The sequence below is a fragment of the Equus caballus genome, chromosome 4, assembly GCF_041296265.1.
Source record: "Equus caballus isolate H_3958 breed thoroughbred chromosome 4, TB-T2T, whole genome shotgun sequence".
Classification (NCBI taxonomy): domain Eukaryota; kingdom Metazoa; phylum Chordata; class Mammalia; order Perissodactyla; family Equidae; genus Equus; species Equus caballus.
Genome location: NC_091687.1, coordinates 64,057,688 through 64,634,403, shown reverse-complemented (window position 1 = coordinate 64,634,403; position 576,716 = coordinate 64,057,688). Strand labels below are relative to the sequence as shown.

General features: G+C 42.1%; 3 protein-coding genes, 3 long non-coding RNA genes and 1 other non-coding gene across 9 annotated transcripts; 3 read left to right on the top strand and 4 right to left on the bottom strand.

The window, feature by feature from the left end:
• Nucleotides 1-80,079: 80,079 nt before the first annotated feature.
• PRR15 (proline rich 15) lies at nt 80,080-83,609 on the bottom strand. Of its 2 annotated transcripts, none has more exons than XM_005609277.4 (2): nt 82,949-83,609; nt 80,080-81,216 (listed from the first exon to the last, which is right to left on the bottom strand). In XM_005609277.4, the coding sequence occupies exon 2, from the start codon at nt 81,061-81,063 to the stop codon at nt 80,686-80,688; it is 378 nt and encodes a 125-aa protein (XP_005609334.1). In that variant the 5' UTR covers nt 81,064-81,216; nt 82,949-83,609; the 3' UTR covers nt 80,080-80,685. The 2 variants fall into 2 exon arrangements, with proteins under 2 accessions (XP_005609334.1, XP_023495214.1); XM_023639446.2 differs by having other exon boundaries at nt 80,080-81,211; nt 82,949-83,550.
• LOC111773207 (uncharacterized) lies at nt 83,561-85,059 on the top strand. Its single transcript, XR_011437910.1, has 3 exons — nt 83,561-83,695; nt 84,180-84,330; nt 84,727-85,059. It is a non-coding gene; the product is annotated as an uncharacterized lncRNA (long non-coding RNA).
• A 20,585-nt stretch (nt 85,060-105,644) lies between these two features.
• Nucleotides 105,645-393,021, bottom strand: CHN2 (chimerin 2). Of its 2 annotated transcripts, none has more exons than XM_023639441.2 (13): nt 391,989-393,021; nt 247,648-247,686; nt 238,962-239,017; nt 215,107-215,138; nt 210,933-211,046; nt 208,850-209,135; nt 138,269-138,346; nt 122,265-122,349; nt 117,685-117,858; nt 113,995-114,072; nt 111,874-112,011; nt 110,111-110,216; nt 105,645-107,443 (listed from the first exon to the last, which is right to left on the bottom strand). In XM_023639441.2, the coding sequence occupies exons 1-13, from the start codon at nt 392,035-392,037 to the stop codon at nt 107,272-107,274; spliced, it is 1,407 nt and encodes a 468-aa protein (XP_023495209.1). In that variant the 5' UTR covers nt 392,038-393,021; the 3' UTR covers nt 105,645-107,271. The 2 variants fall into 2 exon arrangements, with proteins under 2 accessions (XP_023495209.1, XP_070120853.1); XM_070264752.1 differs by lacking the exon at nt 391,989-393,021 and adding an exon at nt 348,208-348,356.
• Nucleotides 393,022-416,412: 23,391 nt separating this feature from the next.
• Nucleotides 416,413-439,439, bottom strand: LOC111773206 (uncharacterized). Its single transcript, XR_002807496.2, has 3 exons — nt 439,295-439,439; nt 435,907-435,992; nt 416,413-418,786 (listed from the first exon to the last, which is right to left on the bottom strand). It is a non-coding gene; the product is annotated as an uncharacterized lncRNA (long non-coding RNA).
• On the top strand, nt 439,231-575,981 carry CPVL (carboxypeptidase vitellogenic like). The gene is made up of 13 exons (XM_001500152.5): nt 439,231-439,465; nt 460,068-460,256; nt 468,260-468,378; nt 482,989-483,103; nt 484,049-484,107; nt 485,515-485,594; nt 490,489-490,555; nt 503,693-503,815; nt 504,677-504,808; nt 510,455-510,553; nt 512,364-512,537; nt 540,430-540,612; nt 575,729-575,981. Exons 1-13 carry the CDS (start codon nt 439,237-439,239, stop codon nt 575,831-575,833), a joined length of 1,674 nt encoding a protein of 557 aa, XP_001500202.2. The 5' UTR covers nt 439,231-439,236; the 3' UTR covers nt 575,834-575,981.
• LOC138923787 (uncharacterized) lies at nt 454,886-456,290 on the bottom strand. Its single transcript, XR_011437911.1, has 2 exons — nt 455,981-456,290; nt 454,886-455,169 (listed from the first exon to the last, which is right to left on the bottom strand). It is a non-coding gene; the product is annotated as an uncharacterized lncRNA (long non-coding RNA).
• Nucleotides 489,015-489,148, top strand: MIR1302B-2 (microRNA mir-1302b-2). The gene has a single exon (NR_032818.1). It is a non-coding gene; the product is annotated as a microRNA mir-1302b-2 (primary transcript).
• Nucleotides 575,982-576,716: the final 735 nt, after the last annotated feature.

Here is a 576,716-nt window from a genome sequence, read left to right as displayed (position 1 = left end):
TTTATACGTTTCTTTTTCATTTAGTTAATATTATGGACATATGTAAGTTGTTCTGACTTTTGTAAAAATAACATGCTCATTTAATGATTACAAAAAATGTTCATTCAAAAATACACAAAAGAGGGGCTGGCCTGGTGGTGTAGTGGTTAAGTTTGCACGCTCCACTTCAGCCCGGGGTCTGTGGGTTCGGATCCTGGACATGGACCTACATGCTGCTCATCAAGCCACGCTGTGTTGGCATCCCACATACAAAACAGAGGAAGACTGCCACAGATGTTAGCTCAGGACCAATCTTCCTCACCAAAAAAACCCCAAAAACAGAAAAGTAGAGAAAAAGAAAATTCAGATCTCCTAGATTCCCGATATATAAAAATAATTACTCCATACGTTTTGACGTATTTCTTTTTTTTTCTTTTTTTAAAGATTGGAGCTTGAACTAACGTCTATTGCCAATCTTCTTTTTTTTTCTTTCTTCTCCCCAAAGCCCCCCGGTACATAGTTGTATATTCTAGTTGTAGGTTCTTCTGGTTCTGCTATGTGGGATGTCGCCTCAGCATGGCTTGATGAATGGTACTAGGTCTGTGCCCAGGATCTGAACTGGCAAAGCCCTGGGCTGCTGAAGCGGAGCACACGAACTTAACCCCTTGGTCACAGGGCTGGTCCCTTGATGCATTTCTTTAAAATCTTTTTCCTGTATATTTTTACATAGACAAGAGCATATTGTCAAGATCATATTGCTTGTATTTTAAAGTGTGGTTAACCTAGGAGTATTAGCAGATCCTGATGCTGCGAAGAAAGATCTGGTGATATATACCCCTTGGCGGTTTATTAGATTTTCCCCATTTAAAAGACTTCTCAGAATCATTTAAAATAAGTTTTAAAGATCCAAAATACCATTATTCAAATTGCTCAGCCGTAAGAATGTCCATTATGTTCTTCTGTGTAATTCTGCCTTTATAAAGGAGGGAAAAAGACTTTTTGTTAAGTATTTCTTCTGGCACAGTGTTCCAATCGAGTAAAAACTTAGGCATCGTCAGCAAATTCTGGAAGAACAACAGCGGTTACTGTTTTAAATAGCCATTAGACTAGTCAGGAGATTCCATCGGATTTGTTGGGTGAAGATTATAGCTCAGGAAACACTACACTGGGAAAGGAAGAGAGGAATAAGATGACTATTTAATTGACAGCATAAGGTCAAACTTTATTCTGAGACTGCAGGATGAATCTGGAAATACAGAATTCAACTGGATTCTTGAAGTTGGGGGACAAACTGAATAAGGAAAGATCTTATCCTTTTGAATCACAATTTTCCCATTCTTACGATGCTAATTTTTATTAATCTCTAATTTGGATAAGTATATTTCCAAATAAACTTTTCCAAAAAGTGCACAGGAGAGGTTTATCTTATGAGCAGTTGAACATCTATTCATTCACTCATTTATTCAAAATATTTGTTGTAGTCATCGTATGGAAGCACTCTGCTGGGACCTGGGCTACACAGCACTTACTTTCTGCTGGGAGACGTGGGGCAGTAACCTGCAATAAAAATGCTGTGCTGTGATAGAAAGACAGGCTCCTTTAGAATTATGTGGGATGATATCTAACCTGACCTACAGGCTCAAGGAATCTTCTGCAAAGAAGGAATATCTAAGCAGAGACCAGAGGTTGAGTAGGAACTAGTCAGAAATCATGTGCAAAGTTGGAAGAGAGCATGGTCTGTTTGGAGACTCAAAGATAGTACGGCCAGAATGCAGAGTGTAAGAGCGAGAGGAGCAAGAGAAGTATCTGGAGAGGAGAGCAGGGGCGAGACACTGCGGAGCCTACAAGCCAAGAAAGAGTGTTTGGACTCTCTTTAAAGAATATTCAGGAGCCTTGAAAGGTTTTTGGCAAGGAAAGAACTTGCTTGCATTGATAGACGGACAGAGGGAAAGAAAGCAAGAGCAGAATCAGGGAGGTCATCCAGCAGGCTGTGTTGGTATCCAGGTGGGAGCTGATGGTGACCAGGACTGGGGAAGAGCAACTGGGGTTTAAGAGAAAGGAATGGGTTCGTTAGAACACCTAAGTGATACAACTTCACACTTGAATGTGGGGCATGAGGAAGGGGAATGAGGCAGAAAAGCTTTTATGATCTTTGTTCTGGGAAAATGGATGTACGGTCATGTCATTCACCGAAAGAGAGAACAACGAAGAAGGGCAGGATTCTGAGGGGAAATGATGAATTCCATTCACCTATGTTGAATTTGAAGTGCTTCTTAAAATGTCTTTCTGTTGATTGGTTATAAAATTTGGGAGCTACAGGGTTTTTCCTTCATAAAATTTAGTAAACATCATTAGGTTAACTTCATCAATTAAGATTTGCAGACAAATTAAAGTTAACTTTCTTTTTTTTAGAAAAATTAATCTTTTTATAACTTGTTTTTACCTTGTTTTTTTCTGCCTGGATTTTTTAGGACTTTAATTCATCTGTGTTATTCAAAACTTTCACCAGGACCTAGGTGTACTTCTCTGTATGTTGACTGGTCACCTGCTCTCGTCTACAGACTAAATTCTGTTATTTGTATCCTAGTTTACTATATCACTCCTGCTCATGTTTTCACTTTTCAAACACTTGTACAGTTAGGCTGAATCTCTGTCCTGTTTCTTTATTACCTTCTTTCTTGTGGTCTTTAGATCTTTGTCTTTTCCTCTGAATTTGGGAAGAGATTCTCAAGTTTTTTCATCATCCTTGGTTAGAACTTCTTTGGAAATCGTCCAAATCTTTATGGCCTCTGGTATGAATTTTTATTCTTCTCTAACAATTTTAATTTCTTTGTAATTCTTCCTCATATTTCCACCTACGTTTCAAATTTATCTTCCTGTCTTTTCATTCGGCCTGTGACTTCTGTTTCTATTTCGTAGAGGCTGTTTCTTCTGGAAACTTATCGAGTGATCCTTCAATAGGGTAGATTTTTAAATTCTTTGCTAGACGTGGGATCTTCCTTTGAATCTTCAGGACGATGATCCTCTGGAGAGAGACAGGCAGGATTGTCCAGTCAGTGACCCTCCTTGATCTGTGAAGGAAGCCTGGTAGCAGAATGATGACTTGCTGTCCCTGTGGAGCCTCTGCTGAGGGAAAAGGCAGATGGTCTGGATCAACCCAGAGTAGGGTTGGAAGTGAGCACATCTGACCCAGGAAGATGGTGGGACTGGAGGGCGAATTATTTTTCTTCTGTCCCCTTCCAGATATGGTTAGGGAACGGAGAACAGGCTTCTGTGAGTGTCTCAGGCAATGGCCTGTTGTGTAAACCTCCCTCTGTGTCATCCCTAACTTGAATCGAACACAAAGGATTATGTCACTAGCCTACCCTCTTAAACAATGGCACAAGAGGAGATCCCACCAAGCAATGGTACACCTGCTCAGCTTAGTCCTACGCAACCTTGCCTCTGTCCCCCACACAGATGATACCAATGCCAAACTGATGCAGAGGGTCACCTTTGAACCACACTCGGGTTGGCACTGTGTAACTGCAAGACTCGTGCCTCTTTCTCTGTGAGGTGGGCAGGCCCATCCCTGTCTTTTCCTTGGACCTAATACTGCTTGTTCCCTGGGGGCTACACATGACCCTTCACAATGACCCAAGCCCGGATGGCAGGAGCGACATTCTCAGACTCTGGTACCAATTTCAGGAATTCCCTGGGGAGGACAAGGACACAGTTTTAACCATTTTACCCAGGTTTTCTTCCCAAGTGCATGGGATATCTTCCAGTCACCCTAGGGATATATTGCCAATAAGACAGCCATTCTTTCTTCTGGATTATTTTTTTTTAGAAGCCTGTCTAGTAAATCTGTAGTCTTAACAACAGTGAAGAAAACTTAAAGGCAGACTTTAGGGCTGGAAGAAACTCTTGATTCTTTCCCTCAGTCTTCCAATACATTTTTCACTGTAACCAGCCAAACAATAAAAATATTTTCTTGAGAAATCTTCCTTTTCCTAGTCATTTCCTATATAAAATTTGATTTTCAAATTGCAGTATTATAACTTTCATAACAATGCCCCCTTCCTCTGTCCCTGAAGAGATTCACAGAATTAATTTCCCTAACTGTGCAACTCCAAAACTTGGAAAAAACTTGTTCCAGAAGCACATGGACTATCTGTGCTCCAGTGTGCAAGAATTCTATGACACTTCCATTTAATTCACCATGACTCAATCGAACATCGTGTAGGATTATGTTCTGTTTAGGCAGCTCATTTAAACTTTGTTCAACTTTTGGAGAACCAGCTTAACTTCTGTCCCTCAATCGGGAGCAGCTCTATGCGTAGTTCTATTTCAATGTTGGTTGTTCTGGAGCTGTCAGAAAAATAGACACTTTATGGCCTAAAAATAAATATAATAAGTTCCTTTATTCAAAAATGGCAGAACAGATTTTATACAACTGTTCCACCAAATTTACTGCATGACGTTGGGTTTGGAAAGTTTCGACACCCAGAATAATACCATGGAAACTTTTGGGCATGAAAACAAGCCTAGAATGGAAATTACTTCCTTCCCTTCCTTGTGTGAAGAGCGATAACAGTAACTCTGTGTGCTGGCCGAGAGGCGGGCGAATGGACACAGTGTTTCTGGATCTCACATAGGACCAAAACCAAAAACCAAAAACCCCCTCAGGAATGCAAAGACAATCAGTTTGCAAAGGTTTCCTTGGCCATTTCCCAAGCTTATCAAGAAGGGCTTCTGTCCACTAGCAGACAGACTCTCTCCCTTACTGTCACTGTGCAAACCGTTAGACCACTGTTTCCTGGAGAGTGTTCCAAGTATCACTAGCTCTACAGGATGGGTTAAACAACGAGTCTCAGGGTCAAAAAGCAAAAGCAAAAACAAGAAACACTGATTTAAACAAGGCTTTATAGGTTTATTTATTTCAGGACCTCAGAATATGCTGATTGATATGCAATGGGAATCTCCAAGAATGAACTAGAGAATGCAGTGTGGGACTCCATTTTCCAGTAACATAGTGAACTGGACATTTTTGAAAACCTTCTCTTCACAAAACACCTAGAAGGAATCCTACAATGTAAGCATCATAGACGAATAATAGAAAGTTCTGAAACCTTCCATGAGGTGTCCTCACCTCCACAGTTTGTTCAGAGATTGTTCCCTGGAGAGGGAGGAGCAGACCCTATTCCGAATAGATTTCTGGTATGAATGTCTTAGGAGTTTCTTTCTTTCTTTTTTTTTTTTTTTTTGAGGAAGATTAGCCCTGAGCTAACTACTGCCAATCCTCCTCTTTTTGCTGAGGAAGACTGGCCTTGAGCTAACATCCATGCCCATCTTCCTCTACTTTATACGTGGGATGCCTACCACAGCATGGCTTTTGTCAAGCGGTGCCATGTCTGCACCTGGGATCCAAACTGGCGAACTCTGGGCCACCTAGAAATGGAACGTGCGAACTTAACCGCTGCACCACTGGGCCGGCCCCTCAGGGATTTCTTTTTAAAGTTTAATACATCTTTTGAGAATGTCTCCAAGGGTATCGGTTCTCGGCTATGGGTGCCCATTGGAATCAGCCAAAGAAAGCTTATAAAACATCTAGCGCTTTGGTTCTACCTTCCAGAACATTTAATTCATTTCGTCTGGGGAGGGCTCAGTGGCTCAGCTTCCCAGGTGATTCTAATGTGCAGCTAGAGTTGAGAACCACTGCTGTGAGTGTATGGTACCACAAGGATCAGCTGGAAGAGGTGACCTAGTCCCATAGCAGGAGCACCGGGGCCACCCGGATGCGGGCAGCTAAAGAGTCTACTTCCATACTGCAGCAAAGAATTCAAAATCTGGTTCTTCTCTTGTATGACTTGGGCAAATTACCTAGATTGCTTATGTGTAAAGTAAGTATAATGATGGTGCCAAACCTGATGGTGTTATGGTGGGTATTAAGTGAGGGAGCATATATAAAGCACGTAGCAGTACAGTGTCTAACATGCAGTAAGTGCTCAAAAAATGTTAGCCATCAATTTCATCACGGTCACGCCTATGATTAAGTCAGCCTAGGAGACCACTCCATAAGAAGATGCCACGGTTCTTGTGTATTTCTGGCCACCTGTGATGTACAGAGTGTTCTTTCCGGCAGGTGCCATCAAGATGTGCAGGATTCTGTGGCTGCAGACCCTGAGAACAAGCATGCATCATTTCCTGGAGCGTATGATGGCTTCTCCCGGGGTAGCAATCCAGAAGCAGAGCTGCTTCTTGACCTGAGTCTGGAGACAGGTCATCTAGTTCTACCCAGCAGGGCAGGAAGGAGGGCCAGTGGGGTTACTCTTGCTTCAGTCTAGCTGCTCTCTGGGCTGTGGGCCAACCCTCCTCCTCTGATTTTGCGTTCTTACTTTGGATCTCTAAGGATGGGCCTTGAAACCCTGGAAGATATCACTGCAGATCTGCTCTCTAATCCTTGTCTGCAATTTTGCACAGGGGAAGGGGGATGAGGAAGTCACACAAATTCATGGGGGTACCAGGCCCGCATATGCTTGTCATTGGGATGAGTGGAATAATAACTACAGTTGTAATAGCTGACATTTATTGAGTCCGTGCTATATTCCAGGCACCGCACTAGTTCTTTTTTCCTTTCAACTCATTTAACCCTCAACAGCACCCTACGAATTAAAAACTCTCATTATCTCCATTTCATGGATGAAGACTCTAAGTCTCAGCATCTCAAGTATCTCGGAATATATTACAATGTACACCTAAAAGTTATATGGTGTTACAATCCAATGTTACTGCAATAAAAAATAAAAATTGAAAAAAAAAAAGAGTAGAGCTGAGATCAGAACCCAGGAAGTTTCAGTCTAAAACTCATGCTATTAACCACGGGGCTAATCAGCTTCTCTTCCTAAGATATGTGCTGTGCCCATCCTTCCTTAGGGACAAGAGTGCACAGTGGGACCCTTGATCTGTGGTCAGGGTTTAAAGAGGGAAAAACAGATGAGAATGATTCTTTGCTGTTGGCCCTTGATGAGGGTGCCATGCTTTGTGCTGGGTAGTGGTGACTGGAGGGAGAGCGAAGAAGGGTAGAGACAGAGAGCACCGTGTTTAACATGGTTCCTGTTTGTAGGAAATTATCTATCTTGAAGACAGTTAGCTGGATAATTCGTTCTTGCCTGCATTCAATCAACACTCATCAAACCCCACAGCGAGGCAAGGCCGCGAGCTCATCATTGTGGGGTGGGCTCTGGAGGCAGACGCCTGGGTTTGAACTCCAACCTCACTGCCATTGTTGAATGACATTGGGGAAGATGCAGAACCTCTTCATCCCTTAGTTTCTTCACCAGTAAAAGTAAAAGGGATATTAGCAGTACCTCCTTCGAATTGATGTGAGCGTTCAATGACTTAATATATGCAAATATCTTAGAACAGTGACTACCTTACAGTAAGTGTTCAATAATTATAAGCTGTGATCACACCACGTTTTTGGCATTGAGGCTACATAGTGAGTAAGATGGTGCCTGACCTCCAGAAGTTCAGAGTCTAGTGCTGGTGACAGGCAAATAAATAATTGCAATGTGTGTGGTGTGTGAGAGGTGTGACAGGGCGGGTTAGCCCATCCTAGGTGTATGTGTGATGGACACAGTCAGCATAAGCTTTCTAGAAACACTGATGTCCAGGCTGAGTCTTGTAGGACAGGAAGTTAGCCAGGGGGCGCTGCAGTGATCCAGGCAGGGGAAAGAACAGGAACTGAGAAAAAGCATTTCACATCTGTAGGGTTGCCAGATTTAGCAACTAAAAATACGGAGTGTCCCATTTAATTTGAATTTCAGATAAACAACAAAGAACTTTTTAGAATAAGTATGTGCCATGCAATATTTTTAGTATAAGTATGTCCCAAATATTGTATAACAACAAAAATCATTCATTGTTTATCTAAAATTCAAATTTAACTGGGCATCCTGTATTTTATCTGTCAATTTTATCCGTCCACATCTAGGGAGATGAAGGTGTTTCAGTGTAGATGGAGAGACGGAGGAGGAAAGAGAGAGCGGGCTGGGTGAAGCTGGGAGGCACACAGCAGCCAGATTGTGAAAGATCTCATGCCACATCAAGGATCTGGATTTTATCCTGAAATTGATGATACGCCATTGGAGAACTTTAACCACAAGGATGTGAAACCATAAAGACAGCAACATTAAACCTGTCATAAAGTATGATGAGAGGAGTATTAGCTTCTATTGCTGCATAACAAATCACCCCAAAATTAATGTCTTAAAACAACAAACTTTTCTTATCTCACAGTTCCTGTGGGTCAGGAATTCAAAAGTGATTTCGTTGGGTTGTCTTGGCTCAAGGTTTCTTATGAAGCTGTGGTCAATATGTCCACCAGGTTTGCATTTGTGTGAAGGCTTTGTTAGGGCTGGAGGATTTGCTTCCAAGGTGGTTCACTCACATGGCTGCTAAGGCACTGCTGGCTGTTGGCAGGAAAGCTCAGTTCCTTGAAATATGGACCCTCCATAGGAATACCAGAGCCTCCTCACAACATGGTAGCTGGCTCAGTAACCCAAGAGAGACCAAAGTGGAAGCCATGTGTCTTTTGTGACCCGAACTTGGCAAGTCACACATCACTATTCCCACAAAATACTAGCTGTTACAGAGATCAGCCCTGCTCAATGCAAGAGGGCACTAGAGGTATATATACAAGTAGGCAGGGATCACTGGGGCCATCTTGGAGGCTGGCTACCGCAATGACCTTGGAGGTGGAGGAGAACAATAGAAGCATGGAATAGTGAAGAAAGGGTTGGAGGAGTAGAGAGATGGGAGAGGAGGGGAGACAAAGAAAAGAGAAAGGGGGAAGGAGTGTTAGAGCAGTTTGCTCTGGCCACAGCAGACAGCATAACCAAAGCCATCACAGGAGGAACCAGATTTACCGCCTTCTCTCCCAGAAGTGCTCCAAAGGTGGCTTGTGGTCATCTGGAGATGACTCCAAGAGAAAGCACATAAATTGGAGAATGGAAGGGCAGTACCCCAAAGCCCCAACTTTCTGAGCTTGACATGGAAAGTTTCCGTGGTAAAACAGGAAGTTAACATGCTTAAGGAGAAAACTGGCAATTCTTCAAGGGAACAAAATCACATGTGGTTTCAGTATCAATAAATAGATAGGGGAGAAATCATAAAAGTAATCTATATATACATTTGTGTACGTTAATAAGTTTATGGCTAAATATAAATAATTTAACTATATAAATATATTTATAGAGATAAATAGATATTATATAAAATATATCTATGTATTTAGGGGAGCCATGAGCTTATTAACATACACAAAGTCGTTTTAACATATGTTTTCCTTTGAGAAGCAAAGTGCTGATAGAAACTAATCTGACAGAAGGGTGCCCTCTGCTGCCACTTGTACGAAATAGATTTTTCTGTCTGGCAGTACCAAGAAAAACACACTAAAAGGCTCTTAGGCTATCTGGCTGCTGTCTATAACAAAAAATAAAATTACATTAAAAAAATAAAATGATATTTAAATGAGTAACACCTTCACCTCTTGAAACATCCTTCAGATTTTTTCTGTTTTGTAGAAAACCATATTGCTACGTCTTTCAAATTGATTTTATTCTTTCACTGATAAGTGTAATGCAAATATAACCGAGAAACAGAGACATGAGGTAATGACGTACTATGCAATTAGGAGCATTTCTTCCGAACTCTTTTTTGTTTTTTAGGATTGGCACCTGAGCTAACAACTGTTGCCAATCTTCTTATTCTTCTTTTTTTTTAAAATATCTTTTTCTTCTTCTCCCGACAGCCCCCCAGTAGATAGTTGTGTATTCTAGTTGTGGGTCCTTCTGGTGGTGGCATGTGGGACGCTGCCTCAGCATGGCCCAATGAGCTGTCTCATGTCCACACCCAGGATCCAAATCAGTGAAACCCGGGGGTAGCCCAAGAGTAGCAGGTGAACTTAATCATTCGGCCATGGGGCCGGCCCCAGCGAACTCTTAACTAAATAAAGTAAATCCCTTTCTAGATGCACAAATCCAAAAATCAGAGGTCAAGATTACCCCTTCATGGCGGGCAGGAGGAAATGGTTTTATTTAACCCAGAGCACCCAGGAAAAGTAAAGTCACTAGCTTTTACAACCCACTCTGTTGGATATCCCTGGGGATAGTGGGGGGTGGTGGTGGTGGAGAGGACAGGGCAATTAATGTTCTCAAACAATTCCATGGTAGCAATGAGTCAAGAAAAGAAAGGATTCATTTGCTTGGCATTCTGTACTAAGATGTACGTTGAAATGGATTGGTTCCAGATCCTGACCGCGCCACCTGTACCTGGCCCCACTGGGCACACTAAATGTAGACATGAGTGACACCACTGCTCCAGGTGTTAGCCTGGAAATTTCCTTCCTTCCCACACATCCACCCTTGCTTTCATCTCTGTAGACCCCAGGTCCTTTATCATCTGCAAAATGGGAACAATAAGAGAACTCACTTTGTCACCTTTTTGTGGGAATTAGAGCTGGTAAAGCACTCAGGATAAATGTTAACTGCTACAGTATGTAACAAAATAATTACGACGAGGCCTTACAGAGATTTTCCGAGAAGAGGAAAAATATTAATAGATGGGCATCTGGTGGTTATGACCAGGTCAGCAGGAGAAAGGTTAAAAATCAAGGGCAGATATTTTGTCCATAATAAACTAATTTTAAAAATACATAAAAATATCTGGAGATAAATATGCCAAATGTTAACAATGATTATCTTTGAGTGGAGGATTTATGGGTGACTTTACCCCTGTTTTTCAAACATTCTATGAATATATACATGAGTATATATGAGTACGTAAATTTTAAAAGACTTTTAAAATGGAAAAATATGAAATTTTAGCATTAAAAATCATCATCTTTTTTCATTAACTTTACTTACACAATTGACACATGATTACTCTCAATGTAAAATTTAAACATTGGAGATTAAAATCCCTAACGGACACATACACACACACACGCAACAGAATACCTCTACCACACCAAACTCACTCACTTCCCAGAGGTAACCACTGGTATTAGTTTTATTTGTGCCATTCTAGATATTTTTCTATCCATTTATGAATTATTGGTTCATTGATCGAGGACAATTTGTGACATGATCAAACACACTTTATTTTTCCTCCACTTGTCCCTTTAGAATTTGTCCAGTGGGGTATCCAAATCTTACCAACAGGTGAAAAATAGAACCATTCTCAAGACCCTATGATCAGTCTTAGGTCATAGACACTTCACTTTGTTATAAAACAGAGGGTCACTTTGAAAATTTAAAATACCCAGTGTAACGTATATAACAAACATCTTCTACACAGGAGGGAAAAATATAGCTGACTATGATCAAAACTCTAGATAAGTGATTTTCAACATTGGTTGCCTATTGGGATCATCTGAGAAGATCTGAAAAATCCCACTGCATCAGTTTCACCTCCAGAGTCTCTGACTAGTTGATCTGGGACTTGCCTGGCCTTCAGGATCTTTGAAAGCTCCCCAGATGATTCCAGTGGGCTCCTTTGCCAACTACTGCTCTAGATCCAACTCCCAGTTTATGGAAATTACAACAGAAAGAAGCACATGCTAAATAACACCAGGGGGATGCAATCAGCAATATCCAGGCTGTGGGAAATGCTGTAGAACAAAGACCCAGTTTCTTTACCAAAAACTGTATGGAAAAAAAGGTGAGGAGGAAAGAGAAATCTGTAGATTAAAAACAAAGAAATAGCAACTCATTGTAATGTGTGGATCTTTTTGGATCCTTAGGGGAACAAAGGAAATACATGAAGATTTCAATATTCCAAATGGAGAAATTAGAACATTCAGTAGATGATGACATTAAGGATTATTTTTTAGTTTTGAGGATGTGGTGATAATATTGTGGGGTAATGCTTTATTTTTTTTTAAGATTTTTTTTTAAAGATTTATTTATTTATTTATTTTTCCTTTTTCTCCCCAAAGTCCCCCAGTACATAGCTGTATATTCTTCGTTGTGGGTCCTTCTAGTTGTGCAATGTGGGACGCCGCCTCAGCATGGTTTGATGAGCAGTGCCATGTCCACGCCCAGGATTCGAACCAACGAAACACTGGGCTGCCTGCAGCGGAGCAAGCGAACTTAACCATTCGGCCACAGGGCCAGCCCCGGTAATGTTTTATTTTTAAGAAGAATTCTTATCATTCAGAGACACATGTTGAAATATCTCTGGATGAAATTATATAATACCTGGGATATGCTTCAAAATAATCTGAGAGAATGGGGATAGATAAAACAAAAGGAGATTGGCAATGAGTTGATAATTGTCAAAGACAGGCAAGGGATACATAGGGAATTCATTATTCTTTTCTCTCTATTTTTGTATGCTTGAAATTTTCCAGAATAAGAAGTTTTAAAAAACGTGAAGTCCAAGATAGTAATCAACACTTTAATCCTCATTCAAAGATAGGACCTCTTTTTCCCACTAAAGCTTATAGTTAGTGGCTGTCTGCTCTGGGGGAAAGCTGTGTGGCTATAGGTCCTGCTTCCTGCCCATGCCCACCTCCTCCCCCTTGCTGGCGGTCTTACTGGATTAGGATGGGCCCTAAATCCAATGACTAGTGTCCCTATAAGGGAAGCAATTTGAGAACACAGAGGAGAGGCACAGGAGGAGAAGGCCCTGTGAAGACAGCGGCAGATGTTGGAATTATCCCGCCACAAGCCCAGGAACGCCAAGGTCTGTTGGCAACCATCAGAAGCTAGAAAGAAGCAAGAAAGGATTCTTTCCTGGAGCCTTGGAGGGAGCACGGCCTTGCTGACACCTTGATTTTGGATTTCTAGTCTCCAGAATTGTGAGACAAGAATTTCTGTTGTTTTAAGCCACTTGATCTGTGGTCCTTTGTTACGGTGGCCCTAAGAAAGGAAACGTATCTTGGTTCAGATGTTCCCAGGTCTGAGGATGCTCACCTTCTGCTGAATGCAGTGTGTTTGCTCCAACTGTTGTTGCCAGGAGTCCAACTAACATATACTCCCACAACTGGGACACTCACCTTCGTGGATGTGTCCACTTGGATAGGACTTGGACAGGCTTTGTCCCACATGACTGCTCTGGCCCAAAGAAGCCCTCACCCATCCTTTACCTCTCCTACTCTGAGAAAGGTGGCCTTTCTCAGCACGGTAGCACTCTCTGGCTCCCACACAAAGCACTTAGTCAGCCACTGTCCACCCTTTAGATTTCCTGGGCAGGAGTCAGACCCCATCCATTCTGCTCCTTCCTCAACTTCAGGGACCACACACCAGGTTTTCCATTGGAGCCCCTCTCATTAGACCTGAGCAGAAAGCAACAGGAATTCAACATCACCTGGAAATCTCACCCTAAGAGACCTCATGAATCTTCTTTCTCACACTCTAACCTCTTTTTATATCCTTGATGTAAAGGGGATCTGAGGGGATCAAGAGCCTTGGAACTGGTGCTGACCTTTTTTTTTCTTTTGCAAATTATTCATATGGGGTTGTCTCGCAATCACTCTAGTCGCTAAATTATGTAGCCATAAAACTTAGTTAATCGTTTTGCAGGTTGTTCTCTTTGTGTGTAAATAGCATTATATCATATATACTAAAACTAACTTTTTTCACTCTACAGTATGTCCTGAGATCCTTCAATGGCAGTACATACCACCTTATCTTATTCTTTTTTTTAACTGCGACATTGAATTCCCCAGGAAGGATTTCCCATAGTTTATTCAGTTGTTATCCTAGTGATGAATACTATGATACTTCTAAGTATTTTGCCACTGCAAACGATCTGAAATCAACATCCTCGTACATACCACCTTGTGCAGATGTGCAATTGTTTCTCTGGGTTAGAGAAAGAGAGGTGGGATGGCTGAGTCACAGCGTATATGCTTTAAAATGTTTCATTGATTCTGTCAAATGCAATCTAACGTGGCTGCTTCACTTCCCATCCCCTCCCACTGGCAGTATTTTAGAATACTCGTTTACCTCACTTTCACCAGTCAAGGTACTCTTCTACTGCTCAATGTAATGCTCCAAATCTGGATTTATACTAATATCCATAACCAACTTGACAAATAAAAATGGCAAGCAATAGGATATATTGGAGTATATGAGGAAGCCATTTGGTATAAACCTAATTCGGCCTGACTTCTTTTATTTTTCCTCCAAAAGGGCCTGACTGGCTATTGAGCACGCATTGCATATCTGCTTAGACATTTCCTATGGCCAGAGCAAAGGCCCTTGAGATAAAGATGCAACTTCCCCCTAGGAACTGATTGCTGCACTCACCTCCCAGCTCACCTGTGACCACTCAGCTGGAGACAACAGACTGCCACCCTGCTGTGTTCACTGAGACAGGAGACCTACCTGCTGTTTCCATCAATCGCTGTGCCGACAGAGCAGTCTCGCGACTATTGTAAAAGGGACATTCCAATCATATGTGAAACATCCTCTTTGAGGGTATATAACTACCCTGTATACCCCCCCACCTCTTTGGAGTGCTCTGTTCCTTTGTGGAAAGACTCTCCCGGGTTATAATCCTCAGATTTAAGCTCAGGATAAACTCACCCAAATTTTCATTTATAGATTGGATATGGATTATTTTCGTCGACAAACTGGATTAATGAATTCCTTCACCTGAACACAGTCAACTGATACTCAGTATACATTCCCTCCTCATTTTAGTGTATCTTCCAATACAGCAGAAATGGGACAGCTTTAAAACAAATTACATTTCTACACTTCCCTACAGGTAAGGTTCTGGGTGCAAAATAGGTCCTGCCAATGAGATGTGTTCACTGGAAATTTGAAGGTGGAAATGAGATTGAGGCATCTTCCTGTTGCTTTTTGGGCTGTTTCTGATATTGTGTATGGTTATGAAACGTAGTGCTTTTTTACCCCCCAGAGTGGTTCAGTGTCTAAACTCCAGATTTGTGGATGGTGAGAGTGCCACTGGCTTCTGGATACCAGCTGCTTGATCCTGGGTCTTATCTGCACCAGCATTTTCTTGGACTCAACAGTTCCAGTGGCAGCCTCTTGATTTTCCACCTTCCTGGTTAGGACAGATGCGAAAGCTTCCCTGATTGGTCAGTTCTGCAATGTTCTGGGCATCATTCTTTGAGAACCAGCATTGAGCTCAGTCCTCTAGCTCTTCTATTAATTTCCTAGCACCTAATTCCTTATATTAAATTCCATTCTGCATAAAATCCCTAGGGTGGTCTCTGCTTCCTGCAGTTGAATCCTGACTGGTATATATTTGCTACATGGCATCTGGTTTTACCGCTCAGTTATAAGCTGTGGCTCTGCTTAGCCATAATTGATGGCCTCACTTTGCTTGTTGGTAGACCAGGTAGTGTAACTGTTGGTATTCAGAACAATAGATTCCACAAAAAAGTATTTAGCTGAGCCTCAGCTACTGGCGCTCACAGGTGGAAGACACAACATCATATTGTGCACAAAAAGAGGCCCCAGGCTTCAATTCTGTATCCTGTGTTCTGGTCTCAGCTCTGCCCCTTACCAACCAAGGGACCTCCATTCAGTCCCTTACCTCTTCTGGGGCTGAGTTTCCTGGACTTCCTTAGACTTTTTTTTTTTTTTAAGATTTTATTTTTTCCTTTTTCTCCCCAAAGCCCCCCAGTACATAGTTGTATATTCTTCGTTGTGGGTCCTTCTAGTTGTGGCATGTGGGACGCTGCCTCAGCGTGGTTTGATGAGCAGTGCCATGTCCACGCCCAGGATTCGAACCAACGAAACACTGGGCCGCCTGCAGCGGAGCGCGCGAACTTAACCACTCGGCCACGGGGCCAGCCCCTGGACTTCCTTAGACTTTTAATAAAGGGTTTCAGATGGCTTTTAAGGCTGTTTTAGTTCAAAGAGTCTATGGTCCTGTGAAATCTTACATGAACATAAGCATGAAATAGTTAACTGCTAACTAACGTCACAGCCCACTAAGTATTAAAAGCCTTGCAAATGACACGTTTACTTCCCTTCCTCCTTGTTCTGCTTGTCATTCTTAGGTGCTAAGGTTTCTCTGTTCTGTCTGCTTTCTTTTGTTTCGTCTTCCATTAACAGTGAATTGACATGAAATTGCAGTTCCCGAGAATGAGAGGTGTTGCTATGGAAACAGCCTGGACTCATTGACGTAAACAACAAGCTGTTGATGCTATTCTCTGAGGTGCTGGTAAAAAGGAAACCACAAAATAAATGTTATAGCAAGAATGACATTTTGTTTTCAGAGAAAGTGGCCCACACTCTGGAGGCTCCATCTGAAGGTATATGTATGTAGCACATTATTGCAAAGGTTTGGATAAGCCCAGGTCTAATGATGCTCCCAGACTCAGTGGCTGACAGGATGGAGCAAGACTGAAATGTGGTGTTAGTCTTGTCCCCTTGCGCCCGGGTTACAAAGGACTCTCAGATCGCATTGTGATTAACATAAAATAAAAATACCTCCACTTCAGACTTATTGGTTGTGGTTCAAAATTGTCCCCTTTTTTAAGGCCCAGTGAAATTTTATTTCTTCCTTTCAGATGATTTCATTTGCCTTCAGAATGAAGATTTCCTATTCTTGGCCTTCTCTTTCTTTCCTTCATTCCTCCCTTCCTTTCTTCTTCTTTCTTTTCATTGAGGTATAATGTATATACAATAAAATTCACTCACTTTAAGCGTATGTTTTTTGAGTTTTGATGCTTGTATACAGTCATTTAATTTCCACCAAAATCAGACAGAACAGGTCTATCATCCTAGAAGTTTCCCTCTTGTCCCTTTTCAATAGATTCCCTCCACTCTGATCCCTCGCCCCAGGCAGCACTAAACTGCTTTCTGTCACCATAGTTTTACCTTTAGTAGAATGTCACATAAATAGAATCATACAGTATGTAGTCTTTTGTATTTGACTTCTTCACCTAAATAATATTTTTGATATTCATCCCTGTGGTTGTGCATATTATTCATTCCTTTTGCTTGCTGTGTAATATTCCATAATATGGATATATCACAATTTGCTTATTCACTTACTGGCAGATAGAAATTTGGGTTGTCTCCAGTTTCTGGCTATTGTAAATAATGTTGCTACATACAAGTCTTTGTGTAGACATATGTGTTATTTCTCTTGAGTAACTACATTGGAGTAGGATTTCTGGGTTGTATGGATAAGTGTACAAAGTTTCTTAACTTTATAAGAAACTGCCATACTGTTTTCCAAAGTGACTGTGCCATTTTGCGTTCCCACCAGCACTGTATGAGGGTTCCACAACCTTGCAACAGTGGGTGTCATCTCTCAATTTCTGTACATATCTCATCTTGGACAATCACCAATTTGTGGACCATACTTTGAGCAGGACTGCTCCAAGTCTCCTATAGGAATATGGCCGTGATCCCAAAGTAATCTGAAAAACAGCTGAGCATTCTGGTTATCACCAACCAGAACAACAGGATCCAATGCAAAACTCCCCGGATCAAGAAGATGAAAATTACGCAAGTCTAGTTCTACAGCTTTTTATGGATTCTACTTTTAATGCCAACACTGGGGTATACTTTTTGTTTGAGAAGCACTTTGAGTTTTCTTTCTTTCCTAAATAATGCAGAATAAACATAATATCTATTGAAAAATAAAAAGAATCCTAATCTAGCTCCAACATGTCTTTTGGCCTCAAAAGTATGTCCATTAGCATCATCTCTGGCCTCTTTAGCAGTGCTTGGATTGATTTTGGATGAGCCAGACTAATGAGTGGTCGAACAGCCAGACCCGGGAACAGAGACAGTGATACACGGGCTAGATAGGGGTGGATGGAGTCATGGAGATGCGCTTTGAGCCAGAGTAGGAAAAAAATCAAGTTGAACCCTAATGAGGAGCCATGGAGATAGACTATATTGCCAGAGGGAGTAGCTGAAGCAACTTTTCTAGCTCAGGTAAATTTCTTAACATTTGGTGGTAGGAAGAGGGAAACACGCTGTTGATCTGAGCTGTCGGGCTAGCCTGTTAGCTGGTTTATTTTCTGCCCCTTTAGAAAGTGAATTTGAGTCACTGCACGATCAGTGACTCAAGTGGCACACAATTATGTGTGTAGTTTTAAATCTGGTCTCAACAGCCCCAAGGGCAGGTTGATTCAGCTGCTTATTTGTGTCAGGAGAGAGTATTGGAGGGGAATATTTAGAAATGCATTAAAACATACTTATCTCAAATTACTTATAGAGGGTGGGTTAGAGCTGAGTAGGTTATTTGCTAAATAGTGCAGAAGAAATTCCATTAAAAATTTAATTCACTAAGGAGAGATTGCGATATTCTCAGAATAAGAGTAGCCGTATAGTTGATCCCATTGAGACAATGCTGTCGCTGCTGCTCATCGGGTATTTTTGGCAACATATTCTGGAATGGGATACAGTTATTGAAGACACCTGAAGAATTAGACCTGCATTAAACCAAATTACACATTTTTATCCAAAAAATAAAGTTTTGGGGAAGTTTATGGTGAAGAGATTTTTTGGGTAAGAGAGGGCTAGGAGAGATGAAGCATATTATCCTTTTGATTTGGAAACACTTCCCTTTTTTCCCTTTGCTATAACTGGCTTTAGGTTACACTGGCTACAAGGACGAAAACATACCCCATCTTTTAAAGCAAAAACATCAGGTAAAAAAATCCAAGTTTACATGTAGTGAAGCAAAGAACTGTAAAATGTTTTATATACATTACAAATTTATTATGTAATCAATGGGTCAGCAAGTATGAAGTCCTCTCTAAAGGGTTGATTCAAATGAAATAAATAATTTAAGTATGAAAATAATTCCTAGACTTCTGGGTTAAGAAGGCTGCTAGGGAATGAGATATCTGATTTATCACTCCCCTCCCAAAATACACCCTCATGAGTCATACATATGCCTCATGAAATCGGTTGTAAGTTGCGCTGCCCTGGGGATTAAACACATTAGTCAACTATCTGTCCCACTCCAGGAGAAGTTTTATTAACTAAGCGTCGACGACGAGGCTCCTGACCAGGGTGGTGTAAGGAAGTTTCCATGCATCCGGAAGCTCCAGAGATTTGGGGCCTTTGTCCAAGCGTCGGTTACCTCTCTATTGTCCAGGGACAACTCAGTGAGGCAGTCAAGGCCATTTCACCCCAGACCAATACCTCTCTTTACTTCTACTCAAGGGCTGCAATCTAAAGTAATGCAATGCACTTGGGGGAGGATGAGCTTGACTCGTGGTTCACTGCGGCTGGAGCAGGAAGGTAACACAGATGCAAAACCAGGAAAGGTGAGGGGGTGGCAGGCACCAGAGGCTTTAGTTTCTATATACTGCTTCCAGCAAGCAATGAACTACAAACTGCTTCAAATTCTTCTGGAAGAATGAAGTTTCTCACTGATCCAACAATTAGGTAGCAGATCTTAGCAGATATAATTTAGTATCTCGGTAGTTGGTTAACTATTTGGGGAAAAAATAATTTAGATCCTCATCTCATATCATACATCAAAATAAATTCCAGGTGAACTAAAGAATTAAATGATTAAGCTATAAAACAAAGAAAAATAAGGAACTGATTATCTGAGTTCAGCATGGGGAAGGACTTTTCAGGCATAAAGATCAATGGAAAAATATTACAAAATAAAAATTTGTAGTAGATTCGACCGCATAAAACACGTCTTACTTCTGTATACGAATTTCACAACCACTACAAACAAAATAAAAATATAAAATTGAGTAAATATTTTTTAAGTTGTTATAGAGGTAAACTCATGGCCTTACTACAGAAAGATTTCACATAACTTAACAAGAACTCCTTCCCCTAAATTAAATTAAAATTAACAAAGGACATGAAAAGGCAATTCATAAATTTAGTATTTTATGAGAATAGCAAATAATATATTAAAATTCCAGCCTCGGGGCCGGCCCCATGGCTGAGTGGTTAAGTGTGTGCTCTGCTTTGGTGGCCCAGGGTTTCACCAGTTTGGATCCTGGGCTCGGACATGGCACCACTCATTAGGCCATGCTTAGGTGGCATCCCACATAGCACAACTAGAAGGACCCACAACTAAAATATACAACTATGTACTTGGGGGATTTTGGGAGAAAAAGCAGAAAAAAAAAAAAGAAGATTGGCAACAGTTGTTAGCTCAGGTGCCAATCTTTAAAAAAAAAAATTCCAGCCTCCCTGGGAACTAAACAAATCTAGATGAAAACAAGATTATTTTTTAAAATTTTAAAATGGTGAAGATTTTTAGAAAAGATAATACACAAATATAACTTGATAAAAATCCTCTAATCATTGGTTAGAACTATTTGGCCGTATTTGTCAAATTTTACTTTAATACAATAAATTTTCCTCTAATTCTAATGAGCTAGTCAGAAATGCAAGGATTTATATATCAAGATATTTATCCAAATTTAACTTATCAAAATTTTAATTTATCAAAGGTTTGAAATGACTAACCTATGCCTAACACCAGAGGAATCTTATATAATTAATAATACAACCATAAAAAATATTATTTTTTCTTTCTTTCTTTTGTTTATTTTTTTGTGAGGAAGATTGGCCCTGAGCTAACATCTGTTGCCAATCTTCCTCTTTTTGCTTGAGGAAGACTGTTGCTGAGCTAACATCTGTGACAATCTTCCTCTATTTTGTATGTGGGACGCTGCCACAGCACGGCTAGATGCATAGTGCTAGGTCCATGCCCAACATCTGAACCCTCGAACCCTGGGCCGCCCAAGCAGAGCGCACGGACTTAATCACTATGCCACTTGGTCAGCCCCTAATTATTTATTTTTAATTTAATTTTCAAAAATTTTAATAATTATTTGAAATTTTAATTAGTGACATGAGAAACATTTAGAGTACAATGAGCTTTTTGAAATGTAACAAATACGCTATTTCAAAATGAAAACAGTTTATTTTTCTCATTATAAAAATAAAATGTAAAATTAAAACAAAAAGCCAAAGCAACACAGAATCCCAAAGAACAAAGTAAAAATGAATCCAAACTCCATGTCTCATAGACAGAAGATAAATTAATGAATATCCTTCCATATAGTTCTCTGTATATACATGCAGGTACACACTCTGATGCATAAACTTATGTAATACTATTTTCACAAACTAGAGCTTAGTCAGGCTGAAGTTAACTTATTTCCTTTCATTCAAGATATTTATAGATATCTGTCCAAGTCAAAATTATACATCCCCATCATTATTTGTAATGATTACATGGTATTCTATTGCATATTTGTTCCCAAATTTAGTTAACTGGTTTTCCATTGATGGATATCCTTAAAGATTAGACAGGGCCAGGGCAAAGGCAGCTGGACACACTGTGAGTTTGCTTTTAGGGGACAACCTCTGTCCTCCTGCTAGTCTATTTCTTAGGGTACAATGTGAGAACACCTTGGATATAGGTAATAAGCTCTCAGGACATGGGCACCGGGCACACTAGGTGACACACCAGCTGTACAAGGGTTGTCTGACATCGCCAACTATATGCTTCTTAAAACCTTTGGAGAAACAGGATTCAACCCGCCGGAGGGAAGGGAGCCCTTGTTCCTGTGGGAAGTGAGTTTCCCAGGCCTCAGAGAGTCCGTTCTGGGCACAGGGTCACTGACTGGACAATCCTGCCTGACTCTCTCCACAGGAACGCTGTCCTGAAGACTCAGAGGAATGCACTTCTAATAAAGATGTACTTCTGGACAAATTTAAAACTCCTGAAGGGTCACTCAGGGGCTGGAGGGCAGAGCTTGCCTTGTTTCTTCCTTTCTGGTCTGGAGTCACCTTACCACAAACTCCGTGGTCTATCCTATCAGGCTTGGCTCTGCCTAGCTTACAAATTACTTTCTGCAAAATCCTGCTTCACATGTTGGCCGTTTATCTTAAACTCTTCCTTTCCCATTGCATTTCTGTTATCACCGTCCTACCTCTTCCCAGTCCCTGCTAGGATGCCTAACTGGGAAGAATGTGGCATAATGTAGAAATGTACAAAGAAAAGCACATGGACATTTAGAAAAATATTTTTCTTATGGCATCTACACATAAATCCACATCCTTCAAAAAATAAATTTGCAAGACGTTTTTAAGTAATCACTATTGCTATAAAGCATTTAAGTAACAGTAGCATTAACCTAAAAACAAACCCCAAATATGAGATCCAATTTCACTTTGTTGCAAAAACGATAATGGTGTCCCAAGGCCTACACTATAAAGGACCAAGCTCTTATCCTACACGGTAAAAAGACTATTTATAATCTGACCCCACTGCCTCTCTTCCCTCATTTCCCACCATTTCTTATTATGGAGGCTAGAGAAAAATGTTAGTATAACAAATTTCTCATCATTTGCCTCAAACAGCTCACGATATTTTATCACTTTGTGACTCAGCTCAAATTTCTGCTTCAACCCTGGCTCTCATTAGCATCACCTAGCAAACATTAAAAATTTCTTTCTACTTATTTATATTTCAAATTTTTAAATGACTTTAGGCTTACAGCAGAGTTATAAGGATAGTAAAGTTCCTATATACCCTTCGCCAGCTTACCCTGATGCTAACGTCTTACATTACCGTGATACATTTATCAAAATTAAGAACTCGACATCGGCACATTTAGTGACTAAACTACAGACTTCATTTGGATTTCACTGATGTCTTTTGTGTGTTCAAAGAGCCAAACCAGGAAATCCTATCGTATTTACTTGACACGTCTCCTTAGTCTCCTCCAATCTGTGAAAACTTCTTCCCCTGTTTTTCAGAACCTTGACACTTTTAAAGAGCACTAGTCAGGTATTTTGTAGAATGTCCCTTGGGTTTATCTGATATTTTCTCATGATGGGGGGAGAATGCCACTAGGGTTATGTGCCCTTCCCGTTGCTTCCTATCAGGGGATACGTGATATCAACATGACATTTCTGGTGATGTTAACCTTGATCATGGTCAAGGTGGTGTCTGCCAGGTTTCTCCACTGTAAAGTGACTGTTTTTCTCCTTCCATACATAGCAGTCAGCAAGCCACTGAGTCCAGTCCACACTCAAAGGGAAGGGAATTAACCCTCATTTTTGGAGGGAGAAGTATATGAAGAATGTGAACATGAGTTAAAATCATCACAGGAATTAATAAATATTTTGCAGGAGATACATTGAGGCTACGTAAATATCTTATTTTTCCTTAAAGTGTTGCCGGCTGATTCATCTGTGATTCATTCATCCATGGATCTTGCCTGTATCAATTACTACTCTCGTGTTCTACACGTGATTTCCTATTTCCCTCATTTCGCCTACGTTTCTTAATTGGTCTTCTTTCTGTAAGGAAGATTTCCTCTTCTATTTATTTAATTGTTCAGTCATATATTTATCAGTATGAATTCGTAAGTATTTATTTTATGCTTTGGGTTATAATCCAATACTATTCTTATTTTTTTTTCTTTTGCTCAAATTACTCCAGCTTTGGCCGTTGGGAGCTTTTGCGGGCAGGCCCCTACGTCCCTTTGACACGTTCCCCTCACCCCTATCCCCACTCTGATCTTTTTTTCAAACAACATTTCCTTATTCTGGTCCTACAAAGATGCTCCAGGTTCATCTTGTATTTTCTATGCTTCAGGCCTGAGAATTTGTCATTTCTCCGGGGAGCCCTTTTCCTTTTCTTGGAGAGTGGTGGTTAGAAACAAAGATCCTATGTGAAGTGTGTTCATTATTACTGGGGTGTCATTGCTTCAAGGTCCTCTCAGCAGCCCTAACTAGGAAATACACGCATACTAACACAAGAATACATATGTATCTGTATTGCTGTATGTGTCTATCTGTGTATATATTAAAATAAGCGTGAAGTCATACTAATATCTTCAACTCTAATCCAGGACCACAGGTTTTGTTGTAACCTTCTCTGGGGAACATTTTTAAATGTCCTTGTCTGGGCCCCAACCCAGGCCAATTAAATCAGAAACTCTGGAGGTCCTGCCTCTACTGGTATTTTTTTTTTTAAACTCCCCAGGTGATTTTAATGTTCAACCAGGGTTGAGGACTGCTGGCCTAGAGTGACCTTTCCCAGTGTATCCTTTTGACTAGGGCCTCCTCAATGACCTACCTGCCTCCATTCAATCTTCCAGAGTCCCCCAGGCCGTTATCTGCCTCCTCCAAGCTCACACCAGGGCCTTGTTCCAGTTTGTGTTATAGTCCTTAGCACATTGCACTGACTCATCTCTCTAGATGCCGGTCTTATTCAACAGACAATGAGGCCCTCAAGAGCAGCTGATAGTATCATTGTCTGCTCCCCTCACAGTTATCAGATCAGGAGAACAAGTATTGGTGCCTCCAGTCCTAGAAAGGAGACCTTCACTAGCGGCCCATGAACAGGCTGATCCCCGCCCTGGACCCTTGTCAGAGACCAAACACATTGAGGCAGAAGGGCTGGAGTATCTAGTGATTCTGCTGGGGAGGGAAGGGGAGAAGCTCAAACGCAGGAATATGAGCGTTGCTATTGTAAGAGCAAGTCACGCCCTCTGAAGTGTCTGCTCGGGCCATGGTGACCTGGGAGGCTCAGGTTACGGAAGTGAAACCTGTGCACATGCCTGAAGATCCAAAAGACCATAAAGAAAGAAAGAGCTGTTATCTTAAGGAGCTAAATGTGCACTCGTGTCGTTGTTAAGGTTATAAAACTCTTTTGACGAGAAATATTATTTTCAATATTTTTTGGTAAAAGTTTCAACCTCTATTCCTGGTGTAATGAATATATAATAGAACCCTCACAAGTGGCATTAGCAACATTCTGTTTCACCTCCAGGATTTAAGGAAGGAGGAACTGGTGAGCAAAAAAAAGAATAATTTTAACGTGAGTGATTGATGTATTAAAGTTACTAGTTTAAAAGGGATAAGTTATCAAGAGAAACGTAAATTAAATGGAAAATTAAGATAATGAAAGAGTCAACTATGAGTACCATTCACAGTCTTGCCTACTTGGGAAAATGGTGATGCTACTCAGACTACTTCTGAATCCACTGCTAGACCGAACTGGGGAGAGATGTGCATATATTGCTCATTTCTAAAAACAGAGCAATACGTTATGGATGACATTTGAGGTTGTGTGTTATGGATAACATTAAGACAACAGAATTTTAATTGAGATTGACACAGACATTTCCCCTCACAACCTAGACCTTTAGCACAGGAGCTACTAGACAAATATTTATTGACTGATCGACAAGCAGTTTCTCTCAAGCCTAGGGTAAAATTGTAACGGAACCAGGGTGGGGTGGAGATTGTCTCGAGGCTTCCTTCTATGGGCTTTCTCCTGGTCCAGTCTTGTTCTCTCTCCCTGATTCCTAGTGCTTGCACTGCCCCGTTGGAAAACCATTTGACGTAACAGGCAGAGGGAGCATTTGAACATTCACAGAGATCTTGCAGGGGAAAGGCAACATGTAACCAGAAGGAAAAAATAGTTAGCAGTGGGTCATCACTCGAAGGCCAGCAGGGGAGATGTTTCTTGGTGAAGAAAGTTTCCTTTAACCATGCCGTGTTACGTGTGCCCACCATCACCACCATCAACTCGGTTCTCAAAGAGTGGAGTCAAATAAAATTCAGAAGAGGCCTGCATTGACTTATGGAGACATTCACAAACAGTTTGCAGACACATAACACAGGAAATCTCACTCGAATTGTTGATAGAAATCTCCCACTGGAAATGCATGACTTCTCCAGAATTTATATGTGTAATTAAACCCTTGTGGTTACAAGCCACTCCCTGGACACATATGCAGAATAATTATTTGAAAGTACAATAAAAAAAAAAAAGCAGACAAAGGCAAAGTGCTTTTTCAAGAATTTTCTATTTTGTGCTTTTTTAATGATGCATATTTTTTCAAGGGAATTCAGCAGCATGATAAGATTAGGGGCTGAGTGGGATTTATCTTAGATTTTCCCACCTACCACACAGTGCCTGGTACAGAGCAAATTTTCGTTGAAGAAATTTTTTTTAAGTGGGTGCTGAATTTATTATTCCTTTTTCACACATTGGGGAACTGAGATCCGGAGAGGTTAACTGGCTTGTTTGAAACTATCGGAAAATCAATGACAGCGCTAGGAACTGAATGCATAATTTCTACTCCTGGTCACTTACTTGTAGGCAATGATTAGCCTGATTTTCCAGTGGGCTGGGGTCACACCCATGGCTGACTTTTCCATTAGTCACAGTGCCTAGGGCTCATGGCACTTCTAGGGGCCCACAAAAAAGTTTTAATTTCTTTTTTTTTCTTTTTAAAGATTTTATTTTTTCCTTTTTCTCCCCAAAGCCCCCCGGTACATAGTTGTGTATTCTTCGTTGTGGGTTCTTCTAGTTGTGGCATGTGGGACGCTGCCTCAGCGTGGTCAGATGAGCAGTGCCATGTCCGCGCCCAGGATTCGAACCAACGAAACACTGGGCCGCCTGCAGCAGAGCGCGCGAACTTAACCACTCGGCCACGGGGCCAGCCCCAGTTTTAATTTCTTTTAAAATCTGAAGAAAAGAGTCATATCAAGCAACCATGAAATATCATATTTAACGTTTTTTTCAATGGACAAAGGGGCCGACAAAAGTCACAGTGCACCCTTGATCACAGCTGCCTCCTACCACACAAGTGAGGACACAGATTGGTGTGTCCCTCTCCAGGACAACAGACACCACCATTGGTGTAAGACAGGAGCGAACTTTTCAAAATAACACCTTTCAACCATAGCTTCTTCCTCTACCCCAACTGTCCCCTTTTTTAAAGTCAAGCTTATGGAGGTCCAATTTACATACAGTAAAATTTACCATTTTTACTGTACAGCTCTATGAGTTTGGACAAATACATCTGGTTGCAAACCCATCACCATTATCAAGGTATAGACTATTTCCATCACCCTCGAATGTTTGCTCATGTCTCTCTGTAGTTAACACCCCCCTTCTTCTCCAGCCCCTGGCAACCACTGATTTATTCTGTGTCTATATAGTTTTATCTTTTCCAGAATATCATACAAATGGAATCATATAATACATAGCCTTTTGAGTCTGGCTTCTTTCACCTACGTACTTGAGACTCATCTATATTGTTGTGTGTATGAACAGTTCATTCCTTTTTAGTGCTGAGTAGTGTTCCCTGGTATAGACGTCTGGTTTGTTTATCCACTCACCAATGGAAAGACATTTGGATTGTTTCCAATCTTGGGCAATTACAAATAAAGATACTGTAAACACTCACATAATATGTTTTTGTCTGAACATCATTTTCCATTTTCCATGTGTAAATAGCTAGGAGTTGCATTGCTGGGTATGGCAGTAATAATGGTCCCCCAAAGATGTCCACATCCTAGTCTCCAAGCCTGTGAGTAGCTTATGTTATATGGTCAAGAGGAATTAGGTTTGTAGATGGAAGTAAACTAATTGGTTGACCTGAAAATAGGGAAATTATCCTTGATTATCTGGTGTGCCCAATCTAATCACATGAGTCCTTAGAAGTGGAGAACCTTGACTGGGTGTTGTGAGTGAGAGATGCGATGAAAGGAAGAGTCGGAGAGAGATGATGTTGCTGGCTTTGAGGATGGAAGGGGGGGCCAGGGGCCAAGGAACGCAGGAGGCCTTTAGAAGCTAGAAAAGTTGAGGAAACAGATTCCCCCCTACAGACTCCAGACAGGAGTACAGTTTGGCTGCCACCTTGATTTTAGTGCGAGTCTCACCTTGCTTTTGGTTTGGCGAGCCTTCTACAGGACATCAGCCCTACAGAACTGTACAATAGTAAGTTTACATTGTTTTGTACTAGTAAATTTGAGGAATTTGTTACTGAAGCAACAAAAAAGTAATACACCGGGTCATGTAGTAAATATAGGTTTAACTTTACAAGAAACTGCCAAACTGCCTTCCAAAGTGGCTGCACCATTTTGTGCATTGACCAGCAATGCGCGAGAGTTCCTAATGCTTCACTTCCTCGTTAGCACTTGCTATTGTCAGTTTTAAAAAAGTTTTGGCCGTTATAATTAGAAGACGGTTTTAATTTTTATTTCCCTACTGACTAATGATGAACGATTATTCGCCATCCATATACCTTTTTGGGTGACATGACTGTTCAATTCATTCACCATTTTTAAAGATGGTTTGTTTTCCTATTATTGATCTATAAGAATTATTTATATATTCTAGGAATAAATCATTTATCAGATAGATGTTTTGAAAATGTTTTCTCCCAATGAGCTTGACTTTTCATCTTCTTAACATTGCCTTTTGAGGAGCAGTAGATTTTGATTTTGAAGAAGTCCAATTTACCACTTTTTTCTTTTATAGGTCATCTTTTTTTATTGTATTTAATCTATCTTTGCCTAATCCAAAGTCACAAAGATTTTCTCCCACGTTTTCTTCTAGTAGTTGTAAAGTTTTAGGTTTTCATATGTCCCTTTTTAACTAAAGATCTCAGAGGCAAACCTAGGGAAAATATGAAGCTATAAATTCCTATAGTAGATGAAATTAGAAATATGTTAAGTTATAAGCTTTTTTTGACCCTACTTTGAGATACGATTGACCCCCCTCCTGGTGTCTGCCACGCCCTGAGCACAACACGCACGGCACTCACAACTCCCATGATACGTGAGGACATTTATTGTTTAAGAGGCAGCCTTCCTCACGAGACCCCAGGGCTCCCTGAGGCCAATGACTATGTTTGATTCATCCTCCGCCCAGCACCCTGCCCTGTTAATAAAGTAACCCATTGTATTCATCTTCTATTGATTCTGGAACAAATTACTGCAAGCTTGGTGGATTAAAACATTGTCTTGCAATTCTGGAGCAGAGAAGTCTAAAAGTCAAGGTGTAGGCAGGGATTTGTCTCCTCTGGAGGCTTCAGAGCATAATTTGTTTCCTTGTCTTTTGCAGCTTCTAGAGGCCACCAACATTCCTCGGCTTCTGGCCCCCTCCTCCATCTTCAAAGCTCATCCCTCCAGCCTCGAGTTCCATTGTCACATCGGCTTCCCTGTCTCTGCTCCACCATCACATTGCTTTCTCTGTCCTCGAACCTTCTGCCACATATAAGGACCCCTTATATGTGATGACATTGGGGGCAGCTGGATAACCCAGGGTGAGGATAATCTCCCCACCTCAAAATCCGTAATTTAATCACACCTACAAAGTCCCTTTTGCCATATATGGTAACATATTCACAGGTTTTGGGGACATCTTTGGAGGACCCTTATTCAGGCTATCACAGCAGCATTAAAACAAACAAACAAAACCCCTCAGTTTATTAGAATGACCAACTCATCCTGGTTTGTCACAACTTTCCTAGTTCTTAGCACTGAAAGACTTGCATCCTGGGGAGTCCCTTGGGGCTGGGTAAACCATGCTGGTTGCTCACCCTCCTTGGTAGACACAATAATGTTTAATAGCATGAATTTTTTCTTTTAGCATGAATATTTGCTTTCCAATGGAAAGCAAATAGATCATGAATTTACTAACTTAGAAGGAATCTTAAATGTCACTTCTGAGAGTAGTTTGGTTTTCACTCGGCAAATGCTGACGTCACCAAGGAGCTCCCCACCAGTAATGTCTACTCGTTACCTGAGGCTTAAGAAACCCCAGAACAGGGAGAAGGAATCGCAGGTGATTTGAGGTAAAAAGGACCTACATTGCCCTGGCTCCTCTGGAGGCACAAATATATTAGACCCACACATCTTCACCTTTGACATGTGAGGGAGGTGGTTTGAAAATATAATTTTAAAATACAAACTCTAAGACATGTTTGGAGATGGAATAAAGTGAAGAAACTACACAAAAAGGATTCTGCCTGTGGGGCAGCTTTGGGTTCACTTTCAGGATGATGATTGTAGAACTCTGGGTCTCAGTTTCCTCATCTGGAGTTAAGACTGTCCATCCTTAACTCAGAGTTTCTGAGAAGAAGAAACTTGATCTCACACTAAAAATGCTCTGACAAGGGCAGAAGATCTTGAGTATTTATTGACTTTGGGTTAGAAAATTAGCCTCTCCTTGCCTCAGTTTCCCCACCTGTACGTGACAGTTCATTCCTTCAACAGATATTTATGGAGCATCTTCTATGTGCCAGCACTCATTTGGCACAGGCGTACAGCAGTGAAGAAAACAAACAAAATCCCTTTTCTCACAACAGTTATATTCTGGGAGAGGAGACAAATAAATATATGTTGGGGTGATAAGTGCTAAGAATAAAAATTAAAAAAATAAAATAAGAACTAGAATGGCTGGGAGGGTGCTGTTTTAAAGAGAGCGGTCAGGGAGGGTGATGTCTGAGTAGAGACTTGAGTGAGATGAAGGCAAGAACCACGAAGATGTTGGGAGAGAGGGTTTCAGGCAAAGGGAACAGCAGAGTTGATACAAAGGCTCTGATGCAGGGGTGACTGTTGTTTTCAAGAAATGGTAAAGAGGCCTGGGTAGCTAAAGCAGAGTGAGTCGAGAGAGGAGGTGAGAGATGATATCAGAGAGGAGGAAGGAGGTAGGGCAAAGTGTGGAAAGAGGGACCTTGAATTGTAACTTAACCAGGTGGAAGGCGACTGGAGGGTATGAGCAGATGAGTGACCTGATTTGACTTGCCTTTCAAATGATCACTCCAGTTGTTGCAAGGAAATGGACACCAAAGGCAAAAGGAGTAGCAGAGAGACCGACTGGGGAGGCTCTTTGGGTAATCCCATGGTGCACTAAGGTGGCGAAGTGGCAGTGGTGAAAAGTGGTAAGACCTGGGTTATATTTTGGAGGTGCATAGAACTTTCTGATTGATTGCATGTGAGGAGGGATGTGGGATAAAATACAGGATGCCCACTTATTTTGAGTTTCAGATAACTAGTGAACAATGTTTTAGGACAAATATGTCCCAAATTCTGTGTGAGACAACTTAGGCTAAAACAGTATGCATTGTTTATCTGAAATTCAAATTTAACTGGGCATCCTGTATTTTTACTTGCTAAATCTGATAATCCTAGGGCTGAGAGAAGAGAGGCTTCAAGGGTGACTCCAACATTTTTGGCCCCAAAAACCAAAAGAACAGCATGGCCCTTTTCAGAGAGGGAGAAGATTTAGCGATGGGGAGGTACGGTGCAAGCGTTTGAATTTAGGCATCTTAAGTTTGAGATATTTATCAGACATCTGAAGAGAAATATTGAGTAGGCAGTTGGATAAACGAGACTGGAGTTTAAAGGAGAGGTCGTGGGTGGGAGACAGACATTTACCAATAGTCAAGATGTGGAAGATACTTGAGGCCACGAGACTGGGTTAGGTCCCCTGGGAAGAGAGAATAACTACAGAAGAGGCTCAGAGACTGATCCTAGGGCCCACCAGTGTCTAGAGGAACCAGCCAAGGAGGGAAGTAAGAGACCTTAATTCATAGGGCTCTTAATTCATAGGTCTTAAGGCATAAACGAACATATGTCAAGTACCTAAATCTAGCACCTAGGACGTGCTTAATTAATGCAAGTCTCTCTTATTTATTTACTTAACAACCTGACTCCCTAAGGATTTGAGTGAGACATAAAGTAGGATATAATTACAAGATTCATTAATTCCACAAATACACATTGAGTGCCTGCTGTCTGCTAAACACTGATCTGGCTGCTGGGGAAATGGCAGTGACAAAATGGACACAATTCTCTGCCCTCTAGTGAGGGGAGGGAGGAACAGACAATCAACAAAATAAATAAGTAGAGTAGATGGTGCATCAGGTAGAGATGAGAGCCACAGTTGAAAATAAAGTGCTGAGGGCAGAGATAACGGGGAACCATGTTAAAGCTGATGTTCATGGGAGGCATTACAGAGATGGTGACATTTGAAAGTGAGGGAGAAGAACAAACAGGGAAGAGAATTCCTGACAGAGGGAACAGCAAGAGCAAAGGGCCTGGGGTGGAATCCTGTTCCACATGCCCAAGTTGTGGAGTGACTTGAACAGTGTGAGTGAAGGGGAAGAGTAGATGGCGATGAGGTCGGGGTGGGGGCATTGCAGATCCCGAGGGGCCTCATAAGTCATTGTCATGACTTTGGCTTTTACTCCCAGTGAGATAGGAGTCAGTGGAGGCTGAATTGACCTTTATCCCCTTCCCATTTTACAAGAATTTTTGTCATATGCCAAATTTTCCTGTGAGGAAACACTAAAAGCAGAGTACTAGTTATATTCAAGGTCACAAAAAGCAAACAACAGAGTGAGATTTGGAATGACTTGGCCTTAGGAATTTTAAAATTCATTCATTCCTTCATTCAACAAGCATTTATTGATCACAGGCAATAAAAACAAGCCTTCCAACACTGATATAAGTGACGGCACCAAGAGTAAATAGTTAGCATTTAAGTAACAACTATAATGTCATGGCCTGGCTTAATGTCAATTTAAAGAAATACTGCCCAAGTAGGAATTCCAATGGCTTCATTTTACAAATGAGGAAGCTGAGGCCAGAAATGTTAGGCAGCTCCCCCAAGTTCTGATGGGGGAGAAAGTGGTGCCGGTATCTTCTTTGCCACAGAGGGGTCTACAAACCCCGGGATGCCTCTTCCTCTCTTTTTGTACCTCGATTGGCACCGGATACAGTGTTGGGTAAAATAATCCGGTTCAACTAAAACAGTGCAGGCAGATTCCCACGATGTCTTGCTCTTAAATTAAAAAGCTGGTGGTGAACAGCCATCCCCTCCCTTCTTCCCTTTGCCTGTGGCAAAATGCAGAAAGTGGTCTCTGTAGGAATTCAGCCCCATTGTCACTGCCACACTGACCTATTCAGTTGTGTGGGCCGGTGCAACTTAAGGAGGGTCCCATGGAACTGCCAGCATCGCGGAGAAGCTGATCAGCCTGGGACAGAGGGTTTAATTCCGTGGCCTCATTTCTTATATGGTGAAAATGAGAAATTCAAATAGGTGATCTCTGAGGTCTCTTCCAGCTTGGAAATTTTAGGATTCTGGTGAGACAGTTGCTTGGGATATAGTGCAGAAAAGAGATATAGGTGGAGGAAAATTTGCCCCCTCTGTTCTTGCTTTATTTTCTATGAGGCTATTTTATTTTTATGTGGCTAAAGTCCTTGAAATGCAAATAACCTGTGTCTTCTGACCCTTGAAAAGATCTCTCTCTTTCTATTTAAACGCCCTCCTTTTTAACATCTTTTGTTTTCTCTGATTCACAGCTAACTTTGGGTTTCTATAAACTTTCGAAAGGCTTGAGTCAACCTTTCTTGTAAATTGCTGCGGGAAGGGCGTGGGAAGAAAGAAGCAAAAAGAAAAGAAAAGTTTTTGTTTCCACGTACACCACCCCAGAGCAGCATCTGTCCTTGATTTGGACAAAGAAATGAAAGGGCAAAGGAATTCCCGTTGATTGGAAGAAAACAGGGATGGCAAAGCACAGAAGCTTCTCTTAGGCCAGGCTCACAATTGTGTTTCCCTCTCTTCGCTGTCCTCCCAGGGGCCAGACACCCGACACTCCCACCAAGGTTCTCACGACATTACAGTTTAGCTGGAAACCTAAGTGCTGCTCCTGGGGGCATGTCTCATGGCCTTCCCACGAATGTCCATCCTGCAGCCTGGGAGGGTGTGCCAGCATACAGAGAATAAGGGAAGGCCATGACAGCAGGTGCCAGGCGATGCTTTTGCTCCCGGTGGCCCCCAGTGGCCAGGCTTGGCCAGCCAGGCTGTGAAACCAGAGACCAGCCCAGCCTGCACACACACAATCAGCCACCCTGACTTCGTTACTATGCAACTGGGGCACTGGGGCCCTGTGGGGGGGCTGCTCCAAACACCTCTGCTCAGGGATACTGTCTCTTCTTTAAGTGGGGCTGGAAAGATGGATGCGTGGGCTCTCAGCTCTCTCCTTGCTTCTCCTTTTCCCTTTGTCCTCTTTCTCAGGAATCTTTCCCTTTATCCCCTCCTTCCAATCCTCATTTTCTCTTTATATATTCCTTTCTTTTCCTCTCCTCTTTCCCTCCCCTTCGTCGTCCACCCTAACCACTCTCTCACCCTTTTTTCCTCTCCAGTCCCCCCATTGCTCCCACCTCTCTCCAATCCCTTTTCCTCTTCTTTCTCTCCCTCTGCCATTTCTGTAGTCCGGGGTTTACCCAAGAACTGCTCAAAGGCTCCCCAACCAGCTGCTGTTGCACCAGGCGTGCAGGTAGCTGCACCCGTCTCAATGAAGCCTCGACGTCAACACTCTGGGATTGCTGCTGTGAGGACTGGAGGCAGTGAGGAATATTTTCTTTACGCCCATTCCTGCAAGGACTTTTTTTGGACTTCATATCAGTTAGATTATTGTCTTTGGATTTCCTCTCTCCATCTGTCCGATACTCTCATGAGAAATTGGAGAGCTTCATTTCAAATATCATAGTTAATCTGAAGTGAGGCATTGCAGGATGATTATCAAATCAGAACTGACTTTCATAGGGGTTTAGAAAAAGGAAGTTATCCCGTAATCTCTATTTCATCCCACCCCATCGTCCTCTCTAAGTCACTTCTCTTCACTCACGTAGGGAGTCCCAGAAAACTTAGAGCCCCAAAGAAGGTCATCCACAAGGACTTTTTCACGTGACCAACAATGTATCTTCTTTCCAAGTAAAGCCACAGCGCTGGGCCCCAGTGCTCTGCTCTTTTGACACAAGTGCAATGAGGAAGACCTCTCTTGTCCCCATAGGGAGAGATGGGACAGTCGTAAAATATGTACCCGGGGGCCCAGCAGGGCTTGCTGCATGCTGGGCGGGAGAAAGAACCATTTCAGCTGTCTCCCAGGGCTGGGCCAGTAGACACGACCTTGTTGAAAGCCACACAGAATGCCGCTTCTCCCGCAGTCACAGGAAGTCAGGCCCTTGAGGTAAAGGCCTTTGAGAGACCATGGCGGCAGCTAGAAAGTGTGCAGTGTCCATCCTCATCCTCTTTCTTACACGCAGGCCAGTCCCCTGGACCAATGAATCTCGGGTTTAGTTCAACGACCTCTGTGACCTTGGACTCTACCGGCACACCTGAGAGAGGATCTTCTCAGGGGTCGCTAGTTTTCTCTATGTGGATTTACATGAGAGATTTCTACTGCTGGCATTTAATAAACTTCAATGAGATTTCACCAAAAACAGACAATATAGATATATTTTTTGTTGGTTATTTTGTGGTAAATGTTGACGTTTAATTGAACTTAATAATCTCAAAAACCACCGTGATGGAGATGGTGTGTCCTTCCCACTGTTGATGAAAAAATGAACTTTACACAATTCTGGGAACAGAAATGTAAACACTCTTCCTACTTGAAAACTGAAGCATTAGGGGAGGTACAGTCTTTATTACGAACAGAAATGGATCTTGTAAATTCTATCAGTTTTAGCCAAGGAAATAGAAAGCCACGTAGCTAAAACATGTATTACTGTTCAACTTTAGATTTATGAAATCTTCCTCTTCTAAACTAAAAATCTACTAAATCTAAAAATCTGAAGTCTAAATTAAAAGAATCTAAACTGGAAAGTCTACTGAAAATCGTGAAAAAGTCAATATTACCCCTACAAAATTCTGAAGTCCAAATCCTATAACCCATCTCTATGCAGCTTTCTATTTCCTCGGAGTGTGTTACGAGAGGGATATTGGCTTTGGAGTCAGACAGGTGAGGGTTACGATCCCAGCCCCACGCGGTACTTAATTCCTTGGCGCCTCACTCAGAGAGATTACACATAACACCTACGGCGCAGGGCTGCTGTGGGGATTAAACCAGACAACGACAAAGAGCGTCCCGCTGGGCACAGCGCCTGCTGCACCGTGAGTGAGTGTGCCTTACCCTCCAGTCCTCTTTCTGCCTTGACACTGGGAGGAACCCTGGGCTGCTAACCTTACTCCAGCAAACCACTAGATGGCAGTAATTTGGAGACTCTTTCATCCACCATCTAAAAGCCTTCCTGAATTTACCAACGTCCCATCTCCTCAATGTTTACCTAAGTGCCATGATCCTATCTGTGGATTCTGCTCCTCCTGGCTTAAGCCACTGAGAGAGGAATTGCTTGGACTGACATTACTTGATTAGCAAGCAAGGCACACGCTCTTCCTAGACCCGCAAGATAATCTAGTTCATGGAAAGAGAGGGATAGAAAGAAGAAGAAAGAGAGACAAGGAGAGTGAAAGAGATGCAAAAGAGGAAGCATCGACGAGAAGAGAGAGAGAGAGTGATGGGTGGAGGACAGAGTAAGAGACACTGGGAGGAGGAAAGGGGAAGTGAGTTACTATTTGACCAAAAAGGGGACGGATTTATTTTTGTTCACACGCTCTGAAGCCAAAAGGGATACCTCCTTTCCTTTGTCAACCAAGAGGCTTTGAGAGCTGTGTCCACGGAGCAGGCTAATGTACCTGGCTACCCAGCCTTGGAATGCCAGGGATACACAAAACCTGGGCGAAGACTGGCATCACACCCAGTTACCTTTTAACCACCAAAGCCGTCTTCTCTTCCTAAGTCGCAGAGGCAGGATAAGCGAGAACATAGCTTAGTGTTACTGAAGTCTTTAGGGGTATAGGGAAGGTGCCCGTCATTGCTGTTTTTCACTTTGATAATTCTGAGGGAGAACCTATTCATGGGACTTGAGAACTTTTTAGGCTCAAGGTTAATTCTTCAAGACGATAAGCCACCTGTCACTGGGAGGGAGCTGAGGTTAAGCGATTACCTGTTAGGATGCTAGGTTGGGGGTGGGGGTCTTGCACTGAGCAGAGGGGTCTCCCAGATGACTCTTAGAGTCCTTTCTGATGTTATATTGTTTCTCAAAAACATGAAAAACAGAACTAGCTGTGGCAGGCTGCCTGGCCTTCTTTACCCACCCCCCATCCACTTTGTCTGAATCTAGGGCTGCAAGTGGGTACAGGGAGAAGAGGCAGCAACCATTTAAGACATGATATAAATATCCCTGCCACTGACACCAGCATTTGCAGATTTCATCTCCCCTGCGCTGGGGCGGGAGATTGGGCATTTACTGCATGGTCCACAGAGGGGGGAAACGTTAGAAAGGAGCCAACCTGTGACCTTGCCACTTTGAGAATGTCAGGCATTGCAACCATCTAACTAAATATTTGCGATTGTCTCAGTCTGAGAGCATGAAGTACCATCTTCTCCTGAGACTGGGGAAACCGTGCCTCACGGTGCCAGTGCACGAATAATCAAAGCGCTCGTTTCCCTCACTGTTACCCTCACGATTATGTTGATGTTATTGACTTAGTGCACGTTGATTCTTGTGAAAGCCTGCTTAGTTGTCAGTCACACGTTTTCGAGAATGTTTGTTAAGGAGCTTGAAGGCAAACAGTCTTGGTTTGAATCTTGGCACAGTGGCCTTGGGTGACTGACTTAGTCTCTCCAAACCTCATTTCCTTTGTCTGTTACGTGGTGTCAAGTTATTTTCATGCCTCGTAGGGCACCTGTAAGAAGTAGACGAGATAATATAAAGACTTAGTCCACGTCTGACACAGACCTATCAGTGCTACAATTAGTATAACATGGGAAACGTCTTCTGCATTTCTGCAATATTTCAAAAGGAGCCTCAGTGAATACACCAGGCCGTGAACATGTGAATTAATTGGCATGCTCGCTTGTAGAGGTCAATGTACTATTGACTTTGAAGGGCAATTTGCAATGCAGAGACAAGAAATTGTACATTGTGATAAAAACGGACTCCGGAACTACAAATTTAGCGATTTAGTTGGAAGCTAAAGCACACACGAGGAGAGAAGGAAGAAGTGCTTCCTCACGGCAAGAGTAACCAGTGAAGTCCAAGGCACGCGCATTCGCTCTGCAACCACCATATGCTTAGTGGCCACGCTCCACATGGAAATATATGCTCGGCTGGCACATGGATACCACAGTATCTGAATTGATTGGAACTAATAAAGAAAACTTACTTAGATTACTAGTCTAATAACTCTTTGAGAAAAATGAACAAATTTTAAGTCCATTTTTGTACTAGTTGTAATCTTATTTTAGCAGATTTTGAGCAATGCTTTGCGAGTTGCCTTGGAAACTAAGTTCATGTTTTTCATCTTGCAGTCCAATGAAAGAAAACTGTGGAAAATACTTGCTGATGGCCAACCTCCAGTTATCTGTCATTCAAACTTATTAATAAAGATACTTCTCATGCTGTCTAGACAAGCAAGACTCATTATATTTTTAGCGTGCAGAAATTCTTTCACTGTCAAAATGTTTCACAGACTGCCACATGACATGTGTGGTTTTTGGCTTTCCAGCAACTCTATTTCCTTTTCCAGAAGCACTTCTTCCCCCACTTTGGCCTGTATGCTTGGAGGGGGCAGCAAGGGCAGGACCTGTGAAACTGGTCAAAGCCAGTAACAAGTCCCATTCCTCTGGTCACAGCTATTGACTCAGGGATGGCCAAATCCCTGATTCACAGCATGGACACAGAATGAGACCCTTGCTGGGAATTCTGGGAAAGAGTCCCTCTGCCTTCTGCTGGACTTGGTGAGAACCTGAAGCTCTGCATCTCCGTTCTGAGCCTTAGAAAGGAGCCACTCTGTAGAAGCTGAGCCAAGACATGAAGAAAGACTATCTGGTGACATCATTGGCGACATCTCTTTCCCTAGACTTTTCATTTAAGTGAGACAATAACTTTTTCATGTGTTAATCCAGTTTGAGTTGGAGTTTCTATCACTTGCCACCAAGAAATCAATGCTTACCACACAGGACGGTTGTGTAGATTAATGAGACGATCCAGGAGGAAGCACGTAGCCCAGTGCCCAGCACAGGCACGCTCAATGTGTTTTATCCATTTCTACCAGCAGTGGCAGCCCCAGGGGGCACTACCATGATGTACTAGGATGCTCAGGGAGAGCTTCATGAAGGATCTGAAGTTCTGGGAAGGGCAGAGAAACACGGAGAAGAGGGAGAGAAAGAAATGAGAATTTCAGGTAGCGGGAGTAAAGATAGGACTGTGTAATGCATACCTGGGGCACACTGAGAAGACCAACCAATAGAATGCAGACTCATTGTGAGGAAAACGGGAGATCATATAGGCCCAGATGGCCGAGGCCCGGATGACTGCAGGTCTTGGGTGCTGGCTATAGGGCTGGGACTTGGCCCTGTAAGATGTAGGAGATACTGACTGCCTGGCTTGACTCGTCAAATCAGTATTAATCTGACATTCCCTGCCTGCAGCCAAGGACATGGCCCAGAGGCCATTTCTGAGGCTACTGCAGGGATGCAGGCCAGAGACAGCCCAGACATCCATCAGAGCAGGGCCGAGGGGTGGGAGGGAGGGCAGCAGAGGGTGCAAGTGCATTGTTCTCAGCACTGTGCACTTAGCTCTCCTGTTCGTGACCTTTTCCTTGCAGGGGATGAAATACCGGCCCCGAAGCACCAGATGCCTATTAGCCTTTGTCCCTGAGCAAGAAGAATGGAGATGCCGTGGCACTCGCTCTGTTTGGCTTGCTCGCTAATTATCAGTCTTCTCTTTCTGCTCCCTCACCACGCCCTCTGACTCACCCTGTGTGCTATAAGGGTGTGTTCCTTTTCAAAGCTTCATAAGAAGTTTTTTTTCTTCGCCACCTATCTCATTTCAAATAGGGTATTCGGTTTATATGACTTTACATTTTCTGTTTGTGTGATGGGCAAGTGGTCCTGGTAGAGTCTTGTTCACTAAAGCAAAGAGGAATTAAGGAATTAGTTGTGATTTTGACACACAGATTTCATGAAAATGTCAAAAGTAGAACAAAACAAAAGCTTACTGCTCATCACCTTTAACCTGATAGGGTGGGATAAGCCCTGGCAAGAGTCAGGAGGCCTGAATTCTAGTCTTAGCCCTTTTACTAACAAGCTTGTGGTCTTGGATGTGCACCTTAATGTTTCTGTCCTTGAGTTTTCTCATCCAAAAGATGAAACGGCTCTCTCTGAGGCGCTCTAAATCTGCTCCCAGCTCCATCATTCTAGACGTCTGTCTTGGGAGCTGTCTGGGGTGCAGTTCTCCGATGGAATAGGCGAAAGTAAAGGACTTTGCTCTGTGTATAGCCGAGCCCTGCAGGTGCCGGACTCATTCGAGTCCACTAGTTCATTCTGCTGGTCCATCACAAAGTAGCCTGAACAGGACAAACTCCTTACTCTTAAGCAGCACCACATTTTATTCCGTTCTTATTGACTCAGAGATCAAATGGAGCCCCCATTAGAGATTTTCTCCATAAAGAAGTAGGAGCATAGTTCAAGGAGCCTCGCTCGTGCCCCAGAGGGAGGCCCTGCCAGGTCACGGTTAGAACGGCTCGAATTCCCACTCTGCTACTTACAGGTGGGGTGACCCTGGAAAGATACTTAATTTACTTGATCCTTTGTTTCTTTACGTTTAACTGGAGATAATAATACAAATCTGATGGATTTATTTTGAAGGGTGGATGACATAATGTACAGAATGTGTTTAACACATAACGGGCACTTAGCAAAGACTCAATAAATGGTAGCTCTGAGAGGTCGTAGTAAAAATGGCTGATTTCACAGGCTCATTTTCTGCAGGCTTAGTTCCTCAATCATGGAACTGGGTCGAAATATTTATAGCTCCCATAACCTTCACCCAAACTAACTCATCGAGAACTTAACTGATCTATGCAACGCGGTGCAGTGGGCCCTTGTGGTTTATCCAGGCCTAAGACGTTCTTTAATACCTAAATTTGCACAGACAGCGATGTTTATGCAGGCTTCTGTGTTTCCCATGCATCATATTTCCTTCTCAGAGTCTCTGTGCATGCTTTTCCTCACAGGCCATTTCAAGGATCGTTTTTAAATTTTCTCTCTCACTTAACGACAACTTTTTTCCACAAAAAAATACAATTAAAAAAATTATTTCAGCAGAAAGGTAGGATGCGGATTAGCAAGTGGAAGACAATAAAGTCCCAGGGGAATGCGAGTGCTGGGCAGGACCCAGATTGGTCAGGAGCTGTGTTACTTACGACCACACACCAGCCTGGCAGCAGGCAACTCAAATCTGTGCCCCAGTAAAATGACAGCTTTCTATGTATCATGTCCCATTGGGATAATTGAAGAAAAGCTCAAACTACTAATGTTTAATCAGTGACTTCCAAATTCATGGCCACCAAGGTATGCAAACTGCTGGAGGGGCCCAGGACGGATATAATAAAATCAGGTAACAGTTCTCTTTCAAAACAAAGGAAAAGAGCTGTTAAAATGCCTGGAGGCCTCTGATGCAGTCTTGCTCCATTGCCCATTAAACCCCAGAAAACAACCAAAACTAAGCCTGCAAGTTTCGGTATTGCCAGAATGGCCAAAATAGGCACTAACTACAACGCCCTTGGAGCTGTCTTATCTGAAATAACAAACTTGCCGGCCAAAAATGAAGCAGGAAATCACTTCCGTCGGATCCCTACTCTTTGCCCTCCCACTCAGAAAACCAGTCTTTACCAACAAGAAACTCAAGCTGCTGTCTTTCTATTGCATGGGTATTACTTTATGAGAGGGACGGCAAGTGTCAGGGCAAGGCCAGGTAGCCAGAAATCCAGCAGAGCCTCACAAGATGAACATATACAAGGTGTGAGAAATTGGGAAGGAGCTATGAATGTCAATCAGCATCCACAGTAACACTGAGCAGAGCCAAAGTTAATCTCTACGCTTGACCTTGGTAAAGACTTGACCTGAATAGATCTCTCATAGTTCAAAGATAAATGAGCCTGGAAAATGGGGCCTATGAAAACATATTGCAGCATAAGGAAAGACTCTGATGAATCTTTAAATCAGATTGGCTTTGAAAATAATATATGATAAGAAACTCCAGAAAACTACTTGACAGGGTCCCTGTGAAAGAGGTGTGGAAAGGGATGCTAAGTGAATGGGCCAAGATGAAAAGACAACGATAGGTGTTGAAAAGATAAAAGGCTCAACTGGTTAGGATAAAAAGGGATTATATTTAAACAAAATTCAAAAAATTAAAATTCTCTTTAAGATAGCAATGGGCAGAATTGCAAAGATGAAAAATCAAGCAGTAACAAAAAGCACAAGCTTCAGATGCTCTCCGAGAATGAACAGAAAAAGGGAAAATGATATGAAAACTCCATGAGGTAAAGACAATAAATATGAAGGTTAATGAAGAGATCTAATTTAGGAGTCATAGGTGTTTCCAAGTGAGAAAAAATCAACCTAAATAGAAACAATAATTCAACATAATTGAAAAACAATCTTCTGATGTGACAAATTCTCCATATATGCAGAAAAGAAGGGCGTATTTTGAACAGAAATTCAAATCATAATGGCAAAAGTGTTTCGAATTATAAGAATTGTGATGATTAATTTTATGTGTCAACTTAGCTAGGCCACTGTACCCATGTATTTGGTCAAACTTCACAGATGTTTCTGTGGAATTTTTTTTTTTTTGATGGGATTAACATCTAAATCAGTAGACTTTGAGTAAAGCAGATTGCACTCCATAATGTGGGTGGGCCTCATCTAGTCAGTTGAAGGCCTTAAGGAAAAGACTCCCTCTCCCCATCTCCTCCACCAATGGGCCCTTGTAACACCCTTTACTTTCCTTCAATCCTTTATCATGGGTTTTTATTACATATCCATTTGCTTAACAAATTGTGACATTGTGATTTATAATAAGAAATACATATTCAGCCTTCATCCTGGTTCCAACACAGAGCTCCTAAAACCCTTGAAATTTCCTATGTGAGAAGAGTGATAAATGTGTCTTGTTTTATGTTAATGAGGTGACATTTGGAGATCCCCTACTTGGCCTAAAGATAGGGGCTGGTTGCCAGGGGAACCAGCAACTTGATTAGAGGTTTAGAACTTTCAGCCCTCACCCCAACCTCTGACGGGGGGAGACTGAGTTCAAGCACCAATGGTTAATGATTTAATCAATCATGCCTATGTAATGAGGCTGCCATAAAAATCCAAAAGAACGGGGTTTGGAGAGCTTCCTGGTTGGTGAACATGTGGAGATTCGGGGAGACTGGTGAGCTTGGCGCGAGCATGGAATCTCTGAGCTCTTTCCCCATACCCTGCTCGATGCATCTCTTCCGTCTGGCTGTTCCTGTGACATCTGTCGAGAGTAAACCAGTAATCTAATGGGCAAAATGTTTCTGTGAGTTCTGTGAGCCACTCTAGATTAATCGAACCTGAGGAGGGGCTCCTGGAAACTTCTGGTCTATAACTGGTTGCTCAGAAGCACAGGGGAAAACCTGGGCTTGTGACTGGCATCTGAAGTGGGGAGGGGCAGTCTTGTAGGACTGAGCCCTTAACCTGTGGGATCTGATGCTACCTCCAGGTAGGGAGTATCAGAACTGAATTAAGGGGCTGGCCCCGTGGTGTAGTGGTTAAGTTTGCATGTTCCGCTTTGGTGGCCCGGGGTTCGCCTGTTTGGATCCTGGGTGTGGATCCACGCATCACTTGGCAAGCCATGCTGTGGCAGGCATCCCACATAAAATAGAGGAAGATGGGCATGGATGTTGGCTCAGGACTAATCTTCCTCAAAACAAAAGAATTGAATTGAATTATAGGACACCCAGCTAATGCCAGAAAATTGCTTGGTGGTGTGGAAAAAACACACGTATTAGACACCTACATAACCTATGAGGGTAGAGATGAAGCCTGGATTGCTTACTTAGTTCTAGGCACAGTAGCAGGCATATGGAAGCACTTAATAAATATTTGTTGGATGCATGAATAAATGAATGAATGAATAACTGCTTTTGGAAGTATAAACTAGTCAACATCCTGGAAAACAACACAGCTCGTGGTATCAGGAGCCTTAAAGGATTGCATAACTTTGACCACAAGATCGTACCCCTAGGAATCTATCATGAGGAAATAATCAGAAACGGGCACAAAGATTTATGCAAAATTGCTCACTGAAATGTTTTTAAAAATCATTGTTACTTTTTCTGAGCTTTCAAAAGTAATCATGCTCACTACAAAACATTCAAATAGCACATCAACATACAATGTAAAAAGTGAAAGTGTCTCATAGTCCTATCTTCCAGACATGAGTATTGTTAATTGGTTGGTGTAATTTTCTCCAAATAGTTTTCTTTGCATGTATCAACATTATTACTAATATAATACTTTTTGCTTTTTACAAAAATGGAGTTCTAGAGACATATTTCATTTAATCCACCTTGATGATGATGATCTGAAATAACATTGTCTCTCAAGTATTATCCAAAATAAACATAAATCTATGACAGTACACTCTGTACTGTTCTACACTCTCGGCCCAATGAGAGCCAGCAGAGCAGACACGATTGCACATTCTTGGCCAATGAGAGTTCCTGCTCCACCCTGCAATTGCTCTGAGCCAATGAGAGCTCCACGGGTCTATCACAACTGTTACAAAATACATGTTATTTACGTTCCCGTGGCTTCTCTTTCTGCTATTTACTTTGAATTCTGGAAGAAAGGTTAATCTACTATTGATTAGCAAAGGGTTTACTGGTGCTTAATACTTACAGTAAGTGTTTAAACTCTTGCTGGTGTTTAATGGTACCACTCCTGTCCAAAGAAACAAAGGAAGAGAATGAGCAAGGAGAAGAAGTTGCCAATGGAGAATGTAAGAAATGCAACTCCCTCAGAGCAGGGCTGTAATGACCTACATAACCAGCTGACTCAGCCAGGGCTGCCAGGGCTCCCATATTCAGGCACTAATCAGTCCCCCACACTAAACAGAGTGTGCCTATAGAGGACAAAGTATTTTGCATCATCCTTTTAATTTTTTTTTTTTTTTTTAGGAAGATTAGCCCTGAGCTAACATCTGCTGCCAATCCTCCTGTTTTTGCTGAGGAAGAGTGGCTCTGAGCTAACATCCGTGCCCATCTTCCTCTACTTTATATGTGGGACACCTGCCACAGCATGGCTTGCCAAGTGGTGCCATGTCTGAAGTGGTGCCATGTCCGCACCTGGGATCTGAACTGGCGAACCCGGGGCTGCCGAAGCAGAACGTGCCAACTTAACCACTGCGCCACTGGGCTGGCTCCTATCCTTTTAATTTTTAACTTTATAATGCATCAGTATATTCTGGACATCTCTCCATGTCAGCATATATATGATCTATCTCATTCTTTCTAAAGACTCCATAATACCCCTTTGTATTAATTTACTATAATTTATCTAATTAATTTCCTATTAATGGCAATCTGGGTTGTCCCCAGTTTTCTACATTACAAACAATATTGCCATTGACATAATGCCCTTAACAGATGCTATTAATTTACACTTCTATCTAGCTTTTGAGAATGTTTATTTCTCTATTTCCTCACCAACATAAAGGATTATCAGGAGTTTTAAATGTTTTGTAATTTATAAGTGACAATAATGTCCTATTATTGTTTAATTTGCACTTCTTTACTGTTAACAAATTTGGATATCTTTTTCTGTTTGTAGGACATCTGCAATTCAAATTCTGTGTAGTCCTAGTTCATGTCATTTGCCCACTTTTCTTTTGAGTGTATTGGAAACAACAAAGTAGTTTAATATGTTTAATAAATTTCACACATTAAAATATTACGTAGTCATTACAAATTATATTTTCGAAGGATTTTTAAAGATGGAAACATTCACTATATGGTATGTGAAAAAAACCCAGAATATAAAATTGTATATAATGTATCATATTGGTTTTGTTTTTAAAAACGCATAGAAAAAAGCCTAGAAAATGCGCACATATATCAATGTGATTTTGGGAGATGAAATTATAGGTCATGTTAAAACTTTCTTCATAAATTTTAATATTTTCCAAAATTACTACAAAGCGCTTTTACCTATGTGATCAGAATGAACCAAAATGCTGTAGATTTGTAATTATTACTGACTGCTAACCCTTGTACTGTTCTGTTCTTCAGCGGCACTGGCGGTCAGCACCTGAGATACATTATCACAATGGCTCTTTAAGTGATAGAACTGCCTGTAAGATGAATGAATGAGTATGAAAAAGGCAACTGGCAATCTCTGTCTAGTCCAAATATAGTCCATACTGTGCCCGTATAAGAGTCCTCTGATGGGCACAGACTGATACAGACAAAAGCAAGTCCTTTGGTTGGTTTTGGGTTTGCTACTGGTGGGTGACTGATACATATGTCCAAGGAATTCATTTTTACGTAAGACGTTAGTTATGTACCACAGGGAACCTCCTAAATAAATTGTTAAGGTTTATTAAAATTTGATGTTTATAAAGAAAATTTGGTTGTTTCTAGGGTAGTTCAATTTTCCACACATGTTCCAGCCTTTCAAATCCAAATAAAGTGACTCAGCCCTCATCTCGGAAGGTCTTGCCAAGAATTTCTGGTTGTCACCCATCCCGCTTGTTTCGCTCAGCTGCCCCTAACGTCTGGCTGGTTACCTCTGGCCATGTTGCCATCGTTCTGTAAGTTGTTGCAGACTTCTCCCCCCAGCCCCTCCTAATTTCCCAGGGGTCACCAAGCAAGGCTGTTGACGTAGCCGACTTGACTAACGATTGGAGGTTTGCATGGGCTTTGCAGTGCAGAAAAGAGAACTGGGCAGCAGGCCGCAGAGCAGCAGCGTATGACCATTACCAACACTGCCTCTCTCTTGCCTCTGGCTGGCGTCTGCTTCCTGCACATCAGAACTTCTCCCGTCTTTACTCCTCACTGAGTCCCCACTCCTTGGTCCCCAGTGCCGCCTCTCACCCAGCCTAGGAAACCCCAGGAGCCCTCAGCACCACAAATGCGTATCCATGTCCAAGGAAGGTAGCTTTTTTACATAGAGAAATTTTAGCTCTGTCCAAACCAGTCCTGCTCAGATTAAGCATGAGCAGAAAGCCCATTAAAATGTTTTCCCATGGGGGCCAGCCCAGTGGCACAGTGGTTAAGTGTGCATGTTCTGCTTGGGTGGCCAGGGTTCGCTGGTTCGGATCCCAGGTGCGGACATGGCACCGCTTGGGAAGCCATGCTGTGGTAGGCATCCCACATATAAAGTAGAGGAAGATGGGCACGGACGTTAGCTCAGGGCCAGTCTTCCTCAGCAAAAAGGGGAGGATTGGTGGCAGATTTTAGCTCAGGGCTAATCTTCCTCAAAAGAAAAAAGAAAACGTTTTCCCTTTAGTCTATGTTTTATAGACCACAGTAAAGCTTTTGACTGCACGGATGGTAAAAAGCTATGGGCTTTTCTGCTCTGAAAGAAAGGGCGTGCCTCAGCACTTGATTGTCCTAATGCATAACCTGTATTGTGGACAAGAAGCCACTGTCAGTCAAGACAGAATAGGGAGAGACAGGGCAGTTTCCTATAGATAAAGTTTGTCAGACAAGGGTGCATTTTGTCTCCCTATCTGTTTAATCTGTATGCAGAACCTATTATATGAAAACCTGGGCTGGACTCAGATGAAGGAGGAGGGAAAACTGGTGGAAGAAATATCAACAACGTAAGATATGCAGGCAACACCATCTTCCTGGCAGAGAGCAGCAAGGACTTGAAACGACTTCTGACGAAAGAGAAAGGAGAAAGTGCCAAGGCAGGTCTGCATTTGAACATCAAGAGACAGAAATCATGAGTACAGAAGAACCACACCACTTTACTGTAGACATTGAAATTGTTAAAGATTGTGTTTACCCAGGTCCAGTCATCGATTTAAATGGAGACTGCAAGCAAGAAATCAAGAGAAGACAGGAGACTCAGAAGAGGAGCCGTGAAAGCATTAGGAAAGATCGCCAGGCGTAAGGAAGTGTCAGTAGAGATGAAGGCCGAGATTATCCACGCCCTCGTGTTCCCAATTACTACGTACAGGTATGAAAGCTGGACAGGGAAGAAGGCCGGCAGGAAAAAGAGCGATTCATTTGAAATATGGTGTTGGAAGAGAGCTCTCTGGATACCCTGGCCTGCTAGAAAGATGGGCAAGTGGGTCCTAGAGCAAATTAAGCCTGGACTATCCCTAGAGGCAAAAATGGAGGACACTAGTGCTGTCCTACTTTGGGCACATCATGAGAAGGCAAGACGGTTTGGAAAAGATGGCAATGCCGGGAAAAGTAGGAGGCAGTAGGAAAAGAGGAAGACCAAATAGGAGATAGTTTACTCCACGAAAGAAGCCATAGGCATGAGTCCACAGGAGCTGAGGAGGACTGCTGAGGACAGGCATTGTGGGCCTCACTCATTCACAGGGTCGCCAGGGGCTTGAGCCGACTCGGCCGTATGCAACACCCGCTGAAAAAGAAAATCTCTTCCTAAGAAGAATTCCACAGTTACTCCCCTAAAGTAAGGGGCATAAACAGCAAAAAAAACTCCCTCCCATTCTAGAGTTCACTGAGTCCTCTCATTCAGTCCCCTGTCAAAGGCCCTGCCACATATACTTACAAGGGTGAAAGGTTTCTGCTCTGAATGTGGACAGGTAGATAATTATGATTCCAGCAATTTGGGAGAGAATTCTTTGTGAGTGTCATGCTCTCTTAGGTGATTTAATTTTTGATCGATGTTTTCGCTTTTAAAAAAAATTATACTTAATTATTTGTAATTTGATATATATAAAGTAATATATAAAATTTAATCATATATTTAATTTAATTATATTTAATTATATATTACTGTTAGTTTACTTTCAAGGTTTAGTTTGTTGTAGGTAGCTTGGTTAACTCAACAGTGGGTAGTGGTGAATATTTTTAGCACCAATATTTGGAGTCTGTCATATTCTAATAACTCGATTTTTGAGATACCTGTATTGTGTTTCCTGTGAGAATCATCTAATCCTCTATTGTTAGAGCAGAGGGATGTATACAGGATTGTCCTCTCTCTCCTTTGTTTATACAAAACACTCCATTGTTTCACTGATGTCCTTTCTGAAAGGGTGTAGGAGTAGGCGGCCTAGACCGGCAGAGGATCTTTTGCAACGTCTAGAGACACTGATGTAGAGACAAGTGAAATTAAAACTATTTAGCAATTGGTAAAACACGAGCCCAATAAATTAGAAGAACTCTGGCTATTAAGTCGGAGCCAGGTCCTAGAGTACCTCTGGCGAGGGAGATGTTAACTCTTTGATGGCTGGGTCCTGGAGAGATCTAGGGCTCCAGGGGGATGGGAGCACATGGTAGGGTCCACAGTGGCTGTTTACCGACCAGGATAGAAATATTTGAATATTTTAGTAGCCAATAGGGCTTTACCAGCACATGCCTGCTAAGTGTTAGCCCTGAATGTAGAGATACAGAATTCTAGAATCTCTGAGTTGGGAGATACAGGAAGTCTCTAAAGAAATCATCTAAATGATGCCTCTCAACAATGAGCTCCTCCAAGGTAAAGACTGAAGTTCTTCCCACCGTGACTGCCGCACCACAGACGCTCCGTGACTGTTGAATGACTCAGTGAGGGAACGAACCGGCACTCACAGCCGCATGCCTGACCAGTCGCCACCCAGCCTTTCCTGACCATCTCAAGTAATAGGAAACTCATCATGCAAGGCTGCTGGTGATTTTCTTTGTGGATCCCTCCCCTTTTTGTGTAGGAAAACATGACTTCAAGTTATTTTAATCTTCTTCTGTTTTCTGATAAATATTTATAGTAAATGTCTGGATCTCTCTTTATATATTATGCACATATTAGATATAATATATATAAGCATATGTGAATTAAATATATTTCTGTTCTGATTTTTGCCTCTTTTCAGGCAAACTTCTTTTCCTATCACAACTTCTTAGCCTCAAAATTAGAGTTGTCTTGGCTTTTTTTTTTTTTTTTGCTGAGGAAGATTAGCCCTGAGGTAAGATTTGTTGCCAATCTTCCTCTTTTTTTGCTTGAGGAATATTAGCCCTGAGATAACATCTCTGCCAATCTGCCCCCACTTTATATGTGGGTTGCTGCCACAGCATGGCTGACAAGTGGTGTAGATTCATGCCCGAGATCTGAATCTTTGAACCTGGCCACTGAAGTGCAGCCAGCTGAACCTAACCTCTGTGTCTCAGGGCCAGTCCCCGAAGATTGTCTATTCTTTATGCATTAGCAATAGCAGATGAGAATCGCTAGCTGGGAGGTCATGCTGTGGATGCAGGAGGTCCAGCAAAACCGAGAGGAGTGGAGGACAGAGACAAGGGGCGTGGGAGAAGCCTCACCAGCACTGACCACTCCCTCCCTTGGCCCTAAGCAAAGTTCTCTTTTGTAGAATCATTTCCATGGACCTTGAACACTAGGGCTCTGCAGAGGGTGGGACAACAATGAATGCTCTTGGGACAGCCGATGGCTTTGATAGCCTGGAGTGACAGGCACACAGGGTATTGGAGAGAGTAGTGGTGCCACAGGGGGAAGCTTATCATGACAAGGTTCCATAGGGACACAAGACAGCCATGCTGCTCTTTCAAATCAACAGATCCAAATCTAGTGTGACCTAGGGAGATGTTTATTTTGTTAAATTGCCTTTGAAGCCCTTTTGGGGTTGAATTTGCTATGCTCTCTATGTTTAGTATGAGTATGATCATTATTGCTCTTATTAATGATAATGAGGACAAAATGCAAAGTACTTAACATACTTCATTTCTATTTCTCACAACACCACCATGACGTGGACATTATTATTCTCATTTTACAGATGAAGATCAAACAGGAAAGAAATAGAGCCAGGCCATAAACAGATCTGAAGTCTATAAACTTTTCCCTCTTTACATGGAGTCATGCCAAGCAACACAAAAAGCTTTGGCAGCTCCTGGCCAGGGCAGGGCTGCGGGCTCGCATGCTTCCCACTTCCAGAAAGATAGAGGAGCTTTTCAAGCTTCAGATTTCCTTCTACTTTCAAAAAACGGGAACCTCAGTATTGTTTCATTTCAAGCATAGCAAAGAGAAATAGGGTGGTTTTTGAAAGGCTCAAGAAAAGATGCAGTTCTAAGACTCTGCAGCAGTAAGAAGAATAGAAACTTTATAGCTGTCCACACTCCCCCAAAATGCAGGGGTACCTACAGATGCAACCTGCTATCAGGAAGAACATGCCCCTGTCACATTTTAGAAATGACATCGTGGCTTCAAATAGTCACAAATGCTAAAACACTGGCCCAAACTTATTTGGTCATCCGAGAAAAGTTTGAGTTGCCTGACTTGCATTTTCCCAGCTGATGACCAACAAAACGATGCTCTTATGCTATAAACAATTGTTCTTTTCACGGTCTACTTAGTGCCATGTTATTCACATTTTGTGCTTTTTTGGGTAATTTTGCTGTTTAAAATGGCCCCCAAATATCTGAAGTGTTGTCTAGTGTTCTTGAACACAGGTAGGCTGTGATGTGTCCTACAGCGAAAAATACATGCGTTAGATAAGCTTTGTGCAGTTGTATAGTTATAGTGTGTTATAGTGCTATTGGTCACGAGTTCATTGTTAATGAAGCAAGTGTATATATTAAATAAGGTGTCTTTAAACATAAACACACATAAAACAAGGTTATGTATTGATCAGTTGATGAAAGTGTTGTGACAAGAGTCACACAGGAACCAATCCTATATTCCTACTAGGAGCAATGGTTCAATATTTGCTAATTCAGTGTTCATGGCGACTTTATAGAACGTGACTACTGTGAATGTTTATATGTATAGCATGTATGTGTACATATGTGTGTATTTGTGTAGTGCCTTCTCCTAAATCACTGATGTCCTGAAAACGTAATTCTATATTATTCAGTGATAAATGATACATGGAGAAAACTACTGCCATTTGATAAAGCACATTTTTCTTAATTAGGGCTTAAAGGTCGATCAGCCATAATTTGATGGCACCAGCATAATCATGTTGCTTAACTGCTGCTTGGAAGAGCGGGCATATGTTGGCTATAATAGTTTGTGAATGTTGCTGCAAAAACACTTACTTGGAAGACGACTACATTCCAAGCAACATTTTCACTCCAGAAATCTGTCTAAGGGTTTGTTATCTAGTTGAGAAATGGACTTTTGGACATAACATCCTGTCCAAATCTTTCTGGCCGTGTCAACACAGCCAATACCCTTAAACAACAGCCCTGACTGAGTCAGACCCTGCCGAAGACAGATGCTACCTTGTTATAAAAGCAGAAACCTGGTGCTCCCGTATGCACTCCTCTCTATGCTGCCACTTGAGGGTGGAGCAAGTTAGTTTCGCTTCTCTCTCTGCAGCAGCTGTCTTCCAGGAGTTTCCCAGCATCTTCCTGTTCTCCACGTTTGACCAGAACCAGTTTCAACACATCTTGAATTTGGGAAAGAATCAACTAAAAAAAGTGATAAAAAATAAGACAAAGTTGTCATTTCTTATTTGATCATCTCCATAATTAAATTACAAAAAGCAGCCTGTGTGGTGGAGAGAGCCCTAGACTGGGAAATGGGGTATTATCTCCATTGATAATGTTAATTACCTACATCAACTAGTTAATGTGTTAATTTTCCTCCATGTCGTCCTCAGAGATTACAGGTGTTGTTAATTTGTTAATGCACGCATTCAACATATATCATCGAATCCCTATGACGTTGTGGGCACATAGAAAAGAAGATATGGTCCCCATTCTTAAGCCAAACCAAGATACCTGGGTGCTCAGAGTTTGATAATAACTTGGTGCTTGAAGTAGGTTAATAATTCGATATCTTATCAAATTATATTCTTTAAAAATATGCTCAATATTCTAAGCAATGAGTGAAATAGCACAAAGAGAAATGTTTTTCTATTTAACTCAAAAGTGTGGAACTAATTTATATTTTACCATATGAGAAACTGCGTGTGACAAGCTGAGTTAACTGGCATCTTTTTTTTTTTTCACCTGTTCTAGAGATATTTAAGGGACCATAAAAACTGCTCCCTCTCCCCTCAAGCAGCTACTCCTGGCCCACCTCTGCATCTCCCCCGTGGAGATTACAGCCTTTTTTTTTTTTTCTTTTGAGTAATCAATTATAGAATGAAATCAGAAAATGTTTATTAAGTTACTTACCATAAGGCTATGATTTCTTTCGCTCTGGATGTATAAATACTTATTTTATGTTTTTTGTCATTTTTATAAGCTCTTCAACACTCTTTGTGAAACAAGATAAGGTAGAAATAAACAACTAACTTATTTAACGTTGTGACATTTCTATAAGCCACTTTAGCTAAGGTCATCCGTTTGTATTTTACTGTGACTAAAGTTCTTTGTTTTTGTTTTTTGGAGGGGCAAAATCTTCCAAACATATAATTTGCTACGTGGAAAATTTTATGTTTCCTTCTATTAGATTTTATACTTTCTCTTATATAAATCAATGTTTGGCAAAGCAAATCATATATTCCCATTAGCTTATATTGTAAAATCAAACCTTTTTTGTAAATTATTATAAATTCACAAAAAAACCCACTTATATTGTAAAATCAAACCTTTTTTATAAATTTATCTTCAATTTGGGGCTTCATTATTCTCACTTTGGGAACTTTCTCCCCTTCCTCTTCTCTGCACCTACAAACACTATGGTAGTCCTGAATCCAAGAATATTTTTGGCAAATCTTTTTGTGGAGCATTTTTGTAATAAAAAATAATTTCTGTCCCTAAGTCGTCTGCTCCGTACATTCAGACTTTCCTTAACTTACAGTTTATTACGCTGGAACAGATAAGTAATGTTTTCTTTGGAATCTTGAAATACAGAGATTAGGATTTCACCATAGAAATATTTTAATTCCTTAGAATGCCAGGTATGAGGGAACAAGGCCACATATATACGTAACTTTACCGCATGGAATTGAATTAATAAAAAACAGAATTTCTCTTAATAATCAACAGATGTTATTTTTTATTGTTAAATAAACTAAATGAATTTTGTACAGAAGTAGTGTTTTTTATGATGTATTTTTATCATTTAATTTTGCTAATTAGGAAAAAACCCACTATAACGTTCACTGTGAATCCAAAACCTAAAATTCCTCCTAGAATCCACCCCACCAGAGGGAAAGTCAATAACTCTTTCAAGTTTTTATGCCCTATGGAAAGAAAATTATTTATCTTAAGTATATTTCTAGGATTAGTCTAAAGAAAATAAGATTTTGCTAAACAATTTAGCTGATTTTTTTCTGCTTGAGACAGTCAATATTTTAAATGGAGTCCCTTAGTACAAGCTTGTACAACTCACTCATAATTAACTTGCCTCTCCCAACTTTATGGAAGAGGGAGCAATTCTTATAATAAGACCTTTGCCATTCAATCCTGTGTTCAAAGTAAGTTAGAGAATTAGAAAAGATAAGGAGACTTGTACATGCTGTTTATCAACTAAGAGTGTATCTGTTCTTGAGATAGTTAGGGTGTGGTTGAAATTTAAATGATTTGTTACAGAAAGAATTTTTTTAAATACGTAGAGTAATCTTTGACCTTTACTGTGTTGAATCAACAAAGTGCAAGAGAATTTCCAGTTGTGTTTTTGCTCCTCCTCAAGAACATCAGTGAATTTGAGGAGAAAAATAACACTAGAAGGTCCATGTGTACATGTAGATGCTAGGTATTTTATATTCTTATTACTTGTTGTTTTATGATAAGATACCAAGGAGATGTGATTGTGTTCTGCTCTGAGTTCTATTATAATATACGTGCTCAGAAATATTGCATTTTGAAGAAGAAAATGAGGAATAATATTAAATAATTAAAACTACTATTTATTATTATCAGTCAGACATCATGCTTAGCATTTTACATAAACCATGAGTTTATTCAATCATAATGATGATGATAACAATAGCTAACATTTGTTAAGCAGTCATTATGTGCCCAGAACATGCTAAGCACCTGAGATATAAGAGTAAACATAAGAGTCACAGTCCCCAAATTTATAGAGATTAAGGTTAGTGACAAGGTGTAGACAGATCAACAGTTATGATATAGTGTAGTGAGGGCTGTGATGGCAGAAGCACAGGTGTTGTAGCAGGACATTGGGGGGATGTCTGGCCCAGATTTTATTGGGGCATAAGGAGAAGGTGTATATCACACTAGACTCCCTTGATAAACTGATATCAAAAAGGATTTAAAAATATGAATTGGCCACAAGAAGAAGGCTAAGAGAGTTCCCAAAAGAAGAATGGGCATGAAGAAATACCCAGACAGTAGGATACACATGATGCTTTCAAGGGACAGAGACATTTTCAATATGGTGGGAGCAGAGAGTACAAACATGGAAACAATGAAACACAAGCCTGGAAGGAATGTTTGAGCTGCTCATGAAAGCCACATGGAGGAGCTGAAACTTGGGATCAGAGAGGATAGTGTTGTGATCAGACATGCACGTTAGAAAGATTACACTGCTACCGTGTAGATAAATGATGGGAGTGGGTGAGACCATTCGCGACAGAACAAGTTAGTAAACTTGCAGTCATTTGGCAAAAAATGATGATAGCCTGACACTAGGGCAATGACAATGGGAATGGATAAAATGTGATTTGATCCCAGAGACATTTAGGATGTAGGTGTGGTAGGCCTCGAATGCAGGAGTGAGGGAGGTTGAGGGAGAAAGGTATTGCTGAGCAGCTGGCTTAGGTTTCTGGGGAGATGAGGTTGGCATTTAATGAAGTGGGGAACAGAGGAGTAGGAGCACGTTTTGGAATGAGGGAAAATAGAGCATTTAGTTTTGATGTGTGGAATTTTAGGTGGCTATTGAATATCCAAGTAAATCCAGAAATGAAATGAAACTTAAGGAGGTTAATAACCTGTCCAAGGTCACACAGCAGGATTTGGACCCAGGATAGTCTGACTCCAAATTGCCTGCTCTGAACCAAAGCAGATTTCTTCTCAAATCTTTGTGCAAAACTCTTCTCCAGAGACATGGATCTTGACAATCTGCATTCTCAATGCTTGTTAATTGACCCTACAGCACGTTGTCAAGGTAGTGGTTCCTAATTCAATTGTGCCACTAATGCTTGACTCTTGGCAAGTCATTAACCTTTCAGGATCACTGTCTCTAAAATGAAGGAGTCGGACGAGGTCAGTATTTTTCAAAAGGGCTTTGGAAGTAGGAGTGGAAGGAGCTTAGGAAAAGGAGAGCATGGACATGTCTCCCTAGATAAAGCTCATCCACTGGAAGAATTTCTCAAACCATAAACTCTTCCCTAGGTCCTTCTCCTCCCTGCCCATTGTGATCTTCCCCCTAGTGAGGGCATCTCTTCCGGTTGAGACTCACAGCCCTGGCTTGTGCTATGTCCTTCAGATATGCTCAGAGAAACAGGATTGATAATCCCTAGACCAGATGATCTCAAATTCCTTCATGGGCTCTAAGATATTTCAAAATTCTGTCTTTACAAATCAACTTCCTCAAATTATACAAGAAAATTGTGTTTTTGCTCATTTTCTTGCTAAGTCTTCTTTAATTCATGATATATTTATTGAAAAATTACTATGGGCCAGGTCAAGCACTAAACACTGGGGTAGAGCAGTGAAGAAGACAAAGTCCTGTCCTGAGGACACGCATGTCCTGGGGGGGAGGGGCAGATAATAAACTACAGGTTGAACAAAAATATCAGGTGGTGCTAAGTGCCGTGTGCAAAGAACTTCAGCAGGGTGACAGGACAGAGAGCTAGATGGCCACTTCAGATTAAGGGGTCAAGGAAGGCCGCTCTGAGGAATGATATTTAAGCTGAGATATGAAAGGCAAGCAGAAACCAGCTCGGCTGAGCTTAGAGCATAGAGCTATGCTGAGAAAGAGCATTTCAAGAAGAAGGGAAAACATGGTTCAGGAGCCCTAAGCTAGTGTATCAATTATTACTATTTTTGGCTACAAGTAAGAGAAACCCCAAATTTACCTGGTTTAAGGAAATAAGGAAATTAATTATTTCATATTACATAGTGTTATCAAGAAGTGTTTTCGAGGACCCAGTACTGCCATCCACAGCACTAAGTTATCATAAGCTGATAGTCACAGGTGGCTCCCAGCAGCAACTGGAGCTGCGTGATTTCTTGCCCGGGTCCCGACAGTAAGCACAGGAGGCTCTCCTCTGACTTCGGAATGAAAGTCCACGTGCTCACTCCTGCACCAGCAATAGTCAGCAATGGAATACTTTGAATGGCTTAGTTTTAGCCTGAATTTCCGAACTAGTCAATTGGCATGGGAATGAGGTATCTATAATTGTTTTAGATTCTAACTGGGATCCATCCCTGGACCTGAAGATGTGATCAACTTTCAGTATTTTCTTTTCTCTCAGCTTTTTAAAGATATTATTCCATTATATCCTGTTTTGCATGTTTTGGTGACCTGTCATCATTCTTATTGCTGTTCCTCTGTATATGATGTCTGATCTCAGAGTATCTCTGGATTATATAGGGAAGGAGAGGCACTCACAGCATGTTGAATAAGGGGTTGACAGTATTTAAAGCTGCTCTTACTTGTATTTTGCATTGCAGTTTCCTCTACTATAATTATTCATTAATACAATCATGTTGTCTTTTGGTTTTCCAGATACCTATCACAATTTCTCGTTGACAAATGTATCTTTTCCTCCCATTCTTACCGCTAGTATGAATTTATTTCCTCTTGTCCTGTTTTACAGACCTGCTAGTATGATTTTGGGAGAGATGGGAGGTAAAATTGTTGACTTAATCTACCATTTTTAACCAGAAGTGTCACAGATTTCGAAAGGAGGCTTATTAAAAATGAAAGAGAACAGAGATTTCCATTTCCAGCTAGAATATAGAAGGATACACAAGACTTTTGCTCTCATAGTAATCATAAAAAAACCTAAACAAAATAGAAACAGTACTTTCTGTGGGGCAAGTGAAGAGTGATTGGCCTATGGAATCCTTGGTGAACTAGAGAGAAATGAAATCTATATAAATGATCAGATAGCCACAGCAACTTCCCAGCTTACCTCAATTACAGAGGGAATCAGAATGATCCCTCATTCTAAATACTAAAGAAAGGAAAGGATTGTACTCTTGGAAAGGAAGAAAACAAACAATATTAAACTTCAGTCTCCATCGTTCTAATATATACCATGTCTGGAATACAGTAAAAATTATGAGACACGAAGAAGCAAGAAATGTGAACCACAATAAATAGAAAACATAGTCAATAGAAGCAGATGAATGGATGACCCAGTATTGAAATTAGCTGAAAAAGAATGTAAAACGATTGTTATAAATCTTAAAAAACTTAAAGGAAAGGAGGGATATAACAGATGATGAGTTTGGAATTTTAAGAGAAAAATGGAAACTCTAAGAGAGACTCAAAGGGAAATCTAGAGCTTGAACACTATAATATCTGAAATAAAAATTCATTGAATGGGATTAACATAAAATTGAATACTGAAGAGGAAAGGACGAGTAAACTGGAAGACAGGTTAATTGAAACGATACAAACTATAGAGGAGAAAGAAAAAAGACTTTTTAAAAAAGTACATAGTATTAGTAACCTGTGGTATTAAGCAGTCCAATGAAAGTCAAACAGGAGTCCCAGGAAGAGAAAGGAAAGGAAAAAAAATTGAAGAAACAATAGCTAAATGTTTCCAAATTTGATGAAAAACATCAATCTACAAGAAGTTCAATGAACTGCAATTGGCACATCATATCAAACTGTTGCAAACCAAGTAGCCAGAAAAAAACAAAGCATTAGGGGCCAGGCCAGTGGCGCAGCAGTTAAGTTCACATGTTCCGCTTTGGCAGCCTGGGGTTCGCCAGTTCAGATTCCGGGTGTGGACCTGTGTGCCACTTGTCAAGCCATGCTGTGGCAGGCGTCCCACATATAAAGTAGAAGAAGATGGGCACGATGTTAGCTCAGGGCCAGTCTTCCTCAGCAAAAAGAGGAGGATTGGTGGCAGATGTTAGCTCAGGGCTAATCTTCCTAAAAAAAAAAAAAGAAAAAAAAGGAGGCATAATATACAGAGAACAGTGATAAAAATGATTGCTAACAGTCCATAAGAAAAAAAATGCTCATGCTAAGGGAAATAAACTACTCACACAAGGACAAACGCTATCTGATTCCACTCATATGAGGCACTTAGAGTAGTCAAATTAATAGAGACAGAAAGTAGAATGGTAATTATAGGAGCGCGGGAGTGGATGGGGCGGGTGAGAGGGGGAAATGGACAGTTACTGTTCAATGAGTACAGAGTTCTGGTTTTGGAAGAAGAAAAGAGTTTTGGAAATGGGTTGTGATGACGGTTGCACACCTGTGTAAATGTACTAAAAATCACCAAACTGTACACTTAAAAATGGTTAAAATGGTAACTTTTGTGCTATGTATATTTACCACAATTTAAAAAAATACATAATTTTTAAAAATGTAAACCAAGATATAATGGAATGGCATCCTTAAAATGCTGAAAGGAAAAAAACCCAGAACACTGGACTTTAGAATTCCATATCCAGTGAAAATATTTTTCCAAAACGGTGGTGAAATAAAGACATTTTCAGATAAATAAAAGCTGTTCCTTTCTCTCTTTTTTTTCTTGTTCTGGCATTCCAGTTACACTTTTTGTTAGAGTGGGATGGAAGGCAGTGATACCAGATGAAAACTCAGACCTGTGAAAAAGAATGAAGAAAATTGAAAACGGTAAATATATGTGTAAATACAAAATAATATATTGTAAACCAGTTCTTAAGTTCTTTAAATAATAATTGGCTGTCAAATGCAAAAAATATTAAGGTGTTTATATTGTATACAGAAGTAAAATGTCTGACAATAATTGCACAAAAGAAGGAAATGGGGAAGATGAAAGTACAGTTGTCACTCCAAATCTGTAGGTTCCGCATGCACGGAATCAACAAATCATGGATAAAATGGCCTAGATGGTTGCGTCTGTACCGAACATGTACAGACATTTTTTTCTTGCCATTAGTCCCTAAACGATACAGTATAACAACTATTTACCTAGCATTTACATTGTATTTGGTATTGTAAGTAATCTGGAGAAGATTTAAAGTATACCAGAGGATGTGCATAGGTTATAGGCAAATACTACACCATTTCATACAAGGAACTTGAGCATCTGTGGATTTTGGTATTCCCAAAGGTGAGGGGGAGGTCCTAGAACCAACCCTCAGCAGATACCTGGGGACAACTGTAATTGTATACTGTTTTCAGATATTTATACTGTACATAAAGTGCTTTAGTATTGATTCAAAGTAGACTGTGATATAGTAAGGATGCATATTGTAATTCTTAGAGCAGCCACTAAAAAAGAAACAGCCAATAAAGGAGATCAAAAAATATATTAAAAATATTCAATTATCCAAAAGAAGGCAGAGAAGGAGTAAAGAAGAGGAAAGAACAGACAGACAAATAGAAAATACACAAGAAAGATGTTACACTCAAATCTAACCATATCAATAGTTAAATTACATTTAAATGAAATAAACATTCCAATTAAGAGTAAGAGATCATCAGGAGAGATTAAAAACCAAGATCCAACTATATACTGTTTACAAGAGACTCTTTTTTTTTTTTTTTGAGGCAGATTAGCCCTGAGCTAACTGCTGCCAATTCTCCTCTTTTTGCTGAGGAAGACTGGCCCTGAGCTAACAGCTGTGCCCATCTTCCTCTACTTCATATGTGGGATGCCTACCACAACATGGCTTGCCAAGCGGTGCCATGTCTGCGCCCGGGATCTGAACTGGCGAACCCCAGGCTGCCAAAGTAGAAAATGTGAACGAACTTAACCGCTGCACTACCTGGTCACCCCCAAGAATCATTTTAAACATAAAGACACAGAAAGGTTAAAAATAAAAATATTGGGGCCTGCCCAATGGTGTAGTGGTTAAGTTCGGGAGCTCCACTTTGGTAGGTTGGGGGTTCACAGGTTCAGATCCCAGGTGCAGACCTGTGCACTGCTCATCAAGCCATGCTCTGCAGGCCTCCCACATACAAAATAGAGGAAGATTGCCACACATGTTAGCTCAGGGACAATCTTCCTCACAAAATAAATAAATAAAATAAAAAAAATAGAGAGAGAGAGTAAGATAAACCATGTAAACACTAATTTAAAAAAAGGCTACAGTAGCTAGATTAACGTCTCACAAAGTAGATTTCAGAACAAGGAAAAGTACTAAGGATAAAGAAGAACATTATAACGATGAGTGCATCTCACCAAGAAGACATAATAATTCGAAACGTGCATGCATAGAACCACAGAACTTTGAAATACATGAAGCAAAACCAAAACAGATATCACAGGAGAAATATACAAATTCACAATTATATTCAGAAACTTCAACACCCGTCTCTCAGAAATTGATCAAACAAGTACCCAGAAAATCACCAATGCCACAGAAGACTTCAATAACATTATCAAGTAACTTGACTGAATTGAAATATTTTCATTTTCAGATCCTACTTCTCTACCTAACAAAAGCAGAATACACATTCTTTTCAAGTGCACACACAACATTCACCAAGAAAGACTATACTCTGGCCACAGAGCAAACCTTAGCACACTTTTAAATGAATTGAAATCATGACTATAATGCAATTTAACCCCAAAGTAATAACAAAGTTATCTAGAAAATCCCCTCACATTTGGAAATTAAAACAAGAGACTTTTAAATGTTCCATGAGACCAAGAAGTCTCAAGGGAAATTAGAAAATACTTTGAACTGAATGACAAGAGAAATATAGCATATCACAATTTGTACAGTGCAGCTAAAACAATTTTTAGAGAGAAATTTATAGCAATAAATTCTTGTATTAGAAAAAAAGAGAAAGGTCTTAAATCAGTAATTTAAGCTTCCACCTTAAGTAACCAGAAAATGCAAAGCCAACTAAGTCCAAAGCAAAGAAAGGAAAGAATAAAGATAAGAATAGAAACCAATGAAACTGAAAACACAAAAAGAGTAGAGGAAGCCAGTGTAACCAAAATTTGATTCTTTGGAAAGATCAATATAGTCAATAAAGCTCTAGCAAGAATGGCCAAGAAAAACAGAAAGAATACACAAATTACACAAACTGCCAGAAGCAAAAGCCGGACAAAGAAGGGGCAAACAGTAAAAGGATAATTAGGAAATACTAGAATAGCTTTATTCTCATAAATTCAACAACTTAAAGGAAATGGACCAATTCCTTGAGAGATACAAACTATCAAAGCTCACACAAGAAGAAAGAGGTAATCTGAGCAGTCTTATATTTATTAAAGAAATTGAATTTGTAGTTAAAAACCTCCCAACAAAGATAACTCAAGACTCAGATGGTTTCTCTGGTGAATTCTACCAAAAATTTAAGGAGGAAATAATACCAATTCTACAAAATCTCTTCCAGAAAAGTGCAAAGGAGTGAATACTTCTCTACTGATTTTATGAGGGCCATATTACCCTGATACCAAAACCAGACAAAGATAAAGACTCGAGAAAAGAAAACCACAGACCAATAATCCTCATGAACATAGACTCAAAAATTCTCAAAGAAATTTTAGCAAGTTAAATCTAGCAACATATACAAAAGACAATGCATCATGAGTAAATGAGGTGTAGGCTAAGAATGCAAGATTGGTTCAGCCTTCCAAAATTAATGTGGATTGCATTGACTAAAGAAAGCTAAAGAAGAAAAACTACAAAATTATATCAATATATATAGAAAAATCATTTGACAAATTAAATATATATTTATGATAGAAACTCTCGACAAACTAGGAATAGCAGGGAACTTTCTCAACAAAATAAAAGGCATCTACTAAAACTTAAAGCTAAATCACACATAATAGACATTATACGTTATAAATTGTACACAGTGTTGAAGACTGAATACTTTTGCCTTAAGATTGGAACAAGGTTGAAGCAAGATTCTTGTCATTGCTATTTAGCAGCATACTAGAAGTCCTAGTCAGTGCAATAAGGCAAGGAAAAGAAATAAAAGATACACATATTGGAAGAGAAGTAGAAAAAGTATTTCTATTTGCAGATAACATGGTTTTCTATAAAGAAAGTTCAACGAATGTACCAAAAAAACTCCCAGAACTAATAAATGAATCGAACAAAGTTACCGGCTACCAGGTCAATATTTTAAAAATCAATCATATGTCTATAATTAGCAATAAACAATGAGAAATTGAGTTTTTTTGAAAAAGTACTATTTATGACTCCAAAAAAAATGAAATGCTTAGGTATAAATATAGCAAAATATTTGCAGAATCTACATGCTAAAGACTACAAAACACTGATGAAAGAAATCAAAGCACTAAGTAGAGTATTGTGTTCGTGTACTGAAAGACTAAATATTGAGATGTTAATTCTCCCCAAATTGCTCTATAGATTTATTACAATCTCAATAAAAATCCCGGCAGGATTCTTAGTTATTGACAATATGATTTTAAACTTTCTACGGAAAGTCAAAATAACTAGAATAGACAAAATGATTTTAAAAATGAAAAACTAGGTTGGAAAACTCATGTTGTCTGATTTTAAGACTTACTATGAAGTCACAGTGATCAAGACAGTGGGGTATTTGCAAAAGGACAGACATAAGATGAATGAACAGAATATAGAGTCCATAAATAGATCCATACAAATATGTCCAATATATTTTTTGACAAAGATGTAAAGACAATTCACTGGAAAAAGCATAGTTTTTTCAAAAACTATGGAACAATTGGATATACATATGCAAAAAATGAATGCCAAATGCATACTTTGCATAAAAATTAACTTAGGGTTTATAGATCTAAAGGTAAAACATAGAATTATAAAATTTTTGGAAGAAAACATAAGAGAAAATCTTCATGACCTTGGATTTGGCAAAAAGTTCTTGGATATGACATTAAAGGTCCAATACACAAAAGAAAAAAATTACTAACTTGGAATTCAAAAAGTTAAAAACTTTTGTTCTGTGAAAGACACTGTTAAGAGAATGAAAGACAAGCTACAGACCGGGAGAAAATATCTGCAAATCATATATCTGACAAAGGAATTATGTCCATAACATATAAAGAGCTTTCAAAACTCAACAAGAAAAACCTGTAAAAAGATGGGCAAAAGATTTGAACAGACACTTCACAGAAGAAAATAAATGGATAGTAAGTAAACACATGAAAGGCTGCTCAACGTTATTAGTCATTAGGGAAATACAAATTAAAACCACAATGAGATACCTTTACATATTTTTTAAAATGCTTAATAGAAAAACAAAAACTGACAATACCAAGTCCTGGTAAGGATATCTGGAACTCTCATATACTACTGATGGGAGTGAAAATGGTACAGATACTCTGGAAAACAGCTTGTCAGCTTGTATAGTTTAATACACACTTCCCATATAAATGTAGCAATCTTACTCCTTACATATTTACCTTAGAAAATTGAAAACTTATGTTCACACAAAAACTTGTATTCAAATAGTTGTAGCAGCGTTATTCATAACTGCAAAAAACTGAAAGAACCTAAATGTCCATCACTGGGGAAATGGATAAAGTTACATCCATTAGTTGAAATACTACGCTGGAATAAAAAGGAATGAGCTATTGGTACTCTCGACAGCATGCATGCATTATGCTAATAAAATATAATATGCTAAGTGAAAGAAGCAAGGCTCCAAAAGTTGCATGTTGTATGACTTCATTTACGTGAAGTCCTGGAAGAAACAACACTGTAGGGATAGAAATAGATCAAAGGTTGTCTGCTGTAATTTAAGAGCTGAGGGAAGGATTTGACTACAAAGTTGCAGCCTGGGGGAATTTTTGGAGTGACAAACTGTCTGCATCTTGATTGTGATGGTTGTTAGACCATGCCATAATCTGTCAAAACTCACAGAACTGTACACCAAAAAGGGGGAATTTTAACATATGTATATTTAAAAATATTTTAAAAAAATAATCGGAGCTTACAAAAGAAAAATATATAATTGATTCTAAAAATGCTTAAAAATCTGCTTTATATAAAAATAATCCTAAATAAAATTCCTAAATAAAAACAGAAAATTTCAGAAGACGAGTGAGGAATTTACCAACACAGAGGTCCTTTGGGGGAACACTACTGCGGGCGAACACTAGAGGCAGCACAGAGACGCCTAAAGCCCTTTAGCCAAAGCCTGAAGATAAGCAGCCAAATAATCACAACCTCTTTCCTGCCTTTGGAAGTTTTTCAGAGGGCACCCTTTGCAGTTCTGGGTTACTTGCTCTGTTTTGCTCACTTGTGTCGTGGGTGGCAGACAGAGTGGGCCGATGCGACCGCAGAAGCATTCCAAGTGGGTGCATGACCCGTGGTAGGAGCTGCGTGCCCTGCCTGAGCCCAGGAGACCCCTACTGCGAGAAAGGCCTGCGTCCCCGCCTCTCCGTGGGTGACTGATGGAACGGAGGAGGAGGAGCTGTCTGGGTGACCCTCTGCCTCTGCTCATGCTTCTAACCCTCTCACTGGTTTCTGAAGATTCTAACCGGAAACGTGGGATGGGACAGAAAATCTAAACAGCGCAATAATGAGTTTACTTGGTGTGGCAGAATGCCTGAGGGGGCTGGAGAGGCTGAGGGGCGACTCGGAAGAGACGCTGTGTAGAGAAGGATGAGGATGAAGAAAAAGGCCAAATGTCTGAGCAGATGGCAACCCATCCTTACTTCATTTTCCTCTTTTGTTTCATTTTTTCTTTCTCTCTTCCTTCTTTCCCTCTTTCTTCTCTTCTCATTCTCCTTCTCCACCCCAACACCCCCAATTCCTCATTTTCCCTCCTCTCCTATGCTTTTGAATCTCGCTCATTTCTCTCTCTCCTCTCACAATCAGGCAGCCGAATAACATGTATTTACTGAATGTGGTGGAGAGAAGGCCAAAGGCGTGAAGGACCCTTAGTTTCTTGTGAGTGCCATAACAAATTACCGTAAACTTGGTGGCTTAAAACAATACAAACTTATAGTCTCACAGTTCTGGAGGCTGAGAGTCTGAAATCAAGATGTCAGCAGGGCGGCACTCCCTCTGAAGGCTGTAGGGGAGAAGCTTTCCTTGCCTCTCCCAGCTTCTCACGGCTCCAGGCGTTCTTTAGATTGGGGCTGCCTGACTCCAATTGCTGCCACCTCTTCACACGGTCTTCTCCTCTTCTCTGTGTGTTTCTCCTCTGTGTGTCTCTTCTAAGGACACTATTGCATTTAAGGCCCAACTGGATAATCCAGGAAGATCTCATCTTAAGACCCTTAACTTCTGAATCTGCAAAGATCCTTTTTCCAAATAAGGTCATGTTCATAGATTCTGAGGGTTAGGATCTATCTTTCGGGGGGGTCACCATTCGACTCATGACAGGCGAGATCCCAATCTCCAGACGACATTCAGTTCTTCTGTTCTTACTCATTCAGTAAGCCAACTGGTTACTGATGGTGAACTGTTACTTAGCCTCAAACTAGAATAGAACAAATAAGAAGTAACTGCAGTCCATGGGTCCTGTGCTTAGGGAAGTGATGGTCTGGTTGGAGGTTCACAATAAATCCTCAAAAAAAAAAAAAAAAAAAAAACCATCACAAAAACCCCAGCATAACACAATAAAGTTAATACAGTAGTTCAATAATATCATGCAAAAATGTAATTAAAAGCAATCTAGGGAGAGAAACAAGACTAGCATATGTCTCATGATTAAAGAAAAATTAAACCAATAACATGACAGAAAAATGCACAAAGGATGTGAACAGAGTTCACATAAAAAAATACAGAAATTAAATGTTCCAAAAGATGCTCAAATGTACTCATAAGAGAAATGCAAACTGAAACTACTTTGAGATATATGCCATTTCTTACCTATGACATAGCTAAAATCCAAGTTTGTCACTTTCATACATTGCCAGTGAAGAGTAAATTGGTACAACCCTTATCATGGCAATTTGACAACATCTATAAAATTTGTCTATACTAAAATTGTGAATACATATTCTTTGACCCAGTGTGCCTACTTCTAGGACTTTATTTCACAGAAAAATGTATACAGTGCAAAATGACCTATTTTCAAATTACCCTATGTGGTAAAGAGCAAAATATTGGAAATAAACTGAAGATTTTTGCAGTAAGAGGCTGGGGAATATGACTGTTAGTGAAAGAGGAGAGCTCGGTACTGAGGAAGTCCTCATGGGGGTCCCATGGTTCAAGTCCCCCCTTCGTGGCCCTTGTCCATCATTGTTCTCAAATAGCGATCATCTTCCATCCCAGTGAGTGTTTCTCTGCAGCCTCGCTCTTCTCCTGACTTTAATTTCTGCAACAATCTTCAACATTTCATGGAAAAGGTTGAGAAACACTCTGAGTTCATAGCTATGGAATATAGTGAAGCACATGCCCACTTTTACCTGGAGGCTATTCTGATCAGGCTGATATAAACATGCAAGCCTGGATCCATCACAGCCCATAAAGCTATTCACTTGAGATAAGAGAGCCTGATAAAGCCTGGGTCTGCACCCTTCAGAGGAAACACAGGTATATGCATACACACACACATACACACACATTCACATACACACTCACTCACTCTGAAGTCCAGCCCACCAGGAATCAATTTGCTAGGAAAAGCCTCATTATAAATTTCCCCACTTCAATGTATTTATGTTTCCAGACTCAGTCCATCTTTCCTGGAGTAGAATCAGAGGACAATGAGAGAGCAAAGGATTTGAATTCAGAAGACTCAGCCCTTTAAGACTTATTAGCCATAAAACCTTGAGTGATCACTTAATTTATTTGAGATTCCATTTCTGTTCCACAAATTCAGAATAAAAGTAATATCTGCCAAATCAGAAAGTTTTTGCTACCTAATAAACCATCCCAAAATTTAAAATACCAACAATTAATTTTGTGCACAATTCTGCTGGTCACCACTTTGGACTGGGCTCAACTGGTTGGTTCTGGTCTCATCTGAGCTCCCTCCTGCATCTGCAGTCAGCAACTAGGTTGGCTGGTGGCTGGCTGGTCTCAGGTGGCCTCAGGGGGACAGCTTGTCTCTGCTCCATGTGGTCTCTCTCCTCCAGGAGGCTAGTCCAGACTTGTTTCAAGTTAGAGGCAGGTCCTGAGAGAGAGTCAAAGCTTGCAAGATTCCTTAAGTCCTAGACTTGGTGGTATGGGCTGAATTGTGTCCCTCCGAATTCATATGCTGAAGCCCTAATCCCCAGTGTGACTGTGTTTGGAGACAGGACTTATGCAGAAGTAATAAAAGTTAAATGAGGGCATGAAGGTGGGGCCTTAACCTGATAAGACTGATGTCCTTATAAGAAGAGGAGAAGACATCGGAGATCTGTCTGTCTTCGCGCAAGCACAGAGCAAAGGCCGTGTGGGGACACAGTGAGAGGCAGCTGTTTGCAAGCCAGGAGGAAAGGTTTCTCTAGAAACCAGCCCTGATGATGGCACCTTGATCTTGGACTTCCAGCCTCCAGAACTGTGAGAAAATAAATTTCTGTTGTTTAAGGCCCCAGTCTGTGGTATTTTGTTCTGATATCCCGGGCAGATGAATACACTTGGACTTGGCATAATATCAATTCTGCCACATTGTATTGGCCAAAGCAAGACACTAGAGATGAGTCCAAAGACCAAGGGGTAGGAGGAGACTCCACATCTTGATGGGAAGAGCTGCAAAGTCACATATCAGAGAGGCATGGATCCAGGAATAATAATCTAAAACCTCTGCCACACACAGTTTTTGTATAGATCACATGAAATTATGGATATGAAAGCACTTCCTCAATTGTAAAGCCCTATATAAATGTTAACTGTCACCAGCATCCTGTCCTGCTTTGTAGAAATTGTGACTATTTCTTAACTACTAGATGATATGGTTATGTAGTTGTGTGTGGGTAGTACATTCTTCCCAGGGAGTTAGTAAAAGAAATTGCCTAATGAATGAAGTCCTATAATTCTTATAATTAACTAGAGGGGTAGTCATGGTTTAGGAGAACAAGACAGCATTTTCATAGCTCAAAAAGCCTGAGGATAAATATTTGAATGAATATCCCACTCAGTGAGCTCCAAAACAGGAAGTTTGATGGTTGGATGAATAGTAGAAAGGAAGGATGCAAACCAGGTTGGGTTTAGTGAATTTAGTCATCCACGCTCACCACTTCCCTGAGGGACCAAGGGAAAAAGGAGGCTGCTGAGTCAGGGAGGCAGATCCCTGGATGGGCAGATCTGTGGTATAACGTCAGTTTCTTTTCCCATTGAAAGAGCTGCTCATGAGTCCTAAAGACTGTATCTGGGTTCCTGAGCCTTCCTCCATGATGGACTGACTGCTGAAGGAAGAGCACATTATCATCTCCCTGGTCATCTCCTGTCCTCACACAGAACTACAAGCAGAACCCCCACTGACAGTCCTGATAAAGAGAGGGAATTCTGTCAGAATTATGGTCTGGCCAGTTGGTGCTTCTGCTCCAACTGAGATCAGGTGAAATATACAGCACAGCACATTTCATCGTTCTTTCATTGGTCAGAACCAATGGTGCTCTGGTTCTGGGGTGGGGGCACACTGGTTCCTAGGAAGTGGAACTGAGTACTTGAGAAGTCAAGAGGGGTGGGGGGTTGCGAGGATAAGGAATGGGACTTGCTGAAGAGAAAAAGCCCAGTTTTGTCATGACTTTAGGATCTCCAGGGAGATCCCCCCTCCCATCGAGGGCTGCTTCAGACTCTGTGACCACTGTGGAGCTCTGCAAACTTGAGGAGTTAAGAGGCAGAACCTTACACTCTGCTGGTGGTCTCTCCCACATAGTGGCTCAGGGGTGCAGATACGCTGTCTAGAGGCAAAGGGGGTGATTGCTCAGGATCGAGAGTACGTTTAACACCTTTGGGCCACTCACAATACCTGAGATGCAGTTAATTCATCAGAATATCCTGAATGATTCCTGAACCATCCAACAATAGTCTCCAAACTATGATTGCTTCATTACACTTTATTGCAGTAAGATTCTAAGTAAATATAGATTAAGATCCTATTTTCTCCTGCATCTGCAGTTTAGTTCATTGCCTGGTACCTAATAGGCACGTTGAATAAATAAAAGCATGAATGAACTCAATAGATAATTGATAAATAAATAAAATGAAGGATACCAGCAGGTCTTAAATTTATGAAATGTGTAAAGCACTAAAAACATCTGTGTCTTCTTCATTTTTTTTGTCCCAAGGCCCATATAGGAGTTTGTAAGGACCATGTACTCGGTAAATAGTTGTCGATTCGCACTAAAGTTATAGAGCCCCCAAATGAAATATTACCTTGCAAAAATGAGACAGCTAAGGGTCCCCACAACTAAAGGGTGCAGTGGGTAAAATTCTGTCCTTCCTTCCTGAAAAGTCATAGCTCTGTGCCCCTGTAGACTGGAAAGAACTGCCTTCTTCCTCCAAATCCCCCCTGGTGCTTGTAGTGCTGGCCATGCCGGGGGCAGGGGTGGCCACAGCCCCTGTGTTCTCATTACAACCAACTGGGGGATGTCAGGGCACTTCCTCTCAGGACTCTGAGGCCTGTTGGGACCCTCATTAGACTACATCTCCTGCTCTGTGGCTCCCTATGATCCCCCTGCCTCAATCTCTCCAAGTAATTCCTGAGAATTGGCCTTGGTGTAAAAGAAACTCAGAATATGTCCAGGAGTGAAGGTGTGAGCAGCTGCCTTCAGTCAAAACACGCCCTTCTGCAAATTCAGACTGAGACTGACTTCCTGCAAAGGATGGTCGGCCAAAGCTCAGGGGCATTGAAACTCCCCAGGGAACTGCCAGGGAGCTACCCGAGGCCTGCGTTAGATTCCCACCATCATCACCTCTGTAAAAGTTGTCCCACGTAAAGTCCCCACCGGCATGAGTACAGCAGTGGACAGCTTGAGTAAACGATGTGGATCATGGGGCCAAAGTGGCTTCCTCATCTCTCACCAGTCTCTACCATCAGAAGTGCAGGGGGAATGTCACTCCCAGGGCTTTAGAGATTTTATTGTTGGCGGAGTGTCTCTATAAGGACCCTAAGCCATGCCCAGGCCTTCCTGAAACTTACCATGGCATTTCCCATCCAAGCTAATTGCCTCTTTATTTCCTGATTTTACCTTCTTCTTTAGGGGATCTGGGAACACTTTAAATACATTCACTAAAAAATTCCAGGTTCAGAGTACATCGTTGAACATAAAAATGATAGCACAGAATCCCACTCTCCTTCTTAAACATAAAGATGACAGCACAAAATCCCCGTCCCATTGCCCGCCCCTGTGCTTCTCTCTTTTTCTCTGTCTCCCAGACCCTTCCCCACGTCCACCTGTCCTTCAGTTTTTTGGAACAAGGACATAACCACAGTTTTCTCAAATACAGACTTCTTGGGATTCCCCGAGGGAATGAAGCCTCCACATTCCAGTTTTTAAAGAAAATCACTGAAATAATTCCTTCAGGCCAACCTCAACCTATGACTCAGGAGTAAGACTAAAAACAGCTGAGGGCTTCCTCTGGGCTATGCAGTTTATCTCTAAGAGATATGCTGTTACATGCCCTTGGTTCACGCAAAAACACCATGGAGTGTCATCGTCGCCTCCATTCACTCATAAGGAAAACAGCCAGAGTGGGAAGATAACTCCACTAACGCTCCATTCGATGTTGTTGCTCAAGCAGCAAAATGTCCTCAAAAAGCACTGAAGTCTACAAAGAAAGGGTGCATCTAAAGAGGTCCATCAAACTCTGGGGCCCTTGGAAAACCTGAACCCCAGAGGGTTCCCAAGCAGGGGCAGAACCGTTCCAAGACCTGGAGGTAGAAGAGAGAATGATGCTCTGTGGAGTGAAGGGGGCCTGCTTTGGCTGGAATGGAGAGTGTCTGGAGGGATGGAAGGGAGAGAGAGAGCTGGAGAAATGGGAGGAGCCTGGACCTAGCAGAGCCCTTAAAGCCCTTTCAATTGTTTCAGATTGTGTCTGGAGGGTATTGTCTCATCAGGGAGTGTTAAACAGAGGAAGGAGATGTTCGGCTCACCTTTCCGTTTTCAAAAGTTTTGAAATCTGACTTTTTAAAAAGTTCAGTTCAGTGGTGGGTTGGGCTGGGGATCGCAGTGGGGGCAGGAGTCGATACAGAGATGACCAGTGAGCAGGCTGCTGGGCTTGGCCAGGCAAGAGAAACGAGCGGCTTGGATTCCGTTTGTGGCAGGGGAGATGGAGAGAGGTGGACAGATTTGAAAAAGTTTACTAAAACTACAGCACAGACTCGTCAATTGGGTGAAGAGCGGGAGTGAGTGAGGAAGGAGGAACCGACGACGACTTCCAGTTTTCTGGCTCGAGCAATTGGGAGCATGGAAGAAAGAACAGTGAGAGAGGAGGAAATTCAGGAGCAAGTCTTGAGTTACAGATGCTGAGGAATTCTGCAGGTGGGAGGGATTGCGGACAGGTTAAGTGCTGCAGACAGGCTTCTTAGAGATTGCTCTCAAAAGGGACAAAGCAACCATCAGGCCTCAGTCCTTTTAGGCTGATGCCAACCCCTCCTCCCCATCATCTTTCGCCCGGCGTGGGAAAAATTGAAAATAAAGCTTTATCCCGGGGTTTTAAACACATGCACAAACTCACACATGTAACATACACACAAAAAAATTACTGGAAGAAAACACACTCAGAAGTGCTTACTCTGGGTAGTGGGGTTGTGAGAAAATTGTTTTAGTGTTCTCCAAAGGATTGGTGATGAATTTATATTAGTGGCATGATAAGGAAAAAATCAGCAGAAAGAAACCATAACTGAAGACTGCAACGAGGAGACTGCAGCTGAATGCTGACAACAGCTGTCCCTTCTAGACAAGCACGGTGCGCCACAGCTGTGCTCTCCCCCTTTGCTACAGGTGAAGACTTCTACAGACCACCCCTGCTTCAGGCTGTGAGCAGCTGCCAGGGCGCGTTGGCTGGAGCTCTCCTGGGTTTATACAATTACAGGAAAGGCTTTGAATTTCTAAACCCCTGCAGGGTCTTCTTTAAAGTCAGACAGGGCCCGGGACACATTTTACCTCCCTATTTCCTCCCTCCACACAAATATTGCGTAAGTAGAATTGAATTTTGATGATAATAAGAACGCTTAATATTTATTAAGGGTTTACCACGTGTGGAGGTCAGTTCTGGATACTTTCCATGTAACCTTCATAACAAACCAATGAATTGGATACAATTATTGTTAAAGATGGAGAAATTAAAGCGTGAGTGAAATGTCAGACAGAGAAAGACAAATACTGTATGATCTCACTTATATGTGGAATCTAAGAAAAATGTTGGACTAGAAACAGAACAGATTGGTGGTTGCCAGAGGGGGGAGATGGGGGCGTGGGGGGGATGGGTGAAGGGAGTCAAAAGGTACAAATTTCCTCTGGGCTGGCCAGGTGGTGTAGTGGTTAAGTTTGTGTACTCCACTTTGGTGGCCTGGGGTTCGTGGGTTCAGATCCAGGGCTGGGACCTACATCACTCATCAAGGCCATGCTGTGGTGGCATCCCACATGTAAAATAGAAAAAGATCGGCACAGATGTTAGCTTGGGGACAATCTTCCTCAAGCAGAAAGAGGAAGGTTGGCAACAGGTGTTAGCTCAGAGCCAATCTTCCTCACCAAAAAAAGAAAAAAAGTATAACCTTCCAGTTATAAGATTAATAAATTCTGGGGATATAGTTAACAATACTATATTGCATGTTTGAAAGTTTCTAAGAGAATAAATCTTAAAAATTCTCATTACTGGGGCCGGCCCCAAGGCCAAGTGGTTAAGTTCGTGTGCTCCACTTCAGCGGCCCAGGGTTTTGCTGGTTGGGGTCTGGGGTGTGGACATGGCACCACTCATCAGGCCGTGCTGAGGTGGTGTCCCACATAGCACAACCAGAGGCACTCACAACTAGAATATACCACTACGTACTGGGAGGCTTTGGGAAGAAGAAGAAGAAAAAAAAAAAAAAAAAAGATTAGCAACAGATGTTAGCTCAGGTGCCAATCTTTAAAAAAAAAAATTCTCATCACAAGAAAAAATATTTGTAACTATGTGAGGTGAGGGATGTTAACTAAACTTACTTTGGTAATCATTTTGCCATATATACATATATCAAATCACTACGTTGTACACCTTAAACTAATACAATGTTATTTGTCAATTGTATCTCAATAAAATGGAGAAAAAATTTTAAAAGTTCCACAAACAAAACAAACAAACAAACAAGAAATGAAAGCGTAGCTGGGTGGTGTAACTCATACGGGTTCACAGATAGTAAATGGAAAAGCCAGGATTTAAATCTAACCATGTGACGTCAGAGCCCACTGTCTTCACTACTATCCTATTCTACTTCTCCCGCAAGAGATTTGATCTAAATCTTCACCGACTCAACAAGTATTTAATGAGTCCTACGTGCTAGGCACTGTCTTGCCCACAGCGGAGCCAGCAGAATTCAGAATGCCTCCTCTTAAAGAGCTGACCAGATGGTGGTGGAGACAGTGACAACACTGTGTAGGGGCTAGGGCTGTGGCAGGAGTCTGTGTCTACACTGCAGGGACACAGATGAGGGGTAGCTAATTCCATCTTGGGGCTCTTCCTGGAGGAACCAACGTCACAGTTAAAGCTTAAAGGAAGGGTAGGAATTATATCACTATTGCTACTGTATACAAAGGAGATTTCAAGCTAGCTGAAGAGTTGATACCGTGGATCTGATCACAGCCCAGAAAAATATTATGTCAATGGTGGGGAACACCTTGTTGATTGCAATCCTGCTCCGGAATTAGTCACATGTATTGGGGATCTGGTCTGTTTTTGAACATGAAGGTAGACCCTGCTTCTCTTACACAGACGTTATAATAGTACAATTTTTGAACTTGAAGTGTCTGAACTTCTTCTTTTACAAGCGAGAAAATAACAGCCCAGAGCAGTTAAGTAACTTGCCTGAGAGCACACAACTACTGGTTAGAAAAGTGGGTCTAGAAACTGGGCTCCCTGTCAGGCAGGCCAGTCTGTCCTTGACTGAATCCCATCACCTTCTGGGGTATAGTTGTGTCTATTCATGGACTCACAGCTGCTGTGTAAGGCTGTGTAGGTTGTTTACTGCACAAGAGTACCTGCCATGGGAGTGTGTGGGGACTGAAGTCCACCTGGAGGGAGGAGCACCTTTTTCTCACTTTCACAAAGAAACGTTAAGGGCAAGCAACTACCCTCTTGAAACTCATGTAGCCCAGCCTACAGAAAGGCAAATTTCCTCCCATACTGTATTAACACAGTGGTATTTCTTATATCCATGGGGTTCAAAGAATTTAGTGATTAGTGCTTTAGTGCCCTTTGGCACAGAGTAACTGTTCTAGTAGGTGGATTTCCAGCAAGTTCCATCTGTGTGGTAGGTAGCACAGTGACTTCTCTGCCAATCAGTGGGTCACAGTTGTCCCTTTCCAACAAGGTCTAGGGCATTGGAGGGAAAAGGGGGTCTTCCTTGAGCACTCTATCTCAGCTCCATCTATACAGCTGCTCCTTCTATCTATTCCTGCATTCCTCAGGGTTCCCTTTACTTCTAGCCAATCCTTTGTTATTCCAATCCCTGTTACAGGTAATAGTTCTTTATGTTAAATGCTCCCTGTTCAATTTACAGTGTAGTTTCTCTCTCCTGATCAGACTCTCCCAAGTTTCTCTACCAGCCAGATATAGCCTGCTTCACTAGAGGAGAATGATTATGGCCCTACTGAGAGCTACATGCAGGCTGCATGCATTACCTGGCAGGTCCTCGTCCTTGTAGACTATGCAGTGGTTCATGAAGAGTGAGCGTTGCCCCTTAACTTTCCCTGAGCTCCCCGACTGCAAGGGCAGAGAGACATACACATCATATGGTCAGTGCTGGTGGGTAACACAGCCTTGAATGTAATATGAGTGGATGTTTCCAAGCACAGTGATGAGCTCTGTTTGCAGGGAGGGGGACCATGACAGTTACATGGGAAGAGACTCTTGAATCGTGAAGGTTGATTGAGGCTTTGCCAGGAGGGCCGTGGGGAAAGAATATGCCAAGCAGAGGCAACAGGACAGACCGAGGCCTGCAGGCATGGCAAGGCACAGCCACTCTTGGGAACTGTCAACCACATGGACATGGGTGGTAGCCCTTGTGAAGGGGTTTGGTTCTATCCTGCACGGTTTTAAACAGAGTATGGAGAGTGGGTTAAGAAATGATTGTCTCCATGCCCCTGTGCCTGGAGGGGATGAATTCTAACCCAGGACAACAACAATGGGAATGAAAATAATTGAGTTTAAACAAGACTAGAGAATCAGGGGGGTTGGCAGGATTTGGGGCCCTTGAGGGTTAGCTGTGAGGAACAAATGAGACGACGGTTGTGAAAGTACACTTTCTGAATGCTAATATCCTATAATGAAATGAATGCAATTTGATTCTAAACATGCATAATGAGGCTCTATGCTCCTACATAGCAGAATTACCTCAATTGTTAGGCCAGATGACAGGATGGCGGTGGTAGGACCATGCCATAAGGTGGCAGCCTGATCACGGTCTATAATTCTCAGCCTCCCTCCTGGCTCCCCACCTGCCCATCAGTCTTGGACAGCTGATGCCTTTGTATTTTATAGTAAACAATAAGCATTATATGAGCTCGCTTTTACAACCAGTTGCTCAAAATACCAGAATATTAGAAGGGAGTTCTAAAGCTGGAATATAGACTTCATCCTATCATTTTATAGGTAAACTGACACTCAGATCATCAAAGACTTATCCAAGAGCAAGTCAGAGAGAACTAAGATCAGGTGTCTTGGAAAACTGTGCAAAAGCTTTTCGCTGTCATCCTTGCAGGACATGAATCAATGACTCTGCTCGTTGACTGGCACTAGAAAGAAATTAATAATCCAGGGTACTGCAACTCAAGGAAAATCCCTTCAAGATCTCTCTTACAGGGTGGGAGGTCAACGATGGGTCCCATATCCCATACTCAACCGAGAGATCAATCTGTGGCTCCTCCCAGGACTGAGGACCTTCAGCTTCTTCAACACGAACTTTTCTAGTTTTAAGACCAGAAATTTTTGTCTTATGGGTTAACAGTCTTGTTACACACCTCAGAAATAAAGACACTTCATTTATGGGTCATTTTATTGCATGAAGTTAGTTCAACAACTCTGACATGATAATTACGAGTCCATCATTTCATCATCTGTAGCACAATTCAGTTTGGAGGCACCACTAAATTCCTTCCTTTGAATACCCAGAAGAATTGCTTAGATCCTCCGTCAGTCTTAGTCATGTTCTATAGCTGTGACCATTTCTATACGAATGGTCAACTGACTTCTGCTAGGGCAAGGCCTGTGTGGTTTCCTTACATCTTCTCTCCTTAGTGATAATCTCTCACTGTGGATGCTATTCATCCCATTTTCCAAATCTGCAGGGCTGTCTTTGACAAAGTGGTTGCCAATATTCTGTGCCTGCAGGAGGCTGGGGATGGCTCTTGTGCCTCCTGGCACCCCATCTTGCACATCTCTGAGCCTAATCGGAACGCATGTAGGAGGACTCAGAGGCAAGGTGAGAGTGGGTTCGGGAGTCCAGAGAACAATGCTGTAATGAGACTGTCAGCTTATCAGCGACAAAGTTTGCCGTGGGCTGCGCACTTGTTTCAAGTCTAGGTACTTGTATGTGGACACCCAAGGGGTATATCTCTGGTCCCACTTTCTCCTTGTCATGGGGAGAAACTCGAGCTTATCCCAAGAAAGAATCGTCTAAATTTCTGTATAATTTTGATAAAATGCTCCACGAATCAAATAGACTTTTCAAAGATCAGTTTCCCTTACGGCCTCTATCAAGCTAGCTTTTATGTGTTTGTTTCTAGCCTGGCTGACACTTCTCAGCTCAGGAAAAAGAATATTCTCTCTCTCTTTTCTTCATAAAAGTTCCCTTGTGTTTACTAGATATTAGTATCTCATTCTTATTCCTTTAGGGTTCACCTGGTGTTTGGAATTCTTCCTGCTCATTTTAATTATTTATTTATTTTAAGCTGCCAAAATTTTCTTCTGTGCATCTCAGGAGAACTATTTCTGACAAAGCTTTAGCCAGTACTACTGGTTCATTAGGTTTATAGCTCCCTGCTAAGGGCACGGCGAGACCAGCGTTGCTGAGTTCACATTATGTTTCAAAGCTGAATAGATATTTCCAAGTGTTATACTGAAGCAGTGTCCGAACTGCCTATGCAAAATGCAGCCTCTGCTCTTGAAATGCAAGTCGGAATGGGATGAACAATAGAAGCCCCAACACAAAAGGACCGTTCAGGTGACCTGTAATCTGAGTCACTGCTTGGCCACCAACTTTGCAAGGTGGGTCACTGAAGCAAAAACTACCCTGTGCATATAATTATCGTGGTTATGAAAATATTTAGCAAACACACTGCTGGATTTTTTTCCTTTTCTTTCCCATATCATTTGGAAGCATGGTATTAAAATTTCTTTAATGGTTTCCAAACTTGTGAGTGAAATTTCATGTGTAAGGGGGTTTAAAGAAAACAAAAGTTTCTAACCTAATTAACTCCAAATTTGACTCAACATTTTCCCTTTACCACAAATTATCTCGAGGTTTAAAAAAATTTAAATCTGTATACATGTTATGGGAATGTAATTAATCATCTGTAAAACAGATACATCCCAGCAAGACGCTTTGTTAAATTAGTTCATCTTAATCATGATCTTGTTATCCCGCCAGTTTTGCTTGGTTTCTCATTTCCCTGAGTCGGGACTAAATCACTGCGTTCCTCCCACTGCATAATTAGGACTGTTTTAAAAACGATGTAATTACAAACCTCAGCTGTGGATTGTGAACTCACTGCTATGACTGCCATTGGCATGGTTTTAAGTTCTTCCAGAACAGTGGGGTAAAGATGTCATGCTAATAAGTTCCACCACTATAGGTCTGCTATTGATTATCTGCAGCAATTCTAGACTTGGATGGGACCCAAAACTAGACACAGAACCTGGGAAAATGCCAATGTTTTGTGAATCTAAAGGAATCTTTAAGAAGAAAATATTTTTTAAAACAATAAACTATGGAAGAGTTAGTATAAGATTTTAAAATTACACAGCTGCAGGTTAATTTTATAAATGGGTACAGTCTAATCTACTGGCTTCCTGGGAGAGGAAAAGTATTTGGGATAGTTATCCACTCTAATTTTAATTACTTTTTATAGAGTGAAATTAAAATACTTTATGAAAGTGTTCTAAAGCCTTATTCGACAGCTTCTGTGCTACTCACTGCCAGCCCACAGCCCCCTCCTGTACCATGAGCCTCTTCTCAAGTCCAAGTTCCCAACTCCCTCTGCATTGGAGTCTGGAGATGGCAGGTCCCCTTAAAACTAATGCAAAGTCTTCCTCATCCAGGAAGCTCACCGTGATGAGATTTTGGTCATGTCCTTCTCAGTTCTAAATACACAGCAAAAAAGCTTTCTTATGTTTTTTTGTTTTTTTTTTTAAAAGCTCACATACTTTCTCTTTTAATCTAAGGTATTCCTAATCCCCATGTAAACAATTTCCTTTGGAGTAAGGTTTGGTATGTGGAAACTCATGTATCAAGTGGTAAACTCTTATTCTGCTGGTACCCAAGCTGGATTCACTAATTTAAATCCATTATAGCCATTTGCATCGTTTCTTTGTTAAGTCTCTTTAAACAATCAACATGTTTTGCTATTTTATAAATTGCTAATTTGGAAGAAACAAAAAACTGCTTCTCTGTATATAACAAACTCAGAAGCTTCAATCAAGTTCTTGCTTGTAATTATCTAAAAAAATATACACACTTTGATCAAAGCAATTTCCCTGCTATGCATTTCTGGATGTTTGTAGATGAACTGAACTGCTGTGGGAAATGATCCCAGTGGATCTTAACAACTACAATAAGTCTCTTGTAATTTGTTGAAAGCAAGGGGTATTCATTTACTCTTCTTCTTCAAGCTTATAACAAAAGCAAACAGGTAGATTTTTGTTGAGAATCTTCAGGTTGGTAAATCTAAAGGCTTTGAAACTAGATTAAAAGCATACCTCAAACTAAAAAAAAAAAAAAAGCTTCTGAAGCAAAGGACTGGGGAAAAAAGCCAGCTTTGCACAAGCTGAGTTCAGTCCATCTGTTTGAGTGTTTTCAGATAATTCTTAGTCTGTAAGGTTAACAATGGATACCGATAAGAATTATTACTAGCATTGTGACTTATTCTACTCTGTGAAGATGCAGTGAAATAAAAAGAGAATTTAGGAATAGTGAGTTAGTACCCCTCGCTCCCTTTCTTGAATTTGGTTAGTAAATTGGGACATTCGGCTAACTGGTTCCAGTCTGGGTATTGCTAGTTTCTAGCAATATTCTCCTCTCTGCAGCTTTCCAAGAGTAGCTGTTATGTTGTGTGGCAAACGATTAACTCTGTCACCTTGGATTTTGCATGTCTGCTTTTAAGTATGATGGGCTTCAGCCTTGCAATGGAAACAATACAAAAGTTGCCTTAAGTCTTACAGTGCAACAATTTTAATGGTCCCCACTAAGATAGGCAGTACAGTTTTGTAGTTCAACATTAAAAGCAATCTTGCTTTACTTGAAATGCTTTTAGTTAAGACTGCTTGCTCTTTCCCATCCCTTCACTTAAGGTGTAACTCTACAGGAGTACTTGTAAAGTGCATTTCTCAGGCATTAAAAACAGCATTGTGGTTTGCTTTCCAACAGCAAGTTCCGAATCAGAGCATGCCTTCCTCATTTGAGAGGCTGCACAGTTCCAGCTGAGCTACCATCTCTTAGAGAAGTACCCTTCTCACTTCCATTGGCGATACAAGGGGTGGAGGCCACAGAAGCTTTTAGAACAAAATAATTATGCCAACTTCCTCTGTGGCAGGAATCTTCCCTTACCACGAATAAATACTTAATGCATCCTTCAGTCGTGAAATATGGAAAACTCAATTGACACTTCAATTTCCAGGAAGATAAAATCGTGGAGGCCTTGCGTGAATATTCTTATTTCGTGGGATGAGACACCAAGTACAGGGGCGGGTCAGAATTCTCGGGTTTAGCACTGGGGGTTGGGGAGGCGTGGTGGGAAGAGAGACCGTCCTGGAGCGCTCGGGCTATTGCTTGTCGTCCTGGGGGTCACCAGGGAAGCCCGCCTCCTCCGGGGACTTGACTCCCTCGGGGAGCAGAGTGGCGCGCATTTTCCTCTTCTCCTTAAAGCGGCCCGAGCGCGAGATCTTCAGATTGCGCCGGCTGTTGCCCGATTTCTCCCCGCAAAACTTGTCTGGCTTGTGGGGCTCGCCGGCGCCCCCGAGGAGATTGGGGTGCTGATTCTCCTGGGAGCCGCTAGTCCAGTCCGGGCTGGGCGGCGCGGGCTCCCCGGGGGCAGGCTGGGCCGGAGGCTGCGCCCCCACCGTGCCTTCCTTGCCGTTCTTCCTGCTGTTGGTTAGCGATTTCCACCAGGGGCCCGAGCTGCCCGTGCCGCTCTCGGCCATGGCCCGCCGGCCAAGGGGCCCGGGCGCCGCGGGTGGGCAAGAGCCTCGGCGGTAGCGGCCCCTCCCTCCCGGTGGTCTCCGGCGTCCGCTCCGGCCTTTCCCCCGGTTGCTCGCAGGCGGGCTGCGGGGTGGGAGCCGAGGCAGCGGCCTGTGCTGGGGAAGAAAACAAAACTCGGTTACTGGGTTTGTCGAAGTCACGTGCCCCCCAATCCCGCTTCTTCCCCTTCGCTTCTCCCCGCCGCCGATCGACCGGGGTCTGAGCGCCCGGAGCCTCCAGCCCGGAGCCGCGCAGCCCTCAGAGGGCACCGCCGCGCCCCCGAGGCCGCAGGCGGACCAGTGGCCTCCAGGGCGCCACCATCTGGTCTCGAGACGGAGTGTTGGCACTCCCCAGTCTCAACCTTTGCCTCGCCGCCAGGGGAAAGTGCACCAGGCAGCGAGCGAGGGGCAACTGGGGAGACTCCGGGGCATCTGGATTAACCAGGCCCGGGAGGCAAAATGGCCTGTGCTGTCACTCTACCTGACAGTAGACGGACGCCCAAACGTGACCCACCCTGCCCAGAACAACCTCTCCTTGGATGAGCACCTAGGAGGAGGGCACCTGCAAGTAAGCGCGTGCCCGTTACAGGTGAACAATGAATATTAGACCCCTGTCGATCAGTTCCGAAATTTCCCTCAAAGCTTTTTGCACCACAGACTTCTGTCCCAGGATCCTTTTCGATGTGATTCTTCAGGGGGAATTTACATGTCAGTAAGAGCGAGGGACAAGCTCATGGTGTTTTGTTTCTTTTAAATTCTGCTTTTGACATAACTTCTGCCTCGTGACTCAGAAAAGCATGTCTAGGTTTAACTTCCCTTGAAAACCGCCATCCTACTCTTTCTTTCATTCCCCAGAGGCCAGTCATGCGTCTCTTTGAAGTCACCCCCGGCCGATGGTTGAGACGAGGCCAAGCGGCAAGTGTCCTTTTTCCCTTAACTCTGTATCAAAATATGCACCGAGTCTGTTTGTACTAGGCAATTCAACTCTAGAGATTTTTAGTGACAAATTAAAGGCTTCTGATCTTTTCCTTGTGCGGTCCCCTCCTCCAAAGGAGAGAGCGCGCGCAACCAGGAACTCCAAGCCAACTTGCTTCTTCCCGGTTTTTAAAACCGCACTCTGCTGAGCGAAAAGGCTGTTTATTAGCACCTAAGATGCTAACATCGGAAGGCGACTTCTCGGCCACTTTCTGTGCTGGGTCTATCCGGCACTAACGCCGCGAGTGCGCAGGATTCGCTTGCGCCCGGCTCATTTCCAGGTTTCCGCTCGGCTCCTTCCCGTCCCACGCGCTCCGGGGGTTCGCCGGCGCGCCGCAGAGCACAACTTCAGCGGCGTTTGCTGTTACAGCTTCTCCTCCCCGAACCGCGGAGAAAGAAAAGTCTGAGCGCCTACGCGAGGCGGCCTCCGCGGCGCGCAGGGACCGCGGCACCGGCTCCTCCCCAGGACGCCCCGAGGGCACGCTCGGGTTTCGTCTTCGAAACAATAGAAGAAAAAACGGCCAAAAGTTCTTTCCGTACAAAAGGCACCCACACCCTCAGGCACAGTTTGCAGTTGGGTTTGCAAACATCCCCCTCCCTCTACCTTACATATGGGAAGAGCGCCCCAAGTTATTCACTGGCGGCGGTGGTGGGACGTCCTGATGCTTTCTGTTTTCTACCCTACACTTTCTTCTCCACAATCAACTTTGTGTGTAAGGAAGGGATTTGCACGAGTTGCGCAAGGAAAAGATTGCAAACTACGCAAATGTACACAGAGTGCCTGCGGTTCGCAACTTCTCGAGCGCCGGGGGAGTACCCCAGGGTGACACCCCGGAATGGGCTCTGTTTTGGCAGAATCACCCTGATTGCTCACCTGTTCTGGTTTCCCAGGACGCGCCGCGCTCTCCGCCGAGAGCACAGAGGGGGTGCGCTTGGGGCAACCTAGAAGCCGGGCCGCGGCGTTCCTTCGCGCGGTCCTGGGGAGGTCGTGCTTCTTTCTGGAAAGTGTGCCAGCCGAAATCTCGCAGTCCAGCTACGCTGATTGCTGCTGCTGACCTCTCCTGGCGCCTCCGACTTCTGCCCGCCGCAGTGGCGGCGGCAGCCCCGGGCTCGCAGCGCTGTCGGCTCCAACCGGAGGGCGCCGCGGCGAGTGGGTGCCGAGCTCACTGCCACAGGTGAATGCCCAAGCGGGTCCTCCTGCGTAGTAGCCTTTAATTCTCGAGCGCGTCCCTCTTCCCTGCCAGCGCCGCCCGGGAACTGCCGGGAGATGGGACCCCGGCAGCTCACTCCAGTGCATTGAACCTTCCTACGCGTCTGTCCTCGGCGTGGGAAGACATCTGCCCACCTGCTAGCTCCTCGTCAAGTGATTCGGGAAACCTGAAGCCCAGGACAGCGGGAAGAAGACGTAGAGAAGAAGAAAAAAAACCAGGAGGCGGCCACTGCTGCTACAGGTGTAGGTAGGAACTTCGAGTTCCCGCCCTCCGGGGGACGAGATTGGATCAGGTCGCAGACGTGGCGCCAGCCTTGTGGCGTCTGATTGGAGAAGGGCTGTGCCGCGCTGCTCACCCATCCGACTCCTTCTCGAAGAAGAAACCTGGAGACCGGAGGCCAGGAGACAGAGGTGGGCTCTGGAAGATAAATGTCGCCGCAGCTCTCCCTCTGCTTCTACCCTGGTCCCCCCCCCTTCCTCTGTGGGTCCCCACCATGGCTACTCAGATCTGGGGACCCCAAGTTTTGTAACTCACATGAGCGGTTTCCTACCTAGGCAAAATGTTGCAAAGTTTCTGGCGCTCTTAGTTGAAAGGCTGTAATACTGAGTTCTCTGTGTGCCAGCCAGGCGCCGTTCCGTGGATTCACTCATTTATTCCTCACAGCTACCCCAGGAGGTGGGTACTACTATCATGCTCACTTGACAGGCAAGGAGATCCTAGCCCTGAAAGGGTAAACGGTTGCCCAAGGGTGCGTGACTGGTACGTGGCAGAGCCGGATTTGAACCCGGGAGGTCTGGCTTCAGCTCCCGCGGTCTTAACCAGCACGTTATACCGCAGCCTGACGGTCTTGGGCTCTTAACATGATTAAGCGAAGATGTGAATTTCCTTCCCTAGGGTCTGGAGGTCCCTTGGACAGCCACCCCACCCGGGGAGTGCAAACCCAGCCCCGAGCCGCTGCAGGAAGTGGACGAGCGAATTGCTTCAAGGTTCAGGAAGCTTTAGCTCCTGGTCACCTATCGGTGCTTTTTGTTGGTTGGACAGAAAGGTATGGACAGAAGACATTTTCACTAAAGAAGGTAGAGGTGCAGGCTGCTTCATCTTCCAGGATACTCTTCTTTTTCCAAGAACTATTTTGACTTAAGCTGATGTTTAAACTCCTCTGGAAGACTGAGTATGGAGCAACTGATGTCTGAGCATCTGAGGACTTTCTGAAGTATAAAAGTAGTCACAGACATGATGCCCAGCTCAAATAACTTACCATATAGAATTAGGAGAAAGAAATTTTTATAAAGTATTTCAATGCATGTGCTACGATAAAAATATTAATACTTTATATCGTTATCTTCTTAGTTTTAGCGTTCTTGGATTTTAAAATGGTATGCACAGCAGTGTGTATTTGAAAGTGATGCATTTTCCATGTATTTATTTGGATTCATTTTAGAGAGTAAACGTTCTGTGATAGCACCAGGACTGAAAAAAGACAGGCTACTCACTATGAGGATGGGACAAGCCATCGTAGCGTCAGCCCATTACAGGTGAAGATGCGTTACTAAGGAGGAAGGCCCTTGTCAGAGGCATCATCCCCACTAGGAAGCTGTGGAGCTGGTTTGCTACATTGTTTGTTGATCCAATGCGTGAAAGAATGAAGACATTTAGGAAAAGAAAATTAATGCTGCCGAATAGCTCCTCATCATGCGTGATTTAACAAGGGGGCATCATTTTGTTAATAAGTGAACACCTACTAATTGCTGAAATTAAAAAATGCATACCCTTCCATGCCTCTCATTTATATCTAACAACGGAATATTTCTATGTTTCATTGACTTAGTGATAACACCTTACAAATAACCCTTGCATGCAGTGAAAATGTTTAAATGGAGACAGCAAAGCTAAGGAGCAATTAGGCAGAAAGGACTAGGGAGGTGGAGAATGGGTGAGGATTCCAGACGGAGGGAATAGCACGTGCAAAACTTTGAGATGTGAAGGCAGTTGGGGTTCTGAGGGGCAAAGAGAAGGCCAGTGAGCTGAGCACACAGAGTGAGCTGAAACACTGCAGGAGATGAGGCTGGAAAGGTGGTGTGGACAGATCATTCAGGACCTTGTCAGTCATGGTAGGATTTTTAACATAATCCATTGAAGAGGGAGTGATGTGATAAGATTTGCCTTCAAAGTATCGCTGTAGCTATAAGGAGTGGATGGTAGAGGGGACGAGGCCGGGCTGCAGGGAAACCTGTTAGGGAGTGTTGGAGCAGTTGAAGTGGGATATTTTGATGGCTTGCAGTAGAGTGGTGGCAGTGGGGGAGGTGAAGGGAATTAGGTGTATGCAAAAGAGATTTCGGAGGTAGAACAGACACTGTTTCATTTAACTCATACAAAAGAAGAGCCTGGGTTTAAGTAGAGGCTTAAAAGGGAGATACTTTCACAGCCTTCTTTGCAACTAGGCGTACCCATGTGATCCAGTTCTTGTTTATGAGGCCATAGGAAAGACTTCTGGAAATCTGGATAAAGGGCAGAGCCTTCTGAGAGAAGAACATCTTTTGCTACAGCCTTGATTCTTACATGTAAGCAATGTGAGGCTGTGATGGCTGATATTCCAGCAGCCATCTTGCAACAGTGAGGCAGCAGGCGTGGGAATAAAAACCACTAAGCTAAGGATAGAGGTGTGGGAGTGTGAGACGTGTTTGGGTCCTTGATGGTACTGATGAGCCCCTGAAAGAACCCTGGAACCACCTACCTCCAGACTTTGAGTTCGATGAGATAATACACATTCCTGTGATTTAACCACAGATTTAAACACAACTTTCTGTTACTTGCAGCTAAACACATTCCTCTTTGCTATGGTCTATTATAGTTACAGAAAAAAATGATATTGTTCAAAAGGGGAAAAGGTAGTGTTGTCACTTTTTTCTGACCAATCTGAAAAGTTCTTCATGGGGGAAGGAGGATTTAGTGAAATGTTTAAGTGATGGGCAAGTTTTTAGAGGCAGGGAATGCATCTGTAAAATAAGCCATTTTCATTGAAAAGGCTTGAATTTAAGGGAATGAGTAGGTAAAGATATGTCACAGTGCATGGAGGAGCAAGTTCCAAAGGTGAGGATCATCAGATTATCTGAGACATCCTAGTAATTTGACTTTTAAAGACAGAGTTTTAAATCAAAACAATTAAGACTTATTTTCCTCCATTGATTGAATCTAGAACTGTTTTAGTCTACAAAATTTTTATAACCACCCCCATGCAAAAAAAACCCAAAAACCAAAAACCTCACACAAGAAGGTTAGTGTTAGATATAACTGTGTTCTGTAACTGTCGATCTAGGAATCCTGCTGGTTGGTGCTGTAAGGAGGACTTGGCTGGACCTACACTTCTGTGTTGGTGAGCTGGACATCGTACAGTGTAGATGCATTTAAAGTTGATTTATCTGTCCAGTGGATAGCAGATGAATTTTAATGTTACAGAGTTTAAATATGCTCATACTGGGCAATGCTTACATTTCTTAATAATATTTTATCTTGTCATTGTTTATTTTTCAAAAATGTGTTGATGGTTTGAGTAAGAACACGTTACGTCTTTTGCTTTTTTATATTAAACTGCTTCTTTCTCAGCTGAAGGTTAAACCTGGCATTTGCAATCCCAGCAAACCTGGCATTGCATCGGATGCTGGGAAATTGATTATCTTCCTTTAGAGCATTTATAGCGAGAACTGGGCAAAGGAAAGCACACTATGAGAAAATTTAAGAAATATAGCTAATCAAAATGAGGAAAATAGAGGGGGTGCCCCGTAGCCTAGTGGTTAAGTTCAGTGCACTCTGCTTCAGCAGCCTGGGTTCAGTTCCCAGGTGCAGACCTACACCACTCGTCAGTGGCTATGCTGTGGTGGCGTCCCACATACAAAATAGAGGAAGATTGGCACAGATGTTAGCTCAGGGCGAATCTTTGTCAGCAAAAAGAAAAAAAGAAAAATAAAAGAGGAAAATAGAGGTCATTTATGTTCTTTTCTCCCAAGGATAACCCTGGTGAATGTTGGAGTGTTTGTTGTTGTTTTTTCTTTTTTAAAGATTGGCACCTGAGCTAACATTAACATCTGTTGCCAATCTTCTTTTCTTCTTCTTCTCCCCAAAGCCCCCCAGGACATAGTTGTATATTATAGCTGTAGGTCCTTCTGGTTGTGTGTTTTATTCTTTTTGCCCCCTATCTTCATGCTTTACTCCTTTCATACTTTTGCTTCCCTCCATCCCTCCCTTCCTTCATTCCCTTCTTTTATGGATTCTTCCATCCTTTGAGAATTACACGTGTATATCTCTTGGCCTTTTCCTTCATAATCCCCAATGGACTGGTGTTTAATGTTTCTTCTCTCCTTTCTGTGTATTCACCTCTGTGTTGTTGGATTTAGTTTATAAACTTTTAGAGAGAGTGCCCTGAAGTGGGAATCCACTTTTTATAGCATCTCATCCTGTACCCTGTCAGGTTAACACAAATAATAGTCACAAAACGTTCCTGATCATTTCTGTCCACTTGACCTAAGCAAACCTGGTTTGCACAGTGCAGCCTCCCTGAAATTCCATCAACAGCAGCTCTCTCTTCCCACTCCCCACTCCTACTCCCTTCGTGGATCTTCTTTCTTGATATTCTTGGATATTATTGTATGCCCTTCATTTTCCTTAAGAAATTGTAGTAAGGAAAATTTAAGGCCTCAGACAAAAGTCACTTGCTCTAGGAAGGATTTTCAAGAGCTTGGGGCACTACCAGACAGAATCACTTTACACTAAGTTCATGACTTGAGAGTTTTTGGACAATGAAAACAAGAGATTTATGTGAGCCCATAGTCACACCCTCTGGGGACAAGTCCCTTTGTTATTTCCCTCCCTACCTCTCGGATCTTTTCTGTTCCTAAGTAACTTGATTGTCCATGTAGACCAGTGGGGAAGGCAGGAGTATAGTTTACTTGTGGGCTGCCCAAACCCTGAGGGCATGGCCCTTTGGGGCCTACACTTAACATTACAGGGAAGGCTCTCCTGTTAATTGCTCTTCTTTGGGTGAACCCTATGCCCTGTCCCTTTTTCTCCAGGAGGCTATCAACACTGAAGTTGTTTGGTACCCAACTGTTTTCAGCAGGAGAATTCATCCAAATAACCTAGCTTGCCACTGACAGGAATGAGTGTGTTTTAATTATTGTGAATTGTTTGCTTGGTGTTTGTCCCCATGACTAGACTATAATTTTCTTGTTTATTTGTTTATTGTCTGACTCCCTCACCAGAAAATGAGTTCTATCTTATTTAATGATCATTTGCATAATGTTTCCTATATACCAGGCACAGTTCCAATTGCTTTATAAATATTAACTCATTTAATCCCCTAAAAGCTCTGTGAAATAGGCACTATTATTATTATGGATGAGGTCACTGAGACACTAAGAACTTAAGTTACTTGCCCAAGGTCACACAGCTGGTAGGTATCAGAGCCAGCATTTCACTCCAGGAAACTGGCTCTAGAGCCCAGGGACCCAATGAATCACTGTGCTGTGTGTCTCTCCATGAACAGTAGGCCATGTCACTAATGAACCTTTAGGACTTGGCCTGCTGCCTGGCAACGATCGTTCTTCATATTGTTAAATGAGTGACCACCGGATGCATAAACATGAATACTTTGTTGCTTATAATATGACTGACTTGTAAAAAGAAATGTAATAAGGTGCAATGGCATAAAATTTCAGTTGGTCCTTACATGTAAGAATAGCCTGATGTTCTTTAATTTTGAGATGTGACCAGTAGGTGGACCAAATTATCTGATAAATTGTTGTTTTTGTTGTTACAAAATTGGAAGAACACTGTTGTGTTGCAATATCCTTCGGAGGAGGTGGAGTTAGGTGGTAAGATACAAGTGGGGCAGAATAACGCAACACCAGAGGATGGCAGCTGAGATTTTATTAAATATTACACTTAGGAAATAAATGAATGATCTAGAAGACATAACACTTTGGTACAAGTCTCCATGGCATATCCTGACTCTCTCAGGAAACAGAGATAATTTAAATTTATTGTTAGGAAATCATTGATGTAAATAAAAGTCATGTGTTACCATCCAAGGTAATGTTCTCTGGCTGGTCACCTGGTTCCAGGTCAGGGCTGGACTAAACTAGCTCCTTAAAAGGTGACCTGCTATCTGCAGTTGTTCATTTCCCTTTTCCAGGGGTTGATTGGGTTATGCTTCATTTGCCAGGTTGTTTTCTCCTCTGTGGTTCGTCGATGTGTCAGCTCATTACGTCACATGTGTACAGGTGGAAGGTGGATATCTGATGGAAGGGTAACACGATGCAGGAAGTGAATCTTTTCGTTTCCTCACCTGCACCAAGGCCAATGTCAAACTTGCATAGTTAGAACTCCATAAGAAATAGCTGCTTTCGCAAGTCACAGGCCATCAGGGAAGGTGCACTAAAGTTTCGGGGCTCAGCTCTGCTTAGTGCCAACACAGGTGAGTGTCACACTCTACATGCTCACTTAGTGGACATTCAGGTTTATCCGTGTGGTGTAATTTCATTTACATACTGGGAGAAACTGCTTTGGCTGCAGTTTACCTTTTACCATAATGGCAAATTTAAATTTCTTGCTACGGGCTTTTCACTTTGCTGTGGGTTTATCCAAAAGTGGATAGTGTGTTGCCCACTTTTTAAAAGGCAGAACAACCCTGAGAGATAGAACTACAAGTCCTGTGGTTTTGCCTTAGAAAGTTGAGGCAGTTTGCTCAAGGTCACAGGACCCAGAAGAGGTGGACTTATTTTGATTCTGTTTGAGTTACTCTGTCCCTAATACAATGTTCTTCTAATATTGCTATTTGAATCTCATTTTGCCTGTTAGTTAATCATTAGATCAATAAACCTTTGTTGGTATCAAGGCAATTATATCAAAAGACACAGTCATACTTTAACAATTCTAATTAGGTCCTTGTCTTCTAAGTTTCCCACTTAGAATAATGTTCAATCATATGTGGTTGCTTAAATATTAAAGCCCCGTGGAATCACAGAGCCCTCAAAGCTCAAATTAATGCTGGGAATTGTAATTATATACATTTCTTGTGAAAAGACTTGATGATTGGTTTGAATTACTTAGCTGTGTGGCTTTGGGAAAATTACTTAATATCTTTAGGCTCTGGTTTCCTTAAATGTAAAGTGAGTATAACAGTATTTACTTCTCTGGGTGGTTGCCAGCGTTAAGGTAGACAATACGTTTTTTAAAGTCCCCAGCACAGTGCCTGACACATAATAGGCACTCCGTAAATGTTGGTTTATCCTTGAGTCATTTCTTTCATCAGCTGTGTGGGAAAATGATATGAACAAACTCTACAAATCAATCACTTCCAAGCGTTGTTTGAAAGTAATGGTAGAGTCTTAAAGATGACCGTCATTATTGTTGGTTGGGGCTAGATACCACCCCCGACCCTCCGCCACAAGAACATCATGTTACACTTTACTGGGGAGTATTTAATATACAACAATTTGCTATGAATCTAACTGTTTTCAGGAATGCACTTAATGAATAAATCAAATCAAGCAGAAGTTTTCTGTACGTGATTCCAGAATGTTCTTTATCCTTTCAGCACCCAAATTATATTACCTGTAGTTAAATGAGGAAGTGTGCTCAGTCAAGCTTGAAAGCAATGTTACCAGAAAAGGATTAACAAATCATAAGACAAAGTCCTTAGAAGTAAGGTCACTACCAGACTATGGCTAGGGCACAAGCCAAGGACTATATTTCATAAGTGTGGCTCCATTAGTTCCTGGAATCTTAATATATAACCCGCATCACTGAATCTTACCCGATGGAGGCAAAGAACGAGAGCATCATGGCTCTGCTATTTCAGACAACATGGCACCATTGCTTTTTTCCCCCAAATTAGTTTTTTATTTTATTAAAGTAATGTATGCACATAGTTTAAAAGTCAAATGTTATTACAGGGCTTATAGCCAATTACAGGGGTTTCTTGCTTCATTTCTTCCCTCAGTCCTCTCCCCAACCACTTTCAACAATTTTGGCTTTTTATTCCCAGCATTTACACATCACCATAATTCTAAATAATATGTACATTATGCTCTCTTTTGGTTTATTAATATCAGACATTCTATATTAATCTTCTATTATAGTATTTGCAGATTTAATTATCTTATTCCACCGTGTCTTCTGTTCCTCCGCCCCCGTGTTCCCCCTAGCATCATATTATAGCTTTTGTTTAATTGACTATTCCGTGTTTATATTATTATGCCTATGTAAATATTGCTCAGACTAGGCATTGTAGTATACAGATGACTACGTTTGCTTCTTACTTTTCCTTAATAATGGCCTTTTTTCCCTCTTTCAATTGACTTGCCTTTTTTCCTAGTTCTAATTTCTTCTACATCTTCCAATGGCTTCTTGGTACACTTTTCTACAAGTTAGATCGTATCAATAATATGTGTTCCATTTTGTTTTTCCTAAAAATATCACTCCTGGACACCTCCTTCTCCTTCAATATGGTCTGATGTCTCTCTGGTCTGCCGCGCAGCTGCCTCCTAGGAATGCCTTGAGTTGGATTCCCTGTTTCCTGGATGTTGAGTCTCCTCATCTTGGTAGACTGGCTTGTTTTGGGGGAGCACATTGTCAGATGGTGCAGCAGCAGAAGGCATGGTGGTGGCAGTCCTCAATGTGGTTGTGTCTTTAGCCACACAGTTCCAGTCTGGACTGTTTTTCCTCCCTGCCCAGCACACAGCTATCGTCCTGGGATGTCCTTTCATCCTTATTCTGGAAAGTCCCTCCCCACCCCCCGCCCCGACACTTGGATATCCAAAGGCACAAAATGAACCTTCACTTAAACATCACACAATATATAAAACTGTGAACTATAAAACCTCTAGAATAAAATATATAATAAAACATCTTCCGGACCTAGGGCTGGGCAAAGAGTTCTTAGACATGGCTAAAAGCACAATCCATGAAAAAATTGTTAAGTTGGACTTCATCAAAACTAAAAACAGCCCTTTTGCTCTGAAGAAGCCTCTGGTAAGAGGATGTAAAGGCAAGCTACAGACCAGGATAAAATATTTGCAAACCACATATCTGATAAAGGCCTTCTACCTAGAATATATAAAGAACCCTCAAAATTCAACAGTAAAAAAAAATCCATTTATAAAATGGGCAAAGACATGAGCAGATGTTTCACTAAAGTGGAGATCCAGATAAGAAATAAGCACATGAAAAGATGTTCAACATTGTTAACCATTAGCAAAATGCGAATCAGAACCACAGTGAGATATCAATATGCACTTATCATAACGGCTAAAATAGAAAATAACGAGAACACCAAATATGAGTGAGGATGTGAAGAAACTGGATTATTTACATAGTAATGGTGCACTGCTCTTAAAAAACTAAACACAAAAATACGACCCGGCAATTGCACTCCTGGATATTTATCCCAGAGAAGTGAAAACAGACATCACACACAGACCTGTGGATGAGTGTTCATAGGAGTTTTATTCATACTAGGCCCAAATTGGAAACAACATAGATGTCCTTCAATGGGTGAATGGTAGGGCCGGCCCGATGGCGCAGCGGTTAAGTGCTCAAGATCTGATTCGGCGGCCTGGGGTTCGCAGGTTTGGATCCCGGGTGCGGACATGGCACCGAGTGGCAAGCCATGCTGTAGCAGGTGTCCCACATATAAAGTAGAGGAAGATGGGCATGGATGTTAGCTCAGGGCCAGTCTTCCTCGGGAAAAAAAAAATGGGTGAATGGTAAAATGAACTGTGGTCACTCCACATCATGGAATACTTCTCAGCAATAAAAAAGGAATAAACTCTTGATGCACGCAACGACTTAGATGAATCTCTGGAAAATTATGCTCAGTGAAAAGAGCGAACCCCCAACAGTTGCAGACTGTTTGACTCCATTTATATAACATTCTCAAAATGACCAAGTTAGCGATCTGGAGAACGGATATTTGTAGGGGACAGGCATAGGGAGTGGGACAGAAGTGGGGCCTGAATACAAAGAGGCAGGAGTTCTTTTGCCGTGCTAGATTATATCTTGATTTTTGTGGTACGTGGTACAAATCTGTACATGGGATAACATTGCATAGAACAAACACACACAGATATACACACACACATGAATGTGGGTTTAGAAACTTATGGAAACTGAGTAAGGTCTGTAGACTTGTAAACTGGTCAACTTCCTGGTTTTGGTAATGTACTAGAGTTACGTAAGATGTCACCACTGGGGAAGCAGGTGAATGGTACGCTGGACTCTGTACTTCTTTCTCAACTTACAATTATTTCAAAATAAAAAGTTTAGAAAACCTCAATGCCTAGAGGAATGAAAAACAGGACTGTCCGCTGATGGCTCCAGGGCTCTTTCTCTCTCCTGTAGTGGGAGGGACGACTCTGTCTGAACTCGACTTCTCACTGGACCAGGAGCCTCCAAGAATTCCAAGGCCTGGGCAAGCTGGAACATGAATCTAAAAGTTTTGCTCCTCTGAGGCTAGGCCATTCTCTCTTTTTTCCTATAAAAAGGAGTCCTGCAGCCCAACCCCAGTGAGGTGTCCATCTGAATCTCTGCACAAGATGCCTCTCCACTGGGCACTCGAGGAAAAGAACTCTGTTCCTGCTAATCCTTCTCACCGGGGTTTCCAGGTGAGGTGTGTTGATGTGTGCCCAAGCCCTTGATCAGAAGACCCAGTGGCAGAAAGGGAGGGAGCCATGCACATAAATGGAGGAAGAGCATTCCAGGCAGAAGGAAGAGCCGTTGCCAACACTCCCAAAGCAAGAGTGTGCCTAGCCAGGTTGAGGAACAACAGAAGGGCATGAATGAGTCTGAAATGCAGTGAGTCTGGATGACAGTAATAGGAGAGGAGATCAGAGAACTTATGGAGGTCCAGAGAAGTCAAGTATGTCAGCCTCATGCACCACTCTAAAGACTGGCTTTTATCATGAGTGAGATGGGAAATCAGCAGAGGGTTTTAGGCAATGCAGTGACAAGGTCTGGCTTATATTTTAACAGGATCATTCTGCTTGCTGGGTTGAGAGAGACTCTTGGGGGTAGAATCAGGTTGTGGGGAGGCCAGGGCCGAAGCAAGGAGCGGCCTTAGGAGGCTGTTAACAGGTTTTCACTGAGAGACAATAGTGACTTGGACCAGGGTGGTAGCAGTGGAGATGGTGAAAGTTACTCCTTCATGTTGCATGAACTAGAAGCACTGAGCAGTGTTTTAAAAGAACAATTATAGGGTAATAACCCGCATATTCCTTCATTGCTCAATGTTGAGAACAATTTCCAAGTCAATAAATATTCTTTTTAATGATTGAATAGTATCCACTATGTAGCAATACCACGAGTGAATCTAAGAAATCCACTACTGATAGGCATTATATTATTTTTCCGTTTTTCTGAGGTAGTGAATTCTGGAACAAATTGAGTGATTTGAGAGGCTTTGGCGAGAGATACTAATCTATCAGGTGAATCTGCACTTCTGTTCATTTCCTGCAGCTAGGTAGTCTATTTTAAACTACCTAAATATTTATTTGTAAAACCTACCTTTTTTTCTGATTGTCAAAGAAATACATCCTTATTAAAAAAATATATGTTACAAGATTTTAAATGAGACTTTTCTTGTTGTCACCAAGTTTCAGCCAAGGCCTCAGAGACAGAGAACAATAGGTGACAGCCCAACTCTGCAGAGAATGCTAAGAGAGCATGAAACATATTTTGATTCTTAGCTTCCCACCCACCTTAGGGTATATAAGGGGAAGCAGAGGAGTGAGAAAGGAGCTTGATAGGATTTCTTTTGAGAGAGAGGATTTTTGGAGTAGTGTGGCAATGCTCTGTGATGAAGGGAAGTCCAAGTTGGGAGAGTTTCGGAGAACCCTTCTGAGAACTTGATGTGTGTCCCCTGGAGTTTGGGGACTCTCAGAAAGTTGCCTGACTCATGCTCAGAAGAGTCCAAAGGTAAAAGGCTCGCTGATGCTGGTAGGATGAGTAGAGCAGGCTATGAGCTGCTCACCACCAATGGCGTTGCAGAGGTACATGCATTACTGTGGCCAAGCGGAACCCCGGGAAGGCTCAGGTGACAAAGGGACCCAAGCCAGCTTGGATGATTCAAGCAGAGACAGATTTGGGGGTGTAAGTGTGTGTCCTTTGGAAGCCAGGGCTGTGAAAGGAGTTTCATGAAGCCTGTAGGAGGCAGCAGGGCTGTGTGAGGGAATCACTGAGAGATCTCCACTGGAACAACCAGATAGAAGGAACCTGGTTCCCTCATGAGGACAGAGCTGCCATATTATTATTATTATTCTTATTTTTTAAAAATTGGCACCTGAGCTAACATCTGTTGCCAATCTTTTCTTCTTCTTCTTCTCCCCAAAGCCCCCCAGTACATAGTTGTATATTCGAGCTGCAGGTCCTTCTAGTTGTGCTATGTGGGACGTGGCCTCAGCATGGCCTGATGAGCAGTGCTAGGTCCGTGCCCAGGATCCGAACTGGCGAAACCCTGGGCCACCGAAGCAGAGCACACGAGCTGCCATATTATACCCACACCTCCCACCTGGAAATTTAGATCAGAGAGAAATGAATTCTATCTTATTTAATCCATTGTAATTTGGGGTCTCTGCCACTTGCAGCTGAAACTAATACTAACTACTTTACTATTATTATTCAAACTCTCTGAGAGAAAAGAAAAATAGAGAAAGTTATGCAACTCCACTTATGAGACAAAAAACTAAAATAGGGACTATTCAGGCAAAGACAATTACAGATCAATTTCATATATGAAGCTTGATGTAAAATTCTAAAAAATAAAAGAAAGAGAAAGAGAGCTACATGTACAATTCTTTAAAGCATCGTATTAAAAAGCATACAGCGTATGACCAGGTAAAAAACTTTCTAGGTATATAAGGGTGGTTTACATTAAGAAATCTATTTATGTAATATACCATGTTAACAATGTAAAGGAGAAAATGTGATCTAAAGATCTTCTCAAGAGATTTCAGAAAAAGGCATTTAACAAAACAGCACCCATGTATGACTTTGTAAAAAATGAGGACTAGAAGAGATTTCTTGCCATAATCAAGTGTGTTCATGCACAGCAGTGGGTCTTGTTCCTTGGTGCATAGCAGAAGCACCTGAGAAATTTGATAAAAATACAAAGATCCAGGCCCTTTCCTTTTTCAAGAAGCCTGGGTATCTGTGTTCTTCTTAGTTCTGTAGGTGACTCTGATATACACCAAGTTTGAGAATCACTGGTGTAGAAATCACAAGAAACATCACATTTAATGGTGAAATGTTAAACATCTTCTCACTGAAGTCAGAAACAAGGAGAGGATGACTGTTATCTTAGCTATTTATTCTATATTTCTTAGAAGTCCTAGCCACTGCAGTAAGATAAGAAACAGAAATAAAAGTTATGAGAAATTGGAAAGGAAGGGACAAAATTGTCCATATTGCAGACAATATGATTTTACAGAAAGTCCAAGATGATATTTAGACAAACTATTAGAACTAATAAGAGGTTCAGCAAGGTTATTGGATATTAGATTAATATTAATATATATTTATATATATTAATATATAGTAAATCAGCAGGATTCCTAATGTCTGTAATAATCAATTAGGAAGTATATTAGAAATAAAGAATCCATTTACAATAGCAACAGAAAGTATAAAGAATCTGGGAGGAAATATTATAAGAGATGGGCATATACTTCATGTGAGAAATTGCAAAGCATTATTGATGGGTACAAAAAAAGACTCAAATAAAAGAACTCTACCATATTGTGAAGGCACATATCTATTCTCTGCAAAAATATAAATCAAATGCCATTTTTTAAATTAACTGTTTTTTGTTTTCCTCCCCAAAGCCCTAGTACATAGTTATATACTCTAGTTGCATGTGCTTCTGGTTTCTTCTCTGTGAACCGCCACCACAGCATGGCTACTGACAGACGAGTAATGTGGTTCTGAGACCGGGAATGGAACCCAGGCTGCTGAAGTGGAGTGTGCTGAACTTTAACCTCCAGGCCATCAGGGCTGGCTCTCGAACGCCATTCTCATTAAAATCCTAACAGATTTTATTTGGGTGGTGGGATGGGGAATACTAGACTGGGTGGTCCTAGAATTCATATGAGAGAGCAAACAACCAAGAACAAAGACGATTTTGAAAAATGGGAATAAGATTTCAAGACCCATTACAAAGTCATAAAAATTAAGAGTTTGGTATTGGTGCAGGGCTAGGTAAAATGACTAACAGATCAGAATAGAGAATTCTGAAACAGACCTATGCAATTATGGAAATCTGCTCCATGGCAATTTGAGGAGTCTCGTCCCTTTGGGAAAAGACGGTCTATTCCAGAGCTGTTCAACAGAAATAAAATGTTTGGACTCATCACATTTCAAACGCTCAGTCACATGTGGCTAGTGACTACACTATTGAAGAGCATAGCTTTATTCAATAAATGTCACTAAGATACTTTGTTATTCACATAAGAAAAAAAATATACCCTAATGTGCTTCCAGACAGAAATGTGAAAAATATAACTTGGATACTTTTACAAAAAATATAGAGAATATCTTTATGACTTAGGATGAATTTTGTAAATGAGTTACATAAAGCACAAACCATAAAGGAAAAGATTGATTATACTGGGAGAAGATATATACAATGCCATGACTGATAAAGGAATAGTTTGGAATTTATAAAGAACTCTAATAAATCCATAGATGTAGAGAAAGAATTCGGTAGAGAAATGGTAAAGGTTATGAATGGCCAATTCATGGAAGAGACAATTAAATGGCCACAACATCAAAAAAGATGCTCAACTTCAATGGTAACGAAGGAAATGCAAATTAAAACAAAAAGATAGGTCAGTCAATGGGTTAGCAAAAGCATTTGCTTGGTAATGCCAAGTGTCGACAAGAGGAAGGGGAACTCTCAAACACTGCTGATGAGAGTGTAAATTGGTACACTCACAGTGGGAAACATCTAGCAAAGCTGATGGCGTGCATTGTGATAAGGCAATGCCACTTCTAGCATATGCAGACTTTAATTAAAATGTTCATGGAAATGCTGTGTTCAATAGAAAAAAGAAAACAATCTAAATATGTACCACTTGCAGAAGTGCTAAATAAAATATTCTAGAACAATTAAAATGGATGAAGTAGATCTATGTATCAATACGAACACATTTCAAAAACATCACACGGAGGAGGAAAAAATAAGTTATAGAATGATAATGTAGAGTATGGCATCATTTATATAAAACATGGTATATATTGAACATATGTAGTAACAGCATAAAGTGCCGAGGAATGGAGAAGAAGAAAGGAGAGTGGGATCAAGGCCTTTAACTTATTTGGAATTTTTAAATTGTTTTGATGCAATGCAAGTTTGGCAGATGTGAAGATTTTAAAGAGCTGAGTGGTGGAGTCGTGGGCCTGTTCATCGGGGACCTTGGCGTGGGCAATAGATCGCATGCCAGCTGGTTTAAGCAGACTGTTACAGGGTGCTGTGTAGCTTACCGGATCTTAGGGATCACTTGGATTTGTTGACAGACAGCACTCAGAGCCAGAGTGGATGTGATCGCCGAGGGAGAAAGTAGGATGAGAAGCTGCATTGGAGGGCATGCCAAGGGACTTGGACAGTTACAGAAGGAGAAGAGGCAGAGGAGCCTGAGCAGAGGATGAGGGAAAGGGTGGTGTCACAGCAGCCAAGAAAGAGGGGTTTGGGAAGAAGGGAGTGGTCAACTGTGCTGGCAACTGAGAAGCCAAGTGAGCAGACACCTGGAGCCGCAGGGCGGTTGGTGCGGCTCGAGGAAGAGTATTCTCTGGGAGCTGGAGCACCAAGGCTGGACTGAGTGGTGTGAGGGCATGTGACAGCACCTCCACACCTGCTCCCACGCCATCTGGCCCCAGCAATAACCTCATGAGGTTGGTGGGTCGAGCAGGCAGGCAGGCATTAATTTTCACATTTCAAAGGGGAGAAACCTGAGACTCAGAAATGTTCAAAGCCTTGATCCGTGACCCAGCCAGGGCTCGTGGCTCTAAACCTTGTACTCTTGAAGGGCTAGCGTGCTGCCTTTCCACCGCACCACAGCAGGGACAGCTGTGGCTTCAAATACTCCCGGGGCTGTAAACTCTTAACATTCCTGCAGCTCTCTAATATGCTAGGCAGCAATAAGGGATGATGCCTTATAACCGTGAAGAAAGGACATCAATGGTCCAAGAATTCTCATAAAAGTTTCCCCAAGCTGTTGAGTTTTTAGACAAGCATTTGCATGCTTACTCTGTGCCCCAAATACTATCCTGAGTGTTGTACATAGATTATCTGGGTGCCACAATAACTTCATGGAATAGGTACTGATATTAGTTTGTTATGATGATGAGGAAACCGAGGATTTAGAAGTAAAGTCACTTTCCCTAAATTACATGATCAGACAGTGATAGAGCCACGATTTAAACAAGGGGGTTGTCGAGACCCGGCACCTGACTTCCTCATGTCCACGTTGCACTAGATCCCAGCCACATACAGCTACCACTTTCTGTGTAAACTGCAATTGAGCAAGAGACTTAAATCTTCAGATTCTCCAAACTGAATTATTTTGAGGCTTAATCATTCCTACCAGATAGAAGGAGAAAGAATATGGTGAAGATTAGGTGAGTCAAGGATAACCATTCTAAGAAAGCTTCAGTAACTGAAGGGTTCAGATATTGGGCAAAGCTGTGAATGGTGGACAAGAGTCAATATGCATTTTCAGATTCTCCTGCTTCTAAAATCATCCCCTCCTCCATCACACCAAAATATTAATAGGACATTTGAGTATTTGTACAAGGATTATGCCATTCATTTAGAAGAGGTTTGAGCGCCTATTGTGTGCTAGGCACAGTGCCAGTTAGGGGCTTGGGTTCAAGTGGCGAGGAAAGTAGATCAGATTCCTGCCCTCATGAAGCTTACAGTTTAGACAATATTATAGTAGAGAGAGAGCTGGTTCTATGGCTATGGGGGTGAGGCCCATGGGGACATTGGTCTGTGGGTGTGGAAGGTCCTATGCAGCCTGAGAGTTTGAACAACTTCCCCAATGCTGCAAAGCTGTTGCCGTCGTCTTTGTTAATACATCCTGATTTTCTCCAGGTATCCAAACGCCTTGGAGAGAGTGGATCTATCCCCAGTTTAGGTGAAACCCTGATTGTTCTAAACCAGTACGTCTCAAATTTATCCTGCATTGGAACCACCTGGAGGACTTGTTAAAACCAGATTGCAAGGGCCCAGCCTCAGATTCAATGAGGCAGGTCTGAGAAGCTGCATTTTTAACGAGCCCCCGGTCATGATGCTGCTGGCCAAAGGACCACACTCTGTGAGATGCTGGTCTAAACGAATCAAGGTAATCTCATTCTGTTCGCTCTTCACTGGTTTAGCTGTAAGCTTGCGATGCAATTCTGCCCAATGAGTTGTGAGGGAACATCTGTGGGGGGAAAGATTTCCTGATTGTTAAACAGGACACACAGGAAGAGAAAGATATGTCCTGCTTGTCCTTGCAGCTACCTCCTTAAAACCAAGTGAGTCAAAGCCTGAGGGAAATGCCAAAAAGCTGAGGATGGTGGAGAAGAAAGAAAGATAGCACCAACCTTCGAGATTCCCTACATCTTCTTGTTGAGATAATTAATATCCTTATTCTCTAAGCTCTTTGCATCAGTTTTATGTTATGTGCAGGAGGCATTTTCCTGGCTGATGAATCACTGTTTCTTTCAGGTTATTGATTACCTCCTTATTAGTCAGTAATCCATGCTCATATGGGTAATAGGTACTGTACCAATCTTGCCATTTTAGGACTGTCCCTGAGGTGGGGAGTTGTCATCTTGACACATTCAAGAGTCACAAACCTATTGGCTCATAAAGACCTCATGGGTTTTAGAAGGGACTCCCTGGAAAAGAACCCCACATCCTTCTCTCTCAAACACATGTGTGTGTGCACACACGTTTATTCCTGACTTAGTCTGTGGCACTGAGGTCCTGGCCTGATGAGGTCTATTTTTGTCTTGCCACAGGTCTTCTCTGCTTAGACTTTGGAGTTGGAACATCTTTCCTTGTGGGCTATTTAACCCGCACTTCTGATTCTTGAAGCCCATGTTGCCCCGGAGAGGCATGCCCTGCTCCAGTCCCCCACCTCCACATCCTCCAAACCTGCCAATTAATGGTCTAACCTTGCCTTGCCCACCTGGCAGGGCACTGGTTTTGGAAGGAAGGGCGTGTGTACAATAACTAACATTTGTACATTACTCTACAGTTCATACTGAGCTTTCAGTTTTCACATTCAGGATCTCAGTGGAAACCTAAACGCACTCTGCTGGGGAGGGGAGAGCAGATACTCTGTTATTATGCCCACTTCCAGCTTATGGAACGAGAACAAACCAAGATTATACCCATTTTACAGATTAGGACATAGGAAAAACCAGGTATCATGCTTGGTAACTAGAGTGACCAAAAATCTGTTCCAGTAATACCTAATTCTTTAAGAAGATTTTGAAGTACACAATTTTTTTCAAGAAAGTATAAGGTCATAGTTTTTTGCCAGCAATGAAAAATTTGCTCCCATAGATGATTTACCGTACATATGAGGTTTATAAGCCTCTGAAAGGAGAGCTTTGTCTGTTTTTCTGACTACAGGTTTTGTCTTCTTTCTTTACCCCCATTTGCTTCTTAAGGTTCAGCCTTTCACCATATCGTCCCCAATGAAAAGCTTGTTGAGTTATGGGGGACTCCTTAGTCGCCATATCCAAAGGAGACTCATCACCTTGTCACCTTGCGGCAGCATTTGAGCCTGCTGGCTCCCCCATCCCTGAAGTTCTGTCTTCCCCTGCTTTCATCTTACACTCCCAACTCTCAGCCTCCTCCTCTGGTCATTCCTGACTTACTTGCAAAGTTCTCTACCTTTGTCTGCTCCTTAGATTTTATTCCTACCCAGATACCTATTATTGGTCCTCTTGACTTTAGCTGTCCATCCAGTCTGACCAGGTCATATCTGCAAGCTCATCCTTCTCTCTTGAGGTCCAAAACCACGTGTCCAACCACCTACCAGGCATTTTCACATGGGTGTGCCAGTAGTACCACACGCATCCCGAAAACTGAAACACGATTTCCTTCTGCTGAACCTGCTCCCCTTCCTATATTCTCTTATCTTCCTAAACATTCACTTAGTTGTAAAAACCAGAATTGGGGGTATCATTTGTGAGTCTCCCCTCCTTTCAATCCTGGCATCAAATCAGTAAGTCCTGACAACCCCCTTAATTTCTCTCATATCCATTACTCTTCTCCATCCTTCTTGTTGGGAGCCAAGTTCAGGGTGTCGTTGCCTACAACAGCTTCTCGGTCGGATTCTGTGTCTCTGGTCTTACAACCTATAGACAATCCTTCAGGTGTCACCAGACAGATCTTTCTACGTTTGACTTGTGCTTGGCACACAGGTTCCTTATTCCCTGGCCCAGGCCTGCTTGTTTAATCTCATTCCCCCTCGTCGTCCTCACACTTCATGTTCTCATTAAACCCAACTCTTCATGGTTCTCTGAACTTCCCATGCTTTCACATGTTTATGGCTGGCACCTCCTAAATTCTCTGTCTGGGGAAGCCAGGGAAAGTCTCAGCAGGCAGTTGAGACCTGCAGGATGAGCAGAGTGTGCCTGGCCAGCACGTGGCAGCCACAGTTCTTGATCTCAAGGAGTTCGTACATCAGCGAGAGACAGACATACACACAACCGCTGTACTTTGTGATAACTGCTGGATTAGACGTACGTACAAACTGCAGTAGGAAGGCAGTGAAGGAGGTCCTTGAGTATGATAACATCTTTTCAACTTAGAGAAAAAAAAAATGACACCGGCTCATTTGCATTTATAAAGCATCTAACTAAGCAAACCCCTCCAAAGCACGGGGTCTCACTTGGTGCCTTGCATGTAGCAAAATAAATCTAAGTGGAACAAAGAAATGGATTAGGACACTGTGAAACAAGCCTAAGGACAGGAAAGTCTTTCTGAGCTGCACTCTATGTTTTATTACATTAAAAGAGACCTCATTTGCCCTCTCTGGTTTCTCTTCCCCTCCCCTGAATGCTGGTGTTCCAGAGAACTCTGAATCGGCTCTCTCAGGTATTTCTCTGTTCTGTGTCCCTGGTACTCTCATTCAGTCCTGACGTTTCAATTGTTACCTCTGGGGAGTCACTCCCAAATCCACAGTTCCAGCTGGGCCTGTTAATGCAATTGCTTATAAAACATCTCTGCTTGGAAATTTCACAGGCATCTCTGTTTCATCACATCCAAAATGGGAACTCATCATCTTCTTCACTTTTGCCACCCTTCCTCAAGAACCCCTAGCTCATCTTTTTGTGTTCATTTCAGTAAATATTATCCAGTTGTCAAATTAAGCAACCTGGGAGTCATCCTTGATTCTTTAATCTATAACCAAAGTTTTTCAGCTACCTCCTAAATATAATTCAATTCCATTTATCTTTTCCTTGCTACCATCCAATCCAGGCTCCATCACCTCAGTCCTATATGGCAGCAATGAACATCTGCCTCCCCGCATCTGTCCTCACTACCCCTGTCTGCCCACAGATTCTCCGATGGATCCACAGTCAAGTAAGTGATCTTTTGAAAATGTAAACTAGATTGTGTCCTCTGTCCCTTGAAACCAATTAATGCTAAAAGTTGTGGGGTGCCCTGCATTGTATCCTAGAACAGAAAAAGGACATTAGCAGAGAACCTGTGAAATGTGAATGATGTCTGGAGTTTAGTTAATAGTAATGTACGAACGTTAGTCATATACCAATGTTGGTTTCTTAGTTTTGATAAATGTACCGTGGTTACATAAGATGTTAACATCGGGGGAAAGTGAGTGAGGAGAACGCAGGAATTCTCTGTAGTATCTTTGTAACTTTTCTGTAAATATAAAACTATTCCAAAATTAAGTTTTTTTTTTAAAAAAAACAAAAACCCAAAAACATTAGTAGCGCCTCTTCCCCTGATGTTAGAGTCCAAAATCCTTAACACAACCAGCTTTCCCTCCCAGCTGGACCAAACTTATTATTTAATTCTTCCAGCAAGATAAGCCTCCTTCTTGCCCCCAAGTATTCATAGTGTCCGGCCCATTAATAAATGCTTGATAAATATTGGTTGAAAATTACATTTTTAAAATCAAAAGATTGACTGTAAATTTGGGGACTGATAGATCTTGGGAAATTGTAAGCTAACTGAGTTGGGTTTTCAGTAGGAGTCAAGGCAGCCCAGGCTACACCTCACCTGCGCAATACATTTCTTTCCTCTGCTCCCTTTATCTCCCCTCCCTCTGCTTTCCAGGCTGCTATCCCTGAAATTCTGCACCAGCCCCCTCCAAGCTGTGGAGACCAGGTGCCCATTTATGATAATGGGAGAAAGACAAGGGCTCTCCTCCCCTCCTCAGAACTGTCTTCTCCCAGCCACCCTGCCCAGGCCACCTCTCACAACCTACTCGTGGATATTTTAACAGTGAGTTTCTGGAAACAATGCTGCCTCCCTTCAGGTCTAACTCCTAGAGTGATTCCAACGACAGGAATTTCAAGCCAGGTAAGAGGAGCCACATCAGGCTGCCAGATGGTGGGGGAGATAGGCGCGGGTGAGCAGGCTTGAGACTAAAGCATGCTGGAGAGGATCAGGTGTTGCAATCACATTGAGCAAAGGAGTCAAGTGAACCTCATTACACGTTATAGAGCCCTGTTACAATATCCCATATTACTATGTGGGCTTGGCTTCAACCTGGGACAAATCCTTTTCTGCTCGTGCTTCTTCCTTCCCACCACCATGTTATATCTTTTCCTCTTTGAAGTCATCACTCTTAAAATAATAATGATAAGAAATACCTAATTACTGTCATCATCATTTCATCTAAGATGTCACAATTGGAATATCTTCCCCAGTTTTTCAGATGAGCAAACTCATTCCCAAGTTCATAGGCTGCTGATAACAGGCAGATCTGGGATTCGAACTCAAGTCTTTGGGGCTCCAAAATTCTTGTTCTGCTCTCCTGCAAGTGGCCTAGGGTGATTTGCTCTAAACACCACCTCTCTCAAGGAAGGTCAGAAATGCAATGGGTCTTATAGAAAGTGAAAGTGAAGCATTAGAATCTAACTTCCAGCCGGCTCTCCAGGAGGAAGCTGGAGGAGGGAGTGGGGCACAAAGTGGGGACTCACTGGGATGTTCCTGTTTTCTCGCCGTGCTTTGGTGATGTTAGAAACTTCATTGCCAAAACCCACCTGGGAACAATATTTTGAATATTCTCCCCACCCCCACCCACCGCTCCCCAACACCAATTTCTTTTGCATACTCCAAAATGATAGACAGAAGAATTTAATACACTTAATGCTTTTCTTTCCATTTACACTATCATAAATTACAAAGTATTGTTCACTTCACAAAATAAAACCATTTCCAGATAAGTTTTTGACAGTATCAAGAAGTACATAAGCTACAACAAACAAATCTGTACAGTTGGGAGGAACAATAAGGGCAGGGAACAAGCAGAACCATGTGGACGCCCGTGTGCCAATGGAGTCCATCCGCACAGCCCTTGGGCCTTCCCAGGACAACACGTGCACTGCCCTCCTCCTGACTTTCAGCTCACTTATCACACAGAAATTCTCTTCTGGTCACTCCAAAACAAGATGAGTGAGTAATTACATGAATCATCTCAGACAATCAGAGGAAAAGACACTGTTGGATTTAAGAAAAAAAAAATCTAGATTTACAGTTTTTGATGTTTTGAATATTTTACCTATGTTACAAAATATAGAAATCTTGGTGTGAAAAGCTCATGCTAAGATAAATATAACCACAAAGATGGAAGAATAGTAACAAAAATCATATTAAATTATTATCTCCACAGAGCTACTTTTGTCAAGGAGGAACAAATATTTTTAAAAACCAAACTTATTCATTCTTACTTTTAAAAAGAGGCTTGTTCATAAAACCAAAATGAAAAAATCAACAATTATTCTGCAGATTCACTTTTCATAAATACAGAAATGTGGAAAAAATTCAAATTGCCATTAATAGATGAATTCAGAGGGCTTGCCGGAAAAGAAAAGAGGAAAAGTGCTAACTTTTTACACGGCCCAGATACAACCAGTGTTCTCAAATCATTTTATGTAAAATGACCGCACACATGACATGGAAAGACTACGACCAATTCCAAAACATACTGGGGGTTTCACAAAGTTTTTATGGAAAGAAAGTTTGTGGATGTTTCAGACCATCCTACAATTGCTATAAACATACTATGATAGCAAAATGCCAGTGCTTAACAGCAAAAACTATCAAAAGCAGGGACACGTGTGGCAGGTGAAATTTCATTGAAAAGCACTATAAGGACAGAGGTATGTCAAGATAATACTGCATTCACGGTAAACTTTTCCAGGGCATCACAGCAAGAAGGCAGGACGAGGAACACAGGGTAATAACCAATGCACTGCATTGAGTTCTATTTGCTAAAATAAAGTAACATTCTTGCAGCTAAAATAAAAATACATTTTACAATATAAGTTTCATTTAACATTTAACATATAGAATTGTCTTCTTTTTGTAAGTGGAAAATGTATAACTGTATCAAGTACCTCTATGAATTAAGTTCCCTTTTATTACTGATAAGACTGAAATTTAAAAGTCTACATTGTTTTTTAATAAGTTAAAGAAGGATTTATTAATCACTCTTCCAGCAAAACAGACACACAGGAGGCTCGGCAAAGACCCAAGGCGGGAGCTTTTTCCCACCCTCACCCTCACTGTTCTTATGTGGAGGAGGCAAGTGTCTATGAGACACAGTAGCCGACTCGGCAATCCACTGTGGTCCAGGAAATTCTGTCACTTGTTTGGAAAACAAATCAAGTGTAAGAAATGTTTTTATTCCTTTAGCCTTATCAATTTAGAGGGGGCTGGGGCCATTCAGCTCATTTCCCTGGTGGATTAAAACAAAACATCTTCATTTTCTATTAAAATCTGCACAATCAGCTTTTGGTACCGCATGTCGTGGAGGGTGGTAAGGGTGCTGTCCTCAGGGGGCCTCATCAGGGTGGGCCCAAACACGATCCCCAGATTTTCAGCGTTCATGAAATTGTCTTTTTCATTCATAGTCACTCTGCAAAACAAGTATATACACAGAGACGTTACATAGATTTGCAGACAAATTTATATACTTGATTATGTATGTCTGCCCCTAAGAACTTCTCTTTGGGAAATTGCAAAAGAAAATGGAGAATCAAAATTACAGAAAAGTATTTTTAAAAAGGTAATTTTCTAGTTTTTCTTTTTTAGATTGTTGACATTGCCTTCAGCCAGTAGAAGTGAATTACTAAGTAAATCTGTTACAGATGCAATCTTTGAAATTAGAAAATCAGTCCTTCTTACTAAATAAATGTGGAACTGTCATTTAGGGAATATCGATTTGAAGAGACAGCAGATTCTGAGCTGGCCCCTAGTGTGTACGTATTTTAGTCTAGGCTTGTACAGAAGTCTTTTTTCTCTCTTGTCACTTCCCACTAGTCTGTATGTTGGTGAGCAGGGAAGCTGAGGGCAGCTTCCCTGTCTGCTGGCAGGGCTAGTGCCAAAGGAGAAAGGTTACTTGTAGGATGGGGCTGCCATGAGTTTTGGAAGAGCCAGGCCATTATCATGGGACAGGGGAATGGCTGGAATGTGGCCAAACGGGAAAGCAGTTGAAGATTATTTATAGTTTCCACAGGATGAGGTCTGGAGCAGCAATTATTGTTGGAATTGAAAATCATCATTGCAACATCCAGATAATAACTGCAAAGTCTTTAAGAGTGAAATTCAAACTCTAAAGTTGGTTTAATACTTTCCCAATGGAATAAAATTACAAACTTCCCAATTCTTGCTTTAAAGAATTTAGGTTTTAGGACTTTCATAATAGGTCAATTCAGCTTGCATTATTTTCATGTTGCAAAGTTAGGAAGGAGGTAGGAAAGAGAGCATTTTCACTATCAAATTGCTCACATCTCCCCATTAATTCAGGCACCATGACTGACCAAACAAGATGGTGAGCAAACCCTCTATGATAAAATTAATAAATTATTGCATTTAAGATTTAACTGGGATGTGTCAGCATTTTCCCTGATAATGATACTTTGCCTTCCAAACTATAACAATTGGACACTGATATAATTTATACCTAATTAAAAGCCAGGCTGACATTTACAGTCTATTACTTATCCAAAAATTACTTGTATTCTTAAATTCAATAAATTAATCCAAATGGGAATCTTCTGAGCTAAATATTACATCTCTGATGAACTTGAATATGAACAACAGTATGGATATGTTTTATAAGATAGAAAAATAAAGACCTCAGCCCCTGTGTTTATATGGTATTCTCAACTTGCTTCCTTTGACTTATTAAATGGATCTGTAAATTGGTCAATATAGACAATTTTGGGTTCATTTTATCTAAGAATGGGCTGCTGTCATGTATCTTCCAAAAACACAGAGGAAGGCACACAGAAGTGCCCATATCCCTCTAATATCTCAAAGCCCAGCTCATTGTCCCCAGTACACATGTATGGTAAAAGAAAGAGATCCATGGCTTAGGTAAAAAGAGTCTGGAACAGAGGCTCTGGTGTTCTGTAAACTCCCAAACATCTCCATCTGTCTCACATGCTCTCATAAAGATAAGCCAGCGCATAGCCCTCTGTGGCAGGCACCCTCTGAGATGGCCCCCAGTGATCCCTGCCACCTGGGATTCATACCCTTCCTCTAGAGGATGGGCTGGACCTAGTGACTTGCTTCTAATAAACAGAATGTAAGCAATGGGATGTCACTTCTGAGATTAGGTTAGAGAAAGACTGTCTTTTATCTTGGGTGCTCTTGCTTACTTGCTCGGAGAGAAGACAACTGCCATTTTGAGAGTTGCCTATGGAGAGACCCACATGGCAGGGCACTGATTTAACTGGCCTCCAGAGAACAGTCAGCAAAAAAGCGAGGCCTCCAGTCCCACAGCCTCGGAGGAACCGAATCCTGCCAACAACCACGTGAGTGAGCTTGGAAGTGGACGCTTCTCCAGCCGAGCCTTCATATGAGGCTGCAGCCTGACTGTCAGTTTGACTGCAACCTCATTATAGACCTAGAACCAGAGGTACCCAGTGAAGCCACACCTGGATTCCTGATCACAGAGACTGTGAGATCATAAATGTTTATTGTTTTAAGCCATTAAGTTTTTGGGCAATTTGTTACTCAGTGATAGATAACTAATAGGTCAAGAAAAACAAGAGATTGGGGTGGGAGCATGCTTGCCCAGAAGGAAGGTAGGCTCAGGAGTCTGGGACTGGAGGGAGGAGAAGGAGAAACAACAGAACACAGAGTACAGGGCTTGCATGGGAGGAGGATGCAGAAATGGAGGCAGTGTAGACAAATGGTTAAGACACCGTGTGGGCTCTGGCTCAGACTGCCTGGGTTTCAATCCTGGCTTCACCTCATCTCATCACATCAGTTATTTAACCTCCCTCAGCTTCAGCAATCTCATCTGTAACATGAGACACCTACCAGTACCCGTCTCACAGAGATAACACACGTAAAGTGCGTGGAGCAGCTCCTGGCACAGAGTGTTCTAGCAGTTATGAATGGGGCTGGCCTGGGAGAAGGCAGCACAGTTCATCTTGAAGGAGTATCTGCCTACTCAGTGGGTTAGGGGGGAAGGTTGTGAATTCTCCTAATGCATTAACTGTCCCGGGTCAGATAGAGTTTGTGCCTAACGATACATTAGACCTTTCCTAATGTCAAGGAGGTGTCAACTTACTTCTTGAGGTGGATCATTAGGTATCTGAGGGTCTCATAGTGGGCAGGAGGCAGCAGCATCAGTACTTCATGGACTGCTTCCAGCCTCTCATCCGCATTGGAGATTTCTGTGAAGATCACACATAATGAATATTAGTGCAGTGTCATAACCTTCAAGTTTTCAGAGAAGTAACAAGGGGTTTGGTTTGTTCTGGCTACAGATGGAGGGGAAGTCTAAAAAGTTCATGCAATTTCAGGTAACATTTCACTTAAACAATTTGTTCGTGTCTTGCCTGTTCTATAATGGGGTTGAGGCTGGGAACCATATGCATATTGAATGTCCCCTGGGTGGGTGGCAGGAGGCTGGACATGGTCCTTGCCCTTCAGGAATCTGCAGTCCTGTGAATGCTGACTGGTGGCACATGCACAAACTGTGCTTTGCCCATCTCCTGAATGCTGGATTTGCTAGAAATCTCACTATCACAAGCTTTCATTCACATTGGACCGCGCTTGGTAGTGTTCTCTTGAAGTTGTCCCATAAGTCTTTCCCTGGCAGGCTTCCGTAACTGAATACACTTTACAATGCAAGGGCTTTGGCAGATGAGCCAGCCACCCCAGCCTGTACTAATGGCGCTTTTCACCAAAGCGTTGGCGTGGTTGACGCTGGTGTACAGTCCAGGTTAGGAAGCAGACGCTAGGCATGATAACAATGGGAGGAAGCACGCCAGCTTCTGCTTTTTAGGTCTCTGGTAGGCATTGGCAGCCACTCAAAGAAAGCTCTCCGGTCATTCCTCCTGGGGCGGAGGGTACCCTGCTGCCAGAACCTTCTCCACCCAGGATCACCAGGACCCAGGAAAGAATGCTCTTACCAGGGAGTAGGGCCACAGCTCATCTGCAAAGTGCATCTCGGACTAACCCCAGCCTGCCCACATATCTCCCCATCAGGCATCTCATTACTATATTTAGCAGCAAATACCTTTAAAGATTATATTTTTTAAAAACTTCCTCAAAGTGTACTTGACTTCTATGTCATGCAGTCTAGCATCTGAATCTCCCCTTCCTCACTATGTTCCTGGGCAAAATGTGGCATCCCCACCCCTGCCTATGGTCCTCTCTCTGACAGCAGTGGACCCAAGTGCCAAACACTGAGTGAGCAGCCATGGGCTGATGGAAGACCAATGCTGATGTTCCATTCCAAGCCCTGTGAGCTCAGCTCTCCAAGCCTAGCTTTCCACTTCTGTAAAATGGGATTATGATATTGGCCTCATTAGGTAGTTGAGAAGATTAAACTAGAGGATATTGGTGAGAGTTCCCAGTATAGTACTTGACACAGTATATTCTTGGCCTGTTATTAATTTTGAACAGCATCAATGGCTTGGGGTGTGACTTTAGTCGATTAGCAGTGGGATTCTGCCTAATGGGTAAAAGTAGTTAATCTATATAGTCCACATTGAAGAACACCTGATTTTTTACTACAGAAACATTCTTGCTTTCAACATAAAAGAGTAGGCCTGGCTGTGCTGGTTCCCAGCACAGAGAGAATGATGGGGACAGACAGAACTCCTTGGCACCCAGTTTCAGCCGAGCAGAGTTGGTTTGGTAGTGGTTCAACTCAGCCGGTGAACTATGCCTGATTTTCTATTAACTGGGTACCATTGTGCCCTCATTTGGCAAAGAAAGTACTCATACTATAATTCAAACAGTTCTGAGTTTTAATTTTCTTAAAGTCAAAAGCATTATGCTTAGAAATTTGGTACAAATAAAAAATTAGCTCTCAGTACTTACTTGCTACTTCTATAAATTTGGAATAGGTATCGTAGGTGATGACAGGAATGGGTAAGTCTCTGAAATACAGTTTAAGGGCTCCAGTGATGATGTTTATGTCTGGATAGATGTTGGCAGATATATCTGCTTTTTCACCATCTGAAAAACAATGATCCAATTCCTAATTAGGACCTATTTCACCAAGTTAAAGCATGCCCAGAAAGAAAAAAAAAGACCCAGCAATGAACACTCCCTTATAAGTCTCAGCTGACTACTTTGGCCTCTAATAACCCTGAGATACAGGAAGTAACAAAAAGAAGTTTGGTGAGAGTGATTTTGGGTCTGAGGGTAAGTGTAGGCAAAAGGGTAGTGAAATAGAGTTAAAATCATTCTTTGGGTCTCAGCCCCTGGTAATTTGCTAAATAGAAATTTAGCAAGGTAATTCATATTCTAGACCCAAAGGCTCATGGTAGAATAAAAATCTAATTTAAAATAAAAAATCAAGAAGTTCTTATACAGCTCCACCAGTATTCTTTGGACTTAGATTGGAGATCACATATACAAAATAACTGTTGAATATCTTCAGTTTCCATTGTTTCTTTCAGGCTCACTGAAGGTTCTTATAACTTGCTCCTTCCTCCCCTGTTCTCCAGGACTTTAATTTAGGAAACTTTAGCCTTCCCTCCTATATAGGTAATGTTATATCTCGTACCATTTTTACAGTCACTTTCAAGACTTTTTTTGACTTTTTGTTTTACCATTAGTAAATATCAGTCCAATGTAACCATCACAGGCTATTAACATTTGGGGGTTAAAAAAAGTTTTAATCATATAGGGACTATTAGCATTTTCTTCTGAAGAGAGTTGAAAGAAAGAACCAATGCCTCAGCAAATTTGGTTCTGAGGATAAAAAAAGCTGCTGATGTACAGAAAATGGTAAGAGTGTAGCAGATATGCTGTCTGATCCTATTATTTACATAGTTAACAAACACTTATTAAGAATCTACCATGTACCAGGAACGGTTAAGCCCCAGTGAATCAAAGAGGTAAAGACATCCTCCCTTCAAATAGCTCTAGTCAGACTGGGATCAGGCACGCAACTCAAGGATTGCGAGGAAATGGGAAGATGGCTATGCTGGAGACATGTGGCAACATGGGGGGACATGGGAAAAGGAAAGGGACTCTTAGCTCATCTTGGGGTGGTCAGGGAGGATTCAGGAAAGAGGAAGGACTCGAGTTGACACCTGATTAATAGGTGTTTGCCAGGAAGAGATGTGAACATATTCTAGACGGACAGAGCAATGTGAGCCGAGGTGCTGCTTCATGAAAACAGGTAAGGTGTATTTCAGCACTGATGAGGTGTAAAGTATATGGGGAAGAGGAAGTGACCATGAGCTTGAACAGATAGGGCAACCAGATCATCAGAGACCTTGTCTACTATTCTACAGGGTGGAGGTTCTATGTAGCAGGCTAGGGGTTCCATCCCTTGACTGGCTACATCAGAATTATTTGTATTGTTCAATAGAAATACAGATTCTTGGGCTCATCCGGATTTCTGCAGGAGTCCCTAGGGTGGACCCTGGTGATGTCTATTTTCAAACATGTTCCCAAGTTCGCTTATGACATTTGACCTAAGAGATAATATGGCCTAGAGAACATATGTCATAGTCATAAAAAACAAAAGGAGTAAGGAGTTATTTCCTAAACTTCCACTGGCTTCCCCTACTTCAGTGCTGGGGGTACCCCCCATCCCTATGATCTCTTCTTTGGCACTTTGGGAGAAGGAGAAGAGTCAATGGGTTCCTGAGATGGGGGATGCAGAAGGGTGCCCCAGTGCCACGTGGACTGACCATAAATGTTGGGCAACCAAGTCAAGAATCTTAATGGCACCAAATGCTAGCTGCCCATTCAAGTAATATCTTAAACTCACTTCTCCATGTAGTTACTTGTTCACAACTTTTAAGGAAACTCTTCCCCCAAAAAGGCAGAGAACTATGAGATTTGCAAACTGTTATTCCTTGGCTTCCTGAAGAACAGCTCTCAGTAGCTCTGAAACCCCATTCCCACTATGAATAAAATCTGGTTCCAAAAGAGAGGGTGCTAAGGATAAGTCGTTTGGCATTCAAGAAAGCACAAGCCTACCTCTGTCAAATGCCATTTTGACATCTTCGATGTGTTCCGTGAACCCAGAGACTCTGTAAAGGCCTTCTGACTTTAATCCTGTTAAAAAAGAGAGACAGACTTTAACTTTCACTTCCCGAAACAACTGAAAAAGACTCTAATATCATATTTATACCATGTGCTATCAGGAAATGAGCAAATAGTCAGTGCTCTTATATATTACACACTGTCACATCAGAACTTGGACTTGTCCATCTCAGTTTCCATGCAAGTCTGTCTTCATTTGCTTGCGTGGCAGTGGAGACCTCAGTGATCTAGTCTTCTTCCTGCCTGGCTCTGCAAAAGCGAACCCATGTTTAAGATTCCCATCAATCATGGTCTCCTTCTTCCTGTGTTCATCAGATTGCTGATTGCACTGCTTCAGGAAACAACCCACTTTCTCCCCAGCATCATCTTAATCCATGGTGCCATATTGCATGTAGCTCTGTGCTAGGTACACACACATACATGTAGCATATTATACTGATTTTATTGGAATGATACAAATTTTATAGGCTTTTATGTTTAATAAATGACAATATGTTAAATGTTTAAATATGATCGATTTCATTGTTACACTTTCAAATAAATGATCATGCAAAAAGATGCAGGAAATAAAATTCTAATGAATGATTCTGGAAACTTTGCTGTATATTTAGGCTAAACAAAGGATGTGGTATCTCCTCTTAGATCTTATCGATTTGTTAAGATTTGTGCTAAAGCCTACCCAGGTCCCAAAGGAATCAGAAGGGATAGAGGAACAGATTTCAGATCTTGCATATCAAAAATCAGCTCCTATAAAACTATAGCTACAGCAAAAGCAAGCAAACAAATAGCTCTACTCCTGCTGAGTACACTCTGTCAAGTTCTTGATATCTAACATACATTCCTGCTTTTTATTTGGCAAACATTTATTGAGTGTGTACCATCTGCCATATATAAGGGTCTGCATCAGAGATAACAAATGCATGGCATAAATACTGCCCCTCCTCTCTCCTGTGACCACTGGAGACATTTTTAATTGGCTTCAGCTCTCTCTCCCACAGAGCCCCACTCAGTCTGAGAATTCATCTCGTACAGTTATCTAGGTAACCACTACTGGTCAAGTGAGTTGGCCGACAAGACGAGACCTAGTGTGTCATCCTGTTCTAGTTGGTGGTGCATGTAAACACACCTCAGTATGGCTGTAAGCTGCACTGTGACAGAGGCGAGGACACAGCGGCACATGGGAGCACAGCACAGTGAACACTAACCCTGTCTGATGACAGGAGAGGCTGCGGGGAATGTCTTACTGAGGAGCTGTCTGTAAAAGAAGTCATGAGGGATGGGCTGGAGTTTGCCAGAGCAGCAGAGGCAGCCATCTCTCCTTCCAATATTATCTGTTGTTTTATCTGTATTATCTGTTGTAACGGAACCTTTGATTTTTGGAACAACATCCAATGCAGTGACTGTTAAATTCTGGCCAATGTGAAGAGAGCAGAAGTGATGTGTACAGCGCCTGAGTTGTAGCCTTGAAGAGAAAGAGCATGCCCTTTTGCCCTTGGTTGGTGAGATGGTGGTAGCCATCTGGGATCACACAGATGAGGGCACTCAAGGATGGCGGAGCAACAAGTTGCAGGGCCTGGGTTCCTGCCCCTGGGGAGCTGCTTGACTAGCCATGGACTGCTCCTGGGGCCTGGACTGTTACTAGAAAGAGAAAGAGATGTCTATCTTTTTGAAGGCACTGTTATTTGGGGTCTCTGTGACAGCATTTAAACATATGGATTAAGTAAGTTGGTCAGACAGACAGACTTGGAGGTGGGGTTAGGGGAGTTGGTCAATCCAAGAAAATGTGGAAAGAAATAACACAGGTTGCATCCTATATGTTGGGCCTGTACTAGGTCATTTAGATGGTCATTTATATTTTAACCTTTACAACCACCTTATGACTCCATTCACTTTACAGATAAGGAAACAGACATCCAAATGGAGTAAGCAACTTGCTCAAGGTCACACTATATCTAGTATGTAACAGGGCTGGGAATCTAACTTCAGGTCCATGATCTTTTCACTCTGCCATGCCATGCAGAAACAAATAGCTATAATAGAGCATTTGGAGAATAACAAGGAATTTGCTATGGAAGGAAGATGGGGTAAGACGTTGGCAGTGGTGGCAACAAAGCTGGGAACCGGAGAGTCATGTGAATTTCTTCCAGCCCATTCTGTGGTTCTGCTCACATGCACATGTCCCTAATACTTGTGGCTCCAATCCCTTGCCTGTGACTCTCCTGGCATAGATTCCTAATTTGTGCTATTCTAGCTCTTGTATTAGGCATGCTTAGTGCTGCACTCTCCAGGGACACATTCGACACCAGACCTGGTGGTAACTTTGCCCGAATTATCTGTTATCTCTGATGATGAGGATCACTGTGGGATGATCCCAGCTTATCCAGAGAAGCACAAGTCCTGATTTCAGGCTCCAGAGAGGCTGATGATCTGACCACAAATCGCAGAGCCCTCTCAACTGCAGGACCCCAGGCTACTTTTCCTAGCCATTCATCCAGAGTCAGGACACCCCTCCTCAACTCTCACCCAGCTCAGCCCGTGCATCAATACCTTCCCCAGATTCCAAAGCACCCATTACGCTCTTACAGCTATAGCAGTCAAAAGGAGGGAGGCATTTCTTACAATCTGAGATTAGGTGAGTAAGTCTTAAGGGAATAGAATAGCTATAATTTTCATCCTGCATGGAAAAGGGAATAATTTCCTATCTCTGAAAGGTTTGGGATAACAAGCTATAATGTTCTCTTTTGTTTTGCTTAGGAAAGAATGGGATAGTTGGCCAAGCATAAATAGCTGTAGAATATATTAAGCCAATTTGGACAGAATAATGGATACCAACTACAGCAGAGCAATACATGGCAAAAACAGTTGAAACTTTGAGCGTTATACATGGTCCAATCATCCAAATCACACCCAGAAATCCGCCATATCACTGAACATTTTGATACTGGAGAGCGGCCAAAAAAAGCACAAGTAAAGGAAAGATGACTCAAGAATAACATAAGGAAACTTTTTCTTGAAATGTTATCTTCCTTGCCTCCTTGATTTTTCATTGCATAGATATTTTTAATCTTTTAAGTTTCCTCTTTGAAATAAACAGAATCAATACTAGGAGTAAACTTCTATGGTAGGAAATGTATGTGTTGCTCAACAATTTTTTCCTTATTTAATAGAAGAACTTTTTAAGACTCGATTCCAACCTCACCTCTATCATAAACCCTTTCTGAATTGTCCTCAAATAAGATGAAAATGTATTCCTCTGTGACTCCATGGTGTTTTGAATGCATGCACCTAGAACATTTATTTGCCCCTCTGATTCTGCACATAACAGTATGAATTTCTTAAAGGTGAGAACTGTGACTTTTACATCCTCCATGTGGGGCATAAAATAAATGCTTAGCAAGCTTGTGTTGAGTGCACATATGCATGGTTTGGATACGAAACAGAAATTGATGTAGTTGGGTGGATTTAGTTTATGTGTGTGTGTGTGTGTACATGCGTGCCTGTGCAGACCATTTCCCAACATCAATAGTGGAGAGAGTTGATTTAACAATTATAAGAAAGTTGCCTTGACAAACTAAACATAAACAGTAAAAATAAAGGCACTATGATAAGGAGTCTTTTCCAAACCTCTTGCTTCGATTTCCCGAATGCATATGTCCACCACCATGGGCCTCTGGGTGTTGTGAGCCTTCACGAGTGTTGTGAGGTCACAACAGTACACCTTCTTGATCCTTTTGAGATCAGGTTGGCAGTCGTTTGGAACGTGCTTGGAACACTGTTTGTGTACGTTCAATCCACAGTCTGTAAACAGAGAAGCCACATTAGCCTTGCCCGGCCCTTTTGTCAAAGCCCAACACAAATTATATGTTACCAAAAATAAAAATGAAAACACCCAAGGGTTTGCTGTGTTTCTCTGGAACATCCATCCCATTTAGAGGTGACGCTTTCCACAAGATGAGCATGAAACCATCTTTACTCACGAAACTCTTGTATAGTTCCGTTTTTTTTCATTAAGCCTTCTCTGTTGCTGGACCACAAGAATACAACATCTCACTGAGATAGTTTTGGTAACTAGCCAGGTTGTTTGTAGGTTTTTTTTCTCTTTTTGGACTGGAAACTTTGGGTCCACATGTGGGCTTTTGGGCTTGGATTCCCAGAGCTGGTCATGCCTCATAAAGGGTATCTAGGACTTTTGCTAGTTTATTTCCCCTAAAGGCCTTGATGCTTCTCTTGTGGAAGAAATGATTGCTTTCTCTGCAGGAATCTCTGATCTTTGGTCTGAGGGACCCATGACCATCGGCATCTTCTTCTCCTTTCCTGAAGAGTTGCCCATAGTTTCCACTCCCTCCTTCCTTGTTAGGCAGTTTAGGTAGGCCATTTTCCTTTCCACTTGCCTTATTTTGACACCTGTGAGTGAAGTAATGTCTAACTGGACACCAGTGGGAGTACCTGAGGGTTTACAATTTAGAACAACACCATGTAATGTGATGATTAGAGTAATTATTTATAAAGCTCATATCAAGATCTGAAGCTGAAAAGGTGATTTTAAGTTCAATGAACACATTAAAAGTCTTGTTAGCAGTTGGTATCCACTGATGGAATTTCTCTAACAATAACAAGGCACAGACTACATTCTGGAAAATAAAAATTTAATGGTGAAGTTGTTCAAAGTTGATGTGTTGTCTGTTCAAAGTGCTTTCTAATATTGATTGTTTAACAATAATTAGGGGCCATCCCAGTGACATAGTGGTTAAGTTTGCGCACCTCACTTTGGTAGCCCGGGGTTCACGGGTTCGGATCCTGGGTGTGGACCTAGCACCACTTGTCAAGCCACACTGTGGCAGCATCTTGCATAAAATAGAGGAAGATTGGGACAGATCTTAGCTCAGCGACAATTTTCCTCAAGCAAAAAGAGGAAGATTGACAACAGATGTTAGCTCAAGGCCAATCTTCCTCACACACACACACACACACACACACGCACAAAATAGAATAACAATTATGGGCCAGCCCAGTTGGCACAGTGGTTGAGTTTGTGTGCTCCACTTTGGTGTCCTGGGGCTTGAGGGTTTGGGTCCTGGGCATGGACCTACACATCGCTCATCAAGCCATGCTGTGGCAGCATCCCACATACAAAAAAATAGAGGAAGATTGGCACAGATGTTAGCTCAGGGACAATCTTCCTCACCAAAAAAAGAAGAAGAAGAAGAAGAATTTTATATATTATATAATTTATCTATTTTATATATAAATATTATGCACACATGATAATGAATATTACAATCAGCTGCTTTACTACAAAGCACTTAACCACACCAAAGATTTGAGAGGATCTAAAACTATAAAATCATCAAAAAATGATTTTTGAAAATCATCAGATGATTTTCACATAATGTTTACTGGTGAGTTCTCTCTGTCTACCCTCCTTCCAAGGAAAAAACCAGCTCTCATTCATCTTAGTTTTATCAACATGAGAAACTCAATAAAACTCAAGTGAACTTTAATAATATTTTGATAGATCTATTTGGTGAATGTAAATTTTGGTGAACTGAACTAAATAGAATTGGTTGGTTTTCTTGTTTGGATCCTCTTTTATAAAATGAAGATAATATAGCACCTACTCCTAGGGTTATCATGAGGATTAAATAAGTTAATAGATATAAAGTCTGAAGTGTGGTGAACACTACATAAGAGTTAAATAAAAGGAAAAAATATGGCGATAGAAAATGTAAAGATGCCTCCCCAGCAATTCTTAAGTTTTTTCATTAGGAATTTTTACTATGTTCTCACAAACTTCATTTAAAGCAATTTTTTAAATTGCGGTAAAATATACATAAAATTTACCATTTTAATCCTTTTTAAGTGTACCGTTCAGTGGCATTAAGTACCTTCACATTGTGTGCAACCATCACCACCATCCATCTCCAAATTTTTTTCGTCTTCCCAAACTGAAACTCCATACCCAATAAACAATAACTCCCCACACTCCCCTCCCCCAGCCACGGGCAACCACATTCTACTTTCTGTCTCTATGAATTTGACTACTTTAGAATCCACATATAAGTGGATTCATATAGTATTTGTCCTTTTGTGACTGGCTTATTTCACTTAGCATGATGTCCTTCTTCATTCAGCTTGTAGCATATGACAGGATTTTCTTCCTTTTTAAGGCTGAATGATATTGCATTGTATGGATAGACCATATTTTGTTTATCCATTCACCCATTGATGGACACTTGGGCTGCTGCTACCTTTTGGCTATTGTGAATAATGCTGCTATGAACACGAGTGTACAAATGTCTGTTCAAGTGCCTGCTTTCAGTTCTTTTGGGTATAATACCCAGGAATGGAATTGCTGAATTCTATGATGATTCTATTTTTAATTTCCTTATAAATTTCATTTTAAGTTCTGAAGCAATAGTGTGTTTATGTAGAGTTAAAAACTGATGTCTTATTAAAATGAAGATGTTTTATAACAAATATAAAAATATTCACTTTTGGCAAACAAATACAATTCTATATGCTATAAAGTCTAGTTCATGTAAAAATATTTAAATATTTATTTAATATTTACATATGATGGCAATGATGGCTCTGTCTAGCCTTTAAGGATCAGTTTTCAGTTTTCCTGCTGCTCAGAGGAAATATGAGGTGAAACAGTGGCCATCGGAAAATACTAACATTACAGCCTTAGAATATGTTTTATTAAAAAAAACACATACACAGAAAAAAACCAAAAACCCTTTACCCCAGAGAAAGTTGCTCTTCACAGCTAATCTGAATCCCAGAGTTTTGTTCTCAAAATATTGACTTTGGACCAGTTTCCTGCTGAAATTGGATAATACCAGCAATTAGGGATATTTTGGATAGGTATAATTGGGACAGGCTGAATTAATGACTACTGAGTAATTCAAATATTCTGCCACACTGCTCAGTGGTTGAGCTGTGAGATACTTTGTGACTCTTGGTGAGTAAGCCTTCTGTGTTAATTTGGGCATCTGGAACATTTCTGAAGAGGCTGCCTCTGAGCCTACAGATACAGCTTGTCTCACAGCTCTGGGATGGGGGCAGGGAGAGATAACTGACATGCATGGGCACTAATGAACCATCCAGGTCTCACCCCTGGTGATTGCTGTATCTACACAGTAGAAGCTAAGATAGCCCCTTCCAAGCAGAGAAAAGATTTAAGGCCCCATGATCCTGTGAACCAAAATGGGCAGTACGGAGAAACAGATCTTCTTAACATAGTGTCATTAGCTTATTTTATTTTAAATGCTTCATAAGAATTATTTTTTAAAATCATACCCTAGCAAAGAAGAAATCAGTCATGGTGTCAGTGGAAACACAATCCTTACATTACAGGAGGCTGTTCTTGCTCCCAGCCAGAAATGCTTGTCAGAAAAAGCATGGTAAGATGAATTAGGAAGCCCAGTTACACATTAATTTGGCAATTTTTTGCTATTTTGTTAGATGTATCTTAATAAGATGTGTCGTGTACTCTTAGCAATGGGTGTGTGCATCTAGTTCTATATGGAAAAAGACCTAGGGTTTCAATGTGCTTTGAAAACATGCAATATCAAATCAACGTGTAGAGTTCCACTGATAATCTGATAGCCAAAAAATACTGAGTATGGCCTCTAGAGTCGAATTAATGTTCCACCATTTACTATGTGGCCAAGGGCAATGAGCAATGATGTCCAAGCCTCAGTTTCTTCATCTATTTAGTGGGGAGAATAACTTCTTCTCCCCCAAGGTCTATTGGTGGGGCTAAATGGCATGATAAATAGAAAATGCTTGGCTCAATGCCTGGTATGTGGTGAATGTTCACTAGTACTATTATTTTTATGCCCTGCCTTTTATAGTAAAGTGGGGATAGGAAAGAAATATGGCTTTTCTATCCATGCAGTTCCATTGGAACTGATTTTCTTTTAAGGATTACTGCCTATTTGGGGTGGCAGGTAAGTGCCTAAGGAAATGGACCTGCTTGGACTTTTTCCTTTTCTTCCATAAAGATGACATTTTCCTCCTCCTTCTAGCACACACCTAGCCCAGTCTCTCCATGAAGCACAGAGATGCCTTGAATCTTTCAGAAAGCTAGACTTCTGAGCTAAGGTAGGCCTATTTCCCAGCTCTGGAAAGATGCCCTCCAGCTCAACATTGTGGCACTTTATACAAATGGAAATGGATACAGAAAGTTCCAGGTCTACCTGAGCACCGGACCCCTTGGGCGATGAGCCCCCACATGAAGTTGGCACAGTATTCACACCAGTGTGGGCCTCGGAACGTGTGGACCTGTGATCCAGAAAGAAGAAAAATATCAGAAAATTCAGAGTCATTTGGAGGCAGGTGGCCTTGGACATGAAACAAATAGATGAAAGTCAAGAAATAAAGCCCTCAGTGGGAGCGAGCATTCCTCACTGGGCCTTTTCTTTCCAGTGGGCTGGAGTTGTAAACAGACCTGAAGAAAACAGAGATGTGCTTTGATCTCTGAAAATCCTCCACCAATCCACCATGCCCCAGGTCAGTGTCAGAAAGGAAGGTGGAGAAACAGTAAGATCATAGGGCCGTGCCATCAGCTAAGGAACGAGACTCTCATCACCCGCAAGAAGGCACTGCATGGACAAACCCAAGAGAGCCCAAACCACTGGCAATAACCTGCAGTTAGCTCTGTAAGTTCTGGAAGGCAGACTGTGTGCAGACTATCCAGGAAGCTATAAAAAAGACATGATTACAGGACAATTAAAAGGCTCCAAGGCTGTGAGCCACTTCTAAAAAAGTTATTAGAAAGATGAGGGAGTTGGTGGAAAATGAAGGCTACCAATAGGATCTAAAGAACTGCCTTCCCCAGAGACTGAGTCCGCACTCGGCAGGCTGGGCGGCCTCTATGCGTGTAAGCTGCAAGTCCCTTCTGATTGGCCAAGGTGCCAGTCTCATTGGTTTGTGCCCCAGCCAGGTGTTAAAGATTTTAAATATCATGAAGTAAAGATGGTCTTATCTCTAATTATTCAGGTACGGGTCCTCCTGTGACAGGACCATGTACTAAGAGATGATTAAAAAAATCCCAAAAATATATGTTCTCTAGCACCAATGAGCTTCAAGAAGCAGACCTAGAAGTTTCCTTGAAAGCAAATGTGGCCATGGTAAGCCAAAAACCACCACAGGAGTCTATTCGGGGGCATGCAAATCTACATGAAAAGGTTTTGAATTTTTACAAAATTAAAATATTATGAGACATTATACAAGGACTTCTAAAGTTTTAAACCTCCATTAACAAAAGAAAAGAAATGCAGACAATATTATTCAACACACTGGGAGGTCTGTATACTACTTTTATTGAATAGAAAAGTCAGGATGACAACTCTGGTAACAGTCTGGGAAAATGCTCATCAGCTCTACTTAACAAAAAGAAAACGGCATCACTTTGAGATCTTGCTTTATTTAAATATGCTAGTAATTGGGTATACATAAAGTGGCAAGCCAAACAGACCCAGTTCCCTCCTAGTGGAACTCGCAGATTTGTAAAGACAGACAAATTGAATAAGTTAATAAATCAAAAAGAGAAACTTATGACCATGGTTTCTATGCAATAAAACTAAGTTATAATAGTCTTTTGGTATTTTAGTTTATCACATGCAAACTGCCCATTATCCTATTTCTGCTTTGAAAAAAGTCTCTCAGAATTTTTTTTACTAAAGTGGAGAATTGTGCTGCGCTGCAAGGAAGTGACACCAAGATGTGACAAAGCACGCCTTGCAGGAAGGCAGAGAGTCCATCCTGAGGGCACCGCCTTCTCACAGAGCCTCAAGGCCGTGATTCACCCAAAGTCTCCCTTAGATCAATCTTGATGCTAAAAGAATCCCTCAGTAAAGAGTCCTGTGGAAAGTTGAACATTTTCTAAATCCAGCCATCAAAGGCTTCTTAATATTTTACTAGAAATGCTCTAAAGGGACTGCTGGTTAATTATGGCAACAAAATCAATTGTTAATATGCTATTGAAATTGTAAGAGCAATTAAATAAAATAATATGTAAAATAACAATAACTCCAAACAAAAAAAGAAAAAGAAAAGGAAAAAAGGTGTGGAAAGGGCTATAAAAGAAAAAATGAGGTCGCTACTAGAGAGACTGAAGAGAGGCCCCAATGTTATCCTCGCCAGTCAGGAAGGCCTCTCTGGGAAGGTGACCTCAAGCTGCTTGAAGGAAGAGAAGGAGACAGTCTGGTGGGGGCAAAGGGACAGCTACATTCCAGGCAGAAGGAATCTACGGAGGCCATGCAGGAGCAAAAGAGCTTGATGTGACTGAGGAACTAAAGGGCCAGGGTGGCCAGAATGCCAGAGTGAGGGGGAGAGGAATTGGAATGAGGTTGAAGGTAGGAAAGGGTCTTGAAGCCTTTATTAATGTGTGGATTTGGTTTTAATCTAGGTCCAACAGGAAGTTCTTAAAGGATTTTGAGTAGGAAGGTGCCTTTTTTTTTTTTTTTTTTTTTTTTTGCTGAGGAAGATTTGCCCTGAGCTAACATCTGTGCCAATCTTCCTCTATTTTGTATGTGGGTTGCAGCCACAGCATGGTTGCCATTGCATGGTGTAGGTCTGTGCCTGGGGAACTAAATTCGGGTGGCTGAAGTGGAGCGCGCTGAACTTAACCACTAGGCCACAGGGCCGGCTCCCGGAAGATGCTTTTTAAAAAAGATATTCTGACCATTGTGTTGAGAATGGATGGGACAGTGGTAATAGCAGAAGAGATTCAGAAACTAGATAGTAGTTTCTAGTCGAGAAATGATAGAGGCCAAGGCCAGGATGCTGGAGGTGGAGATGCGAAGTGGATGGATCTGAGATATATTTTGAAGACATAATTTACCGGATGTGATAATAGAATAAATGTGGGTCTTTGAAGGAGAGAGGAATCAAGAATGACTCCTAGATTCTAGCTTTAGAAACCAGGTGGGTGGTGACACCATTTGCTGCGATAGGGAAGATAGTCTTTTGGGGAGAAATTTAAGAATTCAGCTTTGGACAGTTTAAGCTTAAATGCTGCTGAAATTCCAAGTATTAGGGTCAGGCAGGGATTCACACATAATTCAACAGCTCAGAGGAGGAGTGAGGGCTAGAGGTATACATTTGGCCATCTCTGACAAATACATGGTAGTTAAAATTGCATGAATAGATAAAAACTATTAGGGACAAATAGTAGAAAATGAAGAAAATAGAGGCCAATGCCAAGCCTTTGGTGCTCCAACATTTGGAGAGAACCAAGAGAGTGAAGTGTTTCAGAAGCCAAGAGGAAAGAGTGTTTCAGGGAAGAAGTGGTCAACCATGCTGAATGCTGGAAAGAGGTCCAGTTAGATGAGGGATGAACATTGATCAGACACAGGGAAGTCATTAGCAACCTTGGCTACAGCAGTCTCTTTGGACTGGCGAGGGCAGAAGTCATACTCAAGTGAGCTGAAGAATAAATGGGAGGTATGGAAGCGGAGAAATGTGGAGGCAAATTCATCCAGAAATCTGGCTATGATGTCCAGCAGAGCAACGAGATAGCTCCTGGAAGATACGGGGTCAAGGGAAGATGTTTTTTAGTAGAAGACGGGAGACATTAGGGCATGTTGACTTGTCGATGGAACTGACACAATAGGTACAAGAGACTGGCGATGCAGAAGGGAGAGAAGCAAGGAAGCGGTCATCCTGAAAAGCTGAGAGACGGTGGGGTTGAGGGCATATAGGGAAGCAATATTCAAAAAGAGAAACAGTTGAGATCTTTCCAGAATTAGTAGAAGACACAAAATCTTGAGATTAAGAAAAGCTAAATGAGTCTCAAACATGATAAATAAAAAGTAATCTATACATGGATAGATTATAGTGAAACTGCAGAATACCAAAACACAAGCAAAATCCTATAAAACAGGTTACCTGCAAAAGGACAGCAATTAGAATGAAAACAGACTTTCCCTCAGCAAAAAGAAAATAATAGATTATGGAATACTTTCAACAAACTGCTCAGAGAGAATACTGCCAAGTGGGATGGAATCCACGAATTTAAAAATGCATAAGAGAAAAAGACATAAAGATTTGATCAAGCCAGTAAAAAACAAGAGAGGAGAAAAACAAAGCAACAAAAACCACACATAATAGAGGAAAAAACCAAGAAAAAACCTTATACGTCTCTAATCATCATATATATAAATGGCTCTAACTCATCAAATAAAAGACAGAAATTTTCAGATATTTAAACAACTTTTGCAAGAAACACGCTCAAAATATGTGATAGAAATGTTGAAAGTAAAGGGATAGAAAAAGACATACCGAGCAAACGCTAGGCAACAGAAACTCAACATAGATACACTGATATGAAATACAGATTTTCATTATTAGCGATAAAGATGGTCATTATATAATAATTAGAGATTTAATTTTACCATAAAGGTATAATAATCCTGAGCTTTTATGTACCTGACAGCAAGGTCTCCAAAAATACAAAAGAAAAACAGAAGGAATTACAAGGAGAAATAGGCAAATCCATAATCAGAATGATTTTAACAACTGCTCACAGAAATTAATAGATCAAACAGCTACAGTTAATATACTGAATATAAAAGGAACCTCATATCCAACAATCAAAGAACACACACTCTTAAAAATCACATGAATATCTACACAAACTGACCACACAGCAAGCCTCAACATTTACAAAACAGTCGATACTATAGAGACCGTATTCGGACTGCAATGCAACAAAATTAAAAATCAGTAATGATAGATAGCCCAACTCCAATATATGTGGAAACTTAAAAGAATTTTAAAAATTTAACAGTCCAGGAAGAAATCTTAGTAGGAATTATAAAACATTTAGAATTGAAAGACAAAGAAAACTCTCCTTGTGGGGTATAGGAGCTTTAAATGCATATATTAGAAAATAAAAGTTGAAAGTTAATAAGCTAAGTATACTATTGAGGAAGCTGGAAAGATAACAGAGTAAAACAACAACAAAAAAGAGATTATTATAGAATATAATGAAAGAGAAAGAAAAGACATAAAAGGAATAAAAAAATTAAAAGGTGATTTTTAAAAAGATTTATAAAATAAGTAAACTTTGGGCAAATTGAGCAAGAAAGGAGGCACAAACTATAAAGAGAGGACAGAAATGCAGATGCAGTAAAGATAGAAAACAAAAACCTTGAGAATACTAACTTTGTACCCACAAAATTAAAAGTAGTGTGGAATAAATAATTTTCTTAAAAATATAAATTATCAAAAATGACTCAAAATAACCCAGAAAAACCTAAATTCAATTATATCGATTAAATAATTGAATCTGCAGTAAAACATCTACTCTCAAATAGTCACGGATCTCAAATGATTTTATTAAGTTTTAGCAAATCTTTAAGAAATAAATGATCTCTAGCCAATACAGACTACTGCAGAGTGGAAGGGGAAAAAAAAGAAGAAAAGCCCCACAATTTGCTTTATGAGGCTAATATAATCTTGCTATACCAGAACAGTACAGGAAAGTAAAATTATAGGTCAATTTCAGTTATGAACATAAATGTAAAAATCCTTAAAAGAAGGATCCTACTGAATGTGGCATTCTGTATTTAAAATGTCAAGGCCAAGGAGGATTTTCTGCAGGGATTTAAGGTGGTTAATGTATTACCAGAATTCACCACAATAACAAAACAAGAGAGAGAAACCACAATCATTTCAAAAATTAGAATACTGACAATCAATAAAATTCAACATCCCTTCATAATAATAGCACTTAGCATCCTAGGAATACAGGAAACTCTCCTAAAAAGAGTTGACTAAAGGTATCTATCATGCACACATCATAAACTGTGCATTTAAAGATGGAACATTAGAACAGTTTCCTTTAAAGTCAGCAAAAAGATGAGACTGCCTGCTATGAATGGCTTCTCTTGAGCATCATTCTGTAAAGTTTAGCCAGTGTAACAAGACAAAGAAATACGACATATGATTGAAAGAAGAAACGAGGCCATCAAGATTGCTTAACATAAAAGCACTTAATAAAACTTTGCTTAATATAATGAAGAAATCAATAGCACTGCTATACACGAGCAATAACTCATCAAATAATAAAAATCAAAGACTCTGCGGCTGGCCCCATGGCCGAGTGGTTAACTTTGCGTGCTCTGCTTCTATGGCTCAGGGTTTCACTGGTTCGGATCCTGGGCGGGGACATGTCACCATTTGTCAGGCCATGCTGAGGCAGCGTCCCACATAGCATAACCAGAGGGACTCACAACTAAAATATACAAGTATGTACTGGGGGGCTTTGGGAAGAGAAAAAAAAAAGAAGATTGGCACCCGTTGTTAGCTCAGGTGCCAATCTTTAAAAAAAAAAAAAATTAAAGACTCCTCTCATACAGCAAAATCTAAATTCAGCAAAAATCTAAAATAATTAGAAAATAATGAAATAAATGACAGTAAGGACATAAATAAGAAGAGAGATAGTCTTTATTCATGTATGGCAATGCTCAGTATTGTAAATATGTCAATCACCCTCCAAATGAATCTATAAATCCAATGCAGTTTCAATCAAAACCTCCATGGTGCTTTTCACAAAACTTGACAAGTTGCCCCTAAAATCCATATGGAAGAATGGAGCAGAAAAGAAGAGCCATGATAACTTCGAATAAGTGGAAGAATGTAGAAAAACACATCCAAACACACATCAAGACTTCTGTAGTTACAAAAAGTAAAACACCGTTCAGGATGGACAAACAGACCAGTGGTACAGAGTGGAAAGGCCAGAAACCAAATCAAGCGTAAATGTAGACTCTGTGTATCTCAGAAGTGGTCTTACAAATTAGTGGGGGAAGGATGTCAGAGAGATTAATTATTTCCTATTTCATCCTCCTATCCACCCACTCATTATTCCCTCATTTATTTGATACTTACATGCCGACTGCCTGCTTTGAACCTGGCACTGTACTAGTCCTTGGATATACAAAGTCAAAAGAGACCAGAGGAGCACAGACTTCCCTGCACTCAAGGACGTCATCTACAAGAATAAGCAGACAACATGAATAATTATCCCACAGTAGCATGATAGAGAGAACAATAGATTCTTCCTGAGAAGGCTGGGGAAAGTGATATTTGAACTGAGTTTTGAAGGATGGATAGGAGTTCACCAGACTGGGAAAGATGGAGCTGGTGGAGAAGTGATGGTGTTGACTGGGGAGGCAGATGACTTGGGGAGAACATTCTAAGAAGAAAGAGCACAGCCAAAGGCTAATGAAGGTGGGCTTGGTTTTTGAAACGCTTTCTTTTCTTGTAGGTCATGCAAAAAAAGGAATGACAAAATTCTTCTCTGGAACATCTCCAGTGGATAAAGAAATTGCATGGGAAATATCTCCATACTTTGGGGTAAGAATGAAAATACAGTATTTAGAAATTAGAAGAGTAGCTTCAGTGTTTACTACACATTGACAAAACAGAAATCAGCCTATTGAATGCTTCAGGAAACACAGGAAACGCTACTCACAGATTTTCTAAAATTTCGCTTTTTGCCAATATTTTAAAAAATAATTAAGCATATCAGAATTGCATTTAACACTTATTAGCCCTGCCCATATTTACCAACATTGTTTCTCCTCAATGTCTCCCCAGTGCCTTCGATCCCATTTCTCCAGCCAAATAAACGCAAGTAGACATTTTTGAATAACAAATAACTCTGAGTGTCCCCACAGAAATAAAACAAAATGGGGACAGAGGGGAACATAAAGTTAGTTAAACATTATTTTAGGCCCACTGCCTAATTTCCTCTTTGTGATGGGCCACTGTTTATTTTCAGGGCCGATATACTGTTCAATTTTCTTTTGGGTCCACAAGGACAATCTCCAGATACTAGGCTATATGTAAATGCTGAGGGCACTCTCTCTGAACCCATTTTCTTTGGGGTTGAGTTATGATGTCTACTGTCCCAATGAAATACCCCATATCCTGAAAAGTCACTGATCAGCTTTTTCCATTCTCTTAAGTTTATTGATTTTCAAGAATATCTTTTCAGAAAAAAGAACATTTTGCAAACTTTAGGGCAGTAACTAAAATACACTAGACAGGAAGAAAATACCCCAGACAGGAAGAATGTCTGTCCAAGACTATTATACTGGGCATGGTCTGCCTGGAATTCAAAAACCACACCAAACAGAAAAAGATGATATTCCAGGAGATAAGGTATGTTTGACAAATAGCCCAGGAATGGCTACTTAGCAAAAACAAGAGAAAGAAGAGCTGTCAAGAAAAACCTCGGGTGTTTAGCGAGAATTCTCTGACTTGACTCTAAATGAGCAGGATGTTATTTGTCTCACATCTGCTGAATCTGGAAGGCAGTAGTCCCTGGTGGCTTCCTAACAAGTATGTTTTCACGGGTCAATGTAGACACCGCCCGAGTGTATAATCAGCTCAGCCCAGGTTCTAGACTGTAAAAAAGCGCTATTTATGATGTGCCACAGTTGAGAAATTTTGCTTTTTCTTAGTGTACATCAGGGTTTCTCAACTTTGGCACTATTAACCTTTGGGGCAGGATAAATCTTGGTGCCTTGTAGGATGTTAGCAGCATCCCTGGCCTCTACCCACTAGATGCCAGTAGCATCCTCAGCTAGAACAAACACAAGTGTCTCCAGACATGGCTGAACGTGTCCCAGGGGGCAAAGTCACCCAGGTGGACAATCACTGGTGTAGACTAAACCCATATTGCCTCAGTTGGTCATTCTTATTATTTATGTTAAATATGAGAACTTTGTTCTTTTACTTTGGTTTGAAAAAAGACCCTGAATTAAAGGCAGTTTTTTTCTTAGCTGCTTTGTGTGCATAGAACAGGGGGCTGGAGGTGGCTGAAGCCGCTCTCAAGCTACAAGTCACTGGGTTTTGGGGGTCACCTAGTCTAGCCTTTGCCCAGAGTTACCTGAGGGGCTGCAGGGCAGGCAGCTCTTCTGCGGCCACCCAGAGGGGCAGCAGCACTTGGCCTCCTGACCTCAGCCAACGGTTTTTCCTATAATCTACTGCATTTCCCATAATCATGTGACATTGAAATCTTGTAAGAAATTAAGTTAACTTTGGACTTTCCCCTCTTGCAGGATCAGATGAAATACTGACCTTGAAGTGAACCTTTTCAGATGTAAGAAAAATAGCCAAGGGGAATCACTCAGCCTGTGACAGAAGACTCTGGGTTTCCCTGAGGTCTGCTGAGCACATGCTCTAGGAGAGCTGGGTTTCTCAACTGTGGCACCACTGACCCCGAGATTTGTCTATTCAGCAGCTGTTCTAGTACATTTCACACAGCACTTAATTTCTAAAACGTTGATTGCCTCAAAGCTTTCTGGGAATCTCCCCATTGCATAAAGTGAGATATTCTTGCGCTAGCTAACTTCCGCTCAGGTTTACGAGGGCTTCAGCACGAATGTTCTTTTGACATCTCCCTGCTCAGAACCCTCCAGTCCCCCCACCCCGCCCCAATGTCTATTGCAAGCTTTCTCAACTTCGGCACGATTGACACTGGGGCTGGATAACAATTTGTGGTGGGGGCCTGTCCTGGGTATTGCATGGCATTTAGCAGCATCCCTGGTCTCTACTGGATGCCATTAGCATACCTGAGTCATGTGAGACAGAAATGTCTCCAGACATTGCCAAATGTCCCTGCAGAGCAAAACCACTCCGGTTGAGAACCACCCAGGAGAGAAAGAGTTCACATTCTTATGTCACCACTGTCTTTTCTTGTACCTGACAGTGCCTGGCACATAACTGGCCCTCCGTCTATATTTGCTGAATTAAAAAAAAATGAATGTCTAAATAGTTTTCTCTTCTTAGAACTTTCAAAAATACACAACTAATATGAAGAGTGATCACTGGTGCTTTTTTCTTCTCCCCACAAAACACAAAAGGAGCATTTCTCTGGACTTAAAGTGCCAGAATCAGCCATTTAGTCAGAATAATCCCTTTGAATTATATGTTCTTTGGGATAAAACAAACTCAATGCAAAATTAATAAGAGCAAAGCACTTGATATGGGTCGGACTCACTAGCAGCTGATTTACATTTGTGGAACAGCTCAGCCAAGCCACTTTCCCGGTGTGTGGCCTAACTGAGGAGTCCCTTTTGGGTTTGCTGTCAAAGCTTATTCTTTTTCCACCAGGCTCTGCTGGTTTGTAAAGGATTTACAATGACAGTGTCCTGCTATTTACATAAAAAACACGCCAAGAAGGTATAAGATAAGCTTTAAGTCAGACCCTGGCAGGCAGAGAAGGTGCTCACCTATGTAAGAACCTTGTCTAGAAAGCCTTTCTTCAGTTGCCTGAAATTCCCACCACCACCAAAATTCCATTGGATAAAGGCATTGTGCTGTTGGTCTCAAGAGGACCCATTTAAAACATGACTACTGAATTAATTTAACTGCCATTTTCAAGAGCAAGCCCTTTTAAAAGAACAAGGTCTTTTAAAATTGAGTGCATACTATCTGTGGAGCAATAGGAAATCTTGGTGAATCACAGAAGAAAGGGTTTTGAGTAAATTGCCAGGTTGGTTTGTCAGGAAACAGGTGATATTTCAATTTAACCATAAGGTGTAGCCTATTAGCAGAATGCAAAGCCTCTGAAGGAATGAAGTGGAGAAGGTGAAGCTAAGATCTAGAAACCAGGGCTGGCAGGTCTTAGCAGGATGGTTTGACGGAGTCACCCAGCAGACAGGACCAATGGGAGGGACGCAAGAGAGACAATGCAGGGGTGGAGGGGGGAGAGTTTGCTGGAGACAAACCTCATTGATTTCCCAGTTTTGCTAAGGGCTAGTCTTGGCTCCAAAATGGCCTAACAGTGATGGTACACGGTATAAAAGACGGAACCGAAAGTGTAGAGACCCTTCCTGATACCCAGACAGAGGACAAGACTAACTTGTGCTGCACGATGCCCAGGCATGCAGGTATTAATATTAATAATAACCTCTAGGCTCAGAGTAGCTTCATGATCTACTTCATGCAGAACCCAGTGGAAAGAGCTGGACTCTGATGTGAAACTTGAAGGGGAATTCTTCAAAACAAGGAGGAAAGGATTACAGCTGAGGCTGATGATAGTCGTCCGGCTATCTACCCAGGAGGACACCTGTCTTTCACATATAACCTGGGCACTGTCCACCCCAGGCATCCTGTAGCTCCATCCACGGGTTTACAGGAATGAGCTCGTGGCCAGAGTGACCTGACCACAGCAGACACCTGGTCCAAGTTAAGCTATTCTGATTGTCTTCCTAGAAACTTGGAACTGGGATTTTGTGGCTGGTCTTGTAACATATAAACTGGGGAGTTATCATCAGCCATATTCTGCAGACCATAGGGACTAAGACATTTTTGTGCAGGGAGAGAACAATGGGGCTGATACCCAGAGAGCAATGAAGCAGCAGGGAGAGAGGGAGAGAGAAGAAGGGAGAGAGGGAGGGAGGGGGAAGAGAAGGAGAACCTGAGTCCAGGTGTACTCCCAGTTCCTCTTCCTCCCCTGCCTGAGTTCTGAGCAGTCCCCAAGGGCTCTAGGAGACCCTCCTGTATAATAGCCTCTTAGTTAGCTTAAGACAGTTTCTGGGGTTTCTATTACTTGAAAAGAGGGAGTTTTAGTAATGATAATGGTAGAGCCAGGCTATAGTAGGAGGTAGATAAAAATGACTCTTCTTCATAGCACTTTGGGAGCAGAAACCATATTTTCTTCATAAAGCCCAATATTTCCAAGCCCATTTATTCCAGTCTCACTTTGAGTCCCTCGTTTTATATTCACGGCGATGAAGTCTGTCTTTCCTTTAAATTCTTCCTTGTAGACGTGTTTCTGCCAAAACAACCTTCTCTGATGATTAAACAAAAGGAAGAAAATAAAACCCACAACCATTTCTGAAGTTAATTTCTGCCTGTGCCAAAGTGTGGGCATAGCCGACCACCCCTGGCTCTGCTCCCCCGGTGCACAGAAAGAGATCAAGACGGGTATGGAAGGACGATGGGCCGCTGCATGTCCGTGAGAACCCAAGGCAGGTGGAGTACTGGGGACGAAGGGCTGACACATTTTATGAGGTCAAGGAGGAGGAGGAAAAGAGAGGAATTTGCATGTGGGAACAAAAATGGCTTGTTCCAAAGCAAATGACCACTAGGCTGATAAGAATGCAAAAACCAACGAGAGGCATAGAAACCATAAATGGACCACAAACCCCACAGTGGGAGGCGGTGGTGCTGTCACACCCTGGAGAGGAGTCCTAGCAGTAGCACCAGGACACACTCTCTACCTCCTGAACTTCTAGTCCTGGCCCCAGGATCTTATGGGGTGGTAGGTGTGTTTAGAAGTTGCATGTGACATGAGCACACATGTGCACATGGTGGATCACGGGAACAGGATACTAATGTGCAGCCTCCGTCTATTGAGAGTCAGGACATAAAAGGGTAAGTTGGGTAACCATTTAACTTAAGTCCAGACCAGGCCATTTTTGAGAGTCACCACACAGGAAGCTGGGACAACAGGAATAAGCCAGGGTACCTGCTCCCCCACCTCCCCCAAGTATAAGACTCTGGGTAGCTCTGTATGGCCAGACCCTCTTGCGAACGGAACGAGAGCTGGCCTGACACACCCTGATATGGTCTCTGTATCTCTGGCATAGTCTGGTGACCCTGGCAAGGACCTACTACCTGGAAGGACTCAAGCATAATTCACACAAGTGCAACAAGCCACAAATGAGGGCAAACTGTCGGGTGGGGTGTGAGGAGGGAAAGTCCTCTTAGGTAGATGGGCCATACGACATCTGCTGCATATGCCTTCAACCAATAGTTACTGACAGCCCACTCTGGGCCAGGCCCTGTTCTAGACACGGGGTTTCTGCAGGAAGTAAAACAGACAAAAATCCCTGCCCACTAGGGGTGAGGGGTGGGCGGATGGGGTGGGGTGTTTCCATCTGGTAAGGGGAAGGCAAACACACAGATAAATATGTACAATGTCAGCTGGTGATCAGTGTTATGGAGAAAAGTACAGCTGGCAGAGTGCCGGGAAAGGGATGTGGGGGGATGGATGGGGATGGGAGTATGGATGGGGCATGGAGAACGCTAGGGATGAGGGGAAGGAAGGACAGTTATCCAGATTGTCGGGACTCTGGGGTTCACTGGCCTGAAGATTTTAGAGCTCAGCCACAAAGCGGATTAGGGTAGCCCATCTACCACCTATAGGAGAGTGCCTCTTTAAGTCAACTAGCTAAACAGACATGCAGATGTAAAATAAGTTAAATAAAGGAGTTGTTTTTCTGTTTATCAAAGAGTTTTCATTTTAGAGAGGAGTCTGTTAATGTCATCCTTCCTCCAACAAATATCTCATAGTGCCTAGTAGGTGCAAGTAACCTCAGAGAATTTAGGATTTAAATTAGCAACAATTGCACCTGCATACAGCATTGAAAGTACATAATTATTGCAGGAAATGAGGCACAACTTTACTTTGCTTCCAAAAGCTTTTGTTCCCAGAGCTGAATTTTGCCTTTTCCTAGACACACTTTATTTGAAAGCAAGGACAGTAGACGTGCACTGAAGAGCAGTGACTGGGAGCTTTCTGAAAGAATGGAGCGGGAGTTCCCAACTGTACAGTGTTGGGAGTTTCTATTCATTCCTCTTGACAAAGTTCCCGGGGAGAGCGAAGAGAGGGCATTTTACGTGGGGGACTAGTCCTGACTGGGGCAAAAAATCTTGTTGTGGGGTGAGGCATTAGGATCTGCTGGCAGATTCGAATCTCTGGTAAGAGGCCTTTAGATGAGCGTGCAGACAGGGCCTAGCAAGGCTTGTGTGCTGATAAGCATTAAAATGTGATTATTTGTTCTTTTTATTGAACACTCACTTTGTGCCATGCACACAATATTCTCAAATAATAACCCAAATTACAAATCAAGAAAGTTTCAGAATAAAGCCCATTAGAAGTCAAGAAGAAAAAGAAGCCCATTAGAAGAAAAAGTTTGTTTTATGTCTTAATTTTATCCTAATTCCAAGCAGATGGCAGGAACCTTTGATAAGAATTTTTTCTTTCTTCAGTTAGTGCAGTGGCGTGTTACTAAAAACCCACTGCTCTATTTATAGCACTGACCTGCTTTTAGAATGTTTTTCCAAAGACCACGCAAAGTTCTCACTTAAAGTTAGTTGGGGGTGAGGAGAGGGCCGAATGAGGGTGGAAGAGGCAAGGAAAGACAGAGGAAACCACCCCCTCCCACGCCAGCCACTCATTCTTAAGGACAGTGGCACGAGCAGCACCAATGAAAGCCACAATCAACTGACACAGAGACTCAAGGGTCTGCTATGTTTCAAAGATGGCTATTTAAAACTCGGAAGAGAAACACTCCTGTCTGGCTTGTATATTCCTCTCCAACAACCTGTCTGTTCTCTGCCTTTGCCTCTCTCCACAGCTGTAAGTTAGAAGAGATTTCACCAAACACGTATTGACTTTTTAAGCAAACATTTAAAAAGCTGTGGATATTCTTAAGTGATAAATAAATATAGATCATGTTAGCAACAGTACTATTTAAGAGAATAAGATTGAACTATCTTTTCATTTTAAATGTCTTCATTTCCAATTCAGAGATCTAAGACTAAAAAAGACTGAAATTAGTCTTGAAATGATCAATCACCTAAATATACTTGTGTGCTTTCCACACAAGCTCAGACACAGTATATACACAGAGAAGCTATCCCGTGCAAACACATATCAAGGTAGGGCATACTTCCAATTGTATCTTCCAGCCAAAAGAGCTGGAATTTTCAAGAGGAAGGAAAAGAATTTGCAAGTCCAAGAAGATCCACCCTCCCATCCATGGTAGTGCATTCACAAGATGCAAAGAATCAAGATTTCTGCCAAAAGTCAGAAAAACACATTCTCAAGGCAAAAAAATTAATGAGGGTAAACAGAGGAAACAGGAAAGAGAAAAAACAAAGACTTTCTGTGCCCCAGATTAGACCTGTCACTATTCAGTGATGGGAGAAATATCAAGAGCAGTGGCGTAGATGAGGACCTATATAATGCAATTCTTCATCCTCATGCTAAATATGGAGGGCTGAATAACTCCATTCCTCAGTTCAATTATAGCATGCAAATGCCTGAGCTGCTTGCTTTCTAAAAACAGAAGCAGGGCAAACAGACCCAACTAACACGCACATATATTTAATAGACACACATTTGTCCTTAGGAAGGATCGGAAAGCAACAGAATAAAATCGGTTTGCCTGGTCACCTCTGACAAAGGGGCTATCAATTTTCAATAGTCACTGGGCTATGGGCCCTAAAGGAGGTAAGAGTTTAAAACACAATTTGGGGCCCCTGCCTCTTCTTGTCTTCCTGGATCCTTCATCTCCATTCTCTCCAGCTTCCTAATTGACAGCCCATTTGCTGGGGTAAAACCTCTAACTCCATCCTGTCTCTCCTCCTCTCAACAGCATCTCAAGCCAGGCAATTTGGCATCAGAATCTCCTCCCAGCCCTTCTTGGAAAACATACTAGGGCAAAGGAAATAGGCCATAATTTTCTAATGGCAGGCCGTTTCTACAAGTGCTGGTCTGAAATAAAGATAGCAGCACTTCTAGTTTATAAATACGCATGGGAAAATCCACTTAAACTCCCACCCGCTTTACACCTCTTTTTGTTTGGTCTGGTGAGCAGGATCAAGGCTGCGACGGGAGGCAGCTTGGCCAGGCTGCCAGGGTGCCCCCTGCACCCAGAGTACAAACAAAAGCGACTGGATGGTATCTCCTGTCATCATTTGCTTTCACAGCTGTCTACACATAAACCAAAGGAGTGAGCATCTCGGAAAACAAAAGACGAAACACAGAATGTGAATGGGCAACTGTTTTCACTTACTCAGAGATAGCAAGAGTCTTTACTGCTGCTCTGAGTGGAAAAGTACTGCTCCACATTCACCCCAGATCTCTAAATGCCACAGAGTGGGCATGCTCTGTTTTCCTCTCACTGGCCATAGGCATAGGAAGAGGAAATGGGCCCAATTCTCCAGAATGAAGTTTACATACATATTGGTGTTTCTAGGCATCAGCGTCAAGCAAACTGCTTTCTGAGGTTCCATAAAAGCAACGGGGTCTGCATGCAGCTTATCGTGGAAAGCAAAGGAATTCGCTGTCTCATTACTTTACAACCAAAGACCATATGTGAACCATAAACTGTACCTCTCCACCTGCCCTTTTACAACAGAAGAAAGAATGCAGAGGCGTGCTTACCTTAAAGTTGTGTGTCTTCTCATAGTTGAAGTGGTTGTCGTTGTGCGTGAGGGCGGCCCTGCGGACCAGGGAGGAGATCTGTGGACAGGCAAAGAGTTTGAGAGGGGGCCAGAGAAAGCCACCTTTGACTCCCACCTTCACCCCCAAGGCCACGGCCAGCAGCTCCTGGCGCTTCCTGCCTTGCTTAGGCTTCCGAACCACGGCACACTTTTTCTCATTTTCCAGCCACAGTTCCTGGGAAAACATAGCGCCCAAACCTCAGATCTTTCTAGTTCCCCCTGCTGAGCCTGGGGAGCTCAGGGCTGTCAGGTTTTTCGAACCGCGGCAAATGTTAGGCAGCAGATTTGAGGCAGCTGCGTCCTGTCTGCAGAGGCCTCCGGCATGTGACCTGGAAGGGCTGGTTTGAGTGATGGAGGGGGCTCTGCGTCTGAATAAGGACGGGCCTGTTTTGTGCTATTTCTTAAGGCCGACGTGTGCCTGGAACAATAGCACACATTCATGTGCACAGCCACTGAAGAATCAATGGAGGAGGCAGGGGCAGGCAGCTTTATTCCTCTGTCACAGCCCTTTGCAAAGGAGAAACCTCAAATATTCGCTAGCATGTTTCTCACACACACACACACACGCACACCCCAACTAGCTCTGATGTTCAAAGCCTGAGGCTGCATCCCATTATTCTGGGGCTCTGCACCCCATCCTGGGCTGAACTCCAGCAGATTAAACCTTTAAATCCTGATGATTGTTTAATCTTATAGGGATAAAGCTTGCATCTCTTTTTAAAAAAATCTGCCCCAGCACTTGAAAGCTTAATTTTTATTCTTACATATGCATTAAATTAGAACAGTGTGACCACCAAATGGGGCATGGAAGACGAGCATAGCATTTCAGCTCTGAGTCCTACAGTCCTACAGCCAAAGTTTCAAAATAAGAGGAAGGATGTCTTGCTCCAGAATACCCCCCAGTCTCTCTTCTCCCCCCAACTACAAACAACCCCCCCAAGGCATATAGACAAGACAATATTTGTAAACTAAAGCCAAAACATCACAGTCACTTTTCTTTTAAATAAAACATCCTCAATGTTCATTCTTTAGTGCCCAAGCCTAATGTCCTCCTTGCTCTTAAAAGCATCATCTGTTTGATAGTCTCCCTTGAGACCATAGGATTTTGGTCCCAGGTCTCTCCATTAACAGAAGTGAGGAAATCATTATGTCTTGGGAGTACTGCTGATCTGTTGGGAAAGTTTAATGCAGCTAATGCCAGACAGTAAAATCAATGCGTTTACAAGCAGAAAGCAAGAAGAATGTAGCTGGCTGGACCATTATGTAGATGGACAGTCCGTGAATTCACCCTGTCCTCTACTGAGACGTGGCCCCACATTCCAGGCCCTCCAAGAAGCCTTGTGGAGACGAACAAAAGGCCAATCTTTTCCTTGTGTAATTCTTTATTCCTGGCAATTATCATGATTCCAACTTAGTTCAGAAGTGCATCCTCCCATTTTACCCTCTCGTTACCTTCAATAATAATAACAGCCAATTTTTATATTGAACTATTGAGCACAATAATTTAGGTTGTGACAGACAATATTCAGAATGTGTTAAATGCGCTCACTCATTTACTCTTCAGCTCATGTGTATGAGGAACAAGACTTTTACTCCCAATTTTTGGATGAAGAGATTGAGGCATCAAGAGGTGAAGCAATTTGCCCAAGGACACGTAGCTGGCTTAAGCGGCACAGCCAGAACTAGGACCCAAAACATCTGCGTCCAGCACCTGTGCTCCTGAACACCAGTCCTCGTGCCTAAGTAAGCTGATGTGATGCCACACCCTGCCATTGGTCCTGCCAAATGCTTTATCTGAAACATTGGCCAAGGCTGCCCCCTCCTTACCATTCTTGCCCCACAATAACGCAGACCCTTGATATCTCTCCAGTCTGCCTTACACACAGTTGCACAACCGTCTTCTTAGTCCAGTCACCACTCCACGTCTGCTCAGAAAATATCAGTGATTCTCCATGGCTTAACTGTGTCCTGGCATTGCAGATTTTTCATGAGCTTGTCTCAATCTATCCAGCTCATCTATTCCCCCACACTCCCCTCCACAAATCCTACAAAACCTCTTCCCCTACATACTCAACTTCTCACCTTGTCGCTTGCTCTGTCCTTTAGCATATTCCAGCGTCATTTCAACATGTGTCTACATTTTCACCAACATTCATCTTCTAACTCAATTGCTACCCTCTCCAAAAAGACTTCTCCAAACTCCCCATTGGAGACAAACTCTCTCCTCTGAAATCCCATAGCAGTCTTTCTACATTTTTCTTATTGCCCTGATCACTTTCTATCTTATACTAGAGTGACTTATAACAGGTCTTATATCCCTGCCACATTGAGAACTCATTGTGACACGCTCTATGTCTAATTCGTCTTTGTTTCCTCCTACAAGAGTGTCTGATAAAATTCCTTGCCATAGCAGGCACTGAATAAACAGAAGTTGCCAGAAAGTACCTCGTGGATAGGAGGTCAGAGTTGTAGAGGAAGGTATGCAAAGGTGGCTACATGGGGTAGGGTCCCTCGCCCCAGCCATGATCACCCATCGCCATGCTTAGCTTCCAAGGACCTGAACCTCTGGAGGTCTGCCTTCCTGGAGGGCTCCACCAGACTCCTTAGCCCTCCTTCCCATTGCCCAACGCTAAAGGACAACTGCCACTCACAGAGATTGAGTGAAGGCATGGCATACTTTTGAAAGGCTTCTATCCTTAGCCTAAGGGCAGAAGGACAGAGGAGGAATAAGGGTCCCTTCCCAAGCCCTCACAGCTAGCAAATCAACAGAGACCTTTTGATGGGGAGCCATTCTGTGTGAGAAGAGATTCTGTGATCTGAACTAGGCTAATTATATGGATATATGGTTTTAGAATCTGATGAAATAACTCTTTAAATGGTAAGTGGGCAGAAAGAATCTCCTTTTGCTTCTGGTATATGGGTGATTGAATACAAGGAGATTTAATATTTTCTCTTGTGTCTGTGCCTTGACTCAAACAAGTAATTTTTATTTCTATTTGTGACAGTGATTTCTTTTCGGATATTTGTTCAATAGAATTTACCCAAACACAAGACACATTCAGACATGTGAAGGAACTACACACTATTCACTTAAGACGCATCTTTACAGGGAACCAGAAGTGTTGGCATTGAGTGAGCATTATTGTGAGTAGTGTGGATGACCCCAGATCACCCTCTGAATAAAGAAAAATGATAACAAATGCCTCTTGGTAAAAACTTCCTCCTAAATCACTCCATCACACAGAGCTCTTCTCTACCCAAGCTTCTCAAGGACAACACCTTCATTTCTTTTGTATCCCCCACAATGACTCACATAAGTGCACTAGACACGGTGAACATTTAATACTTTGGCTTATAGTCTTTTTCTAACAAAAATCTCTATCTGGACCATTTTTATCTACACGTTCATTAGATGAAGCACATTTCTCTACACGCTCTGTTTAAATCTGGGATTTTCAACCTTGGAATTACTGATATTTGGAGCCAGATAATTCCTCGTTGTGGGGGCTGTCCTGTTCATGGTAGGATGTTTAGCAGCATCACTTGCCCCTACACACTAGATGCCAGAACCCCCCAATTGTGACAATCAAAAATCTCTCCAGACATTGCCAAGTATCTCCTCTGAGGCAAAACTGCACCCAGTTGAGCATACCTGATTAGATTAATAACAAATATTTACAGCATGCTTCCTATGTGCCAGCTACTAAGCACTCTGCATATATTGACTCATTCAAGATTTATAACCTTATGAGGTAGGTACTGTTACAATTATACCCACTTTAAAGACGAGGAAATGGGAACTGAGAGTTTAAGTGACTTGCCAAGGTCACACAGCTGGTAAGTGATGGAGCTAAGATTAGAACCCACACACAGCTAATTAAGTCTTTGCTTTTATTTCCCCCAAGAACAAGTTTATTTTTTTTTATTGTGGTCAAATACATATAACATAAAATTTACCATTTTAATCATTTTAAAGTGTACAATTCAGCAATTCAGTAGCATTAAGTACATTCACAATGTTCAGCAACCATTACTACTATGTAGTTCCACAACATTCCCATCACCTGAAATGGAATCCCATACCCATTAAGGAGTCACTCACTATTCCCCTCTCCCTCCAGCCCCTGGCAACTACTCATCTGGTTTCTATCTGTATGGATTTGCCTATTCCGAATATTTCCTTCAAATGGAATCATACAATACGTGGCCTTTGTGTCTGGCTTCTTTCACTTAGCATGTTTTCAAGGTTCATCCATGCTGTATCAGTACGTCATTGCTTTTTCTTGCTGAATAATAATCCAGAGAAGGGACACAGCACAATTTGTTTATCCATTCATCGGTTGATAGACATTTGGGTTGTTTTGCTTATTGTGAATAGTGCTGTAAGAACACTCTTGAACAAGTTTTTGTTTGAACACCTGTTTTCAGTCCTTTTGGGCATACACTCAATCTATGCTTTTAACCCCCCTCCAAACTGCCTCTCATCCAAATAATGTTCACATTTAAAAATATCCAGGGGTTCAATGCCAGGTTGACTCTCATCTCCACTGTTAACCTGTTAACCACTGGCAGGGCTGGTGTTTCCCTGGTCTGGTTTTGAAAGAGGAGCCTTTGTTTTGTCTGAGGCCTCTTTCAAAGCAGGTACTACTTAAGATACTCTTGGAAGTAGGTGGGGCTATAAATAAATGCTGCAATAAGCTCACCACTTCCCCTTTCCTTTTTTTATAAATAAGGGTTGGGATTCTATTTTCTAGGTCCTCTCACTGTTCTTTCTTTCTATGATTAGGATCCTGGATGCAAGAAGGAATCAGGTTACAAGAAGGCAGGGGAAGGTTGTCAGGCGAAGTCAATGAGGCAAGGATGGGTCAGTGGGCAGGCAGACACAGGAACATGAAGCCCACTGGGGTGCTTGTGTACATGTAAAGTGCCCAGGGGTAAGGGATGGTGGGAAAAAGAGGGAGGCTCTGCCCTCTGTGCTGGCTTTAATAGCCTAGCATAGTAAGCCCAGAGGGGACCACAGAAATTCATCTAACCAATGGTCCTTTCTCCACCTTGCTCAAGCAAGTCAACCTCTGGGGACCAAGACATTCTGCCTTATTAGTTCAGTTCTAGAAAAGGTAATTTACCATCAACCAGCAATTCTTCCACAGATTTCCAGTAAATTCCTGTTCTGCGTTTTAAGGAGGGTCATTGGAAATGTCATCCACAGTTCCTGGATAGTCCCTCACACTATTCCAACCCCACTCCTTGTGCCCCTGGGGTCCCTCTCACTTCTCTGTCCCTTGAGTTTGAGGCCCCCTTAGGTGCTGAAAGCCCAAGCAATACCCCTGCTATAAACACTAGCCTGCAGCTGCAGGCCTCTGCTGCCCCATGGCAGAGCATGAAGCAAAAATCAATATTACTAATGCTGGCAAGGGGTACGAGGAGCGCTCTCTAAGATGCTGCTGGTGTTTGTCTGGAGTGGCTTCTGTCTGTGAAAACAGTTGGCAGTGTAACAAATGCCTCACGTGCACTGACCCAATGATTCTATTTCTAGGATTCTCTGAAGATGGTCTTCAGACAAAGAATTACATAGATAGATAGATAGTCATCATAACAATATCAAGAAATTAGAAAAGGCTGAAATATCCAAGATAGGGGAAAGGTTAAATAAATTATGGTATAAACATATAATGGAATATGTGGACACTAACAAAGATGATTAAAATAACTTTTAATGATGAAGGGATATTCCCCTGATGTAATGCTAGATGAGAAGTAGGCTCCTGAATCCTACGTGGTATGATTTCTGGTTTTGTAAGTTGATGCACACAGAAACCATCAGAAGGCAACACACCAAAATATCTCCAACACACAAAACTGTCGGAGATAAGCAACAGCTATCTTTGGGTAAAGGAACTTTAATTGAAATTTATCTTCTTCTTTATTCTTTCCTGTTTTTTTTTTTTTTTTTGAGTTTCCTACAATGATTACGTTCTATTTCCGTTATATACAAATACAAATTTTGTGAATTACATTATAAAAACTTTGTTGGGTTTAGTGTGCATAGATAATAGATTCTTAACGTCATAGTTAACCTTTAAGCTCATCTAATTCCTCCAGCTCTTTTTACAGGTGCAGAAACCGAGGGTCATGGAAGTTCCATGATGTGCGCCCCATCACAGGGCTATCCTACAAGGAGATCTAGACCCAGATGGACTCCGAGGTCTCCTGCCTGCAACCCTCTACAGCTAGTGCATCTCACATGGGGCAAAACTCAGGACCCCTGGAAGGCTTGTTACAACCTAGACTGCTGGGCCCCGCCCCAGGGTTTCTCGCTCGGCCAGTGGGAAATGGATGATGTTGGGACCACACTTTGAGGACCCCTGTCTTGTGTTTTCCATTGAACCTGTGGGTGTCAACCTTGATGATCATTAGAATCATTGGGGAACAAACAAACAAACAAACAAACACAAACCACGCTCACACTCCACAGCAGAACAATTAAATCTGAACTTCTGCGGATGGGCCCTGGACTTTCAAGAAAATCCTCCAGGGGATTCTAATGTGCTCTGAGCCCTGAGAGCTGCTGCACTCATGGCAAGTGCTTCAATTCAGGGGGATTGTTAGAGACCACTGAAGTAGGAACGTGGTAAATGCTCGACATCCCCCCACATGTGATCACGTTTCTATTCCACCCCACCCCCACCTCCCATCATGCCACTTAAAACCTCCACAGATTCTTAAACTAAAGGCAAAAATCCATACCACGGCCTACATGCCCACCTTTCCAGCCTCACTTCCAATGCCTTTCTTCCTGTCACCTTGAGAATTTATAATCGTAACCTATTAGTCTGATTTTTAAATTATTGTGTATGGACCCCCACCAGACTGCTAGCTTTATGAGATCAGGTATTGCGTGTTCTTTCACCACAGTTAAGACCCTAGTGTCATACCTCTGGTGGGGCACGAAGTAGGTGCTTACTAAATTTTGCAGAATGAATGAATGATTGTTCGTGGCTGTAAAACATCTTGAGGTCAAAGGACCACCATAGAGGCTTATCATCATCACAATCTACTTAGCTAGGCAAATCACTCTTGTGAGTCTTGGATATAAAATCCAGGGGCTATGCCCTTGGGGGTTTCCTTCTGACCAAACTACCAGATTTCTGGTATCGCAGATGGGGTACTGGAAACAGGGGTACCCTGTGGAGTCAGGCCCTAAGGGACACAGCCAGGTTTGGGACTAGAATAATATTAAAAGTAGCATCATATATTTGTGCAGTACATTATATTTCTTTCTTCTCTGAGGAAGGTAGAGCAGGTGTCATTATTCTCATTTTACAGATAAGGAAATTGAGGTCCTAACAGGCATGTCTGGGGGAATAGAGTCAGGTCTCCTGGGGCCAGTCCGGTGGTGTAGTGGTTAAGTTCACATGCTCTGCTTCGGCAGCCCTGGGTTTGTGGGTCTGGATCCTGGGTGCAGACCTATACACCACTCATCAACTCACACTGTGGAGGCATCCCACATACAAAATAGAGGAAGATTGGCATAGATGTTATCTCAGGGCCAATCTTCCTCACCAAAAAAGAGAGAGAGAGAGAGAGAGAGAGAGAGAGAAAGGAATCAGGTCTCCTGATTTTCTTTCCATGGAAATTCCTGACATTCCAGTTGTAGCAGATCAGCAGTGGTGGTCACTAACAGCCCACAAGGACTCATTCGTCCTCTCTGTTTTTAGGGGACTTTCTAGAAACTTTTAAAACAGAGCTTTCCCCACAGTTCTTCTATTAACTTTATCTCCAGTGACTAGCATGAAGCCAACCCTAGCTTGGCACTCACGGAAGTTTTGTTGCACGAAAAATAAACATACGAGTTTTTTTGCAGTCTTTCTATTTTCCTTGCCGTCCATCAAAATGACTTCTAATTTTAAAAAGAGTCAACAGTCTCTCCTTTTTTTTCTTAGACCCTCAGTTCACTTCCCACACATACGTCTGGGGTTCTGGGGTTGGATGACGAGTCTGGGCTGGACATTGTTTCTCCAAAGCCACAAAACGTTAAATCCTGCCCGGAGACACTGGGGAAAATGCTGCAGGCATTCATTCAGCCCAGATCAGCAATGGGAAATCTGTTTTTTTCCTTTTATTTTCACTCTATGGGTCACACTTAAATACTTTTAACAGCCGGATATGGGGATACTGAGTGTATGCTTACTACTTATTATATCAGTATCTACAATACATTATACGTATGTATGAGAGAGAGAGAGCGAGCTTCCTACAGGAGACTGGGGGAGAAAGGGGCAGGAAGATTTTCACTGTGGTCTTTTCCGTGGCACCCTAGTTCTGGCTCCCTCTTCCTGTTTGCAAGTGAATAAACTAGAAATATGAAGTGAAATAAGCCCCAATTACTGAGTGATAATCAAAGGGGTGGTGTTCTTTTATCAGCACCCCTAAGCCCAGCCCGTCTGATCCTATGTACTCTGAGCACTTCCTTCCACTGCCAAGTAAATCTTCCTCGCTCTTCCTAAGAACGGCCCCGTGAGGGTTTGCTATGTTCTTTGCTTGTGGTTTGCAGTGCTGAAAGAGGAGGAAGACAAAAAGGGATATGACTAAACGGCAAACTCACTCTCATGACAGCTAAAGAAATGAGAGAGACCAGGGTGGGCCTCTGCCATCTTTCCCGCCAATGTGTTAGTTAAAGCTGAGTAAGACGGGCTTTATTTGAGTTCATCAAAACATCAGGTGTTGAAGGTTGACCTGGCCGACTCCTAAAACTCCCGGTGACCTCCAAACCTGCTGCATCTGGTCCAGGGAGGAGAGGCCTCTGTCTCTGATGGCACAACACGTCCAGCTGCAGCTGCAATTGTTCTGCAGGGACAGATGGCCATTCTCAACACGAGAGACACAAAGGGCCGAAGGACCGGTCTCGCTGCCTCGCTCACGACTCATTTCCCATCATCCAGAACAGTCAGCGCTCAGCCCAAAGTGAAAGGCCTGTGTGGTCTCTAAAGTGGACCAAACTACCTTGTTTGGAAGCAAATAAATAATCTGATGCTTCTTGGGTTGATTGATCATCCAATGTTATGATCACTGTCGTTCCTGTATCGTTTTTCCAGCTGTTTTATTGAGGCTGATGTCAACAATTTTGGCTAATTGCTGGTGCTTTTCACAGACTGCTTAGATATAGAAACAAAAGATACTCCACATTACAGAGAAAGACTTGTGAGGTTGCGTTAAGCATCTCATATATTTCAACATGTAGCTGTTGTTGTTTGATTTTTGTTTTATATCAGAGGGTAGTAATCCATTTCCTTAAGCAAGAACTTTAAAACTTAGATTTCTTAAGTGGCAGGATTATTTTCGAGGAAATGGAACATTTGTCAAACCAAGTTGCTTAAAATTGCTTTACAACACTTTAGGTAACCTTTAGTAAAACTAAGACCCAAGCTAACAATGCAAATTTTAAGGGAGAAGCAGCTATTGCAGAGTTCCCAGCTGCTATTTCCTTCTTGTGCTATTTTACTCTCTTCTCACATTCCATAGTCATCTCCTTTTCTTCGTATTTCCCTTGCTGTCATGTACCTTCCCATCTCTGCCCAAAGGACTAGGTGCCCAAAATGACTGACACAGGTCTTACTACAAAAGTCAGAGATGCACAATTTCCAGCTGGTGGCACACAACTGGATCATAGAGCCCAAGTATATTTCTCTCCTACCCCCTCCCTGCCACTGTTGCTCACTCAGTTGAGCCTTAGAAATCTCTGCCAGAGGCTATATGATTGCTGAATTAACATTTTCTTGTCACACTTCAGTGTGGCAATTTGCAGAGCAGAAAGTATCAAACAGGGCCTCAAGTTGCTTTTCTACCAGACTCCCTGGTCAGCAGCTGGAGTCAGGTGCACCTTTATTAAAAGAAAAAAATAAAACTAATCAGCTGTTTTCTGCATGCAAACTGTCCCATGCTGTAAATGACAGAGACACCTATTAAATGGTTTTTCAAAATTTTACAAAAAATATCTCAAATCTTCTACTGTGCTTTTTACAGTGAACAGTCACCCAAACAGAATAGTCCTTGACACCATTCACAACTGTGCAGCTGATACTGCCCAATATAGTTCCTGAGGATATTTATGAACTCAGTACTTCTGAAATATGGATGCTTGCATTTTCCAAATGTGAATCTAAGTTTATTCTGGTCTCCTGTGTGAGCGGTGACTAGGATTTTCAAATTCTGCAATTGGACCTCATATTCTGGCTTGGGAAGACCAGCCTTATGCCAAGTACATGGCCCTGTAGCGCCTCCCAGATGGAATGTCAGAGTATGTGTGATGATGCAGACACTTCCACCAGCCAGCACTGCTCTGGGAAGAGAGAGGGTCATGCTAACGTGAAGGATGAATATTTCAGAGAGACAGTTCAGTATGAAATGACCACATCCAATTGGACCTCAGCTCTGTTTTAACACAATAAAATCATTCTTGGACATGTTTCAAACATAGTTTTTCCCTTCCTCCCTCCCTTCTTTCCTTTCTTCCTTCCTTCCTTGCCTCCTTCAGCAAATATTTATTAAGCATCAATTATATATCAGGCACTGCTTACGGTCAATGAGAGAGAAGAGTGAACAACTGACAAAAATCTCTGCTCTCTCATATAATGTAATAAGTACACTATATATTATTCTAGAAAGTGATAAATTCTATGAAGAAAAATAAAGCAAGAATATAGGCTAGAGAGTGATGGGGAGGGAAGATGCAATTTAAAACAAGGTGGTCAGGAAAGGCCTCATTGGGAAGGTGACATTAGGGCACAGACTGGCAGGAGGTGATGGAGTGAACTGTGCTGACATCTGGAGGAAGAACATTCTAGGCAGAGGGCTCAGCAAATGCAAAGGCTTTGAGACAGGGGCAAGGCTGGCATGTTCAGGGAACGGTAAGGATCAAGAGTGGTGGAGTGGTGTGGACTAGGAGATGACGTGTGGCACCCAGGGCCTTGTGGGAGCGAGTAAGGACTTCCACTTTTACTCTGAGTGATGTGAGCAGCCACCAGAGGGCTTTGAACAGATTTGTGGTATGATCTGAATTACTTTTTAAAATCCTCGCTCTGCCTGCTGTGTTGAGAACTGCAGGAGGGCAAGGGTGGAAGCAGGGAGACCCATTGGAAGGCTACTGCCGAAATCCGGGGAAGGAGAAGACACTGGCTTCTACGCTGGTAGAAGCAGCAGGGTTGGTGAGCTGTGGTCAGACTCTGGATAGCTGACAGGTTGGACATGAAGAGCAAGAGAAAAAGAAGACTCTGGAATAACAGCACTGTTTGGGGCCTGAGTGACGAGATAGATGAAGTTTCTATTATACGAGATGAATAAGATCATGAAAGTGAGGCAAGGGTGAGGCAGAAGGTCAGGAGCTCCATTTTGGCAATATTCACATCAAGTCGGCAGTTAGACATACAAACATGGAGTTCCAGGGAGAGATGGGCGTCAGAGACACCCTCCTGGGAGTTTTCATGGGTAGAAAGATTCAGAGCAAGAGAGTGAGTAGAGAGAGAGAACAGCAGAGGCCCCAGGACTGAGCCCTGGGACACTCCAACCATCAAGAGATCAGGAAAATGAGAAGGAACTAGCTAAAGAGAAAGAGAAGGCAAGTTTGATATCCTGGAAGCCAAGTGAAATGATGACACTTTTGCCTAACGCTTCTGATAGGTCAGTTTTGTTGGAGGCTGAGAAAGAACCCAAGAATTTAGTATTGTCAAAGTGAGTGATCACTCTGACAAGAGCAGTTCCCGAGGAGTCGTGGGGGGAAAACCTGATAGCAGATGCTTTATGAGAGAATGAGAGGAGAGCAGCTGGAGCAGAGAGTACTGTAGAGCTAGTACTGCACAGAATGGAGAGCGAGGGGGAGCAGTGAAAAGGGGTGGGGAGAACGGGGATCCAGAGAGACTGTTTTTCCTTTTAAGAAAGGAAGAAGGCCACTAAGCTTTCCTTTGCCTATCATCAAACCACAGCCCATGTAGTAGAGTCTGACTCCATTTTTGGTATTTGACTGCTGACAGCTTTCAGGTCAGTCAGAAGGCCCGTATGCCTCCTCCCTTGGTGCCAGTAGGAAGTCAAAACCATGAAGCCGGTGCCGGTGCAGGCTCCCTCACCCAGCCTCAGCCCCGAACCACCACACTGTCCTAAGCCAGTTGTCCCTCCCAGCTCTCCCAAGCCATTTTCAGACCTGCTGAGGAGTCTGTCCTGCTCTCCTCAGAAAGCCTCATTATGTGAGTAATAAAACTTTCATATCCTCTCGATGGGCATATGATAACATCAACTTCAACACCAAACCAAATTTTGGGTGGGGGGTGCACTCCCCCTCTGTGAAGGGGCCACAACAGCCTATCAGAACTGGAAGCACCTTAGATCGGCCTGTGACCCTGACCTCCCACACAGGCTGGGCCTCTTCCCACTCCCCCATACTTTTTCAATGCTCAGAACCCACGGCCCATTCTCTGAACACATGATCTTCTTTTGTGAAGCCATGCCTCTGCACACATGCTCCCTACTACCTAAAAGTTAACAAATGTATTAGAATCACACCAGCAACATAATAGGAAAAAATAATCCTAGCAATGACTGAGCACATATTGTTCCAGGCACATTAACCACTTTCTCATTCAATCTGCACAACGGTCCTGTGACATAGGTATTCTTATCCCCATTTCACACATGAGGAAACGGAGGCTAAGAGAGCTCTCGCTACTCAAGCCCACACAATTAATAAGTAGGATGTGAACAGAGGATCAGCTGCTTCCATAGTTCACACTCCCAAACTTCACGTGACTCTGCCTCTACATATTCGTCCCGCAGTAGGATTGCAATATCCTGAGAAAGGATCCTGCCTTCACATTTTCTAATCTCTAACTATAAAGAGCACTCAACAAAGGTTTACCAATAAACGACTGTGCCCGGTTTGGCCCAATCTCCCCACGGTATGAAGAGCAGATGGTAAGTTAGCTGCCCAGGTTCTCACGGCCAGTTAGTCGTGGAGCCAGGACAAAAAGCCAGGTCCTAGGACTGCAGGTCTAAGCTCTTTCCACTATGCAACAACAGATCTGGTCAACGGTCGTGCTCTCCTAGGTTACACAAGTTAAACAAGCCACACACACACACACACATTAAAAAGCATAGGAAACATAGGCAGGAAATTGCCAATGTACATTGTTAAAATCATCTCAAAGAGTAATTTGGTCATATATATCAAGAATTTCAAAATATTCATATCCTTTAAGATTCTGTAATTCAATTTCTGAGAATTTAACCTAAGGAAATGATCCTAAATACAGAAAGGCATTCATAGCAGCATTATTTCTAACATTAAGAATGGAATATATTGCGCATGTCTGAACATTAGGAAATAGCTAAATAAGTAGGCCACTCACGCAACAATCAAAAGTGATGTTTGTGAAGAGTGTACAGTAACATGGCTGTAATATACATTGTGTGGAAAAGCAGGGTACAAAATTATAAATGTACTATACTTACAAATATATTTAAAAATCCCAATGCAAAAGAAATCACTGTAAGGAAATAGACCAATGTCTATATTTTCTTTATCCTTCAAGATCACTTTAATTGTACTACCTTTATAGTTGGAATGAAGGAAAAAAAGCAAAATTTTGCCACAGAGAAACAAAAGTTTTTTCCCCCAGTTTGCATCAGTTATGTTTTGTACTAAGAGGTCTTTACCTTAGAGGAAAAATTAGGGAAGTTTTGAACATTACTAGAAACTGGATAAATCTAAAGTAGTGGAATCTTCCACAGTCTGGATCTCACAGCTATAATATATTTAAAGAAACTCTCAGATGCAAAACAAGTGGTTAAATAACATTATTGGAAATGAAAACTCTTAATCCAGTAGGTATTAAGATAGGATTCACTCTCTGTGGGGCCTAAAACATGCCATTTTATGGTCTCTATTGATATAAATTAAAATCGTTCCAAAATGCAAGAGAGAACACTACTTCATGTAAAAATATGACTTAGGTTAAATCTCTGACGAGATGTTGACCTTGAGCCAACAGACACAAAAGTTTTAAAATAAAAATAGTGTTTCTATGATATATATTATTGTTTGTAAGAGTCAGGAGATAAAAGAATAAAGAATAAATATCATGTTCATATAACACAAATTTTCTCTAAATAAATTTATTTAGACCCAGAAAATTACTTCTTAATGTGTATAATATAGCTATGAGAATTTAGATTTTGTAATATTTCAGTAATGATTTGGGATAGAGGAGCCTCCATTTTAAATAACTCAAAAGTTTTCTAGTTTAATTTTTCTCACTTCAGTCTTAAAATAAATAAAATGAAATATGGCTCTGTTTTCTATCTTTATCAATAACCAAAGGTGTCAGCCATCTCCTGAAGAGTTGGTGCAAGAAGCCACTGTAATTGGCCATGTGCTATTTCAGTTGAAAATACTATGTGCTTATCAAACTCCATGGTCACAGAAGTGGCAGTTAAATTCTAAAAGTGGTGAAAGGTTTTTGTCTGCTAAGAATTCCTTATTAAGAGTAAAGACTCTGGAGGTAAGTTTTCTGGGTTCAAATTCCTGCTTCAACCCTGCCCAGCTGAGTGACCTTATGCCGAGTTCCTTAACTTCTTTGTCCTTCATTTCTTCAAATGTGAAATATGGATGATGGTAGGCACCTCACAGATGATCAAACGCGCAATTTAAGGTTGTAAGTTGTAAATTGCTCAGATCCATGCTTGGCATCATTTTATATGTATGTATGCATATATAATTTAATGGCTAAATTAACTTGAATGATTACGCAGGTGATGCTTTTAAAGTAAGGCCTAATCTTAGGAACGTGTTGACAACTGAGTTTACCTAAGACTACCTTTACTTTATGATCTGCCACAATTAAAAAACATACAGTTATCCAAATTTGATCAGAATCACCAGAGAGCTACGCATAAGCTGGAAGTACTTTAATCACAAATGGCAGTTCTTCAGAGGCACCTGGTGGAGCAAATCTGAGGTTGCACTGAAGATGTGTACGTGCTGCCAAAGCAGGCGTGTCTCCTAAAATATTTTGATGATATCAGAAGGAAAAGAAGTAAGAAGAGTGTCTTTCAGGATGTGAATTTATGAAAAACAAACAGAACAAAGGAAGAAATTAGAGCACATATTGGTCCTGGGATGAAAATATGGCTGATGGCTTTGGTCCTAGGCCCCAGTGATGTACTCAGGAAAGAGCCTTCCAGACCCTTGAGGAATGTAGTGAATAGCGGCGGCCCTGTGGACGTCTGAATGGGCTCAGAATCTTTACTTTCAACTTCCACACCTCGCACATACGACCGGGTGAGGGCAGCAGACGGAGCTCTCGCTCCTTTAACATAGAAGACTTTTTTGGAGAGTGGTGGAGCAGATGACACTTCTCTAAAATTAAACCATCAGTATTTTTCAGGAGTCACCAGCCCATCCTTGGTATATTATGAGGAACCATTTTCAAGGACGGTCACGCCAAATCCAGCCATGGTGGTTTAGACTTAGACCCACTTCCCAAAGGTTCTTAGACTAGGTTCACAGGACATGAAGCATATTTTGTGTTGACCCACTTCCATTCCATCCACTCAGGTTTCAAACTGGTGTTCCTTAAAATATCAGTTACTCTCAGTTGTTCTATGATTAAAGGAGTTTGAAAAATTCTAAATAGATTCCCTTCTTGGAGAATTACCATTCACAGTACTGTTTAAAGGAATCAGCATTTTCTAAACTTAATTGGAACCATGTGAGGCCAATGAGTATCTAGTATCACCAGTGTTTGGGAAACTAATACTTGACATTTAACCCCAGGATTGTTTGAGGATTAAAACAGATAATCCACCTAGTTTGCAGTACCCAAAACACAACAAGGGCTCAACAGAGGTTAGCTGTGATTATTATTAATAACAATTACTCTTTAAATAAGCTTAGCTAATGGTCATGCTGTATTCTGAATGATACACACATAAGAAGACTGGTATTGGTTCTGCCAACTGGCCCTGGGTGACACTGTGGGGAGTAGAGATGGTCGTTACATGTCCTTTCTCTCCCACATGGTGAGTCATTCAGGGCCAATGGATGTAGCAACAAGAGGCAAAGTAAGCTCAGGATGCCTGGCCATAGTTGATGGCTTAAAGTGCACTTCAGGACATCTGTTCGAGGTAGGAGGGCAGGAGGCAACACCTCTGGGTACTCATTCCCAGGTTGGTACACCAGCAGAACTTGGACGCAACGTGCTGGCTCTTGTGGTTCCCTCAGAGTTGCTGTGACGTCCCACTGGACAGAGCCCAGGGTGTCATCTGAATCCTAGCATTCCACATCTGACCTCTCAGCTCCCTGGTGCCGGTTAGTCTGAAGTTCCAGGATCTCTGGGCCCTGACACTAGGTCCTGACATCACACCTGTTTTCCAAAACCCCCTGATGGATAAGAAACAGTCCCTTGGCCCCAAATGACATGTTTTAAACCATGTGAAACCACAGGAAACTGCCCACTTGCCTGTTGCCCTGAGTCCTTCCAGAAAACTGTTGTATTCTGGCAGAAGCCCCAAAACCAACTGCCAAGATCCTCAGGAGAAGGAGTACATGTGTGAAGTGGGTGGAAGCTTGGGGGTGTTGCTGCTTTGGGCTCACTTCCCAGGTTGCAGGCAGTGTTTCATATGGTAGTAGGTTTTATGCATAATGCATTTGTATTTTAGTTTCTCTGCGCACACACACACACAAAAACAAACCCACATGTGAAACAATGGGTATATTTTTTCCATTAAGAGAAAAACACTGTTCCAAGTACACTATTAAAATAGGCTAAATGAGTGGGACTCTTTTTTCCTGCTTTTTCTCCCCAAGTCCCCCCAACACATAGTTGTATATTTTAGTTGTGGTCCTTCTAGTTGTGGCGATGAGTGGGAATTTATAGACACAAATGTTTTAGTGTATATGAAAATAAGGTATTTTTATGGGGTAGGACAACAAAAATACACAATTACAATTTATTATATGTGTGTATCAGACACTACTCCAGACACTTTACGTCCCCTCTCTGCCATCTAACCATCCACCCATTCATCCATCCATCGCTCCCTTCCTCCATCCACCCACACAACTAACTACCCATTCATGTATCTAGCCAGCTAGTAAGCCAGCCAACTATACATCCAACTATTCATCTTTTGATCCATTCTTTGTTTCATCCTGCTATCCTTCCATCCATTCATCCATCCACCCATCTAATCAACCAACCAACTAACCGACAAACCAATCAACCAACCAACAAACCAACATTAAGTGAACATCCCCTAAGTGTTAGGCACTATGCTAGGCTCTGGGAATCTAAGGTCAAATAAGATCCAGTCTTTGTCCTCTCTTAAGGCAGTTCACGGACTAGGAAAAGTGTTTATTGCCTAGGAAGTCTGACATGTGCAGGGCTGTCTCTTCATCACTGCTGTATTTCACACCGGAGAGTCCCTCTTTCTCTAGGTCTATTTCTTAGTCTTGACTAATCTCCACACTTGGCATGTCCTGAGAATACCAACCTTTATTGCCTGAAAAAATATTCTTCTTCTCAGTATATAACTTAAATTTTGAGTTTATATATGTATATGCCTAAAGTTCCAGCAAGCTGGGGCCGCAACTGTAAACATGGACCTCCTCAGAACACACTTCATCCCCTCTGACATCATCCTTCTTCTTTGCTCACCTTGCCAACTCCAATTCATCCTTCCAACCTCCCCTGGACCTCCCATCACTTGCTACAAGAAGCTTTCCTTTGTGTCTATCTTAGCTCAAACCATTCTTTATGTAACTGTTTTTCTTCTGACTCTGACCCTAAGTTCTACATGGTCATGTCTGTCTTGCTCATCACTATATCCCTGTCTTTAGCACACTGCCTGTCTGTGTGGCACTCAATAAATATTTCTGAAAGAACAAATAGATGAATGAGTAAACTGAAGGTAGGTTCTTGGGAAATATATGCTTGACAGGCTGCTTAAAACATATGGTTTCCCCTGCAATTTACTACTTTAGCCAACAACGGAGAGGGAGTAGTATGGTTTTAGTCACCCTACATGAACAGGATCAAATGATAATGATTTATTTTACAGCACAAAGTAGAGTAAGTTATTATCATAAAATGGATCAACACAGTGGGACGAGATCAATTACTGATTCGGGTAAGCAGCTATCTGTACAACCCTCTCATCTTATGGATGAGGAAACTGAGGCCCAGAGAAGTGGAGTAGTTTGTCCCAGGGCCCTAAGCAAGTTGGTAGCAAAGTAGCACCATGGAATGAGGCTTCTAGAATACCACCCAATCCACTTCCTTCCACTTCATCTCCCTGCCATGAGCCGCCGTTTGCTTCCTCGCATTGTCAGGGAACAATTCTGTCCAAAGAAGCCGAACCCAGAGAGGTTTTGGACTCTAAGAAACACCGATGCTCTAACAAAAAGGCCTGAAGCCAAGAGGATTTTAAAACAAATCATTGCTGACCTTGAAAAGAGATCAAATTGTGTCATTTGGAGTTACAGAACATCTCCCCAGAACTTCAGATTATTACCCGTAGACTTGAAATATGAAAGGGAGAATAACAAGAGTGTCTGACAAACTTGACATTTTCAAGAAATTCTGGTCAAAGTTAACATTTCCAGCGCTCCCCCAGGAGACACAAGGCTCAGGTACAAACCCTCAATGTGGCTGGGCCAGGCCAAAGGCCCAGCTGAATGATTTGTCCTTATATTGAAAAGAAAGGTCATAATTAAAAGAATTGTTGCTACTAATTAGCAAAAATGCATAAGGTGGGGGAGAGTAAACACATAGGAATTATATAAAGTGGCACACACGTGCTCACAAGGCTGAGAAGCTGATGACCATTTTCAACATTTACTTCCTTAAACTGGGCACCCTGATACTGAGGATGATGATAATGATAATAAAAGATTACACTCATTCAAACACCATGCTGTGTACTTTACACCCATTACTTCATTACTCCCGACAGTAGATACCGGGATAGGGAAACTGAGACTCAGGAGGATAAATAATTTGCTCAGCCCCACAGCTAATAAGGAACAGAGCTGGCTTTTGGGACCAAGATCAGTCCGGCTTGTGTGCTCATGTCTTTAACCTTTACATGATTTTTGTACTTTTCATAAAAAATTAGCTGCTTCCAAGTTTGTATACACATTTCAGTTCAACGTGGATAGGATAAGGCCCTCGGATCTTGGCTTCTTCCCACCCTCTCCCCATGACCTCTGGCCTGGTGAAACCATTCTCTGTCACATGTGAACACACTGGGACCTGTAAATCACTCTGTCTGAGGAGCATCTTGGAAGCAGGAAGTCATAGACCATAAAGATCAGATGGTTACACTTATATCACAACACAGCTTTTTGCATTAAGAATGGGCCCTTGCAAGAATCCCCTGCTGGGTTAAGGATAAAGCATAAGAAGTTACCAGCACAGGTCATGTCACATAATAGGAGCTCAATAAATATTGGCTGGATCTGAATTTTCCCCCAAACTTCTATTGTCACCAAAGAGTGGTGGGTCCCCTGGAAGAAGTGGAGCCTGTCACCAAGATCTGTTCTGAGGGTGTGTGAGGCACGGGCCCTAAGAATTACCCGGCCAAGAATGCAGCGGTTCCCAAACTTTGTTGCACATTAGAATTGCCTGGGGAAATTTAAAAATCCAGAGGTCTACTTGCCACCCCAGATCAATTAAATCACAACGTCTGGGAGCAGAAGCCAGGCAGCGACATTTTAAAAAGATGCCCACGTGATTCCAATGCACATGGGCTAAGGGAAATTTGCTTCAAAAGAACACTAAGGGTCAAGGTGCGATTGTGGCTGCTGGTTTGGAAAAGGGGTAATGGTGTCCGATTTGCCTTAGTGACAGAGAGGGAGGAGGCGGAGGGCAGATGTTGACATGTGGACGCAAATCTGATTTGCCGATTGTGTTCTATTGTGTTGATGGCTCCTGTCCCTCCACCTCCTCCCCTCTTCCTCTCGCTGCTGCCTCATCGCTGCCTGGTTTCTACTGGTAGCAGTAAAATATAAAGCCCTCTGCATGCAGGATAAATACAAGCTTCTAGAGGCTTTTCCTATGCCACTTGAGCATTTGCTGGAGGATTGTTCCTGCTTTTCTGGATATCTGTGAGCCAGGCATGCAGGGAGGGGAGTGGGGCTGAGATGGACCCCTCCTGGGCTGCGGGCTGATGTCCCTCTAGCCAACAGGTAGACACAGCTGTCCCAGCAGAGGCCCCCACCTGCTGCCATGGGCTGCTCTCTGAGGTTGGGTCAGCTCCTGGGATTGGCCGATGGATCCCAGAAACGAATTCTGTGGACCCTCTTCCACTGCAGAGTTAACCAGATGTTTTATTGTATCCCAAGGCAATGGGGGCCTCTCTGGCTGATCCACGGAGGTCTCACCTCAAGAAGAACCTGGAGGGGAGGGGAGCTGGAAAAGTCTGATCTGTGCTGGGGAGAAGGACTAGCCGGGATGACCTTGGCCTGATTCCTCCGTGGCTGCATTTCCTTTTCAATGGGAAAAGGAAAAGAAAATTCTAAATTACATGGGAAACCAGAGAAGGGGAAGTATAGTGAAAAAGAATTAGTGCCACCAGAAAAAGAAGTAAGGATAAAAACACACGAGGGAAGAAATACGACAATTTTTCCAGAAAACCTACGGCTCTTTGAAAAGATATTTGTGAATAAATTGTAAAATAATTAAAACGTGTAGACTTGAGCCTTTCAGAGCCTTCAGAAGGGGAGAATCTGACCCCTGGTCCATCACGTTCCTGGCAAGGAGCATCGCTTTGGGAGAGACCGAAGGATTCTGGAGAAAACCTGAAACTACATAAAAGAGAACAAGGAACTGGTCTCTCCTAGTTTAGCGTAACTTAATTCAAAAGCAGGGGAGAGGTTTTTGTGAAAGAATCACTGTCAAATTCAAGGCAACAGAACTCTTAACTGGTTGAATTTCACAAATGTGTGTTCTGGGCACTACATCTGTCTGTTCCTGCATTCTGATATTTCGTCACACCCTTGGATCATTACACAAAGAATTCTGCAGAGGAGAGGGGCAAAAGGGAAGACCAAAGCAAAGCGCCTTGTCTTCTTGGGGTATTCGCCAGACTGAAAGCACATCCTTTCACAGATTCATATTGAGGACAACTAAGAATTTTGATAGGGGACATTTGATAAATATTTTGATTTGATTGAAGTTTCCTGCTAATTACACATGCATTTGGGTTTTTTTTTTTTTTTTGTCTTGACTGCTGTGATCTTAGCCAAGTAAATCTGATGTATTAAGGATTCAGTTTCCTTACTTCCAAAATGAGGGCTTAGTAAGGTCCGCTTTCCATCTCCAAATGGAAAAGATTAACTCCAGGCACTAGGACTACAGATGCCCTTAAGAAGTTAAAAACTGGGGATGGGTGCCAGACAAGTATCTAGGTAATTATATAATATTGGAGCCACGAGAGAACAGAGATGGGACAGCTAACATTAGAATCCTAAGTCTATTTGTCATGTGTGCATGTGTGGGGGTGGGGGTGTGTTATACCATCAGCTCACAGTGGCATTCCCTTAGTAAACTAACTATTTAGTTGTGTAACTTGCCTCATAGTTTAGACTCAAAATAACCAATATATCCCACTACTTCTAGAATCTTCCACCATCTAAAATAAACGGAGACTTATGCTTAAATTATACAACAAATACCCCTAGTCATAGACTGTGAAAACAACCACTCATTGTATCTGCATTCCATTGGGAAAGTTTGAAAATGAGCATGAATGAAAAAAATATATCACTGCCTTTTGCGACATATGATAACAGGGGTCTGGAGTCTGAAAGATTAACAAGGTATCCATGAATATAACTTACTAAAATTGTTTAAAAAAAAAAAGGGTGGGCAATTGAAATTGTACCATTACTACCATTTGTTTGTAAACTTCAGGTGGAATAATGTGTATGATTTTAAAAATACGGGCTAATTCATAAACAGAGGCTACTGAGTCTGGCAAGCATTGCATTAGAGTAACTCCAGTACTGAGCGACAGGCCGGGTCCCCCAGCACAGCTGCACAATTCGTCAACGTCAGGGTGTCCTGCTCCCCGGCCATCCAGCTGACTTCCCACGGACGGAGTTGGGACCACGTGCCGCCATGGGTCAGGATGTCCAAGCACTTCAAAACCTGCCCCTTTCAACACTCGGTTTCTCCTGATAATTACTTCTTGTGTTTCCCTCCTGATACTCATTAAAATGCTAAATAAAGGGAGAGAGTTCTCCAAGGCGAGAGACTCACGGTTGTAACCCGGAGCTACCTCAGAGTGAAAATTAAAATCAATTATACCGCATGTGGGTATAATTATAGTAACTTAATGAGTTGGAATATAAAGTGATCGTCTTCTGGGAAACAAATATACTTTGTTACGTGAACGAGTGTGACATGTACTGCTGAGCACTTGTCAGATCGTTTCTAGAGTTCAGGTCTGAGATCCGCTCAGGTGGGGTCTGCAGGGGCATGAAGTGCTTAGACAAGGTCTTGGGTGCTGGGAATGCTGGGAACTGGCCCTTTTTAAGGAGGTGACAACCTTGTTACTACTCAGCCGCAAAGACAGAGGCAGCTATTGGCGCTGTGTGTGTGGCAGTCTCAAGGGTGTGTGTGACTTGCCGAGAGAACGCTGCACTATTATTGCTGAGGCCAGGGCAGGATGGCCAGCCTGAAGGAGGCCCAAGGTCAGCCCAGGAAGCCTCTGACAGTGGCACTGGCTGTGGTCGCTGCTTTGCTGGAGGTCTTCAAGCCAAGGGCCACGTCTCCTGTTCCTGAGGCAAACCATCACTAGTGCTAGGACTCGGTGTGACTATTCCACAGCCCAGAATAATCAAATAATGGACTATAATTGAAACTGTTCAGATGTGCCCTTAATGTGCCAAAAGTCTGTCAAGTATTCTGGAACAGGAGGTACACCAGTGTGGCTTCTGTGTGACCGTGGCCTGAATGAGTTGGGTTGGGTTATGGGTGACTCCCCTAGGATCTTCCAGTTTCCTGTGATTTTGTAGAAACAGCTCAGGCTGTGGAAAGCCCTCTACATGTGGTAGGTACATTGAACCTGAGTCTGCGCCCTCCCCTGGCTCCTCTCTTATCTGCATTGATGGAACTATGTGACCAGCTCTTCTCAAAAGTGTCCTGCAGACCACCTGAATAGAATATCACCTGGAATGCTTATAAAAACACAGATTTCTGGTCCCCACCCCCTCAGACCTATAAATCAGAATGGAGTGGGGTAGGGGAAGCAGGAACCTATATTTCAAACAAATCTGCCTTGTGATGTTTGTGCACAGTAAGGTTGAGACTTGCTCCCCTGGAGCATACACAGTCATTTGGTAACTCAGGGCATGACCACGCACAGGGAATCTTCACAGGGAGTTTGCCCTCAGACCAGATTGGTGCTTCCTCTCTCCCTCTATTCCTCACTCCCCCATCCTCTCTCTGCGGTATCTACATGGTCTAGGCCAGGCTCCTTTGGGGGAGCAGGAAACTAAAGATACTTATGGGCCTTGACTTCAAAGAGCAAATATTTGGTTTAGTTGAGGAGACAGACATCTGAACAAATAATCACAAAACACTATGATAGAAGCTGTAATAAAGGTAAGTGCAAAGTGTTCCAGGAGCACGGAAGAAGAGGGGGAGGATGGGAGGTACTCCAAGATCAAGGTCAGAAATGTCTTCAAAGAAGAAGTGACATTGAGAGGGGCTTTGAAGGAAGAGCAAGAATTTGTTAGATTGAGAAAGAAGAAAAATGAATTTAAAGTGTACAACCAGGGAGAGTCGCACGTATTTGGGGACAAGTCTGGTTTGGCCCCCAAATAGTGATTTTTATGATGGAATTTTATTATTATTGGTTTCGGCTCTACCCTGAGACCTGCAGAATGGATTCATTCTCCCTAAGATTTGTCAGCTACCCCAAAGTTTGGTCGAGATGGGAAAATGCTTGGTGGTCTTATTTTGAGCTCACGGCAGCTATTGTTGGTCTTAACGCGGGGTGAAGTGGAGGGTGGGCAGAGAAAGGCTGGGTCACCACACAGCCAGGGGAGCCCATGAAACCTGGCTCCCATGCTGGCTGGGGGTGAACCACAGCCCTCACACAAGGGGTCAGGTTATCGTCTCTTCTCTCCAGGATGAAATGCATTGTTTGGCTCCAACAGCTATCAATAACACCTGACACCCCTCCCCACCCCCTGGTCCCTGCCTCTTTTCGCCAGAGGCATGGTTTAGCTGAATGTTTTGCCCTTTAAAAAAAAATAATACTTGTAAGATGAATATCAGAAAGTGGACTAGGAACAATGGTACCCATTCAAAACCAATCCCACAGCTCCTGCAGGGGTGGGGAGAAGCACACACAGATATTAAATAGGAAGTCAGAAAAGCTGGGTTTTCATTTCAGTTTGCCACCAGCCAGCTGAGTGACTTTGGGCACGTCCTTTACCTTTCTGAGTTTCCTTAACAATGAAGGGACTCGATCATCTCTAAGGCCTCATCTCACTTTAAATTTTACCAGATTATTTTTCAGAACTGCAGCATCTGATTAGCATTATTATTATTGTTACTACTACTAATTCTGCATACTAGCAAACTGGGAATTTGTACAAGGCAATCCTGGAAGATCGTGAAGACAGTCATTATCTCGCTGCTCATTATAATGTCTTATAATTTTATAATTAAATTATAGCATATTTTAATATTTTTAGTGGTACGCTGGAATTGGCTCAAAATGTGTGCATCTCTTCCAAGCTCAGTACAGTGAAGTCCCATTGATTGCTTGAAATCAGCCATGGTAGGAGACTTTACACCAGGGAAATAGGCAAAGTTCAGGATTCCCTCCCCTTTCCTGGAGAGAAAACATTCCAATTGTTAAACATTTATCAGCACACCCCAGGTTATGATGCTTCTAACAGGATCCATAAAATTACTTTCTAGAAATAAAATAATATTTTAAGTAACTGTTTGGCTCATGATTTTAATAATTTTTTTAAAGCTGGCTGTTTAAAAAATACACTGAAGTGTTTTAAAGTCAGAATTGTTGACCTATAATTTACATGCAGTAAAATTCACTCATTCTAAGTATACTGTTCTGTGTTTTGACAAACGTACACAGTCATGCACCATCACCACATAGTAGGACTGCACTGCCCCGTTCGTTTGAAGTTAGGCGTGCCCATGTGACTTCCTTTGGCTGATAAAATGGAAGTAGGGATGGGCATCACTTTAGGCAGAAGCTTGAAGCATCAGGGTCAAAGAAAGAGGGAGAGTACTGGGCAAAACTGTGATGGGCATGGAACATGGGTAAGAAATAAATGTTCGATGTTTCAAGCCACTGACGTTTGGGGGCTGTTTGTTAATGCATCCTAACATAGACCATCCCCACGGAGACAGTGATGGTTGCCAATGAATGACAGAGCAGGTGGATTAGTTGGCTCAAATGTGCTACAAATAAAAAACCCAACTCCCTTAGCACACTGTTCAAGGCCCTTCACAAAAAGATCTCAAAACTACCTCTCCAGTTTCATTTCCAGAACTTCCCTTACTGAATTCTAGCCATACTGGGTATTGAAATTCCTTGAACATATTAGTACTAACAATACTAGTACTAGTAGTATTAGTAAGTAATGTGTAATACTACTAGTAAGTAATAAGTAATACTGCTATTGCTACCACTACCACCACTTATTGAGCACCTACTATGTGTCACACACTGTTAATACTTCACAGTTATCATCTCATTTGAAGGACACATCTTTGCTCCCTGTTTCTCTACTTAGCATGCCTATCTCTCATTTCTTTGTCCTAAAACATCCTACTTATCTTCCATGACACAGTTCAAACGTCATCTCCTTTGTGAAGTGTCCCTGACTCATTCTCTGATAAAATTAATTGCTCTACTATGAAGCTCCCAGAGCACTTTGGGCATAATTTGTGTTGTGCTATTACTGTGTGTCTACTTCCGTGGTTTCCCCGACCCTGTTGCCACAACGGGACTATGCACTGACTACGGCACTTATATAGGGTGGGGTCTCAGGCCAGGGAGGAAAGGATGAGTGAGGGCAGCATTTTGGGTGGGCAAGGAACAAGTAGGAACAAGTCTCATTAAAGGAATCAACTGTGAGTGTATTTTTGACCAAAAGGTCCAAGTGTATCTTTTAAAATTGTATAGAATCCTCTTAAAATTGTTCATTAATGGATCGATCTGGATTAGGCTGGGTAGACCCTGATCTCTCTATCATATCTAAACCAATCACCAACAAACGCTGACAAGACCTTGTTCGGTTTTAACGTTCAGGTTAGCATCACAATCTCTGTTTCCCAGATGTCATGGTGCTCCTGCGATAAAGGAGCAGGAGTGTCTGAAATTCCCCTTGGTACTCACCTTAGATTATCTGGTTAAAGAGACATGGGGATGGGGTCCTAACTCTCTCTCACAGCTGGAGAGGCTGTGCCCAGGCTCCTCTTACCATGTCAAGTGGTGTCCTCCCTCTAGCGTAACATTTCTTGGGTCCCAAGGTCCCCAGGTGCCCAGAGCTTGCATTCCCAGATAATTCCTGTAAACAGCTGGTACCCAAATGCAGACTGCCTGGTGCCGGAGTAGCTTGATTATCTGCCCACTAACAAAACTGCTCTCACACTTGCCCCATGAAAAGGGAGATAAATGGGGGTAGGGGTCAGTTACTCCCTTAGAAAACAAATCCACCCAGCAGAGTGCATAGCCTAAGCAGGCCTTTCTATCTTCTCTTATCTGGCTGACCCTGGCTTTGGCAGTTTCATCTTTTCCTCAATAGAGCCTAATCCAAGGCCTAGCTCATCTCGTGTGATGTTCTGGAATTCACCCCTAATCTTGGTGGATGACAGGTGGTAACTCAGAATGGATCCATCTTGCAAAACAATTCCCCAACAAAAATTGAATAACAGTGTCAACAACCAGCTAACATTTTATAATTTGCAAAGCATGTTCAGATGCATCCATTCATCATCCCCTCACAATGATCATGTGAGACAGAGATAGCTTTATTATCCCTCTTTTACAGGTGAGGAAACTGAGGCTGAGAGAGCACAAAGCACTGCCCCAAGTCGCACAGCAAATAAGCAGTGGACTCAGGATGAGAACCAAGGTTTTCTGACTTCACACCACACTGCTTTTGTTCTCTGACAACACAAACGAATGTGACCACCAGTGCCATCTACTCTTTCACTTTTCCTATAAAATGTGCCACGGTATTGACAATTCAGCTTTATATCAAATTACATTTACACAGTAGAGCATGCATGAGCCAACCATGACCAGTTATTCAGAGAAAGAGGAAATATATCTCTCCCTCAACAAAGACTCAACAAATAAAGAACATTTTCAGAAAAACTTAAGAAAAGGTCAATAGGGTAGGTTTCAGTGTGCCACCTGATCCAGCTGATGAAAATTCAGTAACCATAGAGGCACACCTTCATTTCCAAAGACAAAGAAAGCAGGAGAGCACAATATACTGCTGGTGTAGTGCAGGTGTAGTACAGGAATGCTGCAGGTGCTGTGCATGTGTACTGAAGGTGTAGTGCAGGTGTAGCACAGGAATGCTGCAGGTGTAGTGCAGGTGTACTGCAGGTGTAGTGCAGGCACAGTTCACGTGTGTGGCAGGTATAGTGCAGGTGTACTACAGGTGTACTGTAGGTATGCTGCAGGTGTGCTTCAGAGTAGGACTAGGTTGAGGCAATTGAGGTGCAAAATTTAAGGGGCACTCACTCTCAGGTGCTGACTCTGCATTTACATAACCCTGAGAGTGAGCACCGACTTAAAGTTTGTGCCCTAGGTCCCTCCTTGCCCCAGCGAAGTTGCAACCAAGTCTCCTCACTGACCAGACCCTCCTCAATGGTCGATCAGATCCTGAAGAGCAATAATAAAGGCTTTCTCTCCAGAATGAGACCAGAAGCAAACTAGAAATAAAATGCAGTTAAATCCAAATTGTCTTGCCCAGGTAGGACAGGCTACACAATTGGCAGGGCTCAGTTCAAAGGAAACTGTGTACCCCTTTTTCAAAAATTATTAGGAATTTCAAGAAGGTGACAGCAGAGCATTAAATCAAATGAGGGCCTTCTAAGCATGGGGCTCTATGAGGCACCAAAGGCCTCAAGCCGATGAAGCTGGCCCTGTGCCCAGACACGTCATAACTACCCTGCTGTCCTCCATGGGAAGCGCTGCCCTCAGGGTAGGGCATCCTCCTTCAGCCAGATTCAGGTCTATAAGCATACACCTGGTTGTCTAGGAGACGACCTCTAGGAGGTCCACAGAGATGCCTCTGAAATTGTACTGGGATGGGATTCAGAAGGCGTGAGTCCTGGGTTTGGTCCTGTCTCAGACACTAATTAGGTTATAAGACCCTGGGCCAATCACAGAATCCCTTTACACCCTAGTTTCCTCATTTGGTTTGGTTTATAACTTTGAATCTTCAGACTACGGACCGCGGAGGTTTATTATTCTTCTATGTGGTTGGAGAATTATTACATTTGGAATAAATACAGTCCTTCCCAAATTATTTGTCTCTTTTTAATATATATGACCATTTAAAAGGAGGTAAATATGTTGGGATTAATAAAAATACAAATTCATTGAAAAACATTATTGAATTTACAGTAGCTTTTTATCAACTGTGTTATTTTTAAATCAGTGGACTAAAAAAACGTACTAAGATGTCCTTCTGAAGGCTTCCGTGCTTCTGTACTTATCTTGCCATGGACTGGTAACAAATGGTTCTCAAACAGACACCTGTCTGCGTCCACACTTTAATCAGGGCCTTAACCTGTAGTCCCAATACAATTACGAGCTTACAATTAACCAGAACTTTACCTGCCTTGATTTCACTCATGTACTGAGTGCCTATTTACTGAGCATCTAGCATGGACCAGGCACTGTTCTCAGCATCGGGGGGACACATTCAACAGAATGGACAAAACTCTCTGCCCTAATGGAGAGTATGTCCTCACGGAGGGAGGGACAGATATTAAACAAATGAGTGAGTATATTTAATAGATGCTACGTGCTATGGAGAAAAATAAAGGAGAGAGGGGGATGATAGAGCCATGATCTCTGCCCAGTTATCTAAAGTTTCAGTGATTCCTTCCCTTCCAAGCCTCCAGCCATTGCTCTGCTCATTCTCCATCAGGCTCTCACCCCTGCCCACTCACCCCCAGTTCAGTCACTTGTACTATTTACCATTTACTCCTACTCATATGGATAAAGAAAAAGTGGGAGTCTGTTGCTTCTCTCTCTCTAGTTGATTATGGTACAGGACGTAATGAAGTAATGTACCCACTATTCATTTGATGGATCCATCTGTATTAGTTTTCCGTGGCTGCTGTTACAAAAGACTACGAACTTGGTGGCTTAAAACACTGTGAATTTATTCTCTCACAGTTCTGGAGTCCAGAAGTCTGAAATCAGTTTCTGTGGGCAGAAATCAAGGGCTGTGCTCCCTTTGGAGCCTCTAGGAAAGAGTCTATTCCTTGCCTTTTCCAGCTTCTGGTGGCTGCTGGACATTCCTCAGCTTGTGGCTGCATCACTCCAGCTTCTTCAGATCTCTCTGTGCTCCATCTTCACTTTCAACTTCTCTGTGCCTGTCTTTAAAACTCCCTTCTGCCTCTCTGTTCTTATAAAGATACCTGTGGTGGTACTTGGGGCCCATCTGGATAATCCAGGATAATCCTTTCCTCTCAAAATCCTTAATTTATGCAAAGACACTTTTGTCAAATAAGGTAACATTTGCAGGCTCCAGGAATTAGGACCTGACACCTTTGGGGCCGTTCTTCTGCCTACCACAACATCCTTAACAACCCACCCTCTCACCACCTTCCTGCAGTATTTCCTCTCGGGTTACTTGATGCTTAGGGAGGAGAGTGATGGTTTGGGCTCACATACAAACAGACGTGTGCACTGCAAACACACGAAATGCACCTTCCTATCTGTCTTAAAGATATGTGTCCAGTGAAAGTAGAATACACACCCTGAATTTCTTAAACCTCTACCACATCCGCTGGGGAAGATCCTGGAAGCCACTTCTTGAAACTCAGAGTGAAATACTGACTAACCACAAATTGAGCCTGGCCCTCAATCATTTTCTCTGGAGGTACAGAAAAGGAAGTGATGTAATCCTTCCCCAAGAGGGGTTTTCTTTAGAGCAGAGTAAACACTAAGTTACCACCCACCTGTAGCCCTTTTCTCTTTGCTTGGCCTTTGCCCAAACTATTCCACACGCCATGAACATGTGTGTCCCTGCCTCTTGTGGCAAAGCTGTAGCTTTACCTGCAGCCCAGTGTTGGCTCATCAGTACCTAATCACCCTACTGTCAATCCAGCCAACGTCTATTCGGATTAACTGCGTGCCAGGTACTGTGCTCAACACATTCAGAGCGTCACGGGTGGTTCGGAATGAACGTAAGTAGTCTCCTTCATTCCCAGGCCAAGGGCCAGCCACTGTAAAGCGCCAACAGTAAATATTTTAGGATTTGCTAGCCATGCGGTTGCTGTCCTGTTGGGACTACTCAACTCTGCCACTGTAGGACGAAAAAACCCATTGTCTGTACTGAAATCACAGCCTATACAAATGGGCGTGGCTGTGTTCCAATAAAACTTTATGTAGAAAATAAAGTTTATTTATCCATGCTCTAGGCCCAAAGGACAGATTCTGACTTATCCCCCACCACAAGAATTTTAACCGTTTCTGTTGATTTAAGGATCAATTCAGATTTGCTTTCCATCACGACCTCTCCAAACTGGGTTTTCTGATACATAGACTATTTTTCAGACACTCATTGGGTTTACCTAATTCTAATAAAACTTAATTTTTTAGAGACTCCCATGTTTCCTATAATCCTTAAGTTGTCTGCTTCTCTCCCCATGTGAAATAACAGCGAATCATGTCATTTTTCCCCTCTGGGTTTATTTTGCTAAGCTTAAGTTACCAGAAAAAACCTAACTTTGCAAAGTTATCACGTCTCTCTTGTGTGTTAAGCCCCCATGGCTGAGTTTCAATGGTAACTTCCAGGACCTGGACCGGTGATTTGTAAATCAGAAACGTACTGTAAAAAATGGTGCTACTTAGCACTTTATCAAACTCAGCATTTCCGATTTACAAATCACTAGTCCAGACCTGTGCTGGAAGCTAGGACTGGTTCCTGTCCTCAAGGAGCTTACGGTCAAGTTGGTGATAACAGAAGTTAACAGGCAATTATAACATAATTATATATATAGCATATATAATTGTATTGTATATTTATTATATATTATGTTATATAATATATATTTAGATATATATTATATATTTTATTATATATAATTAAAATATAATATAAATAGAATTATATATTTTATTATATATAAATATAATAACTTCTAACGTAGGGGGATGTGTTGTGTTCTGGGAGCACAGAGCCTTCCCCGACTCCCCAAAACAAGCGATGGCTCATCTGTGCCCTGAAGGCTGAGAGGGAGATGGCCAGGCAGTGAGAACGAGTCCAGGAGAGAATTCCAAGCAAAGGGAACAGAATTTGCAAAGACTTAGAGGTGAGTTAGAAAGTGACCCATCACATGAGTATGGCTAGAAATTAGAAAGTAAGGGAGTTTGGCCTTGTCTAAGGCCTGCATTAGATCATATAGAGTCTTATAGGATATGTCAGGGAGACTGGATTACACCTAAAAGCCTGGGGCAGGGTGGCTGATGAAGGAAGATTTTAAGCAGGGAAGTGACATGGTAGAATGTATAAATGCTAGGGTATAAACTAATAACAGAATTAAGATAAAGCTGTCATGTGCTGCTTTAAGGAGAGTTTGGAAGTCCTCGGGTGGCTCAGTCTGGACCCCTTCTGACCTGCAACAGTAGTGATACACTTCTAAGGAGCCACTTAGAGATAAAAATCAAGGGGCCCAATTTGAGCATGATACTGTGAAGTTCTGGGACTAACAGAAGCTGTTAACGTTCTGAGAGAGGAAAAAATCTCAAAAAGTTCAGAAAATAAGGAAAAAGTTGTCAGAATATCAACCTTTAATAAAATAAGGTATCGTATGCCTGTAGGTAAAAGACTAGACACAGGAAACCGAGAACTCACATATGGACGTGGGTATCAAGTGGCCACATCCCTGAAACATAGAGCTACTTATTCAGAACAAAGGTTGTTAGCCACAGATCGGGTTAATGGGGAAGTTCCTGAAATCAGCTGCCTGCGGTGACTCTCAAAGGAGCTTGCAAATGAGAACTGCTTGCCAAGCTTTGAGAAATTTGGAACTTGGGCCGCATTCCAGACTGACTGCACCAGAACCTCTGAGGATGGAGTCTCGCATTTTTACAAAGTGCCCCACATGATTCTAATGTGCAGCCAGGGTTGAGTTATGGTTTGCTTGCTGTTTAAAATATATCAGCTTTATTAGGGTATAATTGACATATAATAAATTGCACATGTTGACACTGTACAATTTGAAATGTTTTCACTTACCACATATCAAAGATATATATACACCTGGGACACCAGCATTACATTTAAGAAAATGAACATGTCCATCATCCCTGAGTGTTTCTTCACATCCCTTGAAAATCCCTCTCTCCTACCACTGGTTTTGAGCAACTTGATTCCAATGCACCTTGGTGTAGATTTTGGTGAGTGGAGTTTGTTGAGATTCTTGGATGCTTGGGTTTTCAACAAATTTGGAAAATTTCTGGCCATTATTTCTCTAAAGATTTTTTTTTCCATCCTCCCTTTCTCTCTTATTTCTTCAAGAACTCCAATTATGCGTATATCAGACTGTTTGAAGTTGTCCCACAGCTCACTGATGCTTTTCTCATTGTTTTTAAAAAATACATTTTTTGGGGGTAATTTACATTTCTGTCTTTAATTTCCCTAAGTTTTTCTTCTGTAATTTCCAGTCTGCTGTTAATACCACCTAGTGGGTTTTTCATCTCAAGCACTGTGGTGCTCATCTTTAAAAGTTTGATTTGGATCTTTTTACATGTCTCATGTCTCTACTTAATTTTTTGCGTATATGGAATACAGTTTGAATACAGTTATAACGTCCATTTTAACATCCTCATCTGCTCGTTTTAACACCTCTGTTAGTTCTGAATTGGCAGGTCTCCTCATTACGGGTCACGATTTCCCTGCCTCTTCCCATATCTGTAATCTTTCACTGGATGACAGACATTCCGAATTTTACCTGGGTGCTGGGTCCTTTAGTATTCCTATAAATGTTCTTCAGCTTTGCTCTCAAATGCAGTTAAGTTTCTTGGAAACAGTTTGATCCTTCCGTGACTTGCTTTTATGATTTGCTAGCTGCATCTGGCACACGGCTCAGTCTAGGGCTAATCACGCCCCACACCTGAGGCAGAAACGCCCTGAGTACTCAACCCAGGGGCCCATGAACTGTGAGACTTTCCATCCAGCTGGTAGAAAGAGCCCCTATTCCTGACCCGGTGCGAGCATCTCACCATTTCCTTTAATCCTTTTGCTCGTGTCTTTCCCTGGCCGTGGCTAGCTTCCTCTCACGCATGCCCTGATACTGCTGAATCTGCTGCAGCGATATCTGATGAATACCCCAGGGGACCTAGACCAGAGACCCTGATGTCTGGGTTGCTCTCATCTCCCTTACTCGATCCTGTGAGCTCTAGCTGCTCTGGTCTCCCTGGACTCCCAGCTCCATCTCCTCATCTCAGAGAGTCCTCTGGGCTCTGCCTGAGCTTCTCCTCCTTGCACCACTCACTGTCTGGGAACTCTCTTAAGGCAGTAAGCTGGGGCAATCATAGGGCCCACCTCGTTTCTTTCCAGACACTGTCTTTTGTTGTCTGATGTCCAATGCCTTAAAAACTGTTGATCAACCTACCTATCTATCATCTATCTATCTATCTATCTATCTATCTATCTATCTATCTATCTCTGGTTGTTTTAGGTGTGAGGGCAAATTTGGTTCTTATTACTCTATCTTAGCCTATAGAGTTAAGCTAGAATAGTGAATCTTAACCCTTGGATGTACATTAAAATCACCTGGGCAGCTTTAAAAACTACCATTGTGGGCCCAGCCCGGTGGTATAGAAGTTAAGTTTGCACACTCTACTTCAGCAGCTCGGGGTTCATGGGTTCAGATCCCAGGTGCAGACCTACACATCGCTCATCAAGCCATGCTATGGTGGAGTCCCATATACAAAATACAGGAAGATTGCCACAGATGTTAGCTCAGGGCCAATCTTCCTCAAGCAAAAAGAGGAAGATTGGCAACAGATCTTAGCTCTTTGGGGTTTAATAAATATTTACTGTTTGATTAAAAAAACACAAAAACAAAAAATAAACCTGTGTTGATTGTAGCAGTAATTACAATATGACAATAAAAACAATAATGAGTTAAACATCTAAACTTTAAAAAAAGTTCTTTCCAGACTGATCTTAGTGACCGCTCTGACAGTGCTGGATTTACTATGCTAGTCATGCACTGCCTAATTGGTTAACAGATAATTAAGAGTACTGTTATGCTTTAAGGGCATACTACAGAGCCAGATTTTGCATCATTTATTCAAGTGGTGGTAATAAAAATCTACATCTACCAATACATTTTTGGTGGCCAGATGAGCTTAATTCATGATTTCCCAGAGTCTCACACTGAAAACATATTGACTGAGTTCGGGACCTCCCTCCATTAACAGGAGACCTGAGTTTGGGATGGGATGGGCCTGTTTGCCTGTCTGGGGCCTCTGTTCCCGTTAAGTCTAGTGAGAAGGCAGGGTTCTGAATGTTCCCAATGAGAACCCAGCTGGGACTCTGACTTATTTTGTGGGTCTTAGCTCCCACACAAGGCGACCACCTTTCTGTGTGTTGAGAGGATTTCCCTCAGAATCTACATTAACCTCCTGCTCAGGAAGAAAGCACAGGAGAAGGATAACTGTGCACTCCATCTGGGGCCAACAGGATAGGGTCAGGGGAGGGTTTTGGGTAGCATTCTGTCTCTATCTCCTAATTCTGCTCAGATCTCTAGCTTCAGAACCAGAACAAGCCTCTCTTCTCTTCTGTTCATGATTCCTCCGCTTTCTTATAATCCTTCCAATGTGTCTTCAAAGTTGTCCAAATCCAGGAGTGAGCCCCAGAAACTAACAACCCTATAAATGTGTGAAACAAATCTGGTACCACGGATCCTATTTGGCCCAAGGCAGAGAGTGGTCAAACTATCCAAGAGTGCTGTGGCAGCTTCTCTGAACAGATGACTACTAAAAATGCCTCCCCTCTCTATGTGTATGAGCTGCTCCTCCCTTTGAGAAATGGAGTCTAATTTCCTTGCTTTTGAATCTGCGCTGGTCCCGTGACTGGCTTTGGCCAATAGAATATGGCAGAAGAGATGTTGTAATACTTCAGAGGCCTTGCACCCACTTTGTAGAGAAGTTGTTTTACACTACACTTTAATTCATTTACTTAATTAAAAATATTTCTGAGTATGTTCCAGGCACTATTAGGAGTAATGTGGTGAACAAGAGACACAAGGACCTTACTCTTCTTCTCAGCAGAAGCAGGAAATAAACAAGCAAGCAAATGACCCAAGACGATCATGCCAGATAGCAAAGAGTCAGATAGGGCATATGAATAAAGAGGCTGGGTGAGAATGTTCAGCTGAGGAAGACCTTCTTAAAGGGGTTCAATGGAGCTGACACCTGAAAGATAAGAAAGAGCAAAGGTGGGGAGATCTAGGGGCAGAAGACTCCAGAGAGAAAACTAGACATGACAAGAAAGTCTCGAGGTAGGAATGAGAATGCAGAGGCAAGGAACAGGAAGAGCCAGTTAAATTCAGTTCAACAATTTTATTGAATGGCTGGTATATACCAGGCAAAGATCCATCCTAACTGCCCCAAATACTAAGCTGAGAAAGATGAAGTCCCCATCATCAAAAATCTGTTTGGCATGTAGTTTTTCTACCTGTTTGTTGTTTAACACCTAGCATTCCATATGCAAGTGTGCAATGGCACTTACATATGTATAGATAGTCATGATGACAATCTCATGACACAAGACTTCCTTGCTGTTTAGTTTCTGTACCACTAGGACCTTAACATACCTGCTACATAGCAAGCTTTCCAGAAATGTAGGTTTTTTTCATGACCAATAATAGACGAATGAGGCAAATGCCACATTCCTTAACTCTCTGATATCAGGTAAACAGGTATCTCTGCTAATAGGCCAGTCAGTGAATTAATAAGACTGCAATTATGGTAAAACACTGCTCCTCTCCAACAGTGAGGACACCAATTCAATAGATATTTTGAATAGTTCTAAACAATTGTTTGCACAACATGTGTTTCTAATATTACCCCCATCAAACGTTTAATCAACCAGTAATGGTCATCCAAAACAGAATATTCCAAAGGAAGATGCAAAGTATGAAGGGATATTTCTTGAAAATAGAACAAAACAACATGATCTTGATGGTAGAAGAGGAAAGGAAAGAAGTTTCCAAAACATAGTGTAAAGAAAGTAAAGTTATATTGGCCATACATTTAAATGAATGCAAAAGGGTAAACTAAGGACCTGAAATGTAACATAAGGAAATTGTTAAACACATTTGCAAAGATTTAACTACAAGGATTTTCATTGCAGAGTTGTTTCTAATATGAAAAAAAAAAAAAAAAGAAGGAACATTAACATCTAACCATAGTGGGTAAATTAATTACAGTGCATCTGTTCAATGGGTTGCTATGCAGCCATTAAAACTGGTTTTGTTAAGGATCACTTAGTAATCTAGAAAAATGTTCGTAATAAATTGCTGAGAGAGGAAGAGCAGACTTTGAACTGTCAGGTAATGAGATGCTAGGGTTCCTTAGCTGTTAATGTTGAAGTAGAAGCGCATGACTCTCTTAAATCCAAATGGTATTTATTTCAACCAGCGAGAAATTCAGCGGCTATCCAAACAAATCTGGGCGCTGGGGGGGGTGGTGTGGGGTATGTTTCCCCACCTCTCAGGATCTACTTGCTCACTTTTGAGGAAGTTGCACCTGTTCTGCATCAGAACTCTTCGTCAACTGTCCTTTCTCTGATAATCATTGTTCCATGTTAGCCTCACCACGATTGCTTTACTCCCCACGTGTTCCACTCTAAAAACGATGCGTAGCAGATTTTACTGAAGATTAGGGGAGAAAGGATGGGAGGGAGCGTGTTTTTAAAGCACCACCTAGCAAACCACTTAAAATTGTATATTAGACATCTGTGTTCTTTGAAATTCCTCAGCCATCCTCAGTGGCCTTGACAACCCCACGAAGCTCCAGCCTCTTGCTCTGGTCCCCAAGCCCTCAACAATCCAGGTGCTCATGTGCACACTCTAATATACATATTTATAATAATAATATATATATATTTTCTAAAAACTTAAACATAAAGAAAAAGGCAGCTTTCTATTTTGCTCTTTTCTTTTTCTGACTATTCCCTAAGAGCTTTCCCTTTCATAAGTGACCTCTCAAGGTATTTTCCTAAACAAATTTATCTACCCAGGAGAGAATTATGCTAAGCTCCTTAGCAGGAAGAAGCCACTGTAGTCTATTACAGTTTTAAATGGATTAAGAGATGGGCAGATAAAATCAGTGGATTTCTATGCAAAGTCGTTTTATGGATGCTCAACAGATGCTTTAAAATTTATGTCTTCTAACTTATACACAGTGAAAATGAAATACTTAAGTTATTTTGTGAGAAAATAAAAATAATTATTTTAAAATTTAAATTAATTTTTAAAAGATAGAGCAAATATATATTTCTACATAAGTAAACATTGGAAAGAAATAATATCTCCATGTGGTGGATTATAAAAACATTTATCATCATCTCTTTTGCTTATTTATATCTCCTACTTATTATTCAGTGAGCAAATATTACCTAACAATAGGATCAAAGAGCAAATTTTATTATTAATATTAACTTTTACAAAAGGCAACTATCTGAAGTCAAAGTTTAGATTAAAAGTGATTTTACTAAAAAAATTAAAAAAGAAAGAAAAGAAAAAAGTTGGGATTGGGATATAAACTTTTGAAACCACGAACATATATTCTGAACGTATATTGAGAGCCCCACACATAGGACATATCTCATTGCATATCCACTTGAAATAAAGTTATTTATTCAAATACTCTCCCTCTACCCATTGTAGAGAAAATCAGAAGATTTAGAAGCTTGTTGTGTTGCATAGATATAAGTGGCTAACAACTTGGGGGACAAATGTTGTTCTCCATAGTTTCTCTCTGGAGAATTCGAGTATTTCTCCAGAAGTGTCTCACATGGTATGTCACCAGGCACAACCTTTCTGAGTATGAGACCAAACGCCATCAAGAGTCAGAAGGCACGCTTGCGTCAACTTATCCCAGGGTCAGGTTGCCTTTCACAGAGCCAAGTAGGGGACACTGGGGACCCACTCACTTGGCATACGGCTGCAATGAAACTCTGAAGTCAAACTCTACCTTCACAAATGCTTGTTGAGTGTTTAAAAATTGATAGCTTTTTTTCATCAATGTTCAAATATTCAATATTTAAACATAATATTTAAATATAAGTACAGGCATATAAATCTAATTTGCCCACTTTAAAAAGTGTGGATAAATGGTGGGGTCCTTTACATGCTGCCTTGCCTTTCTGTTCACAGACACAGTAAGGTCAGGGGCATCCCTGGACCCAGTAGCTTCAGCATCACTGGGAGCTGGTTAGAGATGCAGAATGTTGGATCCCAGCACAGACCCACCGAATCAGAATCTGCCCTATCAGGAGATCCTCAGGCCTGGTGGGAATATGAAGGTTTGATGTGCACTGCTATGGTATTCTGTGGTCTCCAGTCCAAGGCCTCATCCCACATTGGCAGACATGCTGCCTTTGCTCTTGTAGGACAGATGCTCCATCTTTAGGGGAAGCAGAACCTAGTGAGAGAGGACCACTTTATTCCACACCTTAGTTAACATGCTGGACTGCTTAACCCTATCCTAGAATTAACCAATCCAATTTTCACTCCTCACTATGATCCAAACCATGAAAAAAAAATCGTAGGCTCTTTGATAGAATTTAGAGAAGTGTGCAGGAATTCTCTCTCACCTTAATGATTTCCTTGGGTGCCACGGGAAGTCTTATCCATTCTAGCTTTGAGGAAGATGACTTATCTGAATTCCTAGAGCAGTGGGTGCTCAACATATGCCTTACAGTCACCTGGAGGGCTTAAGATACTGATTGCTGGGCCCTACCCCCAGAATATCTGACTCAGTAGGTCTAGGGTGCAGCCAGAGCATCTGCATTTCTAACAGGTTCCCAGGCAACACTGATGTTGTTGGACCACACGTTAGAAATCACTCTCTTCTTTGAGAGCATTTATTTTTTGTTTCTTTCATTTGGCCCTTTAAAAATATTGATTGCACAGAGGGACTGACAGATGACTATACTTACTGATTTCTGTTTATTCTCTCATTATGGTCCATTTATTTCTTTTCCAAACACTGTACGTGGCACGTTTCCTGAGGGCAAGGACCACGTCTTTAGGTCTGTTGTAGGTTGAAGTGTGTCCCCCCAAAATATATGTTCATCCCTGTATTTGCGATTGTGATCTTCTGCGTAAATAGAGTCTTTGCAGATGTAATCCAGTTAAGACCAGGGCCTACTGGATTAAGGTGGGTCCTAATGCAATGACTGGTGTCCTTCTAAGAAGTGGGAAATTTGGACACAGAGAAAGAGACAAACCAGGAGAAAGGCGTGTGAAGATGGAGGCAGAGATTGATTGGAGTGATGTGTCTATAAGGCAAGGAAGGTTAAGGATTGCCAGCAACTACCAGAAGCTGGCAAGAAGCTAGAGTAGATCCTCCGCTAGAGCCTTCAGAGAGTCTGGCCCTGCTGACACCTTGACTTTGGACTTCTAGCCTCCAGAACTGAGAAAACAAGTGTCTGTTGATCTAAGCCACTCAGTTCCCGGTACTTTGTTATGGCAGCCCTAGGAAACGGATACAGGCCTTTGCGTTTCCCAGGGCAGAGAAGACAGGTTACAGATGGTCTGTAACTCTCTGGGATATAGACAAGTCACCAAGATAAGCAGAACCACACAGCTGACCAGTGTGGCGATGGAAGACAAGAATGAAGACATTTAAAAAAGAAGGTCGAACTGCACAGATTTTTCTGGTGAGGTACAAAATTCTAACCACATAATCTACCTTAGTACATTTTTCATTTTATCAGGAAGAAGAGTGCCAGATTTGAAAAAGAGAAAAGCTGGGCAAGAGGGATGCTCAGTGGTGAATCCATGCTTGCTGTACATACAGGACAGGTTACTCAGTTTCTCTCTGTTGGTTGTTGTGGTTAACAGAGAACAGTAAGGTTCCTTCTAAATCACATGACCCTACATTTAGGTTTGTCCAGGACACTCCTGATTTATTCCTGTAAATTATGCCTCATTTCATTCTAAAAGGTCTGGATATACATTAAATGGTCACCCTAGTATAAATGACATATATGGTCAACACAAAAATAACCTGGTCCTTCCCATCTCCATGACTTTGGTTCCTGCCAACTCTCTTCAGCCCAGTCATTTCCAGTTCACATCTTTCAAATCTCATTTCACTCGGAAGACTTTCCTTGATACCTCAAAGGCCCTTCTTGGGTTTCTAGACCTTATTATCACCACAGACCATAAGCCAACTATAGCTTGAGATTTGCTTCTTTGTGTACACATCACTTTTTGCTAAAGTATACTTTAAAAAAATCCACCTCCACAGCATGCAGCACTGGGCGTTCAGCACTAGAGGTGCATAAGAAATACTTGCTGACTTAAACACTGAATAAAGGAAATAGCAGTAAACAAAGTATGTCTGCCAGTAAGAGCTGGTCCCTCTGATGGAAAAACCGTATCTGTGCAAGAGCTGCAATTCTTTCTGGTAACCATTTTCCAGAATGTCTTTTTATACACTAGGAGTTACAGAGCTGTCAGCCAACAGAGGGATGTCGGAGCTGCAGCCTCCCAGTTGTCAGCTCTGATTCCACAGAAGCCTTTTTCTTCTGGTTGCAGCAGCCAAATTATAGCTCAAGAGAAAAACATAATTATATTCCAAAAGGCCAGGGATAGCTGCTGAAAATACCCTAACTATGAACAAAACAAAAACAACAAGAGATAAATGAGGATTACCCATGATGCACAGCTCAGCCAAAATATTCCAGGAACTGTTATAAAATAATTTTATTTTATTTTTTGTCTTCTGTTCTCCAATTTAAAAATATTAGTTAAATATTGGTCTGGCTGATTGACAGGCACGAATAAATGTATCATATTTCCATATGTATTTACTAATAATGTTGGTTCCTTCCAGCACATACGCATATCCATGCTCCCATCCCTGCATTCACACAGATAGCCCTCCCATTTCCTCTGGGAGCCTCCCCAATTAAAGAGCAGAGTAAATTTATCAATGCATGTTTGTATACACAAGGATCTAAGCAAAATTCTTGCTGGCCTATTTGCACTTTGGGTAAGGTATCATGTTGTAATTATGCCTCAGTTCTCTGGTGGTTAGAGTTCAAACAATTTCACGTGTCCAGAGCACAAAGGAAAAAACAGGAGGTGACAGCTCTGAGGAATGAGATATGCCGTTACTTCTGACTTAGTGGGTGACTGAAATGTAGATTTCTGAGTTCTGGTCTTTTAACTGGCTAGCCTTCAAATGCTTCATTTCTTTCTGGGTTGCCCTGGCCAGCAGATTAGAGACAATGAATTTATGAAGAGAGGGCAGTGGCGGTTAGAGTTCATGGCTGACAAGAGGAAGTGAAGAGCAAACGCTAGACTAGATAACTTACTAGCCTGGGGCCGTTCGTGGAGGGATCTTGCAGCCCTACAGAACTCTAGGAGCCTTTTGGGATAAGAGTATTACAGCAATACATATAATTCACGCTTCTGGGTCAGGATGTTATCACTGAATGTTTCTCCTTAGCAACAGATCCGGAATTTCAAAGTAAGGCATACCACCTAAAGGTAGAGAGTCAAAGGGACCAATGAAAATGAGTTCACAACTCCTAGACCCCACACTCACGCCAGCAGGATGAGAAAACGGAAGGTTGTTGAACACTGGGAAAGGATTCATGAGGAGATTCTTTTGGCCGGCTAAGCTGTGAGTCCCAAGCCCCAGAATCCTGCATTAATGGAGGGGAATCTGACCAATGTTGATGCAACCTGAGCAATCTCAAGGGGAGATCCTCTGGCTGTGGGCCTGCAGGGTGAGATTACAGGGCTGCATGTGGGAAGAAACAGCATTTCCACCTAACACAGGGCAACCATAAGTAATTGATACCTGTGGACCAGAAGTGGGTCACACAGCAGAGAGCGTTGTCTAGGAGTTTTTCAAATTCAGGCCATCGGGATCATCTGGAAGCTTAAGGGAACTTGAAAAGAGAGTTGTTGGTGAAGGGGACAGCTGGAAAAGCAGGAGCTGAGGGGGCATGGCTGCTGGAGGCACATGCGCATTGCTAAGGTGGACCTTTGGCCATTCTCCCTGAGCGCCTCAGAGAGCTGATGGTCCCAGTTCTTGAACGGTTGGCCTGGCAAAATTGTGAATACATCTTTCCTCCCACCCCATTCACTCTCACTGTCTGGTTTGGGGGAGAAGTTATATGGTCACCTATGCATTACCCATGTCACAAGAACTGTAGTCAGGGTGTCCAGTGTGGTAACCTCCTAAGAACTCACAGGTCCAATGAGTGCAAAGCCTTCTTACGATAGCCCCAGTCAAGTAAGAGCTTTCCCCCATCTCCACATCCCCACGCTGTGGGTAGTGAGCTGGGAAACAAGAGTGGAGAAAGAGAGAAACGGATCACAGCCCTTTGCCACGCAGCAGGCATCCTTTCTGCCAGCCACGGCTGTGGGGAGAGAGACTTAACTCTGTCTCAACTTCAAATTTTCTCCTGTTATTCAGGACTTGGAATTCTAGTGATTAAAATGAAACTGTGTTTTGAGATTGAACGTGCTGGGAGGGCTTCCTATGAGCTACAAGCAGCTAGAAGAGTCAGGGGGCATGATAAAGTTTTATCCCAGTAGCAGCAGAAAAACTTCCCCAATGGTAAGGATTTTAACTGGGCAGTTGCACTTTGATCATCTTCTGTGAGTTGTGCTTGTTCTACACGCCGGGCACGCTTATACTGGTTACCCTCTGGGGCAGATCCTCTTGATTCTCTGCCTCACGGCTACTTCCCCTTTCTTCTCACTTGCCAACAGGACCCTGATTTGGTTTGGGCAGCAATGTGCCCAGATCAGAGAATTGATCAAACTGGACCAAGCCAGTTATGCCTCCTTGTTCCTTTTGCCAATGACTGGCGTACGGGAGGGTCTGGGACCTGTGCTGGTCAATGAGACACGATGGAAAGTCTGTCGGGGAGAGGTTTTCTGCTGTGAAGGGAGGATGGAGAAGTCCCTTTTTGCTATCACCTCCCTTGCCCTCTGTTTTGGACATTGTTGTGTGATGCCTGCAATGGAACGGTGATCTTCTACTTACTGACCAAATCAGAGGGAAGGCCACATGGTGAGGTTGGCAGAGGGGGAATAAAGAGTCTGAGTCCACAATGAAACCATCAGCCCAATGCATCCTGAAACCACCCACTTTGGCCTTTCTGTTAAGGAAACAAGAAATGTCCTAAAGGCTTAAATCTGTTAGCTGGACTCTGTTACTTACAAAGAATTGCTACCTTTAAACACTAAGAAAATATTAAACAAATATCCTGTGCAAAGCTCGCTTCTTTTTAAACACAATAGAAGGGACTCCATAAAGGGGAGAATCCTAAAATGGATTTACTTGCTCCTAGGAACAGCATGCTTAAGTTCCTTATCGAGGTCTTATACCTCCAATAAATTATAGTACAAACAACATACAAAGGCAAAGATACAGCTATGAATCATGTAATACAAACATCTAAGTTTAATCTAGTTGCAATAAATTTAAAAATCAAATTTCCACCTTACAATTTTGTCTAAGCCTAGACTAGTGCCCACCCAAGCTTTGCTCTCAAAGTTTTAGTGCTGTAGAACTCAATCACACACTCAAGGCAACTGAGCCCTGAGATAGGGGTGTGTATGTGTGTGTGTGCGTGTGTGTGTGCATGTAACTCATGCTTCCTTCCCAAAAGTGTAAAATGGCTGACCTATGTGTAAGGTGCCAAAGGTCATCAATTTCTCAACTTATAAAGTAGATTTTGCATGAGTGGTGTAAGATATCAAAGCAAAATCCAAACCAAACGAAAAATAAACAAAACAAAACAAAAGAACCTCAATCTAGCTCCAGCCATCCCTTGCTGCTGGTTTCAAAAGGGATCAGAAATGTTTATAGAACATTTCACTCTTATTGTTTAATCATCTGATTGGGTTTGGTTCTAAAAAGACTGATATCTCTTCTTTTACTTCTTTGGCTAAATGCATTGCTATTTCAGATAAATCTCGGCCAACTTTTAAACTATTAAGGCAAAAAGTAGGCTCATGTTACAGTTCTAAAATTCTTTGAAGTTGTCTGAGTATGTTTAGCCAAATATTATTGCTTTTGGAAAACACTAAACAGGATACTTGTGACACATGTGTAGGGCTAGATTCAATAAACCCCTGATAACAGTCAAATATGGTAAAGACTGAGATGGCGACCAACCCATTTCCGCTGTCCCTTGAGCAGCAGCCAGCTACATTCCTCAGCCTCCCTTTAGTTTGGTGTGGCCATGTGCCTGAGTTCCAGCTAATGAAATATGAGAGGAGATAATGTGCTACTTCTAGGACTGGCCCGTAGAAGCTCCCGTGATCCTCCAGGCTCATTCTGCCAGTTAAATGGAAGAACCTCCCAGGATCTCCATCATTGGATCACCAACTTTTGGTGTTAGAACACTTTCATACTCTTAACATTTATTTAGGACTGCAAAAAGCTTTCATTCCTATGGGTTATGTCTACTGAGACTTACCAAGAAAATTTTAGAATCTTAATTCAATTGAAAAATTAAAATATAACCCACAACTAAAATGTACAGCTATGTACTGGGGATTCGGGGAGAAAAAAAAGACAAAAAAAAGGCAGATTGGCAACAGTTGTTACCTCAGGTGCCAATCTTTAAAAGAAAAAAAGGAAAATTAAAATATAAATGCTATAAACCCTAAATGTTAATATAAATGATATATTTTTATGAAAACTAACCATATCAGCCCAGACAAAAAAAATTAAGTGACAAAAGTGGCATTATGTCACATTTTTGCAACTCTCTTTAATGTCTAAACTAAAGGGAGACACTTGGATTCTCACATGGGCTTCTCTATTCCACGTGTTACGTTGTTTTGGTTGAAGAACACAAAAAACAATCCCAACTTTCACAGACAGACCGTTGGAAAATGAGAGACCTTGTGGAAACAGTCTGAAATGGTCTCAGGGACTGCAGGACCCTTGGGTCATACTTTGGGACCCAGTGATTTAGAGAAAGACAGAGCCACAGGATATAAGGAGTCTTGGTTCCTGAACGACCACATGGAAGGCCGCCCAAGCAGAAACACCCCCACTGAACCACGATACAAGTGAGAAATGACCTTTGATTGCATGAAGCCACTAAGATTTGGGGATTTCCGTGTTATAGCATCTTGCATTTTTCTAATTAAAACATTAACTTACACAGAGGCAATTAACTTCCCACTGACCCTGTTTAAGCACTTTGCATATAATAACTCATTCAAGCCTCTCGGCAATCCTATGAAGTAGTTGCTTTTATCCTCGCCATTTTAGAGATGAGGAAACCAAGGCACAGGGAGGTGAAGGGAATTATCCAAAGTCCTACAGCTAGTAAACAAGTCTAGCTCCAGAGTTCCTGTTCCCAGTCACTTCACCATTTCACCATACCGCCTACTGAACTTACCTAAGAGTTTCCCAGCACCATCTTTGTTTTTTAAAAAGTAATCTTTCTTTTTAAAGATTGGCACCTGAGCTAACAACTGTTGCCAATCGTCTTCTTTTCTTTTTTTCTCTGCTTTTTTCTCCCCCAATCCCCCAGTACATAGTTGTATATTTTACTTGTGGGTCCTTCTAGTTGTGGTATGTGGGACGCCGCCTCAACATGGCCTAATGAGCGGTGCCGTGTTCACACCCAGGATCCGAACCCTGGGCCGCCAAAGCGGAGCACGCGAACTTAACTACTCTGCCATGGGGCCGGCCCCGTCCCAGCATCATCTTACACCTGATACTCTAGACAAGCAATGCAGACATAAGTAAATGCACTAATGACTTGCTCTCTTGAAACAAATATATGGGTAGCAGCTAGTTTTGGATTCTACAGAAAAGATGAGAGTTGGTAGTGAATAAATGGGTGAAAATGAGTTACTGAGAACTATAGAGGAGACGTGGTACGATGGTCAGAGGGTGTGGGAGGCAGAATTTTAGATGGCCTCATGAACTTTGCCCCCTGGTGTTGCTTCACTGATTATGTTACAGACCTGAAGTTGCATGATTATGTTATTTGATAAAAGAAATTTTGCAGATGTAACTAAGTGTACTAATCAATTGACCTTAAGATAGGGAAATTATCTGGGTGGAAAATCATGAGCCCTTTAACAGCAGAGCGTTTCCTCTGCCTGGCAGCAGAGGAGAAGTCAGAGAGATCTAAAGTGTGACAAGGACTTGATGCTCCACGGATGGATTTGGAGATGGAGGGACTAGGTGAAAGAATGTGGAAGGACTCTAGGAGCAAAGACCAGACCCCACCTGACAGCCAGCAAGGAAATGAGAAGCTCAGACCTATAATTGCAAGGAACTGAATTCAGGCAACGACTTGAATGAGATTAGAAGTGAATTCTTCCCCAGGGCCTCCAGATAAGAGCTGGGCCTGTCCACACCTCATCTGGGCCTTGTGATACTCTGAGGCAGGAAACTGGCTGAGTCCACCTAGACTTCTGATCTACAGAATTGTGAGTTAATAGATGAGCATCATTTTAAGCTGCTAAGTTTATGGTAATTTGTTACACAGCAATACAAAACTAACAGAGAGGGTAGCTCAGGAGAGACTGTATCTGCCGCAGGGTACTTGCTTAAGCAAGAATGCCTTTGCTGTTATGTCCCTATTCCTGGCAACTAGTGACAAATGACCCTAAGCACCAGTGAGTGAGTTTTCCTACAAAAATAAAAATAAACAAATAAAATAAACCCAAACATATTTCCTTACAAGTATTTTCAATCTACCACAGGCAACTTTAAAACTAGTAATCTGTAAGAGTTTATTATTATAAGCCACAGAAAAGCTAAGAAATTTTTTAAGGAAACATTTTTGATGTAAAAATCTTAAAGTCCTATAATCCATTAACCTTACTCATAGTCCACTCTTACAGAGACATCTTAGAAAATCCCAGAATGAAGCACTGCACTCATGCATAGACCCAGTAAATTGTGTACAGCACGTTATCAGAGCTTTTATTTTTACCTCAGTACAAACTAAGTTTTTTCAAGGGAGACATATATATATATATATTTTAAAGTGAACTTTGTAGATATAATTATTTGTTTATTTTTATATCTTGATCTTTCTTAAAACAAAGAAAGAAAGCAAGCCTCCTTACAACAAGATAAGAAATAGAAAAAATAAAATTAAACTAGGGGAAAAGTTAGGACACCCACCAAATATCACAACATCTTACTCTTCCACAAGAGATGGGTTTGAGACTCCTAGAGGCCAAAGAAGATTCTTAGAGCTCTTAAGATAAAAGGAAACTAGTTTCTGAAAAGAAGGATTTTCCCAGTTCTCTAGGAGATCTCTTTTATGGGCTGTATCACTCAACATAGACCAGGGTCTGCTGCAATAACAAAAAATCCAAAACTTCAGTTACTCGTGTCAACAAAGAATATTTCTCACTCATGCTGCATGTCCTCTGCTGCTTAGCTGGGGGCTCTGCTCCACATCTCTTCCTTCTGGGACTCAGGCTGGCGGCAGCCACCATAGTGGATGTTGCTGGTTGCTACAGCAGGAGGAAAGAGAGCTCTGGAGGGTCTTCAACCAGCAGATCATGCCATCCTTTCCTGTCATATGTCACTGGCCATATGGCCAGAAGAGCCATACGGCTCCACCCAACCACAAGGGGGCCAAGTTGTGCATCCTATCATTGGCAGAAAGGGGCATGAACAAGTAATATCTCATGACGAGCACTAATGATTACCATAGAGACGGTTATAAAGTGTGTGATACAGTGCACCACATCACGAGTAATACTGAGTGAGTGTCTTATGACTACATCTCATAAAATCTCTCAATAAAGGTGGAAAGCATCATGCCAAAGCACAGTCAGGTAAATACCATACTATGTGGCACCAATATAATAATGCCCAGGATGAAGCTTTGTCAGTCTTGGTTAAAGTAGAGATAAAATCCTCTAGGAACAGGCCTCCAGGGGCCAAGGAGGCAAAGTAGATGAGGGAAGCTGGCTGGTTGACCAACTGTATTAAATCACAAAGCATCTGCTGCATCTGAAGGAGGAGGAGGCTACTGACTTTCAGTAGATTTATTGCCATATGAGGCTGTCAACATTGGACTACCAGATATTCTGATTTTTTTAAAAAAGAGAAACTGGAAATCCAGGTTTGTTTACAAAATCTCAAAAATTAAAATATTTTTTAAAACAACGTACAAACCAGGAAGAGAATATAGGCAGTACACTCTTTGACATCAGTTTCAAAAGAATCTTTTCGGACACTATAACTCCTCAGCTGAGGGAAACAATAGAAAGAATAAACAAATGGGACTTCATCAGACTAAAGAGCTTCTTCAAGGCAAGGGAAAACAGGATTGAAACAAAAAAACAGCTCACTAATTGGGAAAAAATATTTACAAGCCACTTATCCGACAAAGGGTTAATCTCCATAATATACAAAGAACTCACACTGCTTAACAACAAAAAAACAAACAACCCGATCAAAAAATGGGCAGAGGACGTGAACAGACATTTCTCAAAAGAAGATATGAATATGGCCAATAGACACATGAAAAGATGTTCATCATCGCTAATCATCAGGGAAATGCAAATCAAAACTACACTAAGATATCACCTTACACCCGTTAGATTGGCAAAAACATCCAAAACCAAGAGCGACAAATGTTGGAGAGGTTGTGGAGAAAAAGGAACCCTCATACACTGTTGGTGGGAATGCAAACTGGTACAGCCACTATGGAAAACAGTATGGAGATTTCTCAAAAAGTTAAAAATAGAAATACCCTATGACCCAGCCATCCCATTACTGGGTATCTATCCTAAGAACCTGAAATCAGAAATCTCAAGAGTCCATTGCACCCCTATGTTCATCGCAGCATTATTTACAATAGCCAAGACGTGGAACCAACCTACATGCCCAGAAACTGATGATTGGATAAAGAAGATGTGGTATATATACACAATGGAATACTACTCAGCCATAAAAAAAGACAAAATTGGCCCATTCACAGCAACGTGGATGGACCTCGAGGGTATTATGTTAAGCGAAATAAGCCAGTCAGAGAAAGACGAACTCTATATGACTCCACTCATAGGTGGAAGTTAGTATATTGATAAGGAGATCTGATAGGTGGTTACCAGGGAAAAGGGGGAGTGGGGGGAGGGCACAAAGGGGGAAATGGTGTACCCACAACATGACTAACAAAAATGTACAACTGAAATCTCACAAGGTTGTAATCTATCATAACATTAATAAAAAAAAAAAAACAAAAAAACCCAAAACAACGTACAAACCAGTCAAAACATGCCTGTCAGCCAGATGTGGCCTGGGGATCACCAACTCACAGAGAAACGCTGTTTCTGAGTACTTACAGAGTCATCAGTCTTGACAATCAACCGAGCAGAAGAGAGTGTTGATGTCCCCTTGGGAGAGGGTCACCAAAAGTGAGCTCTTACATAACCACGACAGGGGAAATGAAGGGCAAATGCCATCTCATCCGTGGCCCTCAATGCTGAAATCACTGCTGCAGATGTCCTTGTTCTCTAGGAACCAAACACCTACCAAGAAAACTCTAGGGAGGGAGCGTCTAAACTCCACGGGACCAGAGGCCTGGTCTGTGTCTGTTTACCACTGTGTCCCCAGCACTTTGAAGGAGGTCCAGCAAATGGAAGGTGCTCAATAAGTATATATTAAAGGAATGTGGGAGGTTTCATGGAACTAATTAAAACCTATTTCTACAGAAGAACATGTACGATGGCCTTTTTTCGCCTAAGGACAACAAAAAATAATTGCTTCTTCAGGACATGGCACAACTCTAAATTGCTTACTTTGAACAGAGCCTTGAGTGCTAAACAATGGAACTACAACCACATGGCACTTCTTTTTTTTGCCCTATAAAAAAGAGTTCTATAGTAGCAAATTTGGCAGCCTCACGTCATCCCCAAGTAGCCCAGCATGGGTGGCCCTTGGCATGCAGCTGCAAGTAGCAAGGATGTGGCACAGAGGTGGCCAGTATCCAGGAGAGACCTGGAGGTTGAGCCAAGAAGCAAGTAGTTGCAAATGGGACATGAATCACAAACCAGTGAGCAGATGGGATACTGGGTGTCTCAATGGATGCTGGCACAGAAATATGACAACTCCTGAGGTCCCCTGGAAAGGAGAAGTAACCCCAAGAAGAAGAGAGGAGAGGGAATTATTGACAAAGACTAAGGTATCATTATTAGGCAGAGTAGAAGCTTGAGATGGAAATTAAATTCAATTAAAAAGAAGGTAGAGCGATGACTTTCCACCTTCAGTCTGCAGTCTGAGATTTCATACTCCCTGTAAGATTGCTGTAGGTTGGGTTCCCTGGGAAGCAGACTCCGAGGTGAGCATAAGATGCAGGAAGTTGATTGGGGAGCACTCCCAGGATCAACACCTGTGGAGAAGGGAAGGGAGCTGGGGAGGGGAGATGCCCGGTACTACGTCCTGAATTGGAGCAAGGGAAATGAGCTTTTATACCTCCATGTTACCCAGTCATTTGATGTGGGCCACCCCCGAGAAGGAAGGTGTGGCTTTGGACAAAGCCCTTTTCTTTAGCAGAGGGCTTCTGCCAGCAGCACGCCCACAGCTAGGGGAATGAGCCCTTCAGTCCTGATGGGCCACATGGGCGGCCCATTACGGTGCCCACCAATTATCAAGAGAGATCACTTTGCACAGCATGGCCATCCCTGGGTTGGTACATAATAAGCATGAAATAAATGCCAGTATCATTGCCTTCTTCTCTCTACTCTGCGTCCAAAACTTCTGGACCTTAAGGCATTCCCCCGACGCCCCTATTTCAGTAGCAAGATCTTTTCCATAGCATTTTGTATAATACTTTGATAGCTGGGGCCTTGTATGTACAGGCCAAAGTCAAGAACACGGCCTGCAGCGGACTGAAGAAGGAAGTGGAATTCACAAGGTAAATACGTCAAAAGAATCCATGACAGTGTAAGTTACAAAGCAGATCCTTGAACACGGAAACCTTTCCTCTATTTTTCATTTCCTTTGGTCGCACTTTTCCCAAAGAGTGTTCTCAGAGCACCCGTCTTGAGAGATGCTCAGCACCAAAAGGGTTCTCTGGGCAGATAAGGGTGGGAACCACTCATGCTCTAATCCCTCTTGGAGATTCCCAGCCTACCTGACCCTATCGAGAAGTCCTGAACAAAGGAAACCTATTCGTCTTGGGAAAATACAAACTTATTTGACCATAGGTAATAGTCTTAACATCTCATAAAAATACCACCTGATTCCAAAGTGTTTATATGTGTAGAGTAAGCAGTTTTCTAATTTGCTTGGTTTTTCTAAGTAAATATTTCTTTTTGAAAATATCAGTAACCATATGAAGTATCCTGCCCCTCTTAGCATTTTTCTTTTTTTAATCAGTGGAGGAAAATCTCAACTGAGGTTTTCTCTAGCAACAAAGAGTGAGTTACATTATAGCAACAGTCAGAGATACAGGCCATCTATTAGACATGGAAATGACTTTAAAATTTGACCTTAACCATGTAGGAAATATCACTCATTTAAAGACTTCATTTTTTACTAAGATTCTGGAACTGCCTTCTAAGCTAGCAGTATACCAGTGGCTGGAATTTATTGCACACCTGGTAGGTGCCAACTTCTGCACCTGAATGTACTTCACATAGGTTGTGTCATTCAAGGTCCGCTCAGGTTGAGAGAGGTTCAGTGATGTGCCCCAGTTGAGTTGGTACACGTAGACAGGAGGGCCAGAGCTGACCTGACCGGGTGGTGGGTTCCTCAGTCCATACCTTTAACTGCACCTCTCTGTCCCCAGTCTTCACAGGGCACCATTCTTTTCAACAGATCAATAACAACAAGGAAGGCTAAAATTATGATTAAAATAAAATTAGCAAACATACCCCTAAACAGAAAGGCACTTAAAAAACTCTCACTTGGGAAATGAATACAATACTTGCCTATTAAGCAAATCTGAGTATAGATATTTCACTCTATCTATACACATTTGTCTCTAACAGCGGGGAACTTTATGTCCTTATGTGATATAAAAGCATACTCCTACTCAGTGGTCTCCATGTCAACAGTCACCAAACATTTGCCTGAAAGTTCTGGGTTCTGCTTGTCTGATAGTGCTTTAGTTGAAAAAGGTGTCTACTTTCCTGAAGTCCTTTAGGTCTTCCGCTCTGAGGGAAAAGATCTGAATACTGATTGGTTTTCAAATAGCTGTTTTCTTTTTAATGTGGCCATGGCGAGGATGAGGGGTGCTCTCATACAAACCATAGGCCGGAAGTTGGACTCACCCACTGGGATTCACTTCCCCAGCACCTTCGCACATGGTGGACGCATAGGCCCGCACCTGCCTTCATGGGCTTTTGCTTACGTTCCATCCATCTACATTTCTGAGCACTTCTCCCTTTGGCTTTCTCCTCAAACAGCTATTTCAGCTCACCTTCTCTGAGCTGGACTGTTCCTGCCCAAACAAGTCACAGGCGGACCCTCCACTTTGGAGATGAGGAAATAAAGCTGGAGAAGGCACCGTCACTAATGAGCTTGGGTTGTCCCAACAGTCACGTCTCTATGTGTGGTTAGGGTGGCAGGAGCACGACTACTTGAATTCAAGGGGTTTTTAACCAGTGGCCTCAACTTCCTCTATACACAAAACCTGTTACCAGCTCTGCCTTGACTTTTGCTTCCTTCCAAAGCCTTCTCTCTGGTGACAGGTCTAAGACGCAGTAAAATAGCCCAAAGGTGGGGGGTAACAAAACACAGAGTCTGCCCTTGGATAGACTGAAGATCTCCTGAACAGCCCAGCAGCGCTGACTTGGCCTGGGGCCTCAGGCTGGCTGTGGATCAGCCGTTAGAGACTATGACAGCACGGTGACTATGCAAGAGAAATGAACCCAAGTGGACCTTTGTTAAAAGTACAAGAAAGGCGTTGGACCCATCTGCTTCTCTAGATTGAGTTTTACTCTGGTAGTAGGTTCAGAACACTGTGCTGGGTATGGAATGGGGGTGATTTTTTCAAACTATCTAGCTAACCAATTATCAAACAAACTCTCAAGGTGTCTGCCCTGAAAGCTGATTTTGTTTTTTCTGCTGACGTTACATACGCATGTGTGCACCCATGCACACACACACACACGCACATGAATGGTGTAATAGTCTCCAGTTCTTGGAAAATTTAAAAAGAAGTGCCACCTAGTGCCAAATATATACTATTATTCTGATAAATCATCCTGTTTGGCCCTTCAGAATCCAGAATTTCAGTCCATCAGCTCCCTACTGTAGATTCATTAATGAATATTCATAGAGTGCTGAGCATGTGCCAAGCAAGAATAACTTTGTTATACTTATCAGGGCTCAAAAGCACTCATATGAAATACATATTAGCTAGAACCACATGAAATTGCCTTTTTTGGAGGTAAAAAACTATCAAATATCAACAGTTTCATATGGTTCAACCTAAATCATTTCTAGGTTTTCTACCTAGTGGATTTTCCTGTCGTTTCAAAAGTTACAGTAAAAATGTTACACAGACAATGAGCAACTTGAGAAAATTCCTTCCTTCTTTCTCTTCCTTTTTTCTATCAACCAACATTGACTAAGTGCCTTGTGACTACAAAAGTCCATTAGTTGAAAGTCCTGCAAGGTCACAGAACTAAGGCACAGCCCTTGACCCTGAGTAGTTCATAGCCTAGCCGGGGAGACCGATAGGAAACAACTCATAGCAGACCCAGCTGGTGCCCTAAAGAAGGGACAGGTGATGCTAACGGGAGAGCAGGAAAGAAAGGAGGGCTCGAGAGAGCCCCAAGGAGAGGTGGACAGTTAGTTCCTTCCTTGGTTGACGGCTTGCTCTGTGCCAGGCACCGTGCAGTGTCAGAGGGATGAAGGAAGCCTGGGATGTCAGTATCACAGCGATGGCAGGGGGAGCGTGGGTGCCGTGAGGAGGGTGGAGAGTGCTTCTGGCTGAAGGGCTCACGGTGAGCGATGACACCATGGCGGGAAGGTCTATGGGGTGTTCAGGGAAGAGAGAAACACAAGGCTAGCCTTACGTAAGCATGCACCGTGTGTCAGGCGCTGCTCTTAGAGTTCGCTGTATTAACTCAGCCACCGCGCACAACCTCCCTAGGAAGTGGTTATGATGATTTTCACATAAGTGGCTTGTCAAGGGCCACACAGCCACCGTCCCGGGAGCCCACACTCTTAACCACCGTGCTGCCCCTCCTCTGCAAGGATACGCCCTTCAGAGGCCACCAAGGAGAGTTTCATAGCAGAAGGAAACATGTCACACAAGCAATGAATGTTTAGAGAATACCTAAGATGCAGTTTGCTTATATTTTAGGAGAGTAGGTATAAAAAATACTGGGAATATGTGTGTATATCTATATCTATATTTATATCTATATATACATGCACACATACATTATATATTATATATAATATTTAAGAATTAATTATATATAACATAAATATATGATATATATTATTATATATTATTATTATATAGTATAAAATATAACAATTATATATTATATAATATATAAGGCAACTCTGGAACTAGGGCAAAATAGTAGTTGATGAAAAAAAATATATAATTATTACATATGTTATATGTAATATATATTAAATATTAATACATTCTTCATATTTTATAGTATACTATATATTATTAACATATTCTTCATATAATATATATTATACATATATAATCATGTATAATAATAATACATATTGTTAACTATGGAACTAGGGTAAAATGATGGTTGATTAATAATAGATAAAATAGATAATAATTATTGTATATGCTGATTGATAATAGGTATAAGATATATCTATTCCAGAGTTCCAGAGTTACCTTATATGGCTAACAACAGTCCTACTCTACTGACTGGACCAGTGACTTCAAAGTGTGGTCCCTGGACCAGCAGCCTCCGCATCCCCTGGGAAGCCAGTTGAGATCCACCGTATCGGCAATGATGGGGGTGGGGCCTGGAAATCTGTGTATTACCAGGCTTTCTAGGGAATTCTTGTGTACGGTAAATTTGAGAACCACTGGACTAAAGAAAACATGATTAGCAGCCTCAACATTGCAGAGACCTCTTCTTGCCCCATTTTTATCTGAATACACTCATTGAGTTGGAAGAAAACCTTCGCTCTCTTAAGTAAGAACCATTTCCATTTTAATATCCTCTAAACTATTTAATTAGTAGGTAAATTTTCATAGATATTAAAGGTTAGGATTTGTGAAGTCCAGGTTAATGAGGATTTTTATTTTATTACCAAATTCAACATTATTTTTCAAATCTACAGCTTTTCTAAGACAGGCATGCATTTTATTGCTTTCTTTACTGGTGGAGGATGAAATGAGGGACAAATAAACCACATTGGTTCATTTAACGAACACTTACTCTGAGTGCACGTTGAAGGGTCGTTGGCAGAGGGCTTCGGAGAATAGAAGGTCATGACTGGAACAGACAAGCCCTTCGGGCTAATGCAGCTCTGTGGGGCCCAATTTACGCACAGAAGTGCAGTAATGAGTTTCTAGTTCTCCCAAGGCACCCCAAACCTAGAAAAACTTACAGAAAACCATTTACCAAACTTAGACTTTCTGAAACCAGGAAAAGTAGGATGATAATTAGCTTTAATAATAATGTCATCATATAAAATAGAAAAGGTGGGCTTTTAAAAATTTGCCAACAGCTATTGGCTTTTTTTTTTGAGGAAGATTAGCCCTGAGCTAACTACTGCCAATTTTCCTCTTTTTGCTGAGGAAGACTGGCTCTGAGCTAACATCGTGCCCATCTTTCTCTATTTTATAAGCGGGACGCCTACCACAGCATGGCTTTCTCCAAGCGGTGCCATGTCTGCACCCGGGGTTCTGAACTGGTAAACCCCGGGCCGCTGAGAAGCAGAATGTGCGAACCTAACCGCTGCGCCACCGGGCCGGTGCGAGCTATTGGCTTTTGAAACTAAAAAACGTGGGTAACTCAGTGTTACTGCATTGCCTCCTACGGTACCCTCCACTCTCTCCACTTCAGTCCATCTCCCTTGTTGTCATCAATCCATCTTTCTGAAACTCACATCTCTGGCAGCTCCTCAAGCTTTCAGGCATAAAGTCCAAACTTCTTAGCCTGCTTTACATGTCCCTTCTCAAGCTCGCCCACCTCATCTGACCCTCCCTTTCTGACCCACTTGTCGGCCAAGCATCTTCCCCCTTACAACCCTGGCACCCAGGCTCTGCCCACACTCCTCTCTTCTCTAGAAGGTCCTTCTCCATCACTTTCCTTTGGGACTCCATTAGAACTCTTTTGGCTGCAGGAAACAGGAACTCTACCCAAACCAGCACTAGAACAAAAAGAAAGGGAAGTGTATTGGCTCATAAACCAAGGCTGGAACTGCTCAAATGATCCTCTTAAGAAAGAAAGGGCATGGCTCTTCCCTAATTCTAGCAAAGACCCACTTACTATGCTTGTGACACTGGCCCATCCTGAGCTAGTCATTGTCATTGTGATTGGCCAGCTTTGTGAACAGTGGTTGGCATAGATTAGGTGCTTAATGAATACTTAATTGTTATTATTAATTATTGATAGTTAAGAATGAATAAATAAATGGACAGACCCTCTGGCGCAGTGCGCTAAATGCAGTCAGAGTTATATCTAAGCCACAGTAAGGCAGCCAAAGGAAGGCACGTCCAGGAAGCCTTGGGTGGGGTTAGGGAAGACTTCGCAGATTGGGAAATGCCTGAGCTTGGTCCACGAAGATAGGTAGAGTTCCCTAAGTCAGGGCATGGGCCTGGGTGAGAGGAGAGGAGGAACATTGCAAATACCTGGGAGATGCTGGGTAAAGGTTGAGGGACATGAAACTAGCAGGTGTGCTCAGAAAAGGTTACTGGTCCAGACGTGCTGGGCTCTTGGACACAGCTGGGGAGAGTAAGTGCATGAGGGCAAAGAGATGTGTGCATGTGTATGCAGGGGGATGGAGCAAGGGGACAAGGTCACAAAAGGCCTTGCATGTCACCCCAAGTGGTTCACCCTTGGGTAGCCAGGGCCTCTTGAAGAGGCTTTCAAGTCAGGACGGCCAAGGGTTGGGATCCAGCTCACTTACCAGCTGGGGGGTCATAATAAATTAGTTCAGCCTCCCCAACTCCTCCCTCCAGAGCTACTGTGAGGAAAGAATATGACAAACCAAAAGCACTCCACAGCAGCTGGTGCACGGCAGACACTCAATGATGCTAGTGTTTCTTCCTTTCCTTGTGACCTGATTGATTTTTACATTTAATTTGCTGGAGGAAAAAACATCCAGTGAATTAAAATCTCCTTGTATATCATTTTACAATCCCAGAGTTCAGTTGGTGTTTCAAAGCTACCACAAGGGAGAAGTGGGTCAGGCATTACTTCCTAACATTCACGAGGGTAAAACTACGGTTTCAATTTCCTCTCATCCCAATTTATTCCATCATGATTGGAAGAGGTGAGACGCAGGCTTGGAGCTGAAGACATGCATTTCGTACTTGTCACTTTGGGATTTTAGTGAAAGTATATAGAGCTTTAAAATATTGCCAAATCCTTTTAAAATTCATATCGCTCCAGGCTAAAGATGCACACAGGGATTTTCTCTTAGAAATCACAGAGGTAGACGTATTTGTCTGTAATGAACGTTCGTCTTCTTAAGCAACTCCCACGGCCATACACATTTCTTCATAAGAACAAATTAGTCAAGAGCAGAAGATGGTTAGAATCGTGCCACTGAGAGACTGGAGTGCTCATATTTGAAGAAGGAAACAATTCCTAACAGAACACTTTGTTTAGAAGCTTTAAAATAAGACACAACGCAAATGGGTTTACTTTGTCAGTCCGGTAGAATGAAAAGGACGGCAGCGTTGAAGTCAGGCAAGCCAGGTTCTAGTGACTAGTTACTAGTGATCTGATCTGCAAGTTACTAGTTCTATGACCCTGAGCAAATCACTGGGCCTCCCCAAGCCTTGGTTTTCTTGATTCCTTGCCAGTAAAGAGTAGGAACCCTAAACTTAAAGACTGTTATGAAGCCAAATGAAATTCAGAATTAAAAACAATAGAAGTTCCTTATCTCATGAACTGCTTTATATGGAATTTATATCTACTGTAGTAAAATATAATTAGTCTTACTCTGTTACTCAGGGCATGTATTGCTCAAAACTTCATGTCTTATTTCTGACTCTCAATTTGATTATTAGAGAAGGATCTGTTGCAAATGACAGTGATTTGACTTCTTAATAATTTTTGTAAGCCACCAAATCACATGAGAACACTAAAAGTTGCACTGGTAAACTTTAGCTTATTCTTCTGATGGCTGGACTTCATTAGCTTCATAAATGGGGACTAGGTACAAAGTGAAATATTAACTTTCTGGAAATTTCAAAGTGATTATGTGGAAGGAGAGACAAAGCCAATCGGGACATTTATAAACTATCATCATAAAACCCAGCCAGACATTTCATTATTGAGAAATGAGTAATGCCAGTTCTGCAACCTGTTCCAGAGGCAATGAAAACAAATAACCTAAGGAGTAGCCTTGACAGTCTCATTTCCATTCATGTCAATGGAAATTACTCAGGAAATAAAATCCTTCCTCTTGTCTAGAGCTGATCTGGGAAAATCCCACCAATTCCTATAGATGCAGCTTTTAAGTCAGAAAGACTACAGATGGGATTTTGACCTTTCTTTCTTCAGAGTCTGCGGGTTTCCAACTTATATCTTCTGTTTTATTGATAACCTGGGAGGTCTTGGGTTCCACAGAGCCTCTCTTTGGCCAGATCCAATACTGCAGATGGGGCCGTGTCTCTTCCCATTTTGTTAACAAAGATTTCCTGGCAATAGCATGAGTAGATAAAAATCTGATTTGTCAGATTTCACTAGGACTCTTTAAAATACTGCCTTAATCTTATTTAAGTAAATATAATCATTAAGAGGTCTACAAACACACTTCTTCAAAGCCAGCGGGCAAGAGAGGAAGAGCTGTACTCCAGAAGTGGTTTTGGGGTTCTTTCCCACGTCCGTCTGGTAATCCAGGCACTACATTCCTACTCGCTTCAGTAAACACTAGGTGTCCCTTTTTCTGATTTAACGTCACCACGTCAAAGAAGGATAGGGTGGATTATTTGATTAAAATTAAAATGAACTCAAATTTGAATACCTGAGCTTTCCCAGTGATGGTGACAAGTAAGGTGAGCAATGAACGCAGGATAAAAGAGGGTGGCGGGCAGCTGAGGGGTTGGTATGAATTAGAGTTCTCCCGGCTATAAAGACAGCAGACACCTAAACTCAACACAAACACTCCCATTGCAGAGCTCAAAAAGCTAAATGGGAATTAAGTGACTAACATAACTGAAACATCCCGCAGAGGGTGGCGGGCCCAGGGGCAGCTCATTTAGAGATTCAGACCAAGTTCTCGGGACTCAGTTTCTTGGGCTCCATGTGATGCCGGGAAGGTTTCTGCCACCCAGAGTCTCCTTCTTGTTGAATCTAGCCCAGCAGAAAAAGGGCGAAAGGCCTTCTTTCTGGAACTCATGGTGGAAGTCTATTGGTTTTATTGGCTCTCACGTGACTGCATGCCCACCTTGAACCAACCACAGTGGCCAGAGAACTGTGCCCCTTGCAGCAGCCTTGAATGACAAACCCATCTCCGGGATCAGGGGCCTGGTTTGACTACACAGAAGCACATGAACTGAGAGTGGGAGGGGAGGTGGTTCTGGGTGAATTTCCAGAAGAGGGTGCAAAGGTTCTAGGTGACAAAAATGACAGCTACACTTTGGGGGTGGCGGGGGGGGGACCTCCTGATGAGACAGAGAGAAAGATGGTGGAAGGAGAAGCACTAGAGGTGTAAGAAAGAGGCCGACACCCAGCACTGGCCAAAGGAAGAAAATAAGGGGATTCCCCAAAATTGTGTCTTGTCCCACCAGTGTCCATTTTCACCGTGTCACCTTGAACTTTGGGCCTCAGTTTCTCAACTGTACAGGGAAGGGAGTCAGATCAGGTCGGTGGTTCTTTATTCAGAGTATACATCAGAATTACCTGGAGAGCTCTTTTCAGGTGACATAGGTCCCGGATCAGTTCTGTTGCCCACTCCCAGTGACAGCCAGCCATGGGGAGAGCTCTGAGGTCAAAGGGCAGACACGGCAGTCTTTGAGGTGGACAGAAGTTCTAGGTGACAGAATCGTTTACTTCTCACAGTCAAAGGTGATAAAAGTGGCATAATAATTCCTTCCAAACACCTCCCTGGAGACGTACAAATGTAACCTTCTCTAAAAGGAGTGCTTTTCATCCATCAAATGTCCACGTCAAATGTTCTCAAGGTGTAATCCACCGATGTTCGGGGGACCCCAAGATCTTTTCAGAGAGTCCATGATGTCAAAACTATTTTTATTAATTGCCTCGTCTACTGATCGACATTACGACTAGCCTTTAAGAAACAACCGTTTGTTAAGTTTTGGACTATCACTAAAAAAAAAACAAGAGCCCCACCTGGTGGCCGAGTGGTTAATGTTCTGTAGGCTCTCCTTTGGCGGCCCAGGTTCGAGGGTTTGGATCCCAGGCACAGACCTACTCCCCTCACTAGCCATGCTGTGGAGATGTCCCACATACAAAGTAGAGGAAGAGTGGCAGAGATGTTAGCTCAGGGCTGGCATTCCACAAACAAAAAAATAGAGGAAGATAGGCAACGGATGTCGGCTCAGGGTGAATCTTCCTCAGGAAAAAAAATCCATATTTACCTTAAAAGGCTACAAAAACCTTCTTCCTTTCTCCAGCGACATATCTGTATGAGGTCAGAGCTTCCTCCATACTTCAAACAAAACAACATATCATCATAGATCGAATACAGAAGCAGATGTGAGAATCCAGCTGTTATCCATTAAGCCAGACACTGAAGAGATTTACAAAAATGTGAAACCATGCCAATGTTCTCACTCATTTTTTTGGTTTGGAAAACTAGGTTACTTTCCACAAAAATATGTGATTTACACAAACACATAATGGATTTATTACTGTTGTATTTGAAAGAATAAATATTTAAAATTTTTCACAGTTTTACTTTCTAATATTAGAAATAAATTTTTAATTTCTAAACTATATCTAAATATCAATAGATATAACCCCCATAAACAAAAGGTCTTTGGGGACTGGAGTAATTTAAAGAGCGCAAAACGGCCCTGAAGCCAAAAAGTTTGAGCACGTCTGGACCAGAATTCCCATGGATCAGATGATGGAGAGCGTTTTTACATCTAAGGGTCCCAGGCTGGCAGAGCAGCCCCTTGTTTATGAAATAAATGAGCAGGAACTCCAAAACAGGTTCCCCTCCTCCCAGGCATCGCCTAGCCTGATCCGTGCTCTAAAACCTGAGGAAGTGGGGACGATTCAGTGGATTCATTGCTGAAAATGTGTTCTTGCTCATTACTCCCACATCTGTTGTGTGGCCTGTTGAGTCACCAGCACGTAAGTCTCCTCTCGGCCACTAGATGGCACTGCTCGCACAGAAAAATACTTCGGCAAAGGCTGCCTCTCTAGATGAGCTGTTTTCTAGAGATTTTGGATGGGGATGGATAAGGAGGGTTTGGCCCATCTTATTCCTACCCATGCTGAATGTCTTAGGATAAAATTCCTTTTTGTTCCTGTAAAGCTCTAACCTTGAGATCACTGATAGCCAGGAACTGGTAAAAAGAGAAACATTCTGATGAAAGATGAATCCTGCGGACTGAACGACGTGACTCATTTTTAGTTATTTTTCTACAACAGGGGTTCTCAGCTTTAGCTGCACATCAGAATCACCTGGGGCATCTAAAATCAAGATGCCCAGGCCTTATCCCAAGTAGTTAAATGTAACTTTCAGGGGTGTGGCACAGGCGTTGGTACTTTTGAAAACTCCCCAGTAAATTCCAGTGGGCAGCCAAGGTTGAATCAGTCCCATAAACTTCGCCATTAAGAAACCACCAGCTGGCCCCTAAGCAAGAGACACTGATTTTTCCCTGTCCCTTCATTAAATTCTCTTAATCCTGCTACACTTAATTTTTTCCCATCATTTAAATTTTAGCCAATAACGTGGAAAAAGGAGCTAGGAAAAAAGCAGCAAAACAAACCTCTGAACGAAGACAGGTAACCAGAAGCACCTGAGCTTACTATGTAGAAAGTGCTTTCGTGGAGGACTTTTTGTGTGTAAATAGAGGTAGAGAAAGAAGGCCAGAGTCTAAAGTAGGACACAAAAGCCTCGGAAATATAAGAGGCGTTAAAGGAGGCAGAACAGGTGTCCTTAGAAGAAATGCTCCCTCAAGTACCCAATAACCTTTATTTGCCTGTCTGACCTTTCATCTAACCAGGAGTTGAGAACTTCAGAATCGGCTGGGGAACCTTAAAATAGAGACGCCTGCACTCCACCACGGGGACTTTGATTGAATAATCAAGAGGAGCTGAACATGGGTATTTTTTAAAAGCTCCCAGGGTGCTTCTAGCCTACAGTCAGTTTGAGAACCACTGACCTAACCAAATTGCCTATTTTTCAGACTGCATGATAAATCTCACACCATGAGGGGATTCTGATTTAAAATAACGCTCGGTAAAACCTGGTTTCACGAGCAGATGTAATCTAAGTTCAAATCCATTCTTCCCGCATTACATCCCATTCTATTTTATGACTCCGTGTGTGCGAGTAGGAAGATGGATGATCAGAGTCATTACTGTACCTGTCACTTTTACTAGCTAAGTTATGCTCATCTTCATTTTTCCTTGACTCCTGAGAAAAGACTGGTTATGTCAGTCACATATGATTTCCAGGCAACCTCCTGTGGAGCAAATCTTCAGGTTTTCCAGACCCTGTTATACGAACATATCTTTTTCAGCAGCTCGATGCTTTCTACATTAACAATTCAGGCTTTCTCTTTGGCAAATGAATGCAGCACCTCTGCTTGCTGAAGGGCGATGTTGGAATCAACTCTCCCTAATGAAGTCACAAGGCCTCTCCACCCTCCAGGACCACGATCCTTTCCATAATGGCACGGTTGTGGATCCCATCCAGGAAAAGGGCTACCTCATCCTCTTCCATTGATGCCAATTATGGCTTCTGAACCTGGTGAACTTTCCACAGTAATTAGCACAATGCTAACACAGAGAGCAGCCAAAGTGCTCTGCCCAGGTTTTGTTCTGTTCACTCCTTGCATTGGTTATTCCCTGCCACATGCCCTGTTCCCAAATTCATTGTCTGTCCTGCTTTCACCTGTGGTGGGGAGACTAACTGCTATGCACTGTGTCCCCAGCTCCTTTGTTCTCTGGCTCCCAGGTGGGTTTGTCCCACGAGAAGTTTGGGCAAGAGATCAGAGGGTTTGAGGACAGAGAAGTTGGGGTATTTCTTCCCCTGTCCCCTCCCTCTTGGGTGTCAGCAGTTCAGTGGCTGCACCCCTGCTTGACCGTGGGGGCCCTTCTCCTATGGGAACTCCCCTTTTATGCAAGCCCCCCTACCTATGGGAGCTCCTCTTCAGTGGGAGCCCCCTCCTGCAGGAGCCCCTTTCTTGTGGAAGCCCCCTCTCCAGTGGGTGTCCACCTCCTACGGGAGGCCCTCTTCTGCAGAATCCCCTCCTGTGGGAGCCACCACTCTAGCTCTCATCAGACTCCAGTGACCCCAGTACCTTCGGCTAGTCCCTTCAGCCCTGGGGAGGTCATGGCTTCTGCCATTGCCAGCCCCTGGGAAAGATCCCTTGTTAGTCAAATTCTCTTCAAAATCCCGGTGAATGTGTCCTCCACATCCTGCTGGGCCCTGACTGCTGGTTCACCTTCTAGACAGACTGCAATCTGAATTCCTTTTTCACTTTTCAATCATTCTTGTAGGAGTCCTGTAGATAGAACTTGTGTTCCTCAAAGATCCTAACGTTAAAAGAACTTCTAAGTCACAGGTTACTTTAAAGCGTTTTTTTCTATCTAACCCTCCATGACCTCTAGATGCCTTTGAAATACTCCATACTAATGAGCTGGGTGCCTCAGTTTCCTGTTGTGTAAAACAAAGGGACTGCACGAGATGCTCTCCAAGACCCTCCCCTCTAGGCTCTTGCTTCCCATGATGCCACAGTGAGTCAGATGTTAGCCCAGGGGAGGAGGGAGCCTGCAGAGGAAGAAGGCCACGGGAGATGCTGACACACCATCTTGGTGTATCTGAGATGTGAGGTAACCTGTCCCATTTTTAAAGTTATCCATCTGCTGTTCATTCGATAGTGTTTACCCTGCTGAGCCCTTCATGGGCTGGGCTTTAGAGTTGGGAAGTAACCTGAGGAGTGACCTGGGCCTCCAACTGCTCAAATTCTAGGGGAGGAGAAAGGCACCCAAACCAGGGGGTCTCTAACTTGGGTGTGAACTGGAGCCATCTGGAGGCTTGTTCACATGCAGACTGGCAGGTGCCACCCCAGAGTTCCTGGTCCAGGAGCACTGGGGGGATCTGAGAAGGTTCATTTCTAATCACCAGTCTCCCAGGTGATGCTGAAGGTGCTGACCGCCGAGGGCCACACCTTGAGAATCACTGATCTAAACAATTGTCTAAGATGCAGCATGCTGAATTATCGTAAAGATTATATGCAAAATGCTCGAGTAGTTGTGAGATGGGAGCAATTCCTTTGGAGTGTGTGAGGGAGGGTGAGTCCCAGCAGGTTTATTAAAGAGGCTTTGCTGGACTCTAAAGGGTGAACAGGAACCCACAGACCACAAGAGGGGGAAGGCATTTCAGACAGTGGGCGCAGAGGGAGGGGAGGCGGGGGCCACAAGCACATCTGTGGACCACAGGTCAGCGAGGCCCAGCAGTGGGATACAGACTGGGAAAAGCGGGGCCAGACTGAGATGCGTGTTTCTGTCACTTCTTGAGTGCCCCTCACACCCCCTGGCCCACCTTCTCCCCGAGGCATTGCCTTTCTCTCAGGGCAGCCGGACAGCACCTCTTCTCACCATGTGTCTCTCCCCTTCTGCCCGGGATGGCCGGGGAGGACACACCTGACTCTGCATGACAACCTGGTGTGGAGAGACTTAACAGCTCACAAGCACCCCTCAGCCAACAAAGGACAGGAGGTGGTAGATAAACACCCTTTCCTCCTTCAGTTCCTCTTACGAGCGATTCTACATAGCTCCTCGGAAGGTGCTCAACTCAGTAACGTGCATTTCTACTGGCCTCTCTCCTCATCTGTTCAATCTCCTGACCTCTCCCTCCTGCTCCTGGAATGCCTTCCCAAATTACCGATGCACCAAGCCCCTGTTGCAGACTCTGCTTCCCGGGAGCCTAGGCTCCGACCGGCTGCCCATGTCCTGCTGAAGAAGTTGAGCTTTATCCTGCAGACAAAGCAAATTGGAACGTTTCCAAGATGAGAACAACAACAAGAGCAACACTGAGGAGAAAAGTCACTAAGGGCCACCAGCCATTAGGTGCCATCATGAGATGGGGAGAACCACTGAGAACGAGCTCAACCCACTGCTGAGGCTTCCATGGAGAGTCTTTCCCACCATGGCCACTCCCTCTTGCTCCAGGACAATGGGGGAAAATGTAATATCAGTAGGAGGCAAAGATCTCTGGCAGGCCAGCTGGTTCAGATGGTGGAAACAGTGAAATGAACAATGAAAGGATCACTGTAGATGTAAAGAAAATTATTGCAAAAAGAAAAACAATGGTGGGTTGGGCAGGGTCGGGGGTAGGGGAAAGACGATTCCTCTCTGAAGCAGTTTATCTGTAAAGGAGGATGTCCTAACCAGGCTCAAAGCTCTTCAGTCCAGAAAAGGTCACTCTCCTGGTTTTACAGTAAGGCAAGTCGAATCCAAAGAGGGCTTCCTTGCTGCTGTAGGAAAGCAAGAGAAATCTGGGGACTTAGAAAGGTGGGCTGGAGGGGCACGGAAAATGGAGGGTGGGCTGGGAAAGGCCATGAGGCGGCACAGCTGAGGGTCTATGGGTGGGTGGGGAGCAACACCAGGGAGGAGGTAACAGCCAACACACTTCCAGGGACAGTCACATCACACTCTTTATTTGACGATTTTGTTCCCATGCTATCATTACCCTCTTCTAGCCCCCAACCTTTAGTAAAAGGCTGCTAACCAGAGACTTCTTATTAACCATTCAAGGGAGAAATGAAAGAAAAACACAGCTGTCAAGAGGGGAAGGGGGCCAGCAAGAAGGGATGAGAAAAACAGTGTGGGTCTGGAGGGTTGGACTCTCTCTCTCTCTGCGATACCTTGAGTACAGAATATGTTGTACTCAGAGTTTGCTTTTACATATGTGAATTTAAGACATAATGCATTCTTTTTTACTGCATAATTTTTTTAATAGAACACTGCATTTATCATGGTTCAAAATCCACAGAGTATGAAACAGTAACAGAGAAGAGTGTCCTTCCCACTGCGGCCTCGCAGACACCCCCACCCTTCCCCACAGGCACCCACGATTCCAGCTCTTGTACACTTCAAGGCATGTTGTATGACTTTGCAAGGAAACACATATGTAAAATCTTTTTTTCTGGTTTATCCAAATGAAACCATACTATACTGCACGTTACTTTTTTCATTTAATAACTCCGGGTAATCTTTCCACATCATCTGAGTATTCTCATTCTTTTCTGGTTGCATGACATGCCTTTATGGAGGCACCATAATTCCCCTAAGCAGTCTCCAACTGGTGGGCATTTAGGTTGTTTTCTAACTTTTGCTATTACAGAAAATAGAGAAATGAATGAACAGGCAAGATATTGTGACTTTTTCAATAAAATATTCTTAAATGTGCTTTTATTATATTAAGGGTACAGATGATTTTTCCCCAGTAAAACATAAATGTAAGCTAATTTGGCAAGCCAAATTTATTTAAATGTTTATTTAAAACATTGTTGTCACATATATTTGATTCGGTATGGTATCCTTTACGAGACAGTTTAGTTATTATAGCTAGTAAAAGCAGTGTATTTTCAAAAACAGATCATGTAAATATCGAGCGATTCTTAGCATCGCTCGATTAGGATGGTCGGAACCAACAGTGTTTGCCTAAAGCCATAAGGACAATAAGAACAGAATGAGGCCCAGCAGCTCTGCGGATTCAAGAAGCTCTGAGCTTGGGAAGCCTGGGTTTGATCTGTCACCCTGCCATTGTGACTTTTTCAATAAAAGGTGGACAATGATTCCTGCCCTACGTACCTGGCAAAGGTGTTCTGAGGATAAAATGGGAAATTACTTCCCAAATGGGAAATCTGTTTATGAACCACAAATGTGTGAACCGGCATTAAACCCTGTTGCTACTCTTCTGTTTCTTACAGTGCTGGTTTTGGAGGTCAGCAGATAAATCCATCTACGGAATAAATTCTGAAATAAATTTCATGAAAGAAATTACATTGGGCCTGACCGTTTTAATTAAATGCACCAAGCGGTGGCCCTAATATATTATCATGTTTTTAAAACCAATTAAATAAAGAATCAGAAAGGAAATAGATCGCTATTTGCTACCAACCACAATTTTTTTTTTTTTTTTTTTTTGCATCCTCCTCATCTCCCCACCTCATCTACGGTTATTAAAATCAGGTTCACTGCTAACCACTTTGACAGGAAATAAATCTGGAAACCACTCATTCTGATGGGGTAGGTAATATCTTTTTGCCAATTAACACTGTTAAGATTCTTGGATTTGCAGGGAACATAGTCTCTCTGGATTCATTCGGAAATGATCAATAAAATAAACGGGCGAACGAAGTTTAAGTACTCTGGAAAATGAAATGCTGGGCTGTCTGGATTTGAGAAATATAGGGAAACCTACCCATTTCACTCATTAAAACCTTCAAGCTAGGCCATTACTGAAGCAGACAGGTACCTCAGGCACTTCTCAGTCAATCCATTCAAGTTCCCACCATCCCTTTTCTAGTCACTGCCTCCATGGCAACAGGCCACTGACCTGCCCTTGAGGGAAATAGAATTTCTGGCAAGACTGAGACTTTTTAATAATTCCACTTGTGAATACGGGTCAGAGAGAAATGGATGGATTCGTACCAAGTTACTTAACAAACCTACTAACAAAATGAGTGACTCCTAGCAAGTGACCAGACCAGGGTGCAGTGTATCCCCTAGGGAAGCCAAAAATTGCATTGTTAGTGCCCAGGACCATCTGTACCAGCGACACCTGTCCATCAAACCCTTCCCTGAGTCTGGACTTCTTCCTTCAACATTTTCTTTATTTACCTTTTTCGAAAAAGGTAAATAAGTGTACTGGGCAGCTCATCGAAGTGATTACTAATCTGATTACTCATTTCCTCCAAAATTCAACTTTAATAAACAAATACAAAGTGATCTACCATAAAGGGCATGTTTTGTTGTGCAAGTTTCCTTATGGGAATATCATCTAGAAATATCAGTTTCTAGTGACCAGACTTCCCTCTCGGGGGAGGACAAGGATCTAGAAACATCAATTCCAATACCTGAGATTTAAACTCTCATCCCAAACACCCAAGAGACACTCCTCCCACTCCCTTCTTTTCCTGGAAACGTTCTGCGTGCAGCCTGCAGTTGTAACAGATTGCCTGTTTGGTGGCACTACTCTCTGATTCAGAAATATAAACATGGCTTCAGAGATTTATTTTACAATTCATCTTCTGATTTGTCACGGCCGGGAAGGTCAGCTTCCAGATTTTCTATTCTAAATTACTTTTGAACAGATTTTGCAAACAGACTAAGGAAAACGGCTTGTGCCTGGACCAGAAAGAACTCCGAAAGTCGGGACTCAAGTCCTCTCTCCCTTTTGTTAAAATGTAAACAATCAGAAATCCCACCATTTCCCAAATCAATTATTTGTAAAGGAACAAACAGGTGCTTTGGAGACATTGGAGTTATAAAAAGAAAATGGCAAATGATTTTTTCATGGGCCAGCTGCTCAAATGATGCGATTCTGGGGAAGGTTCTCGGAGGCTCTAAAACTCAATTAGCAAATCAATTAAGATCATCCCCTGTCTGCCAACAGGAGCGTGCTGTCCCCCTCTGTCCTCCTTCCCATTTCAGTGTTCTCTGGTGCATCCCTGTCACCAAAGCGGAAGCCCAGTCAGTCAACCTGAGGTTCCTGTGCTTTCTGCTAACCCTGGACAACAGGGGGAGGCGGGGGCACCGTTGCGGTTTAATTAAGGATTAGCAGCCACCAGAAGGAGCGGTGGCCCGCTTATTTACATGGTCCCAGTCTAAGTTTGCCTTAGAAGCTGGGCTCAGCACAGACTCAGTGGGGGCTGCCTGGTGTGGCTGACTGTCACTTTCTTTCAGTGGAAAACAGATAGGACCAGGCAAAACAGATGGTTCCTAAAGGGGCACATCCAAAAAATCTGCTAGCACACTGTGGCAGTGTCTTCCAAATAAACAGCAATCTACTGGAGAGGAAAATCAGATCTTCCCCGCCACATCCTGCCACGGCCCATCCAGCCTGAACATCACCCACTTAGGAGCTTCTCATCCTCAGTGAGGCATAATTACTCTTCCTTTGGGGCAAAGGACAGCCTGTCTTTCCCAGCCTCCCGGAGATAGCCATCATCACCGATAATGCTCCCATCTCTGTCAGTCAAGTCTGTTATCTCCGTAAGACCACCTTCAAGAGACGGCTGACCCGCGGATCACATATGGTCACCCGGTCCCAAGAGAAGCAAATACACATACCATGTATTTGGCGAGCTGGGTGGAACTTAAAGATGGAGCCAGTAACACCTCCAATGGCAACTAAAAACACGTGACTTTTTCCATCGTAAAACATTAATGACGTTTTTCTTTTCTTTCAAACTCCAAATAAACTCACAGACGATTATTTGTGGAAGTCCTGGCTCTGACTGTAAGTTTGGACAAATCACTAAACATTTCTGAGCTTGTTTCCTCACCTGTGAAATGAAGGGGTTGAACTGGAAGATTTCCAGGGTCCCTTTTAGCACTAAAATTCTACAGTTCTTTGGGTGGGGGTGGGTCTCCTCCAACATTTTGTCAAATCACATATGTAATTGATCACCCGGCTTTTCAGCATAGATTACAAATAGAGAGACTGTTTCCATTAGCCCGTAACTTACCTTTTCAACCGCTGTGTGTTCTTCATTTGTGACGTTTGTTTTCCTTGACTCGTTTTTAGACCTGCTTAGCCTTCTGGATACTTTTTCTCTCAGTAAAGTGGCATATCCAATGTGTTCATAAATGGGGTTCGTTGTCATTTTGGAAATGTATTCCGAAGCTTTTGTTTCTATGTACAGTGTTATCAAGCCATCTGTGACCAGATCATGAATCGATTCAAACCTCTTCTCTCCCACAAAGTGTTTTCCATCGTAGAAGAGCCTGTAGTTTAAGGTCTGGTTTCCAAACCTGTCCACGAGAGAATGAGAGATCACAACAGTGTTGAAATAAGACCAGTGAATGCCAGCAGCAGCTAAGATTTTTGAGCATGTACTGTATGCCAGGCACGGGGCTAAGCACTTAACATGATTTTCCCCATTTAGTTATCTTAGAGATCCTTTGAGACAGGTACAAGTATTATCCCTGATTGACAGCTGAGGAAACAGAGACTTGAAGAGATTGAGTACCCGCTGGATGCTACATCCCTGGGAAGAAGCAGAGGTGGGATTAATGCCAGGCAGTCATATGGTGTCATTTGATCCTAGAAATCACTAAGGCCATTGGGTCCTCATCGTTCTCATTTGTAAAAGTCAGAGGGTAGCGTCTCATTTACAAATATCTTACTTATAAACTTCCTTAATGGGAACTAGCCACGCCCCTCCACCCCCCTCCCCTGTACTGGGCAATTCCCTCTGCAAAGGAAGCTACCACCACTGGCCCTGATGTCCCGTTATTATTACATCTTTGACCACTACCAGTAGAGCACTTCATACCTCCCACCCCAGTTAGTCCAGCAGAAGGGAAACGAGGGGAGCTGTGCGAAGCTCCCTGCTTGAGTCTCCAGCACCAGGATCCCAGCACTCTAACCTATAGGGTCCTCCCCCTTTAGCGCTGGCTATCCCTGCCTGGCCTTGGTCCTATATCTCGCAGCCCTTGCTTGGTTTCCCCCCGGGACTGCCAGCTCCTGCTGCTGGGGTGCTGGGAGGATAGAAAACTACTTTGCATCCCCAGACCACTTGCTAGCTTTTGAAGTACTTCCACATAGGCATCATTTAAGACATATGCTAGCCACCCCCAGTTGCATCTTGCATCTTTTTACAGACACAATATTGAGATGGTGCATTGAACACGTCTTTGTGGGCTGGCCTAGGAAATGCTTCCATTGATACCATTCTTTCTATGGAGAAAGTTCTTCCCAATTCCAAAGAGTTCCCGAAATGAATTACTGGAAGACAATCCCATTCTGAAATTGGATATCTTCCCTGAGCCTTATAGGATTGTTGTGAGGATCAAATGACAAAATGTTTGCACAAGGTTAGGAAAGTGCGGTAAACGCAATGCCCGTCAGGTGCTGTGATTTCCAGTACTTGTGACTTTGGGGTAAAAGCCTTGTGAAAATTATGCTCTGATGGCTTGCTGGCATGGAGCATCACGGCCACCATTGGGAGTTCCTTGAGTCAACACGATCCCTGAGGGAACCTCCTGGACAAACCGCACAACCGTCCAGGCACACACACACAACGTGAGGGGAAGATGTTTGACAAGGGCTGCAGGCGACCAACTGAGGCAGAGGCGCTTCTCCCTCAGCTCTCCCTCTCCCTCAGTGTTTCAGGCAGGTTTGGGAGCACTAACTTTGCAGATAATTCTCCAGTGTATACTGTGTGTACAGTGTGTACTGTGTGTACTGTGTACACATAAACAGAGCCTCAGCATCCATCTCGCTGATAACATCTGTGGCCTAGGAAATGTGTAGCCTCTAATAGGCTGCTGGTGCTTTGTAAACAGAGAGAAAATAAAAATGAGGAGGGGGAATGGGGAAGGGCTGTTCAATGGGTTCAGAGTTTCTGTTCGGAATGATGAAAAAGTTCTGGAAATGGATAGTGGAGATGGTTGCACAACATTGAGACGGTACTTAATGCCACTGAGCTGTACATTTAAAAACGGTTCAAATTTTATGTTATGTATATTTACTGCAATAAAAACATGGGAAAAAATGAGTCAAGTCACTTGTCAGGCAATTGCAACAACAGCTGAAATCAAGCTCACCTCAGAGCTAACGTGTAGCATCCTGGCTGGCGCTGGCTTTCTCTAAGGATGTAGGCACCCTCCACGCCTCCAAGAAGCTCATCTGCCTGCTCCCGGGAGATGATCCCATGAAATCTGAGGAAAGACAAGACCATCTTTGTTCTGAACAAGCCACATACAAAGTATGGACCACAAAGAGCTGGCTAAAAAAAGATGGCGGGGCCACCGAGAATCTACAGGCCCCCAGTTGGATGAAGAGGGGAGGGACCAGTGTACATCTTCAAGATGGACCTGGCCTCACCTCTCAGCACGCACCCAAACAGATAACAAGCATTCAACTAGGCGACACAAAACGAAGAACACCCAGTCCACCTGGTTTTTGCTATTGTCTTTGCTGGCAAGCTGAAAATCAAGGTCGAAACAAAAAGCCAGGTGATGGCTCCTCTTTTAACCATGGGGAATAACAAAAGAGCAATTACCAATTTAGTTCTCTGCTCAAAGGCAGACAACTATGTATTATCTTGATTGCAAATGAACACTTATTGATTATCAACTTGATTCCTTCAGGTGTGAGGTGGTGTTAATTTTCGAGGCTCATTCCCTGGAAAGAATAGCCAGCGCTAATCAACATTCTTCCATTTCTTTAAATTTTGAGAGCAATTGCTTAGGGGTAAGTTTGAAAAATGCACCTATTTTTCTTTTGTAAAGATAACGTTATTTCTTTTTCTGCAATTTAAAAAGTAATGCACATGCACGTAGAAAATGCAGTATATCCAGAGGGTTACAGGCTTGGACGACGACTGCCTTGCTCTGGAGGGGATGTCTGAGGCCTAGAGAGTGGACAGTGACTCCAGGGAAGAAGAGAGCAGGCAGGAGTTGGGGGCAGGCCACCGGCCCCTTTCCCTGTTCCCTTTAAGCAAAGACACCTGCTCACTTCTGTTATTGGAGATTCGATCAATCTGTGTTTTAGCGGAAGGTGGGAGCTGGGTTGGGGGTGAGGCCAGTGCTGAGGGACTCCAGGTTCCTAGAAGAGGGAACAACACCCTCTTTCTGGAATTACACAATCATGGAGAACTTTGAGGAAGGAATTGGAGAAGAAATTTTCTGGAAAATTCTTCTTTTACCTTCCTGGAAGGGGGAGGGGAGAGAGGGAAGTCACTAGACAACACGTTTTTTCCCCCCCTCAGGAATGCAAAGATTAAGTTAGAGGACAAATGTAGCAGGATAATATTTTGAAGATGAAGATTTTGTCCTAGGGGAGTGAGGCAGAAGAAGCTGTGGCTTAGAGTTCCACAATCGACTCTCTAAACTCTAAAGCAGTGCGAGCTCGGGAGAAAGGGGTTTTCTGGCCTCCCAAGTTTCAGTTTCAAGTCTCGAGAGCCAGTGCCTGGAGGTCTTGGAGCAGCGCTTTTCTAGAGGCTGTGACGTAAGAGCAACGCTCCTGCCCAAAAAGAGACCAGCGTTCCCAGCTCTTACAGGAGGCGGATTTTGCCAGAGCCCAGGCTCAGTGAGTCTAAGTGGGCCCCACACAGCATGAATGGGACTGGAACTGGTGCACCCATTAATGGGGATCCCGGAGACTGGAACTGGTGGATCCGTTTATAGGAATCCTGGAGCTGGAGCAGGCGTGTTTGGGGATTTGACTGGGAGTGTGGCCACTGGACCCTGTGAGCCTTCTGGGGAAGTCTCCTATGTGGCATGAGCTGGGGCCAGAGAGGGCTGGACGGATGGCCTAGGCAAAGAGACCAGATACCGAGCCAGTGGGAGTGTGTGTGTGAGAGTGTGGGTGTGTGCGTATATGTGTGTGTGTGTGTGTGGTGGGAGGGGCATGGTGGGGGATAGAAGGGATGGGGGGCATCAGAAAGTTTCCCACACATTGGAGTCAGAAAGGACAAAGGTGGTGCCGCAAGAGTTATGAGGCTGGGATGTCCAGGGCGCAGCCCAACTGTGGGCCAGGGCAGGGCAGGAGGTGACCACAGCAGGACAAGGCACCTACAGAGGAGGGCACAGGGCCTGACACCCCTGCCCCAGGTCACTCTTGGGGGAGGATAAATATCCCAAACAGACAATTAACCCAAAAGTGGCTAAGTTTTAACTCCCTTGAATTGACAAGTTTGAGTGATGGCCAGCAGCAGACATAGAGTGTCAAGAACTAAGTTAAATTTAATTGTTCAGAAAAAGAAATTATGGGCTGGCCTGGTGGTATAGTGGTTAAGTTTACAGGCTCTGCTTTGGCAGTCGGGAGTTCATGGGTTTGGATCCCAGGCGTGGACCTATACACTGCTCCTCAAGCCATGCTGTGGCAGCATCCCACAGACAAAATAGAGGAAGACTGGCACAGATGTTAGCTCAGGGACATTCTTTCTCACCAAAAAAACAAAAAACCCAAAACAAACAAAAAAAACAAAAAAAGAAAGTTACAATTTTGTCAATCTGAATACCCAATCTGTGGCTCATAGTTTATGCAGGGATTTATAAACATCCATGGTGTGTATGTCTCATGATCCCAACTTTGTAAAAAGAAAGCATGTGCAGAGACTGGAAGGAAAGAGATGAAGAGAAAAAGTTAACAATGTCCTCTTTCATGGTGGGGCTGTGGGTCTTTTCTACCTTCTATATTCCTCTATTTTCTAATGTTCCCAAATTAGCAAATATTAATTTGTTAACTTTTTAAGAACAAAAGTAATATCCACGCACACTGGGAAAATTCAAAAGTTAAAAGACACAAAAGAATTAAAAATGTAAATAGTACAGAAGTAAAAATTCTCTTTCCCTAAAGCTATCCATTGTCAGCAGTTTCTTATGACTCCTTGTAGAAAAAAATATGCATGTATGTTTCCTGGGTAGAGCATATATTACTTTCGAATGGAACAAAAGGTCTTTCATTGTTAAAAAAGAAAAGGAAACATGGATGGAATCTGATGTTTCTAAGCTAATTTCCCTATAAATACAAAATGTTTCTTTTCTGTGGTTAAGAAAATATTTCCTTGGTCTCCTCTCACTATATTATGTGGGTTTGGGATTGTAGAATGAGAACTAGAAGGTTACTCAGCAAAATTTTTATGCAAAAAAGAAAATGCACAATAAATTGAGTTCCTTTTGGAATTCATGTACAAAAGTGTTCCATTGGAAAAGTATATGACAGGTTTTTGTTCAATTTTTTTTAATTAATTGTGCTCTCTGTGAGCAAAATACAAATCAAATTGAAAAAAAAAGTCAGACTACAACGAAGTTAGATGTTAGGGACATGGGGATGGATGAGAGAGGAGGCTGGCGCTCCAGACAGGTCTTCCAGAGGCCCCCGCTGAATTCCCAAGGCCGGGTAGGAAGGTTCAGAAAGGCAGCCGGTGCAGTTAGGAAATGGCTGCCGGGCTGGGACAAATAAGAGGGTCATTTATCACGAAGATGAGGCTCTGATGGGTAAGGGAACAGGCGAAGAAATTGGACTTGAAAGAGACTTTGCCTCATAACATAACGCCTCCAGGTTGGATGTGGGAGGAAAAGCGATTTGTGCATCTGCCCTGCTGGGGGTTACTCGGCCTGCCCTCTGTAAGCTGTTCTCCACGCCAAAGCCCGAGACTGCAAATGATGTTTATGGTAATACATATTTGCTTTGCGTAGGTTTCTGAGAGAGTGAAATAAAACAAGAGTTGAAATTAAGACGAAAATGGGGGGAAATAATAATTACGGTATTGAGGCAATTTGGCTCATATAGCCAAGTCCAGAGAAATTATCATTTTGGTTTTATGAGACTACAGGGAAATGGGATGGCTTTCCTGAGTGTTGCATTTACTGAGGTGCATGAAAGTAAGGAATTCAGCTACAGTTCACCATCTTTGACACCCTAAATGTTTATATACTATCGAGGGAGAAAGTGAAATAAAATACGAATAGAGCCTCAATTGTGGAAAATGCTGCCTTATGTTTCAAATACTGGCCAGGCACTCAGTGGCTGCTTTTGCGGAGAGAACTGTAGCGGGAGATACTCTCCCTCCCACGTTACCGGAAGCCAAGCCCCTGAGTTTTATAAAGAAAATTCAATACAAAGGGATCTGATTGCATTTATCCTTATTATGAAGCTCTTGCACAATGGACATTTGATGAAGCCCATATATTAGAAGATTTTTAATATTTAAATAACATACAAAGTGACTACTTATTACATTATTAAAACAAAGAATAGCATAATACATACTCTCTTCCATAATATTTTGGTCTGTTTTCCACCTATATTAAAAAGAAGAAAAATATTAATAATGCATTTGAATTCAAATCAGATAGATAAAAATGCTATTCAAATAAACACAGATAGAGTCCTGGTAGTAATTTTATTACAGTTTTTACTCCCCAAATCAGAGATCCATGAAACTCTGGAGTTAACCAACACATTCCACTATCTCAGGTAGGAATTATATAGAATCACCGTATTTCTCTAATAATTAGGTTCACTCCCCACCCAAACTCAATCATCCAATAAAAGAATTTTCCAAGGAAACAAAGTGATGCTTATTTTAATGTTAAGAAACTTACAAAGATATTGCAAAGCTTCATCCTGAAGGATAAAATGAATATTTTTAGCATGAATAAAACATAAGCATTTATTTCAATCTTCATCTAATTGTTTCATCATGTATATAACAAAAATTAGGACTGCACCTGGATTAAAAAAATAAGTTTAATTTGTTCTCTTTCCAGATAAAGTCAGTAACCTAACGTTCATGTTTGTTTCAACAAATGGCTAATGGGCTGAAATTCACTTGACCCCAGAGGCACAAGATGTAGAGGACAAGATTCATGACTTGACTAAAAATCACAAGCATTCCAGAAAAGATTTTTCAATCACACAGCTTGAGCCTTGGGGTTATCACATCGGATTTTTATCACCAATGTATGGTAATCCAGTTTCATAAGAACTTCGTTTCCTTATGTTCATGGTGTTGGAGTTGGTGAGAAATTAACATGAATTGTCATGTTCAGCTTTTGTTCCTCTAGTCTAACTCCAGGGATACTGAAAATACAGTAGAGCCACATGAAGTTATGGATTTTCACTGATGGCCATGACAGCAAGTTTATGTTGATTTACTGGAGTAGAATATGAGCCCGGCAGCTATTTCACTTACGGTCATTCTGTCTACAGTCAAATGGGCAGTTTTCTCTGCAGGGCTCACAGATAAGCACAGTGGTGGGACGTCAAGGTACTGGGCAGATTCCTGGCCCACCTCCACCCTCCAAAGGATGCATGGGATCTATGTGGGCAGTAGGGAGCTATGGGCTAGAGGAAAAAGTTCAGAGAGGGGGAGCCAGGGATCTGAGGACCACAATCGCAAGCCTGCCTTGAGCAAGCCTAGCTGGCATAAAACTAATCATCAAGACACCTCTAAATATGTGTTCACTCTTCTGTGCATTTTATACTTGAAAAGCACTGAACCAAGACAGGGCATTCATAACTCTTAATCTTCAAGGTTTGGAGCCTGCTCAGTGTCATTTACCAAGGAAGATCTAAATAATCTCATTAATAGAAGCACAAAGTGTGTAAAAAGGCACCTTGTTATCTGATGTGTACCATTACTCTACATGCTGGAAAGCTTTTTAATATGACTTGAACATTTTGTCATTTATATAATTCTATTGGCTTTCAGAGTTCTTTCTTACTTTTATGATACCGTAGATATGTGACTGCGAAACCAATATGCCATAGAAGAAATTTAGAACTAGAAAAGGCCGATGGAAGTAGACAGTATATAATGGGCAAGATATCTCTCCATTCTTTGAGAGTCATTATACCAAATTTTGAAATGATTCCCTATATCCAAAGACAATTTTTTTCCCATCTTTTTGACTGCCATAACACACATTTGAAAATCTGGGTGTGGCTCCCAACCCCGTTCCCTTCCTCTATCTTGTTATCTCCCCAAAAGGGAAGAGTGATTCATCTAACTTCCCAGATGGCCAGCATGGTAGATGGAGCCTACTACTAACGCCTGGCACACAGGTAAGTAGTTAAGGAATGTTGAATTTAATTGACTGTTAAGAAGACAGCAAACTGCTTTCAGTTCATCAATCAATCATAAAAATATATGGCACGCTTATGATGTTCAGGGCTCTGTGCTCAGCCTTGTCATTGCTTATCAAGTAAGGACCTCACAGGGGTGAGAGGCAGGGTATAAGGAGTCTTCTGCAATTGCAGCAGGAGGAACACTTGAGAACTCTAACACAGTCCCCCAAATAGGGAAGTCAGCATTTATCGTGCCTTGTGGGATACCAAATAAGATCCTGCCTAGGGGACAGTTTGATCCAATTGAGGGACAAATCCACAAATGAAAACCAACTAGAAAATAAAACAAGAGTACTGAACTGTGTGGGACAGATCACTCATGGAACAGGGCCAGGGAATAGGTCCCAAATAGTGCACAAAATGTATACTAAATATTATTCTTTATTTATCTGAAATTCAAATTTAACTAGGCATCCTGTTTTTATTTCTCTTTTTTGATTACCCTACCTAGAGGGAGAGGAAAGGTGGCAGTAAGAGAAAATGAAGACAGAGGATGTGGTTGTCCATCTAGTTACCGCTCCCATTGGTTGGGGGCTGTTTTGATAGCAATCTGATTCAGTCTCTCGTCTCTTTGTTGTCTCTGTAGCTCTTAAAGAAAATATAGCTGTCCTTGTTAATGCTAAAGAGAGAGAGAGTGGCTGGGATAGAAAAAACAAATAACCTCTTCCTTTTCCTAAACTTTTTGCTCACAGGAGTCTAAACATAGTCTCTCTCTCCACATTTCACTAAGCTTTTAGCCAGTCGAGAGCTTAATTTAAGTTAAATGACCCTAGAAAAATCATAGATCATCCACATTTTTTTCAAGGTGGATAATATTGAATCCTCAAATTCAGACAAAATGCAGTAGACTGGGTGTCAGGCTCTTAGGGACAAGGAACTTGACCAGAGCGATGAGTAACCCCAACACTGTGACCTAATAATGCCTTAAGGATGCCTGACTCAGTCCCCAGGTGCGGCTTCATGTCAGCCACCGATGGAATCAGGACCCGCCTGTGAAATGTGGATTTGTTTTATTAAGCTGTAGCACTTAATTTCAGTTTACAATTGTATGAGATTCTCCTCAGTGAATGAGACAGAGGACAGTTGATAAAGAAAAAGCAAGGCAGCTCAGAAGTTCTTCTTGCATTCTCACGGAGAATTGTTTGTTAAAATCAAGCACTTGATCAAAAGATGGAGGGCTAATTTAGGTGGTCATGTGGATTCAGGAAGGGACAAAAACGTAACACATCCCAACACGAAGGAAGGTTGGTTCTGGAGCTTCCCTGCCACTGGGACGATCCTAAGAGAACAGCTGGAGTCGGACAACCCGTCACTTTGGTGAAACTGGTCATTGCAGGTATGACTAACACAAATTGTATCTGCAATGCCCGCCCTTGGGATTTAGTGCTCCAATTCCAAGAAGTGAATGAAGCCCACGCTTTTTAAGGAAAAGAAAAATATCTAATAATTTGTAGACATACTACTGGATCCTCCAAGACTGGATCCTTGAATGGTCTCGCTGGTTCAGAAAGGAATACCTCTCTTTACAGAATACCAGGCAGGAGACCAGCGAACAGGCTAACACATGAGAGGCGTCCTCCGAGAGGCACAGGCGAATTACGTGTATTTGGTGTGACCATGCAGAGTGGTGGCTGATTCTTTTATATAATATAATTAAACATTTTATTCTAAATAATCATCATTGACAGGAGAATAGTCCCCCAAGGTGGGCAATACATGCCATTGATCATAACACTTTTGGAATTCTTCTTTTGGAACTGCCTTAAGGCTTTCTAAACTCTTTCCCTTGGATATCCTTACAGCTGCATTTCTCAAAGTGTGGTCTGGTCATTCAAAACAGAAACTTCAGGATACTTGTAAAGATTACAGATTTCTGATTCTTACCTCAGACCCACTGAACCAGAATTACCAGGGACGGGATTGCAGTGTGTTATCTAATCAAGCCCCCTAGATGACATTGAAGCATACACTCAAGTTTCAGAATCAGTGGTATATAGAAACATCATGTTGTTTTTTGAGAATGGATTCGAGAGTGGATGTTGCTTTGGCAAACAAGCAGAAGTTATTCAGAGCCAAATTCAGTAAATAGAGTAAGTGATCCAACTAGGAAACACATTTGAGGCAAAAATGAGGCATGATCCTAAGATAACATGATTTGCACTGTGTCTTGTTCTGAAGGTATTATAGAAGAGACACTCCCAACATGCTCTGAGCAATGGACACCTGGTAGAAATAACAGCACAGCTTCACAAGATGACTGACTGGAAAGGGACCACACTCAAGTAATGCATGTGTTAAAATCCATTTCATGACCTTAGAGTCACATCTCAAATATAATTATTGCCAGTACTGTGACTACCGAAGATGGTTCTAGTCCTGTCCACACGATCCATGCACTGTGTTCCTATATGTGTGCAGCCAAAGCAAATGTTATGGCTTCCCACCTAATGGCCCCTTCACCCCATACTCATCCTATGCTCCAATCAAACTGAATTACTTGCAGTTCCATAATGTACCCTCTCCAATATGTCCATCGTTTTTCATAGGTTCTTATTTTAAGGTCCTGAACTCTCTTTTAATAAAATAGAGGTAGATCATGTGATGGCTGAAAGGGCGGGCCTAGACTCAGGCTGCCTGGCTTTGAGGCCAGATCTGTGTTTCCTATCCATAAGCAAGTACTAATCTCTCTGTTCTTCCACTTCCTTATCTTTAAAATGAGGATGATAATAAAAGTACCTGCCTCATTGAGTTACTGTAATAATTAAATGAGTAAATACATGTAACATGCTTGTAATAGTGCCTGGAGCACAGAGAGATTCAATGAATTTTAGCTAGCACCAGTATCCAAAAATGGCTTCTTCTTTATAGAGGAAAAGTTAGGCCCATTCTTTTTTGTGCTTTAAGAGCTCCTTTTATATATCTCTGTTAGAAAGCTTACCATCCTACCATATTTTAAATATTTACTTGCCCATTTCTTCTCTGACTTCTCTGAGAGCTTTTCGAAGCAGCAATTTTTGTCTTCATCATCATTATATTCCCAGGATTTTGTCCAATGTCTGGCACAGAGTGAATGCAGGCCCTCATTATTTGAATATAATCCATTCCTTAAAATGTGTGTGGTAGCAAAGTTTCAAATAGAAAGAGCCTATATTCCATTATTTTTAAGCAGAAAAAAATAATAATTTATTCTTAGAGCATCCAAAAATATCAATTTCCCAAATACTACTAAAATGCTTTTAAATAACTATATAACAAGCTGATGAGAATTTCTACATAATATAAAATATTTAAACATCAATTACACAATTGTTTCACACTTGGTGGAGTGATTGATAGGTATGTTTGTGTGCAGTCCACAGCTGAATGGAAGAGGAATTTCATTACCCTTCTACAATGAGCATTCACTATAATAAAAATAAACAATGAAATAATATTGCCAAAGATTTGAAAAGATACTTTCTAAGTCGGACCTGAGTTGGTAGGGCCCCTAGGTATCTAGCCTGAAAAAATACTGAGGGGCTAAACTCACAGGGGAAACATGGGGGGAAATTATGGATATAATGTGCAATACATTTAAACATGAGGCCAGTCAGGAGGGCAATGAGATATGAGAGCAGCCCTCCTTCCATCTTCCAGCAGCCCTGCTACTCAAAGTGTGATCCGGGGACCAGCAGCATTGGCACTACCTTGGAGCTTGTTAGAAATGCAGAATTTGCATTTCTAAGGGGAATGACATATACATTAAAGTTTGAGAAGCTGTCACATACACGAGAACTTGGTATAGCAGGTTGTTAACTGGGAGAATGATTTTGGCTCAAACTTTCCACAAGTTGTTATAGCAAATATTCGGATAGTGAGCGTTCAGAGAGCAAAGGGTACGTGTGCTCATGAAATGCTTGCAGAATGAGGCAAAGACGATGACCGCAGAGCCCCGCTGCCAATTCAATTGCCATGTGACCCTGAGTAGGTTAATAAACTTCTTTGCTTCTCATTTTTCTCAATTTTCAATAAAACGGGAGTTATAAAAATGTACTATTTTAATAAGATTGTTTCAAAGATTAGATGAGATAATGCACATAAAAAAACTGTGGGGCATGGAACATTGTGGTAATATGTTCACATTTAGTGAGTGGCTACTCTGTGCCAGGAGCTGTCTGGAGGGGTTCACCTCATTTAAGCCTCCAAACAACCCAATGAGGTAAGTGAGGGGTGTTATTTTACAGAAAGCCACTAAATAACCAGCTTGAATCACAGAGCTAGTAAGTGGCTTAGGACCCAGCACACATGCCTTCAACTAATGTGCTTCCTAGTTTCTCCAGAGTAGATACCAAACAACATTGATGCCTTCATTGGCTATCAAAATTCTACAGTTTTGTTAAACATTAGATTATCTGAATTGTCCTTGATTTTTCTTTGCCAGAACTGAAGACCTTAAAATTTCTGTGGAATGAACTGGAGTCTGTCAGTGAGTTAATAATGAGAACTTGGGATAAATTTTCCTAAGGTGGTGATATTTTGGGTCCCTCAACTATTTCTCTGTAATTTAGAATTATACGTATTCCTAGCTACCTGGTTTATTGTCCAGTTTCTTCTTCTAATTTTAAGGAAGAGTTCGCAGCATTTTGCAAAGCTTGAAAGAACAGTAGGGTGACAGCTGCATGGTGAGACACAGGAAGCATAATCCTTAAACGAGTTTGCTTTATAGTCAGATCACCATTGCCTAGATAAACACAAGTTCTTTTATATTCAACACAAAGACATTTAAAGAATATTGTGAGTCCTCTATAAACAAGGTTTCCAATTATTGAAAAAACAAAGCTTTTATAATCCCTCAGCAGCTGGTGCATGTTAAGTTTTTACTTAATAGAAATAATTTAAAAACCCAATTTAGCAACCTACACAGGGCAGCTAGACTGCGGGATTTTCTGAGATATGGATCAAATGCGGGAGAAAAGGCTTTTGATGGGGGATTCATCTTGTTGATACTGCGGAAACTTCATCCAGAAAAAAATAAATATGGATAATTCCCTTCTAATTAGAAATCAAGGATTTCTATTGAAAGGGAGAGAAATAAAATGCAAGTCCTGAAATGTACATTCTAGTAGCCAAAGTGCATGGTACAGAATGAAAACTGAGCAAACTTTAAACCTCCTATTTCTTTTCACCTAGAATCTAAGGCCTTATTTTTTTTCCTGGCATTACTTTAATGCTTTTAGAATTCTGATGGGGCGCTGACGAGGTGAATTCCTTCATGTCTTGATTAGGATGTATTATAAAAAATCTCCTGGCCAGTCTTTCTGTAATAAACCTCTTTTAAAAGTTACCAATGACTTTGCAAAGTTCTGTAAATACTTCTCCGGGCACTTTAGTGACCTGGGGTGAACATTCTGCTGACTTATAGATGTACGCAACACATCAGGTTAGGAGTGCTCAGGACCAAAGCAGTTCCCATTATTGGTTTGTTCTCTGTCTTCTTTTTTCCCCCCAAGAATTATGATTTTTAAAATCAGTGACAATTTATTAGAATAAATAAAAAGTAAAAGACTTTTCTTAGAGGAGTAGTTCTCAACTGGGAGGGGAGGTGGTTTTGTTCCCCAGAGGATATATGGCAATGTCTGGAGACAGTTTTGATTGTCACGGCTGGCAGAAGGGTGACACCAGCATCTGGTGGGTACCGTCCACGGATCTTGGTAAACATCCTACAATGCAAAGGACAGCCCTCTACAGCAAAGAATGATCCCACCCACAATGTCCATAGCGCTGAAGTTGAGAAACTCCGCTTTAGATTAAAAGAACTTTGGGGGGCTGGCCCAGTGGCACAGCAGTTAAGTGTGCACGTTCCGCATCGGCGGCCCAGGGTTCACTGGTTCAGATCCCGGGTGCGGACATGGCACCACTTGGCAAGCCATGCTGTGGTAGGCATCACACATAGAAAGTAGAGGAAGATGGGCACAGATGTTAGCTCAGGGCCAGTCTTCCTCAGCAAAAAGAGGAGGATTGGTGGCAGATGTTACCTCAGGGCTAAACTTCCTCAAAAAAGAACTCTGGACTCTTGAGTATTCCCAAGGAAGCTTATTTAAAAAAAGTTTTTGAACCAAAATGCAAACAAGCAACAAATACTTTAAATACATAGAGTAAAATGGAGTAAAAGGAAAGGGGAAATATTCGTTTTTGAAAATACTGATAATTTATAAGAGCAGATTTTAAGAAAAGACAGAAATACCTCCAGCCACTCATGGAAGTAGCTCAGATAAATATAAAACTGAACAGACTAATAAATAACTACTAAGGATGCAATGTGCGGTGTGATGACTGCAGCTAACACCGCTGTACGGTGTATGGGAAAATTGTTAAAAGAGTAAATTCTGAGTTCTCATCACAAGGAGAAAAGCTTTTTTCCTTTATTCTTTTCTTCTTTCTTTTCCTTTTATTCTGTCTACATGGGAAGATGGGGTTAGCTGAACCTATTGCAGCAATCATTTCACAATATATGTAAATCAAACCATCATGCTGTCCACCTTAAACTTAGTGCCGTGTCAGTTATTTCTCAATAAAACGAGGAAACCCCCCAAAAAACGGAACAGACCCAAATCTCAATAAGATTAATAAGGGAACCCTGGAAAAACTGTAAACAATCTAAAATATAAAAAACACTGAAGAAAAAATTTAAGTTCTTACTTGAGAGTAATCAACTGTGATATGCAAACATATGAACTAATGTTTAAGTCCCTCACTGCTACGAGATGCCACACCTCACAGCATGTTGCCTTGAAACTCTGACCTGATCACTGGGTTGGACACAAAACTTCCACCACTCATGGCTCCCCCGGGTCACAGAGGACTCCCTGGGAGCTGAAGCATTGTCAGAATAGCTGTCCAGTACCTCAGTGATGTCCTGATTTCCTAGGTTCCATTACATAGGCAATACAAAATAAGCATCATAAAAGAGGAAAGTGAATTGCCCAAATTACTTATATTTGGATTTGAAAAGTAACAGAACGGCCACCAGACACACACTCATACAAATACCCATGCCTGGCACATTCAGCCCTTGGTTCCTGGTTCTAGTTTTCTCCAGGTGCAGAGCTGCTGACCTGGCCCCAGAACCCTGCTAAGGCGGGGCCCAGGAGGAGCAGGGCAGGAGCCAACACTTAACAGGCGCCTTCAGTGTGTGTGTCTGTTCTCCCAACAGGCAAGTCATGTAGAGACTGACATTCTCATTCTGCAGATGAGGAGAGGAAGGCGCACATGACCACATCGCCTGAAGATCGTGCAGAGGTGTGGAGACAAAATCCAAACTAATGTCTGATCGACACCAAAGCCCACAATCTTCTCCTGCACCAAGAGGAAGGGAAATTGTCCAGGTGACAACAGAGATGATGCACTCGTGGAAACACTGAATCTGTTGTAATACGTGGGTTGATCTCCAAATTGCTGAACCCCTCAACGTGCCCATTCTGGAGACCTAGGTCAGCTGACTGTTACAGGAAGATCTGTCCATCACAATTGATGGTCAGTCTGTTTTATTCCTCATCCTTGTGAATGGGATGAGCAAGGGCATCATCTACCCGGTGTCCAAACTAGAAATTATCATCCCAGATTCCTTCCTCTCCCCTAACCCCACTTGCCGTCTGTCACTAAGTCCTGTCCATTGTATGCAATTTTCTAATTGCTCTTAAAATGGTCTCTTTCTCTCTATGCTCACGGCTCTATCTACTCACTGGGATGACTGAAATTGTCTTTTTACAGGTCTCCCTCTCTGTACTTTTATCACCCTCCAATTTATCGTTCACACTGAGGTAAAAAAATGCAAATCTCATCAAGTTGCTCTCTACTCAAAATTCTTCTCTGGCTCCCCATTGCCACATGTTCAAACCTACTCAATTTAGTGGGGCCTTCCCAGACCACCCGACTTAAAAGTGACACCTCCTCTCATTGGCATATCCCATCTCTCTTCTCTGGTTTATTTTTTTCCACCACATTTTCATCATCTGAAATACTATAGATTTTACTTGTGTGCTTTTTGTCAATCTCTCCCATTCAAATGGAAACTACACGAGGGCAGAGATTTTTGTGTTTTGCTTACTGGCATATCTCGAGAGTCTGGAACAGAGCTGGCACACAGTAGGTGCTCAATAAATATTTATTGAATGAATAAATGAATGGTATACTGGGTCTTCCTAGCATGACCTTGCTTGTGTATCCAGAATATGCCCTTAGCACACATACTCTTGCCCCATCACAGCCTCATTCTCCAATTTTTTATGTTCCTAAGTCAGAACTTGTAGTTTCTGAAACACACTCTTGGCATTCATATATTTCAGCCATTCTTTGGTCAGGATATTTCCTCTGCCTGGAATTCTAATACTTGTTCTCCGACCCATCTATGCCTTAACTTGACAAAATCTTACTGATCTTAAAAATAAGAGATAAAATGCTGCCAAGGGAAAATCTTTCCTGGCTGCCTCAAACTACCTTAATTATTATTTCCTATGCTCCCTCTGACTTTATAAAAGCCTGCGTCAGGGCCATGATCTTACCGAGATTAGGGCTGTTGGTCCTTATGACCTCTAGATGTGAGCTCCTTAAAGGAAGGGCTCTTGTCTTTTCACTTCTGTTGTCCCAGCACTCAACAATGTATCTTGTACACAGCTCAGATTCAATGGAAGTAATAGACGGTTTGATAGACAGTTTTGCTAATGGCCCCATGTCCCCTCTCTGGGTTCACTGAAATTTCAAAAGGGGCCTCCATGGAAAGACTGGCAGCACTGATGGTTCACATCTTGATGCTTTATGCCTCCAAGCTGTAGGACAAAACTTGCTCCCTTTCCAGTCTTCTGAACCTCTGAAGAGTAAAGACTGAAGATCATGGGCAACGACTATGACTTGAAGTCAGTGATTCTGCTAATCCAGGTCCCGCACATTCTCTAGACAAGGGGTGCACATGTGAACCAACATAAGCCACTCAGAAGCTCTGTTGCTGGAATTTGCAAGTTGAGAAGAAACTGTTAGAGTTGATTCATATGCATGGCAGTGCCTAACCACAACAATAATAATAATTGCTAAACTATTAAGAACTCTCTATGTGCCAGGCATATTTCTAAGCACTTTCTTTACATATCTTAACCCATTCAATCCTCGTGACTATCCAATAGGTAAGATCTATCACACCCATTTCCAAAGGATGAACTGAGGCACAGAGAAGCAGAGTGTAAAATCAGGCTGTATTATCCTGGAGCTTAGGCCCCTAACCATCACACTCTACTGCCCAGAGGTGCATCAGTCCTGCTTCCTGGATCCCTGGAGATGTCCTTCTTCACAGACCCTTCCAGTGACCCTTGTTCAGCTTTTCTTTCCATTCAGGCTGGAATCAGGGTGGTGGTAAAGTTTACCAAGCTCCACAGGAGATTCTGACACATACCCAGGACTGGGACCATCACTTTGGACAGCAGTTCCAAAACACAGGGAGAATGAACACCTTCCTGGAAGCTTCGAACATCTTCCTAGGACTTTTGATCCACTCTCACAGTAGGCTTCCAAGAACACTCAAAAGCCTACACAGGTGCAGCATTTGCCTCTGTGGTTGGCCCAGATCATCTTCCTAGCAGCTCATTTTACCCTTTCTTTCTATGTCTTCCCTGGCGCTATGATTCCTTGGCTCCACATGTTGGCTCCCAACACCCACCTCAGGCCCTTCTTGTTTGGACAACCCAATTAGGTATACTGCTCTGGCTCTGCCCTGGCACTCTCTTGGCTTGGGCCTCGTACTCATCCTCTGGCATCCTGAAGCCACAGCTCTAGGTAAAATGACTCTTTCCTCCCATCAAGCCAAATCCTATGGAGGCCACATTGGCCAGGCTGACTGGCTGGCCTCCCACCGAAGCAGGAGAATCAAAATGATCGGTCTACCTGTCAGTCTTCCTGATGCTTCCTACAAATAGGCGCCTTGTTTAAAAAAAAATCACATAAAGGAAAATCAAAAGCCAGGATTCAATCATGGACATAAATTTTACCTTCATATCTAATCTAATCTCCCTTTTGCTTCAAAATACACTTTTCCCCCTCCTTTGGTCTTCAGTGCAGATGATAACCTGAGAATATTCTCTGTAGAATAAGCTTTCCTCTATTAAAAGCCATCCCTGTGCCACCTGATTGCCTGTTCTTCCTCACACTAAATAATCCTTGTTCTTTTAACCTTTTCTAATGGATCCTATTTTCCAATCCTTAACTCATCTTCATTATTCTCCTTGGAACTCTCTTTAAATTTTCCACATACTTTTTAGGTTCAAAGAGCTTGAAGTACCCAATAGAATCGAATCAAATCAAGAGAAAATTAATGTTGCTGTGAAATTTCTAGAGGGAGAAAAGGTTGGGCGAGGACACTCATTTAATTCCTCATTCTTGTTAGCAAATTCATTCTTTCAAAGCTTAATGGTATTTGGGTTAAGTGGGACTATGTGTACTTTGGAAAAGGAAAGAATGTCCATCATTCTCATTCTTCTCCCCAGAATTTTTTTTCTCTCTTCTCCTAGAAATGTAAGAGTATTCAAATATAAGTGTTCAGTGTAAGTATTCAAATGTATGTGTTCAAATTGATGAATAAAATTAATCTACCTACAGAGAAAGAAAGGAGGACAGAACTTGGAAGATGGTAGAAATTAAAAATTGTCCAGTGAGGAGCTGGCCCCGTGGCCAAGTTCGTGCGCTCCTCTTCGGTGGCCCAGCGTTTCACCAGTTCGGATCCTGAGCGTGGACCTAGCACCGCTCATCAAGCCACGCTGAGGCAGTAGCCCACATAGCAGAACTAGAGGGACCCACAACGAGAATATACAACTATGTACTAGGGGGCTTTGGGGGGAAGAAGAAGAAGAAGAAAAAAAAAAGAAGATTGGCAATAGATGTTAGCTCAGGGCCAATCTTTAAAAAAAATTGTCTAATGAAATGTTCTTGATCTTTTTTTGCATTATAACCTTCCTTTGGAGCCTTTTTACACACGTTTTTTTCTCTCAAACAAAATTTTAATACCACAGATAAACTGTATATCTGTTTATGTTCTATATGTGTATCTTGCTTTATACATTTAAAGAGTAAGGGTTTTCTGCAGGCCCCTTCAAGAACCAATATTCCCCCCCTTGGGGTTAATATCACCCTCTTTGAGAACCCATTGTCTGATGAGATCTTTATGGCCTTCAGAATGCTTTATTTATTCTTCCACTGGGAAGGTGGAATCCGTATATTTGCCCCCTTCTTATAGATGAGAAAGCTGTAGTCCAGAGCACTAAATTAATTTTCTCACAGTCCCACCCAGGGCTAGCAGCCGAGGCAGGGTTGAGACCCAGTCCCTGATTTCAGGTCCAGTATTGATGTCTTTACGTGGCGATGATGCCATAAAATCCAGAAACCTGTTCTCTATTATTTTAAAAAATTGCCTAATTTAGCATTTCTGAAACAGGCGCTCCCTCCAAAATAATTCCCAACATGGTAATAAATAAGAGTGAAAGTGCCTTATTAATGATTGTCTTTGCTTTCAAATTCTTTTTCTGACAAATTTTTTCCGGGTTAAAAATTCTTGAGCTGGCCTTCTGGCACCTCCAGCAGCTCTGACACTGAGACATCTCCTGCTGTTCAGGGTTGTGCACCAAGAGATCGTTTTTGTTCCCCGGGCCACAGCACATCCTGCCATTACTCTTCTTGCACAAACTGTCTTCGTTTTCTCTTCTTGACATTTTAGTATGAAAATTTTCATACATACAGAAAGATTGAAGGATTTTTATAGCAAACACCCCTATACACAGCACCTAGATTCTATAACATTTACTCTACTTGCTTTATAGCGTATCTATTTATTTATCCCTCTATCCATCCATTAACCCAACTTTTATTTTTTGGATGTATTTCATAGTAAATTGCAGGCATAGCACTCTCCCTCAAATGCTTCGGCATGAAAATTTTTAATCAGAATTCAATAACATAGAGACTTTAATAGGAGGGTAACACCAGCTTTGTTCTTAAAATTAAAGAAAGTGCGTTTATTTACATGTTCAGGTGGTGTTCCCAAATAAACAGATTCCACACACCGTTTTAATTTCCTGCTTATGGAGCACTGTGCCACCTTTTATAACAGGCTACTGTTTCTTGATGAGGAGAAAGTGGCTGTGAGAATTCGGGTGAAAGAGCAGCTGCTTACTGTGCCTGCCTTGGCCTCTTTCGTCAATTTACATGTGTTAAATGTGAAGGCCAAAACGTTTCTTAAAATGGCTTAGGGTCAAATTTATCCTAAATTACAGGACTAAAATTCTCCTTTTTTGCTAACATTTACATAGCGCTTGGGAGATGGCAGAAATTAAAGACCAATGCTTCCCATAGATAAATGCCAGGCACTATTCTCAGTGCTTTACATATGTTAACTCACTCTCCAAAGTTACTTGTAGTGCAAGACTATGGGTTGGGAAACTGTTTCTGGCAAGGGCTAGATAGTAAATACTTTAGGCTTTGAGGACTGAGCAGTCTCTGTCTCAACTTGCCATGGGAGCATGAAAGCAGCCATAGACGATATGTAAAGGATGGAGCATCGCTGTGTTCTAATAAAACTTTATTTACAAAAATAGTCAGCAGGCAATAGTTTGCCTATGCTGGACTAACAAATGTTATATTCCATTGTCTAAAATCAGTGTCAGGACATCGTATAGTTAGCTCGAAACTCAGAGCTTGCCAATATCTCAAAGGCCTTTCGCTTTAATGGTGGGTGAAATCATCTCGTTGTGTTTGTGCCCTTCGACCTCTTACTGTACTGGGAGGAGACAATCATTAATTTTTAATCTATGGCATACTGATGCCAACTTAAAAAATCAAAATGAACTAAGGTAGAAAACGGTTGAATTATATTGTTAAACTACTGAGAATACTGAACACTAAGGGGGTCTGATCTGCATCCTTGAATTGAAAGATATTGCTGAAGCATCATTAAGCATGGTCTTGAGGAAGTCATGGAACCCTAAGGACCACAGCAGAGCAAAGGGACAACCAGAAAAGTGTGATTACAGACTTGGTAGAAATACCCAGGGAGATACGAGAACACTTCATCAAACAATCGATGTGTAATTACCTAGAAGGACACGAGGTGCTGGATGGCAAGCAATATGCCTTTGTCAGGCTGTGCCAAGGCGATTTAATTTCCTTTCACAGTAGATAGGGAGATGACACCGACCATGTAAATAAGGAGGAAGAAAGAGATACCATCGCTAAAGCAAAGCTTGCTATTCTGTCCAACAAGACAGGGAGATACAGTGTACTTAGAGCTAATGTCAAGTGAAACTATGATTTATCAAAGGACACAGCCAAAGATGGTTGATTGCCAATGGCTCAGTCAGTGTCAGCCTGGAGACGATGAGGGGAGTGGTAGACTGAGGCAAGGAAGCAGGGCCAGGAAAGCACCAATGCTGGACAAGCGTTTATTAGCAAATTAGCCACCTACAATCCTGAACTGAGCAATACTCATTAAGCAGAATGATGACCCACTGAATAAAGAGACTAGCCCCTTGAAAAATAGAAATATAATTGAAAGTATTCCTGACATAATGATAAAGGATTTGGCATTTATATTAACACAAAAGTTCATTAGAAGCAAAAGTAAATCCAGCAAGGGTTTGTGCTCAGCCACAAGATAAGGAAAACATCTAAAAGGAGCTGGAGTTCATAATAGCATATACAGAATATCAATGAACACGAGCATGAGTCATCTCATTAGAACTGACTTTGAATATTTTTGTTAATTAGTAATGCAAACATAACACTGAGAAGCATAAGGAACTGGGAGGTAGGCTAGGAAAAGAGGCTAAATTAAACACTGACCACAGGGCTGCACGGGTTCATCTTTGGCCTTTGCAACATACGAGGGTGTGGGAAAGCTAGACATAGCAAAGAAGAAAGGCAGAACCAGAATATTTTTAAACAGTGGAAAACAACATCTAGGAGGAAGTATATCTGGGAAAAAAAGAAGGCTCTGGGGTGACTTGGCATCTACTTTGAAGTCCATGAAGGGTCTAGCACAGCGCTGGGCCAACAGGGAGCATCACCAGGAGACAGTGTCTTGATTCTTCCACCCTAGGGCACAGGGGAGGCAACATAAAATGGAAAGCAGAGGGAGTGAGAACAGTGGTGACAACAGTGGCTCTCACACTTGGGTGAGCATCAGGATCACGTGCAAAGCTTGTGAAAACCCAGACTGCTGGGCCTCATCTCTGAGTTTGTGATTCAGCAGGTCTGGGGTGGGCCAGAGAGTCTGCATTTCTGCCAAGTTCCCAGGTGATGCTGTTGCTGCTCGTCCTGGGACCGCATTTTGAGAATCACTGCGCTAGAAGCCCAGTCCAGGATTTGGTTCGGGTTCAAATCTTGCTCTACCCCTCCTGTGCTACTTGTCTTGTTTCTGCTTGTAAAATGAGAGGGATAACAATCCCCATAGGACTGGCGTGAGCCACAGGACACGTAGAACTCTTAACCCAGAGCTTGGGCACAATAAGTACTCCACATACGTTAGCTTTCGTTGCTATTAAAAGACTGACAACAAGTAAATAATTAGGCAGGATCAGGTGGTCATATTAAAATGGAGACAGCCTGAGATTGTGCCATCCACATTTTCCTGATGGAAAGTAGAGTCAAAGTTACAAATCTGTTTTTAAATGTCTCAGCGCTTGGTTAGTCAGGCCACACTACCCTAGTAGACATGACTTGCCTGGGGCAAAGTGTAACCTGCCTTTATCAGCATTATTTCTCAGTTAACGTTTAACCAGGTGAGTAAAATGTGAAGGATGTCTTTAAAACCTCACTGGCACGCCCAGTGCTATGCACCTGCTTCCTTTCCCAGAAGATCCTGGCCACACCTGAAATTTTGCTGGACCTGGCCTCTGCGTTACAGAGCAGACGGCTGCTCTAGATAGCAATTGCTGCGGAGGTAAGATATTTGCTTTCTGTTTGCATGTGTAAGGTCGGCCCTATAAAAGCCAGCAGCTCCTCATAACCATTGTGCCCGCAGTCTGGACCACCCCACTCCCACTCCCCCTCAGTGAGTGATGGCATCTGGGCTATGGCTGTCACAGACTAGGTCAGGATAACAGAGCATGCGTTGTGATCCATGATGCTATCGGTTATTCTTTTTTTCTAAAACAACTAACTACACAATGGACTATTTCATCTCTAGTAATTATACAAAGGAATACACATTTTCAGAAATAAAATCACTCAGAGAGACTAAGGAAGATTCTCAAGAAATTTTACTTATTATCAATCACTGTTTAGTCTCCCCCTTCATTTTCTTCATTTTGTTTTAAGAAGAAACCTTACACTTTTGCCTCAACTTATGCTTCAGGATATATAGTGTTCCTTGGTGGCCCTCTCCAGTTCAGCCAGCCTGTCCCCTTGGCTTGGAGTCCTTATGCCTCTGAATCCTACAGCAGCTTGTCCTCGAGAGCCCCTTATGCACTGCTCCTGACATCACCTGGGAAATGACAATATTTTCTAGGTGCAAACATGCGGGGTCCACCTTACATTCGAAGAAGTTCAAAGTATTCCAAAGAGAGTGAATTCTTCTTTGGAGAGTTACGTATTTTGGCAGATCACAGCACTTGGCAGTAAGAAAGAGTTTTCATTTAAAAAGTTTTTATTTAGAAAAAAATAGAACTCATATGTCTAAAAATTTTTCCTAACATTAGTTTTATGAGAAGGATTTCCCCCTTGACTACAGTAGGCCTACAAGCAAAGCAAGTCTAGCTCAGGATGAAATCACATCAAGAAAAGATCCTGATGGCAAGAGGGAGGGAGAAGAAAGCCCGGGGGGAGTAATGATGGGAAAAGTCCTTTATTCTTGGTTGTGTCAATACTAAGGGGGGAAAAAGAGACCAGCAGAGAAAGTCCAGGATGAAAAGAAGAGAAATATTTCTTACCAGGGAAGAAATAGCCTTCTGATTAGTGCACATAAAGCCAATTAAAAGGTAATGGAATTGATTTCTGTTTGTGGCTTGTAGAATGAATCTCATTACTTTAGAGACATGTCTTGTCTAGATGTCTTGAATCAGTAAGTTTTCTTGTTCCTTCAAATGCACACTGGTTTAAAAACATTCATTTTCAATGAGTAAGAGAAGAAAAAGAAGAGGATGGTAGAATAGTAGAAAACTTCTCTGAGTTTACTTTAAATCTGTGATTTGAAATGTACTAAGTTAGTTGAGAATGATATGGCCAATCAATATGGCTTGTTAAGATCTTCCAGCTATGCCCAAGTCAAGATCAATGCCTAAAGCTACAAGACTACAGGACTGTAAAGCCTAGGTTTGGTGAATCAAAATTTAAAAAGCATAACGATAAAATGAATTGCTTTTGTAGGCTTTAAAAAATAGTTTTTACAAATAAAGGAAGAAGAAAGTGAAATGGGTAGATATTTAAGAACATCAAAAACTAGAGAAAATGCACAGAAAGGGAGAGCATTTAAAGTGGTATTTAAAAAATGAATATAATTTGCTAGGAGGTAAAATATGGTATTATTGCAGTTTAAGATAGGCCGTGTCATCTGTACTTGGCTTAACCTCTGACCACCAAAAAAAAGCTGGTTCTGATCATACATGCTGGAAATCTCGGTTCTACAATTCACTTTCCCATTAAAAAAAAAAAACTTGTTCAACATAGATTATTTATGGCAAGGGAGAGAGGAAGTAAAGCTGCATAAAATGGAGAACAATTTGAAATAATAGCACATAATTTTATTTCCCCTTTCTGAAATTGCTTTTTATAAGCCCATATTTGCTACAGCAATTTCCAAAAAAAGAAAGACAAATGACACCAAATCATTTGCAGTCACAAAAGAATTCCTACTTTTTGTGTATTTTTACGTAATTCTAGTGGAACTTGACTTTACATTAGTCATGCAAGTAAATCTTGATGTTTTGGCCTTTTGGAAAGGCCAAAAAGAAATTTAGAATACTCCAAGAAAAAATATTAGTCTGTGTTTAAGTAAGAACTCTAACAGCTGCCAAAAGTCCAACTCACTACCCTAATAACAGTATTGAGTAAATCTGATATCCTATTAGTAATAGTTTGAGAATTCTAAATTCCTTTGTTAGTGATCTCTATCCTTTTTTTCATCATTTTACCATATATTTACTGATTGCCCACTGCTACTTGGCACTATGCTCAATGTTAAGGAAGTACCTATGATCAAAAAAAAAAAGATTGATGAAGTAGGGGCCGGCCAGGTGGCTAAGCGTTTAAGTGTGCACGTTCTGCTTCGGTGGCCTGGGGTTTGCCGGTTCAGATCCCGGGTGTGGACGTGGCACCACTTGGCAAGCCATGTGGCAAGCGTCTGACATATAAAGTAGAGGAAGATGGGCATGGATGTTAGCTCAGGGCCAGTCTTCCTCAGCAAAAAGAGGAGGGTTGGCAGCAGATGTTAGCTCAGGGCTAATCTTCCTCAAAAAAAGAAAAAAGATTGATGAAGTCTCTGGAGCTTCTATTCTCCTGGAGGGAGATGTACAAGCAACAAGTAAACAATTGAAGATGAGAAGAAAGTGTATTCGAGAGCGTATTAAGTACTACAAACAAAATAAACAGGGTGGTATGACAGATAAGGTGATACGATAGAGAAGATCTGATGGTTGGGGAAGTGCTCATTTTTATGGGGTTCAGGGAGAGCTTCTGTTATTAGGTGAACTGTGACCTGAAACCTGGACATGCAGAGAACTCGGGGACCAGAATTCCAGGCAAACGGCAAATTCAAAGGCCCTGTAGTAGCAACATTGTGGTTTGTTTGACGAATGGGAGCAGAGGTAGTGGGGCTGCACGGAAGTGCGCTCTGAGAAGAATGGGGCAGACAGGGCAGGGTCGAATGCGGGAGCCACACCATGGCTCAGAGGCGTAGCATGAGGTCTTGCTTTTCTTTTAAGAGCAATGGGAAATTGTTGAAACTGTTGGATTCATATTTAACGACGATGATTTTGGGCTCCTATTTGGTGAATGGAGTGTGTGTGTGTGTGTGTGTGAGAGAGAGAGAGAGAGACAATGTGGGCTGAAAGGAGACTGCCAAGAGTGAAAGCAGGGAAACCAGGCAGGAGGCTGCTGGACTGCAACAATCCAGGCAAGAAATGAGAGGGAGAAAAGCGGGCAAATGCAAGATATATTTGGAGGTGAATTTGACAACTGCTAAGGGAAAAGGGTGAGTGTGGGAAAGTGAGAGGTCCAGGTTTCTGAAGTTCGGTGCCATTTAATGGAGGGGGTCGAGTTCTATTTTGAACATTAGTCTGGAGATGGCCTGTGGGGTGTCTACTTGAAGAGGTCAAGCAGGCAGATGGAGCGAGATGTTTGGAGCCCAGGGGAAAGGTCTTAGCTAGAGACGCAAACTTGGGAGTCCATATTCTGCACAGTTCCTGGCAGACCACCCAGGCACACAGTTGGTAATTAATAAATGCTTATGAAATGACTGATTGATAACTGATGGAGAGGACAAGTGAGAATTTTGCATACTGGAGGATGGTTTGAATCTCTTGGCAAGGAGCACTCAGGAAATGCCAATAGAGTGCCAGGTGCCACGGCTGCTCCATAAATATTAATTTACAGCGATGAATCTCAGGAAAGCAATGGACTGCTATTTCAGTAACTGACCTACCTGGCTTAATTGGTGCCAGAGCCGTTGTTCAGCAGCTTGTAGCCTCTGTTCCTCACTCTCCATATCTTTTTTCCTGGTGGCTTAATTCCTGACCCAGGCATCCTGCTTTGTTCTTGATGGTTGCCTTTTTTTGCCCTCACATTCAGAGATTACTGTCATTGCTGACCCTATCCCTAATGACTGTCTCAGAAGCTGCTCTTCACAGGTCTCTGAATCTGCCATGAATCACGAACACTGAGTACCTATTATATGCCAGGCACCATTCTAGACACTTGACGCAGATATCCTATTTAGATTCATTTAGATACAAAGTCGATGTTCGCCTTTGGGTTAGACCTTAATCCCCCCGAGACAGGAAGTGCTTGGCTCTAAGAGAGGTACCTAGAAAGCGGTAGAGCAAGGACTCAGAAGAAGTCTAGCTGGGCTCCCTGCCTGGGTTTGCAAAGCTTGTTGGATTCTGCCTGCTGAATCAGTCTGTAGCCTTGAGCGACAGTGTTCCATATCGCTGTAACTGCAGACTTAACTTGGTGCTCTAAAGTGGGTATTCATCACGTTCAATAAGAAGATCCTAACCTGAGAGAGGCCCATAGTCTGGGAAGTTATTAGTCATTAGAGAAACAAGAGATCGAGTACGTTGGAGTAGCACAGCTGGGCAGGCTTGCCGGGGCAAGGGAAGAGGTAGCTGAGAGGAGAGGGTTTGATGACTAAGAAGGAGGGCAGCAGGACTGTGCATAAAAGGAAAATGTGAACTCTTGATAGCTAGCGAAAGGGTGAGATGGCAAAGAAACAGAAAAAAATCATAACTCATTGTTCAAAAGAAACAGCCTTATGGCTTTATGTAAATGTGTTAAGAAAGCTTCAATCTCTCTGGCCACACACTCAACCTGAAAGGCTTTCTGTCTTCGTTAGGCACGTCCCCTGAGCACGCAGGTGTGCCACAAGGCAAAGAGACGTTTGCTTAAACACCATCTGTAGCAGAAGCAGCCATTTCACCAGTGTCCGAGAGGAGGCTGTGCCCTCACTAGAAGGAGGCCAAGTCCTAGGAGGCCCAGCAATTTGGGCAGGAATTATTTGCAGTTAACGTCGCACAGGAGGACAAAGGGAACTGTCACCACTCCTGCTGGCGCTCATCTAGACAGCACCTGTTCTTCCAGCACACTCAACCCTTTATCGCCTGACACCTGCCTGGCTGGATGGGCCCCATGCTGCCTGCCGAGGAAATGGAACTGATGAATATCCATTTCATATTAGATTTCATGGCGGAAATGGGAGCATGGAATTTCTAGAGGCAAGCTACCAATGAATCCAGCATCAACCAGGTATAGCTTATTAATGAATCAAATTGATAAAGGTCGAAAGGTGAAAACTTGGTTTAAAAGACAGACAAGAGGAAAAAAAAGCTGCACATATACCATGTCCTTTAGCTACAGCAGAGCCTCGTGGCTTGTGGCACACAGCTGTGCTTTGCTAAGGTGTCTGTGGCATTTCCTTCCGACGTAAGTGCAACATTAAAGAGATGTGCAGTGGACCCTCAGCCCCCTGGACGTCTGAGGAGTTTCAGCCGAAGCCTAGGCAGAGCTTCTGTGAAGCTAATCTCAACCCACCCATCTCCACTGCTGACAGTCCACCTGCCTCAGAGGACAACCGACATGGTTCCAAGGATTCTGAGAAACAAACAAGTGCACTCTCTCTCTCTCTTTCTCCTTCTCTCTTTTACACACACACACTCACCCACACACATGCAGAGGTAAAAATCTTAACCATATCTCTAATTACATATGTTATGATTTTGTTCTCTTTTAATATGACACTCAAAGGTACCAAGAGGCAAGTTCTTTGGGGCATTCTCAACACCTCGACCAAAGTCAGAACAGTGTAGGCTCTCCATATGTATTTGTTGAATAAATGAACAAATGGATATTTACTGCCTCCTTGGGTTTCAAGTTCTGGTGTCCAACCGTGCCTGGAAACTTTCTATTAATACCCCTGGGAAGAGTCCTTAGTTGTATTCTAACTTTACAAATATTCTTTTTATGGAGACATTTGAACTCCTCCAGCTCCCTACACTTGGTTATATGTTTTCTGATGGAGAAATACTAAATGTAAAGTAGGACTGAAGGAATTTTTAACAACTTGTTTCTTAATTCTCACCACAAACACCCTATTTAAAGCATCTCATCAAAAAAATTGTATTTGTCCTGTTCTTCTCTTATTTGCATTTTATTGGGTAACCAAAGACAACAGTCAGCAGGGTGAGTGACAGGATAGGATAAGACTACCAAATAAAGATTTGACTCCACCCTGGATTGTTCCTTAAGGATTAGATATTTTCTCCTCTCCAGCCACATTCCTGGGATAAGAATGTCTACTCTGCATTAAAATTCAGATTACTTGATAAATCTCAATACCCTTCAATAGAAGTAAAATTTTATATAGAAACATTTATTAAACAGTGATAAGCTGGCTCTAGATGTGGGCATGTATGTCCCTAAGTCTTTGAGACAGATTAAGGACCATATCCGGTCAGTCTGCCAGGAAGTACTGATGTTCAAGGATGAATCTCAAGAATGCTGGAAATGGAGCCTTTTCCCCCTGATAAGGCAGATGTGACATTTAAAAAGATATCTGCTACTCTGTATGTAATCAAAGTCATAATAACAAAAATAAGCAAGGAGCCATGGAGCTTTGTTTGAAGGATATTAGTTTGGCTATTAAAGAAACTGGTCAATGTGACAATAGAAAATAGAGCTGTGGTGCTGTCTTTCAAATCTTGCAGGAAGCCCAGACGATAAGAGAACTAATGAGCTAAGGAGGGATAGAGAAAGTTCTGTGGGCTGGTAAGCATTTTTATGAGACGATATATTTTTTAAGCTTATCGCCAAGAATAAAAACACAGTCACTTTTCTTGGAGGGCTTTCTCTTTAATGTCAAGTAAATATTTAAAAGCATAAAGATTTGCTAAATATGGGGTGTTGAGAGTACCCAGATATTTATTATTCTCTGTATTTTCTCTGTTGGAAGCATTCTCTCATAAAAAATGATAAAAGAATCAAAAGGAGGAACAAGGAAAACAGCCAAAATACACATTTTAGGGGAGTTTACCAAGGATGCTTCATTTGCCTCTGCAATGGTTAAAAATGTGAGATATTTGATTCCAAGTTAGTTTGTTAGTATTTTTAAAATAACACCTGATTTCAAAATATAGAGTCTTCAGGTGTTAAATTTGGTGACATTCTAACAAGCGTTAAAGAAATCAACTCCCAGGAAACTTGAAAGCCCTTCAACATCAACATGGTGCTGCCAATTTATCATCTTTAACAAGGTGTATTGGAAATAGCTGAGTACTGACCTCCCCAGGACAAATGATCCTCTTGGGACGAGGGGCCTCTTGCTGTAACTGATACACTGCCAAAAAAAAAAAAAAAAAAGATAATTATAATCAGAAAACTGCAACACATACCGACATGCCTTCAAATAGTTCCATCTAAGTACATCTCAAAAACTGCAAATATTTCAAACAAAAAGCAAAGAGGATACTGGCACATTTTTAGAAGGAATGAAGTCAGATCATTTATATGGAAATTAGTCACCATGAATGTAAACTGGAAAAATTGATTTTTTTTCCTTCTTATAAGGCCAATTTAGTTTCATAATTGTTACTGGCATTGTTCATTTTATGGCTTTCTTGGAAGACTAGATGCGACTAAAATTCTTCTGAATATTTTAAAGTTGAAATTCTACTTGTAACTAAGTAGTAGGATCATATAATAATAGGATTCCTGAATTTCAATGCTGATGTCTCCTGACAGAGCAGGAAAGACGGGCATTGGAAGAGGAGGGCCCTTCTCTGCAACGTTAACAGTTATGTACAAAGACACAACTGATTCTGTGAGAGAATGAAACACCAAGTCACTGCTCTTCTCATGAGTTCCATTTTTGCCCTATCACCATGAATTCTCATCTATTTGACTATTTCCCACCCATTGTCATTCTTTTTTCTTGGGCTCTTTCATATCTTAAATAAAAATAATTCTCTTGTATCCTACTTTAAAGACAGACTTTCAGGCGTGGGCATGGAGGAAAGCAGGTAATCACATAAAAAAATACAGCTTATCAGACTATAATTTGTGATTTTTCAGACTATAACAAATGATTTTCTGCTGCTCAGCTAGTCCGGTTATTATCTCTGTTAGAAGGAAACTAGCCTATGCTGGTGCCTCTGGGTTCTACTTCCACGAACACAGAAATTGAATACAAACCTAGTTGATGTTATCTTCAGAATCTTGAGAGGGAAAAATTAATTTCAGATGGAATAATCTATGAAAAGTTAAAAACTCAGTCCTATAAACTCTTTCCAGAAAATGTAATAAGATAAGCAAAAATTTCTGATTTATTCTTAGATCTAAAAATAAAAAATAAATTTCAATGGAAGGGCAGATGGTTATGTGGAAACAGAGATGAAAATGATGGGCTGTGTTTTGTAATTATGGGTCCCCAATGCTTTCGGCTCAACGTAGTCATTTTCTTACCTAATTAGGTGTAGACTATCCAGCTTTAGCACAGAGAAGAGACTGCCTCACCCTCTTATAGATGTTGTAATGTGCCACATTTCTAAGCTTAGTTTGCCCACACTAAAGATGATGCCTGTGTCACTTAAGGACAACTGGACCCATGTATGGGAGATAGGGTGAGAGAAGGCTTCTTGTAAAAGAAGAAACGTGAGGAAGAGTTAGCCAAAGATAGAGAAATAATTGTGGACATTCCACTGACTATCACAGTAGGGCTCATGCGCTCCTTAAGCCGTGAGAGAGGCTACATGGAATACTTTATTTGTCTAGAATCACCTCCAGCACCTACTAACTGCTTTTCAGCAGGCTGTGGCTGCTAATGAGTGTGATGAGAACCAACGGGGCCATCTCTGAGAATCACAGAGTTCTAGATCTAAGGAGAATTGCAGAACACACATCTAGAGAACCCTGTCCCTTCTCTTCCCACTGTCAACGCCTCTTGAAGCCAACATTTATATGTGGGGGGCCCAGGTGGAATGGCTTTGTGAATGCCACTCTTAATGCCTCCCTTGGAGATGACAAAGGAAGCACAGCTGTTATAAGACAGAAGCATTTTAGCCAAGTGTGCCTTTGCAATTCGTATCAGCAAATATGTGAGCATCTGGTATAGACCAGATACTACAGTCAGCATTATGTACAGGCTTTGAGGATGAGTGGAGAGGAAGGGAGAAGAGAAGGCAACCAGCATACTGAGTGCCTGTCATGTGCCAGGAACAATATTATATTGAATCTTCATGAGAACTCAGAAAAAACAGCTTTGTATCATTATCATTCTCATTTCTCAGATGAGAAAACAAGTGCAGAGAAGTTAAATATTTGTCCCATGGTGTCCAGCTAAAATGTATCCTTTTGAATCCAAAGCCCTGGTTTGTTTTTCTTATGCCTCAGGTCCTTTGCACTTGCTATTCCCTCCATCTGGATTGCTCTTTCCCAAGACATCCATATGACTCCCTCTCTCCCTTCATTCAGGTCTTCCCTGGCTTGCCTGACTTGCGAGGTGACTTGATCTGGTCTGTTTCCAAATAATGATAATAAGGATAAGACTATTCAGAATAATAGAAGCTGCCATTTTCTGGGCACCTACTATGTGCTACACACCTTATGTGCATCTTCTCATTTAATCTTTCCAACAAACTTTCAAGGTAACTGTTATTCCCCCCTACCTACCCACCCGTAAAGCAGTGGAGATGCTAAGCTTTGAAGAAGCTGAAGGTCACACAGATAATATGATGAAATCAAGATTTAAAGCCTGATTTTCTGATCCCAAAGTCTGTATTTTTCAGCCTCAGCCAGTGGTTCCCTGAAGTAGATGGTTAGGAGATCCCATGTGCGGCTGCTTGTGTTAGAATCTCCGAGGAGCCACAATAAAATACAGATTCCCAGACTCTGTGTTCCCTAGCCATGCTCACTCTGCCAGTCTGGTGAGGGGCCCAGAAATCTGTTTTTTTAAAGCTCTTCAAGAGATTCCAATGCACAGCCAGGTGTGATGGCCACTGCCCTTCACCTTGCTGAAGGAAGGATCAGAGTGGGAACCTTGGAGGCAGGGAAGCGAGAGAGAGTAGTATTTTAGTTGTACATAAACGAGATGGTGAAAGTGTGAGTTGAGGTGACACTGGTGGGAGTGCAGATGAGAAGGTGGGTGATTGCAGAGAAGGACTGACCAGCTTGATTACAAATTGAATAGAGAGAAGGACGTTGAATGACTGAGAGATCCAGACGCCATTAACAATCACGGAGGATACCGGCGAAGGAACATTTCTGGACAGTTCCTCTCCTGTGTCCACAGGCTAAAGCGCAGAGCTGTGTCCTCTAGGGACCCTCTGAGCTTTAGTAAAGAGAAATGTAGTACTTCACCAGCCTCATAACTGGGAACAGTCTGAGCCAGGGGTGATTTTGAGGGGATGCTTGCAAACCCCTCAAGCCAGGAACACCTCTCCTTCCTGGTCCTTGGGCAGCACACATCATTAATTGACTATTTCTCAGTGAGCAGGTCTCAGATCCGCAAGACCTACTCAGTGCTTTTCCAAACAACAGAAGTTGGCAAATAGGCACAGAAGCCATTTGGGTTATGTGGCTGTCTATAAAGATAATGAGACGGTAACCAACTGCAATGATAGCCATATGAAAAATGGGGCCCTAAATCCTATCTTAGCTTCGAGAGAGGGCCCCAGTCCCTCATTGTCAAGGTTAGCCATAACAAAACAAACATCTGTAAAAAAAAATCTCAGAGGCACATTTAATATAACTGGAACATGTCATATTATCTGAAAGTGTCACTTCTTGAATTTTCCTTGTTCAACAAACACATTTCACAAGCAAAATGCAATGATGTATTTCACTTCTTGGGTGGTTCTGTGGGCTAAGAGGCGATATGATGGACTCTGCTTGTACAGCAATATTCCAAATATGTTCCAGGCACTCCCCAGCCCTGGGACGTCTACAGCGTACGAAAGAACTCGTAGCACTGGAATAAGCTGTTTGACGGGGGTTGGGGTGTGGGGTCATCACTCACTGAGAGGATGTTTTACTTTCTCTTCAATAAGAAAACTCAACTCACCCTCCTCTGGTAACAGAATCAACCTACTCCTTATGGACACCGAGCGAAAGCCTGTGGCCTGGGTGATGCTGAAGCCCAATCCAGACTCATCAGCTCATAAGAGACCCTGCAGGGATGGCCTCTAACAGCCACTTGCTTCTAAAGAGGGCACGTGGACCCAGGAGCCAAACCTCACCACTTTGTTGTGACATTGTGCTAGTACCACCCTGCTCAGTGCCCATGTCTTCTCAGTTTTCATAGAAAAAAACTCATAAGCATGAGTAAGAAATAGTAGGTGCTTTAGATGTCTTCTTGGCTCAAGCCCAGCTCTAGCCTGCCTCGCCAACAGAACATTCGTCCAGTCTTAATGGCGACCGACTTCTTCTCTTGTCTAATGGCACTGTGAAAGACCAGAGGATGAAGCTGTGTAGCCTTGAACCAGAAGATCTATGACATAAGCGTGCATAAGAAACACCCATGTGATGTGATAAATTACAAATCCCCCTACTTTTTTGATTCAGAAATCTGGAGTAAGGTCCAGGAATAGTTATTATAAATATTCTCCTCAGGTGATTCTGATTCAGGAGGCCTGCGGATCTGGGTTTTGAGGTTCTAAACTCCTCTTTAGAAACACACGCACGAGCTAGGACTGCTTCACCCGCTGCTGGGGAGAGTCTCCTGGGAGAGCTGTCGGCCGTAGCATCTGCCGCCTAATTGGCATTTGGTCCCTTAAAAAATAAAACCTTTCAGAGTACACCCATGGTGGTTGGCTTTTGAACTTGTCTACTTAGGGCATACAGTTCATCCAGTTCTGGTTTAAAGTTTAGAATGTAACTTTACTTTTTTTTTAAGCGAACTTGAAAATAGCTTTTCTTTCAGAGAACTGAAACCAAAGCTTTCTCAGTGACCTCATCAATGTTTTGGAGTTTGGTCTTGACTATTAAGGACTAGCTGCAGATACACGATATTTTGGGACAAGATTATTCTTTTGGGAAACAGCCCAGTAAGTGACAGCATTAGCTTCTGAGAAAGAGAGGGGAGCAGAGAATACAGGAACTTAAGGGACATCGTATGACCTCACATTTCTTCAACTCAGGACCAAGTGTCATGCATCCTTGTGGCCCACAACTCCAAGCTCACTGTCTGGCTTAAGGCAAAGACTTAATATGCATTTGCTGAATGAATGAATGAATAAATAATGCACTTTACGTAAAATACCGAGAGACCTGATTTCTAAGGTTCCTTACTCTTCTAAATTTTTAAATCAGACATTTGTGGTTGCCTTCCCAGCATCCATTTCCATCTTCCCCATTCCAATAGTACTCCAAATTTTCTAGTCATGTGTATGATATAGGATTGGTCCTCCCACCCCCATCAGAGTTTCAGTGGTGGTCCCTGCTTGCTGTAGGGCAGTTAGCATATCCCAATTCTCTGACCACAGTGACGGAGTCAAAATTGGTGACTCAGGTCAATCTGAGACTCAGTGCTAAGACTTGGCTTGAAGTGTCAGGAAAGTAAACTGTCTCTTTGCCTGTTGCTCTTGAATGAGGAGGCCTTATCCCTGGTGCTGTTGGTAGCTATCTGGGGATCACAAGGGAGGAGTCTACTAACAGCAGAGCCAAACCTAGCAGAGTAGAGCCAAAAAAGGAGGAGAGACACACTGGGTTCTGGTAATGTCATTTGAGTTGCTGGAACAAGTCAGGCCTGAAGACAGTGCCCTTAGACTTTTTGCTTAAGTCAATCAATGTGATTGAGCAGACAATTCCACTACTTGCACCCAAGAGCATTGCAATTAGCATTAAAACTCAGACACAGCTCCTTAAAGTGAATCATTATGAAGTAGACTAATTTTATTTTAGGAATAATGTCATAATTGGGACTAATGCTTCATGATAATGTTCTGATATCAAATAAGTCAAAGTTATGAAATAATGAAAGCAAAGACATACTTCTATACTTCTCTAATAATTGAATATTATGACTTTAAATTTTTAAACCTAATCCTCTAATATGGCAAAAATATACTGCATCCAGTAAATATAGGAAAGATTTCAAAGTAACAAATAATCACTAAAGTAAAAAAAAAGTGTATGATGGAAAGATGTGGATCCTATAAATGATATGCTAATGAATTTACTTCAATATCTAAAATTAATCTCTCAAAAGACGGTTTGTGATCTTTCAAAAAGAAGAGCTTGGTGATTCCTGGGGTTGGGAATGGGTTTGCCAACAGGTTATTTAAAACAAAACAAATTTCATATTCTGAAATTTGCTGGGCTTTCAGATCAGGAAAATGCTACGATTATAGTGTATTTGGATTTTAAAAAGTATCTCATGAAGTCCTGCGAGCCCTCAGTTTCCTTCTCCTATTCATCCTTCAAGACTCATGTGAAAATTTAATCTCTTCTAGAAAGTCTCCTCCAGTCCCCGGAGGTACAGTAGTCGTATATTATTACTAAAATTCATTTGCATTTTAAGTTAGTTGGTTTACATCTGCCTCTTCACTAGACTGTAAACTGGAGGAAAGTATGGACCACATTTTATTCATTTTTGATTCCTAATACTTATTCTCTGACATTCAGAAGGTATTCATTGTTCGCTGAAAGACCAAATGAGTGGACGACAATCTTGGGATTAACGTGCAATAGCAGGAGCTTGGGAATAATATTGTCAGGTGAGTTTATAAGTGGTCCAACACCCAAACCCAAACAATTCATGGATCCAGGACAACCAAAAGAGAATTCTTTCTCAGTGGTGCTCTGTAGGTCTCTGGTCAATGTGTTTTTGATGCCACAGATGGCCTACTGAAAGCATAGGTCCCTCAGTTTTGGAGTTCCACATCACTAGAGGCCCTCAAATAGAAACTGGATGACAATTAGTTAGGTGCAATAGAGAGGAATTTCATTTATGCCATTAGGTTTGTAACAAATGACTTCAACCATCCCTTCTGCATCTGAAGTTTTATGATTCTAGAACAAATTTTTAAAAAACCCCACAACTGGGTTAGACCCCCAAATCAGACTTAAAACCAATTTTACTCTAGGGTAAAATTGATACTGTGAACATATAATTAGCAAGGTGTTTTCTAGCTTCCTTAGGACACAGAAGTACATTTAAGAGATATATTGGGTGGCCCAAGGTCTCTTTGCAAAAGGCGAAATGAATTTGAGCCAATGCCATTGTTTTGCTTCAGTAAAGCTCTCTGCGGTGGCATTCACTCAACAAATATTTATTGGGTAGTTAATGTATGCAAGGCTGTGTGCAAGGCAGTGTGCAAGGAATAGTAAGTCATGGAACACCCAGCACCTCTCACTACAGATATTTTGTTGATTTACTGTCAGAGCACTTCACACTCCATTAGGAAACAAACAAACAAAAACATCCAATTACTAAGTCATTAGTACTGCCTTTTAAAACAGAAGATCAGAATGCAGAACATTAGAGTGGAAGGGCCCTTAGAGACCCAGCACCGCCCCTTTATTTCACAGATGGAAGAACAGACTCCTGTAATGAAGAACGAGGTACCTCTACATATGCTGACATGGAAAGATAGAAACGATATTTGTGAAGTGACATGAGCAAGTTGAAGGTCACCAAGTACAGCATAAACCTATTTTTACAAAAGGAAATAACAACAACATAATGCCTTAATATAAAGCATGTGTATTTTAAACACGTAGAAGGATATGCCTCCCAAAATTGACAGGGGTCAGCTACTAGGGAGCAGGAAAGAGGCGTGGAATACAGAGTGGGGGCTAGTTTGTGGATTACGGGAAATTTTTACTCTCAGCTTTACGTATTCCAGTAGTTTATTTTTTAATGTAGCTTTGTATTGCTTTTGTAACAAACATATATATACATAGGCATATGTATATACATGTGTGTGTCTCTGTGTGCATGTGTATACTTATTTATGTATTTATGTACAAAATTTTAAATAGAAAGAAAAAAAGTCTTGGAGACTTGCAGGCTGTGGGTCAGACTTGCTTCTGGGTTCCACTCTGAATGCCGCTCCAACGCTTTTTGTAAAACCTTTGCCAAGTTACTGAACCTCCCTGAGCTGTGGTTTCCTTGTATGCGAGATGGAGATAACAACGGTACCCGTTGCTTAGGACTGTGGTGAGAATTTGAGAGTTCAAGCGCACAGTTGGCGCAGTAGCTGGCCCACAGCAGGTCTCAATGGGCATAGAAACAAGGGCAAGATCAATAACAATTGCAAGAATTATTCTTATTGTTGCTGCCTAGAAGTAGAGCCTGAACAAGAACTGTGTCCCTCGGCTCTGAGCCCAGTGGGCTTCCATCCTACCACACTCCTCCCCCCTCTAACAGGAGAATTACTTAGTCAGGCAGATGACACTGAGGAAAGAGACAATAAACTTGAGGTGATGACAACTGCCTGCCTTCCTGAGGGGAGTTGAACTGGTGGCTGATGATCAGATAATGATGTCTGTTTCTAAGGAGTTGCCCTTAGTGATCAAACATAATTCTGTGCTATATTTTTGCTAATTTTTTTTGTGGTAAATCTCATATGATGTTACAGCTTTAGGATGATTGGCCAAGAACAGAACTCATGGAAGTCAACAAATTTACCCTTGCTGACCAACTGTGGAAGGAAGGAAGGGAAGGCAGGAAGGAAGGAAGAGAAAGAAAGAAAGCTCTCAATTGAAAGGTAGAGAGTCAGAGTGTACATTTCCTTTTTTCTAAGCATTTCTGAAGTGGGTCACAGGCAGCCAGCTCTCGAGGGTCCCTGCCAGGGGAGAGTGCTTTTCTAGTCCCCTCTGACCAACATCTCTTGTGAGTGGAAAAAGAAGGATTTGGGTGATCAGTGCTGTGATGTGGGACCGCTTATGTGCACTAAATCAATGGCAAGAATTGTTCAAAAGGCAAGCCTGCTGGAGACTTCTGAGGACATTATCATTTCAGATACTCACAGTACGATTTCCATATCGGAGGCTGGTATTCTTCGGCATCTAGAATAAAAAGAAAGAAATCAATCCGTCAGCCTGCACGTCAAACTGTCAACATGCGTCTTCTCTGGAGGAAAAAGTCTGTCAGCAGTACTTGGTTTCTGGCCTCAGGGGGCCTCTCCGCTCATTTATGGGACAGTTCCAGGCACGAGGGAGGAAATGTGCATGGCAACCCTGTGGACCCAACACCACTGTCTTCAGATCTCTTACATGACAGAATCAATTGCTTAGCCATTTTCATAGAGCCCAGTAAATCAAAAAAGATTTTTAAAGCAATTAACTTGATTGTCCCCTCCAGCAATCCTTTCAAACAGTATTTACTTAACTTGGCATAATAAACATATAATTTATCTCACAGTTTCCAATCAGACCTTTAGCCTATTTATTAAGACTTGAGGGCAAGACGCCGAGTGGCAAGTATGTAATATTAAATCTGGGAAGTTGTGCAACTCGACCAACTGAACTCCTAAAATACTAGGTCTGACAGTAGAGACACTGATGATTCAATTGGAATCACATTATCTCCTTGAATTTACTGCAGTGTGTGACTTCGGAAATTTCCAGAAAACCACTCAGCAATCAGAAGTGTCAGAGTGAAAGAGTTACAACAAAATGGAGAGGACAAAATTGTTATTCATCAAGCTAGAAAACAGACAATGGGAGGAACTCTGCTTGTTCAGTCGACTCAACAAGCCTCGCGCTGACAGCTGAATTTATAATTCTGGCGGAGCGATGAGAGTCTTCCTGAGCTGGTAGCTGAGGCCTGGGTAAAATGTACTCCAGCTCGAACAGCCGGAGGGGGAAACACTTTTCCCAAATCACAGAGGGTTGAGCTGTGGGCACCTTAACAGCTCTCTAATTCAGCTCCTTCAGATGAGGAGACTCTGCTTTTTGTCGTCTGCACCCCACGCCATCACAGAGCTGTCCTTACCCTGTCCTTGTCCCTGCGCGGTCACATCCTACTTTCATGCAAGGGAATAGAACTTTTCTAGCCTCATCCAGTAAGATAATTTGAGAATTTTTCCCCTCCTGAGAAACAAATATGCTACTTATAAATATGAACTAACATGAGTAGTGAACTTCCCCAAATCCTACTCAATTACACAAGGGTAGCTTAAAATAGATTCTTTCACAATTAATATCTTGCTCTCTGGGGCCCTACTAGCCCAGAGGCCACTAAATGCCTCCAAAGGTAATTTCACACAAATAAATTTATATCGTTAGGCCTGGGTAGTCAGGTCCCTACCTATGGATAATGAGCTACATAGGCACACACACAAATACAGTGCTTTAATAACGGTTTATGTTGTTATTCCAACTTAGTTTGCCGAATAAAAGTGAAACTCAATACTTTTGTCGAAGTAAGAGAACAGTATCTTGTAATAGTGAGCTTTTAACCTAAACGTGCAATTAATTTCATCCTTTATATGATACAAACCAATTTTAGTGGGTTAACATGAGTGTTTATAAAGAGCATTCAAATAAAATAAATCAAGTTGCCAAGTTTACAATAAAATTCCAGAACCACCCATACAATGCCACCTCACCAGAAAAGCCGGGTCCTGTATGTTAAATGTTGATGACATCTTCTAAAATTTTTTTTCAAAGATAAAGATCAGCACGCACACACACACACAAACACACACACGACAGATTGCATGGAAATGCAGATCCCCGAGATGTCATCTCTACAAAGTTGTAATGTATTGTGATTTTGGATGAGATTTATGCTATGAGGTCAGCACAACTCCCAGACCAAGAAGTGCTCTAGATGTTCACCACAACTTTCTGCAGAGTGCAATTTTCCACGTGCTGAGGAAAGGTACCCCCCGCAAAAAAGACGTCATCTATTTTATGCAGGTTTTTAAGTATAGTTGAGACGCTCACCTTGAATCTCCTAAGGTCTTCTTACCTAAAGTTAGAAATTTAGATTAGATAACCCCTCACTGTCTGTTAAGTCTTCTTGATCTGTGAAAAACCTAGAATTCTGTTTCCTCTGAAACACTGGCTCTTAGCATTTTAACTTTAGTCCAGGCTGCCCTGCTTGCTGCAGGAACAATTTATCCCTTTCCAGTTGTCTCTTGTTGACAATATAACATAGAGGTAAAGAAAGTTGCCTAGAGAGACTGGAGATCTTAATGCTCCCTTGCTTAAAACCCTCCAAAGTCTTCCCTTCGCATTTGGTTTAAAGTACAAACATCCTACTACGGCCTACAAGGCCCCATGTCATCTGGTCCCTGCCACCTCTTGACTCCATTGCAGACACTTTTCCCTTTTCAACTTATCATCCAACCACACTGGCCTTCACTCTGTTCCTAGAACAAGCCATGTTCTTCCCAGCCCCCGGCCTGTGCTCTTGTGGACTCTCCATGTACAATGCTCTCCAACAGGTCTTGGCATGGCTGACTTGCTCCATCACGTAGGGTTCAGCTCAAATGTCACCTCCCAGGGGCCTTCCCTGCCAATCTTGTGTGAAGTGGTCTTCCCCAACCCCAGTCACTCTCCTCCACAGTGCTTATTACCATCTGAAATTATTTATTGATTGGTTGCCTTGCTATTACTGGTCTCATCCTACTATAAGCCAAACTCCATATAAACAGGAATTGCCTCATTCACGTCTGCCTCACCAGCCCTTAGAAGGGTGCCTGGCATATAACAAACATTCAAAAGACATGTGTTAAATAAATGAATGGACTCTCAGGGTTCAAGTATCACCTCTGACAATTACTGGCTGAATAACTCGAAGTAGGTTACTTAATTTCTTTTAAGGGCCTCCCAATACTCATCTTTATAAAACAGAAAAAATAAAAGCACCTATCCCATGACTTGTCTCCTAGGGTTACTGTGAGAATTAAATGAGATAATATATATAAAATTCTTGAGACAGCACCTGGCAAAAAGCAAATTCTCCGTGAAGCCCCACTTACGTTGTCAGTGCGCTGTGGTCAGTGTTCATCACCCTTTCCTGGCTCTTCCCAGGTGAGCTCATGTTCTTGTCCTCTCTCCCTTGACCACAGCCAATGACTGTCTCTATTCTTGCCCCCAGATCTGGAGCCTGTAATTAAGTTCCAGTGCTGTTGTCACGGAATATTTTTCCTTCTCATAAAAGAATTCAAAGCGAGAGGCCATTTGTCATGCTTCAGTGGAACAACTATAATTACCTTGGTCTTAGAGACACGTTTCACAAACCACTAAAGTGCACTGTTAGGAGGCCTCGGCCAAGCGACACGGCACAAAATACTTTTAATATGTCGAAACAAATCTTCAGCAGCCTTCAACACCGCCCTACCAACATGCACCTTTGCCTCCACTGTATACAATATTTTTCAAAGATCTACTTCAGTCTTGGATAGCCTGACATTTTTTTTTCTAACCTGGATTAGGTTTTCTAGGTCATTTAGTTCATCTTCCTCATTTGCCAAATGAGGAAAATGAAATGCAGAACGATTAAGTGGCTTCTCAAGGTCATCAAACAAGTGAGAGGCAGAGGTGGCATTAGAGCAGAGAGCTCTGCCTTCCAGGCCTCTGACACATCAGTCACCCTCGGCAGGCAGTCCCCCCTAATGTACAGAGACTGAAATCCGGAAAAAAAGGATTGTGTAACAGATTTGTTACTTCAATTCTCGTGCAATTCTTCAAGCTTTTTCAAAGCTTGAAGGGAAAAATAAAACAGAAAAGAAAGAAAACTAGCAGTATGAAAATCATCCTCAAGTCAAATGGTGGGACAGTATTCCACCTATGCGCATCCCTCCATCCAATAGCTAAGTCCAGGAGGGGCAAGTTACCGAAGCACCGACACCACGAGGCATAACGCTTTTGGGAAGTGTATTCCTTTGTTAAATATTTTAGAGAGACGGGTATAACGCAGAAGGGAAGGAGACGAAGAGAACACAAGCAGCTCCACGTTCTAAGACAAAACTGGCACTGAACCCAGGAGACAGTTACACATTTTTTGAAAGGAACCATAAATTATAAGGGTCAACGAGGCTTAGAAAATATATTCCTTAAAAACATTGACTAATATGTATCCAAACTTTAAAACATGTGTAAATCCTTCGACTCAGCAATTCTATTCATGGGAATTCAGCCTAAGGTAGCAATTGTACACCCACAAAGATGGATATATGAACAAGGTGTTCGTTGCTGCTTTGCATATCATAGTGAATGGAACAGCCCAGAAAGAAGAGAGTGATTGAATAAATTATCATATATGATAGCCATGAAAACGATGGTGTGGGTCAGAGCTTTGTGGTCAAGAGTGTGGCCTCTGGAGCTTGACTGTTTACCTTCAAAACCTAGCTCTGTCACTAAGTAGCTGTGTGACCTTAGGCAAGTTATCTCACCTCTCTGTGCCTCAGGTTTTTAATCTATAAAATGAGAGTAATAATACTACCCAACATGTAGCATTTTGTGAGGATAGGATGGGTTAATATGTATAAAATACATAGTGTGCTGCCTGGCATGTAGTAAACTCTTTTATCTGCTGTTATTATTATCTGTCTTTAATGATATAGAAAAACATCCATGCTACATTAAGTATTAGACAACTTGTGTTACAAAACAATTTATTAAATATGATCCCATTTTGGGGGGACATTTACTTACTTTTTTAATATGATCCCATTTTTAAGAAAAGATAAACATTTATATACATAGAAATTATCCATAAGACTATAAAAACCCAATTATTAACAGTTGCTATAGACGATAGTGAAAATAGAGGTGACTTCTATTTTTCTGTTCTTTTGCGTACCTGCATTTTCTAATTTTATGTTCACTTTGCTTGCACAAAAATTAAAATGAATGGGAAACTAATTAATGGAAGTGCTAGGTGTTTTCTTTTCTTTTTTTTTGAGGAAGATTGGCCCTGAGCTAACATCCACCATCAATCCTCCTCTTTTTGCTGAGGAAGACTGGCCCTGAGCTAAGATCTGTGCCTATCTTCCTCTACTTTAAATGTGAGATGATTGCCACAGAATGGCCTGATAACCAGTGCTAGGTCCATGCCCGGGATCGAGGTCAGGGAACCCCCCGGGTCACCAAAGCAGAGTGTGCAAACTTAACCACTGTGCCACCAGGCCAGCCCTAACTAGGTATTTTCTTTGTTTTTTTTTTTTTTAAAGATTTTATTTTTTCCTTTTTCTCCCCAAAGCACCCCGGTACATAGTTGTGTATTCTTGGTTGTGGGTTCCTCTAGTTGTGGCATGTGGGACGCTGCCTCAGCGTGGTCTGACGAGCAGTGCCATGTCCGCGCCCAGGATTCGAACCGACGAAACACTGGGCCGCCTGCAGCGGAGCGCGCGAACTTAACCACTCGGCCACGGGGCCAGCCCCTATTTTCTTTGTTTTTTAACATGCTGTCTAAATAAATCACCACCTTGAAACTGAAGTATAAGTAAAAAGACTCAACAAAAATCATTCTTATAATAACACACGCAGCGTGTACAGTGTTAGTGCAGGAAGAGCTGTAGACAAAAGAAGAGACCACGGCTTCTGTAGCAAAAGGCTATGCCCAACCCCCTTGGTCCTCCTTTAAAAATTCTGTGAAATAAATGTTCATGAGCAATTCTAAGCAGGCTGGGAAGCAGGGATCTCCTTTCAGGAAAGAGGGGGAAAAAAGATATAGAGGCTTAGAAGATGATCAGAACCTTACAAAAACAGGTAATAAGACCACTCCAGTGAAATAGCCCACAAAGAATCTGAACATTCTATACAAAAGAAAAGCTGGTTCAGGGGGCCTGGAGGTGCAGGCTAAAACTTGGAAGCGATCTTGAGAAAACCTTCTGTGCTACAGTAACTGAACCCTGACAAGGCAGGCTGCCGTTCTGAACTGGGGGGAGGATAAAGAATTCTGGGATCACCACGTGGAAAGCTCTTCAATGTCTGAGACCCAAGGAGGCGACAACAGGAGCAAGAGAGCACATGTCACAAAAAGCCATCTTTTAGATCAAGAACATGACAAAAATAACGTAATATCTCTATTCTTTTACTAAACTTAAAAAGAATACACATTTATTGTTAAAAACCAGAAAAAGTCCAACAATTTAAAAATGTCTCTTAGAAAGTGCCCAGGCTCAGAGAAAAGCAGCATTATTAGATTTATGTGAATCTTTCCAGATTTTGTCCTGTAAATGTCTAGAATAAAAATTTGTAAAAATGGTCTCATATCATATATACTGCCCTGCAATTTGCTCTTGAACTTAATGATATTTCTTAGGCATCTTTCCACGTCAGTACACACAGATCTGTTTTATTATTTTTTTAACCGTCTTTCACTGTATAATACCAAAAATGTATTTAACTCGTTTATGTAATAGTTTCCAACTGACGAACATTTAGGTTATTTTCAATTTTTCGCTACTATAAACAATGCTGCAAAGATATGTTACATGTGTAATGTAGATTGTGGGAAGTTGAACTGCTGGGGGAAGGGTTTGTGTATTTTTTATTTTAAATGCAATTGTTAAAAGGGCCTTCAAAACATTGTATCAATTGGAACTCTCCACAATGTGTGAAAGAGTGCCTGTTTCCCCACCCCCTCACCAACACTGGCTATCATCACTGCACATTTTAATTTTTTGATGCCTTTAAGACTCACTTAGAAAATATACAGATGAAATAGGTATGCATTTGCAGGGAAACAAACAGAGCTTGGAACCTTCTGGGAGTGAACCTGTGGAAACATATGGTCATGGAGGGAAGGGAAAACACACTGCTCCCACATGTTCTGGTGGCTGCAGCTGGAAGGCTATATTTTTCCACGCATTTGCAGCTCCAGAAACATGTTGACTGGATGGCACCACCTGAGGAGCAAGTGTAAAGGAATTTGGGGACTGATTAATGAAGAAAAATTAGAGACCGCCATGTGCTACGCTTGGGTAAGTGACAACTAAAGAGGAAATACCCGTAAACATCAAGGAGAGCCAGATTCCCTCCCTTGGCTCGGTGGAGTATGACTAGACTAACAGAAAAACACACGCAGGGGCTTTGGAAAATGAGAAGAGTGAAAGATTCACCAATTTAGAGAATGATCCACCATGGAAGTCGGAGATGACTCATCCTTAAGAATATTTCAAACAAAGCTGCATATATTGCATCAGGGGGATCACTTGAGAAATAGGGGGTGGAAGACTGGATTCCTCCCTCTGCCATCCCCTCTCCCAGAAGAGCAAGGCTCTGCTGTTGCTTTTGATTTATCCGTGCACACATTTGCAAATGGGCTGCAGTTTGTGGACTTTTTCCAGGGAAGTTGGGTGAAAACAGGTTTTTCAATCGGGTGTAGGCTAGCCTCACAATGAGATGACAGTTCAGAATGTGTTGGATGATTAGCTTAAAGGGCCCAGAATGGGTTGGGATCCAAATGAAAGTGAACAAGGACAGCACTAGTATGTTATGTTTGTGCACACATGGCAACACGGCCTCAACATGCCCACGATGCCCAAGCTTGGGTCTTCAGAAGGATGTGAGGGGCGAGAGCACGCAGCCGTGGCTGTGGTCTTGTTAGGCCATTCCAGCCAAATGGTGCCGCCCCTGATCAGGGAGATGATCAGCCTAACTGCCAAACAACGTTGAAACGTGAAGGCTGTCACAGAGCTTTTCTGCAGTCACGCTGGCTAAGGAATTCAGAAATGTGCTGTAATGCTTGTCACCTGTACAGGTCCCCTGCATCCCCCTGAGAAATTAGGCATCCATGCATTGTCTTCGTAAGGAATGAAGGCCTGGGGTGCATCTGACTGTGGATCTTGTATCAAGGACTTTGGTAACTGATTTAATCCAACTTGCAGAGACTAGTTAATAAGACAATTTCCAGAAACTACTGCTGGGCCCTCAGGCTGGGCCCCAAGGTGAAGGCGAATTTGAGATTTTCTGAAGACGATGAAGCCACTGAGGGCCTTGAGCTGGGGTCTGTGGTCACTAGAGGGCACTGGGGCCACACAGAGTTTCTGTTCTGGGCCACTAACTGCAGAGGTATGATGAGATTCTTCCGTTCAACAGGTATTTACTGAATAAATACCATGAGCCAGGCCCCGGGCGCGCCTCAGTGAGCAAGGCAGGAAGGCTCATGAAGCTCTGCGTGATCTGGCCCCCGGCCACCTCTCCCTCCTCATCTCATGTCTCCCCTCTGGCCCCCTATGCCTCAACCACTCTCGCCTTTCTTTTGATCCTTGAACACATCAAGATCATCCCGTTCTTAGAGATCTTACACAGTCTCTTCCCTCTGATTTCCACATGGCCAGCTTCCCTATCATCTGGATCTCAGCTTAAGTGTTCTGGCTCCTCAGAGACGTCTTCCTGGACCATCTAATCTAACGCTGTGTCCCAGATACCCTCTTTATCTCTTTGCAGAGCCTTTTTGCTATCTGAATTATTTTACTATGTGCATATATATTTCTTTGTTTATATTTTGTCTCCCCAGGCCAGACAGATAGCTCTATGAGAACAAGCACCTCATTTATCTTGTTCTCTGATGTCTGGGTCACCATTAGCCTATTGAGTACATTTTCTGAGTTAGAAAAAGGCATCCCTTTCAGACAGGTGCATGGGTTGGCAATTGGATAGTGCCTGTGTGTGAGAAAGATGCTTCATCTGGGACACACAGCCTGGAGCCAGAGCACATGGCCTGGTGAAGGGAGTCCAGGATTGGTGTAGCCCCTACTCTTCCCCTTGGTTGGGCACAAACAGGACAACTGAAATGGTCCTGATTGGTGTATCTCAGGATATAGTAGGTGCTCAATAAAGAGTGGGTAAGCGAAAGACATTGTTCCCTGACTCAAAACTTGCACTCTGTTGGGGGATACAAACAAATAAGGAGGCAATTGTATAGTAAGAGGATGTTTAAGAGGAATGTCTATGGCAGAACTTTCCAATCTTTGGAAGGCTAGGTGGGGCTAGGGCAGTTTGGCACTTCTCCATGCCTTGGCCAGTTACTTCTGGCCTTGAGCAGCCTTGCCCAGGGTTCCTTCAAGGGTTGTCCCAGAGAAGTAGAGTCTACCAACAAGGCCTAGGGTCCCCACCGACTGAGAGATGCATTAGTAACTTCTGGTACCATAGCACAGTTAGCCTAGTCAAAGAGGTACTCTGTCACCCAGACATCTACTACAGCAGCCAATGGCAAGGAGTACCTTTATGGACAAGTGTGCCCATGGAGCATGACTTGCAGACCAAGGTGTGGCCTGTCAGGACCAGAGGCAAGACAAACATGGCATTGAGAGCTAGAAGTGGTTCAGCCTGCTGGCTGAAACCGAGAGACTACGGTGTGTGTGTGTGTGTGTGTGTGTGTGTGTGTGAAGGTCTCAGAGTGGCTAGGAACTAAATTAGAGAGGAAAGCAGGGGCCAGATAATTAAGGGCTTTTAAAACCATGCTAAGGGCTTACCTTTGTTCTAGAAGGGAGGGGAAATGTAAGCAAGGAGGACACAGCACCCAGTTCTTATTTTTGAAAGATCACTCCAGTTGCAGTGTGAAACTAGATTGGGGGAAGAGAAGCAAGGAGGGAGGGAAGATGGGGAGGGGTGAGACCATTCAGGGAGCTGGGCAGTAACCCGGGCAGGTGACGCTAGTGTGAACTTGAATGGTGGCAGTGGAGATGGAGAAAATGGGATGGATTTGGAAGATGCTGAGATGATAGAATCTACATGAGTTGGTGATAAATTGGATAAGAACAGAGAAGCAGAGGAGGGCAAATGACTTCTGGCTTGGGCAAAATAAGGCGAGTTGTTTTTGGCATAAGCAACTTGATGGAGAATGATGCCACTCACAGAAATAGGGCAGACCAGAGGAGAAGCAGGTTTGGCAGACGGTGATATGCTCGGCTTTTCCCTGTTGGAAAGAGATGTCTATGGGACAGCCAAGGGAACACACCTAAGAGGCTTGGGGTTTAGAAGAGAGATCTGGGCTGGAGGTCTAGAAATGGAAGCCCCAACATACAGACTGCCACTGTAGCCACTACAGTAGACGACATGGCCTAGGATGAGCATGCAGAGTAAGAGAAGAAGGCCTTTGACAGAACCCCCAAGGAGCACCGACATTTAAGGGATGAGAAGAGGAGGAGAATGAGCAGAGACCAGAGAGATAAAAGAGAAACCATGAGATGGGGTGACATGAAAGGCAAGGCAAGAGATACTTAGAAAGAGAGAAGTGGTCAACAGTATCAGAAGCTGTTCCAGTGAGATAAACACGAGGAGGACCCATCGCTTCAGCAACAAGGGCGTTTTTGATGACTTTGCAATGGAAAGTGGGTAGAAGCCACAGTAAAGTGAGATGAAGGGTGAATGGAAGTTGTTAAAAGAGAACTGGTGAGTGTGAACAACTCTTTTGGGAGGTATGGCAGGGCCATGGAGATGAACATCTCTTTCCAATAAAGGGGGACGAGGGCAGAGGGAAATAAAAGAAGACATAGGGGCTCTAATTGGGATGTTACTGTCATTACCTCTTGCCAAACCACTTGCATCATCCTTAGTCTCCCTCTTCCCTACTTCCTGGTCCTAAGTTTCTACAAAATGTGGGTTCCTCCCAGCATGATGGAGCTGCTTTCCTGGTGGATAATTTCTTCCTTTATCATCCTCACACTTTCTCCTTTGCTATTTCTTTAGAGACAACCCCACACCCACTACTTCCATTCAGCTGAGAGGCCTGTCTCTCCTCCTCCCTGCCCCCCACCCGCCACAGTCTCCCTTCCAGCATTTGCCTGCCTCTTTACAAATTCTTTTCATCAGACGAATGTCTTCCTGGCTTTCCTCCAGAAGCCCTTTTGGGCATTCATTTATTCATCCAGCAAATATTTACCTAGAGCTTACAGCCTACTTGGCACAAAATATTGCACTAGACACTGGAGTAGATACAAAGGCAAGATGCAGAATCGAACCATGAGGAATCAGTTAGGAGATGAAATAAAGACATCAACTCATTCATTCATTCAGTAAGCACTAACTGACTGCCTGTTGGGCATCCGGCTCCTGGGCCACGCACCTGTAACCACAGCACGAGGTAGAAAGTGGCACATTATATAGCAAGGTAGACCAAACAGTGCTGTTGGGATGGAGAGGAAAGACAGATTATTTTACTCAGCTATTTCTTGGTAATTATTCTCTTATTCATCTCCTTCCTAAAACAGGAGATGTCTTCTTTTTTAGAGATGACAATTTGGGTGTACCTCCAGCCAGTGCTCTACTCCTGCCATTTAGAAAAGCCACTTTCTTCTATTACAATAATACCTTTCTGTGTGTCTTGAGGTTACTGTGGACATTTGGGTCTCTTCAGATATATAGTGCTTGGGGCAGTGATAGACTAAATTCTCATGAAAGCACCTCATAAATCACGGCCCTGTCAATGCTACTGGCAAGGAAAGATTTTGTTGGCCATATTATATTCAGAGTTAAATAGAGGAAGCCCTAGTGCAGAGATAGAAAGGGAAATGAGGTCTTCTACCAAAAATGGAAAGGAATCTTTAAGTGCCTAGTACATTCTAGATTCTGGGGTGGGCTCCTATATACATTATCTCTAATCTTATAGTTTTCCAGAGTCATGTCTCCACCCATCCACCCATTTACCCAGCCAGCCAGCCAGACATCCACTCATTCACCCATCCACCCATCCACCCACCCATCCATCTACCCATCCACCCATCCATCCATCCACTCATCCCTTCAACAAGTACTTATGTGCCAGGCACTGTGCTACTTGATAAAGATATAGCCATGAGCCAGGCAAATTCAGTCCCTGCCTTCAAGGTGCCTTCAGTCCAGCAATAAAGGCAAACAAACATTAAACAAGTAATTACAATAAACTATGAAAGTGTTATGATAGAAAAGGTTCAAAGCGATAAAGAAATGAGGTCTTTCACCAAAAGTGGAAAGGAATCTTTAAGTGCCTAGTACATCCTAGATTCTGAAGTGGGCTCCTATATACATTATCTCTAATCTTATAATTTTCCAGAATCATCTCTTCACCCATCCACCCATTCACCCATCCATCCATCCACCCATCCACCCATTCAACCATCCAGCCAGCCACCCATCCATCCGTCCATCCACCCATTCAACCATCCAGCCAGCCACCCATCCATCCGTCCATCCACCCATCCATCCATCCAGTCATCCTTTAGGAAATACTTATGTGCCAGGCACTGTGCTACATGGTAAAGATATAGCCATGAGCAAGGTAAATCCAGTCCCTGCCTTCAAGGTGGCTTCAGTCCAGCGATGAAGGCAAACCGAACATTAAACAAGTAATTATAACAAACCATGAAAGTGTCACGATAGAAAAAGTTCAAAGTGCTAAAGAAGCATACAACAGACGGGAGTCCTGCAAGGTAAGTATTTTTATCTTCTAGCGATGAGGAAACTGAAACTCAAAGAGATTAAGTTATTTGCCCAAGGTCACACAGTTAGTGGAAAATTAGAATTCAAATCCACATCTGTTTTGCTTCAGAGCCAATTGATTTTTCTCCCTATGGCCCTAGTCACACAGAGGAATCAGCAGTGCAGAAGCGAAAGTGAAATTTTCAGCTCTTTCTTATTTCTGGTCTGCTTCAATGATGTACTATGGTTTGAACATTGTGGAAAACAGCACTAGAGAAATAGGAAAACCTATGATATTATTCAATTTTCTGCTTTTTTTTTAGAACAAAAACTTGAAATCTCCCTAACTGAAATCCCTCCCTCTCTCTTTCCCCCCTCCTTCCCTCCCTCCTTCCATCCATCCACCCATCCATCCATCCATCCATCTACCCATCCACCCATCCACCCATCCATTCATCCACCCATCCAACCATCCACCCATCCATCCATCCATCCCTGTTCTTCTTCTCAAAGGCCCTCTATGTATCAGGTACTATTGTGGCTTTTCCCCAAATTTCACTGTCATTAGAAATATTCAGCCCACGCCTAGTCCTGCCTTACCAACCAGATACCAGTCTGGCAACAAATGGGCCCTCTGGTTTAGCATAGCTCTTCCTCGCAACTTGCACAGTTCATAACAATCATTAACATACGTATAGTAATTAATACTGAGAATGAACAGGGCAGCAGTCACTCACCCAGGCCCATGTTTGCCAGGTCATTGTTGGTTTTACAGGTTGAAAAAAAGAACCAACTGCAGTTGAATTTGACTTTCAGAGGGCCACTGGCTACGCTTCCACCCATGGAGGAGAGAACTAGTCCGGATAAATGGAAAATTTGGAGAATTCTCACGATAGGTGTTTTAAGCAAGGGCAGAAAACTACGCTCTTCATCAATGAGCCTGGGAGTTTCTCGCCTGGCTCCACTCTCAGTTTATTGGGTGATTTTCAGCCACTCTCCCAACCCCAACCCAGATGGGCCTCAGTTTTCTCATCTGTAAAGACAGTAATTGGGCTAGATGCCCTCTGAGAGCTCTCCTGGTAGACAGCTCCAGGATCCCTTAAATTATCAGAGTCATGGAGCAGCTGCAATCTTCCCACTCCTGGATTCTCTGAGCAGAGCTGTTGAGTGTGGACCTGGAGGTTATAAGGCAGCATGCTGATGCCAGCAGTTCTGGTAAAGCCACCCTTCTTGACCTGAGTGGACAAGTGGACCCTTCACACGCCATGGAATAACCTACTTGCCTCATATATGTGGTGAGAATTAGTCTAAAGGAGTATGTTTATGCCCAAACACACAGTGTCAGTGGGGAAGGCTTCTGCTCCACTCCTGGCCTGTGAAGGACACTCGGTAAGTGTACTCCTGGCCTCTGTCTGGCCTATATTGTGTTCCTGGGGAGATGGAAGCAATTTTTCTCTCGGCTTTGTGCCAGCCCTGGAAGGGGAGGTCTGTCCCCCTACCTGGGGGCAGGTAAGCTTGCTTAATTCTTGGGTTCGATGGTTAGCAAGTCCATCTCACTTACAACCCTCCTGTTTGCTCTGAGTAATAAGGTGACATTTTAGCCTATGCCTGCTTTACTTTGTTTGGTTTCTGTTTGTTTAGAACAGGACTACTAAATATTGGGGGCCCTGAGCAATCCCCAGCAGAAGACAGCCTCTATATTCCTAATGAAATGGTTCCCCCCAAAGTTTTTAATACATAAACTTTTAGCAATATTAATGAAATTATCAGATATCTACTCATAATATTTAATTCGTTAGTTCACTTATGCATGCATATTTAAAATCAGGTATAATACATAAATTTAGAAATATTGCTTTCGTCAATTTGCATTGCATAGACCAACTCTGTTTAAATTCTCCATGTGTATCTCTGTCACTTTCTGAGTCATCTAAGACATTTTTTCCCAAAGCACATCATACTTGCTTCTTCCTTAACCTTTTCAGAGTAAAAAACGTAAAAGTCCACATACGATGCTGCCACTGGACCTCCTCTCCCGCCCCAGCCGCTTACTCACACTACATGAGAGCAGCTGGCTTTTCATTCATCCCGTAGGTGGTCTCCACAACATAACCACTGGCTATATTGCTTTTTAAAGTGATCTTTAAAAAGCGTGTTTATGGAAAACTGTGAAGGTGCTAAAAGGAATGAGGAGGCTGATATGGAAAACTCTCTAAGATGTTAAATTTTAAACGTGAAGTACAGCCAGCCCAGGGTTTGCAGGGCACAGATGGCTCTGGAATAAACTGCCAGGGGTTGAGGCTGTGTCTGTCCGAGGAGGGGAGCAGGTATAGAGGGTCAGGAGAGGCACACAGACTTGCTTTTCACTGCATACCCTTCTAGATTGTTTGTATGAAAAAGAAGAAGAAAAACCATTAAAAAGGCTTATTTACAATTGTATTTAACACTTTGTGATTATATCTGGGTTAAATTTCCTCCTTTCTTAAAAGGATTCCATCAAGCGACCTCTGCAAGGGGGCAAAACTATCACTCATTAAGGTAATTTCAGGTCTATTGTGTCTCTTCTAGAAAGTAGTTGGGGGTTCAAAATAAAGTAATTGAGAGAGAAACCCAACAATATGAGAGGTTTTGAGTAAAATAAAATTTAAGATGATACCTGTCTTTCTGAAAGATAGTTCTGGGCATATATCATAAATATAGATACAGATATTTTAACTTCTATTGACAGGCTTTCATTACACTATGTTCTTAGGGGTTTCACATGCAATCTTATTTAATAATCATAACAAACTTGTAATATAGGTATTATCAGTCTCATTGTACAGGTGAGTAAACTGAGGAATAGTGAGGTTGCCCAGGGTCACATAGTTAATAAATAGCACAGCTGAGTATTCACATCTAGGTCTGTCTCACCCTTTTTCCATGATCAAATCCTGCCTCTCCAACGAGCCCTGCTACAGTGTGGGCTTTCATATATGTTATCACAGGGGGTCTCCAAACCGCACTGTGAGGCGGGTAGGATTATCCCATTTTACAGAGGTGGAAGCTGAGAACCAAAGAGGCCTGCGTCTTGCCCAAAGTTGGCCAGCTCATTCGAACCCCACAAAATAATACAATGTACACCCAAGGGTCATCTTGGGAAGGCCGACCTATCGTATTTCATCACACCAATTAAATACATTTGCTTCACAATGTTAAGCCTGTTTACTAGATCTAAGATTATATTAATTCTGTCTTCCTCTATGACCATCCCCAACCCTCCCCGTCACCGTGAGCCTAGTAAAACCAGAGGGGGCCCAGGCGGGCTGTCTGTGGGCTGCAGTTGGCCCTGGTGCTTGAAGCCTGAGAACCAGAGCCTCAAGTGCTGCTTCTCTCCTGGGCTTCAGTGCTCTGTGGTTTCTTATCACTTGCTTTAAAAATAACTGCTTGCAGAGAAAATATTTCTACAGATCACAAACACACACATGAGCAACACTTCACACATCTCCCCAAGCATACCACAAAGCAACAAAAACAGCACAGGAAGCGCAACTGCGATGTACAGGAAGGAGAAACAAGAGCGAGAGGCGACAGGCAAACCCATCTCTCAAGACCGGCAAGATGCTCATTGAGAGCTCAACGTTCAACTCCGCATTAGCATGTGTTTATCACTTTTATGCCAAATGCTAGAACAAATGTATGCGGGAAGGAAAGCTTCCTGTCACGGCTGTGGCAGGGTGGGTGACAGCATCAGCAGGTCTATAGCTAAAGGGTTAAGAATCAGGCAAACAACAAGTGGTCCCAATGATTCCTAAAAGAGAAAGTATTTACATTACATAACAGAGCAGGAAGCACAGACTGCTGTCATCTTAGTGTTGTCCCCCCGCTGTCCCCCACTGTCATCTTAGTGTTGCGTGGCTTCATAGCACCCGGGACAGCTGTACCGCGGGCTGGCAGGAGAGTCATATCCTCTTGCTGTTTGCACAGCGGCACGTTTGTCTTCCTAATCGAGTCTGCGAAAGTTCCTGCTTCCACCACCAGGATCAGGAACCAAATATTAAAGCAAATCTTTCTGTAACATTATCCTCCTGTCTGAGGCTGTTTGTACTTGTAATCTCTGTTTATCTATTTTCAGTGGCACTGTCACAAGGAGGAATAATATATTTACACACCTGTGCCTTTATGAAAGATCAGTTGTCAATTTCCTGATCTGTCCCTATAACAAACATTTACTTGTCACTCTGTTCCTGAGCCCAAGTTAGGTGCTGGGTACGCATAGATGAGTAAGAAAGTTCTTTCCTTCAAGCAGCATCCACTTCTGGAGGGAATATAATGGAAAGGTGTCTATGGGAGGGATGTGTGCAAGTGCTGTGGTCGCATAAAGGCAAGAGCCAGGCCCCTGGCAGGGGTGATTGGGAAGGTGATGAGGAAGACTGCACAGAAGAGACAACATTGGAGTTGGGTGGTGAAGGATGAGTAGGAGTTTGCTAGGCTCTGCATTATGGAGACAAGAAGGAAGCTGGAGATAAAGGGAAGAATTGGGACACTGGCTCCACTTCAAGCATTCGGAGAAGGGAGGAGACTTCTTGGTTTGTAGGTTGAGTGTTTCTGATGAAAAGAGTGTTTTCTCACAAAGGCTAGTTAATCATTTCCACTGGGAGTCTGTCCCTTAACAAAAGCCACCTTTCCCTGTCTGTAATGCATAAGCAAATAGAAGAGGGACTGGCCGACTGAATGGAAGGGCTGCTTGCAGTCTATCACGGGGCAAGGTGAGGGTCACAGGGAAATTCTTCAAGGGCGACCTGCTGTCTCACCTTCTCTCTTGATGCTCAAGGCAGAACTGCCACCACGGTTACTCCCACTGCGGGGCCCCTGGCTTCGGTGGAATGAAAGCAAGGTATGAATCCCAGTGGAAAGCCACCCTAGTGTCCCCAAAACCCCAGTGCTCCCCTGCAGCTTTAACTCTCTTCAGCACCTCCCAAGGCAGAGCTTTGTACACATCAGGTGCTCAATAAATGCTTGTTTGATTGACCAACTTAGGGACCACTATCAAAGTAGAGGAAAAAAATCAGATTCTCCTTAAGGATATCTATTCCACCCATTAGAAGTGCATTTTCAGTGCAAGGTTCAAGTGACGCAAGTCATTTTCACTGTTCACAATGTCTGCACAACCAGTCACATGCTGACTGATGGGATTAGAAAGGAAAAGGACAATTGAGCATATTGGAAGTCTACTCCCTAGCCAGGATTTGCAGAGTGCCTCACCTGACATACGCAAGCTCTGATGCAGACCACTAACTAGTGTGGCTAGGATTTGGCTCTCAGAATTCAAAAACTGGGCAAGGGCAAAGCAAAGGAAGCAGCCAGAAATGACTAGATCTGGGGCCTCTAATTAACACAGGGAAAGGTCCTATATGGCCAGTGTCTAGGTCTAAGCACATGGTGCGAGCTTCCACGTCCAGGGCTTCATATCCTCCGGCAGGAAGCTGTGTTCCTCTTGGTGCTCACAGACCACTTATACCAAACTAGTAATAATTTGCCAGGTCAAGAGGCTCAGCCTTCAGCAGGAGCTGTTTCTACGTTTTTCATATGCAACCTTTGGCTTTTTAGGAATTGGTTCTATTTTCAGAATTCATCTGTTACATTGTAATAGGCTTTCCTCACACGCTGCCATAGTGGCAGAGGATGCTGGAGTGACTCCAATGCTCCACTCCTGTAAGCAGCACTGCACTGAATAGATGGTTCCGGAAAGAAGGCATACTCTGATCTTCACCACCACTGAGATTTTTAGATACCTTTCTAAATGCATTTTATATCACCAAATTTTCAAAGCTATTATGCTCAAATTATACTAAAGGTTTCCACTGATCAAGATAACTTATCTCTCACACATAGTAAATGACTCAGAGTATCAACACTGCCTAGAGACAACATGAACAATATCTATACAGTTACCCCCACCCACGCACGGGCTTCCTGTAGACACACACGGAAAAGTATTTCTGCATTTGACTTTCTCTCTCCACTCTAGTCCTTTGACCCTAATCTTTATACTTAGGGGACAGAGACGTGACAAGCAAGAAATCTGACAGACAATTTTCTAAAACCATTTCTTTCCAAATAGAATCACAAGAAGGATGTTTCTAATTCCTCACCATTGTAGCCTCGTGATGTCAAATTGCCACAATTTGATCAGTCAAAATCTTCTATACTCATCTTGTGCGGTGAAAAAGTATCTATGAGATTGAATGTGTTTATCCTATGGCTTTTTAGATGTATTTTAATGCTTTCTTATAGCAGGGTGGTCAAATCTACTGATTGTCAAAGGCCAGGTAATCTTCAACATGTCAAGGACTGCCAGCCCAATGGCACAGTGCATTTTTTATTATCATCTAGTCCTTTCTCACTAGCTCGCGAACACTCATCTCATCCCTGATTCCTATCCATTACTGCTGAAAATCCAGAGATTATCGCTACACTGCCTCTGCAGCTGCTGGTTTGTCGCGGGCTGGGGAGGAGAAGGGGCATAAACTGGAAAACCAAAAAGAAGTCTCGGGCTGGAGAATAAATCCACCAGGAGAATGCTAGTGGTAGGACGAGGACATGTTCAATGTGAAACCGTGCCATGATTTCATGAATTTAGAGCAGAATCTGCCCCTAATTCTCAAGTTCGTTAGTGCCATTATGTTCATCCAACTGGCTTCTAGCTTTTGTTTTACAAACTACACAAATATAATGGAAAGCCAGCTAATTTAGAGGACTCCACTCCATCCTCAGATTCCTTTATTGCATTCTTTTTTCTCAAGGGGTCTCAATTTCTTCTTGATCTGCTCTTAGTTGCCTGTACCTCTTCCACTCGCTGTGTCATCTCTTCTCCCAAGAGTGGTCATTTTCTCAGAATAAGAACCTGAGCAGGGCCCTGTGACTCCTTTCAACAGCAGCCCCAACAGGAAGCTATGGAGACCGTGGGCTCAGAAATGAGTGGGTCAGGTCCTGCTGTGGGATGGCGGCGAAGATCGTGTACACACAGCCATGATGTGCCTCCCCTATTCTGGTGTTGCTCTGCACACCTGGCCCAGGCCTGACCTACTAGGAAGCTAGCACACATTCTTATTTAGTTACTTTCCCTGCTTCCTCCTTCCCAGCCCCTCAGGCTCCCACCATCTGAGAGAGAAGCAAGCCCCTCACTCAGCTCTAAGAAGGGAGGAGCGAGTGGGTGTAGCCCCCGCTCCCTTTTAAGAAACGTAAATTCCTCATGCCCTTATGCTCACCCACATTCTGACTCCTGGTGCAGAAGGAAGGACATCTTCCAGGACAGGGCCACAGCCAAGACTGAGCCTTCCCCTCTGTAATTTGAATTAGCAGCAAGTAGCTATATTTCCCGAGTGCTGACCATGTCCTAGGCCAAGAACTTTACAATTGTCTTTTCCTTTCAGCCTCCCAAGAGCCCCACGGGGTAGGCATGATCATTATCCCTACTTTAAAAATATGCAATGAGAGCCTCAGAGAGAAATTTGCCCCAGAGAGCCCAGCTGGTAAGAGGCCAAGCTGGGGTCACAACTGGATAGTGTGACTCAGGTGCCAGTGTTCCCAACCACTACTCCATGCAGCCGTTTGTTTATCGTCTCCTTTTTATGGATATAAACCATCCTGTACTATTCATAATTTGTTTCAGATCATACAAGCCAATCCTCCACCCCAGTTCTGACTTGTTAGGGCGACCCTTCACTTCTCTTCTTTCTACCATCCCTTGTGCTTCCTATCCCCCAGCCAATCCCATGCCAACTCATTGGTTGGTAACCCCGGGTTTGAAGGGAGGAACTGACTCTCTGACAGGAGTGGTCTCTGCTTCTCTTAGGGGGTCTCCTCAGTGTGTGTGTCGGGGGAAGGTTAACTTCTACAATTCCTGTTGCTTAGACTCCCTTGCCTCTGGCTTCCAGCTGGGTTCAGCCAATGGGAGGCCTGGGCAGAAAATGGGAGGGAGGGAGGAGAGAGATGCTGGGGTATTTATTCCTGTTCTCTCCCTGCTCTGGTGCTGCAGTGTAGGCAGCAGATATGACCCTCCTGGACTACCACTGTCCAGGCTCCTCTCTTGTGGCTCCGGTTGTCCTCAGTCTTCAGTAACATGGCTTTCTCTTGTTGCCCCTTCAGCCCCGGGAGTAGTCATGGCTTCCCACTGCTGACAACCCCGGGTGCTTCAGCATCTCTTGGATCTCCTGGCCTGCCTCTACCTTTCTAAATAAGTCAGTTCATTAACTTCGCTTCACCATCTCGGCTGAGGGTGCCTTCTGTCCCCTGCCAGGACCCTGCCAGACGTCCTTTGGCATCTCCTGGACTATAGGAAAGGCTAAAATACCCTGAAACAAGGCCTGAACAGGACTAATGTCATTTATTTCTGTAGAGACTTTTGACTCACTTTTTATAAACTGGAGTCAAATATGTTGCCCAAAGATGAGGAGCAAATCCTTTGAGTTTCTACAGCTCTGCCTCTGTTCCACACAGTAACGTAGGGAGAATTTCAAGTCCACAAGCTATAACAGCAAATTCACTTCCAATTGCAACGTTTAAATGTTGGTGGTTTAAATTTAGAACATGAATATGCATTCACCCTTGATGCATGGTACATAATTTCACATCTGTAATAAACTTCCAGTGCTATACCATACACCACTTCTAAACTGACTCAATGTAAGGCAGCTCTCATCTGAGCTCTTGGTTTTTCTAAAAATAAAAATGACAAGGACATCACCAACACTCCTCCCTTCACTCTTTCATGACGTGTTCTGAGCATAAGCAAGGCCTCAAAGTTTAGTGGGCTATTTTTCTTTTCTTCATATCATATGCATGCCACAAACCTGCAATTACGGGGTTTCTAAGAATTTAAATGATGTGTCCTAGATACTAAACTGATTCCTTTGTTTTTCATACACATGTAAATGCACAAACACATGCACAACATCCAAGAACATGAGTTTGTCTCTTGAAGGTCAATCAGTGGTCAAAATTAAATTTCAAAAACAAGTTTCAGGAAGGCCAACTTCATTAACCCTTTATTAATTGAAATAAATAAATGTCCATCTAAGAGGGGCACTCTCTCTTTCTTATGTTCTCCAATCATGGAAGATTCTGAGTGGTAACAACAATTCCCAATTATACTTGCACAGAAATGACCCAGTCTGACCCTGTGCGCTGGGATGAAGCTCATTCAATCCAGGAACATTGGCTCAAATCAGGCTTATTCGGTGTACTATCCAGATGATCTTATACAAGATATACCCAGGACTAAAGTACGTCACTACAGACCATTGTGCTGAATTGGGCCAAAGTCATTTTAGAAAAAAGACTGGCAAATACACTACATTTCAAGATGACTTTATGATATTCAAATAGAATGAGATAGAACTCACTATTTTAATAAGAAGTGGGTTAGATCATTAAATGTGATTAAATGCATAAAATCTTGTTCCAACTGCTTGACAAACTATTGATTTAGGCACTTTGAGAAGTACAGAAATACAGAAGATGATACTTGCCTTCAAGGAGTTTATATTCTGGTCAGGTTAGGACATAAAAAGAGAATTAACAGCACATGAAAGCAGACACTGAAAGATGAGAAAGGAAGAGTCCAGCCAGTGAGAGCTCTGGGAGTTCAAAAAAGAGGGGAACCACAGACATCTGCCATCTAGATACCTCAAGAAAAATATTTCTTTTCTAAAAATGCAACAGTTCCTGTTTTAAAAATTACAAGAGGAATCTTTAAATTACCTAATTCAATCAAAGGACGTTTTCTTTATTGCAGAGGTTTGCTGACTAGACACTGTAATATTAAAATGCTTTAGTATCATTCAAACAATGATTAAATGCACTTATTTCTTGATAAGTTTCTGCAGATTAAATACACACTATACATTAATTATTACCGAGCTGGCAGGAAGTACACAGGATGCGAGAATAGCTGGCTTTCAGAGAAGTGAGGGCAGTGAAATTATATTCTCTTTCCCCACCACGTTTCTATTGATCTTCTTAGAGCAATTTCAGAAATGTTGCAAACAAATAATTTACACCCGATAAGGAAAGACAGGCCCCAAGAAGATAGGTGATCAGAAAAATGAGAAAATATCTCTGGCCGGACCATCTTCTATTATGAGGGGCAGGCCGTGCCTGCAGCTGACCATTTTTCTTGCCTTATCTGAAGGCTTAATGTCAGCATTGAAGATGAGGAAGAGTGAAACTCTTCCTTTTGATGGCTGTCAACCCTCGCAATTTGCCAGATATGCTCCTCTTTCATTTCCCTGTAGTGCTTAGCAAATTTCCATTAAGCTTGGTGGAACCAGAAGCCATCCTTGGGATCAGCAGTGCTTTTCAAAGGAAGGGAGCACTCAGTCTCTTTTCCTCTGTCTTTTTCCCTTACAGGCAATCAGTTGTCCAACTCATTTCGACTTGTTTGGACTTGAAAAGGAAGCATTTCAATCTGCAATGAATAACCCCAGACAGTCGTAAAGTTAACCAACTTCTAAAGGATTCCGCGTGGCCCCTTATAAGTACAAACATGATTTCCCAGGTAATTCATAATTAGTTAATGGTGCCCTGAATGATTTTTAGCTGTCGTAAGCACCATTAGTGTCTTCCGAAGAATTTAGAGCTGTTTCTTCAGAAATGACAGCAGCTGTGAGCTTTATTGCAAAACTTTTCTTTCCATTAGCAGATGGCTAAATTTCTTTCTTATTTCCAATTATGAAAACATGTCTCAACTTGTTATTTTCGGCTATTGTAAGCATTTGACCTCCAGCATAAGGCCCGAGGAGAAACAAGCCTGTTTACTTGAGACTTGACTTATAAATTAGTGAGTCGATTCAGGGTCTGGATAATCCCTATTCTGCTGTTCTTTTTTTTTTTTAAATTCAGTAATAGCATATAATTTAAAATGTCAGGAAATGGTAATAAAAGGGTGGAGGTTTTTTCCTTGCCCAGTAATTATGCTCCAATATTAAAGTTACAATATACAAAATAAAAACTACGGTTAGTTAGCATTTTATAATTTTTTCTTCATACCAAACTATTGGTGTAAAAGCTTCTTTATATACATGTCTTTGCTTATCTATCCACATTTGTATCCTCCATATAAATTCAGCTATAGTCAAACTCTGAAAAGAAATGCTTTTGCTGTGTCTCCATCTGGGTCTTTTGTGGCCATTCATCTGCTTAAGATTAAGGGGGGGTGGGGTGGGGAAGACTTTACATGAGAGTAAAACAAACTAGCCTGTACTCTTGTAAATCTAATCTAAAATGAGTGTATACACGGGACAAGCAGACTTGCCTAAAAAAGGAAGTATTTGTCTAAGTTGAATAAAGAACGACCGTGCAGAAAATATTATTCAGACTTCTCAGATTCCAAATAGGAAAAGGAGGGTTACTGTTGGAAAGATGAGCAGAAACGAAAATGTTGCACAAGATGAACTGTCTTTAAATAGTCACAGCTTGGAATCTCAAAGAACCAGCTTTACCATGGGCACCAACTATCCGTTTGCCTGTGGAGTGTCTCTCAGCTTTCTGCTCACAACTTCTGTAGAATGCATGTCTGACAATCAATCGAACATGCTTCGGAGAGGTTATTTTCTCAGAAGGTCCTGATTTTTTAAGCATTTCTTTTTCTTTTTTTCTCTGGAAGGTTGAAGGAAGCACACACACAAAAATCTCAGGCTAAAGAATAAATTAAAAAGCCCAAATACCAAATGGTTAAATTAACTTTAAACATTACAGTTCAGAAGAAATGTTAAATGTGTCAAGTTGTAGGCAGCATTTAAGGCCATAAACTGGTTATTATCTTACAGTTTTTATATGGTGCTCTGGGCTCCAGGTGCCTCACAACCACTAATTACACATTTCTCTGGTTGTCCCAACACGGGAGTCAGGCATCATTAACCAATTTTACAGGCAAAGAATCAGGAGTTAAGCGATGGGCCTCAGGTTACAGACTAAACAGAAGGTAGAAAAGGAATCTGATACTTAGAATCTCTCAGTACAAGCAAACATCTTGTCCAGGCTCATCTTAAAAATATCAAAGAGGTAAAGACTGGTGTAGATGTAGAACTTTTATTTCAACAGCGAGAAAACCAGAAGCTTCGGCACTCTTCAGAGACTAAAGCAAAGTCAGTGAAGTGGGTCTCCAGGGCAGTGGTTCTCAAACGTTAGCATGCATCACAGTGCCCTGGAGGGCTTGCTAACATGCATACTTCTGAGCCTCACCTCCAGTGTTTGGGATTCAGAAGGTCTGGGATGGGCCCTGAGAACTTGTGTTTCTGAAAAGTTCTCGGTGATGCTGATGCTGCTGGTCTAGAGAACTCTCTTCTGAGGAGTCGACCTTCTGCCTCCCATCTAAGCCCTTTGGCACACACTTCGAATCCCCCCCGTGTCTCTAGGCATTATCTTCACATTGACACTCCCCTCCTGTTGGCCTTGTTTTCCAGCTTCCTCATCCCTGTCTTATTCAGTAGGTCCCACAGACAGAAACAAGGCCATGTAACAAGGAGATTCAGAACCGTGGTTCTGACATACAAATATCAGATCACCTCCATTCAACTCAAGTCTCAGTACCTCCATTGCTGCATCTGTAAGATGGGCACAAAAACAGTATCTGCCCCATAGGTTTAATTTAAGGGTTAATTGAGGTAACCCACTAAAGAACTGAATGCCTGGCATGGAGTAAGAGCTCATTAAGAATGATCATGATTATCATTACACATTTATCCAACAAGCCTTTGTTGAACATCTGCTATACTTTAGGCTCTATGAAGAGTAATGGAAATATAATGAAAACAAGTCCTTATCCCTGATTTCAAGGAATGGAATATTTAATTTGTGAGCTAGTTGGGGCTTCAGTGTACTCTATGATATTGTACTACAGGGACACCTACTAAGATGCAGTCCAGTAGAAGGCAAAAACAAACAAACAAAACAAAGCAACAACAACGCTCTGAATGAGAGCTTATGCTGAGGACCAACAGGTAGATACTGAGTTGTTCTGGTTGAACAAGGAGGGAGGAAGGCAAGAAGTCCCTCTTCCACTCCTGTCCTCGCTTCTCCCTAGGCTTCCCTGGGCCCTGCTCATTTAGAAAACCACAGAATTAGTCATTCCTCTCTCCTTATAATTGAGGAAACTAAGACCCAGAGAGGTGACGTAGCTTGCATATAGGACACAGAGCCAACCCTAGTGGAAAAGATGGGGTTGGATTAGGATAAAGCATCACAGAATCATGCTGGAAGTGACCTTACAGATGAGTTTAACTTGATCCAACTTTCCCACTTTATAGATCAAGATACAGAAGCCTCTGAGCCTATTTAGAAGCAGTTCATGGGAATATGGTCCAGGTCTCCTAACTCCTGATCTGCACCTCTTTCTGCTACACCACTTCTCCCTTTAGTCTGCACGCAATACTCCAGGAATGACGCATCCCCCACGTGAAGCAGGACTGGGCTCTTCTCCATTCAGCAGCATCAAATAAAGTGTCCCAGGAAGGTTGAATGTTTCAGCCCAGCCACAAGTGAACAGTTAAGGGTGTCTTCCTTTAAAAGCTACCCTCACGTCTGAAACTGCACAGGCTGAGTTAGCTTAGCAACCCTTCTCAGAGATATTTGCATTTTAACAAGGGTTGCTTAAAAACTGAAAGTAGCATTTTTAAGAATTTGGTGAGGCTCAGAACCAGGAGAACATCAAAGAAGGCCTGAGTCAACTGCCTGGCACACATGGTGTGATGCTGACTGATGTCAATAAGAAGACAATGCCTTTCCCAGTTGCCATTGACTTCCCTGCCAGCGAGAACAGTCTCTGGATTGCAGAGGACAAAACAGAGATGGCAAAAGGGGAGCAGAACCCAAGGTGTGATGTATTGGATAGGAGGAGAGCATCTGACTGCTCCAAATGAATTCAAATCTCACATCTGGACAAGCTGTACCGTGGGCTCAGAGGAAATCTGAGAACGGGATGGACAACCTGCTGGTCTTTGAGGAAGACATGATCTGTGATAGAGGAGCCAGAAGCAAGGAATTAGGCAAATTTCTCAATTTTTTTAAAGAGAGAAAAGGAAAATTCTCCAAGATATAGGTGGTTGAACTGGAAATTAATCCCAGAAATGAGAAATGGGATGGATTGTAAAGGAAATCAATAATGGTGGTGCCATAGAAGCCAAGCCAGTCTCACCATGAACAACTCAAGTCATGGTAATGCCAATGATTTCTTTCCAGAATAAAGTCGTAAGATTGGGATATCAGAGAAAATGAAGCAGACAAGAGGGATTTCTGCAAAGCATTTTGGACAAAGCATTACAAAACACAGGATAGACAACAGTACAATTAGACAGATTAATAACTTGATGATTAACAGTTACAAAGGGCATGAATTTGTGGATAGAGAATATTTCTTGGCCTTATCCTAGGCAATTTTTTTTTCTTTGAGGAAGATTAGCCCTGAGCTATCCGCTGCTAATCCTCCTCTTTTTGCTGAGGAAGACTGGCCCTGAGCTAACATCCATGCCCATCTTCCTCTGCTTTCTATGTGGGACTCCTACCACAGCATGGCTTGCCATGCAGTGCCAGGTCCGCACCCGGGATCTGAACTGGCAAACTCCAGGCCACTGAAGCAGAACATGTGCACTTAACCGCTGTGCCACCAGGCCGGCCCCCCTAGGCAAAATTTTTATTAATGGCTTAACCAAAAGCAAGAGCATTCCTATCAAAACTGTCCATGTACAGGAGAGCTAATTAAATGTCACTCTACTTGCAAGAAGTATGCCTTTTACCCTTTCTGGAATAAAGACCCAGAAGCTTGGATTACCACCTGGGAAGGGTAGAAAAAATATTAGATGGCAAAATGTGGATTTAAAAAGATCTGAAGAGCCTGGCCCCAAATTCAGTAAAATTTAAATTAAGAGGGATAAATGTAACTTTTTACCAAAAATTTACAAAAGAAAATCATTGCCAATGTTGGGGAGACACAGTCTAGCAGAGGGACATATGATACAGATGTAGAGATCACAATTGATGTAACTTTAGTAGCTGTTATAGTATAGCAAAGCTACCAGAAAACTCGGATCTTAGGCTGTGCTAACAGAATGATAACGTGGCCGTCTGCTTTGGTCAGACTATCTGGCGTGTTGTGTGCGGTTCTAGGGGCCACGTTCTACGATATTAGGGAAGGACTGGAACACGTCTGGAGGAGAATGAGGAGAATGAGAGGATTCAAAACCTCATCATGTAAGATGTGGTTGAAGGAAGCTGGGTTAGCGATGTCTCTGAGCAAGCAGGGTGTATGTCTTCAAGTAGTTGAAGGGCTAGATGTGGCCGTGTTCTGTGTCGTTCAGGACTGCAGAGAAACAGAATTAGTGCCAATCCAAGGAAGTACTTTCTAACGGTCTCCAGTGGCTGCTTCAAAGGGTAGGGAGTTGCCCGTCACAGGAGGCTTCCAAGCATGGAAGATGGTGCTTCCCAAATGGGGGCACATCCTTCTTCTAACTCTAGGTTGTCCCTAACTCGGAGAGTGTTAACTTGACTCTGTTTGCAGTAAATACTCTCCTTCTGAAATAAAGCCTTGGGACTTCATACCACCAGCTGAAAGACCTACTTCTATGAGCCACAGAACTGTATCAAAATCCCAATAAAGCCAGTTTATGACATGTTGGGATTATATTGAGCTTTCATCTATGGAGCTCAGGGCATTTTCACACCAATTATTGCCTTTTATCTTCACGATGCTCCCACCAAGTGAGGAGGAGGAGGAAGAAAGCTTTGTTTTGCCCATTTTGTAGCCAGAGAAGCATGAGGAGATTCGGCAAGGCTGTTCCGTCGTGATGGGAATCTGGAATTGGGAATTTGGAATCTTGTTCTTTACCAATCTCTATTTTAATGGGGAAAAGCCACAGTCCCCCTTTCTGCGGGCCACTGTCCCCATTACAAAGCATTTGGAAGCCAGAGTAATCAGGGACTGACTTAGAAATGACTTAGAACTGACTTAGAACTTTTAGTTCCAGGAAAGGCAGGGACCACTGGGGGAGACCAGCAGAGCTGTTAAGCAGCAGCATGGGAAAAGCCATTTGACCCTTATTAGTTGTGAATTACAAGGAAAACATGGCTTGGATAGGACCCTTCTCCTCACTGTACTTCATTTTCCTTAATTATCTGAGGAACTGCTGAGTCTCTGGGATGGAAGGCAGTTCCAAAAATGGCTTTTTACATCCCATGATATTTCCGGGGCTTAAGAGCACCCTATTTTATGTTCCTACTGTGGTATTTAACACAATATGCCTTAAACTGATGGGAGACGTCTCTCTGACTAATCCATAGGATCCGTACAGGAAGTGTTAAGCCTTCCCTGTCCTGTGTCAGGGGGTACAGAAGAGGGGGTGCTAGCACAGTCTCTGAAACAAGCCTGCCTGGGTTCAAATCCCATCTCTACCACCAATGAGCTCTGTGGCTGTGGGTGAGTCAGTCAACTGCTCTGTGCCTGTTTCCCTATCTATAAAATGGGGATCATAAGAGTGCCTCCTCACAGGAGAGGGGTGGGAACTAGATCGGCTATGTATGAGTGCCCGGCTCCTCGTACGAGTTTCACCTGTCAGCCTCCATTCTCATCGCACTGGCTGAGTACTGCAGAGCATAGCAAGCCTTCACCTTGGTGTCAGAATCAACCTGCTCTCTACTCACCTGCCGTAAGATCTTGGGCTGTCCACGTCAGCAGGCGATATTAGGAAAGCATGCATAAATGAAACGCCAGATAACCCGGAAATCTAATTTCTGCAAAAAATTTCCACTGTCCTCCACCAATGAAGCTTTCCTCCAGAACTGCTAACGATCTATAAAGATCTTCCCTAGACTGTTTTGTAGAAGAGATAATGGGGTTTTAAGGAATCGTCATTCTAAAACAAGTGTTAAAAGAAGCCACTTTCTCCCATGAGGGAGACATTTACCTAATTGCTCCCAGCATTGGGTCTCATTTTAAGTGATTTAGAGTCTAGTGTTTGAGAACAAGTAAAGATGGGACCAATGTGGTCTCAATATTTGCAGCAGATGCACCCCTGCAAATAGGATATGAGGAAAAAAGAAGAAGGAAAACATTAAAAGGCTGGAGGGATGGAGCCAGGTGATGACCACCTGACAGAGCAAAGTCTTCCTCAGACCGGCCGGGAAGGAGCAATTCAGAGAGCACTAGAAGAAAGAGAAAGAGAGCCATGGAGGACAGAATGCCAGGGAAATGTGCACCTAGGTGTGGCAAGACAGTTTTGATAACAAGTTAAAATCTGGGAACCATCTTTAATATTAATATTCCAATTACAGTCTGGGGTCCAACTGGCTGTGAGATGCTGGTGAGGGAAGTATCCTAGAAGCTGCTCAGTTGGTTTTGATGTTTCTTTAATATTTACTTGGCTTTCACTCTTTCAATAAAGAGAATTTTTTATAATAAAGTTGCAGGAAACGTACAGTCACAAATCTTGGGGCATGCCAGCCAAAAGCCACCTTGGCGAACCTTAGGGAGGATGCCCTTGCTGTTCAGAACCGCAGGGTTCTGCCACCCCTGGTTGGCAGTGTGTCTAAACCATAAGGGAGGGGAGTGACAAATGGATACCTTCCCTGGAGGGAAAAAGTGCAAAACTCAGAAGCCACAGTTTGGTGGCTCTGGGACTCAAATCTCCATGTGTAAAGTCTGTGTTGTCGATTGGCATGGTGGTGAAGGGCCCGCTTCTGGTCTGACAGATGAGATGTGCTTCCACCACAGCTCTATCACTTTCTGGCTGTAACACTCCGAGCAAATGATTTAACTTTTCTAAACTTCCGTTACTTCCCCTGTAATAGAGAAATCTATAAGACCTATCCCCCAGGGGGGCTGGGAGGGTCCAGTGAGCTAATGTGTGCAAAGTGCCAGCCCAGTTCCTCACTAAATATTGATGATCCTCATCCTACTCATCAATCCTGTGCTCAACACTCTAGTGGAGAGTCACAAAAATGCAGAAATACCCGAAAGATGGAGGCTGGTGAGGGTGGGGGAGGGGAGGTTGCACAAAGGAACTAGGCATTGCAACACTGGCCCATTCACCCTGGAAAAGCAAGATGTGACAAAGGGTTTGGTGCCACTTGGTTCCAGAGTAAACAAATGCCCAGATGAGCCACGGCCCTGGGAGAAAACTCCAACCCTGCAATGCTGTGAACAGGCAGCTTCAGGCACTCAGGGACTGGAGAGAAATGCTGAAAAGAAAATCATTTTGTGGAGATGGAGACAGACTCAGTGCCTCTAATCTAGCACTGCAAACTCATGCTAACTCAGTACTATCTTTCAGGTTCATCCAAAGAGCTTCTGGAGTCTCTCAGAAGGAAGCACCTTATATCTAATCAAAATCAACAATTTGGGCAGCTCTGTTCTATCTGAATTGTATCCACAGGGATGTTAAGCAAGAGGGTATCTGTGAAGGCACCATCCACCATGCCTGACACCAGAGAAGACAGAGAACACCTTTGTGCTAGTATAAAAATAAGGTGATAGTTGGATTTCTGCATGGATCTCAAAGGGGCTGAGCTGACTTCCACCTGCATCCTTTTTCTCCTCCTCATCTCAACACTCAACCTCACCCCGGGCGGGGCCCAGGACTTAACACCGTCTGCTTTCTTTATCTAATAAAGGCGGGCTAAGAACTGACGCTTGAATCCTTTTCTTTCAGTGGTGATTCCATGAAAGTGTTTTATGCATAAAGACAGATATATAACTCCTGAGAAGTACATAAGAATTCATGACATCAAATGGCTTTTAAATTTGCAGATTTCACACTCGAAGTTCCCTTTTTATGCCCTAAACTATTTCCTGCTCCATGAGCATCCTCCTTCCCCTCTCCACTCCCCTCTGTCTAATCCTCTTCCATGTATCTGAGGGGAACAGCAGCCTCACTACTGGGCAAAGCATGGAGAACATGCCAGCTTGTGGTTGGCATGGCTTTGGGACCCTACTAAAGGACAGGAGCTTTGCAGGAGCCGCAGGCATCTCTGCACAGCCCTGCCAGCCACAGGCAAAACAAATTTATGAGGAAATTCAATTTTTCCTTTCTATCTCACGAGAAGATGAGATTCTTCTCTGTTATTAAGCCCAAACTATTATGTTACTTGCAGCTGTCGTTGAAAGGTAATAGTTATTTGTTACCATACAGAATCTGCTAAATTATTAGGATTATAAATTACATATATGACGGTTCACTGAACCAGTGCAAGTTTCTTGGCTTAATAAATTTGCAAGTGCTGAGGCCCAAAAATCCACGCCCCCCCCCCCCAAACAAAACAATCCTGCTGCAAAAGTTATTGGGGGGGGGGCGATAGGAATTTGAACGGCCAGGGGAGCTACCCCAGGGAAAACACAAGTGAACCAGTGTCGCCCTCAGGACTCCGGTTCCTTCCTCTTCTCATGGCACATCATCCCAGGATGGTCTCCTCTATCCGCTTGGCTGCTTTGAATTCCACATGGCTGTCACTAACCCAGACCTCTCTGTTATGCTCTAGGACAGGAGTCAGCAAACTGTTCCTGTAAAACGGCAGAGAGAAACTATTTTAGTTTTTTGTGGGCCACAACCAGGGTGTCTGCTCTCGGAGGTGCTGACTCTGCCCTTACAGGATGACAGCAGCCATAGACAATATGTAAACCAATGAGCGTGGCTGTATTCCAATAAAACTTTATTTGCAAAAACAAAAGGAGAGTAGGATTTGATCTGTGCAGCCATAGTTTGCCAATCCCTGCTCTTGACTCCAATTGTCTACTAGATATTTCCACCTGCAAATTCCACGGCTGCCTCCAAACTGAAGGTTTCAAGGCTAGACACATTCTCTTTTACTCCTAGTCAGCTATAAACACACCACCCAACCTCATGTGCCCAGGGCTAAAACTGCAGCATCATCTACTTTCCCTACCCTGGCATCCCACAGTCAAGCACGGACCCTGTTTACTCTAACTTTTAGGATATTTCATATGTCCCACTCCAATTATGTGTTCCTTGAGAGCAGGGACCATGTCTTATTCATGTTTATAACTTTCTCTCCCTCCTATTGTCTAATTTAATGTCTGGCACATGGAAGGGGCTTCTAAAAATGTTTATTGAACGAATGAATGAATAAACTGTTATAATAACTCTAGGGCAGCGCTTCTTAAACTTCAGTGTGCGTATATATCACCTGGAGACTTTGTCCTGCAGATTCTGATTCAATGGGTCTAGGATGGGGACTGAGATTCCGCACGTCTGTCATGCTCCCAGGATGCTGAAAACTACTGGGGCATGGACCACACTTTGAGTAGCAGGGATATGGGACATACTCTTTGGTCCCAAAGTGGCATATACAAAGTGATTTCTTCTCCAATTTTGATGCATATGTTGATTTCTTTCCATGGTTATCTCATTAAATCGTTACTGGCACCTATTGAAAACTCCAGAGAAATATAAAATAGTTTATGGCACCAAACGACTTTTAAATTTGCAGAGTTTACACACATTTCCATTTCTAGGCCTCAGACTATTTGCTGCTTCAATTACCTCCTCCTGCCTTATTTACTCCCATCCCTGGGTGCCTACTTAATTTAATTTAAACGTAACCGTGCTCATTGTCTGTATAGTGGTCTTTCTGCAGACGTTCTGCCAGTGCAAGCCTTTCTTATCAAGATGTGTTACTTATCATGATTGTGCAAATGTCTTAAACGAATTATTATTGTTTAGAAATTCAAAAGAATGGCCTGTTTTCCCAGAACTCTAGTACAATGACCAAATCAAAACCTATTTTGGGGCTACCAACACCCCTTTTGATAGCAACAAAACACTTTTTTATCAGCAGAGCAAATAATTGCTTACAGAGCTTCCGGGAGCACATGATTTTCCCCCGTAAGCTTCCCCTCCCCTAAAAAGAACATGCTAGGGTTATCTAGAGGAACTTCATACCTCATGAAAGCTGAGCTTTTTGCTTTGGCAAGTTAAAAGTCTAGTTGCAACACTGTGGCAAAAATCACATTTTTTTGTACGAGTTCAGTAAAATTAGCTATCACTGGGGGCAGCAGCTCCAGGCACATTCCACTTTGCCTGGAAATTGGCTTTTAGGATAAAGATGCCACAGATCCGTAACATGCAGGCTAGCTTATATCAAGTAATCTCAGCATTTTGGATAATTATATCTCCTCTGACAATTTCTAAGGATATTGAATTGTGTCAGAAAATAAGTGTCATAGTAAATATGTGATTCTAACTAGGCTTTTTCATGACTAAATTGTAGTAAAATGCACTATAATCAACTCATACTGTATAAATTGTTCTCTGCCTGTATTTATCTCCAACGAAGAGAATCAAATTGCCTTAGCTGAAATTATAGAAGAAAATGATTACAAAGGTATGGCAGTTTTATAACTGGTAACTTATAATAGCTGTGTCTTGCTTTGTTCAGGCTGCTAGGACAAAATACCACAGACTAAGCAGCTTATAAACAACAGAAATGTATTTTTCACAGTTCTGGAGGCTGGCAGTCCCAGAGCAGGGTGCCAGCATGGTCGGGTGACAGTTCTCTTCCAGGTCACAGACTCCTTGCCATGTCCTCATAGGGCAGAAGGGGCTAGGGAGCTCTCTGGGGTCTCTTTCATAAGGGCACTAATCTCATTCACGAGGGCACTGCTCTCCTGACCCAATCATTTCCCGAAGGCCCCACCTCCTAATACCATGTCTTTGGCGTCAATATTCCAACATGTGAATTTTGGGGGACACAAACATTCAGACCATAGCAACTTGATTTTATTATGATCATATATATCAAAAATTCCTATTTATCCAAAATCTAAGTGACCAGAAAGCTCAAATAAAATGTGTTTAATAGTCATTGTTTTTCATATTGATAACTCTGGGGAACCAAAAGATCCTGAAGGGTCTTCTAAATTGTCAAAAAAAAATGTTAAGACTTACAGAAGTTTGGAGCAGAAAGAGATTTGGAGTGCATATAGTCCAATCGGTACATTTGAATGCTATGTGCTGGGTCCAGAGGAGGGAATAACTTGTCCAATGAATGAGTGGCAAAGCAAGACCTAGAACCCAGTTTGCCTCATAGCCCCACTGATTGCATGGTGTTAAATATCATAATCTTTTGTGTGTTCAAATTTTTAGAAATTTCCTAATTCATGTGTGGTCCATCTTATCTAAAATTTCAACATTGATCATGATGTCTCAGAAATCCCTTCCTATGTAGTTTATCTCTTCTCTTCTCTTTGGCATTCTCACTTTTTTTTTTCCTGAGGAAGATTTGACCTGAGCTAACATCTATGCCAATCTTCCTCTATTTTGTATGTAGGTCGCTGCCACAACATGGCTGCTGAGTGGTGTATGTCCACACCAGGGATCTAAACCTGGACCACCGAAGCAGAGTGCACCAAACTTAATCATTAGGACATGGGGCTGGCCCCACAATTTTTTTTTTAAAATCATCTCTCTCCCCTATTAGAAGGTAAGATTCCCAAGGACAAAGCCTTTTTTCTTTTAGTCACTGTTATATTACCTAGAACAGTGTCTAGCACAAAGTGGGAGGTCAATAAATATTTGTTGAACAACAACAAAAAATGAATCATATATGATAACCCTCAAACAGATCACTGCATTATCTGAATACCCCATTTTAGCGTCATCTATTTGACATTCTTCCAGAACCTCTAATATGCCAGGCATTTTACAAGGCTGAGCTGAACCTCAGAGTAATAGATTTATTTTATTCATTCAGGGAGCTTCATTTACAGTGATCCTATTATTGTAACCTCCTAATGCAATGTCATCGCTTATCAGCTTAATTCTGCAGACTGTACTTACATGTTACTCCCTGAAGGAATTATTTTCACCTTCAGCCTGAAGTTAGAACTCTTATGATTCAGCAATCGGCTTCCTAGGATCATACAGGAGGGAAATTGCAATTTTTGTGCTAATCTGCTAAAACTGAGAAAGGTGGAACAGATCAAAATAAGGAGACTGCCAGGTAATTTTGATATATTCTCTGTCTCAGATATATCTACTGCAAAGTAAAGTATTTCACAACTATGCAGAGATCCTTGCAATAGAAGCATACATGGTTATCATGTATCTCATCTATTATAACTTGTTTTTGAGGTAATCAAAAAAAACAGAAACAAATATACGGCTTCCCCCCAACCCTAGGAATATGATACAAATCATAATTCCATAAGAATTCAGGAAATTGTACAATATTTTCACAATTGCATGATAAATTACAGAAAGGTTAACTCTTCTATATGGAGAATGCTGGTGTTTTAAATTGGAGCTCTGATGGGTTTGGTGGCATGTAAACTCTTTTTTGTCCACATAAGCCCACATGTTGATCTGATCAAGTGACACTTTATGGAGGGAATGCTTGGAATTATTCCATCTTGGAACAGTTTATAAGAATCCAGAAAAATAAAGGGCAGTAAAGTCTTAATTATTCATCCTTCAATGAAAGGGCAGGTAATTTAAAAACTCATTTCTACTTGGCTTTAGATTCCCACTTATCCTCCTCACTTCTCCTTAAATGGTCATCTCGAATGCTCTGCCTCCCACTGAAGGGGAGCTTGCATTTCTTGGAATTTTCATTCAACTAACATTCTGTGCATGTCTCATCTCCCAGACCATACCAACATCGCCTTGGAGACAAGACCCATGCCGTATTTATCTTTATTATCTTTCTTGGCTCTCAGCTCAGGTGTATTGCATATAGTAATCACTGAGAAATATTTGTTGACAGTGAATTATTTGAATTTTTTTTGTTGGTGGTGTAACTTTCTAATTCCTCTTCCCAGGTTAATTTTTTAAATTGTATTTTATGTTTACTTGTGTTAAAATATATAACATGAAATTTACCATCTTAAGCATTTTTACGTGTACAGTTCAGTGGTGTTAAGTACATTCATATTGTTATGCAACCCATCTCCAGAATTCTTTTCATCTTGCAAAACTAAAATTCTATACCCGTTAAACAACTACTCCCCATTTCCCCCTTTCCCCCACCCCTAACAACCACTGTTCTACTTTCTGCATCTATGAATCTGACTATTCCAGGTAACCTCATATAAATGGAATCATACAGTATTTGTCTTTTGATAACGGGCTTATCTCACTTAGCATAATGTCCTTGAGGTTTATCCGTGTTGTAGCATGTGTCAGAATTTCCTTCCTTTTTAAGACACCTGCATTTTTCTGAGAGTGAGCTGACACCTCTGGGAGCTCAATCAGCAAATAATTTGCCACACCTCCTTTGCGAAGCTTTCTTCACTGTTCCAGGGTCCCTCTATTTCTGGGGATCCTCCCAGGATGGGCTCACATCCGCCAACCTAGATGCTAGGGCCTTAGGTATTTCTCCTCCAACCCTTCTTAATATGTGCCAATTTGTTCCTGGGGAAAAGTCTGAATGTAAGCATTAATGCAGCAACTGCATGTATCCCGGGAAGGCTGAGGAGGACCAGGGCAGAGGGAGGGGCTTGGCCTTGGCAGTGAGCAGGTCCTTGCTGACCCGTGAGCTGACTTAGTGAGGCTGTAAACTGCAAACGGTTAAAGAACCAAGTGGACTAACAGACATACAGGAATACTGACTATGTTTTTGGAACAGAGGTTGACAAAAAGAAGATCTGCAAATGATAAAGATAATGTTCTAGAAATCTGAGGTGAACAATTGTTCAGGATACAGGGAAACTATTGATAAATGCAGAAGCTTTCTACAGTCACGCTATGGCCATTAGAATTTAACGTAGAGTCTAAAGAATGAGTAATTTCCATTCATGGAGATTGGAATGTGGGGAGGGAGAGATGAAGAAATAGCATATTCTTGTGTACATTTTTAACCTAGTGTTTTGCAAGTATAATAGGTTATTTCTATTCCTGTAAGACTCCATTTGTTTTAAAATAACACCATTATTTGAGACTAGTCTGAGTTTTTTAATACTTCAATTTCATTTTAATAAATGAGGCCCCAGAAAAATGCGTTCTTCAAGCAGGAGAAGAGAAATTTCTTTCAGAGCTCCCCTCTATAAATGGGGGAAGCAACATGTTGTAGGAGAACATGTTCTGCTACATGGTTTTTTTTTTTTTTTTTGAGGAAGATTAGCCCTGAGCTAACATCTGCCGCCAATCCTCCTCTTTTTTGCTGAGGAAGACTGGCCCTGAGCTAACATCCGTGCCCATCTTCTTCCACTTTATATGTGGGACACTTGCCACAGCTTGGCTGGACAAGCGGTGCGTAGGTCCACACCCGGGATCTGCACTGGTGAACCCTGGGCCGCTAAAGCAGAATGTGCGAACTTAACCACGGCACCACCAGGCCGGCCCTATACAATTAATCCTTTTTAATCTCCGCTTTGTTATTAATAAAACAGAAATAATCTCTACATTGTGAGGTTGCTCTGACCTCTAAAGCTAGCTTCTCTTCTTCCTTCTGCCCCCAAATGAAATCTATAGCTCTTGGTGACACAAATTTTGGTCAGATTAATTCCTCGCAATTTTACCCTTCAGGTTGAAAGAGAAAATCATATTGCCTTTATGAGTTTTGATCAACCGTTCAAAAATGCAAATTTGGCAAGGTAGAGGGAGAAGAAAAGTAAGAAGGAGAGGCAGAGTGTGAGGGAGGAAGCAGCAGGAGGCATTGAGACGGTTTCACAGGAGAATAGGAAAACAAAAGCGGAAAAAAAGTTAAAAAGATGAGCAAGAAAGAACACACAGAAAAGAAAGGCGATATTTTCAGATATGCATGGAAGTTTCAAAAAATATCTTTCAAAGCATCGAGAATCTTCGGGCAGTCATGAGTGGACCACTAACAGGTCACTCACATTGGATCAGTTGCAGAGCTGTGCTATGACAAAGGAGGATTTGTAGTAATTTCCAGCACTGTAGTTACCTCAAATTCCAACCAAAATATAAAATGTAATCTAGTGCAGCACGGATACAGAAGAAGTGAAAATGTCATGTAAATAACATCCGAATCATTTACTCAACTTGCTCTTGACATTTTCACTAGAATCTAGGTCACCCCTCTGTGCCCCCTGAGGGCAGGAATCTTGACCTGTTTTGTTATTTACGTATTTCAGGTGCTTAAAACCATGCCTGACATCTGGTGGACGCTCAATAAACACTTGTTGCACAAATAGTCATTCAATCAATATTTATTACAGATTACTATATGCCAGCCCTGGGCTTTACATCAAAGAAATAAAGATACATTGAAGACATGATCCCTTCTCTGCAGTGTGTTAGAGGAGACAGCCATGTGAAAGGCCTTACAAATACGAGAAGCAGCAGCACATAAATGTGTTAAGGGTAGAGATGCTGGAGCCGCACTGCCTGGTTTGGACCCCATTCTTGCCAGTTTCAACCTGTGATGCCTTGGACAAGTTACTTAACCTCTCTGTGCCTCAGTTTTCTCATTTGTAAAGTGGGTCTATAACCCTCACAGGGATGTTGCAAGGATTGCATGAATTACTGTGAGGGAAGTATAAAGTACCTGATATAAAGTAAGTCACAACAAGTGCAATAGAAAAAATTCATACTAATGATAAAGGGGGCAAGAGGAAACTTTGGGAGGTGATGGACATGACTATGGCCTTGAGGGTGGTGACAGTTTCACGTGTGTATACTTATCCCCAAACTCATTGAGTTGTATACATTAGACACGTACAGGTTTTTACATGTCAATCATACCTCAAAAAACTGGTTTTAAAAAAAAAAAAGAGCAATAGAGATTTAAAGCTTCTATGAGAGAGTCCATGACAATGAATGAGGCATTAGGCAGGGTCGATTCTGGGAACAGAAGTGGTGACTGTCAGGAAAGACTCCGAGAGAACGTGTGAGCTTTGAGCTGAGTCTCCTAAAATGGGTCCCCACTGGCCAGGTTGTCCAGAGACAGGATAGCACAGTCAAGAACAGTGTGAGCAAGCCCTGGAGGCAAGAAGTCCCATCAGAAGTGACAAAAGGGCGATTCCCCACGGCAGCGGGAATGCAATGGAGCAAGTGGAGACCAGAGATTCTAAGGAGGCGGAAGCTGCTCCAGATACTGAGGAGCCTCAGTCGCTCAGCACATGTGGATGGGAGGGAAAAGGGGAGGCGTGTCTAGGATGGGGGGGGGGGGCGGATAGAGACAGAAAAGCGGGTTATGGGGCTTTTTTATTGCATTTTGATGACTTGTTTGTTCTTTGTCTTCCCTCAATAGTCATTTTTAAAAAACAAGTATTTATTTGGGGATTTAGTCATCGAATTTGTAAAATAACATTTTAGATTTTTATGTCCCTTTTTGAAAGAAATACAGACTCATTATAGAAAATTTTTTAAATACTGTTGGGCACTAAGAATAAAAGAAAATTCACCTGTCATCCCGTTTACCACAATAACCGCCCCCCTTTGATCTTCATCCTTTTCATTGTTTATATATCATGTTTTTTTAAAAAAATTTTATTTGCACAAATGGGATCATATGGTATTCACTGTTTTATAGCCCAATTTTTAAAAATTAAAAGTGAACATGATCACATGTCATTTAATATTCTTCCACACGATCAATTTTAATGACTTTCAAGTATTTCATTATACAGTGGTATCATAATTTACTTTTATCTACTCCCTTATGTGAGCGGTTAAGTTGTTTCCGTTTGTTTCGATTACTGAACATTCCTGTTGATACATCTTCACACACATCCTTAATTTTTGTGTTCCGTTCAATGTATTTCATCTACATAACAACGTCGAAGTGAGGGAAGGAAAGTGAAATGAACAGGCAAAGTCATTGATTGTACTCCTCACAGGAATTACCCCAACCACAAGTCCTTGGTCCTCCCACCCTAGAAATGCCAGGAGCCCGCCCCATGGGAGATGGACTAGGGTGGGAGAAACCCCTTTGAGGTAGGGGGCATCTTGCCTGGCCAGTGATTCCAGGAACCGACACTCAGGCCCCTCACTCTGCTTCGTTCCACAGAGCCTGGCCAATCAGGAGCCATGCCAGCACCAGAGCAGCACCAAGGAGCCAGTGAGGCGGGCTTCCTTTGTGTCCCCCTCCAGGAGACAGGCCACAGCCCTGCCTTCACAGCAAAGGAGCCGAGCACACAGTAGCATCCTCCTTGGAGCCCTACACAGATTCAGGAGGGGAAGCCTTGGGTTGGGCACTCTGCCCCTCAGACTGCCACATACTCCTAGCACACGTTAAGCCAAGAAAGGACAGTGACAAAGGGAAGGAAGAGGAGAAGCAAGATAAGAAAACTCAGTCACCTGAGATGGCATGCTTCATCCTGGGGGCCACTACAAATATATTGATGGAGGAGGGGAGGGGAGGAGAAAATGGTTTGGCTTCTGTGAGTGGAAAAGGGGCAGACAAATTAGGAGGGTGTCGGAAGGGGTCTGTGGCCTGCTCAGAAATGCAAGAGTAGAATTAACCAACCAAGATAAAAAGAGAGCCCTGCTCCTCCCCAGCCTGCTCACCTGGAGAACTGAACTTAGGCTAAATCGGGCTAAAGCCAAAAGAGCACAGTCATTCTAAACACTTTTTGAACCCTAGCACAAGGTCTGTGATTTTTAACTCAAAGAAAGATTTTCGTTGCTTCTTAAAATTTATTATTGTAAAAGACCCATAAGCTATTGTTCTGTCTTTGCTATAACAGGGGACACCCTCTAGATAAGGTCCTTGCTTTCTATCCATTCATTTATTGGTTCATTGGCTCATCCTTCATTACACATTGATTAACTATTATCAATTGATAATGTACTTTGTGCAGGACATGCCATTGCCAGGCATTGTGCATATGGTCGTGAACAAAACAGACAATTCCTGGCCTCAAGCAGCTCTGGGTTTGTGGGGAGAACACAATCAACAAACAGGCAAATGAATTATTGAGGATAAGGTGCTATGGAGGAAATAAATAAGGAACCATCATGAGACTAACACGGCAGACCTGCTTAGGGTGGTTGGGCATCTCTAAGAAGGGGCACAACAGGGCTATTAGGCATTGAAGTGGTGAATGTTCCTCCAGGGCACACAGGAAGACCACAGGCCCAGCCCTTTGCATCTAGGTGGGGTCATGTGGAATGTGGGGCAAGTGACGCTTCCCACTTCCAGGTCTGGCCTAAACCATCCTCCATACATTCCTTAATTCTCACTAGGTGAAAGCAGATGATCCTGTGGAGGATTCGAGAAGGCCAAGGGGTTAGAGGGGTCACGTGGTGTAATAGCTTGGTGGCCATGTGGAACACAGGGGAGTCCCCGTTCCCATCCCTGATTCGCACACACACATCAACCACACTGGGCTGTGACCTGACGAACAAATAAACTTTACTGTTTTAAATCACTAAGATCTGGAGTTGTAAGTGATGGACTATTCTGAATAACAGAGGAGGAAAGTTTACACTAAGGCCTGAAGGACGCGAAGAAGTCAGCCGTGGAGAGATCTGGAACAAGGGCATTCAAGGCAGAGGAAACAAGCATGAACCAAGGGCCAAGGCAGGAGGTCTGAGGAAATGAAGAAAGGTGGAGGGTTTGGGGCCAGGAGAGTGGAGAAGTAACATAGGTAAGGCTGGAGTGACTGGAGGGGCGGATAATGCAGACACCTGTAGACAATGGTAAGGAGTTTGGATTTATTCTACTTCCTACAGACTTTCACAGCTCCCCCAGTACAGTTATTTGCATGCCAGGGTACCCAGTAGATCCTATTCACTGGTTTGTGTAAAATGACCCAAATCCAGAAAGATACAACACTAACTGCACTAGTTTTCTATTGCTGTTGTAACAAATTACCACTAATTTAATGACTGAAAACAACACAAATTTATTACCTTATAGTTCTGGAGGTCAGAAGTTCAAAACGGGTCTCACTGGGCTACAATCAAGGTGCCAGTAGGTCTAGGTTCCTTCTGGAAGCTCTAGGGAAGAATCTGTTTCCTTGCCTTTTCCAGCTTCTAGAGGCTGCCTGCATCCCTTGGCTCATGGCCCCTTCCTCTATCTTCAAAGGCCGGCAGCATAGCATCCTCAAATCTTTCTCTGCCTCTGCCTTTCCTGCTTTTTTCTTTCACTTAAAAAGACTCTTGTGATTACATCGGACCCACCCAGATAACCCAGGATAATCTTCCCATCTCTAGGTCAGGTGATTAGCATCCTTAATTCCATCTGTCCCTTACTCCCCCCTTGCCAGGTAACAACATATCCGCAGGTTCCAGGGACTCGGATGGGGACATCTCTGGGGGGCTGTTATTCTGCCCACCCCACTAGGAACACCATTAGTTATAAATTGAGGTGAACTAAACCATAGTTACCAACCCTGTAACTCATGGCCGCCTTTTATTAATTTCCCCTAAATTCAATGTTTCCAAATATTTGATTTCTAAAACAAATTGAATGTATTATGTAATTACTTATAGATAATTATTTCCATTTAGATTTTTTTTTTCAGGCTTTCAAAATGTCTAAAAGAGGTTGCAGAGCCCTAAAAAATATTGGAAGGGGCCACTGGGGCCCCTTGGCCCCATGGATTGGGGGCCATTAGAATGATAGAAAACTGGGCTTCTCAAGTCTCAATTTCCTGGTCTGGGCAAAGGACTTAGCTGAAGCGGAAACAATGAACACTGATAGGATGTGTCTGGGTACTGTCCCCTCCTGTCGTCCCCAAAATGGAGGTTTGGGGCTGACACCTTGAAAATGTCATCACGATAAAATTATATCCTTAAGACTAAAGGGGTTGGGACATTACCAATCCCATCTAAAATGAAGAGGACTAATTATTATATAAACTTCACACCTCTGGAGAGCAATGATCATTATTGTGTTAGAGGATAGATATCTGGCAACTCCGCAGAATGCAAATCACCCAAAGCAATCCTATGTGAGCTCGCCTGGTTACACTCCCATGTCATCCCTCAAGGATGCTCACAAAGCTACCGGGAGGGATAGAGTTTTAGCAATTCTCACATATCGATTATACTGGATTAAGTGGTCTGCTACAACAGCTAAATAGTAAACAAATTACTTGAAAAATCACCTTGGACACAAGATTCCCTGGACATTTGCTTTTGGAGGGTGAATTTGTCACAGGTAAGGGTACAGCAGATCCTGCAGCATCTGCTCCTACCACTCGGTCCTTTCTGGCAGCACCCAGGACCTTTTCCTGCTCTGACCCTGAGCTTCTACTCACCTCTGGGCAATCAGCACTCTTTAGTGATACATCATAGAGCGGGTTTTGTCTCCCCATCACTATCCCTTCTTCTACATTTTTTGCTTTGTGGATCCTCTTTATTGTTTATTAAGCAAGCTACTTAATCAGAACATTCTCCTTTCTTTTCCATGATGGCAGTACTTCCATTTCCAGGAGATGCTAATAGTTAATTTCCCAGGAAATGTTTACACTGACTACAGTTGTCGTTTTTGTTTTTATTTTTCCTTCTTCTTCCCAAAGTCCCCCAGTACATAGTTGTATATTCTAGCTGTAGTCCTTCTAGTTGTGGCATGTGGGACGCCACCTCAGCATGGCTTGAAGAGTGGTGCTAGGTCCGCACCCAGGATCCGAACCGAAACCCTGGGCCGCTGAAGCGGAGCATGCAAACTTAACCACCCGGCCACGGGGCTGGCCCCCACTGACTACAGTTTTTAAGCTTGAAACACACTCGTAGGAAACTGATCAAACAATACAATGCTTTCAAATCTGCTTCTTACGTCACAACTTGTTTAGGGACTAAAGATTTATTGACTCGCACTGTGCCTTACTGACTAAAACAATGAATATTCACATACTAGCTTCCATACCAAATCCTAAAGGGACATAAATCACAGTGGGACTGAAAGCAGATCACGTTTCTGGGAACGACATTCTGAGATATTTGCTCGACACTGATTCTGCATTTTGAGAACCTAGAAATGAGCACTCTAGATATGGAACACAGAAATCTAACACAAAAATAAGATTCAAGTATGTGTCTAAAAAGGTTTGGTGAGGGGTGTGGGGGTAGAGGAAGAAGGAGAGAAAAGAGAAAGAGAGAGAGGGGAAGAGAGAGGAGGAGGAGAGTAAGAATAAGAAGAGGAGGAGAGAGGAGAAGGAAAGGGGAGATACAGGGAGGGCAGGAGAAATTGACAACAGAGGAATAAATTTGGGCCTGAAGAGTTACTTTCTGAGCAGCCCATGTGGCTTTCTACACAAGTAAACTTCATCAGACTTTTCCTTCTCTGCAATGCAAACCAAATAGTTAACTGTACAATTGCTTTGATTACATGGTCTCCAGAAATTATCCAGCTATTGACTCAACTTTAGATTTTATCCTGTCTGTAAGATTTAACAAATGCAAATCTTTTTTTTTTTTTTTTTACAAATCACAAGCTTTGTAATAAATCAGGGTAAGTGTCAAAACTATCTTAAAACTATTTGTTTTAAGATAAAAACAAAATTTATCTTTCTCGTAAAAGACACTATCCCTCTTGAAATGCTGGGTGCTGAATAATTATTTTATGATTTTAAGCATGTAGAATATGAACAGCAGAGGAAGGGATGTTCTTTCTCTGCCATTGCTATGCCTCACACTTAAAAAGAATCCCTTGACATGGTAAGAGCTCAAAAATATTTCTTGGATACAGACATTTTATGTCTTTTTGAAATCTTAATATATGTAACTATTATTTTGAACAAGCAAAATTCACGGGCTATAAGCAACTTTATTTTTGTCTCCTATTGTCCAGACTTTAAATTTATTCAGGTTAGGTTAACTCTTCCCCCACCCTGAAAGAAATTTAGGGCAAATTCCACGTCTTTCAGATTACTTTTAGATAAGAAGAAGTTTGTCAGCAACTCAACCCACAAAACACAAAGAAGAGTAATTACTATGCTCAGTCCGGTGTAATAATATTTTCAACTTGATTCCAAGTCACAGCTTCCCCCGTCTCCCCGGCCCAGCCTGCTTCCGGCTTGTGGCCTGAGCTGGAAGAACGCCCTTCCGTCTTGTCCTCGTGTCCTTCCTCTTCCATTTTGCCAACCGCAGGTTCAGGTTCCTCTTGATCTAGGAAAGGTCTAACTCGATTAGCACTGCTAACAGATGGCTGAGATGCTCTCACGACCATGATTTAATGTATACTCTTCTTCTCCTGGGGTGATTTCGTGGGTTCCCCCCCCGCAACCACTGGGGATCTCTCACCTGTGGTACCCTTAACACAGGCGAATGCCGGTGGCTTACGGCTCCTTCCTTGGCCACTGGAAATCTAGAGGCTCACTCTCCTTTTGGTGTCACTTACCCTCCAAGTGGCTCCTCCTTGATAGAGTCTAAGTTGATCCCATGACAGCTGTCCCTGGGGCCCGGCACACATCTGCTTCATGGGAAACAGTCACTCCTCTGCCCTGACAAATTCTAAGTACCCAATGGGCCCTCAAGGTGACAATCGGAGAGCAATCTGTCCTTTAGATTTTCTAGGGGTGAGTCAGGCCCCAGTCCACTGTGTCCCCCAAAATGCAGAGGACACTTATTAAACCCTCCAAGAGATCTGACTGAAGCCGCTCTCCCTGGGCTCAAATAAGGAGGCAGGCATTCCCCACATCTTTTCTGGAGAGGGCGAGATGCAGAGCATAGCACACCATTGGCTCCAAAATTCTAATTCTCCACCTGATTACACCCTCAGTGTACGTGATGGGTCAAGGGTCACAAACTCAGTTTATGTGCATGTCTTTTCCACTTCCGCATGGTGGCCCTTCCCAAATTATGAAATGGCACATTTACTGTATTGGGTACTCAGCCAACATTGAGATTAAAATAGCTCTATTTTCACATAGTACTATATAAAAATATTCCATTTTATCCTAAAATATGAACATCTAGATTTCCAAAGCCGATTAATCAAGACAATTATTATTCACGTGATCGTGTTTTAGAACTGTTCATGCTGTTCTGTTATGAGGTATCCTCTCTTTCTACAATTACAGCTTGGCTAAGCCTCTCTGAAAATGTTTTTTTATTTGCTCCTTCAGTCATTTTTGGTTTCTGAACCCTCGGCGATGCCTCATATCATATGAATCTCCGAGGGATACCAAAGGATCAGGCTTTAGTCATCTGCGAATTTGGTTTGGTTCACTAATTTATGTCCTCTACTCTCTCCCTGAACTTCTGTTAAACCGTGGAGTTGAAACATTAGAGTTAGGAGAATATTTTTTTTAAGGACTAACCTCGGTGACTTTCTGTGTTTGTCCTGTATTTTGTCCCTGTACCCAGTGACCCTTGCTCATTCAATCAGCTAGAACTATTCTCATTACTTCAGAGAGAACGGATGACATGGCAAAATGGTGGAAAACGAAAAATCAATTCTTTTCTGTTTCAAAATCTTGGGTGCTGGCATGGACTAAAGATTTGGAAAGATGGGTATTGAGGTAAGCAAAGGCTCTGATAAAGTCCCATAGGCAGGGGGAAGCTAGCAGACCAGTGGAGGGTGGTAGAAAGGTGTTGGAGGCTGGAGGTTCCCTGAGAAATGGCCCCAATCCCCACTCACCTCCAGGTGGAGCCCTGCAAGGAGTAAATAAAGGAAACCCTCAGGTAGGAACTAGGGAAATAGGAGCAGGGGGCTTGCACCTGCCCGTCCTGGTAGAGGTGAGGGAGGAGGGGGAGACATCGGGGTGGAGGTGTCTGCATGGTGTGCCTGGGCAAGTGACTGAGGCAGCCCCAGATGGGCCCTAACACCCCAACACATCACAAGAACAGGGGAATGATTCCTGTGCACCCAAACGTAGCACATAAGTGGAGATAAGCCTTATACAGCCTGCTGAGTTCCCATGGAAAGAAGAAGGACCTCTGAATCAAGTGTATCATGAAAGTAACTCAGAGAGAGGCAGACCCTCCACTGTCTTGCTATGGGGAATATGGACTCCGGGGAATGGAGGACCGGGGGTACCAGGAAACAGATGCCAGCATCAACACATGATAGCAAGGAGAAGTCAGCCTGCTGCCCCTGAGGTGAGTTACTGAGTGAGGACCGGGAAGCTAGACAGACTAGGAGATGAGTAGGATCTAGGCACGCTGGCCCCAGAGCCCGTCTTTGACCACTGTAGTGGGTTGAATAGTGTCCCCCCCAAAAATTCATGTCTATCTGGAACCTCAGAATGTGATCTTACTTGGAAATAGGGTCTTTGCAGACATAATTAGTTAAGATGAGGTGGTTAGTGGATTATGAGGTTAATAGTGGATTGGCCTGGGCCCCAAATCCAATGACTGGTGTCCTTAAAAGAAGAGAAAACAGAGACACCCGAAGAAGAAGGCCATATGAACACGGAGGCAGAGGTTGGAGTGATGCAGCTTCAAGCCAAGGAAGAAGGAAGAGGGATTGCTGGGAGCTGCTAGAAATTAGGAGAGAGTCAAGGAAGGATTCTTCCTTTGGGCCTTCAGAGGGTGCACAGCCCCACCAACGCCTTCAGACTTCTAGCTTCCAGAACCATGAGAGAATAAATTTTGTTGTTTTAAGCCGCCCTGTGGTAGTTTGTGGGCAGCCCAAGGAAACCAATATAACCCCTAAGCACACAGCCTCTCTACAGATCACACGTGGCAGTAGCACAGTGACATATAGGATAGTCGGGGCCTGAGGAGTCCGATCCAGACAGGGGGAAGCCATGGCTCCCGGAAACCCAGAACTTTCAACTGCCTGGAGGTCTAGTCAGCTCTGAGGTGGATCTGGAGCTCTGCTCTCAAAAGGGGATGGTCTTTGGATTCAGTTGGGAGCTAAGTGAGGTACCACGGAGAATGCTTGTTCCTGACAGAGGCTCTCGGATGCGCTGGCCTTTCTGTGGTCTCCTGTACTCCGAACGATCCAGAGCCTGCCAGGACTCCCCTCATCCCTTCTCTGAAAGGAAAATGAGGCACACTGAAAAGGGCTGCAGACCTGAACTCAGAACTCTGGGACTGAAGTCCTTCTTCACACCGTGGCTTAGCCGGGTGACCGTGGGCAAGTCACTTCAACTTGCTGTCCTCATCTCCTCTCATCTCATCTCCAGCATATGAACAATGTTACTTGCCCTACTTAATCTCAAAGGATTGCAGTAGAATGAAAACACTCTGGGTTTTAATGCAATGTAGAGAAAGAAGTGATTATTGTCAGCATGGTTGTAGACTTTTCTCCCCTTTCCTCTTCAAATAAGCCCCCATTTCGGAATTTTCTGTCTAGGACTCAAACTGACAAAAACCCAAACTTAAAAATATATTTCCGATATTTTTATTGAAACCATCTGGCTCCCCTAGCTAGACTGGAGCAGGCCACTTTGAGAGCTGGGAGGCGAAATACCGTCACATTCACCCTTGGCGCCAGAAGTTTGTGAGATGAACACACACCTGGGGAACAGGCACAAAGCCAGAGGAACCCTGAGGAAGGGCCGACAGTCACAGGCTGGACAACTGCAAGTGTAAGGACGCTCGGCCTGTTCCAGATGGGCCACAGTAGCTGTCCTTTCCTAAGAGAGTTATCTACAGAATTAGTTTAGCAGAGAGTAGTTTTTTTTTGGTGAAATATACACAACAAATTCACCACTTAACCATTTTTAAGTGTACAGTTCAGCGATATTAAGTACATCCATATTGTTGTGCAATCATCACCACCGTCCACGTCCAGAACTTTTTCGTCACCCCAAACTGAATTCTGTGCCCATTGGACAACTCTCCATTCTCCTCCCACCCCAGCCCCTGGCAACCACCATCCTACTTTCTGTCTCTATGAATTTGACTAGCCTAGGTACTTATATAAGTGGAATCATTCAGTATTTGTCTCCTTGTGTCTGGCTTATTTCACTTAGCATAATGTCTTCAAGGTTCATCCATGTTGTAGCAGGTGTCAGAATTTCATTCTCCTTAAAACTGCATGATATTCCATTGTATTATATATACACTACATTTTGCTTATCCATTCATCCATTGCTGTTGGGTCGTTTCCACCTTTTGGCTATCATGAATAATGCTGCTATGAACACAGGTGTACCAATATCTGTTCAAGTCCCTTCCTTTCAATTCTCTCGGGTAGCAGACAGTAATTTTTAAAAGCATTCTACAGAAGAAAACTGGGAAATGCTAGATAAACCTAAAATAATTAAATTTATCTCTTTTAAGGATTCTAAAATGAAACCACTGTTAGAGTTTTCAGAGCTGATGTTATAAAAGCTTTTCTTATTACAAACATTTTAAGAAAAAATGACAAAGAACTTTCTAGACTCTTTATTAGGGGACTATACAAATGACAGTAATCAAAATAATTAGCAAATTTTACACTTGTCATTTATACATTTAATAAAAAATTACAGCTTTACTTTTCAAAATTGACTAGCAGAAAATGAAAGTATGCTCATTCAGTTTCTTAGAATATTTACGTTATGGCTACTTCATACATACGTAAATAAGCATTTCTTAAGATATTGCACGTGGTATCATGTAGCTCTAAGGAATATCATGCTTTATGTGATAAGCTTGTTCCTGTGTTTTATCAAATGCCTACAAATAAACCACATTTTAAAGACAAGGCAATTACTATTTAAAGAATTCATGGAGAAAAGCTTTTACAAAAGATTCCTTTTGTTATTCAAATAATCACCTGCTAATTTATCTGCTTCAGAGTTTCATGTTTTGGCATTTTTGGAAAAGGAGAAACTCTTCAAGTCTGAAAAACAAATCACCACTTCTTTTTTGTTTTTTTTTAAACTGATCGACATATTATTTTGTTGGCTCAAAGTACTATGCTGCATCTTTGGCTGTTTTGAGCACGCATAAAAGGAGAAAATAGCATCACTCAGAATTGAGAAAGAATGTAAAAGGGCAATGTTTTCCCAGGATTGTCCATTCAGAAGCCAGTGTCAAAGGCCAAGGGAGACACCTCATGCCCTAAGGAATCGCCTGACCCCTCTGCCTACCTCCTCTCACCAGCTCACCTTTGTTTCTCAGATTTCATTAATGGCCAATTCTTGCCCCACTCTCCTCTCTCTGAAATGCCGTAGCTCAAGACAGCATCAACTTGTGTTTAGTGTATTCTCTACAGTCTCTCTCATCACGATTTACCATTGCCTCTGCTTTAAAGTCCACACTCCTCAACTTGACATGCAAGACCTTCCATAATCTGACCCCCATCTTTTTTCCTAGCCTAACTTGTACTCTTGTCCCTTGTGTGCCTTGGGTTCTAATGAAATCTACTCCCGCTGGGTTCCCTCTGGGTTCCCGCCTCCAAATCTTTGCTCCATGCTATTTTCTCTGTCTTCCCTGGTTCTTCTTTTGGGAAACTCAGGCTCTCATCTCTACTCTCATGGAGAGTTATTGATTTGTCTCTGAAAACGCTTGTCACTCTCTACCCCATGTATCAGTCATTTGTGTTTACATCTCAGACCCCCATGCCTCCTACCTAATAAAAGTTCAATGAAAACACAGGAATTATCCTGGGACACCAAGCAATACCCATAACCTCACTTCATAATTCTATTACTCATAAAAAGACAGCTTTGAGTTATGTGCAAAAATAATAAAATAATACACTAAATACATGATGTGCTTTCCACGTCTACTATCTAGTATCTCATAGCAAAAGGTGACATCTCCATCTTCATTTGATATATGAGAAAAATGAAGCAAAGAGCTAGCAAGAAACAAAGCCTGTATCAGATGAACAGAAATTTCTGAAAGTGCTAAAAAAATCATAACGCATTCACAAAAATGAAGCTCAACCTGACTGTGCACCCTTTGCTGTGGTCTCCAGACAGCACTACCTCTGAGCTCAGGAATGTCTTGATTTATGTGGGTCATCACGAAGACACATGAGGAACAAGACTTCAGATGAAATGAAAGAGCGATTATGTTCTCTCTCTCCTGACAACAGAAATCACCACGGATGGCTTCTAGTAATGTTCTTTAGGACACATTCCCCTTCTTAATCTGGAGGAGCCACTAATGAGGCATTCCCCTGGATTTGTCTTGCTCCCAAGTGCAAATCTCGCCTCCAGTCAGGATCCTGTCATAGAGGTAACTTTGTGCATGAAATCAGGCTGGTGGCAAAGAATTCCAGTGCGTGTTTAACTGTTAAAAGTCACTCTGCGCCCCTGCAAGGCAACTCATAAGTTCATTACATACCTGGCTTCCATTGTGCCTCTTTGGACTGCTAAGCAGCTCTGGAGCACTTTATCCCTTTTGTCCCTCCCTTTTTCAATGGAGTATACAGAAGCCATTCGAAAGAAGCATCTTTTAAAAGTATACACGGAAAGGAACCCAGCCCTGTTGCATGCAACACCTGCAGGCCAGAGCCAGCAGAGCCCACTGGGCTCTCTTAGAGGTCCCTTGCATCCCCTCTGGAGTGTGCAACAGCTCTCTGCTGTTTAACTCCATTGCACTCAGCAAAATACAAGTTACGTACCCAACATCACCGGGAATCCTTACAAATAGAGCGTGTTAGCATATGCTTAACAAAACACATTTGATATAGCTAGATTTTTTGGAAGATGATTAAACATAGGCAGATCCCCCTCTTTTTGGAGTAATCCTAGCTTTGGGCTTCTCAGCCTCAGTATGTGTTTCTTCAACACGGACTATTTCTAACATGTGGTGCCCATGGACACCTCAGCCAAGATCTTGTCAACTTTCTCTCCTCTGGGATCCAACGCCCAATGTCTCAGACATCAGTGAGGATTCCCATAAGACCCTGCTGGCTTGAGGCCCTTTGCTAATTTGCCTAATCCTTTCTGCTGGCAGAGGCAGTAATGCCACAAGGCCAGATCTCCATTAGTCCGTAAGCTGCTTCTCAGGAGCTCACTTCGCCTGGTCTTACTAACAAATACCATGAAAAGAGATGGGTAAGTAGGCTCCGCAGCCAAGTATCACTGGGATTCATCTCTGCTACCAGGCACAAACATTGAGAGGAAAACCTCATCACCCTCAGTAACCATGAATGGACTGCCTTTGGTTTGATCTACCTCTGTTCACTACTGAGATTCACACTTGTGTAGTTTCTGCTAAAGAACTGATGTGGTAGACACACAAGATCATTCTTAGCCCTCCAGACTAGCATTTCAGAAAAGCAGAGGTTGCAATTCAGTTCTGTGTTGCAGGACCATCTTATGTAAGTTGCTTAACATATTTCCTCCTCTGCCAAACAAGAATAGGAAGACCCCCACGAGCCTGTCTGCAAACACATCCAAGGCACCCGGGCAAGCATGCACTGCTGGGCAAGGAGCACAGTTACACTCTGCATTAAGAAGGAGGCTTCAGTGTGATGCACAAGTGGTTTTCCTTCAGAATGTCTAAATAGACACAAAACAGGAGGAAAAGGAAAATAATCAGCAGGAAAGGAATTTATAAGAACGGTCTTTTATCTGCTGAAAAAGGGTTTGTGTCCATTTTATCACAATTCAATTTTGAGTGCCTTCATTGTCCAAGGCAATGTCCAATTTTTACATCTTGAAAAAAACAGAAAAGTAAAATACAATCCCTGCCCTCAATGTGCTTACATTTGGGGTGTGTGTGGTGTGCTTATGTGTGAGTGCGAGTCTGTGTCTGTGTGTGTATGTCTCCGTGTGTCTGTGTGTCCCTGGTCCCAGCTAAACTGCAGCTTGCTATGCTAATGAGCACAGTCCACAGGGGAAGTCCATGCCAACTGGAAAGGATCTGGAAAGGCCTCACAGACGTGTCCACATTTGCACTGGGCCTTGACAGGAATGGAACTTCAGCAAGCAGAAACAGAGGAGAAGGGATTTTTGAAGAAAGAAAAAAGATACTTGAGAAAAGGCGTGCAGGGATAGTGCAATGCATGTGCCAAGTACACCAAGGCGCAGATGTGCATGGGGAATATGAAGTGGTTACCCGTGGAGTCTCCACCCGGGCAGGAGGCACCAGAGACAGGCAGTAGGGGCGTGCTACATTTTCGGCAGAGTCTCTCGACTGGCACTGACAATGCCTCTGAACCAAGTGGGACGCATTAAGGCAATCTCAGCTGTTCCTCTCTGATTCCATCCTTGTCATTCAGTTTGGCAGAAAAATGGCGCTTTCTTGTGCTTACAAGACAGACTTTAAGGATAACCACTCCCCTCAGTGGACTTACAGTCTAATGAGCAGAGACTGACAGTAAATGAAATAAGTAGGTAAAATAGCAAGCCCGATGACGAGTTGTGCTATGGAGAAAAGAGGCAGGGAAAGGACATAGGTAGCATTGGTGACATTTGAGGCAATACTTGAAGGGAGAGAGGGGTGGAGATTCATGCAGATATCTAGGAGAAAAACATTTGTGGCAGATGGAACAGCAAGTGCAAAGGCCCTGAAGCACACCTGACATGGTTGAGGAATCACAAGGAGGCCAGTGTGCTGGGAGCTGAGGAGGGAAGGAGAGAGTAGTAAGATGTAAGGGCAGAGGAGAGGCAGAGACCAGAAATCTAGAGCAAGAGGACATTAGTAGAGTGTGGATGGTGAGATCATAGGAGAAGGAAACGTTTCATGGTAGAAGTGAGTGGTCAATGCCAATGTGGCCGATAGGTCAAGTAAGGTGAGGACTGAGAATGGACTCTTGAAGTTAATGCTGTGGAGGTTGTTGGGGACCCTGACTAGGAGGTGCTACATGGAGGGATGGGGGCAAAAGCCTGACCACAGGGAATTCAAGGAAGAGTGGGAGGAAAGGAATGGACAATAAAGTGTTCTGCTGAGAAGGGATCAGAGAAATGAGTGGTCATTGGAGGAAGAAATGCTGTCAAGAAAGATTGTTTTTATGTAAGGAATTAATAGAGCTCAATAGCAAAAGAGGTAAATAACCTGATTTAAAATGAACAAAAGACTTGAGTAGATATTTTTCCAAAGAAGACATGCAAATGACCAACAGGTACACAAAAAGGTGATCCACATATTAGTCATCAAGGGAATGCAAATCAAAACCACAATAAGATATCGCCTCACACCTGTTAGAATGATCACTAGCAAAAAGACAAGAGAAAAAGTGTTGGTGAGGATGTGGAGAAAAGGGAACTCTCACGCACTCTTAGTGGGAATGTAAATTGGTGCAGCCACTATGGAAAACAGTGTGGAGGTTCCTCAAAATTTACAACTGGAATTACCATATGATCCAACAAACCCACTTCTGGGAATATATCAGAAGGAAATGAAATCACTATCTTGAAGCGATGTCTGCACCTCCAGATTCATCAGAGCTCTATTTAGAATAGCCAAGGTATGAGAATGTGGTGTACACATATATATAGAAACACACACACACACACAATGGAATATTATTCAGCCATAAAAAAGGAAATCCTGCCACGCTTGACAACATGGATGAACCTTGAAGGCATTATGCTAAGTGAAATAGAGAAATAAAAATATTGCATGATCTCATTTATATGTGGAACCTAAAAAAGTCAAACTCATAAACACGTACAGCATGGTGAGTGTAGCTATAAGACTGTATTGTATACTTGAAACTTGCTAAGAGAGTAGATCTTAAATGTTCTCACTACAAAAAAAGGTAATTATGTGAGGTGATAGATGTGTTAAGTAAGGATGTGTTAACTAATCTTATTGCGATTATCAGTTCACAATATATATGCATATCCAATCATTATGTTCTATGCCTTAAACTTCTATAATGTTATTTGTCAATTACATCTCAATAAAGCCATGGGGGGGGGGAGGTTGAGTACAAAATATTAAAAAAAAGGTTGTTTTTGTTTGATTGATCAGTTTTGTTTTGTCCTGTTTTTTAAATGAGAGAAATAACAGCTTGTTGTAATCTGCTAGGAATGGATCCACTAGAGGGAAAAATTGATGATGCCGGGCAGATAGAGGGGGAACTGTGAGAGGGAGAAGGGGGAACAGGTGGGAGAAGAGAGCAGCTAGGGGACAAGTGAACTGGGTTTGCTTCGGCAGCAACAGAGACAGGTCACGGTCTGGGAAAGAAGAGAAGGCAGGGCATCTGGGCACAGACATTTGGATGCAGATGCAGATGCACGCCAGGAGCTCACGGAGATCCTCTCCCGAAGCTCTGTCATCTTCTCAATGAAACAGCCCAGGGGACATGTGGTAGGAGCGGAAGATGAGGGCCAGCCATGCAGGGGCTGAGTGAGGAGGGGGTGGAACCTGCTCCGACTCACAGTTGAGAAGCTCTCCCTGGCTTCTGGGCTCAGAATGCAGTAAAGGGAGGCAAAGGTGGAAGCAGAGCAGCCAGGCAGAGGTCATTGCACTAATCCAGGATGGAGATGGGAGGCTTGTGGGCTTCTCTCAGAGATCAGAGCAGTAGCAATGGAAGTGGGAAAAGGATCAGATTCTGGATATATTTTGAAAACAGGTAAGTATGGAAGAGTCAAGGAAGTATAGGGTGTTTTATTATTTTCCCCCCAAATGAATACAACAAAACCAAGAGTTGTTATTACAACATTTAAACCAAAAATCAATAACATTTCAGCCACTTTTACTGACAGCAATCCAGGTTTTAAGTCTCAAAGACTACTCCAGAACTGTGGCAATATCAATAAGTGATGCCAGTGAATACATAAAAATCCTCCGCTGGCATCGTAAAGCATTATAGAAATTGAAACTGTAGTTAAAAGCAAAGCATCTGTGTCTGTTCCAATAAGCCAATTGTCAGGAATGAATCAATAAATCACAAAATTAGCGTGGAAAAATATTTCAAGCTTTCCAAGATCAAAGAATGGGGAGTAAAATATTAACTTGATGTCCTTTTAACTTTCTTTTCTCGATATTTATTAATGTTTGACCTCCCTTGAAATGAGAGCTCCATTATAAGCTCTTTTGATAAATGGATTGAAAGGTTGCTCGAAGCACTCCATCGTCGCTAAGCATTTTCTATTCTCCAGTGGAACACTATTAGTCTGCATTTTACAGTAACTCTGCTCAGCATATCAAAACTGTGCATCTCTATTCAACACAGAGAAGAAACAAGAGGACTGCTTTCTCTCCTTCCTCTGCCGCCCTTAACTACCGTTACAGATATTCTCAGAGAGAAAGCAGGGGACACACAAACTTGCATGGCAAGGTGAAAGTGTCATTCTGTCCATGCCTGGTCATTCATGAGACCTACTTTAAATGCATTTAATCTAATATTTAGGGCTTAGAACAACCAAAACATAAAAGGAGCCCCGTCCTTCCCTTCAAATTTATAACACGGAATAACATTCAGAAAACTTCCCAGAGAGTAGAGGGCAGAAACCTCTTTCTCGTCTTTCTTAATCTCATGTCTGGTTTGAGAAGCATTAGCTGCTAATTTTTTGTCAGCCAGATGTTAAGTGCCACCCTAAAGGGCATATGAGACAGATTCTTATGAGAATCATGGCAGTTTTTGACAAAACAATTAATCTTCTAGAATTTAATACTAAAGAAACAATTAAACATGCAGAAAGGTTTAGCTGCAAGAATATTGACCACAGCATACTTTATTAGAAAGAAAAACTGGAATCAATCTAAACATCTAACGATAGGTGACTGGTTAAAAAAATAAGTTCCATCCACGCAACTGAACTATGCACAGCCATTAAAAATGATGCGGAATACTTAAAGATGTGGAAATATGTCCATAGAGGATTTTGAAACAAAATTAATATGAATGGTCTGACCACATTTTTCTAAAAAGAAAATACATTTACATGTGTTTATATAGAGAACGAAATTAGAAGCATTCACATCAAAAGATTTATGTGATTATTTCTAAATGTAGGATTCTCAGGGAGATTGTCCTTTTTGCTCATCTGTACTTTGTTCTAATTTTCCCATAAGTATCATTTTATTATTTGTGTAGTTGGAAAAGTGTCAGTGAAAGTTACTAACCATTATTCACGGTGGCAATCAAGTCGTACAAGAAAACTGCCGGGCCAAACGCACCCCTATGGCTCCTGACCTTGCTTGCTTTCTAGACATGTGGCTACGTTAGTGTTTAAGCCCTAATGTGGCCAGAGATGGCCTTCTTCCATGGATCTGTGACAAGCTGCTCAGCAATCGGCCAACTGTATTCTTCAGGCATCAAGTACAAGGAAGTGGAAATAGCAGCGGAGATTCAAACACCCACAGAACCACAAAGAACAAGAATGTACCTATAAGCTTCAAGTGGGATGTGTTGTAATGTTGGCTGCCTTTGCATCAAAGCAACAAGCATCATCCAGCAAAAAATGCAGCCAGAACCTCTAGAGGGAATAGAGGATGGGTGCACAAAAGGGAGAGGAGCAGAGCCCCAGAAAGAGAACCAGAACCCAGCACATATTTGGTCAAATGGGACTTGTGCTATAAAACAGCACAGCACAGTTAGGGAAATTCCAGGTAATTTCAGGAACAAGACTCAATATAAGGGTCAAAGCAATTTCCAAAGATTCCTTTAAATTAAGAATGAAATCCCTACAGAACTACATTCTAATACCTTGAACCTCAAACAAACTACTTTAAAAGCAACGCTAAAAACATCAAACAGAAAGCAGATTAAGTGCATGCTCCATCTGCAGGAGCTTGCTTACCACAAACTCAATTACTTGTTCCAAAACGTGATCTGGGTTTGTTTGGATTTACTGATAGGCTTGTCCTGATAAATAAGAATGACAGGTCTAAGGGGAGAAAGCTTCAGATCTCTCTCGTGGTCACACTCAAAAGCAAACCTCCAGGTAAATGCATAAACGGGTAGGTACACTTTGCAAAGCAAAACAGGGCCATATCTAGAGGCGGTGCCAACCCTGGTACTGACTTTTGTCTTTTGTGCCATCTATTTGAATAGAGAAAGCACTAGGGCATATTTGTCTTTGGAAATAGTCAGGTTTCCCCCCAGGATAATGTTTATTCCAAATAATTATTTTCTCTCTGCCATCACCCTCTGTTCAGTTCTAGAATTTGCTCTTCTCTAATTTTGGCCCATTTTTCAGTTCTGAGCAGAGGGCAAAAGCATGTGCGCCTTGCTCTCCCGTTAGTGCACTCATGCCTACCCTCAGTCATGCTGGCCTTTGTGAGGCTGCCAGCATCCCCCTCTCGGAGACATCTGTTGCCTTGCTTAAACCAAGAAGCCTCCTGAGCACGTGACTGGGCCGCACAGAATCAGAGAGTGCCACCTCCAACCAGAGGCGTCTGTCCACCTCGCCTCTCCCCTGTCATTTCCTCCTCTAGCCTCGGCCTCAACAAGTGGCCAAGCCTCTCACAAGCTGTCAGGGACAGATGCTATGTGAAAAGAGGAAATTGGACTCAAAGATGCTACAGCTTTTTTAATTAAGTCCAACCTAAAAGCCAAATAGTGAGGCATGAAATGAATACTTACTTGCAAATAAGCACCACATTTTAAAAACAAATGCGTTGGTGCGGGTTAGTAGGCAACTTATTAGCTTTCTCAAACGTCGTATTGTTCCTCATTTGATGTGTCACGTATTTTTGCTTCTGCAGTGGAAAATGCATTTTGCATTGGTACATTGGTATCCTGAGTTTTCTTTTGTGATTTCCTTCCACCGCTGTCCCTGGGCTAGTTGAGTTGGCAAGATCAAGTGTGTCCACACACAGCCAAATGCTCACCCTCATCTATTCATCACTTACCTCCTCGCTCCTTGTTCTGCAGACATCCTTTGAGTACCCACCACACTGCAGGCCTGGCTTTACATTCTAAGAAGGAAGAATAACACAGTTCCGGCTTCCCTCGTCCCAGCTCCCTGAGCTAATTCTAGTCATTTGCTTTGTCTCCATTTCTTTGTCTCCATTTTCTCAAGTTTACTATTTGTTTTCTATTCTGGTTCCTTATTGTTCCTCTCTGCATGCTGCCTGCTAATTAAAGCTGACTAGAGGCCCAGGGCCTCTGCTGCAGTCCTCAGCTTAAATGGCCTAGATCCTTGTTGATTATTAAGGATGGTGCAGACTCAGAGAGAAGACCACATGGATTTTTAGAGAGAAGAAAATAGGCAAAAAAAACAAAAAAGACGAAACAAAACCCCTCAGATACAAAAGAAAAATAGAGAGGAGAAACCTTAAAATAGACATTACAAATTCTAAGGCAATCACAAAGGACAGATGAGTCTCATTAAGAATTATTTTTCTAATTTCTTTTTCATCATTCCAACCATAAAGAAAATTAAATATATTATTTAAGGTGCTTAAGAAAGTATTCGTACATTTCAAAGTCAGTAAGGAGGGAGTCTCAAGCACCATCTGGCAGCTTTACAGACCAGGAAACCAAGGAGAATGACTCATCCAAGACCACACAGCAAGGCAGCTGCTGAGGCTGGGGCAGATGCCCAGGTTTTCTGATTTGCCCCCCATTCTCACCCAGAGCCCCAGCCTTCTACCCTCTTCCTCACTCAGTGTTTTTTATTATATCAACGTTTTAAAATATTTCATGAATTGGGGATAAAAAAGGTAAAGCATATGTTTGTTATGAAAATCTAATTACAATGTTCAGAGTTTCCTTAGATAAGTATGACATGCAGTAGTTTTTAAAGAAATTCTGAAAAGCAAATTTCAAACAAATACAAGCAAGAAGATGGCAAGAAGATGGAATCGGCCTGTTCCAAGATGATACTCACCCTTGGATAACAATCAGGAAAGAAATATCTGACTTTGGATTATTTTTATCTTAGTCTCATTAAGGAGGACAAAAATTAAAACTGAGTAAGAATTTGATTTCATTGAATCTACTGGTTACAACTCTTTGGGTTCAGTGAAAAAATACACAAACCAAACTGGCTAATGCAAAAAGAGAATATATTGTTCTTAGCTGAGAAATCAAGAGGTGGGTCTCATTTCAGGCATGGCTGAACACAGAGCTCAAATGGTGACTGACACTTGGATGGTCCATACAGAATGCTGGGTACTGTTCTCAGCATTTCACCTGACTCGCCTAATTCTCACAACAACTCTGAGTGGATATTATAACAAGTCCCATTTTACAGAAAAGGAAACTGAGGCATGGAGACCAACTTATGTAAAGGGAACCTGTTAGTAAATGGCAGAGTAATTCAAACCCAAACAATCTGGCTTCAGAATCTAGATTTTAATCACTGCCTCCTCATATCACCAGAATCCTGTTTTTCTCTATTTTTCATCTCCACCTCCTCTGTGGTTCCATTCTCTTTGAGATTCTCTCCTCCTGAAAGCAGACAGCTGAAACAGCTTGAACCTCAAAACCTGACAAAATTCCAAGTCCGGCAAAGAAGACCAAGGTTTTCTGTTCCAGAAGTTGCAGCAAGTCTCTCTGTATCTCACTGACTTGAGCCAAACATGGGAGAATGCTATGTTCTGACTGGCCAAACAAACTGTGGTCCCATATCCCCATGCAGCAGAATGTGGAGTCAACTCCACCAGAAACACGTGGATGGAAAGTAGAGGAGGGGACTTGACCTCCCCCAGAGAAACAGGAATAGTTATCAGAGATAGTGAACGAATACTGGGTGGGAAAAACAAAAGGTGAACACTAGATTGTAAAATTTCACCACAATAAATAAAATACTTCCTTTTCAATTATCCAATAGAAGCTTTTGGTCTTCATAAGGTATCTCATAAGACCCATGGCAACTTTCATTTTTATAAAGGAGAAGAGTACATGAAAAAATGAATCAAGATAGGACAATTATGAGTTATTTATAGTCATGGACTACCTCGACCAAGCCCATTCACATCAGTTTTATGATGCCTCAATTAATCGTGGAATCAGAGAATCTTCACTTTAGTGTGGATATTGGAGCTCATCCACCCCAAGAGCCCACATGGAGCAGAGGCTGTTCCAGTGCCACCAAGGACCATGCCCCTCACTTTACAAGGCAGGTCTGATTTCTCACCTCACCCTGCTTTCGTGTAAGGCATGGCTGGTAGAGAAAGAGCGAAAGGACAGGTGAAAGAAAGTGTGATGCTGCAGCAGACACCTGCATTTACCTGCGCCCCATGGAAACCGCAGAACCCTCCTGAGCCCTACCCCTCCACCTCCCTCACCACCCCATCCCCACATGCAGACCTTGCCTTCAACTGCACACCTCTTGTCTTGTCCTGATTTTCACACCAGAGCCCCTGTCCTGCTTCTTAGAATAAAACACTAAGGATTGGCTTCTCCTCTAAATTAAAGATGAGTTCTACTCCAAGATTCACTATGATCCTCTAAGTAATCTTTATCTTTTCCCTTGGGAGTCTGCATGGAAACAAAAAAGATGACAGAGAATGGAGTTGTGGGAGGAAACGTCGTTTCTCGAACAGGGACCAAACTATAGATTAGTGGGTGTGATGCACAACCTAGAAAAGATGTTACAAACTGTTTGTGAGCGTTCACTAGGAGCTTTTGTGACCCCCTGGCTGAGAGGTCAGGGAACTAGACTCAACACCCTGTACCTGGACTCCAGGAAATATTTCACTGTGTTTCTGAGGGTACCTTTATGAGTTGGATGACTGCCAGTAGATGATATAATTAGTTGGATTTGTGACTGTATGAAGGACCCAAACACTGGAAGAGGGCCATCAATATGGTGCCAGAGGGCTCTCACGTCAGCCCTGTCCAGTTCCAAAATTCTGTCAATAACCCCAATGAGGATATTTATGGCATACTGATCAAATTGAGAGTTGAGATGATACTGGGAAAAAGAGCAACATTGTTGGATGACATAATCAGGATCAAGCGAGATAGGCACGAGATCCCTGATGAGGCAGAACAGCGATGAATGTTCAGCCTGTATTCAGGTTAAAACAAACACACACAAGTCCATGATTGTGGAGACACACCTTAGCAGCCGCTGGTGTGAAAAAGGAGTTTTGGTTGACTCTACTTGTGGTATGAGTCAACACTGCACTGTGGTTGCCAAAAAGCTACTGTGGTGTAACGCTGCACTGATGGAAACAGAACATTTAGACTGCGGCTTGTGTTAAGCATGCTGCATTTTATGTGAAGCAGACTGCACCAACAGTTTTGTGCTTAGTTCTCGGCCTTACAGACCAAGAGTGAGAATTATAGGGGAACAGATTTTAATGTAACAGAAAGAAGATATTCCAAAGGAATGATCCCCAAATGAAAAGAAAAGTTTAGGGAGGTATTCAAACGGAGGTCAGGAGATGACGAGGATGTTGTAGAGGGAAATACAAAGATCAGATGGGTTGTTGGATCAGATCAGAGGTTCTCAAACTGTGTCCCTCAGAGATGCCTCAAAGAAGGAGTACAGGGGACAGAAGCAGCTGAAGGAGTGGGGCTCCCATTCCAGTAGCTTTCTGCTCCCATAATCCATGTTAAGCAGAGCAGCTCCCTGACCTGTTCACAGAGTGGGGTTTTGCTGTGAGGGAAAGGTTTTATCAAGCCACTGGACCGGATGATCTCAAAGGTTCCTGCTCAACCTTGATGATCCAGGAATTAGTGATTTTGAGATGTGACTTCTCCTAAGAGACAGATTGGAGTAGTAGGGAAATGTGAGCTCTGCAGCCAGAACTATGAGGTTCAAATCCTAGTGTATTGGTTTTCTATTGCTTAGTAACAAATTAACACAAACTTAGTGGCTTAAACCAACACACACCTACTTGCTCACAATTTCTGTAGGGCAGAAGTCCAAGCAAGGATCTGCTGATAACTCTGCTTAGGGTCCCACAAGGCTGAAATCAAGGTGTTAGCTGGATTGTGTTCCTTTCTGGGGCTCAGGGTCCTCTTTCAAACTGGCAGAATTCATTTCCCTGAGGCTGATGACTGAGTTCATAATTTCTTTGCTAGCTGTTGACCAGGGACCACGCTCAGCAACTTAGGCCACTCTGATTCTTGCCGCGTGACCCGCTCTATAGGCTATCACAACATGGCTGTTGGCTTCTTGAAGGTCAGCAGAAGAATCTCTTGCTTTGATTCTCTCTCCAGGGAAGGCCTGGACCCTTTTATAGAGGGCTCACATATTAGGTCAGGCTCAACCCCGGAAAAATCTCCCTTTTGATTAACTCACAATCAACTGATGAGGGACCTTACTTATATCTTCAAAATGCTTTCCTCCTTGCTATATCACATAACCTAATCAAGAGAGTGAAATCCCATCATCTTTATGAGTCCTGTCCACACTGAAGGGGAGGGGATTCTCCAGGGTGTGTACACCAAGGGGCGGGGATTTGGGGAGCCATCGTAGAATTCTGCCAATCACACGTAGCTTTTCCACTCGTAGCTTCTGACCTTGGGCGAGCTGCTCTGCCCCTCTGGAACTTAGTCACTTCATCTATAAAGTGGGGATAATGATTCCTCGAGGGGTTGCCAGGAGAGTTAAAGGAGTTAATACATGAAGCACTTACAGCAGTAACCTGGCACCAGGTAAGCATCGGAGGAAAGTTATAAAGCATTGTCGTGCAGGAATACATGGTACCCTTAGGAATGACTGCATCCAGGGCAGTTAGATGGCCTAGGATCGATGCTCTCTCAGGCAGAAGCTGCTAAACGAGGTTAGATACACAGCTTCATGGAAAGGTGGCTTCTGTTTTCTCTCCTACAAGCCAGCTCTCCTCTTTGCTGCCACTTTCACTATCGGGCTTTAATACCCTCTGCCACTTCGGGTGTCCACCACCTGGTGTTACCCTTCCTTTACTCTCTGTGTGTTTTTCCTCAGTCTTTTTCTTCTTTCTCTGTTGCTTCTCTCATTATTCTCATTTCTGACACTGGCAAGATTTGCTATTATTAGCCCAGCAAATAAGACTACATCTTTTCTAAAGATCAGCTAACATTCTGTCATGTGATGTTCATGACACGGGTTCTTTTTGTTAGTATTCCTTACTCAAAAGGTCTTAAAGACATCTTTTGATATTGTTTCAGATTCCTGAAGTTATTAAACTTTGACTTATTTTCCCTTTAGGTTAAAAATTCTCCATTACCAAACAGATAAATCAAAAAATGATGCTTCACCTTTCAAAACAATTCAGCATCAGAATTTTCTTTTAATAGAAAAAGTCCCTAATACAGTTAAAACAGTATTCATTTTTATAACAATTCATTTTCAAAAACAATTTTCAGGAATCCTTCTATTGCACAAAGTGAATCACCCCTGGTTTGCAATCTAGTTTCCCAATGAAAACTATAATGAGAGACTAGAAAAGGGAAAAGGCAAAGTAATTTCAGTCTGCCAAAGCCAACGGAAACAGCCGCACAGCTGTGGCTGTCAGCGTATTTCAAAGTACAATACATGTCAGCCCTGTGCCCCACACATAGTAGGTACTTAATAGAAATTTCTTGAGCAGAATTAAGGAGATGTCTCAGTAACAACCTGTTGAACTGATCTGAGGAGCTGTCTCATTAAGTGACAACCACGGATCTACTTAATTAGTGTTCTTTCTTCTACCTAACATGTAACTCCAACGTGAAATAGAGTTTTCAAAACAAACAGAAGAGCCAGTAGTAATGAAGACAGTTTGACACAGACAGCTCGTATCGACAAAGGAGCTGACATGCACTATCAGTTATATCTTTAGTGCTCAACAAAAACCAAGTGAGGTCATAGCTCCCATTCTGACCTGTTCTATCATGCCGCTGAGAGTCAACACAACTGTCTCTATGCTGCTTATGTAGGAGGCTGGGAGGGGGTCCAGAGCATCCCCACTACCCTGGCCACCCCCAGTGCCCAGGCAGCAGAAGCTGTCACCTGGTGTCCCTTGGACATTGAACATACACAGGCAGAGCATGGTATGTGTCCCAGGAGCTGATGCCCCGGACACAGACTGGCCCCAAGGCCATCTGCACTTCAGGAGAGATTAGGATACAGAGGTACCCACCATGTTAAAACATCCCACTGATAAATATCTCTTGGAGGCAATGGCTGGACAGGGCTCTAAGGGGTTGCCCCTTACATGTAACTGTCACTTCTCACAGTGTGGACACCAGGCTGAAGAGCTACCATGTAGGGAGGGAGGGGGATGAGGACCCTGTAGATGTGTAGATCCCTTCTCAGCTTCTGAAGGCATTTAAACACTTTACTTCACATGATCCTCATAACTGTGGGAGACCTTGCCCATATGACTGTGACTTGGTAAAACCGCTATGGAGAGAAATTTGCTCATCACCACCAAATTACAAGCACACATTCTCTTTGATGCAGCAATCCCATTCCTAGGGATTTATTGTATAGACATAACTCCACATGTGTGAACGGATGCAGCATTGTATATAGTAGCAGAATATTGGAAACAACCTAAATGGCCATAAATATGGGGTTACTTGAGTAAAAACTGTGCTGTATCCTTCAATGGATATATATTGTTATGTGAAAAAAGCAAGGTAGAGAACAGTGAATGGTATGCTACCATTTTCACAAAAGAGAAAGAAGGAAGGAAGGAAAGAAGGAAGGAAGAAAGGAAAATATGCACGCACCTACGTGCATGCGTATGTGAGCACGTGCACACACACACACACTCACACAGTGATAGGTTGTACATGCAAAGAATGACCCTATAAGGGCACACAAGAAAATAGCCACACTGGGTCCTCTGGGAGAGGAACTGGGCACTGGGGACAGCGGGGAAGGGAGACTTTCACTATTTACCCTTTCATGAATTTTGTACCATCTGAATATATTGCTTTTTCAAAATCTACAATTCTTTAAAGCACCAAGGTTGTCAGCTTAATTATTAAATTAAACAATGTGTGTAAGGGTGTTTATAAACTGCAAGCCCTACACACGCCTTGGTTACTGCTACAGTTCTTATAATCCATGTTTTTTTAATTGAGACACTAAGGCAGAGAGAGCTAAGTGACTCGCTCACAATCACCCAACTAACAATGACAGGCTGTTTTCACGAAAACGTTTGTTTCCAAGTTTATTACTGAATGTCTATTTTCTCTACTAAGCTGTAAGCAACAGAGCATAGGAACCACATCTACATCCAACGTCTGGTAGAGTGTCTTGTACTCGGTAGAATATTTGTTCAATTAACTAATGAAGGAACAAATGAATGGAGTCTTATATCTGGAATGGTCGGAGTAATGGCTGGGTTCCCAGGGTATTTAAAACACAGTGAAGCTCATCTAGTGGTTCATCTTACTTCAGCCCCAGGAGTGAATAAGTCCCTGAGCTCTAGTCAATGCCGCCCCATTCACCCCTGATCCATCCAGAAAGCCTGTCCACTCTGCTGGCTCTTCCTCCACTCACTTCCTTACACGCTAGCATTCTTGAGTTTCTGCTTTAGACCTCTTCTCTTCCCTTCCCTTTTCTTCTCTCTCATACGCTCTTTGGATTAACTCATTCACTGTCATGGATTTAATTACCACCTATGGATCATTTTTACCTCCAATCTTCCTTCTTGATTCCAGCCACATTACCCACAGACTAATGGGAAATTCCAACTGTCTGTTCCTTGGACTCCTCAAACACAACAGACACAAATCCAGCTCATTAACTTGCCCATCCCCTTAAAACACCACTTTTTCTTCTGTATTTTTAATCATAAGGAACTCTTCCTCCCTCGCCTTCATTATCCAACAAACTCTGTCTCCTAAGAGTATTCAAACCTTCCTGCTCCTTTCCATTCTAGCTTCCACGTTCTTAGCTGAGGACCCCTTTATTTTTACAATGGCCTCCTAGTAGGGCCCCTGCTTCCTTCCTTGACCCCCATCCCAATTCAGGATCCCCAGTGCCACCAGAGGTCCTTCTAAATCAGAAACTGAATTGCATTATTCCTCTATGTAAAAGCCTTGCGTCGGACCATATCCCTCATTAAAGTTGGAACTCCCAGACTGGTTTACACAGCTCTTTGCCACTTTCCAGACCCAACTCCCACCATTCTCCCACATGATACATTCTTGACTTTGACATGCTCATCCCTTTCCCCAGGAATGCCTTTCCTCCTGTTTTCCAGGTGGGGAACTTTCTTCAAACAACTCACCTCTTACCCCCGGGGAGAAGCTTTCCTGTAACCTCAGGCTTCCACTCCAACCTCTCCACCCACAGAGCTGGTACCTGCCTCTCTCATAGCACTTCTGATATGGTTTTGTAGTTATTTGTTTATGCGAGGACAGGAGCCTATATCCCTGACACATAGAACAAATTAGAGTCTCAATAAATGTTGAACAAATGCATTCTGATGTCTAAACAACTAACTTACAAAGACACTTTGTGTACCTGAACTGTTAGCATCTTAGGTGGCACCTATTTCATAGTTTTCTTTCAGTCTGGCATTTTTGTCGTGTCTCTATACCCCCTTACCAAGGACAGTTGACATATGAGGGAAGATAAGGAAAGATTTGGTTTTTATATTTTTAGGGGATTGGGGCATAATTCCAACCACCAAGAGCAATTCAGCAGCTTTATTTCCAAATTGCCCTTTTGACTTTGTAAATAATCGCAATCTGCAATATCAAGAACACCCCATTAATATTCCACAAAAGAAAATTAATTAATATACTGAATTCCTCTGGCGAAAATGATGCTATTACTCAAGCTCCAAGCACAAAGCAGACATGGAAGGTCAATTGGAAAGGGAAGGAAGTGGGACTCTGGGTGGGGAGAGGGTGGAGGCCAGACCTCCCTGGGGGATGGCTCTAGAGGGAGATGAGTGGGAGCAGAGGATAGGCAGCAAGGGGAGGGAGGCATGCTCATGCAGGGGGCCATCTTCCTATCAGACAGGTGGCAGCCTCATGGATCCGGCTAATCCTCCTAATTACAGAAGACCTGGCTGCCAGCCAAGACCAAGGGGAGCAATTTTAACTCCTCATGGGGAAGGGCTAGGAAGCCAGAAAGGATGCCACCAAACAGGTGACGGTTCGTGGCAGGATTTCAGACCCAGGGGGGATGTACGGTCCTCAACATAAAGGAGGCTATTGTCGAAGCTCAGTCATGGAGACTGGGCCAACACCGCCAAGCCCGCAGGAAGGCGGCGGTTCGGAGGGTATGGGGGTGCCTGGGGGCTCTCCCAACATCACAGATACCAGAGCCACAGGAGCAAGATGAATTCTAATCTCACTGGCGATGGGCAGAATCTACTAATGAACTGCCTGATTTGATCAGTTGTTGGCAAACTATGGCTCATGGGCCAATTTCGGCCAGCCACCTGTTTTTGTAAATAAAGTTTTACTGGAACACAGCCATGCTCACTGGTTTATGTATTGTGTATGGCTGCTTTGGCTCCAGGAAGGCAGAGTTGAGTAGCCGTGACAGAGACCACATGGCCCTGAAGGCCTAAAATATGTACTATCTGACCTTTTCCAGAAAAAGGTTGCCAATCTTTGGTCCAGAAAATGCCCAGGCTGCACCTCAGACCAACAGAAATCAGAATCTGGTGCAAGACCTAGGCACGAGTAATTTTTAAAGCTTCCCAGGTGATTTCAATGTGCTGCCAAGGTTGCAAACCACTGGTCCAGCCTGATGCAGCAACTCTGAGAAGAGCTGAACAAGTCATAGAATAAGATTCTATCTCTGCTGAAATCAGTCACAGGGAAGGGTCGTTCAGTACTTGAGCTTTGGGAAATGAAAGGCCTAATTTGCATCCTTACTCTGCCACTTACTAGCGATCTAACCTAAACAACTCAAACCCTCAACACCTCAGTTTCTCCATCTATAAAATGGGCATAACACCACCCACCTCACAGGGCTGTTGGGAGGATTAAAGGGAAGAATGCTCATAGAGCCTCAGCAATGTGCCTGGCAGATGACTGCACTTGACAAATGGGAGCTCTATAGGGGATGGGCAAGAGTTGGGTTGAGAGGCTGATTCCATCATGGCTTAAAGCAGCTGGAGGAACTGGAGAATCTCTCAGGGCTGCCACTCGTGGTGCCTGAAGAGAGATGTTCATGTAGAAGCTGAGCAACGTCTTGAAGATACTGCTGGGAAAAGCCAGTGTGCAAGTGCAGTCACCAAACTGCCAGCCTGTGTGGACAGGTGTACGGTCCAAGACAGGTGTACTTGTTACAGACCTGTGTGGGGGATCAGAATTGGCCACCCTAAAATGTGTCCCTTTGGCTTGATCATTCCTGGGAACAAAAGACTCTGAAAGAAACTTTGACCTCCCCCCCAACTGCCTACAATAATTTAAAGTAGAAGGGCCTGTTCCAGGAAGGAGCTAATACCATAAGAGAACTGTAATGTAATGTAAAACACCTCTCAGGTCGCATTGTCTGCAGTTGGCTCATTTACATTTCCACCTCCATGTAAATTGCCTTCCACTCCCTTAAAGTCCCAAACCACTACTCTCAACACCCCCCTACTTTGCCTTTAGCTGAAGATGGTATTTAGGATGAGAGCCTTCACCATTTTGGCGAGTTGCTCGGTTTTCCTGAGTGTCTCCTGTGTATAAATGTTATGAAGCTTTGTTTGCTTTTCTCCTGTTGTTCTGTCTCATATGAATTTACTTTGTAGCCCAGCCAGAAGGACCCAGAGGGTAGAGGATATGTCCTCCTCTGCTACACCTCAATACCAACCCTGAATCCTGCTGCTTGGATTGCATCTTGGGGCACATTTGTGGGTGTGTGATGCCTGCCCTGCAGATGCCTGCTTCCTGTCCACCTTTGCCCTTCCTCTGTGCCAGTCTGGGCTTGACATCAGCCTGCCACAGTCTTTCAGTCTCGTACCCAGGTGACACAAAGAGGGCTCTGTTCTGCTATACACAAAGGACAGACCATCTGGCCCCTAGAGATGCTCCAACACTATCTGTGCTTTGACCATTCAATTAACAAGTAAAGGGCATGTATGCTGCAAAATTCTTGGGGCTCCTTGCTCAGCTTATGACCTGCATCAAGCAGGGAGGGTGGTCCCTGCATTTCACAAACAGACCTGGGTCTTGTTCAGAGCTAGTAACCTCTCCCATCTTGTATAAAGGTAAGTGGTCCCTCAAATGCATGACCGAGTTCTTAGGAACCCTGAGAGGGTTTGGTGACCCACCAAATCAGGAAATGGTAAATCATGACCTTCATCGGCTGAACCAGGGGCATGACTGTTTGCTGCAGGCCTTCTCTTCCTATATATTGGTTTAAGACTGGGGCTAGAACAGGATCAATCTGAGTGCCCAGTTCTAGAAAAGCCTGGCCAACACCATCCTGAACTTAATACATGTGTAAGGGAGGAAGGCTTAGCACCATACCTGGGCCCTAGCCATGAGGCCCTGTACCTGAAACTGACATCACGCATGATGGTCTAAAATAGCTGTGGGTCAAGCTGTAGTTAAGGGATAGCCCCTCAACACAACTGGAAAATCCAGGAACTAGCCAGCGGGAAGTTCTCGTTATAATGGTAACAGTGGCACTAATGGATTCCACCTGCTGGAGGCTTACAAGTGCTAAGAAATTTATTTACACACATTTCTTATTTAATCTTTACAACCATCCCATGAAACCTTAGAGAATTAAGTACAGTCCACCCTGTGCTCTTCGGTACCTGTTCAGTATCTGTGGAAGATTGTTTCCAGGACTCCCCTGCGGATACCAAAATCCACAGATACTCAAGTCTCTTATATAAAATGGCATAATATTTGCATATAGCCTATCCACATGCTCTTGTACACTTTAAACCATCTCTAGAATTACTTAAAATACCTAATGCAATGTAAATGTGATACAATGTAAATAGTTGTTATACTGCATTGTTTAGGGAATAATGACACACAAAAAAATCTGTGCATGTTCAGTGTAGATGCAACCATCACAGGCCTTTCAGTCTGCGGTTGGTTGAATTCGCCAATAGGGAACCCGCAGATAGGGAGGGTCGACTGTACTTGCACAGCCCCATAGTGTTTAAGTGGCAGAACTGGAGATCTGAATTCAGGTCTCTCTGACGCTAAAGCTTCCACTCTATTACTAAGTCATACTGCCTCCCCAGAAAGAGCTAGCTATGCCTCTGCTCTGGCATAACCTTGTTCCACCAATAGCATTGGACAGGGAAATAATATCCAGGCCCCACAGAAGAGCCTCCAGTCAACTCGAGAAAAACTGCCTCTCTCTACCCTCCAAGGTCCTGCCTCATGCTCGGGGCTCACCCCTGGGTTAGATCCTGTGTGCCTTTTTTTCTATGGCCTCAGAGCCCCTTTACAGACTTTCCTAGTAGATTTCTGTTCCAGACCTCTCCTTACACTGTCCCACTTGGCTGCTCCTTGGAGCTCTTAGAGTCTTGAATCTAATCTCCCCCATCTCAAGAATCTATTCTTGGCTCAATCCCTGGGTTATGTTCAGTCAATGATTTACTCACCTAAGAAGTAGCTACCTTCTCTCCCCAAACTCTGATGATAAAATATCACATCTTTTATCTTATCTAAAGTGGACCAGGGATCTAATTCTTTCACCTGCAGAGCACAACACTGTGGTCTGCTGAGCTCAAGCTAGGATACAGTCCCTATCTGCCTCCTTCTAGACCTCCAGCCCTGCTACTCCACTTGCTAAGGGCACTGACTGGGGAGCCTGCCTGCCTGGGTTCAGTCCTGGCCTGGCCACGTGCTATCTGAGTGGCCCTGGGCGAACCATCAACTTCACTATCCTTGTCTGCAAACTGGGAATACTAACAGAGCCTCTTCCAAAAGGCTGTGGTGAGAAGTGAGACAATATATCACACGGAAAGTACTCAGCACAGGGCTGGCACTAGGTAAACACTCCGCAAAGATTAACTGTTATTACTGGTTGTGATTATATTGCTGTTTCTCCTCTGGTTGTTATTATATATTCATTTAATCAAAATTAACTGCCCTACTTTCAAAATGGTGCAGAAAATCATGTGTTACTGCTCAAAACTGGAGTCTCACACGTGGAAAAATACCCAGATACAAAAATTGTCTTATTCCGTCAACTTCCTCCCTAAAACATTGTGCATTACCTTTAATGGCACTTGACATTTTATCCAAGACTTGACCATACATTCTCTAACTTAATCCTCACACCAACCTGGAAAATCTACGTTGTAGATAAGATAAGGAAACTGAGTCTCAGAGATGCCAAATGGGAATAATAATAACAATATAATAGTGACTAACGCTTATTTTGTGCTTTCTGTGTATTATCCACTGCTTTAAGAAGCTCCTATGTATACTATCTTTCAATTTTCAAAACAACCCTAGGAGACAGATGTTATTATTATGCCCAATTTACAGATAGGGAAACTGAGAGACAGAGAGTTTAAGTAACCACCTAAGGTGATTAATGGGAACTGGATAATTCCAATTCCCTAGTGTGGTGCCTGAGTTCCACAGCTGGGTTTGGCAGAGGACAAAGAGAGACCCTTGGGCCTTCGCTCTGGTGGTACTGTCTCTACCCTGCACCTCCCTTGCACATATACACACTGCACACACTCACACACATACACCCCTCCCTCCGCACAGGGTGATCTCTAACTCTCCTTCTCACTATAAAATTCTGTGATTGTAACTGAATCTACAGAGACCATCCCTCTGTCAGTTTTGGAGAGGCCAGAGCACCGAGGCATATAGTTTTCCCAAAGGATAGAGAATGAAGCTGTGTATTTTCCCAGCCACATTAAAAATGATGTTCCTGCTTTAGAACAACATAGAAATGTGTTTTGTTTTGTCTTTTAACAGCCTTTCTTTGATCTGCACACTGGCTGCAGACTGACTGCATCCGCTGTCCTTCCCCAGCAGCCGAGTCTGAGCCTGAGCAAAGCTGGATCACAATCCTTATAAATCATCACTTTCCATTCATGCTCATCTCGCTGGTGTCACAGCTCTGTCACTGTCTTGATTAGTGCAGGAGAAAGGGAGTTGGGATTAAGTGAGATGAATCTGTGCTGCCCAGGAAATACCAGATGAAGCGGTAAACTGCCCAGTTACCAGTCACTTAGATTTAAGTTGCCCTGGGGCCCTGGAAACACAAAGCTCAGAGAGGCTGTGGAGCAGCTGCTCCTCTCTTACAAAGCTTTTGGTAATTATAGAGAAGAAAAACGTATGTGGTGTCCAGGCAGAGTGGAGCTCCTGTGATTTGAGATTCACATTTTGAAAAGCGTAGAAAGGAGACAGTCTCACGCTCTGGATTATCTTGTTTGCCAGTCCGTGAGCATGAACTTGGCCAAACTGTCCAACGGGACATTCAACGTCAATCTTACTCTAGTTCGTCTCTGTGATGCTTTGTGGAATATTCACACGCACTCTTCAAATGGCAAAAGCTTTAAAAAGAATTATCCGCTTGGCTCGCCATACCCACCCACTTTCTGCTAATGCAGAAATGTCCTCATACAAGACGGCCACAAGTTAAACGCAGAGAAAGGCACATTTCTGGGAGTTGGCACCTACAGAAGCAGTTCTCAATGGATGGTCTGGGGAACCCTGGGAGTCCCCGAGACCCCCTGGGGTCTGAGAGGTCAAAACAATTTCATAAAAACACTAAGACGTCATTTGATCTGTTGACGCTCATTCTCTTTCAAGCGTACAGTAGGGTTTCCCAGAAGATGCATGACATGGGATATAGCAGCAGATTGGGTACATAAGCAGCTAAGAAAATACAACTGTCTCCCATTGAGCTGAACACTCAAGAGATGTGCAGCCACATAAAACAAGGAAACTATTCTAAAAACATTTATTATGGGAATTAATGGAATAAATTAATGGGAATTAGGGAATAAATGGAATAAATTCCATTTATGTTCTGGAAAACATAGATGTTTAATAAACATATTTTATGTTAACATACATTTGGCATATACTTTGAAATAAACTGATAAATTATTTTTTACATTATCTGTTTTAATTTCTAGTATGATAAATATTGATTGATATAACCCACACAAAAGTATTCAGGTCTGGAACTCTATATGACTCCACTCATAGGTGGAAGTTAACATATTGACAAGGAGATCTGATCGGTGGTTACCAGGGAAAAGGGGGGGTGGGGGGAGGGCACAAAGGGGGAAGTGGTGTACCCACAACATGACTAACAATAATGTACAACTGAAATCTCACAAGGTTGTAATCTATCATAACATTAATAAAAAATAAAAAATAAAAAAAAAAGTATTCAGGTCTGCACTGTTGTGATTTATTGGGGCCGGCCCCGTGGCCTAGTGGTTAAGTTCGGCGCACTTCTCTTTGGCATCCCCGGTTCAGTTCCCAGGGGCAAACCTACACCACTCATCAGTGGCCATGATGTGGCGGCAACCCACATATAAAATAGAGGAAGACTGGCACAGATGTAAGCTCAGGGTGAACCTTTCTCAAGAAAAAGAAGAAGATTGGCAACAGATGTTTGCTCAGATCAAAACTTCCTCAGCATAAATAAATAAATAAATATGATTTATAAGAAATATATAGTTGGTCATTCAGTTGACCAAAATGTATTTTTCATATGTTGTTGGTCTTCATCTACAGTTCCTGGCTCACAGCTCCCAAAACCCTAGGAATTCCCTGAGTGTTGAGAGTGATAAAGGTGTCTTTTGTTATGTTAAGGAGGTGGGTTTTGGAAAGCACTGAAGCATGGAGGCTGGTTGCCAGTGGAGCCAACCATGTGATTAGAGAGTGGGTGCTTTCAATCCCACTCCCCAACCTCCGGGTAGGGACATGGGGCTGGAGGTTGAGTCAATGGCCAATGGCCAGTGATTTAATCAGTCATGCCTATGTAGTGAAGCCCCCAGAAAAACTGAAAAGGACAGGGTTGGGGAGCTTTTGGGTTGGTGGACATGTGAAGATTTGGGGAGAAGGGCTTGCTCCAAGAGGGCATGGAAGCTTTGTGCCCTTTCCCCATACCTTGCCCTACGCATCTCTTCCCCTGGCTGTTCCTGAGTTGTATGCTTTTGTAATAAACTGGTGATCTAGTGATTAAAATGTTTCCTAAGTTCTGGGAACCACTCTAGCCGATTAATCAAACCCAACGAGGAGGTCGTGAGAACCTCCGATTTATAGCCAGTCAGTCAGAAGCACAGGTAACAACCTGGGCTTGCGACTGGTGTCTGAAGTAGGGTGAGGGGCACTCTTGTAGGAGTGAAACTTAACCTCTGGGATCTGATGCTATCTCTGGGTAGATAGTGTCAGAATTGAGCTGAATTCTCAGATACCCAGTTGGTATCCGAGAAGTGCTTGGTGCTGGTGTGGGTGAAACCACGTCCCCCCCCACACACAAACAGTGGAGGGCCCCTACATTTTTAAGAGAATAATGAGATCCCGAGCCAGAATGTTTGAGAATCACTGACCCAGAAGAATCTGATAACTTGATTTTTCCCCTCAGCGGAAGCATTCCTTCCTTCTCCATCTCAGCAGCCAAGCACCCACCTGCTTCAGACTCACCGCTTTCTTAGTCTTGGGCACGTTCTTTCCTTCACAGCCTTATTACCTGCCTTGCCCCAAATCCTTACTATTGAATTGTCTTTGTTCTGCCCATGACATGGGTCCAGAAGGGTCGCAGTTGTTCGTTCTCCCTGGCAAGCCAGAGAGAGTGGCTTTCCTCAGCCCCTCAGCTCCCAATCAGGCAGTGTCCAGATGCATATGAAGACTGCCACTTCCGCCGGGACCATCCATCAACAAACACCATGATGGGGTCTGGAGAGGCAGATGCACATCTACAGGTTGGCAATGGGTGGGAGTGGCACCTATACCTGGGGAGTAAGAGCCTGGGCTACAGAGACTGGGAGGGAGCCCCATGGCTGTGGAGAGGGGCAGGAGATGGCCCTCAACTAGTGAGCAGGCAGTACCATACAGATCAAGTGTCCTCCTCCATATGTGAAAAACACTGTAACTGACACCAAAGCCACAGGCAGAGTCTTTCTCTGCAGGTTCCAGGGGCCTCAGAGCCCCTCCTTACAAAAAGCTGGAGCCCTGTCTCCAATCTCTCTCCTGTGAATCACAGTAAAATATTCACTTCAATCTGATCCACCTATATACAACCTTGGAGCTCCTCCTAGACACCTGCGTACAGTGCTGGTGGGGAGAAGTAGAAATACTAATAAGAACTGCTCCCTCCCTGCTCTCTAGGAGCAGAAAAAACCTGTAGTGGTTTCTTAATGATCAGACTTGAGTTTTAACTCATGTCTTGTACCTTGCATGTTTTCTAGAGGGAGTGAAAGTGTGCAATGTGAAAAAGCAAAGCCGCTAAAGAAAGCAGAGAAACAAAAGCCCTAAATAATTCACAAGACTGGATAATCAGCATCTGAAATACAAGAATTGATTCTGCAAAAGAAGTCATCCTGTTTCTTCTTTATAAATGTTATTTCTTAACCTCAAATTCAATTGTTGGCCTGGGGAGAAAGAACCTTATTTCCTACCAAACTAAAAACTCCCATGTCTGACCGGGTTATGTTCAGGTTCCCAAGTGGGATTCCCTTAAGAGGCTCTTGGGAGGCATCCAGCCAAAGGGACCCCCAGCCCAGAGGGCATCGGAGAAACGGAAAGGGACTTGGACTAGTTTTGAATTGCAAAATGCTTCATCTGTAAAGTAGGTTCTAGGATCATAAAGTTCTATGTTAAAATGGGCTGCCTAATCATGAGCTGTGTATTTAACATGGCCAGAAGCAAACAACTAGAAGGCTTTCACCAGGTGCAGACAATCACCAGCGGCTTAAACTTGTCCACTTGCCGTAGGAGTCTGGCAGGACTGCCACAGCCAAAGTTAAACTGTACTTGATACAGAAGACAAGAGACGAAGACGACTAACAGGAGAGTTGTTTGTGAAAGCACCTTCTGAAGCCATTTCACCCATTGCAACTCCTTTTCTCATCCCACTTCCTCTTGCCTCTTCCACCCCACCTCAATTTTAATCATTTCTGTTCAGCAAAGGTTCGAAATCCTGGGAATTGTCTCACTTTAAGCCTCTTCTAATCTTCTCTGAAGATTATTGAGATCATGTACTTCCAAATCTCCTGCATCATGAATGCCAAAAGCCCATTAACTAATTAATTATAAGCTTTTAAGGATTACCTGCACATAAAATATTAGAAATCTCTATCCCTATCACAAAAAATGTTACATCTTTTTCTCTCAGTCACACATTCTCTCTCTCTTTCCCCCTCCCTTCCCTCCCCTTTCCTTCTCTCTTCCCACAGTTCTCTGTCTCTCTGTTACTGTCTCTCTCTTGCTGTCTCTACTCAGTAACTGCAATTGGATTCCATGCCTTCTGGCCTTATGGTGCGTTCAAACATTAAAAAATGATTCAACAGGGGCCCAGCCCAGTGGCTGGTTAAGTTTGCAAGCTCTGCTTCAGCAGCCTGGGGTTCACAGGTTCAGACTCTGGGCTTGACCACTAGTCAAGCCATGCTGTGGTGGCATCCCACATAAAATAGAGGAAGACTGGCAACAGATGTCAGCTCAGGGGCCAACCTTTAACAACAATAACAAAAATGATTCAACAAATGACTGATAAAATTTTAAATCATTTTTAAAATGTCAAAATTGAAAATGGAGAATGTAGCTCCTTCATTTAGAACACAGCGCAAAGGTGCGTGCATGGGCTTTTCTAGAAGACCATGACGGATTTGGAACTCATGTTCTACCTGTGTGAACTAAAGCGATAAGAGTACCAACCCAGCAAGTTTATCATGAGGATTAAATAAAATAATGCCTGTAGAGCATTTAGCTCAATGCCTGGCACATAAAAAGTGCTCAAAAAAGGATAGCTATTATTATTATAAGGAAGTGTTTATGATTTAGGCCACAATTCAGAAGAAGAGAATTAGAAAGACAGAGACCACACACACCAGAGACTGTTTCTTTATCTTTCTGTGCATTCTATTTAAACTGGTTTGACAGTGGACAAAGCACTTAGACTAATTTCTCTAACCCCTGGAACAAGCCTTTGAAGTAGGCAGGACAGGTAGTAACATCCCATTTGATAAACCAGGACATGACAGAGAGCCAGAAAGCTATTAACGTGGTTTGGGTACAAGGTTTAACAGTTGTTAAGTGGAAGAGCTGGGACTAGAACAGGAGCCACATGGTTCAACACCCTGAAAGTGGACTGTTTTCTCTATTTGGCTGATATCGTCAGGCTTTTTAATTCCTGGTCCTGTCTCATCTTAAGAGCTGGTCTCTAAAGAATTTAACATTAAAATGCCAAAGTCAATGCAATAAAAAGCTAACCTCCAATTATCCACCTGTGGCCCAATTGAGTGAATCAAGGTGTTTCCTCCCACCCACCAGGCGGAAGTTGCAGGTTCTGTTCCTTTCCTGGAGCAGTGTACCCTGCTTAGGGGGTGGGGTCTTTGCAGATGGCTGTGGGGAGGAGAACCATGCCACGTGCAGGGACTGGACTCCCAGCAGCCCAGCTGTTGTGCTGCCTTCTGTGGCCCCAGCCCCAATTTAGCACAGAAGATTACAGGCTGGCAGCTGTCAATTATCCAAGCCAGATCAACTCCCCATGGCATTCCACATCTGGAAAAAGCCTTCCTTGGGAATTGGTGCAGGAGCATCTGTGCATTCTCACCTCTAATATTATCTTCAAAGCTACCTAGAGAGTATTATGTTCCAAATGCAAAGATTAAGAGAAAATGAAAATGCATGGAGTAGGTAGCAATTTTTATCTTAAAAAAAAACATACTCTTTAGCCAACGCTGGTACACAGGGAGACACTATTTTTTAAATGGCATGAAATACAAAAAACATGAAAAATCCATTAAGAATGGCTGCTACATTACCAAATAATTTATACCTCCTCCTATACTATCTAAAATCGATGACACTTTTGAGCCAATCACACACACTAAATATAAATTCTTTGCTTCCCAACCCTTAATTCCAGAGTTTTAACTAAGCAAATAAAATAAAGAAGATACTCAAAAGGACTTCTGTCCCATAACATGCACGAGAGAAATACGCTGGGTACACGAAAGGTTTCAGCACAAAATATGCAGCCTTCTCAATGGAAAAGAACCTTCCACAACAGAAATCAATAACTCAGGCTGCCTCTCTGTTTGCCCTGCCTAACTGGGGACTTTGCTATAAAGTCTGATTGCTGTTATCAGCAGGAAGCTAATTTGGCTGTCCCGCTTCAAGGAGAGTCATCCAAATCACAGATCAGCCAAAACCCAGGCCAGGATGATCCTGGCACATGCACACAGGAGGCTCCGGAGCCTCTCCCTGTCCTGTGGTATGGGGAGGATTCTGTGACCTGACTCAACTTAAACTCATGTAAATTCGTTCATGTAGGCGACGAATACCAAGTTCCCAGAACAGGGTCACATTGACATCCCAGGTCATGGAAAACTAGAGAAAATTCTAATGGGTATCAGTGCCTAGTTCTGAGTGCTAGAATATTCACCCCTCAAGTTCCTCCCTGGAGAAAAGTAGTTTGCTTTTTGTATCCTGTAATAAGCCATTGAGAGACACGCATTTAGTGCCTAACGTGCAGAAAGTCCTGGGCTGTCCCAGAGGGATACAGGGAAACGTATCCTGAGGACACGTCTGGCAGGGGGAAATACAGGAGAGTTCAGAAGGCTCTTGGTGAGAAACGCCCGATGAACGCACAGTTCCAAGTGCTGCTGGAGCCGAGGGCTGGGTGGGCTCGAGCTGGGTAGGACAGCATCAAAGGGTAAGGAAGGATTGACCCATATTGAGTCCTTCCATTAGGAGATGGGCGGGACTTCAAACAGAAAATGACTTTAGCTTTTCATCTTAAACAGAGAGAAGGACCGATATATCAATCAAAAGATGATCATTGAGGCCCAGGCTGGGTTTAAGGGATGTCACCGCTGGGAGAAGTAGAGACTTTCTGGATGGGAGTCTGCTTCTTGTCCTTGGCTGTGTGGTCAGCAGTTTGGATAAAAAGGGACCGGAAGAAGGGGGAAGGAGGGCAGTGCTCAGAACCAGTGTATCTGTCACCCATGCTGAAGACGTGCTATAGTGGAAGAATCCGGGAGCGGACCACGGCTCAAAATCCTGCTCCACTCTCCCTGGCTAGGTGGCCCTGAGGAAATGACAGTCCTCCCCAAACCTCAGTCCCCTTGACTGTGAAATGGGGTAACGCCTGCCATGGTAGGGGGCTTATTAGCGTTACATTTACAACTTGAAACACAATATCTTACACACAAGTGGTCACTAAAGGCTAGATCCCACGCCACCCTCCTCACACTATCTTGCTGCACATTGGAGGAACAATTACTTGGATCACAGGTCATGAGTTTTTCTAGAAAATGAATAACTTAGAAAACTTGTTTTGTTGGTCCATCTGACAGACAATGTGGTCAATTTTGTGATTTAGCAAATATATTCCTTCTGTTAGAAAGTAATAATATGACCTGTTTAGTATCTTCTTGGGTCATCCATTCTTTAGACACTTTTGATGTGGGGGGAGGTGGAATAGAGAGGAGTGAGAAGAGGAAAAGTTAGGAAAGAAGGAAATATTTATTGAGTCTTCCCTCTCTGGACCAGGCCCACTGGTGAGTGCTCAGTGAGAAAGGCCTACTGGTGGCCCGGTTTCCTAGAAAACTCTGCTTGGGACCTCATACTATAAGCCTACCAGTAGTTGGATTTATAGAAGACACACTCATCTTGGCAGTCATTTGGGCAATATGTCACACAGCCAGTGGCATGCCTAATATCTAAATAGGGTCTTTTAAGGTGAATCTTCACTCACGTGGCAATCAAGTTCCTAACAGCCAAAACAGACTTTTACAAGTTGGCTCAAGTTTACAAGTTTACAACTTAAGCCTTTTCCCTTTCATGACACTTATCCGCCATGGCAAAAAGTGTTTTTCAACTTAGTCTAGTTGGCATCAAAATTCTCTATTGCTCAGCTGTAACTCAGGATTCTCCACCCTGCATGCCGGCGGGGCCGTGACAGCCTACCAATCGCCTAGACCCAGGGGCTCCCCTTGTCTCATTTCTCTTGAGAAGCCTCCTCTCATCTCCAGCAAAGTCTTTGGAATTCCGAGAGAGACAAGGCAGGTACACCTATCTCAATCAGAGAACATTTTTACTTAATCATCTCGTCTTTGCTCTAAGAGTCCCTATTGCCTAGCCACATCTCCTAAGAAGTTTACAAAGCTGTTAGTTAATTAACAGCATGCCTAGCTTCGCAACCAGCATCCTTAAGGAGGCAGAAGTAAAACTCAGACACATCAAGGTTTCAAGAGGTTCCATGACAGCGAGTTTGGTCAGTCTAGTCTAGAAAAGCAAGTGAGAGTCGCATTGTGCCCTCTTCTTTGGCATCGGACGGCAAATCTTTGTACGAGCAGCCTCCTCGTCCTTGGATGGAAATGGGTGGTTTCATAAACACTGTTTTCATTCTAACCTCCTGTCCTAGTTACTTCACAACTTCTTTCATTTTGGCTCTCTTTTGTCAAAATGGAATCTCAATTAGGCTCTGAGACACATTTTTGTGAGAGCAATATTACTCTGCAAATCCTTTCATGTTATCTTGATCTAAATCCCATCCTTTATTTATAAACTTTCTCTCAAACCATCAGTGGCTGAAAAGGGGAGCAACCAACTTCCATCAGAAACTCTAAGACTAAAAACTTCATTTAACAGAATGAGCACTAACGTGTTCTGTTAATAGAAAGTTGAACAGAAATCTAGGGTCCCCAGACAGTGAAGCTTCCTGAGGGAGGAGAGTAAGGCAGCCAGCCATGAGACCAAGGGCACCCAGAGGGAAAAAGGGAGACTGCACAGCCAGGAGGCAACTCAGAGCCTTCAGAAAATTGGAAGCTGAATGAATGGGTGAAAGTGCTGTGGAGTCAGGAGAAGGTGAAGGAATAGGGGCAGCATCATGGACTGTGCAGGCGAAACAGCCATGACACCTCAGGAGAAGGGCTGGGGAACAAAGAGCCAGGGTGGGGCGGTCTTTGGGGCTCTGGAAGAAGAGTCTGATTCACGGTATATTTTGTGACTCTCTTCAGCAATGTACGGTTAACACTCAGGAAATGTTTGCTGAATCGGAACCCCCTAAAACTCAAGGTGACGGGAAATAACAAAAGCTCCGGGCTCTGTCCTAAGTGCTTTACGAGTATGAGCTCATTCAATTCTATGAGGTTGGTCCCAATGTGACAGGAGAGGAAACCGAGGCAGAAGCACGTAAACTGACCTTCCCCAGAGCACACAGAACCCAGGCCTTCTGGTTCTAGATTCCATGAATTCAACCACTACTCCATACAAACCGCAGGAAGTACAGTCCTCTGGGTAATTTCTTGATCACTTTTTTAAATACACCCACCCCAACCGAAAGTATCTTCAGATTATACTGGTCCTTAAATTACAGCCTTATCAAGTACATGATTTTTAATTTTTTTGTCTACAAAATAAACATTAAAGAAGGAAAAAGGAAAGTAATAGTCTAGTCAACATTAACTGAATTAGGCAGAGATAGGTTTTCTATGACTTTTTGCCTCTGTGGAATTCTCCGTAATAGCTACATTCCACTCTCACGACTTCACTATGATTTGAGACAAGAACTGGTCTTTTTTTTTTTTTGAGGAAGATTAGCCCTGAGCTAACATTTACCGCCAAACCGCCTCTTTTTTTTTTCTTGCTGAGAAAGACTGGCCCTGAGCCAACATCTGTGCCCATTTTCCTCTACTTTACATGTGGGACGCCTGCCACAGCATGGATTGATAAGCAGTGCATAGGTCCTTACCCGGGATCTGAACCAGTGAACCCCAGGCTGCTGAAGTGGAGCATGTGAACTTAACCTCTGTGCTACCAGGCCAGCCCCAAGAGAGGTACTTCTGATATCATTTCTCAATGGATTGAATTTTGCTGAAAACAGCAGAACTCCTTTAAAAAGGTCAATGGTTTATTTCATTCAAATGTACTTGCTTTTTTATTTATTTATTTTGCTTTTAATAATTGTCTTTTTTATTTTTTAAATTGTGGTAAAATGCACATAGGTTGTACCATCTTAACCATTTTTAAGTGTACAATTCAGCGGCATTAAGCACATTCACATTGTTGTGCAACCATCACCACCATCCATCTCCAGAACTCTTCATTTTGCAAAACTGAAAACTCTGTACCCATTAAAGTCTACTTTCTTTTTAGTAAGGAAGCTTCATTTTAATGAACAAAAATAAAAGAAACAATTAGGCAAAGAAGAAAGGAGTTAGGGAGCTGAATAAAGTGAACCCAAAGAAAATAATTATATTTCTATTCTCTATACTGATTTCAAAAAATTCCAAATCTTTGTCATCTAAATGGATAGTTTAATCCTGATATAATTCAATTCTCTTTAAAGTGGTATAACTTATTTTGGCCCAGTAAAGAGAAAATAGTTGAAAGTGTTAACCATGGGGGTTATTTTTATGACTGACACAAAAGAGAGTTAACACTTTCTTTGAAATGTATTACAAACAAACACAAGTGTTTGGCATACAAAATATTCTAGACAGCACTAATTCCAAACATCTGAAGCTTTCCTCTGTAGACTCTTATCAAATTAATACTGTGATATAGAGAAAAAGATGTCTTCTATGAAATTAGATAGACAGTTTAATGGATCTCAAACCCTGGCTTCATGTTAGAATTACCTATGTAGCTTTCAACAAATAGCGTGTTTGGACCCCATGCCCAGGATTCTGATTCAATTGGTCTGAGGTTGAGCCCTGATCATCAGTATTTCTTAAAGATTCTCTGAAGAGCCTAATGTGTAATCAAGGAGCTATCCTAGAGTTTAAGGGAGTGATATGGGCTAAATATCAATTTGCAGCCATGGAATAACTATGCAGAAAGGCAGTGGATCTCATCCTTTTGGTTTTTCTTAATTCAGAGACCACTTTGAGAATCTGATGAAGCTATGGATCATCTCCGGGAAATACTTGTCTATTTACTCATGAAATTTACATCCCATTGTGGGGCCCATGGTCTACTGGAAGTCCAGAATAAGCAGGGATAATAGCAAAAGAGGAAACGCTGGGTAACACCAACACACAACAGGCCAGCTGAGGAACAGGAGCCAGCCCAGGAGACTGAGACAGTGGAGCCACACATGGGGGAAGAGAGCCAACTGAAGCCAAGAAATGGAAGAGTTTCAAGAGAAGAGTACAGAGAGTCACAGGCCCTGGTACTCACAGTCAAATGCCATGAATGGGTCAAATAATGGAGTTGGAGATGATTTAAGAGTCAAGTTGCAGGACCTGTCTAACCGTTAGCCAAGCCTGCTCTGCTGGAAGAGCTGGGGAGATGCAGGGGGAGAGGTGCCTTAGGAGAAGTATAGAGAGGGAAGGGCAGACAGCCCAATGGAAGCAGCCATTAGGATTAATCACAAAGAGGTATCTATGTCAGAGGAGTCTCAGGGCAGTAGCGGGTGCAGAGGCCAGAAGGCTGAGGGCTGAACTGAGGATATGGGGTTCTGGACACCGTTAAGTGTTAGTGTGCACAGCCGCTGGATTTCCTTCCCTGGATCTCATCCTCCTCCTTCTCACATATACCTGTCAGCCTCTGTTCCCTATTTTTGCCAGAGGCACACCTTTCTCCTTGACATCCAGACTCCAAAACAGAAAGCCATCTCTGTTCCTAACCCGACACCTTCAGCCAGTTGCCTAGTTCTTGTTAATTCTACACCTGGTTCCTATCACTACTTTTCCAAATGTCCATATCCAACCCCTCCTCCCTTGCCCAAGCCTCGTCCGTGAATAACTCTTCGGTAACTCCATAGCACTTCTGCTCATCTGCTATGTCTTCTGTCTTCTCTTACTGCTGTATGTGGCCTGCCACAGTTCTTTGGGTCCGATTGTATTTTCCAATAATAGCCATAACAGTATTTCTCATCCCAAGTGATCTCCTACAATGTGATATTGACTCTCCTCCCATGAGAGGTGGGGTCTAGGTCCTCGTCCCCCTGAATCTGGATAGACTTCTGACTTTCTCGTGACCAAAAGAACATGGCAGGAGTAACAATGAGTGGTCATTGTCAGAAAAAGACCAAGTCAGAAAAAGGCCATGCAGCCTTCACCTTATCCAGCAGAACTTTTGTGCTTGGAACCCTGATCCACCATTTAAAAAGTCTGACTACTGTAAGACCGCCATGCTGTGAGGAAGCCCAGTGCCAGTGAGTAAGGACGCTCCTGGATGATTCCAGCTGAGTCTTCAAGTCTTCCCCAGACATCACGGAGCAGAACAAAGTTCTCCCCTCTGTGCCCTTCTGGGATTCCTGATCCACCGAATCCACGAACCTAATAAAATGGCTGTTGCTTTGTGTCACTAAATCTGAGGACGGCTTGCTTGGCAGCAATAGTAAGTGTTACACTTCTCTGCTGGGTTGTTAGTGTCCTGAAGGCAGAATCTATATCTGATTTTCTGAGTGATACAGTGTTCAAACATGAACATAAGGTGACCCTGAACATAAAGCAATTGTCCATTTTCTCAATGAGAAAATAAGGAAAAAAGGTTTTTGTTCAGTTTAAATATAGAGACTTTAAGGCCAAAGATGAAATAGTTAATTTCCCACTTATTTAATTTACATTTGCATATTCACAAACATATTTTGTACAAGATAATACATTTAGAAACATTGCTCTTTCATTTCCACATTTTATGAAACAATTTTATTAAACTCTTGACACACATCTTTGTCAAGAGCGTCTTCACCATCTTTAGAGTCACTTTTAGAATCGTCTAACAGGTTTCTACAGCATACCATCTTCAGATCCATTACACGGTTTGAGATAAAGCACTTTGGAATCTGTGTATGATGTGTCACTGAAAATTGTATCCCAGCCACAGGGTGCATTTATATAACACGAGACCAGTTTTTATTTGATTCTCTGTAGACGTATATTCACGAGTGCCAAGAAATAAGTGATCAATCACTTTATTGCCTTTTAAAATGATCTGCAAAGGCTTGTGTACAGTGGTCTCCAATGTGCACTTCTATGAGGGCAGAGCCCATAAATAACTGCTAAAGCTGTGCAAATTGGCTTCCTTTTCCAAGTCATCCCACGAGGTGACCTCTATGAGCATTGAACGTCGGTATTTGTTTTAGGTAATTTCGAGCTAATATGGTCTGCCCAAACAACGTTTGTGGCTCAAAGTAAATAATGGAACTATAGTTCTAGTCAAGACAAAAGGGTTTGTAAGGACTCAAATTTAAAACAAGGTCCTATCTTCTGAGGAATGATTTTTTGAGGAAAAAAATCCCCATATATTTGGGTAGATACTCGGGAAAATGTGTATAGAGGGGAACAATAACACTTGTGGTCCTTTACAGAGATTGCACTCAGGTTGGTAAGTAGGATCTCGAAGTTATAAGAGGAAAACTTGGAGACAGAGGCCCGCTGGGAGGAAATCACAGTTCTCAGGCCAGAGGTAATAACGATGTTCATAACTGCTGTCCGTGGGTTTGGAAATGACGTGAAAGATATTAACAAAGGTAGAAGTGACAGAGGTGGCCAAGTTAGGGAGGCAGTGACTATAGTGCAAATGCCAGCTCTACAGCCTGAGGGACCTAAGTTCAAATCTCAGGTCTGTCGTTAAGTAGGTCGTGTGACCTTGAGCAAGTTACTAAAACTCTTTGAGCCTCAGTTTCCTTCTCTGTGAAAGAGTTATTGGGAGAATGATATGAGATGACATAGAAAACACGAGAAAAGTAAAAAGCCAGCTGGAGAGAGAGTTCCTGAAAACTCTTCATCAAGGGCATCTATTATTATGACTGATACCTGATTGGATGTGGGGGTGGGGGGAGAGGAATCATTACTGTCTGCAGAGTTTCTCTTAGAATGGGTCATTCCAGACGTCTGCATTAAAAAGTCATGTTCTAACTTTTCCTTCCTCCACAAGAGTCAAACTGTGTTAGAAGGAAAGTAGAATACAATTGCAAAGTGGTTTATTAATTGGGGTTTATTTCTAAATGACAATCTCAAAGAGCCGTAAATTACATTTGTCAGAATGAAACGTGATGAGTGGAACAAAGGATCCCTTCCCTCCCTGCCTCTGCTGTTGGGAGAAACCATCACATACATCACCAAATAAAATAAGCCTGGTGTCCAAAATTACCAGGCTGGAAAATCGCGCTGCTGAGTAAAACGGTCACCTAAAAATGAAACTCCAACCTCTTGAAGGCCAAGGGCATTAAGAGGCAAAGCTGAGATACGGAGCCAGCAAATGGCTGAGCTTCTCACAAGGAAACCTGGTCGGCAGAGCAACACTCAGGGTTGGAGGCTGGAAGCCCAGGGTGCCCATCCCACCCGGTGGTCACCCCTTCTCCAGGCGTGCCCCCTCACTCGAATGCACCTTCACATTCCTTCATATTCCAAAGCATAACTGCTGTCCCCCCTGGATCATTACCCGGTTCCACAAATTCAAGCATGAAAATACTGCCAGTGTGGGAAAGCAAAATTAATCACACTGTACACTACTTTATAAAAGAAAGAATTTAATAAAATAAAGAACTTAAATGTTAAATTAAGGGGCCAGCCTGAGGCCAAGGGGTTAAGTTCGTGCACTCAGCTTCAGCGGCCCTTGGTTTTGCCAGTTTGGATCCTGGGCAGGGACCTAACACTGCTCATCAAGCCATGCTGAGGCGGAGTCTCAATGAAAAAAATAGCGAAGATTAGAAATATAATTTTTCCTGGTTCGTTAAGTTGCAAGCATACTTATAATTAATATACAATTAAAACAGTACCAAAAAATTACTTAAAGTACTTTAGTAGTAGCACACAATATCCACTCTTCTACACCTTGTTTTCCCCTACTTCTCTACGTCCTACACATCTCTCCACATTCACACACAGAGATCTTCCTTATTCTTTTGTTCCTTTACAGTTACACGGTACTCCACTGTGTGCCATGTCACCGTCTGTTCAACTAGCTCCTGATTGCTGGTTGTTTCCAGCCTTTTGGAATTACAATAATGCCACAAGCAATAACCTTATACATATGACATTTCCCACTTGTGCAGGCAGAAGTGGGATTGCTTTGGTACTTCTGCTAGATAATGCCAAATTCCCCTTTGTAGAGGTCGTACAGATTTTCACACTCACCAGTAGAATAAAGTTCTGACATCCATTTTGAATGTTTTGCTCATTTTAACGTTTTCCGTCTGTGTTATTTTCTGGTCTCTCTCTTTTGCAGCAGACATATTTACAGAGCTGCTGATCAGAGACTATATCCTCACTACTAAGCAAAAAAAATCAAAACACCTCATTTCACCACTTGTAAGTGTCAAACTAGTAGTACAGACAGCAAGTGCATGACTTTGGAGCAGCTAGACATCCTCGGAAGACGAAACGAACTCAGAAGGTTTTATGGAAGAAAAAGAGACTTGACTGGGCCCTTGAAGAAAACACTGAAGCTAGGAAGGCAGAGAAAAACTTTCAAGTTCCAAAGCAGAAATAATCATAAAGTGTGCCAAAAAGGATGAGCAAGTTGGCTGGAGTAAAACGCCGTGTCGAATCATTGAGGACAGAGCTTAGAAATGTAATTGGGGCCTGAATGCGGAAAACCTTAAATTCCAGAGGAGAAAGTCATGGTCTATATGAAGTGTGACCATCATCCTGGTTTGCCCAGGACTGTTCTGGTTTATGTCTGTTGTCTTAGCATCTCTTTCACTCTCAAGAGGCCCAGTCTGGGTGATAAACTATATAGTCAGTCGTCCCAGCACAAGGGACCACCAAAAATCCATGGACAAGAGAGAGAGATGATGAAAGAAATATTTCAGCAAAATGAATGTGAGTACTGAGTAAACAGAATAGATGAAGGGAGAGAGGCTGGAGGCCGGGGACCAGGACATCACCAGGTAGGGAAGCAAGAACACAGGACCAGGAGGTAGGATGCTAGGCCTGACTCTGCTCCAACTAGTTTGAAACAGAGTAATTTATCTACTCTCTTTGCAACTGCCATTTCCTCATTTGTAAAATGAAGATATTGGGTTAGTTGCAAGAGGGCCCTTTCAGTTCTAACACTCCAGAGTCAATGAGATTATTGCTACAATCTAAGTGCAGGGTTATGTGGGAGAGAGAAAAAGAACAAAAGATGAAGGGATGCTGAAGGACATGGAATAGTCAGAACAGTGGAGCACAAGTGACAAGGAGAGCAGAGTTGTTGCCACTGACACATAAAAGGTGTGCAGACTATCGAGCTGAATTGTGAGACAGTCCATGAGGTCAGGTTTACACACATTGAGTTTGGGATGACAGAAGGCCACTGAAGTGGTGATTTAAAGATTCACATAAGACGGGGCTGGCCCCGTGGCCGAGTGGTTAAGTTCGCGCGCTCCGCTACAGGCGGCCCAGTGTTTCGTTAGTTCGAATCCTGGGCGCGGACGTGGCACTGCTCATCAGACCACGCTGAGGCAGCATCCCACATGCCACAACTAGAAGAACCCACAACGAAGAATACACAACTATGTACCGGGGGGCTTTGGGGAGAAAAAGGAAAAAATAAAATCTTTAAAAAAAATAAAAAAATAAGAAAATAAAGATTCACATAAGACGACATTGTGATGTAACCAGTCCAAATGGAAACCAGGGCTGGGCCGAACCACACTTAGAGACTTCTGGCAGATGGCCTCGGTGAGGGTTGGTGGTCACTCACTCGTGAGCTCAGGTGTGGTCAAAGAAGATGGGAGCAAAGACAACAGGTGAGTAAACCAAGGCTGCACGTTTGAGTTTCAGGCCAGACAGCCTGGGAAAGCGAGGTAGGGTTTTAATGGCAAGGCCAGTTGACAGTCCCAGTCTTCATCACTAAAGGCTCTGAAGGAAATCTATTGCTTTTACTCAGGGTGTCTTTAAGGAAAACTCACGCCTAACTGGACAGCTTTGATCCCAAAAAGCACCACGTCTGTTCCTTTGAGATTGTTTCCCTAAAGCCAAAGGGAATTTGCAGGCAGAATTCCTCATTTTGGGGGGTCTTTGGTTAATGGAGGGTCTAATAGGTAGACTGTGGTCGAGGGGGGTCAGCTCCTCCTCATCTGCTAAAGGACTGGCTCCTTGGACTGTCCAAGTTCCCCTACCCTGGAACTGGGTGTCCAGGTCTCAAAAGATTATTGAAGAGCATCCTTGCCAGATCGGCCTGATGCAGCTATATCTTATGTTGAATAGAAAATGGGCTTTAAAATAATTCCTTGAACAAATGATCCTCGAGTACCAGCTTTCTAGCAGAAGATATTGGGGAATGAGAAGTTTCCCCCCCAGGCTTCCACCACTTCTTTGTGATGAGATCAGAAGCAGATAATTAAATCACCCAGAAGCACGCCACACTACATAAATTCCAAACTGCAAGGTGAGAGTTAAAATATTGTAATTGTGTTCAGGCTGAAAGAATGGGAAATGGCCTTTTCCCTCCTTTTGAATGTTCATGTGCAAAGTTTTTCTTCTTGAAAAAGAACATTTTCAATCGAAAAAGAAACACTAAAATCATGTGGGAATGAGTCATTAAACTCCAGGTTTATTAGAGATAAAGTGTTCTCACATGAGCACAGAATTCTGTGATTCTGAACGAGAGTGAGAAGTCGCCTGGGGCTTGTGGACAGGGCTACGTCTCACTCACTCACTCAACAAAAATTTGACACACCCAGGACACTGAGATCAAGGGATCGTGGCTGATAACGGCAGCATCTCCATGTCTGGAACTGACCACAATCTGATGGTTAACGCTCACCGTGACATCACACCAAGTCGTTCACAGGAATTGAACGAAGAAGAAAAAAGAAAGAAAAAAGGCACCTGTAACAAGCCAAACTGCTCTGTCTGAGCATGTGCTCTTGGCTGTCAGGAACTTAAATACCAAAGGAAAGGTAAATTGGATTAGGTTACATTCAGAAGAGAGTTCCAGTAAGAGGCTTGATAACTTCTGATTGCATTTAATGGCATTAAACGGAATCTGTTTCTAGAAAATGGTTTTTGCATTTCTAGAATCCTTACGGCAGGTACACCTGAACAAAGGCCTGGGACAGATGCAGCCTGCAAAGAAATGGTGTCAGTAAATCAGCCAAAGCCTCCACAAAGCCCACAAAAAAGAATAAATAAAAGGTAGGGGGGTAGGGTGGGGATAAATCATGGCCGGTCTTTTTTTTTTTTTTGGTTTTTCGTTCTTTTTTTATTTTCTATAAAAGATCCTTTCTGAACTTGAATTATCCAGCTTGCCACCTTGGCTGCCTACAAGATCGATTCCAAAGAATTGCTCAGCTGTCCCACCGCCATATCACACAGCCCATAAAACACAACTCAAACTGAAAAGGAAGACAAAAGGAAAGAGGAGAAGAGAAAGGAAAAAGCACATCCCCAACCAAGCTTTGGGGTTTTTTAAAGATCACGCAGCTTCTTTCTTCCACCCTCCTGCCTGGGAGGTACTAACAAAGGGTGCTTCTGTGTGGAGGGTGCTCCTTCTCCTCCTTGCCTCCTGATTATTCCGTGCCACAGCCTAGGTTTTAGGACTGGCTGGAGGGTCATACAGGCCAGGCCATGGGAGCCACACTGCATAGCTGCCACATGAGCCCCTTCTTTGTTGGGATGGATGGGGCAGGCTGGGCAGTGAGGGGAGCTTGCTGGCCCTGCCTGGCACCACATCTCTGTCTGCAGCTGTGCACCTGGGACAGTGACCAGGCAAAGGGAAATGCAGAAGCAGGTTTCCCTCTGCAGACAATCCATCCAGATGTGCCCAGGGACAACTACATCTGTGCTTCCTCCTCCTCTGACTCTCTGCGTTCCCCCATCAGCAACCCACTGTCCATTCCTAGGCGCCTGCTCTGCTGGCTCCTGGGGTATGTGGGTCTGAACTCTCCACTACATTCCTCTGGTCTTCCAGTGCCTCTTCTCAATGGCCTCACCCCTCTGTGACCTGCAGGCGGTCTTGATGGGACAACTGCACATAGCTGTTCAGAATGACTTCTGTGCTAGACACTGCATTGGCTAGCTCAGTACCCTTTCCAATCCCCTTATGGCAAACCTATCTGAATTATAGAGGCCAAAAGGCTAAAAACTACATTTCCCAGTCTCCATTGCAGCTACGGGTCTCCATGTGACCCAGACTCTGACAAACAGACACATTCACAGGAAATTTAGAAGGAGAAGGTGTTGAGCAGTGGTTGTACAAGGAGACTGGCTCTTCTGATAGACCTGGTGTGTGTGATTTGTCTGGGGCAGCTGTGGCAGAGATTCTCATGTCCAGTGCCCAGTAACATCAAAGCTGAGCGTGGGTGGTGACGGCAAGGGAGTTATTGCCAGAACAGTCCTGGTTCTTTAAGGTTCTTAATGCTTGATAATAAATCATTTTCTGCTTAAATTTGCTAGAGTGGTTTCTGTTGTCTGCAGCTATCAACAGTGATCAAAACAACTTCTTATCTTTATACCTTCATTCTTTTCCCTTAATCTAGAGTGTTCCTACCTCAGACTTACAGAAGGTGCTTCAGATACATGCCCTAAAACCTCATTTGAGAGATGACAAATCTGTTATTTTGAGTATGCTCTATACTAGCATTAGCCCTGGTGGCCTCATCCATTCATTCACCTAACAGACATCTGTTAAAGAGGGACCATGTCCTAGGCACTGAGCTACCCGGTGAACATGTCAGCCATAGTTCCTGCCTTCGTGGAGCTTACCGCCTAGTATCAAAAGAATAGCTACATTTATTTAGTATCTATTAGTGCAAGATACTATAATTAAAACTCTAAATATTTAATTCATACAATCCTCAAAACAACACAATAAAGTGAATATTATCTTCCCAGTTTTACAAATGAAGGAACTAAGGCTTAGAGAGGATCAGTAATTTGTCCATGATCAGGATTATATATCTAGTAAGGGCTAGAAGTGCGATTCAGACCCACACAGCTGACTCCAGAACCTGCCTCCAATATAAACTGTAAATGCATTAAGAGTAGGAAATGACCTACTAACTGCATCTTTGGATTTTATAGTGGGAAGAGCTCATCTAGTCCAATCTCTTACCTGTTCCAGAACCCCTTTTATGGCAGACCCTGCTAATTAGCTACCCTAAATCCATGATCCCCTGCTTCCTCACAAATAGATGCCTGTTTTGTTCAGGACAGCAGCTCTGAGCCCAGCTGGGTTTTAGCCCGGGTAATTTAGCCCAACTAAATTTCCTAGACACCTTCACATCTAGGAGAGGTCATGTGACACAGTTTTGGCTAATGAGAATTAAACTGAATGTACTGAGGATTTCTGGAAAACTTTGGCTTTCTTAATATGGGCTGCTCCCCCCTCCTTGACACTGCTTTCTTCTTCCTGCTGGAATGAGCATATGGGACTAGAGGTAGGGCAGCCAACTTCAGGCAGCAAGGAAGAAGGACATGTTAGGATGGCAAGGCAGAGAGAGAGAAGGAGCCGAGGCCCTTGATGGCATCCTGGGGCTTCCATTCCAGCCCAGGAGACATAGCTCAGGACATCTTATCAGGTGAGAACCTTGCTGGTTAATCCCTACTTGGTTAAGCCACTGGATTTGATTGGGTTTCTGTTACTTGGACTGAAACAGTCGCTAACTGATATACTGTCCTCAAAACCCTGGATTGACTAAGACTCTGCTTAATCTTTCCCATCATGGGAAATTACCCAAAAGACACCACTTACATTTTTGGATCATGCTGTAGAAAATAGCTTTTCCTCTCCATAAGGTGAAATCTCACCTTGTACAAGGGTAGCACTTCGGTGCATAAGAACGTAATTTAAGATAAAAAGCATGTGCCAAATACCTGTGCATAGACTATCTCATGGAATCCTTAAGTAATCTTGTGTGATAGGTTTCATTACACTCACTTTAAAGACAAAATAGCACATGAGTGCATTTAAGTGCACTCTGATAAGTGCCTGCGTTAGTTTCCTTCGGTTGCCATAACAAAGCATTATACTCAGCTGGCTTAGAACAATAGAAAATTATTCTCTCATAGTTCTGGAGGCTAGAAGTCTGAAATCAAGGTGTCAACAGGTCCGTGCTCCCTCTGACAGCTCTAGGGGAGAATCCTTCCTTGCCTCTCCCAGCTTCTGGTGGTTGAGGGCAATCCTTGGCATTCCTTGGCTTGTGGCAGCATCACTCTGATTTCTGCCTCCATCTTCTCACAGCCTTCTTTCCTATGTGTCTGTCTGTGCCCTCTGCTCTTCTTATCAGAACACCAGTCACAATGGATTCAGGAACTACTCTACTCCAGTCTGATCTCACCTTACCAATTACATCTGCAAAGACCCTATTTACAAATAAGGTCGCATTCTGAGGTTCCAGGTGGACTTGAACTGGGGGTTTAGGAAGCAACCACTCCACCCACTACAGTGGCAGAGCCTTTACTCAGGGCTTTTCTACAGCTGTTTGGGATTAAAGATAACGAGTTTGTGTCTAAACCTGTATGTATAGCATACAAGATTCTTGAGGTAGATATAAAATATAAAACATTCAAAAGCTAATTTAAAAAACTGTCGCCTGATTTCAATTGCTTGAATCTTTAAGTACCATGCACCAAGTCTTAGACTGTCTTGAATTATATATAATTAGGTTCTATTTCTGTGATGAAAACTTTACTTGTTCCAAATTTGGCTTCATTTTCATCGTTGAAAATGAACATTCACAGTTTACAGGTACTAACACATTTCTCTTCATTTGAATCTTAAAACATTATGTGAAGAAAGAGCGAAATGTCTGTTTATCAAAACATTACTAATATGTCTAGATTGTCTTAACTCATTCTCTCCGAAATCCTGCACCATACAACACACACTACCTAGCATTTATTCAGCACTCTCCATGCTAGGTACTTCCCTAAATCTCATGCCTGTCACAGCCCTACAAAGTGGTGTTATCAGAGGCGAGTATTTTATTTTAAATCGCAATACTTTGCAAAGTATCCTGCACAGAAGATACATGAAAAATATTTGTTGATTAATATTTTTATTCAATTTAGCCATCCTTGCCTGTAATTAATACGCAAATAGAAATATTACTAAATTGTGAAGAAGTTTCAGACATGCACAAAAGGGAAAAATCTTCATAGTAGGAAGCATCTTACAGTTTCACAGGAAATCAGAGTTCCTAGTCTAAAACATCTGATTACTTATAAAGTACTCTTATAGCCTTTAATGAGTCATGCTATAATTCATGCAAGTCTCATGTCTTCTGTACATTCCCGAGTCAGAAACCTCTCTCGGCATCGCCTGGTTCCCTGAGACGTGCATTCCTTATATCAGCAAAGCATAACTAGGTTAATCTCCTATCTGTAACATTTTAAAATAAAAAGGAATTTTATCTCTCTTACAGAATTATCAAAGAAGAACCTTTTGGTCTTTTAAGGGTTAGGAAGAAAGCACTTCTAATCCAATAAATCTCCTATCTAATTTTGGTAATGGATATATAATTTCATTTTTGCAATGCCGATAAAAGGATATGAAAAAATGGGAATATATCAATAAAGGTGTTGCTAGAAAAGCTATAAACAGCTGACTCCCAATATCTTCCTTTCATTTCAGAGAACGCCATAAAACTATGCCTGTGAACAGAAACCTGAGCTAATCGCTGCTTCTGCTGGTGAACAAAAGAAAATATAGCAAAAAAATAGTTGCAGAGAAACAATAAAATCATAAACCTTATGTTATATAAGGTTACAACAGTAAAGTCTTGGCAGTACAGATGCGTTCGAAAGCCTTAACTCTTCGCCAGACAAGACAGAGAAAGAACAGAACTCTTCTACAAGGTTTAACAACTAAAAGTGCTTCTTATTTAAATTCACATTTCTAAATTTTCCTAAAATGGAGTTGCTTATAGGTACTCCTCCCACTACCATTCCTGCGATATCTTCCCTTTTTCTTATAGATGTAAAGCATCATGTAAGTGAATGTAATATATGTCTATTTTTGTTCGATTATTCGATTGCATGAGATCTTTCACACCTGAGCAGCTACTGAATATAAGTTTGTGTCCTGGAAGCTGCCAGATATGTCAGATGAATAAAATGCACTCTCTACGCTCAAGGAACTTAAAATCAAGCAGGATAAAGACGAATGGCTGACAGCAGAAAGGCCAAAGGACCAACCTCCAGGGTGGAAGAAGTCATTTTTTGACTGCTGGGCTCATGAAGCTCTTCAAGGAGGAAGTAACATCTGATCTGGACACTGAAGAACAGAGAGGGTTCCTGTGATGGCAAAAAGCATACCACGACACAGGCTGGTATGACAAAGGCGCTGGTTCCCGAACCTGGCTCATCCTCAGAGTCACAGGGACCAGAGGTTTAAACTTGAAGTATCCAGATTCCAGCTGCCAGGTTCCTAGTGCGCATCCCTCAAGGTGGAGCCAGAGAAACTGTATGTTTGACAAGCTCCCCAGTAGATCCGCTGGGCAAAGAGATGCCAGTGGGAATCTATAGGAAATGTTCAGAGCACAAGAGGTAGTCATGCTCCTCACAGAGGATGAGACAGGAAGTGGCGGGAGAGGCAAAGCAGACTGCCTGAAGCCTCGAGATACAGGCTTGAGAGTGGGAGAACCATGGAAGATCTGGGGGTAGGGGAATAACGTGATCAGAACCGTGTTTCAGGTAGACATCTGGCGGTGGCCCATAAGGCAGACATGATGGGGAGAGACTCCAGGCAGGAAATTAATTCATCACTAGGCCAATGATAGCAACCTGGGGGAGACATAGGGCCTGCACTAAGGTCATGGCAGCAGAAGTGGAGAGGAAGAAATGGATGCTGGAGACAACTGGGGGGTGGGGCTTGGTTGATGAGCTGGAGACAGAATAAAGATACAAACTGGCAGGTGAGTAGTCTGAAGCCAGGTCTGACTGCAAGGCCCAATGTCCCAGGGGCCATTCTGGAACTCAGGTCTTGGTTTGGATATCAGATGTTGCTTCTTTCTCATATCACCACTATCAGCTCTAGTACTGCCTCTCCGGACCCTCTGGACCTCACCCTCCAGCTGCCCAGCCAGACTTCTTCCCACGATCTACAACAAAGTCAGATCCAATGACTGCACTTTGTTGCAATGGACAGAGGCTGCTTCCCAAACCCCTAGCATCCTCCAGCCCCTCATCAAATCCCCTGCCGTCTGGCTGGTCTCGGAGCTCTGCTCTCACAGGCACGGTGCATTGGTTCCTCTCAGGCTCAGATATCTGAACAAGGCAGAACAAGCGCATGGCTCCACATGCAATAGTGCTTTTTCTATAAAAGTAAGTCTCCACTAAAAACAACGGCAACAACAAAACAAAAATGAAAACAACGTAACATGACCACCCAAGGATCAAGAGTTGGGAAAGGTCTGGAGTTTGTTTGATTTTTATTTTGCTTTTAATTGGAAAGCAAAGCCATGGAAAGGGAAAGCTGGCAGAGGAAACAACAGAACAGTGTCAGTGCTTCTATCTCAATGGAGCAGGCTGTGATACGATGAAGGTCAAAACTGGCTAGTAAAGGTGAGGACTTGCGATGCACCATCAGGAGCAGCAAGGCTTTTGTTTGTTTGTTTTGTTTTGTTTTCTGTAACCCAGGGGCTGGCAATCTTTGTAAGGGAGCAGAACAAACAAATTCTGGCTTCTTCTAGGCCACTGCACAGGCATCGCACAATGCCAGGGTGCCAGGGCGGTCTGTGTGCACGGTGCCCCCTGCAGCTGCACAACGCAGCAGCCTGCATCCTTCTGGCAAGCTGAGCTCAGGAAGCAGGGCAGGCTGCAAATGGGCAGAAGGCTGGGGAAGCATGTGGTCACAGGACAAATGGGCACTTGTTCTCTGGAGGGTGTTGGGCAGCCACTTTCATAAATGATGAACAGAAGAGGAAGGATGCACGCCAGCAGGCCTATCCATGTGCCTGATGTAGCAGGGAGGAGAAGCTTGTTCTGACATCTTTGGATGACTGTGTTATTTGCATAAATATCATCAATATTTGAAACAGAGAATCCAGAATTTGTGGTTCTTACTGGACCTCAGTCCTGCGCTGCCCAAACTCCAGCTTTGCACTTGCTGTTCCCTCTTCCTGGAGTACCCCCTTCCCCTGCCCTTTCTTAGGCTGGTAAAATCTTACTCACCTTTCAAGCCCTGGCAAAGGTGTCACCACTTCTATGGAATCTTCTCACACACTCCTAGGCATGACAGATCTTTCCTTCCTCTGGTTTCTAACAGCATCAGGTACACACCATCATCATGACCCATACATGATACTGATACTGTACTAAAGTTATGTGAGCTGATTTTTGGCCACAGTGATGCCTTATTTACCTTTGAATCCACAGCACTTGTGAGCAGTGGCTCAATGGCCCCTGTGGAAGATGTTGAGATCACACACCAACCTCATCACCTTCTCATAGGAAGATCAATGAATATAAATCATGCCAATAGTGGCCTCACTTTGACAATGAACTCTTAGATGGAGGGAATAAGCTCTGACCCTGTTCCAGAAACCTATTCTGGTTTTGCAACTCCCAGCAAATAAGTTCCTTCTGAGACTCTGTCCACTCTACCCTATGCCTGTCTCCCTGCACCCCTCTGGGCTGCTTGGACCAGCACCAGAAGAGGACAAGAGAACTCTGAGAACCTCTCTGCTTCTGCCTGAGGCAAGAAGGAATTCTCTCCATGCAACACAAATCCCAGACTATGATCTCATCATGGGTGTCACCCAGCCTCTTCTCCTATAAAGCGGAGAACAGTTGTTCTAACACTGGGAGAGTCATCTTCTGTCTGTTACCAAGGCCTGACCAAATGCTTGATAGATGTCTCTTGAATGGAACAGAATTCTCCAGTCATTTTTCACTGGACATTTTTACTTCACCCTTAGAACCTTTGCAACGAAGAAAGAGATGAAGGTGGCATTACTGCATTCATTTTACATATACGTATAGAGTCCCATATTATCAGGGCCCAGCTGGAAGAGGGAGGCATGAAAGACTTCGAGAAGGAGATTTGTTCAAAGCATGGAAAGCCCTTCCACATGCTGAGAAGTGTGGAAGGGGGGAGCCTTCCAAGTGGCCTGAAGAGCACGAGCAAAGGCTTGAAGATGAGAAAGTAGAGAGTATGCTCAGGGAACTGCCCGCCCTTGTCATAGGCTCCCCACTAGGGAGGCAATGACATATGCCAGAATCAGCACAGGTTCATCCCCTTACCAGCTGTGTGGCCTGGGTAAGTCCCTTAAACTTTCCAGGCCTCAGCTTCCTCATCAGTAAAACAGAGTTGATAATACCTTGCAGGGTTGTTCTAAGAATTTAGGGTGTATGCAAAGGATGTGGTAAGAAATACACATGAAATAAATGGAAGACATGCTGCTGCTGCTGCTGCCGCCATAACTCTCAAAGACAGAGACTATTTCTTACTCTTACTTGTCTCCACCGAAGCACCTGCCACCCTGTTTTTCTCAAATTTGACAAGTATTAAGTGTGTGTTGACTTCAATGAATCTCCTTGTCACTTTATTTTTATCATTGTTCCTTGGTTTTTGTTTTTCTCTTTAAGGAAATGTTTACTGCAATTTGTTAGCCTGATTGGGCATTGAAAAGAGTCCAGGGACAGTGAACCAGTGAAACACTAATCCTGGCTACCATGAGTTTCAGGCAGGATCCAGAGGCAACCTGGCAAATGCATAGCCAATGGGAATAGGGTGTCAAGTATTAAAGGTTCCACAAGGGAAAAAGTTCTATGAGGCTCAGAGTCTTAAAAAAAAATGAGTAGGTGGGGCCGGGCCGGTGGCGCAGTGGTTAAGTTCACACATTCCGCTTCTTGGCAGCCCGGGGTTCACCAGTTCAGATCCCGGGTGTGGACATGGCACCGCTTGGCACGCCATGCTGTGGTAGGTGTCCCACATATAAAAAGTAGAGGAAGATGGACACGGATGTTAGCTCAGGGCCAGGCTTCCTGAGCAAAAAGAGGAGGACTGGCAGTAGTTAGCTCAGGGCTCATCTTCCTCAAAAAAAAAAAAAAAAAAAATGAGTAGGATTTTGATAATCAGAGAAGAGGGGAAGGTATAGGCATTACACTTAGTGAGATTCTGAAGAAAAGAGATCAAGTCAAGAAAGTGAGAAGAATGTTCAAGAAACCATGGGTACCTGGCCTGGCCAGTAAGTGGAGGAAATTGAAGAAGTGGCTTGAAAAGTAGTGTAAGGTCAGACTGACAAAGACCCAAAGGCCAAGATGAAGATCTAGAACTTATCTCATGGACAATAGGCAGCCACACATGTCCATCCTGGGATCACAGAATCTGAGACCTGGAAGGTTCATAGAGTCTGCTCCCCTCTGAGAGACCAAGAAAGCAAGGCCAAAGAAAGTTAACTTGCTCAAAGTCACACTGCTCACTAGGAGCAGAACTAGGATGAACACGCCGGTTTCCTAATACTCATTGGGAGCCGGAACCCCCCACTGCAGGGAGATGACAATATACGGCATGAATCCCACCTCCTTCTCCTTCACTCAAGGCTGACATTTCTAATCTCTCTTTCCTACTCAGCCCAGACCAGGCCTCACCATCCTGAACACAGCCTTCCAGTCTCTGCCAGTAGGTTGCGCTGCTCCTGGAGGTGAAACCCATCAGCCATCACGCTCCACTCAGCCTTGCTGCCTTAAAACAAGAATGTTTGCTTTGAAATCCTTACAGAGAATAATGGAAATGACCAAGGAGTATTCAGTCACTTACAAGAGTCACTTGGTTAGCGCATTCCTCTGCATGGGAAGTGAACTGTGTCCTTCATGGTCTCAGACGGTTCATCCCCAGCTAATGAGGGTGGTTAACCACAGCCAGCGCTGCCCTCTGCGCCACCTTCTCTCTCTAGCAGTTTCCCTTCTGTATCAAAATTACAGCCAAGAAAGAGAAGGGAAAATCCCAGCCTTGGAAACGAGAGCACAAGGGCATAAATAAGTAAACACATCACTTACAACGTGAGAGGGAAAGAGGAAAGTGGGTTTAAGGAAAGAAAATAATACATTAACCCATAGACTTGAAATTAAGCACCATTCAATGTTTCCTTTTTAGTTTAGAAACCACTAAATAAAAATGAAGAAAAAAAAATCAGGAAGTTCCCTCCTTAGTGTTAACAATGGAACAATCCCGTGTGCTGTTACTGGGGGCAACTCCTTTTTCACAAAGGGCACTCTGTGTTCAGATCCCGGCGGACCCTGCCTGGTAGGTCGACCTGGGTGCACTTCTGGCGTCTAAAAATAGACTTGTGATAGCAGTGAGCTGCAATTAACTTCAGACATCTAAATTATGTAATTTTAGGTCGAACGGATATACTGGCAAGCACACAAACAGGGAATTTTGATTCTCCTTCCTCGAGAACCTTAAGGTTTGGCGAAATTCTTCTTGTCTCTCTGTTGTAATTTGTTCCATCCCAACAAGTGATAACACCTACAGGGACATATTTTGTGAGCAAATTTCTGGAGTATTTTAAGGTCCTTCTACTTCAGAATCTGTATAACGTTCACCAAGTAAAATTATGTTGCCTATAAATACATGCCTACTTTATGATAAACTGGCATATTGAAATCTAAATTTTAAAAATAGGGAAACTGAGATATTTTCATATAAAATGTTTTATTCATTTCCTAAAAGGACTCCCATGGGATCCCTTTCCAATGAGGAGGTCTTTTCAGGTGAGTGCATTTTAAATGGTTCAACTTAGGAGACTCTGATCTGTATATAATGTTTCAGGATCTCATCTGTGACCCAAAGCAACGTGCAAGGGTCTCAAGTTGGTTGGAAAATGCCAAAAATGGGATTTTTTTTTCTATGAAAAATGAGACATAAGAAGAGAAGAAGTAGCATATTTTTAAAAGGTTGCTTTTTTGTTCTTGTGTTTCTCCATAGCACTAAAAAAATCCAGTTAGTTCCATCTTCTGAAAAGTAATTTCTTCCCCTTACCATATTTTTAAAATGTAGTAATTAACTGACTAATTACAATGCAATTCTAAAATAACTAAGCCACCTCACAGAAAACACAAAATACGTCTGTCTTAAATTTTTCCAAACACCTCTCTCGGTGATATTTATTTCCATGCTTGTTTGTTGATTATACAAACACCGAAGGTATTAATGAAAATGAATTTGTTTCCCTGCAGGTGGAAATATTTTTAACAAGTGTGGAAGGTTTGAAGTTCATTTCTAAAAAAAAGTTGTCATGCTATAAAAAAACAAGTGTTCACCCTGAAAACTGCAATTACTGCTTTCCTCATAGAAATACCATCTGATTCTTTCACTTTTCTTTTCCTTTTTTTTTAAGAATAAAAGTCAGTGCTGCAGATTTCTCCAGACAACAATCAAAGAATCTCATTTCAGAATTTCAGCATTTAAACTTGTGCCTTTCTTTCTCCAAGATGTCTCTTAACTAATAATGCACAATAAACATCAAAGAGAAATTGCAATGCTTTCTGAACATAATGGATACTTCTTCTATTTAAACCCCACCTGAACCCAGCCCTGCAGAGTTCCTGAAGAAAATTATCTAAAGTACTGAGAGACCATTTCTATTTCCACCAGGACAGATCGCTGACTGCCTTAAAAGACAGGGCCACATGCTGCACTGTTTCATAGAATATGGTAGTGACATCAAAGCCAGCAGTGTGCAGGGGGCAGCCATAGTTCATATGCAGCTCCCATTGCCCCTTGAATTAAGGCAGAGTCTCTGACCATTTGCATTTATAATTGTTACTCCCAACAATGCAAAAGAGATGGTCTTATACAAACACAACAGCCTCATCTCTGGTTCCTGGACATTTGTTATTGGCCTTCCAAAACCTCTGGTGAGAAAGACCATGACATGGCAGACAGAAGCGCTGTACAAAGACAGTCAAGAGCAAGGATAGCCTGCTCTTGAGGTTCCATGCCTTCTCCGTCACTTACAAGCTATATGACCTTGGACAGGTCACTTAACTACTACAGTGTAGTGAGGACCAACTGCATCATAGGGTGGTTCTGAGAATTTAAGGAGTTATATGAATGCTCCATACATAGAGCCCTTGGGACAATGCCCTGCAGAGTAAACACCATCTAAGTGCTTGATATTATTTTCACGTTCCTTGTCTTATATGAACGGCATGAAGTCTCAAGGAAATTGATGAAGGTTATGTCAAACTTTCTTTTTAAGTGGCTCAGATTGATGGTGGCTCTCCTCTTGGCATAAATTTTGTAAGAAGAAATGAGGATTTTGTTTGTTTGATTCTAACCAAGATTATGCTTGCCAAGGCAGCCTTCTAATGAAGATGGGAAAACACTGGTCCTCCTTTACTCCCTCTGACAAGGCCTTCTGGGACCTGGTCCCTGGCACTCTCTCCTACCCTGTTCCCTCATGCCTGGCTTTGCTTTATCCTTCACACTTGAAGCTCTTGCAATGACGAGAGTTCCTAGACTACTACATTCTGCTCCATACCTCTGAAACCCTGCAGATGCTTTTCTTTTTTCTAGGATGCTTTCCCCCAGTGGTCTACCTGACAGACCCCTCTTCATCTTTCACAACTTGGCCCAGCTATCACTGCATCCAAAAAGCCTTTTTTAGACCCTCTTTCCACCCCTGCTCTTTGCTCTGTGGCATCTCTGTCCTGCTGCTCTTTTCACACTGCTATAAATTGTTTCTTTTCACACTTGTCTCCTCCACTAGGCTGTGACTCTCTTAGGAGCAGACTATGTTTCACCCTTTTCTGTACACACAGCACATGGTAAAAGAGCTGGCACCTAGCAAGTGTTCAATATATAATTGTTGAAAAAATATACAGTTTCTTCCATCTGCTCCGAGACTAACTTTCTCCCTCAGATTGTCATTCAGCTACTATTTTGCAATCTATTTTGCCATCAAGCATTTAAGACAAAGGTGCTGATTCAATAGTCTCTACCTGTCTCACCTACAAGATGGGATCAATACTCATTCTGCTTTTGAAGTGAGATACGATCCCAGGAGGGGAGGGGATGAAGGAGACAGGACACAAAATGTTCTTCAGAGAAGTTCTGGGGAAGGTGTCTTTTCATCCTTTCCAGAAAAGCAGGGCTCTTAGGAGCCAGGCTCAGGGAAAAGTGTCCCTTGGGAACCTCCCTAGGGTGGGTGGTCCATTCCCTCTGCCTGCACTGGGGGAAACCAAGATGGACAATCCAAGAGCTTCTGTCCGGGGGCCAAACCTCAAACTCAGCCAGTCAGCCTGTCCAACAGGCTCCTCAGTGGTAAAAAGCTGGCTATCTGTGGCCTGGATTTGGTCCCCAGATATATTTTGTTTGGCCCACAGAGTCTTGAAAAATGTTTGAGTTAGCTGCCAACGTTTAAAAATGAGGAGACTGCACATTAAAAACATCTAGATTTCTGGCTTAATCTTTAGAGGAACAGGCAACGAGTCCCCTTCCCTGGCAGGAGCACCCGGTGGGAGCAGAACGGTGCTGCCCTCTGTAAGTGGGGCATGTGTTCTGCAGTTCACCACATGCCCCCCTTCAGCCCTGTGCAACTGAGCTTGCAACCTCCGGGCTAGACTCAGCAAGAGAATCCAACCACTGATGGAAGGAGATGGGAACTGGAAGGATCAGACCAGAATACAGTAAAAAGCCTGGAACCAAAGAGATAAGAACTTTTTATAAGATCTTTGTTATGTAGGCCAAGGTGGGCTGGGGCGGGGGGGGGGGGGGGGGGGGGGCTCTGAAGAGCAGTGACAAGTGGAGGCTAGAATTAATGCTTTTAGGAAGCGTGATGGTGACCAGAGCTGATGGTTTTATGGTATGTGTGAATATATGCATATACATTTATGTCTTCAGCCAGGACCTCTCTTCAGAATTCCAGCCCATATATCCAACTGCCTACTTGACATATCTAATGACTATATCAGACTGAATATGTCCAAACTGAACCATTAAAGTTTCCCTCCAAACCTGCCCTTCCTGCCACCTTTTCCATCCCAGTTAATGTATCTCCATTCCTTCTTCCAGTTACTCAGGCCAACAACTTTGATGTCACTCCTGACTCCACATTCTTTCACTCTCATGTCTAGTCCATCAGCAAATCCCGTTCTAGCTCTATCTTCAAAATATCCCCAGCATTCAACTCCATGTCACTACCCCCACTGCCCTCACTCTGGTCTAAGCCATTATCCCTGTCCTCGATTCCTGGAATAGCCTCCTAAATGCTGCCCCTAATTCCACCCATGAACTCTGCAATTCATTCTCAACACAGAGGCTAGAACCATCCCGTGAAAATAAAAGTCCAATCACATTGCTCTGCTCAATGCTTTCCAATGATTTCCCATTCATTCAGAGTGACAGAGCCCCGGCTGAGATCTACAAGATCTCCCATGACCTGTGAACCACCCTCCACTCATACACGCCACCTTCAGCCCCTATTCCCCTTCCGCCTCGCTCATCACCACACTCCAGCCCCACTGGCCTTCTTGAGGTTCTTTGAATGCTCCAGGCGTATGCGCTCTTCAGGGTTTTTGTACTTGCTGTTCCCCTGCCCTGAATGTCCTTCTCCCTTAGATATCCATAAGCATCCCCCTCATTTCCTTCAGACTTTACTAAAATGTCTCCATCTCAGGAAGCGTCCTGATCACCCTGTCTCAGATTCAACCCTCCTGAGTACCTGCCATTCCCGTCCTCGCCCTATTTTTCCATCTCTGGAGTTTTACCTATTTCTGATTTCTGTCTGTCACTCCAAGCTTAAAGATAAGCTCCTCAAAGACAGGACTTCAACGTGTTTTGTTAAATACTGTATCCTCAGTGTCTAGAAGAATCCTCAGTACATTGTCCAATAAATATTAGATATCTGTTAAATAAATGAATATTTGTTAAGTAAATGAATTTATACATAGTCTATATTTTAAGATCATATTTACATACGATCATTCCCAGTGGAAAAAAAATACTTAGTAGTCTGCCTGACATCATTAAATTTGGGGATAATACACATAATTAGGCCTAAATCTTTCATTTTAAAGAGTGGATGTCAAAGTGTGAGTGAGTGACAAAGATTCAAATGACGGCATGACAGTAACTTACACCACCACATACACAACACTGTGCTGGGCAGTAAGGAGTCCAGGCCTGCTCCCTTTAGATCTCGTCCTGGCCCCTTGGAATAATATGCAAAAGACACTGTGGCTGGAATTTTTCAGGCACAAGACGTATCGACTTTATTCGGCCCTTCCTCTGTCCCACTGGCCTCCTTTTTGCATCTTTTGCTTCTCTGGCTTTGGATCCTCCGTTTGTCCAGTCCTGAGGCTTCCAGTCCCATTGCCTAATCTCCTGGCTCACAGCTGACCTCCTGCTCCAGGCTCGGCCTCGAAACCTGCTTTCCTCTCTGCTTTCGCCTGGAGGGTAGATGTTAGACAGAAAGGGACACAGGGAAGTTTTTGGCAAAGGTCCTTGTTCCATTGAGATGCTTTTCTTTTTTTCCTTTCTCTTTTCTACTAGACTTTTGAAGTTATCTGGAAAAAAATACAAAGCTACATGATGACACCTAACTATGAGAACATAAAATTGAAATCTTGATGACAGCTTTAGAAAAACACATGTGGAAAAGGTATGCCATGTCTGTCCAAAAATGCAGCGGGAAGCAGACTCTAAAAGGCAATGGGATGAGGAGTTACTGAAACAGTCAGGAATCTGATGAGGAATTTACAGACCTGCAAAGGCAAGGCACCGGGCCTGGAAATCTGCCGTTTTCCACCAACTTTCCCCACGGAGCCAAATGTGAGATAAGGCATTGCTAATTCTAATCACATTAAAACATTTGCTATCACGGACGTTATAATGGAAAATGGGCCATCTTGGGGCTATAAAGGTTTACCTGGTTCCAAAACTGAATGGGACTGAGGAGCTGGTTTGAAGGCCTTTAGCAAAGCACTCTGGCTGTTTTGGTGGTGTCATCCTTAACACCCTGTGGTAGGCAGAATAATGGCTCCAAAGATGCCCACATCTTAATCTCTGGAACCTCTCAATACATTACCGTACATGGTAAAAGGGACTTTGCAGGTGTGATTAAGTTAAGGATTCTGAGATGGGAAGATTATCCTAGATTAGACCCAATATAATCACGAGTCCTTACAAGAGGGAGGCAGGAGGGTGAGAGAGAGGAGATGTGAGAATGGAAGCAGAGGCCAGAGAGACTAAGGGCCATGAGTCAAGGAATGTGGGCAATATCTAGAAGTTGAAAAAGGCAAGAAAATAGATTCTCCTCTACGGCCTGCAGAAGGAACCAGCTCTGTCAACCCATTTTAGAATTATGACCCTCGAGAACTATAAGATAGTAAATTTGTGTTGTTTAAGACACTAGATTTGTAGAATTTGTTACAGCAGCAATAGGAAACCAATACCTGTCTCTTTTCTCACTCCCACATCCAGTCCTTCAGCACATTCTGGTGGAGAATGTCCCACGTGTTCTAGCAACCCGGCTAAGGTAGGGGATATTGAAGCTCTCTGTGAAATCACAGCTTATTTTGTGGCAGCTCTTAGTCGTCTGCAAAGGAGCAACCTCGCAAACAGCCATGGCTAGCTCCAGCAAAGGCCTTCAAGAAATGCCAGGCACACTAGTGCAACCCATGTTTTCACTGAGTCACAAAGATGGGCTTCAAGCCAGGTCTGGGCGAGTCCTACTGATTGCCAGTGGTCATCCCACACCCTCTCTGTCACTTATATACTCTACAGGGACTTTTAAAGAATAGTCTGGATCCACTGGAAGAGAAATCCAAGATGAGTGGAGGAATTATTCACTGGACCCATGATACTCTTATTATCCTTTCTTATCTTCTTACAGAAATCCTACTCTTTCCCCTCAGGCTCTTATTGTACTTCTAACCTCCTATCCTCCTCCTCCAGTGAAAGCTCATTTTCAAGACAAGATCTGATAAACTCATTCACTATAAAGTGCACAATGGCTAAGGGATTTAAAGCCTGCCTCCAAGGGGTATTTACTTTTTAACAAAGATCAGAATGAGATTGTAAGCGGGAGAACAGGATCTACATCCAGATTCTTTATCTTGGGCATCCCTCATCCCTAGTACCATGCCTGGAATTTAGTTGGTCTTGCATAAAAGCTTATCGAATGAATAAATGAAATCATACCATCAGGCAGAACACCTATGCCATCTCCTATAAATGTTAGCACTTCCTATGATACGGAGATAAAACCTGTTTTCGTAACTGTTCTAAAACACACAATACATAATGAAATAAGGCATACTAAAGGAAATCATCACTCTAATGTGACCTTAGCTTTCAAATCACTTTTTAAAACACCAGTTTAATTACTCTAGTGATGATAAGTCTTTCCTAAAAGTGGGGAATATGAGTACAGAAGGGTCATGTGACTTGGGACATAACATTGCTGCAGAAGACTCAGAAACAGAGAATAAGGTTCTAACTTTCAATGTGACTGAAAAGGGGCCAAACCTCTAAATGACCTAGTAGCTTTGATGAGCATTCACAGAGCCGTCAGCTCCTCAGAAGAACCTCAAAGCACCAGCCCACTCTGACAGGCCAGTAGTGAAGGCTCCTAGGCTCCTCACTGAAAGCTTGTCATTGGTTGAGTCTTAACAAATGGCGTGCAAACCTAGGGTTATAACCTGGGATCAACAGGGGACTTCAGTGTGGTTTGTGGGCCCCATTAAATTTTATGCAAAACCTTACGTGTATGTGCAAATGAGCTGTTTTAAAGGAATGAGTCTGCTCAAGAAAGGTTTGGAATCCACTGCTTCAAGAAATGGTTCCAGCCATTACACCTTTTTAACATACAAGTTCTTACCTTGGTGTCTTTCTTGGGTGTCATTATCTCAAACAATTCATCTTTTCATCTAGTCAGCTGGTCACTGTGCTAGTTTCCTATTGCTGCTCTAACAAATTACACACTCTTGGTTGCTTAAAATAACACAAATTAATTACATCACAGTTCTGGAGGTCAGAAGCCTGAAATGGGTCTCGGCGGCCTAAAATCAACGAGTTACCAGGGATGTGTCAATTCTGGAGGCCTTAGGGAAAAGAATCCATTTCCTTGCCTTTTCCAGTGTCTAGAGGCTGCCAGCAGTCCTTGGCTGGTGACCCCCTTCCATCCTCAAGGCCAGCAGTAGCCCATTGAGACTTTCTCACTTCAAATCCCCCTGACACTGACTCCTTTGCCTCCTGCTTCCACGTTTAAAGGACCCTTGTGAATACATCGGGCCCACCTGGAAGATCCGGGACACTCTCCCCATTCCAAAGTCAGCTGACAGCAGCCTTACTTCCATCTGCAACCTTAAGCACCCCCTGCCGTGGAATGTAACATATTCTCAGGCTCCAGAGATTGGGATGTGGACATCTTGGGGGACCATTATTCTGCCTACCACAGTTACTTACCACATTCCTTGAGCACCCATTTCTATTATGAGGTCGGAAGGGATTTTGAAGATAAACTGTGTTTGACATAGTCCTTACTCTTCAAGGGACAGCAATAAAGACAGTGACAATAGCTGCCATTGTGGCGCATTTACTATCTGCCGGGCTCCTTTCTAAACACATTATATGACTTAAGCATCTAATCCTGCAACCAGCCCAGGAGTTGAGTAATATTATTACTATCATTTAATCAATTTATTTATTTTTTGAAGTTTGGCACCTAAGCTAACATCTGTTGCCAACCTTCTTTTTTTCTTCTTCTTCTTCTTCTCCCCAAAGCCCCCCAGTACATAGTTGTACATTGTAGTTGTAGGTCCTTCTGGTTGTGCTATGTGGGATGCCACCTCAGCATGGCTTGAAGAGCGGTGCCATGTCCACACCCAGGATCAGAACCCGTGAAACCCCAGGCTGCTGAAGCGGAGCGTGGGAACTTAACCACTCGGCCACGGGGCTGGCCCCTATTACCATCATTTTAGAGAAAAAGAAATTGAGGCACAAAGCGACAGTGTTTCTTGCCTAGGTCACACAACTAGTTTGGTGGCAGGAGGGGTTTAAACGTAGGCACTCAGACTCTGGAACCCAAGCTGCAAACCTCCGTGATTTGTTTGCTCCTTAACATAACACTGAGAAAAATTAAAGAAAAAACAGCACTAAATGGGTGAACAGAAAGAATATAAATTGTAAAAATAACCTAAAAAGAGACTGGACCATATTATAGATACATGAGGACAATTCAATCAAAATAATCAATGAATAGTCATTGTCACCCTTGTTCCTCTAACATAATGTCTGTCATAAAAATAACTGAAGTTTTCATAGGGTGTATAAACAACAGTTTAGAAAGGAGCCTACAAAATTTAATGACATCCTGCATTCAACGGACATTTGAAACTCTAAAACATGTGAGTGCACACGGAGGGGACACACGGTCAGCTCAGACGGAAAGAGATGGCCTCAGCCAAACCCTGACAATGAAAAAGATGCGCCTCGGGTCTCGGATGGAAATAAACATCAGCTCCCTCATGTTGTTTGCAGGTCTGAAGCTACCAGAATGAAATTAAGTCTGCAAAATTTAAGGGTGACTGCTTCTTAGACATGGAAATTGTATCTGTTGAATGTAACTCTACAGGAAGAAAAAAAAAGAGAGGCAGAGTATATTGTTTCTCAAAGGGAGAAAGCAGCTGTGATGCTGTGCAAGTGATTTAGGAAGGCTTCCTGGCTGGCTGGCCACATAAAAGGCTGAGAAGAAATCTGACGAGATGAGAATAAGAGCTGGCCACGAAACTGGAGAAAAGGTTAAGGAAATACAAAGGGATTTTTTTAAAGGAGCTTTTAAAGGAAGGCTGGAAGAAAGGGTAAGAAAAGAGAAATTCCTACTTTAAAGTCCCATCTCACTCTAATTGTGACTGTAAAAATGACAGCAAGGTCCAGAATCTATTTTCTCCCACTGATGTCCTCGTAAAATGTCCTAGGTTTACAACCTGTTTACAGATCCAGAGATGAACCTCCTCACTGGCCTCTCTCCACCACAGCCCAGGGTCTCAGTGGGCACGGTGAGCCCTTTCTGCACCTGGCACAACCACCGGGCACTGTATGACTCAGAAACAAAGACCCCGGAGGGAAAAGTTGCTGCTGTTTGTGTAAGGAAAAGTGTTCTATGCTTCAAGTGATTTACTAATATTACTAGTAATAAAAATAAATACTTAACCTGCAATAACCTGAAGACACACAACAAGAAACTCAATCAGGAAGATGATCTGTGCATATAGGAATCACGATCATATGCCACGATGAAAGGTGAACCAAAAAAGGAAACACTGTTAAATTTAACTAAAAATGCAGAATGTTCAAGAAGCAGCCCACATCTCCCTTATACACTGTAACCAATAATCTAGAGTGCTAATGATAGTGTCAGAGCTATAATTTGGTCCCCAAAGAAACATCTAAAAGGCTAAAATAAATAAGTTGGAAAACATCCACCCCCAAAAGTGCAGTAATGATTGTTTTTTCGTATTTTCAAAGCAGTGCCCCTATGCTAGCTTTGTGCTTTGCTGAGAACAATATATTATTAGTAAGGAGATATCCTTTTCTTTCTGTTGCTTAACGTTTTCATTAATGACTCTGAGAGAAGAATTTCACATTAACACCAAATGGAGATGAGAAAAGAGGACGGAAGAGAATATCTTCAAAGACAGACTCCAAAATCAAAGTAATTTTGGCAAATTAGATTACTAAATTCAGCATATCAGAAGGGGAAAACAAACGGCACAACATAGAACATGCGGATGGGCTGGCTATGGGCAGTACAGAAAGGATATGTAGATAATACTGCCTTGTATCGAAAGATGATGCCACTGGCCACCTTCCTTCCCCAAGCACATACCTTTTCTCCTACTGGTGATGGATTTTTGCCAATTTAACCACAATTCCCTCCAGTTCTTGTGCTAACACACAACCTGTTTGCTGTGGCCACAGAATATAGTGACACTTAAATAGTGGACTGAGGACTCCCTTCACACTGGCCCCAAGTACAACCAAGGTGGAGCTGAAGTTGAGTCAGTAGATATAAAATGAAGGAAAGAATATTTCCCCCTAAAGCAAGCGCAGTGTTGCACCAGACACAAGCAAATAGCTTACTGGAACCATTATGTGTCCTCCTGCCAGGCTCATTACAAAGCAATTGGCAGTGTGGTATGCTAGAAGGGGTTTATCAGTTCCTGGCTGCGTGATCACAGGCAGGATATTTAATCTTGCTGAGCCTCCTTGCCCTTCATCTGCAGAATGGGCGTGCATAGCAAAAACACTAGCTGGCCTCACAAGGTACTTGGACGTGCAAACTGATTGTACAGCTGGATGCACGTTGTAATAGGTAAATATTATCAGAGTACAACGTTCAGTTCTCAGTATAATAAAGAAATGTCACTACAGGGAATAGAAGAGGTTTGGTAGATAAGTCACACAAAAAATTTCAGGACTTGGGAATGTTAAAAGGGATGGATTTTATCTTGTAAAGGAAAAAAAGACAAAAATTGGGCCATTTGATAGTCTTTAAATATATGAAAAGCTTTCATTGAGCAGCTTAAACAAAAACAACAAAATTAAAATAAAAGGAATTGGTTTTACACTGTATCATGAAGGATTTTTATCTTTACAAAGAATTTTTAGTTAGTAAGAGTTGGAATACCATGAGACAATACAATTTTCCTCCCTAGAAATCTTTACTCAATAAGGACTTGTCTGAGGCAACAAAAATACAATCGTTCCAGAAAATAGACAAATGAATATAGATTGCCTTCTAAAGCAAAGTTGGCAAATTTTCTCTGTAAAGGGCCAGAGAGTAAACAATTTTAGGCTTTGCTGGCCTTACCGTCACTGTCACAAGTCCTCAACTCTGCTGGTGTGAGTGAAAGCAGCCAGACGTTACTTAAGCCAATGGGCATGGCTGGATTCCAATAAAACTGTATTTGCAACAACAGGTGGCAGGCTGGATTTGGCCAGTAGGCTGTAGTTTTCCAATCCCTCATCCACATGTTCCTTCCAGTCGTAGGAGTCTAACTGAAAAACACAGCTGTAGCAAATGGTGCCAATCAAACCAAAGGAAAAATACCATCATACTCACTATGGCAGCTATGTAGTCTGTCATATGTAGTACGTCATATATCATATGTAGCATGTCATATTAGTGTGTGATGGAGTGGTGCCATTGTTTCTATCTAGATCTTGGGAATATAAGTAATTGATCTTCGTAATCAGCTCATTAGGATGATACATCATTGGTGATTTTTCCCTTTTTAGCAAAACATAAAAATGTTTACATATGTTTATGGCTGTAATATCCAGACTTTGTAATCCAAGTGTATAATATTGCAATCTGGTGCGCTAGGAACTGTATGCCATATGCTTGGTTTCTTCATCTTTTCTGCCAATGGGAAGTATTTTTAGATAAGGTAAAGACGTGTGTGGGAAGACACTACCTTTGTCCTTTTTCTTTCGGTTACTCTCTCATCCCAACCTTCTTCTTCCTCTCACCTTACTCTTGCAAAAAAGACTAAAACAGCACCCCCAGCCCAAGGAGGAGGTCAGATGTGGAAAGGAGCAGGTCAGGTCAGACTAGGGAGCCTGGGAGCTTTAAGCGTTAAAGCTGGATATCAACTCCATCCTGGAGTCCATGGGCCAGAAAGGAAAGCACGTTACTATGCCTGGAAATCAGGCCAAACTGGAACAGAGTGGGAGCAAAAGGAAGAGTGGGCGTGAAATGAGAGTTCAGGAAGGAGAACAGGGCTCCAGGGCCGGAGGCTCCTTTATCTGGCACCCTGCCCTGAGGTATGTGGGTGGACTGGCCTCCTTGAAACCTAGGGTCATAGGAGACAAACAACCCCCCTTACTACTGTGCCTGCAGCCAAATCATCTTGGACTTTGATCGCGTTAAATTCTCTACCTTGGTGTATTTGTTTCCTGATATTGCCTAATGGAAAGGTTTTTTTTTTTTTTAATCTAACAAGCGAAATTAATCAAATGTTGTCCTAGTCATTCTAAAGGTGTAACACACACATATGAGTGTGTGTGTGTGTGTGTACATAGATACATAATTTTTTTAGGGTAGCTTCTCTGTGAATTAGAAGCAATGACTTGCAGGTGCCCTGATTTTAAGCAAATTGATACCATGTTTAGCACTTACAAAATAGACAGGGCTGAGAACTTATTTGCTGTACAACCTGAGGCCTCAAATTCAGCAATATGCTTATTGGGTGCCAGCCTCCACGGGTGAAGAAAGGTTCTGCAGCCTTGATATATTAGTGGGACTACCCAGCATAAAACAAAGAAAGAGTGAAATTCTTTTAAACTTGGACTGTAGATACTAGGCTTGTATCACTTAGGGTTATTTCTGTTGCAAGTGACAGATGGCAGAAGCCCTAATTCCAACTGATTTAAGCTAAAGACAAAAAGCCGTCATAGCTAAAAGGCCAGGGATAGAACTTCAGGCACGAGTGGATTCAGGTTCAGACACCATGAATCAGAACTCAGTTCTTCACCTCTCACTTCTACCCCCACAGGTCCCAGGTGGATGACTGCAAGATGACTACATTTAATCCATCAAGCAAAAGCCAGAGCAAATGGCCAACGGTTCTAATGGGGCCTTGTGCCCTTTCCAGCCCAACCCCTGAAGCTCTTCTCAGCTTCCAGTCCTTTGGAAGCTCTGGACCTGTATGGTCAGAGAGAGTTAGAAAAAAGTGGGCACCCAAAAGAAAATTGGGGGCTTTTGCCACAAGAAGGGGGAGTAATGCTGGACAGTAGACATCCCTTTTCAAGGAACTCAATGCCTCCATCTCTATGGAACAAAGAACAACTTAACGGAATGCAGGTGGCTAATGGCAGAAAAGAGACCTCTGAGTTGGGAAAGTGACTCCAAGTCAGAAAAGCATGAAAATGGAAAAGTTGATGGTTTGGTGTAAGTTACAGTGCCCAGCAAGGCAGGAAGACATCTCCTCAAGAAGCTTTGTGCTGCCGGTGGGATGCCAGTGGGATAGTGGGAGCCAACGGGGAAGCAAGACCCACCAACTCTGCAAAACAGTTAGTCTGTGGTGATGCTAAACACTGAAGCATTACAGTCCTAGAATGTTCTAACAAAATGGCAACATCATGTCACATCTCACCACAGTTCTAATGACTTGAGATCAGGACTCCTATTACTCCTTTCATAAGCACAAAATGATAGGAACTGCTTGTATGTATACATTACAACTTGCTTCGGAAAACAGGGATGCCCTCTACATATTTCACAGCTTCGAGCAGCCTTTTACACTGTCCACAGGGGAATGGGAAAAGTACAGATCAGCTGAAGAAATTTACTTTAGGGGGAACGAAGAAAAAAATGAGTCATCAAAATCTATTTTCTATCTTTACAATAAAATTATCTTCTTTATGTTAATTATTTGGGGCATACATTGAGAAAGTTGAAAGCAAAATTAAGATCCCCAGGATAATTGCAGAGAATACCTGAAAATTCATATCATGGGTAAATTGGTACAAATTTGATTCTGATTTATATAAATTGATTTTTTTCTTTAATAGTGTAACTTGGGTGATTGCTCAGTTCTTTACTTTGCTTTGCTTAAGAACATATGACATTTTATCCAAAATCTTAAAATACACAGACCCAAGCTGACACTCAGGGTCACTGTGCACGGTAAATAAACAGGATAAATCTCTGTGAAATTTCCAAGGAGAAACTAAGACACTAACTGTCTTCACATCAGAAAATATTGTCTATTTTTCTTTTTTAAAAATCACATTAAATGTGCTGCTGTTCTAGCTGACTGTAAAAACCAGTGACCCAAGTTCACATTTCATGCCACCATGCTCTGTGGGCCGGTCTATCCCAGACTTACCTAGCTTACATCATGGAAGTTTCCAAAGAGTCTAAATACTTTAGGATTTAGTTCATTTTTCCCCCGCTCATAATAATAGATTTCTGAAAGATCATTTTAAAATGTTAAATTTCCCTTCATTTTACAAAGCCTTTGGAATGCTACACTCAATTGAGAAAAGACAGCACATTGTTCTGTTTTTTTCCCCACAGAGAATTTATGTCTCAAAAGATATTTTTAAAAAAGGAAGGTTATTTAATACATCTCCGCGACCAACCCAGAAACTGCTATAAATTCAAAATTCATTCTTATACAATGTTCTTAATTATGAGATAAGTCATCTTTCTGTGTTAGTTTAATTCTGTCCTATTTATCTTCTCAAGTGGAATGACACATTGCAAATACCATTTGGGGAGTTTTATTAATAAAGGTCTAATCCCAAGTCTTGTAGGACATGTCTCAGAATAATGTCTTAACCACAGTAAAGCTCAGTGACTGTAACACCCGCTCAATAATTATAGCTGTCTCCCATGTGAGGGAAGTTGCCTTTCCCAGCGCAATCAGTGGTGATTCCTCCAAGTGGGTCTCAAAGAGCTCACAGCAGGTGATTGGCTTCAGTCTCCTCCTGCCTTGGAGATGTAGCAAGGATAGTCAGCTTTGCAGTACTTCCATATCATGGAAAATCAGGATAGGAAATCAAGAGAGACGCTAAACTACAGCACTAATGGCCAAAAGAATGTAACTCAGTTTTACCAAGAGAATCTGGAGATTTTGCGCTAAACATATAAGTACGTATCTCCATGCAGATGGACGGTCAGAAGGCACACACACACAACACAGTTTTTCATATATTGCCTTTGGTTGACTGATCTGGGAATTTAATCACAATACATAATACGGTCTTTCTTAGATCTCATATGTATACAAAAGTCCAACAACTATTTTATAATAAAGTTTGCATATTTGATAGCTCACACATCTTTTCGGGCTAATTTGCTATGTCCAGATAGAACAGGACGGTGTTATAATTAGATCATATGTTCCCCCCTTGATTTAGACAAATTTTAGATTAATTTAAATAACTTGTGAAGCATTTGATGACAATCAGGAAAGAATTCTTATTCCACCTACTTTAAATCTATAAGGCGTTTGAAAAGGGTTCAGTTTCAGAGTTTCAGGGCTCCGGCTTTCGCAGCTCCCTGCAACTAAAAGCAATCTTGCTGTGACTGAAAATGGAGGCATCAACTCAGGCAAGCTACAAATTGCCAACGGAGGGAATAGCCATTTTAAATTACTTCCAAAGCCCAAATAATTTCTCTCAAATGGAAATCTGCCTTTATCCTTATTTTCTATCTCCAAGAGATGATATGTGTTTTACTCATTATGAATCATCCTCTCCATTCCTTTCTACTAAGGCAAAGGGTAATGAGCAAAATGTACTTACAGACCGCACCACGCTGGGCTCTGCTTATGACATATGCTGTATAACAAATAAGGTTATCATAGGAAAATAAGATTTATTATATGGAAAAAGCCATACCTTACATTTGAATAGCACTTTACTATAAGATTATTTTAAATATAGAAATGAAAATATGTGGAAAATGCTTTGTTGACTTAAAAAAATAAATCTCCATAAGGATTAGCTGTCATAGGCATTTCAACTGCTTCTCACAATAATCTTTTAGGTAAACAGAGAGGATATAATCTTTGATAGTTTCTGCAGATACTTAAAACTGAAACAAAGATACTAAGTGATTAGAGTCACACAGTTAGTAATGGCAGAAATGGCTTCTGAATTTCTCTCCTGTGATCTCTCCTTAAGTAACACAGAGTTTTAGAAATAAACCATTTGTGCATTCAACAAACATAGGAAAAATGTTTATATTGTGAGGTTTCTTCTCATCATAAATTAGTTATGTTACTTAGGTATGTAACTTAGTTAAAACTTAGTAGCAGCTGACCATGGCCTGAAGGTCTATCCTTTTCAGTTATATTTACTGTGTTCACATGTAGTGTCACTTAATCAGGAATCACTTCATGATTTTTCATATTTGGGACATTTTCACCACAGTGAAGTTCACACGCTCCATTTTGACGGCCCAGGATTTGTGGGTTCAGATCCTGGACATGGACCTACACATCGCTCATCAAGCCATACTGTGGTGGCGTCCCACATACAAAATAGAAGAAGATTGGCACAGATGTTAGCTCAGTGACAATCCTCCTCAAAAAAAAAAAGAAGAAGAAGTAAGGCCTTCTTATTTGGGATGGCAACTCCACCCAACTGTGCCTCTTTCAGTAAGTGGCCCTTAGGAGGATCTAAATTCGAAATATCAGTTGGGATTCTTTCTTCCCTCATGTTTGTTTGCTGCTTCTGCCACTGCAGTGGTTTTAACACTCTGGACAAACGTAATTTCCTTTCCCTTGATGAAAAGCTTTCTGTTCTTGAGACAGAAAAGTGTTGGATTTTTCTATTTCTTTGAGTTTTGCCAACGTTCGCTTTACATAGTTTGAAGATTTAACATTAAGTGCCTACAAATTTAGGATTGTTATAACTTTCTTTTGTCATTAAGAAATGTCCCTCCTTATCTCTCATAATAATTCTTGCTTTAAAGTCTACTTTGTCTGATCTTAATATGCTGCTATAGCTTTCTTTTGGTTAGTTTCTGCATGGTATATCTATCTCTAACCTTTTACTTACAATGCTTGTGTCTTTATAAAGTGTCTTAAAATTTGAACCTACTACAGTTGGTTTTCTTTATGCAGTCTGACAATATTTATCTTCTAATTGGAATATTGAAACCACTTATATATAATGTAATTATTGATATCGTTGCTTTAAAGTTTACCATCTTCAATTAGTTTTCCATTTGTCCCATCTGTTCTTTGTTCCTGTATTTATTAATTTTCATTTCCTTTTAAATCCATCAAATGGTTTTTAAAATTATTTTTTCTCCCTTGTTAGCATTTTAGGCATAGATTTTTTATTATTATTTTAATGGTTACCTTCAAGATGACAAAAATGCATTCCTGATTTATTTCAGTCTTCTACAAATTGGAAATTCTAGGGGCTGGCCCAGTGGCTTAGGGGTTGGGTTTATGCACCCCGCTTTGACAGCCCGGGGTTCATGGGTTCAGATCCAGGGCATGGACCTACACACTGCTCATCAAGTCATGCTATGGTGGCGTCCCTCACATGAAATAGAGGAAAATTGGCACAGATGTTAGCTCAGCAACAATCTTCCTCAAGCAAAAGAGAGGAAGATTGGCAACAGATGTTAGCTCAGGGCCAATATTCTTCACCAAAAAAAAAGAATTAGTAATTTTACCCCTTCCTAAACAATGCAAGAACCTTATAACAATTTAACTCCATTCACCCTTGCCATCTTTTCTGTTATTATTGTCATGTATTTTACTTTTATAACTGCTATAAATCTCACAAAAATTATTGTTGTTTTAAACAATCAATATTTATTTATACTCATCCACATAATTACCATTTCTGGAGGTCTTTGCTCCTTCCTGCAATTATGTGTTTCTATTTGAGATTATTTTCCTTCTGCCTGAAGAAATTTCCTTAATACAGGTCTTCCATTTTCTTTAACTTACCAATCATAATTATTTTGAGGCTCATTTCTAGTAACTCCAACATCTGGATCATCTCTAGGTCTGTTTTTATGCCTGCTTTACCCCTTGATTATTAGTCACTTTTTCTGCTTCTTCACAGATGAAATAATTTTAATTTTATGATGTACATTGTAGATGAGATACTATGTAAACTCTGCATGTCATTTTTCTTTAGGGAGGATTAAGCTTATTTCATTCAGATGTTAAATTGCCTGTGGATCACCTTGACCCTGTCAAGGCATGGGTGAAATCCTTATTCCCTAGGACCCCACCTCAGCTTTCTAAAGCCTCACCTGAATACTCAGAGTGTTCATGCAGGTCTGTCCACTCTCACTGAGCCCAAACTCCCACATCTCTCTAGCACCATGTGGCTTAGGAATTCTCCAGTCTTCTCTCCAGCCTTCTCTCTGCTAGGCCTTCCCCCCCCCCCCCCCGCCCCACCCCCTGCACACGCACATTAAGAGTTGGCCAAAGATCCTAGAGAAATTTTTATGTAGATTTAGGGCTCCTTCCTCTCTGGAACTCTGACCCTCAATCTTCGATGCCCTCAAACTCTGATCTCTGTTTCCTCTGTCCAGGGAAACTGAAGTTCTCTGGGTTCTATTTTCATGCACCTTGGTTTGAAAAATGCTCTCAGAGGGAAAACCAGTGTGCATGTGGGATCTCCTGGAGAACTCACCTACCTCTCACTCAATGACTGTATTTCTGTATCAGCTGTTATCAAATTCCTGAAAGAACTGTTTACATATTACCCAGCTTTTATAGCTTTTCATAACAGGAGGCTAAGTCCAATACCAGTTACACCATCATGCCCAGGACTTAAGGTGGAAATACTTCTTTTAATGTTTAGGTATAGATAATGTCATACTATAGATAAAATTCTCTAATTTTCTATTTTTCACTTAAGTGCTCTAACATAAGCATTTCCTAAGTCATCAAAAACTCTTCCCCAACTCATTTAAGTTTGCAAAATTTCATTGTGTAAATATGTTTTTCCTCACTTAACCACGGTCCTAATCACCTGTGCTTTTTATCCTATTTCCCTCTCATTTATTTAAGGGCTTTTAGTAAATGCTTCTTAAACTTTAAAGTACTTAAAAATCATTTGATTTTAAAGTACTTAAAAATAAGATTCTGATTCAGCAGGTGTTGGGTGGGCCTGAGATTCTATAACTCTAGCAAGCTTCCAGGTGGACAGGCATCAGAGATCATCTTTTGACTGTTCAAGGCTCTAGGCAACTCGTTATTCGCGATGTTGGGGAAACACTGAGGGTTTCATTACACTGACTTCACATGAGTATCACTCACCCTTACCTCTAAGACAGTCTAATTCTCTAGGTCTGGAATGTGGCCTGGGGTCACTGTTTTTCAAAAACCATCCCTGGTAAATGAGGATTAAGATCGCTGGATCAGTCACCAACAGAGCCTGTCTCATCAAAAACAACCTAAATGTCCTGTCTGTAGTAATATCTAACTTTAAAAAGCATACCTTAATAGGGCATAACCTTTTAACACAGATATTATCTGATTCCACGGTCCTCATGCCCAACTTCACTAAGCATGACTTCTACTGTCCAGCATTAATGGTGACAGCACCAACTTAAGAAGAAAGAGGAGCCAATTCAGGAGCTGAGGACAGAGGTGCTGCTGTGCTGGCAGGGGTGAGGGTTGAGGGACAGGTGGGAGGGGAAGTCACAATCCCAGATAAGACGAAAGTCACCCCGGGCCCTGTTTGTTTCCTTTGAACTGTCTTTTTTTTAAAATAAGATTAAGAGGGTTAAGACTACAGGCTAAGCCTAGTTTTATTAATATCTGAACTTCGCCTGTCACTTTCATGTTTTAAACCAAAGCTAATATGTCTTCTAATTGCAATGCTAGCTAATCAGGATGATAAGCCATCTGGGGTATCCCGATTAAACTGCTTTACTGCCAGTTTCTTCAAATCCAGGAAGAGATACACATCTCTTATGCGTTAATTCACATTCAGGTTAAGTTATTGCATTCCGGCCTGCTGCCCGAGGGATGAAGCAGAGATGGCAAATTATCAGAAACGCATCTTTTACTCTGATATCCTTAGAAACATGCATATAATCTAAAGAAAATCATTCCCATTTGTTCGAAGCAACTAAAGGAAGAGCCAGAATTAAAAACAGTAAACCCAGAGGAACTTAGGGCCTTAAAGACATCCTGTAACCTATATCCCAACTAAATATTTATATTCAAACGAAAGTATTGTTAGGATTCTTTCATCTCGAAGACTAATTTTCTATTTTAATTAAAAATATCTGCTACATCACCACTTGCAAGATATTTTCAGCTAATAAATATGCCAAATGCTTTTACTTTCCCAACGGCCCTCCCAGTCTGCAAATGTTACCAATGGTCCTGATTTAAGATTCTTTTCCACTCAGACTGAGACTGGCACAGAGCACTTGAGGAGCCTCCAGACAGAGGGCTACCGAAGTTAAGGAATGTCCTGTCCGCACGTAGTTAGTGAACATTATGCTGAGTCTCACATAATTCCTGTGCAGAAGAAAAAGCAAGGGTAAAGCAATAGGTCAGATAACCACCGTGGTTTGCTCTTCACAAGGCACAGCCTGAGATAATATAAAAATAATTATACGCACAAACCAGATTTTGCAAACTGCTTATTTAGTTTTCTAGGTCAGTATCGCTGGTCAAATCCCTCTGAAAGTGAAGTTTTCCAGCTGACCGCAAATGTTTAGTTCACTTACATTTATTTCTGTAAAGTGCTGCATCGATTTAGAAGTTCAAGGGTCTATGATATTTATTCCTCATTCTCTGGAGAGTTTTTCCCCCTAATAAGTACAGTGAGTATATTGGGGAGAAAGAGCAGATCAAAAGCCATGTTACTGCAAAAGTTTAACACCATCTTCATTACCATGCAATTAAAACTTTAGGTACAAATAAGTTCCAAATGACTTAAAACTGAATCCACTCAATAATTTGAACTTAGCATTTGCAAGTTAAAATAAGTATTACTTTCATAAGTATAGCCGGCTGTATGAGAACATGCTAATTTTCCCTTTGTTCCAATTTATCCTGTCCTCAATAATTTGCACACATGCAAAAAAGATTGCAATGGTATTATTTTGCCTTTATAGAGGAAAAGTTGATGTATCAATTGGTCCTTGTGATTTCCAGGCTACATCAGCGGTCTCAAAAATTTAAAGCATCCACTATCTTAAACCAACACAGACGTGAATCAGCTTGCTGAGATGTTGATCGTTAGGGAGAGGAGAGTCCCAAGTTTGCCGTGAGCACAAAGAAGAGCAGGGGCCGAAATCTCAGCCAAATGGTGAGCTGAAAGCTGACAAAGAGAGCCCTCTGATTTGATAACAGAGCTTTCTTGAGGATTTCTATAAAGAGACGGTTGTAGGAAACATGGTCAGTGGGTTCCCCAGTGGGCACGTTTGTCCCATTAAGAAGAGGCCACGCTAGGTACAGTTTTGGGCAGGCTTCCAACCTTGTCAATCATCTCAATTCTAGCGCAGTCTTCAATCCTGGTGGGATTTCCACCCACCCGAGTGTCCTCTACCAATTTCCCCAACCCTAATTGTCTTTTCCTTTCTCTCAGATCTATGGCAGAGTCTCCGTGTCTCTGGAAATTAATCACTATTTGAGAGATTAATTGGAATTTTAAGACTATTAATTGTAATTTCCTCTTCCTCTTGCTTTTTTAATTTTGAGGGAAATCTACAAGGACTCTTTGAGCAACTAAAACGTCTATTTAAAAAAAAAGGATGTCCCAGCCCCCCCAAAATAGCTGCTTCCCTGACATTTTGACTCTATGGCTTGTCATTCATTACACCTGGAGAATTATTCAGGGTTAGTTACCAACTCCACCTGGGGATTAAAAATAATTGGTTTACATAGTAAGATTAATTATACATAACCATTTAAATGTTAAATGACGTCATTTACACTCTCTAAAAGAACTCTTTCAGATTCAGGATCGGTCACTTAAGGAAGAGGAGTAAATAATTTAAAACCAAAAGAAAAGATAGTAGCTAAAAACTTATCCCACAGGTCACGGTCATCTGAAGGTTTCTTTCCCCTGGGAATTGAGTCTGCCTTATGACACAAAGACACACATATAGGTCTCACATCCCACAAAGACACACACATACACTGACACACAAACACACACCTAGACAGACACATACTCACAGACTGAAGACATTACTTTCCACCAGAGCAAATCCTTGTCCTGGAATGACATAGCAACAAGTATTTTTAATTCCTGTGTAACCAGTAGTAAATGTCTCCTGGCACAGCATAAACATAAAATTGTAACTCAGAGAGAAGACAAAATCTTGGGAAACAGACTTACACTCGTGTGTTGGTTTTAAAAATGCTTTCCTCGTGGTAAGGAGTTACAACTACAGGCCTGCCCCAAGGCTAAACAAGACCCTTAATCAGGACATCTGGGAGCCCTCCCAAGACTGTGACATTTGCAGAACCAGAGAGAATGAGAAACTGGGAGTGCCTGGTCTAGCTGGAACTACATATGCAGGAGAGGATGATGCGGAAGGAAGCGGACAGCCTCCCCTTCACTCTTCCTGTTTTCAGTCTACAGGCCATACCTGCGCCACCATAAGGATCCCCATGGGGAATTTCTGGCATCTTTAAAACCTCAGAAGACAATGGTTGGGGGTGGAAGGTAGCAACTTAAGGGAAGAGTGTTGAACTGCAAATATTTATAACTGATAATGACTTTACAAGTTCTACAAAGTTCCACAAGGTCCACATTCACTACCAAACCTTGAATGGTGAACTCCTTTGTGGTGAGGTTCATGTCTCCATTCATTCAGTCATTCATTCAAAAAATATGTTTAAGAAGCGATGATGTGGCAAGCTCTCTGTTAGTAGCTGGTTCCCTGAGGGTCCCTGCCTTTATGGAATAGCAATCCACTGGGGGTAGACGCTGAACAAGAAGTTACAAGGAGGCTGATTCACGTCTCTTTATGTCACCAGAGCCATGCATGGTGGCTGGAACCAAGTATGCACTCAATTTTTATGGAAAAGAGAAGGGAAAAAGGAAGGAGGAAAAAGAGGTGAGAAGAATAAGGCTCAGATATTGCCACCTCCCTTACCAATTTCATAGATAAAATATTTGGGTCATTAGTTAGGTAAATAAAGGATATTCAACCCTGGATTAGTATATACTATATACTAAAACATAAAAATATTTACTTATCTCCATCTGAAATTATGTCTATTAAACGTATTTACAAATGACAATGTTTCCAGTAATATAGCCCATGCCAAATTAATCTCTGGTCAATAAATTGGTGAAGATTAGGGCAGATGCCACAGGAAGACAAATACTACACCCGGCTGATTAAGGATGACAAGCTCATGGAATAGAAGAGACAAAAACTGCTCTGGAAGAATCGAGATTAACTTGAAATCTCCTGTCAAGGAGTCAATACTGACCGAGAAACCTTTCCATCCTGGTAGGGACGAGGCTTCCTAGAGAAGCCAGGTCTTAATGAGGTTGCAACATATGGCCAGAGAAATGATGGGTCAGAGGACCAAGGAGAGGTTACTCCAATTCTGCATTTAGAAAAGGAAGTAAAACACTAACAAAAGTGTGAGGCTGCCGAGTGCTGGAACCACGTTAAGCCGCCGGGCGGTACAAAGACGATAAGACCCAGCACCTTCTCTCAAGGTGCTTACCATTGATTAGTCAGGAGCCACAGAAAAGGAGGCCACATTTAGCAGAAATGAAAGTGCAAAAGTGGAATAGGATTGAATTGACTCATTTTTTAAAGTAAGAAAGCATTTCTTCAACGGGGGCTTTGGCAACATCCAGAAACACCATTTTGAGAATTAGGGAGTGAGAAAGCATGACCACGGCTTCACTTCACTTGCATTTCCCTCCTCAGACTAATGAACAGAGACACTGCTGATGAGACGAAAAAAGGGGAATTATTGCCTCTGTGTGTATGCGTATGAGATAACAGTAATGAGGCACATTTTTTAAAAAGAGTTCCTATCTCTTAAGATACCAACTGAAATATTTACAGATGAAATGACACCAGGCCTGGGACTTGCTTCAAAATAATGCAAAGGATGGTGGGGAGCTTAGATGACACTAGGCTATGGGTTGATAATTGTTGAATTTGGTTGATGGGGCGTTCATTACACTTTTCTCTTTACTTTAAATATATTTGAAATGTTCCATATAAAAAGTTATTTAAAATATGAACTGCTAATAAAAACCTGCTGAGTAGGTAGGAAAAGATGAAACCTTTAAAAGATCATTCAATTAAATAGTGCTATTCAGGGTGAGTTAAAAAATGAATAAAATCTCCTTGAAAACTATTATTAAATATGAATACGAGGCCTCCATACAGTGCTGTGTATACCACAACCGAGCCTCAAGCACAGAAACTCAGCCTACTACATCCATGGGGTTCTAGGCCAATTTATAATCTGTTGTTCAAACTGTCAGTTGCCACCTTATAGTGAACCCTGAAATCACTGTGTGGGCCCTGACCAGTTTTTAGATGAATTGACTAGAATACGATAGAAAAGAAAATATCAGAGCACATCACACATGAAGGGGTAAGCATTATTTGTGGGGCTTGTGTCTCTACGTGTGTGTGTGTTTAGCCTACTATCACTACTCTGTGCCTGTGAGTGTGTGTGTGTGTGTGTGTTTATGTGTAGTCTACCCTTAATATGACAGCCAGAGTGGTTCTGTTAAAATCCAAGTCAGATCATGTCACTCTTCTAGAATCCTCCAGGGACAACCTATCTCACTCAGGGTAAAAGCCAAAGTGCTTACAGTGGCCTATGAGGCCCACCATGATCTGCCCCACTTTCTTTCTGCTCAGTCCTAGTCACCCTTTACTCACCACAGCCCCATTGACCTTATTTCTGTTCCTGGAACAAACCAGGCAAACTCTTGCATCTGGGCATCTGTGATTGCTGTTCCCACTGTCCGGAATGCTCTTCCTCTAGATGTCTGCATGCTGGCTCCCTCACCATCATATGTCATCTCTTCAGTAAGGCCTTCCCTGACCACACAATTTAACATTCAGGACCCCCCGCCCATACTCCCCATATTTCCTTCCTCCCAATAAGCCTTTCCTGCTTTATTCTTCTCCATAGAACTTATCACCTTTTAATAGACTATATAAATTATAAATCGCATACGGTCAGGCATCACTTAACGATGGGGGACGTTCTGAGAAACATGTCGTTAGGTGGTTTCATCATTGTATGAATATCATAGAGTGTACGGACACAAACCCAGGTGGTATAGTCTACTACACACCTAGGCTATACGGTACTAATCTATGGGACGACCATCATATATGCAGTCCCTCATTGACCCAAATGTCGTTATGTGGCATATGACTGTATATTATAATTAAATACAACAATGATACGTATATTTTATATACAGATAGATTACATATAGCTTCTTTTGTTCCTTATCTCTCTAGAAACTCCATGAGGACTAGAAGTTTTGTCTGTTTTGTTCACTACAACAACATCTCAAGCACTTAGAACATGGTAAATACTCAATAAATATACATTGAAATATGTGAATGTGCATGGTGTGTGCTGGGTTGTGATATAAAATATATTTCTTAGTGCGGGTCACATTGCAAAAGGCTTGTGTAATACCGCCCTGGAGCCCACTTAGAGTATCTCTGGGGTTACTGAGAAGGAGGACTGAGAAGCGGGTGTAGCACAGCCACCCAGCATGTAGACTGGGGGCCTGGAACAAACAGTTCTGATGGTAATCGCCCTGTGCAGTATATCAGAAAATCATAAAATTTTCAAGACTCTCAGAGATGATCTGGTCTGACCCAATAATTCTACAGTCAAGCATCAAAAAGGTACAAAATGATAATGTAATTTGCCCCAGGACACACAAAGAGCAAATGCTGAGCTAGAACTAACATAGACCTGGGTCATGTGACTCCTCGTCCAATGATCTTTCCTCACCCTGGCCTGCCGTAAAAATGAAGAACAAGAACTCACCCTCCAAAAGCCTCTGTTCTCTTTTCTTTGAAAATAACCTGAGATTCTTTCTCCAATTAGGTGCCAATCATCTATTCCACTCAAGCCTTGACAATTTGCAGGGCTCTCTGTCTTAAAAACAAAGAGCTGCTAATGATCACTGTTTCTCATAAATCAAAGCTTTAAAAATTCCTTGCCATAGCAACCAGGAGTGGTTGAATCATCTATTATTATTCCCTGAATTTCTAATAAAACAATTTCAACTGATACCAGGTCTGGAGATGTCGAAGTCGGTCAAAAATCAAAACCTTGAACCCTCACTGTCCTACTTTTCATTAGCGCTAAAGAATCCATCCATTTTTGAATGAATGGCTCTATGTTTTCCCATAACCATAAAACAAAGGGTTCAAACCATAAGGCACAAGTGAAAACGATGCATCGGTAGAAGCTGTCAGTCACCTTAATTTGGTAGGGAAGCAGAAATATTTTTGTCAGGGAGTGAATAGGTTCACTAATTGTTTGGTTCCAACTAGACTATAACAAATCCTTTGACTGGGAGAGTTTTTTAGAACTCTCTGTATTTCTACGGTGGTCTTAGAGATTCCGAGGGCTGAGGACATTCATGACACAACTGTGGCAGACACTCTTGGTTCCTCTACCCTCCTTCACAGAACCCTGTTTGTTCAAGTGTCCTCACTCCTTCAGGAGAGGTTGGCCCCATCCACATTCCAGGAAGGGGGTCATGACTGGACTGAGTGCATTGTGGGAATCCTATTCTCCTTGCCAATGATTGGCCGGTAGATGAGCACGTGACAAAACTGTGGCCAATGAGGCAAGGGGAAGTCTGTTGGGGGGAGAGGTGCTTCTGAGAAAGGTTTTTTTCACTTTCCACTAGCCAGGAGGAAAAGACTACCCGCTTTTTCTTTCTAAATGTGATGCCAGGAACTACTGTTGTCATCTTGACACCAAAAGGAGAGTGAGGCTGAGGACAAAGCCCATCTACCAAGAGAGCAGAGCTGAGAGAACTGCAGAGAAGCAGAATCAGATGCCAGTGTATGGTGTCCCTGTCTCCCACTTCTTTTTAGAGTTTTCTGTATTCACAGCAAAAGCATCCTAACCCATTCAGTGATTGCACCCTGGAATCCTAACCCATACAATAATTGTTCTGGTCAGGAAGTGAGGAGGTGTAAATCTGTTAGGCATGTTGGTGTCAGCATGAGAAAAGTTGCATGAACAGCAGGTCCCAGGGACAGTCTGTCTTCTGTTAGGCAAAGCTTGGCCTGAGACATTAGAAAGTAGGAAGACCCAAGGTATAAAATCTGCACCTGGAGTGAGATGTGAGGGCTGCTGCAGAGGCCAAAACAAGGTACAATACCTTGCCCACATGTGCTGTTGTCGTAGGGGACCCAGGGCAGCCAGATTTTCCCCAAGGGAGGACACGGAAAGACAAATCCACTGTAGCCCATACCCACTTGCTCCTCTTGGTGCCAAGAAAGTACTGTGAATGGAAACTTAAGAAAAGAACTAAGGCAGGCGTTTCAACATTTACCCTGCCTTCACACTCCCAGGAATGGGTATCTATTTGTATTTTGTGGGGGTGCCTATCTCAGTTGTTCCCTGGGGAGGAAGAAAGACGACAGGCCATGAACAGTTTGAAGGGGAACCAGCCATCCTATAAACTCATACAGACCACTGAAGATTGAAGCCTGCCCATGAAAGTGGCCACCCAGAGACTCTGTTTCCCAAAGACGCCAGTCTTTACTTGTAGAAGCTCCCCACCAGAACCAGAGCTTCCAACCATCACAAAGTAAATCTTGCTCCAGGAGTCTCTAAATCTGGGGGGAGAGGAGGACTTTCAACAACCTGGCATTTAAAACCAGCAGGTATTTTTAACATGCTTATTGAGTGGATTCATTATAGCGAACTATACGGTGGTTCCACAAAATTTCATATTTGTAATATTCATGTTTTAGATCTGATCTGATCAAATGCATTTTTCCTTACTTGTTCAGGGTAAAAGTAAACACTCTGAGAACATCCAAGACAGCTGTACCCGTGTAATACTTTCGTCTTTCTAACAAAGTATTTACAGTACAATACTGTGATCTGACGGATCAAAGGGTGTCGGCTCTTTGATTAGAAACAACAAAAGAGCCAGCAGATGATGCCTGTGGAAACGTCTGCACATGCATCCATCTAGTGGGGGCACACAGAGGCAGCAGCAGAAGCATCACTATACTAAGACTCCTTAGCAGCATCAGGTGCATACAGTGGGAAACTCGGTTCCCGGATGACTTTCCTTCCACGTGGAGAGCGTAAGAGTTGTGCCCAGGGCTTGAAAAGCTGCATAAAAATCTAATTAAGTAGTCAAGAGAAATGCCTTAATTGCTTCGTCAAGCGTCAGCAGAGGAGACCTGCTGTGGTCCCTCATTCTTCAGCCAGAGGGAGGATGCTGTGGACTTTAGGGGGCACTGGGGAAGGATACACTTGCCCATTGCAGGTCCAGCTGACCCCGTGCACTGGCCACAGAGGACAAGTCTCTGTGGGACCTCCTGGGGAGGGCAGGGGCTGGCAGCAGAAAAAGAGGAACATGGTAATAAAAATGGGAAGAGGAGGGGTACCCACATGTGTTGATCAAGATTATCAGTGAATACAGAGTAAATGTTTCCTATCTGATTACACGCATCCTGTCCAGGAAGGACTTGATCTGTGGGGTTTTTTCCTGTCTGCTCACTTTACAACCTTTTCACCTTCTCATTCTATTCTATCAATTTTTTTTTTTTTGCCTCTTTTAAATAACAGCTTTGTTGGGATATAATTCACACACCGTACAATTCACCTTGTAGAAGTGTACAATTCAATGAGTTTTAGTATATTCACGGATATCTGCAACCATTACCACGAGCAATTTTAGAACAATTTCATCACCCCAAAAGGAAACCCATGCCCGTTAGCAGTCACTCCAGTTTCCTTCCAACCCCCACTGCCCTAGGAAATAACTAATCTCCTTTCTGTCTCTATGATTTGCTTATTCTGGACATTTCATATAAGTGGAATCATACTATATGCGGTCTTTTGTGACTGGCTTCTTTCACTTGGCGTAATGTTTTCAAGGTTCATCTCCGTTGCAGCACGTATGCTATATCACTTTTTAAAAATTTCTCTGTAGCTCTCCCTGTTGAACTCTAGCTTTACCACTTATATCCTTTGAAAAGTGCTTGTAAACTAAATCAGGTTTAAGAAGTCCTGGTGCAGAAAAGTCCATGTGATTTTCTTGGGAGTTTCCTATTGCAACTAAGTGCAAATAATCCATATTATGAGTTCAAGACAATCTAATTTTCTAAAAATCATTATAGCCATGCAGCTAATGTGAACCAGTGACGGGGTCCGTGCAGAAGTGGACTACATCCAAGAGATAAAGGAGGGGCTTCAGTGGCATTCCTATGATACCATGCTTGAGATATTCACTCAACAACTAGTTATTGAGTGCCCACTGCATGCCAGACGCTGCTCTAGGCACTGGGGATCAGCAGTGAACAAAATACACAGAAATAGCTGCCCTCGTGGAGCATATACTTTAGTGATATGTGATACAGTGACTTAAAGAAAGAAGGAAAACTGAGAGAGAAATAAACAGGAAACCATAACTGGTGGTTACTTTTGGAGGGAGAGAAGAAAGAAGATGGGACAGGGAGGAGAAGGGAGAAGAGCACCCAGGAAGGTTGCAAGGGAAGGCCTTGCTCCTGGGTTGGGGGGTGGCTCTTCTTACGAGCGTTATATTGCTGTCCTTGTGACCTGAATGTCTGTTACACATATTCATTTGTGGATATTGAATATTGCATCAAATATAATTTTAAAAAGAGCCACCCCTCTGGATTGGAAAGTATAAACACTGGTGTCCCTTTGGATGAGACATTTGTCCAGACGAATTTAAAATGTTTATGGGAATGTGGGATGCACAGCGGAGTGTTAAATGGAGCAGAAAAATTCTAAACTGGTGGGATTACACTGCAAGGTTTGGAAAGGCGGTTGAAGAAGAGCAAGGTAATATACTCAGGGGCAATTTTCCCAGTTATCTTAGAAGATCATGGACTCTGAGTGATCACCGATGGCCCAACTATGGAGCATCTATATTAGAACGGGAATTTCATGAGACCAGAGATTTTTATGCTTTGTTCACAAATTTTCAATTTTATTTCAAAGACATTACCTCATTTGATTCTCACAACAAGGATTATTAGCCCATTTTATGGATGAGAAAATGGAAATTCAGAGGGAGCTAAGTTAACACAGCTATTCGTGCTGGTATTTCAGCTAGCTGCCCAACTTCCCAGGACTGTCGCACACCATCCTTGAAGCCCGGGGTTCAAAGGACCAACATTTATTTACAAAATCCAAGAGTGGATGTTAGAGATGTTTCAGACAGTTAAATTTAAAGCAATGAAAAGAAACACCAGTCCACTCTAGGGGGTAGAAAATGGATGGAACGCATTCCTATAAGGAAGAGCACAAGCTGAAACTACATATGGGCTCAGAAACACGTTTACATGAATTCCTGAATGACAGGTTTATACTCAGCTATTTATGAAAATTAAGATGTCTGCAGGGCATCCCTTCCCTGAAAGGCTGCTGTGCATTTTTACAAAGTACCCCTTACTGCTATTACTGAGGTTAGAATATAGAACCAAATAAGTACTGTGGCAATTATTCTGTTCTTATGACAAATTACATTGTCTAATTCAAAATCATGTCTTCCGTTTGTAAGTGCCTGGGATTTGCTGTGGTTATGTTCCTAATCTTAATCTGATACTGTTTCAAGAGAGTTTACAAAATCCCTGTCAATTGCTTTTCCCTCTCAAGAAGAATTCATATTTGGAGGGTAAAAAAAGCATGTGGGTTAGTGTGGCTGCTTAAAATAAGCATGGAGCTCTCATGTGGACAGAGTTCAACCCTTAGGCTATCAACATCACATAGAAGAAAAACTTCTGTGCCCCGGTCATTGTGAGTACCTTGAACCCTGGACATTGATCATGAGGGAGATAACAGACAGGACACCTGGCTTGACCTAAGCAGATGAGCAACCAGAAACTAACAACTCACAGGGCACTTCCTGAAGGAGACAAAATAATGTTCTCATTGCATATGAAAGTCAGCAAAATAGTACTATTTACCCAATAGACATGGTTTAAATTCTCACTGTCTGCTGGGACAAACACTGTAAAACAAAATGGCTAATTTTTCTATAATAAAGTGAATTTGAATGAGCAACTTAAATCAATATTAGGCAGCCAGATTATGTGTATTAATATCTACATATCATTAGCATAATCCCAAGTGAATTCTTTCACTACTAAAAGTAATGCTAAGCTTGACTTTTCATTTCCCTTGATATTAACTAATATATTATATATTTGGTTGGAAATAACTTTTGTTTGAAACTTAATCCACTTCTGCTTTCTGTGTATACACATACACAGACACTCACATATGGACATACATCATACATGTAGATGTGTGTATACACATATACATAGTCACGGCAAGAACCTTCAGTACAAAGACTATCAGACAAGAGTTTTCACCACAGGTCGAGAGAAAAATGTGTCCCTTGTTCTCTCAGCTTCTCTTTCTAGCTTCACAGCATTATAGCATTGCAGGCTTTCTTTGAAAGGAGGGGTGTACATAAATCTAGCAAGTAAATGTATAAAGTCTAGAATTATAGTGAAGCAAAAACCAAAAAGCAAAGCACAGAACCTGTATCAACAAGAATCTGACGAAAGTCCCAACCAGTCCTTCTCCGCAATATTTCATTTCAAAATCACAGGACAGACCCAGGAAAATGAAGGGCATCTCTCAAGGCCTAGGACGAAAACAAAACAGGGAACTGAGAGTTGAGGCTAAACTGGGCCTCGGTGGAGGAAGGGTAAGTTTCTGGCTTGCAAAGTGGACCGGGCTGTAACTGTGGGAGCCACTGAGCAATGATTCAGCAGGTTTTGTGGATTCTGTAGTGGATTGCGTGATAAAGGCCAGAACATGCTCATTGGTCCACTCCAATGCTGTCGAATACAAATGTAACGTGAGCCACATATGTAATTTTAAATATTCTAGTAGCTACGTTAAACATTTTTAAAGCAACAGATGAAATTAATTTTTAAAATATATTTTCTTTAACCTAATATCCAAAAAATGTCATCACTTCAATAGATAATCAACATAAAGTTATTCATGAGATATTTTACATTCTTTTTGCTTTGTACTTGTCTTCGAACTCTGGTGTGAATTTTATAATTGCAGCACATCTCAATTCAGACCAGCCACATTTTAGGGCTAAACAGCCCATGTGGCTACCATATTGGACAGTGCAGGTCTACGTCTTGAGAATCAGACCCTGAAAGGTCCGTGTTGCAGCTCCCACACTTCAGTAGATGCTGTACAAGATTTATCCCAAAACCATACTCCTTGCTTCCTGTTTACTTGCTGCCCCAACATTCATTTCTCGAGTTTATTCCTTGAAAGCAAAATTATTTAAGAAAAATCAGTTTACACTGTTCGTGTGGCGTTATGTGAAAGAATAAGGAAGTGCTAGGTGCTCAGCCAGTACTGAGGGCACAGAGAGCAATGACAGAGCATGATGAAATCCAGGTACTAGGCCTCTGATGAGAAAAGAATTGTATAAGCTTATCACCCAAGTGATTCTGTGATTCATACTGCCCTAAATTTATGAACTGAGTTATATCAATAAAGAATAAGCTATGCATGCCACAGTCCTCTGGCTATTAGGGTTTTTGAGTGCAGCGGCCTCAACATCCACCTCTTTCTTGACAGTTGCTTGACACTTTAAAGCTACTATCCACCTTTCTGGTTTTTTCTTGCCCTTGAAGATGGCAACAGAAATTCAGGGAGGAGGGCAGCTTCCTTTTCTTAGGAACTGTCATGTTCCTGCATCTTATTTGCATGCATTTTCTCCCAATTAAATGTGCTGAAAATTCCAAAAGCTAACTTTATTTCTAAAAACCAGTGCATTTGCTTTGCCCCATATGTGGGCCTTTTGCAGAAGCAAAATACTTCTGGGCAAATGGTTTGCTGATGGCCAAGTTTGTAGAAAAATCTCTTTTAAATAGCACAGCTTGGATATGCCACTAACAACCTCAGTCCACACTTTCACAATTTTCCTATTTGCTTTATGATGATTTGGAAGAGATGCAATCATAAGATCCAAACTTCTTATGGACATGGACATTTTTTCCTCTTTGAGGGTAAAATAACAACTCACTGTGGCTTTATTTCAAAAAGAAATGGAGTTGCCATGAGGGAGACTACAGACCATTTTTTTAAAAAGCTTGAATCAAACTTCAAAACTAGAAGAGTTTATGAACATTTTACTCTCCCCAACATAATCCTCCAGCTGTCATTCCACAGTTTCCCTCAAAGTTATGAAAAAACTACTCTTTTAAAAAAGTCAATTTTCAAAATTAGTGAAATATAACCTAAGCAGAACAAGGACCAAACACAGGAACTGGAGAACATTCTGCTAAATTTTCTATCCTTAGCTTATTAATTTTACATTAGTAAGTTCTCTGTCTGAGATCTACTGACCCGTTATACCAGTCCTGCCCAATAGAATCTTCTGCAGAAAGATGGAAATGTTCTAGTTCTGCATGATCTAATATGGTAACCAGTAGCCACACGTGCTATTGAGCACTTGAACTATGCCTAGCATAACTAAGGAACTGAATTTTGTTTTTAATTTAAATTTATAGGCTGGCCCGGCGGCGCAGCGGTTAAGTTCACATGCTCCACTTCAGCGGCCCGGGGTTTGCTGGTTCAGATCCCGTGCGCAGACCTATGCACTGCTTAGCAAGCCATTCTGGGGCAGGGGTCCCACATATTAAAAAAAAATAGAGGAAGATGGGTACAGATGTTAGCTCAGTGCTAATCTTCCTCAGCAAAAAGAGAAGGATTGGCTGCAGATGTTAGCTCAGGGCTAATCTCATTCAAAAAGAAAATTTTTTTTAATTTAAATAGTTGCATGTGGCTAGTGTTACCATATTGGACAGCACAGCTATATATAGTAAGGGCAGACACTAAGTCACTTAAGTTTTTGTTCCTCTGTTGACACAACAGCCTTGAGATCTAAGGCCCATTTAAAAGACAAAGCACTTTATGACTTCTTTTTTGAAAATATTGAATAATTAAATAGAACAGCCTCTGTGAAGCCAGACAGAAAAAAAAAAGTCTGCAAGAAATTCTCTAAGGATGATGCTACTCTTTAGGATGAGCCAGGAAGAGGGATGGAGAATTAAATGTGCTGGGAGCATGGGTCCTAGATGACAGTTCCAGCTCTCGCTCCCTCACCAACTAGCTGAGCAGCACCGAGCAGTTCCTGGGGCCCCTCGGACCCTGATTCTCTTGATTATACAATGTTGGGATCTGCTAAACAGCCTGCAAGGTCCCTCCTCACTCTAAACCTACAACGAAATGTAAAGTCAATCCAGCTCAGGAGAAAAAGAATTCTCAGGTAGGAATTGTTGCGTGCGTTCAGGTCTGCCTGAACTCCTGTAATTTCAGATCCTTTACTTTCTCACTCAAGATATAAGCTAATAGATATATATCCTGCCACCTGAGGATTCAGAATCTGGCAGTTTCGTGAGGTGATTACAAGACTTGATATGCTCACACAAAATGGAATGCTTTTAAAATTCCAGTGAAGAAAATCAACTGAATGCAAAATAGTACTATTCTGTTCTTTCCTTGGTTATTTTCTTTAATTTAGAAATTTTCCAAAGCTTTAGAAAAGTTGCAAGAGTACAATGAACACCTATACAGCCTTCACCTTGCAAGACTATTCTTAAGTACCCACAAGTCCACTTCCTGAGGTGCACTCTCTACAGAGTAATGACTCGGTAACGCCTCCCCGTTCCTAACGCTTGTAAGAAGAAGCTTTGGTCAGACTGAATGAGGGTCTGGATAACTGCTGTGGACAACAAAACAGAGCACAGTTATTACTGTATTTTCTCTGTTAACAATGAGCATGTATTTCAGCTTTAAACTTTAATGTCAGAAACTTTTAAAACAGAGATAGAAACAAACCAAGCCCTTATGTTTCGAGAGGGAAAAGCAGTCTTTGAAATTAGGAAGACTTTGCTCCAACGCTAGCACCTCAAATCCAAGCCGTGTACCCTCTGAATCTAATTCTTTGTTTGCACAATGGGATATAATGTCCACCTCAGAGAAACAGCAGGAGAATTACATGAGATCATGTAAACAGAACGACACACAGCAGCCATTCGGTATTCTTAGTTGCTTTTAGAGTTTACTAAGCATTTTCCCCAACTGTACTTCAGGAATAATACCCCTATGGGATAAATTTGTCAGATACTGTTACTTCTGGTTTATAGCCAAGAGAACTGCGGCTCAGAGATGTTAAGGGAAGGAGAGAGGGAGGGGAGGCCACTGGCATCAAATGAGCAGGCATGATGGCCAGGTCTATGGAGGTGATCCTTCTAGCCCCTCTGTTCATGCTCACATCAACTCTGGGGAACAGGCTGTGACATCTGCAGTTTGCAGCGAGATATTTCAGGCTCAGAGAGGCTAATTTCACCGAAGGCCACATAACTGACTAGTTGCAGGGCTTGGTTAAGTATTTGGTTTAAATGCCTACATTAGGGGTTTAAGGGCCTTGGTTAAGGGTTTAGGCGCCGTGGCTAAGGGTTCAAATGCCCTGGTTAAAGGTTTAAGTGTCCAAATCTTCTGACTCCAAGTTTAGGGCTCTTCCTACAACATCTAATGAAGATACATTGCAGAATGTGGGCTCTCTCACCAGCTCAAGGAAGTAGACTGTTTCTGCAGATCTAGTTGATTCTGCCAGGCGACTGGCATCCAGCCTCTCTTCTTGAAAAATGCTCTCTCCATCAGGCCCACCAAGGCAAGGGGTGATTGGCACCCACGCAATGTAGGTGATATCTCAACTTCAGGAACAGAATCAATGTAACCTCTGACCTAAGGTGATTACATTTTAAATAAGGCTATTAATCAAAAGCCTTTATTAGAGAATGTCTATGGAAACTTAAACACTGGGTGATTTAACATAACACTTTATACTGCTGAGGTTATGTTGTGAATGAGCTGAGATTGGGTGGTTTTGACAGGCCAAACTGTTGAAGCAAGGCAATGCTATAATTAGACCATACTGTAAAGACTATATGCAAAGCTTGGCCCCCACAAAGGTGATTGATTAATAATAAATAAGGGCAAAGGCAGGCTACTTAGACAAGCAGCTGGTGGATGGCTCTCTCCGGATGCACAGCTGAAAAAGTTTTATCGCTACTTGGCAACACACACATGCCTGGGCTTCAGCCTCAGACCCCAGTGGGCAGCCACATGAGTCCCAGGGCAGAGCAGACCGTGTGTGGGCCAGCACATTCCTAACTGGGTTACCCATAGAGACTTTAAATAAACCTCTGCTTTTGTTACTAACTTAGAGGCACATAAGTGTGTTGTGTTACACCAACCAGCCTGTACCAGAGATACAGGCGTCCATCTTGACCCTCTGACCAGAATACACGTGAGAAACAGAATACCAGCTTCCTTTTCTGATGAGCAAACGGAAGGGGAAGGAGGAAAGTTTTTAGAAGATTTGGAAACTACTAACAGTAAAGTAGACCAAACGCAGGATTTAAGAAAAAAATCTCTAAATAGAAATCTGACCAACATAATAACAGGTGAGAAAACCAAAAGGAAAAAAGAGAGAGAGAGAAAGGGAGAAAAAAGCCATTCGTTTTGAAAATTAAATGACATATTTCAGGAGCCGTGAAATGTGAATACATTCATAAAAGATAAGTGATTGGTGGGTGATAGATGGATGCTATTAATCATATGTCTATCACGAGGCCCGTTTCTTCTTCTCCATATCTGACTATCTTGGCAGGAATCTTGATCTGGCAGAAAGCTCTTTTCCAATACATACCGATGTGACGCTGCTCATGTATAGGTTTTCCAAACCCAATGCCCAATTATTTTCACCATTGTGCAAAAACAGGAGACCTGCAGAGCAGCAGACGGCCCTCAGCAGGAGTGACACTCGGGCCAAGCCCCAGGTGGCAGCTCAGAGAACATCATGTCCAGTTAAACCCCACACAGACTGGCCTCAGAAAATACCTGGTGTTTGCATCCCCCACAAGTTGGAAACATGACAGGATCATTCAAAACACTTTATAAGGTTAGTGTGAGTGGCAGGGATCTGACATTTTAGCAAAAGTACACAAATCATGGGGCCCTTATCACACACGAAGTCATGCTCAAGAAGACTCTCCTTCCCGCTCAGATTCTGTGTCCCTGGCTTCATGTGGGTTACCACAAACGGACAGTGAAAACCTAACGAGTTAAAATGAGGTCTGGAAGGAACGACACTCCTCCTTGGAGGGAATGACTATTCTGAGGGGCTTAATTTCAGCTTTGTAAATTCTTCTGCAAATTTTTGAAATGCGTCTTTTTTTTTTTTTTGCAATTTAAAATAACAAAGACAATCAAATCTTCCTGCCACTCTTGGTGATTATGAAATTAAATTACCTGCAGTTTCACTAAAACGAAGGTAAAGAAACTTCTTTTACCCCTAACTGAATATATCTGAAGAATCCAAAGGTCCAAAAGAAGACTTCTCAGTGCGAATGTCTCTTTCAAGAAAGATACCCTGTTGTGTAGTATTCGATCCATGGAGTTCCTAACGGCACATATGTAAGTCCTGACAGAATTATTGCAGTTCGTTGTTGCCTTCTGCATCTAGGAATGTGGAAATTTGTATGTCACTGGTTGTGACTCTCCAATAACGAGTAACCAAAATTCCTATTTATCATCTCTAGGATCAACAGCAGTGTGACAGCAGAAAATAGCATTACAGTCATGGGTCATTTGATGGGCATACGTTCTGAGAAATGCATCGTTAGCCAGTTTCATTGTTGTGCGAACATCATAGAGTGTACTTACACAAACCTAGACAGAACAGCCTACTGCACACCTGGACTATATGGTACTAATCTTATGGGATCACCATTGTATATGTGGTCCGTCGTTGACCAAAACCTTGTTATGCAATGCATGACTATATTTACCAGGTCCACATTCCTATTGTATAGAATCTGGAGAAATAAATCCCTCAATCCATTAAGGAATGTTCTTTTCCCAATTAAGGTTTTGAAGACTTGGCACATAATACTGATTTTTACCTTTTTCCATTTGCATTTTTTGAAGTATAACTGACATATCATATTGTATTAGTTTCAGGTGTGCAACATGGTGGTTTGACATTTTACATATGTTACAAAATGATCACCACAATAAGTCTAGCTACCATCAGTCACCCTACAAAGTTAATACAATCTTATTGTCCAAATTCCCCGTGCTGTACATTACATTCCCATGACTTCTTTATTTTATAAGTGGAAGTTTGTACCTCTTGATCTCCTTCACCCACTTTGCCTCCCCTCAATCCCCATCTCCTCTGGCAACCATCAGTCTGTTCTCTGTATCTATGAGTGTGGTTTTGTTCTGTTTTGTTTTGTTTGTTCATTTGTTTTGTGTTTTACATTCCAAATATAAGTGAAATCGTATGATATTTATCCTTCTCTGTCATATTTCACTTAGCATAATCCCCTTAAGTTCCATCCATGTTGTTGCAAATGGCAAGATTTCATTCTTTTTTGTGGCTGAGTAATATTCCATTGTGTGTATACACATGTATATATATACATATTTATACCACATCTTGTTTATTTATCCATCAATGGACACTTATATTGCTTTCATGTCTTGGCTACTGTAAATAATGCTGCAATGAATACAGGGGTGAATACATCTTTTTGAATTAGCGTTTTTGTTTTCTTCAGATAAAAACCCCAAAGTAGAACCGCTGGACTGTGTGGTAGTTCTATTTTGAATTTTTTGAGGAACCTCCACACTGTTTTGCATAGTGGCTGTACCAGTTTACATTCCCACCAACAGGGCACAAATGTTCCCTTTTCTCTACATCCTCACCAACACTTGTTATTTTTTGGTTTTTTCATAGTAGCCATTCTGACAGCTGTGAGGTGATATCTCATTGTGGTTTTGATTTGCATTTCCATTTGCATTTTAATTTAAAAAGTCTATGTTATTTTCATTTCTATAATACAGTGTGTTTGTGCTCTCAAAATCTTAACAACATCTTATCCCGGGGCTCTCTTTAATATTTAATTTTTTACCTTATTGAGTTACTGGAAAATATCTCATAGCTACTTTATTATTACTTTACTTGAGTTGATTTCTTTTCTTTACTCTGTGAAATTATCCATTTGGAAATCATATTACTAATGTGCAAAAAGTTCTTATTTCACTTATAAAAGCAAACACAACTCATGATTATTAAGAAAACTATTTTGCAAATCAACCATTATTTATTTCAGAATATAATCAAGTACCACAGCCTAGATTAAAAGCTTAAGGATAGGGAGTTTTTTTAATTTAAAATAATAAAGGTAATCAAACTTTCCTGTCAATCTAGGTGATTGTGAAGTTTAATTACCAGCAGTTATCATTCAAACAAGGGCAAAGCAATTTCTTCGACACATAATTGAATATTCCAGAAAAAAATTTCCAAAGAGTTCTCAAAAAAAATGTATTTAAAAATTCATGTTAACGTGATTATTTCATTTGTTAGGGCTCAGTTGGCAATGTAGAAGAATAAATGACACACAGGGGTGGCGGGGTTCAATGACAGCAAGTGAGAGCCTATTCTCAGGAAAATCAGATAGAGAACTTTGAGCCTAACCCTGAGTAAATCATTAGATCTTCACTCTTTGGGCAAACACAACCAAACCTAAACCTCCCACAGCTATTCCTCTAAGAGAGGTTTAACCCGTGTTATTCGAGCTCACCTCTCCACATGCTGGACGCGACAGAACGGACTGTTCCTTTCTCACTGCTCAATTGCCCGCATATGTCCTAAGGCATCTAGAGCTGTGCCACCAAACCCACTGCTACCTGAACAGAAAGGAAACCTCCTCCATCAGCAGCAGCAGTGAGCGATCTGGCAGCTCTGTGCATGAGGCTGCATAGCTGTCCAGAGAAGGGGAACCACGGAGAAAGAGGATCAATAGCCGTAAGAAAGGAAGCTGAACATTAGGCCATGAACTTCCCTATCTCCAGGCCTTTGCCTAAGCTCTTCCCTCTTCTTGAAATGCCTTCCCCTCTCCCTGCTTTCTGGATAAATCTTACTCATCCTTCAAGGCCCAACTCATAGGTCACCGCCACTGACCCCTCTAAACTGAAGTAGTCCTCTCTTCCCCGTCCTCTCCTCCGCCTAATTCTTTGTATCCAACTGGAATATAGATTGCTATTTGCTTGTCCATCTCTGCTGCTGGATGGTGAGAGAAAGGATCTTGATCCATCTTTCTATTCCAAACACTGGGGACTTCATAAATGTTTGTTTAATGGAGCTCAAACCTCAAAATCGAATTGAACACGCAGGTTTTATGTGCACTGGACTTATTTCTGCACCTAAAGTCTGAGCCTTGAGTGCCTTCTTTTTCATTCCTCCAAGGAGCAAAATTTATTCACACTGAGCACTTACTAAGTGCCACACCCTGTGCTGACTGCCCTACACACGTTATCTCATTCAATCCCCACAACATTCCTAGGAAGGAAATCTTATTAGCATTAGCCTCCTTTACAGATGAGGAAACTGAAGCTCGGAGAAGCTCACCCCAAGTTACCCAACTGGTCAGTGGTGGAGCCAGAGCTCAAGGGCAATAATCCCAGAACTTCAGAGCTAGAAGGAATCCTAAAATTATCTTCCTCACTTAACTTCCTTGAAGCTGAGATTTATTAACTTGTTGCCTAGCACACAGTAGGCCCTCCAAAAATGGTGATTAATAGATTGATGGAGTGCCCGCATTTCTCAGACTCTGACCTTTGCCTGGGAGAACCCAGCTGTCACCACAAACAGGCTCGATTCTTTCCTGCCCAACACCTCTCACAGGTGTGAATTGCTTGTGTTATCTGAATTATTCATGATCCACAGGATGGTAAGTGTGCTGAAAAAGAGAACTGCACTTCTCATATTTCTCAAGACAAAGTGCCCGATTAATTGGTGAATTAGGCAATACAAGCCCATGGCCCAGGTTGATTCACATCAAATAATATATCCACGTCGCTTTTTGAATCTCAGCTTTCATGTAATTTCCCAGTTTCCATTAGGATTTAAAGCAGGGAAGAGAACCGTCATAAGCATCTCTATCCTATCTACAAAGTAATTGCTATCATCTAAAGCTTATACTGTGCTGCCTCAAACCCACGTATCCTTCCTAAGGCTGAGTTAGGTTTTACCATCAGGTTTCTTAAGCTATATCAAGATCTGAAAATTCAGATGCCACAGCATCTGTAATTTATGCCATCAGTAAATTATGCGACAATACTGCCTTTTTGTCCTTTCTCCACTCTCCCTTCCCTTTGCCACCTCTCCACCCGCCCCCCCACCCCCACCACCAGTTCATTTTCTAGTGGGCAGTTCTCTGAGAGAGATAACCGTATGCTAATCGTCAGCCAACATCACTGTATTTTAAATTCAATGTTAGTCAAACAAAATGAATTGAAAAGCAGCAGCAGTGGTTTGGGGGTACTAAAAATAAGCTGCAGCATTTGCTGAGTTCTCAGAATGAAAACCACAGGCGGTCAACTTGTTGCTGCTCTTCATAAGATACGACTCTTCTGCCCCATTGGCTGCTACAACCAGAAACTTGAACCATATCATGGGCCCAACAACACTGTGCCTCTGATTAGTTGGCAGTGATCAAGGAAGGAAGTGCCATTTCCCTGGAACGAAACCTGCCAAAAAAGATAACAGATGGCTTTCAAGAGATGACCTTGTGACACATCACAATTGCACCTTAGTCAAATTCACTTTGCATTTATGATTTAATTAGTCACACATCTATAGATACGGTTCCTTTATGCCCGGCTTGCTGTCCATCACCTTGAACAAGGGTTTTCTTCCTTTGAGTTTAATTTTTGGGTAATAATAATTTAAAAAAAACACACAATAGGAATTAATGCAATATGAACATCTTGAAAATTTCCATTAGGACTTAAAGACCTTCTTGACCCCTGAATGCTGTATGCTAGCTGAAATGCCTTATCAACTACCCCTTTAGGGTTTGTCATTAAAGTTTTCAATGACCAGAAGGGTAGAAGAATTCTACCTAATGCATCATTCTGATTAAAATCTGTCATACTCAGAAACCAGTAAGTCTGTTTCTATTGATTCCTACTCCTTCAGATTCATTAGCAATTTTTTTCTCTTCAATTAGACTCGCTGATCAACCATAGAAAAGCTGAAAGAAACCCTCCCCTTGCTCAGCCGCACTTGAAAAAAAAATGTATGCCTGGAAAGTAAAATTACAGAGTGTATTCCAAGAGGCCACATAGGAAAATCACACACACACACACACTTGTAACCGGGCAAATTGTTAGAGGCTAGGCTCGCTCTCCCGTCTGTCCCCTAACTCGCTTGGATCAGGACCAGAAAGACAGAACCCTTCATTACTTCTATCTCAAACCCATGCCCCAAGCGTGTGTCTCCACAGAGCTAATTTCTGAAACAAACAAAGAAAATCAAGTCTGCGAGGAGCGAGGGTTTGCTCCCCTCCGCCTTCAATTTGGGCATCCAGCGTCCCGGGCGCCGCACCGCAAGCGGCTCGGGGCGCCCAGCGTCACCTTCACCTTCCCCGCCCCACCAGCCCCGGTTCCAGCTGCGCCAGAAAGTGCGAGCCTGCCCTGCTCATTTCGCTGCTCGCCTCCTGATCCCCAAATCCCCGCGTCCGCACACTAAGGGCGCCACCACTCTCCCACCTCTGCGCTGTCAGATGTCAGGCGCGGAGGTGCTGTGGGCACCGAGGGTGCCGGCAAACCAAACAAGTGTCACACCGGGCGCCTGCCCTCACTCCGAGGGAGCGGGCAGGACGGCCACAGGTAGACTCCTTCCATCCCAGGGTGCGGGGCGAGGGCAGGGGGCGAGAGACCCGGCGCAGCAGCCGCGCCCGACGGGCTGAAACTCACCGGAGGACACCGAGGAGCCGGACAGGCTGGAGTTGCTGGACGCTGCCATCTCCGCGCGCCCCGCGCGTCGCTGCTCGCTCAGCCCCGGTGCGGACGCCACCGCCGCTGCCCTCGCCCGGCTGCTCGCAGCCTCCGCGGCCCCCAGCCCATGGCAAAGTCCTGGGGACGCGCAGAAAGCACCAGCCTCCGGACTCTGCCTGCACTTCCTGCTCCACCAGATGACGCGCTGCTGCCGCCGCTATTTATTTGTGGTTTCCGTCCCTCTCGGCGCCTTTGCAAGCTTTTCTCCGGGTGTCGGGGGATAGATAGGTGGGAGCGGAGGGAGGCCGTGGGGCGGCCCGAGCGGACTGATCGTGGCTCCAGCCGAGCCCCAACTGCGGTCCGCGCTCCCCCGCGCGCGGCTGGGACCAGGGCGCCCCGGCGTCCCCGAACCGCCCCGCCAGCCCTCGGCACCCTCCCCTAGGCTCCCAGCTCCCCGGCGGCACTTCGAGCAGCCCGGGCAAAGGCGGCGGGAGACAGACAGACAGAGCGACCTCCCCCTTCTCCCTCCGCCCCAACTCCGCTCGCGCGCACACAAAGGAAGGAGAGGAGACGCGGGAGCTCGGGGGCTGCTTCAGCCGCCGCGGGCTTGACAGCTCCTGCGGCGGGGACTGGAGGGGGTGCCGCGGACTGCAGGGCGGGGGGACACTGGACCTGGGAGCGGGACCCCGAGGTGCTGGGGAGGCCGCCGGGGGGCGCGGCGCGAGCGCGGCTGCTGTGCGCAGCGCTGCTTCAAGGGTTTGAAGGGATAGGGAGTCGGGGGAAGGTGGTGAGGCTCGCTGCTGCCGGCCAGGCTAAGGAGCAGCGGGACAGGCAGGGTGGGATCCAGAGGGCGAAGGCGGGGTCGCTGAGGACACGATGTTAGGCAGAAAGGGGCCTGGGACGCCAGAGCGGCTGTGGAGCGCTCCTTCCACTCCCCTCCAAATTGTTCTTTGTTGCTCTGGAGCTGACGGTCCCTGCCCTGCAAGAAGGTGCGTTTCCCAAAACACCCAGCAAACCAAATCCAGCTGCACTTAAGCACCCCAGCCACGGACAATGCCCGACAGGCCAATGGGCTTTTGAGGATGGCCTTCAAAGAAATAGAGACGTTCTAAATACGTATGTCATCAGGCCCACACAAAGCCGGGTGTCCAAGAGAAAGGTTCTCCGACTTCGAATTGCAAAGGATCCTCACAAAAGACTTGGCAGCCGATCGGACTGTGCCCCTTCAGGATAAGGAACTGCTTAGGTGTGTGAGAGAAAGAGATTCGAGCACGAGGTGTGTACCGTCCCCCTGTATTTAAACCTAAATTAATTTCACTGGGAGGAAATACCGTGCAGATTTTTTTCACGCTCCCAGCGGGGTCATCGGTTCTTTGAATCCTGAAGCAAGAGAAAACTGTGAAATTTGAACAGAAATTGTTAAATCAAAGGAAAAAGCAAACATTAAAGGAATGAAAGTACTCTCATTATGTAGCAAAGTGGAAAGTGTTCACATTGGGGTAGTTCAATTTTTAAAAACATGGTAAAAAGGACATAGTCCATTTAAAAATTATCAAGAGTGACACAGGACCAGCAGCCAGTTCTAGGAGGTCCGCATCAACCAAGCACCTAACATACAGTGAGTGATAAATGTTGAATAATCACAATATGCATCCATGTCACATTTTCTGGCTGATTTAAACTATTTTTTTTAAAATTCCCTCCAGGATGCCATTTCAGGGTGTCCTTCCCAGAAGAATCATTTTTTTCAAAACTCAGTTTTTTGAATAATTAGGGCTCACGAGCACGCTCCAGTCATATTGAGTCTTCCTGACCCTCATCTGCGTGGAACCGGAAACATTCCTGCCTGGTATGAGGAAATCCAGGTACCCCCGCAACTCCCATTTTCTTTCTTTTTGTGCAACGCAGCCTTGATGCAGCCTAATCTGGAGGCCTCCAGGGACAGATGGGCTGTCACAACCTTGACCTCTCTATCGGAATGGAACTTCCTTTTTTCCCAGAGTTCTTCTGATCAAGGGCAGCATCTACTGGTTTGACTAGTAATCTACATACATATCCCTCCAGATCTTTAGAAGGTGGACTGTCTGACTTGGCTATGTCACCTAATAGGGTTGTTACCCTCCAGGATTTGAAGAAGACAACACCTGGATTCAGACTCTCCTTCTGCCACTTACTAGCTATGTGACCTTAAGCAAATTAGTTACACTCGTGGAGCCTCAGTTTCTCCATCTGCAACCAAAATCCTGATAACTTGGGTATTGTGAAGATTCAGTGAGATATGCTGTAAAGCCAGTGTACCTAGCATAAAGTTTGTGCTCCATAAGTGACTGTAAATTGTTCACTTGAATGATGGAATCCGGGGCTGGCCCCATGGTGGAGTGTTTAAGTTCACGTGCTCCACTTTGGTGGCCTGGGGTTTCACCTGTTTGGATCTTGGGCATGGACCTAGCACTGCTCATCAGGCCGTGCTGAGACAGCATCCCACATCGCAGAACCAGAAGGACCTAGAGCTAGAATATGCAACTATGTACTGGGGGGCTTCGAGGAGACGAAGAAAATAAAAAAGAATAAGATTGGCAACAGATGTTAGCTCAGGCCCAATCTTTAAAAAAAAGTGGAATCTATGATTTGAACAACTTTTCTTTCTCCATTGCATCTGGAGATAACTAATCAGCAGCAACTTATTCTCCTGGGGGAAGTGTCTAATCTTCCGCCCAAAGTTTATATCTTTCTTGTCCCAAATCAAGCAACACGCAACAGGTTTCATTATTCATCTCCAAAGTCTCACAAAAGGATGTCAAATTCTATTTCTGAGTTTAGATTATAATATTTACCATCATAGAGCTGTACAGTCATGAGTTAGAGAAAGTATAGCTGGCCTTGTGAAGGAGTTACTCTTATTATCCCAAATTAGCGGGAGGTGGCTGAAACAAGAGGCTAACCCCCTCCTCAGGAGGCTCAGGGGACCTGTGTGTGGACCTTCCAAAGCATTTCTCCAAATGAAACGATAAGAAAATTAGTTCATATATTTTATTCATTCATGTACGGCATTAATTCTAAGTAATGTCCATTTGCCAACGGAAAAGGGAATGTTGGTGCTACAAAGGTTTTAGATTTGTTTTCAAAAGGAGGATTTTTAAAAGACGTTTCTGCCTTCTTTCTTCAAATATTAAAAGACTTTTGGGATGAAAGGAGTCTAGTTGATAATTTGGTCTATTAAGGTTTTAAAATCATCATTTCTTTTACCTTAGCCTTTATGCTAACTTAGCATTCCCACTTTCCCTTTCCAAACACATTTCCTGTTGTCCCCTTCACAAATGCAGCTGCTTCTCACTGTGCCCCATACCCCTTGGGGCTGGCAGCACCAGCCTTTTCCCGTGCCCTTCCTGCTGGGCATCCTACATTTTGTGAAGTTTCAAGCAGAATGCCCCTCCTTGGAGAATCCTCTGTGCTCCCCCAGCTGGAAACCAGCCCTCCTTCTGTTGCATTCCTCTCGCCCATCCCCTGTATCTCTCAACTGGCAGATGCTCTATCTTGTTTTCATGTTAATTTTGGAACATATTTTTCTCTCTCTATTCCATTCAAAGCTTCCTGAGGGCAGGATCCTTGTCTGGCCAGCTTTTGTATTCTCTACCATGCTTTGCAGACAATAGGGGCTCCATAGATATTCCTTGAATAATCGAGGAAACTAAGGAAGTAATAAATCTATAAATAGTTCTCATGTACGTCAATTACTTTTCACATCAGTAGCTGTGACCACTAGGCAACAAGATGATGAGAAACACAACCGTAGCACAAAAAGAAGTTGATGGGTGTGTAAGGACACACGATTTTTCTGTGAACAGAAAAGCTGAATTGGTGAAAACATAAGAATAAAATGTGGATGAAGCAAATGTTTGCAATCCCCACCCCCCCATCACCGGCTGTTACAACTTGTGTAATTTATTGTTTACAGAGTAGCTCTTATGTTACTGTAATTTGTTTATTTTTGCTTTACTGTCCCTTTGAAGTTTAAAAGCAGACGTGAAAACACCGCAGGGTGACTGTGGCTGTTGTGGTTGGAGCTGGGCCCCCACATTGGGGCACTCCGGGGTGTTTCTTTGTGAAGGTCATTCCTCTTCTCTGTGCTAAACACAGAGTGAAATATTCCTTACTTTCAAGATTAATCCAGTGGCAGGCATTCACGGGAGAATACTGGGGCTATTTGTCAATTAGCTTTAAATATTTTATGGCAAATACTCTACTGTACCCTGAAAAGTGGTCCTTTTGCCATTAATTTCTCAACATCGATATACTCTTTGTTGTAGTGAGAAATATTTCCCTTTGCAGTTTAAGCCGTGTTTTCAATACAAAGATACCTAGTCCTGGCTCTATGGGGGTAACGTCAGGCATAAGTAGAGGCAGAGGCTGAGAAACACTCCATTTCCCCAGAAGAGGCGCAGGCAGCCCAGGGTGGGGTCCCCCAGCAGGCAGCTCAGACACCGGCAGGTGCAGCCCTGCCTCTGAACAAAAGGAGTCCACACCTGGGGCGCAGACAAAGAGAGGCCGCCTCCGCTCCCCAATTCCCGGTGCACATCGCCTGCTGCTGGGGACCCCTGGTGGCGACACGCGCACGAGCAAGGTGTTCCTGAATCTCCCCAACGCGGCGCAAAGGGGTCCAGGGGTATCGCCCTGAATTTTCTATTTGGCCACGTAATTTAGGAGGATCAGACAGACACATGCACACATTGTGCCACTCATCAGCTAAAGCTTCTCTGACATGAAAGACAGAGAGAGAGAGACAGAGAGAGACAGAAAGGGAAAGAGAGAGAAACGAGGGCTTTTATTTCTGAAGAAGAAGAAAAAAAATCAGAGTTGAGAAATTCATGATAGAGTTCAGAAACTCATTGAATATGCTTTCCTCTGCATATTGGATCTTCTGGCTTTGTTCCCTGACATTTGAGATCACAGAAATCTTTTCTGCGCTCAACATCCTGAGAGAAACCTGGGATAAACTGAAGTGAAGAGAGCTGTAAGCCGGCTCTGGGCAACAGTGCACAGTGAATTTGTTTTCCACATCTTCTGGGGTACCTATGGCTTTCTGCTCTTTCACTATCAAAATTTGCTTTCGTAAAGGGGCCGGTGGATTTATTCTCTGCTAACTGTTCATTCATTTACACACTCATTAAATCACTCGGTAATGTTTATGAGCTCTTGCTATATGTCAGGGAGTGTGCTGGGCCCTGGGTAGAAAGACATGAGGAAAATGACATCCTCGCCCTGGGCCATCCTACAGGATGATGCTCTCCACCCCTTCCTGGGACATTTGCATTTCAGCTGGGACAAGGTCTTAAACTACAGAAACGATCTCCAACTGAGAATTATAGGTATTATCCATGCTGGTATCGATTTTCTTTTCAGATTTTTTTTTTAAACAAAACCTACAAAATCAAGCCTCAAAGTCCATTTCTAGATAACTGGCATTTTCTCATCCACAGATTTAGCTGAGAACCAAGTAGAAACTCTGAATGTTCTGTGCCCTCACCCCCCAGAAAAAGTTCTGAATCGATGTTTTCATTTCTTTCCCTGTGGCAGCTATAGATTCAACAACAAAACAGAAAAAACGTTTTTATTTCTTTGAGGAGAGAGGGTGAATGGGCATTGGAGGAAAGCTGACAGACACAATAGCTGGGCCAGTCTTCTGATATAGAAAACACATCTTAGCGTTTTGCAAATATTCCAGATTTGTTTGTAAAATGAGGCAGGAAGAAGTGATTTTGGAAAAATTTAATGTGTATCTATGGAGTTAGACCTGATTCAATCCTAGTTTGTCATTTATTATCTGTGTGACCTTGAGCAAGTTACTTAATCTTAATTTCCTGATCTTTTTTTGTTTTTTTTTTTTTTTTTTTGAGGAAGATTAGCCCTGAGCTAACATCTGGGGCCAATCCTCCTCTTTTTTTGCTGAGGAACACCGGCCTTGAGCTAACATCCGTGCCCATCTTCCTCTACTTTATATGTGGGACACCTGCCACAACATGGCTTGTCAAGCAGTGCCATGTCCGCACTCAGGGTCTAAACCGGCGAACCTTGGGCCGCCAAAGCAGAACGTGCGCACTTAACCGCTGCGCCACCAGGCCGGCCCATAGTTTCCTGATCTTTAGAAAGGGGTTGATAATACCTACTTCACAGAGTTTGTGACGACCAAATGAAATCGTAGATGAAATCCAGTGTCCACCTCACAGAAGCCAAGTCAGGAGTTCTGGGGGTCTGCTCCGTAGAGCATGGCATAGTGTGCTTACACCCACTTTTCCAGAGTAGTCTGAAAGTATAATAGTCTGATGCAAAAGTCATTTTCATCTCTACTTACCACCCCTATGTTACAGCACCTGTGTGGGAGGATATAAGACATAACAGAAGGACCCAGCCACTGGCGTAGTGGTTAAGTTTGCACACTCCGCTTCGGCAGCCTGGGGTTCACAGGTTTGGATCCTGAGCATGGACCTACATACCGCTCATCAAGCCATGCTGTGGTGGCATCTCACATATTAAAAAGTAGAGGAAGACTGGCACAGATATTAGCTCAGCGACAATCTTCCTCAAGCAAAAAGAGGAGGATTAGCAACAGATGTTAGCTCAGGGCCAAACTTCTTCACCAAAAAAAAAAAAAAAAAAGACATAAGATTGAGGCCTGGGCTTTGGACATAAATCCCAGTTCAAATCGTGATTCTGCTGCAGACCATCTGGTGACCGTGGACAAGGAACTTAACTTTTCTCATTCTCGGTCCCCTTATCTGCTAAAATGGAGCTAATAATACCTCATCTCTCTGTGAAAGACAATGGCATTACGACACTCAATAATTTTAATGTACAGCAAGTACTTTTTAACTGTAGTGGTTTCTGGGGAGAGAGTGGATGTTGCCAGGAGGAGAGTGTATCAGAATCTCAAGGGAGTAGCATTTGGAATATAAAAAGGAATACTCAAGTTCTCTCTCTCCCTCTCTCATAGACACACACACAAGATGGTAATGCCTAATGTTGGAACATTTCCCCACCAGCCTCTTTGGATAAAAGTACCGTTAGAATTTGAAAGTAGGGTCACATGTAAGAGTAGAGGCAGGTTACTTTGTCTGCCACATCCGGCACCTATGAGATAAAGGGGAGAAAACCAACGTGTGATGACTACCACTACTGCCGTTACTTTTATTACCACTTTCAGTATGCTCCTTGCCACGTAATAACCATTTGCTGTGTGCCAGGACCATGCCAACACTCTGTACACATTATCATACATTCACAACAATCCTTAAGAGAGAATCATGATCGCCATTTTCCACTTGGGGAAACTGAGGCCAGAAAACTTACATTATGTCTTAATCAAAATGCATGACAACCCTAGGGTAAGGTATTGTCATCTCCACTTTATTTGGTTAAGAAAACCAAAAATGAGAGAAGGTGGATAATTTATCAAGGTTACAGACATCCATTGGAACCAAGCTTTGGCTGATTCTTTTCAGAACACACTAAAAGAAAATTTATCCTTTAGTTTTTGTTTGAAGTCTCTTTCTGCTTTTTATGGTAAATATTTTCCTGCTTGAGCTTTTACTTGGGTGAGAAATAAAGTCTTCAAATGACATCTTCTTTGCTTTAAACACTCACGATTTTCTATTTAAACCTAGAAGGATACTCTCATTTTCCTGTGTTTCCTGAAACACAAACATTTGGGCAGGCCAGGCTCTGGAGAATCACAGACTTGTGCTCTGACTCTAAGGGTCTGGACAGGAAGAGGCACAGTCTTGGAAGATTAAGAAGTTATTTGCGTAAGTGAGGGGATTTCAAGGAACCAAGAATGGTCCTTGATGGGAAACTCCATCCTATCCAGCTTCCAGATACTGGAAGTTCCATAATTAGAACTTCCACTTCTTGACTTCATCAAACAGTGCTGTGAACACCTGTTAGAACTCAATCACCTAAGACGTTGAAACAAATAACTATTTTTACCTGAGTGAGTCTCCCCATCCCAAAAGCTGATTTTAATACCAAGGGGAAGAGCTGAGACATAAGACAGAGCTATGCAACCTTTAATGTGTCTACAGATTACCCCGAGCTCTTGTTAAAAATGCAGATGCAGATCCAGCAGGTATAGGGCAGCCTGCTTTCCTGCAGTTCTAACAAGCTCCCAGGTGATGCTGATGCTGCCTCACCACTCTGAGGAGCAAGGGTCCTGGGGCTAATGGTTCGCACCTCGGGCCGCACATCAGAATCACTCAGAAGGCTTGGAGAAATCCCAATGCCCACATTGCACCCCAAGACAATCAAATCGGAATCTCTAGGGGTGAGAACCAAACATCAGTATTTTTTTAAACTCCCAGGTGATTCTACCGTGCTACTGAGGTTTGAAACCACTGAAGGGAAAGATGGGACTTAGAGAAGAGGTTATACTGTCAGAGGGGTCAGCTGGGAATGGCGAGGGCTACTGTTGTTCCATGATTTTGTAAGGACTGTTTGTGGTCGTAAAGGAAGAAGAGAGAATCAAATTCCTATCAAGACGTTTTATAAGACTGTAACCACAGCCATCGCAATGTAAGAAAATTAGAACACTATAATCTATCATCAGGACAAAAATTTCTTAAACAACATGGGGGGCGATTCTTCTTCAAATTTTAGTCCACATTATAATTTAAAAAATATACTTCTCGATGAATAAGCATAAACAATGTGCACTTACTTTAGGGCCACTCCCACAAGGGCAGCCAGCTGTCAGTCAGGCAGATGTTTCCCTGCAAATCCACTCTATCATTTCTCAATCAGAAAGAAGATTAGAAATGGGATTTTCAGCTCAGATGGGGTTGAAGGGCGATGTTTATGCCAGAGAAATACTTCACGCCACCGCTAGAAAAATTGCTTCGGGGAAAAAAGCCCTCAACTTCTTATGCGTTATGAATGTATGAAAATGAAACCCTCAGCTTGGACAAAAAGAGGTGGTATCAGAGGTGAATGCACTCGCCTTCCACTCCCAATGGTGGCAGCGGCAGAGAGGCAAAACTGTTTTCGCTGACTCTTTTACGCAAAACATGTATCCTCATCCACATAAACTCCCGTTCTGCAGGGTTGAAACTGAAAAGGTGGCAAGTGAAATAAACCAAAATGGTTACAGTGGTTAATTCAGGTCTGATGGCTAATTTCATGTCAACTTGATGGGCCACAGGGTACCCAGATATTGGGTCGAACATTATTCTGGGTGTTTCTCTGAGGATGTTTCGGGATGAGATTAACCTTTAAATCAGTAAACTGAGTAAAGTAGATTGCCCTCCTTAATGTGGGTAGGCCATGCAATCAGTTGAACGCCTGACTAGAAGAAAAAGGCTGACCCTCCCTTGAGGAAGAGAGAATTCTTCCTGACAGCCTTCAGAATGAGACGTCAGCTCTTTTCCTGCCTTTGGACTTGAATTGAAACATTGGCTCTTCCTGGGTCTTAATCTGATCGGCCTTTGGACTGTAAATAAACCATCAGCTCTCCTAGGTCTTTAGTTCGTTGACTCACACTGCAGATCTGGGACTTGCCAGCCTCCATAAGCAAAAGCCTTAAACATAACGGAATTCACATGAGCCAATATGTATTGGCATGAATATACATATATACACACACATATATGTATATATATATATACACACACACGCACATATATATATATATATATATATCCTATTGTTCTGTTTCTCTGGAGAACCCTGATCAATAATTCATAAGGATAATTTTTCACCTTTATATTCTTTCAAATTTTCTAATTTTTCTATGATGAGCATGTATAATCATTGATTTTAAAATTGTTGTTCAAAACTTAACCTGAACAAGAAGGATCCTCTTTCATCGCAAACGTCTGTACTTCAAGGCAATGCCACTTCTCAAACTTTAGAACCCATAAATATTAGCTGGAGAGCTGTTAAAACTGGGTCCCCCCCCAACCAGAGGTTCTGCTTCTGGAGGTCTGGGGGTGGGGCTGAGTGTCTGTGTCTCTCACAAGCTCCCACGAGCCCTGCTTTGAGCGGCGAGGCCTCTGACCACCGTAATAGTGACCACAGCCCCTCTCTGGGGGCTGTTCTTAATCTCCTCTTCCTGTGTCTATACCACCAATTCAGCCTTTTAAAAAGTTCCACCACGTTTTGCATTTGTTGTTCTACTTGGTTGTTTCATGCAATGGGATGATTCTGGAGGGCAGCGATGGTGTTTTGCCATTTCTGCATCTCCCTTCTCTAACTCAAGAACCTTTGCTATAATAGAATTTCAAAAATGTTTGTAGAATCCAAGCCATTTCAAGGCAGCAGGCTGTCTGATTTTCTGTAAGCCTAGATCCAATTCTTTTGGGGACAGTTAGATCAAGAACCTTCACGTTTCATACCCTCTTGTGACATTAAAGTCTTTTCTATTGAATACTAGTGATCTTGAGGGACACTGAGCCTACTCAATTTGTATTTCTAGACATGAGAATGTATGGAATTGTGTAGACAAAATGTTTGAATGTTGAACTGACTTTTTCAGTTTTGATCCAAATGTGTGATGTTAGATAAAAATACCCTAGGGTTATATATGGGTAATATTGACTGAACTTGTCAAGTAGTTGAATATGATGATCTGGCAAGACCTAGGGAGAAGTCCGAACAATATTACAACTTCGCACATTTTCATTTTGATCTGCGTCTTCATAACCCCATTCTGTTATACCCTACATGTCATACCATAATGACTAGCTTTCGTCTTTTAATGCTATTTGTGATCTTATCTTATTATTGTTAGGCAGAAGACTATCAGGTTCATACAGTTCTTTTAAGGCATTCAGAATAGAAACCTTCCACCATTGCTAACCTTCATCTGCCCTCCTCTTTTTCAAACTCTATCATTCCCTTCTCTTTTGCGGAGCATGCTGTCATGCTCTCATAATAGAAGCTCAGCTTGTTTGCATATGCATTTGCATGTCTTCATTAAGAGGAAGACGGCAAAGTGATTAATGAGCGTTATTTCTCATTTCGAAAAAGGAATACATACGCATGTCTATTTTTTAATATTCTGTATTCAAAGCACTGAAAGAAACAGTCATAAGTTAGCTTAATATCAAATCATTTACAACATTTATGATATTTATGTTGTCTAACTGTAGACATGTTAGAGGTTAAAAAAGAGACAAGTAAAAGAAAATAAAATCATCCATATTGCTACAGCATGAATAAGTACTTTAATACTTTTGTTGTATTTTTCTCCCTGTGGAGATTAGCAATTTAGCAGTCTGCTTTTTGCATTTTACGCTATGTAAGAATATGAAGATGCGTGTGGGAAAAACTTTGTTAGGACCTACATCGAAAGTGGCTATCTTTGTGTGTTGAAATGATTATGACTAGTTTAATTTTTCTATATTGTGTAATTTTTAAAATGATTATATTTTACTTTTATGATTGGAGACAATAAGCAAGCTACCTTCGTTTTGGAATGAAGCTGTAGAATATTTCCCCATGTCATTACCCACTCTTAATGTGACTTTTAATGGCTACATAAAATTCCATTGTATGAATCTACAAGAACTTAATTTATTATTCCTCTATTGATTGAAATTTAAATTGTTCCACAGTTTTGCTTTTTGTGAATTATGCTGGGATAAAAATCCTTGCACATAAGTCTGTAGGTGCCTTTTTGTTTATTTTCTTAGGCTTGATGGCTGTGAGTTGAACATGCCAATGGCAGGGCCACCAGTTGCACAACTCTAGAGGGCGCCAGACACAGTGTATTCTACATAAAGGGTGCAAATTCAAAAGACAACGTGAGTGGTGTCTGCTGGAGTAGAGCAATGGCTGAGCATTGTCAAAGGCTATGAAAATGTTTGAAGCCCTTGATAAAATTACCTTCTAGAAAAATTGCCTCAATTCACATTCATTTTGGGACTCAACACACACATATCAAATTGAGAATTAGAACATATTTTTAAATTCAAATTTGCTAGAAAAAAATGGTATCTCGTTGCTGTTTTAATTTGTATCTACTTGATTACTAGTGAGATTAAAATTTTTGCTTATGTCTATTAGTCATTCATATTTCTTCTTTTGCAAATTGCCTATTCACATCTTTTGCAAAATAACAATAAGTATTGGGTCTTTGTAATGGCACTAAGAGTTGTACATGTATAATCTTACATACTCTTCTCAATTACACAGTCAGCAGTCAATTTTAGTATCTCTGCATTACAAATTAGAGCTCTAAGAGGTGTTATGGAAGTTAAGGATTTTGCCCACAATCCCATGGCAAAGGATAGGGCTTGGAGTTGAACCCAGCTCTAAGTCCAGAGCCTGAACTTGTTATCATTGGGTTATAGTGCTCCTTCACTGGTATGTCAGTGTTCTTCTTATTAGTTTGTAATAACTCTTTATATAGTAATTGGTTTTATTTATTTATTTTTATTTTTATTTTTTGATGACGATTAGCCCTGAGCTAACATCTGTTGCCATTCCTCCTCTTTTTGCTGAGGAAGATTGGCCCTGAGCTAACATCCATGCCCGTCTTCCTCTACTTTATATGTGGTACGCCTGCCACAGCAAAGCCTGGCAAGTGGTAGGTCCGCATGTGGGATGTGAGCTGGTGAACCACAGGCTGCCAAAGCAGAACGTGTGAACTTACCCGCTGCACTACCGGGCTGGTCCCTATACAGTAATTGTAAAAACCTTTGATTGGTCAAATATGTGCCAAAGGTATTTTTCTTGGTTCATTATTTGCCTTAACTTGATATACTACCAAGTATAGATTTAAGTCTTTCTGTGTATCAATTTACATGATTTCTTTGTATATTAATGATATTAGCCCTCTGTCACAACTTTTAAATATTTAAAACTTGATTCATGGTATTATTAAAATGTTTGGTGTGAAATGATGTTTTCCTTCCTAATTAAAAAAAAACTGGATCAACAACAACAAAAATGAACAACCCAATCAAAAAATGGGCAGAGAATATGAACAGACATTTTTCCAAAGAAGATAAACAGATGGCCAACAAGCACATGAAAAGATGTTCAACATCGCTAATTATTAGGGAAGTGCAAACTACAATGAAATATCACCTCACACCCATCAGAATGGCTTTAATTAACAAAACAAGAAATAAGTGTTGGAGAGGATGCGGAGAAAAGGGAACCCTCATACACTGCTGGTGGGAATGCAAACTGGTGCAGCCACTATGGAAAACAATATGGAGATTCCTCAAAAAATTAAAAATAGAACTACCATATGATTTAGCTATTCTACCACTGGGTATTTATCCAAAGAACATGAACTCAATAACTAAAAAAGATTTATGCACCCCTATGTTTATCACAGCATTATTCAATAGCCAAGACTTAGAAACAACTCAAGTGCCCATCAATGGATGAACGGATAAAGATGCGGTGTATATATATGCACACACACACACACAAACACAAGGAAATACTACTCAGCCATAAAAAAGACAAAATCATGCCCTTTGCAACAACCTGGATGGACCTTGAGGATATTATGTTAAGCAAAATAAGTCAGACAGAGAAAGACAAATACCGTATGATTTCCCTCATATGTGGAAGATAAACAAACAAACATGTAAATAAGGAGAACAGATTAGTGGTTACTAGAGGGGAAGGGGATGGTGGGAGGGCGAAAGGAGTAAAGGGACACATATGCATGGTGATGGATGAAAACTCGACTATTGGTGGTGAGCACAATGCAGTCTGCAGAGAAACTGAAATATAATAATGTACGCCTGAAATTTACACAATGTTTTAAGCCGATATGACCCGAATAATATAATTTTTTTAAAAAACTATTGGAGAAAAGACTAGCTTTTGAATAATAAGAATGGAACACATTAACCACAATATGTGCACATTTGGAAATTAATCTGCATCATTAATGAAGGGACATCAGTTCTCAGCAGTGTTTTCACCCTCTGCAGGGAAATAATAGTAAATTAAAAATATGACAAGTAACAGAAGATCAATCAAATGCTTAGCAATGTAAACTATTTTTAATATTTTCAAAATTAGATGATGATTAAGTTTGTAAATCCTAAGTTGATTTTCTGGAAATAATAAATAAATCCCCACTGGACACTAACTCATTGAAAGTCTTACGAAGAGTAAGAAAAAAATAAACATAATGAGCACTAAAAATCCTCACTAAATGTTCAGTTCTTAACTGTGCTTTGCATTTATATGATACAGAATGGCCATTAAATATTTTGGATTTGTAACCTGAGAAATGAATATATAGTAATTATTTTTGGTTCCTCTGCTTAGAAAAGGAGAGTAGTTATTTATCTATGTCAGAATAATGCTATTTGGCAAAGTGTATATATATACTCAATACTAGAAATATATACATATAGTATTGAGATATTAATATCTGCCTTGTTCCTGTTGCAAAAAGGAGACTTACGATAAGAGTGAGAAGAATTTTTCCTTCCCACCCCAAGAAATCTTTGTGTCGAGTCTGAGTTCCTGGGCCCCCTAGTATCTGGGAGCGTTCAAACAACTCTCATATAGTAAAATTTAAGCCTGAATTTTCTGAGCAGAGCTTTCAGTAGTCCTTTCATCTGACTGAGGAGCTGATGTTGAGAGGGCCTGGGGGAGGCACAACTGATCTTTCCAGGGAGTGAAGACAGTAAACTTCCTCACCACTTGGAGTGTGTCGGTGGGGGTGTGGTTCTTAAGCATGGCAGCCCATGCCCACTGTCATGCAGTGTTCTCTGAGGGGGCAGAACCTTCTGAAGGGTCCTCCCAGATGGCAGTGTGACCTAACACAAATAAGCCTCATGACCAGGCTTTGCAAAAAGAAAATGGAAACGCTGCTTTCAAAGGGACCAGGAGGGCTGTAAGTGTGCCAGCACAAGACTGGAGGATGGGCGCCTATTTCCTGATGCCATGAGAGACCTCTGCGTCCTCTGCAACCCTAAGGAGTCAGGAGACCACTAAACCATGACTGGAGGGTAGAAATTCTTGTTAGCTCCAGTAGGTGGGGTCCTGGCCAGATTTTTTGCTAATTAAAAATAAAATAATGTAATTGCTTTTTACCCCAAGTTGTGGAATTAATTAACGTCAGATAGTCATTCAACAAATAATAACTGAGCCTCTCCTATGTTCCAAGGCAGAGTTATAGAGCCTGAGGACGTAATAATGGACAAGTCTCTGCCCTCAAAAGGTTACTGTTTAGTAGGAGATGCAATTAACCTATAACCTAAAGAAAGATAGCTTCAAATATTGAAAAATGAACGTTCAGATGAACACAGAACACAGTGCTTAGGCACATCTCTCTGAGGATGTGACAGTTCAGGGGAGACCTGATCTCGCAGGTCTGGTAGGAGGAGCAGCAGATCCACGCCCAATTAGACATAGGCTGGGCGTGCTGGAAGAAGAGGAAGATGGCCAGTGGAGCTGGAGCGAAACGAATGAAATGGGGAGCCCAGGAAGACTGGGTCAGAGGGCTGAGCAGGCACCAGAGCCCGAGAGCTGCAGAAGTCATCGTGGAGATTTTCTGCTTGCTCCTAGACATAATGGAACTCCAGAGAGGCTTTCAAGAAGAGGGGGTCATGCTCTGATTCACACTTTGAAAAGCTCTCTCTGGCTGCTAGGGAGAAAGAAGAGCAAGAAGAGCAAGATGAGAGGTTGTTAGGAAGCCAGTCCAGTGGTTTAGAAGAAGAGGTTGATGATGCGGACAGAGGATGGTAGCAGTGGAGATAGAGAGACACCATCCGACTTGAGATATAATTTGAAGGAGGAACTGACAACATTTGTTGGTGGATGAGATGTGAGCAGTGAAGGAAAGAATCATCAAGATGACCCCCAGGTTTTTAGCCAAGAAGTTGAGTGGTTGGTGGCGCCATTTGCCGTGACGGTGAAGGCAGAGGGAGGGGTGGACTTGGCAGGGGAGTGAAATCAGGGGTTATGTTTTGGAAGTGTGAAGTTTGACGTGCCTATTAAGCTTCTAAGGAGATGCAAGTAGAGGTGCTCAGGAAGGGGTCTGGGCTGGAAATACAGATTTCCGTTATAAAGATGGATAGATGAAGGCATGGATAGATAGGTGGGAGTGTGAGCAGATGGAGAGATGCTTAGAAGGAAAGCAGGTTGGGGGGATAAAGGGAAAATTGTTGGATGGATGGATAGAAAGAGACAGATTAGATAGATAGATAGATAGATAATAGATGAAAGCAGGGAGAGAGAGAAAACGAGGAGAGAGAAAAAGCCAGTAAATTCAAAAAAGAATAAGATCTTCTACATGGGTATGAATAACTTAAAGCAACCTGAAAATTAGAAAGGAGTAAGTTTCACAGTGAATACGCTCTCTTAATGCCTCTGTGCTGGAAGACAATGTTCACTAAGCTGAAAATAATTTACCTTAAAGAGATAATTATTTTATATTTGCCTCTTCTTTCTATGCATTTTTCTTTCTTGCTTCTTTCTTTGGCATTAATGGAATTTTGCTCATTCCATTTTTCTCTTTATTCATTTGGAAGTTATACACATTTCTATTTGTTTAAAAGTTACCGTGGACATTGTTACATACATCTTTGAGTTAATAAAGCCTGATGTTAATCTGTATCCTTACCGCACTGACCAAGATTAACAGGGAAGGAGGCTGCTTTAACGCTAGCTACCTGGCTTTTTACTTTTTGCCCTTCCTTCTAGTATTTTAGCTCAATCTTGTTTTTTAAACACTGGAAGTTAGACATTCTTACTGTTTTGCACTGTCACTGTTGGTTTAGGTTTAAACAGAAGTTTCCCATTTTCTTTGCTCACAAATCTTTCTTGTGCTTTAGATCTTCCTTCTGTATTCTCTTTTCTTCTTTCTAAAGCATATTCTCTTAACGTTTCTTTAGGAGGATTTCTTAGTAATAATCCGTTTCAATTTTGATCTGTAAATGTCTTCATTCTGTCTCTCCTTTTGAATAGAAATTTCGGTTTGTATAGAATCCAAGCTGACAGTTAATTTCCTTCATCACTTTGAAGATATTATTCCATTGTGTCCTGACATGCTTTCTTGCCAAGAAAAAGTCCACTACTAATCTAAGTATTGTGCGTTTTTTGGCAATATTCTCTTTTATTGTTGCTTTGAAGAGTTTTTTTCTTCTTCTTCTTCTCTGTTTGGAGGTTCTGAAGTGTTCCCACAGTGTGTCCAGGTGTGACTTTATGTAACCTGTTCAGGATTCATTGGCCTTCCAGAATCTGAGGAGCCATGACTTTTTTCAATTCTAGAAAATAGCTATTATCTCTTTGAATATTCTCTCCGCTCTCCTTCTGAAACCTCAGTGATTAGACCCATGGTGGACCTTCTCATCCAATGCTTCTTAACCTTCCCTTCCTATTTTTAATTTGTTTGTTTCTCTGTACTCTATTGCAGGTAGTTTATCTTCTACTTTACAAATAATTTTCTCTTCTGCTGGTTACCTATCAACTAAATATCAGTGTATCCAATCTGCTGTTTATCAACTTAATTGAATACTATACATAACTTCAATGTCTTTATTTATTTTTTTATTTTTTGGTGACTAAGATTGGCCCTGAATTAACATCTGTTGCCAAACTTCCACTTTTTGGTGAGGAAGATTGGCCCTGAGCTAACATCTGTGCCAATCTTCTTCTATTTTGTATGTGGGACAGTGCCACAGCATGGCTTGATGAGCATTATGTAGGTCCGCCCCCAGGATCCGAACCAGCGAACCCCGGGCCGCTAAAGTGGAGTGCGTGAAGTTAACCACTACACCACCAGGCTAGCCCCCAATGTTTTTATTTTTAATTTTTATAATTTCGTTCCACTATCTTTCAAGTCTACCAGGTGGTTTTTCATAGCCTCTTGCTCCTTTACCTTTACTTTTGATTCTCTCTCACATTCTTTATTTGCTGTGCTGGGTATTTTCTTTCTGCCCCTTCCAAACCCACTCTCCACCCTGCTCTGTGCCCTGAGAGGCTGATCAGCTGGACCGCTTGGATGGGTTCCCTTGTTCAGACAGGTTCCTGCCCCTCTCTCGGTACTAGAGGACCTTTACTTTCTACTGGAACAGCATTCAGGTCCAAAAGAGTTTCATTGTTTCACCCCAGGGGCAGATGGCTTTTGCTTCTATCCTTTCCCTAGAAACAGTAAATCTTTGCCTGAATACTGAATATGGGAAGCAGGGTGTGCTAACTCTCCTCCAGAGGCAGATGGCTTTGCTCCGACGCTTCCTCAGCAGTGCTGGAGGCCAGAGGTTTGTGCTTCTTCCCCAATAGCTGAAGGCTTCTGCTTCCCACGAGAGGAGCATCACGGCACAGCGGCAGCGACCTCCTCCTGCATCCTGTGCCACCAAAAGGGGCTCTCTCCAGCCTTTTGACCCGCCCCGAGTCTTTCTCAAGAGTACACAGTGGAGACCGTAGAGAGGGTCTTGGGAGTGGGTACAAATTCTCTTTGTGTCTGGAGCCCCCAATTATAATCAACTGATATAGCAGTGCATACTCAGTCCTTAGGGATTCTTTTTTTCAAATTTCTTCTCCACTCAATGGCAGTCGCCTCTTCCTCCCATGCACTGTCAAAGGTAAAACAATTTGTGCGTCCTGACTCTCCTTGGGAGGACTTTTTACTCTTTCAAAATCAGTTTGCTGGCTGCCATGTGGCCTCAGCTCTCTGATGACTTCAGGAAAGTTATGGCTTTGTACACCGTTCTCCATTTCTTGCTGTTAGGATGGGGGTGGCATTCTCTCGCAGCTTTCTACATCCTAAGCGGGAATGGAATTCTCAGGGTATTATTAACAGCACAACACTTTTCACTTCACAAGCACTCTGGTCTGGAGGATAAATTGTATGGCACCAAAGGTAAGGCCCAAGTTCAAAACCAAGAGCACCTAGCAGATGCCTTTGGGGCAATGCCAGCTGCAGGGCTTGCTGCCTCTCTTACTTTGCAGGCCTGAGAGGATTTCCCTTATTTTCCTATAAGCTCAGGTATGCATTTAAAAAGATGTTTTTAAAAAAACTATCTTATCCAGCACTTTTCAGGTGATACATAAGAAGGAGGCTCCCCCAGATATCTAGGGACTTATATAGCCAGAAACTAAAGTTGAAAAAAAGTTTCCTAATGTTAAAATTTTAATTATTTACTTTTTTCCTTTTTAAGATTAATGATTCTTGAAATTGTTGATTAGATAGCTGCATAAGTCAAAAGGCAATGGTTAATGTGAAATTAATATTTTAAAAATGGAATCCATTAATGTAAAAGATTGACTTTACTAAGCTTTTCTTAAATACTCAAACATTCTAAAAGTTCAATTTATCTGGAGGATGTTAACATGAATAATTTAAAATTCATTTTCCACTCCAAGAGAAATAAAATTGATTTTGAGGGTTTTCCTGAATCCAAAAGCTTAGTTATTTTTAATAAAAAACAATTTTTGACAAATGATAAATGGATGGTTACATGATGATAGACAGAAGGATAGATAGATGGATAGTTGATAGATTGTTGTTATAAACTTTAGACACTGATCTTATCACAACCAAAGATGAGCCTAAGTTTAGAAGTCAGGGGATTCCTGGGCCAGAAGTTTGATCCACTAGGTGCAACCAATCAACTAACAGAAATCAGCTAAGATGCCTACATATGATGACCCCATAGCTACCTATGCTACGAAGACCAGAATGGAACTGGATCCTGAGAGAAGGCGACACTGAGTTTTAATGATCTACAGTAAGATGTTTCGTCAAAGGACTGAATCATTGCAGGAATTCCCCCAAATAAGAAAACCTAGGTACTTCTTGGGTTCCATTCAGATGGCAATGTTATCCAAGTATGTTAACAAGACCCAGCTGACTCTACACCTGATTTGGCTGATCTGGCTAACGTGGTGGTCGTCTCCTTCCTCCTTCGTCATTCCCTGAGTTTTGTCCTGTGCACAGCCCACAGTGAGTACGCAGTTGAGGAGGACAACCTTTTCCGATAGAGCTGATTATTCTTTACAGTCAAGGATCTAGGAAATGGGGGGCTTCCCTCCAAATCAGCTCTTAAGTTCCATTTGTAGGAACTATACGTGAGGGCATGCTTGAAAGCTTCAGTTACAACTACTTGCTTTCTTAAAAATGATGGACTTGGTGGTTTATTTTGGGCATTTTCCTACCTCTCTCTGGCAGGCCATATAATGGCCTCTCAAAAACGTCCTCCTCCTAATGCCAAGAACCTATGAATATGTTATCTTAAATGGCCAAAGGGACTTTGTGGATGTGACTAAGGTTATACATCTTGAGATGGGAAGATTATCCTAGATTATCCGAGTGGGTCCAATCAATCAAAGAGTGCCTCAAAACAAAGAACCTTTCGCAGCTGTGGTCAGAGAAATCCAAGGGAGGAAGAGGCAAGAGAGATTCAAAACAGGATAGGGACTTGACCCACTGTTGCCGACTCTGACATTGAGAGAAGCCATGAAAGAGCAAATGCAGGCAGCCTCTAGAAGCTGAGAGTGACCATGACCAACAGCCAGCGAGGAAATGGGGACCTCAGTCCCACAACCACATGGAACCGAATTCTGCTGACACCCACATGAGCAAGGAAACAGACTCTTTTCTGGAGCCCTGAGAAAGAATGCATACCTGTAGACATCTTGATTTTAGCCTGGTAAGACTCTTATCAGACTCATGATCCACAGAACTAGGAAATAATATATTTGTGTTGTTTGAAGCCATTAGATTTATGGTAATCTGTTATAGCAGCACTAGGTAACTAACCTATCCTTCTGTTTTCATGTCTCTTATCGCCCACTGTACGCTTCACTTTGTACTGACTCTACCCAGGTATTCCAGTGCTTTCACGGGTTCTTGTGATGGTTGAGGATGCCCCACTACAGAAGTGAACACAAGGCTGAGTAGGGCCAATCCAAGTCCCTTATAAGTTCCATTCGAGATTGATAGGGATGTTGGGAGATAGAGTATGTTTCTCCTCTTGATATGGCAAACCAAAATAGGGGCCATGTAAACCTGGATATCCCATGTGTAGGAGAGAACCTGCTTGAGACTAAGGGTAACTCAAAAGAAACAAAAAGCTGAGAGATTCTGAAGGCATACTTCAAGCACCCAGATGCAGTGATTCCTGAAACAAATAACCTCTACACATTTTAGTTGTCTAACTTAAAAAAAAGACACCTTTTGTTTAAGTTTGGTTTTGTTGCCTGCCCCTACAAGAGGCTTGGCTGATAAAATATCAGTGTCCCTGGGTTGCTAGAGGCACTGGATGAATTCAGCCTGATGGCCTCAGGCACAATGCCTGGAACACAATAGGCCTCAAATTCCTAGTTTTCTTAATCTTTCAGTCCTTCCCAAGGAAAACCACATGCCCCAGATGTGTCCTCCCCACTCCTGTCTCCAATCTCAAACTCTTAGGATTTTGAAAGGAGACATGTAGCCACGGAAAATCTTACATAAGATGACAAAGTTGATTAATGTGCTCACGAACTACCTTTCTCATCGAAACTATTAGAGATTGAAACTTGGGAGAGACGCTAGCTCCCAAGAGTATATAGTGAATTTCAGGCACTGTGATATGGATGTACAGAAAACATTTTGGACTGGGCATCCTTTTTTTGGCACCCCCCCCTAAATTATATTTCAAATGATTATCACTCCATTCATTCAGAAGACTGGTTCTGGTCATACATCTGTACCTTAAAAAAAACCAAACAACCTTATAACTGTGGCTGGAAAAGGATTTACACACATCTGTTATTCTGCACTGTCTGTTTACAGATTCTATTTGTTTTCACGTCTATTTGTCACACCACATGCACTGGAGACAATTGCCATATGAAAGAAGGAATAATATTTTTATTTTCCAAATCAAGGAATGCCCATCTTGAAAATAGCAATATCAGCATTTTAATTTGATATTGGCTTGAGATTAGGTCTAGTCCTTTTCGGCATATGTTCATATGGAAAAGTGAAAATGCATTATTTGGAGACTTACTGGTAGTTTTCTGGACTCAGCTGCAGCAAGTTCTGTGCTCCGAATTATTTGTCTCTTGGCAGATATTTAGTTTGTGGAATATGATTAAACAGTGTCTCTTAAGGTTTTATAGCTTGTCTTCCCTGCCTACATGTGAAAGAAATATTAAGTCTCTGACCTCATACTCTCTACACAGAAGACCCTTGATAAAAACCTCAGGGCTGGGGCCGGCCCAGTGGCGCAGTGTTAAGTTTGAACGTTCCGCTTCGGTGGCCCAGGGTTCGCCAGTTCGGATCCCCGGTTTGGACCCATGCACCACCTGTTAAGCCATGCTGTGGCAGGCATCCCACATAAAACAGAGGAAGATGGGCACGGATGTTAGCTCAGGGCCAGTCTTCCTCAGCAAAACGAGGAGGATTGGCAGCAGATGTTAGCTCAGGGCTAATGTTCCTCAAAAAGAAAAAAAAAAAAACTCTCAGGGCTGAACTGAGGAGGATTCTGGGTAAATTCATCTCTCTCTGGGATCCTCACCCTAGTTGCTTAGTCAGGGTGTGGTTCTCTTTCTTCTGGCAAGCTCAGCCTGAGTGCTCTGAACTGGCTAATGCTGTATGTGATTCCATTACGCATGTATTAGGCTGGATGATATCCCCAAAGAATAACCAAGCCAATTAACAGGTTGTTCTTCTTACAGAGCTGTGAAATCCCCTGGGTGCCCCTAAGGGCTTTTCGGTTTCCCAGAGTGTGGCAGAAAGAATGCAGTGGGAAGCTCATAAGGATGGTGTCAGAGGCAGTTATGTCATGTGAAGGAGCAGTGCCTATATGAGTAGTCGGGCTCTGCAGTCAAGAGCCAGAACTTGGAACCAAACCGGCAGTTCATTACGTTCAGCACGTTTCACCTTGATTGACACACCTTGCAAACAGTCATCTTCAACACAAGAAATGTGGGTTTGTATCCATTAGAGAAATGGTTCCGAGGAGTCATAGAGCAGTGTAAGTCGTTTTTGCCCGAGGTAAGATATCACAGAAAGTCACTCAGAAGCATTCCGTGGAGCTTGGGAACAAAGAGACTAGAAGACATACATTTGTCATATAACGGCTGGTCTTTCTTCAAAATGTTCACTACATATGCAAAAGCCATTATAAAGTGGGGATGGGTACAAGTTACTTAAATGAGCCATCAGCTGAAAAATTGGAGAAAATATGAAGGATGTGGTGGGGGGGAGAGGGGACACTACCAGTTACAGTATCCAAAATTAATTAAAGGAAGAGCTAACCTCTAGAATCGGGTAGAACTAATATTTTATAAGGGATACAGATAAAAGGCACACTGGCGTGAAGGAAGGTGTGATGGTTCATTTTATGTGTCAATTTGAGCGGGCCATGGGGTACCCAGATTAAACATCGTTTCTGGGTGTGTCTGTGAGGTTGTTTCTGGATGAGATTAGCATTTGAATCAGTGGACTCAGCAAAGTAGAGTGCCCTCCCAATGGGCCTGGGCATCATGCAATCCACTGAGGGCCTGAACAGAACCAAAGTGGAGGAAGCAGGAATTTGCCCCTTTTTTCCTGCCTCACTGCTTGAACTGGGGCATCTCATCTCATCTTCCTCTGTCCTTGGCCTGGGATCTACACCATCGGTCCCCCTGGGTCTCAGGCCTTTGGACTGAATTACACCACTGGTGTTCCTGGGTCTCCAACTTGCAGACAGCTGACCATGGGACTTCCCAGCCTCCATAATTGTGTGAGCCAATTCCTCATAATAAATCTCCATATATATATCTCTATACACACACACATATATATATCCTACTGGTTCTGTCTCTCTGGAGAACCCTGACTAATACAGAAGGCATATTAAAATCTTGTGTTTGAGGATTTGCTGTTCCCTAGAGTTGCTTTGGTAATGAAGATTGGAAAGAAATACGTCAGATATTAAAACAAAGGAAGAGTTTCATTAGCATCACCAGCAATCAACTGCTAACCATAAAGTGGCCAGGAAAGCACATTAGAACCAGGTTCAAGAGCTCAGAGAAGCTCCTCTCCTCTGTAAGATTCCTTGCACTACAACTCCAGACAATGAGAGCATCAGCTGGAAGTCTGGGAGCGCTGGATCAGTCAAGAAGGTCAAAGACAAGGATCAAAGGGACACGCCATTGTTATCCTTGCCAGACACCCCTGGAATAAGGGCAGGGAGAGCTACAGGTACACCAGCTGTGCAGGCAGCCGTCAGAGGGAAGGGAGGAGCTTTTCTGGATCAAATGTGTCAAGCAGGCCCTGAGGAACAGACGTAGAGCTGCAGACAATGGCAGCCCTCCAAAGCAGGCGAACAGGCAGAAGCCGAAGAAGAAAAGGCAGAGAAAGCCAGTGGCCATGTGTGGATCTTCTCAGTTACTCTTCAATGCAGTGTGAGCTGCTTAATCCTCTCTTCCTCCTTTTGAAGTGAAAGATAATCAAATGACAACGAAAGACTTGTATTTATTTTTAATTAACAGAAAATCATTGTATTTGGACATTCATATAAAAACAATATAGGACAGAAGTCACCATTGGAGTGTTACTTGAAATAGCAACTAAAAACACTATTTTAGAGAGGCCTATAAATGGAATTGTTAAACTCTGAAAGACAAAGTAAACTGTACATGAGTACTTTAGAAGAAGTGACTTGATAAGATGGTACATTTTAAAGGAGTGAAAGAATGCTCTTTCCAGGTTCTCCTATAAGGGTAATATCAGTGTAGTGCCTTTATCCATAGTACAACCATTTATTTTGAGTTATGTGCCTTTAAAAAACAATACTGCTGAATATTCAATGCATAGACTACCTAGCATAGGTAAGAAAGAAAACTGAAATGAGTAGAACAAGAAAAATCCCACATTTTATACCACATGAGATAGATTTCTTCTCACAGCCATTAGGATTACCTGTGAAAATCAAGCCATAACCTGAGTTCATTTTCCTCATCATGTCCTAACAAACACCAGTGTGGGCGATCAGAATTTGCCACCCCAAAAATGTGTCTCTTTGGCTTGATGATTTTTAAGGACAAAAGACTCTGAAAGAAACTTTGACCTTCTCCATAACTGCCTAAAAGAATTTAAGATAGAAGGTCTGTCCCCAGGACAGGCCACCACCGCAGATAACTCTGGGATTGATAGACTGGGATGATCCTTGCTAAGCCCATTTTTATCAAAGTTCTCTCTCTTGGGTCACATTGTCTATAGATGGCCCAGCACACATTTGTTTATCAAACATTTGCTTTTCCATCTCCATGCAAATTGCCTTCCTCCCTTTGAAATCCCAAACCACTATCCCCAACATCCTCTTTGTCTTTATCTGAAGATGGTATTTAAGGTGGCAGCTTCAGCCATTCCGGCAAGTTACTCGGTTTTCCTGGGTTTCTCTCATGTGTGCATGTTATTAAACTTTATTTGATATTCTCCTGTTATTCTGCCTCATGTCAATTTAATTCTTACACCATCCGGAAGGACCTAGAGGGTAGAGGAATAGATCTTCCTTCCCTGGAACAGGACTTTGTTTTTCATTAAATAGAATTTATGATATATTTAATTCTGAATCGCATTGGGCTGGGCATTATTTTAAACAAGGCAAACAGGAATAGTTCATACATTTTGGAAGCTTATAGATTAAAATGGATAATGACAAAAAACAAGTGTAAAAAACATGCATGTATAAAACACACCTACTAGTAAGTATCTAGGCAACATGAGAATATACTAAACTAAATTATTTCCAGTGCTTTTAACACAATACAATAGAAAGGATTTTCAAAAATGTCTTTAGCCATCTGGTTAGGCAAGATACAAATGCTCTGTAGAAACCTACAGCTCAGGCTGGAGTAGGGGGAAGAAAACTTTAGCCTGGGCAGGTTGAAACACTGGAACAGAGTTCACACAAACAGCAGAGCCTCTAAATAGCAAAGAGTCCTTATCTGTAGAGATACACAGATGAAATTACATGATGTCTGGCATTTTCTTCAAAATAATCCAAAAGTGAGGGGAATAGGTAGGACTTACAAATGAAACCAGATTGGTTATGAGTCAACAATTGTTGAAGCTGGGTTATGGCTTCATGGGGGGTTATTATACTATTCTCTCTACTTTTGTATATGTTTGAAATTTTCCAAAATAAAGTTTTTTTAAGAACTACAGGATAAAAAGAAAAACCATCAATTGTGTAAATTTGAAGCAAAACCAACAGAAGATGAGAATCTAAAATGTTTCAAGAACTCATAAATCATTAAGCGAAAGATAAAGAAACCAATTGAAAAATGGACAAAAGCCAGTAAATGAGTATTTTATGAAAGAATAAAAAATGGCAAACAAAATATCAAAAGATATTTAGCCTCACTAAGTAAGCAGGAAAATGCAAATTACAACAAAAATGAGATACTTTATACACCACGATAGGTTATGGTATATTGTTACACCAACATCCAAGAATCTTATACCAACAAAATTTTACTTCTCACTCACACTAAATGTCCACTGTAGGTCAAGTGGGAGGCTCTGTTCATCATACTCACTTATGTTCCCAGAGTTACACAGCGGTCACTTCCTGAATATTGTAGGTCTCTTTTCCAGAGAGCCATGGAGGTGTTTGCATCAGCAATTAATTACTCCAGCCTGGAAATGGCACACATCTCTTCACTACTCATTGCTCAGTACACGGCACCGGAACTCACACAACCACGAGGGACCAGGAAGTGCAGCTCCTCCCACCATTTGCTTGGAAGGAGGGATGACTGGAAATGTTTGGGGAAACCAAATGACTTCCACAGATACCAATTATTTTTCCATCAGATTGGCAAAACTCTATAGTCTGAAAAAAATAAATACTGGTGAAAACGTTAAGCAAGAGAAACTGTTATACACTGTAGACTGAAGAGTAAATTGAGATAACCACTTTAGAAAACAAGTTAAAATTTCTTAGCAAAGTTGAAAATCCATGTAGTCTTCAAGTCAGCAATAACACTCCAAGATATACACCTTAGAGAGACTTTTGCATATGTGCACCAAAGACATATTCAAATATGCTCACGGCAACACTGTAAACAAACAAAAACTGAAACAGCTCTCACATCCACAAACAGTAAAATAGATAATTTTTTGAATATTTATTTAATGAAATACTAATCAGTATAGAAAATGAACAAAAGAAACACACGTTTATTTGGTTGAATTTCAAAAACATCATATTGAGTGAAAAAAGTATGTCAAGAATATGGTGTTTTGGCAAAGGTCTAAGCAGTTAAAATTAATATATTGTTTTAGAAATACATACTAAAGCAAATAAATAATGTGTAATACAAAATTCAAGATAGAGGTAACTCTGAGTGGATTGGGAGAGAGGTATGATCAGAAACTGTTATAAGGTGCTAGTAATATTCTTTTTGGAATAATAAGCTGTTTGGAGTTTTAAATATGTGTTTATTTTATTATTATTCTTTAACTTGTACATATACATTATATATACTCATGTTTATCTGTGCATGCAAAAAAGCAGGGACGTACTTGTCATATTATGGAGAAAAACCGATCAATAGAAACAGAACAAAAAAATGACACAAACAGTAGAATTAGTAGTCAAGGACATTAAAGGAGCTATTAAAACTATATTCTGAATATTTAAGAAGGTAGAAGAAAGCATGAGCATGATGAGAGAGAAATTAAAAATATTAAAAAGAATAAATCAAACTTCTAGAGATGAAAAATATAATAAGTGATATGAAAAATCCACTAAATGAGATTAACAAATTAGACACAGCAGAAGAAAAGCTTAGTTCACTTGAAGACATAGCAATAGAAACTGCAAAGAATGAAACACAAAGAAAAAAAGACAAAAACCATGAACAGGGCATCAGCGGTCTATACATCAACACCAAGTGGTCTAACATAGGTATAATTGGAGTCCTGGGGGAGAGTGGAGAGGAGAGACAGAAAAATATTGTAATAAAAAATTCCTGAAATGTGTCCAAATTTGAAGAAAACTATAAACATATAGGTCCAAGAAGCTCAATGAACCACAAATAAAATTTTAAAAATGAAAAAATCTGTAATGCAATCATTATAATCAATTGCTGAAAACCAGTGAAAAAGAGAAAATCATAAAAGGAACCAGGACACTTTACATACAGAGGAATAAGGATAAGAATTACATTAGATTTCTTGTCAAAAACCATGCAAGCCTGAAGAGAGTGGAGTGAAGTCTTTAAAGTACTGGAAGAGGATATGGTCAACTTAGAATTCTTTACCCAGTGAAAATATCTTTCAAAAGCAAAGAATAAAGATTTTTCGATACATGCAAAAGATAAGAAAATACATCACCAGCAGATCAGCACTACCAGAAATATTGAAAAAAGCCCTTTAGAAGAAGAAAAAAATTACAAGATGAAAACTAAAAACTGCACTTCTAAGCAATCCATGGGTCAAAGCAGAAGTCCTATGAGGAATTAGAAAGTATTTTTAACTCAATGCAAATGAAAGCAAGATATATCAAAATTTGTAGTATATTGCTAAAGTAATATTGTAAAGGAAAAACACTCCTGTTTCTCCTTTGCTCTACTACAACACTCTACTCTTAACATACCTCACTTCTGGTCACCAAATATGTGGAGTTTTTTCCCACACCAAGCAATTCTCACACAGCAGCAGGAGGTCCTATAATTTAACTCAATTTTGACACTGTCTGCCTGGAGATAGTGTCAGATTCCACACGTTAACAGCTCAGTCCCATAAGACTTCTCCCACTTCAGACACCATTGGCAAGTCCAAGTGGTCACCTGCACTTCTGACAGATCAGCTATAAATTGGAGGTTCTCATGACCCCCTCCTGGGGTTTGATAATTTGCTAGAGCAGCTCACAGAACTCAGGGAAAACAGTTTACTTATTACATTACTGGTTTATTACAAAGGATATAACTCAGGAACAGCCATGTGGAAGAGCTGCATGGGGCAGGGTACGGGGAAGGGGTGCGGAGCTTCCATGCCCTCTTCAGACGCGTCTCCCTCCCAGGTCCTCCACGTGTTCACCGACCTGGAAGCTCTTTAAACCTCATACTTTTGGGATTTTTATGGAGGCTTCACTATGTAGGCATGTTTGATTCATCATTGGCCCTTGGTGATTAAGTCAATCTTCAGCCCCTCTCCACTACTGGGAGGTTGGGAGTGGGGCTGAAAGTTCAACCCTTTAATCACATGGTTGGTTCCCTTACGACCAGCCCCCATCCTTAGCGGTTCTCCAAAGGCCACCTCATTAACACAAACGCAGGTGTGGTTGAAAGGGGCTTGTTATGAATAACAAAAGACCTTTTATCACTCCTCTCACTTAGGAAATTCCAAAAGTTTTAGAAGCTCTGTTCAGGAATGGACACAAAGAGCAAATATATATTTCCTGTTCCAAATCACAATATCACAAATGTTTAGAGGGAAACTTATAGCATTAAACCCTTACATCAGAAAAAAGCCTCTCATCACTAACCTAAGCTTCCGCCTTAAGGAACCAGAGAAAGAACAAATTAAACTCAAAGTAAGCAGAGGAAAGGAAACAATACAGATGATAGGAGAAGAACAGAAAATGAAGTAGGAAACAAACAAAAAATAGAGAATATTATTGGAATCAAATGCTGGTTATTTGAGATCAATGAGAGTGATCAATCTTTAGTTAGACTGATCAAGAAAAAAAAGAGAAGATGCAAATTACCAAGGATAGGGATGAGAAGGGGGACACCACTCCAAAGGTTGTTGACGTGAAAAGGATGAGGGAATATTATGAACAACTTTTACCGATATATTTGACAAGTGAGATGACATAGACAAAGTCTTTGAAAGAAATCGTCGTCTAAAGACCACTCAAGAAGAAACAGATAATCTGAATAGCTCTGTCTTAGCCTGCTCAGGCTGCCATAACAAAATACTATAGGCCGGGTGGCTTAAGCAACTGAAATTCATTTTCACGCAGTTCTGAATACTGGAAGTCCAAGATCAAGGTGCCAGCAGGTGAGTGTCTGTGAGAGCTCCCTCTCGGAGCTACAGATGGGCACCTTCTCACTGTGTCCTCACATGGCAGACAGAGAAATGGCTCTCTTCCTCTTCTTACAAGGTCACAGTCCTAGCAGATTAGGGCCCTACCCTGATGACCTCATTTAACCTTAATAACTTCCTCAAGACCCTATTTCCAGATATCGTCACACTGGGGGGTTAAGGGCTTCAATATATGAATTTTGGGGACACCATTCAGTCCATAGCATCCTGCCACTAGGACGCCAAAATTCATGTCCTCATCACACACAAAATACATTCATTCCATCCCAACAGCCCCCAAAAGTCTTAACTTATTCCAGCATCAATGCTAAAGTTTAAAGTTTCTACTTCTCTAGGATGCAAATGCCTGACAGAGCTATTGCTGAGTTGTGCAGTAAATGTGCGTTTAATAAGGAACCGCCAGATTCCCAGGGTGGCTGCATCATTTTCCATTTCCACCAGCAATGTCTGAGAGATCTAGTTTTCCTGCACTCACGTCAACATTTGGTTTTATTAGTATTTTTTATTTTAGCTATTCTAATAGGTGTGTAGTAATATCTCTTCGTGGTTTTAATTTGCATTTCCCTAATGGCCAGTGATGCTGAACAACTTTGTGCTTATTTGCCAACCCTATATCTTTGATGAAATATCTGTTCAACTCTTTTGTCCATTTTCGAATTAAATGTTTGTTTTCTCACTGCTGAGGTGGGAGAGGTCTTTATATATTCTACATATGAATCCTTTATAAGATATATGGTGTGCAAATATTTTCTCCCAGTGAGAGGCTTCTCTTTTTATCCTCTTGACAGGGTCTTTCACGGAGCAAAAGCTTTTCATTTTCAATGATCCGTTTTTAAACACAAATTGAATTAAATTAAAAATTCAGTAAAAAGGCCAGTCACATTAGGCAAATTTTAAGTACCCATGTGCAGCTTGTGGCTACCTATTGACCAGCACAGCTTAGAGGATAGGTGGATTTTGGCTGAGCATCTCTCCAGGTAAGGGACCAATATAAACAGAATCAGAAGCATGAATGGGTGAGGAAAGTTAAAGGAGAACGAACAGAGCTGATTGGGTGAAGTGTGAGATTCAGGACAAGAAGACGGGCTCTAGCTGGAAGGTCAGTTTTCTCTAGATTGGGAAAGATGCTGAATGCTAAGAAAAAGGTTGAAGCCTTATCTGGCAGTGTCTGTGGAGTCCTTGGGATTTCCTAAACAGGAGAAAGGTGTATTGCAGGCAGTGTTTTAGGAAGATCCATTGATAGCAAAGAGGACTGGAAAAATTGCAGCCATGCTCTCCCCTTCTTCCTCCTGTTTCCCTCTCTTTAATTTTCTCTGCACAAACTTGCAAGTGCTCAGCCATGACAGCCCAGTCAGGGCTAAAGTTGAAATCATTTCAGTTTTCCCCCTAATCTTGAGCACCTTAGCCTATCTTGTTAATCACAGATAAGGCAGAAAGAAGGTGTTTAAGATAATGTCTGGTAAGAAGTGCAAGAGCTTGTAGGTGTTATTGTACAGAAAACAAGTTTTTAAAAAATATGTTTCTATAAAAGAAATGTGAGAAAACTAAGTTAACAAATGCAACAAAAACTCAATGATAGAAGAGAGGCTCAAGGAAGTAAAGTCTTTTCTTAATATTATTGTGCCAAGATTGACAGACACTTATAGACAAAACTAGTCTATAATTTTTCACCTTGATTAAAAAATAGAAAAGACTACAGAGCTGATATCAATGATTAAGAGAGATCACTTGAATGTGATCAATAAGTCAGGAGATAGAGGTCTCAGAGCGGATTTGTTGGCTCAACAATCTCATTAAGAGCCCAGGTGACTTCAGTCCTTCCTCTCTGCCATCCTTAGTGTACGCGTGATGGCTTTGCCTCATGGTCACAAGATGGCTACCACAGCACCAGAAATCACATTCTCACATGACATCCCCCAAACTCAGAATCAAGGTGTTGGGATTTGCAGTGGGGATTGCTGCACTTCCCCTATCTGTTAGCATGGAGAATAATCTACCCTAAGCCTTCCACTAGAATTCTCATTACATTTCATTGACTAGGACTGGGTTACATGCCCACCTGTAGACCAGTCACTGGCAAAAGGGAAAAGGGTTGCTATAACTCATAAGGTCAAACATGCCTCAACTCCTAGCACACTGTTGCCCAAACTAAATTGAGATAGCAAATGGGGAGGGGAAGGACTGATGGATAAGCAAGTAAGCCTGTCTGCCACAGAGAAGTATACAAGAGTTGACAAGGAGAGACTCAGGGAGTAGGAGGAGCTTCATGGGACACTAGTCTAACTAATGTCAGAATGCTCTACTCATGTCTGCCTGCCGCCACCGAATGTCTGGCACCAACTTTGCACATTGTGGGTGCTCAATACACATTTTAGGATAACTGAATATAGAAGGTGGCAAACTGAGTAGAATTTAAACATGCAGAGATATTTATGAGGACTGAGAAATCACGATTCTAAGAAAGCGAGCCTTTCTTTACCAGAAAGCCAAAAGGAAACAACGTTTAGGGAGGCGAGGTAACAATGAAGCCTGGCTGTCCACCATTACCGTGTGCTGAGGGACAGGACATGTCCAGGTGGAAGAAGGTGACCATCAACGAGAAGAAGAAAAATGTGTGCACCTTCGACAGCACAAAGAATGCCATTTGGGGACAATTCATTAACTCCTACCACAAATATTTATTGAGAACCAACTATAAGTCAGGTCCTGTTCTGGACACTTGTAATACACAACAAAAATTTTCTGCTCCCATGAGCTTGCATTCTAGCGTAATAATGAGCGAATTACATAGTAAGTGACTGGTGATAAGTGCTATGGAAAATAAATAGAGTAAACGGGATCAGCAGTCCTGAGGTGGGCACGGGTGACAGGTTAAACAGGGTGGACAGGGACATCTCACTGAGAAGGTGACAACTGAGCGAAATCTTGAAGGAGAGCCCTGAGAACACTTGTGGGAAGAGTGTGTCTAACATTAGACACCCCATTTCTCTACTCTACAGAGGGCCTTTATGACTCGCACCTTCTCTGTCCCCAGCCCTCTAAAATCTGGGCCTCCCAGCCCTTCCTTGAGATGTCTCGATGAGTCAGGGAAGTGAGCCACTGCTTCTGTTCGAAACCAAGTTGGGGCCTCTACATGCCCGTTTCTACTGTTCCCATTGATACGGTTTCATATTTCTTTCCCGTTTCCCATTTGACATCTAGATGTAGTGCTCATTTTTAAGTAATTAAGGATGAATCCCCTTAATTTTATTATTGCTTGTTATTATCACACAAATGTGTCTTTTCTAGCTAATGTTTGTGAGAACCATAATGTAGACAGAGCCACGGGAATGATCAGTCCTTGACAAGTAAGCTGAATCAATGCACTGTGTTCAACATTTAGATAAGTTATAAATTCCTCAAAAATTTAGAAAGTATTTATTAAGTCATGATTCTACCTGATGTTCTCTAAGTGAGACTTTTCACTTACACAGGAAAGTATAATGGTCTTTTCTAGAGTCTTACACAATCCAGTTGTGCCACTTACTGGTCTGTGTGACTTTATGTAAACTCAATGGGCCTCAGTTTTCTTCTCCGTAAAATAAAGGGCTGGGTTGGCTTCTCTGTATGATCCCTTCCAGCTTCAAGATTCACTGACTCTAAAGAATCAGTTTCATCAAGCCACGCACAGATTTCACTCTCTGCTTCTTTGAAGGAGACATTTATTGTGGCCAAAACTGCATTTTCAAGAGTTGAATTAATAATTTTGAATTACCTTGCTTTCCAAACTGTTGGTCTTAAAGTAGCGATCACTGACAGTTTGTTTATATAAAATACAGATTCAGTGCATATCACCACACCATGGAACTCGGGATCAATGGTCCCTTGAGGACCAGGTGGGCTCTGTGACTTCAGGATGCTGCAGGGGTGAACTCTGACTCTGCCTCCAACCAGCTGTGGATCTTGGAAAAACCATTGCACCTCTTCTTTGCTCAGTTTCCTCTTCCGCCAACTGAGCGAGCCCAAGAGAATGATGCCCAAGGGCCATCTCAGGTCTAAATTCTGCGATGCCTGGATAAAGAAATCTGCTTGCAGAAGTCTGCAGGAAGCTCTTCTCACCGGCTCTGGGAGGGCTCCCTGCGCCCTGCAGCCCAGCAAGAGAAGGAAGCTCACAAATACTCAAGAGCCGCCTAATGACTTAATGGGCTTCAATATGGGCAGCTGGGTTTTAATTTTCTCTTACAGCACATTCCCTGGGGGTAAAGTGTACTTTCCAGAGAAATAATAACTGCATAGGATATTTTGGTTGCTGGAGGATATCTCATTTGGAAATCAGGTTTAAGTCACACGCCTCTGGTAGTTTTTACTATCAGAACAAAATAAAAGCCCCAAAGGAATGCTTATACTTCGAGTTTAAATGTTGGAACGTCAAAAGTATCTAAGAGTCAAGCATCTGTAAATATTTAAAATAGCGTGAAATCACAACTATTACTTCTGATAATCTCTTTTAAGTTTGAGTAGAAGCCAAACAGAACCAGCAAAATTCCGGAGAACAACTGTTAGCTGTATGGCCATGTCTAATCAATGAAATTATCATGGAGAGTTGGGAGAAATGCACAGACTGTCTGTGCAAGCACACAAGAGACTCTACACACGAGAAAGTGGGTCATGCAGAGGATGATGAAGAGTCCCTTTTCCCTCTCTGGTAAACTTCGACAGTAATGCTACCATGCGAAGACCAAGCTACACAGTACAATAAAGTCGGCCTTCCTGTCTGAATTTTCAGGATTTAGCTACCCCCACCCCTATACACATGCATCATAGCTTTACACATTCCTCTAGTTTTCTAAGATTATGGACCAGACATCATGTCATGCTTTATTCACATCATGTTATTTAATCTTCTCAAGAGCCCAAAAAAGTAGCAATTGTTGGCTCTATTACGTGATAGTGGAAACTGAGGTCCCAAGAGGTTGTATGTGTGCTGTGAACTGCTTTTCCTTCAGATGCCAAAGAACATTGAAGGAGGACAGTCCTTGATCATAGCCTTTCATTCATTCGTTCATTTATCCATCCATTCATTCATTCAGTTATACATTCATTCATTCAGGAACTCATTCTATTTTTAACATACTCCATTTTAAGGAAAGCTTCCTGTACATCCAGCCCAACTCCCCTTTTCATTCAGTTTTCAGTGGCGATGGGAACTCAGAGAAATGACTAGCTCAATTTGGTCTTTGCCTCCATTTTCTGATTACCCCTCCGTCTTGCCTTTTCCAGGTTGAATTATAAAATTTCCTTTCTGGTTCTCTTTGCAATCATTTTTAAAAGACATTTTCTCTTCTAGGGGGAATTGCAAACCAGAAACAGTATTTTCGTAGGGAAGAGTAAAACAGAAAGGTTACCACAGCGTTTTTACATTAGCACCATGACATTTCTAATAATCTACATAGAAGAATACTTTTTTTAGCACTCTAAGTGCCTCTTGAAAACCTCTGTGACATACTCGATAGCTACTGACTAATTTGTTCTGGCAGAAAAATGAGTTCAGTATTACTGAAAATATGTTTTCTATCACTAGATCTTATTCAGGTCATTGAGTGGCTTTTCACTGGTGGAAAGGAGTAGAATTTACCTTCAATGAAACATTACTGAGAAGAGAGAGAGAAATAACATTTTGACCTACTCCAACATTAGCAAAATGCAAATCATAGGCAATTTTCTATGAGGTGATATTTCAATAGTTTGCATTTCTGTAGTTGTGCATAGATCTGAATTTTTTTAAAGCAAGGTGAATGAAGAGCACGTGAAACAGACTGTGAATTAATAACTGTGAAAAACTAACTTTAAGCAGCTTTCAGCTTAGTGACTGAGATAATGCCATTTCTCTAGAGAAGTTCCAAATATAGAGGAATAATGGACAGCAGTTTACCACAAGCCGCGTAGCTCTCTAAACCAGCAGGGATGTTGAATGAGGGAGGATGTACAGTCCCCACATCAATTTTGGAAATTGATTAAGGATGCATAAGCGACAGGTTCCAATGGGTGTGGCAGGTGGGGAGGGGGAGGGTCACATCTCATTCTTTCTTTTCTTCCCTTGCACAGGTATGGGTGGGTAGCTGCGACGTAAACTGCAGATGTGAGTGATTAGGATGTTAAGCGGAAGAGAAGAGAGCTCTTCATTATTCTTTTGGAAATAAAGAGGGATAAAATTCAGCAATCATCAAGCCTTTTCATTTCCCTCCAATTTGTCAGCACAGTCAGGATGCTGGCTTCCTTTCCATAGGTGAGATTACTTCCTGCTGACACCAAGAAAGGGTAGGGTGGACAAATGTGTGAAGAAGAAAATTAAGCTCCAAGGGTTGCTTTTGTTTTGATGTTTGCAAGACGTCCTTTCTTGTGTTAAAATTAGATGTTTCAGCTACTGGCAGCCACAGGATTTTAATGTTGAGAACTCAGGGCAGCATTCTCTAGACAAATCCCCAGATGCATAAAACAACTGTCAGTTTTGATTAAAAATTATGACTTCTTGGACTTTGGGTTTAGCTATGCAGAACACAAAAATCTGAAAACTTAGCATAATGCCTTGTGTAAGCTAAGCCAGAGAGTAATAGTCACTTCCCTGCTAATGAAAAGCTCCCTGGTCAAAATCACACCAATAAGTGCATATTTAATTAGAGTTTATAGACATCTAAAGAGGAAAAATTCAAAGATTCTCTCATAGATGACCTCTATGAGAGAGGTTTTACCCTCAGATGCCTCAGGGCAAAATTTCCACCCAAATGAAATTGATCAGACAGGCTGGTTATTTAACAAGAGCATTGCGGTTAGACAGAACTTAGCTTTTTTTTCAGGGTTAGAACTTTATATAGATTTTGGAGGTGGGTCAGTGGCACAGAGGCTTAGATTTAGAATTTGCTAATTAAAATGTAGCCTTCATACCAATTTCAGAGAAGTAAGTAACAAGCTTAATCCATGACATTTAATCACTGAGATTTGTTTTGACATTTTTAGAACAAGAAACCTAATACTGAGATGTGATTACTTTGCCACAGATTTGCAAGGAAGGTGACACATCACATGAGAATTTACAAACAGAAGAAAACATGGACTAGCCTGGTGGAGGAAGGGAAGATAGAAAAGATCTCAACGTCAAAAAACTCAAAGCAAACACATGATTTTCAAATAGCCTACTTCTGAGGTCTAGGAATAACCTTGTTCACATTGTTTAAACTTTCCTCCATCTCATCACGCTTCACTGTTCTACCCCGGGGCCCTCTTTAGATGTAAAGGGAGAAAAAACAAGGTTGAATGTGAAAGTTTTCTAACCAATAGCCAAAGGGTGAATGCTTGATCCTCTCTGTAGGACTATGTGGTCTCCTTTGGACTCGCAGCTCAGGGGTTACTGCCGAGCTCTCAGAGCCTGACAGGATGCTCTAATACTGTCTGGACATGGACAGAGGATATTTAAGAAATGTCCTCTCCAGCTGCCCTGTACCCTATAAGAAATCCATCACAAAGACGAGATTTGTCAATTGGCCCCTTCAGCCAGCCTAATCTCCCGGGTCCCAGTCCTTCTGGACTGTCCACTGCTGACCTTGTTAAAGGGACAGGATTTGGAAACAGGGAATCTGAGTGATGACATGAATAACCCAATTTTATGTTTTAAGCTTCTGAATGAAGGCTACTAGACATAGATGTGAAAGAATGGGGGTTTTGGTATCAGATAGACCTAAGTTTGAATCTTGATTCTGACACTTAGTACCCCTTGACCTTGGACAAATTATCCAACATCTCTGTTCTTCAGTTACTTCCATTATAAAATGGAGAAAATGATACTTACCATTTAGGGTTTCGGTGAGGTTTAAATGAGAGAATGTGTGCGATACACTTAGCTGGCTTTTAGCTAACAGTAAGGGCTCAATATCTTTTTAAATTCCTTTCTCCTCTGGTCCTTATCTTCCCTTCCAGCTTTGGAAAGAGATTTATTTTTTTGATCATTCCTTTTTACCTAGGTTGCTAAAATGTATTTGTTTTCTCCGAAATGGTCTAAACCAAGTTAAGATGATAGCAATAGCACTTTATATATTGGTCAGGTGTGTACTGTTTCATGATACCTAGAGTATAAGAACTGTCATATGTTTTGATATTTTTGAAAAAGAATCCAATTTGAGCTCACACTTGCTGAGTTTGGCAAGAAGTCCAAAATCGATCAGGTTAGGTGGTTGGGGGGAGGGATGGGGACTGCCCCTTTTCCCATTTAGATCCTACAAATACGCTAGGAGCTTATTCCTTGTATGTGAATGGCAAGGGGCCTGATCTTCGATTCACAATCTCCCTTGCCTTTATCACTGCATCACTTACTCAGCGCAGCTGACTGGTACTCCTCACCTGTCTGTTGGCATCCTGCCCCAGGCAGATTACAGAGATGCCCCTCATAGCAACCCTTATCATGGAGCACAGGGACATTCTCAGAGGCTCCCAGGGCTCCTTGTTGGGTTGAACTTCTCCTGACACCCACACAGCCATTCCTATACCAGATCATATGGCTGCAGAGGTTCTATCACTGAGAAATCTACCACCTCCCCAGGTGTAATAGTCAGAATAAAATAGGTTATGATGTGGTAACAACCAGGTCTCAAATATTAGTAGCTTAAATCAACAAACTATTTCTTTACAAGCCTGCCTCTTTCTTGGGAGACCTGGGGCAACAGTATGAATGGAGATGCATGTACCATATGTCTAATTATTTAAAAGTTATAAACCAAGGTAATTAACTATTAAATGAAATATGTTCTACCCTCTTGACTTGAGAATATGCCTTTATAACAACTTGGAAACCCAGATTTGAGTTTAGAATTCTGAGACTCCCATGTTGGAACACAGTGGTGTAGGGCAAGACAGCCTTTTAGCCTGTTCTGCTCCTGGATACCCTGGTCTCTACATCCAAGCTCTGTAACATGCCCTTGGACATCCCCCAGGTGGAGGATGAATCCAAGGAAGAGTAGCGTGCAGGCTCTGGGAGCAGACTTGTAGACATTTGGGCAAGGAATTCTGAGGGCCCTGTTATTCAAACCATGGAGGCAAATTTGCAAGCAGAGAATCCACAAATAATGAGGATTGACTGTACTCTGTTTTGGTTTGTTTGCTTGTTTTTGTCAAAAACTTCCTGAGAGTAATTAACAATTGGGCACACAGAAAGAGTAGAAGTGGGGTTATCAATTCTTTTGAACATCCTGGTGCAAAGAAGCCCAGAGTTTAAGAATTCAGTGTTGAGCTTTTTTGAGGAGAAGGGATAATTCCTTTTCTGTTCTTTTCACTGACAGATCTCTGTGTGGGGTGGAGGGAAACCAACTAAGCAATGGTAATTCACACCAGATTGCTGATCACTGTGCCACACGGGACACGCACTGTATAATTCGCCAAGTGCATTGATACCACTCAGCTCACTTAGTCATCACCACCCTCAGGGGTCAGGAGGGTTGTAAGGGTAGATGGAGTAGATGAGTTGTTATAACCTCCATTTTCAGAGGATGAAACCCAGGTTGAGAGAAAGGCTGTAGCCAGGGACAGAGAATAGAAAAGGAAGAGACCTAGGGACTGGTGTTCTAGGGCATTCTCTCTTCCCAACTGTTGTGTGCTTCTGGAGTGTAACCATCTCAGATTCAAGGGAGAGTCCTTTAAACCCATCGCAGTCAGCCAGGCAGGAGGGTCTGAGCAGTTTAGCCTGAACGCCCACCCATAAAAAGCAACGCATGGTTTCTATGTAACAGCTTAAGCATTCCTGAAACTGGCAGAGAGTTAGCCATCGATGATTAAGTAGCTGGGAACTAAAAGTTTTTTTTTCCTTTTTACAATTACTGATTATAGCTTTTAGCTGTTTAACCCACCCATCATTAACTGTGCTGTTGAGGCAATATGCTATCTGACTCCCACTAGGCTCCTATAGATAACATCTCCTTGGAGCCTGGGTCACCATGGTAATGGGTGTGTGAGCTGTTTTTCAGGAATTAGAACTCTGTCCACTCCAGGCCGGTTGAGATCACCAACTCATCAACCGGGCCAGCGCAGATGTCCCATAGGCAACCTTTTGACGTCAAGAGGCTAAAAACTCCACCCTCAGATCATGCTCACGCTGCCATTTTGTGAACATGGGTCCTATGAAGAGGCATGAAGTCTGACTACGCTTGCGTAGATCATCAATTACCTCACCTCTCCTCCCTTCCAATCACCTCTCTCCGCATTGCAGACCACCTTGCTCCCTATCCCATAAATATCCCTGAGTCCCTATTTTCAAGGAAGCGAATTTGAGGCTCATGCTCTCTTCCCCGCATGGCTGCCTTGTGATTAAACCCTTTCTCTGCTGCAATCTCGTTGTCTCAGTGTTTAGCTTTCTGGGCAGCAGGCAAAACTAACCTGAAGCAGTAACAATCCTGCCAAGGACTGCCCTTCACCCATTTTATTTGTATTCCCTTATTTGGTGATGTTACATAGTTCCTGAGATTCTTGAAAGCCCTCAAGAGTTTATAGAACCAGAAAAGTAGAGAGTCACTTTTCTCGGTCAGCTCAGCTTTGAACCATGAAATTAATCATAAGCACAATATTTTATTAGTAAGTAGAGCACCTGGGCTAGCCACCACTTGCATTACAAGAAAATAAAATAAAACATGAAAGAAAAAGAGGAGACACTACAAGCATAAGTAGAAACACTACTTAATGTCTTTGATCTCTGTTAATCATTTGTAAATTTCTTGCCTTCAACAAATGAATGACCTGTTTCATTCAATTTCATTAAATCTTCTGATCAGCCCTGTAGCACTGTCCTTTTTCCATACACGAGAATGCCAAGGTTTAGAGAGGTTAATTAACATGCAAAGGTCACACTAATAATGAGGGGCTGAGCTGGGATTCAAATCCCCATCAGTCTATTCCTAAAGCCATGCTGTGCCCTTAATCAGATCCCGTACTGAGCGAACTGGCAGGGGCATCATAATATCAATATATACTCTGCAGGGCTGGTGTGCAGATTAAAGAGATGATATACACAAAAAGAGTTTGGCAAACCATGAAGCCCTGTTCATTGTGATTCTTCCTCATGGTTGTACACAGGACTGGCTCTGCTGTCCTGAGAGGCCCAGTCTATAATAATCCCATAATTCATACTTAATCCACCAAAGTCTTGTTTGCCTGGCTTTCTCTATAGCCAAAGGGAAACTGAAAACATGCCTTTTGTAAGAAATCTTAACACCTGCTGCCAAAGGATGCCGGATCATCAGAGGAGAAGAAAGTCACTTACAAAAGACATAGATTAATTTGGACATTGTTTCCTTACATAAACCAAGCACAAGGAGGCAAGCGACCCAGGGAAGGATAATCATGCTGAGCATATAAGCACTTATTATAAATAATTACCACATAATTATCCACAACTTCCCTGAGTCTGGAGCCTGTGGCTGGTCTTAGAAGGTGGCCCTTCCTTACCAAGCGTGAGGAGACTGAAGCGCTTCCATAAGTTTATTAGGGCAGGCGTCTGTGTCTTATGGGGGGTCACCGCCATCTGGGCCTGCTTCTCAAACCTTACAGCCAAGGTGCGGAACAGCTCGGGGCTCTCTTCAGCTGAATCCATCTCCTCACGTCGTTTAATAGCACACTGCCTTTTTGCAAGTGTGTGAATGTGACACATCTGACTTCTTTTCTTAAGTGACGTGTTTATTGACCAAGTTAATACACTGGGCAGGCGGTGACATTCCCCTTTGTGGTGTGCCTCTAAGCTGTGTTTTCAAGCCTTGAGGTGGCCCCGTTGAAGATAGGTAACAACACTTAAAGGAGCAATGGCAGAAGCCTTGATGAGTGCAGGGAGAGACACAGACGCTTCCAAGAGGGGCATGGTGTCTTCAAGGTTAATCAAGTCCTCTTGTTTTCATTCCAAGTCTACATTTATCTTGTTGGCAGCAGCCGCAAACGTGAAATCAAATCTCCAAACTTAGACAATTGGAATTGTATTTACCTGCTTGAGACGTGTAAATAAGCTATTCTCTGTGTCTTCTTAATTGGAATATAACGCATACTGCAAAGCTCTGGCCATAGGTCAGTGAGGGGCACACTTTTTTGCGGTGCTCAGATAAAATGGAAAACGTGGGGGGAGAGGATTCAATTCTGTATCCTGGATGAGGCAGCCGAAAAGAATGACAGTCACAGGCCTGGAATCTCACAGATTGTCAGGATCATCATTATTATTGCTATAGCTACGTTTATTGAGCCTGTTCTATACGACAAGTACTTTATTTGCACTGTCTCATTTCACCCTTTTAATAACACTGTGATATAGCTAATATTATTTTCACCATGTATGGATGAGAAAAGTGAGATTAAGCAACTTGCTTGAGGCCACCAGATGGCAGGGTCTAGATTTGAGCCTGGGTCTGACTCACGCTCTGCCCTACCAGGGTTTAAGAAACCAGAACCTCCCTAGAATATGTAGGAACAGAGAACACAGGGCTTGGGGGAACCCTGAAATCATCTGGATGGATCAACCTGACAATCTGAAATCTTTGTTTTCAGAAAAGCCGATCAGAGAAGACTTAACCAATCTCTTTGCAAAGCCATTCATTTGTCCAACTTTGAGTACCAAGGATACAAGAAAGGGACCAAAAATATTATTTCTAGCAGTTTGAGTCTCCCCTGTAAGTTATATATATATATATATATATATTTTTTAAAGATTTTATTTTTTCCTTTTTCTCCCCAAAGCCCCCTGGTACATAGTTGTATATTCTTCGTTGTGTGTCCATCTAGTTGTGGCATGTGGGACGCTGCCCCAGCGTGGTTTGATGAGCAGTGTCATGTCCGCGCCCAGGATTCGAACCACTGAAACACTGGGCCGCCTGCAGCGGAGCGCGCGAACTTAACCGCTCGGCCACGGGGCCAGCCCCATGTAAGTTATATATTTTGATTCTTCAACTGTTAAGTTGATTGCCGTTATGGTCATTTGGGGAGAAATGTACAGAAACACTCCTTAAAGTATTAGAAATATTTGGCCACCTATGCCAAAATAGCCTAGTAAATAGCATAGAGAAGAAATACATTTGTCTCTAAGGACAGACCCCACCCAAATTATCTCTCCACGCTGCTGCCCAGGGTACCTGCAGAGTCTGGCTGGAAGCACGCCTGAGTGGCCTGAGAACAGAATTTGGTCCTGGGTTCACCAGATGTGCCTGTTCCAAAGCCACAGTCCAGTGGAGGATGGACGTTATGAAAGACAGGGCAAGCATTATTTAATGAAAATATAGAGACTCTTCCTTTGCTCACTCCATGTTTAGCTGTCACCAAATGCTCTCAATGCATCTAAACATCTTTCAAAGGTGCACCCTCCATCCCACAGGGACTGTAGTAGGTTGAATACTGTCCCCCTCAAAATTCATGCCCACCCAGAAACTCAGAATGTGACTTTATTGGGAAATAGGGTTTTTGCAGATGGAATTAGTTAAGATGAGGTCATAGTGGATTAGGTTGGGCCCTAAAGCCAATGACTGATGCCCTTATAGGGAGAGAAGAGGACATGCAGAGACACACAGAGAAAAAAGCCATGTAAAGATGCAGGCAGAGACTGGAGTGATGCAGCTACAAGGCAAGGAAGGCCAAGGATGTGTGGCAGCTGGAAGAGGCAAGGAAGGATTCTCCCCCGCAGCTCCAGGGAGGAGAGCAGCCCTGCCAACACCTTGATTTCAGACTGTTCCAGAACCGTGAGAAAATAAATTTCTGTTGTTTGAAGTCACCCAGTTTGTGGTAATTTGTTATGGCAGTTCTCAGAAATTAACATAGGGACTGCCACACACAGTTTTGCAGCGACAATTTTCCTATACTCCCCCAACTCAACTCCTCCCATAGGTGCTACCCCCACCCCCACCCTGCAACAATTACCTGGTCAGCAGACTTCTCTTCTTTGAACCTGGATAACCTTCCAAAGACCCTCTGATTCACTAATTCTGCTTTCCAGATTTTTTTTCCTAAGGAAATAATCAGATGCATTATAATTTTTTATCTGAAAATGTTTCCTAGTGCATTAATAATAAGGAAAAATTGGAAGCAACTCAAATGACCAAATGTTGGAAAATGGTTGAACAAACTATGGTATAGTCATACGATTGAACATTATGCAGCCATTAGTATTACGCTTTTGAAATAAGAATGTGTGAAAATAATTGGGATATATTGCTAACTGCTAAAAGAAGGATAAATAACTCCATATAATATGGATCCAATTTTGTTTCATCTCTGAGGACTCACAATGGGTTTGTTTTGTTTTGTTTTTGTTTTTTTTGGTGAGGAAGATTAGCCCTGAGCTAAGATCTGTGCCAATCTTCCTCTATTTTGTATGTGGGTTGCCCCACAGCATGGCTTGACAGTGGTGTAGGTCCACGTCTGGGATCTGAACCTGTAAACCTGGGCTGCCAAAGTGGAGCACACCACACTTAACCACTACGCCACAGGGCTGGCCCCAACAATGGGATTTTAACCTGATCTTTTTGTATATCCTCATATTTCTATAATGATCATGTATTATGCTCATAATAAAAACTAAGCAATACATCTTATTCAAAAAATTCAGAAGACTTCCATGAAGTGGCTTTCCAGCTATTTTGACCACATCTCATAGTAAGAAATACGATTTCCATTATAACTATAGGCAGTTGAATAATGGGCCCCCACCCCCCCAAGACATCCATGTCCTAATTCCAAACCTGTGAAGATAGTTTCTTTCCTTTTTTTCAAAATCTAACAGAACCTGGCACACCACAAACTCAAAGACAGGGTGCCCCAAATATGCTTTAAAGCTTCAAAAACTTCAGAAATATAAATGCTACAAACTTATAAAACTATCATTTGAAAGTTGACTTCTTTTGACTCTAAGTTTTAATTATTTTAATAGACGTTATTATAATTTTTTTTCTTTTAGTCAATGTATGTCATTTTTCACTCAGGGGAACTGAAACAAAAAGTTAAGATTAAAAAATGTGTCACTCAAAATTCACAAAATTCAGTAAGTGTAAAATACATTTAATTGAACTTTCAAATGATGTTCTTTTGTAAGTTGCAACGTTTATACCTCTGAAGTGATTAAAACGGCAGGAAAACTTTTGTGCCACCCTGTTTTTGAATAAGTATGCTAAAGTATGATTCATTTTATATTTACTTTGAAATTTAGTTTGGTTTTCATTTAAGTGGCTCCATTTGGGGCACAGGTATTCCTTGGCCAGTGGCTCTCCTTGTGCTCAGGCCAAAGGGGCTTTGCCCAGGGGCCACACTTTAGAAGGCCCTCCTCTGGCCTTGGCTGGCTGTACTCCTCCTCATAGGGTGAGGGGTCTGTGGGGCTAAGTTTATTGTACCTCCTGCCCCCAAATCCACACCTCCCCAAACCTTGTTCTGAATGTCCAGGATCCCCAGATTGCCTCCTCAAATGGCACTGAGCCTGCTTCAAGGGCCTGCACACCAGCAGCAGTGCCGTCTGCCAACATCCACACTCCCGTGGGTGAACAGCACTGCAACTGGTGTGCACACTTTCAGGCCCAAGAAGTGGCCAGAGGCATGGCTGCTGCTGGGGAGGTGCCCTGAGCTTCCATATTGGAGTTGGAACTTAGGGAAGAGAGGAGGTGGCTGCAGAGCAGGGCTGGAAACCAGCGCTGCCTGCACCACCACATTTAGCTGCAGACCATCAAGGAGCTTGAGCCTTGCTTTTCAGGTCATTCTGAAGGTATATTTGTCAAGGTAGGGAGGGTGAACCTATTTTATTTGATAGTTTGTTAAGGGTGGGCTGACCTTGGTCTTAAAGTAAAATTTTTTTTCCCCACCAACGAATTTTTCCCCATAAAGAAATAAGTGGGTGGGAGGTACTTCCACGCGTGATCTCCGACAGGAAATAGTGATGCCGCAGTCACCCAGCACACACTCTGGGCCAGAGGACTCACAGGGAGCTTCCCATTTAGTCCTCAGTACAACCCAATAGAGTGGGTACTTAAGAGAGAACTGACACTCAGTGACATTAAGTAATTTGTTCCAGGTCACAAAGTTAGGGCTACAGACAGCCTTAGTTGCACAACAAACCACCCACCACAGAAGTGGTTTAATAGAATGATTTGGGTTTTTTCCCCTGATCAGTGGGCTGGTGGGGCCATTCTGCTGCTGGTTCCACCTGGACTCGCTCATGCAACTGCAGTCAGCTGGAGGGCTGGCTGAGCCGGAGGGTCCCAATGGCTTCTCTCGCTTCTCTCCAGTTGGTTCTGCAGTGTTTGGCATGTGTCAGTTCTCCTGCACGTGACCTCTCACTCTCCGGAAGCCACATTGGTTTCTTGGCATGATGGTCACGGGGCAGCAGTTTCAAAGCAGAACCTACAGGGTTTTTGATTCCTGGGATGGAACTGGCACTTGCCCACGTTCTAATGGTCAAAACCAGTCGCAAAGCCAGCCCGTATTAAAAGAGAGGGAAAACCAGACTCTACATCTTGATGGGAGAAGCAGCCAAGTGGCCTTGCCAAGGAGCATGGTGACCTTGTTGTGGTCATCTTTAAACATAATGAATCAGAGCTAGTACTAAGTAGCAGAGCCAGGATTCAAAGCTCAATGGCCTGACTGGGGTGCTCTAAACAACTGTGCCACCTCTGAGCCACAGGACACTGGGGGACATAGACAAGGGAATGACGACATTCCTGCAGTTGTCTTATCTCCTCACTCTTGCAATCTCCTTATCTTTTTAGTCTCCGGCTGCCTCCCACGTCTAGCCCAGAGCCCAGCCCCTGGTGGTGGTTAATAATACAGACTCAGGTCACTGACAAGAGATGTGACCCTGAATGGGGTACTTACCCTCTCTAAGACTCAGCTTCCCGCCTGCAGAATGGGGATAATTACATTACAGAACACATCAGTTTGCTGTAAGATTCTTATGTAATAATGCAGAGACAGCGCTTGACACAAGGTTGGCCTCTGTGCGCTCTCAGTGGTAGTGTGATGGGAATGAGAACTATGGATGAGTGCATGTGGGCTTTTTAAACAGTGGGAGTAAAACACCACTCGGTTTCCAGATGCAAGCACTGGTATGGGGAAATACTTTCAACAGCGCTGAAATTCTAAGATCGCAGCTTAAAAAAAGTGGGAGAAAAAAAATCAAAACCAACCAACCAACCAGAGTTGCACCGCAGCCTATCCCTCTCTCTTAATTTTTAAGATTGCAGCCTGGGACCGCTTGCTTCTTCCAAGATGGGAACTGCTGACCGGGCGTGGCCAAGTCTCCGGGAGCGGGGGGGTGGGGCCATACCTTTGGTCTGGGTCACGTGTCGCCGAGAGGAGCGCTCTAAAGCTCGCGGTCTGCAGGGTACTCGTGACTGGCAGGGTCGAGGAGAACGGCCGCCTCCCTTCTCCCCGACTTGGGCGTCTCTGTGGGCACCGGGTCTGCGCGCACTGAGAGGCCGGGCGGGGCGCTGCCTGCGTAAGTGCCCGGGTCGGCTGGGGTCGTGCCGGCGCGGCGGGCGAGTCCCCTCTCATTCCCCGGACGCCGGGAGCGCAGGGCGGGTGGTCTCTGCAGCCCTCTGCACCAAGGAGGAAGAAAGCACCGTGGGGGGGAATATTGGGGTCTCGTGGTCTTGGCCGGCTAGGAGTTTCCAGGTTGGGGTCTTGGGGATGCCATCGTCTCTGGGTGCGCGCAGCCCGCGAACACTCCCGACAGCTCCAAGGCGGTCGCACTTGGGCTTTTTCCAGACCAGGAGGCGCCTCCAAGTCCCTCCAGGAGCCCGTCCAGGGCAGTGAGAAGCCGCGGGGTCCTCCCTTACTCTCGGTGCGGGGGATGGGGGCGGACGCATGTTCCCTTCCGCCTCCAGCACGTCTCTTTGGGATGTTTTGATTTCGTGGGTGCTGTGGAGGAGTGGACGCGGAAAATGCCTTCGATTTGAGCGTGCCCCACAAATGGAGATTCGGCTTGAGCGAAGGAAGGAAAGCACACCAGAAGGACTGTTGTTCCTGGCTTGTAGGATTAGGAGAAAACCAGGGTCTCCGGACAGGTGGAAGCAGCTCTCTGCCAAGTGGATTCGGTCCTTGCAGGGGAAGTCATAGGAGCCAGGGGGACACGTAGAGACGCTGTGTGAAATGGAAACATCCATTACCTTCAGGTCAGCTAGGTGTCATCGAGAAAAATGGGCTTTGGCATATTCGAGTCCCAGCTCTGCCTTTTGCTAGTTGGTGACCTTGAGCAAATTGTTTAAGCTTGCTAAGCCCTCAGTCTCCCCATTTGAAAGACACTTGTCTTTTCCGCTTCCCCTTAAATGTACAACTACTTTTTACTTTTTTTAGTGTGGGATGAGTAAGAACAGAGAGGTAAGGGGAAAAAAACCCAATGAGAATGTATTTTACTAACTTGAAAAATAACTTTTAAGAAAATTGTTCAAAATGGGAATTGGAACACTTTCGAAAAAGTAGACCGCGCTGGCTTGGTTGGCATGCGAAGGTCTGTACAGTTGTCAAGACTCTTTAGCTGATTGTACTTTCTAGACCTCTACCCCAGGTTAATCTAAGTCCAGTGGAAACCTTTTATATTGTAATGCCAGCGATCTTTGCGAGAACTTGTCGTATTCTTCTCTTGTAGGAGTCGTTTGCTTTGGAGGGGCATAATTGGTTCCACAATGTATATGATTGGTCCAGCTTATAAACCAAATTACAGTGAGCTTCTACTAGGCTGGTTTTATGGCCTGAGAAATAAATGGGCTTTGACTGACAGGCAGTTCAAATGACTTAGAAGAGTCTTAATTAAGCTAGTCCACTGAGCTGACCAGTTTACTCCTCTCAAAAAAAAAAAAAAAAAAAAAAAAAAAGAAGCAAACAGCGTGGCAGTATTTTGTTAATGACTTTGTTTTTGTTTTGGGAAGCATGTGATTTGTCAGAGGAAAAGCTGAGTATTGAGTACCGCGGTATGCACCGGACTAAGACGGTGAGAGAGGAGGAACTTTGTCACTGCCTCAGATAACATCAGATACCCTTTATTATCACCCAGATACCCCAGGTAAATAGGTAATGACTATTCTTAATAGGAAGTATAGTTCATTGAAAAGAGCAAGCACAATCTTTTTAGTTTAACATTCCCAGGGGGTTAATAATGTGGCGTTTTCATGGACTGAACCAAGAACATTTACAACTAATGGGGCAGTTTCTCCTAACTAGAAAGGCAGCCCTAGAAGAATGGCTCATTCATATCTGCATTGACTTGGAAGAGGGGTAAGCTGGGCAGAAAGCTAAGAACTATCCTTGCCTGGTCAAAACCAGGAATGGAAGTTGAACTTTTATGCTATACATGTGTTTGCAAGTGCAGAGATTTAAGCAATAATAGACTCAGTTCACAGGACAGTGATCAGGTACTTTCTTCATAAAACCTACACTCCTGAGCATAACTGAACCAAAACCAGAGTGTTGGAAGTTTCTCTCCTTTGGAGATATTGCAGGTGCAGCCTCGAACGTGAAACCGCATGCTTTTCCTTCATTGCTTTAACCCAGAACCCAGGGAGCAAGATGGGGGTGGGGATTGAGGGGGAATGACTCTGCATCCTTAGATCCATTAGCCTGAAAAAGCAAAGTCTTAGCATCTTATCTTTCCAATATCCTTAGGTCTTTTAATCTTCTCTCCATATTCTGATTCTAGTTAGTGGCTATCTTTAAACTGCTAGGGTTGTTTACTGGCCAAAATATTTATTTAGGCATCCTGGGGCTAACCTTCCCTCCTTTCTCATTTGGGACTCCATATCCCATTACTCATCTTTCAAAAAGACCCCTTCACCCTGTATGGTTCTCTGGGGAGGAGGTAACCCACCTCCCAAGAAATTCATTCCCTCATCCATTTATTCATTGAACTAATATTTTTCTCAGTATTTGATTGTGAAAATTTTCAAACATTCAGAAAAGTCAAAAGAATTTTACAGTGTATACTCCCACCTAAATTCCATTATCATTCAACTGGTAGTGATTTGATGCCTACTATTTGCCTGGAGCTATGCATACCTGTAAAGGCAGAAAAGGCAGAGTAAAGTTAGGGAACGAAACAAGGAAGGGTTTAATTTGGCTGGAGCATAGAGTTTGTGAAGGGGTCATGTGACTTTGGTCTGGAAAGTTATGCTAGAGTCACCTAGTGGAAAGCATTGAATTTCATGGCAGGAATTTTATTTCACCCTGGTTGCAGTTGGGAGCCATTGAAGGCGTTTGAGGAGGGGAGTGCCTAGTGCTTTAGAAAGCTCATTCTGGCATCAGTGTTAGCATGAACTGGAGTGGAGAGGACCAGAAGTCTGAGAGATGAGTTAGGAGACTTTTCAAATTTCCTGGGGCCAGTAAAAATTGAACTGTGAACAGAATGGATTGCAGAGAGAGAGAAACGAGGAAAAACAATGGGATTTTGTAAGCAGTTTGACACAAGGACTGTTTTAGAGCCCTGGCATCTGCAAGGATAGTGTGGTGCCATTAAGGATCGGGAAGTGAGAGGAGGAGGAAGTTCAGGGGGGATGGTGATGTTTTGTTTTAAGACTCGGTGGGTTTGAGGGACCAATTAGGTGTCCGTATCGCAGTGCCAGCTGAGAGTGGGGAGCCCAACAGCAAGGTCAAGATAGAACAAACACCTGGACTTGCAATTATGATCAAGGGATGGTTGAATGAGGGTGTATGGAAGGAGAAAAGAAGGACAAGACCTTGAGGGAAATCTGAATATATAACCTTCTCAGAACAGCAAACAATACAGGTGTTCACTCATCACTTTGTGTCTTAGTGATGGTTCTATCTACGGTGTTATTGTAGCCAAAGGTCTCCTTGATAACTTACAATAGTCACAAACTAAAAAACATATCCATACGAGTGAGTGGAGTCTTTCCTATTCCCGTTACAGGGAGGCATGGCATTGGGGCGGGAAGGAGGGGAATAAGGTGGGAGAGAGGAGGAAAGAAGGAAAGTTAAATATGTTTTTATCTAGGACTTTTTGAATATACAATGCTTTATCCGTGTAAACCATTTCCAAACATCAGGAAACCAGGTAATTTAATGAATTTGTCTCTCTTTTCACAAGGCAGCGCCTACTTAATCTGGGAACCATAACATCCTATCCTGATGGTGGCCATATTTTCCAAACCAAACCTTAAGTGTGACTCATATTCTGGATGCCTGGTCACCAAGCCTTTATCCAAATATTTAGCAACCAAAGCTCTACCCTCCCTTTCCATTTGAATACTTTAGTATATGCTCTATGTGCTGAATAAAAAAATATTCAGCTCTGTAAACCCATCTTATTATAATAATTTACCACTGATGAGGCAAGGGAAATTAGATTTATTTAGCATCTGTTCTGTGGCCTGGGACTGTTCTAAGGTTTTGAGTTAGAAAGTGAGGACTAGGACTATCTTTCAGCTCTCTGCAGTACCTGGTGTGGGTTTATTTATGTCTGTGTATCATCTCATGGATCTGTCACAATAACAATGAAGGGTAGTGCGGTTCTACTCAGAAGGCAAGTGCTTTGTCCCACTTGTTTACATATCTAAGGTCACTTTCCCTTTTTCCTTGCATTCCCTCCATCCTGAGTCTTCAGAGAGAGGGTGGGATAGGATATGGGATGGACAGCAGGATTGTGTTGACTCTGCAATTGATTGTAATTGACTCAGGTAGGCATAAGGATTGTGCTCTGTTTTCTCCATCCTTTTTTCCTGAAGTTGGAAGTAGCCAGTTGCACAGTGAGCAGTGGATTGGTGTTGGGAGAGAGGTAATCGGCCAGTGAGGACTTGAGTGAGCGCAGTGTTTATTAGTAATGGCTTAGAGAACAGAGTTCCTTGTACCTTATTTCAGCGCTGACCCGGTCTGCCTGGAGTCACTGGATTTTGTACGTCTGTCTTCTTCTCCTTGAAGGCAAGTGCCATCCCTTTTTCATCTTTGACTCCACCAAAAGTTTTAGCAAAGGATCTCACACCTTATTATATGCATAGAATATCTCTAATGAATCGAATTCTATTAAAGGAGAGGAAATCTTTTGCATGGAAAAGAGTGTGGAGGGGCCTCTGGTTTGAAGGGAACTGCGGTTGCTGTAGGGAAAGGCCTGGCTGGGGCAAAGCTCCTAGGCTCCCGAGTGGAGCAGCGACAAACGTAGAAAGTTAACTAAAGCTGAAGCCATTCTGAGGCATGTGTGGACCTTAGGATGCACAGTTTATATTTGACATGGGGGAAAGTGGCAGTCTTGGCTAATTCTGAAAATGAGAAATTTTCCTGCCTGGATTTCTTGATGAAGAATGTTATTAGCAATCAGCAAATCAAGCGGAAATAAGGTTTTTTTCCTCCTCCTCTCGATGTTGGAGAGCGTTTGTAGAATTAACTTTGCTTGGAGGAGAGCAAGTCCCTTGTGCTGTGGCACAGGCGCCTTCTGAACTGCAGACAGCAGCACCTGGTGTGAAACCGACACAGTTCCCACAGTACACTTCGCCCTGCGCCTGAATGGGGGCGTCTGCAAAGTCTGAGACTTTTGTTTCAGAGTAAACTTACTGGAAGCCACTGATTTAGAATTTGTTGATAGATTTTTTTTTTAATTCTATGCTCAAAAAACATATAATTGAATCAGTCTTGTAGCATAGACCCCAAAATAGTCTTTCTCAGGTTTCCAGCCTTGCAAACACTCTGACAGAAATGTAAGTTCGTGGCACCCAGAACAGGCGTGGAAGTTGTATCATCAAAGCTGTCTGCAGGAGTCATCCCTGGGCCTCAGAGCCTGAGGCAGTTGTATCCCTATCCTTGGTTACTTTTTAGAATCCTAGAAATTCCAAGCTGGGAAGAGATGTTGGCAATAATAAAGTCCATCAAAACTGCATAATTTGCAAATGAAGGAACTGAAGTCCAGAGAAAGAAGTGAGTTGATTTGCCCAAGGATATACCTGCTGAGAAAGTAAAGGCTGGCACTTGAACTTCTGTGCGTGCAGGAATTGTGGCAGAGGCTTTCCTGCTTGTCTCCGAATAATATGGGGCGGGGCCGGCCCCATGGCCGAGTGGTTAAGTTCGTGCGCTCTGCTTCGGCGGCCCAGGGTTTTGCCAGTTCAAATCCTGGGTGCGGACCTGGCACCACTCATCAGGCCATGCTGAGGTGGCATCCCACATGCCACAACTAGAAGAGCCCACAACTAAAATATACAACTATGTACGGGGGAGCTTTGGGGAGAAAAAGGAAAAATAAAATCTTTACAAAATAAAAATACGGAGAGCCCTCAGCTGCCCTCGATGTTCTGGCTTTATCGTCTCTTCCCTCTATATTTTGTGGTCTCCCTAACTTCTCTGCTGCTCTCAGTACACCTTTCCAATGGGATGTCAAAGCCCATTGATCGGAGGCCACCAGGAATACACTCATAATGACATGAAGTTGGTTTACTGGCTTACCTGCAGCAAAGGAGGACATACACCCAAGGGATCGGGGACATAGGAAGAGGCCTTTGAAAGGTTTGGACTTGTGCTGAGTGAGTCAAAAGAGGGATGGGGAGAGAGGACCCATTGGATTGACTGCTGTCAAGTAGCCATTGGCAGTTCAGCAACTATCTCAGCAGTCTTTGTTCAGGAGGCGGGAGGAACAAAGTGGGGTTGGGGACACATTGGTAAGAAACCAGTAACTTATCAGAAGAAAGGATTGTCAGTCATTTTGCAGCTGCAGTGTGGCCTTGGGTGTGTAGAAACGTTGTCAGTGCTCTGTTGGGAATGTCACAATGTGGTTACCAGGGGAGCTGATTTTCAATTTCTCAGGTATCTGGTGGTGTCTCTCTCTCGCTCTCTCTCTCTCTCATACACACACACTAATGCACTAATGCTAGTTAAATTCATGGCAAAGTGGAATAGTGGGAGATGTCAGTTAGTGGTACCACCATCTCCCCAGCCATTTATATCCGATCTGGCTGCCAGATTCTGTTCTATTTCAACATGTAATATTTCATTGCTCACAAGATCCTGCTAATTTGACCTTCTAATTATTTTCAGGTCTGCCCTGTCCACACTCTGACTATTGCCCTGCCCTAATTTAGGCTCCATCGTCTTTTTTCTTTTAAACATTGGCACCTGAGCTAACAACTGTTGCCAATCTTCTTTTTTTTCCTCTGCTTTTTTTTCTCCCCAACTGCCCCCAGCACATAGTTGTATATTTTCAGTTGTGGGTCTTTCTAGTTGTGGCATGTGGGACGCCACCTCAACGTGTCCTGATGAGCAGTGCCATGTCCGCTCCCAGGATCGAAACCAGTGAAACCCTGGGCCGCCGCAGTGGAGCGCATGAACTTAACCACTCGGCCACCAGGCCGGCCCCTGGGCTCCATCATCTTCATTGTGGATTGTGTAAAACCTGTTAACTGGTCTCTCTGCTTTCTCTCTTTTCTGTTTAAATCCATCCTTACCCTGTGACCGTGATAATCTTTTTAAGAGATAAAGCCCTCAGTAGTTCCTCGTCACTGGATTCCGAACACATCTCCAAGGCCCCCTACAATCTGCTCTCTGTTGACTTCTCTGGCTCCATCCTGCTCTTTATTCACTTCCTGCTTTATGCTTATATCTTGCCTATGTATTGGTTATCTCTTGCTGTGCAACAAAGTTTGAAAAGGTATAAAACCCATGGCTCAAGAAAATAGGAGAGACAACAGCAAGTGAGGAGAGTGGGGAAATCCATTTAACTCGAAGTTAAGATCAGGGTTAGAAATTAGCATGGAGATTTGCAATCGTCCATGCAAGTAATGCTAAGGACCTGGATTAGGACATGGAAGTCAGGTTAGAGACGAGTTGAGTCTGAAAAACATCTAGGAGATTCCATTGGTGATTGATTGGCTGTGGGAAGGCAGCAAGAGGGACACAGGTAAGTCAAGACCAAATCCTGGGTTTCCAGCGTCAGTGCTGGAGGGTATTTCCAACCTAGACAGAAAACAGAGAAGTAGGGATGCCTTTAGGGAAGAAGATAAGTAGGTTAGCTTTTTCATTCTTCTCAGTTACTTTTGATTTTTTGTCAACATAATTCACATATGTAGGTGAAAAATAGGTCATGTTAACAACTCTCATAATAAAAAGTTTTAGTCCCCCACCCCTCTCCATGCTTCTCTTCTCTCTGCAGTCTCTTCTCCATACTCTTTCACCTATTTCTTCTAGTATTTAATTCCAAATTTCTAACTAATCTGCCTTATCTATTTATTGGTTTTAGAGTTGTACTTTTTATCAATTTGAGGTATTTTCTGTTGACTTCGTAGTAAGCAAGATGAGAAGTTAGGGCTCTTAACATACCTCATGTCCCAACTTTCCTACCCTCCACCCTGTCCAATGGTTACAGAACTCGTTGTTGTTCTAAACCCACACCTAATGTTTCCTCTGTTGTAGCATTGCTCACTGGGAGCCAGTTAGTGGACCCTACCTGCAGCGCCTCTCGGCCAGTTTGGTAATTCTTCATCAAGCTAATAATTGCCTCTTTTTGGATTGCTTACTTTTTCATGTCACTATCAGGACTTCTGTCCGAGCCTACTGACAGAACTATAGTATCCTTATGGATATGATTTGTCACAAAGACTCGTGAGGTAGTCAGTTATATGGGTATATATTTGAGAATCTTCCCCATGGATCCCTCTGTCTTTCTGCTCCAATCTCCACTGGTGGCTTTTTAGGCACGGCTGTCATCTTGGGACCTCTCTCCTGCGTTAGTTCCCCTGTTTGTGGAATCCCACGTCTTTCTCTTTTTTGGTTACTTCCTTGTTTTGGTGGAACCCATCTGTCAGTAGCTTTCTGAGAAGTGGTATATGAGAATCAATTTTTGTTTTTTTAAAGATTGGCACCTGCACGAACATCTGTTGCCAATCTTTTTTTTCTTCTTTTTCTTTTCCCCAAAGTCCCCCGGTACCTAGTTGTATATTCTAGATGTGAGTGCCTCTGGTTGTGCTACATGGTACGCCGCCGCAGCATGGCCTGATGCGTGCTGTGTGGGTCCACGACGAGGAACTGAACCGGCGAAACCCTGGGCCACTGAAGCGGAGCACGCGAACTTAACCACTCGGCCACGGGGCTGGCCCCTCTCTTTGTTCCTTTTAAAGACAGCTTTCTGCTGTTTGATGAATGCAGTGCCTTCTTTTATCTCCTTAAAGATATGTCTTGGTTTTCAAGAGCTATTCTGTTCCATGCGTTACTATTTTTTCTGAAATTTTTTTTTCTTGAAGTAGTTTCTTTTGGTTTTTCTTGCAAATTAGATGCTTTCCTCCACTGTCCAGTGGTTCTTTGCAATCTGGTTATATGTTAAATGGGAGAAACTAAGTTGCGGGTTGGAAGCTCCATCGTATTGAAGGGATCTGTGAGCAGTTCACCAGCTCCCTGGAACTGATTGATGGGTACAAAAAGTTTCATTGGAGGACCTCACACGTCAGGATGTATGGGCCCTTTCTGTGACAGGATTCAGTCACGCCAGAGAAGAATCCTTCAATCTCCTGCACAGGATGGAGGCATAGAGTGCTTGCTACAAGCTTTCTTGGAGCTGAGTGTTCAAGGGGAGTGTTCAGGGCATGTTCAAGGTCAAGGGGCGCGTTCCGGGGTATGTCGTTGTGTAGACTTTCTCTTAGTTTTCAGGCAGGTGCCTCTTCCCCAACTTTTGCTGTATTTCATATTCCCACTTTCAGAGTTTCTCTGGTTTAATTTTCCAAAGAATAAATTTTCTGTAGAATAAGTCTCTCCCTTCCCCTGTTAGAGTGCACAGAGGGGTCGGAAGCTCTATCTGCTGTAGAGACTTGCACTAATCCCTCTGTTTTCAGCCCCATGCCTCACCTTAGCCATCTGCAGTATCCATTCTTACCATTTTTTGAGCCTTTCTGTGATTTTGCCATGTGAATCAGCTTGTTTCTCATTTACATTCTGCTTTCATTCTCTGAAGACTATTTGTTCACTTTCTCTCTAAGAACAACAACAACAAAATTTGATCTGCCTTATTTGCTGTTGTTTTCCTATTTTCTTGGGCCATGGGATTTACACCTTTTAAAAATATCTTTACTTTCACTATAGAGGGGTTCCATGAGGGAACAGAGATAAATGTGTTCAATTCACTGTGTTTTGGTGGAAGGATTAGGTTCCACTTTGACAGATTGAGTTTAACATACGCATGGGACATCAGGTGAAAATGTTCACCGGGCACCTGGATGGATGAGCCTGAAGCTTTGAAGAAGAGCTATTATTGTGAGTGGTGTCAGTAGGAGGTGCTACTTAAAGTGATGAGACCCCCCTGGAGAGAATGTGTGGAGTGAGATGAGCTGTCGCCCAAGGTTAGAATCCTGGGAAACCCAATATTTAAGGGAAGGCAGAGGAAGAGGGAACTATGAAGAACATTCTAAAGATTCATGAAAGCACAGATTACAGAAGGCAAGGCAATGATAACTTTAGCAAAGGGTTATTGTCAATGTGACAGAGAAGTCAATTAAGGTAAAGACTGAAACTTTTCTTTTAAATTTGGGAATATTGAGACCGTTAATGATTTTGGCAAGATGGTATGGACGGATGTCAGAATGTAGCAAGTACCAGAGTGAAAATAGGGGTCTTTTTGCTTTTAGAAACTGCTGACAGAAGCAATAATAGAGGGTATTTCCACGACTCAAGAACCGGATGAAAAGTCTGTGGGCTTTTCTGTTGTTTCCCCTTTGGATACCATGTACACTTGATTTAAAAATGTTTAATAAGGGGACTCAGTTCTGCATCCTTTTGTTCTTGCTAAATAGTCTGGTTGTGACTTTGTTGCCCGTTGATTAGCCGTGTGAAGATGCTTTGGCTGGTTTGATTTTAGAAGTCATTTCTCATGATCAACTCTCATACCTTTCCAGATCTGGTGTGGGCAAGTCAGACTGTATGGCACTTCAAATTTTGGATATGTGGGTGGAGCTGATGCTATTAACCATGCCTTTCTCCAACTACATATATGACAAAATGTTTGCAGGATAATAGAAACAGTGGGGTGCAGTGGGAAAAATTCCAGTCCGTTACACTTAGAATAAAACCCAAATTTCATTCTGTTAGAGTCTCTGAGGGAGCCTAAAAACCAGCAAGCTCCTTTGTCTCACCTGAGTTCTGGAGAAATTAAGAAGACAAAAGAGCAAGGCAGGTGGAGAGCAAAATATCACCTTTCTTACTGAGAGAGACTGGGTTGGGTGGAGCTTTCACTTCTGGGCAAATGGACTTCCTACAACTAAAGCCTCCAGTTGAGCAGACTTGCCCAGCCATTCACAGGCCCACACCTGGTGGAAAGAAAAAAGCACCGCTTCCTGTGGGGACAGCAGGAGAGTTGAGCCCAACTTGCCCAGTTTACCCAAACTTATCCATCAGATAAATCTTTCCACCTCTTACTCCCCTCCTCCTCACAGTAAGCAAGAGGATGGCAAGAGGTGAGCTTCACCATTGATAGAAACATCAGAACTGGGAAGAAGCGAGCCCTCAAATGTGTGTTGTCTTTCAACACCCTTCGTGATCTGATACCTGATCCCACTTTGTACCACTCTTCCCAGCACTCACTGGTCTATAGCCATGCTGACTTCCATCCTCATTGCCTCCTGTTATTGGGCCTTTGCAATCACTATTCTCCAGCCTGGAACTCTCCTCTCCTTAGACATTTACATGGAACCCTCTCCTGTCCTTCAGATCTGTTCAGATATCACATCCTTGGAGGGGCCATCCCTGACCACCTGATCTAAAATAATACCACTCCTCGACCCCATCCTTCTGTAACCCTTTATGCTTCTTTAATTGCCTTACTAGCTCGCATCTCTCTCTCTTCCCCACTAGACAGTAAGCTTCATGAAGGCACGCACTTTGTCTCTAGTTCTCTGTGCCTACTTCGGAGTCAGGCACATAGTAGGTGCTGAAGATATACTTGAATGAGTGGGTGCCCCAGTGGGTTTGGAGTCTGTCTCAACTCTGCTACTGACTGGAGTGTCATTACTTGGCAAGTTAATCCATCAACATGGGCCTCTGTTGAAGAGCTGCACTGACTCCTTTCAAGAGTGATGGTGAAGATGGAATGAAACAACATGTAGAAAAGAGCTGAGGAGAGTACTAGAGTAATCTAAGGGAGTATTACATGGCGATTACTCTCAATTACAATAGTATCTATTTTGGAGTCAAGGAGGAGTTTCTTGTCACCTGAGGGAGTGATGGTTAAGGCGACGACATTGCAGAATTTCCCAGGATCACCCTCATCTAAAATATTCTCATCCATCGTACCTGATCTTACCCTTGTATTTACCACACTGTGTCCTAATTTTTTATTTGCAAACTTTAGTTGTAGTAGGTAGCAAAAAGGAGGCTGATTCCAAAAATGAATAGGGCTACTATTACATCAGCAAGAAGAAAGAAGTTCTTACTGGAAGATACTGCTTTTGCCGTGAATCCTCAAGGACTGAGGGCTTCAGCTAACCCAAAAAAGTTATTTTTAAAACTGAAGGAAATACACTAAAAATCCATTAAGAAGCAGTCTCTGGGCATGTGATTTTCACTTCTTTGCCCTTAAATCACTTGCAGTTTCTGTACTTATAAATCTTACAAATGGTATGTCAAGATAATCCACTTTACCCAGAATTCTGCTTTTGTCAAAATTTGCATGGAGGCAGATTTTATTGTATTATGTCATTTATACAGTGTTGTATGGAAAATACATGGACTTTGGAGTCCTCTGGATCTGGCTTCAAATTCCAGCTTTACTATTTAATGGCTGAGTGGGAAGTTTGAAAAAATTAATCCAAGACTTGAGAAACTATTCAGTCTGGGACTTAGTTTCCCTGTCTAGATGTGTGTTATATAAAGCTCTGGATTTAGGACTTTTCTAAGAATAGTGTCACAGCAAATAAACACATGCTGCCCCTTGGCAAGTGAAAGGCTCTGAGAGGTTCTGTAACAAGGGAGCCCATTTAAGTTTGATTAACCCTTACAAAATCTGTTAATATCTTGCAGAACAAGTATTCCAGAAATTCCACAAATATGCCCTGTGGGAAATCCTGGCTTACAATAATGCCATAAATATCTTAAGAAATCAATTTAACTCTACTTTCCCATTTTATTGTTGACCACTCAACATTTTCACTTGGGTGCCTAAATACAACTTAAAATAGAACTCTTGGGGTTTTGTACCTTTACCCCCTCCATCCTGACTCCTCCCACAGTCTTCCCAACCTCCCGTATGGCCCCACTATCCGTATATTAGTTTCCTAGGGCTGCTGTGACAAAGTACCACAAACTGGGGGGCTTCAAACAACAGGAATTTCTTGTCTCCCAGTTCTGCATGCTAGAAGTCCAAAATCAGCGTGTTGGCAGGGCCATGTTCCCCCTGAAGCCTGTAGGGGAGGGTCCTTCCTTGCCTCTTCTGGCTTCTGGTGTTTGCCAGCAGTCATCAGTGTTTCTCGGGTTTTAGATGCATCACTCCAATCTCTGCCCCCATTGTCACATGGCCATCTTCTCTCTCTGTGCCTCTGTCTTTGCATGGCATTCTCCTCTCTGTGTTTCTCTCTTCTTATAAGTCCACCAGATATATTGTATTAAAGGCCTACCCTCGTCCAGTATGACTTCATTCTAATTAGCTAATTACATCTGCAAAGACACTATTTCCAAATAAGTTCACATTCTGTAGTACTGGGAGTTAGGACTTACACGTATCTTTGGGGGGCACAATTCAACCCGTAACGATCCATGCAGTCACTTTGGGCAAAAAACTTAGGAATCATCCCAGCTTCTTTTCTTTCCCTCAGCCCTTATATCCAGTCTACTGACAAAGACTGGTGGATGTGCCTTCAAAATGTAGCTGACCACTTCTCACCACCTCCGCTGCTACTCCCTGGCCTCAGCCTCTATCATCTCTCCCTGGATTATTCCATCAGCTTCCTAATTGGTATCCTGGTTCCAAGCTTATTCTCCTAAAGTCCACTAGCTAGTTAGCCACCAGAGTGATCATTTCACATTTCACAATTCTGATTAGATTGTGTTGCTCCCTTACTTTAAAGCCTCCCATAGTCTCGAGTTGCAATTAGAGTAAAATGCTAATGCACATGAATACAGGTGAGACTCTACGTGTATTGGCCCTAACTACTTTCCAAACTCATCATGTGCCACTTCCTCCGTTTACTGTGCTCCCATCAACCAACAACAAACAAAGCTTGTTTGTACCTCAGGGCCTTTGCACTGACAACACAGAGTTGTGTTTTCTGACCAGCGTTACCCCAAATACTTTTTTTGAGGATATTTGGAGCAGAGAGGGCCTAGGATAAAGGTGTTCCTCCAATATGGTTGAATGAATAAAGATGACAGGGTGTGTTCCATTAAATTTTTAAATATTACAGAACAATAAAAAGCCTTTCCTGATCAAATATTGTTGGTTTAGGAAATACTAGGCTAAAGTTTTTTGTGTGCGTGAGGAAGATTGGTCCTGAGCTAACCTCTGTTGCCAATCTTCCTGTTTTTGCTTGAGGAAGATTGTCGCTGAGCTAACATCTGTGGCAGTCTTCCTCTATTTTATATGTGGGATGTGGGATGCTACCACAGCATGGCTTGATGAGTGGTGTGTAGGTCTGCATCCAGGATCCGAACCCATGAACACTGGGCAGCCGAAGCGGAGTGCGCCAACTTAACCACTATGCCACCAGGCACACCCCAGGGATAAAATTTTAACAGATTTATTTAAGAGCTGAAAAGCAGAACTTCTCAGCAACTTAATAATTTAATTCTGCAGGGATAGAGTACGTTGTATTTCCAAACTCAGCTGAATAGGGAGGGACCCAGGCCCACTTAGCACATTTTGGGAGATGCTGGTGCTGGGACTATGGGATGGTCCTTGGAGACTGATTAGGACTGGTCTCAATTCCTTGCTCTACCACTTACTAGCTGTGTGACCTGGGCAAGTAACTTAAATACTCTAAGGATCAGTTTCTCATCTGTAAAATGGGATGATAATAGTACCTACCTGGTAAAGGTTAGGGTTAAAAATATAAAGCAATTAGCACAGTTCCTGTACATAGGGAACATTCAATAATTGGTACCTATTACTTGTATCATTATCATGATGATGTCTTTGATCAGGGGGATGGTCTTTCTATTTCAAAACTTATTAACATTTTGGGACATGTCTATTTTTTACTTTCCACCCCTACTCAGATTTTCCTTCTGGTTGGTGTGAGATTTCAAAGTAAAGCTCCCTACTTTAATGTCAGATAATATTATTTTCTCCTCTTCCTGTTTCTTTTTATTCTCTACCTGCCACGTAACTCGCGTTGGTCTCTCTTCCCTGTGAGTCAGAGGATATGGTGGCAGAGATATGGACGACCAATTCATTAGCAAGATCAGACACCACTGTCTGATGCCAGAGGGGTGGCCTGTGGGAAGGAGATAGGCATGGAATTCTCAGTGCCACTTCAGCAAAAGGTCGCTTGTTACCTTATGTGTCGTGTACCATGTCTCCTTGGGAAAAGAGCGCTTCAAATATCAATTTTAGAAATTAAAATGATGTCTTAAGGAAAATGAATAGTGAATCCATCAAAATAAGGGTTTTCATTTACCATTTGTTGTTTGCATGGAAATTCTTTAGCAAAATAGCTAGGTTTGGGATTTGGGTTTGTATTTAATTCAGGCTTGCACAATAGCCCTTTATTACAGGATTCCAATGCTTTGGATGTGCTTGCATCGTCTTGAGAGGTGCCTGAATCTTTTCTAAATTGAGGAACCACTTCCTTGAATCTTTCTTTTGTTGCAGATTTCATGGAAATGTCTGTTACCAGTTGGCCTGTTTTTTGTTTGGGGGAATGTTTGTATGATGTTGGGAGCTGCTAAAGCCACTTAAATATGTAAGGAAAATCCAAATAACTATTTTAATTGCAGCTATAACATTAATTACACGAAAGACTTTTATCCTTTGATTGGAATAATCTGTAATGTATGATGGAGAAGTGAGAGGAGAGAAGAGGGGACAGGGCTGCTTGAAACATTTGCTGTTTGTTTCCTGGTCCTCATTCTCAAGAATTTGTGGTTTTGATTCTTTTTTTCACCAGCAGAAGCCAGTGGCCTTTTCAAGTTTCTGTTCTCGAGGGCTTGCATATCTAGGCAGGTTATTGTTGCTTCCACACAGATGACAATTTAGCAGGAGTTTCCCTTTTTGTTGCTTCTGCTGGTCATTTCAGTCGGAATTGGCTATGAGGTGATGGAAAGTAGTTTCTAGATTACTTTTCAAATAAGGAACATGAGACAACACACGCAAATAAATGTTTCACAATTGGCTCTCTGGGGGAAAGAAGCCCTGATTTGTGGTGTTTGCTGATTTCTGCGGTGTGAATACTTCTCCATGGCCGTTGTCAAGCTACCAGCAAGCTGTTACTGAACACAGAGTTGGAAAGAAATGAGCAGTAGCAAACCATTATATAATCAGCCCACCAGACAAATACAAAAAATGTGACTCCACAGCATAGATAATGGTAAAATAATTAGGAAGTGATGAATTTTGAGTACTTATTACTGATTTTTTAAAATATAACATTTAATAGTCGGTTTTTACAGTTTAATTTTTAACCATGTTCATATTGAATAACCGGCTTTCAAAGTTCCTGGAAATCTAACTATTGGTTTTAATACATCAACTGGGACCCAGAGAAGTCACTGCCTTGCCCGGGGTCCATTGAATGAGTCATGGCAGAACCTGGATTAGTATGAACTGTTTCTAAAAATCAAATTTGTCTAGAAAGTTTTCCTTGTTGATGTTTCTGTTTATTCATTGGTTTATTAATTATTTTTTTTTACTGCATCCTCTAATGATCTATGAAAGAGGCTTAGGACAATTACAGGATGTTATTATCTTTTGAGAAAATAAGAGTCAGAATATCCGAATATAATTGTAACCAAAGTTGGAAGGGTGGAACACAGATTAGATTTACAGCCATGGCTAAATCCTGGCTTTGCATCCTAGCCTACTGCTAAGCAGTGGCGTAAGCTTGAGCACGTCACTTACTTGATTCTCTGGCTTCAGTTTTCTAGTCTGTAGATGATGCAGTTGGGGCACATGAATATCTGATACCTTATATAGATCTAAAATATCATGATTCCTTATTTAGATCCATCACTTCAACAAATATTTACTTAGTACCAATCATAGGCACATTTGTTGTGGATTTTATCCACACAGAACTAAATGCAAATATAATAATTATTATTATTATAACAGCATCTCATATTTATGCAGAGCTTTGTAATTTACCAAAGAGAAAATTTACTTTGAGTCTCTGAGGTTCTGTGGCTTTAGGAGATCAAGACACATTGTGACAGAATGTTAGAGAAAGAAGACCCAGTTCCAAAAGAACAAACAGAATGCTTATTCCTAGGAAACACAAGAGGTCATGACCAGGTAGTAATAAGGAATAAGGAACAAGCATTTTCTTGCTGTGTCTCTCAGTTGCTTCACTTTGTCTTAGAAAAAGCAAAACTAAAAACTATTTTCTTCTGATTATAAGACTAATCTAGAAAATTTGGAAAATCTTAAGAAGTATTAAATAAAGAGAAAATGCCATGTGTTTGATTTCATAGCCTGCTTTTCTTTACCTAACATTTTATTATATTTTCCAAAACATTCTCGGTAGTCATTTTAATTGCCATATATAATTTCATCTTTTTGGTTTATAGTAGCTTAATTGTTTAAATTGTTGAAAGTTTTTACTATTCTAAAGACCACTGTGATAAATAGCTTTGTTTATTACAAGAATTGTGCATCGGTCACATGGTTTCCAACTGTAATATTTAAGGTTTAGTAAGACAATTTTAGCAAATCATATACTTTTGACCTTTAGCTTATTTGATTCTGCCAATATTGCTTTGTATTCACCAAGGTTTTATTCTGTTCCTAAACATTTGTTAAGAGGAAAAGTTTGCCTGAATCCTTCAACATGAGATATTTGCACTGGAAATAGCACCAGTGTTTTCATATCATTTCAAGTAGACATATGATAAAGTGTATGATTAATAATTTTTTTTTCACTTTCTGCGGGCAATAGCTTCTAGTACAGGATTTATTAGTTTAGAAAGTACTCAATAAACGTTCAATAAATAAAAAAAATTCAGGCTAATTTAGGATAAGCAAAAACATTTGAGAAGGTTCTTAAGGAAAAAAAACAATACTGCTCCATTCATGATAATAGCTTTCCTTTTCATTAGGAGAAGTGACAGCCAGGCACAGCTCAGGAATTCTGACTGTTAAACGAGAACTGTGAAATGAAGTATGCTGTTGCTTTAATTTACCTACATAGGAAACCATGACTCTAATAGTTATTTCATTAAATGTTAATGAGGCTACTAAATTGACCCAACTCTTACTTTTATTATTAGATTTATGACCATTAAAACAAGACCAGTTTTACCTCTTTCTTTCTTTAACATCTTTGAGTCAACATCTGCTTACAAGGGAGTGCTGTAACTACCCTGGTTATTTAAATATTAATGACTTCCATTAAAGGGGGCTGGAGGTTTGCAGCAGGAAGACTGGAAATTAGATGGCATGATTAGTTTCTTGTTTCTGCCCCCAGGAAAGTCTTTTACTAGCAGAGAATCTTCCAGTATGTTTTTAATACTACAGAATTTTCTCCCCCCCGCCCCCGAACCAACTAGAGAGTAAGATTGTCGATTTCAAGCATTTCTTGAAAGTATCTATGTTATTAAAACATCAGTGTAACAAGTTCACATCATTAAAAAGATGCATTTTATCAGTGCCATAGCGGTCCTTACCGTTGGGCTTCTTGGGAACCTAATTTCCATTTCTAAATTTATCTTGTTCTTTATTATAGTCAATAATAGGCAAAAGCATTTTTTAGCTACATACTATATTAAGTTGGGCTTGTTTACATTACGTATAGGGAATTCTATTAAGTTAGCCATGAAAGGCTTGACAGGGATTATATATTTAAATTATAAACTTTTATTTTATGGGGGAAATATGGCTGAAAAGCTTTTTAAATTTGCTACAAGCAATATTTTCATATTATGCCAAATTGGGTTGTGATAAACACGTGGTTAATAGATCTTTACACATTTTCTGTTTTTAAGATTTTTTTTCAAGATTGGCACCTGAGCTAACATCTGTTGCCAGTCTTCTTCTTTCCTTCCTGTCCCCAAAGCCCCCCAGTACGTAGTTGTATATTCTAGCTGTAGGTCCTTTTAGTGGTGCTATGTGGGACGCCACCTAAGTGTGGCCTGATGAACGATGCTAGGTTGGCGCCCAGGATCCTGCAAGACCCTGGGCTACCGAAGCGGAGCATGCGAACCTAATCACTCCCCGACGGGGCGGACCTTAGGATGTTTTAATGGCTTCGTATTTTAAAGCACTGAACAATCAAAAGCAGGCATTATATTTGCATAATTGTATATTTCTTTTTGTATCCAGAAATCTGAGTGAGCGGAGTATTTATTCACTTCATGTCTTTTAGTTAGACTTTAGAGCTAAGAACTTGGATCATGCTTAAAAAGCAAGAGTGTGGAGTAATGGAACAGCATTGATAATTGATAATACTTACCAGGGTCAGGATTAAGGTGAGGCACCTGCTTTGGGTGTAAAGTTTGAGTGCCAAATAACTCAGTAATCAAGATAAATATACAACTTCAATGCAATATTTGAAAAAAAATCAAAATTAATGCAAAGAAAACATCCACGATGAACAAAATATCAAAATTTTAGAAAAAGACAAGATCCGACCCTGCATGTATCTGCCTCACTTTACCCTAGTCCTGGCCCTGACTGAATTCAACATGTCCTTCGTTAAGGAGCTCCTTTGAGTCAAGCTTTTCTTATCTAAAATTGGTGATAATAATCCTCGATTTCCTGTTGAGTTATTAGGATATTCAAATCAGCTAAAAATACCTGGGAAAGACGAATAGTCAAGCGACCATCAGATCTGAAGATCCTTGGAAACCTTTAAAGTAATGTCAGTGAATAAGAGGCATAAACTGCCAGAGAAGCAAGTTTATTTGGGGTCTCAAGAATTGCAATTCCAGGAGCACAGGTTCCACTAGAAACCCAAATAGTATCCTGCTAGGGAGTAAAAGTCAGGGGCTTTTAAAGACAAGAGAGGGGAGTTGTATCATAAAGAATGTTAACTGGGGTTGGAGGTAGAGGCTCATCTTGTCTAAACGTTAATCGACTATTGTTTCTATCTTCAGAAAGTCCGCAGTCCGCAGTCGAGATCAGGATGTCCGTTCTCCCGCCAAATTCTCAAACAATTGCTTGTAAAACAATTGCTGTTTTGGCCCCATCCAAGATTCAAGATAGTAAGGCACTTTCTCTGGAAAGGCAGCTCTGACTCCATTTCAAATGGCTCCACTATAGTTAATTTTGACAGTGCTAATTATATTTGAGGCCTAATCCATGAGGTTATTTATCAGCTAGCTCTAGAGGCACAGACCTGATGATGGTTCTAGGACCCTCCTGCTCTTCCTTCTTTCTTTGTTGTTCTTGGATGCAAAGTTTAGTGATTTTTAAGAGATAAAAGAGGTAACCCCAAATCCATTTTGTTTATTTTAAATTTCCCTGCAAAGTGGCCATGGACAAGTGACGGCTCGCCTGTGCTCAAGCCTTTCTAGCCACGGGTGGTGCCTCCCGCGTTTCCCCTGCCTTTCGGAGTTCCATCCGCCTCTTGTTCACATCTGACCTTGGGACGGCCTCCCTAGGTTCTCTCGGCCTGAAATGTGTTCTCAATCCTCTGCCTTCCTGTGGTAGACAACTGTCTGCCATTCATTTGGTGATCAGTTATAGAGCCCTTGTTGTCTTAAGGTTTTGTCTAATCCTGCACTGAATTTGCTTTTCAGACCACAGTTTTAGAAATATAAATCCTTTAGTTATGTTGTAAACCCCTTCAATAGCCCCCGTCGGACTGTTAACTTCAGGGTGAGAAGGGATGGGGTCTGTCTTACTTAGGTGGCACCCAACATGCTTAGCAAAGGGTCTTTAATACACAATAAATTTTTTTGACTGGATAAATAAATATCTTGCCTGTAGAAGGGCTAGGTAAATATTTATTCTTTGATTCATTGGTGGAATGTTATTGTTTTCATCCCAGGCCTAGAGGGAATGGTTGGTGCCATGTGGAAGGCCGTCGTTTCGCTGGTCCTGTTGATCCTCAGCCCTGGTGGTGATGGGCTGTTTCGCTCCGTGTACAGAAATGTCCAGGTTTCCACACCACAGAAGGGAGGCGTAGGACAACCATTATTTCTTACTCCTTATGTTAAAGCTGGGAACTTCAAAGAAGGTAAGTTGAAATCAGAAAACCACTGGTTACTTTCAACTGGTTTTTTTTTTTAAAGCAATTATCTCAGAGGATCAAAAGTACACTCCTGTATTTTAGTCAATTGTTTTATTCTGAATATTGATGACTTGATGTCATATAGTGTCAGAGTTTTGAGCTAAAATGAGAGTTCGTCGAGGCTGAGTTATCTAGTAGTTGAGTCCTTGCACTTCAATTTTAAAACTAGTATAGTGTAGCTGGTCACTTAATAAGGTCAATACTAACCTTAGAACTTACTATGTGTCAATTACTGGTTCTAAGCATTCTACGTAAACTCATTTAAGCATCTCAGCAACCCAGGGAGGTGTACCCATTTTGCACACAAAAAACTAAGGCTGTAAGAGATTAAGTTACTTCCCAGAGTCACGCCGACACCAGTTGGTAGATGCGGGATTCACGCCCGGTCGGCCTCACTCCAGAGTCTAAGCTCACAGGCGCTGTCCTGGGCCCCTTTCCTGGCAAGTGACCCAAACATCCTAGGTCTCAGTTTCCTCATCAGTAAGATGGAGATATAACAACTTACCCACGTGGCAGGGATGTTATAAGAATCTGATGAGAAAGTGCACATGGAAACTCTTTATAACCTATAAATTGCTCTCTAAATATTAGTGTTTTCAGATGGCTTTTATTTAGAAATTGTAGAGTTTCCTTTTATTATTATTCATAGAAAAAAGGTTGGGGCCGGCCCGGTGGTGCAGCGGTTAAGTTTGCACGTTCCGCTTTGGCAGCCCGGGGTTCGCCGGTTCGGATCCCAGGTGCGGACATGGCACCGTGTGGCAAGCCACGCTGTGGTAGGCGTCCCACATATAATGTGGAGGAAGATGGGCATGGATGTTAGCTCAGGGCCAGTCTTCCTCAGCAAAAAGAGGAGGATTGGCAGCAGTTAGCTCAGGGCTAATCTTCCTCAACAAAAAAAAAAGAAAAGAAAAGAAAAGAGAAAAGGTCATTTGGTTCATCAGAGATTAAAATTTATGACCTGTTTGTGCTCTTAATGCTCCTTCATGCTTAGGTAAATCACTGTGTAGATAAATTGCTTAATCTTTCTGGACCTCAGTTCAGCCTACAGCTGCACTATAAAAAAGTATAAAGGCAGCTATTCTGAGGAGCAGTTTGTAAAAGGAAGCAGAGAAATGGGGCGGTGGCTAGAGGGAGCTATGGGGTCAGGAAGGGTCTTTAGCGGGTAGGAGATGATGTGTTTGCTGATGGAAATGATCCAGCAGAGCAGGGGAAGTTGGTTGGGGCGGGGCAACTCTTGCTGGAGCACTTTCTTTGAGGAGACAAGAGACATGGCATCTGGCACATAGCTGGAGGCATTGGTGTTTGCTTTGGGGCACCAAAGTTTATCCCTAGTCACAGGTGGGAAGGCAGAGTTAATGCCTGTGAGGCTGGTAGGCTGGTAAATGTCATGAGAGTGTGGAAATGATCCTGGAAATTTTAGAGAAATGATCATTTTAAAGATCAAAAATCAATGTTTTTGTTTACAGTCACGTGCCACATAATGATGTTTCAGTCAACGACAGACTGTGTATACAACGGTGGTCCCATAAGATTAGTCCCATATAGCTTAGGTGTGCGGTAGGCGGCACCATCTAGGTTTGTGTAAGTGCACTCTAGGATGTTCGCACAGTGATGAAATCGTCTGATGACACATTTCTCAGAACCCGTCCCCATCGTTAAGTGACACATGACTGTTTATTTGTTTTAAAACCAAAACATTATCATATCTTAAGGGTGCATTTGAGTCCCGTTCATATGTCTTTGTCTGAAATACACATTGGCTCCATGTTTCACCATCTCTTTTCTAAGAAAAGGTGAAAAACTTTGATAATGTAGTCAGTGTCCATTAGTGTACATTTGATAATGTAGTCAGCCTTTAAAAAAAGACTCGTTTTTACTTGATGTAGAAGAGTCATGAAAAGATGGTAGCCCCGTGGTATAGGCTGTAATCACTAGACGTGTATGAAGAGGCAAATAGCATTAATCAAACCTACCAGATCAGATGACATGCATTCATCTTGGCCTCCTTAATAAGTGGATCCTGATGACTTAGATTATGTTGATTAACAGTCAATCAAAGCAAGTCATTTAGTTTAGAGCCGAAAGGGAGTTAAATACTCATAACCAGACTCTACCAATCCACAGATGAGGAATTTGAGACTCAAATGCCTTACGTGACTTGCCCAAGGGGATGCAGGTAAGAGTAGCAGAGATGGGTTTAGGACCCAAATTTTCTGGCTTCTGCTCTGTTATTTGCCTGCTATCATTTACTTCCCTTTGTTTAAGAAGCTTGTTCCCTTCTCGAGTAACCAGATGCGCACATATGAAACAATTAGGGAATAAGGCAGTGCATGGTATACTCCTAAAGACTTACACTTGAGGGAGGCGTGCTGGAAACGTTTAGAAGGAAGATGCCCCTATGGGTTGGCATAGTCCAGCTAGAAATAGTTATAGTAGTAGTAGTAAAAATAATAAATAGCCGTCATTTAGTAATTATATCCCCAGCACTTAGCACGATGCCAGTCTGTAATAGGCACTCAATAAATATTTGTGGAATTTAAATTTGAGGCCTAACTCTATGCCAGGCATTGTGCTTTACACACATTAGCTCATTTAATCCTCAAGGCAATCCTAACGAAGAATGAATAATTATCTAAAGCTCAGAGAAATTAAGTATCTTGCCCAGGGCCAGTTAAAGCTAGTAAGTGGCACTGGAATTAAAACCTATCTCTGCTGACACCAGAGCCCGAGGTAGGAACCACTGTGCTGTGTGACCAGCTCCAGACTTGAGCTTGTTGCATAAGATTTGGGTAAAAAGAAATGGGCCTGTGCACAGTGAGAGAGAAACAGCTTACACAGAGGCAGTAAGTGAAAGTGGCTATGGGGGGGTGGTCTGTCTCATACGTCTGGTGGAATCAAGTAAAAGGATAGAGAAATCCCCCTGAGAGATTGTCCGCATCCCCCCCACTCCCATATTTCTTGCCTACAAGCATTTCATTGTTAAGGGCGTCCGCAGTAGCAAAGAGAGATTCTGAGGGAGGCAGTTTTATCTTCTGTCCTTCTGTGCCAATCCCAAGAGATCACCAGCTGATGAGTGAAAACATTTAAAATATTAAGTCTGAGGTAATGTCGCTTTCTGAAGTTCTGTTACACAGTCAGAATCTTTGAACGGAATTTTAAGTGGCGGATCTAAAATCTGGTGCTTCTGGCTATTCAAATGCAGCCCCAATAACATAATTCAGGATAATTTTATTCATCCGCTTTGCTGAAAGTTCAGGAAGCTCTGGACAGATGGTCAGCTTGTTCCCCTAAATCCCTTTTGTTTGTGGAATCTGTCAAAACCTCAGGAACGTGAGTCTTAATATCGCAATGGAACATTTTTGAGACAAACAGTAATTGACAAAAAGAAAAGGGAAATTTTTATCTTTTTAAATCCCCAATTAGCTGTCTTAGTTTTATATAATTGTAATTGCATGTTTACTTTCTCTGCAGCTAGAATAAATCCTTACTCTCTGAAGCAAAATGAATATCGGAGGCAAATTTCAGCGTGTTAACAAACACTGCATTTTCACAAACTTTAAAGAATATTTTGCTATTAGGTGTTAACTTATTATTAATTAGGGTCTGGTAGTGTCTTGTCCATACTGATGAGGACCCAAGTCTTTGTGGATGTGAAGTCACCCTGATAGCCAGTTCAAGCCCTTTGGTCCTGCTCCAATCTTTTTGAAAGTGTTAATATCACAAACACTGGTAACTGAAGTAAATAACAAGGAGGAAGTGAAATCGCTTCAAAGAAAACCTTTTTCCTTTTTTTTAACGGTTCTAAACATTTGCATTGTGAGTCATGATTCCAGGAAGAAAGAAACTCCTACATCTTGGGAGTTTATTTTCCACGTTCCATTAATAGACTCTGAAATGATGAACAGAACATTCGAAAATAGAAAAAATCATTTTAGTTGAAAGAACTTTTCATTATTTTACTGTGGTTGAGTTAAAGGAAATTTAAAATTTGAAACAGAGCGAAATACTTTTTTTGTGGGCCAGAGAAAAGTTTTCCTAAATTCCTTAAGATCTTAATGAGACCTGCCTGCCTTAGGAGGTTTTTGTAGAAATAAGCTCCTCCTATGCATTGTCAGTGTGGCCAGTTTTGGTTCATTCAGTCATTCATGCATCCATCCATTCACTAACATTCATTCATTAAAAGTATGTATTGAGTGTCTTACGTGTGTCAATCACCATGCCCTGGCCCCAGGGGTACAAAGATGAACAGGACAAATTCCTTGCTTGCCAAACCCCCTGATCTAGCAGGAAAGGTAGGCAATGTACCTGAGTGAGTGCAAGGTGGCAGAGAAACAACTTCGGAATCCACAGAAAGGGAGGCCTTTTCAGCGCAGCCGGCGGACCTTGTGCCGTGCTGGTCTCAGAGAGATAGATGGATTCAATCATCCTGCTCCCATTTTCCATTCCCTCCAGCTCCTTCCTATTATACAGTTTCTCCTGTTCTCATTCTCCTTTGACCTTACTCATTTTTCTCTGTCTTCCTTCTCCAATCCTCTCCTCCCCACTTACCCTTCTGTGATTCACATCTCACTCACTCCCAGCCCCTTGGTCTTCAATTCTCCGCCCTCCTGTTTTGGGGAGGGGTCTCTGATTTGGAGAGATTAATGGTTTTGTGAAAAATACTTCAAAAGTGGTTGAGGTACAAACTTCCAGTTATAAAAGAAATGCCATGGGGGTAGAATGTACAGCATGGTGACTGTAATTCGCAATACTATGTTGCAGATTGGAAGGTTGCTGAGAGAGTAATTCTTAAAACTTCTCATCACAAGAAAAAAAATTTTGTAACTATGTGTGGTGATGGCTGTTAACTAGACTAATTGGGAGCATTTCACGATATGTAGAAATATCGAATCATCATGTTGTACATCTGAAATTAGTATAAAAGCTCAATTATATCTTAATTTAAAAATGACAAAAAAAAAAAAAAAGTCTTTTAAAGGTTGCCCAGCCCTGGAAGTGATCCTTCTTTGGGCTAATTGAGAAGAGAAGCAAACAAGGAGAGAGGGAGGAAATGACAGCTGGAGGGAAAGGGGTGGGGTGGGAGCAGGGCTGGCACACACCACTTTCCCTGAAACATCTCCCTTTTCTTTTTCTTTTCTTTTTTTTTTTTTTTGAGAAAGATTAGCCCTGAGCTAACATCTGCCACCAATCCTCCTCTTTTTGCTGAGGAAGACTGGCCCTGAGCTAACATCCATGCCTGTCTCCCTCTACTTTATATGTGGGACACCTACCACAGCATGGCTTGCCAATCGGTGCCATGTCCACACCTTGGATCTGAACTGGCAAACCCCGGACCGCCAAAGCGGAACATGCGCACTTAACCACTGTGCCACCGGGCTGGCCCCTCGCTCTTATTTTTCTTAAAATCCTCCTCTCTCTTGGGGCCAGCCTGGTGGCGTAGCTGTTAAGTTTGCACGTTCCTCTTCAGTGACCTGGGGTCCATGGGATCAGACATACACACTGCTCATCAAGCCATGCTGTGGCAGCATCCCACATATAAAATAGAGGAAGATTGGCACAGATGTTAGCTCAGAGCCAATCTTCTTCATCAAAAAAAAACCCTCCTCTCTCTTTTGCTTTCTCCTTTTTTTGCCTTTTTCTGGCAGGGAGGGATAGAGCTCATTGGGAAGAACTGGAGAGGTTGGATTAAGCAATCTTCCCTGGGGGAACTGGACTGAACCAGAAAAAGGCAAAATCTTCCAGACTTCTAGACTGCCCTTGGGGTTGCTCCTGGGCTAATGATAATCATCCCTCCCTTTGCCTGAGCCCTTACTTTGTGTCTGGCTCCATGCTAAGGCTTCCAATGCATTTTTTCATTTGATCCTCCCAGAAAGCCTGGGGTAGGGGAATCAATAGCCACCCTTTTGCGCAAAAGGAAAGAGGGCTCAGCGCTATGAAGCGACTTGCTAGGCAGCCTGGTCAGGATTGCACACCCAGGTCTGTCTGACTCGGAAACCCATGCTCTTCCTATTGTACCAGCCTAGCAGGACCCTCTGGAAACTGCCTGTTGAGACCTTTCCTTTGTCTCCACCATCTCTCTGCTCCCAGGTGCTGCCTGTTCCTAATCAGCAGATGCATTTCGCAGATAATAGCAATAGCGGTGCTCCCTACGAGCCAGCTTCTTTTCGACAGGTTTTGCATGTACGGACTCTTAAGGTCATCCACCTTTCATAGATGAGAAAGTGGAGCACAGAGCGCTAAATGACTGCCCACAAGGTCACAGAGCTGGTCAATAGCAGCGCTTGTCAGCAGAGTACTAGGGAAAGGGAACAGCGTAGTGCAGAAGAGAGTTTCCCTTTGCGGGGCATATTCATTTTAAAAGAGGAACTTGTAGGGGCCGGCCTGGTGGTGCAGTGGTTAAGTTCATACACTCTGCTTTGGTGGCTCGGGGTTTGCCAGTTTGGATCCTGGGCGCGGACCTATGCACCACTTGTCAAGCCATGCTTTGGCAGGCAGCCCACGTATAAAGTAGAGGAAGATGGGCACAGATGTTAGCTCAGGGCCAATCTTCCTCAGCAAAAAGAGGAGGATTGTCGGCGGATGTTAGCTCAGGGCTAATCTTCCTCAAAAAAAAGAGGAACTTGGAGCCCCAAAGCATGGTGTGCTAGCACAAGTTTCACAACCAGCTCTGGCAGTCGGGCCCTGCCCCAGAGCACTGATCCCTGAGTGTAGATGTTCTCACCGTGGCTTATTGCATCCTCTCGGTGACGTCACTGAAGGCCAAGTTGGGAAGGGATGCTCACAGCCAGCACTGTGGAGCCTGTGGGCTCCAGCCCCCACCGAAGGCATCTTTAGTTGGTGGCATGTGTGGACCAAGCTTTCTCACCTACTCCTCTCTGCTAACCAGTCTCCAGCTTAATATGTCTCAAGAACTTAAATAGTTTCTCTTGAATGATGAGTTTTTATTGGGGACACTTGCTTTGTCACCACTAAAGGACTCTTTTGCACCCAGACTTCCCCTTCTACTTTCCTACCACACCCTGCTACCCACTTCTCCATTGCTTTTCTACTCCCTGCTTCCCCTTCCATGCCCTGCCGCCCACGCTGTCTGACTAACTCTCTACTTGGGAAGCCGTGTAGTGGGGTGGGGGAAGGAGCGAACTCTGCAGCCTGTCAGCTAGATTTAAATCTCAGCTCTCCTTTACTGGCTGTGTGACCTTGGGCAAGTTGCTTAACCTCTCTGTACTCAGTTTTTCTCATCTGTAAAGTAGGGAAGATGATTGTACCTACCACATAATGTAATGCACATAATGTAATGCCCTTGGTACAGTGGCCTTTTGAGTGTTAGCTCCTATTACTATCATTTCCTCTTGGGTGGAAACCTTTTCCAGAAGAAAAGGCCGCCTGTCCCTCCTCCCTCCCCAGCCACCCCTGTCCCCACGTGCCTCAGTCCGTTCCTTCCATGGAAAGGGCAGGCCTTTGCTTTCATGATAACAAGTGTGGAGAACACGGGCCTCCCCAGGACTGACAGCTACTTAGCTGTGCTGTTTCTTTTGAACCCCCCCAACCTTTGGGGGTCAGGTGACTTTATCCTGCCCTGGCCTTGCACGTGGCCCACTGTGAACATCGTGGTTTACTTTTTTGAGTGGAGCTGAGGATAGGTGATTTTCTTTTCTTTAAAAAGAAAAAAAAAAAAAATCTCATTATAGCTCATGAAATATATTTGGGAAGCAAAAAAAACGACAAGTGCACAAAAATATCACTTGTCCTTGGCTACATGGTCAATGTCGACTGTGGACTTGGCCAGGGCACGCTGGAATTTGCTACAGGAAGGACCTTTATGCCAGTCTCTGTGTAGCCTTTCGGATTGCTCCATCCAGACCTGGCCCCTGTGAGAAGTCTGGCCGGGGCCGAGGTGGCCAACGCTGTATTATTTCTCTAATCCTTGGGTAAATCTTTTCCTCCACTAGGGAGACAGCTGAGTTTGGTCGCTCCTTTCCTAGGATCGAACGTGGTGAGTTACGCCGGCTACATCACTGTGAATGAGACGTACAACAGCAACCTTTTCTTCTGGTTCTTTCCGGCTCAGGTAGGCCTGCGGCGGCACCCGAACAGAACGCTGACCCCAAGAGCTGACTGTGCTGCTCCAGCATAGAAGTGTGAGCCCAAAAACAAACCCACGGGTTCTTTTTTTTTCATCTTTCAGATTTTTCTTTTTCTAAAAATAAATGCCAGTCACTCTGCGCGGTGTTCCTGTTTATGGGCAGGAAACAAATGTTTGCGGGGACAGTCCAACTTTTAAATTCCTTGCAGCCTTATTCGGAATATTAATACCACCACGTTCTTCCTGCCACAGTCTTCTTCCTATCCTTTTGTTGTTGTTTTGTTCCAAAAATACCTGGGGTGGGGGTGGGCAGTGGGGAGCCAAAGAAGGAGAAAGAGTGCGGAGGTTCCTGCAGTTGGTAGGTAATGCGTGTGGAAGCATGTGTAAATTTAGTTGATTGTGGTCTTGTACAGCTGCTGTGTCTGTGCACTTTGCTGTGCCCATCACTATTCTAGTACACACTCCTTCGTGCATCTACTACCGCTGGTAACCTAGCACGGCTTCCTGGAGGAGGGGGCCAGTCACCTTCTCAGGTCCACACAGACACAGGCAGGTATATCCTTGTACTTTACCCATTCTGTTTAGCTCATGGCAAGGTCACACAGTTCAGCATGAATGAATCACTTTAGGCTTATGGGTACTGTTGCGGGTATTTGTAGAGGTGTTGACATGCATAAACAAATTTTATCCCACCACAGAGTAATTTTCTATCTTTATTTTCCAAATTGGATTTGCTTTAGAAGCCAGAGAAAACAAAGAAAAAGCTATCCCTATGGAGGGTGGTGTTTATATTTGCATGTGATTTGCATATAGCAGTGTTGAATATACAATGACTGGGTAAATTGCTTAATCCAGGGTAGTTTTCAAATTAAATTGCTTCCTTTGGTACTGTTGGGCTGTATTTTCTTGGCTTCTCATTTCTGTGTTCTCAACCATGGCCTCTGACACAGTTCACCACATAGCCATGGGTCAAGGAAGGCGTGTAAGAACTGGGAGGAATTCCATATACTTTTTGGTTGGTCTCGTAGTAGTCTTCAGGCTGTCACCTACTCTGGGAGGCCTTTCCTAGACCCTAGAAAGTTTCTGATTTATTTCTTCCTTGGTGTTACTGTTGAGCAAGGCAAATAAGATGCCTGGAGCACAGAATTTAAGGAGAGACTAACTCTAAGGGTTGAACTAGTGCAAGGTTGGCTCCCGACTGCCCTCCAGGCTCCAGCTGGTGCCTCCCATTGGTGGAACCCAACTGGAAACCAGAGAGTGAGGGAGTCTGGTCCATAGACGTCTGCCTACCTGGGTGCAGGGCAGAGGAGAGAATGGATCTTCAGAAGCAATCAGGAAAATATCCAAATATTCAACTCAGCTGTCTTAAGGAGAATTGATATAAATAAGCCTAGAAATATGACCTAATTCTAACGGGTGAAATTTTTCCTTATGTTCTCAGGAGCCTCTTAAACTCTGTGCCTTTCAGAAACCATACCATGCATGTGTGTTTTTGATATCGCATCTGTCTCTATCGTTGAAGACAGCCATTTATCATGAATCCCTTTGTAGTGGTTTTCTGCTGTACAAGTTACCATAAACAGTGGCTTAAACAGCACGAATTTATTTTTTCACAACTCTATAGGTCACTGGGCTAAAATTAAGGTGTCAGCAGGCTGTGGTCCTTCCAGAAACTCGAGGGGAGAGTCTGTTCCCTTGCCTTTTGCAATTTCTCGAGGCTGCTCGTATTCCTTGCCTCATGGCTCCTTTCCCCATCTTCAATGCCTGCATCGGCTGACTGCATCCTTCTCATGCTGCGTCCCTCTAGCTGGCTCCATAGTCACATCACCTTCTCTGACTCTTGTCTTCTTCCTCCTTCTTCTACGTTAAGGACCCTTGTGATTACATTCAGCCCACTCAATAATCTAGGATAATCTCTCCATTTTAAGGTCGATTGATGAGCACCCTTAATTCCATCTACAACCTTAATTCCCCTTTACCTTGTAGTTTAACATATTCACAGGTTCTGGGGATTAGGATATGGACACCTTTGGGGACCATTATTCTGTGCAAAATGGATACTTGAAAAATTTGCCTAGGTCAGTGATTTTCAATATGTTCTCTCTTAGTGATTTTCACATTTTATTGAATATAAGAATTATCTCCAAATCGCACCCCCCCCCCCCCAGAGATTCTGATTTGTAAATTGGGCGAGGCCAGCAAGTTGTGGAATTACTAGGTGGACCACATTTGAGAAATGTTCGCTCCAGCCTACTAGCCACTGTCCTGTATTCAGTGCTCGTGGCCTCACAATGGCCCACACTCCTTTTGCAGAAAGAAATACCTAGAGCAGGCAAACTCAGATAAATGTTACGTGTTGTCCCATACACCTACCTGGGATGAGGGCTAGGATGGGGAACTGAGGGGCGAGTACATCCTGTGGGGCCAGCTTTCCTAATCCTGCTCGGTAGTCCTCCAGGCCTTGGGGGGCTCAGGCTCAGCTGCACCCTCTGCCTCCCGACCCCAGCCCCGTGAACCCTGATTCCTTACTTTCTCCTCTGCTTTGGTGGCTGTTTATGATCCCGGTGAATTTCCCGTTGATCTGCATGTTGAACCTTCTTTAGTAATAATTCAGGTTTGTAAAAGCATGAATTAATGGTGAGGGAAATGATCAAATGAAAATAAAATAAAGACTCAGTCTTTCCTTTCTTAGGGAACCTCTGAGCAGTTGAATAGCTTTGTCTAGAATAGAGGGGATGCAGGGACTAAGATGCTGGTCAGGGAAATGCGCTTAGGTTCGACACCTCTCCTGGCTGCCAGACCGAGGTCTGAACCCCACCCTTGTATTAAACAATGACTGTGCTCTTGGGGTCCCCTGTCTCCTAATTAAATGGAGACCTAGCTGTCCATCTCCTGACCAGATTATGTTCTTTTGGGCCCACTACTGTAGCCCTAAATACATTTTAAGATGATGCCAGAAGACATCGATGCGAGGCCACCAGAACAGGAAAGAAGATAGTGTTCTGTTGAAAGTGATGGACTAAGCTTCAGGGGAGAGAGAGGCAGCGATGAAAAGGCTGTACCGCTGACAGGTGTCACCACGTGACAGCCGGGATAGATTGTTCCAAGACCTCCTTGCCGGGGAGCCCACAGGCAGAACCAGGTCGCTGAGGCCCCAAAGCAACCATTCCTGCCAAGCCTTTGGGCTGTAAACTGCGGAACTGGTCGGTTTGGATGAGGAAGATAAAGGATGTGAGAAGGAGAAGCTGTGGTCACCGAGGTGGGGGAGAGTTCCTTTATTTGGCAGAAATATTAGCTCATTGCTTGTCATAGGGAAGCACTGAGATTGTCATCAGGAGAGAAATGACCCCTTACAAAAACTGAAAGTAGAGAAAATAAGAGATCCAGGAAGGATGCCACGCTGGTAATATCCTCTGAGTATTTTAGGGGCTGCTGTTTCTCAAATTAGTTTTGTTTTCCTGTTATTGCTGTGAGACTCCCCTGTTATTGTATAAAAATCAGTGCATAATGGATTCCGGAACTTAAAATTGGTGTGCAGTGGGGGTACAATCTACAAGAGAAATGAATAGGCGTTTTGCATGAGATAAAAAGTATAATGAAGCCAATAAAAATGCAACAATTATGATAGCTATCGCTAATTGAACATTGACTATGTGCTGAGCACTGTGCTTTTTCTTACTTAATCTTTACAATAACCCCATGAAGAAGGAATTATTATCCTCATTTTACAGATGAAGAAGATTACAGAGATTAAATAATTAGCCCCAAGTTACCCAACTAGAAATTGGCAGAACTGGAATTTAAAACTAGGTCTCTGACAGAGAAATCTTTGCTCTTGACTGTCACACGTTGATCCTGAGAAAACTAGTCACGGAAGGCACTAGACTGTGGTCGTCAAAAGTATAGCTCTTGAGCTGGTCAGGCTTGAATCAAACTCTGGCTCCACTATTTGTGCCAGATGTGACCTCGGGCACATCTCTTAATTTCTCTGAGCATTGGTTTCCTTGTTTTAAAATGAGGATCAAAATACCTGCTGGACAATGGTTTTGAGACAATGAGATAATGTGCTAAAGCCTTTAGCATGGTGTCGGATTCATAGGAAGTAGAGTTGCTATGATTATTATTTCATTATTATCATCATTATCATTATTAGTTTTCCTATTATTAAGGCAAATACTGTACAGAATGAAACCAGCCACAATTTGGGGGGTTAGAGAAGACAGGAAATAAGAAACATTTCCAAATTGGAAGGAGCTGAATGTCAGCCAAGAATGTGGATTAATTGCTACGGGGTAAAGAAATTACAAAGTGAAATTGGGATTTTTCATGTTTAAGAGAGTAAAAAGGCATATAGATTTTTTTCTTTTAAATTAGCATCCTTCTCATTGGACAAAGATATCCGGGTTTTCCTTTGTCTTATAGATATAGGAATATAGATAATTTTGTGGACACATTTAGCCAAAACCTGCAGTTTATTTACCTCAGATGTCATGGAGCCGAAACCTGAGAAGTGTAGAGTTAGGCCTAGGCCCCTTAGCTAAGGGCCCCATCTTGTTCCTCTGGCCAAGGGGAATGGCCAGGATTCCTGGAATCCCAGTGTCTAGTGACTGAGAAAGGTCAGCAAGGCCAGGATGGAGTGAGGCATGGGGGACACCTGGAGGCACCATTTGAGGTGGTCCTTCCCTCTCAGGATCCTGCAGGTACTGACCCTGCTTAACCACATACTAGGAAAATCAAGAGAGCACAAGATTAGGTTAACGCAGCCCATGAATTCACAATCCAAGGCAAGGGCAACAAACCGCTCTGATGCTCCTGGGCCAAAGCAGAAGGCATTCTCTCTGGGAGTCGGAGAGCACATCCCCAAGGGCACCTGGAAGCCAGAAGGACAATCTGCCCTGGGCATGAAGGCATGGCTCCACTGGGCCTCAGCATGTGCTTTGTTCACTCCCTTCTCTGGGTATCTGAACTTCTTTAGCAACAGTCAAGGTGGTAGAGGACAGTGGCTTTCAGACCTGCTGCTGCTCATCAGAAATCCCTGGGAGCATCACAAATATGACAAATCCCCCAGCTCAGTGCCCATCCCTTCTCGGCAGATTCTGATCCAGTAGATCTGGAGAGGCCCAGGGTCAGTACGGCTAAGAGGCACCACGGTGATTCCAGTGCAGCTAGTCAGTGGGCTTGAATTTGGGGAGAGAGAACTAGAGCTCAGGAGACTGGGATTCTAGTCCCAGGTCTGCAGTTCCTGGCTGTATGACTTGGGACAGGACATTTATACTCTCTGGGCCTCCATTTTCTCATATAGAAATAAAGATGTTAAACCTAGTTGATTTCTAAGGTCCCTTCCCAGTCTTACATTCTATGGTTCTAGAGCTGCAGTTGGCTTGCCTGCAAGACAATGCTGAAATGTGCAACCTAAGGTATAAAAACACCCACGAACTCTAAATCACGGGCTGGGTTGAGTGAACGAGTCCTTGAATTTGTAGCCTGGGGTAGCCAGCCCGTAAGAGGAGCTTTGGTTCTTGGTATGCATGCTCCTCTACAGTCCCCTTGCATAACGAATCGAGGCTGGCCTTTGTGACCAATGCATTATAGCAGAAATGATGGTGTGTGACTTCCAAGGCTACGGGCCCTGCTGCTTCTGCCTTGGTCTCTTGGCTCACTCCCTCTGGGGGAGGCCGGATGCCATGTTGGGAGGATGCTAAGGCAACTATATGCACAGACCTGCCGGGAGAGGAAGTGAGGGCTCCGCCATCCAGTCAACACCAACCTTGGATGACATTCATCTAGCCCGAGTCTGGCCTTCAGATGACTGCGGCCCTGGCTGATAGCTTGAGTGCAACCTCATGAAAGACCCTGAGCCAGAACTGTCCACCCAGATAGCCCCAAATTCCTGACCCACAGAAAGCATGAGAGATAATAAGTGATTATTGTTGTCCTAAGCCACTAAGTTTTGGAGACACATTATGCAGCATCAGATTAATACAGCCTCTTGTCATGTCCTTTTGGACTGTGACTGTGATATCTTGTGACAACTAGAGCTTTGGGAGTAGTGCCTACTGTGCCAGTTTTTTTTGTTGTTGTTTTGTTTTTTATTTTTGTCTCTCAGCTCCAATTCTACCCTCTTACCTGCTCTGCGGTGATAGAGCTCTGAACATTTTTCCTGTGCATTGAGCACGAGCTTTGTCAGTAGAGGGTGCTGGAGGGACGCTATAGGAGGAAGTTGGCTTCTCTTCGTGTTCCCTTTGTCCTGCGTTTTGCTTTCCCTTGGCCCTGCTGCCCTGTTGGTCAGCAGTGCGCATGTGGGGCATCCTGTCGTGCTCTGCCTTAGCTGGCACCCAGACCACGAAGACCCTCAGCAAGCTTATAGTTCTGGCTCTGCCGCAGTGACCACCTGGCTGTGGCCCTCACAACATGGACACCATACATCCCAGGCCTTGCCAGCGAGCAGGTTCCCTACAGCACAACTCTCCCTACAGCACCCTCACCAGCCTTGACCAGCCATGCCCTGGAGGGGGGTTTCCCACGGCCCTTCTGACATGGACACCATGCACTCCTGGTTGTGTACCACTCTTTAATCAAGCAGGCTCCCAACATCCTGACTGCCTCTGCGCTCCCACCCCTGCCAGCCACAGCCCAGTGTACCTAGAGGCCTTTCCTACTTGGCCAGGGATTGTTGGCCAGTTTTGGACTGGGCACCGCAGGGAACTTCTCAGTCACCCAGTGGGCTACAACCACACCTTCTCCAAGGAGGTCTGGACTGTAGCCTTTGGAAGGGCCCCATCCCCACCTAATGAGTTTGTCTATCACTGGACACTCTCCTTCAGCCCAGGGTGTTCTTTAGCGTTCTCTTCCCATATTTATGGTTATTCTCTGGTTATAATGAATACCTCTTTATATTAAAATTTCCTGGTTCCTTGGTAAACACAGGAAGCCCACTCAGTATGCTGGTATTTGGCCAACACCCAGGACATAGCTCACGGAGGAGCAGACCCCTCAGTCATTCCATCCCCACATGGGTAGATGTGATGCCCATTGCTGACAAGGGCCAGAGAAAACACTGGAACTTGTAACAGAATTAAAGGTCAATGTTTCCAGGTAAAAAAACTAATAATTAAAAAATAGAAAAATTTAAAAATTCAAATTACTGTATGTCTTCTGATTGGACTGTAAAATAATATAGCCGCCCCATTCTAAATCCTTCTCTCCTGCCTGGAGACACCAAGGGCAGAAAGTGCGGTCTGGCCTGAGGAAGCAGGAACTGAAAAGGCATCAGGAGCCAGGGCAGCTGGTCTTTCTGTCTCAGCCGTATTCCGTCCAGGACCACGGGATCACTCATGTGTGCTTCATTCTTCTCTCTTGGCAGATCAACATGCTTTGCTTCTTCAGGCCTTTGGCAGAAGATATCTACCCTACAGTTTCCAAGTTTACCTGTGCTTGGACCATGCAATCAACAGAGATTGACTAGCACCTCTCCTAGGGGCAGAGTGTGCTTGGCTCAGTTGGGTCAGGGGTTCTTTCTTGGTCCAGTCAGCTGAGGCTGAGGGTGCTGGGTCATGTGATATAACCATGGCTAATGGGCCCCTTCCATTGGTAACTGGGGAGTCAGTTCTTAGAGGAGGGATATAGGCTGAACAGATCTCTTAAAATATGTCTACCACAGATGGCTACAAATCCACTAGTAAGACACCAAAGATTTGGAAGTCTCAGACATTTGTCTTCTCCATGCTTTCACTGTTTATCTTCTCTTTGCTGTGTACTTACGGCATCAGGGATCTGGAAAGATAGAAGGTGGGTGAGACAAAACAAGAAGAAAGTAGCTAAAAATGATCAATTGTAGATCATTCCATCCACAGGAATATTCAAACTCTGCAGAAACTCTTGTGTGCCTGACTCCTTTTGAGAAATGGAAATTTACAGGGAGAAGAAAGTAACTAACTTTCTCAGCCATTTCTTTCTTTGCACCAAGAAGGGAAAGTCAGGCCTCTTCTCCACCATCCCTCCCCACCCATTCCTTCTAAAGTGCAGCTTTTTGGCAGGAGGCACAAACAGAGAAGCCATGACAGCTTCAAGAAGGAATGAGAGCCAAGTACAATGGTTAAGAAGGAGAAAGGTAGAGAGGATTCTAATGGGGTGCAAGCTGGCTCAAATTAGTGAGACAATTCAAGGCTTGATGAGAGTCAGTGGGAACTCAGGAGTGGTGTAAGGAGGCCTCAAAACCGAAAAAAGTTTGAAAAAGTTAATTTTCCATAAGATGGTGCGGTAGCAACAGTCATGGTAAAGGAAGACCTAGGAGTGGTCAACACCAACCACTGTAGGTAAAATTCCTCTGAAAGCACAGCATGTCTTAAGCAAGTTGTTTGTATGTGTTGGGAGTACGTGTGTAGAATTAAAATGTTGTTAGGTACCGAGTTAATTCTAGGCACAAAACCAATTGCTTTAAATAAAAAGCTCTGCCTTGATTAGCACCATTAGTATAGCAGCTGACTGGGATCTGTGTGGCAAGATGGGAATCCATTCAAACATTCTTGGGGGAATTCAAGACATTTACTTGGGGTACGAATGACTTCAATTAAGATAGAACACATTACTTAAAACCAAGCAAATGATGAGCCTCTGCATATGGAAGTGTGAAGGGAGCCTTAATTAGTTTACTAATTGTACTACTCATCTTAAGTGGGGCCATTGATTTGGGTCTGTTAGTGGGTTAGTTGGTGTTTTCTCTTACAAAGTATGATGTTCCCTGTTGGGGGTGGGAGGAAGAGGGTGGCTCGAGGATATATTCCAGCCCTGGGCATTGGTGGAAAATGCCCTAATACTTGTTGAAATACCTGAGATTCCGTAGAGCTACTTCGATAAGTCCTCCTTATAAAATAGTCATGTTACTTCAGAGTACTGAAATCGCCAAGTCTTTAGGGCCCGCTCGCCCAACATGTGAGCTTAATGCTTCGGTGACGTGTAAGCTCTGAGTAGAAGGTTATCTTCACCACATAATGAAGAGGAGGGCCTGGGAGGATGGGAAGAAGATGGGTGTGGTTTGATGCGGGGTGAAAAGGAAGACTCTGAGCATGCACGGGATGCTGTCTACGGAGGGCATGTCCCATAGGGAGCAATAGGACAGGGAGGTTAGTGTAGTTTAGTTTTGTCAGTGTTCCTGTGTCGAGTCTCCTCTCGCTTCACTTAGAAGCAAGGAGAAAGGAAGAAACTGGGTGTTCCTAAGAATCCCTTTATGCACAGAAGGTTAAACCAAATGAATGAGTTTCACTTACTTCGAATAACAATCTCTTACAACATAGGGTAGATTTTTTCACCATCGTTGTGAATAAACAGTGGAATGTGCTAATGTGAGAAATGGTGGGATTTCTTCTGCAGAGAGTCTAAAAACACCGAATAGATAACTTGCCTCCTTCTGGGCCGTTCATTCTGGAGCAAACTCTCAGGAAGGAGTGTCCAAGTTCATGAATTGGCCACCAGGGGTCACCAGAAGAATTGAAAGGGCGTCTGAAGCAAAGCCATGGTTTCTTGTTCGCCAAGAAAAGGTGCAGAGTGGTGGGCCCTGCGTACCCACATTCTTCTGTCGCCAGAGAGACTTCTCACTGATGTATTTAGGATTTCTTTGTCCCTTCTTTTTGATCACCAGTCCTTGCTACAGTACTCTGACCTGTATATCATTAATAGAGAGTTTATTTTCTTTTAAGTTAAATATATAGATGCTTATCAGCAGGGAATTACTCACCTTTCAGGTCTCAGCTCAAATATTAGCTCATCACCAAAGGACTTCTTTAAGTATTCAATCTAATGTTCATCTATTACTCTCTCATATCACCCATTTATTTACTTATTTATTACCTGTCCAATCACCTCACCAGAAAAATAATAGGGCTAACGTTTAGGTAGATGTGCCAGACACTGTTCTAAGTGCTGTGCATATATTAACTGCACAACAACTATATAAGACAGGCATTATTATTGTTCTTATTTTCAAGCAGAGGACACCGAGACACAGAGGAGTTCAGTAACTTGCCTAAGGTCACACAGCTGTAAAATTGCATAGTTGGAATTCAAACCTTGGCTGTAAGTGCCAAAATCTATGCTGTCAACCATTAAATATCCTACCAGTCTGTGAGTGGGAGTGGTCTGCATCCCCCACCCTAAAGCAATGCCCGTCAGGATTTTATATGTTAAATGAATTAATACATTCTGGTAAATTCAGAGTGTTATGCTATTCAGCCAAATAATGATATGTACTGATATGAAGAGATTTCCATAACATGTTGTTAAGCGAATACAGCAAAACTAAGAGTATTACGTGTAGCTTGATCCTATGTTTGAAAAAATTAGTGTTTATGTATATAGCATACATAACATCTACACGATATGTGTATATGTATGTTGGGGGGGGCATAGAGAAACATCTGGAAGACTAAACGTCTCCACGATCGTCTCTAGGGAATAGGATTGGTGGAGCAAGGGGATTTTTTTATACCCTCTTTGAAAGGAAAATTAGTTAAGAATGAGTACTTCCTATGTAAAATAAAGTTTTAAGGAAAATTTTTATAACTTTTGACAAAAATAAAGGCTCTGTTTCTCTTGTTTCATACCCTCTTGAATTATAGCTTCAAAATAATAAATACTTTAAAAGTCCTGAATTACGTAAAATTGTAGATGAATTAAAGTGGTTGTTTCTTATTTCATTGATCCTAGGTTTTGCAATGTGATCTGTTCAGGGTATCTTCAGGTACTTCTGTTCATTCCTACTTGCGGGGTAGACAGTGGGAGAAGGGCTGCGTTCTCGTAATTGAGAGCTAAATATATCACCCTAGGAATTATCACACAATAACTTTATGACATTATTATCGACCTTATTATATGTCATGGCATTATGATATCATATGCTATTACAAAAGTCTACATTCTGTCCTATAACTAACTCTTGGGTTTTTAGCGTTGAACATGTAAACCTTTTTTTTCCAGCATCTGACTTTTGCATTTTATTCCAGATAAGGGCAGTATTAGTTCACAGATTGGCTCATCAAAGTAGAAGTGTACACAGAGTTTTCTCTAAAAACGAGCTTCCTCAGGGCTTGTTGAGCTCGTTCACCTCCTTCAGGAAAGTAGATTTGAGGAGCCAGGTCAGCTGAGGGTGGAGGTGTGTGCAGCTCTCTTGTTGTTTAAGCATTCCAAGAATGCAGTGTCCTGTGCCGCACAGTTGCATAATAAAGAGCTTTGGCACCGAGGTGTTTGACTTGACTTTGTAGTGTGGCCTCTCAGGGTCAGGCTATTTTTCTGAGAGCCCGGAGATCTCTTCATTGTACCAGGTCACAGGAAGGGACATGAAAAGCCAGGAGAGGATAGGGTGGAGACCAGGGCCCAGGGCTTCCAAGAAACTCTCCGTCACCCTCACAGATTCTCAGTCCTGCCTGCACATTCGAACTGTCGGGGAGCTTTTAAAAAAGACTGATGCCTGCCTCCCCGGAGACCAGTGGAATTGGAATCTCTGGGATTCGGGCCTAGGCAGTAGGTTTTTTTAAAGCTCTCTGAGTTATTTTAATGAAATAAAAGGTTGAGAACTACTCCCTCCACGTAGCACACCATGGCTTCTAGAAGCTTGTGTGCATTAGGAAGGAAGTCGGGGGTGGATGTCCACTGGAATGCGTGGACTCAAAGTATCTCACATTCCCGGGGAGGCTGGAAACACTTCCATCCGGGTTGCATTGCTTCCCCACCTCTGATATGCTCCCACTGCTGAGTGAATACTCGTGGAAGGTGGTCCTGCTGAGTGATACTGAACAGCAATGAGAGGATCTGAGGGGCCATAAAAATCGCTCACTCAAACAAAACGACACAGTTGGGGTCAGGCAGGTTCGGGCAGAGCTGGTTATGTTTATTCAGCACAGTAAGGTTTACAGTATGATTTCGTGATGCATTTTCTCATCAGGGCCTTCAGGAAGCCGGGGAGGTGAGCATTATTGCCATTTGATGGACGGGGAAACTGAGAGCTTAGAATAATCTGAGAATAGGATCACACAGCTATTATGTGGCCACGTAGAGCCAGAACCTGTCCGGCTGCCAATTCCAGGGCTCACTCTCTTTCCCCCACAGCAGCTTTAAAAGGCTGTCTTTGATTTTAATTTTTCTTGCTTTGACTTATAATTCAAGTCCCTAGTTCTCTTGAATTCTTTATGTTTTTTTTGAGGAAGGTTAACCCTGAGCTAACATCTGTTGCCAGTCTTCCTCTTTTTGCTGAGGAATATTGGCTTGAGCTAACATGTGTGTGCATCCTCCTCTATTTCATATGTGGGATGCCTGCCACAGCCTGGCTTGATGAGTGGTGTGTAGGTCCACGCCTGGGATCCAAACCAGCGAACCCCGGGCCACCAAAGCCGAGCGCACGAACTTAACTGCCATGCCACCAGGCCGGCTCCTTGAATTCTTTATGGACATTTGCAACACTCGAGGCAAGAGGACAAACTAGTGAAAAACTGACAGGAAAGATGTCCGTCAAAGGAACAAAGAACACCAAACAACCCCCTTTTCCTCTTCCCTCATTTATAGATGATTTACATCAAAACCATCTATAAATTCCTAGTATTTATCTATCATGGCAATAGCTGCCATTTGTAGAGCATGTACTATGTGCCACTCACTGGGCTTTATGAAAATTAGTTTGTTTAGTCCTCCCAACAGCCACATGGCATAAGTACTATTATTGATCCCCATTTTACAGGTGGGGAAACTGAGGTCCCGAGAATGTAGGCCACTTGCCTAAAACCACACAGCTAGTGGATAGTAAAGCCCAGATTTTGAATCCGTTTTGGGGCAAGAGGTCACAGACTTGTCCCTTATACTGTGCTGGCTCTTGGAGCTACAGCCCCGCTGATCTGAGTTCCCAGTCTGACTCTGGATTCCTACCTTTTCCACCTGTTTCTTTAATTATGATAATTGTTTACACTTACTGTGCTTTTATCACGCCATAGGCATTGTTCTAAGGGCTTTCCAAATATTATCTCATTTAGTTCCTGGATCCTGGAGAGCGAGCCCCAGAGGTAGCCCCTCAGAAGGAGGCACTTCTCCAGCTCATGGCTGTTCTTACGACCACCTCTCTTTCAGCCAGGCCCCCTGGCCCCTTTCCAAAGCTGCTGAAGGACTCTGTGTCAGACTTGTGGTAGCTGGAGAAGAGGAACCCCTCTGGCACTCTGTCTGCGTGGTTAGAACCCTGTATGATCAGCTGTTCTTCCAGGTTCTAGGTTGTAGCATCCCGGATCACCTGCTCTTGAGTTAGTCCTGCGTTCTGGGCACAGCCTTCTCCCATTGTCCAAGTAAATGGAGCCGGTCCCTCAGAACTTTGGATGAAACACTGATTTGTCTCTGTATGGCTGGGCTAAGTGAGAAGTTGCGGGATTTCATTCTGGGCTGAAGCAATAGGCTCCTTGCTTGCCAAGCCTGGTTGACTGAACATCCAATGAGCCATGACATCAAATGAGGGCTCACTGTCACATCTGCTTCGAGCTCCTGGAGGCCAAGTGGAGCTTCTTTCACTTTGCTCCGGAAGATTCGCTTCCAGGCCAGGCAACCTCCGCGCTCGCTGCTCTCACACTCACTTCTTTTCTGTCTTGAGGATTTTCCCTGCCCTTTCACTCCATCTACAGCATCGTTCCCAGCTCTTCTCAGGGCTGGATCCTTCCCGGCCTGCAGGGCTCAGTTGATCTGACTGAGTCCCTCCCCCATCACTGTGTCTAAAGGAACCTTTCTTTCCCAGCCTTCGCTCACTCTCTCAACATCATTCTTACTTTCTTTTCATGCTCTTTAATCATCATATTTATGTATTTACTCACTATCTGCATTTTCCATGAAAATTTAAGCTCAAAGAGGACAAGAGTTTTTTTTTTCACCCACTGCTCTGCTGGGTACCTACTCCTAGCATGTGCCTGACCCATATGAGGGGCTCAATAAACACGTGTTGAGTGAAGGAAGTAAAGCATCCTCTGACATTGAGGGGGACGGTGTTGACTCTACTGCCAGTAGCTAATTTTCAGCATCCCACCCCTGCCAATGCCCTTTTCTTATTTATATCTCCCACAACTCCTACATAAACTCGTACCTTGTTGAGGGTTTTGTTGCTGTTGTTTGCATGGGCTGCATGACTCTGGGCCTTTCTGCTTCTCAGTTTCCCTCATGTTGAATGAAGTTGCTGTTGGCCTTGTGAACACCTTCTTAGTGAGTAAAATCAGAAAGGCAGTTTGGGCTCTCAGTGAAGGGGGGCAACTGTCACTGAGGAGGATGAACTCTTTCTTGTGCCTCTTTGGAAATATCTTGGTCAAATGGAAGAGTCCCTCAGAAGTTCAAACAGCTAAAAACTATACCCGTGCCCCAGCCAGTATGCTGGGTGTCTAGACACCAGCATATGAGGCAAATGCTAATTCAAAACAACCAGAGATGCCCAGTACCTTGCTTGTCATGGAGAGCGGTCCCTGGGATCTGGGAAGGCTGTGTGAGGTTTAGTCAAGGTCGTGAAAGACAGATGCTTTGGGTAAGTTTACTTGGATGCATTTTGCAGCCCTAGTGCTTTGTGTGGTCACTGGTCTCTCTCCCCTCTAGGTAGACCCATTGAATGCTCCCGTAGTTCTCTGGCTGCAGGGCGGGCCAGGAGGTTCATCCATGTTTGGCCTCTTTGTGGAACACGGACCTTATATTGTGACAAGTAACCTGACTCGTGAGTACTGCTTGAACTCTATTTTTTTATGGAGAATTCTTCATCTGAACCTTATATCTGCTTCAGAAATAATTTAGAGTGTACACTGAACCACTACGGATAGCTTAACAGTTCCAGATTATAAAAACATAGGTTTCTGGCAACGTCTGTCCAAGAAGGAGGAGGCCCCAGGGTGAGTGTCCCGGCTGGGCTGCTTTCTCCCTTGAAATTTGGGTGAAAGTTTCTCTCAGTCTGCTGCTGACTCAAGCAATCTGGGCTTACGGAAACAGTTGGTATTTATTACTATTTGGGCAAGCTCTTATGCGTGGGATCAATGGGTAGAATTATATCCCTAATTATTCACACGAACTGAACACTGTACGGTTCAGTCACATAAATGATCGGATATCTTGGAAGCAAGATACGGTGGGCCGGGGCTGGGGTGAAGGAAGGAATGGAGAAGGAACCACATCTGGCTGCAATCCAGGTTTACCTCCATCTCATTTTTTTCTGATGAGGGGAGATTGTTTACTTTCCCCAGGTCAGAATTTGGAGGCGAACCAGTTTGTGACTCAATCTAAAAGCGTATATGCCAATTCTGTTGAAATTGTTCTCCGCGGCGTTGGGTGGGAGAAAGAGGAGTCAGGAGAATCAGATGTTAAGAATGATTCACTGGACTGGACAGACGGGTTTATTGCGTGGGGGGTTGATGAGCGTTTCTACGTGAACCGGTTGCAGGGGGTGTTGTTTCCAAACTTGATCTGAGTTGTCGAAACTCTGTGGGTCCAAGAAAAGTAAAAGGGAGGAGAGGAGAGGGAAAAGGTGCTGGTAAGCGATGTCAGAGGGACACCAAGAGTTCATTGACATGGTGAGGACAGGGGGCACGCTGGGTTCCTGACCAGAGCTGGGCCTTAGTGGAATGTCTTGTTAACGACCTGGTCTCAAACCTCTCCTCTGTTTCCCCAGTGCGTTCCAGAGACTTCCCATGGACCTCCACATTTTCCATGCTTTACGTTGATAACCCAGTGAGTACCCGATGGCCCTATGAATTGTCACTGTTGGCCTCTCTTGTCTTTTTCTGTTTATTAAGTACATTTAAGAAATAGAGAAAAAAAAAGGAAATAGAGATTTAGTTTTTTTCTTTTTGAAACAGAATTTAATCTATTAAAAAACATTTGAGATTAGTTTTTCTAACATGTATTATCATATCTGAGCTTGGGAATTAATTGCTGCTTTTGCTCCTTCTCTCATTTCTAATCTTATGAAATGTCCTGTTCACTGAATTATACCAATTCCACCATCCAGGATAAGAGATTAGTTTCTTTCCACTGCTGATAGGGGTTTCCCCGTATCGTGGGTTATTATATAGTATCGGAACTCCTAATCTTTCAAATAGAGTTCTAGATATAAAAAGTCAAAACTGGTCTCTTTCACTTATCACGGTGAACAGAATGCCTCATCTCAGAACAAAAAGTGGAATTCTCCTTGAGAAGTTCTTCTGAAATTGAGTCCAGTAAACTGCAAAATGGGAGCCTAACTTTAGGGTCAGCTCCTGCAGATCGAGAGTGTCTTTATCCCCTAATTTCTCCAACTTCTCTCACTTCCCAGATGGTTCAAAGAGAAAAAAGATACATAGGGAGAAAAAAAGTCTACTCTCCCCACTGTGTTTTGTCACCATCCTCTTTCCTAGTTTGTAATAGTATTTTTAAATAAAAGTTGAATTAAATGTCCTGTTCCCTTGGGTGTTTGGGGAAAACAAAACAAAAACAAAAATATTTATACCTGGTAGGGGGTGTGTTCCTTATACAACTTATTGGCTCAAAATAAGAAGTAGCTGCTTCTTTTGATTTACAGCAGAGTTGTCTGTGAACTTCTAGATATAAGGACATATTAGTTTAAAACTAATCTTTATTTTAAAACCCCTTATCTACTGAAGGTGAAAGGGCTTAGTGGCCATATTTCTCACCAATACATAAATGAAAAAAACCACACATGCACACGACTATCTTTTATCTGCAGCCTAGAGAGTTCCTTCTTGGCAGAACAGAGCAATGCACCCTCCGGGTTTCAGAGACAAGACAACTTTGAGTCTTTTGATACTGTAGCAGGGGCCAGGAAAGGTGAATTCCTCTCCTTAAATCAGCATCTGGCAGGGTCCCCACTGCGGAATCAAGACAGCTCGGCCACTGACCTGAGGTCAGAGCTTTGTGCTGATAATTTATTTGGGCTTTGATGAGGGGAGGGGAAAATAGGTGGAATGCAGCATCCTCCTGTGAGGGTGGCTAACCGCACGTGGGATGATGGCAGAAGTCCGAGGTCAGAGGCTTGGCTTTTGGAATAAGGTCAGTTTCCTTCCAGTGTGGGATTTCTCTGCAGGGCTCCGAGGCATGTGTTTCTCTGTGTTCAGGCCTGCTTATTTATTTCTCCTTCAGGTGGGCACCGGCTTCAGTTTTACTGATGATCCCCAGGGATATGCAGTCAATGAGGATGATGTGGCTCGAGATTTATACAGGTAAAAGGCCCTGGCTCTCTCTTGGCCTTCTTCAGACCAAACATTTTTCTATCTCAATAGGAAAATTCTTCCCATAGTAGAAGTATTATTAATTGGTCCTCATCATCTAGTTCCTAAAGACGTTTTAAGATGACTTCTACATGAGGAGTACACACACTCACACACACACACACACACAATTTTCCACTTTGTTACATTGTCACTGATAATTGTGAAGGTGGCCAGCAGAGAAAGTAACAAGGAGAGCTGAAATCTTGAGGCATAATTATAATTTTGTAAAAATGTCCTTTGGAAACAATGAAATTATTCAACCAAAGATTATTTTCAAACTTTTCAGCCAGATGTCTGAGAAGTCTCTGCCGGCTTTCTGACCTTATATTTAACTTTGCATCTGCCAGGAAGCAACATCTTCTCAGATGTTTGTTTGTTTTCTTTCCCAGAATTCCTCTTTCTGTGGCCTTCAGATGCAATTTTTCTCTCTCTTGCTCCTCCTCCATGACTTTTCCAGGCTGCAAACTCAGCTTGTTAGCTAGTCTCTTTCCTTTTCCCTTCATTTTACAAAGTTACTCTTTCAGTTGAAAAAAAAAAAGGAAAATGTAAAATTCTAAGCCTGATGAAACAGTATATGAACATATGCTTTCTTCCTTTCTTTTTCTTACTCACATTTGTTATAGCAATTTTTAGTATATATTTTTTTTAAAGTAAGTGACCTTCTTATTTCGTCACACTTTCCAGTCTGTAAATTATTGCTAGAGACCAAGTCCTGAATTCTTTCAGATCGCCAGGGCACCACTTTATGCATTATAATAATTTACTGAAAGAACCCTAGTGGCCAGAAAGAGTTAATTAGCCCCCCTACCCTCCACTTCCATCAACACTCATTCTCTTAATTACTTAGTGAGCAAACCCAACCCATCCCCAAAGTGAAAGGGAATCTAATAGGAGTCAGAGTTTTTTGATCTCTGACAAAAGCTTTCCGTTTTATTCTTCTTTCTGCGCAAGGCAGATGGCTGGGAGAGAGAGGAAAGAGGAACTTCCGGCCTTTCTCCAAGAGACATTTCTATCTCCTCTGCTGATCCAGAAAACAATATGGCTGTTGTCTTCTACACTTTCATTTACCACATGTCCTATTATTTTAACACTTCCATGCAGTTTCCGGGGAGGATGTTTAGGACCCCACACTTCTGCTTCCAGGTGCAATGTGTCCTGGGAGCAGGCTAGCCAGATCCTCACAGGGGTCCCCCTGCCTCTCCCTCACTTGCGCCCCTCCTCTTTCCCTCCACAGACATAGCCGAGATGACTGTCCTTACAAGTTTACTGGAGTGCCATGTCTTTCTCATTTAGCGCTGACAGCGTGCTCTCATTTTTCAGATCGGAAACCTACTTTTCTCCCCCCCTGCCCCTTTGGCTTAAATCCAAACAAGCTCAGTTGTTTAACCAGCAAACACCCTGAGGGCGGAGGTTCTGTTTTAAAAAAAACTCCATCAATCCCCTCTAAGCCAGAGCATTGCAACCCTGCCATTCCTTTCCTGTCTGTCCTTCCCCTCCCCCAAAGATGGCCACAGCTTCCAGTTGACCCTCTGAGTGGATATTTACTGCTGACATGTGGTACATCTCCTCTTGCATGACATGTAAAGAGAACCTATTTCAAAGCATCCATTGTTTATAGCTGTTTTAGCTCTTTTTGCTTCAGGCTCTTAGAACTGGAAAATAGCTAATCAAGGGCAGTGCAGAAAACTGATTTCAGCTGTTTCCTTTAGAGTTTACCCTGTTTGTTTCCCTTTGTGACTACGTTCTTCTCTCCAGCTCTCCAGATGGGTGTTGGGAGTAAGAAGCTCCCTTTGAAACCTGGAAGCCGGCTACTAGAGGTTTAAAGAGAGACCTTTCTTCTTCTCCCTTTGAAAACCATCTTTCTTCTTTTCTGGAAATCCCATTCCTTTTCCCTATTAATAGTGCCTGCCTGTAGGGAGAAGACTCCTAAAGAGGCATTTGACATTCACAGTTAGGCTGCTTTTGTGTTTGGAAATAAAACTTTTTCACTAACAAAGTGTTTAAATATTCTTTTTTTTTAAATTTCCCTATTTGGAATGAGCTACAATGCCTTTCTGGTTTAGGAAAAAAAACAATTTACTAAAGAATAATAAATTTATTAACTTTCATTTAGGGTATCCCAGCTGGTACCACTCTCCTTCTACCACTATTTATTGGTTGTCTCCCATGTGCCAGACACCTGGCTCCTGGTGCTGGCGGTACAGTGGTAAACAGGGCCCACCGCCCCTGCCCTCCTCCTGCTGACAGTCTAGTGGCTAGCCTGGTTATTTTCTCAGCAGCCATGTGGTTTGCATGGGAAACAGTATCTATTGCTACACAAAGCTTCATAACCAAGTGACTATGAAACAGGTTTCATAAATTAAATGAGAACATTTGTGTGTTCTGTGTGGGGCAGAGAAGATCATGGCCCGGCCACACTAGATGTAGAATCAACGCAGAGGATGGTTTCTGTTTGCAGCAGCAGAACAAAACCACCGAGATTCTCATTGCTCTGCTTTTTTCAGTCAAACTCTCAGTGGCTAAAGCTGCACCTTCTTTGGCTTTTGCTGTTTTGGAGCTTTTGCTTAGATTATTTGAACCTTGATTCTCCTGAATGTCTTGTATTTATTATGCTTCTGATTCCATTAGAACTGATCAAAACCCAGCGCTCTCTTCTGGTCTATATAGTACATTATCATTTCCACCCACCTTCTCTACCCCGAACCCACTAACTTCTTTTTTAAAAAAATTATCTGAGGAATAATTTTTTCCTACTCGTTCTCCCTTTCAAGCTCTGTTTATTCCTGTTTTCCTTTAATATACTTTTTTGCCACCAGGTAGCTTTTGACAAAAAGTCTACTTATTGGACAAGACCTTGGCACAATGCCAGCTAGGTTGCCAAATGGAATCACCTGGAAGAGGCATGCTTCCTGTGCCATGTACCTCCTGTACCTGAATAAATGCATGGAGTACACGCACACACATACACACACTCGCATTGTGTGTATTATATATTATATATTCTACCAATTCTGCTTCTAAAATTTGAAAGTTCACACAGGCATGATTCTAGATTATATTTTCAAGCAAACCCTTACCATGTATTAAGAATAGTCCTTGGCTAAAACACAGTTAAACGAGCAAATGGCACATGTAAATCTAACTTACTAAATTCCCCTTTTTCATTCTTCACTCCCATTTAAGAAAGACCTACCAAAGCCTTTCTGTTATTAGCCGAATTTTTGTTCTGATCTTACCATGAAATTAAAACTGTCACTTCCTCAAGTGGGACCTTGCCTTGGAACCTTCAGCTAGAGAATCCTGGCATTTTCAAGCTAGAAGCAACCTGGGAGATTACGTCCTTCGGCTGAGATTGCCAGATACAATACAGAATGCCCGGTTAAATTTCAATTTCAAATCAACAATGAATAATTTTTTAATCTAAGTATGTCCCATGCAATATTTGGGACATACTTATACTAGAACATTATTGTTGATATGAAATTCAAATTTAATTGGACGTCGTGTAGTTTTATTTGCTAAATCTGGCAACCCCAACAAATTCTCCAAGGAAATAAGCTTCAAGCTAAAACGTAAGGCTTAAAATTGAGATTTACTATATTAAGTTGTCTATTGCCATTCCAACTAACAGGAAGAGGCAAAGAGAAGTAGTTTTTAGCCCATAGGTTGGAGAAGGAAGGGTGGAGAACGAACTCCTATTTTTATCTCTGCTCTAAAGCCAACTTATTGCCAGCACAAACATGGAAGCCATATAATGCAGCTTCCCAGATTTAGTTGCTACAAAGATTTTGGTTACTATAAATAATAAACAGAGAAATACACTGAAACTCTACAGTAGTATTTAATGGCAGATTTTTATGGCGCCTTTGAAAATTAAGTATAGCCAGGATCATGGTGATTGCAATGACCCAGTTTTGCCTCACTGTAACCCTCGAACTTTCTTCTCCAGGTTTTGCAGGGCCTCTTGCCTTTCATCCTCCTGGATGGGATGGTTCATGGCTTTTAGTCCCTCAGCAGGAAGCTGGAACAAAAACCCTGCCTAACTTCTCAGGCATTGCAATCTGGGTCAGAAGACTCACAGAGCTTCTGAGTTTCATGAGTTTTTGCTTCCTTTTTTGAAAGATTTTGGTCAAAGAGAGAATCATTCAATACTTCACCCGTTTCTTGCTTACCATGAAGTAATTTCTTGAGTCTTTTTAAATCTGTTTCAGCATAGCTCACTGAAATGGCTGTTGGCATTCTGTAGTCGATGTGACTTTTTGAGCCTAGAGGCCACCATACATTTACTTCCATATCTGTAGCCATTTGTTGGTTTTCCTTTAGACCGTAGTCATTTCATAGCTTTTCTGTTCTTCGGTTATTAAAATGCTAAAATTCTGGGAGCACCGTTGGAAATGTTCAGGGTTCCCCACAGGGAGAGGTTGGTAAGCAACTGAGGTTCCCATTACCTCACCACAAACCCCGCTTAATGGGGTCATAAGGTTTGCAGAACTGCCTCCAAGAATTGCCAAAGAATAGGTGAAAGCATTGTGTCACTTTGCTGAAGGGTTCCCTCAGCAGCTGGATTATCCGAGTTGGTAACCAGGGATTAAGAAACCTGCCCAGAGTGTTGGTGTCCACTTCTCCCAACTTCTTAATCACAGAGCAAGCCCACAAATATTTTCTAACCATCCACAGAGTATGGAGTGTTATGCACTTGAGACTGAAAAAAATGCCTATTGGAGCTTCAAGCATAAGGGTATCCTATCTCAGATGTGAACCCTGTTGTCAAAGGGGTGGATTGGGTAGCACAGCATGAAGCTGTTCTGACTCTGTGTGACTTTTATTGTTGTTCTTTTTGCAGTGCACTAATTCAGTTTTTCCAGTTGTTTCCTGAATATAAAGAGAATGACTTTTATGCCACTGGGGAGGTGAGTTGAAGTCACATTTTCTTGTGTGCTTCCAACATCATCAGGACTGAAATATATTAGGACACTTGTGCTTTATTCATTGTGTGTACACAGACACATACACATGTCAATATTAATTCAGGCAATATTCAGTATTCTCCAGTTATCCCCAAAATGTCCTTTTTTTTTTAAATCCAGACCTCAGTAAAGGTTCACATATCACAATGGGTTGTCATGTCTCAGTCCCATGCCCTTTTTGTTGTTGTCATTCCTGATGATGATTTTCAAGGGTCTAGGCTGGGTTCCCTTTAGAATGTCCCATTTTCTGACTTTGTCTGATTCTTTCCTCAGTGCTTAGATTCAGTAAAATGTTTTGGCGAGAATACTACAAAGATGATGCTGTGCACTTTCTATTGTGTCACATCAGGAGGCACACAATATCTGTGCCATTATTGGCGATGCTAAACTTGATCACTTGGTCAAGGTGCTGTCTGTGAGATCTCACCATTGGAAAGGTGCCTTTTCCCTTTTGAAATTAATAAATATTCTCAGACCAGGTAAATATCTGTTCCCCCCAGATCTGTCCCTCGGTAGTTTTAGTGTCCATTGATGATTCCTGTCTGAGTCAGTTACTACACTGGCGGTTGTAAAATGGTGATTTTTCTGATCTCTATTCCTAGAGACAGCATCTGGTATCTTCTGTGGAGAAAGGCTTTCACTCCTCTTCTTCTCTATTATTTACTTTAAAAAATAGCGCTGTGGACTTGCGGATTGCCATTTCTGTTGGATGTGTTAGCATTCATTGTTTTTGATGCTCATATCGTTCCATATTTGGCCAATGGGAGCCCCTGCAAGCTGACTCCTGTGTCCTTTTGACAGACCCTCATTAATCTTTGAGCATTTCCTTGCTTGTTGGCACAAATATGTGTTCTTGGATTATCTTGTATTTTCCCACCCTAGCCCTGGAATCAGTCATTTCTTCAAGGAACTCTGGTTCCTTTTAATGGGGAAAGGTATTTAAAAACCAAGACCTGAGCACTCAGGGTGCTCATTGCTACTGAGATGCCTTTTCTTTTAGACTGTGTCTGTAAGCAGAGCTAGGAAACAAAATGACTTCATAGTGATATCCATACTTCTAATTCAACATCACAGGGTTCTTTTTTCCTTTCTCCATTCTGAATTTTATGTCCATTCTCCTGCATTGAGGAATGGGGTTCCTAACAGTATCAGTTGGGAACATGAGCATCTTTGCTCGATCCTACAATATAAGCAGAATGATTCCAGAATTACTACATTAAGCACCACTACCAACAAGAAACTTCCAAATCACTTTCGATATTTTTTGCTATGATTTTTTTTTTGAGGAAGATTAGCCCTGAGCTAACTACTGCCAATCCTCCTCTTTTTGCTGAGGAAGACTGGCCCTGAGCTAATATCCATGCCCATCTTCCTCTACTTTATATGTGGGACGCCTACCACAGCATGGCATTTGCCAAGTGATGCCACGTCCGCACCTGGGATGCGAACCGGTGAACCCCGGGCCGCAGAGAAGCACAACGTGCGAACTTAACTGCTGTGCCACCGGGCCAGCCCCTATGATTATTTTTATCCTTGGACTATATTTCACTACAGGTTTAAAATCAAAGTGCTATGTTTAAAATTTGTAAGAGTTAATTCTATTTTTTTCCAGGGTGACTATGTTACAATTTAATATACAGGTTCACTTGCGTATGTTGGTTTCAATTTTAGGGTTTGCTTTTTTTCATCCTTTAAAGTTTAAGATTATTTTAAAAATGTATAGCAGCCAATATTTTGAGAACACAGAAATTCTTAGGTGCTAGGAATACAGTTGTGAACAAAACAAAAATTCCCTCCCTGCATACATTCTAGAGGTGAAGATGATGATAAATAAAGAAATAAATATGGTGCTATATAGTCAGGCAGTGATAAGTGTCATGAAAAAGATTAAGCAGACTGAGGGTTGAAGAGCGATGGAGGTGCTATTTTGGATAAGATTGTTGGAGAAAACCTCTCCAATAAGGAGACAATTGAGCAGAGCCCTGAGTGATGCAGGGGAGCAATGGCTGCAGTATCTAGGAGAAGAGCTTTCCCAGAAGAAAGAACAACAAATGCTAAGACTGAGGTGGGGACAGGCTTGGTGTGTTCAAGGAAAAGCACGGAGCCACTGTAGAAGGAGCTGAGATGGGAGTGGCAGGCAGATCATGTAGGGCCCCATTACCTGTGGCAGAGAGGTTGGACTTCAATACAGAATGAAAAGTACAGTTAGGGAAGTAGCTCTAAAGACAACTAGCACAAGGAGAGTGCAAATAGCTATTTCCTAATATGAGATCCTCGGGAAAGGCCAAACGGAGGAGGTGACAAGCTGGATTTTGAAGGATGAACAGGAGTGTATTTAGTTAAGACTTTTGCTTCCAAGTGACCGAAACCATATTCAAAGCAGCATAGGTAAAACAGGGGATCTATTATTGGTATCAGGCATGGCTGGATCTGGGAGCTCAAACATTGTCATCAGGATTTTGTCTCTCATTCTCTCTCCATTCACTTGGCTTTCAGTTCACTGGTTTCTTTCTCAGGTAAGTTGTTTTCACCAGTGCCCTTGTCCCTCCACCCCACTCCAAAGCTCTAGTATAGCCTACCAGCTCAGCTTCTCTTTCCCAGTAATTCCACTCTTATTCCTGAATCTCACAGGATCCATTTGGATCTCATGCCCGTTCTAGAACTGATAACTGGGGGTAGAGGGATGGAGTATACAGATTGGCCAGAAGGGTACTGGAAGTCCACCCCAATGCCCTGGGAGTAGGGAGATCATAGTGGGGCCCTCACCTTCGGTACCACAAGGCCTGAAAGTTAGAGATGAGTAGACCATTCTCCAGAGGAAGATCTGAGTGATGATACCAGAGGGAGGGCTGGAAGGATGCTGAGCAAGCAGAAACCACCGATGTCACTCTACAGGAGTCAAAGCCAAAAACAGTCTCAGTTTTTCCAAGAAAATGGCAAGTTAATGGAACTAGGATCTTGCTTCTCTTGCGCCTACTTTCTTCTCTTCCTAAGCTGTTTGGAAAGGACATTCTGATTACTTAACATATTACACTGAAGTCTTATTTTAAGCCAATTATTCAGTCAGAATTACTTAAGATCTCTCGCAATAGTTCCCTGCTATTGCTTGCCTTTTAACCCATTTCAGAGGCAGGTTGGGGCCGGGAGGGAAGTGACCCTCCTGTCATCTTGGGAGCAACTCTGGAAAATGTCCAGTCCCCACGTCCAACAGAAGAATGATCTGCTGAGCGTGTAATTCCTTGTCTTGCAAATAATGTGGCGATGTTCTTAACCATAATGCTGAACTTTCTGCAAAGCTGCCAAATTCCAGATGACAGTTTTAGCTTGTGTATTTCATATCTGCCTGGTGGTTTCATGCATGTAATTTCCGATGTGTGTAGGAAAGGACAATTTTCTTTTTACATTCTTTGCTGCCAGGATGAGGGCTTTTAAGGAAACCCGTGCCTTCCAAGTGATGCAGGAAGATGAGAACGAGGGGAGGCAGCACCTAGGCAGTGGCCGAGCAGCATTGTCTTCATAAACTACACAGGATACATAAATCTGGGGGCACATCTCTTTCTGGAAGGGAGGACACTAAATAATGACGCCTTGATGGGTTATTATTATTAGAATATTCTGTTTCTCCGGTCTGTTTTATTCCATCTGGTTTGTCTTCTATTTGGAGGTCAGAAGGCAGAATGGAGAAGCAGAAGGAGTTCTGAATTAATGATCAGGAGACCTGAGATTCATGGCTGGCTTTGCTTGTCTCTGGATGGTTCCAAACAAGTTCTTTGACCTCTGCTTTTTATCTTACAGTCAAAGGAGTTGGTTTCTAAATTAGATCACTTCCAGAGATATTTTGCTTTGTTAGACGTTCAGCTGTAGTTACCTAGAGGTACTCTGAAGCGTCTGTATACAATTGCAGTTTTCACATCATACCAACCCACCCTCCCTCTCTCCACCACCAAAAAAAAAAAAAAAGTTGAAATAGATTTTTCAAGAAAAGGAAATCTTTTATATTCTGAACTCTTAATTGTCTCACACTCTTAGGGAGGCCGAACAAATAGTGTCACTCAATTTGTAGAATTGTCCTTGGAAAAAAAATGTGTGAACTCTGAAAAGCTTTTCTGCTTTTCGGTGCAAATGTACTGGACCTAAATTTCCTTCACATTTGTGTGCTATGAATCAGGGTGGCCGGATGCTCAAAGGGTCTGGAGCAGCTGTTCAGCCCCCTGACTTTGGTGTAAGGGAGTCTGGAAATCATAACAGTACCAACTACATAGGGTTGTTTTGAGCATTTAATTAGATAATCCTCCTTAAATATTTAGTAGAGTGACTAGCTGTGATGAGTACCCAACATATGATGACTATTATTACCATTCATGTTGAAAAGCTGGATTAATATATTACGGATCCAAAGCATATGGCCTAATGCATGTAGACAGGGCTGAGATGTTTAAAAAGCTGGGCTCACTTGTTTTTGGGATGTGACGTTGTCTTCTCTCTTATTTTGAAATTTTTAAAAGAAGTGGTTTGCATCGTCTGAAAGATGATGGTAGAGCTTAGAAATTGATGTTAGAAGTTTTAGATAGTAGCAAAATGTGTTGGGACCTATCCCAGCCTCCTTGCTGTGGCCACGGGGACCACAGCGAGGCCACCGCCAGGCACAGCGTGGGCCTGCAGTCGGCGCCACAGAGAAGGAAGACCCGCTTTGCTCCCTTCCCTTCTTCTCTCCATGTCTGCCCAGAACGCCAACTGGAATTAATTTTCTCTAAAGAGAGACAAATGTGTCTGTAAATCACCCTCCTCGAGGCTTGAAAAAAATCTACTTCAAAAAGAGAAACAAGCTGCGTTTAATTCACATAATTAACTTTCTTTATAAGTGTTATCCTTTCTGAGCCAGTAACTATTAGTGAGATTGCTCTTATTCTTGAGGTACAGACACACTTCAGAATCCTCTGAAGTGTATGTGGGCTGAGCTGGAAGTTAAAGTCAAACAGCCCTCACTGGAAGGCAGGGAAGGGCTGGGAGGCGGGGACTGCCCATTGTTCTCTGAGCACGTGGCTTTGTGTCCACCCCCGGGAAAGATTGAGTGCTTACGGCTGGTTGTGGCAATGGATGGGAGCTCTCCCCAAATGGCGGGGCATGTGGTTAAAACCGGGCATCTCTTCTTGATCACCAGGAAGAGGCCTACTCTCCTGAGGAGCAGTTTTGCAACTACGGTTAATTTGAGGGGTAAATAAAGGCAAACGTTTGAAGCTACTTAAAAATTAGTGAGCTTCAGAGGATGCTTTATCTTCCTCTGCGTGAGCAAAGTCCTGCTGGGATCACGGAGTCTGACAACCTTTATTGAAGTCATCGTGGTCCACTGGGTTCGGGTAGCAGGCTCCCGGTAGGCAAGAGCTGTGTTTGTTTAATTTGTTTCATACGGTACGAAGCACAGCATTTAATGAATGTTATAGAGTGGCTTCATGCAAGGCTGTTGCTAGATAAAATTAGAATATTGATGCTATTCCTCCCCAGCTTCTTTTCATTTCCCTCTCATGGCCCTTCTCTCCCTGCACTGCATGCCTGGGGACCCTCCTTTCTACTCCCTTATTTTCCAGGGCCATCCAGTGACTTACCTCTCACCTTCAGCCTTCCTTTCCTTGGCTATGTTGTGCTCAGGTCCTATTTCTCCATGCTTCCTCCATCCCCATCATGATTGTTCTGTTTCTCTCCCCCATTCTGATTTCTTATCAGCTCACTGTCCATTAGAAAAGATCTGATAAATTAAATTTACTCTCAAAATACTTGTATTTGAATAGAGGACAGAGCCTAAGCCATAGAAAGGTACTTGTAAAAGGGAATTTCAAGCACTGGCATACAAGTAGAGGGATGACATCTAACATGGGGTGGAGAGCCGTTTTAACAGGAGGCCTATACTCATTTTCTGTAGGCCTCCATCATTATCCTATTGGCCAGGCTTGTGATCATTGAACTTGGTAGCTAGAAGGGCACCTTCAAGAGTATCTAGTTTGCTTGTTTTATTTGTAGATCTTATCTGAGAATATTTATTGAGAGTGGATCAGAAGACAGGCATGATGCTGAGCACTGTTTCATGCATTGCCTGTTTAATCCTCACAGCCGCCTTGTGAAGCTGGCACTATCATCATCCCCATTTTACAGCTGAGGTGACTGAGGCTTAGAGAAGTTAAGGATGCCTTACCAAGGTCACCCAGCCAGGATTGGAACCTAAGCAGCCGGACTCCAGAGCCCAAAGACTCTAGTCAAGGAACTGGCTAAGGATTGTAATCCCACTTGTGCAGATGCTTCTGGAGCCTGGGAGCTCCCTCCTTGAAGCCGCACAGTCTCCGAGTCCTGTCTCTTCCCTCAGAACAGATCCACTGGCTGTAGAAGGGAGTCAAACATCCCTTCCGTATCTTCTGCAGAATCTCTAAGGGTTATCAACTTTATACAAACAGAAAAGAAGTTCCCTAGCTTCTTGGATGTTTCTGTCTTTCTGACCAAGGCTTAGTTTTAAGCATAAAGACTTGGCTTTGATCATGAAGTTTTATAGAGTCAATGGAAGTTTCAAGTGATATAAGGCTTGAAGTCGTTGGAATGCAATTACTTCTCAAAGCTTGGAACTTGCTGAATTTTATTAGATAACATTCGAGCTGCTTTAACTCTTGAGCACTTGACAAATGTCTATTTTCAGCTGTGTCCATCTGACTTGCCAATATTTTCCTTTAGAATTGGAAATGGATTTGTGACTATTTAATGAGTGTAATATTAGAAAAATCAAGGTTTAAGCTGCAACCTGAAGAACTGAATGGGGACATGTGGAAATGTTTGCAAATTGGGCCTCAGGCTTTTGGATAGCCTTTCTAAGTCAAATCAACACATATTTACTGGTTCTTTAGTTGCCTGAAAAAGAATGTGAGTAAATCAGAAGTCATTTTAAGCTTTGTCTGAGTGAACTACTGTGCTGGACCAAGGGGCATGGCGACACAAATAGTACCTAATGAGAGGAGACGTCTAGTGTGGGGACAGGAAATGCTAGGTTAAATCTATTATGTAGCTTCAACCTTCTGAATTCTATCTACAGTGAGCAAAGGAAGGACTCAGTTTATTGACTGTGGCCCAGTATGTTCATAGTCTTTATTTAAAAGTCAAATTAACTGTAGTCTCTTTAAACAAAAGGGTTTATTCATCTGGTTGAGTCACCTGGCTTCAAGCTGGGTTTCTCCAAAATTGGCGCTGAGGTCAAAGAGTTGGGGGAGGAGGGTGCATCTTTTTCACCTGTGCTTGTCACTGATGGAGTTGTTTTTTTTTTAAGAAGCATCTTCTCCATATGAAACAAGAATATATCATTTGGAGGCAGAACATACTTTTGCATAAATTTATGTGACTGGAAGTTGGCTGCAGATCAAAATGTTTTTCCTCATATGTCTATTCCTGTAGATTCTGCTTTTGTTTAAAGCTCATATTCAAGAGAAATAGATGTTTAGATAAAGTCATATTCTCGTTAGAAGCCATTTTTATTTTAATTGCAGCAGTGTGGTCTTGAAATCAGATGACGCATGGTCTAGAAATGTCTAGGAGGTTGTAGAGATTACCACAACAATGAAGTTCAAGCTTTCCTCATTCATTCATTTTCTGAACTGGCCGTTTTAAGGCGACACCTCTTCTCTCCTCAGAGAGAATAATGGTGCCAAGTGAAGTGAGATTCTACCCAGAGGCTGGATGAAGTCAGGGTCGCCCTAGCTTAATCCTGTCCTCTTGGTGGCTGTATCCTGTGTTACTCCATTAAACTTAGGCTTTTCACTGATTTTTGTGGTTTTCAGTGTGTCTAAAAAACTCTCTTCAAGGCATATCCCCTTATTCCCTCTGATCGTCCCCATAAATGGGGGTGGCTCCACCATCGTCTGTGCTTGGGGACAGTTAGAGGACACAGCACTGTTTTGACTCTCTCCAGAAGGACAACCCACCACGGTTCCCTCTGGGGACATGGAGGAGTTCTCACAGCCCCAGAGTGAATTCTTCAAAGAGACATTAACTCCAGCTGGAGTGGCCAGGGGAGTGGGGGCGGAGCAGGGAACAGGGCACAGAATGACCCTGACCCTCCTCTACATACCGTTGCTGAGGTTGATGACTCCCCCTTTTCCACTTGTCAGGCAGAGGTTAGGAACCAGGGCCTGTGGATAGTGACATTTTGTGCCCAGGTTGGGGTGTATCTCATTTCAAAGGCCATTGCTCATTATCACTATCAGGTTATTATCACTATCTGATATTATCATTATCAGGTTCTGCACATTTTACCATAAAATGTAAACCTAGAAGCAAGGCAGAGAATGAATATAACTGCATCTTTCTTCCTTTTTTTTTTCCCCTACTAAACTTGAGTAGGAAATGTAGATGACTGAGAGTACCTTAAACAATAGTAACTGCTAACATATGGGAAATTTCTGTAAGAGGACACTGTTTCCATTATAGTATTATTCTCTGACACGATTTCTTTTCTTCTGGAAGAGCTGATTGAAGCTTAATTTTAGACATGAAATCTTTTTTCCTCCCTTAAAAGTAACCGTGTGACAGGGGTACAGTAAGTCTGCTGTGAATGTTGTTGAAACATGTAAGAAGGGAGAGATTCAGATGGAATACACAATTACAAGTTTAAGTCCAATTTCATTGTGCTTTTACACATCTGGATAATTAACCAAGCATTACATTCTCTCTAGGCTATTTTTACAAGTACAATATGCTCCTAACGTGATTTCCATCAGGCTGTTCCAAATATCATTTAAGAACCCAGAAAGGTTGCAGACCAAGATTCAAAACCACTATTCAGCTGAGATGTCGAGACCCGTTTCTCTCATCTGGGAAATAAAAGATTGAGAGCCGAATTCTGAGATCCTTATGATGTAAGAGGAGAGCTGGAGGTTTATTGCTTCGTTAAGCTCCAGCACATACAGGCATATACAAATGCATCCTAATATCTCTGGCCCTTCTTGTCAGAGCTGAGCCCAGAATATGGTCACCATGAGAAAAATGAGCCATACAAGAACAGTGCTAGAAATTGCAAGCTCAGACCTTCTTTAAATATTAGAAAGGAATAATAAGGGCTGACTAAGGTCCTGATGTGTTGATCGTTACCCTAGTTTGAATTTTTGTGTTGGGTTAAATATGTTTATCTGGCTGAGTTCCTCAGTTGAAGGTCACTGCTGAATTCTAAATAATATGTGTTCCCATAGTTCCTGGCCGCGCTTTTCCTCTTTCCTTTTATAATCGCTTTGATGCTGTTCCGAGCTTTTGTGAGGCCAGGGTCTGATCCGATGGTAGAAGGTTGGTGTTAATTCACAGACTTTGGGAGCTTCACTGGCCAGCTGCTGCCCACATTGGTGAACACCAGCAAGAGATCAGAGAAACCACAGGGCTGATAGTTGTGGTGGTTGTTGCTTTCGTCGTTGTTACAGGCAGAACTCAGAACAAAAGAAGCAAGAGTTCATAAAATTATAGGATCACAAGGATAAGTCCTAAGGCGCCATGTAGTCCATTTCTGATCCATCAGGCAACCACACCTAAATTCTCCCCCCCGAGATATGGGGTTCTATTCTATTTAAAACACATCCAGAAAAGGGGAAACTGGGTAAAATAAAACACACTTGACTTATTGTCTGGTTATCTTTTAAAGTGCTTGTGCTGATCAGAGAATTGTTAGATTGAGAAATAGATGATGCAGGAAGAATAAACAAGCCTGATCTTGAGGAAAAAAAAAAAAGAAATATGTCTCAACAAAGAGAGCGAAAATAATTGAAATTTCATCATAATGTCTCAGTGTCTGTTTTCCATAAAATAATCCTATAATTGTCTACTGTGTGACAGTCTGAGTCATTCAACCAGTGGAATGATTAATGAAAACGGCAGTGAAGGATTTGTCACACTGACACAGGGCAAGGAAGTATATGATAGTCATTAGAAAGCAAACGATGAGGTCAACAGCATCATTGTTAGGTTAGCAGATGTGGACTGGACAGTGAGGAATCTGTTTTGGATGTGGTTACAGAACTACCCATCTCACTGGCTTGTTTTCCCAAAGTGGTCAGCTTAGCAAATATGTAGTGGAGAAACCTAAGGTTGGGCCCCGGCTTGGGGGACCAGAGACCCATAGTCTGTTCCAGGACTATTGACTGAAATGTGATTTGATATGAGAAATGGGAGGTGTGGAGGCAGCCAAGCCTGGATAGAATTCTAGCTAGGCACATGTTTGAAATGCACAGACCCTTATTTTCATCATTTTTAAAATATAGGAAGATAGTGTTAACCTTAAATTGACCCAAATTAAAGTAGGTGAAATAGCCCATTGTTAGTAGATGCTCAGAAATTGAGTGGCTGTTCTTTCTAAATTTTCTGCCTGGATATATCCCAGATACACGTGATGGTCACAAAGTGCATCCCTTCCGTATCAGAAAGAGTCAAGAGAGGTGTTTTATTGCCAGATCTTATAACAAGACAATTTGAGTGATAACATCACTGAAAGATACACTTTTTAGCATTTGTACTAATTTCCAACAGAGAAAAAAATGTTTAGAAGTAATGTCAGATAAGTCACTCATTTATCAAATATGTTTTTATGTGCCTACTATGTGCTGGGCAGTGTACACATTGTGGGAATAATAATCCATGAAATGGTAAACTTTGCCTTACCTCATTTGAGTCAAGTTTTCCATAATGTATTTTCAAAAGAAATTATGAAATTTACAAATAGAAGCTTTGTGGTTTATTCTTCGTGTCTCTCAAGTATCTACCATAATGCCTTTGACAGAAGAGTTGTCCAATAAACCATCATTGAATGAAGACTATACAGCACGTCTTTACCAGTTAAATGATTACTTAAGGGGATTTGCTTTTTTGGGTCGTCTTACAGAAATTTTTTTTGATAAATATTCACTTATTGCCCCTAACAAAAGAATGTAGCGTGGTTATGCAACAAACCAGATTTCAGATGCATAAACACATATTTATAGTAACACAAAGAAGCTAAAATGTGCTCATGAGTGTGAACAGATAAATTGCTTTGATTCAATACTTTGCCTGAATAATTATTATTGTACAAGAAGGCTGTATCAGTGAGGAGATCTGTCTAAATTATGTAAATTACATCCTTTTATCATGACTTGGAAGGAGTTTAGGTTTTGGAGTAGGTTAGACCAGATTTAATTCCAACTCTACCACTTAACCTCTCTGAGCCTCCACGTCCTCATATTGAAATGGGAATAATGATATCTCCAGCATATGATTGTGGTGTGGAATAAGTGAGAGCTCCTGGGGCCGGGGGTCCCAGTCTTTGATTTACAGACCCCTAGAGAGCCTTAGAAGTATTGTGAAGGGTCTGCAGTCTCATATGTACCCACACAATGCCTCTAGTCTGTTTTGAACACATATGCATTGCTGTTTTTCAAACACATGTAGGTTAATTCAAGATTCATTCATTTAGCAGCTGTTTATTGAGCACTAACAAATAAATAGCATCAGGCATATTCTGATAAACACAACAGACAGATATCCCTGTGTTCGTGGATTTTCTGTTCTAGTGTGGGTGGGAGAATAACAATAAACAAGATAAATAAGTAAAAGTTTGTTGGAGAGTGATTAAGATTCAGATGAAAAAGGAGAGAAGGGAAATATAAAACGTCAAAAAAGAGGTATTAAAATTTTAGGTAGAGTGGCCAGGGAAGACCTCACTTAAGGAAGTGAGGGAGTTAACTATATGGATATGCAGGGGAAGAGCCTTTCCAGCTGGTGAGAACAGCTAATGCAAAGGCACTGGTGGAAGGAACGGTACGGATCACAGCTGTGACTATGGTCCGAGTGGGGCTGCAGAAGAATGAGTGAGAGGATAGTAGGGGGTAATGTCAGTGAAGCGACCAGACCATGTCAACCCTTACGCCTCAAAAAACGCACTTTGCTTTCCCTCTGAGGGAGATGGCAAGTCATTAGAGGGTTTGAGCAGAGGAATGGCATGATCTGATTTATGTTTTAACAGACCACTGTCTTGAAAATAGACTGGATGAGGGTAAGGACAAAGCAGGGGGCTACTGTCATAATTCAGGCAAGAGATGATGGTGACCTGGTGCAAGGTGACCAAGTAGGGGTGCGAGAAGACACTAGATTATGGACAGATTGTGATAGAATAGGTAGAGTTGACCAGATTCACTGGTGGCCTTTTGTGGGGTGTGAGAGAGAGAGAGAAAGAATAACACCAAGGTTTTTGACCTAAGTAGTTAGAACAGAGTTAATGTTAATCGAAAGGGAGGCTGCAAGGAAGGCTTAGGGACTGGAGCTTCATGTTGAGCACATGAAGTTCATGTCAGACAATATTAGACAATATTAATGCAATAGACAACACTTACAATTATTACAGTAATTACAATTAGACAATATTAATACAAGTGGAGGTGTCAGGAAGGCAACTTTTTAATGGAAAAAGCACAAAACTATTTTTTAAATATTACTGAACCAATAGTAGCTTTTTTCAGTATAATCTAAAAGCAGAATTATTGTCATGTTTGTGTCCACAAAACATTTTGAAATTGAAAAAAGAATCTCGTAGTGGAAAAGGGCAGAAACAGAGATAAGTTCAAGTGACAACTTTAGACAATTATTTCCCTTTTCCTCTCCTTTTAATACATGTTTATTTCAAATTTTGTATCATTATACATGATTTTGAAATCTTAATTTTGACCTTCAGGTTTTTTAAATAAAACTTTTAATGGAAATTTCTGGTAAGAAAAGCGCTATGGGGGGCAGAATTATGTTCACTGGTCCATGTTATTTTACTCTGGAAGGAATTTAGAATGTTCACTTATTTATTACATGTTCACTTATTTTTTCTGTGTACCTCACCTGTGACTTGTGTGTCACTTGGTGCTATTTGGGATGACAAAAGAAGTGAGAGACAGAGCTCTTTGCTATTGTGGAATTTACAGCATGAGGTTAAGAAATGCATAGTGTGTCTCATGTGGAAATGTTAATGTTTTACTGTTCTTTTAATTAATTTAAACACAATTTTACTAGCATCAATTTTTGGTGGCTCATCTTAACATCTACCCTTCTCAGTCTTATGCAGGGAAATATGTGCCAGCCATCGCACACTATATCCACATGCTCAACCCACTGGTGACGACGAAGATCAACCTGAAAGGAATCGCTATTGGAGATGCGTATTCTGATCCTGAATCTGTAGGTGGCCCCTTTTTCCGCTCCATTTTGTTCCTTAAGGAGATTAAATCCCCTTTAATCAAATGGAGGCTCCTCTTACCTTAGAGACCTAACTTGATAAACAGAAATACTCAGTTGACTTTCTAATGATTTAAATCTTTTAATTTTTTTTTTAAAGTTTTTATTTTTTCCTTTTTCTCCCCAAAGCCCCCTGGTACATAGTTGTATATTCTTCATTGTGGGTCCTTCTAGTTGTGGCATGTGGGACGCTGCCTCAGTGTGGCTTGATGAGCAGTGCCATGTCAGCGCCCAGGATTCAAACCGACGAAACACTGGGCCGCCTGCAGCGGAGCGCGCGAACTTAACCACTCGGCCACAGGGCCAGCCCCTAAATCTTTTGATTTTTACCAAATATTTTAAGGTGTCAACTTACTATGTTAGTCTAGGTTAGCTGTGACCACGAGCGTTGGGGGGGGTGTGTGTGCACATGTTGTGGTGTGTTTGTGTTTTGTGTATGTGTGTGTTGTGTGTATGTTTGCTGTATGTGTGTGTTTGTGTATTGTGTGTGGATGTTTGTGTGTGGTGTGTGTGTGCAGTATGTGTTGTGTGGTATGCGATGTGTATGGATTCTGTGTTTTGTGTATATGTGTGTTGTGTGTTTGTGTGTGCATATTTGTACATGTTGTGTGTGTGTGTTGTGTGTATATTTGTATGTGTTTGTGTGGTATGTGGTGAGTGTGAGTGTGTGTGCATGTGTCTTGCTTGGCTAATTCTAGTGCGAGATTGACAAATTACAAAGGGTTATTTCACCAAGTAAATGGGCTCCGCTAACTTCTCTCTTTCTCTCCCTGTGGCATTTGTGTTTGTTTCTTTTCTCCTCAGATCATAGGGGGCTATGCAGCATTCCTGTACCAAATTGGCTTGTTGGATGAGAAGCAGAGAAAGTACTTCCAGAAGCAGACCGATGAGTGCGTGAAATTCATCAAGCAGGAGAAGTGGTCTCAAGCCTTTGAAGTGAGTTCTGGGGCCTGCGCTGCCCTGGAGCAATGAGAACCATCTGAGGAGGGTCCTAGGAGCTCGATGGTGCTCAGGCTCTTTGTTGTTGTTCGAGAAGGTGTATCTGTTATGCTGTCCAAGAGCAGGAGGCGAGACGAGTGGCTCATAATGAAGAAAAGACCTGTCCGGGTTTTTTTGAATTTACTTTGGCTATATTTTAAACCTGAGATCACCTCAGGGTGTTTATCTAACTGTAGTCTTTCATTAACTATTTTGATTTCTTTCAATGCTGTGTAGGCCCTAAAGGCACACCCTATCGTAAGGAAATCAGAAGAAAGGCACCCTAGAAAGTGGATGCATATGCTTCAACATATGCTCTAAACCCTTCCAAAGGGTAATATCCACACACAGGGTTTCAGCTGGAGAAGTGACCACAGTGTATAACAAATGTCACATGCTCCTCTATGTCAGGAACAAAGACTATTAAATGTAGTAATTTAAAACTTCTACAAAGAGCCATTGGTCTTTGTAAATATCATCACATTGCTCCCCTAAAACTGAATTTGAGAATTGAGTAATACGGTTGTATTCTTCATCTTTGGTTTTTTTTTTCGGTTATTTAAAATTTAAAATGTAAGACTATACTAAATATTACGATACAGGAGGCTGGGTGGTTTTCTGGTTTTGCTGTTTGTTTTGCCAGTGCAGACAAAGATCACGTGTAAACAATCTTCCTTAGGGGGTTTTTGCCACCATTACCATAGAGCCACCATGTTTGACACATTACTAAATGAGGCAAGGATTGAATTTTGAGGCCTTTAATCTTTTTGTTATTGGAAGCACATCCTATAACAATTACCTAATGGCGTTATTGTTATTAAGGCTGAGGACTAATATTAAAAGTCTTCTAGGCACTGCAGGTCAGTATGTTCAGATCAAAGCAGGAGACATACAAGCTAGGGAGAAGGAGGGTGACATAAAGTTATGCTCCCTTTTACAAGTAGCGTGCCAGGGCACTACCTGAAGCCCCTCAAGACAGAGACTGCCCTTGTGATGAATTCTGAGAGCAGCAAGCTGTGCAACTGGAGCGAGCTCAGGAAGTCCCCAGCCATTCTGCAAGATGCTAACAGTCTCCCCTTCCCTGTGTCAGGACATCTGACATGGCTGCAAAGTGTGGATTCAGAATTTCTTGTGTGATTATAAATGCAAAGGAAGAGGGATCTTATCAGGGACATGTAAGGCCATTCTTCAACTTGCAATGACAGTATTTTCAAGACTGGTTTTTGGGCTCTCCTGTGGTAGGCAGAAAGGGTGAAAACTAAACGTTTAGAATTTAGAATTAATACCAAATTTTACATTGCATGAGAGCAATCTGCAAATGAGACATTTGATGTCTTTTTGAAGAAGCATATGGAATTAAGCAGTGTCAAGAGCAAGAAGATTTGGTAGGCCCAAAAGGAAAAAAAAACAACATAAGGATGTCTGTGGAGCATGATGCAGCCACATAAGCACCCATAGGATTAGTGAAACTTGAAAAATTCAGCTATTTTCTGTATTCAGAGATACAAGGAGATGGCCCATGAGGCCCAAACCATCACAAAACGAAAGAAGAAGCAAACACCAAAAAAACACCAAAAAACCCTTGATGGTATGGAGTGTCTCTGTGACCATTGGTCCAATATCTTGAGTAACGAATGAAAACATAAAGACCTTTACTTTTTCAAGGGAAATAGATAAAATGATACCTAAGAAAGTAAGTAAGTAGTGGTAAAATGTGTTTGAACGGATGCAGTAGAAGACTCCATGAAATCTTGAAACCCAAGAGAATCCAAATGTCAAAATCTCAAGCTTAAATAATAAAGCCTGTTTGATGTTCTGATCCCCTAAAATGACTTAGTTAATCAAAGAGGAGTAACTCAGAGCTAGTGGGAACTTTATCGATCATCTTCTCTCCTTACACAAGTGCACACGTGCACATTTCACTGATGAGGATGCTGAGCCTGTAGGGTTGTCATCAATTGCCAAAAGCCACATAATAGATTGTGGCAGGCCTAGGGCTGGAAATGTTCCCCCTGATTTGCACCCAGTGGCAATTTTCAGGCATTCTATAAAAATCCTGGGACATCGTAGAGATTCTGCAAGATGCACAATGGCCAGTCTCTGGTCCTGTGTTGTCTCCTATCCTTGACAATGTTCTGGATCATAGAGTTCTCTTTGTGAAATAAGTTTTGACCAGAAACTAGATTTCACAGGTCTTGACTGCCCACCTTATTTGTTTGACAGCAAATCATTTTTGACTCTTCCTGAAATCAAATCCATTCTCTTTCCATTGGTGTTGAAGATAATTTCTAAAGGTGAATTCCAGAATTGCTGTATACATCCGGGACCATTGCTGGCCTACAGTGTCCCCTCTGGATGGACAAATTAGAAAAAGACATCTCTTCTGGGCTGACATAGTCCTGTGGGTTCAGGATTGGGAAGCAGATGCCGCCATTTGTGAAGATAAAAAGTGGCCATTTCTCCAAACTTATCCAGGTTGGCAAGCAGAACTGGGGCTGGTTCTCTGCCCCTTCTCCCCTCTCAACCAGGCATGTCCATGTAGCGCACAATCTGCAAGCCAGCTGCAGTGGCCCTGAGCAACCACAGCATTGCTAAGGCATAATTCTTACCCACCCTACCCTCATGTTCCACCGTGATGATCCTTTTAATACTTGGTCCCTAACCCCATGGCAAGAGTAACTTGGATAAGTTAAGTTGCTTCATGTTTGAAACAGAAAACTAATTTAATAAGATAATGAAACCTTGTGTTAAACCAAAAAGCGTGGCCAGAAAGAATTGAAGACCGGGAGACACTGCAGTCTGACTGTTGGGGCGCCAGGACTTGCCCCAACCTGAGCATGTAGGCTGCAGAGTCATCGCCTGAGTTTGAATCTCACCTCTGACATTGTTAGTGAGGTGTCCTTGACAGGTGGCTTAACCTCTATGTGCCTCAGTTTCCTCATATGTAAAATTAGGATACTAATATCTTACCTTGTAAGGAACCTAAATTCATACTTGGTAGTTTTGAAAATGTGCTGAGTTCATTTCACAAGAGCCCGTTACAACTCAGTGTCCTCATCCGAACTCCCCAATGTTCTCAATCTCTTCTATGGCTGTTCCTTTTATCTTCTTGCTCTACCCAAAATCTGCTTCTCCTCTGATGATGCTACTTCCCTTGCAGCCCTCTCAATTTGGGGCTGTTTTCCCTCTTACCTACTTTGTAGCACTTGGTTTATAGGTAGAGTGAGTGTCCTCCTTGCTCCTCATTGCTGTTCCAGATCATGTTCCCTGCCTCCTAAAGCATTGAGCTTTGAATCTCATGTCCTCACATGGTACCACCCACCCCTGCTTGTTGTAGTTGTCTACCAACCCCTTGCTTACTCCTCATTCTCTGAATATTTTAGCTTCTGTCTCACTGTCACTCTCTCCGGCATCACTCTTTTTTTTTAATTTTTGTTTTTATAGCAGTAACATTGGATTATAACATTATATAACTTTCAGATGTACATCATAATGTATTTCGAATTCTGTGTAGATTACATCATGTTCGCCACCCAAAGACTAATCACAATCCATCACCACACATGTGTGCCTAATTCCTCCTTTCTCCCTCCTCCGTCCCCCCTTCCCCTCTGTTCCTATGTGTTTGTTTGTTGTCGTTTTTATCTTCTACTTATGAGTGAGATCATATGGTATTTTACTTTCTCCTTCTGACTTATTTCACTCAGCATAATTCCCTTAAGTTTCATCCATGTTGTCACAAATGGCTGGATTTCATCCTTTCTTATGGCTGAGTAGTATTCCATTGTGTATATACACCACATCTTTATCCATTCGTCCCTTGATGGGCACCTAGGGTACTTCCAAGTCTTGGCTATTGTGAATAAGGCTGCAGTGAACATAGGGGTGCATGTATCATTATGCATTTGTGTTTTCAAGTTCTTTGGATAAATATCCAGCAGTGGAATAGCTGGATCATATTGTAGATCTATTCTTAATTTTCTGAGGAAACTCCATACTGTTTTCCATAGTGGCTGCACCAGTTTGCACTGCCACCAGCAGTGTATGAGAGTTCCCTTCTCTCCACAGCCTCTCCAACACCTCTTGTTTCCTGTCTTGTTAATTATAGCCATTTTGACCAGAGTGAATTGATACCTCACTGTAGTTTTGATTTGCATTTCCCTGATAGTTAATGATGTTGAACATGTTTTCATGTACCTGTTGGCCATCTGTATATCTTCTTTGGCGAAATCTCTGTTCAGATCTTTTGCCCATTTTTTAACTGGGTTGTTCGTTTTTTTGTTGTTGAGACGTATGAGTTCTTTGTATATTTTGGATATTAACCCCTTATCCAATATATGGTTTGCAAGTATCTTCTCCCAATTGTTAGGTTGTCTTTTCATTTTGTTGATTGTTTCCTCTGCTGTGCAGAATCTGGCATTGCTCTTGTCATTATTTCTGGTGATTGCAGTATCCACAGTGAAGATCCTTTTAATATTTGGTCCCTCAGTGCCTTAGTCTCCTCCCTTTCAGTGATTTTGTTCTCCTTTTTACCTTAGCGGCTCATTCTCATTACAGCAACAACAACAAAAAGCCAACAATCGCTCCGCAATCTCAGATTCAAACATCTTCCTCCAACTGCCACCTCCCAGTTCACTTCTGCAAATATACCAACTCAAACAACAATCCTGCAACCCCATTGCCTTTCAGTCCATTGGTCCTACAATGTCTTTATGATCCCTAACCCCCTCAAGTCTTAATTTCTCTAATTACCCACCTTAAATCCAAGGCCAGTCGTTTGCATACATTCCCAACCTTTGTCCCCTTCGTACTTCCTCCATCTCCTTTGGCCAAACTACAGTCCTGGCTAAATGCCCTTCTCTACCACTCCGTGCCTGCCTCCATACCGCTGACCACGACTAGAGAAAAGCACACAGCTGTGCTGACGGCTCTTACCCTCAGCTGATGAAAGTTAGAAGTCCGAGGATAACTTCCACCAGCTCCCAGCACCTGCATGTATGTCGTATCCTCTGTCCTCTCTCCTCATACTGTGGGTGAGTGATCAAGGATCCATGTTATGGCAGCCTTTCCCTCCGAGGCTCACTCCTGTAGTCAGGGCCTCTGAGCTCGCTGTTCCCTCTGCCTGGAATGTTTTCTCCCTAGAGGTCCGCATGCCTCACTTCCTCCCTTCTCACAGGTCTTTACTCAAATGCTACCTTCTAAGTGAGACCTCTGTCTCCTACTCTGTGCAGTGTCCCGTACACTCACGCACACACACATGCCCACACGCACCCATGACACATCCTACTCCCCTTCTCCTCTTTAGTTTTTCCCTTAGCACTTATCACCTCTAACATACTGCTCATGTTACCTGTTAATGCTTGTTTACTGTCCCTCTCGAGAAGATAAGCTCCCCAAGGGAGGACTTCTGGTCCGTCTTGTTCACTGCTGTTTCCCCAATTCCTAGGACAATGTCTAGCCCAGAGGAGATGTGCAATAAATGGTTGTTGAATGAAACAATGCAGGAGTGAAAAAGTTATTGAATAGATGAAATGACAGATGCCTGTGTATTTTTACCCACCCTGATGTTTTCTTTCCTTCTTTCTCCCTTCTCTCCCCACCTAGGTACTGGATAAACTACTAGACGGTGACGTAACAACTGAGCCTTCTTACTTCAGGAATGTTACAGGATGTTCTAATTACTATAACTTTTTACAGTGCACGGTACTAAGAACATTTCAAAAACCATAATAGCATTTGCTTAAAACTTTTGGCAAAACCAAACTTCCTCCAATTTGGGAAATATTATAGCTGACTCTGTACTAGACAAATATGTCCAAACTGTGTTGCATTCTTTGGTCTACCGATCTGTAGGATTTTTTCCCCGTCAATGTTATATACATGCTAATCTGACTGTTGAGAATGTGTGATATTCTGGATAACTCAAAACACTCTCTGATTAACACAGTTTCCCCTGAACAGAGCTTGTATACAGAAGTGGGGCCAGGCTTGCAGTTCTGGGTGTCAGGTCCCAGAGCTCCTAGCCTGCAGTGAGTTTCTTGAAAATGCCCACATTATTTGTTCTGTTCTTAAGACAGCTTGGGTAATCAAAAGCACCAAAGCCTTTATGAAAATATTTGCTTTGTCTTACTTTTAACTTAAGATGTCTTGTACATTTAATATGGCCCTCACTTCAAGCCCTCTGGAATATTTCTCAAAGTATTCAAGTAGTTCCTTCCATAAAAGTAGGCCAAGGGTGACGTCTTTTGTGTAAATTAATCAAATAAGACAAAAGGAACCCAAGGAGGCATTTGGATTTGTATAATCTTTGTCTAGTGTATATGAGAATGCATTCTGTTTTTAAAATTGCCTTATTTATGAACTAATTTGTAAATAAAATATAAAGCTAATTTCAATGGAATTTGCCAGCCCTGTGGTTTTGGATTTAGATACTACCAAGATAAAACATATGGTAGGCAAGAGAGAAACAAAATGTGTGATTACATTTTTTTCTTTACAAAGTAATGTATTCGCAGTTAGCAAAAATTGTTGATGATGCACAAAATTGTTGACTGCAAACTCTGGCAGTTTTTTTTACTCTTTTGTAACTTTTTTAAAACTGAATTTGCTCCTTTTTTTTCTTTTAGTATAATGAATATTGCAAACACTTTTATGCAATTTTTTAAAATAAGGCTCAAGGACACCTTGTTTTTGTTTTTGTTTCGTTTTTGGTGAGGAAGATTGGCCCTGAACTAACATCTTTGCCAATCTTCCTTATTTTGATTGAGGAATATTGTCATTGAGCTAACATATGTGGCAGTATTCCTCTACTTTGTATGTGGGACACCACCACAGCATAGCTTGATGAGCAGCACATAGGTCCACACCCAGGATCTGAAATAGTGAGCCCTGGGCTGCCAAAGTGGAGTGTGCAACTCAACCACTATGCCGCCAGGCCAGCCCCAAAGGACACCTTTTTTTTGGTCTTATGTCCTTCATAAAGTATCATCTGTTTTAACACTTAATGTGTTTTCCCCCTTAGATTATGGTCACCTGATTATTTCATGAGTGTAGTTTTAATAAACAACAGAACATGGAAAAGAATCCTCAGCTTTTAAACCACCACGCCACCTGCCCCGGCCCTTTTGTGGTCCATGTGGGCTTCTTTCCATAGAGCCTCTGACAAGGAGCAAATTGATTTTGATAATCTCACCTCTTCCGTTTTCCCTACTTTTGTCTCAAATGAGCTTGTTAATTGGAGTCACAGATTGCAAAATACTAATTTTCAAATAGGAAAATTCAGCATTTACAAATGGGATATTGGCTCCAAGAGGGTCAGATCATCCAGATTTGTTGTTGGTAAAGTTTAAATTTCCTCAAAACCCTCAAGTTAAAATTTTCAGAGCGGAGACAATAGTCACGTCACATCTTGTTCACTGTGGTATGTTAGGAGAATTTTGACGTTTTCTACAGTGTGCTATCCCGCCACCCAGCCACGTGCCTCTAATATCTTTCTGTCGCTGTCTTCTGCCAGGAACCTGAGGACCAGAGTTACTACGGGAAGTTTTTGTCCCTCCCAGAAGTGAGACAAGCCATCCATGTGGGAAACCGGACTTTTCATGATGGATCCACAGTTGAAAAGTACTTGCGAGAAGACACTGTAAAGTCGGTTAAGCCGTGGTTAACTGAAATCATGAATAATTACAAGGTGAGAGAGTTACTTCAATTACTGTCTATTTCAGGAACTTTTCAGATTACCCAGAGCAGACGGGACTTTCTTTTATTTGTAATTTGACTCCTGCCATTTTTTACTTTTGTAGTATTTTACAAATCTAAGTAACAACCCCTTCATTGATTTCTTTGAATTAAAAGTTTTCTTTTTTTCCTTCTAATTAAGTCATTTTTGCCCCTGATAGTTCCTTAAAATAAAATTCTCTTTGGCACATGCCATCTCTCATCATTTCTTGAGAAAAGAAGTATAGCAGAGCCGAGACGATGACTGGCCTTGTGTAAGCCAATTTTCCCTTATTGTTTGCTTTATAATATTAATCCCAGTGAAGTCAGGGATAAATGAAATCAACTGGTTATTCCAAAAATGGATTTTGCCTATTAATTGTATTCATTCATGTTACTCACCCAGTTTTTTCAGTATCTGCTTTAAACCAAACACTGCTAGGCTGACAGGTTGAAAGGATGGGTGAGAAAGGGTCTCTGTTTTGAGGTGTGTAAAGTCAAGCACCATGTTGTCTGATGGAGATGCCCTGCCCGCTTTGCTGCTGGAGGTATCAAGGGAAAGTGAAATCGTGGAAAGGAAGCCCTGGAGTGACAGTTCAGGCAAAGGAGACATGGACCCTAGAACTCTCACCGTGAGGGCAGGACACCAAGAGCAAGTGACAGAGGGAAAAGTCAGCCTGTGCGTGCCTTTCCCACTACTCTTCTTCTCGCCTCTTTCTCTGATCCTCCAGGGCTCTTATCATCTGTCCTAGGCTTGGTCAGTGGGACAACTGCAGGATAAGTGTGCTAATGAGAGAGGAGACCGCCACCTGAGGTCATCCACTTCCTCTCTCTATCCTGGCAGAGGCCAGAGTCATGTTTGGGCAAAAACAGGGCAGCCTGTGGTCAACACACCTTTGTATGAATTTTAAAGAGGCGACTTCTCCTCAAGATGCTTTATTTCCATTTGTCAAAAAATTGTCCTAATATACCACTTTTATTTGAATCAGAGTTTTTACTGCCATTTTCTACCATGAGGAATGTACATTTCTACAACATCTGTGTTAGAAAGAGTGTCCCTTGGCATGGTTCAGAGTACAACCTTCAGTACTGGCTAGGGAGTCCCTGGCCAAATGCATCCTTACTAGATTGTGTTTCAGAATATACCAGACCTAGAAGGCCCATTTTCTGGTCCTGCCTCTAGTATAGAGTTTGACCCCTAGACATACAACCTTTATTGAAAAGAATCTAAGGTCAATGGCATGCAGAGTCTACAAACCCATTATAAACCTGCAGAACCTGATGAAGTACTTTCCAGGAAAGAAAGAGTCTTAACTAGATGAGGTCACAATTTCAGTGCTCCTTGTCTTTGTCTGTCGGAGAAATGTAGTTCTTAACGTCTGCCTGCTTAGAACCTTCTCTGAGCACCTTGATAAAGCACTGCTGGTTTCTCTGAGCTCTCAGATCGTGTTGTCTCTACTGTTGTGCTCACACTAGCACACCGTACTGCCATCATGGGCTGTCAGTTCTAGCACCAGCCTGGGGCACATGTCAATAACGAATGAATGAAAGAGTGAATGAATGAAAAATGAGTTCTGTAAATTAGTGCGGTATCAAAAAATGTCTAATAAACTTGTCCATAGTCCATTAGATATTTATTATCCACAAATTTGTTAAACCAAGTAGAGCTTAGCACATGTGTTTTCAAGACGTAAACAATGTGCTATAATATAATGTTAAGGAATGCAAAGTGGGTTTTTTGGTGGAGAGGAGAGGAGGAAGTTCCCACGTACATTTTTGTGTGCTTTTGGGAGATAAATTTTCTCACTGTATAAATTTAATTAGAATATGATTCTTTTCTCAACCAAGTGAGGATAGGGTGGGATATACAGCTCACCTGATGATATAAACTCTCCTGATATTGGCTAATCGCCATAGAGCATCCACTTAATTGATAAAGAAGAATATGTTGATGAAAGATGATCGTGCATTTTGATATTTCAACATGATGGGATACTTGATGTTTCCCATGTGTCCTAAACCTACCAATATGAATTCCAATCAATAAATAATAAGAATATTTTCTAAACTTTTAAACTCTGCATCACTTGTCAGAAAAAAGAGAATAGATTAGTGGTGCAGATAAACCAAGTTTCCATAAAGAAAGAGAACTAAGTGTGCAGTCAGTCTGAGTGCAGAGCAAAAAGTGGCTGCTACGAAAACAGACTTCAGATTCATCGCTACAGCTGGCATAGCCCACAGGGCCACGATTATCTTTGGCTTGTCTGTTAATGGTGGTGAACCTCAATGTATATGCAGTGGAATCAGAATAATCTAGTTGGCTTAAAACGTTAGTGCTCTCAAAGTTATATTTATGTAAGACTCAGTGCTAACTTGTCATAGAAAATAGTTCACGTTTCTATCCATAGGAACATGGAAGTCTTTTTCCTAGATTCATTTTAGCCAATGTGGAGCATCTCTGATGGGCTGAGGAAGACCTTTGTCAGTTTCTGGGAACTAATAGAACTCCTGTGGTGCATCAGTTTCCATGTGGACTGCATGAAAACATAACCCTTTTCTTGTAGTGACCTGTAGGGTATGTGTACTCAAAGGCACTCTCTTTTCAGTAATTTCAGATATTTGGGTGGTAAATTGAAACATTGTATTAGCAGTTTCCAAAATAAGTAGAATAAGAAGTAATCCCCTGGGCTATTGGAATTTTACGTGAGTAAATCAGATCACAATATTATCAAGATTTTTAGGAGTCAGCTTGGGTCATAGAGCATGGTGGTTATGAGCGTGGATTCTCAGGTTAGACATTTTGAGTTTGAATTCTGGTTCCATCATTGCCTGGCTGTGTTCCTTTGGGGGAAGATACTTAACTGCTGTGTGCTTCAGCTTCCTCATCTGTGAAATGGGAATAATAACAGTACTTATAGGCGAGTTCTTGTGAGGTTTAAATAGAGTATGTATGTAAAACACTTAGAACAGTGACCGGGATCTAGAAAGCGCTTGAAAATATAAGCTATTACCAATGACATCCATGAAAGTTTAGGAGAAGTCTTTAAGCACCTTCTGTATACAAATGTTATACAAGAAACCCTGGAAAACACAAAAATGAAAAATACTTGACCGACTGCTGGTTTCCAGTCAGCATATAAGGAGCTGAGAAGCTACCACTCCATCCTAACAGCAAGTAAAAAGTTGAACAAACTGAAAACTCAACTGCTCTTCTTAGATCTTTGAGAGAAGTGAGGTCCCAGAGTAAACCGCTTCCCCCCAAATTGGAGAGACAGACAGGTGGATACAGAGAATCCCAACTTATCTGAGCAGAAACCCATGAGCAGAAACCTCCGCAGGAACCAGTGCCAGGGGAGGAAAACCTGAGCTCTAATTAACGAATTACTGGAGGTGCAGTGTGGACAAGTCTGAGTTAGAAACACTGAGGCAACCCAGTTTAATCTCTAGGAGTTCTACAAGGTCCTCACGGTGAATACTGGAGAAAAATCCCCTCTGCTTCGGGCACAGGGAGGTAAAAAGTAGCCATTTTGAAACACACCAGAGCATTCCGTTTTTCTTAGCAAGACCTGCCCTCAGGAAACTATTTCACCAGAGCCTATCCCGCTGGGGTTTTATCTGAGCCTAACCCACCCATGGGAAGGGGAGTACTCAACTTCAACTCTAGCCTTCCACGTGGGGCAAGGAAAACACCCAATTCCAGTCCCCTCTAGCCACGCTGTCCCACCTGAAAGGAGGAGGGGGAACAACTGGAAGGCACTAGTGAAGCTCACAGTCCAGGGGCACAGGCTCCTGAAAGACTGAGACCTAATTGCAGGACTACAGTATGCTTCTGCTCCCCCCACCCCTTACTACCATCTGACTAAGGGATTATTTACCACAGTTCCCTTTATCGAATGCCTCATGTCCATCTTTCAATACAAAATTGCCAGGCTTACTAAAAAGCACAGAACACAGTTTAAAAAGACTGAACAAGGCGCCAGCCCGGTGGCGCAGCAGTTAAGTTCACATGTTCCACTTCGGTGGCCCGGGGTTCGGCGGTTCAGATCCCGGGTGCGGACCTATGCACTGCTTGTCAAGCCACGCTGTGGCAGGCATCCCACATATAAAGTGGAGGAAGATGGGCACGGATGTCAGCTCAAGGCCAGTTTTCCTCAGCAAAAAGAGGAGGATTGGTGGCAGGTGTTACCTCAGGGCTAATCTTCTATAAAAGAAAAGAAAATGAGGTTGCAGGGGGAAAACTGAACAAGCATTAGAACCAGAGTCAGATATGACAGGAATGTTGGAATTATCAGACCAGAAACTTTTTAAAACTATGTTTAATATGCTAAGGGCTTTAATGGAAAAAGTAAACAACATGCAATAACAGATTGATAATGCAAGCAGAGAGATGGGAATTCTAAGAAAGAAAAAGAAATGCTAGACATCAGAAACACTAACAGAAATGAAGAATGCCTTTGATGGGCTCATTCGCAGACGGGACACGGCTGAGGAAAGAACACTGAGCTTGAGGATATGACAATAGAAACTTTCAAAACTGAAAATCAAAGAGAACAAAGACTGAACAAAAACAGAATAGAACATCCAAAAACTGTGGGACAAAATATGTAACATACACATAATTGCAATATCAGAAAGAAAAGACGGAGAGAAAAGAGCAGAAAGAAAATTCAAAGCTATAATGGCTGAGAATTTTCCCAAGTTAATATCAGACACCAAACCACAGATCCAGGAAGCTCAGAGAATACTGAGCAAGATAAGTGCCAGAAAAACTACACCAAGGCATGCCATATGGAAACTTTAGAAAATCAGAGATAAAGAAACAATCTTGAAAGAAGCCAGAGGAAAAAAACACCTTACCCATGGAGGGTTAAAGCTAAGAATTATATCCAAATTCTCCTCAGAAACCATGCAAGCCAGAAGAGAGTGGAGTGAGAGAAGAAAATCACCAACCTAGAATTCTGTGCCCTATGAAACGCTCTCTCAAAAGTGTAGGAGAAATAAAGACTTTTTCAGACAAACAAAAATTGACAGAATTTATTGCCAGTTTACCTGCCTTGCAAGAAATGTTAAAAGAAGTCCTTGAGAGAGAAGGAAAATGATATAGGTCAGAAACTCATATCTACATAAAGAAAATAAGAATATTGGAGAATGAATAAGTAAAGATGACATGATCATCTATGAAGAAAATCTGAAAGAATCAACAAAAAAAACCTCTTGAAACTAATAAGTGATTATGCAAAGTTGCAGGATACAGGGTTAAAATACAAGAGCCAATCACTTTTCTGTATACTGGCAACGAACAAGTGGAATTTGAAATTAAAAACCCAAAACCATTTACATTAGCACCCCCAAAGTTGAAATACTTAGACATAAATCTAACAAAATATGTACAAATCTATATGCAGAAAACTACAAAATTCTGATGAATGAAATCAAAGAACTAAATAAATGGAGTGATATCCCTTGTTCATGGATAGGAAGACTCAATATTATCAAGATGTCAGTTCTTTTCGACTTAGTCTATACATTCAATGCAATCCCAATCAAAATCCCAGCAAGTTATTTTATGGATATTGACAAACTCATTCTAAAGTTTATATGGAGAGGCAAAAGACTCAGAATAGCCAACTCAGTATTGAAGGAGAAGGACAAAGTTGGAGAAATGACACTACTTGACTTGAAGACTTACGATAAAACTACAGTAATCAAGGCAGTATAGTATGGGCTAGAGAATGGACAAGTAGATCAATGAAACAGAACAGGGAGCTCAGAAATAGACCCACATAATTATAATTAACTGATCTTTGACAAAGGAGCAAAGGCAATACAATGGAACAGAGAGAATCTCCTCAGCAAGTGGCACTGGAAGAGCTGGACATCCACGTGCAAAAAGATCTAATCTAGACACAGACCTTACACCCTTCACAAAAAATTAACTCAAATGGATCATAGACTTATATAAAACACAAGACTAGAAAACTCTTAGAAGATAACTTTAGGAGAAAACCTAGATGACCTTGGGTATGGCAATGACTCTTTATGTACACCACCAAAGGTATAATCCATGAAAGTAATGATTGATAGGCTAGACTTCATTAAAATTAAAAACTTCTGCCCTGCAAAAGCCAGTATCAAAGCAAGGAGAAGATAAGCCACAGACTGGGAGAAAATATTTGCCAAAACACATCTGGTAAAGGACTGTTATCCAAAACATACAAAAATTCCTAAAACTCAACAATAAGAAAATGAACAACACAATGAAAAAATGGCCAAAAACCTTAACAGACAGACTCAAGCCTTGAGACCTTAACCTGACTCAAGAAGATATACAGATGGCAAGTAAGCATATGCAAAGATGTTCAACATCTTTGTCGTTAGGGAATTGCAAATTAAAACAACAATGAGATGCCACTACACACCCATTAGAATGGCGAAAATTGAAAACACTGACAATACCAAATGCCGTCGAGGATGTGGAGCAACGGGAACTTTCATTCATTGCTGGTGGGAATGCAAAATGGTACATCCACTTTGGAAGACAGTTTGGCAGTTTTTTACAAAATTCAAACAACTCTTACCATGTGATCCAATAATTACGCTCCTTGGCATTTACCCAAATGAATTGAAAGCTCATGTTCACACAAAAACCTTCACATGGATGTTTGTAGCAGCTTTATTCATAATTGCCAAAACTTGGAAGCAACCAAGATGTCCTTCAGTAGGCAAGTGGATAAATAAACTGTAGTATAGACAATGGAATATTATTCAGCACTAAAAAGAGATGAGCTACCAAACCATGAAAAGACATGGAGGAAACTTAAATGAGAGAAGCCAATCTGAAAAAGCTGCATACTGTATGCTTCCAACCAAATGGCATTCTGGAAAAGGCAAAACTATGGAGACAGTAAAAAGTTCACTCATTGCCATGGGCTAGGGAGGAGGAAGGGGTGAGTAGGCAGAGCATAGAGGGTTTTTAGAGCAGTGAAGCTATTCTATATGATACTACAATGGTGAATACATGTTGTTATACATTTGTTGAAATTTATAGAATGTGTAACAGCAAGAGTGAACCCTAATGTAAACTTTGGACTTTGAGTGACAATGATGTGTCCATGTAGGTTCATCTGTTGTAACACATGTACCACTATGATGGGGGATGTTGCTAGTGGGGGAGGTTGTGCATGTGTGGTGACAGGGGGTATAATGGAACCGTCTACTTTTTGCTCAGTTTTGTTATGTGCCTAACCTGCTCTTAAAAAGACAAAGTTTATGAATTAAAAAACAAGACTTGACTGACTTCCTGGGGAAAGAGGTAGATAACCAGTATAGTTGATAAAAGGTAGACTCAATTTCTACTTCCAGCACTGTGGTAGAGCAGACACTCAGAAGGACCCCTTTGTTGAAATACAACTAAATCTAGGATAAATTACAGCAAACACAGTTATAATGCTTTTAATAAAAGACAAGGAGATCGCGAAGTAAAAATAGAAAGCAAAAACAGCAACAACGATAGGCAGAGAACTGAATCCTGTGAATCAGGAGCGATTAAGCAGGATGGCCCTGAGCACCAGCAACCTCAGCTCTGCCACTGGTGACTGGGCCATGAGGCCAAGTAAGGTGGTGTTACGGCCTGAGAGCCCAGCCAAGCCTGGGATATGTGGAGAGGCTAAACTGGTTCCATGTTGGTGGTGAGATCTGGCAACCAGCAGAAGCAAATATACACTACCTAGAGGTGTTTCAGTTTCTCAGATCTTTCATAGCTAAGTTGAACAAAAATGTAAGCTCATAATCAAAAATCATCTCACACACAAGTAAACAGGCTACCATAACTGAGAATAAGCAGAAACCATTGTACCAGAGGTGGATATCCAGGCACTTCAGATATAGGAAATACAAGTGATAGAATATAAAATAACTATTTATGAAATACTTAAAGACATGAAAGTGGAGTTCCAAAATAAGCAATAAAACAGGAAGCTAGCTAGGCAAATATGGCTGGGCCAATTTGAAGGAAAACCAATTAGCACTATTAAGAATTTTTTTAAAATACGGTTGTTGAATTTAAAACTCAGTGTATGTGATAAGTAGCAGGTTAGACAATGCTGAGGATAAAATTAATGGATTAGAAGAAATTAACCAAAATGGAACACAAGAAGACAAAAAGGATTTGAACAATATAATTAACCGGCTTGATTTAATGAATGTATATAAATTTCTAAAAACAACAAATAGCAAGTCTCAAATATTTTAAAGGATTTGCATCATACTGTCCATAAGCTCTGATTACATACAATTAATTTAGAAATCAATAATACAATATACATAAAGATATCCAAAAAGTACAAACAAAAATGTAATTCTGTATAACTCATGGATCAAAATAACTATGATTGAAACAGGAAGAAAACTACATATACAGAGTTATTTTAAAAAGTAATACAGGAACACTAGAAAAAAACTTATGTAACAAATTTTAAACCGATAAAATGGACAAAATTCTTAGAAAATATTATTTACAAAAACTGATTCAAGAAGAAACAGAAAACCCTAATAGTCCCTAACCAATGAATAAATTGAGTCCATGGTTTAAAACTGTGCCACAAATAAAACACCATACCAAATGGTTGTATATGTAAATTCCATCAAACTTTCAAGAAATAGATTAATCCAACTTTATACAAACTTTTACAGAGAATGAGAAAAAGAAAATACTCCTCAGATGGTTCTAGGGAACCATGTCACACTGTTACCAGAAACAGATAAGGAAGAGAAAGGAAAATGTAGAACAGTCTTGCTGGTGAGCATAGATGTAAAAATCCTAAACAGAATATTAAAACAACCTAATCCATCAGTGAATAAAAAAGATCAAGTTGGGCTGATTCCTTGAATGCAAAGACATTTTTGCATTAGAAGTTCCACCATATAATTCACCACGCTAAAATGTTAAAAGAGAAAACAAAATTTTTCATCTTAATAGATGCAAAAAAGTGGGTTTGATAAAATTTACACCCATTTAGGATCAAATTTTTAGCAAGCTAGAAATAGTATCTGTATTAGTTTCCTATGGCTGCTGTAACAAGTGACTGACTTGATGGCATAAACTACAGAAATTTATTTTCTCACAGTTCTAGAGGTTAGAAAGTCGAAGTCGCTTTCACTGGGCTCAACCAAGGTGTCAGCAGGGCCACACTCCCTCTGGAGGCCCCACGGGATAATCCATTCCTCGTCACTTCCAGCTTCTGGTGGCTGTTGGCCTCCTTTGGCTGTGGCCATATCATTCCAATGTCTGCCTCTGTGGTCACATTGCCTTCTGCTCTTCTGCAGTCAAATATCCCTCTGCCTCCCTCTTATAAGGACGTATGTGATTGCATTTAGGGACCTCCCAGATAATCAAGGATAATCTCCCGTCTCCAGATGCTTCACTTTATCACATCTGCAAAGTCTTTTTTTTTTTGAGGAAGATTAGCCCTGCGCTAACTACTGCCAATCCTCTTCTTTTTTTGCTGAAGAAGAGTGGCCCTGAGCTAACATCCGTGCCCATCTTCCTCTACTTTATACATGGGACGCCTACCACCGCATGAGTTTTGCTAAGCTGTGCCATGTCTGCACCCGGGATCTGAACTGGCAAATCCTGGGCTGCCGAGAAGCAGAACGTGTGCACTTAACCGCTGCGCCAACGGGCTGGCCCCCTGCAAAGTCTTTATTAACTTATTCATTTATTTTTGCTATATAAGGTAACAATCACAGGCTCCAGGGAGTAGGACTGGATATATTTTGGGAGAGCTGTTATTCACCCTACCACAGTATGAGACTCTCTTGACCTGATAAAAATCTGCCCAAAGCCTGCATAAGCATTATTCTGTTTCATAAAATGTAATCTACATTCCCTTTAAAATCAGAGTTCATAATGATGTAAACAAATAAATTAAAAAATGAATGGGAAGAAATTCCAATTAATAAAAGTATAAAGATTAATGGAATAGAGAATTATTATTTGACCAGTAGGACAGTAATAGTTATTTCAGTCAAGAATCACCAATGGATGCTAAAATTACATGAAAGTATAATGAGAACCAGGATATTTATATAGTCTCAAAGTGTCCCCCTTCAAAATATTTATGATGAAGGGGAAAATAATAACTTTACAGTGAAGAAACCTGGCAAATGTGAACGAAATGATCTAAATTAACATGACCAGTAGTGGGATAAATCAACATTATATGCCTCCTCATGTACTGAGGAGGACACAACACTAATGTGATATTCTTGCCAAAAATGTATAACATGAATTTCATCATGAGGAAATATCAGACAAACTCAAATTGGGGGACATTCCAGAAAATAACTGCCAGTACTTGTCAAAAGACCACAAAAGACAGGCAAAATAAAAATTAAAAGACTGAGCGACTAACGAGACTTGACAAATAAATATTTGTAATGTGTGACCTTTTACTGTATCCAGGACCAGAAAAAAGTTATTAGGGGACAATTAGAAAATTTTGAATAAAATCTGTAGAATAGCACATAGTATATTAATGCTAATTTTCTGGTTTTGATGATTGCCTGCATGATGGTTATATAAGATGTTAATATTTTGAAGGCTGCATAAAGGGTATGCAGGAATTCTTTGTACTATTTCTTTAACAGCTTTGTTGAAGATATAATTCACATGCTGCAAAATTCACCCATTTAAAATGTTCAAGTCCGTGGTTTTTAGGATATTCACAAATTTCTGCAACCATCACCACTAATTTCAGAAGATTTTTGTCCCATCCAAAAAATTCCTTATTCTTTAGCAATAATTCCCACTTTCTCCCTCCCTCCAGCTCCTGGCAGCCATTAATCTAGTGTTTCTATGAGTTTGTCTATTTTGGATATTGTGTATAAATGGAATCATACAATATGAGACCTTTTGTGACTGGCTTCTTTCACTCAGCCTAATGTTTTCAGGAAATATCATGTATTAGTACTTTGTGCCTTTTTGTTGCCAACTAATATTCCACTGTATAGATATACCACATTTTAGTCATCCATTCATCAGTTCTTTCTACTTTTTGGCTATTACAAATAATGCTGCTGTGAGCATTCATGTGCAAGTTTTGGTGTGGTCCTGTGTTTTCAGTTCTTTTGGATATATACGAAAGAGTGGAGTTGCTGGATCATATAGTAAGTAACTCTATATTTAACATTTTGAAGGACTGCCAAAGTGTTTTCCAAAGTGGCTGTACCATTTTACAATTCCATCAACAATGGATAAGAGTTCCAATTTCTCCAAATCCTTGCTGACACTTGTTATTGTCTGGCATTTTCATTCTAGCATCTAATGAGTGTGAACTGCTATCCCATTGTGATTTTGATTGGCATTTTTCTAATGACTAATGATGTTGAGCATCTTTTCGTGTGCTTTTCGTTGTTCATTTTTGTATCTTCTCTGGAGAAATGTCTGTCCAAGTCCCTTACCCATTTATTAATTGGGTTGTCTTTTTATTGTTGACTTTTAAGAGTTCTTTATGTTTTCTGAATATAAGTCCTTTATCAGATAGATGATTTGCAAATATTTTCTCCCATTCTGTGGGCTCTCATTTTATTTTCTTGATGGAATCCATTGAAACCCAATAGTTCTAAATTTTGATGAAGTCCAATTTGTCTGTTTCTTTCGTCACTTATGCTTTTGGTATCATATCTAAGAAACTGTTGCCTAACTCAGGGTTATTAGGTCAAGGTCATTTAGTCCTATAACAGAACCTGGCACGTAGTAGACATTCAATAAACTTTAATAATGAAAGAAGAATTGTCATGGAAACAAAGGAAGTGATAAAAGGCTTGACAAAGAGTACATGTTTCTTAATACATTTTACTTCCTTTAATTTTCCCTTTTCCTACCATTCTGACACTCCACTTCCACTTCAGCTGAGCTTCGCATTGCTCCCTTTGCATTGGAAGTGCCTGGGAAGTTTAAAATGCTACCTAATCGTGGCCCACTCCACCACAGGTTCTGCTTGAGTTGCCTAGTATAGCAACAAGCGCATGGTAGTGTGCAGTGAAGTTGGAAAGGAGGAAGGGAGAGAAAAAAGGACAGAAAGAAAGACAGATGGTCTATTCATTTATACCATAAGCTGTTTTTACAACAAACCTATATTCAATTTTAGTAGGTGCAAATCATTCACCACTCTAATTACCATTGATTGTATTATATTATGTTCCTTCCTCTTTTAGGCAGCATTTAAACAAAAAAGTAAATCAATCTCATACATTGATTGTAAGACATATCCTGATTTTAAAAATAATAAGATGTGGCAGGGGATGGATAGAGTATATCTAGAATCTAGGAAATGCAGCTCATACTCCACAAGAGCTATTGGCTTGGAGTCCCCCACTCTTTGTACAGGTCCCCAGTCCCCCAGTTTTTTCTGATAAAGAAGTTACATTGTTCTTGTGAAGATTCTTGCTAAAGATTCTGAATATGTTTTCAATCTCTCTGTTTCTGTCTGGTTATAGTTCTTGCCTTCCTAAGAATATATGGGCTGTAATTTCAAAGATTAAGTGTACATGAGAGAGGAAACGTGAGTGTGTGTGTGTGTGAGTGTGTTGTGTATTCCCTGTGAAACATTATTTCAATAGACAGGAGCCACAGCTCTATACATAGAGGCCGTTTAGATCTAAAGCCAAACACTGCCCTTGGAGTTGAGGTTGCCATATTGCTAAGTTGTCTGGAAGGTCACTGCACTTTTAGGAGCTACCATCTCCAAATGCCACTTCTTAACTCCACATGGTCGTGCTTTTAAAGGTTAAATTGCCCCAGAGAAGGGATTAGTTCGCTGTGTTTAAAAGTTCATCTAGTCAGGAAATTGTAAATATAAAGTTACATTTCCCTGTCACGTATCATTCTGCAGCTCATTAAATTTCAACTAATTGCATCTTCAGAATTCAAGATCTTAATGTTTCTGAGCTTCACCAGCAGACGGAAATCTTAACACCCGGGTCGTTAGAGTTTTCTTTACTTATCCTAGGCTATCAAAAGATCTTCATTTAGAAGTGGGCTGTTCCTACTTAATGGATGTGACTTAGAAGTTTGAAAGGTAAATATTTCTAGTAAATCTAACTCATTTTTGCAGTCGTTCTAATTGCTTGTGGCATTTTCCTTAATGACATCTCCTAATGGCAAAATGTCGATGGTAATAGTAGCCAGGAAATTAGATTTGATAAATGACTAGCATTCCTAGAAAAATTTAACACTTAAATGGGCCTGATTCTTCAACTGCTTAGTTGCATTCTAAGCTTTCAGCAAACCATGATGGGAAAAGTCTGGCTTTGTTGACAGTAAGCTGATGTGATCACATTTCTTCCAAACTCTTTGAAGACAATGAAGGCATGCCAGTGCCATTCCATGAAAAACCTTGGGCAGGAAGAAGTAGCTTCCAGTGAAGCGTAACTGAAGAGAGGGAAGAAGCCTGGAACATTTGTTTCATGTAATCACAGCCTATAGATAAGCAACCGCCACTTTACAGGCAAATAAAAACAGTGTATGTTCGAAAACCAATTTATTCTGCAGCGTTCCTTTGAATTCATTTTACCTGTTTCAGTTATAATCCATGTGCAAGAGTAACATTAATTTTTTTTATGAGACCTACTTCTTATGTGCTTCTTTGACTTTTAAGCATTTCCATGAATAAAGGGAAAAGAGAGTACCCATAAATTATGAAACAGCCTTTCATTTCACCCAAACTTGCCATGCTTTTGACACCTTTTCTTGTTTGTTGTTTAAATTTATGTTGGGATAAAATGTTCGAAGGAGAACCAGCATTCTCATTTTGATTTCATTTTTTTTTTTTATTTTTCTTACTTATTTCTTTAAGCCATTTGATAATATATTCTGCCATGCGGATTGGTTTGTTTTAAACTGCTTTGCTCGTGAGCACCACCATCATTTTTCAAGGGCTTTATTTTGTTGTTATTTGAAGGTACCACATGCTCAAAAGATTACAAGTTACCTTTGTGATTTATAGCAACAGGAAAAGTAGAATTTAATCTGGAGTCGCCCAAATATGTCAGGGTGCAGGTGGTGTGAGGAGAAAGGTAATAAATGGCAATACCATTTGCTATGTAGATTCCAGGGATCTAAAAATCAGTAAGCTAAGAAATGCATATTTAAATCCAGTTGAAATCCAAGTACTATCAAACACAGGCAGTTATAGCTGTTGACTTTACTTTGAAATAGGGAAAGAGTTGGGGGAGCATTCTTTTCTGGATGTAATGAGGATCTCTTGTGCAATAAATGTCACCACTCTGAGTAGCTTCCCAGTCTTTATTCTTCATGTCATAGTATAACAGAAGAAGATGCAAAACGATGATACAAATGTTCTAAAACACTGGACCGTTGGAAACCAGTGATCTCCAAAGCAGTGTTTACCCACCACCATTCCCTGAGGTGTAGGAGGGAAATGGTAAAGCTTTAATTTTTTTTTTTTTTTTTTTAAGGAAGATTAGCCCTGAGCTAACATCTGCTGCCAATCCTCCTCTTTTTGCTGAGGAAGACTGGCCCTGAGCTAACATCCATGCCCATCTTCCTCTACTTTATATGTGGGATGCCTACCACTGCATGGCTTGCCAAGCAGTGCCATGTCCACACCCAGAATCCAAACTGACAAACCCCGGGCCACTGAAGCGGAACATGTGCACTTAACTGCTGTGCCACTGGGCCAGCCCCAAAGCTTTAATTTTTTATTTCAAAAAAAGAAGTAAAACTGATGGCCTAGTGGTTACAGTTTGGTGCTCTCACCGCTTCAGTGGCCCAGGTTCATTTCCCAGTCGTGGAACCGCACCACCCGTCTGTCAGTAGCCATGCTGTGGTGGCGGCTCACATAGAAGAACTAGAAGGACTTACAACTAGGGTGTACAGCCATGCACTGGGGCTTTGGGGAAGAAAAACAAAGAGAAAGATTGGCAACAGATGTTAGCTCAGGGCAAATCTTTCCCTGCAAAAACATAAATAAACAAAACAATAAGCTTCACTAATGTTTAATAAATGGATTGGCACGGGGGAGCTCATTTGGTCCATATGTTAGAGAGTCACATATCAGATGTGATGGAGCCAGAATGGACAGCCAGTGTTTTGGTTTTCCTAATCATTGTCATCATCGTCACCATCATCATTGGAGTTCATTTGCTGCAGGATCTGACTCTAGGTCCAGTACTCTTTCCACTGCAGTTTCCTCTTCTTCCATCTGAGTGGGAGTGACTTAATTCAGTGGCAGTTGACCCTGGTCTGTTAGTCCAAAGGGAAAGCAGCATTTGTATACTTCCCGCTGCCTGAGGGAGCCACCAGAACCTCTAGGGCTCTTCCCGGGGGCTTTTCATCACTGGACTTGCCTGGCCTGCACGGTAGAAGTTGTCCAACCATGCTCCTGCCATGGGTCAGTCTGTGCCATCTACTTGCTTATTATGAGCAACTCCCAAGTCTTGTCACTGGGTAACAGTCAACACCACAGCACAGTGTTCCTGTGCTAAATGACATGTGACTGAATGAAAGCCAGAACCTTCAGCCAAGCTTTTGGAAAGAAGAGCTCTGGGGAGGAGTCGCTGACCTCCTCTGTCTTGATTTTCCTGTCTCTCTGTCCTCCTTTCTCTCTGAATATTCATGTCTGTTTCTTCAGCTTTCTGACAGTCCCTGTATTTGTCACCGTGATTTGCAGAATCCTTTTGAGATTATTTGATGTTCTCTGGAAAGAAAGGAAGAAGGATGCTTTACTTTACGAACAAGGGGGAGTTCTGTTTGGGGAAAAAAAAAAATCAAAAAACTAATTGCAAGCTAATGAGGTGGCTTTGATGAATATCACCATGGAGAGTATGGAGCAGAGAATCTTGCACTGACTGATACCAGGTTTTCCTGTGTGGATGAAAACAGAAAGAGCACAGAGCATCAGTTAGACGTTTTTAATTTGGTAAGGAAAAGTAAGCTGTGCAGCCAGGTACTTGCCTTCTTTCATGAGATCAGCCTGCTTGGAAACCTTTCAGTAACTGCTCCTCACCTGGGGAGTGATAAGAGGTGGGAATTAGACTTGTAGAAGTGGCTTTTCTGGCTCTTTGGATGAGTGCCTACTTACTGTCACTCTCAGTCCTCCTAAGAGAAAGGCAAAGTAATCTGCATTCACAGGGAACTAGAATTTTCTCAAGCTGGAAGGCAAGTTTGTTATGGAAGAAGAGGATCCCAATGGATTGACATGTCTCAAAGGCCAGCCAGAATCCAAAGTGGACCGCACCTTGCTGAACGCCCTACTCGCTGAACACTCCAGGGCCTCTTTTCCACCATCTGTTTTCCTTTGGGGGCCTCCAAGCACCTCTAAATTGATGCCTTTTGCAGGTTGTTTAGCATTTCTCCCCCGACAAGGCCACCCTGCTCTCTGCTGGCCCTGAGCATAATATCAGCAGGGAGTTCATTTCCCTGTCCTGCCTGGGCAGAAGGGATGGTGGGGCAGCAGTGACACTGCATAGTGGCGGGGGCTCAGCTTTCCTGGTTTTTTTTCTCTCAAAGTCCTTGGTGAATCCTCTCAGTGCTATTATTTTTTGAACTTGAGTGATGGTGACAGTGTCAGGGAGCAGGAAGCTGGCAAGGGGACTTGATGGCAAGGGCTTTTCCTCCAGTTCCTATCTACTCCTCCTGTAGTAATTGAAGCTATATGAGCATCTTCCACTCCTCCGTATGCAGTATTTTCCAACTTCCTTAATGCAGCCTCATGAACTGCAGATTACTCCTCTAAGAGAGCTGTCCTTGGAAGTCACTTGTGTCTTTGGCAACTGTTGACAAAGAGACCAATTGTCTTTGCAGGATATACCAAACCCAAGGTAAACAGGTATATGGGTGCTGTCCAATGGAAATAGAACATAAGGCACATATGTAATTTTAAATTTTCTAGAAGATGCATTAAAAAGATAAAAAGAAACAGGTGAAAATAACTTTAATAACATATTTTCTTTAACCTAATATATCCAAAATGTTATCATATCAACCTGCAAGCAATGTTAAGAAATTATTGAGATATTTCACGTTCTTTTCTTTGTGCTAAGTCTTCAAAATCCAGTGTGTATCGTAGACTTATAGCACACCTCAATTTGAACTAGTCACGTTTCAAGTGTTCACTAGCCACATTTGGCTAGTGGCTACCATATTGATTAGTGTGGGTCAATGCCTATAGACTTGACTGTTACAAATTACAGCATTTTTTGTTTGCTCCATGGTGCTGTTTCTTGTTGGTTGGATTGTGTGCAAATGTATACTTGTTAATTGAGAGCATTTAGTAATGTGGAAAGAGAAAGAAATTGGCTCCTTGGCCTACCTTTTAGTAGGGTGAAAACATTGGCAAGCATGTGGCAGTCTTTGGAGATGACCCTTGGTGTGACCTTGAAGCCAAGGACATTCTGACAACCAGGGAGGACGTTTCTCTCTGGAGAGACTTGTCTCAGGGAGTGAGCAGGCCTGCTTCTGGGGCACTTTTAGTTTGTTCAATCCAGTTATTGACAATGGTCAGAGGAGACTCAAGAGGTGAGCGACTCAGAAAGGGCTGTGGAAGCAGACCGTGAAACAAGAAGCAGAGCAAAGGACCCCTTGTGTGGACCCCTAGGACTTTTCTATTCAAACTGGAGGAAAAATATTATTCTGCCTCATGATGAAAAGTAATTTTAAGTGTGCTGTTCTAGGTAGTTAATTTTTCAAAGATCCCTGGGTTGCAGGGGTGGTTGCTGGATCCTTTTCAAGTTGGCCTTGCTTCTTCTTCTCCTCTAAAAGCAACTAAATTATTTAGAGTTAAGTTGCAAGAAAGCAGGAATCATTTTCTTTGGCTGAAAGACATTGTTTGTATAATCGTTGAACACTCACTCAAACTTTTTGCTTCACTCTCGTTTTTCTTTGCTCATCTTGGCAAAACCAGCTGGTAGGGGAATGGCAGGCACATGGGGGTGTTTATTCTAAGTTCATTTTCCCTCTTTCTTTGTCTTGCCTTTTCCTTGGAAGCAAAATATGTCCCTTTGGAAGAACAGCTTGGTTGCAGAAGTAACTACTGTTTCATTCAATGGTTGCTTTATTTTCCTACCACAGTCTTCTCCAGGCAGGGCTGGGGAGTCAGGCTTCCTGAGCCTTACAGCCCTGCATCCCTGCAAAATCACCAGGGAGGACAGCTGTAAGGGAGAGCCATGAGCGCCAGGGGCCAGGCCATTGTCCCTGAAAGGGTAACAGCACTGCCTCCAGTCGGGAGCATTTCTGGAACATTATACCTCACAGCTGAAGTTCAGTTTTCCTTTTGCAACTGAGCTTTTGGGAAACCCTTGGGAAGGAGTCTATGTTGCACTGGATATTAGTGAAATTAATTCTCTTCTGTTCAGGAAAAAGGCACTGGTGGGTCATGCTAATTGCTTCAGGCAGAAGGAACTCCCAGCTACCTTGCAGTTTGTAATAGGAGCATGATAAGGACGGCGGCCAGAGGAGGAAGTGTGGAGGGCTGCTTTGTAGGAGTTTCATTGATTTAGCATCTGTAGAGAAAGCCTCTTTAAAAAAAATTTTTTTTTGATTAGTGAACAGGAGAACATTCAAAGCTAAGACAGATAGCGGCCAACTGGGAACACTGTGCAGCCTGGAATAGCTTAGGCTGCTGTTCAATCATTTCCCCAAACAGGAAACCACAAAATGTTAGAGATTAAGGTCACTAGATCATTGGGAAAAGAGCATAACTTTGTCTGCAAAGTATTATGATGGATTGTAAATGGGCCAAAATATAAGCATAAATCTTTCGTCTAAAACTGCAACAACAAAAATCCAGCCTTCTCACAAAAGCAGTTTGCTTTCCTGTTGTCCTGAGAGACCAAAGCCTCCTTCTGCGGCGTTTCTGTAATTTTCCTAATAAGTAGAGGAATAATCAGAGAAATAAAGAGAAAAGCTTTGTGTTCTCTGTCAGTAACGTGTATTTCGGTTTGATTTAAAAAAAAAAACTTGAGATCAGTAAGTGGCCCTCACATGATTTATTTCTAGTCTTATGCTTTTGTACTGGCAACAATGAAAATATATCGTAATGCTCATTTATATACCTTTCTGCCCCAAATCCTCCTTTCAAGTGTTCGGTTGTACAGGCACCGTTAAATGTGCAGATGTCTTTTTTTCCTTTTTGATTATCATGTGACTTCCTTGAATCAAAATCTGAGTTTAGAGGGTGTGGCATCTTTTCAGTTGAGTCTGCAGGCAAACTGGCTGCAGGTATGTTTGGCTAACACTGTTGGTTGCTTTATATCTGCCTGGAAAATGCTTACCCTTCAGAGGCATACGCTGTGTAAAATAAGGGTTCATCAGCATCTGATTTGTTCATTAGGTCTTTACTAGGGAGAGGCTTTCTTGCTGAGAGAGTTAAATCCATAAAAAAAACCTGCTGACTTACGTGTATCTAGAACCTGAAAAGTTTATGGTTTGAAATGTTGAAATGACTGGATTTGAGAAAGATTTAAGTGAAACCGACTTTTGTTGACCCCTCTTTTAAGGAAAACTGAGAGAATGAAAGAGTAAACTTGCCTTTCCTCTTCTGATTATTCACTGTTTTGAAAAGTTAAAAGAAACTCTGGAGCATGTGGAGGCCAGGGCTCACATCTTGTCCGATCGGTTCCCTGGATGCCTCGTCCTTGGGTGCTCCAGAAATATTTACTGTTGAATAAGTAGAGATTTGATAATGAGCAGGTTAAACAAACAAACAAACAAAACGCTCCCTATGTGAGTGAGCATGGTCTCTTTTCTCTAAGTCAGACAAAAGGTCACTTCCCTTCCATTTCAGATGGAAGTGAAACTCAGCTGCCTGTGGATCCAGGAAGGAAATGAAATAAATGAAGAGTCGGATTGAGACCTTGTGATCTTTCTTTTTTACCCGTGACAAAGACACGGATACAGAGAAATATTTTTCTCTTCTAAGAAGAACAATAGTGTAAGCACAGAATAAATGACAACAGCCCTTGCACCTCTTTGAGGGGACACTAGGAAAGGGTGGGGCTGTGTCTGAGGGGGACGGCTCCTGCACGGTGTCACCTGATTGTGACCAAGTGGAACTACAGGCCCAGGATGGTTAGATCCCCCCTATTTAAATGCTGGCATCTAATTGCAAAAACAGCAACAACACTATGGAGACTAAATGAGTATATCTGCAAGCTGAAGGCAGGCCTTAGGCAGCCCATTTAAAACCTCTGCCCTCCACCAAAGAAATTCGTGTTTCAGATTATTCTTGATAAAGAGTAACAAAAACATTGATAAAATCCTGCTCTTCAGTTTACAGGACATTTTTATCTCAGATCCCATTTGGCCATCCCAACAACTCTAGGACGTAGATATTCCACTTCTTGGAGGAGAAAATGAAGGCTGAGTGAGTAGGTGACATAGCCAAGGTCACTCAGTAAGCACATGAGGCTGAGCCAGGGCTGGAGCTCAAGACTCTGTCTGCAGGTGTCATATCGCTTTCATAAGCCCCTGCTGTTTGTTTTGTCAAATTGATGACCTAGGGCAGTTGTTTTAGAATTATTTTTTTTCACTGAGGACGATTAGCCCTGAGTTAACATCTCTGCCAGTCCTCCTCTATTTCTTTTGCGTGCGGGACACCTCCACAGCGTGGCTGGTGAGTGGAGTAGGTCCGTGCCTGGGATTCCAACCTACGAACCTAGGCAGCCAAAGCAGAGCGCACTCTGCCACACTCTGCCACAGGGCCAGTCCCTAGAATGCTAACTCTTACATCCTGGATCACAATTGTAATCCACAGATAACATCTCATTTGGAAATCATGGAGCTATTTGAATAGCTATATTAGTGTCTGGTAGTTTCGCTGCTACCATTTTTGTCTCAGACATTTTTGCCACATAACTAATTGGCCATAAAGTAATTTTGCTACAAAAGGTAAAATAATTGGTTGACTTTTTTTGAGTATGCTGTTTCATTTCTCCATTGACGAAGTTCTCGTGGTTACTTCCATTTTTATGTGACGTAAATCTTAGTCAGCCGTCATAATGGTTGAGAAGAGGTGGTGGTGGCGATCTTAAAAGAGTTAGCATTTCTTCCGGTTAGCAACATTATTGATGGCTCTATCGAGCTGGCAGTTGGCCATGATTTGCCCCAAGAGTTGGTTTCTTATTTTGGAATGGACTACATTGGAGGTGGAAGAGGGCTGAGGGCCCCTTTTTTCCTTCTTCTTCTCCCCAAAGCCCCCAGTACATAGTTGCATATCCTAGTTGTGAGTGCCTCTGGTTGTGCTATGTGGGACACCACCTCAGTGTGGCCTAATCAGCAGTGCTAGGTCCCCGCCCAGGATCCAAACTGGTGAAGCCCTGGGCCACCGAAGCAGAGCGCATGAACTTAACCACCTGGGCCATGGGGCTGGCCCCTGAGGGCCTCTTTTTTGAGGGCACAGTGTTGAACCCATACTTCCCATAGAACAAAGGCAAGTGCTTAGTTACAATCCACACAAAAAAATAAAATGAGTTACTTGCAAAGTATTGCCGTGAATCTACATACACACATTTTAAGTGTATTCAGATATTTTGTATTTTGCTATAAAGTCTTTTTAATTTTGTCATGTTTCATATCCTTTTCGATTAATGTCCCTCTTTTATTTTTCTTGATTTTATCTTTTACATCAAAATCTCTGTATGGCCAGTTAGTTATGCAGCAAAAATCTTTGTGGCAAAAATGCTTACAGCAAAGATGCTGTGGAGAAACTACCTAGAACTGATAATAATAACAGCTGGCATTAATTGAACATTTACTACGTGCCTGGGATGCTGAGAGCTTTACGTGCATTATGTTATGTAATTCCCCTAATGACCCTCTGTCATATATGTTTTTCTTCTACCTACTTCACAGATGAGGAAACTGAACTCTAGACAGGCTGAGGAACTTCAGATAATTTTGCTAGGAAGTGGCCAAGCTCAGATTCAAACCCAGCCAGAGAGCCTGTGCTCTTAACTAGAAATGTGTATCCTTCGTTCCAGAGAGTCACGCTTATCTTTAGGTTTGCTCCTCGCATGTAGAGTTACGAAGATAGAACAAACCACCGGTGTTCTTTCTTAGGGTGGTGGTGTAGGCAGTGAGGCAATGTGGCAGAGGAGTTAGAAGCCCACACCTTGGACTCAGGCAGATCTAAACTTGAATCTGTCACCAGTTGGCTCAGCTCCCTGCATCTCTATCTCCTTGTACCTAAAATGGGATAAATAACACCCACCTTCTGGGGGTGTTGTGAAATCATGGATGTCAAGTGCTTAGCACGGTTCCTGCAACATAACAAGAAGAATTGCAGAGTTCTGTTGTTATTCACAAATGTCCTTTTTAAAGCTATACTCTTTACCCTACTTTTCTAGCATTGAAATATGGGGGAATTCCCATGAGCTTGCATCCCATGCTGCAAAACTGAAAGTTCCTCTAAAAGTAATTTATGAACTGATGGCTCTGACTACCGGGAGAAGACAGCTGAGATACCATGCCCAATGTGTGTAAAATTAGCAGTGAAAGGCATGCTATTTCAGGAGTTTGAAAACCGAGTTCAAGTTTATCCTGGCTGTACTTCCTCCTCCTGTGGGTCTGTGCTTGAAAGACTGAGACTGGCAATCAAGTATTTGACTCAAAAAGGCCACCCGTCTATTCTGAGGGTTGTTTTAGAAGAAGTGCTTTGCTGAGTCTTTTAAGTCATTATCTTCCTTCTTGAGAAGGAGGAGGACCTAACCCTCTCTGACTCCCAGTTTGTGTCAGGCTCTTTGCTGGGCACTCTGCACATGATCTCAGTAATTCTCACTACAGTGAGATGGAGGTCTTACCATCTGAATGTCCACAAAAGGGAACTGAAGCTCATGGCTGTTAAGCCACCTGTCTGGGGTTCCCAGCTACTGCATGCTGGGTCTTGTGTAGCACTGGTCCAAGGGTGTATGAGTTTGGATTTCATGCTTTTAGCAACAGAGACAACTCTGGTTACTTGAAGCATGAAAGCAATTGATGGGAAGACATGATAGGTTGCAGAATTCTTGTAAAAACTGAAGAACTGGAGCGAGGAAAGATAGGGACCAGGGAAAATTCTGGGGATCCAGGCAGCAAAATTAGTGGGCAGACTTATCGGGGACCCCTGTGTCACTGTGCCCACAATTCAAATTCTAGGGAAAGAACATTTGAGTGCCCTAGCGTAGGTCACATACTAAACTCTCGCACAGAAGAGGCAGGACGCTGTGATTGACAGCCTCCGCTAGTGGCGCATCCACTGAGGGAATGGCAGCACAGTTACCAGGAGAAGGGGGAGTGGACCTGGACAAGCCAGCACAGCAGACATCACTATCCAGCATCACACAAAGCGTTTAAAGAACGCGGTAGACTAGACCCTGTCAGTGTCAATACCTTTTATGAGGTGCCGGGTACTGTGCAAGGGCTGCGGATGGAGCGAGCCCTCTGAGCACCCCTGTTCCCGAGGATCTGATGCTATTCCACAGCTGCTTCATCAAGGCCACTCCCTACAGCGGAAGTGAGGCATCTGTTGCCAGCTGAATAATGCCCTTGCACACATCCTAGGCCCTAGAGCCAAAGTGAGAAGATGTCACCAGAGTTGGACAAACAGACCAAGATTGTTTCTCAACTGGACATGTGAGCTATGTCTCATACTCAACCAGCTCGTCCTTTCCAGGGGCTTTTGGTAGCACTAAACGTTTAGCTGTGGGGAGTCAAAGAGTGCTTATTGGTTTGAAGGAATTTAGCGCCTCTGTTAAAGAGTTCTAGGTAGAAGTTGGGAAGTTTGAAATCTAGGACACGTTCTGGCACCTGGCTGTGTCACAATTTCCTTAACAATAAAGTGGAGGCAGGCATTGTAATACTTCTTGTCCTGACTTCGTGAAGCAGTATGAGAATAAATCCGTAGGTATGTGAAAGCACTTCAAAAAGTAAAGAACATAATAAAAATGCTTTTCTCATCTCTGTCTTTTGACCAAAAAAAAAGATGCTTGTAATCCAAATCACCTAGTACTCTCTCTTGTAAATGCCTGAATTCTGGAATGAATTTTTAAGATCATCTATGAATGAACTGAAGTTATGCTTTTTACCTAGTTGTCATGAAAAATTGAGAGCTGGTATATTTGAGTTGGCACAAACCATTCCTCAATAAAGACCTATCTTTTGCCAAACTGAGATGCCAACCTCTTAGTGTTACTGTTTGTTTTATTCCTTTTTCATTATAAAAGCATCCTAATCACAAAACTAGAAAATAGTCACGTGGAAACAAAGCACTCATACATTGACTACCTTAACTGCTAGTATTTTGAGGTATTTTTTTCCCCAAGTTTGAAACATCTTTTTAAAATGTAGTAATTATAGAGCACAAACAGTGGGGTCATAGTTTTTCATAGATTTTTAAGTGTTTTTTCATGTCTTCACATATCCCTAAATTTCAACAAACTAACCAGTGAGACCTCTAAGCCGTAAAAGAAAAGAAAATTCTCTAAGAGGGGCGCCTCTGCTCCTTCACTAGGCCTCACGGCTGACCAGAAAGGAAGGCGAGGAAACTGGGTGTTTAGAGGTGCTGCTTGGGCTGTCGCTGGAAACCTATGTCAACCAGCCCTCTCCGGGCACCGTGTTTTGTTAGAGTCACTACTGACAAGGGAAGTGTAGCTAAAAGCTGCGTTCATTTCTGTCTCCTCCTCTGTCATTAGACTTTGTTGCTTAAAATACCAGCAAGCCTCAGGGGAGGTTTGCACAGACTGTCCCAGTTTTAGCCTCAAAGTCCTGCATCCTGGGAAACTCCTCGTCCAAGGCAAACTGGGACAGTTGGTCACCCTACCAGGAAGAAGCGGGGCAAGTGTTTACAGATTCTTTCTAACTGGCCAACTCCTCAGGGCTTAGGCGTTGTCCTGGAACTTCTCTGACTATCAGAATGTGGGTAGCCAACATGTGTCCTTGGGCTTCAGGACCACCCACCCCTGTGCTCCACCCACCTGGCTTCTCAGCTCCCTGTCACCGGATCCTGGGATGTCTTGCCCACTCACCCAGCCCTAGAGGCACACAACTGGGATATTCCTGTGGGGGCTGACAAGGGTGAATGTGACATTTAGATAAAAATAAAAGCTCTGGAATTTTTATATTTAATGCTGGCAGCCTTAAGGCCAGCTCTGAAATCACTCTGCTTGATCATTAATCTGATTTCTTTTTTTGTTGCCTTTGACTTATGTGCCCCTTTAGAAGTTAAAAATGTTTTCTTTGCAAAGGGAGGATTTCTATTTGCTCCCGAAAGTAGGCCTTCTGCTCATCACATGCACGAAAGTCTGCAGTTCAGCCCTGCACTGCCTTATTCCAGAGAGTTAGTGAGTTTATGAGGAGTCTTAAATAACAAGGGAAACAGCTCAGGGATGGGCTGCATTTCAATTAAGTTCAACAAATGTGCACTCTAATGCTGTACATATGAGTCTGTTTTTGCTGTCACCTGTGGATTTTGCTATCACCTCTTAAAGATGAAAAATTCAAATCTATTTCAAAATATACTGATAATAAAGTAGCAAGAGACTCAGAAAGATGCAAGCTTCATTTAGCAGCCACAAAGAGGAAAAATGACCAGATGTACTTGTGTATTCGCTACTTAATCAGTGTCTTTTCATTGAACTCTAGAAGAGGAATTACTTTATAGACGATTATCTTCATTAATCAGCTATAATCAGGCCTTGCTAGAATGGTGAAGTATTTAAGCCTTGTTTGCTGGTACAGATCATGTGTAATTGTTTCCATACTGTTGGCAAAACAGTGTAGGAGTTTTGCACGGGCCATAAGAACTCAAGGTCTTTGAGGCAATTTCTTTGTATAAACAATGCAAATTTTTATTGCTATAGTTGAGTTTTTTAAAGAGGCTTTAAATCGATCAGTATTTCTCCCTTTGAGTTTCTGCTTAGGACAGTGGTGGTGGTGATGGTGAGTGAGTAACATGAAAGACCCCGTGTTCCTGCCCCAGAGGCCCAGGGCTCTTTCATCTCAGGCTGAATCCTGGCCCACGGCTGCTTGAGGATTTGGAGTGTGTAAAAGTCCTGGGCTTTTTAATTATGTGTAAGCCTTTTAAGAAGCCTATACGAGGAAGGCAGAGATGGAAACATATGCAGTGAAACATTTTATATCCAATTTGAGGATTCAACCAAAGGTCTTCACTTGAGCCAAACCAGAGTTTCCAAATAGATCAAAGGTAGCCTGGAATTGCGGAAAACTTCTTAGTTGGGAGTAGAGTGACAGTCCTTTTGAGAATTAATATTGTGTTAGTCGCAAAAAATAGCCTAAGAAGAGTAGAAAACAAAGGGGAAAATTACTCAGATTTCCATCACCTAAATTAGTCAACTGTATTCATTTTTTTAAAGTTCCCTTCCATATATGTGAATGTGTACCTATTTTTTGCATTCATAATTGTAGTATATATTTGATGTTCAGCTTTCATACCTAACATTAAGTGATAAGCATTTTCCACGTTGCTTCATGGTTCAAACATTTTAAATGGTTTTGCGATATCTCAGAATTTCTGTACCACGGTTTATTTAACCACTCACTAATTATGGAACTTTTAAACTGCTCAAATTTTTCATTATAAGACTCAATGAATATTATATTATATATATAATTTATATATATATAAAAATTATATAATTTTTGTGTTTCTTTGGGCTTCTTGTCATAGAATTCATTCCAGAAGTTGGGGTTAATGGGACAAAGAGTCTCAACATTTTAAAGTCTGTGTTAAAAATTGACCATTGCTTTCCTGAAGAGTGGTGCCATTTTACACTCTCTCCTATGGTTTCACAACTTCATGAGCATTGGGTATTATCTGAATTCTTTTTCAAGCAAATTGAAAATGGTTTTGTGAGAAAAGATGAGAGTTGCCTCAGAGTTGTTTCTCCTATAATATCCATCAACTTGGCCAAAAATCCCTCAATTTTATGTTAGGAAGAAAGGACATTCCTTACTGCTGACAAGTGCCTATCACATTTAAGAAAAGGAGGGCCAGCCCGGTGGCGTAGTGGTTACATTCCTGCACTCCACTTCGGTGGCCCAGGGTTTGCTGGTTCAGTTCCCAGAGGCAGACCTAGCGCTGCTTGTCAAGCCATGCCGTGACAGATGTCCCACATAAAACAGAAGAAGATTGCCCCACGTAAAATAGAGGAAGATTGGTACAGATGTTAGCTCAGCGACAGTCTTCCTCAAGCAGAAGGAGGAAGGCTGGCAACAGATATTAGCTCAGGGCCAAACTGCCTCACAACAAAAGGAAAGAAATGGAGGTCTTGGAAATGGCATGGCAGACATAGTTGCGTCCAACGAGTAACAAATCTGAGGCACCTGCATTTATTTGTGAGCCTCAAAAAGTTATAGTTGCCACAGCGAAATCAACGTGGGAAGGGGAACAATGTGGATTACAACCCCAGCTTGCCAGCTGCTACAATGTCTGAAAGCAAAGTTAGTGAAATGCAGGCTTCATGAAAATGTAGGGTGTAGTTTTCCTTAGTTCCGCTAAAATATAACTGCAGTCCTCCTCTTTAACTTAGCCGTACATCCAAGTGAAACCTATGTCACCGAGTCATACAGCACAGATGGTTGCAACCAAGAGAGGCTTTTATGCAGATTCCTATGAAGAATCAAACTTTTGGAAGAATGCAATGGTTGAGACAAGGCTAGCATTGATTTCAGATTGTTGGTGTGTGTGGCCAACTGGAAGAAAATGACCCTACTGATCTGCTGAGCTGGCCCCCCTGAGCACGGTATCAGAGAAGTTCACATATCCTTTTTCTCCCTCTGTCTCTCTCTCTGTACATCGATAGACTCACTGGCTTCACCTGCTGACTCCTGCATTTGCCTGATTTCATTTCAGGTGCTGATCTACAACGGCCAGCTGGACATCATCGTGGCAGCTCCCCTGACAGAGCGCTCCTTGATGGCCATGAACTGGAAAGGATCCCAGGAATACAAGAAGGCAGAAAGAAAAGTTTGGAAGATCTTTGAATCTGATGGTGAAGTGGCTGGTTATGTCCGGCAAGTGGATGACTTTTGTCAGGTATGAAAACCCTTTGGGGCACACATATGTGGGAATGGGATAGTGTGGGATTGCAACTAAAGCCTGAACACCGATAAGGCATGGGTGGCCTTAAGCAGAGCCGCACAACAGCCAAAATGCGTCTTCTGCACCCTATTTTCTACAGAGAAGAGTGATCTGAGTTCATATTAAAATACATTGGATTTCGGGCTGGCCCGGTGGCATAGTGGTTAAGTTTGTGTGCTCTGCTTCGGCGGGATTCACTGGTTTGGATTCCCAGGCGCAGTCCTAGCACCACTCATCAAGCCACACTGTGGCAGCATCCCACATAAAGTAGAAGAAGATTGGCACAGATGTTAGCTCAGTGACAATGTTCCTCAAGCACAAAGAGGAAGATCGGTAACAGATGTTAGCTCAGGGCCAAGCTTCCTCTCACACACACACAAAATACATAGGATTTAATAGAAAACAAGACAAAAGTTTAGGTATTGTTCAAGAGATAAAGTGACAATTAAAAAGACAATACTCAGCCCCAAAAGGCAAATCATTAATGAGAGAATTCATCTATTTGGGAACAAAAGGTAGCTTGAACAAATTACATCAGGAAGGTTCAATGTAATCTCCTCTGGCAAATCAATGATCACATTTGTATGTTACAAATGGAGCCCCAGGACAAAATCTCTCATCTGATGCCCGAGTGATACCCCTAGTGTGACCTCCACTTTAGGGGTCAGACATGACTCTTGGCCAGGCCTGTCCACTGCACCTCCAGTTTGCAGGCCTTGGTTCCTCAAGGATGAGCAGGGCTTCTTCGATGATTACATGATGATTACTCTCTTTACCTCCAGAAAGTTTTTGGAGAAATTACCATAGATCCTCAGTAAGCTCTTGCTTAGTTAGTCAAGAGAAGAAATTTAAATCTTCCCAACTTGATTTTTTTTTTCCTGCAATTTTTTGTTTGAGAGCACTTTGGGACCTCAATTCTGTACCTCTGAGTTTTTGGAATTGCAGCTTTCTAATGCTCGATTTTTCTGTGAGTCGAACCAATGCTCTGAATAGAAATTTATCAGAGACATACTACCTTAAAAGTCCTTTGCTTTGGGATAGTAAATGAGAGTTCAGAAAGAATTTCATAAAGGGTTATGATATACATTCCTCATTTATGTTAGAAGAAATGATGGATCAGGTAGAAATTATGGGTATTCTAATGTAAAATGTACCTTAGCCTCTCCCACTTCAGTCATTCTAACCATTAGAATGGTTAAAATTAGAATTGTCGCTGACAATAACATGTAAGAAATTTAAATATTGCACAAAATGTTAACTACCTGGGACAAAGGAAACAGTTGAGAGACATATTTCTGGGCTCAAGTGAGGGGAAACTCTGCCTTGGGAAGGTTACATTATAGTTTCTAAATTGAGATAAATTGTACCAAAGAATTAAATACTGGTGAAATGGCAAACTAAATGACTCAGAGCAAGCACCGTTCTGGCAGTATATATATGAGATCTGAAAATGGGACCAGGGAAGGACAGAAAAAAGAATGTCAGTTTACATGCAGAAAGGTCTGGAGAGAAATGGAAATTGCTGTCAGCCCCTATCTGCTTCTGTAAACTGGAGCACAAGCCATCTTGAATTTGGTATTGAATTGGGAGCCATAATAAATAGTTAACTCTGAATACTTATTCCAAAATATTGAAATTCCTGGACAAGTGGAAGCTCTCCAATTGCAGAAAATAATCTGGACTTAATTTTTGGTGTTTATTTGTCTGTTTTTAAATTACACAAGTTATTATAGCAATTCAAAAATTTTTTTTTTTTTTAAAGATTTTATTTTTTCCTTTTTCTCCCCAAAGCCCCCCGGTACATAGTTGTGTATTCTTCGTTGTGGGTTCTTCTAGTTGTGGTATGTGGGACGCTGCCTCAGCGTGGTCTGACGAGCAGTGCCATGTCCGCGCCCAGGATTTGAACCAACGAAACACTGGGCCGCCTGCAGCAGAGCGCGCGAACTTAACCGCTCAGCCACGGGGCCAGCCCCAAAATATTTTTTTAAAAGAAAGGGAAAAACCAGTTATTTCAGCATCTGAAATTGCATTTTAATTGATTCCTATGTACACTGGTACAAGTTTTTACATAATTTTAACAGTGTAATATAAGATCGATTCTGCTTTGTTCCTCTTTAAAAACAAGCTTATTTATTGATGTGTAACATAGTATAGAAAAATCCACAAATCACAAATGTACAGGTAAATGAATTTTCACAAAGTGAACATCCCATGTAACTGCCACCTAGATAAAGTAGAACAGAACCAATACCCTCATAGTCACTATTCTTTTTCCTCTCCAAGGTAACCACTGTCCTAACGTCTAACATCATAGATTATTTTTGCTAGTTTTTGCAATTTTTATTAACAGACATATTCAACATGTACTCTTTTCCATGTGACATTTTTGTTCAACTTTACGTTCATGAGATTTATTTATTCTCTTGCATGTAGTATTGTTAGTTCATTTTCCTTGGTGTATAGTGTTCTAATTTATATGTTCAAGTATATAAAATATTATTAGAATATGTAATACATAAAATATAAAATAATGTAATACATTTATATATGCACCATAGTTTGTCTATTCTACTTTTTTCTATAGATAATAGATGGTGTTATGCATTTCACTGGATTGTTTCTGGTTTTTAGCTATTAGGGATAATGCTGCTATGAACATTATTTTACACATTTATGTACACTTTTGTGTTGCATATACAAGAGAATGGAATTGCTGAATCACAGGGTGCAATTCACACACCCGCTAGCAATATACAAGTGTTCCAATTATTTCACATTTTCCCTAACATTTGGATTGTCAGTCTTCCTTGTTTTAAATATGCTGGTAAATGAGTAGTGCATTTTACTATGATTTTAATTTGCATTTCCGTGATGACTAATTAAGGGGAGCATCTTTTCATATATTTATGGGCCATTTGGCTGTTCTCCTGTGAAGTGCCTTTTCAGATCTCTTGCCCATTTTTCGCTGGGTTGACTGTCTTTTCCTGATTTGTATCAGTTCTTTAGATAGTGTGGATATGAGTTCTTGTATTGCAAATATCTTCTCTCACTCTGTGGCTTACTTTTCACTTTCTTAATGGTGTCTTTTGATGAACATACATTCTTAATTTTAATGTAGTCCAGTATATCAATCTTTTCCTCTATGGTTAATGCTTTTAATGTCATATTTAAGAATGCCCCAAGGTTATGAATATGTTCTCCTTGTTATCATCCAAAAGCTTTATTGTTTTACCTTTCACTTTTGGATCAACAGTCCAGGCCTAATTGATTTTATGTATGGTGTATAGTGTAAAGATTCTTTTTATTCCACAGAAATATCCAAACAGTCTAGCACCATTTTGAAAAAAAACATTATTTTCCCACTGTTCTACAGTGTCACCTTTGTCATCAATCAGGTGACTGTGTATGTACAGTCTTGTGTCTATTCTCACTAGTCTATTCCATTGGTCTATTTGTCTGTCCATGAGACAATACCATAGTATCTTATTGCTATAGCTTCATAATTACTCTTGATCCTTGATGGTGTAAAATTTCCAACTGTGTTATTCTTTTTCTTCAAGGTTATCATGGTTTTTCTTTTTCTTGTCTTTTTGCATTTCCATATAAATTTTAGTCTCAGTTTGTCAGCTGTACAAAAATTCTCACTGAGATTGTGTTTGGGATTGCATTAAAACTTTATATCAATTCCAGGAGTACTGATACCTTTACAATATTGAATATTCCAAGCCATGTGCGTGTTATATCCCTCCATTTAATTAGGTCTTCTTTAATTTTTCTCAATTATATTTTATGGTTTTCTATATAGAGGTATATCTTTTGATACATAATCCTAGGTACTTGGTGAAGCTTTTATGCTATTACAAATTGTATAATTTTTAGAAATTCCATTTTATAATTGTTTATTTGCTGGTATGTAGATATACAATTGTTTTTTATATTGAATCTTGCTAAGTTCATTAATTAATTCTAAGGAAATTCTTTTGAATTTTATACATATATAATAACAGTCCTCTATGAGTAACAACAGTTCTATTTCTTTCTCTTCAATATGCTTTTTATTTCTTTTCCCTGTCTCATGTCTCTAAGACTTTTATGATATTGAAGAGAGGTCATGGTAGTGAACATCTTTGCCTCATCCTGTATCAGAAGGGCTGCTTGTCGCTAGGATTGGTTTGCCAAGATTTTGTTTACAATATTTTTGTGTATGCTGTTGAGAAAAATTGGCCTGCAATTTTCCTTTCTTGCAATGTCCTTTTCAAGTTTGGGTATCAGGGTTATACATGCCTCACAAAATGAGTTGAGAAGTGCCTCCTCTCTTTCCAGTGTCTGAAATAGTATCTTCATGTGTCAGGAGATTCGTTGGTGATGCTGTCTGGGCCTAGAGGTTTCTTTGAGGGAGGTTTTTGATTATAGATTCAAATTCTATAATGGATATGGGATTAATCACATTTTCTATTTCCTCTTGTGTCAGTTTTTATAGGTCGTATTTTTGTTTCAGGAATTTATCCTTTTCATCTAAATTTTCAGATTCATTGGCATAAAGATGCTTTTATAATATCATCTTACTATCATTCAATGTCTCTTAAAATTAGTGGTGATATTAATACTTTGTGCCTCTCTTGCCTGGGGTTTAAAAGGCTATTATTCTTTTTAGAGAACCAATTTTTATCTTTGTTGATTTTATTTATTGTATTTTTGCTTTCTGTTTTATTATCTTGTACTTTTACCCTTATTATGTTCTTATTGTTATTTTCCTTTGTGTGATTTACTATTCTTTTTTTTTTTTTTAAGATTTTATTTTTTCCTTTTTCTCCCCAAAGCCCCCCAGTACATAGTTGTATATTCTTCGTTGTGGGTCCTTCTAGTTGTAGCATGTGGGACGCTGCCTCAGCGTGGTTTGATGAGCAGTGCCATGTCCGTGCCCAGGATTCGAACCAACGAAACACTGGGCCACCTGCAGCGGAGCGCACAGACTTAACCACTCGGCCACGGGGCCAGCCCCTACTATTCTTTTTTTTAACTCTAATACAGATACCTAGAACATGAGTTTTCAGCCTTTCTTCATTTCTAATATATTCATCACATTGTTTAATTTAAGTATGACCCTAATTGCATCTTAAAATTTGCTATAGTTTTTTTAAGTGAAAGAGACTTTATTTTCAATAGTAATATACATATCATTCATTCCTTCTAATTTCCATAGTGCATAGCTATATATACAAGCATACAGGGAAAAATAAACATTAGAAACACCTAAGGATGGATGTATACGAGCAAAGAAGACATTTGAGATACCCATGAATGGCTTAGAAGCCTCATAGGACAGTATCCATTAGAAAAGAATGGAAAACATGCAAAAAAGTCCATCCAAACCATGATAGGCAAGTGCAACCTATACAAGTTATATTTTCTGAGGCATAAAAAGTGCACATTTCTTTGGATTAAAAACATAATATAAATGAGTGGCTTGGCTTTTATGTCCAAGCCAAAAGTCATCTACAGAATTAAAAGTTGTGTATACCACATGTGACAATAAAATATTCAAGGCCACAGATGGAGGTCGCTAGCTTTAGCATGTTAAGCATGGCTTTAACTGCACCCTAAAATTTGTGTAGTTTATTATCATTTAATTAAAAATAATTTATTTCCATTCCCCCCACCTTTGACCATGGGGGTTATTTAAAAATGTGTTGACTGCATAATTTGCAAACATTTTGGGTCTTGTATCCTTGCATTTCTTTCTAGCAATACTCTGTTATTTCTTTGTGATCAGAAAACATATTGTATGATTTTGATTCTTTGAAATTTGTTGAAACTTGCCTTCTGGTCCCCAAAGTGGTTCATTTTGGCAAGTGTTCCTTGTATATTTATCAAGAATGTGTATTCTGCAGGTGTTGGTTGCAATACTTCGTATGTCAATTAGGAGAATTTAACAATTTTATTGTTCGTATCTTCATATCCTTTTTTTTTTTTCTCTGCTTGTTCCGTCTGTTAACCAGAGAGGTCCATTAAAATCCCCCGCTATTATTGATGATTTTTCTATTCTCCTTTTATGTCTACTTTTACTTTATTTATTTTGTGTTATTAAATGCACGCAACTACAGAATTGTTATACCTTCCTGGCATATTAAATCTTTAATTCTTATGAAATCTACTTTTTTGTGTCTAGTCATTCTTCTTGCCTTAAAGTCTAATTTGTTTATAGTAGGATAACTAAGTCAACTTCCTTTTGACCTCTGCTTGCATGGGATCTTTTTCACTCTTTGCTTTCAATCTTTCTGTATCTTTATAATTAAGATGTTTCTCTTTTAAGCAATACTTATTTGGGTTTGTTTTTTTATAGACTGACAACATGTTTAAATGGAGTAGTCCCTTTCCATTTAATGTAATTAGTGATATATTTGTGTTTAAATCTACTGTTTTACCATTTGTTTTCTGTTTCGCCTACTTGTTCTGTATTCCCCTTTGTTCTTCTTCATTGTATCCTTTTGTATTACTCGAGTGTTTTATGTCATTTTGTTTGTTCTCCTCTCAAGGCTTAGTAGGTATACATTTTAAAATCTTGTTTAGTGATTATACTTGAGAGTATAATATAAATTCCAGACATATTTGATCCTAATATAAATTAAGCTTTTACCACTTTCCAGACAAATGCAAGAACATTAGATCACTTTGTCTTTCTTACCAACTCTCCTGCTTTTTGTGTTATCATTAAAATAATAATAATAATTCTATATATAATTTGAACACCACAGACATTATTTGTATCATTTTACACAGCCAACAGTTGCTATGACTTACCCAGACATTTACCATTTCGGTTGCTCCTCAGCTTTTCCTGCATTTCTATACTTCTGACTGGGATGATTTTTCGTTGTGTAAAGAAATCTCTGTAATGTTTTATTTTAGTACAATTGTTTTGGCCACAATTTCTCTGTTTGTGTTTGTCTGAAAATGTCTTTTGTAGCCTGTAGGTGAGAAGGACGTTTTCCATGGAACTGAATTGGATCTTGGCAGTCATTTGCTTTCAACACATAAAAGATGTTATTCTGTTGTCCTCTGACTCGCATCTTTTCTGATCATAAGTGAGCTGTCAGTTTTTACTGCTGCTCCTTTGAAAGTGATCTTTTTTCCCCCTACCTGACTACTTTTAAGATTTTCTCTGTTTTTGGTTTTAAAATATTTTTACTATGTTGTACTTAGCTGTGACTTTTAAAATATATATAGTGATTCTCCTTGGGTTTCTTGAGCTTTTTGAAACTATGACTTGATAGTTTGGAAAATCCTCAATCATTATCTCTTCAAACACTGTTTGTGCTCCATTCTCTCTCCCCTCACCTTCTAAGGATCTAATTATATAAATGTTAGCCCTTTTCATTTCATCCCTTATAGCTTTATTTCCATCCTTTTTCTCTCCATTCTTCAGTTTAGATATCTTCTATTCACTTTTCATCTAGTTCTCTATTCTTCTTTACTGCCATTCCAATTATGTTGTTTAACCCATTTATTCTTTTTTTTTTCTTTTGCTGAGGAACATTGGCCCTGTAGCCAATATTCCTCTTTTTGTTTGAGGAAGTTTAGCCTTGAGCTAACATTTGTGCTAATCTTTCTCTATTTCATATGTGGGATGCCGCCACAGCGTGGCTTGATGAGCAGTGCATAGGTCCACACCCAGGATCCGATCCTGCGAACCCTGTGCCGTGGAAGCAAAGTGCATGAACTTCACTATGCCACTGGGCTGGCCCCTATTTATTCATTCTTTTAAATTGCAGTAATTATATACTTTTATAGTTCTAGAATTTCAATTTTGTTCTTTTTTATAGATCTCCATTGTCAGGTTATTTTCTGTTCTCCATCTTATCTATTTTCTCAAAGATATTAATAATATTTATTTTGATGCTTATTCCTGATAACTCTTATATTTGCATCATCCATTAGTCTGATTCTATTATCTTTTTTTGTGTGGTAATTTGATCCTTATCACTGGTACGCCTAGAAGTTTCCAATTGAATGTCAGACATTATGCAGGTAAAATTAGAGATAGTTTGACTTTTTGGCTGATGGTATTTTCCTTCCAAGAGATTTTACTTTGCTTCTGTCAAGACATTGGAATCAGGGTCAAGCACCTAGATCAAGTCTAGAATTGAATGTGTTTAAATCTGTATTTTAGCTGGTCTATTTCCAGGGTCCTAAACTGACATTTGTGGTGTTAACCAAGGCCTCTACTCTTTGGCAGGCCATGAACACCAATTTTTGTCTCCATAAAGCTCCATTCAGGTTTCCAGCCTTTTAACTACCACGCTATGGTATTTTATTGGTTTGGTAGCCTCCTGGCCCCTGAATCAACTACTGCTTTGATCAGGACAGGACCACAGAATGTCACACTCAGCTTGTTGCCCTTCCCTTCAGTTTGCAAGCCTGGCCTCGTGTGGTAGGCAGAATAATGGGCCCCCAAAGAGGCGCTTTTCCTAATTTCTGGGACCCGTGGATATGTTATATCATATGGGAGGAAGGAATTAAGACTACATGTGGAAATAAGGTTGCTGATCATCTGACCAATGCATGGGGAAATTATCCTGGATTATCTAGGTGGGCCCAATGTAACCACAAAGGTCCTTATAAGTGGACGAGGCAGACAGATAAGTCAGAGTCAGAGAGAGATTTGAAGATGCTATGCTGCTGGCTCTGAAAGATAGAGAAAGGGACCATGAGCGAAGGAATGCACGCAGCCTCTAGAAGCTGGAAAAGGCAAGGAAACAGATTCATCCCTCGAGCCTCCAGAAGGAACAGAGCCCTGCCAACATCTTGGTTTTGGTCCAGTAAGACCATTTCAGACTAATGACCTCCAGAATTATAAGAGAAGAAATCTATGTTGTTATAAGATGCTAAATTTATGGTAACTTTTTACCGTAGTGATAGGAAATGAATACACTCTCATGTCCTGGCTGCCTTGGTAGATCTTCAGGGCTTCACATGGATGTATTCTATGTTTTATTCAGCTTTTCTAGTTTTCTTAGTAAAAGGATTGAGAGCAACAGGTTTCTTGCCAAGACAGGATGTGGTACCTGCTGCTCTGTTCTTTTAACATTATATCATACATATTTTCAGTTACAGTATAGCTTCTTAACTTATCTTTAAGTAATATTCACTGAATCAATATAATTAATTTTCTTAATAGTTCCCCTCTGGTTGGCCATTTAAGGTTATTTTCTTTTGTTTTTATTATTATTAATTATAGGCTAATTTCCAATGAATATCATGTGTTTCATTAGTTCTGATCTACATCTACTATTTTAAATAAATCAATCAAAAGATATACTATGATTTTTTTGTGTGCAAAACAACAAAAGAGAAAAAGGAACAGAAAATATGCCAATAAAAGACAGGAGTTCTAAGGGATAGGCTCATCTACCTATATTTATATTCAGTAATGATAGAGAGAGCTTTCTTTTCTTGAGCACTAAATATGCACCAGACGTTGTGATTGGTACTTTGTGGATATTATCAGGACTCTCCTGCAAATTATATGATAACGTTTGCGTTTTACGCATGAGGAAACAGACTCTGAGAAGGTGAACAATTAGTCCAGTATCATCCAATGATGGGATTGGGATTCAGCATTATTCAGTTTGTTCCCATGGCCTGTTTGCCTGTGTCTGTCATATTGCCTCTGATATTTAATTGCCATAAGGTGAGGAATGTTAGCTAAATAGAAGAGAAACACTCAGGAAAAAAATTTTATTTAATTTTTTCATGTGTTGGAAAGATATTCGTTAGGCATTCCTTAGGTGCAGTATAAAAGAGATGCTTATCAATATTCATGAGGTTCTAAACTTATCTCCAGCAATATATTACAGCACAGTGATACTTTGCCTGTGGCTAAAATTGAAGAAATATTAGTTTAATAATAAAATGCCCATATTCTTTTATTTCTCACTGCTGTCTTCCCAGTCACTGACCAGATGGTCTGGCTGCTAGCAGGCTGACTGTGATAAAGTCCCTTCTGTCAAGGAGATTTACTCAAAGGAGGGGAGAGATAAGGCAGAAAATAATTAAATATACATGTTATTAAATAAGATAATGTCAGAAAATAAAACTGGATGATGTGAAAGAGTGTCAGTGGTGGATGGTACGGGGACTGCTTTGGATGGTGGATCCAGCAATCCTGTCTGAAGAGGTGAGACAGTAGGACATGAAGTGGCCACCATGTGCAGGTGTGGGTCAGAGCTTCTGTGCAGAGAATGTCTACATGTGCCAAGGGACATAAACAAGCTGGATGTCTCTGAGGAGAGCAAGGAGGACCAGTGAGTCTGGGGGTGGTGAGGAATAAAGAAAGAGGGGAGATAAACCTGGAGGATTGGCTGTGGCCACATCAGGTGGGACCTTGTAGGTCAGGATAGAGTTTGGATCCAGAAAGCTAATCACATCCCATATAAATCATATATGTACACATATTCTGTCCTGTGGAACCTCATTAAACCTCAGCCAGTAGATAGAGCTCTGAACTAGAAGTCCTGACTTCTTGTTCCAGTTTGGAATTCCTTCTAGTTCAAATTGTGAATATATTCATGCTGTCCTCTTCGGTATCATGACCCTCAACAGACAAATCCTTAAGTAGAATCTTTTCTTCCACAAGGAAAAATTTGCTTTGTTGTCAACACCTTTGTATTGGGGATAATTTTTTACTTCAACCGCTTACTAGTTTAGGAATGGTAATTGTTATTGAATGGAACTGTGTACGATATTTGGTTATGTACACGTGTGTTCGTATGTGTGTGTTTTTATATATGCATATATACCTATAACATGTATAAACGGTGTGATGTAGTGGTTAGAGGCGTGAATATTTGAGTCAGGAAGACAATGATTTGCATTCTGAATCTTCTACTTAATAGCTGTATGACCTTAAGCCAGTTTCTTACCACTCTATGCCCCAATTTTATCTCCTAAAAAATAGAGATGGTGACAATACCTACTTGCTGTGGACTGGATTGTGTCTCCCCAAATTCGTATGTTGAACCCCTAACCTACAATGTAACTGTATTTGGAGACAGGCCCTATAAGGAGGTAATTCAGGTTAAATAAGCTCATAAGGACAGGGCCCTGATTCCATGGGGTTAGTGTCTTTAGGAGAAGACACACCAGAGAGCTTGCTCTCTCTTCCTCTGCCATGTGAGGACACAGCAAGGAGGCAGCCATCTGCCAGCCAGAAAGAGAGCTCTCAGCAGAAAACGAATCAGCCAGCAACTTGGGCTTCTCAGCTCCAGAACTGCAAGAAATAAATTTCACTTGTTTAAGAACAACAGTCTGTGGTGTCCTCAGAGTATTGTTGAGGGGACTGAGTAAACTAATGAGCCGAGAGCAGTCCCTGACTCATAGGAAACGTTTGCTACTATTATTGTTATTGTTATTGCCCTGGATCACTTAAAAGACTATACATCACAAAAGGAAAATTTATAATAGTAAAAGTCAAGATCAGGGAAAATGTTTGATTGAAAATCAACCCTTAGGGGAAAGTTGAAATATTCATATTCACATCATTAAGGACAAACATGAACGTTTTGCTGCCAGGGAGCAATGGGCACGTCGCTTGTCCCCTGTCTGCTGGCCTGCTTTGGGATGAGAATCCCACCAGGCACACTCAGCATGTCCTCCAGATCCTTTGACGGCTGACTCCACCACCTGCTATTTTATGTCCCCTGGCCTGGCCTCGTGAGATGTGCGGGGCCCTGGCATGTCTGCTCGGCTCTGTGCAGAGAGCGGCCAGCTTGGGAGGCCAGACTGCCGCTGCAGGGCAGCCTGTGCCGCAGAGGTGGGAACAGGGATTGGCTGCCACTCAGAAACTCGTGGCGAATAGCACCCTCGGCCCGCCGACTCTTCTTGTGAATGCAAAACACATTGAGAGATGAAATGGCACTCCTCTGGCTGCCAAAGATCGGGTAACAAAAGAAGCAAGGCCCACATATGTTTGTGATAGGGAGTATTTTACCACGCAGCAAGGGATCTGCATTTTCTGTAGGTGATTTTATAGTGTTGGCGGAGCTCCTGCCCTCTCCCGCCTTGGCGTAGGATTGGGGGTGGCGTGTGGAGGTGAGGAGGGGCATGAAGGAGGGAAGAGAGCTCCAGTGTTGACAAAGGCATTCTCTGAGAGGCTTGGATTGAGAACACTGTCCAAATGTCAAGCGTCTGATAATGAAAAAAACGGACCTTAGCCATGGACTCACTTTTCCGCGTTAGACACACAAAACAGAAGCGAGCGTATGTGTCTGCCAAACTCCACAGCTCTTAATTTAAAACTTGAAACCAAAGTAGATTTGTCTCTGGGTGATTCCCTAAAATAGCCACTTGAAGGAGTGACAGCTCTCCCAGGAGAGCAACAGGGTACGGAGAGAAGGAGCAATTGTCTTCGTGTATTCCCGTCAAGCGAGGCCCCGGGAAACCAAAGGCAGCGCCTGTCAGCCTTCAGAGAATAGATGCAGAACGAGTGCTGTGGGTTGCCCCTTGTTGGTCCTGGCTGGAAGTAGCAAGCCTTTGGCTGGTATCTACACCATTCTAGACAACAGTGCCGCCTCATTATAGCATCTGGGCGGTGGCCTTTTCTGAGCCTCAGTTTGTTTGTCTGTAAAGTGCAAGGTTTAGCCTGAGTTATCTCTAAGATATCCTCTAAGAAAGATCTGAAATATCTAGTTTTCATTAATCCCCAGAGGGGCTCAGTTAGCAAGCAATACAGAATAGCACAGTGGCCTTCAGTAAGTGTGTGTATGTGTATATTTACATATATAGACTTAACAGTGTTTAGTGCACGTCACAAGTCTAATTCTGTTTCTCCTTGGCTGGTGACAACCACAGCCCTCACTCTCAAGGCCACTCTGCTGCTCCTTTGGGGGTCTTTCTCTGCCCTTCTCCGAATGTCAGAGTTGCTGTTCGTGATCCGTTTTGATGTTGGCATTGCTTTTGAAATGCAGGACATTTCGTTCTTCCGTCATTGAATCATCATTTCAACACCAAGGATTTTGACTCCACATTTAGAAATATAAAATTTTAATCAGAATAATAACAACACTGATAAATTTCTGTAAGAAAATCTTTCTAGGATAAACCTCAAGAAGCTAAATTTTCTGAAGAAAGCCTTGAAATCGTTCCCTTTTTTTCTATCCTTATCCCACTGAAAATCCTTTTATTGAGACTAATTGCTTTCCATGTAAATATTGAAAGGAAAGTTTGAGTCACCAGTCAGTTTTCATTCTTATCAAATCTTACTGGGCTTCACTTCTGCTATCATGAGTTTCGCATCATTTCCAGCAAGTCTTTTTTTTCCTGATTGCACTTCGAGTCATTATGATTTTTATTTTGTGTCTTCATTATCAATATTAATTCAGGTTATTTAATAATTGCAGGACGGGTTGTCTCAGTTAGGTAGCGTTTTACGGCTGGAACAAACTTTAGGTCTCATTTTCCAGGTGGGGAACCTGAAGCCCAGAAGTTACGTGTCTATCCCGTGGTCTCCTACCCATTTCATGTCTGAGCTGAGATCAGACCTCAGGCCTCCTGGCTAGCAGCCCAGTGGTTTTCTACTTCACAAGGGTACCCGCCTCTGGAAAGATGGATTGGCAGCAGTATGCTAGTGGGGTTAAAATGGGAGCCTGCATACATGTCTGCCATAATTAAAGCAGGCCTGAGAAATAATGTGTTTTACATCTAGCTTGGAAGTCACATGCGCGTGCCCACCTCCCATAGACAAGAGTATGAGAGTTTTTTAAAGGTACTGGAGCTTCATATGGGTGGGGAGGCCAGGTTCATCCAATGTTAAGAAAAGTTTTGGCTTTATCTGAGAACTTCTGATATTAATAAAAGAACAGATGCTGAAATTGGCTAAAATGAGCAGAGAAAACATGGTGGGCTGGCCTTGGAGTAAGAGGATACAGGGCGGGGCACAGGCATGGAGCACACTCTGGTTTCTAGTCTGGAGCCTGCAGAATGAAAGCTGGGAGAGAAACTGGAAAGGGATCCTGGGGCCTCAATGGTAGGCAAAGCGTGAGTGTTCTGTTGTTTAAGCAGTGGGGGGCCGTTGAAGGGTTTTTTTCCCCATATTTTTACTGTAGTAAAATACAAATAACATGAAATTTACCGTCTTAACCATTTTTAAGTGTACAGTTCAGTGGTATTAAATACGTTCATAATGTTGTGAACCGTCACCACCATCCATCTCCACAGCTCTGTTCATCTTGTAAAACTGAAACTGTACCCGTTAAATATTAACTCCCCATTCCCTCCTCCCTAGCCCCTGCCAACACCATTCCACTTCCTGTCTCTGAATTTGACTGTGCTAGGTAGCTCATAGAAGTGGCAGCATATGGTGTTTGTACAATGGAAGGTGTTTAAGCACATTTTCAAAGCTGTTCTTTGGAAAGTTTAAAATGGCCTCAATAGGATGAATTCAGGGTGAGGAGAGGGCAGGGAAGGGGCCTACCCAGGAAATAGAGAGTCATGTTAGGAGCTTTATCCAAAGAAGATTCTCCACCTACTTCCTGAGACCACTTTCTATTTTTGGGAGGGGGGCGGGGTGTGAGGAAGATTTGCCCTGAGCTAACATCTGTTGCCAATCTTCCTCTATTTTGTATGGGGGACACCACCACAGCATGGCTTGATGAGTGTTGTGTAGGTCCACACCCAGGATCCGAACCTGGAAACCCCAGGCCACTGAAGCAGAACGTGCGAACTTAACCACTACACCACCAGGCTGGCCTCCCTGAGACCACCTTCTTGATGCTTGATTCTGAGGTCCTGAAATAGAGGTCAGGGAGATAAGCTTTGGAATGTGTAAGCTGTGAGGACTGATTGCTATTTGAGAGATGATGTTTACTGTGCACCACACCAATTTAAAAGCTAAGTGTCCACAGGGAGAGCCTGGCATGCTGGTGTCACCCTGGTCCTCTCCTTGGGCAGCCACAATAAGTCCCTTTAGCTCCCTAAAGCACAAACCCTACGCCATGACCTGCACCTTGACCCTGACCCAGGTTTGGCTTGTGGAGTCCTCGGGCCTGTGGACTGCCACACTCTCCTCAGGATCTTCTCCCCAAATATTCTGGTTTCCAGTAGGAATCTGACCTTCAGCTAGACGTTATGTCCAGAGAAACCAAGGAGAAGGAGCCCCCCACCCTCAAAGCTTGACTGTTCTGGAGAGTCATGACCAATGGGAGGCAGTCTGCTGTAAGGACAGGAAGGTGGGCTGTGGAGTGGGGCAAACTTGGTTTGAATCTCAGTTTTGCCTCTTTCTAGCTGTGGGCTGGTTCCTGGTTCTGTAAACTCTGAGTGAGAACAAGGACTTCCTAAGGGTGTTGGGAAGGCAGAACAAGATTCTGACAATGGCTGTCTCTTCTTCAGCATTTGCAAGCCCTCAGGACTGTGGACCTGCATACACTTTTTTATCTGCAATTTTTTGGAATACCTGTCTCTCCCCTGTAAATTATGTGATGATATTTACTAATTTATAAATGAGGAAACAGAAGCTTCACCTGAGAGACTTCCTGAAGGCTTCAGATAGGAGTAGTATCTGAGATTTGACAACCCAAGTCTCCATCCTTGCCCTGCACCACGGTGCCTGTAAGGACCTGTGAGGGCAGTGGAGTGGAAGGGATGGAACATTCTGGTGGGCTGGACCTAGGCTGCCTGTCTGCCCTTGGGGTGTGTATGTGTGGTGGTGACAAGGTGGGGCTGGAATGTTGGAGCTGGCCAGCATATTTGGCAGCACATCCAGACAACACAGAATCGTCGTTTCCCTGAAGGAAAGCAGAGTGCTTGCAAGGAGGAGGAGGTGGGGAGAGCACGGTGTGCAGACAGAAAGCGGTCACAACCACAGCGTCCTAATCGGGCTTTTCTATAACTGACATTAGCTTTATTCTGTGTCTTTGACTACACACAACTAAAAAATGAAGAAAAGAATAACGACAGTCCTTTGAACGGAAGGGAGGGTCAAGCTAGGATTTGAACGTTTCCACGGATAATCCACAGGGGGAATGACACAGAAAGCTGGCCACCTGCCTTTCTTGGACTTCCTGCTGACAATTCATTTTTTTAGAATCTTAAACAGCTTTGGGAGCATTATGAACTATTTCTGAAGGAACCAATAGTTCCAGAAAGGTCTTCAGCAAGTCCTTGATTGCACTGACAAAAGCAGAATAAGCAAGGAGCAATAAATGTGACTTTGGCATTCAACTAGTTGAGGGGCGATGAAAAGTTAAAATGATATTTAATGAAGGAAAGTAACTGTTAAACAGATTTGAGCCAGTGATTACCAAGTACAGCTAATTCCCTGGAGAAATGTTTTGGCTTTGCTGCAGAAATTGTTAAACAGAATCTTCATCTCTCTCCTGGCTCTGCTGCTTTCCACAAAGAGGGATATCCTGATTTATGGATTCTGTAGACCTGGGGAATGTGCTTCAGTCCACTTATGGGAATCAGACTGTGGGCGGAGAACCAGAACATAGCAATCAAACCCTACCCGCCACCCCCCATAATAAAACTTGCTATCATTGGAGAGCTTTGTGGCAGCCACAGGTTGGGCTCTCCACAAGTAGGCATTGAGGCCAAGTTTGGTGAGCAGAGATCAACACCTGTGAAAGGAAGGGGGAGGAAGCAGAATTAGCAGAGGAGGAAGTCACACTGGGAAACAGGACTGGCAAACCTTGGCCAACCTGGCAGGGAGCTCCAGAGAGAGTATTTTCCATCAGAGTGTCCCACATTGGGCCCAAGTGACCAGGCCTTCATATCCCCACCTCACTCAGTCACCAAATGTGGGCTGCCCCAGGAAGGGCATCATCTTGGGAAAGGCTGCTGTCTGCCACTGAGGCAGACCCTGACGGAGTTGACAGCTGGAGGCTGTCCGCTGTCTGGACTCCCTGCAGCGAGGCAGCAAGTCCATCCTTGAAGGGGGATCTGAGGGTACATCTCTGTGTCTACCACAAAGGCCACCCAGATAGTGTGGTCATAGGCTCTCAGGACAGCAGCAAGAGCTGGTGGTTTGCCTAAGACCACATGGGATATTGCTCTTCCTTTGTTTGCATAATGTGAGCTTTTGCCTAAGCTCTCAGTGTAATTCTGTCTTCTATCTGTGTTAGAAAGATGGATCCAGCCTTGCTTTTCAATTCATACCAACATTCCAAGATAGGAACAACAGATCTTACAGCAAAAAGAGTAAAGAGTTGTCAGCAAATATTTCCCTTTTTCAGTTACTTATTATAGAATAAGAAATCACTCCAAAACTTAGTGGCTTAACCAACAACTGTTTATTATTTCTCACCGTTATGTGGGTGGAATGGGCTCAGCCGGGTGGTTCTTCTGACTTGCATGGGGTAGGCTTAGGCCACATATGCAGCTGCGTTCAGCTGGGAGTTTGGCTAAACTGGGACTTGCAAGGTGTCTCTTCTCCTCCAGCCCTCTCTCCATATGGCCTCTAACTGTGTAGTAACCTGGGCTTCACAGCACGGAGGCTGGTCTCCCAAATCGAGATGCAAAAGATGCCAGTCCTTTTAAGGCCAGGGTTCAAAAGCCCCAGAATATTATTTCCATTTCATTCTCTTGGTCAAAGCAAAGCACAGAGCAAGGCCAGATTCCTCTTGGTGGCAAAAATGGCAAAGAATTTAGGACCATTGTTAATCCACTACATTTTCCTAAAACAGTGTGTCTCATTCCTTGCAAATACAGATTCCCAGGCCTTATCTCCAGATATTCTGACTTTATTGGTCTGTGGTAGGACTTGAGGATCAGTATATAAGCTTGTCAGAGGATTCTAATATGCAGCCAGGTTGGGGGGACCCTAAACTGTGATGTTTTTTGTCCCTCTATTGATACTGAAATGGTATCCATCTTGTAAGAACCCTGTGTGGTTTATGTTGAATAAATTTCCATTCTGACACCTAAAGGATGCTCTAAATCCTGACCTATTTTACTTACTTACAGACCAACCAGAAACCTGAGAACATAGTTTTGCTCTTAACAAACCAGCCATTGATCCAAAGCATCACATTTAAAAAAGTGTCCTCTAGTCAACAGTATCTATTGGTGTGGCTCTGGTTTTCTGAATCCTCAGCCAAAACCTTAAGCTCAATTTTAGACCTCAGTCCCTGCCTCGCATTGTAGGTTTACAAGTGGTCTTTGTTCTCTCAAAGCACTGATAGACCTATATATTAGTAGTATATGGTAATTTAGACTCACAGAAAAACTCATTTATTTATTCAAAACATTCACTTCCTTTTCGCAACAGAGTTCTGTCCTGTACTGAAATGATGTGGTCCTCATGTGCACAGTCTTTAGATCATAGTATGTCTTTGTTACTTTCCAACAAAGATAAAACCAGATCAAGCAGGATCTACTGTAAACATCATCCAGAGTGGTTCTCAGCAAAGATGTTCTCCACAAGTCACAGTGAATTTGCTTCCTGATGTTAATTGATCATCAAATTCTATAGTGGATGGATACAGTTAATTCTATGTCAAAGTAAAAACCAAAAGGCAATGATTTAGACTGAAGCCTTGTCAGGAGTGAACTCAGCACTTCCATAGGTAATCATTAGGATATTTAATAAAGGTTCTTAACCTGTGGTGAGAGTTTGTGGTTAGGATTCAGGAGGTCAGTGAACTTAGAAGGGAAAAAATTGCATCTTTATTTTCACTAACCTCTAACTGAAACAGCATTTCCTTCCATTATGAATTATGAAATTTAGCATTTCCTTCCATTATGAATGTAGGCAACAAACCACAGTGGCATTGGCAGTACCTTTGACTTTGTCACCAATAGACAAATACGTTGTTGCAAATACTTTGACACAATGTTTCTGACCATCACTACTTAAAAATGACAGTAGTTATCAGACCCACTGGTTGCTCTCATGGAGTGTGTTCATATAGAAGTATATATATTGCTACATCACCTTTCTTTTTTACTATTTTGATAATGTCAATGTGATGAGTTCATTTGTAATCTGTAATATATATGTGTATAGCCAGCCCTGGTGGTCTGGCGGTTAAGATTCAACGCTCTCACTCCTGTGGCTCAGGTTCATTTCCCAGTCAGGGGACCACATCACTCCTCTATTGGTTGTCATACTGTGACAGCTGCATGTTGCGGTGATGCTAAAAGCTGTGCCACCGGTGTTTTGTTTCAAATGCCAGCAGAGTCACCCATGGTAGACAGGTTTCAGTAGAGCTTCCAGACTAAGACAGACTAGGAAGAAGGACCAGGCCCCCGACTTCTGAAAACTGAAAACTCCATGAATAGCAGTGGAGCATTGTCTGATAGAACGCCAGAAGGTGAAAGGTGGTGCAAAATGTTCGGGTGGAGTTCCACTCTGCTGTACACAGGGCCACTGGGGGTCAGAATCCACTCAATAACACTAACAACAAAAATATGCATACAGTGCATTTAAAAACATTATTCTGAGAGGTTTCCATCATCTGTACTAGACAGCCATATTGGTCCAGGGCACAAAAAATACTAAGAGCCCATGAGAGACTATTTGAATTGTTGAAAATAATTTATAGACCCTTCCCAACTCAAATTACAGCCCCCCTTTGGTGACCCCAGATGGAGAAGTTATGAGCTTAGATATCAAGTAGACCTGAATTTGATTTCTGGTTTTTATCTTGGCGAGTCTAACTGCTTCTACTATCACCATACTCCAGTGACATGATAATATAGGGATTAAGAGAATGCATACTATGTTGGACTCGATTAACTCCCCGCTCCACCACTGACTAGCTGTGTGACCTTGGGCAAGTTACTTAACCTCTCCAAGAGGTTCCTCATCTGTGAAGTGAGGTTAATATCTGTCTCTCCTGTGGGAGGATTAATTATTGGCAGTAATTGAGATAATGTTCATACCTTACTAGACACCCTATCTGACACCTAGTAAGCATGTAATAAATATTTATTCCTATGCCCTTATTGACCTCTTCTAACATTAATCTGTTCTAACAGGGCAAGAAGCTCTACCCCTGTCCAATAGGGTCCTTGAGAAATACTGTATCTTAAAGGCTCAGATGATGAAATGGGCTAAATATTACTTATCAGATAGGCCTGGACCTACTGTAATTGTATCCAGTTTTCACTTCACTGTAACAAGGACACCATCTCAGTGAGAGGTGGAGGAAGTAGCAGGCGCTGGGGAGGTGTTCCACACTTTGCTACATGGCAATCTAATACTAGCAAATAAAAGTGTCTCAACTGAGTAATGAGATGTTTCTAAAGCATTGAGTCCCTTCGAGTTTAACAATAATCTGAAACATCCCTGTTGACAATAAATGAAACATCCAGCCTTTTCCCTTTTGTTTTTGTTTTTTATTTTCCGTTTTGCTGAGCTGCTAACATATGGAAACAGAGAAGAAGGGGAATATAGGAGTTTAGATTTAGAGAGTAAAAAACAATCTCGAAAAACAAAACCCCAAATATTTGGCCACCTTCTTTCTCTTTTGCTGTCCAGCATGAAGATGTGGGTGTTTATTTTTGTCCCTAATATTAATTTTTTTATGCAGCAACCGGAGTCCCAAGGTTTAGATTCTGGCACCAGCTCTGTCTTCTGAGAGCTGCTTGCCACAGGGGGACTTCCTATTTTTCCCTTTGTTTCCACTCAATTGCTTCTCCATATCCTTCCCACTTACTGTTTTTAGACATATGGCCCATCTCATTATCTCTGTGTTGAGCCGGAGGATAAAAGCATGACAGCACAGGTTAAATTTCTTAAAGATTCATTTTTGTGAGTTTGGAAGCATCAGTAAATGGTTTTTATTTTCTTTTTTTAAGTTAAAAATTGAATAAAAACCAAAGAATATGTATAATACTTGTGTAAGACACAATAAACAATGATAAATGAACACCCTTGTACTTACTGGTCAGTTTAAGAAATGCAGCATTACCAGGAGCTTGCACTCCCCAACTCCCTCCCCTTCCCTCATTGCCCCTGGAGCTAAACCACTGTCTTAGATTTTGTTTTTATCATCCTTTGTCTTTCTTTTAAATGAATAGTTTTACTACAAAGAGCTCCATCAACAATATTTTACTTTTCATGTTTAATTTTATATAAAAGGAACTATTCTGTATGTATTTTGCAGTAACATACTTTCACTATTCAATACTTTATGAGATTCATCTAGGTTGATATGTTCAATTATGCCCCATTCTTTTTCATTGCTACATAGTATTCCATTGTATGATTACATCATTCATCTGTTCCACTGCTGGTGGACTTTTGGGTTGGTTCCGGTTTGTTGCTACTACAAATACCGTTGCTATGAAAGTTGTTGCACATTTCTCCTTGTGCCTGTGTGCAAGAGTTTCTCTAAGAGTAATGCCTAGAGGTGGAATTGATGAGTTCACAGGCTTTGAGCATCTTCAACTTCATTAGATAATGCCAAACAGTTTTCCATTGATTGTATTCTTGCCAGTAATGTGTAAGAGCTCTGGTTATTCCACTGTCTCGCCAACTCTTGGACTTGTCTCTAGTCAGATTTCACCTGGGTTTATTAAATTGAAGAAAGGCTTAATGTCCCTATCCCTTCCTATGTCTAACATTCACGGTTTGTCTTCTTTTTCTCTTGCTGTCTTTCCCTCTTCTTCTCTGGCTCCCATCAGATTGAAAGACTGTAGCATCCACACACAGTGAAAGGGTAGAGTTGACATGTCATGTCCAAGTCTTGGTGCTGCTTTGGTTGTGCAGATGCATTTTTCTTTGAGGATGCCATGCACTGAGGTTGGCTACCAAAATATCCAGCTAAAAGAAAAATCATAAATGTATTCCTTCAGGACCTTTTCACTTCAACTCACCAACAGTGGCTCAGTAATAAGACGCAACTAATGAAATAGACAGATTTCAACTTATGCCTCAGATTTGTAGGCAAGCCCTAGATCACTGGGAGAAGAACCTGAATCTTTTTCCAACACTGCACAAGTCCTCTCACTTCCATCACGTTTTTAGTGAAATAACAGGGAGGTGAAGTTATTTAGCCAGTTGCTTTACTGTGAGTCTTACTAGACAATTAAGAAGAAGAGTAATTGGTAAATATCACTCACCCAGTTCCTTAGCTAGCATTTCTCACATCTGCTTTACAGCGTCCTTCTCCCTGGCCTGATTTTATTCATTCCCTAGTGCTTGACACAGAAACCACAAAGAATTACTTTTTAAAAAAAAACCCACTGATTTTATACAAGCCAATTTTTTAAAATACAGCATTTTGAAGACAAAAAAAAAATTTATGGCTACCCCACAGTATAAATTTAAAATGAAACAGTTTTTGTCTTGTGGTGTTTTAAGAAAAGACACACATTTTAAAGGATGCTATTCAAGACCCTTCTGAATATGTGTTTTGAGTTGTTTAGACTCTTTTCCTTTTACAATGGCCTCCTTAGCTGGTCTTAGCTAGTCTCCCTCTTCTCCAATCTACCCTTCTCTCTGTGCTTTTTCCAAAATGCAGGTCTGATCGTGTTTTTCCCTTGTTAAAAACCTCTCACTGACTCCCTGCTATCTGCAAAAGAAAGTCCAAACTCTTTGCATGGAACACTAAAGGTGTTTGATCTGGCCTCTGCTTCCTTCCCAACCTGAACTCTCACTCTCCCTCCTCAATTAGGCTCCTGAAAAACAAAACCAAACACTTTATAATTCCCCAAACACACCCTGCTGTTTTTATCAGTCAGCGGTTCCCATGGGATTCCCTCCCCTTTCCTTATAAGGCCCTTTCTACTCCTCTGACTGCCTTGGAAAACCCCTGTTTCCCTTTCAAAGCTAAGCTGCAGCATCACCTCTAGGAAACCTTCCTTCTCCCAGAATACCTCCCTCTTTGCATCTCTCTCTATGTGCATCTCTTATTGCATGTACCACACTGGGGTTTCATCATTTAACTCCTTCATTGCCTTCCTCCCCTGTTTGACACTGAGCTCCTTGAGGACAGGAATAATGTATCATTTATGTCTGTAGCAAACCCCTTAGCACAGTTCCTGGCATTCAGTAAATGTTCAGTGAATTAAATCACATTGATCCCTACCTCATCTCCACACCCCTCTCGTGTGTGTGTGTGTGTGTGTGTGTGTGTGTGTGTGTTAATACTGCAATTCTCAAGGAGAGCAATGGTTGCTCACCAATTGTACACACCAACATGTCTCCTAGGAAATAGAGTAGACATGCTGAGATAATGAATAGTTCAGAACAATTCCCTTCAGATGAAAGGATGCATTGTTTATGTCAGCTGAAGACTATTTCCTTTCTGTGTTACATAGGAGAGAAGAGAGAAATATTCTAGGAAACAAATTTATGGCAGGAATTGTAGAAGTTTCATTATCTCGGTGCTGACTAGTATCCTCTCCTGCAAAAAAAATTGAATTCTTGGTAGTTGAGGTTTTTGTCCTTTTCTTTAAAAAACCACACAGCTTGCTTCCTGAAAACAAGGGAAATAATAAACAACAGCAACTCCCAATTTTACTCTGATATTTTGCCAAGAGTCTTCCTAGTTCATGTGGTTCTATTTCATTAGAGAGGACTGATTAGCATAAAAAGAATGCTTCTAAATTAAGCTACCCAAATATGTACTTAGTTAATACTAAGGAGCTAATTTATTGTATTATTTAAAATATAAATCGGATAGCAGATCTATTTACTGAGGTGTAACAGCTAGGCAGTGGTGCATAATTTTCTCTTAGCTGTTGAGTGCATTTTAATAATCTATTGAAATTTAACAGAGAACCATTTCATTATGGGAAGTGAATAAATATTAAGAAGTCTAACATTTAAAGTATTATCCACACATGGAGAGTGGGTTTTAAAAATTAATGATATTTGAGGAATAAAGAGGGAATTGGGGTTTGCTTTTTAAACAGTAACCTTTTGTTGTTTTAATTTGAAAGGTAACCAGATTCACAGAATTGCTTGTGGGAATGTTAAGCAGAGCCAAAGAATAAAGAAGGTGGAGAGTGTGAGTGGGGTAGAGAAAGGCAGTGTGAAGAAACAAAATCAAGTGGTGTTAAGATATTGCCACATTGTCAACTGGACTAAGAGCACTATTTTTGCCTGGCACAGTCTTTGCTTTGGTAATAGTAACTGTGTGCCTTCTTTTATTTCAACAAGTGGCATCATGAAAATGTGCCATTTGGCATGTTCTGTATCCTGAGTTCCTGGAACCTGGGGACATTTGCCAATCCAGGGTCCCTTTAGGCTGTGGGTCAAGAATACAGCTGAATCTAGAGACCCTCTCTGGTCAGGAGTTGTCCCAAACAGACGAGCTTTGGAGTGTCTCAGGGGCTCTGATACAAACAGAGGGATCCTGTGAATACAATGGTGTGGTCTTGAAATTATTATTGCCAATTATACTGGAACTCTGTGGAGGTAGGCAGGAATGGAGGCAGACAATAGGACCTTCTTTTTTTTCTGCAAATATTTGAAACCTGGCCCATCTGATTTCCTGAGCCAATGTTTCAGAGAAGTTTGGGACCTTATAATTTACCCATTTGGATAGATGTTTCTTTGATTTATTTTGGGTAAGAGGAAGAATGTGCAAGTGTTTCCTCTTTCCCTGGGAGAGCTAAAATGTCAGAGAAGCAGTGGTCGGAGGGTAAACTGGCTTGGGAGGGAGGGGAGACCTGATCTGTGGTGTTTGCCAATTTCCATGGTGTAAATACTCCCACTGTGACTGATTTCAAGCTATCGACATGACGTCACTGAGTGTGGAGAGGGGCAGCCATGTGCACATCAGCTCTCCTGAGCCGCGTCAGAGAGCCCCAGCACCCCACTGCCAGAGCCAGCCTGCAGTGCTGCTTGCAGGAAGTAAAACTTTAGCAGGTCGGTTGGCTCTTGCTTCCACGTCACCCAGAGAACAGTGAGTGGGGATCTAAGTCCTCACCACACTCCTGGCAGAGAGCATGTGCTGCTCTGACCTCTGCCCTCTCCTCCCCCACACCCATTCTCTCCTCCGAAAGAAAACTCCAAATGTAGATCATAAAGCTAGATATTGAGTAAGGGTAATTAAGGAACTGGATTGTGCTTTTTATCGTCTCGTGAATATCAAATTTAAAACCTGGACATGGAGGAAGTGAATTTTGATTACTGTTTAATTGCATCAAATCCTGTGTTGTAAAGTGGGTTCTTAGAAGGGAAAAAAGACAGAACAGCTTTTTGCTATTCTGCTAAGACAAGTAAGGTCTTGCTTGCTTGATATTTATTTCTGTGTGGGGAGAAGAGGGTGTTTGGCATTGCATGGAGTGAAAGGGGGTGGAGGGAAAGAATGGGATGGATTAGGCGTTGGCAGGCTCAGGGGATGACATTCACTGTAGACTGTTAAGTCAAGCATATTGACAGAGGTTTGAGCTCATAGTCAAGCCGCTTTCTTACTTTAATTGGGACCTTTCCCACGGGAAGGCAGAATTATAGCGTGGAAATTAAAGAAGCTTGGAAGAGAAGTACGCCCCCTCCTAAAAAATATATTATAATCCTTTCTTTCTAAAAAAGTATAATAATGAATTTTATATTTAGTAATATTGTAACTTCTGCTCTTTCTCCACTCGTAAAGGGAAAAGAATATTTCTTTGACCATAGAAATTCAGATCATAATAGCATGATGACCTATATGGCGCATGGTGCAAACTTAGTACATATTTGTGGATCAAGTGTTCAGTCCCATTTTATATGCATTATCTCTTTGAATCCTCACAACAAGTTAAATACTCTTAGAGTGAGCAACCATCCTGGATTGCCTGGCACATGTTCAGCATCAGCACTGAAAGTCCTATGTTCCCACTCCCCGGTCCTGGGCAAGCTGCTCACCCGAATTCTTATCTCCATTTTACAGATGAGAAAATAGAGGCAGTTCAGTCACTGTGCCAAAGTCACAGAGCTGGGCTCACACCCAGAGCTGCTGAATCCTGAGTCCACGCTCTTAACCACCAGGCCAAATCGCTTCTTCCTACTACCCTGTGCTGGGCTTTTACGTTTCCACTGACTATGACCGAGGAAAGAGAAGGCTCTAACTTTAGTCATTCACACCGAAACATCTAACTGATAGGTGAGGCTAACAGATTTGATCGAAGAGTCTTTACTTCTCAGGCATTCATTTCATACCTCTCTAAAAAGAAGGGGTGTATTACTTGCTCGCTAGATTTCTTCTAACTTAAAAGTTCCCACAGGCTGGCCCGGTGACGTAGTGGTTAAGTTTGCACTCTCCACTTTGGAGGCCCGGGGTTCATAGGTTCTGATCCCGGGTGTGGACCTACACACCACTCATCAAGCCATGCTCTGGCAGCATCCCACATACAAAGTGGAGGAGGATGGGCACAGATGTTAGCTCAGGGCCAATTTCCCTCACCAAAAAAAAAAAAAAAGGTTCCCTAATTGTCAGAAGTCTGTTTTTCATGTCACACAGAAATGTCTCTGCCATATACTTTCCTCATCCTTTTATCCCATCTGTTCTTTTGGGGTTGTAATGTCTTTTTTTAAACCACTGTTAGCTGGTTAGTAATATATGATTTTATTATCGATCCCTTTGTTGTTACCTAGAGATTACAACACGAATCCTGAGTTAAGAAAGTCAACTTTGAATTAGTATGTTTATCATTTTCTAGATGTGCAAGTACGTTGCAAAACTTTAACTCAGTTTATGCCACCTTTTGTGCAGCTGTTGTCTTTTTTGTTGTTTTTTGGTGAAGAAGATTGGTCCTGAGCTTACATCTGTGCCAATCTTCCTCTATTTTGTATGTGGGACCCCACCACAGCATGGCTTGATGAGTGGTGCTAGGTCCATGCCTGGGATCCAAACATGCAGACCCCGGGCCACTAAAGTGGAGTACGTGAACTTAACCACTATGCTACTGGGCTGGCCCCTGTTGTCTTTTTTTTAAACTTCTGTGTGATTCAAACTTCACGAGACATTATTCTTATTATTATTGTTATTATTATTATTCATATTCATTTATTTTTACCCATGTATGTAAATTCCCCATTGCTCTTCATTCTCCTCCATATTTTCCTCTTTCCATTAGGGATAATTTTCCTTCTGTCTGAAGAAAAACCTTTCTAGTATTTCTTTTAGTGTAGGATCGCTGGCAATAACTTTTTTTAGTTTTTTGCTTCTTTGAAACATCTTTATGAAGTCATTTCTGTAGGAATTTTAAGTTGCAGTTATTTTTCTTCAGAATTTTAAAAATAGTATTTCACTGTCTTCTAGCTTCCGTTGTTTCCATTGATTAGTCAGCTTTTCTTGCTTCTTTGAAGGTATTGAAAGCACTGAGTTTTTTTTCTCTGACAACTTTTAAGACCTCTCTGTCTTTGGTTTTAACAGTATACCATTGGGAGAGAGCATAACGCTTTATGGCCTGAGCTTAAGACTCAGAGTACAGGAGTGTGACTCAAGACACAGTAAACTGTATGAGCTAGGGCAAGTGACTTAACCTCTCTGACCCTCAGTTTCCTTAACTGTACAATAGGGAATGAAATATTACCTCTTGGGATGGTTATGGGTTATGCGAGGAATTAATGGAATAATGTCCATAGAATACTTAGCACAGTGCCTGGCCTGGAATGAGACTCAAGAAATATTAGCCATTATTATCATTCTTCTAACAATTATCCCTATTCAAAATGCAGGATCAAAAGGCTTGTGTTGACCTAACTATCCTAGAACATTGTGTTCCTGCATTAGCATCAAAAGTCTTGGTTTAACGGCACATACTGTTGCACCTAGATGTGGTTAGTTTTCTTTGTGTTTTTCCTGTTTAGGTTCATAGAGCTTTTCAAAACTGGCTTGATGACTTTTGACAACTTTGGAAAATTTTCACTTAGACTCTAAATTTTACTACTTCTTTCACACCATTTCTTTCTTATCATCTAATTCTAGGACTCTAGTTAAACATAAGTTAAATATTTTACAGTCTCATGTTTTCTCTTCTCTTTTCAGTATTTCCCATGCCCTTATTCTTCACACTTCAGTCTGGATATTTTCTTCTGACCTATCTTCCAGTTCATGTATTCTTTCTTCTACATGTCTGATTTACTGCTAAACCATCTAGCGAGTTCTTATTTCAATTATCAATGGATAAATGACTTTTTAGTTCTAGAATTTCCATTTGGTTCTTTTTTTTTTTTTTTTAATATGTCTGGTTTTGTTTTGTTTTTTTTTTTTAAAGATTTTATTTTTTTCCTTTTTTTTCTCCCCAAAGCCCCCTGGTACATAGTTGTATATTCTTCGTTGTGGGTCCTTCTAGTTGTGGCATGTGGGATGCCGCCTCAGCGTGGTCTGATGAGTAGTGCCATGTCCGCGCCCAGGATTCGAACCAACGAAACACTGGGCCGCCTGCAGCGGAGCGCGCGAACTTAACCACTCGGCCACGGGGCCAGCCCCTCCATTTGGTTCTTTTTAATCCATTCTCATTCTCTAGTGAATTCTTTATTTTGTCACCTAACTTCTTAAATAATTTCTTTACAGTTATTTAAAAATCTATACACAATAACTCCAATATCTGGATCTCTGTGGTCTCTTTCTGTTGTTTGCTTTTTTTCCCTTGGATTTTAGTCATTTGATCTTGTTTTTTGGCATGACTACTAAATTTTATTGAATGTTAGACAAAATATATGAAAAAAAGTATGAAAAATTATGTCATCTTTCTCTAAAGAGGATTTAATTGTTTTCTGGAAAGTAGTTCCAATAGGAGCAGATCAACTTTCTTCAGTTGGGGGTCAAGATATTGTCTTGGTGGTAGACTTCAGGTTTTGTGAGGGCTAGCCTGCTTCTGCTTTTCATTACTTCAAGACCTTGTCTTTCATGGATCGAATGAAAAGCCTATGGTATTGCCTCCTTGACAAGCCTTCAATTCCAAATTCTGTCTTTTCTTTCTTTTTTGGGTGTTTTTTGGTTTTAATTTTTTGGTGTCTCTAGCACGCTAACTTCTACTTAGCTTTTTATCTTTCATCTGTCACTGTTTTCTTGGCTTCTTGGCCAGAGAAGCTTAGAAATTGGTGAATTTCCCAAAGAGAAAAACACAAAATGTTAGCCTCACTTCTGCGATTCTCTTTTCTCTATGATCTTGGTCTCTTGAGTCCTAGTTGCTTTCTGATACTTTAGAACCGCTTTCTTTTCTTCTGAAGTCAACTTGTGTTGTTCTTAGGGAGAGGGGTTGGTTTGACACATGGTATTGTGTCGTAGTCAGAAGTGGAAATCCTAAGTTACAATATTATTGCAATTGGTTAAGATGTGCAACTAGGAAGCCCCATGGGACTGTAAGTCCCATGAAAACTATTTATCGACTACTATCAGAATGTATCCTGCTGCAATGGCTACATTCAGGTCGGCTAAAGCACCTTTCCCCCTCTTAGTCCATAATCATTTGCTACACTAGCAGTGTACAGCAGTGTATCTCAACATTTCCCTGAGTGTTGTGGGAGCAACTCTGAGCCTTGGTGTCTGTTTTATGTTTTTTTGAGAGTGACTTGCCTCCTTCTTTGTTAGGAAGTGGCTGCTAATAAGCTTTGACTTGTTTTTTCTCCTTCCCAAGTACCTTATCTTTTTAGTATATTTTTTTATTTGAGTGCATATTTATTTTATTTCCACTCATGCTTAGTGTCTGAGAGCTAAACGGTAAGATTTCATAAACATAGAAAGGAATAAAGATAGTAAGAGAACTTTAGTGTAAATCAGAAACCATAACAAGCAAGATTCTCTTGAGTGTCTCCATCGGGCTGTAGTGGGAAATAAGACCTATAAATCTACCCTATCTCGCTGCCTCCCAAGCCGGCTGCTCCCAGGTGCCTCTTTTCTTCTTTCCTGGTTAATCCCACCCCCGTCGCAGAGCTGCCCGTGTTGGAAGCCTGAAATGGAGAGGACGTGTGGAGGGTGGGGAGGTGCCTTCACTTAATCTTTATATCTGATTAATCATCAGTTTCACTGGTTCCACCCCAGCGTCCCTCTCCTCCTTCCCCTACACACCACCTGTCCTGTGAGCTACATCATCTCCCACCTGAGCAGCTCGGCTCCTAACTTGCCTCCTTGCCCCAGTATCATTCCTTCCAAATCAGCCCCCTCATTACTTATTGTCATCCTTCTATAATACAAATCTGAGCGCATCACTTAAACCTGCGTAAAGGCCTCTAGCATCTATCCAGATTCGGCAAACCCGCAGAGACAGAAGGCAGACTAGCGATTGCCAGGACTGCTGGGGAGAGGGGGGTGGGGAGTGATCGCCAACAGGTACAGGGTTTCCTTTGGGGTGATGAAAATATTCTGCAACTAGATAGTGGTGATGGTTGCACAACAGTGTGAGTGAATCGCTCACTGTAAAATAGTGAGAATGGTAATTTTATGTTATGTGTATTTTACCACACAAACACACACCCCCTCTAGGATAAGGTCCGTGCATTCCAGCAGCCCGTCGTATGGGGTTTCCCTGCACAACTCTGCCTCCTGTTTCCCTCTTGCCCTTCATCAGTGGAACCACCTACAGGTCACGCACATGCCCTGCTGTCCCATGCCCCACTCCTTTTGCACCGCTGCTTCCTGTCTGCCGTGCAGCCCTCCCCTGACCCGTCCCTCCATTGTCTGTCCAGTGATCTCCTCCTCCACGCCCCTCGCCGCAAGTCTCCCCTGACATATCTACATCAACACACCCATTGTGAATTTCCCTCTGTATTTCGTCATCTAAAAAGGCACAACTGGGAACCCTTTACTGCCAGGTCCGTGTTTCTAAGTCCAGGGAGAACTGTATCATTTTCTAAAAAGTAAAGTGGAATGAAGCTTTAAAGTGTGTGTATAATCCTTTTAAAATTCATGACACATTTGTGACCCCCTGGAACATCTGGAACACATGAGTTTAGAGGTTTCAGCTCTGGTGTGGAAACACCCAAAATAGACAGTTTCTGGTGATGAGACTGTTTCTATCCAGGGAGCCTTGAGATTAATCTTGTCACATTTAAATACGCAATCATGGCCCTGTCACATTTTGTCACACCTCTGAAAACTGTGGAGTGCTGTGGGTCCTTGATTTGTGAGTGGTGAGTGGCTTAGCTATGAACAACAGAGTGGTTTCTTTCTCAGTGCTCATAAATTTGTTTTTGAGGTTAATGTCGGTAAAATGCTCTATGGGAATCTGCTTGGGAACATACTTTGAGAATTTTGTGGCATGTGAAAAAGGCTTTGTTCCTACACGAGCTTTTCTCTCCAATCTTAATGACAGCATTTATGCTGTCATTTGGTCATTACATATGGTGGCTCAGAATTGGACTGGGGATCAGTTCTTACTCTGAGAGTAAGAATTATAATACCAAATCCCTGTCATCTTTTCTTCAACACTGGAGGGTGTGTGTGTGTGTGTGTGAATACCAGGAGAGCGCATGATCAGGAAGAAGTACACTGAGGTGAGGTCATGCATAGGTGTTAAATATCTACTTGTATTCTCTCTTGATGTAAATAGAGAATTCCCTGGTTGGTCACGGAATAGAAAAAGTTCTTCTAAACAGTCGTTCTGAAAGAGCAGTCTGGGGCCAGCCCAGTGGCGCCGTGGTTAAGTTTGCACGTTCTGCTTCGAGGGCCAGGGGTTCGCCAGTTTGGATCCTGGGTGTGGACATGGCACCGCTTGGCCAGCCATGCTGTGGTAGGTGTCCCACATATAAAGTAGAGGAAGATGGGCACGGATGTTAGCTCAGGGCCAGTCTTCCTCAGCAAAAAGAGGAGGATTGGCAGTAGTTAGCTCAGGGCTAATCTTCCTCAGAAAAAAAAAAAAAGAGCAGTCTTTGGACCAACATCATCAGCCTTACCATGGAATTGTTAGAAATGCGCATTAGGCCCCACCCTGGACCTTCAGACTTGGAAAGTCTATAGGGGAACCCAGCAGTCTGTTTTAACAAGCTCAGTTGTTTTTATGCATGTTCGGTTTGAGAACCGCTGTCTTAAACAACTCCCTTAAACCAGCGTTGTGAACGCTAACGTAAGAATACAGTGTTCTAGGTTACTTAGCTTGATACAAGCATTTGGATCCTGGGTTTTGAACAGGGGTAATTGCTGGAAGAATGATGAATATTTCTTGAATACCATCCCAGGCCAGGCACCGTGCTAAGTATTCCATGGACATTATTCCATTAATTCCTTACACAACTCACAACTATCCCAAGCATTAATACTTCTTTCTCTATTGTATAGTTAAGGAAACTGAGGGTCAGAGAGGTTAAGTTACTCGCCCTAGGTCACACAGCTTGCTCCTGCAAGCCCAGGCCATAGAGCACTGTGCTGTGTCCCCAGTAGCTGCAGCTCTGGTCCTGCAGGCAGCATGACCTTTAGCTCTCGGGTATTCAGTTTATTGCTGTTCCAGACCACTGTTGCCAAACTCATTTCCAGTTGAAGCAGCTGGGTTTTGTCACAAACGTGACTTCATTAAGTGTCCTCAGCTGGGCTGAAGTTGCACAGACGTCACTCGTCTGATTCCTGCCAGAGCCGGAGATGTGAATGGGAATCTATAGGAGGAGAATTCTAGTCTGGGATTGTGGGGGCAGCGAAAGTTTTCCTCCAGCGTCACTTGAAGGGGCTCTTGTCACATATCTGTTTATTTTCAGTCTGTGACACAAAGCGGGATATTTTGAGTTTCCAGATGCAAGCTTGAACACAGATGGTAGATGGGCTCCATTGTCATTGCAACAAGGCACAGATGATGCTTGATGGAGCGTAGCTTAAAGCAGTGTTTCCAGTTGAGTGTGAGGGGTAAGTCCGCTCTCACATCTGTAATGGTCATCTATGTCCCTCACCTGCCTCAGGGCTGTTGAGAGGTGAGTGCAATGTTCCGTGACCAAGCTGTAAAGTTTGGTTCAAATATAAGAAATTATTGTGCAGATTCTATGATCTGATTGAAAACACTGGTGTTTGCATCACAAGCCAGGGTTCTAGCTAGTTCTGTCACTATAGTTGTGTGAGTTGAATAAGCCACCTAGTAGCTCCAGATAGCTCAGTCACCTCGACACTGATGTGAACCGGTGCTCTCTGCAGTTGTGCAGTGCACAACTTGGATAGCTGTAAGCTGCAAAGAAAAATTCATCTAACATTAATCTCATGTACCTCCCAGCAATGTCGTAAGACGGTGGGTGTTGGGGGCGATTTTAATATAATAAATACACTATGCAAATATATTTTTTTTTCTGCCTCAGTTCCCTTCAGATTGAGGCGGGTAAATTGAGCTCAGGCTCTTACGAAGGGCTTGTCAAAGCGATCTTTAATTGCTGATAGTAATTCTGTGGTTCCAGAATGTGATCCCTTTACTGCGTGGGTTCTCTCACTCTAGCCTGTCCGTTGTCCACATCCACCACAGGACACCCAGGCCACACTGATAACTCCTGCAGGTGGCCTCCCACACTCAGGGTCGGTTCTTTCCCTTTTGGTATTGAATCATGAGGGCCTCCCCTTGTCCTCTACTCAAGACATTGGCTGAAACCAGAGGTTTTCTGAGTGCAGAGACTAGTCCCCTTTTTCTGGGTGTGGAGCCAAGCACACAGGTGGCCCCCTGCAGGTCCTTGTGTGGGTCTGAACTCTCCTCAACTATAGATGTTTTAGGAATGCTTTATACGTGCTGAGAGGTGACACAGGTGTCCACTGTTATCCAAACTCAGTCTACATTTAAGATTAGTGCATTTCACTGTATGTTAATTTTACATAAAATCTGGGGGAAAGTGTTGCTTATACCCCTATTTTACTTTGAAATGTGTCAAGAAGATAAGATGGATTAACAGAGGGATAGTGGGGTCCATATGTGGAAAATGAGTAAGGTGGGTGTTAATAAGAGAATCTAAATGGTGAGTATGGGAAATTCTTTCAAATTTTCTGTGTCTGAAGTCTTTTCATAATAAAATATTGGGGGAAAATGTTCTAACTACGCTGCTGGAAAAAAATGGCCTTTTAAAATTTCAGGTGTCTAGGATGTCTTGTTTGTTGTTGCTTTAACTTTTTGGGGAATCAGAATATCCCCTTTATTGGGGCCAGCCTGGTGGTGTAGTGGTTGGGTTCGTGCACTCACTTCAGCAGCCTGGGGTTCACGGGTTCGAATCCCAGGCATGGACGTACACACCATTTATCAAGCCATGCTGTATCAGGTGTCCCACATATAAAATAGAGGAAGATGGGCACGGATGTTAGCTCAGGGCCAATCTTCCTCAGCAAAAAGAGGAGAATTGGTGGCTGATGTTAGCTCAGAGCTAATCTTCCTCAAAAAAAAGAAAAAAGAAAAAAAATCCCCTTTATCCCCTTTATTAATGGTGAAGGCTAAGATGGAAGGTATAGCTATAGCCCCATGTCACAGCCAAGTGGACGGGCTAAATGAAGGGTGGAATTAGGTCGATTCCTTCACCCAGTTTTAGGCAGAGCTGGTCTGGGGTAGGTCTCTCCACCTCAGGGCCCTAACTAGCTAAGAATTATAGCACAGCATGGGAGAACAGACAGCTCACTGTCAAGAGGAAAAAGACAATTTTCAAGTTTTATACACATGAATGATGAACACAACTTTGTGCAAAATTAAATAACTACACAATTTTAACACTTTCCTACCTTAAGGTACTTATTATTAAAAGCTATCAGGGCCAGCCCCGTGGCCGAGTGGATAAGTTCGCACGCTTCACTTAGCAGCCCAGGGTTTCACTGGTTCGGATCCTGGGCGCGGACATGGCACTGCTCATCCAGCCACGCTGAGGCAGCGTCCCACATAGCACAACCAGAGGCACTCACAACTAGAATATACAACTATGTACTGGGGAGATTTGGGGAGAAGAAGGGAAAAAAAGAAAAAAAGAAAAGAAAAAGAAGATTGGCAACAGTTGTTAGCTCAGGTGCTAATCTTTAAAAAAATACCTGAACTAGTGTTTCCTTAACACAAAATCAGCTCACCCAGGGTTACATTTAAAAAAAAAAAAAAAACTATTAAAAGCAAAAGTCAGCTCTCCAAAGGCGTGGACTGATTGATAGAATATGTTCAGTATTTCATGTAAGCTTTAAGAATCCTTTAATGTGAATTAAAACTTTCCGTTTATTCAGAGTATCTTTTTCTCTAAATTTTCACTTCTCTTTTGTTTTTCTTCCTTCAGGTCATCGTCCGCGGTGGAGGACACATTCTCCCCTATGACCAGCCTCTGAGGTCCTTTGACATGATTAATCGATTCGTATTTGGAAGAGGGTGGGATCCTTATTGATGGATAAGCCACTTTCCTAAAAGAGATGTCAGGGGGTTAATCTTTGAAAAAAAAATGTTCAAAGTGGAAAATGTCATACAAATAAGAAAATTATCTTTTTTTATATCTGCAAAATATTTCTCATCAATAAAACTTATCCTTGAAACAAGTGAGCTTCCGTTTTGGGGCAAGAGATGGTTCATTACAAAATTAACTTTAAAAAAATGCTATGCATGAGTAAGAATTACATCTTTTAACTTAAAGGATGGACGTAATGGTTTCTGAGTCACCAGTTCAGATGAAGATGGATAAATGGGATGTTGGGGTCTTGAATAGGAATTTTAAATTCCTTCTAAGTGTATGTGAAAAGGGCACTAAGTGAATAAAGTAATGACATCTTATTCTGTAAATAACAGAAGAGTTTGTCATACCATGCATATGAAGGTGTTTGGTAAATATTATCGGGTAGGAACATTGACTTATCACTCGAAAGGAATGGGTGAATAGTGGTGGAAAGAGACTGGAATGTAGAAAGTCTTAGCAAGAAGGTAGCTTGGAATTCTCTCAAATAGAAATCTTATATATGAAAGTAATGATGTATCAATTGATGACAAGCAGAGGATCTTATTCAGAGAACATGCTGAATCTTTGCCTTTTCTTTCTTTGTTGTTTTTTTTCTTAGTTAGTTTTTTGAAATGTACATTTTGAAATGTAAATTTTTTTTCTTTTTTTGAAATTTATCAAACAGCCTGCAGGCCGCATTAAGTTATGAGCCATTTTTAATTTGGGTTTTAAATTCTGTACTTCTTGTAGCCAAATAAAGAATAACCTAATTTTATATAATTGTTGGCATATCAAAAAAATTTGAGATAATCTGGCATCAAAATATATACATTTATAAATA

Coding starts and splice junctions, on each gene's coding strand:
- CPVL (XM_001500152.5), top strand. CDS start 439,237: ATGGGAACTGCTGACCGGGCGTGGCCAAGTCTCCGGGAGCGGGGGGGT. Junction 504,809..510,454: donor AGTGGTCTCAAGCCTTTGAA/GTGAGTTCTGGG, acceptor CTCCCCACCTAG/GTACTGGATAAACTACTAGA. Junction 510,554..512,363: donor ATAACTTTTTACAGTGCACG/GTACTAAGAACA, acceptor GTCTTCTGCCAG/GAACCTGAGGACCAGAGTTA.
- PRR15 (XM_005609277.4), bottom strand. CDS start 81,063: ATGGCCGAGAGCGGCACGGGCAGCTCGGGCCCCTGGTGGAAATCGCTA.
- CHN2 (XM_023639441.2), bottom strand. CDS start 392,037: ATGGCAGCGTCCAGCAACTCCAGCCTGTCCGGCTCCTCGGTGTCCTCC. Junction 112,012..113,994: donor CAAAATGGCATTTGACAGAG/GTAGGCTTGTGC, acceptor ATTGTTTTTCAG/ATGGTGAAAAAGCAGATATA. Junction 110,217..111,873: donor CAAATTTATAGAAGTAGCAA/GTAAGTACTGAG, acceptor TGATCTTCACAG/AAATCTCCAATGCGGATGAG.